The sequence below is a fragment of the Thermobia domestica genome, chromosome 16 (assembly GCF_964235325.1).
Source record: "Thermobia domestica chromosome 16, izTheDome1.hap1.1, whole genome shotgun sequence".
Taxonomy (NCBI): domain Eukaryota; kingdom Metazoa; phylum Arthropoda; class Insecta; order Zygentoma; family Lepismatidae; genus Thermobia; species Thermobia domestica.
Window position 1 is genome coordinate 145,062,482 of NC_137469.1, and position 576,716 is coordinate 145,639,197.

A 576,716-nucleotide genomic window follows, 5' to 3' on the forward strand; every position below is an offset into this window, starting at 1 on the left:
CCCTCCCATATTTCATTAAATACACATTGTCGGCACATCAAAGGTAGCTTATTGTTAACATACTACATAATACTCAACAGGGGGGTAATTATTGCCTAGGCAATATATACCCCCCTCCCATATTTCATTAAATACACATTGTCGGTACATCAAAGGTAGCTTATTGTTAACATACTACATAATACTCAACAGGGGGGTAATTAATGCCAAGGCAATTTATACCCCTTCTCCCATATTTCATTAAATACTAGTTGTCGGCACATCAAATTTAGCTTATTGTTAACATACTACATAATACTCAACAGGGGGGTAATTATTGCCTAGGCAATTTATACCCCCCTTCCATATTTCATAAAATACACATTGTCAGCACATCAAAGGTAGCTTATTGTTAACATACTACATAAGACTCAACAGGGGAGTAATTATTGCCTAGGCAATTTATACCCCAATCCCATATTTCATGAAGTACTAGTTGCCGGTACATCAAAGGTAGCTTATTGTTAACATACTACATAATACTCAACAGGGGGGTAATTATTGATTAGGTAATTTATACCTCCCTACCATATTTCATTAAATACACATTGTCGGCACATCAAAGGTAGCTTATTGTCAACATACTACATAATACTCAACAGGGGGGTAATTATTGCCTACGGAATTTATACCCCCTCCCATATTTCATTAAATACACATTGTCGGTACATCAAATGTAGCTTATTGTTAACATACTACATAATACTCAACAGGAGGGTAATTATTGCCTAGGCAATTTATACCCCCCTCCCATATATCATTAAATACTAGTTGTCGTTACATCAAAAGTAGCTTATTGTTAACATATTACTAAATACTCAAAAGGGGGGTAACTATTGCCTAGGCAATTTATACCCCCTCCCATATTTCATTAAATACATATTGTCGGTACATCGAAGGTAGCTTATTGTTAACACACTACATAATACTCAACAGGGGGTAATTATTGCCTAGGCAATTTACACCCCCCTCCCATATTTCATTAAATACACATTGTCGGCACATCGAAGGTAGCTTATTGTTAACATAAAACATAATACTCAACAGGGGGTAATTATTGCCTAGGCAATTTATACCCCCCTCCCATATTTCATTAAATACACATTGTCGGCACATCAAAGGTAGCTTATTGTTAACACACTACATAATACTCAACAGGGGGGTAATTATTGCCTAGGCAATTTTGTACCTCCCTACCATATTTCATTAAATACACATTGTCGGCACATCAAAGGTAGCTTATTGTTAACATACTACATAATACTCAACAGGGGGGTAATTATTGCCTAGGCAATTTATACCCCCCTCCCATATTTTATTAAATACTAGTTGTCGGTACATCAAAGGTAGCTTATTGTTAACATACTACATAATACTCGACAGGGGGTAATTATTGCCTAGGCAATTTATACCTCCCTACCATATTTCATTAAATACAAATTGTCGGCAAATCAAAGTTGGCTTATTGTTAACACCCTATATAATACTCCACAGGGGGGTAATTATTTCCTAAGCAATTTATACCCCCTCCCATATTTCATTAAATACACATTGTCGGCACATCAAAGGTAGCTTATTGTTAACATACTACATAATACTCAACAGGGGGGTAATTATTGCCTAGGCAATTTTGTACCTCCCTACCATATTTCATTAAATACTAGTTGTCGGTACATCAAAGGTAGCTTATTGTTAACATACTACATAATACTCAACAGGGGGTAATTATTGCCTAGGCAATTTATACCCCCCTCCCATATTTCATTAAATACACATTGTCGGTAAATCAAAGGTAGCTTATTGTTAACATACTACATAATACTCAACAGAGGTGTAGTTATTGCCTAGGCAATTTATACCCCCCTCCCATATTTCATTAAATACTAGTTATCGGTACATCAAAGGTAGCTTATTGTTAACATACTACCTAATACTCAACAGGGGGTAATTATTGCCTAGGCAATTTATACTCCCCTCCCATATTTCATTAAATACACATTGTCGGTACATCAAAGGTAGCTTAATAATAACACACTGCATAATACTCAACAGGGGGGTAATTATTGCCTAGGCAAGTTATACCTTCCTACCATATTTCATTAAATACACATTGTTGGTACATCAAAGGTAGCTTAATAATAACACACTGCATAATACTCAACAGGGGGGTAATTATGGCCTAGGCAATTTATACCCCCTCCCATATTTCATTAAATACTAGTTGTCGGTACATCAAAGGTAGCTTATTGTTAACATACTACATAATACTCAACAGGGTGGTAATTATTGCCTAGGCAATTTATACCCCTCTACCATATTTCATTAAATACACATTGTCGGCACATCAAAGGTAGCTTATTGTTAACATACTACATAATACTCAACAGGGGGGTAATTATTGCCTAGGCAATTTATACCCCCCTCCCATATTTCATTAAATACACATTGTCAGTACATCAAAGGTAGCTTATTGTTAACATACTACATAATACTCAACAGGGGGGTAATTAATGCCAAGGCAATTTATACCCCTTCTCCCATATTTCATTAAATACTAGTTGTCGGCACATCAAATTTAGCTTATTTTTAACATACTACATAATACTCAACAGGGGGGTAATTATTGCCTAGGCAATTTATACCCCCTCCCATATTTCATTAAATACACATTGTCGGTTCATCAAGGGTAGCTTATTTTTAACATACTACATAATACTCAACAGGGGGTAATTATTGCCTAGGCAATTTATACCCCCCTTCCATATTTCATAAAATACACATTGTCGGCACATCAAAGGTAGCTTATTGTTAACATACTACATAAGACTCAACAGGGGGGTAATTATTGCCTAGGCAATTTATACCCCAATCCCATATTTCATGAAGTACTAGTTGCCGGTACATCAAAGGTAGCTTATTGTTAACATACTACATAATACTCAACAGGGGGGTAATTATTGATTAGGCAATTTATACCTCCCTACCATATTTCATTAAATACACATTGTCGGCACATCAAAGGTAGCTTATTGTCAACATACTACATAATACTCAACAGGGGGGTAATTATTGCCTACGGAATTTATACCCCCTCCTATATTTCATTAAATACTAGTTGTCGGTACATCAAATGTAGCTTATTGTTAACATACTACATAATACTCAACAGGAGGGTAATTATTGCCTAGGCAATTTATACCCCCCTCCCATATATCATTAAATACTAGTTGTCGTTACATCAAAGGTAGCTTATTGTTAACATATTACTAAATACTCAAAAGGGGGGTAACTATTGCCTAGGCAATTTATACCCCCTCCCATATTTCATTAAATACATATTGTCGGTACATCGAAGGTAGCTTATTGTTAACACACTACATAATACTCAACAGGGGGGTAATTATTGCCTAGGCAATTTACACCCCCCTCCCATATTTCATTAAATACACATTGTCGGCACATCGAAGGTAGCTTATTGTTAACATAAAACATAATACTCAACAGGGGGGTAATTATTGCCTAGGCAATTTATACCCCCCTCCCATATTTCATTAAATACACATTGTCGGCACATCAAAGGTAGCTTATTGTTAACACACTACATAATACTCAACAGGGGGGTAATTATTGCCTAGGCAATTTTGTACCTCCCTACCATATTTCATTAAATACTAGTTGTCGGTACATCAAAGGTAGCTTATTGTTAACATACTACATAATACTCGACAGGGGGTAATTATTGCCTAGGCAATTTATACCTCCCTACCATATTTCATTAAATACAAATTGTCGGCAAATCAAAGTTGGCTTATTGTTAACACACTATATAATACTCCACAGGGGGGTAATTATTTCCTAAGCAATTTATACCCCCTCCCATATTTCATTAAATACACATTGTCGGCACATCAAAGGTAGCTTATTGTTAACATACTACATAATACTCAACAGGGGGGTAATTATTGCCTAGGCAATTTTGTACCTCCCTACCATATTTCATTAAATACTAGTTGTCGGTACATCAAAGGTAGCTTATTGTTAACATACTACATAATACTCAACAGGGGGTAATTATTGCATAGGCAATTTATACTCCCCTCCCATATTTCATTAAATACACATTGTCGGTACATCAAAGGTAGCTTAATAATAACGCACTGCATAATACTCAACAGGGGGGTAATTATTGCCTAGGCAATTTATACCTCCCTACCATATTTCATTAAATACTAGTTGTCGGTACATCAAAAGTGGATTATTGTTAATATACTACATAATACTCCACAGGGGGGTAATTATTGCCTAGGCAATTTATACCTCCCTACCATATTTCAATAATACACATTGTCGGTACATCAAAGGTAGCTTAATAATAACACACTGCATAATACTCAACAGGGGGGTAATTCTTGCCTAGGCAATTTATACCTCCCTCCGATATTTCATTAAATACACATTGTCGATACATCAAAGGTGGCTTATTTTTAACACACTATATAATACCCTACAGGGGGTAATTATTGCCTAGGATATTTATACCTTCTCCCCATATTTCATTAAATACCAGCTGTCGGTACATCAAAGGTAGTTAGATAATTATACAATGCATAATACTCAACAGGGAGGTAATTATTGCCTAGGCAATTTATACCTCCCTACCATATTTCATTAAATATTGGTTGTCGGTACATCAAAGGGAGGTTAATAATAACACACTGCATAATACGCAACAGGGTGGTAATTATTGCCTAGGCAATTTATACCTCGCTCCCATGTTTCATTAAATACTAGTTGTCGGTACATCAAAGGTGGCTGATTGCTAAGAGGCGGGAATAACGAACGCGTTGCTCTTCGTTAGCGGCAAGTTTATTCATTAGCTCCTGGGAGGAACTCGGTTCTTACTACTTCATTTCGATGCAAATACGTATTCCAATGGAAAAACGAAGCTCGAATATACGTGAAATTATTTTTAACTTACTTCGGCGCAACGCCGGACATTTCTGCTAATATATATAGATAGATAGATATAGATAGATATAGATATAGATATATGTATATATAATTTAATTGCGTGTCTTAGAACCAACAACATATTTCTGCAATCACTAATTTATGAAAAGCTTTCCGACTTCCGAATTACAGTAAAGTCGGAATACTGGTGTGCATATGAGAACGATTTGGTATCTATCCGTATGGCCATCTCAAACGGAAGTACAGTATAGGTTCTTCATCGAGTGCCGTGTCGTGGAACATCAGCGCCTGAGGGAGAGTATATGACGGAGCCTCCGTACATATGAGTGAGGTCGAAATTATTACCCCCATACCACATCTTCGGATTTAAAGCCATCTTGCCCAAAGTGACTCTGTCTCTTAAGAGATACTACACAGTGACAACCCAGCTCACTACGTGCCTAATTTGGGGATGCAAATTGAGTGATGCTGAGCGCCTTCCACTCACCATCTAGAATGAGTGGACAAGTTCTCATATACGTATGCGAGAGGTTTACTAATACGACACATACCAATTGGGGATTGAATTCTAGTAAGGAAACATTGACTTCAATAATTCAATAACAATTATATTTCTCTTTGATAAAAGGTGATGAATGTAAGTGATGTGATATGATTACGGATATTCGGAAACTTTGCCAGTCGAGTATCGCCTATCGAGCATTTAGCCTTTGAGTCCTGAATAGGAGTAACACATACCTTATCTCTTCCAGTTGACGCTCTCTGATGACCTAGGTGTTGAATCCAGTATCGCCAAGTTGATACTTCTTATGGACGGGTGCTGTTGTTAAGCATTGAGTCTGGCTTACTCCCAAATGCTATAGACGAATCGACAATCTCCGTAGATAGAATATTAGAACTTCTCAATAACCTGAAGCTTCCATTCAAATTACTTAAAGTGTTCTCACACGATCGAATACTAGGGTGACTGTCGGTTGGCTGTCTCGCTCTCTCTGTAGCTCTAACTGATCACTTTGACTGATCTGTCCCACTGATCCTCCGACTGATCCTGAAGACCTCCCGTCTCTTGGTTTTGTTCAACTTGGTCCTTCTAGAATTCTCTTCTGTCGTCTGCTGGTCGGCACGTGTGACCTCCTCTCACTTGGAAAAACAAATTCTTTCCTTGTGTCAAGACTCAAAAACTGCAACTCTCGACACACTCCGATTTCCCGATTCTAAGCAATTTCTTCATATCCGTGAATGTGTGAAATGTTCACAAAAGCTTACAATTTCTTTTCATAATTTATAGAATTTAGTCAATGTAGGAATTGACGCATTACATGCATTGTCTTCCTGCATTCGCAGACTCTCAATAGAACATTTTATTTACATAATTTTGCTGACCATTAAATAATACGTTTGCCTCAGCTTGCATTTATCTCAACTCTTGACTGTTATTTACCTTCACCTCATTATTTTATAAAAACGCGATATTCGCAAAATGAATAAACATTGATCGATAAAATAAAATTATTATACATGATATTTTAATTTAAAAACGGATACTGCCACAAGAGTGGTATCAATTGATAATGTAACATTTCAGTTTGTCTTTGAAGTAACTAGAAACCGACAGGGGGTAATAATTTCCTAGGAAATTTTTACTCCCCTACCAAATCTTCGGATTTTAAGCGATCTGGCAAACTGACTGTGTCTGTTAAGATATACTATGGAGTGATATCAATTGATAATATAACATTTGAGTTTGTCTCTGAAGTAACTAATATCCGACAGGGACGAACTAATGTTGTAGGAAATTTTTACCCACTTCCAAATCTTCGGATTTAAAGCCATCTTGCCCAAAGTGACTGTGTCTGTTAAGAGATTCTACAGAGTGATATCAATTTATAATGTAAAATTTGAGCTTGTCTTTGAAGTAACCAATAGCCGACAGGGAGGTAATAATTTTCTAGGAAATTTTTACCCCCTACCAAATATTCGGATTTAAAGCCATCTTGACCAAAGTGAGTGCATACACTGGGAGATCACTTTGAACGATATGAATTTTTAATGTAACTTTTGACTTTTCCTTTGAAATTATCAGAAACCGACAAGGGGGTAAAGATTTCCAGGGGGAAAAACTTTCCAGGGGGTAAACGTTTCCAGGGTTAAAAAAATCCTGTGACACCGGCCCGAGCTTTAGATGCCTAAAGGCAATAAATACCAATTTATAAGCATGTTTCCAAACCAACGAAATACTACAAGAAAACCAATAATAGTATTAAAAGTAGCTGAAGTTAGAAACTTCGGAACCACATATACCAGCATTATTCCAAAGACAGTAGATACTTACTGTGACGTATTTTCAAAACTTCTTTCTAGACCACATTCATTCATATTGTTTAACATTTCATTCATTTGTTACATTTATATTCCAGTCAAGTACACTTCACACCCATTCTTCAAAATATTGCGTTTATCCTCGATATCATTCATTCTCATACACTAAACATGGCAACTAATAAATTAATGGAGTTATCAATTCATTGTTCATACGTTTTACTTCACTTAGCTACTATTGGCAATGTTGTAACTTTGCAAAAAAAATGTGAGATACACGACACGTATAATGTGTTATTATTAAGCAACCTTTGATGTACCGACAACTAGTATTTATTGAAATATGGGAGGGAGTATAAATTGCCTAGGCAATAACTACCCCCCTGTTGAGTATTATGAACTATGTTGTTATTAAGCTACCTTTGATGTACCGATAACAAGTATATAAGGAAATATCGGAGGGAGGTATAAATTGCTTAGGCAATAATTACCCCCCTGTTGAGTATTATGTAGTGTGTTAACAATAAGACACCTTTGATGTACCGACAACTAGTATTTAATGAAATATGGTAGGGAGGTATAAATTGCCTAGGCAATAGTTACCCCCTGTTGAGTATTATGCAGTGTGTTATTATTAAGCTACCTTTGATGTACCGACAATGTGTATTTAATGAAATATGGTAATGAGGTACAAAATTGCCTAGGCAATAATTACCCCCTGCTGAGTATTATGTAGTATGTTAACAATAAGCTACCTTTGATGTGCCGACAATGTGTATTTAATGAAATATGGGAGGGGGGTATAAATTGCCTAGGCAATAATTACCCCCCTGTTGAGTATTATGTAGTATGTTAACAATAAGCTACCTTTGATGTACCGACAACTAGTATTTAATGAAATATGGTAGGGAGGTATAAATTGCCTAGGCAATAACTACACCCTTCTTGAGTATTATGTAGTATACTAGTATTTAATGAAATATGGGAGGGGGGTATAAATTCCGTAGGCAATAATTACCCCAATGTTGAGTATTATCTAGTATGTTAACAATAAGCTACCTTTGATGTACCGACAACTAGTATTTAATGAAATATGGTAGGAAGGTACAAAATTGCCTAGGCAATAATTACCCCCTGTTGAGTATTATGTAGTATGTTAACAATAAGCTACCTTTGATGTGCCGACAATGTGTATTTAATGAAATATGGGAGGGGGGTATAAATTGCCTAGGCAATAATTACCCCCCTGTTGAGTATTATGTAGTATGTTAACAATAAGCTACCTTTGATGTACGGACAACTAGTATTTAATGAAATATGGTAGGGAAGTATAAATTGCCTAGGCAATAATTACCCCCTGTTGAGTATTATGTAGTATGTTAGCAATAAGCTACCTTTGATGTACCGACAACTAGTATTTAATGAAATATGGTAGGGAGGTATAAATTGGCTAGGCAATAATTACCCCCCTGTTGAGTATTATGTAGTATGTTAACAATAAACTACCTTTGATGTACCGACAACTAGTATTTAATGAAATATGGTAAGGAGGTATAAATTGCCTAGGCAATAATTACCCCCCTGTTGAGTATTATGTAGTATGTTAACAATAAGCTACCTTTGATGTGCCGACAATGTGTATTTAATGAAATATGGTAGGGAGGTATAAATTGCCTAGGCAACAATTACCCCCCTTGTTGAGTATTATGTAGTATGTTAACAATAAGCTACCTTTGATGTACCGACAACTAGTATTTAATGAAATATGGGAGGGGGTATAAATTGTCTAGGCAATAATTACCCCTCCTGTTGAGTATTATGTAGTATGTTAACAATAAGCTACCTTTGATGTGCCGACAATGTGTGTTTAATGAAATATTGAAGGGGGTATAAATTGCCTAAGCAATAATTACCCCCCTGTTGAGTATTATGTAGTATGTTAACAATAAGCGACCTTTGATGTACAGGCAATGTGTATTTAATGAAATATGGGAGGGGGTATAAATTGCCTAGGCAATAATACCCCGCTGTTGAGTATTATGTAGTATGTTAACAACAAGCTACCTTTGATGTGCCGACAATGTGTATTTAATGAAATATGGGAGGGGGGGATAAATTGCCTAGGCAATAATTACCCCCTGTTGAGTATTATGTAGTATGTTAACAATAAGCTACCTTTGATGTACCGATAACAAGTATATAAGGAAATATCGGAGGGAGGTATAAATTGCCTAGGCAATAATTACCCCCCTGTTGAGTATTATGTAGTGTGTTAACAATAAGACACCTTTGATGTACCGACAATGTGTATTTAATGAAATATGGTACGGAGTTATAAATTGCCTAAGAAAAAATTACCCCCTGTTGAGTATTATGCATTTCATTATTATTAAGCTACCTTTGATGTACCGACAATGTGTATTTAATGAAATATGGTAGGGAGGTATAAATTGCCTAGGCAATAATTACCCCTCTGTTGAGTATTATGCAGTGTGTTATTATTAAGCTACCTTTGATGTGCCGACAATGTGTATTTAATGAAATATGGGAGGGGGTTATAAATTGCCTAGGCAATAATAACCCCCCTGTTGAGTATTATGCAGTGTGTTAACAATAAGCCACCTTTGATGTACCGACAATGTGTATTTAATGAAATATGGTACGGAGTTATAAATTGCCTAGGAAAAAATTACCCCCTGTTGAGTCATTATTATTAAGCTACCTTTGATGTACCGACAATGTGTATTTAATGAAATATGGTAGGGAGGTATAAATTGCCTAGGCAATAATTACCCCTCTGTTGAGTATTATGCAGTTTGTTATTATTAAGCTACCTTTGATGTACCGACAATGTGTATTTAATGGAATATGGTAATGAGGTACAAAATTGCCTAGGCAATAATTACCCCCTGCTGAGTATTATGTAGTATGTTGACAATAAGCTACCTTTGATGTGCCCACAATGTGTATTTAATGAAATATGGGAGGGGGGTATAAATTGCCTATGCAATAATTACCCCCCTGTTGAGTATTATGTCGTATGTTAACAATAAGCTACCTTTGATGTACCGACAACTAGTATTTAATGAAATATGGTAGGGAGGTATAAATTGCCTAGGCAATAACTACACCCTTCTTGAGTATTATGTAGTATACTAGTATTTAATGAAATATGGGAGGGGGTATAAATTGCCTAGGCAATAATTACCTCAATGTTGAGTATTATCTAGTATGTTAACAATAAGCTACCTTTGATGTACCGACAACTAGTATTTAATGAAATATGGTAGGAAGGTACAAAATTGCCTAGGCAATAATTACCCCCTGTTGAGTATTATGTAGTATGTTAACAATAAGCTACCTTTGATGTGCCGACAATGTGTATTTAATGAAATATGGGAGGGGGGTATAAATTGCCTAGGCAATAATTACCCCCCTGTTGAGTATTATGTAGTATGTTAACAATAAGCTACCTTTGATGTACCGACAACTAGTATTTAATGAAATATGGTAGGGAAGTATAAATTGCCTAGGCAATAATTACCCCCTTTTGAGTATTATGTAGTATGTTAGTAATAAGCTACCTTTGATGTACCGACAACTAGTATTTAATGAAATATGGTAGGGAGGTATAAATTGGCTAGGCAATAATTACCTTCCCTGTTGAGTAATATGTAGTATGTTAACAATAAACTACCTTTGATGTACCGACAACTAGTATTTAATGAAATATGGTAGGGAGGTATAAATTGCCTAGGCAATAATTACCCCCCTGTTGAGTATTATGTAGTATGTTAACAATAAGCTACCTTTGATGTGCCGACAATGTGTATTTAATGAAATATGATAGGGAGGTATAAATTGCCTAGGCAATAATTACCCCCCTTGTTGAGTATTATGTAGTATGTTAACAATAAGCTACCTTTGATGTACCGACAACTAGTATTTAATGAAATATGGGAGGGGGTATAAATTGTCTAGGCAATAATTACCCCCCTGTTGAGTATTATGTAGTATGTTAACAATAAGCTACCTTTGATGTGCCGACAATGTGTGTTTAATGAAATATTGAAGGGCGTATAAATTGCCTAAGCAATAATTACCCCCCTGTTGAGTATTATGTAGTATGTTAACAATAAGCGACCTTTGATGTACAGGCAATGTGTATTTAATGAAATATGGGAGGGGGTATAAATTGCCTAGGCAATAATACCCCGCTGTTGAGTATTATGTAGTATTTTAACAACAAGCTACCTTTGATGTGCCGACAATGTGTATTTAATGAAATATGGGAGGGGGGGATAAATTGCCTAGGCAATAATTACCCCCTGTTGAGTATTATGTAGTATGTTAACAATAAGCTACCTTTGATGTACCGATAACAAGTATATAAGGAAATATCGGAGGGAGGTATAAATTGCCTAGGCAATAATTACCCCCCTGTTGAGTATTATGTAGTGTGTTAACAATAAGACACCTTTGATGTACCGACAATGTGTATTTAATGAAATATGGTACGGAGTTATAAATTGCCTAGGAAAAAATTACCCCCTGTTGAGTATTATGCATTTCATTATTATTAAGCTACCTTTGATGTACCGACAATGTGTATTTAATGAAATATGGTAGGGAGGTATAAATTGCCTAGGCAATAATTACCCCTCTGTTGAGTATTATGCAGTGTGTTATTATTAAGCTAACTTTGATGTACCGACAACTAGTATTTAATGAAATATGGGAGGGGGTTATAAATTGCCTAGGCAATAATAACCCCCCTGTTGAGTATTATGCAGTGTGTTAACAATAAGCCACCTTTGATGTACCGACAACTAGCATTTAATGAAATATAGTAGGGAGGTATAAATTGCCTAGGCAATAATTACCCCCCTGTTGAGTATTATGCAGTGTGTTATTATTAAGCTACCTTTGATGTACCGACAATGTGTATTTAATGAAATATGGGAGGGGGGTATAAGTTGCATAGGCAATAATTACCCCCCTGTTGAGTACTATGTAGTATGTTAACAATAAGCTACCTTTGATGTACCGACAACTAGTATTTAATGAAATATGGTAGGGAGGTATAAATTGCCTAGGCAATAACTACACCCTTCTTGAGTATTATGTAGTATACTAGTATTTAATGAAATATGGGAGGGGGGTATAAATTGCCTAGGCAATAATTACCCCAATGTTGAGTATTATCTAGTATGTTAACAATAAGCTACCTTTGATGTACCGACAACTAGTATTTAATGAAATATGGTAGGAAGGTACAAAATTGCCTAGGCAATAATTACCCCCTGTTGAGTATTATGTAGTATGTTAACAATAAGCTACCTTTGATGTGCCGACAATGTGTATTTAATGAAATATGGGAGGGGGGTATAAATTGCCTAGGCAATAATTACCCCCCTGTTGAGTATTATGTAGTATGTTAACAATAAGCTACCTTTGATGTACCGACAACTAGTATTTAATGAAATATGGTAGGGAAGTATAAATTGCCTAGGCAATAATTACCCCCTGTTGAGTATTATGTAGTATGTTAGCAATAAGCTACCTTTGATGTACCGACAACTAGTATTTAATGAAATATGGTAGGGAGGTATAAATTGGCTAGGCAATAATTACCCCCCTGTTGAGTATTATGTAGTATGTTAACAATAAACTACCTTTGATGTACCGACAACTAGTATTTAATGAAATATGGTAAGGAGGTATAAATTGCCTAGGCAATAATTACCCCCCTGTTGAGTATTATGTAGTATGTTAACAATAAGCTACCCTTGATGTGCCGACAATGTGTATTTAATGAAATATGGTAGGGAGGTATAAATTGCCTAGGCAATAATTACCCCCCTTGTTGAGTATTATGTAGTATGTTAACAATAAGCTACCTTTGATGTACCGACAACTAGTATTTAATGAAATATGGGAGGGGGTATAAATTGTCTAGGCAATAATTACCCCTCCTGTTGAGTATTATGTAGTATGTTAACAATAAGCTACCTTTGATGTGCCGACAATGTGTGTTTAATGAAATATTGAAGGGGGTATAAATTGCCTAAGCAATAATTACCCCCCTGTTGAGTATTATGTAGTATGTTAACAATAAGCGACCTTTGATGTACAGGCAATGTGTATTTAATGAAATATGGGAGGGGGTATAAATTGCCTAGGCAATAATACCCCGCTGTTGAGTATTATGTAGTATTTTAACAACAAGCTACCTTTGATGTGCCGACAATGTGTATTTAATGAAATATGGGAGGGGGGGATAAATTGCCTAGGCAATAATTACCCCCTGTTGAGTATTATGTAGTATGTTAACAATAAGCTACCTTTGATGTACCGATAACAAGTATATAAGGAAATATCGGAGGGAGGTATAAATTGCCTAGGCAATAATTACCCCCCTGTTGAGTATTATGTAGTGTGTTAACAATAAGACACCTTTGATGTACCGACAATGTGTATTTAATGAAATATGGTACGGAGTTATAAATTGCCTAGGAAAAAATTACCCCCTGTTGAGTATTATGCATTTCATTATTATTAAGCCACCTTTGATGTACCGACAATGTGTATTTAATGAAATATGGTAGGGAGGTATAAATTGCCTAGGCAATAATTACCCCTCTGTTGAGTATTATGCAGTGTGTTATTATTAAGCTAACTTTGATGTACCGACAACTAGTATTTAATGAAATATGGGAGGGGGTTATAAATTGCCTAGGCAATAATAACCCCCCTGTTGAGTATTATGCAGTGTGTTAACAATAAGCCACCTTTGATGTACCGACAATGTGTATTTAATGAAATATGGTACGGAGTTATAAATTGCCTAGGCAATAACTACACCCTTCTTGAGTATTATGTAGTATACTAGTATTTAATGAAATATGGGAGGGGGTATAAATTGCCTAGGCAATAATTACCTCAATGTTGAGTATTATCTAGTATGTTAACAATAAGCTACCTTTGATGTACCGACAACTAGTATTTAATGAAATATGGTAGGAAGGTACAAAATTGCCTAGGCAATAATTACCCCCTGTTGAGTATTATGTAGTATGTTAACAATAAGCTACCTTTGATGTGCCGACAATGTGTATTTAATGAAATATGGGAGGGGGGTATAAATTGCCTAGGCAATAATTACCCCCCTGTTGAGTATTATGTAGTATGTTAACAATAAGCTACCTTTGATGTACCGACAACTAGTATTTAATGAAATATGGTAGGGAAGTATAAATTGCCTAGGCAATAATTACCCCCTGTTGAGTATTATGTAGTATGTTAGTAATAAGCTACCTTTGATGTACCGACAACTAGTATTTAATGAAATATGGTAGGGAGGTATAAATTGGCTAGGCAATAATTACCTTCCCTGTTGAGTAATATGTAGTATGTTAACAATAAACTACCTTTGATGTACCGACAACTAGTATTTAATGAAATATGGTAGGGAGGTATAAATTGCCTAGGCAATAATTACCCCCCTGTTGAGTATTATGTAGTATGTTAACAATAAGCTACCTTTGATGTGCCGACAATGTGTATTTAATGAAATATGATAGGGAGGTATAAATTGCCTAGGCAATAATTACCCCCCTTGTTGAGTATTATGTAGTATGTTAACAATAAGCTACCTTTGATGTACCGACAACTAGTATTTAATGAAATATGGGAGGGGGTATAAATTGTCTAGGCAATAATTACCCCCCTGTTGAGTATTATGTAGTATGTTAACAATAAGCTACCTTTGATGTGCCGACAATGTGTGTTTAATGAAATATTGAAGGGGGTATAAATTGCCTAAGCAATAATTACCCCCCTGTTGAGTATTATGTAGTATGTTAACAATAAGCGACCTTTGATGTACAGGCAATGTGTATTTAATGAAATATGGGAGGGGGTATAAATTGCCTAGGCAATAATACCCCGCTGTTGAGTATTATGTAGTATTTTAACAACAAGCTACCTTTGATGTGCCGACAATGTGTATTTAATGAAATATGGGAGGGGGGGATAAATTGCCTAGGCAATAGTTACCCCCTGTTGAGTATTATGTAGTATGTTAACAATAAGCTACCTTTGATGTACCGATAACAAGTATATAAGGAAATATCGGAGGGAGGTATAAATTGCCTAGGCAATAATTACCCCCCTGTTGAGTATTATGTAGTGTGTTAACAATAAGACACCTTTGATGTACCGACAATGTGTATTTAATGAAATATGGTACGGAGTTATAAATTGCCTAGGAAAAAATTACCCCCTGTTGAGTATTATGCATTTCATTATTATTAAGCTACCTTTGATGTACCGACAATGTGTATTTAATGAAATATGGTAGGGAGGTATAAATTGCCTAGGCAATAATTACCCCTCTGTTGAGTATTATGCAGTGTGTTATTATTAAGCTAACTTTGATGTACCGACAACTAGTATTTAATGAAATATGGGAGGGGGTTATAAATTGCCTAGGCAATAATAACCCCCCTGTTGAGTATTATGCAGTGTGTTAACAATAAGCCACCTTTGATGTACCGACAACTAGCATTTAATGAAATATAGTAGGGAGGTATAAATTGCCTAGGCAATAATTACCCCCCTGTTGAGTATTATGCAGTGTGTTATTATTAAGCTACCTTTGATGTACCGACAATGTATATTTAATGAAATATGGGAGGGGGGTATAAGTTGCATAGGCAATAATTACCCCCCTGTTGAGTATTATGTAGTATGTTAACAATAAGCTACCTTTGATGTGCCGACAATGTGTATTTAATGAAATATGGGAGGGGGGTATAAATTGCCTAGGAAATAATTACCGCCCTGTTGAGTGTTATGTAGTATGTTAACAATAAGCTACCTTTGATGTACCGACAGCTAGTATTTAATGAAATGTGGTAGGGAGGTATAAATTGTCTAGGCAATTATTACGCCCCTGTTGAGTATTATGTAGTATGTTAACAATAAGTACGTTTGATGTACCGACAACTAATATTTAATGATAAATGGGAGTGGGGTATAAATTGCCTAGGCAATAATTACCCCCTTGTTGAGTATTATGTAGTATGTTAACAATAAGCTACCTTTGATGTAACGACAACTAGTATTTAATGAAACATGGGAGGGGGGTATAAGTTGCATAGGCAATAATTACCCCCCTGTTGAGTATTATGTAGTATGTTAACAATAAGCTACCTTTGATGTACCGACAACTAGTATTTAATGAAATATGGAAGGGAGGTAAAAAGTGCTTAGGCAATAATTACCCCCTGTTGAGTATTATGTAGTATGTTTACAATAAGCTACCTTTGATGTACCGACAACTAGTATTTAATGAAATATGGGAGGGGGGTATAAATTCCTAGGCAATAATTACCCCCTGTTGAGTATCTTGTATTATGTTAACAATAAGCTACCTTTGATGTGCCGACAATGTGTATTTAATGGAATATGGGAGGGGGTATAAATTGCCTAGGCAATAATTACCCCCCTGTTGAATATTATGTAGTATGTTAACAATAAGCTACCTTTGATGTACCGACAACTAGTATTTAATGAAATATGGGAGGGGGTATAAATTGCCTAGGCAATAATTACCCCCCTGTTGAGTATTATGTAGTATGTTAACAATAAGCTACCTTTGATGTGCCGACAATGTGTATTTAATGAAATATGGGAGGGGGGTATAAATTGCCTAGGCAATAATTACCCCCCTGTTGAGTATTATGTAGTATGTTAACAATAAGCTACCTTTGATGTACCGACAACTAGTATTTAATGAAACATGGGAGGGAGTATAAATTGCCTAGGCAATAATTACCCCCCTGTTGAGTATTATGTAATATGTTAACAATAAGCTACCTTTGATGTACCGACAACTAGTATTTAATGAAATATGGTAGGGAGGTATAAATTGCCTAGGCAATAATTACCCCCTGTTGAGTATTATGTAGTATGTTAACAATAAGCTATCTTTGATGTACCGACAACTAGTATTTAATGAAATATGGAAGGGAGGTATAAATTGCCTAGGCAATAATTACCCCCCTGTTTAATGTTATGTAGTATGTTAACAATAAGCTACCTTTGATGTACCGATAATGTGTATTTAATAAAATATGGGAGGGGGGTATAAATTGCCTAGGCAATAATTACCCCCCTGTAGAGTATTATGTAGTATGTTAACAATAAGCTACTTTTGATGTGCCGACAATGTGTATTTAATGAAATATGGGAGGGGGGTATAAATTGCCTAGGCAATAATTACCCCTCTGTTGAGTATTATGTAGTATGTTAATAATAAGCTACCTTTGATGTGCCGACAATGTGTATTTAATGAAATATGGTAGGGAGGTATAAATTGCCTAGGCAATAATTACCCTCCTGTTGAGTATTATGTAGTATGTTAACAATAAGCTACCTTTGATGTACCGACAACTAGTACTTAATGAAATATGGGTGGGGGGTATAAATTGCCTAGGCAATAATTACCCCCTTGTTGAGTATTATATAGTATGTTAACAATAAGCTACCTTTGATGTGCCGACAATGTGTATTTAATGAAATATGGGAGGGTGGTATAAATTGCCTAGGCAATAATTACCCCCCTGTTGAGTATTATGTAGTATGTTAACAATAAGCTACGTTTGATGTACCGACAATGTGTATTTAATAAAATATGGAAGGGGGGTATAAATTGCCTAGGCAATAATTACCCGCCTGTTGAGTATTATGTACTATGTTAACAATAAGCTACCTTTGATGTGCCGACAATGTGTATTTAATGAAATATGGGAGGGGGTATAAATTGCCTAGGCAATAATTACCCCCCTGTTAAGTATTATGTAGTATTTTAACAATAAGCTATTTTTGATGTACCGACAATGTGTATTTAATGAAATATGGGAGGGGGTATAAATTGCCTAGGCAATAATTACCCCCCTGTTGAGTATTATGTAGTATGTTAACAATAAGCCACCTTTGATGTACCGACAACTAGTATTTAATGAAATATAGTAGGGAGGTATAAATTGCCTAGGCAATAATTCCCCCTCTGTTGAGTATTATGTAGTATTTTAACAATAAGCTACCTTTGATGTACCGACAACTAGTATTTAATGAAATATGGTAGGGAGGTATAAATTGCCTAGGCAATAATTACCCCCTGTTGAGTATTATGTAGTATTTTAACAATAAACTACCTTTGATGTGCCGACAATGTGTATTTAATGAAATATGGGAGGGGGGTATAAATTGCCTTAGCATTAATTACCCCCCTGTTGAGTATTATGTAGTATGTTAACAATAAGCTACCTTTGATGTACCGACAATGTGTATTTAATGAAATATGGGAGGGGGGTATAAATTGCTTATCCAATAATTACCCCCCTGTTGAGTATTTTGTAGTATGTTAACAATAAGCTACCTTTGATGTGCCGACAATGTGTATTTAATGAAATATGGGAGGGGGTATAAATTGCCTAGGCAATAATTACCCCCCTGTTGAGTATTATGTAGTATGTTAATAAGCTACCTTTGATGTGCCGACAATGTGTATTTAGTGAAATATGGGAGGGGGTATAAATTGCCTAGGCAATAATTACCCCCCTGTGGAGTATTATGTAGTGTGTTAACAATAAGCCACCTTTGATGTGCCGACAATATGTTTTTAATGAAATATGGGAGGGGGGTATAAATTGCCTAGGCAATAATTACCCCCCTGTAGAGTATTATGTAGTGTGTTTACAATAAGCCACCTTTGATGTACCGACAATGTGTATTTGTTTTGGTATGGATTGGAGATATGAATTCCTTGGATGAGTATTATATTGTTTATCAAAAGAGACCGTCTTTTATTGGGAGGTACATTTTGCCTAGGCATATTATACCGGGGGTATTTATTTGCGGAGGTACGTTTTGCCGGTTAGACCGGCTGCTCGGCAATCGCCGAGCGCCCGAGAGCTTTTGGGAGGGCCCGGACCAATAGGAAAATAAATATTTAAAACAAAAAATAACTTAGTTATCAGATGTTTAGAATAGAAAAAGAGAATTAACTACTGATAATTTTAAAACACAACAACATAGTTTATAGTAATGCTTGAAAACCAGTTAAAAAAGAATCAGTACCAGATTTACACATAACAAGCTATAGCTTAAGGCGCCTCTCTTGTAGGGGCCCTCAAAATATTAAAAAAGTAAGTTGGATATAATGACATTTTTTCCTATATAACTTTAATTTTCAGTTCACAGTTCATACGGTATCTTCTCTAATAACATTACCTAAGATACAGTACCGAAAACTATTTACCTGTTATGCTATTTCCCATCGGACTTTATAGTTGCTGCACTTTCCTTTGTGACAGTTTTCATAGATTTATTGTTCCTTTCTTTTCGCATTTTTCACAGGTTTTCCTAAAATTCTCTAACATTAACATTGTATTAGTTCCCGACAAAAACGGGTGAAATAGTTTACTAAACATTTTTTTTAATTCCAAGACATTTTCCTATGTGAGTTCTCTGCATGTATAACTTCCTTAAAACAGTCATTTAATCACTAGAAAAAAGATTGAAGCGGTAGCTTAGTCTATTATTGGGTGTTTATGGTGGGGTGAGGTCAGCGTAAGCTTGTCGCCCTCCTTTCAATGTTAAGCCTCATCCTTTTTTGCTTCTTATTTTGGCAACAGTGCACAATGAATCATCTCAAGCCAAGTGCATGTGGATGCAAACCAGCGAACAGGGATTGTTTGTAGGTGAAGCGAAGTCAGAGGTCACGCGATAGTATTTCGGAAGCACAATTCAGAAGTGATGTATAGCAAAATATATTCGTGTACGTTCAGGCTTGTTTTGTAAGCGAAACTGTTAATGAAAAATGAAATGAAATCTTTGAGTTTTCCGTCTTACGGTTATGCCGGTTAGGCTAAAGGAGACGGTGATTATGAGAAATGAATGAAATGGTGGAATGAAGAAAGTGGGAGGAAACGGGAGAACCCAGAAAAAACCACGCACACGGTGTTTGTCCACTACAAAGTTTACCTGGCGGGGGCTGGGGTCGAACCCGGGACCCCAAGCACCAGAGGTGAACGCTCTACCACTGAGCCACCGTGGCCCCTAAAACTGTTAGTGATATGTATTTGGTAATTTCTACGTCCTGCAAGTTGAAAAGTCCTTTGTAATGACTATGAGTTGATTTTGAGAATGTACACTCATGTGCAAAATTATTGTCGCATGTCTATAAATATGTTGTCGTAGGAATATAATTTAATAACGAACTCGTCCGGTATTTCTTATAATGTTAGTATGTGTGTAATCGGCAAAGACATGTGTGTGGAAAATTTCATGTCAAAAGAGCAGTAAATTAGAACAATAAAACGAAAATAAAACTTGCTTGTTCATTTAGCAACATATTTTTTTTTTTTTTTACTCATTCTAATTCTTGTATTTATAATTTTTTTCCTATGAAATGTACCACAAATATACATTTCCCAATTATACACATAGTATCAGTATTAAAACTACCCTACAAAATAATTATGGAATTATATTCTTACAAGAAGACATTTATAGATATGCGACAATCATTGTGGACATGAGCGTCATGTAACAAGCTGTAGAAAATGAGTTCAACAAGTGGTGCTGCAAAACGGAAGAGGAGAAAAGAAAGAGAAGAACATTTGAAAAAAGCAAATACTTTAATTCATTCATATTTTCGTCGTTCTGCTGAGAGTGAACAACAGAATAGTTCTGACTGTTGTTCAAGTACAGGTGAGCAAAAGTAACAATAATTGTAATAGCAGACAGTGTTCGAATTAAACTTCCGTATCAGGGAAAATTGCTTACATTACTGTGTGTGAGATAGAGACAAGTGTGTGTTTGTGTGTGTGCGTTTTTGTATGTATGTGTGAAAGGGGGAAATACTTATTTAAGCAGATATATTACGTAGTTTCTGTGATATACAATGAGGATATTTTTACAAGGGGGATTTTCCCGTCATGTGCCAGTCAATTCGAACACTGCATAAGGGTGAGGTGACATTAAGAGCGAGCGAGAGACAAAAATAATTAGATTTAATGTTAATCAAATGAGTTATGCCACATTGCAAGAGAGTGAGGGACAGACATCGGCGTAAATCGGTCTTCAACATTGAGGGGATTTTTTTTTTTTTTTTTTTTTTGCGATGTTCAAAATATTTATGCAGTTGAGAAACAATGCTGTGGAGGATCAAGAGAGCAGAGTTGCCTTCAACATTGGGAGATGAGCAGACTTGAGGCTTATTCTGAGGGGGTGGGTGGGAGGCAAACAGATTTGTGGTTTATTCTGAGGGGAGAGGAGAGAGATTAATCTGATTTCTGAGGTGAACCTGTTGTATATTATATATCAGGCGATGTACCAGTGGCGTAGCAAGGATTTAACTTAATTTGGGTGGTCAGGTAGAAGTTAATTTCGGGGGCGTCCGGGAGTCCTGCACCGGAAATTTTTTGGCTGAAAACTCGATTTTAGGCTTACTTTTTTTACTTTTCCAAATTTCGGGGATCAGACCCCCTGGACCCACACTCTGGCTACGCTACTGCGATGTACAGGAAGTAGTGGTACTATTAGTATTACAAATCATTGTCGTGAACACATTCTGAAATCTGAATATCTGAATAAATTCACATTATTAGAACAAGTGTCCTAAAATTTTAATGTGGATCTTTGTGGATGCCTAAGTGGAAATATTTATAATTGGTATGTTTCTACTTAGGCATCCACAAAGATCCACATTAAAATTTTAGGACACTTGTTCTAATAATTTCCCAGAAAACACATTTCAAATCGGATTATTAGGGGGGACAGTCCCACCCAGTTCAAAGATTGCTGTGGGGACATGTCCCTCTCAACCCCCGGGATTTGCGCCAGTGGTTGCAAAATAGGTTTCATTTCTCGAGAGACAAATTTGGTTACTGAAGAGAACGAATGTTGCTTATGAGTTTATTTTAAGTAGATTTCTTTAGAAAGCTATCTATTGCAGAGATCCTCATGTCAGAAATTCCTCTATGCAGTATATGCAATATATAGGCTACCACCTTTCATCTGGAGAAATCCCGGACACATTGAGAATTGAAGTCATGTTGATGAATGTTGAGAGAGACTTGTTTATAAATTTGGACAAAAATAAAGTTATTGATGAAATTGCGGTGACAAGCGAAGTTTTGAAAAGAAAATTAATGTATTTATATGTTCCTGATACTTTGTAGTTCCTGTGTGTGTCTGAGTCACTTTCAATCTTACAATTATGTGCTTTATGATATTGTAATTATTTATTAGTAATAATCAATAATTTGCCTGTTTTTATTAATATAAATCTAGAATAAGCTTCACTTTGTTAGTGCATAGCAATATTTTCATCTTTTTACAGTTGTGTGGTCATATAAATGTTGTATTACACGTTAAATATTTGCCATTAATTCTCATAGAATAGAAAAATGTTTATCACTATACGGGTTTTGCATAATTTTGCCATATCAACACATTTCTCTTTATTTCACTCATAGCCTCATTATATCATATAGTCCAATGCTGAACTGACGCCGAAACCTATATCATGATTTATATCTACGTTATATTGCTTAAGTATGTTTTACCTTGTTCTTTATCGTAATACACATAGATTTAAAATACTTCAGAAACTTTTTTTTGTTTCGTAAACAAACCTTTAATCATTGTTGTAAGTACCGAAGATACGCTGTGAAAAGTTTCTTGATCAGGGGGCCCACAACCAACTTTAGCCGAGGGCCCGTGATTGCTCCAGACCGGTACTAAGCCATACGTTTGCCTACTCCTGTCCTGCTCTTGTGCACTTCATCACTTTGGTTTTCTTCTTATTTATCTTCATTTAACATGTTGTTTCCAGTTGGTCGTTCAAGTTTTAAAGCAGGGGCGTCATTAGGGAGGGCAGGAGAGGGCAATTGCCCCTCCCAATAGTTTGAAGAATACATATACTTTAATAAATTGTCTATTAACATACTAGTACAAAACGTGAAAGTCTTAGGTCGGTGGTGCTCTTGCCCCCTCCCAAGCGAAATCTGAAATGACGCCACTGTTTTAAAGTGCTTCCTGCAAGTCCTTTTCGTTCTCCGCTATCAATGCTATGTCATTGGCAAACCTTATTCAGCTGAAAACCTGACCATATACTTTTAAGCCTTTCTCGTTTTTATCAAAGAATTCTTTCATAGCCTCTTTTATATATAGACGTTGAACAGGAGAGGTGGTAGTCCACATCCTTGCCTCACTCCTTTACTTATTCTTGCTTCCTTCTGATCTCTTCGTATAACAGCTGTCTGGTTCCTATAAAGCTGGCATATTATTCTTCTGGCTCTGTAATCCACTTTCAGATTCTTCAATGCTCTGAACATGATACTCCAATCTACGTTGTCAAAAGCTTCCTCTATATCTACAAATGCTATCACAATTGGTTTGTTTATTCTGATGTGCTGTTTCATGATCAACCTTAGACTCAGTATTGCTTCCCTTGTTGCCCTTTTTCTCTTGAATCCAAACTGGTCCTCCGATAGCCGTTCTTCGATATTCCCTTCTATTCCTTGTGCAGCTGACGATAATTTTGATATAGAAGTAGGTCTATTGTGCTTTACTTTTTTGTTGTCTTTCTAATATCTTGTGATAATAGATAAGCGGAATTTGTTCATTTATTTATTAGAAGTAAAATATTATAAAGCAAGAGATAAAATCAATGGAGAATGTAAATACAACAATTTCTTCAAAAAATTGAAGGAAAAAAATATACCAGATTATACACTAAACTTGATGAGTACAAGCCTCGGCTGACCCTTCTACCTAGCGGCCATTTTTTTGCTTTTGTCATACGCTACAAAACGTTCTTTCGACAGGCAGTTTAGAACGAGGAAAGCGGGTGACTCCAGCGGGCGGTGGTTTATTGCAACAGAAAGTGTTTCAGACCGTTCATTTATCGATGAAATTTTTCCCAACCGATGGTTGGGGAGAGATCGCCAATACCATGGCCCCCACGATCCCCAGACAAACCCACCTTGACTTCTTCTTGTGGGGTTACGTTAAAAACAGGGTTTACGCAACACCTGTCCATGATATGCCAATACTCAATAAGAGGATAAGGGACACACTAGACACAGTGAATCCTGAAATGTTGAATAACACATGGATGGAAATTGAAAATAGCTTGGACGTCTTGAGAACAATTAACGGAGCACATGTGGAAATTCTCTAAATCAGGTTAAAAAATATGAGTTTTCCTATTATTTGAAGTAAATTGCATGCTTCTACTATTCTTACCAGTAGTTTTCTTGTTATTAATGTGTGTTATCAGGGAGAGGCTTTATGTCTACCCTGTATAACATTAAATTATTCTTTAGATTTCTGGTTAGTCTGAAATGTTTTTTACTGTTTGTTCTTTTCAAAGAATTTTGTCGGGTAAATTCGTAACTTGAGAATTGTTTCACTCAACATGTTTATTACACTCAAAATCGCAAATGTTTACTGGCACTTCACAGAATATTAATCTATGAGCAAAGTACGCTTAATCTATGTAAATAAACAAGTATAAAAATAAATTACCATCATATTCCTTTTCTCCCATAATTGCAAAACCGAGTGTCATTGCCATATTTGGTAGCAAAGCAAACAGAAATTTATGGATTATAGTCATTTTGGACACGGATAATAAAGGAACAAAATACTGTATAAGCCAGAGCGTCACTCCAACTATCGCAGCCAAAGTTGCTGAAAAAAGTAAAAGTATTAAAATTCAAAAATATGCAGACAGAAAATGTAAGATGTTCTGAGGTTCCAAAATACACTAAGAATTTAATATTTTACATTTCTGAATATTATCAGACTATGTAATACCCGTTTAGTGGTTTTAAGTTCCTGGAATCCGAGTCTCTTTCTCTAGATAACAAGTGTGAGAGAGTTAACAGCTTTTGAATATGAAGATCTCATGATGTCACAACATGGCTGAAACAATCTTCTTGTTTCTTTTCTAATAGTATGTTTATAAGGCAAGCGAGATACATTCTCGGAGTTTGAACTCGCATTTACCAGCTCATAAATATTATGTTTTCCATATTTCTTAGGAACCTGTCGTCACAGACCACAATTGAGGAGTGTATTTCCAAAATATGCAAAATCCGTTTGGTACAATTCTTCAGAAAGGGCAAAAAATTGTCTTTTTACATTGAAACACTATGGAAAGTGATATTTCAAACAGAAATAACCATAAAAAATAATGTGTTTTGAAGAAAAATAATTACAAAATCTAACGTAAGCGTTTCCATAGTATACTCTTCCATATTCAATTCAAAATCGGATTTTTTTTGGATTTAGCATGTTTTGGAATTACACTCCTTAATTTTGCTGGAGAAAGTATATAGTACGAAGACAGTTTAGTATGGCAACTAAATGACTAACAATATCACATCAGTTGAGTTCGTATCATCATTGCCAAGATGTCTTCTGAATCAACACAGAAAGTTGAGTTGAATGTAACTGATTGTTTTCAATCTCTTATTCTATCGGCAGAGTAGACTGATTCTTGCAAAGCTGCGCAATTACTTATAAAGATTGACAGGCATCACTTCGTGCTTATGTCCACCAGCGCAAAGAACCTCTCCAGAAAGGATGTACCGTACGTCTGTGAAGTTGTCCCGCCCACTTAACGAACTTTTCTTTTTCTTATCCACATCGTTAGTTTATCGTTAGTTTACTTTAGTTTTGCTAAAATTATCGTTAGTTTCGAAAAAATAAAATTTTTATTCAAAAAGTAAATGGGCAGCCCAACTTCACGGTTCCCCACCCACAAACGAATTTCAAAAGTTTCTCATATCACATCGTTAGCTTATCGTTACTTTACGTTAGTTTTGCTAAAACTATCCGTAGCTTCGCAAAAATAACGATTTTATTTTAGTAAAACTAACGTAAACTAGCGATTTGAGATGAAAATCTATGATAATTCTTTATGGGCGAGCTAACTTTACATTTGGCGGGAACCTTTATTTCTCGAATAAAATCGTTATTTTTGCAAAACAAACGTTAATTTTAGTAAAACTAACGCAAACTAACTAACGATATGAGTTGGAATTTTATGAGAATTCAACATGGCCGAGCTAATTAACAGTTGGCGAGAAACTTTATTTCTAGAATAAAATCGTTATTTTTGCGAAACTAACGATAGTTCTAGCAAAACTAACGTAAACTAACGTTAAACTAACGATGTGATATGAAAAATTTTGAAATTCCTTTGTGGGTGGGGAACCGTGAAGTTGGGCTGCCCATTTATTTTTTGAATAAAAATTTTATTTTTTCGAAACTAACGATAATTTTAGCAAACCTAACGTAAACTAGCGATAAACTAACGATGTAAGTAAGAAAAAGGAAAATTCGTTAGGTGGGCGGGACAACTTCACAGACGTAAACGGTGTCTAGTCATAGCTGCCTACTGTTATAACTGTAAGCTAAAAACCAGAACGATGATAAAGAAGTTCAAAGTTAACTTAAGGTTACTACCAACAAATATTCTCAAGCCAATCTACATAGTAAAGTTACCACGCCTCTACAAGAAGAATATCAATCTAACATGCGAATACTAGCGCAAAGTCCAAATTCACATCTCAAAATCTACATGTCACTTCTTCCAAGTATAGAGTGCGTCAAAATGTATACACTGTTTAATTGAGAATTAACTTTCAATCGGATTGCCAGAAGCGATTCATTTTTTGTACTGTTACAGTTTAATGTTCTGTTATTATATCGCAATGCGTGGCGAAGAACTCATATTCGTTTATGTGTTCGAAATATTGGCCGTCAGCATCAATCCACCGGTAGGGAAGACGATTGCCGAATGCCCTTGGCCCTAAAGGCTCAACGGAGGGCACTCCCGGACTGAGAGACGAAATAATAATAATAATAACTAACTCACTCTATGTCCTATGGAACTCGGAGGTTCAATGACCCGTTCACAAAAGCTCTCCATTGAATTCTATCGTTAGCTAACTGGAACCAGTTCCCACTCTGTATTCCTATTTCTGCGAGATCCATCATAATATTGTCCTCCCATCTGTACCTAGGTCTTCCAAATGGTCGTTTCCCAATTGGGCTTCCAGTTAAAACTTTGAAAGTGTTCCTACTTCCTTCCATTCTCGATACATGACCTTCCCACCTAAGCCTCCTAGATTTGATGACCCTAACAATGATAAACAATATAAATTATGTGGTTCCTCGTTATGTAGTTTCCACCATTCATCATCCCCGTTTCTCTTGGGTCCGAATATTCGTCTTAGGATCTTGTTCTCAAACACTTCCAGTCTGTGTTTTCCCCTCAGAGTAAGCGACCATGTTTCGCAACTATACAGCATAACAGGAACGATTATCGTTTAAAATATTTTGGGCTTCAAATTCCTCGACAGAATTCGCGACGACAAAAGATTTTGAACTGAATAATAACACGAATTCCCTGCTTTTAGTCTGACGTCTATCGGTACTTGTGTACCATTTACGAACCGACAGTAATAAGTGAAGGGAAGATCAGGCAATGGCGCAGAGAGATTGAAGAAGGGCATTCAAGGGTTCATGATAACCGTAGCACAAGCCGAAGTATTCAATTGCACGATCCGGTGTACCGCGTTAACGAGAAGGTGCGATCCAATCGCCGATTCCTAGTAACTGAACTTTCAAAGAGTTTACAAAAATGTCTGTCAAAACACTGTATCAAATTGTGACCGACAAACTGGTTTATCTCAAACTGTGTGCGAGTTCGGAAGCTAAAATGCTGACAGACTCTCACAAATCTATGTTAAATCTAGGAAAAAGTTTTAAATAATTATTAGGCGCGTTTTTGATGTATATATCCTTGAATCTAGTGAGAGAACAGGCGCTTTTTCCCTTAGTTAAAATGCGAGAGAGATACATTAACTATTTTGGCAGTTCCTCTCTCGTATTAAATAACAGTAAAGAATGACAGCTACTATAATTTTTTGTCTGCTGGAGAAGAATGGGAATTACCTTTTTTCACACATAATGACGTGAAATATAACCTGGATATCGTACGCCATTGAGAAGTCTAAGTAACAGTCAATGCAATGGCGGCACTCTAGTTCTACTAAAGTGAATAAATTCAAACAAACACTATCAGTTCATAAAATTACAGCAACTATGTTTTAGGACCGAAAGGTTGTGATTCTTGTAAAATCCTTGGAACCTTTCTACTACTACCTGGAATCCTTCTGATCTATAACAACGTCCTCCACACACACTTACTCTTGCTCGCACTGTTGAGACAACTAAAACATTTCAATGGGAACTATTCAACCAAAACCCTTATAGACTAGACATTAACCCCACTGATTTCTGTCTTTTTCTTCACCTGAAAAAGTGGCTTGCATCGAAGCGTTTCAATGACGTTGAAGTGCTTATGACATAAGTTCGGGACTGCCTGCATTCTCATATGGCAGATTTTTACACAGAAGATCTAGAGATCCTAGTGCCTCGCTACCAGAAATGTGTGGAGGTTCATAATAACTATGTCGAAAAATACCTAAGGTATGTCTTGTATATCAATCACAATAAATTTCTTCTGTTATCAGTTTCTTGTTTTGTTTAAAAATTATCGCCCCGCTTTTTCCTTGACACGTGGCTCGTATATGTTGTTCCGATAGTGTGATATTACTTTCTCATGAATTAGAAAAGTACATCCTACTGAATTAATTAAAATTAACCTTCCTCGATGGTTTAATGGCTGGTGCACTTTGTACCAAGGTCAAATACTGGTCAGAGATCACTTTCAGAGTTTCTTGTATGTTAAATCTAGGAAAAAGTTTTAAATAATTATTAAGCGCGTTTTTGATGTATATATCCTTGAATCTAGTGAGAGAACAGACGCTTTTTCCCTTAGTTAAAATGCGAGAGAGATACATTAACTATTTTGGCAGTTCCTCTCTCGTACTAAATAACAGATTTAAATTACAGTTTGTACATCATGATTTATTTTATATATGTCTAATTTATTAACATTAACTGTCCAAATTTTTTGGATCATAGTTTCAATTGAAAGGGGTAAATATCGTAAATTTTGCAAGTTTGCTCTTGTACCTAATAATAGGTTGAAATTACAATTACTAGTATTAACATTAATTAGGTATGTTTCTAATTTAATTTGCACATTCATGCTCACTGAAAATTATGTTTGAAAATCTCTAGAATGAAAAGAAATGAAATCACAACAATTTGGAACTTTTTAGTTTTGGAAGTTGTCTTTTAAAAGAAAAGAAAATGGTTTAATGTTTAAAAATTTTGTTTGAAAATTCTGATTTAAAAAATTATTTTAAATTCTTAGACTTTACTTGACTCAAATCATCTTAAGCGTTAATAATCATCTTACAAGGAACCCTAGGTATCTATCAGAGCCCGATCTTAATGAAACTTTGTATATAGAGAGAGTGCCTCGGGAAACTCACATAGCCAAAATTGTAGCTGCAGAGTCCAAGAGGTTGGGACACTATGGCTCGAGAAAGATCAAAAGTGGAACATCAGTACATTAAAGACAACGTGAGAAAATGCACGTTTTTCTTTAAAACTTGTAATTGTAACGACACTAAATGAGCATACATGGATACGAGGTGGTAGATAAGATCTGTTAAAAGTGATAAAAAGAACATCCGCCATCTTGAAAGAGGCCATGTTGAAGCTGATTCGATTGGTGTAAATGGGAAGAGGGTCTTGCGAAGCATCAATTTGAAAGTAAATAGACGCAAAAACCTGTTGGTGAAATCTGTTGTGGGATTACATTATACTTGTGCCCCTGGTAGAGTGATTTAGGTACAAGATTAGCAAAGCGTATCTCATGCCACTGAAGCAGATGGAGGGTATGGAGCGCTATGAGTAGGATCAATGTAACTAGAAAAACAGAGCGAAATAAGATTTTAGCACTACGTGATTTGTGTCAGAGACAACATATAGTTGGTATGGATGGAGTGATATGACGTGTTCAATCTTCATAATAATGCCATAGTTGGCATACACTTGTAACTATTTATTATATTTCCATTAATTCGAACAAAAATCAGAAACAGAATTGTTCTGCAAGAAAAGACGACAAGAGAATGTTCATTACAAAATATATTTGCTGATGACAAATTATACTACAAATGTGTACATTATAGTAGAACAGTATATTGGAACGGAAAGGCGATATGTCTAATTTATGAAGAATTTACAATTGTTCTCATATTGGTTACCCAAAGATATTCCCCTTCTAGGGTGCACTCATCACTGAAGAAGGTTCAGTGGTTGAATATCGCATCACAAAATGTTTATGATGCAGTTGAAGTGCCTGCAAGTTGTTCGTCCTGTTCTTTTTTGTGATAATGGTATGCAACGAAAAAATGTTCAAAACATAAGTCAGCTGAACAATAACTGCACCTGATAAAAGCATATGTGTCACATCCCACTACTGCATTGCACAATTCCATCTTCTGTCCAAAACAGAATGTAGTAATGCCCATGAACTTGTCTGTCGACTCCACGAGACCAGCTTTATACCAAGCATAACGATGCGATCCCTGAAATCGAGGTGACGTGAACTGGTTATGAATTAGGGATTGGAGACGCAAGATATTATTTCGCTGTTGAAGATTGAATTGTTGATTGTAGTAAAGGGCTGCCGATGAGATCTGTCTTGCCATGTGTTTTGCCATTCTGAAAAAATGCACATCCAGTGGTTGGCATCTGCTAGTAGTTTTCTCTGGTATTATGTGCGTCTGAATTCTATTTTCATTCAATGATAGGTCACGAAGTACTTCTGCAACCAACGTATTGTCCTTATGTGGACCATATGAATCTACTATAAGCAGGTTCTTGTCACCAGACATTTGCATGACTGCCTCTGCTAGAAAGTCCTTATACAGCGCTTTGGTCATCTTTCCGGAAGAATGCCACTTTATGATGAGATTGTCTGGTTTGAACATTGTCTGTTGTACTCTTGCACTGATATCTGTCTCTGGTAGAATAATAAAGAATTTCTCTGCTACCTTTCCTGATTTCGAAATCATTGGAACAATTGTGTATGAATGCGTCATTGCAGCTACAGATTGGACACGTCCATACACTTGCGAAGCACCACGCTCATTTAGTGTTCTTCCTGTCGTCATCTCCTTCTGAAAACCAGACTCGTCTGCATTCCAAATATTATCATCTTCGTAAGAAAGAAGCAGTTCCTTGGTTAACATTCGCCATTCTTCAGCACGATTGTTGATTTGTTGTTCGTCATCAAACGTAGTGGTGGTGTCAAACCTAGTAATTTTACGACTGACAATATTGTAATGAGACTTAAAATTAGTTAGCCACCATTCGCTCGCTTTGAACGTCCGAGTTCCCAGTTCTCTTGCTTTTGTTTTAGCCCACTTTTGAAGATCGCTGTCATGGACTATGCGGTGCTGTTGTCTCGCTTCTCTGAACCTTTGTACAGTAAACTCTGCAATCTGTTTTAATGCTTCTTTTGTTGTAACCAATTGCCCTTTCTTCAACATTGCTTCCCAGTAATAGAGCTGACGTTCGGATGTTAGGAATCGAAACTGTGTTCTCATCGAAGAGAAAGTACGATGCTTGCCAGTTGTTGTGTTACGCCAGTATCTGACAGCTGCAATTTTTTTGTCTGTCGAAATGTAGCAATGCGCCTTTTTTTGGCGAAGGTACGTAATCACTGTCTGAAGATGACATTGATGATCTTTCCGCATCTTCGTTCATAACGTCACCATCAAATGCTTCTTCTGGTTCCGGCTCATACTCATCGAACTCAAGAGAGTTTTCTTCGCTCACTTCCATGTTAGTGTGCCAGTTGTTAAGTAGATCCCAAATGTACTGCACACATTTGTTGTCCTCTTCACTAAACACTTTTTCTTTACCGAGTCCCTTTTCTTTTACCATAGACATCAATTTTTCCACCACATTGTGTAGATTCATGATGTAGGTACACATTTGACGTTTAGAACGCTACAGTTGTGTTCGTCGTACACAGTCCAATAAGTTGTGAGCGAGAAATAGACATGACCCAGTGGCTCTGTGTTTGAGCGCCACCTATCTATTTTCACTCGCATCAACGGGCGTGTGCCTCCCCCTTGCAGTTCATCTTCTTGTCCACAGTACGAAATGCAACTTCTTATCGGTTTTAGGAGTTTTTCGTTTTTTTACATTGTTTTTCCTCTATCTCGCTACAACATACTCACTCAGGACAGACACTTGAAGATTAACCACGTTATGTTGACAATCATTTATTTCAGAAGCAAAGTTCATAGATACATTCATATGTCCACGAATAAATGCGAAAATTAGAATGAGTAAAACAAAATGTTGCTTAATAGACCAGAAAGTTTGATTTTCGTTTTATTGTTCTTATTTACTGCACTTTGACATGAAATTTGCAACATACATGTCCTTGCCGATTATACACACACTAACATTATTACAAATACCAGGTGAATTCGTTATCAAATTATATTCCTACAACAACATATTTACAGACATGTGACAATAATTCTGGACATTAGTATACCTAAACACTCTACCAGAAGCACAGGAATAATGTAATCCACAACATACTTCATCAACAGGTTTCTGCGTCTATTTACTTTCAAAGTGATGCTTCGCAAGACCCTCTTCCCATTTACACCAATCGAATCAGCTTCAACATGGCCTCTTTCAAGATGGCGGATGTTCTTTTTATCACTTTTAACAGATCTTATCTACCACCTCGTATCCATGTATGCTCATTTCGTGTCGTTACAATAACAAGTTTTAAAGAAAAACGTGCATTTTCTCACGTTGTCTTTAATGTACTGATGTTCCACTTTTGATCTTTCTCGAGCCCTAGTGTCCCAACCTCTTGGACTCTGCAGCTACAATTTTGGCTATGTGAGTTTCCCGAGTCACTCTCTCTATATACAAAGTTTCATTAAGATCGGGCTCTGATAGATACCTAGGGTTCCGTAAATAATTCTATTCATCTTACAAGTAAAAGTCACTTTTGGGTGAATCGAGTTGCTGCCCAAGACATATGTGATAGTGTTACAACATATATTTTTAGCTACTAACCAGGCAGGTAAACCTTTCTAAAAATATCAATACTACTATATACATATCTTATTTTTGTCCTGAGTTCTCTGCGACGAAGAAATTCGTCAGAGAAATGAATTCAGAGTGGTTTAGACTTCAGAACATCTTAAACTTACACTACAATCTGTACATGTTTAAAGCAAATACTTTAATAGCTAATACAAAAAATATTGTATTTGGCCTACGTTAAGCTAGCACTGCATTTAAAATGACATTGTCTTATTAATTCGTACTTACGATGAGTGAAGAAGGTAGTAACAGAGAAACAAAACACTGTACCAGCTATAAGATATGTATAAAGGAATAACCAAATTACAAACGGATTACTGCAACTGAAAAGAGGTTTGGTATTTGGATTGACAGAAATGAATAGAAGTGTTACAATTATTATGGTGGATAGGAAATTGATCATGAACACACTGGCTAACCATCCTAGCCATAACATCCATTTTTTCAGACCCATTACTTTCACGTATGCCTGTGAACACAAGAAGAATATTTATATCCTTATCATTTCACCACTGGAAGTCGTGCGTATCTGAAAGTATACGTAGCTTAGTTCATAACTTTAAAAGAATTGAAACTCTAAAAGTTCGTGTTGTATTGTGAACAATATAGAGATATGTACATTAAATAGTATAATTTAATTAAACATACAAAAGTAACAAAGTATTGTTAAAATTAGACTTGGCACATTTTGCGTGAAATCTTTATTATTGAAAGAGAAACTCAAAGGGGTGTCAGCATTAGTGTTCCTATTAACTGTCGCAAATAATGTCCAAAACAATTAGTAATTTAGATTGGACATTTTGGATCACCTCTTACTATCCTGATCTCGCATTCAATAATTTCCAAATCCTTCAAGGAAGTACTTTGGACAACTATTAAAAAAAAAATAGAAACTGAAAACGACACCGTCAGACAAAACTCCTGGGAGCATAGATATGATATGAACCTTATTATTGCCATTAAAATGTCCTTGGAAGCAGTCACGATTTAGTATGTAAGCTGAGGTTTTGAATCAGAAATTCTATTTTATACAGTACTTTGTCCGCATGTAAATATAACATGAACCAGCAGACCGTCATTGCATTGTTAGATTGCACAAGCAATTGCTGGAAACTGGCTTCATGTTGAGAAAGGAAGGCAGTGGGGAAAAAGCCGTGAATGAAGAAGTGGAAACGGTTTGGGAAGCCTTTTAGCGAAGTCCACGCAAATCGATAAGGCGTGTGAGTATATAATTACGAATCTTGCGTCTGACTGTGCATAAAAGGTTACGGTTAAGAGCCTACAAAGTACATCTTATTTAAAAACTTCTGTTTAATGACAAGCCTTGCCGATATGAATTCGTTGTTATAGTGCTAACGTACCCTGATGAGAACAATGATTTCCTTAGAAAGGCTAGCTTTTTCTGACCAAACCATTTTCCATACGTCAGGTAAGGTGAATACTGATAACTGTAGGATATGGGATGAGGAAAATTCCCATCAGTTTGCAGAATATGAGCGCAACAGCTCAAAATTAAATGTGTATTGTGCGTTGACTGAAAATTCTGTCATAGGCCTATTGTTCTTTGAAGACATTACAATTACAGAACCAATGTTGGAAAATTATGCTGTACCTCGCATACCACAAGGATATATGTTCCAACAATACGAGGCACCTCTCTATTATGCTTTTGGGTAAGAAAATTTCTAGATACCCACTTCCAGAACAATTGGATTGCAAGGGAAAATCACAGTCAGTGGCTCCTGAGATTGCCTGACTTGATCCTTGGACTTTTCTGTTTAGGGTTACGTGAAGACTTTAGTGTACCAGACTCAAATTCAAGATTTGGATGATCTAAGACAAAGAATTATCGGTTTGTGGATCCATGACACCTCAACGTTACGCAACAACGGGAGAGAGGTTGAGTACTATCTTGAAGTTTGCCGAGCAACAGAAGAGGCACACGTGGGGGTGCATTCATGTATTAAATATGAAATTATATTCTTTCATCTCTTCGAAAACCAAACCGGATAATTCATTACTAATTGGTTCTCGAGTTATTCATATTTTCTATTGGTACATTTTCATCCTGACAAACTTGCCCTTACTCCGTACTTCAGTGTTATTAAATATTGATTCAAGAATATGACAATGACTTTAGCAACCGATTGTCTATAATGATCTCATAAATGAACTGTTCCGTAACAGTATGATACTAATATGATACACAACGTTACTCTCTTTTTAACTTGCGAACAACAGCACCTCATCAGTTCATACGTAAGTGGTAAATGAGCAATATTCCTATCAGCTGCAATTAACTATCTCCAACGTTTCAGCAGACTATTCAACCCGCAATGGAATGTGAACCAAAGAAGCCGTCCAATGCATGAGTCATCTCGTTCAGATTTCAGAACCATTGTCTCCGCATGTGGTTGTCATTTTTGGGACAAATAGTATGCGACGATGAGATATCATGGAAATGTGGGATATATATATTATTAGCATTTCCCAACGATGTTGATAATGGTATAAGTTGTCTTACCAAGAAACGACTTAGCATTGTCCTCAAGCAGAATTACAAGCAATTATGGCTCATCGGTTTTCAATTTTTCGTGCGGTCGTTCCAGCCGCTGCGAGTATACAGTTATATATGGGTTGTCTGGCCCCTTAACATCAGTTTGTGGTGCACGAAGACCCGAGTGATCCACCAAATACAGAGTATGACCTCCTGCTCATGCATTGGTAGTTGTGGTTGCTTGGAAGTGAGTTAATGTGATATCATTCAATGATAAACGAGAAGTCTAGTAGTGTAAAGAACCCATTGGAATGTTAATAATGAAGAAATACAGAGGAACATTTGCTCATGTACGAAATACTGGTATCGTTCCAATTTTTTTTATCTATTCTAAGCTAGTGGAGATGATGTCAAATGGTGCTACATTCTAATGCTTCCTCAAATGTCTCACGAGTTTCGCCATTGTCGATGTTAATAGTCGTCCTGAGTGCCTCGTCGTCTTTAGTTTCTGGGTGTCCCGCACGTGATGCGTCTCGTAAGAACTCTTAACTTGTTAAATTCGTAAATCACCCCTGTACTGTCTGCCTATTCATCACATCCTTACCGAGCGAGTGTTTGGAATATATTTATTCCCATTTCAGTGTTCCTTTTCGGTTTAAGTTTTTAATTCGTACAGACCCCTCATATTTGAGATTCTCTTGTTTGGTCTGCTCAGCGACATTCTCGTTCTACAGTTAGCACAACATACAGAGCTTCGGAAGGTAATTCTTTATATACAACGTAATAAAGAAAGTTATAATTAACACTCCTTTTAAAATATTTTATTTAGAAGCTAGACTGAACTAAAGCTAAACTCCACGACTCAACAGCCCTGCCGATCTTAATGTTCGTGCTTTGTGTGTGATGTTTTGGTAAACGCATCGGACTCTTCTCATACTAAAGTAAAGTTTTTTTTTTCATCTCTTCTTTCCAGGTAGTTTTTAATTATCCTCACGACGCTAGACTAATGTCTCACTGCCAATTCACTTGGTTTTCCCTAATGATTACTCATCCAGTACGATTTAATTTGGCTGATCAAATAGGAACGATTGATTAGCGCGAGGTTCTACTTAGAAAGACATATCAAAATGACAGCATTTATACGTCAGAAAAGGGTAATATATTCCCTCAACAACAAGGGGAATATATTCACTCAACATATTCCAAATTGTTTGATAGAATCATAGTTAATTTGTGGAAGCGTATGTAATTTCTTCCTGTAAATATTGATGTTTAGAAATCGTTTACGTAATTCTATAAACAATTAGTTGAACGCCCACCATGGAAAATATTTAAAAGATGTGTATAGAATCCCATTCTCCAACCCATTAGGATGTATATTTCGACCGAAATGAAATGGTGAGAATCCAGTAGGATCCAAAGGACACACATATTTACTCGTTTCCCTAATTGTCGAACCGCTTTCGTGAGATATCCTCTTCTTATGCTGTTCTAACTCTGTCGCAGTGTTGCCAACAAATTGACACAAAAAGTCGCTAAATGGGGGATGAAATGTGTGTGTGTGTGTGTGTTAAATTTGTCGTCAATTCAAATTGAAAGATCATATGTAACTGTGAATAATTTCATTTTTAGAACGATATATATATATTTTAAATTTATGATCAATTTCAGTTCAGCAAAATCAAAAATGAGTTTAGAAAAACGAACAAAGAATTGAATCTTACAACCACTTCACTTTTACTTACGTTTCTACAAATTATCAATTTACTATTGCTAACGTATTATTTTTGCCTTTAAACGGAAGCTCTGCAACCTAAAGGACATTATAAATTGGAGTTGATCTTCGTTAGAGGGCAAGAGATAACAGCAATCATAACGGAAATATGGAGGTACATGCTACATACTTTCCCAGCTCATGAATGCTTGCGCTAATTCAAATAAACAAAAGGAAAACAAACATTTATCTAAACTGATTCTACTAATAGTACTTCATTATAGAAGGAGAAGTTGTTGGTAGCACAAAAGTCGCTAAATTTGTACGTAAGTCGCCAAATTCTCATTCAAAAAGCGCCAAAAAAGTCGCTAATCGGAAAAGATATTTTTTTCGCTATCCTGGAAAGTCGAAACCCCTAGATTTAGCGACTTTTCCCCCAAATTGGCATCACTGCGCTGTCGTTGTACATAGAATGTCTGACTATCCTTCTTCGTTCGTCTCCTTGCTGAAACTGTGTGGTTAATGTTGGAAGACTACGCTAAAACAATGAAGAAAAAGATGAAGTATAACAATGAAAACTGTATTTAAGTGTTATTATTAATATACATTGTTGCGGGCTTGCGGCTTGATTGATTCTGCATTAGGAGTAAATTCTAAACTCCTGCTAGCCCTTTTAATATATAGATTTTAATTGTAGTTCTTATTAGAATAGATTTGGCATTGATTCTGCAGATAATTTTTCTTTAATGAACTATTGTAACGCCAAAACAATATTTGTAAATTCTCAGCAATGTAAAGTCGATTATCATTATAAAACTGAAATATGTCTCGCTTAGAATTTAGGATACTTACTTTTCCTATTTAGTAGCCTAGATAAAATTTAGTAAACACTAGAAACGATCACCTACTAGAAATTTGAATTTAGTGCAATGAACGTTAGCTACTGGAGAATATTTGCTGGTGTCTAACGGTGAGATGTGTAACTCCTACTAGTTTCATTTCAATAGTAAAAGATGGAAAATAGTCTGAGGTTAAGTCGCATTTACTTGTAAAAATGTTAGCATAACATGTTACCTAATATAGTAAATATACGAGGAAAATGTTTTGAAACTTAATAAAGTAATCAATACATATATTCTGGAAAATTATCTTACACTGTTTTTAAAATTTCGTAATTTTGGCTCTACTCGCATGTAATTATTATGTACGTAAATTGACAAATCCAGTATTATGTTTATGATATACGAATGCAGTAAAAGTGAACAAAAATTAGTCGTAATGAAATAATTTTACGTAATGAAAACTCTTTTAAAAGGTTTTAGTTCCACTGGGAAGTTATACACGTGTTAAAAGTATGCAATTTCTTGTAACTTTTCAATGTCCTTGTAGGAAAGGGAAAAGAACAATCAAAAAGTTAATTTATACTGTTCAAACCTTCCAAATATTGTATGCCATTGTTTTATGTTACAGAAGAAGGGTCCAAGATAGGGTGCTGTACACATATCATATTACATGAGAAACCGAAACAAGTACAAATCTTCAGAAGTGGCGAGATTGTTTCTTCTCTTAGGCTGCTACACACAACCATGTGACCAAGTACACAACAGAATGCTGACCATGTGGCAGATGTCGAACTCAAATACAAGGTGTTACAAAACAACATCGAGAATGTTTGGAAGGTGATTCCTGGCACCAAGATAAAGCAAAAAGTATATACCAACCTGGGTGCACAAATGCTTCCTTTCGGAGTTATATTCTGCCGAAAACATGAAAAAAAAATTAATTTTAAAGGTTCATAGCTCCACAACTATGTGATCTACTGTAGTCGGGTCAAGACTTCACCCAGGAACTAATATGTGTTCTATCCAAATATCCATGTTTCAAAATTCTGAGGTACTTCCGCAATCATTTTTTACAGAAGGAATTGTTGAGTACTTCAAATTATAAGCCCGTAGTCAAACTCCCTCTATAAAAATTGTTGTCTGAGTATCTTAGCATTCTGAAACATGTACTTTTGGATAGCACACATATTAGTTCCTAAGTAAAGTCTTCACCCGACTACGTTAGGTCCCATAATTTTGGAGCTATGAACCTTGAAAGTTATTTTTTTTTTCATGCTTTCGGCAGCCTATAACTCCGAAAAGAAACATTTGTGCACCCAGGTTGGTCTACACTTTTTGCCTCATCTTGCTGTCAGGAATTACCTCATATCTCAGAAGGCACTAACCTTTATGTATAAACTTTGTCAAAATACAACACTAATCTACTTCTTCAAAAATGTTTAAACCATCGGCGCAAATCTGCTTTTAACATTGGGGGAGGGAGGACGATTAAGACGGATATGTATCTTTCTTACCATTTCTAAGAATGGCATTGACTTTCCATTTTCTTATGCTCTTTGTTCAGAAATAATACTGTATTTTTCAAAATTCATTCCATTTAACAACTACGTCCTTTTGTTCTTTCTTTCGTCCTTTCTACTTTTCTACTTCTTTTTCTTGATGTTTCTTTCGTTTCGCCTATCATACTCTTTCGACCGTTGTTAATTGTGATTCAAGTCGGCAGTCATCAGTAACACCAAAACTAAGAGGAATTGATAAGCGAAACTGGTGTTCCACACCAACTTGCTCGGATATCAATATGACGGGACTTTAGTTATCATAACCAAAGAAAAATTATATCGTTTAGTTATTTTTAAAAGAAGGAAATGTTTGAATTAAAGAATATCACAACGGGGTAGTAATCAGCCCGGGAAATTAGGTAGGCAAAGAGGATGCTTCCTTTTTCTTGTATGATAGAATAAAATATTAGATTCACTCCTAATATTTTGTATCATACCATATAGGATTTATCGGTCTCCAATTCTTGCAATTATAACTTTAATTTATTCATGAATTAAAACACATTTAATTCTCAAACTCATGTGGGCAACTGTCCAATTCCTTCCCTGTGTCGGTCATAGCTCCTAGAAACAAAATCCTAAATACGACATTGATTGTCTGGAACATTGGGAGGTGGGCAGATTTGAGGCTTATTCTAGGGAACTGAGGTGAAACTCATATTACGGTAGATAAACCTGATTTCTGGGGTGAACCTGTTGTAGAGTATATTATATATTAGGCGATGTAGATGAAGTAATAGTACATATCAGTATTACATATCACTGCAGTGAACACATTCTGAAATCTGAATACATGCATATTTATAATTGGTATGTTTCTAATTAGGCATCCACAAAGATCCACGTCAAAATTATTTTTTAATAATATAATAATATAAATAATGACTTCCCCAAAACTATGAAGAAAGAATATCAACTATGACGCAACAATACTCTTATTTGAGCAAAATGATGATAATCTCAATAGCATTACATGAATCGTTACAGAAATCTGACGCATGTCATATATTGTAGTTAACAGATGTAACCTTAAAATTATGGAGAAAAAATTCCAGCAATTAAATTCTTTTCTTTGCTTACGAAGCATCCCCTCTCAAAAGAAAAATTGGGACACGCGGAAATACGTAGGAACAAACTACGCTTCGACTAGGAATGCACTAAACTAGCAGAGAAGAGAAAACTGGTAAAATTACGTTGGCTACAAAATCCGAATCAAATAACTACACAAAATTTCGTAGACATCATGCGGGAAACTTCCAAAACTTTTAGAACAAAGAAACGCTATTTTTGAAAGCTAAAATTAAGGAACTTGAAGATAATACTAAAAATAGAAACATTCGGGACATGTATAAAGGGATTAACGAATTTAAGAAAGGCTATCAACCTCGTGCTTATATCAAAGATAGCTGACGGAACAGTTCTCACTGATATAGACAGCATCTTAAATAAATGGAAAGATTTCTTTGACGATTTGCTTAACACGCAGCCAAAAACTAATGTGCAGGGAGAAAGGGAGATACACACCGCAGAACTGTATATTCCAGAACCCAACCAAATAGAAGTACAAGTCGCTATAAAAAATTAAAGAAACACAAATCTCCGGGTGTAGACGAAATTCCGGCTGAGTAAATTTTAGCTGAAGGCGAAAAATTATGGAACAAGATAAACCCATCCTCCTTATCTAGAACAAGGAAGAATTGCCACAAGAGTAGAAAGAATCAATCATTGTTCCAATCCACAAGAAAAGCGAAAAAACTGACTGTAATAATTATCGAGGCATTTCTTTTCTGTCAATATCCTATAAAATAATTTCAATCATTCTATTAGCAAGATTGACCCGATACGCACATCAAATTATTGGGGATTATCAGTGCGGATTTAGATGAAATCGATCAACTATCGACCAAATATTTACCATTCGCCAAATACTCGAAAAGAAGTCGGAATACAATACCCTGATACATCAACTATTTATTGATTTTAGAAAGGCTTACGACTCGGTTAGGAGAGAAACTACAATGTTCTTACAGATTTTGAAATACCGAAAAAGCTAATGAGATTAATTGAGGCATGATTAAATTAATTCCAAAGTAAAGTCCGAGCAGGAAAATTTTTGTCAAAGAGCTTTCAAATCGAGAATGGCCTGAAACAAGGAGATGCGTTGTCGCCATTATTATTCAGCTTTGTCCTGGAATACGCTATAAGGAAAATCAAAGACAACAACCATGGCTTAGAGTTGAACGGTGTTCACTAGGTTATTTCGTACGCTGATGATGTAAATTTAACATGGGATGATAGGAGAACAGAGTTCTTATTAAACGCTTGCAGAGAAATGGGTTTAGAACTAAATGCAAAGAAAACTAAATGCATGGAAGCGCATCGGGACCGCAAAGTAGATACTTTCAAATATCTAGGATCAATATTAACAAACGAAAATCATATTCAAGAAGAAATTAAATGCCGACTAAAAACAGGAAATTCGGTTTATTATCCAGTTCAAAATCCCTTGTCGTCGCTAATTCTGTCGAGGAATTTAACGCTTAAAATATATAAAACGATAATCACCCCTGTTGTTCTGTATTGTTTCGAAACATGGTCGCTTACTCTGAGGGAAGAACATAGACTGTAAGTATTTGAGAACAAGATCCTGAGACAAATATTGGGACCCAAGAGAAATGGGAATGGGGAATGGCGAAAACTTCATAACGAGGAACTACATAATTTAAACGGATTACCAGACATTGTTATGGTCATCAAGTCTAGGAGGTTTAGGTGGGCAGGTCATGCAGCTAGGATGGAAGAAAGTAGAAACGCTCTCAAAATCTTGAGTGGAAGACCAATCGGAAAACGACCATTAGGAAGACCAAGGCGCAGATGAGAGGACAATATTTAGATCGATCTCGCAGAAATAGGAATCCAAAGTAGAGACTGAATCAAGTTGGCTAAGGATAGGAGTTAGTGGAGAGCTTTAGTGAACGCGGCATTGAACCACCGGGTTCCATAGGCCATAGAGTTAGTTAGCTTACGAAGCATGAGTAGATGCCTAGGTTGATACTACTAATAGATGAAATGTGCATTTACTTAAAAGATGGGTTCTACTGATATTAGGTAGCCTACATACTCTTCGTGTGCTAGGGCCTAGGCGAGAGAAGGAGAAAAGATTTCACATCAGGTTACGTCACGCAGAGTAGCACACCTTCATTTTCATTAAAAATGGAAAAGCCAAGAGAAACCAATTTCATCTAGCTTTCCTTTGTGGCAGGCGGCCACAAATCATCACACTTATCTGCAAAAACCACTTTTCATATCGGATTGTTGGGTGAGCCTCCGGTTCCAATGTTGGGGAAACATGTCCTCCATTTCCCCGGAACTTGTGCCCGTATCTACAGATGAGAAGGGCATATCCTCCTCTGCAATTTGTGCCCAAGTAGCGGAAGTAGAATTAATACATATTGATGAGACTACTAAACGTACTACAGCACGAAGTTCAGTTTGAAATACTACAGAATACGATTCTTTTTAAAAGATGAAAAAGCCAACAGTAATCAATTTCATCTTACATTCCTTTGAGGCAGTCGGACACAAATCATTACACTTATCCCAAAAAGCACTTTTCACGTCAGATTATTGGGGGGACAGTCCCCCCAGGTCCAAGGTTGGGGGCATGTCCCCTTCGTCCCTCTCGGGATTTGCGCCAGTGGTTTAAATGGAAATGTAGTACTAATGAACCGGCAGCCATTAATTTTGAACTGCCTTCAGAGAAAACTTTTCATCTTGAAATGTCAACAAATTGACTAATTAATGCATTATTTTACTAATCTATTAAGTGATAGAAGAAAACGCACATGTGACATATTACAATCAATCTTTTTATATTAGTAGTACAGTATTGTGAACAAAAATCAAAAATAAAAAAATATTTAACTCTTCTTAAATAATTAATATGTTCATAGGACATATTATACTGCAATTGATACTATTTATCTTTTCTGACAGCTCGACGCTCGCACGTGGTGCTCAATGCTGTGTCGTGTATTGAAACACGAAATTATTCACTGCAAGTAAATCTCAGTTTTGTAAAATTAAGTGACACAAAAGAGAACTAAAAAGAATGCTCTCAATAACCAGCAACTTCACTACTCAAGTTGACGTTCGACTAACACAGTGTGTATTTGTCTATATTCAAATTGGCAACGTGCGTTGGAGAGCGAGAGAAATGAGCAACTATAATGAACGTGCTGTTGGCAGAACGTGCTATTGCCATAGAAACAGCTCTTCTTGTCTGATTATTATGGCCACGTACAGGAAGAAAATAAGAGAGGAAAGCAACTGTCAGAAAGGACAAGTTGTATCAAATGGACTGTAACAACTAAATGCTTAAGCTGTTTCTATTTAATTAGCATTAGCCATATATCTTACCGTAATTCCATTGACCTTTTCTTCAACAACCTTCTGTATAATGGAAGGCGATAACATTACAAAACTCAACATTGTAATCATTGGAACATAAAAACCATATAAGAAATACAAGTTATCGGTTATTTTGAACGGATAATATGGTAATTTTTGAATGGTTAACTGAAATACCAAAACGTTCATTAAGATATAGTGTTACAAGAACCACATTTCTTTGTTAATGCTTGGAATCGAATTATGATTCTTATTGCAAATATCAAATGGTATTAGAGGAAAGTGGTCGAATTCTGCGCACTTAAGGAAAAATCGTAATTTCTCCGCTGTTTTTGTAAGCATAACAACATAACTTTGCACAGCCATTCTTTGCGGTGTAGTAGACAAGGTCAACACGTAGTTTCAATAAAAGCTTACACCAGTACTCGATAATAGACAAGAAACCTGAACTATACATCTGCGCACAATTACCCAACTAGGTGGGTAATTCTGCGCGTAGTATAGCATAATTCTGCGCGAAGCAAATGTACGTATATGTTTAAAGCAAGGATACATTTTCATAACAAATACCATGCTACTTAGATATATAGATGGAGTGGATTCAGAAAAAGAATAAGGTGGGCTACAAGTATTACTATATACTTTATGCTCTACTTGCTTTATAACTGAAAAATACATATTTTGAGCGTATTGAAAACATAAGCCTGAGTAGACCAGTAGCTATAAATGGTAGACAATAGAACAGCAGGGTATATTTCAGCTGATACTTAACCACTTTCTTGTCTGTGGGGCCACCCTGGGGAGGAAAATTTATTACGTGGGCAATAGAAGAAGGGTGAGGTGGTTCCTGGAAAGTGGAATGATCCCTTTTGCTGTTGAAACATGATCCTACACGATTCTTTAATCGAAACTTTAAAAATTATATTCAAATCGAAATTAAAAATATGTTCCAGATTATTACAATTTCAGTATATCCCTTGAAACGCGATCCCTAGCTCCCACAAACTTTTCGCCCTTAATTATGATCTTACTTAAATATTTAATTCGATCCATCAAAATGGTCATTCAGTTTAATTTAATTCGTTTTCATTAAAATTATTTCTCTCCGTTTTACGAGTCGCTTGTACAAGCTTTGCTTCTGCATTCTTTCGTGTTATTTATTTTAAATTGGATCATTTGCTTTTTGCAACTTGTATCTTGACGGACCGATTTCAATGAAATCTCATAAAGAGAAACTTCCTTCGAAAAATACTAAAAAATGTGTGAACGTTTTAAAAAATAGTTGTAAAATGTTCCGAAAATGTTTAAAAGAGTATAATTTTTAATGCTGGTTTGTTTTACTACGTAAAGTCCTAAGACAAGCGACGCTAACTTAGAAAATATTAACAGAACAGAACAGAACAAAAAAAAAACAAAATAGAAATAAAGTTATGTAGGAACGGGAAGAAAAGGAATGAATATTTATTTATTTACTTTTCATTTCTCGGTGCGAAATGAATTTTGTTATTCTTCTACCTTGCTTCTGAAATGAGAGACTCCAGTACAGGAAAGATGATACATCCATGCGTGCTCTTCACTTGCTAGCTCCCGACTGATGGCAGGATTCTAAGTCCTCCACTTCCTCTGCCACACAAACATCCTTGCGATCTGATTGGCAAGCCAAGTCCGGTTTAACTCCACCTCTCACTGTTTGAATTAGGGGAGATAGTTTGCTGTCAATCATTTCCTTTAGTTCTGAGTGAATGGAAGATTTGATTTTCTTTTCCTCCCTTTCGCCCCATTAATGCTCATCGTTTCTTGTTTGTACCCGTAAATTCCTGCCTTTCCCCGCGATGATTCACGCCCTACATCGATCCCTTTCTTTTGATACCAATGAATGAGCACACATTTCTTGTCGCGAATGGAGGAATCCTTTTTTTCTCACTCTGACGAGTTCTGTCTGCGAAAGTGTATTCTGCAACTTGAAGGGGTTGCGCTTCTTCCTCTCTTCTCACGCTGGGTGACGGACGGCCTCTATAGGTTACTTAACCCCGCCTACAGCCAACTGAATGGGTTTGTCTTTCTCATGTCAATAACATGATGGATAAACGCACCTGCCTCTGGACGTCTAATTGGCACCCATTAGCACTGTTTCAGACAACATTATCCCTTCTTGAATGGTTCTTTTGTGTAGTTAGAAACAAAAGAGGATGGTCTGTTCTTTGTGAGAAGAATACAACACTTATTGAGATATATGTCGAAATGAAGCCCATAAATTTTAACAGTATAAAGTTGACAATGGTTTTCATTCCTTCGTTCAAAACCTATAACTCATTAAAATCAAATTTCTATGAAAATTACTGGTTGACCCCGCTTAACGAATTTTGTAGTTCCTTGTAGGTATTAGTTCGGCTGTCTGGTGACGCGCCATATGCTATTAAAATACGACAATCTGGCTCCTCTTAACAGAGTTGGGTGAGACGATTTCAGACACGCTGGCGATCTACAAACCTTAGGTTCAGTGTGGAACCGTCTGATAAGCGCTAATACTTTGAAGCAATCGATATTTAATGACCTCCATAGGAAAGAAAAAAAATTTCTTTGATCCGACAAGATGTTTCCTTTTTATAGGCTGAACCCAAGCGGTATTACAAAGGAAAAAAATGAGCTTGCTATATCACACTCCTCTTACGTTAATTAATAAATATATTATATAAACCCACTGCACCAATTGCAAACTAAGTTTGGTCTTGCCACACGTTTAAGTTGCGGTTATTTCTCATAGTCTACAAATCTTGTGATTTTTGCTTTTTTGTTTGTTCATCAAGAGCAGATATCACATTCAAGTAACTTTTATATTATTAATATTGTTATTGTTTTCATATATATTTGTATTGAGAGTGGAGGGAACCCCCAGGATTTTTTACATAGGGTAAACCATACAGTGATTGGCACCCAGACCGTAATTGGCACTTTTCCAGTTAATATTTAAATAATAAAAGAACAAATCAGTTTTTTGAATGTATTCACTAACGAATGGTAGTACTAGACTTTGCTTCCATATTCTGTAAAGTTTCTTTCCTACTATTTTGGTATTAGAGTGAAGTGATTTATGGAATCGGTGGATATATTTTCCTAAAAGTAAACGTGGTCTTATTTCTTATGAATTTGTTAAGGATGTTTAAAGAATATTTACCATCCTTCCGACTTACTAAATGTTACTTACGGTTTGGTTTATTGGCATTGCAGATCAGGACGTATCAAAATGTGTTTTCCTTTCAAGCAACCTTGTAACCAATCTCTCCATTGTTAAAAAAAGTGGGGGTGCCAATCACTGTATGAAGAAGTATGTGCCTATATAGTAATTGGCATACCCCTGCCAATAACTATCAAATTAATATTTTGTATATGATTATGATATAAGGCTTTTAAAAGCTTCCAATCAGGGAAAATACAAATGTACTAAATTCTCAGGTTTCTACGTTAACACCTTCTAGTTAATGGCACCCCTGCCAATTACTGTATATTGTGGTGCCAATCACTGTAATTCAAAAATAATCAAATTTTAAAAAAGTTGATTACTTTCGATCGCGTGAATCAGAAGTCATGGCGTATTAGTATAGTGTCATACTAATACCAGAGTGTAACGCTATACCAGAATCTCATTATGAAATAATTAAGTCTAAAGTTTTTAAAATGAATCACATACAGTATAAGTAAACTGGTGCTTAGTCTTCAAAATTATTTGTAGGCAAACGCTGCTAAGAATTGGTAGTGATTTTTACTTGCATGTCTTTCCAAATAGAGTATGCCATAAAACAGAAATTCTAAGAAGTGGCGCTTTGCCTATTGTTGCAAAACACAGTCCATTTTTGTTGTTTTTCAATTGAATCATTGAGTTTAAAGACCTGTCATCCCCATCAAAACAAGTCTTTCTAGGGCATGGCATGTTTTCAAATTAAATAAAAATTTCAATGCTCAACATTTTCTACATCTTCAAGATGAAATTGTGCATCAGTTTCAGAAGATGCATGACGGTACTTTATGAAACAGTTCATAATGATACATTTCTTAAACAACTGATAAAAATATTCTTACAAAAATATTTTAAGTTAAGAACATTGTTTGTGAATAGAATAACTTTAAATTGTATTCATTATTGAAAGAAACTGTGACAATTACTAGAACACAATTAATTAGTCATGTATTTAGATCAGAAATAAATATTTAAATTGAATTAATCTTGAAACTCAGGAAACTCAAGAAACATATTTTATTTTGTTTCATTTCTTCTGCAAAGCGAATCCTTTACTTTTCGCAGGTAAAGGATTTTCTTTGTAGTTCAAAAGAAAAAAGAAAGATATTAAGACGGCAGCCGCTCTCAAAGACCACCCACCATAGTACCTCTCGACTCAACGTTAATGGACTGCCATTGTTATTGGAGACATAATTTCTGAGGACATAAGTTCAGAAATCTTGAAAACCTCACGCTGCAGACAATCACGAACCAAAATTGCACCTTCGCAAGTGCATATGAAGTTCACCAAAATCACATACTAGCAACAAAACGACGCTGGAAAACTAAGCCACGCCAGTAACCGATTTTTCTGGAAAATGGTGTCATGGACCCAAGGCAGCGAATCAGAAGCATAAATTCAAAATTGACAAAGAGAAGAAAGAAGCGTCTATTTTTTTAGAAAACTTCGGAAAACGCCTCAGCGGAAGAGAAGAACACTACAAGATCGTCTATCGTACCGAGCACATCTACATTACGGTACGTCATACTCGGGCAAACATATATTTTTTAAGTGCTTAATAATATAAGCACGGCAGGCTAATACTACAGTAGCTGCCGGCTCGGTGCCCACACTTTATCCATAACTAGTTACGTCTGAAACCGATTTTTCTCTTGTATATATTTCACACGTTATGACCGTTACTTTATTATTAGGATTTAATTGTGACGCTTCATTTTATTTGGTAAACTAAAGTACTTTGGTGACTGTGAGATGTGTGCATCGGAAAAGTTCAGTACTGTGCTATAAGTGAAAGAGGAATCGGAAAAGTTTGTGGTGCTGTCGTGCTTAATAAAAAACTGTGCTAATTTAAGTGAAGGTGTACGTGCCTATGGATAAACACTTACAAGTAGACATATCGACGCATCCCAACACCATGAGAATAGAAAGGGACATAGACACGAGCTCGAAGCCCGTCAACCGAGACAGATGCCCTACCATGATGAGAGATAGACGCCACAGGCCGATGAGGACTTCCAACCAGAGGAGGACTTCTTTTCCGGGATGTGAACCCAGGGAGCTGAGTGGGATACCCTACCGCAAGACTTGGAAATGGACACTAGGAACCACTATGGACACTAAGAAGTTAAAATTTTGTCAACATAGAAATATATCATGGAAAGAGTAAGAAAGGACAATAGGCTTCATTTATTTATTTATTTATTATTTCAGAACGATAGAATATGTATTTATACAAATAACGTGTAAGAACTAAGGCTCTGTAATATGAAACAGTATATCTAAAACTTTGACTAACAGATTGCCAGTATTCTTCTTACGTACGCGATTGTAGCGCCACAAGAGATTTTTAGGACTTCTGCACTTTAGGACTACTTCAGTTTAGGACTTCTGCCTTTTAGGACTTCTGCCGTTTAGGACTTCTGCCGCGATATGATTTTTAGGACTTGTGCCTTTTAGGACTTCTGCCTTTTAGGATTTCTGCCATTTAGGACTTGTGCCGCGAAATAATTTTTAGGACTTGTGCATTTTAGGTCTAATGCCGTTTAGGACTTCTCCTTTTAGGACTTCTGCCGTTTAGGACTTCTGCCGCGTCCCCCACACAGTATTCGTATAACCATTCTATCACCTCTTACTTAATATATCTCCTACATAAGTCTTGAAAGCAACCAGAATTATTATCTCTTGCATTCATCAGTCCGATTATTGAAATCATCTCCTTTTCTTTTCTTCTTGAAAAAGGTGTTAATTACAAGTGACTTACCTAATAGCCGTTCATGTTTAGGATGTAAACAAACAATCGCATAACAATTAGGTTGCTAATTAGTATTCAGTATAATAGAAATTTTCTTCTGTAAAAACTAGGTTAATAGTAGTGACAGAGTTTAGAATATTGTCAATTCAATAAGCAGTATTACATTGTTGCTATTTGTCTGTAAACATTGGATAAATTAAACATTGCGTTCTTCAGCTAAGAATGCGCTTAGAGTAATCAGAACACTTGTAACAACACTCGACAATATGATTCACTCTCAGCAACTTCGATTTATTAATTTCATCGCTTTCACATGTAATTTGAATTGGCTTTCTTGTTTATTTTTATAGAAAATGATCTTATTTCTCGTTAATTTTATTAAAAGTCTATTTAATGTTAGCACAAGAAAAGCATTTCTGTGATTATCATTTCTGAAACATACCTGTTTCTTTAACCTGTACTTCCATACTTAAAAGAAGTCATTGCAGCCAGCTTGAGGAAAAATTCCGTAAGCGGAAAACCTTTCTTTCAGCATTGCAGCTTGTGAGATTCAACCTTGTATATTATATGCATATTCTTGAAAATTTAGCTACGCACCTCTTTTCCTAGCGCTCTGGAGACAGCATTATGAGGAAAACAGGATCGATTAAGTTTAAGTCGTCATTCTTTTCAGATACCAGTACTAATTTTTAACTCAGAATTATCCAGAAACCGTACTTTAAACTTGGAGAGCTGAAGTGCGAGCCCCGTGGAGTCAACTTCGCTTCTCCAAAACCGACATCCTTTTTCTTTCGGTTATTTTTGGGATAGGCAGATCAGTCATCACTCATCGACACCTTTACACTTTAAGTGGTTTGTCAGAAATCCATTTTTCTTATGCAGTAGTAGAGTAATCCGCGATTGCATTTGCTATTCTTTTTATTTGATATGAAATAAGCAAATCAAATTTCAGGAATCGAGTTCCAAAATCAGTAAGTTTCAAATTTATCTTTGGAAATTTCACGCCCGAACACTAATATTTTGTTTATTTGTAATGTCATTTTGTAACACTATTTGACGATCCGTACCAGAGACGTTTCTAAATTCTATTTACATATGCAAAACTTAGCACAACCGGACTCGAACCCAAGCACCCCCTGCAAGTTACAAAACTTGGCGGCACAAACAGGAAACCATATCATTTTTAAAATTTTTAATTGTTAAAAATTTGGTGTCCCTAACAGGAACCCACATCTTTTTTTAAAATTTTTAATTGTTACAAAATTTGGCGGCCTGAACAGGAACCTACATCTTTTTTTAAAATTTTTAATTCTTACAAAATTTGGCAGCCCGTACAGGAATCCATATTTTTTAAAATTTTTAATTTTTACTAATCCAGCAATTGATAGAACTGTTTCACTGAATGGTCTTGTCATTATTCTGTAACTGTATTACACATACAAAGTGTAAAAAGAGGAATGGTATGACGATTTTTCTGTGAGCTTAGAAACTGTTAACAAATGAATTCTGCTGTTGTAATTGTTTACGAAAGTTGAAAATAGTTTCTGTAGTGCAGTGCAGTGCAATAACTTTAAACATATCTTTTGAAAATGTTGCGAACGAAGTGGTAAATGTTACAAAAAGAACTGATTAACGCCATTACAAAATGAAAACTACGTAGAAACCAATATAAAATATTGAAATATAATACTTTGCTACAATTATTATTATAATGGCAAATAAGTATTTATAAGTCTTCAGGAGATTTTGGTGACTCTCAAAAGTTTCATAATGTAAGAATGAATGAAAACTTTTACTAAATAAATGATAGTAAGATGTTCACTAATAATAAATTTAAGATTCTACAAACAATGATGACAAGAAACCATCGGTTCCCAAACGTTCACCTATGTTAGTTATCAATTGGCAATCCTTGACCTGATGGTTCTTCTCATAAGAGACCATCTGCTATTCAGGGATTAGTATGTTTTGGAATTTTTTCGCATTAGCAATGATACAATCATTTTGATGTTCAATGGTAACATTATCATCACCACACAAATTTTTGGCCTGCTTCAAAAATCGCTCCGAATTCTTTTTAATTCATACACGTAGTTACGAGGATGATCAACCCTAGCTTTACTGAACAGGATAGCCTTGGGAAGACAATAGATATTTCTTTCCATCGGAATGGTACACTTTTCCAAAAGAGAAAGATAATCCTCATATTTGGCAGATCCACAGGATGGACCCCTCCCTTACGCGGATTAGCAAATGAATCTTAAAATCCACCTTCTTCCCAAAACGAAAAATGTCCATTAGTATTTAAGATATTTTCGATGGTGTGGAACAATATATTGGGGTTCAATTCGTTTTTACCCTTCCATGAAACATTTATAGATGGTTGTTAATGAGCTGTCAATTGTTAATCCTACAACAGTATTCTTATCATTCTCTTTGAACGAATATCGTATTACAAAAATCAAATAGTGCCTGCATATAGGATTCAGGATTTTTTATTTCATTTTCACCTGTACACTTAATACTTATTTCTTTTCCCTGTACGAATAATTACAAAATGTTGTCTTTACTATTTCAAATTGTGGTACCATACATTTTATTCGATGTGTCCTGATATTGTTAAGTACATAGGCTTTACCTACCAATTTCAATGGAATGAACTTTTTCTTTTTACAAGTTTACCAAGTTCACGATAAAGATCAGTGATATCAAATACTAATTTACATTCTTTCTTGTTTAATATAATTTATTGAGAATAATGTATATATGAAACACAATAGTAGTACAACAGCAGTACATAGCATTAATATCACAATTTTTTTGAAGTTCCACATAATATTTTTAATTTGTGAGTGACTTTTTGACCTTGTTCCCAGATGTAGGAGACGGCACTTTGAATTGCGCAGTCGAGATACTCAACAATATTCTTGATTGTATTAATTAAAAAAAAAACATTAATTTTAAAATTGTAACAATAACTGGTAATCGATTTCGATATCATTGATAAGTGAATCTTCATTTTTATGACAAAATCACTATAGAATGTCACAAAAATGTTAATTTCATTACTAATCGTTGTCTACTATGTTTTTCGAACTCGTAAATCGAACATTTCTTTTTTTAATATTTTATATCGAAATATTATAGGATTTATTTTAGATAAAAAATCTACATTCTGCTAAAATAATATCCTGTCCACCTTAACGACAAATGTTGATATTTTTCGTGCGCAATTGTTTCGCGCATCCCCCATCGTTGCACTATAAATCCTGCGCATGCGTGTACTTGTACTAGTACAAATAAGGTGAGTGATACGGTGTTAAGATGTACAATCAAAAATAGCTGTTTCAGCGGTTGGAAAGATATGCATAAATAGACATGCATAATGTTAAACAAGTAATAAAGCTTCTTTTCATAATAAGAGAAGGAAAGGTGAAATTGAAACCAATCTTTCCTTACCGCAAAGTAAACACTTAAAATCTAAATATATTTCACCAGGTGAAAAACGTTTTGAACTTGAAAACCAAAAAAATATTCTTCTACATCCAAATGATCCTGACATTCCTGAAAAAGAACCTGAAGCATATTAGATTATTTTTCCCGCAGAAGATATTATACGTGATGCTGTGTATAGACGAGATTTTAGATAGCCAAATGAAATATCCTTTGGAGAGGAAGTAGTAGTAGATCAAAATACAATTTCTAATGGCATTCTAATATTGGACGATGTGAACTGTGGTTGTACTCCTAGTGCAGTAAGTGCAGTTTGTTTAAAACAGTTACTAGAAAAATATAAACTTTCTGAACAATTACTTTGTGAAAGTTGTGCAATTCGTAGTGAGAAAGAAACTGGTCATAAATTTGTAAGTGAGAGTGATGAAGAATTAAAATACTATTGTGTGGAATTTCCTAATTAAGAAATCAACACGTGAATAAATGTTAGAACAGTATCTAAAAAATCATGTGAAATATATAGATGCAAATATTATTCCACATCTTATAAACAAATTTAACTATATATATCAGGATTTAATGATTATATACATTTAATGATTATCATATTTCTGATTTAAGAGAAGCATATCCTGAACATGATAAAAATGTGTATCAATAATCCACACCATGGGTAGCAGTGTCTTTCCCTAAATGCGTACAACCGTTGCGAATATGAGTGTTCTTCTTTTTCTGTGAATGAACAATGTGTGTTACTATGTATTGCACTAAGGAAACCACAGCGTTAGCTTTTGTGTTACGACTTTTTGAAAATCGCAGTATTTTAGATGAACATGAATGCATTACTTTAGACTATGATATATGCTATAATGCATAGCATGCTATGGTTAATGTCCAAACTTTTGTTGACTTATATGAAGACTTTGCAAGAGTGCATATGATATTGAAATTGATGATTGGATATTTACATATGTATTATATAACAAATGTTTATAGAAAGACTATATTCAATTAATTGGAGTTATTCATACGAAAAGATTTAAAATATAATATGCAATTTTAAACTTGTAAAATAGTAATAATGGTAAATGGAAACTCTTCTGTTAATCAATTACAAAATAATAAAAACAAAGTGTATAAATTAAAAAAAACTGAAAAAACTTTCCGCATTCAACTGGTCAACATATAATTGTACATATACTAATATAAATATTCATCGTATTAAACAATATTTCAAGAAATGTTAACATTTTAAATCACAAATATTTTTGAAGGTAAAGTATCTTATTGAAATATGTAAATAAAATTTTATCACATTATATTAATTGTTTTTGTTATTTCATTACATGTACGTTTTAAAATTTTCTTCTGTGTAAATTCGTTTTACATCATCATACTTAAAATATTCTATGAAAAAAAATTCTTGCAATTAAAAAGTTTAATAGGTGCATATTGAAAACTTTCTGCATGTCAGGATTCGCGTACGTAAAATCGGTTTGTGCATTTTTCTAACGTAAAAATTATGCATTTTATGATTCTCGTTTGTAAAACCAGTTTCAGCATTTTGTTTTAAAAATTGAATTTTTGTTTTAATCTGAAAATTACATTTTCATTTTGGCAAGTTGCATTTTTTTAATTTTGAAAATTACATTTTCATTTGGCAAGTTGCATTTTGTAATTTTGAAAATTACATTTTCATTTTACAGCTTATATATTTAGTGTAAATTTCTGCATTTTGTTTTTAATTTTGAAATTTAATTTCATTTCATTCTCATTTTCATTTTTGTTTATATTTCTGGATTTTGTTTTTGAAAACACTTTTCTGGGTTTTATATTACATGTATGTGCAAAACTTTCTGCATATTATGATGCGTGTATGTAAAAACAGTTTCTGCATTTTATATAAAAGAACAGCATTTATATTGCGTGCATGTCAAAACATTCTGAATGTTATGATTTGAATATGTAAAACAGTATGTGCATTTTATATGAAAAACTTTCAGCATTTATATTGCGTGTATGTGAAAAACTTTCTGAATGTTAGGATTAGCGTTTGTAAAAACACTTTTCTGCATTTTATATTTCATGCATGTGAAAACTTTTTGCATTGTGAGGTAAGTATATAAAATCACACTATAATATTACACAGTTTTTAAAATTAATTATTAGGTCAGTTTCTGCCTTTCTATAATCTCCTTTGCCATTGCAAAGTCGGTGTTAAATGTTTGATTGTGAATATTTTATTCTCTCGTAGAAATTTACTCGACGAACAATCTTAGATTGTGAACCTAAAAATAATTTGCATCTTACTTTATTATTTCGTATTATTTACAGTAATTCTCTTACAGCAACATAGTTGTGCATTGTCAAATAATTACTACGTAAATTTTTAAGAGCAAATTTCATATGCGAACTTTAAACTTTCGTTTCGTATTTTATTATTTCCTATCTTTTAATATCTCGTAATTTTTTGGATCGCTTCTTATGGAAGCTCTAAGCAATGTGCGATTGTGAATATATTAAAAATTCTTGCAGAAACTGCTTGATTTTCTTAACAGTATACTCATAGAGTATGATCAATCAAATAAATATTGCACAAACTCGTTCTTATTTATTTATATGGTTCGTTCGTTACATGAACTCTTCTTATTCAGTGGTACGTTTGTTACACAAACTCTGAGGAACTATGTTCCGAAAATACTAAAAATGTGTAGTGTTAAATAATTCAATTCTAACTTGTAATATTCATTTTAGTTTATGAAACTTGTATTTTAACGCATCGTTTTCAATTTTCTTCCTTGGTTCGCTTCCATAGCAAGGTCTGAGCAAATTTATTTGTGATGCTATGCAGAATGTTTCGAAAATATTAAAATTGCGAACTTGTAAATAATTCAATATAAAATTTTCAGGAAAGTAAAAGTAACCATCAAAATTTTAAATACTTCAAAGTAATAGTAAGAAATTCAAGAAAATAAAAAAAATCAAATATCAATTTTAAATCAGTTTCCGATAAGAAACGATAGAATACATAAATAAGTTTCACCTTCTAAAATAACAATGATATATTTTATTTAGGAAAGTTTTTTATTAAAGAAAAATGACGAAATTATATTTGTATATATATTTATTTGAATATAAAGATATATGCAAGCCTACAAACATAATAATACACATAACTGTCACATAAGTATAGAAAATAATATATTCATATATATAGAAACACAATAACACACACAACTGTAGCAAATAATATATACAAATAATATTATATACATATATACAAATAGAAATCACTTTGTAGCGTTTCTGTCCTTTTCTAATAAAATGTCCACTAATATTTCAAAATATTTTGGATTTCTTGAAAGTTGTTATATTTTCATCAAACAGGTGTTCATTTCTTTTGCTATTAAAATGTGATTTCACATAATATGCATACACCTCGTCTCTCACATTTTTGCCCGCCATAATTTTCCACGCTTCTGCTTCAACTGTTAATATATTCACAAAGAGACACCTATGGCCAAACTGATAAAAAAATTTAGGCTACACCCCTCACAAAGGAAAACTGTCTTCGGTTCCCACTTTAAAATAATCTCTTTAACACAAATTTCACTCACAAAGTCACTACTGCACTGCCACTGTTTTGTTTGTACATGCAAATCCAATGCAGTCTTTTGGGGTGAAGTTGAAGAATCCAACGGTGAAAAATTGGTCATGGTGTGTCTGGTTTACATTCATCTATCTCATCGAATAATTTACAAATTTCTTCCTCCTTTTATTCATTAAATAAATCAGGAGATATTGGTCTTTCTTCTTCTTCGACAAGGGTCCACTTTATCGTTGGAGCATGGAACTTTTTTTCCGATGTTAATGCTGCTGGTACTGGTGAAGATGTTCCTGATCCAGCAGGCGAAATTGGAATTAGTATTCGGTCCTCTCTCAAATCAATAATTTCTTCCTCTATAATAACATCTGGAGAAGCCGGGGCAAAGTAGCAAGTTTCCTCCTCAATAAACAAGTCCTGAGATTCTCTATTGGATTTAAACTATTTCTTTGGAGATTCAACATACTCAAACGAAGAATTCCAGTCTACTACGTTGCAAAGCTCGATTTCTCGCTGTACTACATTGCCAACTCGCTATACTAGTGCTCTGATGATACTATGCCAGTCTTCTCATCATACCCCATATATAAGGAAAACTTTACCTATTACCTCATATCACGTGGTACTTTAAAACACTTCCGCTACATCATTTGAAATATTTTCCCATGTACTTTCACAATTCTCTATACATTTTTCATAGGTATAGGGACAGAGAAAACGTACTTATATTTCATTTATGTTCTTATATATCATACATTTCATCAAAACATTCTTTTGAAACAGCATCATCAATGTTATTTATATTGTGCAACCATCATTCATATCTTACAACGTTATTCCTTTAATAATGTTATTCATATCCTGTATTAATCAATCACTTGTCATCTACCCACAAAGAAAAGGTGAACACACTTCATACTACTAATCATCTTTTATATTCGCATTCAGTACCGCTTCATGTTTCAGCAGCATCAACAGTTCTTTTGTATTCGCGTTCAGTGTCGCCTTATGCTCCACCATTGGTGGCGCCAAAATTCTTTTGTATTCTTCGGCGACAATGTCTTATTTTCACCTATCATGCGATTAAACTTGTTTGTATTACTCTGTTGGCATTCTGTGATGTTTATCTACCGCGACCTTAATTTTCATTGTTTTCTCCGCCGACAATGTCTTGTATTCACCTACCGCGGAGCCATACTTCTTTTCTATTGCCAATTAGCATAGGGGAGTGATTCAACAGTTCACTTACCCCGACCTTGTATTCTCCGCCGACAATGTCTTGTGTTTAGCTACCGCGGCGCCAAACTTGTTTTTATTACTCTGTCGGCGCTCTGTTATGTTTACCCGACACAGCGTTGCTTTTCTTTTGTATTTGTCTTCATGCTTAAACACGTACCTGTAAAGTCATTGCCCGACAACGCCATTTTTCCCTCTCGCTCAACTGGTTTTCAAAAAGCGCGCGAAAAGTTCAGTTCATGTCTCGATGTCACCAGCGAAAGACGTACGAGAACCACGCTTTGTATATGTACCAGCATAGCCTTTCGTGCCGGAGTATACCTATTCCGTACACGACATCTTTCAGACGGAGAATCCAGAATGTGTCCCGCATGAATAAAGTTTGTTCCCTCCCCATTTTTAATACGATCACAATCAAAGATTATTCGACGACATTTAAATACTTCGTAATATAATTCCTCTGAGTTTTCTTTAATGAAAACGAAAGAATAAAACATAATTAATATAATCACAGCAAAGCTGTTCCACAAAGTTGCTTTAGCATACGAACCAATTAAATTAATTAATATGATCACAATCAAATTTAACAAACTTTCTAGTATGCTCACACAGTGTTCGAGTAATCATTACAAGGGATTAAAAATACGATAATATATATATATATATATATATATATATATATATATATATATATATATATATCGAGTTTTATTAATGAACACGAAAGAATAAAAAAAGATACGATCCAACAGATATGTTGAGTTTCCTATAAAAACAACCTCTATCAAAAATCACGTGATACAGCTCATTTAACTTTTTCTAGAAACTACTTCATACCTCCTAACACTCAGCCTTTTTCCAGGAACCAGTCTGACCACCTAACGGTCAGGGTAATAAATCTTTCCCCTGCGAATCATCTGTCGGACGACACCTCACCCCCAGAGACAAGGAAGTGGTTAAGTAACAGCTGAAATAGACCCCTTGCTGTTCTATTGTCTACCACTTATAGCTACTGGTCTACTAGCAAGATATCAGAAGGGAAAGCAATGACGCAAAGAATGTTTTAGATTCACGATAATGGAACTTATAATGCAAAGTTTTGCATCTCGGAATTTTGCACCAACTTGTTCTCATCATGTCCGGCAGTAATGACTGTATTAGGGGCCTCCGCACTGACATTGTGAAAATCTGATTCTGAAAGTTTTTCAGGCTTAATGGCACTACTCCATCTATGGCTTTGTCCATCATTGCAACCTTGATGTATGCTTCATTGAAAATACTAGCGCGATCGTATTGTACACTTTAATCGTTCTCATGGTCTTTGCTAGTCGTTGATGACTTATTTCTCATTGTTTCCTTTGATTTCAAAAACTGAGAGCATTATTTGTAAAACGCTGTTTTCCGTGGCGCGTAGAAAGCAGTCTACCGGCTGAAGCCTATGAGATGGATAGGAGATATTGATAAAAGCATGTCGTTATTTTCTCTACAATATATGCGAATTCGGAATCAAATATGGCTAGCATGGTCGTTAAATATGAGAAGTAATAGATCGATCGGAGATGGGCGCACAAAGTTTCTGAAATGATAAATTCATTGCATAAACAAATCTTCATTAATCCATCCATTCTTACTGCAGGCATAGACTGCGTCTATTGGATCTCCTTTTTGTAATAGTTGTGAAATTCAACACCGTGGGAATATAAACATGGGCGGGACGAAGGTTCCAGATGCACTACAAGCACACACAGAAGTAACTGTCTATCTACGCTCGCACAAAATAGCAGTTGCTACCTGTTTCTAACCTTTATGTGCTAAAATTCGGATATGATTTTTTACGTTGCAAATACCAATTTTATCTACGTTGAAAATTTTATTTGAGGGAAACTGCTGCATTTCTATTACTGTTTGCAAGCTATTGAAGAATATTGTCACGGCTTCTTCATTGAACCCCTTTATAATATTCAAATTTACTCCCTTAGGTTTTCTTAGGCTTATTCGTAGATTTCTTTTAAGACACAGCCTCAAGCAGTCCTTACCAGTAAATTTGGTAGTTCCATCAAAATTATGGGCAATTTGATTTGCTTCAGGATATTCGCAAGCCAAACACCGAAGGTGTATAGGTGTGACACCCAAAAATAAATTTGCAACTTTATTTACATAGTCCGCCAATTCGCGTTCTCGTTCTCGGGAGAACACTGGTTTTCTTCCGAGAGTAATACGTTCCTTATTTCCAGTTTTCATCCTTAGACGAATAGTAGATTCTGCTATTCTGTACAGTTTTCCAACTTCTTGAATCGCACACCCACTTTTAGCAACACTGATAGATTCTCTTAGTTGTTCCTCTGTAAAACTACCTCTTGTAGTTGTTCATTCTCTTCTTTTCGGTATATGTAATAAGAGAGGAACGATATTTTGCGAATCTACTACGTACGTTTGTCATTAACATAAAACTTCTTGAAATGCAATTCTGCGCACTGCGCAGAATTATCCCATCGATTTTGCGCAGAATAAACCCACTCCGCCATTTAACAAAAAACACAAAAATAGGATATATTAAATATTGATTAGCATTATGAAGCCGTGATTATAATATTCATTTTATAATATATATATGGAACATAAAAGTAACTACCTAGGAATATATAAAGTATAGAAGTATCTCTTAATTTGTTTGATGAAAATTTAAAATCAACAGGGAAAAAATAATTTAACGCCCACTTAGAGCCTAAACATTTAACATAATGACTTCCCTGCTTTAATGTTAGTTACTAGTAACGGCCGCACCGTTGAAGCAGCAAGCAATGTGTCGTAAAAGATCTCCAAGTTCAAGAAACACGTGCGCGCAGAATTCGACTACCTTCCCCTATATCAAAACTCTCAACATGAAAAAAAATGAATCACTTAAAAACAAAGAGATAATAAAAGACTAAATGCGCAACATAAACTCAAGAGAATTTTGTATGAAAATATTATTAGGTCTAAGTGAAATTAAGAACTTAATATATATATATATATATATATATATATATATATATATATATATATATATATATATAACGAAGACTAAATTTTGATACATTTGTCGGTAAGTGGTATGTGAAAGCAAGTGTGGAAATTGTGTAAGCAGAGAATTATTTGAGCCAAACTCCTCTTTACTGGACTTAAGCGTTCGTTTGTCCGGATTGCTCCTCAGAGATGCCTTAACCGTTTCTAACCAAATTTTACATGGTGATTGGAGAGCAAGCGTTGAGAATATCGTAAGGAGTCTGTTGTTCCAATCGGACATACTATTGAGGAATAATTACCGAAAAACAGGATCTCTGAGATGGCTGAACAGTTCTTCACCAAATTTGACATGGTGATTGAGAGCGCACCTTCAGTGTCCTAAGGGATCGCATGTCCCGATTAGAAATTTCATTGGGGAATAATAACGGGAAAACGGATGCCCATAGAATTAACCTTGGAAAAGCGTTTGACTAAGGAATTCTCATTGTAAACAATGGAAAAATACAATTTTTAGCATTAGAAATAGAGCGAAATCCTTTTCGTTTTGTTTTGTGAAAGTTTTTTCAAAACGAAGCACCTATTCACTTTACTTAGGTATGTGTTTGTCCAGATATTACTCTGAGATGCCTGAACCATTCTTAACCAAATTTGACACGGTGATTCGAGAGTGCACCTTCAGTGTCGTAAAGGGTCGCATGTCGAAATTGGACATACCATTGAGAAATAATCGCCGAAAAATGGGATGCCAGTAGATTTAACCTTGAAAAAGCATTTGGTGCACGAATTCTGATTGTAAACAATGGAAAATAGAATTTTCAGCATTAGAAATAGGGCAAAGAGCTTATTGTTTTGCTCTGCGAACACAATTTTTCAAAGCCATTGTGCTTCTCACTGATATATCAAATTCAACTATGTCGATATCGTTTTTGATCATGAAAATAACTGATGCACTAAAAAGTGTATGAATAATCAATAAAAGTTATGAATAATATATGAATAATCAATCGCTCAAAATTTGCAATTATTGTACACTTAGTCGGCTATGTTTTTCAGCGCACAAACAACTGGTACAGGTTATTCAAAATGTTTCGTTGAAATCCGTGAAACACGTCTCAAGGACGGAATACCATGGTATCGCCTAATCTTAGCATCCAGTTTGGATCAAATATCGTATTCCAAAAAACTGAGATCTAGGCTCCAGTTGGAGCTCGTTCACCGTCGTGAAGTTTAGAATATGTTGCTGAAACTATGGGTCGACTTTGACTTACGAACCGAACTGAATCCTGTTGGAAGAACCAATGAATATTGGCAAAGAGACTTTAACTGTATGCGTCGGGCCGCAGACTGGTAGTTCACAGCATGCCTCACTCCAGTTTCCCAGAAGTGAGATCTCATGACTCCATTATATAAATTCAACCATCACACCATCACTGTGGTGGCGAACATTCTGGGAATAATCGCAGAAGCTTTCTTGGCAGATGTCGCACATACCCGTTATTTTGGGCGTTCAAGGACTCATTAAAGGCAGATATCCTTTCGTCAGGAACCAAGAGTTGCGGTGTGAATCATCTGTGAGCCTCCGAAGGAGTTGTTCTCTTATGACACGATTCCAACGTAGGTACTTAATTAAGATATAATGTTTGCGGTGCTTGTAACCCGAAATCCTAAGTGCTGACGCTCAATCATAGACATGCCCTGTCAATGCAGTTTCATTTCTTTTACAGTGACACTACTTCCTCATCGAAATCGCTGCAGTCGGGAGCCAACATATATTTTGGTCTAAAATGAAGTCCTTACAACATGTAAAGGACTCAAAAATGGACAATATATGTATGTAGATTCTTGCTAATATCTCTCTACGACCCTGTAGATGCACAAATAGCTGCAGGGGGTTGAATACCTCACCTGCTCTTTTACTTGTATTTTGCTTTTTTGTTGTTTATGGAGGGCTTTATGGAGGGCAGATCAGAAAGTAACGTACAATATTTTTTCTCCCAGGTATTGCACCTCGAATGGTGAAACTGTACGACGAGAGTTTGAACTTTACGCTACAGAGTGTGTTTTGTTCTCCTGTGCAGCTCAAGTGAGAGAAGCCTGAACCACGAAACAAACATGGCGCGCATGTTACTGTCGTTCACATATGAAGAGCAGCGAGATGTGGTTAAATTTTCGTGGGCCAAAGGGTATACACCGTGTGAAATTCACAAGGAAATGCATGGCGTGTATGGGGACGATTGTATGGACCGTAGCAATGTCTCCAGGTGGTGTGCATTCTTTGAAGAGGGCCGGGAGATCCTTAACAATGCGCCACGCTCCGAGCGGCCGGTAACAGCTTCAACGCCGCAGAAATCCGCGCCATCAAAACAGCAATTTTAAATGACTGACGTGTGCACCTAAAGTTCAACATTTTCTATGGTGTGGTATACGACATTGTTCATGACACGTTAACTACAGTTAGTGCTTGCTGGTGCTTAAGAACCTGACACACAACCACAACGGCCAGCGAATGATGACCAGCTCTGATCACCTAACACGCTACGAAACAGAAAGGCACGACTTTCTGAAACGAATCTTCAATGATATGGGCGTACCATTACACGCCCGAAATCAAGCAGGCCTCTATGTAGTGGAGACATGCTGGTTCCCAGTACGAAGAAAATTAAGGTGGCTCAATCTGCGAGGAATATGATTGTGACAGTGTTCTAGGACATGTTTGATATGTTTTTGTTGGACTTTCTTGAACAAGGCACTACTGTAAACGCTGATGCCTACATTGAAAATTTGGTTAAGTTGCGTCGTGCCCTTCGTGACAAACGCCGCATCATTAATGCTAACGGTGTCAAATTTCTTCATGACAATTCCCGTCCACACGTTGCTGCTCTTGTCCGTGAGAAACTCAACAAATTTGGGTGATGGTGCTCGAGCATCCTTCGTACAGTCCGTCGGACTTTAATCTCTTTGGTCACATGAAGAAATTCCTGGCTGGCCGACACTTTTCGACAGATGCGGAAATGAAATCAGCAGTTCGTAAATGGCTATACTCTAACCAAATAGACTTCTACGAACAGGACATCTTGAAACTGGTACTACGCTGGAAAAAATGTTTTGAGAAACTGGGTGACTATGTAGAAAAGTAGGTCAAAGATGTAAGTTCATTTGTACTTTGTTTAATTTTGGTACATATTAAACTTTTTTGAAAAAAAAAGTTGTGTGTTACTTTCCGATCTGCCCTCGTATAGTGACGAACTCAGCTTAACTGAAAACTTGAACTATTAAGAAATGGAACTAAATTGCAATGTTGCTGATACTTTTGTGGGAATTTAGTTCAGAAAAGTTTTCGGTTTCTTCAAATGTTGATATGTGGTTCTAATTATATGTTTATTTTCCAGTATTTGACAAGAGCGTAAAATGGAAACAAAAGTTTGGTCTGGATTAACTTTCAACTGAATTTAGCTGAGTTTTTACCCGATAAAATTATGTTGATACAAACTGAATTTAACACACATAATAATTTAAATTTCAAAACCAGTTTTAAGATGGTAGATAATTTATTTATATAAAGTTTTATTTATTATCATGTTGAGAATAAGTAACAATATATTTGTATTTGCTTCCAGAAATGAAGAAAAGCGGCCAGTGAAAAAAGAATGACCTGGATTTTTAAAATGAAATTTGCCCTTTCTAATGTAATAACTAACTAATTCTATGGCCTATGGAACCCGGAGCTTCAATGCTGCCTTCAAAAAGCTCTCCATCCACTGCGATTCTTAACCAACTGGATTCACTTTCCACTTTGTATTCCTATCTTTGCGAGATCTATCTCAATATTGTCCTCCCATCTGCAACTAGGTTTTGTCTTCCTTATGGTCTTTTCTTTTGGTTGGATTTCCAGTTAAAACTTTGAAAGGGTTCCTACTTACTTCCATTCTAGCTACATGTCCTGCTCATCTGATGACCTCATCTGAGCCTCCTAGACCTGATGACCTTTGGTAAACGTTACATATTATGCAGTTCCTCGTTGTGGAGCTTCCGCCATTCCCCATTCCCGTTTCTCTTGGATAGGAATATTTATCTCAGGATTTTATTGTCCAATACTTTCAGTCTGCGTTCTTCTTCAAAGTAAGCGACCATGTTTCGCAACTATACAGCCCAACAGGCATGATTATCGTTTTATATATTTTAAGCTTCACATTACTCGACAGAATGCGGGACGATAAAAGATTTTGAACTGAATAATAACACGAATTTCCTGCTTTCAGTCGACATTTAATTTCCTCTCGGATGTGGTTTTGGTTCTGTTAATATTGATCCTAGATATTTGAAAGTATCCATTTTCTCGAAAGTATAATTTGCAGTATTACGATCCTGGCGAACTTCCATGCATTTAGTTTTTTCTGCATGTCCTTACCAGTGTTAAATAAGACCTTTGCATTTCTTTTCATTGTTCTCTTATCATCCCCTATTATATTTACATCATCAGCATACATCATAACTCTCTGAATATCATTTAGCTCTAGGCTCTAGTTGCTATCTTTGATTTTCCTTACAACGTACTCAAGAACAAGTTGAATAATAATGGCAACAGTGCATCTTCCTTTTTTAGGCCATTCTCGATGTGAAAGCTCGTGGACAGGAATTTTCCTACTCATGCTCTCCTTTGGGATTCATTTAAACACTCCTTAGTTAATCTAACTAGCTTTTTAAGTATTCCAAATTCTGTATATGAAATAAGAACCAACTATCTTCAATTTCTAATTCTACTGATTCTAATTAGTCGCTCTTCCTTTACCTTTTTCTTTCTTTCTTTTATGAAGTTCTCAGCACCAGATGTGTTTACATTTAAAGTTCAGGACCGTTTAAAAAAACCGCAAAAAACGCCATTTTTAAATGCGTTTTTTAACGGACTCTTGTATTTTAATATCAGCATCACACAATAGCTTAAATAAGAACAACGAAACTGCATATTTCCCGTTGAAAAAGGCTCCTCAATATAACAAATTTTCACAAAACTCGACATTCCCATTCTTCAAGATCCTGGAATTATCTTAATTTTTCAAGACTATTTCCCAATATGTGGACTTAGTTTTTTGCCTCCTGAGGGTTTTAGCCTTATTGAAAAAGAACTAAGAAAACACGAAACAATTACCCTGCCCTCAGAATAAAGTGACATTTTGGAAAAGATTGGGAAACGTTTGAGGTTAAAGTTTGCAGTAAAGACTGATATAGTTACGATATGAAATCAATCTCCAAACGCTCAATGAAAGCCAAATTGCCTTTTAAGACATCAGAGCAGGAGTACTGCATTATGTAAGAAGGCTTGAGACCAGGGCACAATATATTTTTCAAAATACTTACTTTGCTTCACCGATAGACGTTGAGGTGCTTAAACCTGGAAAGACAAATGCTTCAATGATGTTTGAAGCACCTCAACTTCTATCAGTGAATCTATCAGTGAGCATGAAGAAGTTCATGTCTTATTTTGACATATAGAGGAAAGTAAAGAGCTTTGTTCAAAAGTTGTATACACGACTCCAAAAGTGCATTACCACTTGCTCTCCTCCTTTTCCTGCAATAGCAGGCAACCCAGAAAGCTCGGCGGTCAGGTTGGTTGCGAATTCGAAAGGCGTTGGACCAAACCTGAATTTTGTAACAAATATATTAGTGTGACAAACTCCAAATAAGAGAATAAAACAAATTGTTAAGAATGACAATTTTATTATCGTGACGGAGTTGGATGACATCAAAAGATACAAAATGATCTTGCTTAAGCAGTTCAAACAAAATGAATGACAACAAACAGATACCAGAGGAAAGCATTTCTCTTTCCCCCAAAAAATAATCTCATAAAAACGAAAAAGTTACATAATGTAAAGTTTTAATATAAAACCCACACAAAAATTTAAAAAGTTCACACCCGAAAGGCAAGAACAACTGAACCGCAGTGAATGAAATTGTGCACAGATATTTAAAACATAAAATGAAGGACACAGGTTTCGTATTTTCTTAAAAAAAACGGTTGGAGGGGCACGGACCCCTCCAAACACATGATCACGAAATATCAATAGTGCTAGTAACAGTACGTCAGATGTGTGTAAAGGACAGGAAGAATTGCAACGAAATTTTACGTGTGGGCAACACGCAAAAAATAAACCAATACGGGCACTTTCATTTTCCAGGAGAACACGGTTTTACGGGGCAAAAGTCCCACCTAAAGTTTTAAAGTTGAAGCCCGATAGGCAAAAAGAAGTGAACCGAAGTGAATGAAATTGTTCACAGATATTGCAGACGCAAAATAAGGATACGGGTTCCGTATTTTCCTGGATAAAACGCTTGGGTGGGGCACTGACCCCTCCAAACCTTTGATCACGAAATATCAAAAGTGCTAGTAACACTATGTGAGATGTGTGTAAAGGACATGAAGGATTGCAAGGAAACATTGTGTATGGATAATAGCGCAGAAAAAAGGAATACGGTTTGTTTTCTATTCTGCGGAAAATGGGTTTCAGGGGCAAAAGAATGCGCTCCAAAATTTCAAAATTTGACGCCCGAAAAATAAGAAGAAGTAAACCAAAGTGAATGAAATTATGTACAGGTATTGTAGTCACAAAATGAGAGACTACGGGTTTCGTATTTTCCTGGAAAAGACGGTTAGGTCGGGCACGGACCCCTCCAAACCTTAGATCACGAAATATCAAAAGTGCTAGTAACAGTATGTCAGATGTGTGTAAAAGACATGACGAATTCCAATGAAACGATGCGCATGGACAATGTGCAAAAAATGAAGGTATCCTTTTTATTTATTTTCTGCGTAAAAACGGTTTAACGGGGCAAAAGCCCCACTTAAAGTTTTGAAATTTGAGGCCCGAAAGGCGAAAAGAAGTGAGCCGAAGTGAATGAAATTTTGCACACACATTGTAGACATAAAATTAGGGATTACGGGTTTCGTGTTTTCCTTTAAATGGGGTTGGGTGGTGCAGGGTACCCACCAAACATTTGATCACGAAATATCAAAAGTACTGGTAACTATGTCAGATGTGTATAAAGGACATGAATTGCAACGAAGCTATGCGCATGGACGATTTGCAGAAAAGGAAGGTATACGTTTTATTTTCTGCGGAAAAACAGTTTAAGGGGGCAAAAGCCCCCACCGAAAGTTTTGAAAATTGAGGCCCGAAAGGCAAAAAGAAGTGAGCCGAAGTGAATTAAATTGTACAGAGATATTGTATGTATAAAATTAGGGAATACGGGTTTCGTATTTTCCTTGAAAAAAGGATTAGGTGGGGCAGGGTACCCTCCGAACACTTGATCACGAAATATGAATAGTGCTAGTAACAGTACGTCAGATGTGTGTAAAGGACAGGGAGAATTCCAACGAAACTTTACGTGTGGGCAACACGCAAAATGAAACCAATACGGCCATTTTTATTTTCTAGGAGAAAACGGTTTTACGGGGCAAAAGCCCCCACCGAAAGTTTAGAAATTTGTGGTCCGAAAGGCGAAAAGAAGTTAGACAAATGAATGAAATTGTACACAGATATTGTAGACATAAAATTAGGGAATACGGGTTTCCTATTTTCCTTGAAAAGGGGGTTGGGTGGGGCAGGGTACCCACCAAACATTTGATCACGAAATATCAAAAGTGCTAATAACAGTATGTCAGATGTGTGTAAAGGACATGACGAACTGCAACGAAACTATGCGCATGGACGATGTGCAAAAAAAGGAAGGTAAACGTTTTATTTTTCTTCGGAAAAACAGTTTAAGGGAGCATAAGAACCCACCCGAAAATTTTGAAAGTTGACGCCCGAAAGGTAAGAAGAAGTGAACCGAAATGAATAAAATTTGGCACAGATATTGTAAACATAATATGAGGTTATACGGGTATCGTATTGTCTGGAAAAGACGGCTAGGTGGAGCACGGACCCCTCCAAACCTTGGATCACGGAATATCAAAAGTGCCAGTGACAGTATGTCAGATGTGCTTAAAGGACAGGAAGAATTGGAACGAAACTTTGTGCATGGACAATACGCTTTTATTTTCTCCGGAAAAACGGTTTTCGGGGGCAAAAGCCCCCATCCAAAATTTCTGATATTGACGCACGAAAATCAAAATAGGTGTACCGAAGTGAATGAAATTGTGCACAGATATTGTACACATGAAATAAGGGAATACGGGTATCATATTTTCATGGAAAAAATGGTTGAATGGGGAACGGACACCTACAAATCTTTAATCACCGAATGTCAAAAGAGATAATAACAGTATGTCAGATGTGTATAAAGGATACGAAGAATTGAAACTAAGCCTTGTGTATGGACAATACGCAAAAAGATAAACGAATAATGTTTTTCATTTTCTGTGAAGAAACGGTTTTAGGGGGCAAAAGCCCCCACCTAAATTTTGAAAGTTGACGATCGAAAGGCATAAGGAAGTGAGCCGAAGTGAATGAAATTGTAGGCAGACATTGTAGACATAAAATGAGGGAATACGGGTTTCGTATTTTCCTTGAAAAAAGGGTTAGGTGGGGCACCGACCCCTCCGAACATTTTATCACGAAATATCAAAAGTGGTAATAACAGTATTTCAGAAGTGTGTAAGGCATGAAGAATTGCAAAGAAACTGTGTATGGACAATACGAAAAAATAAAGGAATAAGGTTTGTTTTATTTTCTGCAGAAAATGGATTTCAGAGGCAAAAAATAGACCCCAAAATTTTGAAAGTTGACGCCCGAAAGGTAAGAAGTGAACCAAAATGAATGAAATTTTGTGCAGACATTGTAGACACAGAATGAGGGAATACGAGTTTTATATTTGCTTGGAAAAGACGGTTAGGTGGGGCACGCACCCCTCAAAACCTTTGATCACACAATATCAAAAGTGCCAGTAACAGTATGTCAGATGTGTGTAAAAGAGATGAAGAATTCCAACGCAACTTTGTGTATGAACAATAGGCAAAAAATAAACGAATACGTTTTTTATTTTCGAGGGGAAAACGGGTTTTGGGGGGCAAGAGCCCCCGTCAAACTTTTTGGAATTTGACCCAAAAGGCAAGAAGAAGTAAACCGAAGTGAATGAAATGTGCACAAATATTGTAGAGGTAAGATGAGGGAATACGTGTTTCGTATTTTCCTGAAAGAAAAAAAAACTGTTGAGTGGAACGATTCGTTGAGTTTCGGGAGGAGTGAACCGAAGCGAATGAAATTGTATATAGATATTGGATATGTAAAATAAGGCCTTTCGTGTTTTACAAGTGTCGTGTATTCATCCGATTTTTTCAAATTTGGCATATCAACTACAAGCACAAACAGTATAACGTATTTTATAGTATTTCAGGAGGAATGTTTAACCCTTACAATGTTTTTGCGCATAAAAAACGTGTCAATTTATTTCCAGTTAGCTGTTGATATGCCAAATTTAAAGCAAAACGAATTGGGACACTTGAGAAAGACGAAAGGCCTTATTTTACATTGTGTCTATATAATGTCTACACACAATTTTATTTGCTTCAGTCCACTCCTTCCTGTGCTATTACGCTAATATTTACTTTTTTGTCGGAGGGGCCTAGGCCAAAGCACTGTTTTTCCTCAAATATTAAAACACGTTTCATTTATTGTTTTGCAAATTGTCCCTATACGAAGTTTCGTTGCAATTTTCCAGTCTTTACGAGGTTCTGACGTATGCTTATTTGCACTGTCGAAATTTCGCAATCAACGGGTTACAAGGTCCGTTCCTCACTCAACCTTTTTTTCTTTCAGGAAAATACGGAACCAAATTATCTCATTTTATATCTACATTATCTCTCCCACAATATCATTCAATTCGGTGCATTCCTTCTTGCCTTTTGGACCTCAAATTACAAAATTTTGGGTGGGTATTTTACCCCCTAAAACCGTTTCTCCACAGAAAATAAAAAACCGTATTTCGTTTATTTTTTGCGTATTGTCCCTACACAATGTGCCATTTCAATTCTTCATGTCCTTCAAGCACTTCTGGCATACTATTATTAGCACTTTTGATATTTCACGATCATAATTTTGGAGCGGTCTGGGTCCCACCTAAACGTTTTTTTTTTCAGGATAATAAGAAACCCGTATTCCCACCGATGGTGACAAAAAAAATTCGCCTGTAGAGGGATAATTTGCTGAGGTTTTTTTTAATTTGGCCAATCAGGGCACCTTTAATTGTGTATATTCGAAGATAACAGCTTTGAATCAGATAAAATGCACTCGTCATGTAATTTTATTACAAAATGACGCGTGTCTGTTTGTTTTATTTCATAGTTCTCCCATATTAACTTTCTATTGATCGGCGACAATTTCCATTTAAGAGGACTCAATACCGCCGGAATTTTTAAAATGATCCCCATTGATTCATACGGGAAGCTATTCCACTTTTTGAGCCGAAACGAGACTGAATTTCAAGGTTATGATTGTATTGATTCAAATCATTAATTGTTCCTTTCTCGTAACTGCATCTTATATTGCCATCTAGTGGCAAGCAACAGAACTCAGTGATGAGTGGATATTGGTCTCGCGGAGGAATATCAAGCTCGTATGTTTCTGCTACTCTCAAGCGCTAAATTCAAAGTTTAATACTTTTGTGGAAAAAAAATCATGCCACGAATAAGTAAAAAGGTCATTAGGTTTTATCAACGAAGAGAAAGAAGCGGATTGAACTTAAAACCTTGGAAAGAAGAACAAACTTTTGTAAACGAAGTTCAACAAAAATTTACAATATAATTTTTGACATTATAAACAAACCTCACATTATAAAGAAACCTACATTCACCTAATAGTGAATGTAGGTTGGAAGAATCATTCAGAAATTTCAGCTCGAATTTGTTTCAGGCGGGCTCGCGTGTGGTCTTGTCAATTCTCCTGTACGTGTTCTGAGTGCGGCACAGTCACTATTAGGATCAGCTGAGGAAAAAAAAAAAGAGAAAAACAGCTCGCACAATCAGCGAGTTGTTATTATTCTCACTATATTTACGTTTTAGTTTCTTACTGTATTATTGTTTATAACTAAGCCATGACCTGTGCAAATCACATTCATCTCCAATAATCAGTGCCAGATCTGGGGAAAAGGGACAAACGCTCCGAGCGGCAATTTAGGGGACGACAAGCTGCAAAAGTAAAAAGTAAAAGCTTCTACAAAGGAAACACAATCACCTATTGAATTCAATTTGGCCTAAACGTCTTTCAATTTCAATACCAGTATGCTCATATATTTGTAATGTTAATGCATACAACGTACCTTCCTCTGCAATTCAAAATACGTAGCCAGGTCTCCATTGAAAATTTAAAAAAAATGGACTACATGATGCGAGGCCATGGTGGCCGTCACGTCGGCTAGTCGTGTTGTGTAGCTAATAAAAGATGACTCTTCTCCACTGCCCTGATCCGGCCCTTCAAACTTTTTTTTCTTCTATCGAAGCCAGGACTGCCTATTTGGGTAAAGTCTCAATGTTGACGATTGCTAGTTATAAAAGCGATGCATCCGCCGTTCTGTTGGAATGGGTAGCGGGGTGAGGAAAGTCCCGCAAAATTCTACGTTGCCCAATGGGAAAATATCTAGATTCTACACTACCAATCTACATATATAAAATTGAAAATAACTGTTTGTGAGTAAATCTCCTGAACCGCCCAACCGATATCGATCAAGTTCTTAACATGGATTAGCTTCAAGGCTGGGCTGGTTTTAGGCTATTAACTTTGATGGTAGAACTGAGGGGCGGAGGAGGGGTGTAAAAAATAAATAAAACTTAATAACTCCTGAACCACTCGACCGATCTTGATCAAATTTTCAACATAGATGAGGTTCAAGCCTGGGATCACTTTTATGATTTAAATTTGAAGCAGCACCGTGAGGGAGGAGAAGGAGTGGGAGACATTTAAAAATCAATTTATATAAGACTGAAAGCGACTATTTTGTAACTTAATACCTATTGAACTATCTGACCGATCTCAATCAAATTTTCAAGATTTATGAGGTTTTGATCTGGAAACATATTTCTAATTTCACTTTAACGGTAGATCCTAGGGGAGGGGGAGGGGGACGAATAAGTAAAAACTAATAAAACCTAATATCTTTTGAACCAATCAATCAATCTCGATCAAATTTTCAACATATATGAGGGTCGGGCCTTGGGTGTTTTTATCGTTTCATTTTGACGAGCCAACGTAGGAGAGGTGGAGGGAAAAATATATATGTAAAAAATAAAAATAAAAATGACTACCTTTGTGACTTCATCACTCTTGAACCACGTTACCGATCTCAATCAAATTTCCAACATGCATGAGTTTAGAGACAGGGATTGCTTTAGGTTATTCACTTTGACGACGCAAAGTAGGGAGGGGGAGGGGGATAAAAATTTGAAAATGATCAAATATGACCGATATTAGAGTTGAATCCATTGTTTTCGGGGTCGATGAGAGAAACAGTGACACTTCTGCTGTTGTTTCAATCCAAGTTCAGCCCTAATAGTTGGGGAGGGGGAGGGTGCAATGGAGAAGAGAGGATAAACATTTAAAAATGACCCAAAATGACTAATATTAGTGTCGAATCAATAGTTTTAAGAGTAGCAGAGATTAACAGTGACAATTCTGATGCCGTGTACCGCAGCACGGAGGAAAGGTAGGGGAGCTATATAATAATAATAATAATAATAATAATAATAATAATAATAATAATAATAATAATAATAATAATAATAATAATCGAAAATGACCAATATTAATGTCTAATCTACAATTTTCGGGATCATTCTGATGAACTGTGACATTTTCGATCCGGTTTAAATGCAAGATCAGCTCCGCCACTTGCGGGAAGAGGAGAAAGAGATATATTAAATGGTCGATAATGGCCGCTATCAGTGTCGAATTTATAGTTTTCTGAGTCGCTTAGATGAACAGTGGTACTTTCGATACCGTTTAATTTCAAATTCAATCACACAACTTGGGGGAGGTGGAGAAAGAGATATTGAAAAATGATGGAAAATGACCGAGTGCTGAATCCACATTTTTGGAGGTCGCTGAGATGAACAGTGTCACTTTTGATGCTATGGCCCGCAACATGGGGGAGGAGGAAATATACATATAAATGACCGAAAATGACCATTATTGGTGTCGAATCCATGACTTTTGGGGTCGCCGAGATGATCAATGATCTTTCCGATGCTGTTTAAATCGATGCCATTAAAAACGAAAACAGCATATTTCACGGGTACTAAACACATGAAATACGGAGTTGTGCATTTAAATTTTCATTTCAACTCAGCAAAGCGGGTAATATATGCTAGTAATATTAATAAAGCTCAGGCACTGTCCTTTCTCTATTTCAAAACCAGCTACAAATCTCTTTCCTAGAATATCTATTACTGGAACTATCGTTATATTTTAATTTGTCGTCCTTATACAACACCAAGGTTATAAAGGAAGGTCTTTTGATGTGGGTTCGCAGCTTGAATCTGATCGACCGTTCCCAACCATACTATCTCGCCTCCAGAAAAACTGGATTACAGGGCAGAGTCTAAAGCAAGAAATGTATATCTCTTTTGCTAAAAAAAAAAAACTTTAGTTCGCATACTAGTCACAGCACGTGTTTAGAGGTTTTTCCACGAATCTGTATGAGACGAGACCTGCAAATGACACAGGACTGAAAGTTGAGCTTACACCAGAAGTCAAATCTGGTATCATTCTAAGAAAAAAAAATCCTAATGGCTGACTACTTTAATGCTCATATTTCATTCTCATGTAAAAATTTAGGGTGAGCCCGGCCCCCTAGACTCCCCGTGGATTCGGGCCTGTGTGACCCCCCCACCCTCGAACACAATTTTCTGGAAGAAAGCCTCTATTCTTCCTTTTGTCTATCTAGTTTATTGAAAACATGAAAAGCAAACTAGGTCACAGAGCATAGAGTTGGAAATGATTGACATGTTGCATTGCAGACATATTTCGTACCATTGATGATTTTGGGAGGTTTCCCAGGGACAAAATTCCCCTCGGAGTTATATCTCCTATGGTGCTCAATATGCGTTAAGTTCCATACAACATATCCAGATTTATATTTATCATGAAAATATATTTATCATTCAGGTCATTTATTATTATTATTATTATTATTATTATTATTATTATTATTATTATTATTATTATTACCGCATAATATTTTTCGTTAGTCCTCACAGCAATTAATATTTAGCAGCAGGGGTAAAAGTCCGTGGGAGCGCGGGGGAACCCGGCCCCCCACCTCCAAAAAATGTGTACGGCGTCCCCCGAGTTCCTAAGCAATTACAGTGGGCAAACATAAGCATGGGGGACGGCGTGACGTCGTGCCACTACCTACCGTCGAGATGATTCCATCCCATCTCGCCTAATCCCACCTCGTCTAACGATTTATCAGCCACTTATATCTCCAAGAGAAGAATGTCCACCATTTTAAGCGAAATGGGAATTCCCATCTTGCCTAATCCCATCTTGGCTAATATCGTGGTAGGATGCAAGGAGGAAATTTCTGTACTAAAGAGGGAATCTTCTACTAGCATTATAACCAGATATTTCAATCAATATTGGCAATCTCTGTAAACTACAATAGAAATATACAATAATTACTATACAAAAAGAAAGCATAGGGGAAGGCGATTTAGTTAATTTAGTTCACTTTTGATTTGTTTTGGGAATACTGGAAATTGATTGGCAAACAGGAGCTAATCAGAAACAGGATAGAAATATACAGAGTGTTTCAAAGCAACACCGAGAACCTTTGGGAGCTGATTCCTGATACCAAGATAAGAACCTGGATGCACAAATACTTCCTTTTGGCGCTATGACCAGCCAAAAACCTGTCGGGAAAATGCCCAAAATGTAACTCGAGAACAGAATGTCGGATTGAAGTCGGGGTAAAGGAAATGTATATTATTTTTAGCCATAGCTTCCATTAATGCGCAACTCGATATGGTACAGGGGCAGCACAAAGATCACCCCAAACAAATTGAAGAATTATTGGGATATTTTATGAAATGTTGACTGAGGCAAGTTAACTACAATTAAATACGATATTTCAAATAACAGGAATCGTAGAACATGGTCGAAGTTACAAGAACATCGTTAAAATTATAAAAAGGGAAGATGCACATATTTGATTGATCTACTTTGTCTCAGTATAGAATTGACTATCGAGAAAGAACTGGAGTTATTTGAAGTCCATAAAGTTTACATGTTATGCCTTCTAGGCTAAGGAAGACAGAGAGATCACGCATGGCTATGGGGTAGCGTGTGCGACTTTCGCATAGGAGACCCGGCTCCAATTATCAGCGGGAGCACAAGCAGTTCGGATCTCACGTTAATCCGTAGCTCCATGTCTCATGTAATTTTGCAACCGAAGGGATGTTAAACTGAAATCCGATCCAATAATAGAGAAATATAATAGATGGAAGCTATTTTTTTAGGAAATAATTCGTGAAAGGAGAATGTAGGAGAAAACAGGATAATTCCGAGAAATCTCACGGGTACGATGGTATCCACTACAAACTTTTATAGTCTGGGATCCATCCCGCCATCCGGCATCCAAAACGCTTTTAGTGGGCAAAAGAACCCAACCCAAACTTTTGAAAGTTGACGCCCGAAAGATAAGAAGAAGCGAACCGAAGTGAATGGAATTTTGCACAGATATTGTAGACATAAAATGTTGGTATACGGGTTTCGTATTTACCTGGAAAAGACGGCTAGGTGGGGCACGAACCCCTCCAAACATTTGATCACGAAATATGAAAAGTTGCTGTAACACTATGTCAAATGTGTGTATAGGACATGAAGAGTTGCAACGAAACTTTACGTATATACAATACACAAAAAACAAAGGAATACGTTTTTTTTATTTTCTGCGGAAAAATGGTTTTAGGGGCAAAACCTCCCACCCCAAACTTTTGAAAGTTTACACCCGAAAAATAAGAATTGAACCGAAGTGAATGAAATTTTGCACACATATTGTAGACATAAAATGTGGGCATACGGGTTTCGTATTTACCTGGAAAAGACGGTTAGGTGGGGCACGGACCCCTCCGAACATTTGATCACGAAATATCAAAAGTGCTAGTAACAGTATGTCAGATGTGTGTAAACGACATGACAAATTGCAACGAAACTATGCGCATGGACGATGTGCAAAAAAGGAAGGTATACGTTTTATTTATTTTCTGCGGAAAAACAGTTCAAGGGGCAAAAGCCCCCACCGAAAGTTTTGAAATTTGACGCCCGAAAGGCAAAAAGAATTGAGCCGAAGTGAATGAAATTGTACACAGACATTGTAGATACAAAATTAGGGAATACGGGTTTCGTATTTCCCTGGAAAAAACGGTTGGGTGGGGCACGGACCCCTCTAAATATTTGATCACAAAAACATTGAAATGTTAAAGGTGCCTCCTGAAATACTATAAAATGATATATATACTGTTTGAGCTCACTGTTGATCTTCCAAATTTGAAAAAACAGATGGATACACTTGTGAAACACGAAAGGTCTAATTTTACATATCCAATATCTACACAAAATTTCATCGCTTCTGTCCACTCCTTCCGCCACCGGACGCCTCGATCCACGCTAAAGTTTTTTTTTCTTTTAAGGAAATTACGAAACACGTATTCATCCATCTTACCTCTACAATATTTGTGCACAATTTCATTCACTACGGTCCACTTGTTTTTGCCTTTTGGGCGTCAATTTTCAAAATTTTCGGTGGGGGCCTTTGCCTCTTTACCGTTTTTTCGCAGAAAATAAAACGTATTTTTTTTATATTGCCACTACGCAAAATTTCGTCGCAATTCTTCATGTTCTTTAGGACTTCTGGCATACTGTTATTAGAACTTTTGATATTTCGTGATCAAAGATTTGGAGGGGTCCGTGCCCCACCTAACCGTTTTGTCCACTAAAATTCGAAACCCGTATTCCCTCATTTTATGTCTACAATATCTGTGCACAATTTCGTTCACTTCGGTCCACTTGTTTTTGCCTTTCGGGCGTCAACTTTCAAAATTTTGGGTCTGGGTTTTTGACCCCTGAAACAGCTTTAACGGAAAAAATAAAAATACACGTACCGGTATTCGTTTATTTTACGTGTAGTATCTACCTACCAAATTTTATCAAAATCGGAGTGTTACACTGGGGAAGTGTTACTTGTCAGTCATTGTAGAATTATTTTCCCTGTTTCTCCACCAAGAAGTAATTGTCTGACAAGTAAAGGGTCCAAATAGATGAATCGAGTTGCGGAATGAGACGTAGTGTGACTGATAGAGGATGTGGAAATATGTAAATGTGCAAAGTTATAAGGGCTAAACGTCATAAGAAACGGAGGGGTCAAAACTGATGGGAGAAGGGCTATGCTACGTTATTGAAATACATCAAATAAACTGTTGAATCGTGAAAATAGTGAAAGATAGACAATGCAAACGGTGGTAGTTTCACATATTGACAAATTGTGATCTCCAATGGGCAGAGTAAATCACGAACTTCTAGCTGCGCCTTGAAATCCGCCATTTTGAAATCTGTGATAATTTTGAAAATGGAAAAGTAGTGATGTGATATATCAGTTAGGGTCAGCATGTTCTCAAAAGTCAATTATGAACTTTATTGATCGTTATCTGTACTTATTTGTTAGATTTAGGATAATCTTCATAGTTATTTACGAAAATTTAGGAGACTGATACTCGTACGTTGAAAGTTTGGACTATCACGAAAACACATGTAAGTTGAACATGTTCAGAGCCAAGAAGACTAACCTCGATATTTGATATCCAAGTTGTATATTATTATATTTCACTGTCGAATAACAAATTTCAGTGTTAGTTTTCTTGGTTTGTAGATATGTGAATTATTTCTAGTCCATAATACGACTAATAATGCTAAAAGACTCACAAATCAAATTTAGTTCGTACCTTTAGCATTTCTTACAATCAACGTACAATTGTAGTTATAAGCCTTTCGATAATTATGAGCCTCATAGACTCCTTCTTTCTTACAAATATTAGTATCAAGTATTAGTATCTTAACGGTAACCCACTGATAAACTGTAAGCAACCCCTGTAAAATGAAATGAAGTATTTCATTTTAACGAACACGATTATGATCTTTAGACTAAGGGAGACAACGATTAAGGCAAGTAAATGTTGATGGAAGATATGATGGAATGAGAATGTGGAAGGAAATTGGAGTATCCCGAGAAAACCGACACACGATATGATGGTGTCCACCACAAAGTTTCTTGGCTTAGGATCGAACCACAGGCCCTACGTAGCAGAGACAAGCTGTTTACCACTGAGTCACCGTGTCCTCCCCAATCCCTAAGAGACGCGGGCATCCAGTTAAGAATTAGTGACAGAAAAACGTGCTTACCATTTTCGCACGAAGGAAACTCCACGAATCCCACATTCTGATCGTTTGTACTTCTTGTAGGTTGGTTTACCATACGCAATATTTAGTATATCGATACATCTGTCAGAATCATACTGTTTCCTCCAAAGTAGGGGCAGGGTGACTTAGTGATAGAGCGCTTACTTCTGGTGCGGGATGGACCTCGTTCGATTCCAGACTATAAAAGTTTGTAGTGGATACCATCGTACCCGTGAGATTTCTCAGGATTATCCTGTTTTCTCCTACATTCTCCTTTCACGAATTATTTCCCAAAAATTAGCTTCCATCTATTATTTCTCTTTATTATTGGATCGGATTTCAGTTTAGCATCTATTCGGTAGCAAAATTACATGAGATATGGAGCTACGGATTAACGTGAGATCCGAAAATGGTGGACATTCTTATCTTGGAGATGTAAGTGGCTGATAAATCGTTAGGCAAAGTGGGATTAGGCTAGATGGGATGGAATCATCTGAAAAGGTAGGGGGACGGTAGGTAGCGGCATGAGTCACGATGTCTCCCATTCCTATCTTCCCCATTGTAATTGCTTAGGAACTGGGGGGACGCCATACACAGTTTTTTGTAGGTGAGGATGGGGTCCCCCGCGTTCCCACGCACTTTTACCCCTGCTGCTAAGTATTAATTGCTGTGAGGAATAACGAAAAATATTCACGATAATAATAATAATAATAATAATAATAATAATAATAATAATAATAATAATAATAATAATAATAATAAAGAATCTGAATGATAAAGGTATTTTTTTAAAATTTCTTTACAATTTCTGTGGGTTTCCGTCAATCTGGTCATATTGCTTTTATAAGGAATAAAGAGGCTTCAAATAACAAATATGATTTGTATAAAAGTAAAAAGCCTTATCAGTTGTTTCACAACTGACCTTCTGTCCGTTTTTTTTAAAACATAATGTTACAAGACATAGAAGCCACGAGTGCGAGCAGCTTGCTTTTTTCCCTGAGGGCAGATTCAGTACTAAAATTAAGATTTTCATTCTGTCAATTTATGTGTAGCTATCAGTCAATCACACAGGTTCTTTGCAACGCTGAATTTTACAAGAAAGGTTTTGTTCAGCGGATAGGAAGCGAAGTCCATCATACGTTGTAATCACTTCCCCTCTCTTGCACGCTGTGAAAAATTTAACTTGTATACTGTAGTAAGGTACAGAAAAGAGAATGCTATTTTTAAAAGAGAGAATGACATTATCGAATAAGATTGACCATTATCACAATATATTCAAGACGAAAAATATTCATTTAACAGTCGTCATACTTAGTTGTCTGCACTGAAATTCCCATAATGTGCTTTCTTCTTTTCTAATATGAGCACCGAGCTTCTTCGTGGCTAAGTAATTAGCGCACGCGCCTTTGGCGTGAGAAACCCGGGTTCGATTCCGACGAGAGCTCATGTAGTTCGGAATTCACGATTAATCAGTAGGTCCCGTCTCATATAGCCTCGCTGCTGAAAGGGACGATAAAATCAACTCAATGCATATTGAGCACCATAGGAGATATAACTCCGAGGGGAATTTTGTCCCTGGGAAACCTCCCAAAATCATCAATGGTACGAAATATGTCTGCAATGCAACATTTCAATCATTTCCAACTCTATGCTCTGTGACCTAGTTTGCTTTTCATGTTTTCAGTAAACTAGACAGACAAAAGGAAGAATAGAGGCTTTCTTCCAGAAAATTGTGTTCGGGGGTGTGAGGTCACACAGGCCCGAACCCACGGGCAGTCTAGGGGGCCGGGCTCACCCTAAATTTTTACATGAGAATGAAATATGAGCATTAAAGTAGTCAGCCTTAGGATTTTTTTGTCTTAGAATGATACCAGATTCGACTTCTGGTGTAAGCTCAACTTTCAGTCCTGTGTCATTTGCAGGTCTCGTCTCATACAGATTCGTTGAAAAACCTCTAAACATGTGCTGTGACTAGTATGCGAACTAAAGTTTTTTTTAGCAAAAGAGATATACATTTCTTGCTTTAGACTCTGCCCTGTAATCCAGTTTTTCTGGAGGCGAGATAGTATGGTTGGGAACGGTCGATCAGATTCAAGCTGCGAACCCACATCAAAAGACCTTCCTTTATAACCTTGGTGTTGTATAAGGACGACAAACTAAAATATAACGATAGTTCCAGTAATAGATATTCTAGGAAAGAGATTTGTAGCTGGTTTTGAAATAGAGAAAGGACAGTGCCTGAGCTTTATTAATATTACTAGCATATATTACCCGCTTTGCTGAGTTGAAATGAAAATTTAAATGCACAACTCCGTATTTCATGTGTTTAGTACCCGTGAAATATGCTGTTTTCGTTTTTAATGGCATCGATTTAAACAGCATCGGAAAGATCATTGATCATCTCGGCGACCCCAAAAATCATGGATTCGACACCAATAATGGCCATTTTCGGTCATTTATATGTATATTTTCTCCTCCCCCATGTTGCGGGCCATGGCATCAAAAGTGTCACTGTTTATCTCAGCGACCTCCAAAAATGTGGATTCAGCACTCGGTCATTTTCCATCATTTTTCAATATCTGTTTCTCCCTCTCCCCCAAATTGTGGGGTTGAATTTGAATTTAAACGAGATAGAAAGTACCACTGCTCATCTAAGCGACTCAGAAAACTATAAATTCGACACTGATAGCGGCCATTATCGATCATTTTATATATATAACTTCTCGCCTTCCCGCAAGTGGCGGAGCTGATCTTGCATTTAAACCGGATCGAAAATGTCACAGTTCATCAGAATGATCCCGAAAACTATGAATTAGACACTAATATTGGTCATTTTCGATTATTATTATATATAGCTCCCCTACCCCCGTGCTGAGGCGCACGGCATCAGAATATTCACTGTTAATCTCTGCTACTCCTAAAACTATTGATTCGACACTAATATTAGTCATTTTCGATCATTTTTAAATGTTTATCCTCTCTCCTCCATTGCATCCTCCCCCTCCCCAATTATTAGGGCTGAACGTAGATTGAAACAGCATCAGAAGTGTCACTGTTTGTCTCATTGACCCCGAAAACTATGGAGATTCAACAATAATATCGGGCATTTTTGATCATTTTTAAATTTCTCTCCGTCCTCCTCCCCTACGTTGCTTCGTCAAAGTGAATAGCCTAAAGTAATCCCTGCCCCTAAACTCATGTATGCTGAAAATTTGATTTAGATCAGTCAGGTGGTTCAAGATTGAAGTCACAAAGGCAGTCATTTATATTTTATTTTTTTTAAATATATTTCCCCCTCCTACGTTGGCTCGTCAAAGTGAAACGGTAAAAAAAACACTTAAGGCCCGACCTTCATGTATATAAAAAATTAGATCGAGATTGCTTGAGTGGTTCAAAAGTTATTAGGTTTTACTAGTTTTTTATTTATACGTCCACCTCCCCTCCTCCTATGATGTACCGTTAAAGTGAAATTAGAAGAACGTTTCCAGATCCAAACCTCATATATCTTGAAAATTTGATTGCGATCGGTCAGATAGTTCAATAGTTATTAAGTTACAAAAATAGTCACTTTCAGTCTTATATAAATTGGTATTTATATATCTCCCCTCCTTCTCCGCCCCCACGTTGCTCCTTCAAACTTAAATTACAAAAATGATCCCAGGTCTGAGGCTCATCTATGTGGAAAATTTGATCAAGATCGGTCGAGTGGTTCAGGAGTTATTAAGTTTTATTTATTTTTACATTCCTCCCTCTCAGTTCTACCATCGAAGTGAATAGCCTAACCAGCCCAGCCGTGAAACTCCTCCATGTTACAAATTTGATCAAGATCTGTTATGCGGTTCGGGAGATTTAGAGTCAAAAACATAGTGTTTTTCAATTTTATATATATTGAAATTAGTGTAAAATCCATAGTTTTCGATATTAGTGTAGAATCCATAGTTTACGCGGTCGCTGAAATATATATATATATATTAGTAGTGTCGAATCTAAATATTTTCCTAAGGGGGCAAGGTAATATTTTACGGCACTTTCCACCAGCCCTTCCCCCCTTTCCAACAGAACGGCGGATGCATCGCTTTTACCACTAGCAATCCTCTACATTGAAACTTTTCCCAAATAGGCAGTACTGGCTTCGATAGAAGGAAAAAAAAGAGTTTGAAGGGCCGGATCAGGGTAGGGGAAGAGAAGATTCACAGTGTTAGGCAAATTTCAATTGAATTAACAATTAACAATTAATCTGTAAATTTAATTGTTAATTGCAATTAACAACTGATGTAAGTAATGGTTAATTGTTAATTGCAGTTGGCCATTAATAAAGGAGAATCAATTGCAATTAATCAATCGATTGAAATTAATTGCAGTGGAAAGTAATTGCAATTGAATTCAGTCATTCAATTGCAATTGAAATTAATTGGCAATTAATTCAATTGCAATTGATTTCCACAGCAATTACTTTCAATTGATTGATCAATTGCAATTGATTTTCACTGATTAATTTTCAACACTGTAGTTCAGAGAGGGTGTGGGGCAATGAAAACTTTAGCCACGACCAGTTGACCTACCACCCATCGTGACCCACGACCCACCGTGACCCACTCTGACCCACCACCCACCATGAACCACTCTCACCCACTGTGACCTACAGACCCGTAGAAACCCATTATCATCAACTCTGACCCATAATTCATGCCCTCTTCTCTACTGACTAAAGAGTTTAAAATTGTAATAAAACAACGCTATGAAATTATCACTCATTGGAGTTTGAATTTCTACGATCAATCACTCAAGCACCGCTCTATTACAATAACGGTGGATCTGACCTTTCTAATATAAATAAAATAGAGTTTGTCTGAGTGTCTGTCTGTCTATCTGTGTGCGGCCTGTGAACCAGACGAGTGGACGAAAGTTTTATAAATTTGGTCACGGGTAGCTTGGTCTAGGCCCCATATCAAAACGAAGAGTGTTTTTTTTTTCAACCGAGACCGGCCTGGGGACCAGACAAGTTGGCCGAGAGTAACCAAATTTTGGCCACGAATACCTTGGTTCAGGACCCAGACCAAGGCGAAGCGTTTTTGACTAAATTCGAACCAGGAGGTCTCAGGGGGCGTTTACCGGGACAAGTAAAAGTAGTAGAAAATGACCGAAATGAGTGTCGATTTGATAGTTTTCGCGATCGCTGAGATCAATTGTGAAACTCCGATGACATTAACTTCCAAATTCACCCTATTCGGCTGCGGGCCGGGGGTCAACTGAGGGCAAGGGATACAGAAACGTAAAAGTAATCTAAAATGACCGATATTAGTGTAAAATCCATAGTTTTCGCGGTCGCTGAGATAAATGGGATTCGACACAAATATTGTCGACACAGGCGTTGACTTCCAAATACAGCCGCCATCGGATGCGAGCCAGAGGCGTTGTTTTTTCAAAATTGGAACCAGAGGATCATAGGGGCTTTTACCGGGATATGTAAAAGTAGTAGAAAATGGCAGATGTTAGTGTCACATTCATAGTTTTCGCGGTCGCTGAGATAAATGGCGATACTGTCATTAGCGATTATTTTCTAATTCAGCCACCATTGTATGCGGGCCGGGAGTCACCGGGGGTGAATTGCGAGACATGCAAAATTATGGAAAATGACCGATATTAGTGTCAAATCCATAGTTTTCACTGTCGCTGAGATGAATGGTGATACTTCCACAGGCGTTGACTTTCAAATACAGCCGTCATCGGCTGCGGGCCAGAGGCGTTGTTTTTTCAAAATTGGAACAAGAGGATCATAGGGGCTTTTACCGGGATATGTAAAAGTAGTAGAAAATGGCAGATGTTAGTGTTACATTCATAGTTTTCGCAATATCGGCTGGAGGCCAGAGGGGATTTTTTCACAATTGGAACCAAGGGGTCTCAGGGGGCGTTTACCGGGACATGTAAAAGTAGTAGAAAATGATCAATATTTGTGTGGAATCCATATTTATCGGGATTTCTCAGATGTATAGTGACTTCCCCGATAGTGTTTACGTTCAAATTCACCCCCATCGGCCTTCCCAATGAAAACACATGTACGTTGTTGGGTATATATGCACACAAAATATATCCAATTTTAGAAATGTTTCTTAATTGTTCTTCCGTTGTTCAGTTTGTTTACATTGATACTTTATCTGATCAGTGCGAAGAACGGGCATAACAGCTAGTACGAAATGGTAAAGTGTTTCTCATGGACCAAATTACAATGAATTCAATTACATAGATAATTATTATAATTATCATTGATAATTATTACCTTCTTGAATTATAGATACTTTTCAGTGGAAAAAGGATTAAAATTTGAAATCCAAAATCAAGGTAAAGGAGACCAACGTAAATGAAAAAAGTATAAAATTTTTCATATAATTAAGAGTACCGAAACTTAAAATTTCCATGTAATTAAGTTTACTGTACAAATTGTATATCTCTTTTTCCCACAATTTAATTTCCTTGTGCTCTGAACGCTAAACACAAGCTTCAGCAATTATTATAATAGAAAGCCGTGGATATATAATGCGAAGCACTGTATTTTGTTTCTCAATTTGTTTCTCAGCTAACATCGATCGTTTTCGATTATTTTTTACAAATCAACCCACCACCAATTTCCCATATGTAGAAAGTCCTTCCTTCCATAAAAGAGATTTAAAAAAATGCAAGGACCCGTTCTGTTTATTTTTAGCTCCATAAACTGATGTCGAGTTTCGTGTCGAGCCGAGTTTGACAAATAGCTCCCTCGTTCAGCTCGTTTTAACTCCTTTTGAAATCATGATCTGATTATACTGGAAAGAGCAACCATGAAAAATGTAAAAAGTAATGTGGAATACTTTTAGTGGTGCTCATGACAGGGTTGCATTTTGTCTCGTACTTTTAGTGCATCTCGAGGGGTACTTTTAATGCATCTCGTCTCGTCTCGATAGCGAAACGACTATAGATTTTTATAAGGAGACAGCGTCAAATGCCGTGAGGTATGGCGTCATTAACTTGTTCCGCAACCAACGAATTTCGGGATGGTTTTTTGCATAGTTTTGTGCCATTTTGTACGCCTATTCTCACTTTTTGTACGCCACCGCAAGTGGATCAAAGTGAGCCTACAAATATGGCGAAACAAGTTTTTTTAATTTTCTGCGGAAATACGGTTTTAGGGGGCAAACGCAACCACCCTAAATTTTGGAAGTTGAGGCCCGAAAAGCCAGAGGAAGTAATCCGAAGTGAATGAAATTGTGCACAGATATTGTAGACTTAAAATGAGGGAATATGAGTTTCTTATTTTCCTGAAGAAGAAAAAACGCATAGGTGGGACCCAGACCCCTCCAAAACTTAGATCGTGAAATATCAAAAGTGTTAATAACAGTATGTCAGAGTACTTGAAGGACGAAGAATTTGAACGATATATTTTGTAGGGACAATACGCAAAAAATTAACGAATATGTTTTTTATTTTGTGCGGAAAAGCGGTTTTATGGGGCAAAAGCCCCCTCCAAAAATTTTTGAAATTTGGGGACCAAAAGGCAAGAAGTGAACAGAAGTGAATGAAATTGTGCACAGATATTGTAGACGTAAAATGAGACAATTAGGTTTCGTATTTTCCTATTAAAAACCGTTGAGTGAGTCACGAACCTTTTGAACCGTTGATTACGAAATATCAAAAGTGCAAATAAGCATACGGCAGAAGTTCGTAAAGAATATGGAGAATAGCAACTAAGCTTCGTATAGGGACAATTTGCAAACCAATAAGTTAAACGTGTTTTTATATTTGCGGAGAAACAATGTTGAAGCCTATTCCCCATCCGAAAAAAGTAAATATTACCGTAATAGCGCAGGAAGGAGTGGACTGAAGCAAGTGAAATTGTGTGTAGATATTATATAGTCCCTATGTAAAATAGGGCATTTCGTGTTTCTCAAGTGTCTCTATCCGTTTTGCTTCAAATTTGGCTGATCAACAGCAAACTGAACATAAATCAATACGTGTTCTTGTTTATGCGCAAAAACTTTGTAAGCGTTAAAGCTGCTTCCTGAAATACTATAAAATACGCTATAGTGTTTTTGCTTGTACTTGATCTGCCAAATTGAAAAAATCGGATGGAGACAAGACACTTGTGAAACATGAAAGCCATATATTACATATCCAATATCTACATAAAATTTTGTTCGCTTCGGTCCACTCCTCTCGCTACTCAACGCCATGGTCCATTCAACAGTTTTTTATTCTTTCAAGAAAATACGAAACACGTATTCTCTCGTTTTACCTTTTAATATTTGTGCTCAGTTCATTCACTTCGGTCCACTTCTTCTTGCCTTTTGGGTCAAATTCCAAAATTTTGGACGGGGGCTCTTGCACCAAAAACATTTTCCCCCGAAAATTAAAAACCGTATTCGTTTATTTTTATACTATTATTTATAGACAAAGTTTCGTTGCAATTTTTCATGTCCTCTAGACACATCTGACATACTCTTACTAGCATTTTTGATATTTCGTGATCAAAGGTTTGGAGAGGTCCGTGCCCCACCCAACCCTTTTTTTCATGGAAATACGATCCCTGTATTCCGTCATTTTATGTTTACAATATCTGTGCAAAATTTCATTCACTTCGGTTCACTTCTTCTTACCTTTCGGGCGCGAAGTTTGAAAATTTTGTGTGGGTTCTATTGCTCCCTAAAACCGTTTTTCCGCAGAAAATAGAAAAAAGTATTCCTTTATTTTTTTGCGTATTGTCCGTACACCAAGATATGTCGCAATTCTTCGTGTTCTTTACACACATCTGACACATTGTTACTAGCACTTTTGATGTTTCATGATGAAAAGTTTGGAAGGGTCCGTGCCCCACCCAGCCGTTTTTTTTTCAGGAAAATACGAAACCCGTATTCCCTCATTTTACATCTACAATATCTGTGCACAATTCCATTCACTTCGGTTCACTTCTTCTTGCCTTTCGACCAACAACATTCAAAATTTTGGGTGGGGGCTTTTGCCCCCCTAAAACCCTTTTTCTGCAGAATATAAAAAACCCGTATTCGTTTATTTTTTTCGTATTGTCCATACACAAAGTTATATTGCAATTCTTGATGTCATTTACATACATCTGACATACTGTTACTAGCACTTTTAATGTTTCATGATCAAAAGTTTGGAGGGGTCCGTGCCTCACCCAGCCGTTTTTTTCCAGGATTTTACGAAACTGGTATTCCCTCATTTTACGTCTAAAACATCTGTGCAAAATTTCATACCCATCGGTTCATTTCTTTTTGCCTCTCGGGCGTTAAGTTTCAAAATTTTGGGTGGGATGTTTTGCCCCCTAAAACCGTTTTTCCGCAGAAAATTTTTAAAAAAAACGTATTTGTTAATTTTTGTGTATTGTCCATACGTAAAGTTATGTTGCAATTCTTCATGTCCTTTACATACACCTGACATACTGTTACTAGCAATTTTGATATTTCGTGATCAAATGTTTGGAGGGGTCCGTGCCCCTCGAACCGCTTTTTTTTTTTAGGAAAATACGATACCGTATTTCCTCATTTTACGTCTGCAATATCTGTGCAGAATTTCATTTACTTCGGTTCAGTTGTTCTGGCCTATCGGGTGTCAACTTTATAAATTTTGGGTGGGGCTTTTATATTGAACGTTTACATTATGTAACTTTTTCTTTTTTATGAGGTTCTTGTTTGGGGGGAGTAGAGAAATGCTTTCCTCTGGTATCTCTTTCTTGCCATTCATCTTGTTTGAACTGCTTAAGTAAGATAATTTTGTAACTTTTGATGTCATTTAATTCCGTCACGATAATAAAATTGTCATTCTTAACAATTTGTTTTATTCTTGTATTTGCAGTTTGTTACACTGATATATTTGTTACAAAATTGAGGTTTGGTCCAACGCCTTTCGAATTCACAACCAACCCAACCGCCGAGCTTTTTGGGTTGCCTGCTATTGCAGGGAAAGGAGAATAGTAGGTGGTAATGCACTTTTGGAGTCGTGTATACAAAGAAATGCTAGTGATACTGAAGTCAAAATTCTGTATTATAAAGAACCTTTACATTAAAGAGGACTGTTTTCCTTTATTGTTTTCACACAGTATTAAAAATTCTAACATTCTATTATGTATTATTGCTTAAGCTGTCATGTCAATATATGGTTATGAGTTTCATAATAGGTTTAAGATGTGAGAAACAGATTTTGTTTCTGTGGAAACTTCTGTTGATGTGTTAACAGAAAAATATAAATTTACTAATACATTGTTCACTTCTTATTCTGACATTATCTAAAAACAATGCAATTTACATAAAAGCCTATTGATTTTAAATGCCTTAGAAAGTACATTTATAGCACTTAGCTTAATACAATAAACAAGAAAAGTGCTTGAAAAAGTGGATATGTTGAGTTTTGTAAAACTTTGTAATTTCTGTTTTTCAACAATAAAGGCCGCTAGTGATGAACTTCAATTATTTCTTCATCAATCCCTATATATATGAATGACCAGTATTAAATTTTTGAATTTTTTTTGGATCAACGATATTGAGTACAACTTAAAAGGCTTTCCTGCAAAATTTTGTAAATGCGGTTGTTGAGTTTTGTCATAACGGTCCTCAATTTTATCTAGAACTCCAGCATCGTAAATAATAAATCTCTTTGTTCACGAGGCTTTGCCCTTGCTTTCTGTTCGTAATATAATAAAATGTGGAGTACACATTTCAAAATTTACATCTTAAGATAGCGCATAGATTCATTACAAATCATAATCGATGGCTGTCACTTGCCTATTTCATAATAAATAGTTAATGACTTGAGGTGAATATCTTATCTTTTTCAATTCAAAGACTAAAATTAGGTAGGTATGGAGACTAAGTAAAGTGACCAAGGTATTTACTATTTTGAATATAAAAGGGTTAAAATATTTAATCAAGTGTAACTTAAGTTACTAGTTTACGAGATATGTAAGCAACAAAAGCTGATTCTATATTTATAACTCAAACTATCATTTATTTGTAGTCGAATTACTGTTGTAGTCTTCAAAATACTTATTTGAATTGTAACATATAGTTCACAGCTTTTCTGCTTCAGCAACTAATTGAACTAATATTTCGGCTTCAGCAACTGATTGAACGTTATTACATGTAATCTTTCTTGTACAATAATGCTAATTACTTACATTATATGATAATTTTGATTCATTTCTAATCATTTCTAGGTAAGTTTCATCCAATAACATCTGTATTGCCAGGAAACCACTTGTATAATATGGATCTAATAAACACAAAGTAGAACACAGAAACTTAATAGATAACATTTTACGATAAATGAAAGGATTGTTCTAAAGTTCTATTTATGTTAACCAAAAATAATAAGTGAAAAATAGATGGAAATTTTTTGTTCATTCTTCAGGCGCCAAAATAAATGACTCTTGTAGTTCAATTTTCAAGTTACAAAAAGTATTGTCTTTACCCTCTCTTTATATACAGATGGTGATCAGAAAAATGGAAACTCCTGAACGAAATTGCAACTTACCAGATTAATATGGTGTCGGGCCATCTTTCGCCTTCAGAACAGCCTTGATGCGACGGGATGGAGGCATAAAGGTCGTGAGTGGTAGCAAGTGGAATTTTACACCGTTCCTCATGCAGAACATCGTCCAGTTCTGTGAGAGAGGATGGAGGTGGAAATCGTCGCGGGAGTCGTGTTTCCAAGACGGACCACAGATGTTCAATTATGTTGAGATTTGGGGATTGGGCGGGCCAGGGGAGGTGTTGAACTTCATCCCGATGTTCTTCAAATCACGCTGCAATAACGCCAGCTGTGTGGATGGGTGCATTATCATCCTGGAAGATGGCGTCATTGACCGGGAACAACATCCGGACCATAGGATGCAAGTGGTCTCCTAAAATGGTGACATAATCGTTGGCAGTGATTCGTCCGCTCAGTGTGATCACAGGACCCAATGAAAACCATGATATGGCGGCCCACAGCATCACCGAGTTTCATAGTTGGGCGGAGACACTGCAGATCATAAGCTTCTTTGGGCGCTCTCCACACATAAACACGGCCCGTGGTTGGGAATAGGATGAAGGATGACTCATCCGACCATATCACACGTTTCCAGTCCTCAACGGTCCAAGTTGCATGGTCGCGGCACCATTTGCGGCGTGCGAAAGCGTTATGGTCCCTGATGAGCGGTTTGGCCCGTGCAACACGACTCCGTAAGTTCATGTCATGTAATTCGAGGGGGACTGTGATTGTCGAAACAGGGTGGGGAGGTGCTGATTGAGTTCCTCCGTCCCTTGCTCCGCAGTGGCACGACGGTTCTGCGTGACAATGCGCTTTAATACCCGGCGTGACCTGTCGCTCATGATTTTCTTCCGCCCACTGTTCCGCTTATCCGATGTGGTTTTCCCGTGTGTTGTGTAGGCCGCCATCACCTTCGACACTGTCCCACGCGACACACCTAACAAAGTAGCCACTGCCGTCACACTCACTCCACATAACCGCGCACCAACAATTTGATCTCTTTGAAAATCTGAGAGGTCTCCCATTTTACACTACCTCCGTCTGCTGCAGCCACTGGACACTGCTGTTCCACTGCGCCTGACGTAGTAATGAGACCGACCTAACACACCACCACCAGCGGTCCTGCGCTGCGGGCGCCACGACACCACTGCCAACCCATACATCTGACGTGTTGCCAACTACAGGTATTTCCATTTTTCTTATCACCATCTGTATATATTTCATATGTTTTTGTTAACAGTAATATTCACTAATTTAATACATCTCTTTATATATATTTCACATGTTGCTTTTTCTTAACACTAATATTGACTAACTTCATACATCATTAACACATAAATACGAAACCGACCATAAAGATAAAATCCGCAGTAAACAATATTGTACAACGTTAGACGAAGAGAATCAAATGTTCATAGGCTCTACCTTACATAATAATAGCAGAACAAACAAGAATATTGAAGCTAAGGAAATAGTATCTATTGAAACATTGTTTTTATTAAGTGAACGAATTTCTAGGTACATAAATGAGTATAATTACGGATATACTCATTTATTACATTGCAATTATGTATTTTTCAATGTTTCTTTTTAAATCCTTGACTTAGTTTATTATTATAAAAAATACAATAGGCATCTATGTCTAAGTGTGCTAGAACTATAAATTTTTAAGTATTCTTACCATATGACGAGTCTTATTCATACAGAGGAATTTGTGCAACGTGTATGATTACAAGGACCAAATAAAATTGAATTGAATTCTTTCAAGTCACGTATTCTAATGTGCAACTAATAATAATCTGATATTCTAAATTATGTTATTTACACACAACGGAACCACGTTGGAACGTTAGAATAATCTGACGGGTAAGTGAGAAAGTAACAAAAGCTTTCGACATTCCTCTATTTTATTTAAAGTGGTTTGTTTACCTTGTTTTTTAGATCAAAGATCCAATATATTTCAGTCAATAAGTTTCTTGTAGGCCGTATATCTGGAGAATTATATACAGTATAGCCAGACCCAAACTATCACTTAACTCACCATGATGCGCTTATTTTGTGAAAAAAAAACGACATTCAATTTAGGGGCCTTTAAAAAATTTTGTGGCCCCTGGTTCCAAAATGCATTAAGAGATCCAATATATTACAATCAAAAATTTTCTTGTAGGAGTTATATCTGGAGAATTCATACAGTGAAGCCAAAGCCATACTATCATTTAACTCAGTATGATGTGCTGATTCAGTAAAGAAAAGAAAGAAAAAAAAAACGAAAACTCGATTTAGGGACCGTTCAAAAATTTTAATCAAAAATTTTCTTGTAGGCCTTATATCTGAAGAACTACATATAGTGCAGTCAAACCAAAATTTTTCACTCAGTATAATGTGCTTATTCCGTAAAAAAAAAAAAAAACGAAAACTTAAATTAGGGGTCGTTCAAAACTTTTTGGTCCCTGATTCAAAAACTAGTAATGGTCAAGATGGCAATCTTTTGACTCATTTTTTTTATCATTTCTAAAATTATTGGCCAAGATCGCAATTTTTAGTCTATTTTTTGGATCATTCCTAAAATTCTTGTTTTAATATAAAATAATTTGGATTGTGTTCTATTATGTTACTAGAGCAAGTATCTGTTTTTTGGTACCTTGATTGGATGGACTGAATTAGAGATTATAGTTCCTTGCAGTACTGAGTCTATATGAGACGTGGATTTATAATGTAACGTGAATGCAAGCCAAATAGAAGGTAGAAGGATAAAAGAAAGCATTGAAAGCAGAATATTACAAGTGGTTTAACCTAGGTGGCTTGGCAGACAGAGTGGATGTATATATATATGCAGAGTGGATGGATATATATGCATTCGCATCTTTTTCTGAGGATATGGCAGGAGTAAAAGGAATTGTTGCTGTGTATGAATGAAGAGTTCATGTTTCTTCAATGTAGAATGCAAGATAATGAGAACATTTTAGGGGGGATAGATGATAAGAATTAAGATCAAGAATTAGATTTCTGGGCTTTCGGCATCTATGACCATGTTAGCACGTCACGTATGAGGGCAATCACACTATCAAAGGAAAGGGAAGGAAGGAGGCAGCCTGGGAAAGGGAAGCAAGTATATGAGGAAAAGCCAGGAAAACATCTCTCAGGACGGTTGGCCTAGAAACCTCACTCAGGATGGCTGGACGCACTCTTTAGACGAACTATCACACCAGGAATCGAACCCGGGACCGCTCGAACCAAAGACGAGAGCGACAGCGACTATGTTACAAGGGGTCACTTAGTATGGATGAGATTAGAGGAATTTCAACTTCTACAGGGACGGAATAGGAATATTTTGTGGTTTTATGGGTGTTCGGAGATTGAACTTGTATCTCCGATTTCATTAATCCACTATCAATAAGTAGGTTATTTTGATTGTCACGTTTTCAATACATGATTTTGGAACAGGTATGTCTGATAGTGAACCAAGGTTCCTCCAAAAAAATCTATGAGGAATTTGGGAATGGCATTTTTTCAGAAGTTGCGCCTGAGTAAAATTTTTAGTACCAACTGATTGTTTACAGATAAGATTCAGAAGATATCCACGGTTGATGGGTCCTGACGATAGATTTTAATATACACAAAGATAAAAGTATGAAAGATTAGACCGAGAATAATTACATCCAGTCTGCAACCTGCCACACATTTCGATTGGTTATTAATTGAATAAAAGAAGGAAATACTTCCAAACTTTTTATTAGACTTCAAAACTATCCAGTACCTAAGTCTCAGAAGTCTTATAAAACAAGTATGTCACTATGTCTGTTCGTATGTCGACAGACATCAAAGCTAAATTGGCAAGAGATATCAAGAAACAGTTCCTAGGTTCCATCTTCTCCGTTAACTTTTTACTCAAACTGGAAGTGGTTCAAATTTATGATTCTCTTTTTCAGCCTTTATTGACAAAGAACGAAAACGGTAATCAATAGCGAATAACAGTTATTTGCAAACGATTCAGCGTCTTAACGCAACATGCAATGACCATCCGCAATAATGTAACGAAACTGGAGGTAGTTGAAGATTGCTGTTATTTCCAGTTTCAATATTGATTTTACAGAGCAAAAACACGTAAGAGATATCGAGATATGCTATTTTGTAATCGATTTATTGTCCCAATAATATCCGTTATCTCCGTTAACCTTCTATTGAAACCGGAAGTGATTCAAATGAATCACCTGGTTTGAACACTTACCGCCATAGAACAAAAATGGCAATAGATAACGATAAGTGGTTTTCTGCAATCGATTCAGATTTTCAAGACAGCATATCATCACAACCCGCAACAATCTACGGAAACAAGAAATAGTTGATTTACTACTACTACCGGTTTCAATACTGATTTCATTATAGAAAAAACGGTAAGAGATATCGAGATATTATAACGCTATCGTTATAACATTTGAAGGACCCTCATATACGGAAGAGGATTTCTTACAATTAGTAAGCACCAAGAGAAAATTCTTTGAATTGGAATGCTGCGAAGTTTCTCGCTCACAACTTTCTATCTGTCTGTGTGTGTGACCACCTGCCCACAGATCTCTTCGTATGACCTAATTTGGAAGAAGAATTCAACCCAGCTTGGTTTTCTACCCCTTTGCAAGCTAAAGTGCCAGACTAAAAGGCAGAACTATATTTTATAATGTGTATACTTTGTACTAAATATGGATTATTCATATTGCCTTGTGTTTAAATGTGGTTAATGTGTATTCAATAATGTACTAATTATCCAATTAACTCTTGTCAGTGAAGCAACTGCATAAAAACTAAACATTTTGCGTGAACTATCTCTCGACCCATCAGTGTATTCATACGCCTTCTTTTCTTCTAACAGAAGCTTGGTTTTGACAAAGAAAACGAACAGTGGGGAAATGGAAGCGAACTATCGAACAATAATTGCAGTAAGTGTCTTCAATAGTAGTAGAAAATGGATCGATCTGGATCATACTTGGCCATACTTGGCCAACTCAGGAACCCCTGGGAAATCGAGCATCGTGAACCGTCAACCCACCGTCTTTTACGACCTCCATTTTAGGGGCGTATTTGTTCCCTTTTATGAGCACTTTTTAGGGGGTGTATTCGTTTACTTTTATGAGCACTTTTTAGGGGGTGAACTCGTTCCCTTTTATGAGCATATTTTCTACCCCTATTTGAACATAGCAGAACATAAGACTATGTAACATAGCAGAAGTAGTAAAAGAGCATGGCTTATTTTAACATAGCAGAAATAGCAGAGACTACGTAACATATCAGGGGTGTATTCATAACAACCCTTATTTTAACATAGCATAGATTTAGACTCGTTCTCTTTTATGACCTCCATTTTAGGGGTGAACTCGTTTCCTTTTATGAGCATATTTTCCATCCCCTATTTTAACATAGCACAAATAATAAAAGAGTATGGCTCTTTACCATAACAGAAATCACACAGAGACTACGAACACATAACCGGGGTGTATTCAATCCCTATTTTAACATAATGAACATAGCAGAACTAGTAAAAGAGTATGGCATATTTCCATCCCTTATTTTAACATAGCAGAGACTACGATCACACACAGTACTCGTTTATTCAACCCCTATTTGAACATAGTTCATGAACTCGTTTCAACCCTTATTTTACCATAACAGAGACTACGAAACCTAGCGAAGATTAAACATAGTCCATTTTAGGGGTGTATTCGTTCTCTTTCATGAGCACATTTTTCATCCCCCTATTTTAACATAACGAACATAGCATCGTTTCCTACCCCTATTCGAACTTAGCAGAGAATACATAAGACGATTCACACACAGCAGAACATAAGACTACGTAACATCAACCCCTATGTTAACATAACGAACATAGAAGAACTAATAAAAGAGTATGACTTATTTTCCAACCCCTATTTTAACATAGCATAAGACTACGAACACATAGCAGAGGTGTATTCGTTTCAACCCCAGACAATGAATACCTATGTAACATAGCAAAGGGGGTGTGAACACACAACTGTATTCGTTCCCCCCTTATTTTAACATAACAGAAATAGCAGGGGTGTACTCGTTCCAATGTAACATAGTAGTTGGCCTATTTTTCCACCCCTATTTGAGCATAGTCCATTTTAAGAGTGAACTCGTTCTCTTTTATGAGCAACGAACATAGCACCTAACACATAGCAGACATAAGACTACGGGGGTGTATTTGTTCCACCTCTATTTGAACATAGCAGAGATTAGTTTCTTTTATGGGGTAGCAACCCCCAACCCTCCTCCTTTCTCATCCAGGGCTTGGGACCGGCAATGGCGGAGTTTAAAAAAATAACATAATCATACTCTCGTAAATGAATAAAGCATAATATCATTAGCATCAATAGTAGTGAGTGAGAATTTGTTTAAGAAATCGTGCAGTGAATAACCAGATGCACGACATGCTAGATATAAAAAACAGTAATGTCCACAAAATTGAGATAAATCACCTTGAATATGTCTATTATTACATGTATAATACAGACAGTTTCGTTTTAAAAACCTTATATGATGTATATAGGGAGGTATACCATAGCTATCGAAATACTCTCCCACACACATATTAGATATATAAACAGCAACCCAATGTTCACCAGGCTTATCACTAGAATCAGTATTTATAATTATGGCGGCTGGAAATGTATGAATAAACAAAGGCAACTCATCTGCTGCAGATACACCAATAAAATGATCTTTACGTAAATTTTGTTGTAATGCTTCATAATGTTCAATTGTATTTAACATTTTTAAATTAATTAATATATATTTTTCTCTGGAAATCAATTTCTAATTCTGAAGAGAATTCACCATAAATAATTGCTGTTACAGGAGATGGCAGTGCTTCTTTAAAATGAACCTCTAAACGTACACTTCCTTGCCGTTGTGGACTAGTATGAAATGCAGCACTTGCGCTTGAATCGGGAGTTAAATCAAACACCAGTAGAGTATAACCATTAGGATATTCAGCAAGTGAAATATCATTACCTTGATTAGAATAATAAATACTTGAACCTGTAAATAACGTAGAATATGCTTGTATATATAGCTTATTATCAAAATCAGGTTGTAATGCTTTTGATGGGACAGGCAATCCATCAACATACAGTGTAAAAAACGACATACTAAAATGTTGAAAATTGAACAGATTTGTTTGATAAGTACCATTGAAAGCAGCATTAGTAACAAAACCAATAATAATACGTTTAGGCACTATGCCTGAAAACAGATCTGGAAGTGTATTATCCACAATTCCTTGTGGCAGATTTTCTGCCTTCACCTGCACTTTTGTAAGAGGATATTCTATTCTAAATTTAGGATTTTGTAACACTTTATTTTGTGCTATTTTAACTGCGGGTGATACATCAACCTTTTTCACAACCAATGTTGCATCTGTAATTACAACTTTTCCATCAGCATCTGCGTCACCCATTAGACAAAATGTAGGTTTAGCTGGAATTAGTTTAATACGCAGTTGTAGACCATTCAGTAAAAATTTCTCCTGATTGAAAATATCAGCATGAATATAACCCAATAATTCAAATGACTGACTTAAACTAGTGAGAAGAAAACGTTGTTTAAATCCTAAATTACCATCGGTCACACTGTCCATATGCCCTGCAGTATATTTAAGCCACATTGATGTTTGAAGATGCGTTGATTTAGCATTAGCATTATAATTTAGTAATTTTTCAATATACGATCGATATGGATATGTATATGAAAAGTAGGAAATAAGTTGATTATTCAAATATAATTGCACTTCACTGAACATTGCATTGAGAAAATCATTTACAGGCCCAATTTTCTTATCGGCAGAAGTTAAATTAGAACCATCTGATTTAGTAATTTTACCTTTAATATATAACATTGTGTGCGTTAAGTCCATATAGTCATCCCCATGACCGGGGACAACAAATTCTATTGGTGCATTAACAGATATTGAAGCCACAGGCTTATATGGAACTATTTTTTTGTTATCTATAAAACTAGTTTGAGTTGGTAAAACAGCAAATAAATCTAATTCTGATTTCATACACTCACACTGCATTTTTCTCTTTTTCTTACTATTAATATTCACACATGGTAAAATTTACAATACTGTATTAAGTCTACGAAAATGTAATTTTACACATACACTGCCATATTGGAAAGGAAGTGGATTACCTGTACTATCTCTTAAATCAATAATAATTTGATCAAATTGTTTACGTTGCACGGGCACATAATGAGGATTGTCAAAAATATGTACATTATTAATACCATGCTCTGTAATATTTGTATTTATAATACGTAACAATGGAGCTATGGCGTCACCTACCATTTGTGGTTCTACAATATCACTGTAAATATACATAAGTTTAGGTACCGCTTTTTGTAAATCAGGTGGATAACGAGCATGATGAACAACCTGCAATATCTTCCTGTTGAATATGATCAAAACCTAGTATTCTTGCTAGTTCAGGAGATAGCCGTACTTCTATATGCTTCTCTTGATCTTTTATTACTCTATTAACCTCAATTTGTTTTACAGATGCTTTGACTTTTAATTGTAAATTTAATATATCACTTTTATGATTAATTTGAGATAGAATATCATCAACATGATAATAGTGGCCTGGTAAGATTTGAGTTATGTTCCAGTTTTGTGTATTCATGGTACGGTAATAAATATTATTTGTATATTTGGAAACATTCTAAAATGAACTTGTATAATGTACTTCAACAACAGCTGTTTCCCACACTTCTTTCTCCAGTACAATAGGATGATATAATTTAGTAGTATAACAAGCAAGAGTACTTTGAGGAAAATATTCCATAGACCTATTGTTAGGAAGTGTAGGATGATATAATTTAGTAGTATAACAAGCAAGAGTACTTTGAGGAAAATATTCCATAGACCTATTGTTAGGAAGTGTAAGATAAAAACTATCACTTTGCTCCATAATCAATCAAAAATATCTTTGGATCTTTTATCCGCTTCACACCACTAAAATGAACTTTCTTTCTTTTTCTTCCAGATCCTTCCAACACCTGATTTAATTTATTTTGAGCTTTTTTTTTTTAAATTTGTTTTAGCTTCTTGCCATCGATCTTGCAAAGACTCTTCAATATGTCTATTATTATCTAGTACATCTCCTGCTACATTAATTCCTGTACGTATCAACTCTTTACCAACAGTTTTTGCACCTTGTTTTAATAAAGGAAATACAGTACGGAATAAACCTCCTAGAAAACTACCAATGCCATATCCTTCTTGATATGCTGTACCTTTATACACGTTATAACCACCTCCTGCTTGATTAGTGTAGAATTTAAAGTATGGATCATTCATCTTTCTTTCTATATACTCAAAAATATCAATAGATTACAATAGAATATTAGTATTATTGCTTATAAGTACACCATTTGCGTTTATGGGGTGGAGGACCATCCTCTTCGTCCTCTGTTAGTTTTCTAATATAATCTATTCGTTGAGGATTACCAATGTACTCTAAGGGTATATTAGCTTTAGCTAATAATGTAGCAAAAGGTTTCCAACCGGCAACTGAAATATTTTTCTTACGACATCTAACAAAATCGGATATCAAATCCACTATATTTGCACCTGGAATTAATTTATTATTAATATTCACATTTCCATTATCATCCCATTGAATATTTGGATTTTGTTTCAATTTACGTAATAAAGGTCTTGCTTTACGTTTACAAATTTCAGGGAGAGTAGATATTATTTCATCCTCCTCCTCCTCTTCTTCTTCCTCCTCCTCTTTATCAATAGTAGTAGTAGTAGTAGTTGCTGTTGTTGTAACTGCTGCCGGTTTTTGAATTATATTTAAATATTTTTGTAAGACTTCTCTATATCTTATCCATTTTCTTTCTGCATTTAAACTTTTATTATTTAAAATGTCTTTCATTTCATCATCAAGATTAGATATCGTTTGATGATGTAATTTTTCTGGTGAGATTAAAATAAGTTTTTTTCGGTTTTGCATAATTACTTAAACTAGATAAGTGCAAGCAATGCAGTAAGAAAACCACCTTTTTGTATAATTATTCGTTTTTTCTTTTGTTTTAATGACGGGCCTTTTTTCACCAAATATCTCAGTTTCTTTTTATATTTTTTTTTTATTTATCTCTGTTTTATTTAATGGAACATTTCCCTGTAATATGTTATAGGAACATTCGCAAATAGAGCGAATTAAGTCAGGTCTCCTTTTTGTAAAATTGCCTTACGTGCTTTCGGTTTTGATTTTGCTAAAAGTTTTGACAAATGTGCATTTTCCTTACTAATCATTTTTTACTGCTATTAAAGCACAAATAGTTGTTAGAATATAAACCATATTGCAATTATTTTTTTACAGGCACATAAACATAATTAAAAGAATCTGTTGGAAAGATATTTGTTCGAACTCGCTGCTTATCAGGAGTATTTTGTTTTAAATCAAAAAGTAAATAACCATGTGCAATTCGAGTTGCATCTTGATATGCTTCTTGAATAAATTTTGTATTACCTGGATACAATTGTCGTGCTAGATAATTAATTTGAGCTTGGTCTCTAGGATTTTTAAAACAAACAATATAATGACAATTTAACGAAATATCCCGCATTCCTTTTTGTTGATGAAAAATATTCTGTGTTATAAATATTATACTTATATTACTATGATGGCTACCCCTAGTAAAAATATCTACAATCCGATGGTCACACTCACGCATTAAATCATCAATAATTACAAAATGTGGACCCTCGTGTGCTTGAAACTCATTATTTTGAGGTAAACCTTCTTTAAACGTGCAGTCTGAAACAGTATCATACAACGGCTGCCATTCACCATAACACCATACAATATTTTTAAATAACTTACTATAATGGTCAAGAAATGTTTTAACAAAATATGATTTTCCACAGCCTGTAGGACCTGCTACCATACATGTAAAAGGAATTTTCCACTCCATATTACACATATATCACTTTTATTTTAAATAATGTTTTTAAATATTTTGCTTTCTTTTCTCCTTTACATAAAAACACAGCGTTTGTTGAAGAACGAATTTGATTTAATATACTTTTTACTTGTGATACTGATAGACCTCGTGATGATAATGATGATGACAATTTAACTAAGCAACGAAAATTGAGAGTGTTGCTAGAATTTAAAATAGTAAATTCACCTTTTGAAATTATAAAATATATAAGAAATACTTGTGACGACATGCTTCACCTATAAATTCTTGACTTTTCTTTTTTTTTACAATATAGTATGCTTTAAATCAATTCAATAATTTTCACTTTTTGGCAGACCTAACCATTTCACATAGGCCTTATTATTTTTCTTTCGCAAAACTTTTTCAATTAAATATGTTTTTGGAAATTTAGTTAATTGTAATTCGTGTCCGTAAAATCTTCCTTCAATAGGTTTATTATTTGAGTCTACTAAGTGATATGTTGGAGGATTAGTGAAAAAAACTTTAGCAATTCGAAAAATTTCTGTACTCCAATTGCGTGTAAAACCTCTATCAAAACCAGGACGCTTAAGTTTACTAATTCTTACCGGTACATATTCACCTACCCCAAATTTACTTTTTCTTTTTATCACAGAAAACTTTTTGCAATAGATGTTTGTCAATAGATGTTTTTCATTTTCTTTTTAATAGCGTCGATAGGTTTCATTTTAATAGTGGAATAAATAGTATTATTATATTTATTTAGTAATTCCGGCAGAATGCCAATCCATTTATAATTTCCCTGAAGGGAATTGTCTCCACATTAAATTACGTAATGTTCTATTAAATCCTTCAATAATACTTGCTTTCACATCACTGTACGTGGAATAATCTTTAATGTTATTTTGGTTCATCGCCTTCTGAAACTCTGAAATATAAAATTCTCGACCCCTGTCAGTTTGTAAAAATTTGAAGCTTTTGTTTGCTTTTCTCAGTACTGTTATAAATGCTTGTGTAATTTCTTTCCCAGTTTTATTTTTCACAGGAATAGCCCAAGCATATTTAGAGAATGTATCTATCACAGTTAATAAATATTTGAAATTTCGATTAATGTTTGCTAGACCTTTCAATTTTCCACTATTCATTTCAACTAAATCAGCTTGCCATAAATCATGAATTCCTTTCGTTATAACGGGTATTCGAGGATAGTTTCGTCTTGCATCTTTACGTAATTCTGCAACTATTTGTTCTCGAACTGATTGTGACATATTTTTGTTTATCAATACTATTACACTAATATATATACAAAAACTAAAATATCATATTTACAATATACAAATCTCACATGTTAAATCTTTATTATGATACCCAAGGAACAGTATGTATATTACAATTTAAAATTTTTCTTTTGTCATCATACGGATCTAACGCTACTTTTGTTACCTGATTTGTTGTTAAATTGTGATATTTACTTTTAATTTCAAATTGTGTTTTATGAATCGTTTCGTTTTGAAATAGACATGATTTATAATCGTCAAATGTAATTTGTTCTTTAACTACATTTTTCTTGATCCCTTTACATTTTTCAATTCTTTATTTTCATCAGTTTTTATTGCATAATTTTTTGCTCGTAAACCAACATATTCAATGATAGGAACTCCACTTAATTCATCTTTCATTTTACCAAAACGTGTTTATTTTTTGTGTTATATAAAGCACGATTTTCCGCATAATTAGAAGTATCAAAATACTCATTCATGTCTTTTATATCTTTAAAAATATCGTCGGTTTTAATGTAGTAAATGAAAGAGTCAGTATCCATGTAAGTAATACTAATCTTATCTCCATATCGAGGTTTCATTATATTCTAATGGAATTCGTACATTGCTAATTTTGATAATTCTAAAACTGTAGTAGTCCAGGAAATCTAGAGCAATTTTATCCTCAACTTGGGCAAAATAGCAACACAAGCTTTTTAATCAGTTTTCGATTCAGGAATTACTATTGAATAACATATTCAAAATCCGACAAAATTGGACCACGCAAACACCCCCCAAAACGGTTTCAAAATGGCGGACTATGGTTTTTCGAGAAAATCGTAGACCTTTACGTTGGCGGCTCTAGTAGCCCTCCTAATTGACACAGATACATGAATGATACCTCGTTGGAACGCCCATAGACCACCAATTTCAACGAAATGACCTTTTTACCCATCACGCCCAACCCGTAGAAGAAGAAGAAGAAGAAAAGAAGAAAGTCGATTTTTTGTTTTTCAGATTGATATTTTTTGAACGTTGGCAACACTGTACGTCCTCATACGCCAGCAGAAAAATTCCCACGCGTAGACCAGACATTGGTGACAGTAATATAAAAAAATAAAGTACGTAGATTCAACAGTAAGGGAGATAAAAATTCGGAACCGCGGACCAAGGAGGGTCACTCTGTATATTTTTACTGTGGTCTAACTTCTGTTTCTTAGATCTAGCATCGTCCCTAATTGTCACAGAGACATGAAGAATACCGCGTTTTAAAGCTTATGGAACACCCTTGACAACAACGTATCGTTTGTGCCCTGTGTCCAACCTGTAGAAAAATAAGAACAAGAAACCTTGAAAAAATTGGGAAAATCTACACTTTTACATTTCTTGGGCTCTGGCAACCTTGATAATCGTTGGGTACAGGGGGCACAAACGATACGTCGTTGGAAAGGGGGTTCCATAAGCTTTTCTACATATCATAGTCTTGCATGAACCTAGGCACTGAAGAACCATGCTTGATTCCCTTACACGTTTTTGTATCATCTGTAGAAGCTTAGATCCTGACGATAACCCATCACACTTCAAGAAAAGGGAGCTGAAGGAGGAACAATGCCAGTAAGGCTCGCGGTAGTAACATTCTCGCCGCTGCAGGTATGGTGGTTCATGTCTCTTGTCGCAAACGTTACATTGATAAAAAAATATATATATTGCGATTGCCCTAAAAAGGAAAACGTAATCGCCCATTCAAAAACCAGTTACTCGCTCGTCGGATGGGTCCTTCAACAGCAACAGTGACTGCCTGTTTTGCGGTACGCCTGTCTTATTTGATGACCGTCACGTGTTGAAATCAGAAAATGTGCTAGTGGAAACACAAGCATTACCACACAACATTTTAAAGTGTTGCAATGAACGAAACGATACCTGGTCACAAACTGTCCGAGGTCGAATTGAATACTTCTCATTTGATCTTCATGCAGCAGATTGTGTCTATCACAGATCATGTAGTATCAACTTTCGAACAGGTAAAGCAATTCCTCAACAATACTGAACCAATAATCAGTCAGTGTCAAAAAAATTCCGGGCTGGCCGACCTACAAATGATGAGAGAATCCGAGCATTTCAGCGCATCTGTAGTTATTTGGAAGAGCACGATGATGAGCAACTAACTGTGGGAGAACTTGTTACAAAAATGGGCACATTTTTTAAGGGACTGATCACATTGCATATGACAGACGCATGAAGTGTCAATGAATGGAGTACGTCGGCGAAAAATTATAATTTCTAGTGACAGTGGAAAAAACATCTTCATTACAGAAACTGCCGAGAAACTGCCAATCACATTCTACCGCCATATCGTGATTTACCACGAGAATATGATGAAGAAAAGGAAAAAATAGAAAAATAGAAACCGTAGCTCGACTGATCAAAAGCGACATAAAATCCAAACTACAAACTGGAAGTGATACACATCCTTCACCCAGTAACTTGACCATTCAGGAATCCTTTCAGTACATTCCACCTAGCCTTAAACTATTCTGTGCCACACTTTTTGCCGAAAAGAACACTGAAACCAAAATAGCATGGATTGGCAAGTGTTTGATGCAAGCAGCCAGACCAAGAGCTATATTAGCTCCTCTGCAGTTAGGTGTTGCTGTGCAGCTGCACCACCACTATCGATTGAAACACCTGATTGACACGCTGCATCACCTGGGATTTTGCTCTTCATACGCGGAAGTGCAGTGGTTTGAACGCTGTGCTGCAAGTATATTTGGTAATCATGTGGTCGAAATGTCAGCAGACCAGACTCTCCTCTATGCAGCGACCATGAGCTCCAAACGCTGAGTGGTTAAGCACATTCCATGGTATGGGAATGTTGGCGGCCATTACTCCATCCACTACCACCTGTCTAACCATTCTTCGCAAGCCCGTCTCTGATGCTGATGTGAAGTCCCTTGCCAGTGTTTCCATTCATGCATACACTGAAGCCAGGGCTATTCTTGAAAAGCTCAACTGTGAACTGGTAACAGCACCATCACCGAACTAAAGCTCCCTGGTTATTTTGTTGAAACTTTTCTGGCATTTTCCGTCACGCACACCAAACTGGTCAGGAATGATGCGGGCCATTCACGCAGATCCATCTCTTCATCATCCAGGGAAATTCACTGTTCTCTGCTTACCGATTATTGACCTACATCCATCTGATATGTCATGCATCTATTCCACTTTAGTGTACCTGAATAATCTTGCGAGAAAATATAGTCACACCAATCATCACCTTAGACCAACCACTGTTTCGGAAAGCTTCACGTATCCTGCATGACAGAGCACATAACACCAGTATTAAGGACGTGGTTGTCCTGTTGGGCTCATTTCATACTCTGGTGAATCTTCTAGGAGCAATTGGTTCCCTGATGGATGGTTCAGGCTTACGTGAAATCTTGCATGAGGTTTATGGAGAAAATTCGGTTGTACATATATTAAGTGGCAAGTCCGTAGCAAGAGCCTTCCGTGCGCACATGATGGTTGACCTGGCATTAAGCATTGCTTGTGGAGAATGTTTTTCTGGAGACTGATAACGGAACACACAGAACTATCAACGATGCGTACTCTCTCTACCAGAGTCTGATGTCGGGTGAGATTACTGTAACTGGAGCTAGTGCTCCACCTCTTCTTCAAGAAGCCCGAGAAAAAATAGGAGAACGAAAGTCAGAACTTATTAAAACATCAAAAACAAGTCAGTTGTGGCTTGCATACAAGCGCATGTTGGCTACAGCAAGGAAACTTCTGGCAGCAGACCGAACAGGAAGCTGGGAGGATCACCTTGATGCTATAGCAGAGTACATTCCCATGTTCGCTGCAGCAGGACACTTCAATTATCTGAAGTCGACGTCTTGTACCTGCAAACAATGCTAACGCTGCCATCGGTTAATCCAACAGTTCACGAAAGCTTTCAAGATGGGTTCGGAGTTATTAGAAGAAGCAACCGTTATTGGGCTGGGTTGTCTTCTGATCTAGTCATAGAGAAGGTTCTGATGAGATCGCTAAAATCCACTGGAGGTCTAACCCATGGGAGTGGAATGTCGGAGATGCAACGATCTTTGTGGGTGCTCTCAATGCCAGCATGCTCCGAGTACAATCTGGCAATGCAAACTCTTACTCACACAGCATATGTCACTAGCGAACAACATAAAGAAGCCGAAACGTCAAGAATGTCACGTGATATCAGTGACACACGTCGCATTCTTGCACGACTGCAGCCCATCTCACCATTTGACGGAGACAAATTGTTGAGAAATATTGCCACTGACGTCACAGCGAATTCCTCGGTCAACGTCCATAATTTATTTTCAGTTGGGGAAGAGCTTGCGAAGAAACTATCTGGCAAAGACCTGTTCACTGTGAAGTGGAAACGTGCAGATAGTCAAAACTCTAGCATCCCCGAGTAGTGTTAAAATCAGCAGCGATATCTCCGTCGATTCGAATCTTTTGTTTCAAAGACTGTTAGTTGTCGCTAATGCAGGCAGCACATCTTTAGAGGAGACCTTAGCGCATGAATTATGTGCCTACCCACCAGCTTTATTTGAGTCACCCAGCATGATGCGTAAGTGAGACAAAGCCCCACTGGCCCATGCGATACTAGAGTTCAGCAAGCAGCAGACAGTTTGAGGAAACGGAGCCAGACAATATTCTGCATGTCTTAAACGGAGGGTCTCTGTTACATAGACTACCATGGTGTAAAGGCAGTTCGTACGACAATATCGCTGCATCATTTGCTGGGTATACGGTTCGTAAATATGGCACATCAACCATCGTGTTTGATGGGTATGGAATTTGCTCACCATTGTTCATTGCAACTGTGCTACCGGGTGTGAGAGAACGTATTGTACTTGCAGAAAGCATGGCCTTCCATGTGCTATTGCTTGTGGTGTGTGCAAAGAAACTGAATGTTTTAACTGTTTAAATGAATATGGTGAGGACAGTGTTAGCGTAGGCGATGACGATGTAGATTTGTTGTATGCCTCCCAAAGTTTTTCATCTTCCCATTCTTTTGCTTTAGAATATTTTTGCTTTACATATAGGTGTTATGATTCTATAAAACGAATTGTCTTGTACACTGTATTATGGTACGACCTTCTATTTGCTATTGCTTGTGGTGTGTGCCAGGAAACCGAATGTTTCAACTGTTTAAATGAATATGGTGAGAACAGTGTTAGCGTAGTCAATGACGATGTAGATGTGTAATTTGCCTCCCAAAGTCTTTCGTTATTCCCATTCTTTTGCCCAAGAAGATTTTTGTTTTAAGTATAGTACGTATATTAAAGCGACCTTTGATTTAAAGAAAGATACAAGATTTTTTCATGCGTAGAACGACTATCAGGGTTGCCAGAGCCCAAGAAAGGTAAAAGTGTAGATTTTCCCAATTTTTTCAAGGTTTCTTCTTCTTCTTTTTCTACAGGTTGGGCACAGAGGGCACAAACGATACGTCGTTGTCAAGGGGGTTCCATAAGCTTTAAAACGCGGTATTCTTCATGTCTCTGTGACAATTAGGGAGGATGCTAGATCTAAGAAACAGAAGTTAGACCACAGTAAAAATATACAGAGTGACCCTCCTTGGTCCGCGGTTCCGAATTTTTATCTCTCTTACTGTTGAACCTACGTACTTTATTTTTTTATATTATTGTTACCAATGTCTGGTCTACGAGTGGGAATTTTTCTGCCGGCGTATGAGGACGTACAGTGTTGCCAGCGTCCAAAAAATGTCAATTTTAAAAAAAACAAAAAATCGACTTTCTTCTTTTCTTCTTCTTCTTCTTCTTCTACGGGTTGGGCATGATGGGTAAAAAAGTCACTTCGTTGAAATTTGTGGTCTATGAGCGTTCCAACGAGGTATCATTCATGTATCTGTGTCAATTAGGAGGGCTATTAGAGCCGCCAACGTAAAGGTCTACGATTTTTTCGAAAAACCATAATCCGCCATTTTGAAACCGTTTTTTGGGGGTGTTTCCGTTGTCCGATTTTGTCGGATTTTGGATATTTTCATCAGGTGAAGTACCTAAACAAAATACATGTGTAAAAATAAAGGTTGCAATTTTGCCCAGGTGAAACCGTATTTTGACTCGGCTATAGCTCCTACATAGATCGGTTTATTTAAAGTTACAGATTTTTTTAACATATGGAATAATTCAAGATTATCTCCTAATTTACCCAATTTTGAAACTGATCTTGCGCTACTAATTTTTTACACTTTTTTCATTATTAATTAATTTTATATCAATGCGTTTTCGTACATTCTTCATTGTCTTTCCCTATACAGAATTATTTAATAACTTATAGAAATCTTTTTCAAATTCAACGAAAATTCTTAGCATTTGCACGACGCTGAGTATTTTCTTGTATATAAGATGCAAGCCATTTAGATTGACGAAACCATAATATTTTATGTACTTTTACCAATATTAAATCTTGTTTCAGATAAAATTGTAATACTCTATAATGCAAGATATAATTCGATTTCGGTGTAAGTGTTAATAGTAATTTTGAGTATTTACCATTCGGTGGAACTTTATTGGTGGGAGCACACGGAAAATCAGAATGGCATTCGTGTAAATAATTTGGATACTCTAAGTCCACTTCTGAAAAAAAACATTCACTATCAGTGGGCCAATTGATAATTTTATTCTTGTCTTGCCAATTGTCAATTTTTTCCTCCCACCGAAAACCACTATACGGTAAATAATCAATCATTGATAGTCCGTACAGATTGTTCATGTCAATATACAGTAAATGAGATTTTTCTTTTTCTGCTTCAAAATCATGTACGTAGGGATTATTAGCTTTTGCATACCTTAATACAGCTTGTGTGATGCCTCCACGAATCGATTTTTCTACAAACATACATATTGATATGTGATAAAAGTTCAACTTTTGTTTTATATAACATGGCTTGCCATGCCAAACCAGGTGCCGTAAAACAATTAGTTTGGTCAATACTAAAAGCATTTAAACACGTCTTTCGAAAATTTTCCAATACATCTGCTGTGAGAAGTACGTCATATTTTAAATATAGATCATCGTAGTCCCCTAAATTTTGACACTTAAACACACGCCAAATCAGTTTTACAACTTGATAGTTGGTCTCGGAAATTTGTGCTCCATTCAATTTGCTATTAAACAGCTCTCTTTCAGGTAATTCAGTTTCTTTAAATGTATCTAAATTTTTTATGTATTCATAAAAATAAATTCCCTTACGGAGAATTAAAGGGAACTTATCGTCGGAAAAATATTGCTTTGTATATAGAATTGCTCAGGTTTTAATTTTGACACCAAATTTTCGAGACTGTACGGAAGAAATTTATATAAGTCTACATAACGTAACTCAATAGGTCTACCATTAAAATTAAAATGTATGTACTTCTCAGTGCTTTCAGCAATTACAGATATATTGCCAAGTGTGCAACCTAGTTCTTTCACAAATAAAATTACTCTGACATTTGATTTGCAAATTACAATTATTGCACACCGTGGCAATATATGTTCCAGTTAAATGGTTATGATGTTTAACTTTTCTATTGTTAATCATATATTTACTATCGCAAACAGAGCATTCAGTGGATAGATTATACTCCCGTAACTGAGAACTATTTAATGGCATTATTTGTTTTTGTTGATCCAATATATTTATTATTTTTCTTAATTCATTCTCCATAGCAGACATAAACTTAATCGATACATTTTCTCCACGATAAATAACTAAATCTCATTTTATATATTTGTTACTCCAACACACAATATAACCAAAACTGCATGGTATATGTTCCTGAATTTGTATTGTATTAGATCCAATTTGTTTATTTATAGGTTTTAATAAACTTTCAAAATCTGCAATTATTATGACATCATTTTCTAATAACAATTTTAGTTTTCGAAATTTTAAAACATCTCCTTGTTTCGGCATGTTAATTTTGGTTGGAGTGTGTTCTTTACATAATTTCTCATGTTCATCTAATTTTGATGTTATAAAAAGATACTAAGCATCGTCTACAAATAAGTGTTTGATGAGTACCTAATTGATGTCTAACTAAACCTTTTAAATTTGTAATTAAACAATAATGAGAGTTTAAATATAATAAATCAATATGTTTACCTACAGCTGTGTTTTCGCTTATACGTAACATAAAAATTGTTTCATTATCATAATTAACGCCATATATATTAATAGAAATTTGTTCATTAGTAAACACGGAATTATACATATGTTCAAATTTGCATATGTGTGCTACTTCAACGGGGAATTTTATATTCGTTTTTTCAAATAACGGTAATAAAGTATTAATGTATTGTATGTAATAATTTACACGATGTGGATTACCTTTTATAGGATGCAATGCAGCTAGAATGCAATACATAAAACATATATTATCGTTATTTTGAATATTTAAAACACATCTTGTGGATAAAATCCATTGAGGCAACTTATATAAATTTTTTATTTATGACTTTTCAATAAGGCATTGAGATGTTTTATAAGACAATAATGAATATTGAAATTTTCTTCACAATATAATAAATCAATATGTTTACCTACATCTATGTTTTCGCTTATACGTAACGGAAAAATTGATTCATTATCATAATTAATGCCATATATATTAATAGAAATTTGTTCCTTAGTAAATACGGAATTATACATATGTTCAAATTTGCTTATGTGTGCCACTTCAACGGGGAATTTATATTCTTTTTTTTAATAACGGTAATAAAGTATCAATATATTGTATGTAATTATTTACACGATGTGGATGTTCTTTTACTGGATGTAATGCAGCTAGAATACAATACATAAAACATCTATTATCGTTAGTTTGAATATTTAAAACATTTTTTAGATAAAATCCATTAAGGCAATTTTATATACGATGATGCGGTCAGGGGATCACATTTACTGATTTTAATTTGTAAGAGATGGTTAGGTTGAGAGCATAGAGACCACCCTGATTTCTTAATTGCTCTGTTTTCTTGTTCAACTAAAATTTTATTAAATAGTTCCTCAATTATAGCATTCACATCTGTACTCGGTAAAATAATTTCGTTACCACTATTTACAAAGAATCTACATGTTTCTAATCTACTGGTTTTACAAAAGTTGTAGCCAAAGAAAATTTACTTTAAAAGATGTATTATGTTGTTCCTGTTTTAATATATCTAAACAGTCTTTTCTTTTATTATTAAAAAGCATCCACTATCCTCATTTAAAACACTATCACATTTTAAAATGAATTTTTTAAAATTATTATTAAATAGAGTATCAGTTGGTAAATTGATAGTATTTGGTTTAACCTTTTTCGTTGCCATTTTTTTAAAATAACGCAACGTTACTATAATAGTTCAGAAGTGAGTTTTTATAATATAATAATATTGTTATAAAATGTCTTACCTATAAACAACTAAAAAACAAAACCACACTGATATAGACACACACGAAAAAAATCAGAGCTTCAATGATAATAACTTTACACTTTAAACAGCAACAAGGAACTAATTAAAAAAAAGAACTTCTCTGTCAGTCTTTTATACCTTTGTAAGTGCATTGCGCAATATTACGCAATAGGGATGATGTCACCGAGTCACGGGCAGGTTTAAATGACAAGACAAATCGCGAGCGATCAACATATACCTTTTTGATTGAATTGCGTAATATTGCCCAATAGAGATGATATCATCGAGTCACGGTCGGGGTTTCCCCTTTTTTAATCCTATCGTTGAATGGCAAGTTATACCGCGAGCGATCAACACATACTATTAAATCAGTATTGTCTGTTAAAGAAAAGAACTAGCACAATGTTTTTAAAATCCGGATGAATGACGTAATGAGAATTATCCACATATGGCGGAAGTTATTATGTAACTGATAATAAAACACCGAAGTTTGCATTCCTTTGCAATCTTTAAATATTGTCTCTTTGTAAAAGAAAATATTCCCTGGTATGTTCAAATAGAAGTTAGAACAGGTTCACTCTTTAAAAGAATCTTTGCTATAAGGGGTTGGAACGAGTACACCCCTGCAATGCTAGTAGTCTTTGCTATTTCTGTTATGTTTAAATATGGTGGAAAAAATGAATACACCCCGTGTGCTATGTCCGCTATGTTTAGGGGTTGAAAAACTCCTGCTATGTTCGTTATGTTAAAATATGCTCATAAAAGAGAACGAGTTCACCCTTAAAATGGACTATGCTCAAATAGGAGTGGAAAAATAGGCCAACTGCTATGTTACATTGGAACGAGTACACCCCTGCTATTTCTGTTATGTTAAAATAAGGGGGAACGAATACAATTGTGTGTTCACACCCCCTTTGCTATGTTACATAGGTATTCATTGTCTGGGGTTGAAACGAATATACCTCTGCTATGTGTTCGTAGTCTTATGCTATGTCAAAATAGGGGTTGGAAAATAAGTCATACTATTTTATTAGTTCTTCTATGTTCGTTATGTTAACATAGGGGTTGATGTTACGTAGTCTTATGTTCTGCTGTGTGTAACGAGTCTTATGTATTCTCTGGTAAGTTGGAATAGGGGTAGGAAACGATGCTATGTTCATTATGCTAAAATAGGGGGATGGAAAATGTGCTCATGAAAGAGAACGAATACACCCCTAAAATGGACTATGTTTAATCTTCGCTATGTTTCGTAGTCTCTGTTATGGTAAAATAAGGATTGAAACGAGTTCATGAACTATGTTCAAATAGAGGTTGAAAAAACGAGTACTGTGTGTGGTCGTAGTCTCTTCTATGTTAAAATAGGGGATGGAAAATATGCCATGCTCTTTTACTAGTTCTGCTATGTTCATTATGTTAAAATAGAGGTTGAATACACCCCTGTTCTGTTACGTAGTCTTAGGTTGTGCAATGTGTTCGTAGTCTCTGTGTGATTTCTGTTATGGTAAAGAGCCATACTCTTTTATTAGCTGTGCTATGTTCAAATAGGGGTTGAAAACTATGCTCATAAAAGGGAACGAGTTCACCCCTGTTATGTTTCATATTCTTTGCTATGTTCGTTATATTAAAATAGGGGATGGAAAATATGCTCATAAAAGGAAACGAGTTCACCCCTAAAATCGAGGTCATAAAAGAGAACGAGCCTAAATCTATGTTATGTTCAATTAGGGGTGGAAACGAATACATCCCTGCTATGTTTTATCTGCTATGGTAAAAAGGGGTTGGAAAAGGGAACGAATCTTATGTAATTTCTGCTATGTTTAAATAGGGGTGGAAAAAGTGCTCTTAAAGGATTATCTGTTCTGCTATGTGTTCGTGTATTCTCTGCTAAGGTGTTGAAACAAATACACCCCTAAAATAGAGGTCGACGGTTCAAGGTGTTCGATTTATCTGTTCAAATAGGGGTTGAAACGAATCTTATGTGTTATCTGCTATGCCATGTGTTAGTAGTCTCCATGTATTCTCTGCTATGGTAAAATGTTAAAATAAGGGTTGAAAAAGTGATCATAAAAGAGAACGAGTCTACCCCTAAAATGGACTATGAATAAAGGTTTGGAAAAGTGAGCCATACTCTTTTATTAGCTGTGCTATGTTCATATAGGGGTGGAACGAGTCTTATGTTAAAATAGGGGTTGGAAAATAAACAATACTCTTGTATTAGCTCTATTATGTTACATAGTTTTATTATGCTATGCTGTGTATTCGTAATTTCTGCTATGTTAAAATAAGGGTTTTAATGAATACACCCCTGATATGTTACGTAGTCCCTGCTATTTCTGCTATGTTAAAATAAGGGTTGAAAAATAAGCCATGCTCTTTTACTAGTTCTGCTATGTTACATAGTCTTATTTTCTGCTATGTGTTACGTAGTCTTATGCTATGTTCAAATAGGGGTTGAAAAATATGCTCATAAAAGGGAACGAGTTCACCCTTTAATCTTCACTATGTTTCGTAGTCTCTATGTGATTAAAGAGCCATACTCTTTTATTAGCTGTGCTATGTATTCTCAGCTCTGCTATGTGTAACGAGTCTTTGCTCTGCTATGTGTTCATAGTTCGAATAGGGGTTGAAAAATATGCTCATAAAAGGGAACGAGTTCACCCCGAAAAAGTGCTCATAAAAGGGAACGAATACACCCCCTAAAAAGTGCTCATAAAAGGGAACAAATACACCCCTAAAATGGAGGTCGTAAAAGACCGTGGGTTGACGGTTCATGATGCTCGATTTCCCAGGGGCTCCTGAGTTGGCCAAGTATGGCCAAGTATGTTCCAGATCGATTCATTTTCTACTACTTTCAATGAATCCCACTAATAATCGCTCCAGTGCATCAGAAATACTACAACTTATATTATTAATTTATTAAAATGTATAATCAATTTAATATAGTTAACTTAGTTCTAAAAATGCATTTAATAGCTGTGAAAAATGAGTGATGTGATTTCTAAACCCGCATATGCCACATCCATGGAAGAATATTGATTTACAAGAGACCCATCTGAAGGAGAGTCCACCAGTGAGGAGTGTAGGATCCAAAGTTCTCACCAGGAAAAGACAACTGGACCGAGTCTAAATTTTTCGACCATCGACACACAATTTCGCTATTATTTGCGTGACGCGAATCCAAGCTACCGTCGTGTCGTATATTCGCGCGTGTTCGACAATTTTGGAAATGGGCCAATGAGTACCAATACCCACACAGTTTTGTAGTGAAAAATAATTAGTGTTTTATAAGTTAGAAGGTGCTTGAAATAAAAGTATCTACATCAATTACAAATTTCCGTTAGTTCTTTTAAAATCAAGGTTTCTAATAAAAATCAGTTACGTTAAATTCAATAACGTAATCAGTGCTGTCGTTGTGTTTAATATGTGATTTATCGTTTGTTTGTTACCGATATATGTTCGTGAAACTTTTGCGATAAAAGTATATTCCAGGTAAGACTTAAATATATTTGTGAGTTCTATATTAATTTTTTGCTACATACACAAGATAGTAGCATGACTTTATGCTTGCTCACTAGACAATTAGTGAGTCATCAAGTTATTTATGTTTTGATTTAGTATATACTACCCTGTGGCTATGGCAGATATAGTTATTATCCAAACCCAGGCTAATGGAGAGGAGTGGACAACGAAATTTAATCTTCAGCTGTAACCATATTTTGCTGCCTCGTCAGTGACGGTGGGTACACGTAGAAAAACTTCAATCTATGCAAAATAACTTGACACCGAACTCGTATTACCGTCGTAATATGTGTGTGTGTGTTTTTAATTGATTAAGCTTTCCACGAATAGATCCTATCTTCTTCGTTAATCCTCTATTTAAATTGGAAGTCGTTCAAATTAACGATTACCGGTTTCAACTGTTATCACCATAGAACAAAGGCAGCAAGACACAGAGAATAATGGCTTTCAGATATGGATTAAGCATCCGAGAAATAGGTTCCATCTTTCACCTTATTAGTGTGTGGTAACTAGTAATTACAGATATACTACGTCAAGTTTCAGTACTGAATTCTCATACTTTGGAAGTGTCCCGCAGTTTCACGCTCTCAAATGAAGCTCGCTTGTTTCATATGAAACGAAGTGGCATAAATTTTATCTCCGCTACAATCCTTCAGTATGCAGGCCTTGACAAAGCTGACAGCTGGGGACATCTAAATAAAATTGACAAATTTTTAGGTGATAGGTTGTTGCCAAAATTTATTTATTTATTTATTATTTTTTACCTAATATTGTACCACATTCAGGGAGTTGTAAACGGGAATTCATTTATTTTTTAGCCGCGCAGGTGTGTTTGCGGCGACCAGTTTGCACCTTTCAGAGTATTTCGTTAAACGCTGTAACTTTTTAGGTTTTAAAAACAATGAGTTCAAACCGAAACCATATGAAAGATAATGGAATGGACAAAATTTTGTGTTCTGTGGACGTTCAGAAGTACTTTACAACGTCGGGGAAAAAGCTCTGAACATTGATGTTGGATCGAAATAAATGAGACTCACCAATTTCTTGTCTATATACAAACTAGATAATAGACAACATCCCAAACAAGTTTCAGATCTGAGAACCGTATACTTGACTTTTGGAAACTTTTCAACATTGTGGCTTTTCGAAAATCGTGTATTTTTACCAGCAAATATCTCAGGAAAGACGCAAGCGAAAAATCCCAAATTTGCAGAAAACAGACTATAGTTGTGCAGTAACATGTGGGTAGAATTCCATTACTTATACTTGAGTAGTTTCTGAGTTATAAGTTGCTGCAATGATGTGAAAGTCGCAATTTTAGAAGCTGAAGAGATGTTTAAGTTTTGTGTTGATAGTGTCACAGGCATACAATTTATCTGTGTTTCATCAGAAGAAGTGCAGTCAAAGAGCAAAAAAATCGAGATTTGCTACTTGTAAAAGAATTATCAATACCAAATCATATCATAGATTTGTACCTCTGACACAAACATAAATAAGATGTTATGAATTGTTACAACCAGATGAATTTACTGATTTGAGTGCTCCAGTGCATGTTGCCATTTGCACATTGCATGTTGTCATTTCCACCTAATGATACCGTAGTCTGTATTTACGACGAGAAATGGCGGATTGGGAGAATTGAATACATCACCCAGGATGATCTTTTTGTTTACTTTTTCCATCTCCATGGCCCAAGCACCTCTTTCAAACTACCTACGAATGACAATGTGTGGGTGCCAATCACTAAGATTTTCCGGAAACTCACATCCACAGAGTTCACAATTCCTACGGGTTGTACTTTCAATATCAGTACCAAACCCTGTAAACAAATTAGTCAACTGATTACCTCATTGATGTCTCAACAAGAGCGTTATAGGCAGAGAAGAAATAACAAGCACGTTTCTTTTTTTGTGAAAGGTATGTTCTATAAATGGTGCACATTTTAAAAATTTAACATTACTTTCGTGTTACTTTGAGTTTTACTACAAAGTTTATATCCAAGAGTCGTGGCGCTTCATGATATTAAGTCCCACTAAAGAAAAAAATTGTAACTCAGAAACCGCTCAAGTCTCAGTGATGCAATTTCACCAACTTCTTACTGCACAACTATAGTCTATTTTGTGTAAATTTCAGATTTTTCACTGGCGTCCTTCCTGAGATATTTGATCGTGAAAATACACGATTTTCGAAAATTCAAGATGTTTAAAAATTCCAAAATATCAAGTATATGATTCTCAGATCTGAACTTCTTTGGGACGTTGTCTATTATCTAGTCTCTGCATAGACAAAAATTGAAGGCGAGTCCAACATATTTTCGTTTCAAAGTGTACATTCCGAAACGGGCATTTTTAGGTTTCCAACATCAATATTCAGAGCTTTTTCCCTGACATTCTAAAGTACGTCTGAATGTTCACAGAACACAGAATTTTGTCCATTCCATTATCTTTCATATGGTTTTGGTTTGAACTCATTTTCTTTAAACCTAAAAAGTTACAGCGTTAACGGAATCCTGTGAAAAGTTAAAAATACGCTCAGGCGCCTATTCAAAATGGCCGTTGGACAAAACCTGCGCGGCTAAAAAATAAATGAATACCCGTTTTCAACTCCCAGAATATGGTGCAAACTTAGGTAAAAAAAATAATCAAAAACTAAAATTTGTTAGCAAGCATCATTGGTCGATTTCATTTGGATAGACCCAGCTGTCAGTGGTGTTGATTTGAAGTTAAGCAATGCACGGTACAGAAGAACACTTTGAGTTTATTACAGAGTCCTTGGTTTCCTTAAAATTTGACCTCATCTAAGAAAAATGCTGTACGTATTCATGACTTGTAACATTAGTTTTCGCTTTCTCGAAATACGAAAAGAGGATAGTTATCCTGGTATCCGTAATTTTATTGTGTAATTTAGAATTTAATCACAAACTTTTATCCATGCATTCAAAATGTAAGTATAGAACATATATTGAAATATAGAAGTATGATTTCAATGTGGTAATATGAAAAACAAGCGATTATCTTCACTTGTTTTATAAAAACCTAGCTTAACATGCAGTATGTTGAAAATAAGTATTTTCATTGAATATTTTTAAAAATTAAGTTATTGAGCTACTACTATGTGTTGTACTCATTCGACATAATTATTATCAAACGCTATAATTATTAAGAACGATTTACAACGGATTTTAAGTAAATTTTCTGAAACTTTAATCTACTGAAACTCGTATATATAAACTCAAATTCTGCGAACCTTGTATTCTGTTTATTTTCAATGCAATTTCAATGTTTACGGACTTATAAAACTTACAGGAAAAAGAACCACAACTATTTTTCAGAGCAAACAATTTTTAGCACTGAACACCTTGCATCATATTTGCCTCGTACACTTTCATTAGCTCTGAATTCGATTCTGCCTACGATCCCTCGATAACACTTCCTTCCTCAGCCACAATAATTGAAGATATAAGACTGAAATAATTCTACACTCGACCTTTTTTTCTATTTCTTCCCTTCTAGAAGTCTAATAATAAAGAGAACACAGCTCTGAGATGGAAAGAACTTCCATCAGACGTAAAATTTAAACGTTTGAAGAGAACCCCTCCGACTCCTCTCCATCCGTTAAAAAATAGTTGCTTCAAGTTTAAAGTAGTAAGAATAACTAACAATTTTCTGACCAGTGTATATCGTCTTATTTATTAAAACTAAATATAGTGTTGCAGCGTCGGCAACTTGCGTTACCATCATCAGAAACTAACTGAAGGAAATATGTCCAGAACATTGAAATACATACTCAAAAGAGAAAAGTCCTAAAACTCATTGTGTCTTTGGGAAGCTATCTGTGTCTTTCTGTAGACCCGAAAAAGAAAGACATACACTTTCATGCAGGTCGTTTTCTCGACCTGCAATATGGTGAATGTGCAAGAGGGCGCGTGGGTTTTACAGATGCAACTCAGCTGGAGCCCGTTATGAATGACTGTTCACAATTGAAGGTGACAACTTGAATTACTGGCCCATCCCATGTTAGTACACGCAAAAAAGAAAGGTTACTAGTAAACATGAAAAAGGTGGACAGTAACCAAGTTAGTTTGTCAATATAGATACAACAAAGCCAAACCAAACCAAACCCAAAAGGTTAACGAAAGAAAGGTACTTGCAACCTTGCAGGTTAATATTGCTAGGTTACAGTGTAATAACTCACAGGGATACGCTGACCGATCACGTAGTTACCACGACCGATGATAGCCTGTAACCGGTTAACCTAGTTGTCATGTTATAAAACATATTAAACTAATTAGAAATTGGTATTATTTCTTCAATCACACCTTTGATGGTGGAAGAACACCCAAAATTGGAATACAAAAACAACTAACAACTACCTACGTTTATTGCTCATTCGTACTTATGGAATAATAAACAAAGTCTTTCATTCCCATCCGTAAATCTGCGGGCCGTAGAAGGTTACGCCTTCTCTCTGGCCAGAGGAGTAACAAGACTAGAGATATAAGAAAAGATAGATGAAAGTCAGGATGCAATTAATGTTGGATGAGTATAGTATTCAGCCTTTATGGCTAGCTGAGTTGAAAAGTATGATTGGGATAGCTATGATCGGAGAAATTTGTAGACGAATGAGCATCGAAGGAATGGAAGTTTAGGAAGGATAGATGGACGGATGGCTGTGCTATATGAGGCGAGCGGGTTATAGTCAGGTGTTTGAGCCTCTCATTCGTAGATTATCTGGAGATGATCCAAAGGTGGATATGCACGGCGAGGAAGGGTAGGAGATTGTTCCAGAAGTTCGGCAATGATTGGATGATTTTTTGTGATGTGGTGCATGATGTATCGGGTTCTGAGGCGGTAGAGGTAGTTGAGAAGAAACGGCAGTGAGGTTTGGTGATAAACGAGTGCAGTTGGTGTTCGTGCTGCAAGTGAGTAGGATATGCGAATGGCTTGGCGTTCGAAGACTTGCAGGCGGTCGTAAAATTGTTTATTGGCTGAGAGCCAGGTGAGATGGCCCTAGGTGATTGCGGGGCGAACGAACACCTTATAGGTGTAGAGTAAGAGCTCGGAATTTAAGCCCCAGGTGGTGCCCTTTAAAGGACTCAACAAATATAAGCGCATGCGTATGTTTTGCTCCAGAGTCTGTAACTGAGATTTCCAAGACAGATGACTGTCGAAAAGCGCGCCGACATATTTAAAACTATTGGAGAGAGGGATGGAGGATCCCAGAACAGTAATACGGAGACGGTCAGGATTTCGTGAAAGATAGTATTTATTTTTATTAGGACCGAAGAGCGTCATTTGTGTTTTAAGCGGGTTGATTTTAAGCTTCCATTTTAAGCACCAAGCAAGCAGAGTATGTATTGCTGATTGGAGGTGTATTGAGATGCGGTCCACTGATGATCCCAAGGCGAGATAGGTGGTATCGTCTGCATATTGTAAGGCATGTTCGGTGGAGGTTGTAGAGGCATGTCCGCGACGTACAAGATATATAGGAGAGGGGATAGAACTGACCCCTGGGGTACCCCAGCTCTTAATGGGAATTCTGGTGACTGTGCGCCATTGATGTAGATAAAAGCACGCCTGTGGGATAAAAGATTTTGCAATGAGACTGACGTAAGGGAGAGGTAGGATCCGTTTCAGTTTGTAAAGCAATCCTTCATGCCAGACAGTGTCAAAGGCACGTTCGATATCAAATGAAATCAGTACCGAGGGAAGATTCTTCTTATAATGATTTATGATCAGTGAGGAGAGTTTTAGTAACTGGTCAGACGTGGCAAAAAATGGTCGAAAGCCTGCTTGTGTTAGTGGAAGGGTGTTGTGTTGTTGAATATATACATGTAGCCGTTTAACTATGATTCGTTCAAAAGTTTTACTAAAAACTTTGCTGAGAAAGATGGAGCGGTAAGTAGTGACTTGGGTGGGATCTTTCCCTCGTTTTAGAAATACTATTATTTTGTCTAGTTTCCAGGCAGGAGGAAAAAAGCCCGTGGTGAGGATGGCGGTGTAGAGCAGAGCTAGCAATCTATGGAAGAGAGGCGGTGCCTGTGACAGCTGACGGTAGCTCATTGAGTCCACTCCCGGTGACGTGTAACGTCTTTTGGAAAGAACAGAATGGATATCTTCGGCGGTGATTGGTGTAAGGAGATCAGTGCGGACAGGAGGCTGATGGGCAAAATGCGGTTCGGAGAGCTGCTGATGCGGAGTACCTGCTTGAGTGATAAGTGGATGAGAAGGATGAGTAAATATCGGATCCATGTGCTGTGTAAAAATTGTTTCAAAGTGTTCGGCGAAAGCTTGTGCTGTAGCTGCGTCCGTCGTTGGTGCTGTGTTATTAACAAGAAGTGGATATTGCGGTCTACTGGTTTGAAAAGTGAGTCTTTTAAATAGGGTCCAGAATTTTGGTTGGATTTTGTTTGGTGCGGAGTTGATTACAGGACGTGTGCCATGTGGGTCGTTTCTTGTCCCTTATATATGATTTGACCATCGGTTGAAATTGCTTGTGCAAATGGAAAAAGTGTGGATCTCTGCAAGATAGTGCTAGTAGCTTACGAGCGTATGGAAGCATATGGAGGAGAGGAGGTCGGGAGGGATTTGTCGGTTTCTTAGAGACTGCGTAGTCTGTGCTATGAATGATAAGTTTCAGTTAGCGTTTCGGTTAGTTGGGTCACAGAATCTGATGTAGAGAGATCCGTAGGGGTACCTTCAAGCGTCTCCGTGATAGATGTTTTATATTTCTGCCAGTCAGCCCGATGCAAATTATATTTAGCAGGCAGTGGGATACGGACAGCATCACGACTATGTTGGGTGATGGTAAATAAGACAGGAAGATGGTCGCAGCCTATGGTTCCCTAAACATAAACAGTTGATGATGGTACAAGGTTGTGAGAGAGAAGTACAACATCGGGTGTAGTGCCACTTACGGACGACTTGCTTGCGGTATGGGAATGAAGGATGCTCGAGTCGTGAGTAGAAAATCTTCGAAACGCTGTTTTTGTTCTGCGGTGCGAGAAGAGTACTTGAGGTCAGCCAAAAGTACGTAGGTACTTAGGTACGTAGGTATCCAGATATGTGATAAAAAGTACGTAGGTATCCAGATATGTGATAAAAAGTTAGGGAGTGGTTGTGTGGAGCGAACGTAAATAGTGGCCACGGTGAGGATTCTATTAGAAAAATATACGGTGGTAATGACGCTCTCCGGGGATAAGTCAGCATGAAGAAGTGTAATGTCTGTATGGTAATGAGGATCTGACAGCCAGAGGAGCACCACCCCGAGCATCATTTTGCGAGAGATCGGAACGCAGCAGGTGATAATGAGGAAAATAGTACGGTTCAGTGCGTTTTAGAAAGGTTTCATTGAGAAGAATACAGTCCGCTTGATGAGCTGTTGCAAATTTTTAAAGGAGAAATCGATTCGTTGTCAGCGAGCGGATATTACAGAAGAGTAGGTGTATTGGTCGTCTGCCTGGCGGTGGTAGGTCGGAATGGAAATGGAAATACGTTGACAAACCGGAATAAGTAGCGGCCATATGGAGATGAAAGATATCCATCGCCGCTTTTGTAGCATGGGTGAGAATGGCTTCTTGTTGGTAAGGGGAAGTGTTCTGTAGCACCTGAGTGACGAATTGAAGCACATTCTCTACTGACGGTAGCGGCAAAAGAGAGGTTTGGGTACCAGTGGATACTTGAGTGGCCGGATGGGGGCGGAGAGGTAGAGCTGTTTCCGGTTTATCATGTATTGGTTGTGGCTTCTTCTTGCACCGATAGGAATAGGTAGTGTGGGGCCCATCACACGTATTGCAGGTAGCTGGCTGTTGGAGTTTGGGGCAGCTTTTGACCTAATGGGACCCCTTGCAGTGTCGGCAGACTGTAGGCACCGTGCACTTGTTCGTGGGATGTCTGTAGCAAGATAGGCAATTTGCACAACGCAACGGAACTGGTGGTGGAGTACGGGAGGGCTCCACTCGATAGTGGCAGCGATAGGTATAAACTTCGTTTCGGAGAATATTGTCGCTGAAGTTCTGGTCCTCCATGAGGACGCGTAACAAATAGGTGGGCCCGTCAGCATTTTGAATGCGAATACCACTTTTGGGGTGAAGGCCTTCCTCCTTTAGTTCATTCAAAATACCTTGTTTTGTCAGGGTGGGCTCAACACCACGTATCACAGCTGATAGAAGAGCAGTGCGTCTGGGTGGTGGTGGTATTTTGGAATTGTGGACGTCAAGAGTTGAATTTTGGAATCTGGGCCAAACATTGCCGGTCGAAATTTGTTGATTAGGTGTTGGCATAATTGTACGTTTGAAGATTTGAGGATGATGCCGTTCTGAGTTTTTATCAGTTGTTTTAAATCCAGCCTATTACAGTAGCGCATGAGTTGCTAATAGAATAATTTAATTGTGGAATACGCCGGGTTGTGATTGCTGAAAAGGATATTAAAGATGGTTGTATTATCGGCACGTACGTCCATGAGATTTTCTACGGAAGAGGCTGGTGTAACTTGGTCAGAAGCGCTGATGGATGCACCAGGAGTTGGTTTTGGAGGACGCTTAAGTGGTTTAGTGTACGATAGTTTCCGTGGAGAGCCAGAGCGGTCGCGATCTCGAGGGGGCGAGCCCTCACAGGATTGAGGTAAGCTAGGTAGTTTGGTACGTTTCTGAGAGCGTGGAGCGTCTGTGCGAGGTTCTCGTGGGGTCCCATCACCGTAGAAGGAAGGCCTTGATGTTTGCCTTTGGTGGAAGAAAAGTCCGTGGTTTTTGGCATTGAATCTCCTAAGAATAACGTCGCAAAGGCAAAGCCTTTCTTCGGTCAAGAGCTGCCGGACAAGATTATATAGACTACTACAGATGTAACTAAGATGTTTAGATAATTAGGCGTACCACAAACACCGAAGTATTGTGCGTCACCGTCAAGGTTAGTAAATAAGCCTGGCGTATCGCCAACACAGAAGTGCGGCGGCCCGCGCAGGATATGTGTGGACAAACAACCGGGGTTAGTAACAAACAAGGAAGCTACGCGCCGGTAATTTCGGTGCCCTAACTAGGTGAGAGAGAAACTGTGCGGCTCTGACCTTAGCACTTGAAGAGCACCCTCCGCACTGGTAAACAACTAATTATACCCACAATAAATAAGCTAGTTAGTATAGATCCGACTCATAGACCATCGTCTAAAGTCGAAAAGCATTATGTTATGGAATTCTTTTAGCTAGACGAGGCTAGCTACCGTCCCGAGGTTACGCCCTCCATGGGGAAAGAGAAGTTTGAGAATTGGGAGAAAAGGACTGGGAGATGGTCTAAGGGAATTTTCATTATTTCCTTATCACTTTATTTCATAAAATTTATTATTATTCAGCAGGTGGACATTGCTATCTTTGCGATACCAATCATGAGGTAGGGGAATGTCGGTATTGCATGATTGATTGTAACATTGGACAATACTTTCTATATGGGAGAAGAAAAGAATGAGATGACTATGAGATTAGGTGCACTAGACAACACAACATGAGGATGATTATTAGAGGATAGATGCGAGTTAATCTTCTCGCTTGGGGGTTGCTCCAAACATTGATGAGAGACAAGGCGAAGCCCTGTTAGTAGCAGAGGACTACTGTGCGGAATATGACGGTGTTATATGAGGTGGAGGATGGTCAATGAGAAAAGTACGAGTCAGTGGAAGATCAGGGTGGTCGGGTGGTAGAGAGTAATGGTACAGTGTGAAAAGAAGGGAAAGAGGAGAATGTGTGATGGGTTGTGGAAGATCAAAGTTGGTATGAGCGTTAATAGTATCCCGGAGGAGCGGGTGATGAAGATTGAGACGTGTCTGAAAGTACTTAAGGCAAAGCTGTCCGAGATGGAATAAGATGTGAGGAAACGGCAGTCGGTCGTACAAAATCTGAGTTGGACTGGGAAGTTTGATGCGGTATGCTATACGAAGGGCGTATCGTTCGAGAAGTTTAAGTTTGTGATAATAGGAAGGGAGAGCTGCAATCCAGGCAGGATGTCCGTAAGTCAGCACTGGGCGAAGAAATACTTTGTAAGTGTTTAAAAGAAGTTCTGAATGAAGACCCCAAGTGGTACCAGTTATGCGTTTAAGTAAGTTTAGGCGACGGTAAGCTTTTGCTGTAACATCCTACAGTTGTGCTTTCCAAGAAAGGTGTCTGTCCAATGTAAGTCCCAGGTATTTAACTGTTTTAGAAAGGTGAAGTCGAGTGTCGTTAACTGTGAGATTTAATAGAGATGGATTGCAGTGGACTTTGGAGCGTTTATTGGGTGGTAGGAATATTGTAGTTTGTGTTTTACTGGCATTGATCTTAAGCCTCCATTTATCACACCAGAAAATATATGTATCTATCGCCTCCTGTAGGGCTGTGTTAAGTTGGTGAACAGTGCGACCTGCGGCAAGAAAGGCTGTGCTGTCGGCGTATTTATACAAATGAACGTTGGTTGAAGTGGAGGCATATTTGCAACATATAGCAGGTAGAGTAGGGGAGAGAGCGAAGAGCCCTGTAGTACACCGGAATGTAGGAAGATAGGATGAGATGATTGCTGATTGATGAAAGCGTATGCGAGGCGTCCAGACAAGAAATTATAAATGAATCGTATGTATGCGAGGGAATTCGAAAATTGAATAACTTAGAAGTCCTTGATGCCAAACTTTATCAAATTCCTTTTCCAGATCAAAAAGAACCAGGCAGGATGGTTTTGCTGTATTGTATTGATTAGTAATGTAGCTTGGAATACGCATGAGCTAATTGTAAATACTGAACTCTTGGCGGAATCTTGCTTGGTGTACTGGCAAAAGATTGTACCGTGAAAGATGGAGATGAAGGCGTTGTACTATGATTTTTTCCGGGATTTTAGTGAAAACCGGAGTGAGCCGAATCGGACGGTAAGAGGATACTTGGTCGGGAGGTTTCTCTCATTTAAGAAACATAAGAACTATAGACGTTTTCCACGGAGTGGGTATATAGCCAGTACGAAGGATAAAAGTATAGATCAGGGCAAGAATATTTATCAGAACAAATGAGCTTTCTTTCACATGGCGATACGAGATGTTATCGATGCCTGGTGCGGTGTTGCGTTTGCAGGTAACTACATGCTTGATCCTGGCAGGAGTGATGGGAGCAGTGAGAGCTTTGTGAGAACAGACTGTGTGATTCACGTTGGGTTGAAGATGTGGGGACCAAAAGTTAAAGTGCTCTGTAGGATGATGACCAAAATAACGTGTAGCTGATAAATGCTTAAAGATATCCTGTAAAAAAGTAGCGAAGGCATTAGCTTTATCTTGGTCTGAGTGGAGTGCTTGATCATGATGGATGAGTGGATAAGATGTTCTGGTGGATTTTCCGGTGAGTGCGTTGAAACATTTCCAATATTTTGTAGGTTGGGATGTATCAGAAAGAGAATTGCAAGCCTTGATCCATTGTCTTAATTTATAAGCTTTAATATAGTTCGAGACTGTGCGGTGGAAGGCTCGATGATGTTGGAGAGCTTCACGATTTCCAGATCGCACATATTCTTTATAAAACTGACGGGAGAGCTGTATGAGAGAAAGATAGTGTGGGGGTAGTTTAGGTTTATGGGGTGAATATGTAGATTGAGGAATGAACTGTTCGGAGGCAACTTGTATATGATTAGTGATATGATCCAAAATAGAGTATAACTCATTTTTCGTAGTGGAAGGAACGCATGGCTCAAGAGAGTGACTTAAGTAAGTTCGACATTTCAACCAATCTGCTTTATCATAACGGGGAATGAATCTTGGAGGGGGTGGCGTGTTGGTGATAAAGGTAGTGGATACTCGGAGGCTGAGTTTAATTAGGACATTCACTTCCTATTGGATCTAAGATATCGATGTGAATACGGTGTGATAAAGAGAATGAAGTTACGGCAATGTCTGTAGTAGTATTAGATTCTGGGTGGGTGGGTTGAGGTAAAGGATGAATTATATCGGTCGTAATTGTGGCAATGAAATTCATGAAAGTTATCTTATCTCTATAAGAGCGGCTGTGAAGGTTAATGTCTGATAAAATGATGTAATGACGGAAGTTGTTAGAGATGTAGTGAGAGAATGATGGTGGAATTGTGTGACCGTAAGAACATTAATGGTCGCTACTGTTACACATAGTGACTTATAATAGAGAGTAGTAATGAGATGTTCTGGTAGATTTTGAATCGGAGCGGAATGAATACGATGAGGTGGAAAATCTATGGCAACGCCGCCATTGGCACAGCGGGCTAGTATGGTACTATCATGGCGAAGACTGTGATATCCGGACTTCGAATTACGATAGACTTTACTACGACAATTGGGCGGTAAAATAACTGAAGTTTGTGTCTTCTCTTCGTTAACAGTAGGTCTCCACTTATTGCACCAGCGAAGAAAGTCCGTAATTGTAGTCTGCAAATTGACGTTAATCTGCTGAATTGTTTTAGCGAGTGTAAGAAAAGCAGTATCATCCGCATATTGGAAGAGATATGTATGAGGTGCCGGAGATGGTAAATTGGAGGAATATAGGTTATACAGAAGAGGTGATAAACTTGACCCTTGTGGCAATCCCGTTTAGGGGAAAATCGGATGTGATAGAGAGCCGTTGATATTAACATAGGTAATACGGTTTAATATAAAAGAGTAGATAACTCGAAGATAATTTAGAGGAACACCCAGCTTAAGCAATTTATAGAATAACCCATAATGCCAGATACGATCAAATGCTTTCTCAAGGTCCATGAGTATGAGGCAGGACGGTAGCTTTCTTATAATGATTTGTGATAATTGTGGTAAGACGAACTAATTGATCATCGAGATTGTAATATGGACGAAATCCTGTTAGTCTGGTCTGTTAAGGATAGGATCGTGACAAGCCGGGCACAAGTATGAAACTTGGCAGACTGAAAGTACTTTGGTATTCAATTCGTTTTAGGGTCGGGTGCCAAAATTTTCTGGTCGCCATTTTGAAATATGCCGCCATATTGGATTTTATGTAACGTTCTCTTAAAAGATCATTATCTCGGTAACTAATGGTCCGATTTTGATGATTCTTTTTCTAAATTATAAGTTAAGTCAGAATGTAATCGATTATAACAGTAATGAAGTCAAGGAAATAGGATAAAAACGAGAAAATTAGATATATTTAAGATTTTATGAAACATATTTACATATGAATGAGTTTTTCTCCAAAATGGACCATTTTATGAAAGCATGTACCCCATAACGCTTAAAAGAGCATAAAGAGAGCTTTAATTTGATGTATAATACGTTAAAATGCGATGAAAAATAGTCGAAATATAAGTCTTGAAAACAAACCCAACTCAAATAGGAAGACTGCGTAAGCGGTCAACTTTGTGAAATTTAGCGGTGTCTGGCAGAAATCTTTTTTATCATTAAATTATCTAGTTATTATTCTTGTCATAATTACTTAATGATAACTACGTTTAATCATTCCTTAGTATTGATATGGGAGTTTTCATTGCAGCAATTCTATGTAATCATGAACAGCTAGTTTCTTTTCATAATATTGGTTATTATAATGTAACGTCAACACATTAAAAGTGTATTGTGCCTTTTAAGTTGAAAAATATCATTCCTTGCAGTATTTGAAATAATGTGTTTATTAAGTGCTTCCTAGGCGATTCGTGTTCAGAGTTCCTGAGGTTCTATAAAGATTTCGATAACTTAGTAGATATATGTGAAACTTGCCACTGGAAAAGAAGAACTACTAAACACACTAATTGACAATGCAGCGAAATGATATAAACAGTGCAGACTGAAGTTTGTTGCCTCAAAACTAAAAAGAGAAATCGATAATGAACCAAAGCGTAAGAGGAGAAATGAAACTAGCGGAATCGTAATTCCGCGGTTTATACTTTTTGTAATTCTGAAAAAGGGGTCAGAAGAAACTGCCACTTACATTTGACAAAAATCTTTAGGAAATGGCTTAATAATTACAGGATATATTTCTGCTTTCTAAAATTTCCGAAGGAGACTTGGTAGCAATGGAGGCTACATACCACATACAGTGCTTATGCACGTATAAAAATAGGTACAGAAGTTGGGAAAGGGAAAACAGATCTTAAAATGAAACAGAAAGACAAGATGATGATGTTTTAGAATTCCGTGTATATGCTGAACTCATAGATTACTTGGGATCTAAAATAGAAGATGGTTATTTCATTTTGAATTTGTCAGAGCTGCGCAGTCTCTATGAAAACAAGTTGAGAGCGGAAGGTTTATCAAAAGCAGTGAATAAACAAGACTAAAGAACAAAATCCTCGTTCATTTTATTTCTGATTGTACTAAACAGAGTGATGGCAAAATATGTTATTGGTATTTAAAGAAAGGACACTAGAAATTACTCAAGGATTTCATGTCTAAATGATCAAATGAAGAGGAGATTTTTGTCTTCTCAATGTATTCAAAGTCTTCAAGAAGAAATATGATAAACTGTGAGTGCCAAACATTTTCAGGATACTTTACAGAAAATTGTAAAGATTAAAGTGTTACAAAAAGTCTAAAGAGTTTCGTTCATTTGCTGCTGGTTGGATCTAACATAGGAGAAATTTCTATAACACACTTTCAAGGTGCCCTAACAATAAGTCAATTAACATATTTTAATTTTAAGAACAGAAGATTAGCACCATGAAAAAAAACACAATGTATCTCATGAACCGCCGCTCCCACTGTACGTAGGTTTACAGGTACACATTCATACTCGCTAGAAAAAGATTATCAGTAATTTACATAACTTAGACATTTTTGTAACATATAATCGTGTGATCCAAATTGAAGATCAGATAGCAGCAGTGACATGGAGACGTTACAAATTAGAGGGTCTTGTGTGCCCCTTTCCATTAATGACTAATGTGTACACCATCGGTGCATTGGACAATTTAGACCACAACACATCATCAACTACTTCGACAGGATCTTTCCATGGAACAAGTATTAGCGTATTCCAATTGCCTTCCGATTCCAACCCTGTTTACCCGATTCCATTACCAAACTTTAATGGAAATTGAAGTTTCTTCATCATACATTACTTATTACCAGATCTTATGCTATCGTGCCATCAGTATCATCATGTGATTTAGACAAACTCCAGGTTCCTATTACTATTCAAGAACAAATACGGTCAGGGCTCGAAGAAGTACTGTAGACAGAGAGACAGTGAATTGAAAGAAATACTCCGCTAGGTGAAAATAAATGCTTGTGGGCAGAGTATCATTTGACTCAATCAGAAAGTGTATGTTCTACTAAAGGTACCAACGTCATGTTGCCAATTTTTACTGAAAAGTGGCGTCTCTTTCAATGGTGAAGCATGGTATGTCTATCATAAAGAAAATTACTGATCGATGTTATCCTAATCAAATACAGGTTATTTTCCTTGACCAACCTCTCTTTGTAATACCAAAACAAATAAAGTGGAGATGGTCCTATTCATACTATGGAGAAGATCTATAGTTATATTTGGTGAACTACACATAGAAATGGCCCTTTGAAGAGTGTTAGGTTACATACTAAATGGTACTGGAGGACATCGTCCTTAGCCAAGGCCGGAGTAGCAGGTTCAGAGTCAGCTTATTCATTTCTGGACTGCTCACATCTAACCAGAATCAGAAGAGCACATCAAAACCAGCTGTACAGGCTTTCTTCAAATGGCAAGATTTCATACAGAATAAGAGTCCAGAAACTGTAAACAAGAATTCCAACAGTGGCGGGGAGGAATGATATAGAAAAGATCTATGTTTTCATATTGGGATTTTGTACTGGAATTGGAACTTCTAATTTTGATATTTGTTAGAGCTCACCGACAAAGTAACTTCCTATTATATGTAATTGTGTTGGAGTGCCTTCTGCCTCTATCTGTGCATCTCGGTGACATGAAGGAAGGGCAGAATTTAAGAAGAACTGAGTGTTTTCAAAGACTAACCAAAACTTTGTTTCATGCCGTTCGACCAAGTTCATGAAAAAAATAACAGAAGTGTTAGAGACTCCAGTGCAGCCATTAACTTAACAAAAAATCCACGTGCTTTTCAACGGTGGATGCTCATTGCTCCTTAAGTTATGCAGAACCACAAAAGAATTTGAAGATGCTGCACACATTGAGGAAATAACGAAAATTATGTTAGAAATGGTGTAAGTTTTACCAATCTTTGTCAAAACATTGCTTGACACAACTTCTACTGCAGGTAATCCTATTTTAGGTACCTAACAAGTAATGAATCTATCATCACATGCTATCCTTACAGGATGGTTTAAAATCTCTTGCAGAAATAAAAGTGATTGGTAAAAACCAATATGAAGATTTCGTTGACTCGGTGTTTGTAAAACGAAGCAAGTCAATTTAGTCTCCTATAAAAAGTAATAGTTCTTCGTTTTCTTAAGAAACGTTTAAAGAAGGGTAGAAGATCATCTGAACAGAAGATAGATGAATTAAGAAATGATTACAGTTTGTTCAGTGGGCTGTATATGTCATGCAAACCGCCTAAGGGTGATTTGCAAGACTTTTTTCTCATGAAAATCGTAGTTGGCTATCGTAGTTGATCACGAGCAACTTTTACTGTCGTCAAACAAATATGAACTACTGAATATTTTCCAGTCTAGGAAACTTCGGCTGGGTTAAAGAAGGTGGATCATGTAAGCCCTTATGGATGACCAAACCAGAAGTTTCTAAAAGTTTAAGGAAATTGCTAAAATATGGCCGCAAACCTCTTCCTTTTTGCTCAAAACAGTGCGTATGTTCAACAAACGGTGTTCAGATCTTTGCTGCTGCGGGAGCTTCTGAGATGAACAGTAATGTGACTAAGTAGTATTTTTCTTTCTTTCTTTCTTTTTTTTTTGGAATAGGCGATTGGATGTTATCAATTTTTGTCACTTTGTTAGCATTTTGATTTGGAATATTCAGTTTTTCAGTAGCTATTTATTATGTTTGTAATAGTTAAGTTTAAAAATTGACATATATGCAAAGAGGTATTTATGATGTGACTTTTTATTGTATTACATAATAAAATTTATATGAATAGTATAATGTTCATTTAATAACAATAGCAATAATGTAAATAAAATTGATTTGAATAACAATTCACAAAAGTGGAGAAAAAATATTAATTTGCCAGGTTCCGAGCATGCTTGTTATCACACAACACCAAATTTCGTCTAGTTGACTCTCTGCACACTCCTTGTATTCTACTGTACTGATTTCTTAATTTAACTATCTTTCGGTTATTTTTCATGGCTTTTAAACGTATTATACATCAAATTGAAGCTCCTTATATGCTCTTTCAAATGTTATAAGACACATGCTTTAATAAAACGAATTTTTCTTTGGAGAAAAATTCATTTACATGTAAATATGTTTCATAAAATCTTAAATATTTCTAATTTTCTCGTTTTTATCATATTTCCTTGTCTTCATTACTGTAATAATCGATTACATTCGGGCTTAACTTATAATTTAGAAAAAGAATAATGGAAATCGGACCATTAGTTACTGAAATAATGATCTTTAAAGAGAACATTACATAAAATCCAATATGGCGGCATATTTCAAAATGGCGACCAGAAAATTTTGGCACCCGACCCTAAAATAAATTGAATACCGAAGTACTTTCAGTCTGCCAAGTTTCATACTTGTGTCCGGTCTGTCACGATCCGAGCCTTTTTTGTTGTTAAGGGACCAGACTATGTCTGATGAGAAGGTAACAGGTGATGATCATTGAGATATGGATGGAGACGATGCACCAGTATTTTCTCAAATAATTTTCCCAAAGTAGATGTCAGTTGTATGGGCCGATATGACTTCGCGGAGTGAGGTGGTATGTTTGGTTTTCAGAACATGCAAACTTTAGACATCTTCCAGTCGTGTAGATAATATCCAGTTCTTAAAATAAACGTATAAATCGTTGCCAGGAAGAGAAAACATGTAGTGAGCACTCTTTCAGGATTCTATAAGATATATGATGAAAACCAGGCCCTGTATTACGTTTCCGCTTTAAAGCATCTCTTATTTCATCAGAGGTAATTTCGTGATTTAAAGGATGTGTGTAATCCAAGTCATGAATGATTGATGGTTGGAGCAGTTGGTTGATTCCTGGTTCAGATATGCAGGGATTTAAACGATGTGTGGATAGAGGCGGCGTAAAGACTGTAAGTGAGATGCGAAAGCATCCGCTTTCGCCTGATCGGTGTGCAAAGGCTGATCGTCTTGGACAAGAGGGTAAGAAGTACTGACTTTCTGCCCAGTTAACAGATGAAACTGTTTCTAGTATATTGTGGGGTGTGTTTCGGGGTTCAACTTGTTGCAAATATATATTTGTGAACTGTGCGTTGCCTTCGATGTGCTTGGGCTAAATATTCTGGGTTTCGTGTCTTCTCATATTCACGAAAATACTGCCTGGATTTTCGTACAAGGGTAAGATATTGCGGTGGTAATATTGACCGATATGTTTTCCGATAGTACGTAGGGATATTCTTTGCACTGTCGTTAAGAGCAGTTGTAATGCTATGAACGACATTGTTCAGATGAGCTTCAGAGGTATTGATGAGCTAGAGGTAACTGATCTATTGCGATATTGATATCAGTCCCATATTGTTCCCAGTTAGCCTTATCAGAAAAGAAAATAGTTCTTGTTAATTGTGGAGACGATGGTGGTAGTGCATGGTTAATTATAGCTTTTACTGGTAGATGATCGCTGCCGATACAGTCAAGAACCGTGATAGAAGTTTTAGCAACTATTGAAGCTGTACTAATGATAACGTCAGGAGTAGTCTGACTACTCGCCCTGGTATGTTTGGGTAGTTGATATATATGGCCATGCAGGCCTAGGGAAATATAATCAGAAAAAAGAGTTTTCTCCCTGGTGGATTGGCTGTGAATATTGATATCGGCTAGTATTAATAATTGACGATACTGCGGGAATAGGTACTGGAAGAAATCGAGCAGAATATCATGCCCTGGACGGACATAGATTGTAGCTACGGTTAGAGCCCTATTTGGTAGATATATAGTTGTCACCAAATGTTCAGGCAAGGGTACAATTGATGGAATAGAATGAGCTGTGTAAGTTAGTTTATGGTAGATTCCAATAGCAGAGCCGCCTTGTGCTCGACCATTAGTATCTGCGTAATCATGTTTTAGTAACTGATACCCAGGAAGGCGTATAGATGTGGGCTTAAGAGCTGTCTCATTCAAAGCAAATATATCAACATGTTCTAAGAGTAGCTGCTCAAATAGTATTTGGTGTTGAGATAATATTCATAAAAAGAATAGTAAGAGCCATACTGAGACAGAAACCTTTGAGTTTAAACATTAGTATCACGTGGTACAATATAGAAATGAACATACGGACCAGAATAGGTAGCATAGAGATTAAAGTGAAATATAACTGAGGCCGCCGCAATAACATGGTCAAGAATTAGTTGTTGAAATGGAAGGATATTTTGCAAGATAAGAGTAATATAGCGCAGGAAATTCTCAACGGTGAGAGGAGAAGCAATAGATTGGGAAAAAGTGACAGAACTTCTGTTGTACGGAGCGAAACAGTCATTTCCGGGTGATCCGGTTTGGCTGCTGCCTTAGATTTGAATTTATACTCTAAGTAGGATGTGCATTACTTGAACATGTTGAACAATGTGGTGGCTTCCCTGTATTTGAGCAGTCCTTTGCTTCATGTTGTCCTGCACAGTACCCACATTTGGGGACATTTGGACACTTGGGAGTAACATGGTTATTGTATATTTGACATTTCTCACATCTAACTGGAAGAGGTGAACAGATATGAGATGGCTCAACACGATGTTGTGTTTTAAAGATATAAGCACCATCTTGCAACAAAGTATCGATTGATATTTGAGACATGGTCGAAACACGAACCATATAAGTTCGACCATTGTTATTTTTGATTCGAAGACATTTTGCTACCTCTATTCCCTCAGCTTTAACCTCTTCTAAGACTCCTTCGTCAGTTATTTCTGGCAGAACGCCTTTAATGACAACAGACATCATCGGTGAACGAGAGGGTGGTGGTTTTTGTTTGATCTTAGTACTGAGATTGGTAAGCTTAGCATTCTTTCCAAATATTTCGTAGCTGGATTTGTTACGAAGCGTGATACCGAAGCTTTCATCATCAGATTTAATAATAATGCCATTCCTGGTAAACACAATCTCTTTGACACTAGCGCGAGGAAGGTATTTCATTATTTGATTAAATATATGACGGCTATTGCTGTACTTGCTGTCGTAATTTGTAAGCTAAAAGGAATGTATCTTTGGTCGTGTGAGAGATGCAACAAAGTTTGGTTGCATTCCAGAAGTACATGTCGATGTCTGCGACATATCTGTAGTGCATTGCTTTGGTTCTGCTTGTACAGACGGTTTCTGTATGTAAGCAGGTGTATGGGATCGAGAGCGTTTGTCTACAGTTTCGGCACTACTTTCCCATAATGGTCGAACGCGCCGGTTCCTGCGAGGATCTCTTTCTGTTTCTTCCGAGGGGTTACTGGTGGAAGGCACGACTATCCCCGGTAACCGATGCATGACTCAAAGGGATCAAGGCAATGAAAACAAGAAATACTCAGCAGTAGGTGGTATATAAGCGAAGAGCAACCCGTTCGAATACGTGCTACAAAAGACAGAAGAGTTGGTCAGAGTATGACTGTAAACAATGACCTTCAAAAAATTTAGAAAAAGCCCTCCAGAAGATGAGGATCTTCTGTCAGACTCCTAAGTAGCTATCTTTACCGTTCTCACAAGTACGTCTGCAATACTTGATCACTGCTTAGTACAGTAAATAACTACAAGAGGAGTGTGATATATCGCTCGCGAGTGAGCCGACTCTTTTGACCAACTCTTTTGGATGAATGAGTGAGTTGTTGTTCACTGGAAATAAGCCACGATTCTTCGAGAGTCGTTGTTCTTTGAGAGTCGCTATTCTTTCGGGAGTCGTTGTACTTTGGGAGTCATGGTTCTTCGGGAATCATGATTCGTCGAGAGTCGTGGTTCGTCATTGTTCTTCGGGAGTCGTGGTTCTTCAGGAGTCATGATTCTTTTTGAACCAGACGATTCTTTAGGAGTGACAATGTTTGGAGAACGTGAGTCTTGTACGTCGCTCACTTTCGAACCGCCCTCTTGCTTTTCAATCTTGGTAGGTTTCAGTTGCTGTTTTGGAGGGGAGGTTTCGCTGGTTCTCACTGAGGAGAGCGCCTCTTGAGTTCGGCAAATGTGCGTTGCCTTAGTATATGTGTACCTCTGGCATGAATAAATAAAAAAGAGCACCATCACCGTAAATATTTAGCACTTTGATGTGGCAGTTGGATACACAATGATATTTTACATATAAAGCGAAAATTTTAACTACCAATTAAAATCGAATTTGAAGAATGGGCGAGTAGGTCAAGTATCTTAAAGCCCGTAAAAGCCGGTTCTTTTCATTTGCCTAGATCTGCTATTGTAATCATAGTGCACGTAGACAATTGACTATTCATTTGAGAAATTAAACTATGAGAATGTTTTCACCAGGAGTAGCGGTAAGAACTGATAGTAATTCTGCGTTTCTTCATACATCAATTTGTGTAACGGTTAGTCTTGAACAAAGGTATGTGTTACATAATTTTTAAAGCGAAATGATATGTTAAAATTAGTATATGTAATTCAAATAAATTCTTAATAATTTCAGTAAATTTTAAATATATTTTATAATTGGAGAGAATGGATTCTATGTCTTAGTTCATTATTTTCATTGCAAAAGGTACTTTCAGTTTAAATGATGAAGGTCTACTTAAGAGTATTTTAAGATACTTTTACAATATATATGGAAATTCTTGAGGCTGTGATGTACAAAATTCAACACGTAATTCCTGAAAGTTGTTTCTACAACATAACTAAATTTTATGGAAGCACACAGGGTTGGAATGGTTGGGACCTATGCCCTCGTTAAGGCTTTTGTACTTAAAACATTCGAAAGCCGCAATACTACATTATACAGAGGGTTGATTAATTCGTGTGTCAATTTCATTTGTTCACTGTGCAAACGCGGTATGAGATAAAGCCTTGCAATTTGGTGTAACTTTAGACGAAGGACAAAAGTTTTGTTTCGCCATAGAAGCATGTCACTTGTACTAAAGATTGAAGAGATATAGGGTCAAATGTCAAATTTCGATTTTTTCCTTATTTGACTGCAATGGTAAATTCTGAAAGAGCTTGAAAAAATGTAAATCGAAGTGATAACAAACAAAAAGCTGTATAGTATGATTCTGTGTCGCAAGTCGACCAAATATGCGTCAATCAAGTGTCAAGGTCAGAGATCACTGTCAGATCACGGTCACAGGTCATCTTGAGAACCCATTTGAATACACTTAAAACAACGTAATATCCGTACCTCATCATGTCAAATGGGTTCTCAAGGTGACCTGTGACCTTGATCTGACAGTGACCTCTGACCATGACACTTGAACGACGCATGTTTGGTCGTCTTGCGACATAGAATCATACCACACAGCTTTTTCTTTGTTATCACTTCGATTTACGTTTCTTCAAGCTCTGTCAGAATTTACCATTGCAATCCCGTAAGGAAAAAAAAATCGAAATTTGACCTTTCACCCTATATCTCTTCAATCTTTAGTACAAGTGACATGCTTCTATGGCGAAACAAAACTTATGTCCTTCGTGTAAAGTTACACCAAATTGTACGGCTTTACCTCATACCACTTTTGCACAGTGAAGAAATGAAATTGACACACGAATTAATCAACTCTCTGTATATACAATAAATCTATTAGGCCTATATGAAAATGACAAGAATCTTGTGATCTCATCACGAAAAAACAATTTAACCCATTAAAAATTACTTTTTTGGATATAGTTAACACCTCCGTCGAACTCAGTTTTCATCATGTTACTTTGATTTGATTTGATTTTGAGTTGAGCGTCCTTTTCAGCATCGAGGCACGGTGTCTCGGTTGTAAAGTCTTACCTCTTGTGCCTGGGTCGCTGGTTCGATCGCCGCCAAGTAAGTTTGTGGTGGGCAATATCATGTCCATGTTTTTTTTCGGAGTACTCCGTTTCCTTCCACTTTCTCATTCCACCAATTCTCCCATCAATCACTTGCTTTAACCATTGTCTACCTTAGTCTAAGGGTATAATCCTCGGACGTTAATCCATTTCATTTCATTTCAGCAGCGAGGCTATATGAGACGTGGACCTACTGATTAACGTGGAAACCGAACCACGTGAGTTCCCATCGGGAATCGAACACCGGGACTCCAACGCCAAAGACGCGTACGTTAACCGCTTAGCCACGGGGGAACTCGTTACTTTGATTAAAATGATCATGCTAAGCGGAAAGTGGTGCCCAACACTTTTAGGAAAAATTTAGTTTCAGGATGTTGTCAAGTTAGGAGTATGAAACGTGGAATATAAACTCTTCACTGAAAATAAGCAGAGCGCTTCCAGCGTTTTGAGAATTCCCATTTTAAGTGGGGAAGAGAGCATTTTCTATGTTTTCTTTCTTCACCTTGAAAGCGATGTTGCCGGTTGTTTGTGATCGAATCGTAGGGGAAACGATTGAAAAGTTTTAAGAAATGAATTTTTGAACATAGAAGTTAGCATCTACCTTAAACTAGGTTTTTATCATATTACTTCGATTGGAAGGAACATCTTAAGGAGATATAAGGGGTTCAAAATTTATGTTAAAAAAACAGTGTCTTATGAGCCCATCCAACTAGGAAGATGAAACTCGGTATATCTACTCATTAACAATGTATGAACATATGTCGGAGCGTATCCGTTTCAAGGAGTGAAGGAGGGGGGGGGGCGTTTTCTATAATTCCTTTCATGTTGAAAGCAATATTGTCTGTTGTGACCGCATCTCAGTTCAACAGTTTGGAGTGAAATTTGGGACATAGTTTATACTTATCTTGACCTAATATTCTAATCATTTCTTTGATAAAAGAACATACCCTAAGGGTGTGGAGGGGTTCAAATTTTATGTGAAAAATACAGTATGTCACGAACCTGTCAAGTAGAAAGAGGAAACTCAGTATACAAGTCCTCGTTAAATATAAGGGAACAGATTTTTCATGGTTTCGATATCTTTTAAGGGAGCATTTTCTATATTTTTTCTTTGGAATGAAATAGACATTGTCTGTTGTTTCTGATAGCATTACGGAATTTTTTCTGTAACATATTACCTGACTCAGGCTGGAATTTTATCATGTCACTCTGATTAAAGAGCTTGTACTAAAGGGATTGGAATTCAAAATTTTTAAGCTTGGATCACATGCATAAAAAACACGACTAAGTCAACAGAGCGGAGTGGATTTCGCAGACGAGGAGAGAAACCTATTATTATATTCTGTATTGGTATAGACATAGAAACAACCTTTGGGGCACCAATGCGATGCGATTTTATAAAAAATTGAAAAAAAAAGGGTGTCGCAATAGAAATTGCATTATACATTATCGACCAGAAAATGCTTTATGCTTTATTCTATGTAATATTAGGCATGTAAAATACTAATTCGTTAGTCATTATTTTCATAAATGTGTATATACAGGCTGTCTCAAAAGTCCCCTGACATAGGGTAACTCTTATCATCAGAGTTACAACAAAAGTAAGAGGGGGAAACCGTCTCCAAATATGATGTTTTCAATCTAAAGTGAAGTTTTTTTAATCGGACGGGCCGTTTGGGCTGTACACTCTTTATGCGCCCAATGTTAGATGAAAATGCAACATTGCCATTAATAGAGGGGGATGGAGTGAGAGAGGGCGGGGCTGGAGGTGGATAGATTTTCTAAGAGTATGGTGAATGGGGGCATGTTTGAAATGGGGGCTGGACATCGACACGTTAGTATAAAAGACAGTAACTTCATTCCCTATCTTGTGGGTCCAGGTAAATGGCATTGAAGTTGAATTTGTTAATAGCTGTATGCTTGCAATCTAAAATTTGTTTTATATAATATATTTGATCTGATAATACTATTTTAGTTTTTAACTTCCCCTTCCCCCTTCTAAAATTATAAGTCGGTCACTGAGTCGTTCAAATGAACCGATTCATTTTAATGAGTGAACCATTGAGCGACGACGATCTAAGAAGTGAATCATTTTGCACATCACTAAAGAGGAGTTAGGTTCGAAGTGTGTTTTGGAATAACAACAACAACAACAAGGTCTTTCATTCCCATCCGTAGATGGGAGGGCCGTAGAAGGTTATGCCTTCTCTTTGACCAGAGGAGTAAAAGACTCTAGCTATGGTTAAAGATAGAGGGAAATAAGGATGGAGTTTATTCTAGATGTAAATTGTATTAAGCCTTTATAGTCAGTGTATTGTTGATGATGATAGGAATTGCGAAAGTCGAGGAAAAGTGGAGACGTATAAGCTGCCCAGCGAAAGAAGTTTAAGTAGGATATATGTGCGGATGTTGGTGATAGATGCGGCGAGTTGGATTATAGTCCGCTGTTTGGGCCTCTCTTTCATAGATTGCCAGGAGATGATCCAGAGGTGGACAGGTGCTACGAGGAATGGCAGGAGACTGTTCTAGAAGCTCGGTAATGATTGGATGAGTATTGGTAATGTGCTGCATGATCTATCGAGTTCAGAGACAATAAATATAATTAAGGAGAAACGGCATTGATGTTTGCTTATAGACGAGTGAGGTTGATGTTCGAGCTGGTAGTGTGTAAGCAATGCGGATGGCTCGGCGTTCCAACATCTGGAGGCGGTCATAGGAGTATTTATTGGGAGATAGCCAGGCGAGATGGCCGTATGTGATTGCAGGGCAAACTAACACTTTATAGGTATACAGTAAAAGGTTGGAATTTAGACCCCACATAGTGCCTTTCAGTCGGCTCAGCAAATATAGGCGCTTGCGGATGTTTTGCTTCAAAGTTTGTAACTGGAATTGCCAGGTCAGATGAGTATCGAAATGTAAGCAGGGGTACGAAGATTATTGCTCAGAGATATAGGGGAGTCCATGACGGTGATGTGGAGACGGTCCGGATTGCGTGAATGACAGTATTTATGTTTGTTAGGCCCTAAGAGCGTCATTTGTGTTTTAGTTGGGTTGATCTTAAGTTTCCATTTGAGGCACCAAGCAAGCAGAGTATCGACGGCAGTTTGTAGTTGTATTGTGATTAGTGCTCTCAAACGGGTCGGGTCAGGTCAACTCTGGTAGAGTTGTCGGGTCGGGTCAGTCGGGTCAGCTCCGGTGGGGTTGTCGGGTCAGACTACTCGGGTCGGGTTGTCGGGACGGTTCAGCTCATGTCGGGTTGTCGGATAGGGTTAATCGGGTCAGCTCGGGTCGGGTTGTCCGGTCGGGTTGTTGGGTGGGGTCAGTTGGGTTACTCGAGTCGGGTTGTCGGGTCGGGTCAGTCGGGTCAGTTCACTTTGGTGAACTGAGTTTAGATTGAGCTTAAACTCGGCTGGAATCGAAAGCAGCTGTTTTTCACTAGCTGCCTAATTGAAAATAGCAATTTTCAATTGATTTTGTAGAAAACATAAATCTATTTTGAACACTTGCAGCTAGTGCTTTTATGGTAAAAGCTTATTTTTGTAATTGTGTGTACTTTAATTTTTAAATGTGCAAGATTGATTTTAGCAATCGACTGTAATATTAATATCTACGCCAATATGGAGTCTGGATTTAGAACAAAACTAGAAGTTGTTTAAGTAAGGCCAAAAGAAAGATTGGATATGGACGAACAAGCCCAAGCAGGGTTGCAGTAGCTCAGCGGTAGAGAATTCATGTCTTGCGCATGGTGTCCATGGTTCGATCCCAGCTTGTGCTAAGTAGGCTTTGTAGTGGAGAAACGCTGTGTAGTGGGTTTTCTCGGGGTTATCCTCTTTCCTCCCACTTTCTTCATTCCACCATTTCATTCATTTCTCATGGGCACCATATCCCTTAGCCTCGGTGCAGAATCGAGGGACCTTAAACTGAATATTTCATTTTATTTCACCAAGCCCAAGGACACCGATACAAGAACAAGATAAAGATTGGATATGCAAGACGAAGTGCATAGTAATATTGCTCTTGGCCTTGTTTTGGTGATCACGAAGTAGCGATGAGCATATTCTCTTGCTTTCCGTATAGTATAAAAGACCATAATCAAAATCGCACTTTTTCTTCATTTGTACCGATGAGGCGAGCAATCTTGGTTCTTGTATAGCATGAAAGACCACTAAGACTACGAAATGCAGGACCAAGACTTGACTGCAAGACAAAGAATAAGACGCAGTATTGATGATCAAGACCCAGGGAGCGAATTATTTGAATTTCATTTGTTGGGCTGAAAGTGATGAAATAAAGTTAGTACTTTATAATTAAATACCATACTGTATTTTTAAATTTTAAATTACAAAATTCAAATTATGTATCTTCTTACGTGCAAAATATATACTGTGAAATACGTTTTAATTACCGAAAAAGAAAAATCAAAGTGGCACGGGTCCTGGAATCATAAGAATCTATTTTGGAATGAAAGTTGAAGGGTTGGAAAACATGACAGGTGTTCTCCTGTTTCCTCAACCCCTATCCTTGTAGTTAAACGATTTTCTTTTGTCTCCGCCAAGAGACTCTTGCTACTGCCTTCCGAGAAGACCTCCTGCCATCCGAGCAGGTGAGAACACTGACCTTGAAGAAAAATTTAATCACATAGAACAAAAGCAAGAAAAAAATTTCTCCCACGTCGGACATTAGTATCAGTTATAATAAGAAATAACCAAACCTCAAAAGTGCCAAGTATTCATTAAGATGTATATACAAATCCTCCGCTTGATCTAGCTACTGGTTAACGTGTAAGACTTCGGTTTACGTGGTCCGTTTTTAATTCCCAATGGGAGTGCATTATGGCGTTCACCCAGTGTCGTGACCATAGTACTCTCAAACGGGTCGGCTCAACTCGGGTCGGTTCAGTCGGATCGGGTTGTCAGGTCAGGCTACTCGGGCCGGGTCAGTCGGGTCAGCTCGGGTCGGGTTATGCGGGTCGGCTTGTCGGGTCGGGTCAACCAGGTCAGCTCTAGTCGGGTTGTCGGGTCAGGTCAATGAGGTCGGATCATGGTTTGGGTCAGTCGGGTCGGGTCGGGTCATCGGGTCGGGTCAATCACTTCGGGTCACGGGTCGGGTCGGATCGGTCTTCAACCCGACCCGACCCGTTCAGAGCACTAATTGTGATGCAATCCACGGATGATCCCAAGGCAAGATAGGCGGTGTCGTCTGCATATTGGAAGGCATGTACCGGCGGAGATGGCATGTACCGGCGGAGGCATGTCTGAAACATATGAGATATAAGAGGGGGGATAAAACTGACCCCTGGGGTACCCCAGCTCTTAATGGGAATGCAGTAGAATTTGCGCCATTGATGTTAATGAAGGCTCGCCTGTGGGATAGGAAGTTTGAAATGAGGCGGACGTACGTAAGAGGTAAGATCCGTTTAAGTTTATAAAGCAATCCTTTATGCCATACCGTGTGAAAATCTCGTTCAATTTCAAATGAGATCAGGACCGCTGGGAGATGTTTATTGTAATGGTTGATGGCCAGGGACGAGAGTTTTAGTAGCTGATCTGACGTGGAGAAAAGTGTTCTAAAGCCGGCCTGTGTTAGTGGAAGGATATTATGTTGTTCGATATAGACATGGAGCCGTTTCACTATGATTCGTTGAAATGTTTTACTGAGAGCTGAATTGAGACTGATAGGGCGGTTTGAGAAATAAGATTATTTTGGCTAATTTCCATGTAGGAAGAAAGAAGCCCGTGATGAGAATGGCGGTATACAAAGGAGCTAAATCTATGAAAGAGAGGCTGTGAGTGTGACAGCTGGCGGTAGCTTATTGAGTCGACTCCCAGTCATGTGTTGCGCCTGTTGGAGACAACTGAGTGGATATCTTCAGCGGTGATTGTCGGAAGAAGATCCGTGCGAGTAGGAGACTGGGGAGCGAAAGTCGGTTCGAAGTGTGGTTGATGTGGAGTACCTGCCGTAGTGATAAGTTGGTGAGAAGGATGTATGAATACCGGATCTATGTGTGGCGTAAAACTGTGGCAAAATGGTCTGCGAAGGCTTGTGAGATAGCTGCATCAGTCGCTGGAGCTGTATTATTAATAAGAGGATATTCCGGTCTATTGGATTGAAAGGTGAGTCTTTTAAGTAGCGCCCAGAATTTCGACGGGTTTTGTTCGCTGCGGAGTTGATTGGAGGAGATGCGTTACATGAGACGCTTCTAGGTTATTATATATGAGTGGACCATGCATTGCATTTGCTGGTGTGAATGGAAGAAATTGAGATCTTTTGTGTGCCTGTATTCTGTAAGGTAGGCCTGAGAACGGACCAAAGTGTACGGGCATATGGAGGTAGAGAGGGCCTGGACGGGTTTGTTGTTAATTTAGGGATGGCATGGTCTGTGTCACGAATGATAGCGTCTGTTAGTATTTCGGTTAGTTGGGTGATAGCGTCTGAGGTAGTGAGGTCAGTAGAGGTACCGGTAAGCGTCTCCGTGATGAAAGATTTATATTTTTGCCAGTCGGCCCGATGGAAATTGTATTTAGTAGACGGTGTGATATGAACGACATCACGGCCAGGGTGGCTAATGGTAAGTAGAACTGGAAGATGGTCGCTGCCTATGGTCCCCAAGACGTCAACAGTTGAGGATGTTACCAGATTGTGAGAAACAAGGACGACATCGGGTGTAGTGTTACTAATCGGACGTGTGGCATGCGGTATGGGCATGAAGAATCCTTTAGTCGTCAGTAGAAAATCTTCGAATCGTTGCCTTTGTTCTGCGGTGCGAGAGGACAAATTAAGGTCGGCCAGAAGTACGTATGTGGTAAAATGGGTATCCAGATGTTATAAAACGATATGGGAGTGGTTGAGTGGAGGGGATGTAAATAGTGGCAACAGCGAAGATTTTATTGGAAAAGTAGACAGTGGTAATGTCGCTCTGCGGGTATAAGGCAGTAGGAAGAGGTGTGATATGCTAGTATGGTAAAGAGGAGCGAACGGCCAGAGTAGCACCACCCCGAGCAAAAGGTTGCGGGAGATCTGAACGCAGCAGATGATAGTGTGGAAAGTAGTATGGTTCTGTGCGTTTCAGAAAAGTTTCATTTAGAAGAATACAGTCCGCTTGATGAGTTGTTGCCAGTGTTTCCAGGAGAACACGATTCGTTGGCAGCGAGAGGATGTTACAGAAGAGTAAGCGGATCGGTCGTCTGTCTGTCAGTCGTATACTCATGATGGTGGGTCGGAATGAAAGTGGAAGTATGTCGTTAACCCAGAATAAGTAGCAGCCATGTGGAGGTGAAATATGTCCATGGCCGCTTTAGTGGCATGAGTAATGATGGCTTCCCGTTGGTATGGGAAAGTGTTCTGTAGTACTAGAGTAATAAACTGCAGCACACACTCAATAGTTGGGAGAGGTAATAGAAAAGTTTAAGTGCCTGTAGAGACTTGCGTGGCCGTATGGAGTCGGAGAGGGACTACTGTTTGAGGTTTATCTGGTAGCGGTTGAGGTTTTCTTAGTGTACTTGTAAGAATATGTTGGGTGGGGACCATCAGGCATTACAGGAGGCCGGCTGTTGAAGGTTTGGGCAGCTTTTGATCTTGTGGGACCCCTTACCCCCTTAGAGTGCGGACAGACTGTAGGCAGAGTACACTTGTTTGTAGGGTGGGTATTGTAGGAGAGCCAATTTTCACACCGCAACGGAACTGGTGGGGGAGTACGGGATGGCTCTACTCGGTGGTGGCAGCGATAGAGATAAACTCCGTTGCGGAGAATATTGTCGATTAGAGTTTGGTCGTCCGTGAGGTTGCGTACCATGTACGTGGGTCCGTTAGCGTTTTTGATTGGGATTGCACGTTCGGGATGTAGACCTTCCTCCTTTAGTTCGTCCAATATGTCTTGTTCGGTGAGCGTGGGATCAACACCACCTATCACGGCTGACAGAAGGGCAGTGCGCCTGGGTGGTGGCGGTGTCTGTGACTTCGTAGAAGTTAGGAGTTGAATTCTCGCATCTGGGCCAAACATTGCCGGGTCGACTTTATTGATGAGACGATGGTACAATTTATCGTTAGTGGATTTTAAGATGACGCCGTTCTAAGTTTTGACGAGTTGTTTGAGATCAGGTCTATTACAGTATCGCATAAGTTGTTGGTAAAATGATTTAATTATGGAATAGGCTGGGCTGAGATTAGTAAATAGGATATTGAAGATGGTGAGATTGGTGGCATCTATGTATATAAGATTCTCTACAGAGGTGGCAGGCGTGACTGGAGTAGAGTAGCTATTGGATGCACCAGGTGATTTCGGAGGACTCTTGAGTGCTTCGGTGTAAGACAATCTTGGAGGAAAACGAGAACGGTCACGATCACGAGGGGGCGAGACCTCGGAAGATTGAGATGTGCTAGGAACTTTGGTACGTTGTTGCGAGCGTGGAGCATCTCGTCTAGGTTCGCATGGGGTTCCATAACAGTTGAAGGAAGGCTTTGATGCTTTCCTTTAGAGGAAGAAAAGTCCGGGGTCGTGGGCATTGCGTCGTCTTAACAGTGACGTCAGAAAGGCGAAGCGTTTCGTCAGTCAAGAGCCACCGGAAAAGATTAGACTAAGAGATGAAACTATTAGAGAGATAATTAAGATGTTCAGATAATTAATGAATTTGGCGTACCGCTTACACCGAAGTGTTGCCTCACCAACTAGGGGAGTTAGTAGAGAGCCTGGCGTATCGCAAACACAGAAGTGTTGCGCCCCGCTCAGGTTATGTGCGGACAGTACAACCAGAGTTAGGAACTAACAAGGAAACTACGCGCCAGATGTTGCAGTGCCCTAGCAATGTGCAAAGAAACTGTGCAGCTCGGACCACAGGCCGATGTAGAATCTTGAGAATCCTCTGCACGTAAAAATTAGAAGCGAAATGAATAATAGCAAGCCTAATTAATAACACACGACACACACTTTCGCCCTTAGTCGCAAGGTCAGTATGTTTGGGAATTTTTTAAAGCTGCAATTTCATTCCCAGTCGAAACTGGGCGGGCCAGAGAAGGTAACGCCTTCTCTGGGGCCAGTGGAAACGGAGTTGTTGGAATCTTTTGTTTATAGATGGTGTTCAGGAGGCTGTTAAAAGTGTAGTTGGATATTCATTATTATATCTAGAGATGCGGTAGAAGAAGTGCATGAGCGTGGATGAAAACCCAAATATGGAGAACAGAGGTTACGGATTATAGATATGTGGGTGGCAATGATATATTCGACGACGCGGTAAGAGCATGAGTATGGTGGTGCGGCGAGAGACCTCTTGAGTAGGAGTATGTGGCGGTAATGAGTATGCAATGCGCAGAGAATGACGTTCCAGGACTAGTACTTTGTCGTAGAAGTGCTGTGAAGCTGAAAACCATTCAATATGACCATGTGTAAGGGCAGGATGGACAGAAACCTTGTACGTATGGAGAATAAGCTTGGTGTTGAGATCCCAGTTGGTGCCGCAGAGACTTCGCCACTAATTTATACGACGTCTAATCTTAGCTTTTGAAAGGGACAGATGGACGGTCCGGGTGAGATGTTTGTCAAAAATTACGCCTAGATATTTGACACTGTTTCACAAGGTCAACGGTGAGTCTAGAAGAGTAAGATGTAGACGCTCGGGATTTCTTGTAAGACAAAATTTGTTGCGGTTGCGGGCGAATAATGACATTTGGGTCTTGGAGGGGTTTCATTTCAGTTTCCACTTCAGACACCAACTGACGAGCTTATCGATTGCTGGTTGGAGAGTGATGTTGATACGATCAACAGAGGAACACAAGGCGATATAGACGGTGTCGTCAACAAATGGGAATGCGTGGATGGGCGGCTGAGGTTGGGGCATATCTGCAACATATAAGATGTATAGTAAGGGGGAGGCACTGAGCCTTGTGGTACACCAGCGCGAAGAACAAAGTGGTGGGATTGAGCCTGGTTAATTTGGATATAAGGTAAAAATTGATGGAGAAAGTTCGCTACGAGACGAAATTACGGTAAAGGAAGAATACGTAGTAGTTTGAAAATAAGGCCTTGATGCCACACAGTATCGAATGCTCGTTCGACGTAAAATGAGATGAGGACAGAAGGCAGTAGTTTATTGAAGTGGTTAACCAGGAGGCTCGAGAGTTTGAGCAGTTGATCCGTAGTGCTGAATGATGGTCTGAAGCCAGCTTGCGTTGGGGGTAGATGATGATGAGTTTGTAGATAAGAATGAAGGCGTGTGACCACAATACGATCCATAGGTTTGCTGAAGACGATAGTTAGGCTAATTGGGCGGTAAGATGCGATGTTGGTTAGATTTTTGTGCCGTTTCAGAAAAAACTACAATTTTGGAGAGCTTCCAGAAAGTAGGAAAGTGGCCAGTTGTGAGAATAGTAGTGTACAACTGAGCGAGGACAATATGGAATGCTGTCGGGGCTTGCCGAACTTGGTTATATGTGATAGTGTCGGCCCCAGGTGCTGTATTCCGGCGTCTACGAAGCATAGCAACTATTTCAGGACTAGGACTAGTGATTGGAGCTTTCAAGAGATCAGTCGGATAAGGTTGATGGTCCAACAGGTGTAAATAATGTTCGCTCAGGATTACCCAAACTGGTAATATAACGTTGGGATGGAAGTGTAAACAATGGAGCACTGTGAAGTGTGAAGACAGCCTCAAAGTAATTAGCGAACGCGGCTGCTTTGTCAGAATCCGTCGTGGGGACGTTGTCATAAACAAGAATAGGATATTGGGAGCCCCGGTTTTTGTAAGTAAGACGTTTAAATAAGTGCCAGAATTTAGTGGCATTGGTTTCGTTGCGCAACTCGTTGCATGAGGTTCGCCAGTTGAGTCTTTTCCGGGCTATGAGGTACTGTTTGACCATGCGTTGGAAATGTCGATGCAGTATGAGAAAGTGTGGATCTTGAGTCCGCCTGTATTCAGTCAAAAGGGCATGTGACCGGTGACGAGAGTGACCGCATGAGGTGGTAAACTCGGGCGATGTGAGTGGATTGAACGTTTCGGTACTGCATGTTCGGTAGCGCCGGCAGTGATTGCAATAAGAGACATGGCCAATGTCGTCTAAAGATGAGACTTCGGTGCGAGTAAAAGCCAGTTGCTCAGAAATATAAGTTCGACATTTCTCCCAGTCGACTTTGGCGAAATTGTAGGTCGCAGAGGATGCTGGTGGTTCCTTGGGTTTGGTGCCAGAAGAAGTTATTGTAAACAGAACTGGGAGATGATCGCTGCCAATCGAGCTAATTACATCCACAGAAGAGTTGGGGAGCAGATTGTTACTGACTATAACTACATCAAGTGTTTTGGACACGGTCACGGTCACGGTAATTTTGAAGTTTTGAGTAGAGTATCGGGCCGAAGCCCCTGACTCCATGAGTTGATGGTATAAAATATATGCAACAAGTTCAGGCGGTTTGTTGGGTAGTACTATTGTTTTGTTAGGCGTGGTAGACTACATCCGCAACTGTCGCAGAGTAGCTGCTCATAAAATCAGTGCGAACGCTGGGAGGATATTAAATGCGTGGCGTGCGATAGACATTTCGTACAGCGAATTCGGTGACGATGTTAGCTATTGCTGGATTAATGTGTCTGGGTAAAGTAAGCCAGAACTTACTGTGAAGATGTCGCTCTAGTTCTCTAACAGTAGGGAGCTCTAAATCTTCCAAAAATGGTATGTTTCGTGTATATCTGTCGTGACCAGTGATTATACGACCGGCTCTAGTTTGCACACTTTCAAGTGTTCGAAGGTGACTGTATAAAGCGTGTTGCCAAGCAGGGCATGCATATGACAGGGTGGACAGGACTATCATCTTAAGTATGTGCACGCGGACCTCATGAGAAATTGAACTGGAGCAAAGATGGGATATAACGCAGAAATTTTTCGTAAAGCTCTTTGCTTGGTGTCGCTCATATGTGCGGCGAATGTTAGCCCACGGTCTAAAGTCACTTTCAAGTATTTGGTGTACCTGAAGTGAGGAATGTGTGCGTTTTCATAGATAAGATGTCGAGGGACGCGGATGCGTCTTCGACTGTGGATGACAGCACAACTTTTGTCTGTATTTACTTTAATCCTCCAACGTCTTTTCCATTCCTGAAAACTTGTTAGTTGACGTTGCATATACATGTAGCATTATGCAAGGGAGCTACTGGTCGCGAAAAACTCAGTATCATCGCAGTACGTTGCGAGAAAGCAATGTGGTAGGGTCGGAAGATCTGCTGTATATAAAGTATATAAAAGCGGTGAAAGTACAGCGCCCTGTGAAACACCTGCTTTGATAGTCCTAGACGAGGTTTTGACACCGTCAACAGACACATGAAATTTTCTGCCAAAGATGTAAGAACGAAGTAAATGCAGAAGACGATCCGGAAGACCTTGGGTGTATAGTTTATATAATAGCCCTGCTAACCAGACTTTTTCAAATGCATTTGAGACATCCAGATATACGCCAATGTGTGTTGTTTTTCTATTGAAAGCTGCAGTTAAAAGATCTACTACGTGTGCGAGTTGCGTAGTAGTGCTATGTTGTGCACGAAACACAAACTGATGGGGTGGTATGAGATAATTATTGATTACATGCTGTCTCAACCTCCAGAGTAAGACACGTTCAAATAATCTACTTAAGTGTGACAGAAGAGTAATCGGCCTATAGTTTTCCGGGAGCAACGGATTTTTTCCAGATTTGGGGGTGGCGACGATACGTGCTTCCTTCCAGGTCTTTGGGAAGGAGCATAGTTGAAGGACGGCATTAAATAAATAGGTTAAAAAGACCAGTAATTTCCTTGTGGGGTGTTTTAGTATCTCTGTTCTAATCCCATCAGGCCCAGATGCTGTCCTTGCCGGCAGACGTTTGAAATGTCTTTCTATTTCCCGAGGTGTTACTAAGATGATATCATCTGTAGGGCTTTGTTTACTTATGGTATATAATGTGGTTCGGATGTGCTGTTGGAAATAAGGATCAAGAATTGCGCTATTGGGCTGGAACTGTTCTTCCAAAGAGTCGGCGAAAATATCCGCTTGCGACTGAGGGTCTTGTGTCAGTCCCTGAAGTCCTTGAATGACTAGCTTTTGAAGCATTTGTAGTACCTTGAAATGACTTGGAGGACGTCCAGATTTTGGGGTCATTTACTGTGACATTACGAAAAGTGTCTTAACAGTATTGTTGGTTTTGTCTCATAGTTAGCATCTTGAGCTTTGCACGCAGTTTGTTCCATAGCGTGTTATATGCTCCATGTAATGTGTGCTGCCATCGACGCCTAGCCCAGCGTTTTAGATGGATATACTTTGTAGATGAAAACTATCGCATTGATCGGTTTGGGTTGGAGAGATTATGGTAGTGCAGCTCGCTGCCTCTGCAGTACGAAGTGCTAAATTGACGTGTGAAACTGCTTGTTCGATGTCCTCAGTGGTGGCGGGGCTATCTCGTAGATCGATCATATTGTTTAGTTCCTGTTTAAATACATCCCAATCAATTATTGTTGTTTTGAGGAGAGGGGTGGTATGTGCGAGGCTGTGGTGTGAAACGTGGAAAATGACCAGATCATGATCAGAGTCTAAATCCGAGATGACATAGGGATGTACAGTAAAGGATACATCTTTGCAAATAGCGACATCAAGAACATCGGGTTGACCACCTAATTTTGGATGGTGAGTTGGGGAGATGGAGCACTGATAATGAAATTAGACGTTAGGATATATTGGTGTAAGGCGTCCCCTGCGTTGTCAGATTTAATTGAGTGCCATTCGCCATGCTTAGCTTTAAGATCTCCAGCCAAGATGACTTTTGGTTCTAAGCTAGCTATGATGTCAAAGTCTGTGGGCTCTAGTTGTGTGGCTGGAGACCTGTACCCAGTGACCAATATTAATGGAACGCCTGGAGTTATTAGCTCAACAGCAAGGGAATCCAAAGTAAGTAGGGGTGGTATTGGAATCAACCTGACTGGGAATGCCTTTTTGATTATTAGTAGCAATCCTCCTTTCTGTCTACCCACTCTATCCTGTCTGTACACAATGTAGTTGGGTAAGCGCCAACTAGTGATTCGAGCAGTAAAATGCGTTTCTTGAATAATCATAATACCAACTTTATGTTGGGTGAGAAATCTAATAAGCAGGTGCTTCTGCCCTTCGAGACGATCTGCCCATTTCACGTAGCAAGAATAAGGGAATGATGGAGAACCTTGGAGTTAGAAGCAGCCATCATCAACCATTTCCGCTATAGTTTCTATGACAACTGCAGCCTTGGAAGCTGAATCGGCTGCTTGTCGGAAACGTGCAATCCCACGTTTGACATGCGTTATTATTTTACGGAATGGTAATTCCTTGAGGAATGAAAGAATGGACTTTAAGTCCAGATCTTCTGTAAAGTTCCCTTGTTTGAGGGTTAAAGCTGACTGGATGTGGAAAAAATTGGGAGTTTCAGAATCATCATCTGTAGTCACTAGTTGTTTATTAACAGAAGTGGGAATGGAGGTTTCCTCTGTCGTTGTTTCTTGTAAATTTTTCATGCGTGCTTCTGGATTTTTCTTCGGCTGCTGGGCTGGTAATTTTAGTGCTTCAGATTAAGATTTAAATACCGGACAACCACGGTAATTTGCCGCGTGATCTCCCTGACAATTTGCACAAGTGCCGGGTGTGGATGTGTATGGTTTAGTGCAAGACTGTGCGAAATGCAGTTGCCCACATTTGAGACAGCGTCGGTGTGCTTGGCAGGTGTCTTGCGAATGCCCCAAGCGTTGGCACCTGTAACATTGCAGCACTGATGGAGGCTTATAGGGTTCGATTTGGACCTTGTAATGTAGCAAGTTATAAAGTGCGTATATCTCTTTAACAGCTGCAGTTCTCGCCAAAGCAACCAAGAACAGTGGCATCATTATTTTCTTGTCATCCACCTTGCTTTTGCTAGACATTTGGTTGACACTTGTTGGTTTGAAGCCCAATCGTACAAGTTCCTCCCTCAGGTCATCTAATTCTGTGTCGATAGGCAGTTTGCGGACAACTACCTTAATAGGTCTTTCATTTTTTTGGCACTCCTGTGGCATATTCAATCTTCGTTTGCTCTGAATAAGCTTTGATAGAGTTATAGTCATGTTTGTTAGCCGCTTGAAGTCGAATGCGCTCCTTGTTGGGCTGTGCTAAGGATGGCTCCTTCAATGCTCGTGTCAAGGTCTTTGTAAAGGTATATGTGTTTTTAATTCCGTATATAAAAATCGGAGGAGGCTTGAAATTGGATGGCTTGTTAATAGAAACATTGTTGTTGTTGGCAGTAGCGTTATCTGTTTGCTCTGATGTCAACACATCGAACATGTTCCTGGTCGGAAGAGGTGAATAGTCTTGGACGCTAGTAGTTAGCTTTCCTGCCTTGTTGAGGTTTTCCAAAGAAGACCTACGTCGCTTTAGTGTCCCCACTACTGTAAAATCCATATCCTCCGATTTGTTCGACGTTGATGGTTGGGAGGTACTTGGTTGTTTCGTTAGTTTTGATTTCAGCTCCGCTGGAACGGCTGGTTGCTTCTTTTTGCCTAAAGGCAGAAGGAAGTCTTCTTGTTTGTAAGTTGCTCTGATTTTGCCCCTGATACCGGGAATCTTGGTTGATTGTGACTTTTCTCAGATCTGACTGGTGTCTTCTGAGAAGCCATCTTGATAGCTAGAGTGGGAGATGGCGCCAGCGTACCACAAAGTAGTGACGTTTACGATAAATGATATGTTCTTAGAGCAGTGCTCTAAGTTTATAGTTTTAGAAAGCTGTTCCTCCGGAGAGAAAGCACAAAATATAATCGTTCACCGGTAGAGATGCTAAAGTCGTCAACTAGTGTTAGGGACCTCTACCTCCGAAGAGGAGAGTATCAAAATAAATCGTTAGGCCTAGAGAATATCAAGGTTGTCAACAGTTAAGACCAAATCAGAGTGTCAACCTCCGTGGAGGTATGAAAAAACAATTCGACGGTTGTTTTCTAAACCTCAAGGAGGCAAGTAATCCAACCGTATATACGAAGATCGCGAATCAATTCAAGAGATGGGGATGGAATACCTAAATGACTCGTTTATTTTTCTCCGCCTGCTACGGATACCCTTTTTTAACCTGGTTAGTGCTCCAGGTGGCCAGTTCGTGTTTTGGATTTTTTAAACTGCAATTTCATTCCCAGTCGAAACTGGGCGGGCCACAGAAGGTAACGCCTTCTCCGGGGCCAGGGGAAAAACAGAATTGTTAGACGCGCCTGTTTATAGATGGGATACAGGAAGCTATTGATTGTGTTGATGTACGATCATTATTATATCGTTAGATGCGTTAGAAGAAGTGCAGAGTGGGAGTGATTATGGACGATAAATATGGAGTTGGCTTTGATAGATGTGACGACGTGTGTTATAGGTTGGTGTGGCCTGGTCAAGTTCATGCAGGGCAAGTAGATGATCAACTGGTGGATAGGCATGTCGTGGTCGTGCAGGAGTCTGATCGAGCAGAGCACCAAGAATTGGATGTGCCTCAGCTATACGGCTTTGTATATAGCGAGTGCGGAGACGATATAGATGTAAAAGCGTGGGTATGGTGGTGTGCCAATAGACCTCCCTAGTAGGAGTATTCGCCGGTAAGAAATAAGCGGTGCTCAGAGCATGACGTTCCAGGACTTGTAATTTGCTGTAGAAGTACTGAGGACCAGACAACTAAGCAATATGACCATGGGTAAGAGCTGGGCGGGCAAAGACCTTATACGTATGGAGAAAGAGCCTGGTGTTGAGACCCCAGTTGGTGCCGCAGAGGCTTCGCAACAAATTTATTCGGTGTCAAATTTTAGTTTGTAACTGAGAAAGTTGGGCTCTCCTGGTGAGATGTTTATCAAAAATGACGCCTAGATATTTCACACTCTTGGACAAGGTCAACGGTGAATCGAGAAGCGTAGGATGGAAACGCTCAGGATTTCGTGTCGGGCAAAATTTGTTGCGGTTACGGGCGAATAATGACATTTGGGTTTTGGCGGGGTTGAGTTTGAGTTTCCAGTTCAGACACCAGGTGACGAACTGATCGGTTGCTGGTTGGAGGGTAGTGTTGACACGATCAACAGAAGAGCACAAGGCGAGATAGGCTGTGTCGTCAGCAAATTGGAGTGCATGGATGGGCGGCCGAGGTTGTGGCATATCTGCAACATATAAGATATAGAGTAAAGGGGAGAGCACGGAACCCTGTGGCACCCCAGCACGAAGAACAAAATGGTGAGACTGAGCCTGGTTTATTTGTACAAAAGCGTTGATACAGGAAATTGGCTATTTGACGGACGTACAGTATAGAAAGAAGATGGAGGAGTTTAAAAACAAGGCCTTGATGCCACACCTTATCGAATGCTCGCTCAATATCAAATGAGAGGAGGACAGAAGGTAGTCGTTTATTGAGGTGGTTAGTCTGGAGGCTCGAGAGCTTAAGAAGTAGATCTGTGGTGCTGAATGAAGTTCGGAAGCCGGCTTGCGTTGGGGGCAGATGATGATGAGTTTCCAAATATGGATGAAGGCGTGTGACCACAATACGCTACATGGTCTTACTGAAGACGTTGGTGAGACTAATTGGGCGATAGGAGCCAATATTTGTAGGATCTTTTTGCGGTTTCAGAAAACAACAATTTTAGCGAACTTCCAGAGAAGAGGAAAATAGTCAGTTGCGAGAATAGTGGTATACAACTGTGCGAGAACAAGGTGGAATGCCTCTCCGGCTTGTCGAATTTGGTTGTATGTGATAGTGTCGGCACCAGGAGCTGTATTGCGGCGTCGACGAAGTACAGTGACGATTTCAGCACTAGTAATTGGAGCTGTCAAGTTTTAGTTTGATCAAGTTGATGGTCTAGTGCAGGTGTAAATAACGGTTGCGAAGGATTGTCCAATGTGGAAATTAGGCGGTGAGATGGAAGGTGAAATATTGGAGCATTATGTGGCGTGAAGACATCCGCAAAGTAATTAGCAAAGGCGGGCACTTTTTCGGAATCCGTGGTGGGAACGTTGCCATCGACCAGAATAGGGCATTGGGAACCCCGGCGTTGGTAAGTAAGCCGTTTAAAAGAGTGCCAGAATTTAGTGACATTGGTTTCATTGCGTGACTTGTTGCAAGAATTACGCCAGTCGAGGAGTTTCCGGGCTATGACGTAGTGTTGGACCATGCGTTGGAACTGTCGATGGAGTAAGAGAATGTGTGGATCGTGAGTTCACCTGTATTCGGTTAGAAAGGTATGAGACCGGTGAAGGGGAGTGACTGCATTATGTGGTAGGCTCGGGCGATGCGAGTGTAATGCACGTTTAGGAACTGCGTGTTCAGTAGCGACTGCAATGAGGGTACTAAGAGATGTAGAGACATGGTCAATGTCAGCTAGAGATGTGACTTCGGTGGGAGTAGAAGCCAGGTTCTCCGTGATGTACGTTCGATATTTCTCCCAGTCGGCTTTGGCGAAATTCTAGGTTGTAGGGGAGGCTGGTAGTTCCCTGGATTAGGCGTCAGTTGGAGTGATAGTAAGTAGTACCGGGAGATGATCACTGCCGACGGAGCTAAGTACCTCCACAGAAGATTTTGGCAGTAGGTTGTTACTGATTATAACCACGTCAGGGGTGGTGTGACTCGCAGGCCGAGTGTGGTGTGGCAGAGGAATACAAGAACTATGGGTAGTTTGAAGGAAGTCCTGCAAACGCTGTTTTTGCGACGCAGTGCGTGAGTGATAATTGAGATCCGGAAGAACTACGTATGTTTTAAAGTTGACATCCAAGTAAGTGAGAAAGCGATATGGCAAAGGTTGAGTAGATCGTACATAGATGATTGCTAGGGCACAGTAAGTGCAGGAAAATAGACGGTACTGATAACGTGTTCAAAGTGTTGCTCAGAATATGGTGGTATGACAAGACGACGAGGTAACGAGTGACGGATGGCAAGAGCAGCTCCACCACGAGCAATATTGTTAGGGAGATCACATCGTAAGATGTGATATTGTGGAAAGTAGTACCTGTCAGTAGTTTTCAAGAAAGTTTCGTTTAGTGCAAGACAGTCTATATTCAGTGAGGATGCCATGGTTTCAAGTAAAATTCGGTTAGTCTTGAGCGAGCGGATATTAGAAAATAGGAGCTTGACTACCTTCTCATTTTTGTGCCCCGCCCTCTGGAACAGGAGGAGTAGATTCAGAATGGAAATGAAAGTGAGAGTAGAGGCCAGAATAAGTGGCTGCCATATGGATATTTAAGATGTCGTAGGCAGCTTTTGTTGCATGGGACAAAATGGCTTCGCGTTGAAACGGGAAGGCATTTTGCAAGACTAACGTGATAAACTGTAAGATATGTTCAACAGTGGGAGGAGGAAGTAAGGAAGTTTGGGTGCCAGTTGAAGTATTTACAGGAGTGGAAGAAGCGTGGAGTCGGAGCGGCACGACTGTTTCAGGTTTATCTGGCAGCGGTTTCGGTTTAGTTTTGCATTTGTAAGAGTAGATGGGATGGTCGCCATCACAGGTTTGCATACCGGAGGTTGTTGGAGAAGGGTGCAGGTTTTAATCTTGTGCGGGCCATTGCAGTGTGCACATTTAGGTGGAAGAGTGCATTGAGTGGTCATATGGGAGTTATAAGTTAAGCAATTCTCGCAACGCCGTGAGAGAGGAGGTGAAGTGCGAGATGCCTCGACGCGATGGTGACAACGATAGATAAAGACACCATTTTGAAGATCGCCTATTTTTGGATTTTTTTGTTGCTAGCCGAAGGCTAGCTTCCTGTTAGAGGGCTACATCCTCTCTTAGGTGACAGAAGTGAAAGAAGGGTTATCTATATAGGAATAAGGCATAGGTGGGCTAAGGGTTCTTTATTAAATCATTTATTTTATTATTATTGCAGAAGAAGGACATTACGATGTTTTCGATCATAATCATATGTGAATGGTAGGGATATTTGAAAAACATAAGAATGAAAAGGGAAAGAAAAAGAAAGAAAGCTCCGTAACAAAAGAAGGGTGGGAAACCCTGTATCGTGCAAATGAGAGGCATGGAGCAAGTCGTGAGTGGGAACCCTTCACCCCTGGTGGGGGAATATTCATGAAGATATCAGCTTATGTCTTATATATATACAAGGTTCAAACAAAATGAAAAAAAAACTTTTATATCGGACTTCCGAAGAAAAATAAAATAGAATAAATGCATGACCGTGTTTATTATATATGGAATTCCCAGTCACGACCCCCTTTTCAGTTTTATTAAAATAGAAGAAGAAGTAAAGAAGAGAAGAGAAAGTTGGGATAGGAAGAGAGGAGAAAGAGGGAAAGTAAGAAGATGAGAAAGAGGGAAACTGTTACTGGATATTTTTTGAGAAATATGGTAAAGGAAAGTGAATAATTATCGAATCGGGATCATTTCCAATAGCTATTGGGTGAGTATTTGGTATTAAGGTGAACAAAGATAGACACATGTTAACCTATACCTCCCAGACCTAGATCCATTTAACCCCAACTACCGAATTATCCCAATCTAGCTCTGAGATAGATGAGAAAGTTTAACTTAACAGTTTATTCAATATTTCAGAAAGTTCTCGACTAGTATCCAATACTTGAAGGATAAATGATGAAGTTGATGGCATGTTAGAATCGACCACAGAAAAAAAACAGAGTAACACATATTTGTCGAAGATTTTGACTCTCGAAGTTCTCCCATGATGATCGTTCATTCAGGTTACTTCGGTCTTTTTTGCTTCCTTTATAGAGCCAACTTAAATTAAATTAGTATTGACTTTCAACGACTTTAATTGCTAACTACCGTTAATTATCACTAGTTAACAAATTTAAACTTTTTGTTTGTTACATGAGAAAAATCACCTGATCTTAAAGGAACTTTTTGCGCTGAATTCGAATATGCACTCGGTTTCTCTCCATCACGTACAGTTTTCCCGTAACAGAGGGATTTTCGGGAAATTCCATCAAAAATTTCCCTTTTTCAGATATTTTATTCCCCTAGCTCCTGTCCCCTTACATATAGTAACATAGAAATTAAACCTAAGTATACCTTGATTTATATTTAATAAACCCTAAAAGTTTCGTAAAAATCGCTTTGTTCTTTCTAGAGAAATAAATATATTTGTATGTATACTGTGTGCACTGTTTATTACACCTGATAGTAATGCTTTCAGATCTCCTGAGTTGGGGTAAAAACGATTTGCTTTATTACTACAAACACAGACTTATAAATGAATATTTACAATAGTCAACAACACACTTGTATTGCTCTCTGTAAATTAGAAACGTGTATAAAAATGAATGTACTTCCAACGTATATTTTTTTTAAACGTACAGTATATGTATATCTTAATACATATATATACAATTCTCCAAGTTTTTTCGTTTTGTCCTGACCTAGTCCGTGATTTGCACCTGACAAAACAAGAGGCGGAACTTCTGGGATCAAGGCTCCAGCAGTGGAACTTATTGGATGCAGAAACGAACATATCAGTGTACAGGAAAAGGCATGTTCAATTTTCAAGCTATTTCTCAAAGCAAGATAATGTGTGCGTATGTACGGATATAAATGGGTTGATGGCGGAGCTAGGAATTCCTTACGTTCCAGAAGAATGGAGGTTATTTATCGACGCGTCAAAGGTCAGCCTTAAAGCTGTCCTTTTACATAATGGAAATAAAAAACCTTCTATACCACTTGCGCACTCAGTGAAGATTAAGGAATCCTATGACACCATGTCAACTTTGCTAAATCTTATAAATTACAAGGACCATTGTTGGCAAATATGTTGTGGTCTTAAGGTAGTTGGTATTTTATTAGGACTGCAGTGCGGTTACACGAAGTACCAATGTTTTTTATGTTTATGGGATAGCCGAGATGATGACAAACATTATGAAGTGAAGGAATGGGAACCTAGAGTGAATTACGTACCTGGAGAATGCAACGTCAAATACGCTCCTTTGGTAGATCCTAATAAGATATTACTACCGCCACTTCATATCAAGTTAGGACTTATGAAAAACTTTGTCAAAGCCATGGACACATCTGGTGAAGGTTTCAAGTATTTGCGAGATAAGTTCCCTAACCTGAGTGATGCTAAGATTTCAGCGGGAGTGTTTATTGGTCCCCAAATTAGGAAATTAATGTTTGATGATAGCTTTGACAGCAAGTTAAACAGTGCTGAGCTAGCTGCCTGGACAGCATTTAAGTGTGTTGTGCGCAACTTTCTGGGCAATAACAAAGCTGAGAATTACACAGAAATCGTACAGGACATGATACAGAAATACAAAGAGTTGGGTTGTAAGATGTCTTTAAAAATCCACTTTTTGCACTCCCACCTCAGCTTCTTTCCTGCTAACCTAGGTGCTCTCAGCGACGAACAAGGGGAAAGATTCCACCAAGATATAATGGCAATGGAGAAAAGGTACCAGGGACGATGGGATCCTTCAATAATGGGGGACTATTGTTGGGGTCTTGTTAGATAATGCAACATTTCTTACAAAAGAAGGAAGTAGTGTACGTTTTTGTAACCCAATGGAAGTTTCATATATTGTGATAGTTTTGATTGTCTTTTCATGACCTTTTGGTACATTTGTATTATTGTTTATTGTAAATTGTCACACTTGTAAATTATATTGTATTATATTTTATATATGTGTTTGTGGTAATAAAGCAAAACGTTTTACCTCAACTTAAGAGATCTGAAAGCATTACTATAAGGTGCAATAAACAATACACACAGTATACATACAAACATATTTATTTCTCTAGAAAGAATAAAGCGATTATTACGAAACTTTGAGGGTTTGTTAAATATGAATCAAAGTATACTTAGGTATAATTTCTATGTTAGTATATGCAAGGGGACAAGATCTTGGGGTGTAAAATAAACGAAAAGGGAAATTTTTGAGGGATTTTCCCGAAAATCCCTCTGTTACGGGAAAATCGTACGTGATGGAGAAAAATCGAGTGCATATTCGAATTCAGCGCAAAAAGTTCCTTTAAGAACAGGTATTTCCTTTTATGTAACAAAACCTTTGTTAACTAGTGTCACTCATATATGTCAAAAGAATTTTTGCACTTAATACTAAACCTACATTTCACTCACACTCACATTCATACAGGACAATGTATACTTCAGGTTGCATTTAGGTGAATTAAACTAACCTAACTACATTTCTATAGACATTTATTACATTTCAAGAAAACTTAATTCGACAGCACAGGAAAAATTTCGATACATGAAAAGAAAATAATACTAGTAATAACAATATGGTTTATGGACATGCATAGAAATTTGTTACTTTTCAATATCTAATAACACATTTCTCTTTGCAGAAATTTCAAAAGTTGAATTACGTAAAAAAAATCGACAAAACGAAAGATGAAGAGGAAAAGAAATCAAAGGTCAACATTGAACATATTTAACATTCAGTACAAAGAATACAGATCAATGTGAAAGAAGAAAGAAAAAATATAATTGGTTAAACATTTTTAAAAAAAACACTTTGGTAGCATTTTTATTGAGTCTCTGTCTCAAGAGCAGAAATTTACCAACTCTCTTTATACACTGTGATTGGAGTCCATGAGAGTATTTAATCGTTTGTCTTAACTACAGATGAAAAAAAATAGCTTCTTCATATTATATATATTTTTCAGTTCGTCTCTTGACGCACTTGGTATAAAAATTCAAAATATATTAAGAGTAAAGAAAAATATCGAATCGAGTCCCAGACATTGGGAACGTACTTCCATAATACTATATGATATCTCAATGGAGCTAGTTCTCTGGACCTATCTAGGTCCTGTATTCACATTACTAAATTACTAACCAAAATCAGTTCATGGAATTTTTTCTTGGTCTAGATCGTGTAGTCAAAAGATTCTAGTCACTAAACTGACGAACGACAAATAGTTAGGTTTCCGATAGTATGGGAAGGATTTGAGGCGCACTGTTTCATAGTTTACTGATTTCACTATTTTTTTACAAAATAACTTTAGATACGGATTTGTATTTTTTTACGACCTGCTACTTGTTCTATTAACATGCAATATTTATCATAGTATTAAACTTTAATAGTCACGAACATTAATAACAAATCAGTAAGGTGTCATTTATTCCAAATTACGCGGTAATACTTTACAATCACAAATAGTTGGTCAAATATCGGTTGTCAAAATCTATGGCAACCTAAAACAACCAGGGTAAATATCGAGCCTTTTACATACATATTCTCTTATATATATATATATATATATATATATATATATATATATATATATATTCATATTACTCAATATAATAAATATTATTCTAATATCAATCTTAGTATTTCATCGACACTTAATTCTCTACATAACCTTTTCATATTTAATAAGTAGGCTATTCACATTTTCTTGGCTCAAAATAAACAAAAAACCCTGACAAACAAAATTCTGTTTCTTTTAATATGGTTGCAACATTGAAATGTATATATAAACCCGATAATCAATAAAATTTCAATTTTATTAAGATCCGCGTATAGAGAAATGGTTGATATTATTTAATAAATCGACACAAAAGTGGAAATACAGCAAATAGAGCAGGCACGTAAGTTTCCAAGCTATGTAAGCACACATATATAAATGTATATACAGAGAAAGAAAGAGAAAAATCAAGATTATTTAAAATTAGTGGGCCCAAACTACTAATACATACACACCATATAACCAATCAATAGAAAGAAACCAGAAATCAGTAATCAATAGGTATAGTTTGTACGATCGACGAACAACAATCAAGTTTCTGGGTATCTGAAATCGTAGTGTACCTTCTCGTCAGTCTCTCTCATGGTGGGTTGAATATCGCGAAAAACGGTAGTAAAAATACCTCCACGAATTGTATCTCTCGATGTCTCAGTTAGTACATACGATCGAAATAAGTGATATGAACATTGTATGTTTTCGTGAATTTCAGAACCGGGGGGAAGGTTAAAATTAAAAAAAAACTTTAGAGATGGAGTAGAAGAAAGAATAGGTAAAAAGAGAGGAGACAGAACACTACAACTACGAAAGATAAGTGGTCGAATTTACGTATACAACATAATATAACCAAATATTTTCTTTTATGCCAAAAGGTGTTCGTCTTACCAAATAAATAGCCGAAAAACAAATGTCTTCAACGACGAGACGAATCTGTGCCCCTCGATGGGATTTTCGGAAAGACAAAGGCTTTAGAGAAATCCCACCACTCACCGTATCCGGTCAACGCCATTGAAGACCCCGGAATCCATCGGAAGGTTAGAGAAGGCTCCAATTTAGAATTTAAAAAGAAAAAAATCATCCGACCTCTCAGAAACTAAGAAAGTCCAGAATAGTAATGGAACTAGAGTAAAACAATAGCTAAGATATCCCTAACTAGTAATTTGCCAAAAAAAAATAAACTGAATTTTGGATCGGTGATTTACTGACCAAACATCACCGATGGCCACCCTGCGCAGAAATGCCAAGGTCTGGGACGTCGTTAATTCCCATCATCTAATTAAACTAAGAAAAGAAACGAAAATACTTAAGAGGGTCAGGGGTCGACGTCCGGGTACGCAATGGGCCTAGATATTAATTTAGTAGCAGTTGATTTAATTGGATAGCCCGATCTGAGCTGTTAGTTATATGAACACTACAGTAAATAAGGTAAGCAACGTAGGGAAAAATCTCGGAGAGTCAATGAATGATAAAGGTACAAATGACCAAACCTGTACTTTTCGATGATCATAGGATATAGGGGCTATTTTTTTAATTATCATTTCTGTAAACTTTTAAAAGTAATTCCCACATGATGCTACCCTATCTGATGAGAGGCTTAAGAACCGGGGATGTTAGTATGAGATACTTAAATGCGAAGTAACATACAATTCCCAACTACACATTACTATCCAATAGCAAACTCGGTTGGATGAATGTACTGGTGTAGAAGTCAAAAGGCGAGAGATTTTTAGTAAACATATTCATATTCTCCATATATAATATACACTGGGCCTATCCATTTAAATATAGGTGTCATATCATCTCGTTCATTTCATATTATAATCGTATTATTATTATATCGTTACATTTATTTATTATTTACTCATTTCCACACGAAATAATATTTTACAGACACCCTATTTCATACATTTTACACGCAGGCCATACACATTTTACATTATGTACTAATAAATCTATAATTATCACAATCCGTCACTCTTAAACTACTACACAATAACATTCATCGAACCACGGACTCTTTGTTCCGAAGCACCCAATTATATTTACCTCGCAGTTTTGAAAAAAAATCATACGTGCATTCGCTGAAAGTTAAATTGTCAACGATTATTTTATTTCTGATTTGCTGATAAAAGTAAAGCAACAATGGAATTTTTCTACAGCCACGAGAAAAGAGAATTTAATATTACATTTTGAAACAAACAGTAACGTCATGTGGGCTTATTTATATTAAGAAAATAGGCATTCTTGATTTCAGTGGATATTTCGGTTTCTAATTGACATAGCAAGCTGTAATTTTCAGAACAGTAAGATCTCATGCTATTTTACGTGGAGGTATACTCATATGAACCGAAAACCATGTCCACGGGATGTAATTTAAGAAGAAGGGGCCAAAATCAAACAAACTAAATCACTAACTCGTGCAATGACGCAATGTCAACAAACAATTGATTACCGAAAACGAACACGATGGCGCTGTAGTAAGGAATAATCCGCTGTGTACTAAATATAGTCTTACACTTCATTAATCAAAACTCTAATATTTACTCTGCTTTAGTTATTTTTAGTTGGAAAAATGGTACGAAATACACTGTCCTTACGGTAAAATCATGCACTCACACAGAACTACGAACTACACACCACTATAGATACTACACATAAATACTAACTAAACAAGCACCATTTATTATAGGCATGTTAAAGACAAGTACCTTTAAACACATTATTCCTTGTCGGTATATAAAGTCGGCTCTATTGAACTTTATGGGGGGCAAAATGAGAAGGGTAACCCTAGGTCCGATTGACCTGACCAATTACTTAAAACATGTTTACTAGAACTTGAAGCCCTGGGGGCACCTTAACAAAAGTTATTGAGGTACCTTTCCCCTGAGAGGGGAAAAGGCCCTAATACAAAAAATCTAACCCATTCCCCCTAAAAATGGTTCAATTTGGAGAGAAAAATAGGAGCCCTTTTAGTTAGATTAAGCTGCCATTCTGTTGATTAGTATTACAGTATTAGTGCATGCAATTACTGAAAAAAAATCAAATTCACAGTATACACTATAGTATATGTACTCAACCAGGTCGTATTTCACCTAATCCCTAACTGCCACTAAAACTGAATTCACTGTTACTGTCACCAAACCAATTTATAACTACAGAACTGGCCTTCTCGATGATTTCGTACTGAAACTAAACTGTCTAAAAGTTTGATCGGATGACGAGCAATATGGCGTCCTGCAAACCGGAATCTGACATTTCTCCTTGGTTTTACAGTTCTTTCAAAAATATTATAAGTTTTCTGGCTCCTAAATGATCATATGGCGTTTACTACGGCATTTAATCTGATTTTTACCTGATTTTCCTTAGAATTTAGGTCCTTACCAGCAAATATAGAGCAGGTAATGTCCCCGGCTATCCTTGCAGAAACGTCTATGTTGAGAATGATAAAAATGCGCCGAAAACGACAGGGGTAGGAGGATTCCTCCAATCAGGGCGAAATCTTTCAGCCGCGGAAATTTCAAAGCAAATAGAAATTGGTGAAATCCAGATATAACCGGATCTGAAAGTGACTATGGACTAGTGAGAGGGGGTGAGGGAAAGTTTAGGTACCTGGCCAAATTCTACATTGGTCTGAAATTAAGAAAATTTATATCCAATGGCGGAACTATGTTTCGGTATGACGTCAGAATGGTAAACCTTGTAACTATTCAACTTGTATATGCGAAAATGGGATTTACGATTAATCAAAATATAAATAAATATGTTATTCAGTGAAAATATGATTCCTAATGAGACCTTTCGATTCATTACATTTAATTTGAAGTAAAGAGAATAAATAAATCGTGTAATTTAACCGAAATCGGATTTTAAAAAATTACTAGGTACAGGGTGAGTAAAAACAGTTGCCATTACTCTCAACTGTAATGGTACGTTATAAGAACATAACAACAGTAACATGATAATATAAATATAAGTGTGTACATAAAATAAAATAAGGAAATGATAAAGCAAAACATAAGCACAAGGTTTAAAAGGAGATTGATGATATAAATAGATAAAGAATGAAGTTACAATACATTTATATAGTTATTGAGTAAGTGATCTTGGAGTGTTAGACTACCAACGAGATTCAATTTACAATGAGAGTGAGACATGGGGCGATGTGCGATACACGAGACAACACAGGGTACATTAGTAAAACAAATGCGTGTTATCTGCTGCCTAGGGGCTGCTCTAGGCTGATGAAGACATGGGAAGCCCTGTTAGAAAACAAAAGGTGTTACTGTGCAGTGAAGGATGGAAAGATGTGAGGTAGATGAGCATGAAGTTGGTAGTCTTCGAGCAGAAACAAATCTAGATCGTCAGGTGGCAGAGTATAGCAGTATAAGGTGAAAAGCAGACATAGTGGGGAATAAGCGTAGCGAGGGGGGACAGGATGGAGTTCATGATAGCGCATAGTATCCATGAGTAAAGGATGTTGAGTACTATATCGCACTGTGATGAATTTTTGCCTAAGAGATTCGATATGGTGTGTAATGCTTAGAAAGGTGATAAGGTCATACAGTGCTCGGGCTGGACTGGGGAGTTGTATGCGGTGAGCGATTCGGATTGCATGTCGTTCTAGTATGCGAATTTTTTCGTAAAAGGTGGGCGGAGCGGAAAGCCAGGCAGGGGAACCGTAGGTAAGGACGGGGCGCATAAATGCCTTGTACGTATTGAGAACTAGAGCTGGTTTGAGGCTCCAGGTAGTGCCAGGAAGACTTTTGAGAAGGTTTAAGCGTTGGTATTCTTTGACAGCGACTTTCTGGAGATATGGTTTCCATGTGAGATGCTGGTCATAGATGATGCCAAGATATGTAATGGTGCGTGTGGGAACTATGGGAGTATCGTGGATGTGGAGAGAGAGCAACGATGGGTTTCGGTGGACTTTGGAGCGTTTGCGTGGCGGAATAAAAATGATGGCTTGTGTTTTGGTTGGATTGATAGAGAGACTCCGCTTAGTACACCGGCGAGTAAAACGATTAATTGCTTCTTGTAGGTCATGATTAATATGGCGAATAATCCTTCCTAAGGCCAGCAAAGCAGTGTCATCAGCGTATTGAAAAAGATATATGTCAGGAGGAAGCGGAGAAAAATCTGCTACAAAAAGGATGTACAAAAGCGGTGAAAGAGCGGAACCCTGAGGTACTCCCGACAAAAGAAAAATGGGATGAGACAACTGACCGTTATTGGAGACGTAAGAGAGGCGACCAACCAGAAAGTGATAGATGAAACGGATATAGACAACGGGAAATTTCAGTTGAATGAGCTTGTGAAGAAGTGCCTGGTGCCAAACTTTGTCAAAAGCCTTTTCGAGGTCGAATAACAGAAGGCAAGAGGGTTTGACGGAATTATAATGTGAGGTGATGAGACTGGTGAGGCGAAGAAGCTGATCATTAATTGAATATGAAGGACGGAATCCTGCTTGGTGAATGGGAAGAAGATGTTTAGTTTCAAGATATGGATGTAATCTCTTAACGATGATGCGCCCCAGGACTTTACTAAAAGTGGACGTCAACTGACTAGGGCGGTAAGATGATGTAGCAGTAGGAGGCTTCTTAGGCTTCAGAAACATGAGTGTTTTGGAAGTATTCCAGTCTGTCGGAAAAAAGCCGGTTTGAAGGATGAATGTGTAGATGAGTGCAAGCAGATTGAGAAACAATAATGGACCTCTTTAATGTGGCGATATGTAATATTATCAAAGCCTGGGGCGGAATTTCTTTTGCGATTTACAACAGTCATGATTTCATCGGTAGTAACAGATGTGGTAAGAGGATGATGTGGAAGTGAATGAGTGACGTCGGGCTGTAAGTGAGGAGATGGAAGATTCAGGCGATCTGTCGGGTGTGGAGTGGAGGGTGCTGCAGGTGTAAATATATCTTGCAAGTAGTCTGCAAAGGCGTTAGTTTTCTCCAGATCTGTTTGAAGTGGTACATTATTATGAAGAAGAGGGTAAGAAGGCTTAGAGTATTTGCCACAGAGAGCATGGAATCGTTTCCAGTATTTGGTTGGGTGGCTGGTTTCGTTGAGGTCATTGCAGGTCTTAACCCAATTCCGCAGTTTGTACGCTTTGATGTAATTGCGAACAGTGCGCTGTAGTTGAGTATGATGATGGAGGATTTCAGGGTTCCTAGTACGGACGTAATCAGGGTATAGCTGACGGGAGCGACGGATCATGGATAAGTATTGAGGTGGAAGATGTGGTTTATAAGGAGTAGAGTAGGTAGTTGGATTATACAGTTCGGAGGCACGGCTAAGAGTCGAGTTTATGGTAGAGATGTTGTCGTATTATTGCTCTTTTGTAGCAGGTGGTGTGTGATGATGTAAAGGCTGAGAAATGTAGTCACGGTATTTTTCCCAATCAGCTTTATCGTATCAAAGTGTTGGCCGTGGAGGTGGTAGATTATCAGAGTTAGTGGCCTGGGTATGACGATACGTCAGCTTAATAGGTGCGTGATCGCTGCCAAGTAGTGCTAGAACGTCAACAGTGCAATGGGGAGCAAGAGTATTGGAAGTGATGACTATATCGGGAGTTGTTTGAGAAATAGGGCGAGATGGGGATGATAAAGTGTGAACGATGCCTGTCGTATTTGAAGCAACAAATTGCGTGAACATGGTACGTTCGTTGTCTGTACGACTATGAAGATTGATATCTGCCATGATGATGTAATGCTTGTATGTATTGGATATATCTTGTAGAAAATGAAGTGGAATCGGATGACCTGGTCTGACGTAAATGGTAATGAGTGTGATGGCTATATTCGGGAAATATAAGATAGTTATTACATACTCAGGGAGATTGAGAATCGCGCTAGAATGACGTCTATATGGAAGGTTGTGATAAAAGCCAATTGCTGCCTCACCGTTTGCCCGCTGAGCTGGAAAAGTGTTGTCACAACGGAGGATGTTATAGCGTGCTATATGGCAAGTATCCGATCGTTTGAAAAATGTCTCATTGAGTAGAAATGCATTTACTTTTTCCTCGAGTAGAAGCGTTTCAAAGAGAAATTTGTTTTTGAAAAAAGATAGGATATTAAGAAATAGAAACGCTAAAGCCATGATAATATGCTGTAAGAGTTGGCTGTTAAGAATAAGACGGAAGGTGTGACGTATGAAAATGAGCATCGGTATTAGAGTATGTTGCGTTGAAAGAGACGTGAAAAATGATACGGGCTGCGTGAATGATTTGTTGAAGGATGTGGGGACGGATAAAGGGGTGGATGTTTTGCAACGCAAGTGTAGTAAAAGCGAGAAGTTTATCGATAGTAACAGGAGTGGAATCAATGGGGAAACCGTGTTGGTAGAAGAATCATGAGTGCGAAGTGGAGCAACTAATTCAGGTCGAGTACTTTCTGGTTGAGGTTTTCCTTTGCACTTGTAACTGTATGTGGGATGTTGTTCGTTGCAGGTAGCACAACGAGGTGGAAGTTCTAAATTCGGACAAGTACGGGTAGGGTGGGTGCCTGTGCAGTAGCCACAGATGGCAGTGTTGCGACAGTTGGTAGTGGTGTGCTGATTGTACGCTTGGCACCTTTCGCAACGAATTGGGAGTGGCGATGATGATCTGGAGGGTTCTACACGATGACGTTTTTTATAGATCATGGCGCCACGTGCGAGCATGATGTCAATTTTTCTTGCTATGTTGTTAAGACTCGCATCATGTAAGTGGATCCCTCATCGTTCCGGATGCGGAGTACCTTGGTGATGGTGAAGGCTTCTAGTTTTAGCTCTTCAGAAACTTCCTCATCCGTGTATGTGGGATCAACGCCCCTGATAACAACGGAGAGAAGAGGAGGCCTTTTTCGGAGATGGTGGTTGTTTTCGGCGAGAGGAACTGAGGGTGTCAATTTTGGCTGTTTTCTCAAAGATCCCGAAAGATGCCTTGTTTCGTACAGTAGTAGCGAAATGTGGGTCCATAGATTTCAAAATTTTCCATTGCGGGATTTGACAACTTGGGTGAGATTAATACTTGAGAGATATTTTCGAATTTGAAGAACTACCTATTTGACGTTATCGAATTTTGGATCAAAATTTTGAAGAAGAAAACAGTGAAGCTCTGGTTTTGATACGGATGGAATGACTTGGTTTTGAAGTTGATATGAGGATGAAGAGTGAGCGATTTCGGCGTCCGTGTCTACGGAAGTTGATGTTCGACTTAAATGTTGTTTCTTAGCTGGCGGGGAGTTCACTAAACGCTCAGCATAGCTCTCTGAATGAATTGGCGATCGCGATCGACTGGAGGCGTTCGAGACGGTGGAGGCAGTTGAGCGTTCAGAAGCTCTGCGATGGCGTGTACTATCCTTTCCCTTTTCCACCTTTGTGGCTTCAGCCGGTGGGGCAAGGAATACTGGAGGTAGTCCGCCATGCCGACCATCCATCGAAGCCCCAGTGATCTGATGTGGATCCGCCATGAAGAGCAGGAATCGGGCCGAAGCCCCTAGATTAAAGAACGAACGAGATGCAGTGTGTGATGATTATAAAGTAGATATAGGCAAGGTGACCCGTTTCGATAGCCACCAAGGTTGGAACCGTTCTCTGGACAAACCCGTAACACTACACACCCTTGGCTTGATTAGTCTGGACAGTAGCGTTCAAAGGAATGACACAGAGGAAAGCCCGGGATGAGGAACAGGAAAGATCTCTCAAAAATCGCTATAGCCAAGCTATTGCGTTTATTGCGAACAAAATCGCTAGCCACCGAAAGTATATATATATATATATATATATATATATATATATATATATATATATATATATATATATATATATATTGATTTTTTATTAGTAGTAAAAGGGTTAGGGATTTAGGAAATTCTTTATTCATCATTTAACTTCAAAGAATATTTCTAACCCTAGCCATTAGAGGGTTACGCCCTCTCTTTGGCAGAGATTTTAGTACACAGTTATTTAAAGATTTTGATGATGGTCTATGTGAAATCATCAAAAACAAAGATTAATTAATAAAAAAAATCGAAACAAGATTAGTGCAAATATTAAATATGAGTACAGAAAAGAACACATATAAAAGTGATGCAACCAGGAAACTTTTTTTTTACTGTTTAAGAAAGACTATATAGGCATTGAGGTGCTTTGTGAAATAAATATAATGACGGTGAAAGATGAGATGCAGTGCGTGCACGCCACAATCACTAACACATTGTTAAGAAGACAAATGCAGATTAGTTCTTCTGTCTCGGGGCGGCTCGAGACTGATGGCGACATAGGGAAAGCCCAGTGTTAGTGTGGAAATTATACATGGTGCATAGATGGAAACAAATGAGGGAGATGATCACCAATATGATAAATATGAAAGATATCGCGCTCGTCGGCGGTAGGATGCTCAGTATTAAGATATATTGTAATAAGTATATTTAATGATGTGTGCAAATACTTATACGGGGCGTCAGTTTTAGCATCTGCTTGTAGGGTATCGAGAAGAAATGGGTGTGAAACTGGTAGACGAGAGCATACATTTCAAGCGGATATCGGCGAGAAGTTGAGTCAATTGAGGAAAGTCAATGTGCTCATAAGTCAGAAAATTAGGATATGGCAGCCTGATACGATGTGCAAGTCGAATGGCATGACGCTCGAGTATTGACAAACGGTCATAGAACTTCGAGCGAGCGTTGCACCAAGCGATGTGTCCAAAAGTTAAGATAGGTCGAAGGAACATTTTATATGTATTTAGAAGCAACGCGGCGTTTAGTCCCCAAGTTGTGCCAGTTAGACGGCGGAGAAAATTGAGTCGGATATTAGCCTTTTGAGATATTTTCTCAAGCTGAGCCTTCCAGTTGAGTTTGGAATCGAATACCACCCCGAGATATGTGGCCGTAGTACTTGGTTGAAGAGAATGATCGTTAAGTGTGACTTTAAGGTTTTGCGGATTGTGATTAACCTTGGAGCGGCGTTTTGGAGGTAAAAAGACCAGTGCTTGCGTTTTCTCACTATTGACAGTAAGTTTCCAAGTTTTGCACCATTGCATAAATCCATTGAGAGTGGATTGTAATGTCGTGCTTATCTGGTGCATAGTCTCGCCCAGAGCTAGAAAAACCGTGTCATCGGCATATTGAAATAAGAACACGTTTTCCGTAGGTTTGGGTACATCAGACGCATATAGTATGTATAAGAGCGGGCTGAGGGACAGAACCCTGTGGAACGCCACAATACGGAAAAATAGGGTGTGAGATAGCGGATCCTATATAAACATATCCAATTCGATTTACTAGAAACGAATATATGATACGCAAGTAGCAGATCGGGAGGTTTAGCTTCTGTAACTTTTGAATAAGGCCAAAATGCCATACTTTATCGAAAGCCTTTTCAAGATCCATTAGAACGAGGCAGGATGGTAAGGCCTTATTATATTGGTTTGTTATTATTGTAGAGAGCCGAAGTAGGTGATCGTTAATGGAAAAAGCTGGTCGAAAACCTGCTTGGTGTATGGGCAATAAGTTATTCTCTTGGATATGTAAATGAAGCCGTTGGACAAGAAATTTCTCAAAGAACTTACTGAAAACTGTTGTCAGTTGTATTGGGCGGTAAGAAGTCACAGAATGTGCTGGTTTATTAGGCTTAAGGAACATGCAGATTTTGGATACTTTCCAATCCGCAGGGTAAAAGCCGGTGCGGAGAATAAAGTTGTAGACTGTAACGAGTAGTGTAAGTAAAGAGAGTGGAGCTTCTTTTACTAGCCGGTAGGAAATATGATCGATGCCGGGTGCAGTATTTCCTTTCTTATGAAGTGCGCGTTGAAGTTCATGTGTACTGATTGGTGCTGTAAGAGGATGGTCAATATCTATTACATGTGAGAGTGATGGTTGTAAAGCTGGAATAGTGGACAAGTCTTTGCGTTTATGTGAATTACATGATATTACAGGCGTGAAAACTGTTTGTAATTGTGTTGCAAAAGAGTTTGCCTTATCTTGATCTGTAAAGAGAGGAACATCATTGTCCAACAGAGGGTACGATATTTTAGTGCTTTTGCCTGTGAGTCTATGGAAGGTTTTCCAATATCGGCTTGGTGAGGCTTCGTCGTTTAGTTTATTACAGGCGCTGATCCAAGTGCGACGTTTGTATGCTGTGAGATAATTTGTAACAGTTCGGTGCCACTGTCAGTGTTGACGGAGACATTCTTCGTTGCCGGTTCTTCTATATTCTCGAAATCGCTGCCGTGATTTCTGTATTAAAGGAAGATAGGTTGGAGGCAATTTTGGCTTAGACGGATAAATTTTCTCCACAGGTATAGATTGTTGAGCACCAGAATGTAAGGCGTCTGTGATGTGGTTGACAATATTGTACATTTCGGATTCTGAATTTGGTGGTTGGAAATTGGAGACATGGATATTTACGGTCTGTCGAAATTGAGACCAGTCAGCTTTATCGTAACGGTGTATAATATGTGGCTCTAACTTTTGTAGAGATGTCCGAATCTTTTTAATAGTTAGTTTAATAGGACAGTGATCGCTTCCGATCGTGTCAAGAACTTTTACGTCGCAGTCATTTATAAGCGAGACAGACTTGATTACTACATCCCGGGGTTGTTTGACTAGCTGGTCGAGTGGGACCAGGAAGATTATGAATGTGAAGTTGTAGTGTAACTGAAACAAAGTCCGTAAAACGTTGTTTCTCCCTGGCACTTCTGTTATGGATATTTATGTCAGCCATGATGATTATGTTTTTAAAGTTTTGGACGATATATTCGAAAAAGGTGAAAGGTATTGGATGGCCAGGACGTATATATATGGTAGCTACATTAACTGTAAGAGAAGGGTAGTATATAGAGAGTAAGAGATGTTCGGGAAGGTTCGTAAATGCAGTAGGATTGTATTGTCGATAAGGACGTTTGGGAGAAAACCCAATCAGCACCCCGCCTTGAGCACGCGCGTGTATAACGTGGTAATCGCAGCGTTGAAGTTGGTAACCTGAAAGTCGTGCAGAAGAGGCTGGTTTTAAAGCTGTTTCGTTGAGAGCTACGATATCGATGTTTTCTTCTAACAGAAGAGATTCTAGAAGTTCTTTATGTTGCTGGACTGATCTGATATTAACGAAAAGTAAAGTAAGAGCCATAATGTATACTGCCGCTGCCATATTGGGATTATACTTCTGTCTTTAGAGGTGCGATGTTGAAGTGAACGAAAGGTCCTGAATAGGTAGCAGAAAAGTTAATGTTGAAGAGAGATTTGGCTGTTGAAATGGCGACACGGAGAATGTGTTCACGCTGGAAAGGGAAAACATTTTGAAGTACAATGGTGATGTAACGAAGAAGATCTTCGACAGTGAGAGGTTGAGCAAGAGATTGTGAGGGTGGTGTGGCTTTGTCAAAGCTTTGTACTGGCACTGTCAGTTCCGGGCGTTCCGGTTGTGCCTGAGGTTTTCCCTTACAGCGGTAGCTGTATGTTGGGTGATTTTCATTACAGGTAGAGCAGTGTGGCTGTTGTTGCTGATTTTTGCAAGCTTTTGTATCGTGAAATTCACCACAATAACCACATTTAGATGGATTAGGACAATGGCGAGTAAAGTGTGCGTTATAGGTTTGGCATTTCTCACACCGAAGTGGCAAAGGCCCTAGCGTCTTGGAAGGCTCGACTCTATGGAGTTTCTTGTAGATAGGAGCTCCATGAGCTAACAAATAATGAAGTGCTGTCTGATCTTGGGACAAAACTCGTACCATGTAAGTAGGATCATTGTTATTCTTAATGCGAATGCATTTGTTAACTTCAATGCCTTCTTGTTTGAGTTCTTCAAGAACTTCTTCGTCGCTGATTTCAGGTATCACTCCACGGATAACAACAGAAAACATTGGTGGTTTTCGTGGATGAGGTGGTTGTTTTGCCTTCCGATCGGCTTGTTTTTTTTAATTTAGCCGTTTTGCCAAAGATCTCGTATGATGCTTTGTTCCGAAGTGTGATACCGAAGTTCGGGTCTTTTGAGCGGATGATAAAGCCATTTCTAGTTTTGACGATATTCTCTATACTGGCCCGCGGTAAATATTTATTTATATGTACGAATACCATTTTAGGATGAGTATAATTTGTGTCAAAATCTGTGAGCAAGAAAGAATAAATTGGTTCTTTAGCTGCAAAGAAATTTGAACCAGAGCCAGAAGCAGTGTCCATTGCCGAGTCCATGTTAGTTGCTACAGGAGACCGAGATCTGTCACGAGGTCGTTTGCTTGAATGAGCGGAGTCAGCAGAATCAGTTCGATATCTGGGTCTAGTTGCTCGCGAACTGGTTTGACTGCCCCATGAAAGGTGCTTGGTACGACCGGAACGAGACAAAGTTTCACGTCTAGTGGAGAGGAACCAGGAGCCGGTGGCCCCACGTACGGGGGTCGGTTCTTGTGCATTGGTCCAGAGACAAGCACAACCTATCCGTGTGATGAAGCTGTGATGAAGCTATGATAAAGTGATGATAAAGATGATAACGATGATGATAAGATTCCAAAAATATAAGCGACCCTCCGAAAGTGTCAACTTTCGTCAGTCCTCTAAATAGCGTATGTCTGTGATGCTCACAAGTGCGTATGCTACACCTGGTCCTAGCTAACAGATTAACAGCTATAAGAGAGGCTGGGTTCTGCTCAAAGGTAAGGATGTGATTTGTTTTGGATTTTTTTTGAGAGGACGATTTAGTTGAACAAGGAATAGGTTTTCTTATGGGATTTTTTATGGTGTAGTATTTATTTATTTGTATGGCATAATTCATTCCATTGGTATTTATCATCAATTATTTGCATATGGAACTGCCACTAGTGGGTTACGCCCTCTCTTTCGGCATGCGATGTGCTGTAAACAAGTGCAAACATAAATAATATTAGTTGTACAATGTGATATAAAGAAAACTATACGTGCGAAATGAAACAAATACTACCAAAAGTGCTTAATAGAACAATATGCATGAACACATATAATAAACATTAAGATACTGAGCATTGCGAAAGATAAAACATGAGAAAGTTATAAACAAGGAATAAGCGAGAAAAATAATAAAAAATATAAACTGAAAGGATATATAATATTATATGTAGAATATAATTAGAATTTTTTATATAAATATATTAGCATTATTGATGAGATGAAAGTGCATTACACGCCACAACAAAATGAAATGGTTAATATAAACGAATGCATGTTAGGCTTCTGTCTTGGGGCGGCTCAAGACTGATGTAGACATGGGGAGCCCAGATTGTTGTTGAGGAAGAACTGTGCAGCTATGGAGAAAGATGAGGGATGACTTGATGAATGATTTGACCTTGGAAAAATCTGCGATGAAAGTGATCCATAGGAAGGTAGTTTACGTGAAGTGTGATCAATATACTCAACGGTGTATGACAATATTTGAAAGTGGAATCCTGCTCTGAGTCTATGAATATTGTGTCCAGAAAAATATCTTTATGGGATTCTAGGCATTTGGCTATGTATCTTTTACGTAAGAGTGAGATATGTTCTACAAGTGGTGGAAAGTCTATTCCATTGTATAGTTCTCGGTTAGGATATAGTAATTTGATGCGGTATGCTAAGCGCACTGCATGGCGCTCCATAATTTCGAGCGTATTGTAGAATCTAGACTGTGCTGGGGACCAAGCAACATGTCCGAATGTAAGTATGCTACGCATGAACGCTTTATAAGTGTTAATAAGCAGACTTGAATTTAGCCCCCAATGCTGTCCTACGAGCCTGCGAAGCAATTGTAGCCTGTTTTTTTGCTTTAAGCACAAGTTCCTGGAAATGAGCAGTCCATTGTAGTTTGTTATCGTATCTTATTCCTAAATACGTCACTGAGTTAGTCGGTTTTAATCGGTGTGTTCCAACAGTGATATCAAGCAGGTTAGGGTTGCCGTGAACTTTACTGCGGCATTTAGGTGGTATGATGACAAGTGTTTGAGTTATCTCCTCATTTACAGTAAGTTTCCATTTCGTACACCACGCAAGAAATTGATTAACTGTGAGTTGTAAGCTTCTATTAATGTGTTGTATAGTTCTTCCAAGAGTTAGGAAAGCAGTATCATCAGCATATTGGAATAAATAAGTTGGAGGAGCAGGTACTGGTACGTCTGATGCGTACAAAATGTATAGAAGAAGAGACAAGCTGGACCCTTGAGGTACTCCTGTGTATGGAAAGATGGGGTGGGAAATGGTATTGTTGATACATACATATGCGATTCGATTCAGTATGAATGAGAAAATTACTCTAACATATGTCACTGGTAGTCCAAATTTAAGCAATTTGTAAAATAGACCATAATGCCAAATTCGATCGAATGCTTTCTCTAGATCCATTAAAATTAAACAAGATGGGAGCTATCTATTATATTGGTTAACGAGAGTGGTCGTCAAACGAAGCAACTGGTCATTAATACTGTATGATGGTCGAAAACCGGTCTGGGAAATTGGAAGGAGTTGACGATCATGAAGATATTGATGTAAGCGTTTTCAGGATTTTTCCAATACTTTCCCCAGAGTCGCAGTCAGTTGTATTGGCCTATACGAACTGACAGAATCTGGTGACTTGTTCGGTTTTAGAAACATACAAACTTTAGAGACTTTCCATTCAACTGGGTAATATCCCGTACGGAAAATAAAAGCATAAATAACTGCGAGCAGAATAAAATACTTTACTGAGCATTCTTTGATAAGTCGGTAGGATATTTTATCAAAACCAGGCGCTGTGTTGCGTTTTCCTTTGATACTCGTCTGTATTTCGTCATGGGTGATAGAAAATGTTAACGGTTGATTCTCATCTAAGGTGTGAGTAGTTAATGGCTGTAATAGGTGAGCGATGGTTGTTTGTGAGAATGTGGGACTATCGTAATGTTGACCGACGGGCAGAGTGAACACAGTTTGTAAGTGAGAGGCAAATGCGTCGACTTTATCCTGATCTGAATGCAAAGGATCGTTGTTTCGGAACAGTGGATATCTTCTTGTTGTTTGCTGTCCGGTCAACTGATGAAACTTTTTCCAATATCGTGTGGGATGAGTTTCTTCATTCAACTGACTGCATGTTTTGTGCCACGTCAAGCGTTTATGGGCGACAATATAATTATGCACAGTTCTTTGCCATCTACGTGCCTGTGTTAGATATTCAGGATTATGAGTGCGCTCGTATTGTTTATAATAACGCCGAGATTTTCTTACTAAGGCAAATATTGCGGAGGCAAAACAGGCTGATATGTTTTACCGTGATAAGTGGGAATGTTGTCATGTGCGCTAGTAGCAATGACCTGCGTGAGTGTGCTTATGGTTGTGTTTAAACTCTCCTCTGTATCCGGTGGTAGTACAGTTTCTAATGCAGCGTCAATATCCGAGCGATATTTATGGCAGTTAGTTTTGTCATACAAATATATGGTACGTTCGGCTGCTGTCGGAGAAACATTTTTACGTACATCGTTGACCGTGATTTTCACCGGTAAATGGTCGCTACCTATGCAGTCCAAGACTTCGATATGACACCTGTCTATGAGTGAAGTGGTAGAAAGAACAACATCCGGTGTAGTTTGGCTACTTGGTCTGGTATGCTTCGGAAGGGGATATATGTGACCATGTAAGGAAAGTGCTATATGGTCTGCAAACTGAGTCTTTTCCTCTCGGAACGGCTATGGATATTGATGTCTGCCGGTATCAGAAGATGCCTGTATTTTTGAAACAAATGTGTGAAATACTCGAGTGGTATCACGTGTCCGGGATGTACATATATTGTTGCTATTGTAATTGCTATGTTAGGTAGATAGATAGTTGCTGTAAGATGTTCAGGAAGTCGGTAGGGAAGCCGAGTCTCATGCTGTCAGTAAGATAATTTATTATTTATGCCAATTGCCACTCCACCTTGCGCTCGTACATTATCTTGTGAAAAGTCATATCGCATGAGTTGATACCGTGGAAATCGTGATGGCATTGTTGGTTTTAAAGCAGTTTCATTCAAAGCGAAAACATCAATATTTTCTTCTAAAAGCAGGTGTTCAAAAAGAGCTTTATGTTGTGGCAATGACCGTATGTTGTGGCAATGACCGGTATGGCCAAACCCATGATAATGTAGTAAGCTATTGGCTTAGACAGCAGTTTCTCTCGGAGGTATGTGAAAGTGTACATAATTCCCTGGCATACAGATTGATATGGAAAGTGCTCGTAGCGGCAGCAATAACATGTTCAAGAATGAACTGTCTTTGAAAAGGAAAAATATTTTGTAGAACAAGCGTGAAATATCGAACAAAATTTTCAACTGTAAGACCGGAAGTGATTGATTGGTCGGCTTGAACTGGTGGATCAGTTGTACGCAATGGCACTGTGAGTTCAGGACGATCTGCTGGTGGAGCTGGCTTAGCTTTACATTTGTAACTGTATGTAGGGTGTGACCCAGGACATACAGAGCAGTGAGCAGGCTTTTGGTGATTTGGACAGTCTTTAGTCTCGTGCTGTTCAGCACAGTATCCACACTTAGGGATGTTAGGACATTTTGCTGTCACGTGCGAGTTGTAAGTCTGACATCGTTCGCATCGAATAGGCAGGGGTGAATTAGTACGTGACGGTTCGACTCTGTGCATTTTCTCAAAGATGTACGCTCCCTCTTGAAGGAGGGTATCAATAGACGATTTATTGGAGGTTAGCACACGAACCATGTATGTAGGTCCCGTTTGATTTCTGATGCGAATGCATTTGTCGACAGGAATGCCTTCAGCTGTAAGCTCTTCCAGTACTTCTGTATCAGTGATTTCCGGTTGAACACCACGGATAACAGATAACATTGGAGCCTGTGGTGGCGGAGGTGTTTGCTTACTTTTACTGGTAAGCTGTTTCAGCTTGGCATTTTTTCCAAAGATTTCATAGCTAGCCTTGTTTCGTAATGTAGTTCCAAAGTTCCCATCCTCTGATCTGATAATGACACCATTCTTGGTGAAGACTATTTGCTTGACGCTAGCTCTTGGAAGGTACTTAACTATTTGGTTGAAAATAAGACGAGAATTATTGTATTTGAGATCAAAATCCGTGAATAGAAATGAATAAACTGGTAAACGTGGAGGAATTAGGTTTTTAGTTCCTGAATTGTTTTCAGAGGTTGCATTAGATGAACATTGCATAGGTTCCTCAATGCTGGTAGATGGAGCAACATAGTGCGGTGATTTAGAGCGAGAGCGCTTTTCAACAGATCCGATACTGCTTTCAGAAAGCTGTCTACTACGGCGCTGTTGACGGGGATCCCTCCCCTTATGTCCCGTAGGTGGCGGGTCTGGGCCCTTAACTACCGGAGGCAAGCGATGCATGGTCTCTCGGACCTGCAATATCTCAAAGAAATGCAACAATAGGCACTCGGGTAGCTTGAATCATGATTAGAAACTCAAACTATGATCGAGTTATACTAATAACATAGATGATAAATAAGTTTAACCCTCCAGTACTGAGAAGCACTGTCCAACACAATGTCATAGAAGGCACGTTAACACTTCCCAGCTAGGCTAGGCTTGGGTCAAAAATCAGCTTGTGACGTATGTTACGTCAAGCTCCTAAGTATGATTTTTTTTGGAATATTTTTTTTGTCCGTCGTCCCGCTAAAGGGTTTTGCCCTTTCTTCGGGTAAGTGCTTTATATAAAATGTAGTTTGCAATTTAATGTGGTCGGTATAAGAGGTGCACAAGTATATAATATTTATTTATTTATTAAATACATATAAACAGAGAGGAGATGGAAGGGTGACAATAACATCTAATGAAGTACAAGCATACTATAAGCATGAGACAGCAATATTGTTGAAAATAATAAGTTTATTACCATGTAGTGCGGAGTTAAGACGAGTGCAAAACTGGAATTGAATATGGTACAGGAGGCAATATGGAGAGAAGTAGATGAAGATGAAATGAAGTGCTTTGAACGCCACATCACAAGGTATTTGTTAGTACAGACGAATGCGAGTTATGTTCTGTTCCTGGGGCGATTCAGGAACTGATGGAGACAGAGGAAGCCCATGTTAATAGGTGGTTACGGTGCGTGTGATGGATATGTGAATGATGAAAGCTCACGTGGTTCGTAGATGTGAAAGATTTCGGGATCCACCACACCATCATCGAGTTGCAAATGATAAAGAGTCATGAAGTGCTGTAGGGGAGTATCAACGTAAGCTGAGGGTGCGTCGTGATCCCGATCGTACCGTAGGATATCAAGTAACATGGGATGCTGCTGGTCAATTCGCTTGCAAACGTACCGTGTACGAAGCTGTTCGAGATGGTGCAATAAAGGTGGAAAGTCAATCAGCTCGTAAAGTAACCGTGTCGGATGCGGTAAGCGGATGCGATGTGCTAGGCGTAGAGCATGGCGCTCTAGGATAGCCAACTTCTGATAGAATTTGGGCAGTGCAGATGTCCAGGCAGTGTGACCGTATGTTAATGTACTGCGCATAAATGCTTTATATGTATGAAGTACTGTTAACGGTTTTAAACCCCAGGTTGTACCAACTAGGCGCTTGAGGAGGTTGAGCCGATTTTGCGCTTGGCGTATGATCTTGGTGAGGTGTGGGGCCCAAGTAAGTTTGGAGTCAAATATGACACCAAGATAAGTAAGAGTATTTGACGGCACGACAGGTGTATGGTCTACTTGGAGGTTTAATCGACTTGGATTCCTGTAGATACGTGAACGGCGTCTACGTGGCAGGAAAACAATAGCCTGAGTTTTGGTAGAATTAATACTTAATCGCCATACATTACACCAGTCAACGAATGCATCAATTGCCGTTTGCATAGTTTTACTAATGGATTGTACTGTGCGGGCTGTCGTAAAAAAGGCGGTGTCGTCAGCAAACTGAAATATGTTGATGTTGTTTGTAACCACAAGGTCGGCAACATACAGTAGGTATAATAAAGGAGACAGTGACGAGCCTTGAGGAACGCCAGATTGGATGAAGATCGGATGAGAAGGTGTTCCGTTAATAGAGATAAATGCTAGTCGCCCTAGTAAGAAAGAATGGATGAATCTGATATAAGAGGATGGTAGAAAATAGTTATGGAGTTTGTATAGTAAACCAGGGTGCCAAACTTTGTCGAAAGCTTTTTCTAGATCAAAGGCTACCAGACAAGAAGGAAAACCTGTGTTGTATTGATAATAAATAGCCGTAGATAGTCGTAATAACTGATCCATTGTACTAAAATGGGGTCGAAAACCGGCTTGATGAATAGGAAGTAGATTATGAGTTGCAAGATGAGCGTGCAAGCGGCGGACTAGAATGCGTTCTAATATTTTGCAAAGGCAACTGGTGAGATGAATAGGGCGATAGGACTGTACGTCAGTTGAAGGTTTGTTAGGTTTGGGAAATAGAAGAACTTTCGAGTATTTCCAGTCTATTGGAAAAAATCCAGTTCGCAGGATGAAAGTATATATGGCGCTGAGAAAAAGTAGAAAAGCAGGTGATGCTTGCCTGACGAGAACATAGGTAACAGAATCAAAGCCTGGTGCAGTGTTTCGTTTGCGGAGCAATGTTTGGCGAATATCATCTGGTTGGATCGGAGTGGTAAGTTGATTATTGGGCTCTAAAGAGTGGCTGATAGATGGGCGCAGAGAAGTAGATGTTGGATCTGTACGTCGGTTTATTGAATTTTGTAGGCGCTGCGGTGTATGCCAACCAGGAAGAGGTGTAAAAATATCTTGAAAAAATGATGCAAACGTAGTCGCTTTATCCATATCAGTGATCACTGCCTGATTATTGTGAACAATGGGGTATGGTGTGCGGGATACTGTACCGGTGAGTTGATGGAATTTGCGCCAATATTTACTGGGGTGTGATTCACTTGCAAGTGTGTTGCAAGTTTGAATCCAATGGCATTTCTTATAGGCAACAATATAATTGTGCGTAATTCTAAGGTATTGGCGATGAAGTCTAAGCGCTTCAAGATTACCCGTAGCGAGGTACTCACGATGTGCTCGACGAGAAGCGGATATGAAAGGTAAATAGTGCGGAGGCAATTTTGGTTTATGTAATTGTACTTCTGCTGTTGGAATGGAACGGTGTGCTGCTTCTTGAATAGATTCAGTAAGATTAGCAATTGTGTGATCAAGATCGTATTGTGTAGTAGGTATGAGCAAGTTATTAACAGCAGTGTCCAGATCGGAGCGATATTGTTCCCAATTGGCTCGTTTGTAGCAGAATACTTTCTGAGGAGGTATGTTAGAGTGAGAGCGAGGAAAACAGTGAAGTGTAAGTTTGATAGGCACATGATCACTACCAATTGAATCAAGCACATCGATATGAATACTCTGCGAAAGAGATGTTGATGTGATGACAACATCAGGAGTAGTATTGCTGACGGGGCGTGTAGGTTTCGGTAGAACATGGAACTCAGCAACTGTTTCAGTGTGAAGAAAGTCTAAAAAGTTAGTTTTGTCCCTCTGTGACCGACTATGAATGTTTAGATCCGCCATGATAATGTAGTGCCGAAAGGTAGAATCGATGTATCGAAAAAAGTCGTAGTTGATTGGTTTGCCTGGTCGAAAATATATGGTAGCGAAGGTAACAGTGCGGCCTCGAAAATAAATAGTCGCGACATTATGCTCAGGAAGGTGGAGTGTGAGCGAAAGTGGAACCGTGACTGCTCTATAAGGAAGGCGTTGGCTAACACCTATAGCTGTACCTCCGTAGACTCTTGGACCAGATGGAGCATCATGTCGGAGCAAGTAATATTTCGGAAAGTAACAGTTCAAATGTGGTGCGAGGTACGTTTCGTTAAGTGCAAAGGCTGCAATTTGTTCTTCTTGAAGAAGTTGTGTAAAGAGCACATGGTGTGTTAAGACTGATCGAATGTTAAGAAAAAGTAAGTTATAAGCCATAATGATACGTATTATTCTAGCGTATGCAGAAGTACCCATATTAAACGTAGACTTCGAGTGGTTGAATTTGAAAGTGAACTGTAGGTCCGGAATATGTAGCATGAAGTTGTAGGTTAAACAGTAATTTGGCTGCATACATGATCTGATTCAGGATATGATTGCGATCAAAAGGATGGATATTTTGTAGAGAAATAGTGAGGAAGCGTAATAGGTCTTCAACAGTTATTGGATGGCGCAGCGAAGTTGCTGGCGGTGTTGGAGTGTCAACAGAGCGTATGGGTACAACGAGTTCTGGCTTAGCTGGATCGGGTTTAGGTTTAGCTTTACACTTGTAGCTATAGGTAGGGTGTCCCTCAGAACATCGAACGCAATGTGGTGGCTCCTTAAGATTAGGGCAGTTTTTGTGGGATGGTCAAGTGAACAGTAGCCACATTTGATGGTGTTCGGACACTCAGATGTCGGATGGGAATTGTATTGTTGGCATTTCTCGCATCTAACAGGCAGAGGTGCTGGTGTGCGAGATGGTTCCACCTTGTAACGACGCCGGTATATATAGGCACCGTGGAGAAGCAGTTGGTCGATCAGTGGTTGTTGATCAGTAAGAATGCGGACTAAGTATGTTGGACCCTGGTTATTCTTGATACGTATACAACGCTTGACAGGTAGTCCTTCTTGGTGTAATTCGGAGTAAATTTCCTCATCAGTGAATTCAGGTTCCACTCCCCGTATGACGACAGATAACATTGGAGGACGCCGTGGTGGAGGTGGTATTTTTCGTCCGCTGGAACTTAATGTTGATATTTTTGCTTTTTACCCAAAAATTTCGAAAGTAGCTTTGTTGCGAACGTGTGTAGCGAAGTTCGGATTTGTCGATTTCAGAATGATACCCCGGCGCGTCTTGATGATTTCTCGTATTTCTGGACGAGGAACATACTTTACTAGTTGTTGAAAGACAGCGCGCACTGTGTCGTATTTTGGATCGAAATCAGTTAGTAGGAAGTTATAAATTGTTTCTTGGTGTAAAGTTGATTGATTTCCAGTGGAAGTGGATGCCCAATCCATATTGTTGCTGACATTAGTAGCAGTAGGATCTGTTATTGGTGTAAGCCGTTGTTTCTTGGGATCTAAGGTTTGTTCGCCGTCAGAGAGGGATCTGGATCGAATTCGTTGTCCGGTAATGACACAGTTTGAATAAGTGGTAGGAAGAGTGGTGGTAGTTGGTACTAGCCGTGTAGTGCCGGAAACAATACGCGGTTGCGTTTTTTGGCGACCATGTGGGCCAATGTTCAATGGAGTTGTTTGAACAAGAGTCGATGGACTGGAAGCATTGCCAGAGTCCGCCATAGGGATGAGAGTTCTAGGGCCAAAGCCGAAGAGGAAGCACTAATAAAATCGGTATCCGGTGGAGATGCCAAAGTCGTCAATTAGTTTCGGTGATATAGGCCTCCGAAGAGGAGAATATAAAAAACAAATCGTTAGCCCAAGAGAATTGCAAGATCGTCAACAGTAAAGTCAATTAGATAATTTAGCCTCCGTAGAGGCTTAAACCAATTCGACGGTTGTTTCCTTAATCCTCAGTGAGGCAAGTAATCCAACCGTATTTCAGAAATTCGCAATGGGGATGGATAATTCAGTGACTCGCTTATTTTTCTCCGCCAGCTACGGATACCCAATTTTTTTTACCTGGTTAGAGATTCCAGGTGGCCAGTTCGTTTTTTTTTGGAATTTTTTTTTGTTCGTCGTCCCGTTTAAAGGGTTGTGCCCTTTCTTCGGGTAAGTGCTGTACTGGAGATCAATTGTCTCTATGGAAATGTAGGTGGTCTAAGGGTTGCCAGGTTTATTATTTCTTTATTCATCACATTAATATTAAACATACATGGACTGAAATGATTCCAGGAGAGAAAAAAACATATATATAACACAAACATTAATAGGTTAATGGCAAGAAGACACTATTGTCATTTATTACACAAACACTTAATTAACAGGAAAAGAAAGTTGAGTGCTGCAGTAATATAATGAACAACTGTAATGAATGGATGAAATGCAGTGCTTTGGACGTCACATCACAAGGTTATGTTAGTTCAGACGAATGAGGTTATCTTCTGTTCCTGGGGCGATTCAGGAACTGATGAAGACGAAGGAGGCCCTTGTTAATAGGTATTACTGTGCATATGATGGATAGATGTGAGATGAAAGTTCGTGCGGTCGGTAGATTGTAAAGATTTCGGGGTCCAAGATGTCATCATCTAACTGTAAATGATATAATGTCATGAAGTGTTGGAGAGGGGTGTCAATGAAAGTTGGTGGTGCATCGTTGTCACGGTCGTAGCGGAGTATATCAAGTATCATAGGATGGGGCTGTGCCATACGTTTGCTGATGTAACGTATACGTAGTTGTTCAAGATGCGTTAATAATGGCGGAAAATCGATCATCTCATAAAGTAAACGTGTTGGGTGCGGTAGGCTTATGCGGTATGCTAGGCGTATAGCATGGCGTTCTAGTATAGCAAGTTTTTGATAGAATTTTAATGGCGCAGATGCCCAGGCTGTATGTCCGTAGGTTAATGTACTCCGCATGAAGGTTTTATAGGTATTGAGAACGGTACGTGCCCTTAATCCCCAGGTTGTGCCCACTAATCTTTTGAGAAGATTAAGTCGATTTTGCGCTTGACCTATGAGTTTGGTGAGGTGTGGAGTCCAGGTAAGATGAGTGTCAAAAATGACACCGAGATACGTAATAGTACTTGAAACTGGAATAGGCGTAAGATCAACCTGAAGGCGAAGTAGATTCGGGTTTCGATGCACTCGTGAACAGCGTCGACGTGGTAAGAAAACTATGGTTTGTGTTTTGGAAGAGTTAATATTTAACCTCCAAACATGACACCATCGCACAAATCAATCAATGGCTACTTGCATGGTTTTATTAAGTGATTGTACGGTGCGGCCAGATGTGAAAAAAGCAGTGTCGTCAGCAAACTGAAATATTGTGGTGTTATTAGGAATAACAAGATCAGCGACGTACAGTAAGTATAATAAAGGAGACAATGATGAGCCTTGTGGTACACCTGATTGCAGCAAGATAGGATGAGATAGCGTTCCATTGATTGAGATGTAAGCTAGTCGTCCTATTAAGAAGGAGTGTATGAAGCGGATGTATGAAGTTGGCAGTCGATAGTTACGAAGTTTATATAGTAAGCCAGGGTGCCAAACTTTGTCAAAAGCCTTTTCCAAATCAAATGTTACAAGGCAAGAAGGAAAACCTGTATTGTATTGATTGTAAATAGCTGTGGTGAGACGGAATAATTGATCTTGAGTACTAAAATTTGGTCGAAATCCAGCTTGGTGTATTGGAAGAAGATTATGTGAGTGAAGATGGTCGTGCATGCGACGGACAAGGATTCTTTCCAAGATTTTGCATAGACAACTAGTGAGGTGAATAGGACGATAGGATGTGACTTCTGATGGAGGTTTCTTTGGTTTAGGAAAGAGAAGCACTTTTGAGTATTTCCAGTCGAATGGAATATATCCAGTGCGCAGAATAAATGTATAAATGGTGCTAAGAAAGAGTAGAAAAGAATGAGGCGCTTGTCTGATGAGTACATATGTAACAAAGTCAAATCCTGGTGCAGTATTCCGTTTACCTTTAAGTGTATTACTAATAGTTTCGGGTTGAATCGGCATGGTTAGAGGATTATTTGGTTCTAAATCATGATCAGCAGACGGACGAAAGAAAGAAGAAGTTGCATCGGTATGGCGGTTTATAGTTGATTGCAAGCGATCTGGTGTATGCCAACCGGGTAGAGGTGTAAAGATATCTTGAAAATAGGAAGCAAAAATATTAGCCTTTTCTGCATCCGTGAGGACTGCTTGATGATTATGAACAATGGGGTAAGGCGTACGAGAAACTCTACCTGTTAATTGATGGAATTTGCGCCAATATTTGGTAGGATGTGTTTCATTAGCTAGTGTGTTGCAAGTTTGAATCCAGTGGCGTCTCTTGAACGCAACGATATAATTATGCGTGATCCGTAGGTACTGGCGATGAAGCCGAAGCGCTTCAAGGTTACCCGTAGCGAGATATTCACGGAAAGCTCTCCGGGATGCTGAAATAAATGGTAAATATTGCGGAGGTAACTTAGGTTTGTGTAGCTGAACTTCGATTGTTGGAATGGAACGTTGTGCTGCGTCTTGAAGGGCTGTAGTAAGTCCAGTGATTGTTCGATCGAGTTCGTATTGCGTACTAGGCATTGTGAGCGTACTTACGGCAGTGTCTAAATCGGTGCGATATTGTTCCCAATTTGCCTTTTGATAGCAGTAGACCTTCTGAGGAGGAGGCTTCGGCTGAGTGTTGGGAGAACAATGAAGTTCGACTTTGATGGGGACATGGTCGCTACCTATGGAGTCAAGTACAGATATGTGAATAGACTGAGATAGTGAAGATGAAGTTATGACTACGTCAGGAGTAGTGCGACTGATAGGACGTGTAGGTTTCGGTAAAGTATGAAATTCAGCTCGTGTTTCATTCCGAACAAAATCGAGAAAGTTGTCTTTGTCACGTTGGGAACGGCTATGAAAATTGAGGTCGGCCATGATAATGTAATGCCGAAAGTTGGTATCAATATAGCGGAAGAAATCATAGCTGATAACTCTGCCTGGACGATAGTAAATAGTAACAAAGGTAACTGTTTAGCCTCTAAAATAAATTGTCGTGATGTTATGTTCAGGAAGTTGAAGAGCAGGTGGAACAGTAACTGCACGATAAGGAAGACTTTGCCGAATGCCAATAGCTGTGCCTCCGTAGAGACGTGGTCCAGTTGGAGCGTCGTGTCGAAGTAAATTATACTTCGGTATATAGCATGTTAAATATGGTGCAAGGTAAGTTTCATTAAGAGCAAATGCGGCAATTTGTTCCTCCTTGAGGAGCTGTGTAAAGAGCAGTTGGTGCGTCAACAGTGATCGTATGTTAAGGAAAAGTAAATTGTAACTCATAATGAAAGTGAATATAAGTCCGAAGGTAGAGCTGTCCATATCAAACATAAACTTCAAGTGGTTGGATTTGGAAATGCACTGTTGGTCCGGAATACGTTGCATGTAGTTGTAGATTAAATAATAGTTTGGCTGCGTGCATGATTTGAGTTAGAATATGCTTGCGAAGAAATGGGTGGATGTTCTGTAGTGAAATAGTGAGAAAACGGAGTAGATCTTCGACGGTAACTGGATGGCGCAATGAATTTGCTGGTGGAGTTGGTGCATCGACCGAACGTATTGGAACAACTAGTTCAGGCTTTGCTGGATCAGGCTGAGGCTTAGCTTTACATTTATAGCTGTACGTTGGGTGACGTTCAGAACAGCGATCACAACGTGGTGGTTCTTGAAGGTTTGGACAGCTTTTTGTAGGATGTTCGCGGGAACAATAGCCACATTTGGTGCTGTTTGTGCATTCAGCTGTTGGGTGTGAATTATATTGTTGACATTTCTCGCAGCGAACAGGTAGTGGTGCTGGCGTGCGAGATGGCTCAACCTTATATTTGCGTCTATAGATATATGCGCCCTTGGATAGAAGTTGATCAATCAGCTCTTGTTGATCAGTCAGCACTCGAACGAGATAAGTTGGTCCCTGGTTGTTCTTTATCCTGATACAACGCTTTATAGGTAGCCCTTCCTGATGGAGTTCAGCAAGAATTTCGTCATCAGTAAGATCAGGCTCCACACCACGAATAACTACAGACAGCATAGGAGGTCGCCGTGGTGGAGGAGGAGTTTTGCGTGTACTCGGCTGTAAAGTAGAAATCTTTGCTTTGGTCCCCAAAATTTCATAAGTTGCCTTGTTGCGAACATGCGTGGCGAAATTTGGGTTAGTGGATTTCAAAATGATGCCACGGCGCGTCTTAACAATTTCACGGATCTCAGGCCGAGGGACGTACTTGACTAATTGCTGGAAGACAGCACGAACAGTGTCATACTTCTGATCGTAGTCGGTTAGCAAGAAGTTGTACACGGGATCTGACTGGTATTGCTGATGATTATCGGCAGAAGTGGATGCCCAATCCATACAATGGCTGTCAGTTGTAGTCTGATGAACATTGGGAGTAATTCGTTGCTTCTTTGAATCTAGCGCTTGTTCGCCATCAGAGAAAGATCGAGAACGAATTCTATGTCCTTTAGTGATGCAGTCAGCGTAGGTGTCGAAGGAATAGAGTTACGGTCTGAACGAGGTGTTCCCGTAACAATCCTTGGCTGCGTCTTTTGGCGACCATTAGGCCCGATGTTAAGTGGTGGAGGTTGTAATCCTAAATCCTGACCGATATTCGTAGGTCCGTTAGCTTTGCCAGTGTCTGTCATCGTGATAGAGTAGCCGAGGGCCGAAGCCCAGATGAAGATGAAAAAAAAATGAAAAGAATGTTAGATGAAGTTCAAAAAACAAGACACCCTCCGAAAGTGAAAACTTTCGTCAGACCCCTAAGTGCTGTAATTGTGCAATGCTCGCAAGTACGTATGCTATACTTGGTCCTCGCTGGCACAGTAACTGACACAAGAGAGGATAGGTTTCTTGGTAAGGTATGATGTTTTTTTTTTTTTTTGAATTTTTTTTTTTTGTCCGTCGTCCCGCTAAAGGGTTTTGCCCTTTTTTCGGGTAAGTGCTTTATTTAAAATGTAGTTTCCAGTTTAATGTGGTCGGTCTAAGAGGTGCACAAGGATATAATATTTATTTATTAATTTATTAAATACATATACACAGAGAGGGGATGGAAGGGTGACAATAACATCTAATGAAGTACAAGCATGATATAAGCATGAGATAGCAATATTGTAGAAAATAATACGTTTATTACCATGTAGTGCGGAGTTAAGACGAGTGCAAAACAGGAATGAATATGGTACAGGAGGCAATATGGAGAGAAGTAGATGAAGATGAAATGAAGTGCTCTGAACGCCACATCACAAGGTATTTGTTAGTACAGACGAATGCAAGTTATCTTCTGTTCCTGGGGCGATTCAGGAACTGATGGAGACAGAGGAAGCCCATGTTAATAGGTAGTTACGGTGCGTATGATGGATATATGAATGATGAAAGCTCACGTGGTTCGTAGATGTGAAAGATTTCGGGATCCACTACAGCATCATCGAGTTGCAAATGATAAAGAGTCATGAAGTGCTGTAGGGGAGTATCAACGTAAGCTGAGGGTGCGTCGTGATCCCGATCGTACCGTAGGATATCTAGTAACATGGGATGCTGCTGGTCAATTCGCTTGCAAACGTACCGAGTACGAAGCTGTTCGAGATGGTGCAATAAAGGTGGAAAGTCAATCAGCTCGTAAAGTAACCGTGTCGGATGCGGTAATCTGATGCGATGTGCTAGGCGTAGAGCATGTCGCTCTAGGATAGCCAACTTCTGATAGAATTTTGGCGGTGCAGATGTCCAGGCAGTATGACCGTATGTTAATGTACTGCGCATAAATGCTTTATATGTATGAAGTACTGTTAACGGTTTTAAACCCCAGGTTGTACCAACTAGGCGCTTGAGGAGGTTGAGCCAATTTTGCGCTTGGCGTATGATCTTGGTGAGATGTGGGGTCCAAGTAAGTTTGGAGTCAAATATGACACCAAGATAAGTAAGAGTATTTGACGGTACAACAGGTGTATGGTCTACTTGGAGGTTTAATCGACTTGGATTCCTGTAGATACGTGAACGGCGTCTACGTGGCAGGAAAACAATAGCCTGAGTTTTGGTAGAATTAATACTTAATCGCCATATATTACACCAGTCAACGAATGCATCAATTGCCGTTTGCATAGTTTTACTGATGGATTGTACTGTGCGGCCTGTCGTAAAAAAGGCGGTGTCGTCAGCAAACTGAAATATGTTGATGTTGTTTGGAACTACAAGGTCGGCAACATACAGTAGGTATAATAAAGGAGACAGTGACGATCCTTGAGGAACGCCAGATTGGATGAAGATCGGATGAGAAAGTGTTCCGTTAATAGAGATATATGCTAGTCGCCCTAGTAAGAAAGAATGGATGAATCTGATATAAGAGGATGGTAAAAAATAGTTATGGAGTTTGTATAGTAAACCAGGGTGCCAAACTTTGTCGAAAGCTTTTTCTAGATCAAAGGCTACCAGACAAGAAGGAAAACCTGTGTTGTATTGATCATAAACAGCCGTAGATAGTCGTAATAACTGATCCATTGTACTAAAATGAGGTCGAAAACCGGCTTGATGAATAGGAAGTAGATTATGAGTTGCAAGATGAGTGTGCAAGCGGCGGACTAGAATGCGTTCTAATATTTTGCAAAGGCAACTGGTGAGATGAATAGGGCGATAGGACTGTACGTCAGTTGAAGGTTTGTTAGGTTTGGGAAATAGAAGAACTTTCGAGTATTTCCAGTCGATTGGAAAAAATCCAGTTCGCAGGATGAAAGTATATATGGCGCTGAGAAAAAGTAGAAAAGCAGGTGATGCTTGTCTGATGAGAACATAGGTAACAGAATCAAAGCCTGGTGCAGTGTTTCGTTTACGGAGCAATGTTTGGCGAATATCATCTGGTTGGATCGGAGTGGTAAGTTGATTATTGGGCTCTAAAGAGTGGCTGATAGATGGGCGCAGAGAAGCAGATGTTGGATCTGTACGTCGGTTTATTGAATTTTGTAGGCGCTGCGGTGTATGCCAACCAGGAAGAGGTGTAAAGACATCTTGAAAAAATGTAGCAAACGTATTCGCTTTATCCATATCAGTGATTACTGCCTGATTATTGTGAACAATGGGGTATGGTGAGCGGGATACTGTACCGGTGAGTTGATGGAATTTGCGCCAATATTTACTGGGGTGTGATTCACTTGCAAGTGTGTTGCAAGTTTGAATCCAATGGCGTTTCTTATAGGCAACAATATAATTGTGCGTAATTCTAAGGTATTGGCGATGAAGTCTAAGCGCATCAAGATTACCCGTAGCGAGATACTCACGATGTGCTCGACGAGAAGCGGATATGAAAGGTAAATAGTGCGGAGGCAATTTTGGTTTATGTAATTGTACTTCTGCTGTTGGAATGGAACGGCGTGCTGCATCTTGAATAGATTCAGTAAGAGCGGCTATTGTGTGATCAAGATCACATTGTGTAGTTGGCATGAGTAGTGTATTAATAGCATTGTCCAAATCAGAGCGATATTGCTCCCAATTAGCTCGTTTGTAACAGAATACTTTCTGTGTAGGTAGCTTAGGTTGAGAGCGAGGAGAGCAGTGAAGTGCAAGTTTGATAGGTACATGGTCACTACCGATAGAATCGAGCACATCGATATGTATACTCTGCGAGAGAGATGTTGATGTGATGACAACATCAGGAGTAGTATTGCTGACAGGGCGTGTAGGTTTCGGTAAAACATGGTATTCGGCAACTGTTTCAGTCTGAAGAAAGTAGAGAAAATTAGTTTTATCTCGCTGTGACCGGCTATGAATGTTTAGATCTGCCATGATAATGTAATGCCTAAAGGTAGAATCGATATATCGAAAGAAGTCATAGTTGATTGCTTTGCCTGGACGAAAGTATATGGTGACGAAGGTGACAGTTCGGCCTCGAAAATAAATAGTCATGACATTATGCTCAGGAAGATGGTGTGTGAGCTGAAATGGAACAGTAACTGCTCGATAAGGAAGACGTTGGCTAACACCTATAGCTGTACCTCCGTAGACTCTGGGGCCAGATGGAGCATCATGTCGGAGTAGATGATATTTCGGAAAATAGCAGGAAAGATGTGGTGCGAGGTAAGTTTCGTTAAGTGCAAAGGCTGCTATGTTTTCTTCTTGCAGAAGTTGTGTGAAGAGCACGTGATGGGTTAAGACTGATCGAATGTTCAGAAAAAGTAAATTATAAGCCATACTGATACGTAGTATACAAGTGTATGTAGAAGCACCCATATTAAACATAGACTTCGATTGGCTGAATTTGAAAGTGAACTGTAGGTCCGGAATAGGTAGCATGAAGTTGTAAGTTAAACAGTAATTTGGCTGCATACATGATCTGATTCAGGATGTGGTTGCGATCAAAAGGATGGATATTTTGTAAAGATATAGTAAGGAAGCGCAATAGATCTTCAACAGTTATTGGGTGGCGTAACGAATTTGCTGGTGGTGTTGGAGTGTCAACAGAACGTATCGGTACAACAAGTTCTGGCTTAGCTGGATCGGGTTTAGGCTTAGCTTTGCACTTGTAGCTATAAGTGGGATGTCTTTCAGAACATCGGTCACAGTGTGGTGGTTCCTTAAGATTAGGGCAGCTTTTTGTCGGATGTTCCAGTGAACAATATCCACATTTGATGGTATTCGGACACTCAGATGTCGGATGAGAATTATATTGTTGGCATTTCTCGCATCTAACCGGCAGAGGTGCTGGTGTGCGAGATGGTTCCACTTTGTAACGACGCCGGTATATATATGCTCCGTGTAGAAGAAGTTGGTCGATCAACTGTTGTTGATCAGTAAGAACGCGAACTAGGTATGTTGGACCCTGGTTGTTCTTGATACGTATGCACCGCTTGACAGGTAGTCCTTCTTGATGTAATTCAGAGTAGATTTCCTCATCGGTGAAGTCGGGTTCTACGCCACGAATGACCACGGATAACATTGGAGGACGTCGTGGTGGTGGTGGTGTCTTTCGTCCGCTCGAGCTTAAAGTAGATATTTTTGCTTTCAACCCAAAAATTTCGAAAGTCGCTTTGTTGCGGACGTGAGTGGCGAAGTTTGGATTGGTCGATTTCAGGATTATACCCCGACGAGTCTTGATGATTTCTCTTATTTCTGGACGAGGAACGTATTTTACAAGTTGCTGAAAGACAGCGCGCACTGTGTCATATTTCGGATCATAATCAGTTAACAAGAAGTTATAAATGGTTTCTTGATTAAACATGATTTGATTTTCAGTGGAAGTGGATGTCCAATCCATATTAGTGCTAGGATGATTAGCAGCAGTAGGATCTGCGATGGGTGTGAGACGTTGTTTCTTTGGATCCAATGTTTGCTCTCCATCAGAAAGAGATCTCGAACGAATTCTTTGTCCGTTAGCTACACAGGTTGCATAAGATGTTGGAACACTGGTGGTAGCTTGTACTACACGCGTAGTGCCAGTAACAATACGCGGTTGCGTTTTTTGCCGACCATTTGGCCCGATATTTAATGGAGATGTCTGAACCAGATTAGACTGTCCGGGAGCATTGCCTGAGTCCGCCATAAAGATGAAGAGTACTAGGGCCGAAGCCCAAACAGAGATGAAAGAAGATGAAAAGATGATTAGATGAAGTTCAAAAATCAAGGAACCCTTCGAAAGCGAGAACTTTCGTCAATCCCCTAAGTGTAGTATTTGTGTTACGCTCACAGGTACGTATTACAATACCTGGTCCTCGCTGACACAATAACAGACGCAAGAGAGGCTAGGTTTCTTGGTAAGGTATGTTTTTTGAATACCCTTGTACTCTATTCATATCAGTAATATCAAGCAACTAGCAGTGAAAATGTGTTTCAGTGTTACTTTTTCCTACAAGCAAAGCTGTAGAATATTTCCGATATTTGTACCGTAAAGCAACGTGGAACGTATTATGTTTCCTGTAAACGTCACGAAATTATTCCTAGAAGTATATGAATTATTTGACAACAGTTACATAATTAGTATTGCTACCATCTAGTGTGATTATTTGTACTAGAAAAACATATAAGTTTATATTCATTTAAATATCAGAAAATGCATAAACGTCCATAAATAAACTTTCCTTTACATTTCTCTATTGATTCATGTAGAATTCATATTTTCATGTAGAATTCATATTTTCCTATTCCTTCGGCTGTATTCACAAAGAAATTTAAAACTTTTCGTTATTAAAATTGCAAACGGTGACGTTGCTATTTGTGCTTCTAGTAAATCAGTTTTATCGGTAAACAAGTTCTGGAGGGTTGAATTTACCTTGTGTGAAACTCGCTTGATATCAACAGAGTGTTTTATATTACATTAACCTTCCTGAATTGTTAACCTTCGTCTAATCTACTTTATAGGTTAGTAACAACCAAACACTCTATTGTTTCTACTCATTTTTCAATAACCTTTTTCGAGTGATTTTTCCGGTAACTTCTCAAAAGTAACCTTTTTTGTCCCACAAGTGTTGTTGCAAATTATTAACTGGTTCTAGCAGCCAAATTGTCCATTAATCTCCACTAGGTTATCGCTTATTTTTCTCAGTGTAATGACTTTCGTGGGCACTCTAATTGACGAATTCTCTGCAGCACTGGACGAGTTTAATTGAAGTCCTCTTTCAGATGCTTTCGTGGATGACTGTTTCGCCACCGGTTTCCGATTTCGGGAAAGAGAGCACAATAGCTTTTGGAGTACTCACCCCAATGTGTGAACTCATCCTTTCGACACTGTTTCACTATTCTATGTAGGAGAAACGACAATGTTAAAGAACTAAACCCTTCAAAATAACGGTTTATATTAGGAATATTTGACGACATTCATCCACCTACAACTTTAACAATATATTACTGTTCACTACAGCAGATGTGTCGTACTACGTCATTTACAGATGACAGTAGTTTTCCAAATTCGGTCCAAACTAAATTGAATCTCTGTTCTCATCAGGCAAAATAGGAAACATTATTATCATTATTATTATTATTATTATTATTATTATTATTATTATTATTATTATTATTATTATTATTATTTACAATAATCCCACAAAACTGCTACAAATATATATATACATATATATATATACATATACAGATGGTGATCAGAAAAATTCGAAATTTGGAAGTGAGTTGTCGAAGCAGTCGGACGTGTTTTTCTTTAGCTCCGTGGTGCATTCAAGCGTGGAATGGGTATCTCAATAACCCTCTGGAGATGCAGAATAGGTTTGTTCGCCAGTACAGCAATAAAAAGGACAAAAATAAAAGTGCTACATGCAGCCACAAATTCAAACGAGCTGTATGCCTACGGTTTGGTAATCGCGACATTGCTAATCATTTCTGGAGTAGAACAAAATCCGGGACCAACTAATTCTCAAAAGAATGATGTAACAGAAATCAAAGAAATGATTAACTCTCTACGGGGCTCTAATGAACTCTTAGTGTCTGAAGTGCGACAATTACGCGAAACCATGACGACGTTAGTGAATCGTGTATGTGTACTGGAAAATGAACTCGTACTAGTGAAAAGTGAACTAAATAATCTTCAACAGCACAATTCATTACTACAGAGTAAACTGGATGATCTGGAGAATCGTAGTCGAAGGCAGAATTTAGTGTTCTATGGCGTTGAAGAGGAAGAAAGTGAAAATTGGAGCAACACTGAAAACAAAGTGCGTAATTTATTACGGGATCGTTTCCAGCTGGACTTATCAGACGAGGACATTCAGAGATGTCACCGTGCAGGCAGAAAACTTCCAGGCAGATGTCGTCCAATAGTGTGCAAGTTCTTAAGTGATAAAAAAAAAGGAATCAGTTCTACAAAATAAGAAAAAGTTGCGTGGATCAAATATCTATGTAGAACAAGATTATTCGTATGCAGTGCGAGATGAGAGGAAAAGTCTTCGATATTTTATGTCACAAGCTCGCAATCAAGGAAAACTTTCCTATATGAGTTATCGCTATTTATACATTGACGGGAGAAAATACACACTTTCAGAAATGTTAGAAAAAGAAGGAAGGCAACGTGTTGAAAGTGAAATACCAGATGTGACCGCACCCCCTACTGCTCTGCAAGAAACACCCAATCGTACTGGTAATTCCCCCGAGGCACCTGTCATTCAACATGGAAAACAACAGAGTTCCAGAACCCAACCCTCCTCCTCCTCTGCGTCAGTGAAGCGCAAACCGACCAGAAACCAGTGAGAATTGTGTTTTCAGGAACTGCAACATGTAAGTAGAACAAAACAATTGATCACCTGTAGCAACCAAGGTAGCATTCCTCCACCAAAAGAAATTCCAGGAAATACTGAGTGTAATTCGAGACTCGGATTCTGTAAACATAACATGCATGAACCCTCCTCTCAGAAAGTTAAGTCTCTGAAGCAAATATGTATGTTTTCGGTGTTCTATGAAAATACTTTTGGTTTGCGTTCCAAAGCTCAAGAATTTTATACAAATGTACTCTCAAATAATTATGATGTTATTATAATCACTGAAAGTTTCTTAACCGAAAATCATTTCGATACAGAGTTCTTTGACAATAGATACAAAGTCTTCCGCCAGGATAGAAATCTCGAACTGTTTAATCAATGTAAGGGAGGGGGTGTAATAATAGCAACACACTATAATCATAATATATATCTTGTTAATTCGTATGACTTGTATTTTGAATGTGTTCTTGTCAAACTTGTAATTCACGGTTTTAAATTATTCATATGTGCAGTATACATTCCTCCTGAATCAAGTTTAGTAATATATGAACAATTCTATCAATTTATTGAGACTAATTGCCCAATAGGTAGCAACATTCTCTGCATAGGGGATTTCAATATTCCTGAAATAACAGGTTGTGCTTTTGATTTCTTATCATCAACAACAAATTGTAAAAAATTATATAACTTTATGTCCTTATATGATTTAGCGTCATTTAATAATATTCGTAACAGTAACGGCCGAACTTTAGATTTGGTATTATCAAATATTGATAAGGTTCTCGTTGAAAGAGACTGTCCTCTTGTTACTAGGGAAGACAGACACCATCCCGCAATAAATGTCTCTATCCCATTAAACGTTACAAAGAAAGAAAATAGAGAAACTAAAGTATCTGGTTTCAACTTTAAGAAGGCTGATTTTAAAAAATTATACGTGGAACTGCACAAAATAAACTGGGGCTGTCTTTCGCAAATGAATGATATCAATAATGTGCTATCCAACTTTTACAACATGATTAATAATGTATTTAGTATGTGTATTCCCCGTAAGAAACATGTTAATGGAAATTATCCGAGCTGGTTCACTTATAGTATAATTAGAAAAATAAAATCCAAATCATATCATCATAAAAAATGGAAAAGTGGAATAACTGCAAGCCTATATCATCGTGAAAAATTTCATGAGTTACGTAAACAGATAAAGACCGACATATCAATTGCGTATAAAACATTCATTCTAGAATCTGAACTTTCTATTCATAATGATCCGGGCCAACTTTGGAGTTTTGTCAAAAGCAAAACCAAGCATATGTCATCAGCCTCCTTTATTTACAATGGGAAAGAACTAAATAAGGACAATGAGATTGCTCAGGCCTTCGCGCATTACTTTCAATCTGTTTATAACAATGTCTCAGCAAAATATGACGTAGACAGTTTTATATCTAACAAGACGGAATGCATTAGCCTGTTGGACAACTTTCAACTTGGTGAAATTCAACTGCGAGAAATTGAAGTGGCTATAAAGGCACTCAAACCAAAAGCGTCATGTGGACCGGATGGTATTCCTCCGTATGTTGTCAAAGGCTGTATTGATATATTCAAGCATCCGCTCCATACTATATTCAATATGTCCATAAGAACAGGCACTTTTCCAGACTTATGGAAAGAAAGTTTAGTGTGTCCAGTGCCAAAGTCTGGAAATAAAAGCGAAATACAAAACTTCAGACCTATAGCTATATTATCTCCTTTTGCCAAAATTCTTGAGAGTATTTTATATACACGAATTCTGAATCACGTTAAGCCAATTATATCTATTCATCAACATGGTTTCTTACACAATAGGTCTACTGCATCAAACCTAGCAGTTGTAACAAATTTTATAGCAACGGAGTTAGACAAAGGCGGCCAGGTAGACGTTATTTATACCGATTTCAGTAAGGCATTCGATGTCATGGATCATGATGTTCTAATGGCGAAATTAACAAGCCTAAACTTTTCAAAGTCGGCAATAGAATATATTGTATCGTATTTATGTAACCGGAAACAATCTATTCTATACAAGGGGCATGTCACCGAAAAGTTTGTTACTCTGTCTGGGGTTCCTCAAGGATCTCATCTGGGTCCTCTGCTATTTCTCCTACTTATTAATGAAATTCCACTTTTTATTGAAAACTCTGAGATTCTCCTATTCGCTGATGATCTCAAATTATATTCTAGAATTAATTCAACTGAAGACTGCATACAACTACAACAAGACCTACAGCGAGTCCAAACATGGTGCGATGACAACAAATTAGTAATAAATGTATCCAAGTGTAAATCTCTGTCTTTTACGAGAAAAAGAAATCCTATCACTTTTGACTATACACTGAAAAAAACTAAATTGTCTAAACCAAGTACTGTCAAAGATTTAGGCGTTATTTTTGATCCTGAACTAAATTTCAATCAACACATAGATATGATAACAAACAGCGCATATAGAAACTTAGGTTTAATTTACAGAATAGGGCAAGATTTCTCCAGTGAGACAACGTTTACAACACTTTATTTTACATATGTTAGATCAAAATTAGAATATTGTTCTACAATATGGACCCCCAATAATAAAAAATACTCTCAAGAAATAGAAAACATCCAAACAAAATTCTTGAAAATGCTTACATACAAAAAAACTAATTATTATCCCAAATATTTTTCCTACAATGATCTAGTAAACAACTTTAATTTTGAGACTCTAGAAAAAAGAAGATGGATGTTGGACTTGTTATTCTTATACAAGTTATTATACAATAAGATTGACTGTATGGAGTTGGTCTCGAAAATATCATTACGGATTCCCACTTGCAAAACCAGAGTAGAAAATACAGGGACATTTTATTGTGCAAAAGCCAGGAGCAATATATTATATAAATCCCCTATGTGGAGGCAGTGTAAATTATACAATGATATTGTAAATAAGCTTGATAAAGTGGATGTATTTAGTCTCTCAGAAAACAGGTTCAGATCATATGTGAAACAAGAAATTTTCTGTAGTAATAGTTAAGAAATTTATATATGTAACGTTTGCTGTATGTACACAACACTGTGATTGGGTATTAAGCCTGTTGTGTTGTATATATTAAATAAATAAATAAATAAATAAATAAATAAATGGAAACACCTGAACGAAATTGCAACTTACCAGATTAATATGGTGTCGGGCCAACTTTCGCCTTCAGAACAGCATTGATGCAACGTGGGATGGAGGCATAGAGGTCGTGAATGGTAGCAAGTGGAATTGTACACCATTCCTCGTGCAGACATCGGCCAGTTCTGTGAGAAAGGATGGAGGTGGAAATCATCGCCGGAATCGTGTTTGCAAGACGGACCACAGATGCTCAATTATGTTGAGATCTGGGGATTGGGCGGGCCAGGGGAGGTGCTGAACTTCATCTCGATGTTCCTCAAACCACGCTGCAACAACGCCAGCTGTGTGAATGGGCGCATTATCATCCTGGAAGATGGCGTCATTCTCCCGGAACAACATCCGGACCATAGGATGCAAGTGGTCTCCTAAAATTGCGACATAATCGTTGGCAGTGATTCGTCCGCTAAGTATGACCACAGGACCCAATGAAAACCATGATATGGCGGCCCACAGCATCACCGAGCCGCCGCCATGTTTCACACTTGGGCGGAGACACTGCAGATCATATGCTTCTTTGGGCGTTCTCCACACACAAACATGGCCCGTGGTTGGGAATAGCGCGAAGGATGACTCATCCGACCATATCACACGTTTCCAGTCCTCAACGATCCAAGTTGCATGGTCGCGGCACCATTTGCGGCGTGCGAAAGCGTTATGGTCCCTGATGAGCGGTTTAGCCCGTGCAACACGACCCCGTAAGTTCATGTCATGTACTTCGCGGCGGACTGTGATTGTCGAAACAGGATGGGGGAGGTGATGATTGAGTTCCTCCGTCACTTGCTCCGCAGTGACACGACAGTTCTGAGTGACAAAGCGCTTTAATACCCGGCGTGACCTGTCACTCATGATTTTCTTCCACCCACTGTCCCGCTTCCCCGATGTGATTTTCCCGTGTGTTGTGTAGGTTGTCATCACCTTCGATAATGTCCCATGCCGCGACACACCTAACACAGTAGCCACTGCCGTCATACTCAATCCACATAACCGCGCACCAACAATTTGCCCTCTTTGAAAATCTGAGAGGTCTCCCATTTTACACTACCTCCGACTGCTGCAGCCACTGGACACTGCAGTTCTACTGTGCCTGACGTAGTATGGAGGCCGACCTAACACACCACCACCAGCGGTCCGGCGCTACGGGCGCCACGACACCACTGCCAACCCATACATCTGACGTGTTGCCAACTACAGGTGTTTCCATTTTTCTGATCACCATCTGTATATATATATATATATATATATATTAAACCTAAAGCTAATTCAAAGTCAAGTTTGTGTCATTTTCTGCCTAACGAAACAATTATAAATGAACAAGAAATAATACTTACAGTACATAACGCTCTAAAACTTAGAAAAGTACTATTCTTTGAAATGGATAACTTTTGAGGATGTTCTTTATAGCTGAGAAATGCATCATTTTTCATGACTTCTTAACGAGATTATAACATATTTCTCATCTTAAATAGCATTTCGAATCCATTTCATATATTCTCTAGTGCACAGAGGTCGTCTTAGATTGAATTTGCCTTTTATTCTACAGTTTATAATAGAAAAAATTTACTTTGAATTATTCCTAATTTCTTGTGAAAGGATCGGAAGTTCGATCATTTAAATCTAAACTGTTGAAGTACAACTGCAGAACTGGCCACCTGGAGCACTAACCAGGTTAAAAAATAGGGTATCCGTAGCTGGTGGAGAAAATTAAGCGAGTCACTTAGGCATTCCATCCCCATTTGTTGAACTGAATCGCGATATTCGTATATACAGAGAATTAGTTGCCTCTTTGAGGTTAAGGAAACAACCGTCGAATTGTTTTTTAAACCTCTTCGGAGGTTGACACCCTGATTTGGTCTTAACTGTTGACAACCTTGCTATTCTCTAGGTTTAACGATTTATTTTGATACTCTCCTCTTCGGAGGTAGAGATAGCTAATACTAGTTGACGACTTTGGCATCTCTACCGGCGAACGATTACTTTTCGTGCTTCCCCTCCGGAGGAACAGATAGCTTTCTAAAGCTCTAAGAACATATCATTTACCGTAAACGTCACTACCATCTTTTGTAGTACGCTGGCGCCATATCCCACTCTAGCTATCAAGATGGCTTCTCAGAAGACACCAGTCAAATCTGAAAAAAGTCAGTCAACCAAGATTCCCGATATCAGGGGCAAAATAATCAGAGCAACTTACAAACAAGAAGACTTCCTTCTGCCTTTAGGCAAAAAGAAGCAACCAGCCGTTCTAGCGAAGCTGAAATTAAAACCAACAAATTAATCAAGTGCCTCACAACCATTAACGTCGAACAAATCGGAAGATATGGATGCAGTAGATTGAACACTAAAGCGACATAGGTCTTCCTTGGAAAACCGCAACAAGGCAGAAAAGTTAACTACTAGTGTCCAAGACTGTCCACCTCTTCCGTCCAGACATGTTCGATGTGTTGACATCAGAACAAACAGATACCGCTAGTGCCAACAAAAACGCTGTTCCTATGAACAAGCCCTCCAATCTCAAGCATCCTCCGATTTTTAAATACGGAATTAAAAACACATATACCTTTATAACGACCCTGACACGAGCATTGAAGGAGCCTTCCTTAGCACAAGCCAATAAGGAGCGCATTCGACTTCAAGCGGCTAACAAAGATGATTATAGCTCTATCAAAGCTTATTGCAAGCAAACGAGGACTGAATATGCCACAGGAGTGGCAAAAAATGAAAGACTCATTAAGGTAGTTGTCCGCAAACTGCCTATTGACACAGATTTCGATTACCTGAAATAAGAACTTATACGATTGGGCCACAAACCAACAAGTGTCAATCAAATGTTCTACAAAAGCTAGACGGATGACAAAAGAATAATGATGCCACTGGTCTTGGTTGCTTTGGAGAGAACTGCTGGTATTAAAGACACATACGCAATTAATAACTTGCTACATTACAAGGTCCAAATCGAACCCTACAAGCCTCCCTCAGTGCTGCAATGTTATAGATGCCAACGCTTGGGGCATTCGCAAGACACCTGCAAAGCTCACCCGCGCTATCTCAAATGTGGGCAACTACATTTCACACAGACTTGCAGTAAATCAGACACATCCACACCCGGCACTAGTGAAAACTGTCAGGCAGATCACCCGGCAAATTACCGTGGTTGTCCGGTATTAAAGTCATATGCTGAAGCTCTTAAATTACTGACACAGCAATCGAAGGAATACCCAGATATAACGAAGAAAAATTTACAAGCAGCAGTAGCAGTAGCAGAGACAATCTCCATTCCTACTTCTGTAAATAACCAACCTGTGGCTCGAGATAATAATGACGCTGAAGCTCCCACTTCTTCACACACCCACTCAGCTTCTGAACTCAAACAAGGGGACTCTAAAGAAAATCTGCACTTAAAGTCCATTCTTTCCTTCCTCAAGTAATTTTAATTACCTTTCCGTAAAATAATAACACATGTCAAACGAGGTACACTGTATTACACGTCTCCGACAAGCAGCAGACTCAGCTTCCAAGGCTACAGCAGTAATTAGAAACAATAGCGGAAATGGTGGACGATGGCTGTTTCTAAATCCAGCGTTCTACACCACACACTTTTTCTTGCCACGTGGAATGCAGACGGTCTTGAGGGGCAGAAACAAATGCTTCTTAGATTTATCACACGTCATAAAATGCATGTCATGTTTATCCAAGAAACACAATTTACTGCTCGAATCACTACTTGGCGCCTATCCAATTACATTGTGTACCGACAGGATAGAGACGGTAGACAGAAAGGAGGCTTGCTACTTATAGTCAAAAAAGCATTCCCAGTCCGGTTGATTACGATACCACTCCTACTTACTTTAGAGGCACTTGCTGTTGAGCTAATAACTCCAGGCGTTCCATTAATATTGATCACCGGGTACAGTCCTCCGGCCACACAAATAGAAAGCACAGACTTTGTTGTCATCGGTAACTTAGAGCCAAAGTAATCTTAGCTGGAGATCTTAATGCTAAGCATGAAGAACGGCACTCAATTAATCCAAAAACGCTGGAGACGCCTTATATCAATATATCCTAACGTCAAACTTCATCATCAGTGCTCCACGAGACCCAACTCACCATCCAAAATTCGGAGGTCAAACCGATGTGCTACACGTCGTTCTTTGCAAAGACGTATCCTTTAGTGTACATCATTATGTCATCTCCGATTTAGACTCTGACCATGATACAGTCATTTTCCATGTCTCACACCACAGCCTCGCACATTCTGCCCCTCTCATCAAGCAAATACAAACTGATTGGGATATATTTAAACAAGAATTAAATACTATGATTGATGTACGAGATAGGCCCACCACCATCGAGGACATCACTTCGTACAGCAGAGGCAGCGAGTTCCACCACTATAATCTCTCCAACACAAATCGGTCAAAGCGACAGTTTTCATCTACAACTCTATACTCATCTGAAACGATGGGCTAGGCGTTGATGACAGCACACTTTACATCCAGCATATAAGGCACTATGGAACAAGCTCCGAGCAAAGTTGAAGATGCTGACTGGGCGACAAAATCAACAGTACTCGGAAGACACATTTCGAAATATCACACTAAATGATCGCAAAATCTGGACGTCCTCCAAATCATTCCAACGTACTACAAACGCTTCCAAAGCTAGTCATACAAGGACCTCAAGGGTTGACTCAGGACCCTCAGTCGTAAGCGGATATTTTCGCTGACTCTTTGGAAGAACAGTTCCAGCCTAACAGAGCATTTCTCAATCTTTATTTCAAACAGCACATCCGAATCACATTATATACCATAAATAAACAAAACCCTACAGATGACACCACCTTAGTAACACCTCGGGAAATAGAAAAACATATCAAATGTCTGCCGGCAAGGACAGCATCTGGGCCTGATGGGTTTAGAACTGAGATACTGAAACACCCCACAAGGAAATTACTGGTCTTCTTAACATATTTTTTTAATGCCATCTTCCAACTATGCTATTTCCCAAAGACCTGGAAGGAAGCGCCTATCATCACCATCCCCAAACCTGGAAAAAATCCGCTGCTCCCAGAAAACTATAGTCCAATAAGTCTCCTGTCACACTTAAGTAAATTATTTGAACGTGTATTACTTTGGAGGCTGAAACAGCATGTAGTCAATAATGATCTCATACCATCCCAGCAGTTTGGGTTTCGTGCACAACATAGCACTACTACGCAACTCGTACGAGTAGTAGATCACTTAACAGTGGCTTTGAATAAAAAACAACATACCCTTGGAGTATATCTGGATTTCTCTAAGCATTTGATGAAGTTTGGTTAGCAGGACTATTATATAAACTATACACCCAAGGTCTTCCGGATAGTATTCTGCATTTAGTTCGTTCTTATCTCATTGGCAGAAAATTTCACGTCTCTGTTGGAGGTGTCAAATCCTCGTCTAGGACTATCAAAGCAGGTGTTCCACAAGGCGCTGTACTTTCACCACGTTTATATACACTATATACTGCAGATTTACCTACCCTATCAGATTGCTTTCTCGCAAAGTATGCCGACGATACTGCCTTTTTGACAATGAGTAGCTCCCTTGCAGAATGTTACATCTATATGCAACGCCAACTAATAAGTTTTCAGGAATGGGCCAGACGGTGGAGGATTAAAGTCAATGCAGACTAAAGTCATGCTGTTATACACAGTCGAAGACGCATCCGGGCACGTCAATATCTTAACTATGAGAACACACACATTCCTCACTTCAGGTACGCCAAATACTTGGGTGACTTTAGACCGTGGACTAACGTTCGCCGCACAAATCAGTGCCATAAAGCAACGAGCTTTCCGAAAAATCTCAGCGTCATACTCCATCTTTCGCTGCAGTTTACTCTCTCATGAGGTGCGAGTTCACATACTGAAGATAGTCCTGTCCACACTTACTTCTGCATGTGATGCCTGGCAACATGCTTCAAACAGTCACATTCGAACAATCGCAAGTGTGGAAACTAGAACTGGTAGTATAATCACTGGTCACGACAGATATACAAGAAACAGTGAAGCTCTGTAAGATTTAGATCTCCAGACTGTTAGAGAACTACTACGACACCTCCACAATAAGTTCTGGCGTACTTTACCCAGGTACATTAACATAGCAATAGCTAACATCGGCACCGAATGCGCTCTACGGAACGTCCATCGCACACCACGCATTTAACATATTTCCAAAACTGGTAAAGAAGTCATAATCAGCTACTCTGCTACAGTTGCCGATGTAGCCTATCATACCTAACAAAACTACCCAACAAACCACTTTCACGTCTTGTATATATCTTTTATCCCACCCTACTCATGGAGTCAGGGGTTCGGCACGATACTCTACACTAAACCCCAACCGTGACCGTGACCGTGACCGTGATAACTGCAAAGGAACAAACAAAAGCTGAAATACATTACCTTGACTTCCTGTCTCTGAGAAGATCTCTAGAAAAGTAATTTCAGGTTTCTTGTCAGAACATTGAGTAGCGGGTAAGCGAATCTTATAGACAAATTTCTCTGGTGTAAGTTCATTAGAACTATTTTCAAATACAATTCCAATAAACGTTGACTCTAGTGTAGTCACAGATAATTTCCACTGATAATAATTCTTCACTAATTCGGTCTCATTTTCGCATGCTTCAAGAACTGAAATATAACAAAATAATAATAAAAGACAACATTAAATCTGATAAATCTCCTTTTAAGTTATCACATAAAAAGCTGAATATCGTTCAGTGCCATAGAATGTTAGACAAGTCACTCATCGGAAAAGGGAAAATTCAGAAAATTAAAAAAATGTAAAATACAAGAATGAAAATATGTTCAGTATACGGAGTTGAAAAGAGATATGTAGTTACAACTCTGTAAAAGAGGAGGGTGATTCCAATGTAAATTTTACTTTGTAAAAGGACAAAACAACAGTTTTAATATTTATTTAAAGAAAGCTTGAGTTGAGTTGATTTTGAGTTTAACGTCCAGTTTAGCAGCGAGGTTATATGAAATATGGACCTACTGACCAATGTGGAATCCGGACCATACGAGCTTCCGCCGGGAATCAAACACGGGGCTCCCACGCCAAAGGCACGTACTTCTAACCGCTTAGCCACAAAGGAGGCTCTAAAGAAAGCTTGACTTGGCAGGAAAAACGGTTAAGAAATAAGAAAACTTCTAGCAACGTAGAGGTCACATTAAACGTGTTAACGTCAAATGTCAAAATCGGCGTTTTATTATGTTATAATGGTTACATACTAGGGATGGCCAAAAATTTTCGGATCCGGATATCCCGGATCCAGTGAGATCCGGATCCGGATCTGGCCGGATCCGGACCCAGATCCGGATCTCGGATCCAAATCTCAGATCCGGATCTCGGATCCAAATCTCAGATCCGGATCTCGGACCGAACAAATTCTTCTGCTTAGCTCCTTTTCGAAACTTAATGTTAGCTTCACATTGAAAATATTTATTTTATTCTTAGAAAATAAACTTTCTTCTTTTCTCATATACAAATGAAATATCTTTTTAGATAAGGCCCTTCTAATCGCAGGTATAGTAGACAAAACAAACTCTTTATTAATAGTAGTTTTTGACTCACGAGTCCAACCACCAACAAATGTAATAATGAATATCTTTCACTTCGAAGGTATATACAACAAAAAATATAGACTGGTTGGTGTGGAACAACAGTAGATTTTTAAACATGCACACGAGAATTTCAGGAGAGCGATATGGTTGTGTTCGTTGTATGACTAAATTACCTAACTTATGGCTTGCCCTTCTGAGGTCGGGAGTTTGTTGAAGGAGTAAATATAAAAGAGATTTCTGTTATTTTTTCTTCACCCTCCTGGCTTCTTTAATCATACATTGCAGGACGTAACCAAAACATATCCATGCAGCATATCATTGAAGCGTTTTGTGTTTTGTATATTAAAGTGTTAAAAAATATTTAACATATTCACATTTGTTCATGTGATCTCAGGTTCAATTTTCGGTGGGAACATACATGAGAAAATTGAAAGCTGAAACAATATGAAAATAGTACATAAAAGTCAGGAAATTGATATTAAAACTTTAGCTTTCTATTGGGACTGTAAAGCTGTAGTTAAATTAACCCACACGTTTCGTGAAGATATATTACGTCGTTATTGTTTATTTACTATAAGCTACCAAATACATCCTCAGAGGCCATTTTACACTGTAGTAATCAACAGATGAAAACATTGGAAAAGGAATGAAAGGAAGGTCTCCAGAGCCTTAGATCAAGGTACTAACCTAACGTTTGCCCAGTATAACTGGGGAACAACCCTGGAAAATCCTCAGTCAGGATGGCTGGTCTCCGAATTCGAACCCGGTATTATCCAATTGCGAAGCAAGAATCCTAACAAGTAGTCTGAGCTCGCTCCGTATTATTATTATTATTTAATTAACGTAATGTTTTAAAATTAGTGCAAATTAAACCGTACTTTCTTTATTGCTGATGTTATATAGTTAATAAGCCTACATGAGACATCAGTCCCCCATTAAGAAAGAATACTAGAACTGGAATTCAGGAAGCGGGGGTGAAGAGATTAATAAGGATGAGGAAACTATGTACGATGCAAAAACTGAGTAATTATGACTTCGTCACAGATATATTCACTTACATACGTATATTAATATTTCTCTGATACAGTGCACTCTTACTTTCTATAGTGGCAGGAAAATGGCCCGCTTTTGTAAACGAACACACTAAGCACGTGCGTATAGGCGCAATGTCCGTGCAAAGAAACATAGGTAAAACTAGAAAAAAGACTTGGAAGTACTTCTATTTGAATATCACTCATTCTAGCTTTGGAACTTCTTGTATAAAATGTGTCTGATGAAGGCAAAGTAATTTGCCGAAACTGTAACGCTATTATTTATTAGTTAATATATGCTTTGGTCAGAATTTGTCTGTTATTTTATACAAGAAGTTCCAAAGCTAGAATGAGTGGTATTCAAATAGAAAAAAGAATAGGGTAAGCGAGGGGGAAATGATAAACCACCCTTCAACTTGAAAAAAAAAAGAAAACTAAAAATAACCAAACTTAGAGCTACGAAAGACGCGAGGCGAATTTTATTGAAAAAAAAATGTTTTTCCTTAGTGATTAGTTGCGCTAACTATGAACATGAATTAAAAAGAAAACAAGTAGCTAGCTCTGAGTTTCCCAAACTAGTTGAAAAGAAAATATTGGATAAAATTTAATAATAAAGAAGCCATTTATGATAATTAAAACAAACTAAATTCTTGGCACGACAGTCCTTTGGTTCCTACCAGCGGGCTTACGTTGAAAGTGGGGATGTGTAGTCAACGCATCGACACCCGAAGTCCGTAATGCCGTCTTTCTAGACTGCAGTCCGCTACCTCTTACTTAAGATAACTCCGCAATTGTCCTCACGATTCTGGGTCAACATAGAAATTGTTGAGTGCCTTTCCGGGAATTGAACCCACGACCACGGGCACCTAAGGCACGCTCTCTGTCTTCTATAGACGAAAAGCTATAGTTACCCACATTATCTAATACAGAAATAAGTTCTGATTCTCTAATAGCTGCTGATGGTGATAGTCAAGGTTCACCGAAGCATGATCCCAAATCCAAACTGAGATATTGATGTCAGTGGAATGCCTGAAAAGTCATTGTGGGTAAGTGAATTGCCCAGTAGTCAGGATGAAGGGCGATGGTGATGTAAAATGCGGGGCTGTCAGAGGTACTACTTATGATAATTGGATTTATAATATTCTATGTTGCCATAAACCCTCTTCAGGAACAAAACTGTTAATCTTAGCTTTGAAAATGTTACATAAGGAGTTTTATTGCTATCATTAGGTTGCATTAGGAATTATCGGATTTATTTTAACGCTTAACTTTTACACCTCTTCTGATTTACGAATATTCAAATCGCGATTATCCCCTTAAGGTCAATTAGTGATATTTTAAATCATTTCGAACCAACTTTATATATGGTTAGTCTTGTTATATGGGAATAATTGAGACCAGAAGCAGTCTACAGGCTAAGTCCAAAAGAATCTTGGTCGACCTTCTGATAAACCACGTCTTTCAGCAAGGTGAATTGTGGTAATCCGATACCCACATGAGTAATCTTCAGTTCAGTGTGAAAGCTTCCATAAAAACCAGCACTCTAATCAGTGAAATGTGCTTTGCTAATTTTTATTCAATGTGAAAGTACCTAACTTTATTGCCAGAAAAGAAAAGGCATTTATTTCAAACAAGTCGCCATTACAGTTTTCGTATTTGAACACAACACTCATGAAAAGTCATGTTAAAGCGACACTTGTCCCTGTAAAAGAATATTTATCTGTTTTTAGTTTCTCGTGTTCCCCAAAGTACCAGTACATGCGGAATTAGTTCTCGCCTTCCGCTAGCATTACCTAGGTAAAACGGCTACGATCTTGGTACTAGCACTTGTTTCGGTCTCCAGATCTCAAATATTTATCTTTCAGCCTGACTCTATGTATGAATCCGAAATTTCAAATCTAGATAAGGGGCACCAAAATTCATAGTTTATTCTCGGTGCTCATATTATGATTTACTAAATAATTATTAAATTTAATTGTAAGGTATACATTTGATATTTAGAGCAAACTGAGCAAGATAAATATACGTAAAAACTAGTCAATACTTGTCTTAACTGTTTGTTTTCTTAACTGTCAAAGAAATAGGTGTATTAAGGAATTTTAAATATTCGAGTTTTGTATTCCGGTTTCAAATATAAATATGTGTGTATTTCATCTCGGTCCTGCAACCGGGTGGACCTAGATTCGACAATCGAATTCTCATCCGGATGAAATCAGATTATTTTTTAGTAAGGCAAGCATTTGATCTTTAGTGTAGAATGAACGAGACAAATAGACTTGTCAATATCCGTCTTAATTTTCTATTTTCTTCTTCACTGTCAGGACTTCGTGAAATTACTTTCGGTGAATTTTTGATATTCAAGTTTATCACAATTTGGGTGGGATGTGGTTTTGGATAAGAATCAAGATCTGAGATACGGATTTCGGATGCAGATCCGAATTTCGAACCCAGATCCGAGATCGGAATCCAGATCTGAAATCCGAGATCCGGATCCAGATCCGAGATCCGAATCCAGATTCGAGATCCGGATCCAGATCCAAAATCCGAGATCCGGATCCAGATCCGAAATTCGAGATCCGGATCCAGATCCGAGATTCGAGATTCGGATCCGAGATCCGGATCCAAAGGATCCGGACCCAACCAGATCCGGATCTTCGGATCCGGCCATCCCTATTACATACCCAATAATTTTTTATATCACATATTATAATTTCAATTTTTAATAGTCGTTTGAAGTTAGTTGAATAAATTACATGAAGAAAAGAAGGAGCAGCACCTAAGAGAGACTCCCACAGTATCCACATTTTTCTCACATTGATAACATAAACACAAAAATTCTTTAGTTTATTTTTTAATTTTATTTATTTATTTATTTATTCCTTGACAGGAACAACCAACTAACCGAAAGATCCTCTTTTAGCCCTAGAATTCTGTCACTGAAATTGCAAAATGAATTTATAAAGTAATTTGATCCATGTAAGTGACTTCACCTACTGAACAAGGTCACGGAATAAGTGGTTGAAACTGTTCAGAAAAATTTATAGTCACAATTAATGAGATAAGTGTTACTTATCGTTTAGAAACCACTAAATACAACAAGAATTAAAAGCAATTTCTTTCATTGTCATTGCAAGCACTTTGATGTTTAATACCAGGCAGTCCCAAAAGTTCTGCACCATAAAAGGAGTAAAATGAAACATCAGAGTAATATCAGAAACAAATTTATTCAGCAAAATACAGCCATCATGTTCGATGACTACACTCATCTTTGGGCAACAGTTCAATCTGATGGCGTTACCAGGTGGCAGCTTTAGAATTGAAAAACTCGTAATAGGCAGCATACACTTCATCATATAAATTGAATTGCCGACCACGCAAGAAATGTGAGAGAGACCGAAACAAACTATAATCTGAGGGTGCAACATTTGGACTATGGATAGGATGAGACATGTGCGCCGACTATGTGGGTGCTGCGGGGTGCGGTTCATCCACAAGATTTTTAGTTTGGTAAACACAAAATAAAATAAATATTTCTTACTTGCCATTATCAAAAAATAATAAGCAATTAAAACAATGAGATAGAAGTTAAAATTTCTAAACTCTAAACCATAATTGTTTGTTTCAAATAGGTTTGTGCGAAGACACCCAAGCAACACACTCAAGTTAGTCACTTCGTAGTTTATATTCACAACAAAATCGTTGCACAGTTCTTTCTACAATACCATTAAAATTATTTGCTTTTATAAACATTTTTTCATTATAATTTGTATCAATGTGGTGTTTTCTCTTACTAATGTGTTGATAATATTATTGCCTCTTGTAAACATTATGCATCGTGTAAGTTGTTTGAAGTATATACTTAATGTTACGGTTACATCTGTTGAAAATATACATAACATTAACTTTACATTGATCCAGGTTTAAACCCATTTCTCTTGCATTTAAGTCAGCCGTGTTATCGACTGAACTAGGGCAGCTTCAAGTTGTCCTTATAGTACTGGTATATTTTATTTTATCACCCCACAGCGCTTTATGACAGTATTCATAAAAAATGTTAACTAAAAGGAACTAAATCAAAAAATATCGAGGCTCTCCTGAAAACATATAACACGCCCCGCCATTAACACGCACCCACATAAATTTTGGAAATTCGGCGCCGTTGGGATGAGATCCCGTCAAGTTCAGTCAGGATGTTGGTCACACTTCGAGACCGATGGCTCGGAGCATTGTGAATTTGCAGCAATAACTTCTTTCCCTTAGTTAATGCCGGATATTCCTCGTTCAGAATGGCATACACTCAAACTAGTTTTTCAGAATACAATTCACCTGTTACAGCATGACCCTCTGGAAAAAATTCAAAATGAATTATCCCGTCAATATTCCGCCAAACACTCGGCATAAGCTTTTTCCCAAATCTGTAATGTGTCACATTGGCTAGGGCTTCCTGTCCTTTCTTCACCAATTGTTTATATATCTCAGGGTTTTTCAGAAACACACACTTCTCATCTCCTCTCACAATTCTCCTCCAGAAACGATCACGCATGTTTTGTAACTAAGTCTGGCAAATTGTCCCTCTGTGCTGGGCCTATTTCTCTGTCAGCTCATGAGGACGATATCGGAGCTGTTTATTGACGTAATCCATGTCGTGGAATCGACGGTTTACTGTCGACTTGGATGCCCAACCATTCTTGTTAATACACTTGTACTCGATTGTGGCTCAGCACTCTCAGTATCTTGCAGAGGGCCGTTAATGTCCATTGGAGGTATACTCTTGCGGGGCTTGTCCGTGAGGCTTAAAACACCTGAAAGAAAGTTTTGGAACCAACGGAAAGTTGCTGATCGATCCAGTACTGCTTTGTTCTCTATACGACAAATTTCCTCCGCTGCAACTTTTGCAGCTAGTCCTTTTTTCATAAAAGTAGCACAGCTCGAATTGCAATTTACTCCTCACTCATGTTGCCCTTTTCGACTTTACGGAACACTCGCTAGACACGTAGTACTTGCCTTCACTTGATCCCACGAACCTGTCCTCTATGACTGCCAACAGTTTTCACTGGTAACTCCACCTATCCTCCCAAAGTTTTATCTCATGTAGGTCAGTGTGCTGATGGTGCAGGACTTTTGAGACAGCCTAGTAGTTAGTTAGTTGAATTGAAATTTAGTGGCCCTTTCAGCTCCGAAGCTTTATGTGCCGTGGGACTGCAGCTTAAAGTGGGACCCGAACTACATGAGCTCCCGCCGGGAATCGTACTTCAATCTCTCGTGTCGAAGACGCGTATGCTAAACATATACCCACGTGGAGGACCTTTCTGATATCATATTCACTTAGTATATACAAGAATTTTATAGAGTTGGAAACAATTGACGTCTAAAAAATGTAAAGCTTACCACGGATGCATTCGGAATGTCATTCACCTATTGGTAAGATATATTTCTGATTCTTGTCACTTATATAAATGTAATTATTATAAATTCTATTGCACTGATAAATAAATAAAACACTAAACTGTTTACAAAATTACATTTCCGGTATATTTACATTAATTTTTACCATCATAATTACTGTGCATTTCTACAAGGATTTTTGTAGCAGTATATTTCCTTTATTTATACCTTTTTGAATTGAACGAGAACAAGTATATATTAAAAATAATCTTCGAACTTACAGAAATGCTCCCAAGAATTGAATGCTACAATTAATACTCGTATAGACAATGTTTTAAAAAAATGCATTCGGTCATTAAGGATACGAAACTTATTGTTTTCTTTTCTGACCTGAATAAATGCTTGGATAAAATTAGATAATATAAAAATTACAGTCCACTGCAGTAAAGTTTCTTTCTCTCATTTCTTAAATTGAATTTTATTCTTCTGGTGTTATTACGTAAAAATTTCTTTATGAAGTAGATACAAAATTATAATATATATTTTCGGGAATATCCGTAGGTAGAAAACTCAACTAGATTATTAATAACAACTAGGTGCAGGCACGTAGCCAGAATTTCGTAAAGGGGAGGAGGGTTCGTGACATAAAATACTGTGGTCATCACACCAGGAGCTCCATCATTCTAAGCTATTATACTGGCAACATATATTGGTTCGTTTAGGCAGGATTTCGTAATCGGGAGGGAGTGCGCGTAATATGAAATACTGTGGTTATGACACCAGGAGCTCGATCAATCTAAACTATTTTACTAGCAACATATATTGGTTTGTTAGGACACTAAAATGAGGATATGCTAGGAAGTACTTTAATAGCAAACTATGAGGAAACCTCGAGTAAAAGAATCAAAACAATATTGAAAAAAATTAAAATATTTACGTTCCTTCCTTTGTTCATTCAAATACGAGTATAACAATTTTCCTTTTATTATGACCTCAACTATTCAATAATGTCTTGTAAAATATTTTACAATATCTGCGTTCCTTTTCCTGTTGAATCAAACGTTAACAGAACTTCCTTTTTCTTTTTTATTATTTCGTCAACTTTTTGTTTTTATTATTTCGTCATTACTGTTTGTTCCAAATGATAGGTTAAAGGAACAGTAAAAAACTGTTTCTGAAATAACATGTTTGATACTGCAGAGAAATGATGACGAAAAATTACGATAAAAGAATGTTCACACTCTTACAGAACGGCACTATGTTTTCGAAAGCTTGAAATTTCCCTGATTAGTAGCAGACATTTTGAGAATTCCGTAATCTTTCTAGAAATTTTCAATTCCTTCACTTTTCCAGGATATCCCGCTCATTCGCCACCATGTATTGCAAGTAATACAAATCTTCTCATAAGAAAGAATAACCAAAAGCTTACTGTAGCTTTTTATTTTTAATGCTCATTCTTGCTTTTCTCGTTTCTTTTTGTTTCATCCTTCCTTAATTTTTTTTTCATTTCTGGTTTCGAAGGAAGCATTGAGGCAATTCATAATATCTTACTCCTAGCAAAATATCTTACTCCTCTAACATTAGTCAATGGTTCAGGTCATATTTCTCACGCGGATATCAAAGAGTGATATAAAGAGATCCAAAATGTGCAGTCTTCAAAAAGAAGTATCACAAAGTTAAATACTAGGACCTATGCAAATTTGTCTAATACAGATATATGAAAGTTACACGGTAAAATACACGTATATGCAGAAAACTCATAATTCTTTGTACGCATGTCTAAAAGGCATCACCACAAGTACCGTTCTCATAAATAAGGACCTAGAAGCTTTTACTGATGGGTGTTTTATCCTATTCATTAAAATAAATGGACGAAAAAGCACGTTCATTGTCGTAGGAACTAGACAAAAACTAAGAAAATTACAAAATCTACAAACTAACATATTAACTCGAAACACTCATTTAAATACCACTGTAAAAGAAACTTGGTTTCTTACTAAACGATTATCTAATTTGGAAGCAACACATATCTATCAATTGTTATATAGGTATAACACTAATAAATTGTTTAAGTTATTCGACTATTGTATTAATATAATGCACTTTTTTTAAATAAGAAAACCAAGCTGTATCTCGTACACAGGCTCATTTCCGTACTACTTGAATATTGTGACGGTACATAGACCAATCATGACAAAACCCTTAGTAGTTTCAATCCGAAAAGTTCAAAACGCAAAAATCTGAATAATTAATTATACATAAGACTATATATTGCCCTTACGAAGTAAAACCAAAATTATAATAATGTCGAGAAGATTGTTGTTGCAGCTGCACTGCCAAATACATGAAGTAATAAACAATAATGGCCCTCTACTAAGCTTAAGTTCCGAAATGAAATCTACCCATATCAAACAAAAAATAATTCATGCACTCGATAACTCATGGCACACACTAACAAAAGCAGCAAAAGCATTTTCAATTACAGCTGCGAGAACTTTGAGTTCATCACCTCCCGATATAATAGAGTACAAAGGATTCTTGACTTTTAAACGTAGGATAAAAGGAATTTGGCTTGAGTATCTGTTCCTTGGACTGCAGCAAGTAAACTTCATATATATGCACTATATAGTATTAAGAACGAGTATTAATTTACTCATAAAATCGTTTAATTTTATCTTGATTCTGATATATCTACAGGGTGTTACATAAATGTGTCACAAGATTTTGCGAACAGATTCCTAACATCAAAATAAGAAAACAAGTTCATATGAACCTATGGTAAGTAAGTGCATAGTTTCGGAGTTATAGGGTGCCGAAAACGTGAAAGAAATGAACTTTGAAAGTTCATAGCTACACTAGTACGAGACCTATCGTAGCTGGATCAAGACATCACTGAGGAACTGATATGTAAACTATCGAAATATCCATCTTTTAGAACCTACGGTACTTGCACAATCATTTTTAGAGAGATTGTTTGGGAGTACTTGCTCACTCTCCACCTACCTCTCTCTGAAAATTGGTGTGCAAGTACTGTAGCATTCTTAAACATCGATATTTGGATAGTTCACATACCAGTTCCTCAGTGATGTCTTGACCCGACTATGAAGGCCCCACACTAGTAGTTATGAACTTTTAAAGTTCACTTATTTGACGTTTTCGGTACCCTGCAACTACGAAACTATGCACTTCCGATCACAGGTTCATACGAACTTTTTTTTTTTTATTTTGATGTTAGGAATCTGTTCCCAAGAGATTGAGACACATTTATTTAACGTCCTGTATTCGACTTCCTTACTCTCGTCCCTTAAAGTCGTTTGACGTTTTCGGTACCCTGCAACTACGAAACTATGCACTTCCGATCACAGGTTCACACGAACTTTTTTTTTTTATTTTGATGTTAGGAATCTGTTCCCAAGAGATTGAGACACATTTATTTAACGTCCTGTATTCGACTTCCTTACTCTCGTCCCTTAAAGTCGTTTCATATCAGACCAAAGTAACCCAAGAGAAAAATTAGATCAATTCCATAATATTAATTGGTATCTCAAGTGACCTCAAGTTTTGAATCCATTTACAATACAGGCAGAGGTAAGTCTGGAAGGATGGAGAAAATGGCATCATATCTGAGATAAGGATAATGGAGGTAGAACATCTATTACTGTATAACATCATCATGGAGTCATCTTCAAATCAGCCGTCCTGGATTTAGGTCTACTATTTTTATAGGAAGTGCTATGTGACAAAATTTGGGTATCTGTTCACACCAAACTCACATCTGACACTCCAATAACTTAATAATTATTATTGTCTTAATATCTGTTCATTAGCTTGTAACTGCCCTTCAAAACTTACATGATGCCTTTGCCTAGTAGTATATTGTAAATGCATTCGAAACTTGAGGTTGCTTAGGACACTATTTAATATTATTCAATTCAGCTACTTTTTCTCATTGGTTACTTTGGTATGATTGAAACCATTTTAGGGGATAAGTAAGTGGTTTGTTTCAAAAATAGACGTGAGCATCATAGAGGATTGCAGAAATCGTATGACAATGTAAGAGAATTGCAGAAATTGTATGATAACGACGCACTACCTTATTGGACGATTTCACGTTGGCAAAAGGGTTTCGTTCAGGACGGGAGCAATACCGGTTGTGGAGGAGTAGGTGGAATTATGGCTAAGTCTCCTTGAAATTAATAGGCTATCAGAGAGATATCCGCAGAAGTCGTGCTTAATCACTTCAAGGAGAAATTGCAACGCTTGCTATCACAGGCAGATAAAGCGACCCAACTCTTGGTAACGTAGCACTGAGGAGTCTTGGGAGATCCACCATGCTAGCCAGATGTAAACCCATGCAATTTTGAAGTGTTTTCACAGTTGAAGGTACTTTTCGGGACATCACGTTTTCATACATTTCACTTTTGCTTTGGCAGTTTATCTTTGATATTAAGAAAAACAATCTCTTCAGCGATATACGATGGCTCCACACGCATTTGAAAAACAGAACAGAAGAACGCACGAGATTATACCAAAGCGGATGCCATTATATGTTTAATTACGTCTCCACTATCTATGTTGCCGCTACTATAAAGTATATATATATATATATATATATATATATATATATATATATATATATATATATATATATATATATATATATATATATATATATACATATATATATATATACTTTATAGTAGCGGCAACATAGATAGTGGAGACGTAATTAAACATATATATATATATATATATATGAAGTATACTGTAAATATAGCTCACTTAATAAATGTAGGAAAGTAATAGCAAACTTACCAATAACTGTACTACGTCTGAACTTTTGAGACTATTCACGCATATAAAATACTCTCAACTGAATATTTTTCCTTAATATATGACTTGTATTCATACCTTTCATATCAAATCCAAGCTTTCGAATTACTGTTTCCATTAAAGAATCCGTGAAGTTATTGGATGGAACATACTTAAATAATACTTCCTTCTTCGAAGAAAATTCACTCACTAATTCTCTCATTGGTTTAACAGGAGAAATTGTTGGCCTATCACTGCTCACAACTAATAGAGGATATATATAAAGAGACGATAATAAAAATAATGTTCCTGGAAAAAGTATTTCCACTAACGTCATAATCCAGTGCTGTCTTCTTATCAACATATTTTTCCAAATGAGTAAATTAAAATATCGCAAAAATTTTCCTCGCATAGTGATACAATTCACGAAGATAGACGTCGTACTATTGATAGCACCCGTCGCACTCATTGATAGCTCTCTCTGAAATTAAATGAAAAGACAGAGCATTGTAATTTTAAGTGATTCAAATATAGGAATTTTAATGCGCAACCTTAAAAAATAAAAAGGCACAGCAATAATACATACTTATGAATATTTGCTTGTGCATGTATTATATTTGTATATTCATAACTATAGCCAGCATTTATATTTCAAGAATGACAACAGTATACCTAGGTAATACTAACAGAATTAAAGGATCACACATCATAAAGAACCACATACACAGATACACCACACACTCACACACACACACACACACACACACACACATATATATATATATATATATATATATATATATATATATATATATATATATATATCGGGTAACTTCCGCAAATAACTCCAGTCGGGTAATAACGCCATTTAAAGCTTTCCACAATGCTAGCATAAACACATGGTTCCTAAGGTAACCGCTTATGAGTGTATGATAAACAGTGATGCCTGTTGTCTTTCTAGGCACAAGGTTAGAAGTCAGCCCGGCGTCTGTAAACAGAAACTGATGAACAAATGTTGACGTGACAGCCGCGGAGCAGAGGAAACAGCTCGCAAATTTTTAGTGTGTCAAACGAGGTAGGCAAATTGTTTGGGTAAAAGTGAGATTTTACTATTACTAAAGATATGCGTTGATAATATCGTACCGTTGATAATATCGTATCGTTGATTATGCGTACTTGCATAATATTATGATACAGATAAAATATGCAGGACCGCTATTCTTGGTATAGAAATAATGGCCGAAACAAAGTCTATTGTTTCTGAAAATAACGCCACTATCGCGTCGGGAAATAACGCCACCCCATCTAATCGCTAATCAAAACTAATACTAGTGTTAAAAGTTTGTTTTTCTTTGTCGTAGTGGTAAAGCCGGAAAGGTCTAGTTTTATGCTTTCATGGCAAGACACTCGAATATCGTGTGAGGAAAGGCGGAGAATTTGAGCTATGGTAAACTCATGCGTTTCAACAGAACCATGTGAACGAATTGTATACGCTATTGGGAAATACACTTGATGCTATGAACCTTTTGTGGCAATCCTGAACTTATTTACAATGCAGATTGATTGCAGGACTATAACTAACATACAACAGTAGCCAAAAAATGTTTGGCACAGAACGGAAGCAGCGAGTACTGAATGCCACACACGACGAAAAAGGTGAAACTGTGAATGTTATTGCGTGCACTATTGTGTAAGGTTCAAATTAGATTCCTCCGATGGTGTTATACAAGGGAAGGTATAAAAAATAGTTAGTGATGATCTTCCTGCAGGTAAGACCTATGCAATGACAGCTATGTTACAAAGGGAGAATTCCGTACATATCTGAAACATTTCAACAGACATCGGATCCCTGGCCGAGCACTGCTTATTGTAGATTGCCATCGCAGTCATCTTGATATTACAATTTTAAATGCTGCTGAGATCATGTATATTAAACTGCTGTGCTTGCCTGCACATTGCACCCATGAATGTCAACCGCTCGACAAGAGGTTCTTCAAACCGTTAAAATTGTACTGCTCTGAAGCAGTTGACAGTTACCGACGAACGCATCCCAGAATAACATTTGGGAAGCTACAGTTTCCAAAGCTGTTTTCACTCACATGGTTCCGTTCAGCAACAACTCAGACCACAATTTCAGCCTTCAGCGCTACAGAGTATCCTTTTAACAAATATGCTATACCCGATGTCGCTTTTTCCCCAAATGATGTCCCAGAGCAACAGCAACCTCCACCAACACTTCCAAGCACATGACCAGCCTCCATCTCTCCTTCAACACCACCGAGTGCCCACTCCATTCACAAGCTCCTGCCTACAGCCAAATTAACTAGAAGCAAATCTCATCTCAGGTGATTTCTCTTATTGCCAGAGGAGTATTGCTAACACTAGGCATAGAGCTGGCCCTTTCACTTTTTCCGGCACGAAGGAACAAGCTTCCTCTGGAAACAAGAAGGATGGAAATATGCTCCGTGGAGACTGCGGAGGATATTACTATGATCTCAGGGTCTCAAAACGTGGATTCAATGTATTGAATGCAAGATTTGGTTTCACTAATTATTTGGTTCTGACAGCATTGTTAAAAGTGGTTTCTGAACATTTTGTGACGCTGATTGTGCATTGTTGTCTGGCTCCGACGAGTAGTGCTCCATATGATTGCAGCTGTTATGTTAAGAGGTTCGCAATCATCACATGAGTTACCGGTTAACGACATGTACAACGACTTCGAGTTTTGTGTACGAGCAAAGCAAGAAGCACATTGCCAAGAACATTGTTTAGTTGTGTCCAAAATGTATTTGGTTACGATTCCGACACCTTTCCGTTGTTGTAAAGCAAGTTGCGTTATTTGCCGACACGTCTGGTAATAACGCCATCTCATACTCACTCCGATTCTCAGTGCATTGTGGTCGACATTTTATGTGTAGGATCTTTGTTTTCTCATTGCATTATAGCGGAGGGTTCACCCATCTTCCATGTAACTTGCACGGTTCTAGATATAAAAACACTTTAACACCAGAACAATATGTTGAATTGGTGGCGTTATTTGCCGAAGTTACCCTATATATATATATATATATATATATATATATATATATATATATATATATATATATATGTAGATAGATAGATAGATAGGACATGTGGTCACTGACCATAAAGGAATCCTTAGAATTTGGGAGGAATACATAAAAGATCTACATGATCAGAAGAACCACCCCAAAGATATTGCGATCGAAGCAGAGGAAGAGGTAGATGGTGATGAAAAAGGACCCAGTAGATTGAAAAGTGAAGTAGTACAAACAAAGACATGAGAAGGAGAAAGGTCATTGGAGACGACGACATACCAGCAGATTTGCTCAAGGAATTAGGAGACAACGCAATGAAAGTTCTGACTTCATTTATTAACAAGATCTACCTGAGTGGCCAAAGGATTTTCTTGATGTTACAATGATTGCATTGCCCAATCATTGTAACATTAGCTTGATTTCCCACACTGGAAAGATCATTGCACACATTCTGAACAGGCGGCTGGAAAATAAGATAGATGAGAGTTTAGAGGAAGATCAATTTTTATTCCGGAAAGGAGAAAGCACCAGAGATGCTATTTGTTTGGTGAAAATTATATCAGAAAAAATTCTTGAAGTAAAGGAAGAGTTTTGTTTGTGCTTCATCCACTGGAGAAAAGCTTTCGAACTAGTCAATTGGACTAAACTTCTGAAAATACTTAAAGAAATCGGAGTCAACTGGAGAGATTGACCTCTCATTCAGAGCCTGTACATAGGACAACGAGTGAAGTTGCGCTGTAATGAAGGAGAAACCAATAGTGTGGAGATTGGAAGAGGAGTCAGACAAGGATGTAGTTTGTCGCCTCAAGTATTCAACATTTACAATGAATGTTTAATGAAGAAAGCATTAATGACAATTGGAGATTTCAAGATTGGAAGGCAGATCATTAACAAGATCAGGTATGGAGATCATACGGTTATAATAGTTAAAACCGAAGGAAGACTACAGGAAATGATTGACTAAATAGTTGACACTGGAAAATTGTATGGAATGAAAATTAACATCGACAAGTCGAAAGTCATGAGAATATCCCGTGGAAACACGTCCTTACGGATCAGAGTAGAACAAAGAGAACTTGAAGAGATGGATAATTTCAAGTATCTGGAAAGTATTTAGACGAGAGACGCTTACTGCACCAAAGAGATCAAGTGAAGTATTGCCATAACTAAAGCATTCAACAAGAAAAGATCACTCTTAACTAGCAGGCTCAATATTTGACTTAAGAAGAAGTTGGTCAAGTTCTATATATGGAACATTGGATTGTATGGTTCAGAGACTTGGACATTACGGAAGTTAGAGAAAAAATGATTAGAGAGCTTCGAAATATGATGTTGGAGGAAGATGGAGAAAATAAAATGGACGGAGGGAGCAACAAACGAAGATGTTTTAAATCGGATAGGATAGAAGAGGGCACTTCTAGCCACCATCCTTCGTAGAAAGGCCAATTGGATTGGACACATCACGAAGAAATTGTTTTCTTCACACCACCATAGAAGGAAAGCTGGAAGGGAAGCAAGGAATAGGAAGAAGAGAACACATCTGATCGATGATTTGAAAGAAAGGAGAAAATATTGGGAGGCAAAAGAGGAAGCTGAAGATCGAGAAAAGTTTAAGAAATATTTCTAGGCCCAAATCTAAAAATTGAAAAAAAGTAAAGATAAAAAAATCCTTGGGGTACCCCCTTGGGGGTACGGGGGTAATTTCAAAGTTTTGAACGGGAACCCATATTTGTTATTGCACATTTGGATTCTCCAGAAGAAGGTACAGTGATTTTACCCAGAATTGAAAAGGTTGCATCCCGAATGGCGCTTGAATAGACACACAAAAAAGGGGAATTACTAAAACGTTAAAAAAATGCGAATTGTTACTCCCGTACTCTGTGGTCATACGGTCGCCGTACTGTACGGAGGCGTTAGAGGTCGATTTCCGCGCAGAGTAACATTTTTATGTTTATTTTTTGCACCCAAATAAAGAATTCATATATTTTAACTTCGATAAAACTGATGTATTTATCCATAAGTTATTAACTTGCAAGAAAATAAAAATTGCTACACAAATGGTTTGTTTTTACTGTAAATAACCGTATGAACTCCAATGCTAATAACCTTATACTAAGAACCACTTCATAAACCTAGTTTGCAAAACAATAATCCAAATATGTATTTATGTAACTTGAATAAAGTACTAATTGGAGATGAAACGTATGGGCTCATTATTTCGGGAAATGACAAATAAAGAAAGGTTGCCTTAAGCGGGGATCGAACTTAGGACTTCAGACTCTGCAATTGAGTACGTTAACCGTATGGCCACAGAACTGATACACTCACACTTTCATAATGTATTGGTACGATTCAAGAGCCATTCGTAAAGGCACTGCTTTCAGTTCTGAGTCAAATCACTGTCCCTTTTTCTAGAAAATCCAAATGTGCAATAAAAAATGGGGGACCCCATTTAAAATTTTGAGGTTACCCCCCCCCACGTACACCGATAAGGGATTGCGTTTTTGGAAAACTATTTAACATGTGTTTTTGTTTGTTTTATTGATCTCTATATTTCGCGAGATATTGGACCTTTCCGGGACCTTTTCCGCACCCTATAAATACAAGGGCCATTGCAAAAGTCATGGCAGCAATTTTTCTCGAAAATGGCAAAGAATTAAAAAAAATCTTAGATATGAAAATGGAACGTTACTTGATATGTAAACATTACACGTAGGGAAATGGATGAACACACACACTACCATAAAGATGTAGCACGAGAAAAAACGACGAAAAAATTTCGTCGTTCCAAAAGTGTTTCTGTCAATTGCAACTATATACAATAGTACATTGCAAACTACGTGTATTCCATGGCATTAGGAGCCTCCCTAAGAATCCACAAGATGGCAGGGACTCTATGATGTCACAGTTACGTGTTCCTGCCCTGTACTAAGTCATTGGTGGCAAGTTATTTTTAGAGCATTTCAAGCAATAAAAAATAAATTGGAAACAAAACTTTTATACATTGAGAAATGTTTATGGACAAGCAAGAAATATGTAGCAATATCAATTTGTTGTAAAGTAAAAATAAAATTACCTCTTGTTATACATGTGATAAATGTGTAACTTGTTGGATCTTCATATCAGCTGTGACGTACCACACGTCAAACAGCTGTTTTTTGTAAATACCTTGCTCCTCCGACTTGTTCGGGTTTCCTGCCTTCATAGCGAGAAAGAATCGACGTAACGTAGACGGGCCTGAGCTAGGACAACGCCTACGCTGCTAGCTTTCTGTATTGCTGTGTTTGGCCACCTAAGCACCTATCCAAACGGGGTGCTTTCTACCTATTACCTTTACCTAGTCGGCTGTACACAAGAGCGTGAGGGTTGCTATGCCCCGAGGGCACTCGCAACCGGCTAAGGGGAGTGGTCCCAAACCTCCACGAGGAGACTCTGCAGCTTCTACACCTTCAAATTCGCCTAAACGTCCTCGCACGCAAAGCGCACGTCATCCTTGAGACAATGACAGTAACCGCTCTCGCTCACCTCTTCCATCTACATGGGCTGAAGCACTATTGATGGATACTGGTGCTATGGACATTGTCCATCCTAATACCGATCCATCCACCTCACATCCTGCCGCCAACACCGCGTCTGATACTGCTGCTACTTCTGGTACAGATACTAGACACTCCACCGGTCGTTCTCAGTTGTATAACTTCCTACTTACTGGATTTGACACTCGATTCAAAACAGAAAAGCATATCTATCTTCAAATAGTCAAATATCTTCCAAGGGCGAATATCCAGGAAATTGTCCGGACCAAAAACGGGATAATCATAAAATCTTTTGATCCCCATTTTGGCACTACTTTGCGCAATAAAGCCTCCTACGAGATATTCGGCCCAAATGCAAAGCTCCAATCGCTGTCTAGTAGTACCAAAAAGACGCAACCTCCACCACGCCGAGAACCAATGCTCTCAGTTGTAATTCGAGGTGTTCCGCCAGAATACACCGAGGAAGAAATAGAAGCAGAGTTACGTCTTGAGGAATACTCTTTTAAGAAGTGCCTCCGTATTAAAAACAATACAGGCCCGACGTACATGATTCGTCTTCTAACAGATTCTAAGGACACAATAGACGATCTGTTACAGCATGGTGCTTACATCTATCGTCGCCGCTACAGGGTAGAACCATCTCGCTCACCCCCTCCTCTGCCCATCAGGTGTGAGCGCTGTCAAACCTACAACCAGCACCCAACATCTCAGTGTCCAAATACTCCAAAGTGTGGTTATTGTTCCGGACCACATTCCACATCATCTTGTAGCAATCACAACCAAGCTCCACACTGCCTTACCTGTTCTGGTGATCATCCTACCTATAGTTACAAGTGCCGCGCCAGACCAGCACCACAACCTGAAAAACCAGAACTTACAGTTCCCATTCGTACAATAGATTCCTCAACTCTTCCGAACAATTCTTTGCGTACACTTCTCACGGTGGAAGATCTTCTGCGCTTCACAACAGTTGTACTACAAAATATCCATCCCTTCTTGCGCACTCACATTTTATCACAAGTTACAGCTGCTGCAAAACTTCTTTTCAATCTTCAGCTCCATGCCACATATTCCGGAAACACAGTACACTTCCATATCTCATCACTTGAAACCTCTGTCTAATATGGCTTCGATCTATTACATTATGGCATATACCTTTTTCTTCTTAAACATCCGCTCACTCAACACTCACAAGCTTATGCTTGAAGAGCTCCTCCGTGAGGAAAAAGTTCATGCTTTTGCTCTAAATGAGACTTTTCTTACCCCACTTCATCAAGTCAAACTCTCCGGATATCAGTTCACTCGGTTTGACTGTCCACGGCATATAGCTCGAGCACATGGCGGCACTGCCATTGGCACTTATAAACATCTGCCTATCCGCACACATGTTCTTCCTCCTCACATGCAACTTCCTGAACATAATGTTGTTACAATCTATTTACGCAATAGAATTATCACATTCTGCACTATTTATGTCCGACCAGGTCAAAGAATACCACACAACTTTTTTCAGTATATAGACAACAACTTCCGTCACTATCTGATCATGGCTGATATCAATCTCCATAGTCGATCGCTGGGCGAAAAACAACGCTTTATAGATTTTATTAATCAATCCACTGCGGCAGAAATCTTAGATCTTCCTTCTGCAACACGCCCAATTAGTCAGACATCACCAGATATCGTCATAGCATCTTCTAGTCTTACTGTATCCAACATACGAATTCTGCCTCCTTTTGGTAGTGACCATGCACCGATTCTTCTCGATGTTCCTTGTGCGGCACCACCAACAATTTCACGAGAGCCCATTCACTATTATGATTATGAGAGAGCTAATTGGCAATCGTACCAATCCGATATCGAGCAGGCCCTAAGAGGAGTTTCTCCTCCCAACACGGACGTTGACCTTCTCCACGTCGTCGATACTCTTTCAAATATCATTACACACGCAGCAGAGGCCAATATCCCCCTAAAAAGCATATACCCTCATAAACCTCCAGTGCCACCTCAATATCATTCCATTATTACTGCATCTCGACAGGCGTTTCGAGACTACTTACACACTCAAAATCCTGAAGCTCTGCGTCAGCATCGTCGGTGGAACAGAATGGTACGAAACTATCTAGCAGCCTATAAACGTCGACGCTGGGCCCATACGTGCAATAGACTTGCAGAAACATCTAAACCTTCCGTTTATTGGCAAAAATTCCATCAACTTACTGGCACTAAGGCTCGCACTACTTACAACATTGTCGAACAAGGTCATGCCCTTCAAACAGATGTCGAGAAGGCATACGCCTTCGCTAACTATTTTCAGGATATATTTACGCCTCCTCCTCATCATTTTGCCACTCAGCTTTACCAACATATCGAATGCCTAACAGATCCTACCCGACCGCAACTACGCCCTCATTGCAATCATACCATTGATCCTGCACAACCTCTCACTCAGCCAATCATTTCTTCCGACATTGACACTGTACTCCACTCTAAACGAAATACTGCACCTGGTTTCGACAAAGTCACATATCGCCTCATCAAAGCTACACCTCCTTCCTTCAATATTTTCCTTGCTTCCGTTTATAATTTCATTCTTCGTACCGGCTTTTACCCTCCTCAATGGAAAGTCTCTAAAATACTCTTGTTTTCTAAGCCCAATAAACCCCCTCAGGCTCTCTCGTCCTATCGTCCTATTCAACTTACTTCGTGCTTTAGTAAGATCTTCGAAAAAATTCTTGTGAACCGCCTTCATACCCATCTCACCACCTATAACCTCTTGCCAGTTCACCAAGCCGGCTTCAGACCTGCCATCAGCCTCTCAGATCAATTCTTCGGCTTACCACTACTATTAGCAATCATTACAATTCATCTCGGCCCTCATGTCTCTTACTCTTTGACTTAGAAAAAGGCTTCGATAAGGTATGGCATATGGGGCTTCTGTATAAACTTCACCGTTTCCGCCTTCCAATGTGCTACATACGGCTCATCCTCTCATTTCTTACCTCTAGGCTTGCCTACATTACTATCAATAGCGCTCTATCATATCCAATCTTTCTACACTCTGGTGTACCTCAGGGCTCCGTTCTATCACCTCTGTTATTCCTTCTGTACATAGCAGATATGCCTCCTTTGCCACCAAACGTAAAAGTTTTTCAGTTTGCTGATGACACGGCGTTTCTATGCTTGGGCACTACTGTACAGCATATCAATCGCACTTTACAGCCTGCTATAAATTCATTTCTTGACTGGTGCACTCATTGGAAACTGACTGTCAATTCTGACAAAACGCAAGCAATAGTCTTTCAGTCTCCACAAAGACGCTCACGTATCAGACGAAACCCAAATCGTCTCGACCTGACCATTGATGGTACTACCATACCTTCCTCGAAGCAGGTTACTTATCTAGGAGTAGTCTATGACCGCAAACTTCAATGGAAACCACACGAGCGGAAACTTCAATTACAAAGTACACGCAGACTCAACCTTATTCGAAAATTAGTTGGCACATCTTGGGGATTGCACTCTCATACCATTCTTACCACATACAAAGTATTCTTACGCCCTCTTCTAACTCATGGACACACTGCGTGGATATCAGCACCAGCCTCCTTCTATGAACGCCTCCAGATTATTGAAAGGCACGCTATTCGCCTTGCATTTCGTATTCGCCTGCCTTTCCCTACGGCTCCACTCTACCACCGTATCACCTTTCCTCCTATTCTACACCATATAGAGTCTCTACGCACAAACTACATCACCAAGCGCATGAGCTCCGATAATCCTGTATTTTTTGATACTATCCATCTTGACATGGCTCATGACGTTCCTCCAAAATATATATATACCCCTCTTCAACATCTTCTGACCTTGTACTCTCAGACTCTCCCTGCCAATGACCCTCACAAACTACAATATGACATATATCATCCACATCATTATTCTCACTACGTTTATCCATCTTTGCACTTTTGATATCCTTCTTTACTAACCAGGGCCTCCACTTGTCACTCATTGGTCTCGAGTTGCCCCGAGACAGAAGATAACTCTCATTTGTTACTTTAACAACTTCTAAGTGTTGTCTCGTCTACTGCACTTCATTTCATATAAACCCGATACATGCCCATTGCCTACACTTAACTACTATAATTTATTTTTTTTTTGTTATCGTTTCTTTTATTTCATCTGTATCATCTTCGTCACTTTCGCTTCTTTTTATATGTCTGTATGTATGTATATGTCAATATTTCTTTCAGCAAGCGATGATCCTGGAATGCAGATCTATCTACACCTTGGAGTTGATGCAGACCAATTGATGCTTAATAAAGATTACTTAAAAAATCCTGAATTGCAGAGAAATCTATGTAGAAATTGCTAGACACAATTGATGCTTAATAAAGATTAATAAATAATACCCCTTTGATCCCAAACTACCCATAGACCATCCATAGCTATCCTTTCTCCCGTAAACTTTGCCCTCCTCTCTTTCCCAAGAAAGGGTGTACCCCTTTGACGGGTGAACAGTAAAAAAAAAAATGTAACTTGTTATACAAGTGTAACTTTTGTAATTAGTTTTGATTCGTTGAGATGTTCTGTTCATAAATTTGAACTGAAAAACGCAGGTATATAACTAAAATGACACTACTTTTATTTTTATTGGTACTATTAATCAGATGCATCCATGTTGGACAAGGAATTTGTATATTGTCTATACAATATCTTTCTTTACTTGTACCAGTTTTTCATATCAATATAATTTTAATTCGAGATGAAGTCTTCGCAAATCTATGTCAATATCTTCTGATGGGAAATTAATACTTATATTATCATATATTGTTTGTTAATGCAAATGTGTATCTACGTTCTATGAAAATAAGCTTCAAACAGTCGGCGTAAATGTACAATATGCATTACACAGTTTCCAAAATAATACCTTTTCAGAAATGTACTTGTTTTGCATCATACTTTAGTAGAATGCTTCGCACATTGTACCGTATGCAGCTTTTGTGAATATGGTCATTTAGTTTGTGACAGGCACACAATATTACTTATGCTCTTGCTTCATTGGTTTCAATATCAACAAAACTGTGTTTATTAAAGTGCTTTCATCATAGTGAATGGAACGTTGGTGGTATCATTCTGATGTTTGCTTGAGTGATTTTCCGATACTGGTTACAAATCTGGTAATCACCCAACAGAAGGCCGTAAGGATGGTCGGGAAGAAAACGCACACGGAATGTATGATTTTTCAGAAGTACCCTATGACAATAGGGTATTGATGGTTCATCTGCTTCTGCATAAACGCTAAAAATAGGATGAGTACAAAAAGCACTAGTTGCTACCCAAACTCTCAGATGATATCATTTCTTAAATTGCTTCAGGGGGGAAGAAACGAGTAGATGAGGGCGCAATACAACCGCACTCTAACTTAGGTCAAATCAGATTATGATATAATTGCAACAGAACAATTCATTCAACTGTGGTGGAAAAGTACACGAAGCAAGTTCACAGCTTGTCCGAAAATGTGGTGATTGCCTTAAGCGACAATTAGAAGTGAAGCCCAAAAATCGGACAGTCTGGAATGGAATCATTGGCAGCGTTCATAATAGTCTGCTAAATCAATCTCAGCACATACAAAATGATCACCAAGTGGATTTAATTCACTGAGCTCCCGGAATGCTGGCTAATCAGTACATTTCAAGTTCAAGTGTGGAAGATTATATGAATTATTATGGTCGGCAAAATGAAACTTTTTTCGGTTCCGCGAACGAAAATAGGTGATTCATACATGTTTCGAGCTCCTGAGTTCGAATCCGTAACCTGTTTTTCTCCAAGACATACTAGTTTTCAGGGAGGAGGGCGTGTTTCAATATCCGCCCAAAGATACTATTCTCCACTCATAATAATTTGCACGTTGTAATTTAAATATCAATATAAATCATGCAGATAAAATTGCATAAAAATTCAAAGTTTAACACTTATGGGTCACTTGGTTTCCCTACTCCTCTTGTAATTACTACAGGGTGTCTTGCGTGTCACATTCCAACAGAAGTCGGTCAACATATTCACACTCCATTTACTACTGTAGCGCCTCTCCATGGTAGCTGTTTGCTAGTAAAACCTTTCTCCAGGGACATATTACTTCCCATGTTACGAAATGAAGTAATTAACTTGCGCACAATGTCTCTGTAATAGGGTGACTTATGATTCCCTAGAAAGTTACTGCACACTTCTCGAAAGGCCGCCCAAGCCTCACTTTCCACTTCATCAAGCTTAGAAGAAAATGTAGTATCCTTTAAAACGTCTCTGATTTGAGGTCCCGCAAAAACAACTTCTTTCACTTTGGCCTCGCTGAGTCTTGGGAATAGTTTTCTGAGATGATTAAATGCTTCACCATCCCGGTTCAGGGCCTTGACGAAGACCTTCATGGGCTCTAATTTGATAGGAAGAGGTAGTAAGAATATTTTCCCCGGATCCAAAAGACGTTCATTAGCCACATCCATCTCCCCTGGGACCAGTTGCTTCCTTGGCGGCCATTTTGTGATGGTGTACTGACCTTTGGCTCGACTATCGCAATGACACAAGAAGCAGCAGTGCTTTGTGTGACCTCCTTGTAAACCGGTGAGGATGGCAATAACCTTAAGGTCAGCGCATACGGACCACTGGAACTGTTTGTACTTTATTTTCTGCAATAGGTTTCGCATGTTCTCGTATGTTTCTTTCATATGTACAGCATGAGCAATAGGGATGGATGGCTTTTCATTGCCATTGTGTAGTAACACTGCCTTGAGACTTATCCTAGAGGAATCTACGAATAGCCTCCAATCTTCAGTGTTGTAGTTCAACTTCAGTTGTTCCATAAGCGATGGAATGTCACTGTAATACATCGAATCACCATCCTTTGTAAAATTAGGAACCAGGCTCACCTCTCTTTTCCTATATATTGATATATTCACATCATAGTTTAGTAGATTCCATTGTTGAAGTCGTGATGCAAGCAACAGGGCCTTAGACTTGGGAAGGTTTAAGTCTCTGATCAGATCATTCAGCTCTTCCTGACTTATCACATGTGGTTCATTAATGTCAGGCACTGGAGCGTAATTGGAATCTGACTGTGTACTCGAAGATTGTGCAACATCCTCACAAGCAGCAGGTTCTTCATCGGATGAAACACTGCACAGGGTGTATGAGTCTGGTGGTACGGGTACAGGTAGACAAACATCATGTTTCACAGGTCTCCTCGAGGAATCCAAGTTAGGATACTGTATTTTATGATTCATGTTTTTTGAGAAACCTTTTATATTAGTCAGGCAGAAGTAACAGTCTGAAACATGATCACGGGGCTCGCGCCAAAGCATAGGTACGGCGAACGGCATCGATTTATGTGTACCTTTCAACCATCCTGTGAGAGTACGCGCACACGAGTTACAACTTTGTTTCAGAGCCCAAACGCGATCCTGGTCGCCGATTTTACACCGAAAGTACAGATGGTAGGCTGTCTTCAGGAACGGTGACAATGGCCTACTATGTCCCTTGAAAATCACTTCCCCACATATGTAGCAGAATGAATCTGTCGAATTGTTGTAAGTTCTCAGCATGTTCGTTTAACACAAACGTCAATACTTCACGCAGAAATATTTTTCACCTACGGTATACACAGACACAGCGTAACACCACCTTCTGATACGAAGATCAACTCGAAACTAAAATATTTGTTTCACACGACAACGTGGTGTATGTCTTGGTGCCTTTTTTCAACAATCTGTCTGTCGTCTAGACAAAAGGGAGCCGACGAATGATCGCAAGTTGATTACGAAACCTATTCTCCATCTATAACGCCTAGGTCTTAGTGTATGCAGTGTGGAACGACAATAAATCTTTGCAACCCAAGGGGAGGGGGTACGTTTCCCGGAGATCGTGAGCTAGAGAAAAGAATGTTCTGGTATATAGCTTGTAAAAGTTCTTGGATAAAGATAAAAATTCAGAATTATGCACTCCAAACACGAAAAACACGTATTAAATACGAAAAATACGATTTTTTTTGTCAATTATGGAAGCAGCACCCCACCAAGAAAACCTTGCGTGCTGGAACTTTCTCGATGAAATATTCGTAATCAGCGTCTCGAAGTCTATCCGGTACACCTTTCAACCTCGTGGGAGGATTTTCATGCCGACTAGTCTATCAGATGTTCAATGATCACTGGAAAATTGTCACTGTCATAGACATTTGAATTAGGGATGGCCAAACGGATCCGGGTCCGGATCCGGATCCAGAATTTCGGATCTTGGATCCGGATTCGAAGTTTCGGATATTGGGACCCAGAACTAAAATGTCCATATGTATAAAATTTACTAGGTGAATTTTATCTAAGTCAGTGGGAAGATAATTCAATTTAAATGACAAAAGATTAGTGGAAAGTAGTCGAATTCTGCGCGGCGGATAATTCTGCGCACACGTGTTTCTTGAACTTGGAGATCCTTTAGGACAGATTGGTTGCTGCTGCCTTGAAAAAACCATTACTAGTGACTAACATTAAAAGAGAGAAGCCATTATGTTAAATGTTTAGGCTATAAGTGGCCATTGAATTATTTATTTCTTGTTGATGTTAAATTTTCTTGAAACAAATTAAGAGGTACGTTCTATACTTTACATATTTCTAGGTAATTACTTTTATCTTCCTTTATATTGTACAATGGACATTATAATCATGGCGATTCGTAGTACCAATCAATATTTAATATGTCGTATTTTCCTGTTTTTTGTTAAATGGCAAAGTGGGGTTATTCTGCGCAGTGCGGAGAATGCCACCTCGAGAGTTTTTATGTTAATGGCAAGCGTACGTAATAGATGCGCAAAATATCGTCACTCAGTACAGATGCCGAAAAGAAAAGAAAGAACAACAATGAGAGGTAGTTATGCAGAGGAGCAACTAAGAGAAGTTGTCAGTGTTGTTGAAAGTGGGTGTGCTTTCGAGAATTTGGAAGATTCTACGGAACAGTAGGATATGCTATTCGACTACGCATGAAAACTGGAAATACGGTGCTAGTCTAGGAAGGAAATCACTGTTCTCGTGAAAACAAGAACGCGAATTGTGGACTATGTGATTATTGTTGCAAATTTATTTTTTGGTATCACACCTACAGACCATTGACGTTTGGCATACGAATTACTGAAGCAAATCGAATTGCTCATAATTTTGATGGAAATACCGAAGTTGCTAGTATGGACTAGTTTAAACTGGTTCCTTAAAGAAATCCACGAATAAGCCTAATGAAACCTGAGGGAGTAAGATTGAATAGGATAAAGGGATTCAATGAAGAAGCCGTGACACTATTCTTCAATAACTTGGAAACAGTAAAAAAAAAAAAAAAAGCACCATTTTCCCCTAAGTAGAATTTTTAATGTGGACGAAACGGGTATTTCGAACGGAAACGGGTATAAAAACATGTGAGGATTTTAACACCTAAAGGTCAGAAACAGGTAGAAACTGCTATTTCGTACGAGCGTGGAAAGACAGCCACTGTTGTGTGTGCCTGTAGTGCGTGTGGAATCTTCGTCCCGCCCAGTTTATATTGCCACGGCGTCGCGGGTCACAACAATTAAAAAAGAGGTCCAATAAGTGCAATCTATTTCTGCAGCAACAATGGATGGATTAATGGAGATTGTTGATGCAATAAATTTGTAACTTCAGAAATATTTTGCGCCCATCTACGATAGACGTCCATTTAGTTGTAGTGCGACATCTTCAAATTCGAATTTTAAGTAGCTCAGAATTTTGTCCAATTTTTGTACATTTTTGTCCACCCAAGAAAAAATTTTGTACTATTAAAATAAACGAGGGAGGGCCATTTCAAAATTTCGGACACTTCCATCACCTGTAGTGTGACATCTTCAAATTCGAATTTTAACTAGCTCAGAATTTTGTCCAATTTTTGTACATTTTTGTCCACCCAAGAAAAAAATTTGTACTATTAAAATAAACGAGGGAGGGCCATTTCAAAATTTGGGGCACTTCGATCACCTGTAGTGCGACATCTTCAAATTCGAATTTTAACTAGCTCAGAATTTTATCCAATTTTTTTACATTTTTGTCTACCCAAGAAAAAATGTTGTACTTTATCATAAACGAGGGTGGGCCATTTCAAAATTTGGCCCAACCATTTAGTTGTGGTGCGACATCCTCAAATTTGAATTTTAACTAGCTCAGAATTTTATCCAATTTTTGTACATTTTTGTCCATCTAAGAAAAAATTTTGTACCATTAAAATACACGAGGGAAGGCCATTTCAAAATTTGGCCCAACCATTTAGTTGTAGTGCGACATTCTCAAATTCGAATTTTAACTAGCTCAGAATTTTGTCCAATTTTTGTACATTTTTGTCTACCCAAGAAAAAATTTTGTACCATTAAAATAAACGAGGGAGGGCCATTTCAAAATTTTGCCCAACCATTTAATTGTAGTGCGACATCCTCAAATTCGAGTTTTAACTAGCTCAGAATTTTGTCCAATTTTTGTACATTTTTGTCCACCCAACAAAAAATTTTGTACTATTAAAATAAACGAGGGAGGGCCATTTCAAAATTTGGGGCACTTCCATCACCTGTAGTGCGACATCTTCAAATTCGAATTTTAACTAGCTCAGAATTTTGTCCAATTTTTGTACATTTTTGTCCACCCAACAAAAAATTTTGTACTATTAAAATAAACGAGGGAGGGCCATTTCAAAATTTGGGGCACTTCGATCACCTGTAGTGCGACATCTTCAAATTCGAATTTTAACTAGCTCAGAATTTTATCCAATTTTTGTACATTTTTGTCCACCTAAGAAAAAATTTTGTACCATTACAATAAACGAGGGAAGGCCATTTCAAAATTTGGGGCACTTCGATCGTCTGTACTGCGACATAGTAGTATGGGCCCAACTTGATCGCGTTTTGGACTTTGACCCCGACATTTGTGACGTCATACGTCAAAGGTCAATGACCTTGGCCCGGGGTCAATGAACTAAAGGTACCTAGGACCACCCCCTCTAAATTTCGGTAGGGGTACCTTGGCCCACCCCCTAAATTTTGGCAGGGGTACATAAGACCACCCCCTTAAATTTTGGAAATTGCCAAATCTAAAAATTTGGTGTGGTAGCTTAGGACCATAGTATGTACCACTATTAGTATTGATGGTCTATGTCGTTCCCTTTCATGGGTAAAAAATTGCCAAAATTTTAAATTTCGGAGGTTTTTGACATAGTTTATCGCCTTTGATGAGGTGTTATTATCCTACATGGTTATTAGGGCGTATACAGGTGTCCATTCCCTATCATAAGACATGGGTATATTGATGCGCCGCTTTAAAAATTTTGGTGGGTACCTTGGCCCACCCCTTAAATTTTAGAAATTGCCAAATTTAAACATTTGGAATTATAGTATAGGGCCCTAATATGTATTATGATAAATTTGGATGGTCCAAAGCGTTCCCTTTTAGGGGTACCAAATTGCCCAAATATAAACGTAAGCAATACGTAGTACCACGTGTTTTGTTTTGACCTAAGTTATCCCTTTGATGAGGTCCTATTACCTTATATGTTTATATGAGCGTATACAGGAGTCTATTATCTTCCATAAGACATGAGTATATTAATGCACCCTGGAGAGGTGCCTTGACCCACCCTTTAAAGTTTGGAAATTGCCAAATTTATACATTTGGTATAATAGTATAGGACCCTAATATAGATCACTATAAATTTGGATGGTCCAGCTCGTTCACTTTTAGGCTTACAAAATTGCCAAAATATAAACGTAAGCAATACGTTGTACCACATGTTTTGTTTATGACCTAAGTTATCCCCTTTGATGAGTCGATTGATTACATGTGTCCTATGATTACAGGTGTCCATTTCCTATCATATTGATGCACCCTTTTTAAAATTTGGCAGAGGGTCGACTGAAATTGTCCAATTTAAGCATAGTACAGGACCTCAATATGTATCATGATAAATTTCGGTGGTCCTTTCATGCGTACAAAATAGTACAACCGCGTGTTCGGTTATTGACTCAATTTATCCTCTTTGCTAAGGTTATAAGGTATGGACGGGTATCCCCTTTCAATTTTGTAGGACCCTTAGGATGTCAAATGCTATTACGGTCACGTGATCGATGATTTGGTTTTGTTGCGTACGGGTCCCTGGTCAATGTTCTCTAGGAATTAGATGGAAACTTTGTCCAGGGTTCTCGTCTTATATCGCACAGTTCTTTAGGGGAATCTGATAACGTTGTATGTATCATATTGATGGAATGAACAATAAAAACACATAGATAAGCATAAATTGTATTTTATTCATTTTTCTGGTTTCACCTTTTTTTTCTTATTGACAATGTTTGTATATTGAGCTGGGTTTCTTCATTAGTCCTCCTCCTCTTCTTGATTGTGATGATTTGTTCAATGTTTCGCAGCATAGCACCCGTTTGCAAAGCTTCGTATTGTGAATTCTCTAAAAAGAACGAGGAAAAAAGATGGTTAGTATAGAAATACGTGATGATAAAACAAATGCACTCCCAATGATAAATAAGATAAAATTACTTGGAATGTATATTGTAGTAGTCTACGATCATTAACCGTGGGTACTGTTATTGTATTGAATTTCACGCAGAGATTTTCCTTGGGCTTTACAGCACAAATAAAAATAAGCATAATAGCCACATACAGATGAACGAAGACTTTGCATTTGGCTATTATTATATTTATATTACATACAATTAAGTTTAAGAATGCAACATGTTATGGTACATAAGGAGGAAGGCCATAGCTGTCAAAATATTCTCCAACACCGCGATTATCAATATAAATTGCAATCCAATGGCTTCCTAATTTTGTGGATGGATCTGTATTTACAATGATTGCCAGAGGTAGAGAAATCCGTGAGGGCAACTCATCGCTTGCAAATAGCCCGGTAAAATGATTTCTGAATAATGGACTACCGTTTAAAGTACTAGCTAATTATAATGTATTCAACATCGTGAATGGAAATGATACATAACGTATACGTACGTTGTAATTTAAAAGTCCAGGATAATGTTGCGCTGGTGGTCGATCTCTAGAAGTGAGGAAAACTCCCCATACTCAATACAGTTTGCAGGTGCTGCTAATTTCTCTTGGAAATGAACTTCCAATCGGATGGCTCCATGTCGTTGTAAATTCCAATAGTGACAATCTCCAGCAGAAGAATCGGGAGTTAGGTCAAATACAAACAGTGTATATCCATTCTTGTAGTCGGCTCTTGAAATTGTATTTACAGTATTTCTAAAATGTATGTCAGAGCCTGAGAACAATGTGTGGTACGATGAAATGTAGAGATTTTCTTCAAAGCTGGGTTGCAATGGTTTTGAAGGTACAGCTTTTCCATCCACGTACAATGTAAAGAAATTAGCGTTTAGATGTTGAAATTCAAATGGATTGCTGGTAATAGTTCCACTGGATACTTCATTCGATGTAAATCCTACGATAATACGATTTGGCAATGTTCCATATTGGATCCATGTAGTTTATCGTTGATGTACACTGTTCCTTTATGATCCCACGTAATTGCGTCATCTTGTTTTAAACGACGGAATAGTTGTTCGCCTTTCTTACGATACATTTGTGGTATTGCGGCTAAAGTTTCTTGCTTCGTGCTATCGTCAACATTCGGTACGTCACCATCAGGTTTCATTGATGTAATTGTAAGTGGTACTGGTTCTTCTTGTTTACGTATCACATAAAGATATTTCTGTAATATTCTATTGTACTGATTCCATTTTTCTTCATCACTTGAATACGATGTATTCAATATAGATTCCATTTCACGACCGAGATTAGATTCTCGATTTTCACTCACACGGGCTGATGTTGCATGCATTCGTTGAAACATTTCTGGTGGCACTAAAACCATCTTCTTGCTATGTTCCATGATGATTATTGTTTAAAAAAATACTGGATAAAACACTTCCTACAATAAGTGCAAGTACTGCAGGTAAGAATCCTCCTTGTTGTACGGCTAAATGTTTCTTCTATTTTATCCAATGATATTGTATTGTCTACGAGATAGCGGAGCGTGTTCTTGTAACGCTTTAATCTTGACTTCTACGTACTTGTCAGTGGAACATTGCCTTTTAAGATATTATAGCAACATTCACAAATACTATGAATTAATGAAGAGTCTGCATTCGCTTATAATAGGTTTACGCAATCTTGGTTTAGCTTTGAGCAGAGCACGTAGCAGATCAGCGTGTTTCACTGTAGGTGACATCGTGACAGACTAAGTCATACTTTTCACATGCACTATAATTTAAACATGTTTCGTTGGTACGTAAACGTAATGATGCAAATCATCGGGAAAAATATTTGTACGAAATCGCATTTCATTGGGTGTATCTTGTTTAAGATCTATCAGTAAATAGCCATGTGGATTTCTTGTTGCGTCTGCATAGCTTTCTTGTAGAAACAGTGGATGCTCAGGCATGATTTGATCTCATATGCTTGATTTGTGACTTGTCACGTGGATTTTTAAACAACACCAAATACGAACAATTTAAACTCATATTTCTATTTGCTTTATTTTGATGAAATACATTTTGTGTTATAAAAATCACACTAATATTTCGATGATGCGATCCTTTCATGAACATATCAACAGTATCACTATTCACTTCTCGCATATGGTCATCCATAATAACCAAATATGGTACATCTTGAGGCTGAAAATCTTTCATTCGTGGAAGTCCTTCGTGAAATTCTACTGGAACCGGCATTGTTGCATACACGTCTTGCCATTCTGCATAATACCAGTATATCTTACGAAATTTCGCATTGATCATGGTTGGGACATGTGACAGTAATCGCTTCACAAAATACGATTTCCACACCCACTAGGTCCTGCGAGAATACAGGCAAACGGATATTTCCACCGTGCATCCATGATGAACACTAACACCTTGTTTCAAATATGATATTTAAAATGACTTCAAATTTTTTTTATTTAGTTTGTAAATTCTTGCACTCACTGGTAAACGTTGGCGAGAAACGGAAAAAACGTTTATCTGCTTATCGAATAGTTGAAAAACCTGTTTATTTGTTAATCTAATAGTTGAAAACCGTTCATTTGTTAATCGCATAGTTAAAAACCGCATAAAGTTTAACGGTTAACCGTGAAAGTTGATCACTGTTTGATTAAATTCTATATGAAATTTTTTTCGTTTGAAATTTGTTTTGAAATTTTTGTTTCAGAAATTTTGTTTGTAATTTTTTCCTTCAAAATTTTGGTTAAATTTTTTTGTTCCAAATTTTTAGTTTCAAATTTTTTTCGTTTCAAAATATTGCTTCAAATTTTTTAAAAAAATTTTAGTTTGAAAATTATATCGTTCCAATTTTTTTTTTGAAATTTGTCGTTTCAAAATTTTTGTTTGAAAATTTTTAGTTTGAAATTTTTTTGTTTGAAAATTTTTTGATTCAATATTTTTGTTTCAAAATTTTTTGTTAGAAAATTTTTCAAAATTTTTCGCTTCAAATTTTTGTTTTGAAAATTTTTTAGTTTTAAGATTTTCGTTTAAAATTTTCCTTTCAATTTTGGTTTTGAAAACTCTGGTTTGATCTTTTTCAAGTTTGAAAGTTGAAAAAAGTTTTAAATGCCATGAATCTTTCCTTTTAAAGTTTCCACTTAATTCCTAGAGAACATTGACCAGGGACTCGTCGCGCATCAAAACCAAATCATCGATCACGTGACCGTAATAGCATTTGACATCCTAAGGGTCCTACCAAATTGAAAGGGGATACCCGTCAATACCTTATAACCTTAGCAAAGAGGATAAATTGAGTCAATAACCGAACACGCGGTTGTACTATTTTGTACGCATGAAAGGACCACCGAAATTTATCATGATACATATTGAGGTCCTGTACTATGCTTAAATTGGACAATTTCAGTGGACCCTCTGCCAAATTTTAAAAAGGGTGCATCAATATGATAGAAAATGGACACCTGTAATCATAGGACCTCATCAAAGGGTTAACTTAGGTCAAAAACAAAAACGTGGTACAACGTATTGCTTACGTTTCTATTTTGGCAATTTTGTGCGCCAAAAAGGGAACGAGCTGGACCATCCAAATTTATAGCGATCTATATTAGGGTCCTATACTATTATACCAAATGTATAAATTTGGCAATTTTCAAAATTTAAATGGTGGGCCAAGGTACCCCTCCAGGGTGCATTAATATACTCATGTCTTATGGAAGATAATAAACTCCTGTATACACTCATATAAACATATAAGGTAATAGGACCTCATCAAAGGGATAACTTAGGTCAAAACAAAACACGTGATACTACGTATTGCTTACGTTTATATTTGGGCAATCTGGTGCCCCTAAAAGGGAACGCTTTGGACCATCCAAATTTATCATAATACATATTAGGGCCCTATACTATAATACCAAATGTTTAAATTTGGCAATTTCTAAAAATTAAGGGGTGGGCGAAGGTACCCCTCAAAATTTTTAAAGGGGCGCACCAATATACCCATGTCTTATGATAGGGAATGGACACATGTATACGACCATATAACCATATAAGGTAATAGAACCTCATCAACGAGGATAAGATGGGGCCAAAAACCAAACACGTGGTTGTACTAAAATTTGGCAATTTTGTACCCATGAAAGGGAACGAGGTGGACCACCCAAATTTATAGTGATACATACTAGGGTTCTGTACTATTATACCAAATGTTTAAATTGGGCAATTTCCGAAACTAAAGGGGTGGGCCAATGTACCCCTCCCAAATTTTTCAAACGGTGCATTATATACCCAAGTCTTATGAAAGGTAATGAACCCCTGTACACGCCCATATAACAATATATTATAATAACACCTCATCAAAGGCGATAAATTAGGTCAAAAACCTCCGAAATTTAAATTTTTGGCAATTTTTACCCATGAAAGGGAACGACATAGATCCCCAAAAACAATAAAAGTACATACTATGGTCCTAGGCTACCACACTTCCACCTAATTCCTAGAGAACATATACCAGGGACTCGTCGCGCATCAAAACCAAATCATCGATCACGTGACCGTAATAGCATTTGACACCCTAAGGGTCCTACCAAATTGAAAGGGGATACCCATCGATACCTTATAACTTTATCAAAGAGGATAAATTGAGTCAATAGCCGAACACGTTGTTGTACTATTTTGTACGCATAAACGGACAACCGAAATTTATCACGATACATATTGAGGTCCTGTACTATGCTTGAATTGGACAATTTCCTAAACTGAAGGGGTGGACCCCCTTCCAAATTTAAAGAAGGGTGCATCAATATACCCATGTCTTGTGATAGGAAATGGACCCTTGTAATCATATAAGGTAATAGGACCTCATCAAAGGGGATAACTTAGGTCAAAAACCAAACACGTGGTACTACGTATTGCTTACGTTTATATTTTGGCAATTTTGTACGCCTAAAAGGGAAGGAGGTGGACTACCCAAATTTATAGTGATCTGTATTAGGGTCCAGTATTATGATATCAAATGTTTAAATTTGGCAATTTCTAAAATTTTAGGGGTGGGCCAAGGTACCCCTCCCGCGGTGCACAAATGTACCTATGTCTTATGATAGAGAATGGACCCCTATACATAACCATATAACCATATAAGGTAATAGGACCTCATCCAAGAGGATAAATTGGGCCAAAAAGCAAACATCTGGTTGTCCTAAAAGTTGGCAATTTTGTACCCATGAAAGGGAACGAGGTGGGCCACCCAAATTTATAGTGATACATACTAGGGTTCTAAACTATTATACCAAATGTTTAAATTGGGCAATTTCCAAAATTAAAGGGGTGGGCCAAGGTACCCCTCGCAAATTTTTCAAGGGGTGCACCAATGTACCTATATCTTGTGATAAGGAATGAACCCCTATACATGACCATATAACTATATAAGATAATAGGACCTCATCCAAGGAGATAAATTAGATCGGAAACCAAACACGTGGTACAACGTATTGCTTACGTTTATACTTTGGCAATTTTGTACCCCTAAAAGGGAACAAGGTGGACCACATAAATTTATCATAATACATATTAGGGTCAAGTACTATAATACCAAATGTTTAAATTGGGCAATTTCCAAAATTTAAGGGGTGGGCCAAGGTACCCCTCCCAAATTTTTCAAGGGGTGCATTAATATGCCCATATCTTGTGAAAGGGAATGGACCTCTCTATACGCCCATATAACACTATAACGATAATAACACCTCATCAAAGGCGATAAATTAGGTTAAAAACCCCGAAATTTGAATTTTTGGCAATTTTTTACCCATAAAAGGGAACGACATAGACCCCCAATACTAATAGTGGTACATACTATCGTCCTAGGCTACCACACCAAATTTTTAGATTTGGCAATTTCCAAAATTTAAGGGGGGTGGTCCTATGTACCTCTGCCAAAATTTGGGGATTGGGCCAAGGTACCCCTGCCAAAATTTAGAGGGGGTGGTCCTAAGTACCCCTAGGTCATTGACCCCAGGCCAAGGTCGTTGACCTTTGACCTATGACGTCAGAAATTCGGGGTCAAAATCCAAAACGCGATCAAGTTGGCCCCATACTACTGACATCTTCAAATTCGAATTTTAACTAGCTCAGAATTTTGTCCAATTTTTGTACATTTTTGTCCACCAAGGAAACATTTTGTACCATTCAAATAAACGAGGTAGGGTCATTTCAAAATTTGGCCAATTCGATCTCCTGTAGTGCGACAATACTTAAACCCTTATTTTAATTAACTCATAATTTTGTCCGATGCGTGTACGTTGTTGTAGAACCAAAAATAATTTTGTAATATTTTAAAGAACGAATTAGGGACATTTTTAAATTTTAGCCACATGGATTATTTGTAGTGCAACATCTTTAAATTCCAGCTTTTAACAAGCTTAGAATTTTGTGTAAATTTTGTACTTTCTTCAGTCATCAGTAAAATATTTTCTACAATTTAGATAAACATCAAGGAGTCATTCAAAGTTTGGCGTATTCGAACACCTGTAGTGCGACATCTTCATAGTGATGTCAACCTTTTCGGCTGGGCTGAAGCCTTCTCGGTTGCGATAAGCCATCAGCTCAACTCAGGTGACCCATTGGCTCGACTCAGGCTAGCCACGGCTTGGTTCGGTTCGGCTCACGTGAGCCATGGGCTCGGTTTGGTTCGGCGCAATTGAGTCATCAGCTCAAACCGGCTCGGCTTCGACGAGCCACCGGCTCAGTTCGGCTCGGCTCAGGTGAGCCATCAGCTCTCTTTTTCTCGGCTCGGCTCAGCTCATGTGACCCATCGGCTCGGACCGGCTCGGTTTTGAGATCTGTTGGCTCGGCTCAATTCTCTGTTCGGCTCGGTACTGACTTAGCCGTGAGCCAAGCCACTCGAGCCGTTGATAACACTATCATATTCGAATTTTATGTAGCTCAGAACTTAGTGAATTTATACTATCAACAAAACTTTTGTAAAATTCAAATAAACGACGAAGAGTCATTTCAAATTTAACCAATTAGATCACCTGTAGTGTGACCACATCTTCAAATTCCGAATTCAAAATGCCGAATTACCATTAACTTGGAATGCCACCAATTTGTATTAAAGAATTAAGAACAACAGCGTCCTCTACGAGTTTTGCACCCTCAGAAAATAACGATATTTTATTTTATACCCTCGCCGTTAATGAGAAATTCCTAATTGAAAATGCGGAAGTACCATTAGCTTGGGACGCCACTATTTTGTACTGAGGAATTAAGAACACCAGCGTCTTCTACGAGTTTTGCACCCTCAGAAAATGTCGCTATTTCATTTTATACCCTCACTGCTAATGATAAATTTCTAATTCAAAATGCCAAATTACCATTATCTTGGAACGCCACTATTTTGTAATGAAGAATTAAGGACACCAGCGTCTTCTACGAGTTTTGCACCCTCCGAAAATGTCGATATTTTATTATGTACCCTCGCCGTTAATGAGAAATTCCTAATTCAAAATTCCGAATTTCCATTAGCTTGGAACGCTACATATTCGTATTGAAGAACCAAGAATACTGGCGTTTTCTACAATTTTACACGCACAGAAAATGTCGATATTTCGTTTTGTAACCTCACGGTTAATGTGAAATTCCAAATTCAAAATGCCGAAATAACATTAACCTGAAAAGTCAGCAACACATTTCGAAGAAATAACAACATTAGAGTCTTCTACCGCTTTAGCATTTTCAGGAAATGTGGATAATGAGAAATGTAAAGTTCAAAATGCCGAATAATCATTAATTTGGAATGCCACCAATTCGTATTGCAGAACTAAGAACACTAGCGTCTTCTACGAGTCTTATATTCTCTGAAACTGTCGATATTTCATTTTGTACCTTTACAGTAAATGAGAAACTTTCAATTTGAAGTGCCTAATTATCATTAACTTGAAACAGCACGAACTCATTTTGAAGAAATAAGATAAGCGTTTCTTATGAGTCCTGCTCCGTCAGAAAATGCCGATAATTTGTTTTGTGTCTTCACAGTTAAAGAGGAATTCAAATTCAACATGCCACAAATCAGATTTTGTCTACAGTAAAACAACATATTTTAGCAAAAGGATCGTTTAGTAATGAATAATTAATTAAACTGTACTTATACGCAGATATGTTACAAGATAGTTCAATTAATTACGTTAAAATATGACTAAGTATACTGATAAAGTACATTATCTTATTATTAGCATAGGTAAAAGTGGATCTGAAAAGGAAAAGGACGCATGAGGTGTAGGTGTTCGCTGTGCCTATCTTTGCCAATTGATTTTTTTTTTTTTTTTTTAGGAAGTAGAGAATGCCATAGATATTTTCATTAACTTCTAACGCCATAGATAGTTTTTGGAAGCGGGGTAACTTTGTCCACTTGCGTTCCCTCTCACTTTTACACCCGATTGTTTGTTGGAAGTTATTTCGATGCGCAAAACTCGTAGAATAAGCTGCTGTTCTTAATTCTTCAAAATGAGTTGGTGGAGTTCCAAGTTAATGGTAATTCGGCATTTTGAATTTTGAATTTCTCATTAACTGTGAGAGTACAAAATGAATTATCGACATTTTATAAGGGTGCAAAACTTGTAGAAGACGCTGGTGTTTTTAATTCTTCAGTACAAATTAGTGGCGTTCCAAAATAATGGTAATTCAGCATTTTGAATACGGAATTTCTCATTAGCTGTCGGGATACAAGACAAAATATCGACATTTTCTGAGGGTGAAAAACTCGCAGAGGACGCTGTTGTTCTTAATTCTTTAATACGAATTAGTGGGATTCCAAGTTAATGGTAATTCGGCATTTTGAATTCGGAATTTCTCATTAACTGTCAGGTACAAAACTACATATCGACATTTTCTGCGGATGCAAAACTCGTAAAAGACACTGGTGTTCTTTATTCTTCAATACAAATTGGTGGCGTTCCAAGTTAATGGTAATTCGGCATTTTGAATTTTAATTTTCTCATTAACTGGGAGGGTTCAAAGTGAAATATAGACATCTTCAGAGGGTGCAAAACTCATGGAAGGCGCTAGTGTTTTTAATTCTTCAGTACGAAATAGTGGCGTTCCAAGTTAATGGTAATTCGGCATTTTGAATTCGTAATTTCTCATTAACTGTGAGGGTACAAAATGAAATATCGACATTTTCTGCAGGTGCAAAACTCGTAGAAGACGCTGGTGTTCTTAATTCTTTGAAACGAGTTGGTGGCGTTCCAAGTTAATGGTAATTCGGAATTTCTCATTAATTGTAAGGGTACAAAATGAAATATTGTTATTTTCTGCGGGTGCAAGACTCGTAGAAGATGCTGATGTTCTTAATTCTTTAATACGAATTGCTGGCGTTCCAAGTTAATGGTAATTCGACATTTTGAATTATAGATTTCTCATTAATTTTCAGGGTACAAAATGAAATATCGACATTGTGTGAGAGTGCAAAACTCGTAGATGACGCTGATATTGTTAATTCTTCGAAACGAGTTGGTGGCGTTCCAAGTTAATGGTAATTCGACACTTTGAATTTTAAATTTCTTGGTAACTGTGAGAGTACAAAATAAAATATTGGTATTTTCTGAGGGTGCAAAACGTGCTCTCTCGCCCTATGGTAGGTTAAAACTTAAATTTCGCTTTTGTGGCATATTTTGAATTTTGAATTTTAATTTTTCAATTGTTATTTTCGAGGTTTGGGTGATGGTACAAAATTTTTGAAAGAGGGTGCAAAACGGTGCAAAACTAGGAGATGATTATGGTACTGTTAAATCTTGAAAATGAGTTAGTGCCTGAAATACCATTAACCGCTTAACTTATAATTTTTTTCGCAAAAGTCGTTCCAAATTTTATAATTCTATTTTATTTGTTATTTCTATTTTACGTTGAAGGTAGAGGTATGTGGAAGCAAACATTACTAAAACTGTCCAAAATTTAGGCCCGAATTAGGCACTTGAAAATCACCTATTTTAAAACCACGAATATATTCGTTCGTAATAAAAGCAAATGAATCTTGTTGTTAGTCCTAATTTTTTGAACATTTTTTGTGTACAAGAAGCTGCAACGAATCTTTTAAAATATTTTATGCAGTTCGTTGAATTTACTTGAACTTCAAGCTGATCAAAATTGAGATTTAAAATTTCCTGCAAAAAAAATTAAAATCCCGAATATGTACGTTCCTTGCATTTGGATACCTGGATTCTCTGTGAACGGAAACCGTGGAGGTGGCGGCGGCAATCGACATGTTAAGTCCACTTCTATCCACTGTTGCACACTAGATAAGCTTGTATCACTATCTTCGCTTTCATTGCTAGACGAACTGCTGGCATACGATGTGGTTGAAGTATCGGAACCGCTAACTTCTAAATCGAAGTCACTTTCACTGTCCATCTTGACAAAACTTCAGTGGGGAAAAATGAGCTCAATATAAGTCAATATTCCAATCAATCTACCACGAATTATTGTATTCTGTTTTGCAAAAAATACCATTATTTCAAAGAGAAATAACGAACAAATGAATTCTCGGTACAATGTAAATATGCTATTTCAATTTAGTCATTTCGCCAATAAGCATTGGCCTTCAATGCAAGATATTAGCGAAAAATAGTTAAATGAATCTTACCGACATCTAGCGAACACCCATACACTCAGCTGCGTATGGCGAACGTAAGGATTCGTCGTTTAAATTAATATTCAGATCTTTTTTCTTTGCACGAATATATTCGTGTTCATAATTTTAGGGCAAAACAAAAATAACGTAATAATTCGTGGTTTTAAGTTAAGCGGTTAACTTGGAACACCATTTTGAATTTCGAATTTCTCAGTAATGGTGAAGGTACAAAATGTTTCAATCAAGGTGCAAAACGGTGCAAAATCGGTGAAAAACGATGAGATATAAAAGAATGAATTTTGGGATGGCGGAGTTCCAAGTTAATGGACCTCTTAATCCTGATGTACACAAAACCATGGTTAATTAAAAGTTCTAATTACACCCTAGTTACATTTCACTTGTTTTAGTTTGACCACGAACTACCTCAAACGCAATCCATACCATATAGCTATGTGCAATTATTCAAGGACTTACAGTTAGTAATACACATTGTGTTGATTTTTGGTTTGGTTTGGTTTGTTTGTTTTAGTTTTACGTCCCATGATTATGCTAGGGCGTCTAAAGGAGAGGTGAAGCTAATGATTATAATGGAATCCGAACCACTTCGGTCGTTCAACTGTACCCCCACCGGAAGTCGAATTCGGGACCACGCGAACCGAAGTCAAGCGTGCTAGCCACTAGACCAAATGGAGGTCCTCACATTGTGTTGATAAAAATCATTGAGTCAGTGTTGTCAAATTCGAAGATCAAAAACTAGCGTGTCTGTGCTCCAAAAGTAGTGGATTTGAACTATTTGTAGGCCAAATATATACAGTAGAAATGAATTATGTGGCAACTAATGACTGGTACTAATTAAATTTTTAACATGGACTAGAAAATATGCTAACATTTTGCAAGAAATTATGATCGATGAACAAAAAGAATTCTAGACAGAATACCACGAGATAAAAACAGCCTAGGAAACGTCCTTGCACAAGAAGGTTTGACGAAATCAAGGACAACTGGGGAGTAACCTGAAAAAGAATTGGTCAAGGTACATAGTTGTAGTGAAGACTTGGAAGGATCTTCATCCAGCAGTGGGTTCATAATGGTTGATTATAATTATGGTCATGATTTTATTATATCTGGACCTCAGTGATAAACTAAACCAAGTCATAATTTCCTAATTTTCGAGGAGAAGCGAATAACCGGTTCCTTAATTAAGACCTAAAGTACTCTTTTTCAAACTATAGGCCTACTAACGAGGAAACGGTCTCAAGTGTAAACAACCGATTTGGCTGGGGTCCGGATATGTGTTACGGGAGACCAAAGTAGGAGACTCGTATTCTGGCATTTGGGTCCATACGCAGAAATTTCCGAAATACGGGACCCCAAAATGACCTTTCATGCTATAACTTGGAAACGAATGACGTTATTTGTATAAAACCGATTTGGCTGGGGTCCGGATATGTGTTACGGGAAACCAAAGTAGGAGACACGTATTTTGGCGTTTGGGTCCATACGTAGAGATTTCCGAAATACGGGGCCCTAAATTCCCCTACGCCAAAATAAATGTTTTCAACTTTGGTCTCCCGTAACACATATCCGGAACCCAGCCAAATCGGTTGTGTAAAAGTAACATCATTCGCTTCCCAGTTATAGCATGTGGGGGCACTTTGGGGCCCCGTATTTCGGAAATTTCTGCGTATGGGCTAAACGCCAAAATACATGTTTCCTACTTTGGTCTATCGTAACACATATCCGGAACCCAGCCAAATCGGTTGCGTATAAGTAACGTCATTGGCTTCCTAGTTATAGCATATAGGAGCACTTTAGGGCCCCGTGTTTCGGAAATTTCTGCGTATGGGCCCAAAAGCCAAAATACTAGTTCCCTACTTTGGTCTACAATAACATATATCCAGACCCCAGCCAAATAGGTTGTGTACAAGTAACGTCATTCGCTTCCTAGTTATAGCATGTGGGGGCACTTTGGGGCCCCGTATTTCGGAAATTTCTGCGTATGGGCCCAAACGCCAAAATACATGTTTCCTACTTTGGTCTACCGTAACACATATCCGGACCCAGCCAAATCGGTTGTGTACAAGTAACGTCATTCGCTTCCTAGTTAGCATATAGGGGCACTTTAGGGCCCCGTATTTCGGAAATTTCTGTGTATGGGCCCAAACGCCAAGATACGTGTCTCCTACTTTGGTCTCTCGTAGCACATATCCGGACCCCAGCCAAATCGGTTGTATACAAGTAGGCATAGGCGCGAGGCCAAACGAGACGAGAACTGAAACAAGTCTCGTCTCGTCTCGCAAAAGCAAAATCTGTTCTCATCTCGCAAAAGCAAAAGCTGTTCTCGTCTCGTCTCGCAGACCTAAGTTCTCGTCTCGCGTCTCGGAAAATTTTGGAAATCTCGTCTCGCGGTCTCGCAAATCAATACTGAAATAATATAGTCTTCATTCGACCCTTTTAAAATAATGTATACTCAAAATTTACATAGTTTTGTTTCATAGTTGCATTGTTACACAATGCTTATCCACTCATTCCGATTCACAATGCTTGATTTTACACCCCACATTCTCGGTATTAAAAAATGCCAGTTTTCTTTAGTCTCTGTCTATGTGAAGTATGAATGAAATCGGCATGTTACATTTGAGTAATCTTACTTGCAAAATAAAAGCTTTCAAATAACTTGGTAAGAACGGTAACTCAAATAGCCGTATTTATAGTAAACATGCAGCGTTAGTAATATATATTTCACAACTTAAATGCACTTTCATCTCAATACAAACCGTCTTTCGCAAACTAAGGAATGGAATGAAATTCACGCAACGAACCAAGCTCATCTGAAATAATATTTCAAACTGTTTGCAATCTGAAACACTAGTTTTTTTCCTCAAAATCAAAACAAAACCATAAAAAAGTAGTGGAGTACCGACAGCATGTTTCTCCCCCTCCTTTTCTGACGAATAAAAGCTAAGCAGATATCAGTTCTGGTTTTGGTGAGAGGGTCCGTTTTGCAGCCATAAAACCATTTATCCTAAATGTATGTTTAGGGAAAGAAACAACTGCTTTATTTTGACTAAAAAATTTTCCTTCTTAAACAAGCCAATAGGCCCTTTTTCTGCCTTCATAAAACAAGTTACCGTAAGAAAACAATTAGGTGGGCAGGGTGAACAAATCTGTTCTAAACCCAGAGGCTTTACATCACATTGGAACTGAACACGTGTCTTTTCCCCTCATATATATATATATATATATATATATATATATATATATATATATATATATATATATATAATGCATTGAAAATAGGAAGAAGAAAGTCAGTGTCAGAGACAGACAGAAACAGAGAGAGAGAGAGAGAGAGAGAAGATATGGTATCTTCTGGCCGACGCCTCGAATTTCTGCACTGAAGGAAAAATCAAAGCGAGTCGTATATTTTTGAACTAGGATATTTTTACCGATGGTGCAATAACAGAAGACCGGAAACCGCAGCCGCGAATATGCAATGTTACCTAAGTTCATTGTTTCCGTCTACAAAATTTTCCGAAAAGACAGCTTCCAAATATGTCCTCAATAAACAAATAAAAAAAAGTATTGTACTGGTGTTTGCTATCCTGCTTTTATGATTTGTCAAGATGTCTCATCATCAGGAGGAGGGTGGATACACAAGACAAAACGAGTCGGTTTTTTTTCCTATTTCCCTCCCCCTCCTCAAGAACTTTATGACCAAAGATCTTGGCTCACGACCCCAAAGAGAAAATAAAGAAAACAGTGTAGGTAATGGAAGAATCTATTTTATTGCATTTTGGGAAAGTAGTGACAAAGAAAAAGAAACACAATCTTTATTTCTTGAATCTTTTGTCATGAGGAAATCTCCAACAATAACTAGATTTTGATTAACCTTGTTAACTTAAACCTATCATGAAATCAGTAATTGTGACAACCTGACCAAACCATTTCAAGAAACAAGAACTGCTAACTAAGTAACTATCAGTGTTGCCGAAAAGTCACAACACTTACCCCGTTAACTAGATACTTTGAAACTACCAAAATAACAGTAAAACATTTAAAAATTAATACAAATTTCATAATACAAAGGAAAATTGTATTTTTTTATTTCCACTAGTCGACATAATTTATAGTAAATGTTCAAATAAATGCTAGCCCAAAAGTTTAGAAATAAACTATTAGTTACTGACTTGCCTTCGTCTGCGATTGTCTCTACGATTTCAGGTAATGATGTTGTGTGGAAGGGATGTTTCGATGAGAACCATGCACTTCTAAGGTATCAATTTTGTAGAACATTAAAATTTTGGGGGAGTTCATAATTATGACAGCATTGTTCCTTACTGCAAAGTACAGCACGAACGCACAATATTCATTTACCTTTTCTGGACCCATTCTGTTCGAGGGTTGGGAACGAGCAAGTTCAAACAAGTTTTCTTTAAATTTGGCTTCACTCGAAATAAAAATATTTTATATCCACTCGAGAACTCGGTTCAAAAAATCTCCAATTCGACTCGATATTTGCTCAAGTTTCGAGTAGTGTCGGGTCCAAACGAGTTTAATTCTATAGTATTAATAGTTTTTATATTAACTAGTGATGCTTACGAGATGCAACAAGAGGAAAAATTAGTCTATCTTGAGATGTTGTTAATGTATTATCTCGAAACAAATGTGAACTGTTTCTTGAATATCACCAGTCCTGGTCACGAGGCGAGACAGATTTGATTTTGTCTCGCCCAGTCTCTATCTCTCGCCTCAAAAACAAGATTAAAACAAAATACGGAAATTTAGCTGTTTGTTTAGGCAAATAGTAAACATTTTTACTTTCGGTATGACCAGGCCTGAATTCAATTCATTTTTGGTGTTTATTTAGTGTGGTAATGGTACAGGAGGAGTTATATAAAGAATAAACATGCGAAATCAGTGGACAATTTACTGAAGAAATTTTCAGCGAAACAATTGTTGTTGTTCTCCTTCTTTTGCGAAACCTTCATCCTCAACCATATAAGTGTCTACACGTTCAGCCGAATCTTTATCGAATTCATCGTCTGAACCGTCTGAATTCTTGTCAGCTTGTCACAATTTCTCTCGAAACTGTTTTCGTATTGAAAACATGGATGATAAGTTCCGAAGGCTTTTAGCAACAACAGATCCTTTCATTTCTTCTTTGGGCAAATCATTTCATAAGAAAATGAAGAATTTGTCATCTGAAGCTGTAAACCTTTTAATTATTTCCAACACGGAAGCTGACAAAAATTTAGACGATTCAAACGAAGGTGATGAAGGGAATAACTTCCATGGAGATTCGGCTGAACATGTAGACAATTCCTATAGAGTTATTCCATGTGGAAACGACAAATTATGCCAAAATCTTCGTGCGGTCGCATTCGAGATTTGAGTGTTTGTCTGAACACTAATCAATATGTGCTAGGAAGGAAAATGGAATGATTTGTAATGCACACCATTCATGTTGAAGATACGGCCATAGTTGAATCTTAAGTTATGTTCATTTTCTTGGAGCTCTATCGAAAATGAAAAAATAAATAAATAAATTCAAAATTGCACTATAGATATGTGGACAGTCCTTTTTTTTTACCACGTAGTAGTGACGCAAATGCACATTTTGGGTTACGAAATATTTGGATCTTTTTAGTCCAAGTCGATGAACCAAAATTAAACCAAAATTATATTTTCGGAAGAAATATTGAAAAATTTGTTGTGTCAAAGGGAACGTAATTTTGCGAGAATAATAAGTATCATCTGTACTTTCTATAGAAAAAAAATCATCTTTTGTGTTTTTAATTTTTATTAGTGCTAGTGGTATAAAGTATATAGTGCATAGAGAACGGATGCTGAGCTATGCCCCCTCTAACTTCTGATCGGAAATGACTAAAACGCTCAAATTTGTGTTTCTGAGCATCACTAAAGTATCTGTTTTCACTTTGTCACTTTATATTGTTGTTGATGCTCCAAAATTCAAAAAAGTAGAAGAAGAAGAAAGAAAGAAAGAGAGAAAGAAAGAAAGAAAAGAAAGCAATACATATCAATCTCCAAAACAGATGTGACCATTACAGCCTTTTGAAGCTCCAACGCTACATCAAGATTGGGTGTGTTGTTTGCATTCCAGGGTCTGAAACCGCTACAAACAAAATCAAATTTTGCAAGCGATTACAAACAATCATGAACTGAGTCTACTAAAAGGAGTGAAAACAGAAAAACACGACTCTCGTTTGTGATTGCATTCCTTTTTACACCCGGAATGTTTACAAGAATGTTTTTGTGGAATTTTACAGCTGCTAAGGAAACTGAATCAGCAAGGAACGTGCAGCCACGTAAACACATGCCGGGACAGAAGTAATCCGAAATACAAATTGAAATTTTCACCACTTGTGGAGGAAGCATATTTCTTGCTGGAATCAAAATATTGTTAGTATTCCACTGTGCCTTTTTGTTCCAGATGGTTTAGAACTTTGTATATATATTTCTGGTTATTATCATTCATATAATCGACCCTCTTGCTCGATTTTTCGCTTTCAGGTGGAATGACTCTATATGGTTAAGGACTAAGCTTTCGAAAAATAAGGGGGAGAAGAACAATTGTTTAACTGAAAAATTAAAATGACTTCGTTAAGTTATATTTTAATTGATAAATGACTGGTAGATTCACTCTGTCCTAGCTATTGAAGTAGACAAAGTATCTTTCTCTCTCGAATCTCAAATTTTTTCAGATTCAGTCCGCTATATGGATCCGCCATTTTGAATTTTTAAATTTTAATGTCAAATTAGTAAGTTTGTAATCAACAAAGTGAAAGGCACCAATGTACCAAGTCCAGTTCGTCAATTTTACTTTTTCCAAATTTGGTCCTCCATTTTTTTTATTTGATGTCAAATTGATAATTAACAAGATCAGAAGCCTCATTATAGCATTTTTTTATCCATTTTTACTGATTTTGAATTATGACCACGTTTCAAGCATTTGATCCATAGTTTATCGATCTCTGTGCGTAGCCCTTTTGGACCGTCGCTCTCCTGGCTGTCGCTTTCTTTGTGCGTCGCCTTTTGACCCGTCGATTTCTTGGCTAACGCTCTCCTGGTCGTCGCTCTTTTGCCATCACTCTCTTTGCTGGCGCTCTACTGTCGGTACACCCATGTTTATTACAAAACTCGATGCTGACATTATTAACTATCTTCTCTTCAATATGTATGATGGTACTTGCAAAAGAACACCATATCAATATCAGAAAAGTAAACTATGCGAGACCGCAAGAAGTCTCGCTAGACTTCTCGCGCGAGACTTGCTGAAGTCTCCTCTCGCGTTCTCGTCTCGCAAAAGATATCAGGTCTCGTCTCGCATTCTCGTTTCGCAAAATATTATAAGTCTCGTCTCGCGTTCTCGTCTTGTTTGCGAGACGAGACGAGACGAGACTTCTCGCGTTCTCGCGTCTCGCGCCCATGCCTATGTACAAGTAACGTCATTAGCTTCATAGTTATAGCATGTGAGGCACTTTGGGGTCCCGTATTTCGGAAATTTCTGCGTATGGGCCCAAACGCCAAAATACGTTTCCTACTTTGGTCTCTCGTAACACATATCCGGTTCCCAGCCAAATCGGTTGTGTACAAGTAACGTCATTCGCTTCCTAGTTATAGCATGTAGGGGCACTTTGGGGCCAAGTATTTCGGAAATTTCTGCGTATGGACCCAAACGCCAAAATACGTGTCTCCTACTTTGGTCTCCCGTAACACATATCCGGGCCCCAGCCAAATCGGTTGTTTACACTTGAGACCGTTTCCTCGTAAGTAGTTACAAAGTAATAGGATGCTTTTAGACTTAACATCATTACACCACTAGAAAGAACATAGTATATTTAACAAGTATTGTTAACTGAATTTCGACCAAAATGTGACTTAGCATACATAGTCTATCTCTAAAGTTCATACATACATACATACACACACACACACACACACACACACACATATATATATATATATATATATATATATATATATATATATATATATATATATATATATATATATATCACATTTACTATGTAAAAACGGATCCAAAATTTAACGAAATTCCTACAGCGAAAAAAATATTTTTGATTCTTCATATTGCAGCAAAACTACGAAAATTAATAGAAAGGAAAACTAGAAAGTTAAGAATCACTTACTTTGCCGGGACAGAGAAAATAGATACATATAGCTCGAATTACCTATATACTTACATAATATGTATGTCCATGTTTCCCAAGTAATTTTCAATCAATATAATATTTCAACGTAATGAACGCATGATTAGTTTTCTCCAATAAAGATTACATACACCGCTGAGAGCTCAAGAATAAGCTTAATCTATGTTAAGGCACTGGACATATGCTTATGTAATACATTACGACCTTATGAACTTGTATAAGAAACAGAATGTACTTAAAGTGAGACGCAAACTATACGAAACATCGGACTTTGAATCGAACTTGTTTCGTGATCCAACCCGAGACCACAGATAGCAAAGATGAGTGCCGTAGCTCCAACCACAAGGTTAAAGAAGTTCCTGTTTTAAAGTGTCAATTAAACACTGATATGTGAAACTGTAATAAAGCATTTGGTCAATTTGAAACAAAATATAATGTAGTAATAATTTACTCTATTTGTTAAGATAATGAACGTTATATTCTGTTTTTAAAATGACAGTCAAAGCAGAATGTATTGGATAATAAATGAGAAATTGTAAATTTCAATTTCGGCGCGATCAAATACATTCGTTCTCCTATGTGTTGCGTTATCCGTTAGGAGGTATCGAACAATTTTGATTCAAAGGAAGGAAATAAACTACTGTATAGTACTGGAGTTAATTTAATAGAGTTTAATTGTATAGGCAGCACTGACGCTATTTGAGACAAAGTATATTGCTGAAAGTGAAATATGGGTTACTATTATTGCTTTATCCCAGGTATGTTATACTCACTGATGATTGAAGCTGGAACACACACATGGAAAACATTAGCGCTAGCAAATTAGCTACGTAGAGGTACATGACACCATAATTCTAAGTGAAAAATGAAGGCAAAAAATAAGAAGTGAAACGACAGACTGTACGATAATAATACTTTCACAATTTTAATTTCACACTATTTATTTCCAGACTTTCGAGACGAGACCGAGATCGAGACAAGCATCTGTTGACCAAGACGAGACCGAGACGGCGATATTTGACTTGACACGAGATCGAGACCGCTACTTATCAACCGAGACGAGACTGAGACTGTATAAAGTCTCGTCTCGTCTGGTTTCGGTACCATTCATAATTTTACCTGTCCGTGGTTTAATTGAAATGTACAAAATGTTTACTACGTGACACAAAAACGTATAAAACCGGAAAAATTTTCAGTTAGTTAAATTATACTACAGGTGTCTCACTACAGGTGTTCGAAGCTGCCAAATTTTGAAATAACTCCACGCTGTTTATTTGAATGCTATAAAATGTTTTGCTGGTGATACAAGAATGTAAAAAAATTTATAGAATTCTAAACTTGTTAGAATTCAAATTTGAAGAGGCCGTGCTACAGATGATCGAAGTGGCTAAGAATTAAAATAGCCTACCTTCGCTTATTTAAATGGCACTAAAATGTGGAAAAATCGAAAAAAAAATAGTAGTTAATGAAACTACGAATTTGAATATTGTTGCACTACAGGTAATCGAAGTGTCCCATTTTTGAAATGGCCCTCCGTCGTTTATTTTTATGGTACAATTTTTTTCTTGCATGGACAAGAATGTACAAAAATTGGACAAATTTCTGAGCTAGTTAAAATTCGAATTTGAAGATGTTGCACTTCAGGGGATCGAAGTGCCCCAAATTTTGAAAAGACCCTCCCTCGTTTATTTTAATGGTACAAAATTTTTCTTGGGTGGACAAAAATGTTTAAAAATTGGACAAAATTTTTCAGCTAGTTAAAATTTGAATTTGAAGATGTCGCAGTACAGGTGATCGAAGTGTCCCAAATTTTGAAATGGCCCTCCCTCGTTTATTTGAATGGTACAAAGTTTTTCTTGGGTAGACAAAAAAGTACAAAAATTGGACAAAATTCTGAGCTAGTTAAAATTCGAATTTGAAGATGTCGCACTACAGGTGATCGAAGTGCCCCAAATTTTGAAATGGCCCTCCCTCGTTTATTTTAATGGTACAAAATTTTTTCTTGGGTGGCCAAAAATGTACAAAAATTGGACAAAATTCTGAGCTAGTTAAAATTCGAATTTGAGAATGTCGCACTACAACTAAATGGTTGGGCCAAATTTTGAAATGGCCCTCCCTCGTTTATTTTAATGGTACAAAATTTTTTGTTGGGTACACAAAAATGTACAAAAATTGGACAAAATTCTTAGCTAGTTAAAATTCGAATTTGAGGATGTCGCACTACAACTAAATGGTTGGGCCAAATTTTGAAATGGCCCTCCCTCGTTTATTTTAATGGTACAAAACTTTTTCTTGGGTGGACAAAAATGTACAAAAATTGGACAAAATTCTGAGCTAGTTAAAATTCGAATTTGAAGATGACGCACTACAACTAAATGGACCTCCATGCTAGCTATATTTCACTCCTAATTCACATCTATTGTTGAGAAAGTAATACCATAATATTATCAATAAATTCCCATACATCTCATAGGATTCAGCCGTTCGACATTCCTTTCTACGCACAACTGAAAACAATGCTCTCTGCTTTTTAAATCCCTTATAGCCATACGATTATTGTTTCAATGCACTCAAAAATATGTATTATTTCAGTTATAACAGTAGTAGACAAAGTACATAGTAAAATTTATAGCCTCCCTTGTCGTTTCTTTTTTGAACTCACTCCTTCCAGTGTTTCTTTCTGGAACAACGTTCCGGGGAAACAATTGGTATTTTGGGGGTCACTGCGTGCACTATTCTGTGTATTATTACATTATAGTTGTATTATATTGGTCTCCTCCGGGGGCACTCTCAGAGCCCCGGGAGGGCAACGTCCCCAAAACACATACCTGGAGGAACCACTGACTCATTCTAGATATATATCTAAGTATGTTATTTGTTATGAAAATGTTTTCTTGCTTTACACATATATATTCGCTTCGCGCAGAATTGTCCCATGTTACGTGCAGTATTACCCACCTAGTTGGGTAATTCTGCGCAAATGTATAGTTCAGGTTTTTTGTCTTTTGTCGAGTACTGGTGTGAGATTTTATTCAAACTTCGTCTTTATCTTGTTTAATACATATCAAACAATGGCTGTGGAAATTTATGTCGTTATGCTTACAAAAGCAACGGAGAATTAACGATTTCCCCTTAAGTGCGCAGAATTCGACCACTTTCCCCTACATCAAAATCTCATTTTCACATTTTTTGAGGTTAGACTACTGTTGCGCAAACCCCATCATTTAGTCTTTAGTATATCTTTAAACGTACTACAAGTATGCGACTTTCATCTCAAGTCAGTAGTTGTATAGATCTGCCTTTTGTTATATATTAATCGAGTTAGGATTAAAATTCGATTGTTTGTGACACCTATGATAATATTTTCAGAATGAGTTATAACGTTGAAAAACTGCATAGTAATGCTGCATATTTTCTTTGTGCCACATTGAAAATTAGTGTAGTATATCTTATACAGTCGGCTCTTGTGATTAATCCAATGATCTGAACTCCTGCAGCATTACGCTAAAATCATGGATGTCTTTGAATTTTCATCATTTCTATTTTTTTTTTATTACGAGCAAAATCAATATCATAAGCGGTATGATACATATAGACGCAGATCAGTCAGTTGATTGCTTAAAGTTTATAGCAAAGCTATTACATTTCTAAGACACTGGCGGCGTTAGAACAAAATCCATGGCTTTCCCATAAAATCTTGAATCTCTCTATATAAAAAGGGCAAAGTCCTGAGTGACTGAGTGAGTGAGTGACAGATTACCGTACAGGCCAAATCACTTAAGCTACAAACTTGAAATTTGGACAGTTTAAAGGCCTTGTGAAGTAGGATACCACTCAGGAAGGACTTTGGGAAATTCGACGAGGAAAGGGGGAAATGGGGTGAAAATTTTGATGATTCTTGACGTTAGATACTTCAAATTTGGTATTTGGGTTTCTCTTTGAAAATAATTTGATACTTGTTTAAGTGTTTTTTGATATTTAAATTAGAAGGGGTAGGGGTCAATTTTATTATTTCTTCTTGTAATTAATGATATTTCAATCTATGTTAAAAACTCTCACTTTCTGTTGTTTGCCGATGATCTCAAATTATATTCTAAAATAACCACAATAGATGACTGCACACAACACGAGCAGGATTTACAGGGTGTTGGGCAATGGTGTGACAAAAACAAACTTTCATTGAATACCTCTAAATACAAGTCTTTATCGTTCTCAAGGAAAGAAACTCCCATCAATTATCCGTATATAATTATTGGCATAAGTAGGGGAGATATGTAGGTTCTGCCCCACTTTCCCCCTCCTCCCCTAACTGCCCCAAAAATTTATGAAGCCACCATTGGCCATTGTACTTTTACACATAAGGATACCCCAAACTGATATTGAATATGCTTTTATGACATTTAAAATCATAAAAACTTACATCTAAAATATTACAATGGAATCCTACACAAAATATATTTATTGCATCTTAATCTCCAGTTTACAAGCTTTCATTTGACACTTGAATCATGAAAATCCGTTAATAATTAGCTTTAAAAACTCAATGAGAAGGAATACATACAAAGATTACATACAACTCCGGAACAGATGATCTGTCACTGATTCATTTTGAACGATTCCAATACTACCACAGGACCGTCCAATCCGATTCTCTTTCCTTCTCCTCATGCCAACATACATATATACACATTAGCCTCTCTTCCTTCAAGAGAACTTTTAGCTAGCAATGGTGAGATGGCGCTGTATATCAATGACGTAGTCTCCTTTGGGGAGAAAACGTAATACATGACGTCATTGAATCCGTGACGTAGTCTCCTTCGGGGAGAAAACGTAATACAATCCTTCAGAGAGAGCATGAGTATAGAAGCGGTAAATTCAAAATATATAACAATAAGATTATCTATATCTTGGTTCCTATTGAATATTTTTTTTTGCAATTTCATTGCATTTTTGGATAGCCCATATATGTATTGCGGGTTGCATACTTTACAGGGGTAGGTGTTTGCGGGATGCATAACTTCTGAAATTTCAGGGGCAAAAACGAAAAATGCTTATACCATCCTTATTTATTAACCGATTTTCAAAATTCAAACGACAATCGATAGAGAATTAAAAGTACTATTTTTTTCATGTATAATCGGTTGCCTACCTTCAAGGATGCGATTCTAATTTTTAATAATTTCACTAATTATTGTTACTTTTGAAAAATAAAAAATACTTGCATAATAATCACAAAATTCTAAGACTTTTTAAAATAATAACATTTTCCCGAAAACTCAAAAATAAACCCGTAAAAATTCCCGAAATTTTGAATTGGCTATAACATCGTCAAATATTAACCGATTTTCAAAATTCAAACGTCAATCAATAGAGAAATAAATTTAATTTTTTGAATGTATTGTAGGTTGCATAACTTTAAGGATATTATTTAAAAACTCAAATAAATCTCTTATTTATGTATGGATATTTAAAATTCGAATGACATTCAAAAGTACTGCTTCTCCTTATGCATTGTGTATGTTTAAAGATCTCAGTTTTATGGCTTTATAACCATAAAACACTTAGAACATACTTAAAATTACAAGTTCGGATACTGATAATGGAATCTTCTGTTAACCTCGTTCTCTATAGGAAACAATGACTTCTTAAACTCTGTCCACTGATCGTAATTCAAGCTGAATAGACAGCCGTTAATATCAAAAACCACTTGAACTTCGGTTTGCACATTTTTCACAATTACATTAAAATTATTAGTAAGAACGAACTTTTTTTGAGGATCCATTTCTAATCACTCCATTTTTTACTTGTGACAACACATTTTTGTTCATTTTCGTTCATTTTTTGGATTTACATACAGAACTCAACAGTTGGATAGTTTTCTTTTAGACCAGTGTATTTGATTTTTATCCCATCTTTAACGATCTCATCAATCATTTTATCTGTTAAGTGTTTTGTAAATCTAGGTGCAAGAAAAACATTGAACTTCTCACACTCAACTAATATGCTCTTTCCAAACTTAGTTTTAATATTTTCCATTTTCACAATCTTATATTCTGTATTTAATTCTAATTCTCTTAATCCAATACCCTCTTTTTGTTTAAGACTTCCAAGCTTGTTTAAAAAATCAACGTGTTTTGCCATCGTATTTATTATATAGAAAATCAACGGTCACTCTTCAATTTTTATCTTCACCCAAAAATATTTAATCATTTTTGTCAATTTCGTTTGATGGAAAAACTTCCATAAAACAATCGTTAATGAAAACAGTTTGAGGATGCAAGGGTATCTTTTCGATACCCTTTAAAGTCGCCTATGGCTAACTGATAAAGGGTCAGTAATACTGGACCTTAGATTCTTGAAACGCTCACCCTTAAAATCTCTATATGTCCGTTGATATTTTGTTAACTATCTAAAACTCTTCTACTACTTTCTCATTCTTAGGATCATACGTGAAGTTCTTTCGTCCAATTAAAATCGCATAATATCAGCAGCCACAGCTTCTGCAAAGTCTACAACAATCTTTATGTTTGTTCTCTCATTTACCGATACATTCTTTCTCTTACTACAATTAATCACATACATTGGCCTGTTATCTATAAACTCTTTAGGATCATAGTACATTTCGGTGTTGCCACATGTTATTCTCTTAAATGCAGTATAATCTTCGTACATCTTAAAAAAATCCTTGTTAGCAATATCTAAGTTTCTTGATTCTTTTGGAAATACCTCATTCCTCCCATTCTTAAGATAGATATTCTTTACCTTACAATGATCAAACTTACTTGCATCTGCTGTTTGTTTGCCACTTCTATCAGTTTGGAACATTACAACTACGAAATCAGGCATATCAAATTGTCTAGAATTAAAGTGAGTAGTAACATCAAACTCCAAGAAAGAACCTGTAACAGTCTTTTGAACACATTGATAAGTATGGAATGAAAACATGACTTTAGGTTCTTTAAGAATATTCAACTTTAACCTGTTTTCATAATTAGATTCGTATTCAACAATAGGCATTCTTATCTCCATACTCTTTATTGTTATTTTTCCATCATGAGGAGCTGCTCCTGATCCAGTCCATTTGTACAAGACATCGTTATTGTGGTTAGCTTTTGTAAATGTTATTCTCAACCCACCTTTCCACATAACCTCTTTATAATCACTTAAGAAGCCTGGAATTAATCTTAATGGATACAAAACACTAAAGTCCTTTCTTAGACCAAGTTTATCATCTGTTTCAAATCCTGCTTGTTTTAAATATTCAACTTCTGGCTTGGAAATCTTTAACGTTCCTACAGCTGTAGATGTTATTCCAGGTAACTCAATCTTATCTATAACAACTCCATGCTTTCTAACCTCAATTTGAGAAAAGAAGAATGGGAAGAAGTTATCTACAAGTTTTATAGTATCGTTTGCACCAAATGTTCCTCCAACTGATGCGCCAACAACTTCAAAAGTCATATGACAATCTGCTTTGTGTGGATGTACGAACCCATCCCCCACATTGAAATCAAACTCAATATCTTTGTTAGCTTCATTCAAATTATTAAATGTTCTTGTGTTAGCTTTAAAACTCTGTAATTCGTAACTCTCAACACTATCCATTTATTATAAAGAAAATCTTGAAACAGCGCTTTTATGGGATATACCCATAAAAGAATCATACATAATAACAATTAGCTGAATTTGTACCTTTAGATGCGAGAAAATACTTGACATTTTGGACCTCCGAATACAGAGGGGCTAAAAATTTTCTAAAACTTATAATCCCCATCCCAACTTAACCTTAGCATTCATAGCAGTACCAACCCCAAAAGTAGCTAATCGTTCACCAATTGATGCGTCACTACTAAATGCTCTTTTCCATGCTTTAGTTTCTAGTTCCTTATTTGCAATTTGTCTCGACTCTGTACCTTTATTGTCTCTGTAGTATATATCATGTTCTTTACAAGCCTCATCTAATGGGTTAATACCTTCATCACCTCTCTCTAACCTTTCTTGAAGCTTCGTAAAAGGCCCGCAAAATCTGAAGCCTGGTATATGTAACTCTGACATTCCCTTCATGTTTAAAATCTTATTCATTAATCCTTTCCCAAGCTTCTCATCATTCCAGAATCGTGGTGGTAACGTATTTAAGATCTTAATCAAATAACCTATACCTTTTGGATCATTAGGAATAAACTGTGAAAGCTTATTATTAATCATACTCACTATACCTACTTTCTCATTATAAAAGTTATCATTTCCAGCCTTTTCTTCTCCATCTATAACTATTAACCTATCTATAAGCTTTCTCACAGCATCCATCCATATATATTCTTTAGGCATCTCTGTATATTGTTTAATTCCTTCACCAGTCCTTTTAGGTGTCGTGTTCTTTTTAGGAGTTGGGGTAAAGTTGGTTTAATATAATTATCCCAAATAGGCTTGATAATATTAATGTACTTTGAACCTCTACTAGATGCTACCTTTTTATCTCGATTATATTTTTGGAAGGCAGCATCTGAGTCTATTATTATTTCCTTGTACTGTTCAAAATCATCATCATCATAATCTTCAATGGTTTTATTAGTATTCGTCGTTAACAATTCCCATAGACCTTCTGTTCCTTTATAAGTTTTACCATTAATTATCAAATCATCGCCATTCACTTTAACTTCCAAATTTCCTATCTTGTTTATTATTTTTCCATCTTCTTCTACAGTTCTTATTCCAAACACAGTATCATTTCTTTTACTATAATATTTCGTTGCAATCTTAGCAAATGACTGTGCTGTTGTTAAAGGTTCTACTCCTTCCACTTTGTCCTTAATTTGTCTTCTCATTTGTTTTATTTCTCCCGTTATAGGTGTATCACTACTACTTGGAGAACTATCATAAGTTATCTTTTTAGGTGTTTCTAGTAGACTGGGATCTATTGAAGCCGTCTTATGTGCAACTGGAACAAGTTCAGTTATTAGATTTTTATTTTGTTCTGCTACTTCTTTGATCTTACTTCCCAAGTTTTGAATAGCATCAATTACAGGTTGCTCTTGTGTCTTAAATTTATCGTATATACCTGCTCTTTCTTTCTTCCAAGATTTGAAGCCCTTTATCAAGAACTCCTTCAACTTAATATTCTTATCAATTTCTTTCTCATCCATTTATTGTATAGCAAACGAACAAACGTCAATGAATGTCAATAAACGTCAAAGAACGTCAAACGTTAAAACGTAAAACGTCAATAAACATCAAACGTTTAAGAAGTGTTTTATCTTGTTCCTACACTTACCATTGTTTACCTTCCTTGTCATATCAATTACTATGAAACCATAATCTTCTTGCCAACATTTTGAACACATCTCTTTAAATTTATCATAAGACATATCTCCCCCAACAAACTCATTATACACATGTTTAAGATTAGTATCATCTTGTCTGAATATGCATAGGAAGTTAACGTTATCCCTTATAAGCTGTTTAGGTACTTTTGAATATGTTTGTGCAAGATAGAAACAGTCTAAATGTCTATGCCTACCTCTTGTAAAGTAATTTCTAACAGTATCTTGATTCTCCAAAATGTAATCGTCAAACACAACAACAGAGTATTTTTCACATTCATCAATAGGTACAATAGAATGATTGCCGCTTAAGAACGTTGCTATTTGCTTCTTAAACTTTAGTTCTGCCTTTTCAAATCGATCTTTTAACTGCTCATACTTTGGCTGATTCATGCTTTTAGAATATATGTAGAAGTAATTATTGTTTAACCAACCTGGCTGTAATAAGAAGTTAAATAACAAAAAGGTTTTACCACACGCCGACGGACCCACGATAAGACAACGAATATCATCAGGTATAAGTTCTCCATTTCTTTTCTTAGCTGTTGTTTCTTTTATCATCTCTTTTACATCCCAATTAATAGTTTTCTTACTCATTTATTATAGAGAAAATCGTCTCTTTTATGATTAGAGAGTACAGACCCGGTTCGTCTGATTGATGGTAGTACTTCGATTGTTATCCATCTCTTAAACTCTTTAGCTTTGGGCTTCTTTGATGATAACACTAAAGAGTACAGACCAGACTCGTTGATGAAGATTGTATGAGGATGTACACTTGACAATGTCCTGGAAAACGGGACCTTGATTTGTTTGTATGTAACTTTGTCTTCTTCATCTACGTGTCTTTCAATGGCGTTTGCGGTCTTTTCATAACCAAGTATGTCGGCAACGTCTTTAGCTTTGGGTAGTTTTGACCGTAGAACCAGAGAGTAAAGCCCAGACTCATTGATGAAGATTGTATCTGGATGTGTTTTTGGTAAGGGTGGTGAATTGCCGCACTTAACTTCTGAAATTTTTTTCTTATCTTCTTTGTCTACATGATCTTGTTACCTGCTAATTTGACTTCATATGATGCTTGTTTGAAACCCTCGGAATTCCGATGATTAATTTTCTGCTCTGCTGGATTTGTACTTAACATTTTGAACCTCCGAATACAGCGAGGACAACTTTTATGATCTTATATCTTTAAGTTGTTCTCTGATCTTAAGCAACGTATCTTTTATATATTCGTTGTCCATTTCACCATTTAGTGTTATTATCATCTCTAACTGTTCTTTAAATGAGTTAATACAAGTGACAATGGTTTTATACTCGTCTTTTCTTTTGCTTATGTTTAACTTCGAAGACAAACCTGTTATTATAGCACTTCCAGTTGCAAGAGACGTTGTTAATATTGAGTAAATTGTTACAGGTATAAAAATATTAATAAACCCAGTTGTTGCAGAAAGTATAACCGATAACGTAATCAAAGGGTAGTATGCATATTTAACAATTTGTAGTTTTCCCTTTTTCTTCTTTAAACTGTATTCTAACTTTTGAATGACATCTTCTATTAACTTGATTACTTTCTCTCTTGGAATATTTCTAGGTAAATCAAACTCATTCATTTATTATATAATAAATGGCTAAGGTATTTAAGCTAACGAGTGATACTTCTGTTTTAAAGAAGAAACTCCATTACGAATTAGACAACAAGAGCAACTATTTAAGTATAGGACTAGTTGGGTTTTACAGTACATATCTGACACCAAACATAACAACACAAAAAAACAGTTTCTCATATGGTGATAGACAAGTTTTTATACCAGAAGGGCAATACAGCTTAAACAATCTTAATGAATATTTAAAATCTCAATCCATCAATATAACATTATCAGAAGATCATTTAAGAAATAGAGTTAAAATTGAAACTGATAGTAATGATGTTACAATTGGGAGTATAGGCACTGTCCTCGGGTTTAATGTTTTTGAAGTTTTAGAAAAGAACAAAACACATATTGGAAGTAAGTTGCCAAAGTTTCATCCGTTTGATACTATAAATGTTCACTGTAATATAGCAGATGGCATGTTTGTTAAAAATACAGAATACACACATAGAGAAACAGGAATTATAGCATCATTCAAAACAGATGCTGGGTTCAAACATAGTATTATTTACGAACCTACTTATCCATTATTTTTCCCTGTATCCAAAGACAAGGTTGATAATTTTGAGATAAGGATAACAGATGAGAATGATTCCTTAATTGATTTTGGTGGAGCAACAACAACTGTACTTTTGCAAACCAAGATTTTCTCTTAGATAAATAGGAAGATGTGTTCTATTAAAGGTTGTATGTTTAGTGTTCCTTATAACGAACTAAAAGATTTATATATTGATCATGTATTAACAAAGAAACAACTTAACGATAAAGCCAAGAAAATTAAAGAAGGTAAAGGAATGGATTTAACTTTAACTACTGCACAAATGAAAAAGATTAAGAAAGAGCATATTGGTGGTTTTATCTTTACAATTCCGGCCATTTTAGCAGCTTTAGGAGCAGTTGGCTCATTAGCAGGTGGTGCAGCAGCGATTACTAAAACTGTACTTGATGCTAAGAAGAATAAACAAGAACTTGAAGAACAAAAAAGACACAATAGGGCTATGGAAGAAAAGCAGGGAGCAGGTAAACCAAAGAAGTCAAAAAACTAAAACCATTGACCAACTTCGATATAGAGAGGTTGGCTAAAGAATTAAAGATAAAACGATTTAGAGGTGTATTTATGAGTGATGAACTTCCACAAAAACCCTATGTACATGAGTGTGGCGTAGTTAACCTTGATAAATCAGAAAACATTGGTACTCATTGGATATGCTATTGGAAAGATAACAACATAAAGTACGTGTTCGATTCTTATGGTGGTGTTCTTCCTAAACAACTGGTACAATATCTTGGTACCGAAAACTTACTTTACAATGACGAACGAATACAAGACTTTAACTCAGTTATATGTGGTCATCTTTGTGTTAAGGTTTTAAATCTTCTAAATCAAGGGCATTCTTTTAGTGACGTTATGTATATGATTAAAAATGATTAAGTGCTTTTATGGTTTGTATCCATAAAAGTTTTTCTTTAAGATAAATATGGAAGCTATACACAATAGATTTTTAGGTTATTTTGAGAAGCATGAGGATGAACTAGATGCACTAGATAGATATAATTTTTATCAGTATTTTCAGGATGTTAGCGAGATAGACTTACAAGATAAAAACAACGAATATAATGTTATTGATCTATGGAAAAGGTTAATACCGAAATTTTTGTACACGGAAGAAGAGTTGGAAAAGTTACGTGCAATAATTACCTTAAAGGACTTGTTGTCAAATTATAGCTCTAGACCATTACAATGCAGTTATTGTGGTAGTAAGTCATTAACAAAAGGTATGAGTAGATACATTTGTGACGATTGTTCTGTAGAGAATGGTTGGGTTTACAGTACTTGTGAAGAAACGAAAGCTGCTTGTCCGAGAAAACCCTGGTACGATACTACAAAAAGATTTAAGTTACAGTTATCTCGTTTGCAAGCTTTACAGGATAGAATTATTCCCGAAGAGGTGTTCAAGGTGTTAAATGATAAACTTAGAGATATACCAAGAGATTTAATATCAACAAAAGATGTTCTAGAAGTACTAAAGAAAAACAAATACACAAAATATTATGATGATGTCTATTTAATACACTATCACATTACCGATCAAAAACCATTAAAATTACAACATATGGAAGAAACACTTATAAACGACTTCGAAAACTTACTCGAGGTCTTTAGGGAGCTGTATCCGGAAAGAGTATTGTTTATTAACCTAAAATGTGTATTGCACTATCTGTTGAAAAAGCACGATGTTCATGTTGATATTGATTTTAAACGCTCACCTAGACAAATAGAGATGTTAAAGAAGTATTTTTTAAAATTAGGATGGGCATTTTCTGTATAATAAATGAGTATGGATATATTTGCTAATGTTAAAGATAGAAAAGATAATGTTGATATTAGTGAGGAAAAATTAAAATTGTTGGAGAATTTAAATGATCTTGTTAGCGTAAGTCAACTTAGATCAATAGAAGCCCAATTAGAGAACGATAGAAAACGATTTGAAGATGCATTAGAAACGTTACAAGACACATACATAAAGAAAGAAGATATTGAAAAGGCTAGGATGGATACTACTAGATTGATTATGCAAAAAGAAACCATGCCTCTACTATATCGATTAAGAGCTAAAAACGTTAAGGAGCCAATCTTTAGAATATTTAATCTCTCTAACGGTTACAAATTTCTCTATAATGGGAAAATAATGCACATGGACTTAAGTTTGGATAAATACTTTCTAGATATATATTTGGGTGATACTTTGATTAAAGAGATACCTTTTGACTTTAAGAAGAACGATATAATTACGATTAAACCAAATAAAAATTCTGCTATGGAAGAGGGACAATTATTGTTTGTTGTAATGTACATAGAAAGATAGCTTTCCTAAAGACGTTTGCTATATAATAAATATGGATATCTTTGGTAATGTTAAAATGACATCAGAGTTAGATAATACAGCTGTGAGAAAAGATATTGCTATGTTAAAAGAACAGCTTAACTTCATCAAACGGAGTCATGTTATAGAGCTTCATAGTCGATTGATATCAGAAAATGTTGAAACTCCGTTCTTTTTAATGCATAATCTATCTATCACATACAAATTTCTTTATAAACGTAGGATAATGCATATAGAGTCATCTTACAATACGTATTATATAGATATATATTTAAATGATTCTCTAGTTGAAACTTATCCATTGCACTTTAATACAAATGATAAATTGACAGTTAGACCATCTAAAGATTCTGATCTGAAACATGGTAAATTATTATTGCTTAATATGCATGCAGAAAGAGAAGACGAAGATAGTGATGATGATGGTGAGAATGTTGATAGCATAATATTAAACAGCGGTAGTTATTGATTTTCTATATAATAAACAGGATGTATTGTGTTACGTGTAAGAAATCGACAGATACGAAGAAAGATACCATTAGAATTGAACAAACAAAGAATGGAAGATATCTAAAGAAAGGTATTTGTTCTGTATGCGGTGTTACTAAAACTCAATTCGTTAAAAAGCCTGATTGACTAGAAGAAGGTAAAGGTGTTAGAGAAGACATTATAGAAGAAATTCACAAACCATCTAGAAAAAACTTTGACAGATTAAGTGTAGTTATAAAGGGTATCGATGATCTTTGGCAAGCTGATCTTTTAGAAATGGATAGTGGAGTATTAAAAGGTGTTTCCAAAATCAATAAAGGTTATAAGTATTTGCTAACGATTATATAAATAGATGTGTTCTCGAAATATGCGTTTGCTGTTCCTGTTAAAGATAAGAGTGGGAAGAATGTTACAGAAGCATTCGAATCCATATTAAGAACGAGAAAGCCTAGTAACTTACAAACAGATCAAGGTAAAGAGTTTTACAATAAAGAGTTTAAGAAGTTGATGGATGAAAATAAGATTAATCACTACTCAACCTATAGTGGTAAGAAAGCTTCTGTTGTTGAGAGATTTAATCGGACACTTAAGCAGAACATGTGGAAAAGATTCACATACAAGGGAATTATAAATGGATAGAGATATTACCAACACTAGTTAAAGAGTATAATCATAAAATTCATAGAACAATTGGTTTAAAGCCTGTAGAAGTTAATAAGAAGAATGAGCAAACAATATTGGAGAAAGTGTATCAAAAAGAATATAAGCGTGTTAAGCCCAAATACAAGTTAGGTGATCATGTTCGTATAAGTAAGTCGAAAGGGTTATTTGAGAAGGGATATACACCTAATTGACCAACAGAAGTATTTGTTATTAGCGAAGTTATTCCATCTAATCCGCCTACATATAGAATTAAAGATTTAGAAGAAGAGGATGTGCAAGGTAGATTTTACGAGCCGGAACTATTAAAGACGAGGCATAAAGATGAATACTTGGTGGAGAAAGTGTTGAGAAAGAAAGGTGACAAAGTATATGTCAAATGGCTAGGGTTTGATGATTCGCATAATAGTTGGATAGATAAGAGTAATGTTGTAGTGTAAATATAAATGTTTGTCTTTTATGGTTATTATGCCATAAAAGGTTGGTTTAAATGAGATAAGGGGGTAACGAAACGATACCCCCATAACATATATTTCCAGGGCCGGAATTATTATTGGAATACTACAATGAAAAATGGCTCCCGGAAAACCGGGGACCATCATCAACGAGTCTGGGCTACTACAACAAAATTCGAAGGATTCTGGGTACTTCAGAAACTCATCTTTGACAAGGTTAGATAAATCAAAAGATCTCCTGCGATATTATAACAAGAAATTAGGTGGGCCAGATCTGCACCACCAAAACCCAATTTACATAGTTGAGTCAAAAGGAACAAATAAAAACAAACAATCAAAAGAGCTAATAAGGTATTACGATGAAAAAACCGACTCCTAGAAAGTTACATACAAACAAATCAAGGTCCCGTTTTCCAGGACATTGTCAAGTGTACATCCTCATACAATCTTCATCAATGAGTCTGGTCTACTACAACAAACTTCATGGTTACAAAACAAACACTCAAAAGATTTATTGGATTATTATAAGAGAAACCTAGCTTCCCAGGCTGGGGAGCTGCTAAACCCATTTTACAAATCCGACCACTTCAGAAACTCGTCTTACACAGTAAAAACTAGCTGGTAACAAAATAAGCAGTCTAAAGGGTTAATTTCTTATATAAAGCCATCACAACGAATTCGTGGGGATGACTTTAAGATTAGTAAGAAGTAAGAAACTACTTGAATATTATGATAACAATTAGCTAGCTTACATCCAAGCTAGCAAAACTAATTCGGGGGAGCAATGGAGCACTTTTGCTCTGTTGCTCTACATAAAAATTAAGTGGAGCAGATATGCTATGGTAAAAATAAAGAGAAACCTAGCTTCCCAGTTTTCGAGCTGTGGAAATTATCAAAAAATAACCGACTCCCAGCGGGGATCCGCGTTTAACGAAGAAACACAAACAAACTCCTGAACGGAAGATTTTCCGGTTGCAAAATACACCACTTGACACAAGACCACTTCAAAGAAGCGACGTATGCATGTTTGAAAGGGGTCCAGTGCTGGTGGACCTCACGAAAATGAAGTTAAAAATAAAGATTTTCTATATAATAAATATGAGTACTATGGATAATTCTCTTAGTCTTAATGACATTTGCTATGAACAGATCAAAGATAACTATTGGTATGGTATCTTTGGTGATTCAAGTTGATTATAGATAAGAGTACAGGATACTTCAACGCTACTAAGTTATGTCAAGACGGCGGTAAGAGATTTGCTCATTGGTTAGAAAACAGGCACTCCAAGGAGCTTATTGAGTATTACAGTACAAAGTTTGCCAGTCGGAATTCCGGCGAGCTAAAGCCTTCTTATTACATTCAACCCGTAGGAAGATCCAAACTCACCAATCTTATATCCGGAACTTATGTACACAAGAGAATTTTCCTTAGCATTGCTTTATGGTTGTCGTTTGACTTTTACGATAGATGTAGTGTGATTATTGAAGATTTTTTTCTTCAAGACTTTAAACAACTACATCAAAACACAGCCGCCCTAGAAGCAAGAGTTAAAGAAGTAAAACAGTCAGTGAATGACCTCAAAATACACAACGAAGAACAAGCAAAGGAGATAACAAAGCTTAAGACTATAGCAGCTGAACACACAGAAGACCCAGGAAAAGTACACAAGTTAATCATCGTTAAAAAGAACCTCACAGATAATCAGCTTCAAGGTATAGTAGACAAGTACGACACAGACAAACATGGTCAGGTTCGGCGTTACGAGTCATACAAATATTGGGTTGGAAGGGTTCAGCAGCGTAATGTCAAGGCAAGACTGCAGTGTCTCGAAGAAAAGTACCCAAACATGTCAGTGTTATTAGAAATCAAAGATCCAAACTCGGTCAACCTCCTAAACAAAGTCAAAGAAAAATACAGCTATGTTGTTTCGTATGGTTGTCACGTGGATATTGAAGGAGAAGACGACGATGAGTTTGTTGTTGAATTGTTTTTGAGTACTGCTATAAGGTATAAGTGCTAAGCGTTTGTTGTTGAAGGTTTTATGGTTTGTCCATCAAACCCACTAAACAAGGACTAAAAACGACTGTTTACAGTTGGCCTTACATAGAAAGAGTAGTTATACCGAGTAGTGTTCCAAGGTGTGTAAATCTCAAGGGCTGTTATTGATTTGGCCAACGCATTACACCGTTAAAAATGAGTACGGCGAACGCCAAGATTCCAAATACGAATGGATTAATGCTTAGTCTTAATGACATTTGTTACGAACAGATCAAGGACAACTATTGGTATGGTCTGTTTGGTGATTTCAAGTTGATTATAGATAAGAGTACAGGATATTTCAATGCTACTAAGTTGTGTCAAGATGGTGGAAAAAGGCTTGATCACTGGTTAGAAAATAAGGGATCAAAAGAGCTCATAGCATACATTTCCAGAACCGGTATTCCGGGTCTAGAAATTATCAAAAAAGTAGCAGGAGGTAAAGGAGAAATATGGAATGAAAAAAGAGGAACGTATATTTGTAAAGAATTGATTCTAGATATATCACGATGGTTATCTCTAGAGTTTTATCTTAAATGCAATCAAATCATTATCAATTACTTCGTTAAAGACTTTCAACAGCTATACCTTACTAACAACGATCAGCTTCAAACAAGAGTAGAAGAGATAGAACAACAAATGGAGCAATTACGATTGCACAATCAAGAACTAGAAAGCAAAGTTGATTATCTTAAAACAGTTACAGCACCATATACAGAAGATCTAGGAAAAGTACACAAGTTAATCATCATTAAAAAGAACCTCACGGCTGCTCAACTTCAAGACATAGTAGACAAGTACGACACAGACAAACATGGTCAGGTTCGGCGTTACGAGTCATACAAATATTGGGTTGGAAGGGTTCAGCAGCGTAATGTCAAGGCAAGACTGCAGTGTCTCGAAGAAAAGTACCCAAACATGTCAGTGTTATTAGAAATCAAAGATCCAAACTCGGTCAACCTCCTAAACAAAGTCAAAGAAAAATACAGCTGTGTTGTTTCGTATGGTTGTCACGTGGATATTGAAGGAGAAGACGACGAGTTTGTTGTTGAATTGTTTTTGAGTATAAGAGACAATTAACAATAAGTTGTGTGTTTAGATATTTGTAAAGGTAACAACTTTTATGGTTTTCTATATGACAAATATGGAGAAAGAATTTGATTTATTACATGATAGACTTGAACTAATTCATCATGATCTTAAACTCTTAGCAACACTACTAGAGAAGCAAATACTGTTGAAGGAAAAAGAGTTATTAGTAATGCAACAAAAAACATCTGATTTGAGTAGTGATGATGAATATAAACATGGTAGTGATGATTATGATGATGATGAGTAAGTTTACAAAAATGATTCAGTTTTAAATGTGTATATATGACTTTGATGGGTTAATCCCATGAAAGCCGTGTTCTAATACAACGCGTAATATGTAGACAATGGCAGGAGTGTACAATGTTAAGCGTTGTATTAGGACAAATGAAAATGAACTGAAATAACCCGGTGAAGAGTACTAACGAAGATTTTCTATATAATAAATAAGATGAGTAATTATAGTAAATTTACTGTAGTAGAGTTAAGGCGACAATGTAAAGAGCGGGGAATCAGAAGATATTCCCGATTAAGAAAAGCAGAACTGATAGACCTTCTTAAACAACATGACGATGAACAAAGCAGGAGACAGATTAAAAATGTATTCCCATTTAAACAAGAAGTATTTGAAGAACCGAAGCCAGCACGTATACCCATCAAAGTTGAATTAGAAGAAACAGCACTCAAGAAGCGTTTACAAACCATTAAAGTCGAAAACACAGGAGGATATAAAGACCCAATAAAATTTTTAAATACAAGTGGAAGAGTTGCTATTAACAAAATCAAAGAGGAATTAAAATTTCACCCTGTTAAAGTTAACCTTGTTTTCATTTGTGACTATATTAAAGATAAAGAAATACAAGAGCACAATTTCAAAACATCAAACGAGAGAATATTAGAATCAACTGACTTAAGTGAATATATACATCATGCCAAACAAAAACTTCGTAGAGAAATGGAAGAATTTCAAGGCCGAGGATCAGGATGGACGTTACATCAAATTAAACACCTAGAAATCAGATTAAATAAGTATGTACCATTAAGAGCTTCTTCCTATATTGAACTTCCAAAGCAGATTAAAGATAAGAAAGCAGTAATAAATATTCAAAATAAAGATAATAAATGTTTCTTATATTCTATTGCAAGTTATTTAAAACCTATTGATAGAACCGTTTCAAAAAATCCTCAAAGGCCCTCTCATTATAAACAACTTGTTAATGAATTACAAAAGAAATATTGTGATGGTGTTGAGTTTCCTGTACAGTTAAAAGATATAGTTAAATTTGAAAAAAGAAGTAATATCTCCATCAATGTTTACGGCTATGACAAGAACTATAATGTATATCCACTTCAAATCACAAAAAATAAGCAGGACTGAAGACTTTTACAAAGATATAGCAGAAATAATTGACCAGTTTGACACGAGTGAATACAAGGAAAATAACATATATGGACTACCACTAATAAACAAAAAAGTAATAGGTAAGATGAAAGATGAGAATAAAGGTAAGATAATGACAGAGTTTATTGGATTGAGATCAAAGATGTATGCTTATAGAGTAGAAAATAAAGAAAAGAAAAAAGCTAAAGGAGTAACTAAATGCGTAGTTGCCAAGGAGTTGCAATTTGATGATTATAAAGAAAGCTTATTTAAAAATGTTAAAACGTATAAGGACATAAACCTCATTAGAAGTTATAAGCACGATATATATAGCATAACCGTTCATAAGCTGGCACTAGATTCCTCGGACGATAAAAGATATATAGCGCGAGATGGTATAAATACGTTAGCTTGGGGGCATTATAAGATAGAAGAGGAGTAGATATAATTAACTTATATGTAGTGTAGTTTTAGTTATAAGTTTTAGATGTAAGTTTTTATGATTTTAAATGTCATAAAAGCATATTCAATCTCACTTTGGGGTATCCTTCTGTGTTAAAGTACAATGGCCAATGGTGGCTTCATAAATTTTTGGGGCAGTTAGCGGGTGGAGGGGGAAAGTGGGGCAGAACCTACATATCTCCCCTACTGGCATATCTCTGTGTAAACCAAATTCAGTTAAAGATTTAGGAGTAATTTTTGATTCAAAATTGACATTCTCTCATCACAATGATGCACTCTCTAACGCTGCATTCAGAAACCTGGATTTTATCTATAGAAAGGGAAAAAAGTTTAGAAACGAGTCAATATTCATTAAACGTTATAATTTTTACGTAAAGTCCCGATTAGAATATGTGTGCGTTATTTGGACACCGAATGTAAATAAATACTTACAAGCAATAGAAAACATACAATTTAAATTTCTAAAAATGCTTACGTACAAGAAAACAGCTTTCTATCCCACACAGATTCCCTACGTGGAGTTAGTAAGGAGTTTGAATTTCCTAACGTTGACGAATCGACGAAAGATGTTTGATTTACTATTTTTATATAAAGTATTAAATAATAAAATTGGCTGTCCAGAGCTACTCACGAAAATATATCTAAGCGTTCCAGCAGACAGAACAGGACAATTACAACAACAGGGAATACTGGTATATTTTTCTGTGAAAGGGCACGAACAAATATTCTCAGTAAATCTCCGCTGTGGAGAATGTGTGAATCCTACAATGAATTAAGTCATAGAACTGATGTATTAGATATATTCAGTATGTCAGAATATGTATTTAGAAAGAGGATTATTTCCGAGTACCTGACACTCGAAGTGAATTGATTAATTGTACGGGTAAATGTATATATGTCTATGTATGTATTATACGACACTATAATTAGGCATTAAGCCTGTTGTGTTGTTTTTCTAAATAGATAAATAAATAAATAAATAAGATGTAGAAAGTAAAAGAAGGGGTGGTAATTGCAATTATTGCAATTAGTATAACAATATGCCTATATCTCGGAAACTTAAAGGGTTACAAACATGGAATTTGGTATTTGGACTTGTCACTTAAAATAATTAGATACGTATTTCGATGTTTTTTTTTTATATATGTGGCCCAGAAGGGAAGAAAATGGGCGAGAAGAAAATTAAGTGGGGATTACAATTATTTATTAATATGTTCAATCCTTTGAGGTTAGAGACTTGAAATTTGATATTTGCATTTCTCATTGAAAATAATTTGACATGTGTTTCAGTGTTTTTTGACGTATTAGTAAAAAGGAAAAGAAAAGAGATGGAAAGGAAAGAGGGTGGGGGATTGTAATTATTATAATAACATGTCGATATCTGAGAACCGGTGAAGGTTAGGAGCACAGAATTTGGTATTTAGACTTTACATTTGAAATAATTAGGTATGCACTTAAGCGTCTTTTGATGTATGTCTTAGAAGGGAAGAAGAGGGGCGGGGAGAAAAGACTTTTATATCTCGGAATCCTGGAATGTTAGAGAAATGAAACTTATTTGAACAAAAATTCGTTATGAAATGAAATCCTTGAGTTTTACGTCCCACGATTATGCTGGTTAGGCTAAAGGAGACGGTGATTATGATAAATAAATGAAATGGTGGAATGAAAAAGTGGGAGGAAACGGGAAAACCCCGAGAAAACCCACGAGCACGGTGTTTGTCCACTACAAAGTCCACACGGCGCGAGCTGGGATCGAACCAAGGACCCCAAGCACCGGAGGTGAACGCTCTACCACTTTTTTTAAAAAAAAACTTCCTGACTTATTTTCTACTTTCGCCACTTTTCAGGACTACTAGACTCGACAGGGACACGAACACAGAAACATCGAGGACAGTTAAAATTCCACCTTTGCTCTTCAGAGGGACTCGAACCCCCAATGAGCTTCACCTTACGATCATCAGCCGAACGCCTCAGACCGCTCGGCTACACCCACCGGCACCACTGAGCCACCGCGCCCCCTTAAAAATTCGTTATGTTTGCAGGCGTATGATGTGCGAGGCCGTAGACCGAGCAAATGTGTGGGCTGGGGGAAAGCCCCCATGTACTCGCACTGAAATTCGGTATATCTCGATACCGGAATGTTATTACATACAACTTGATATTTGAACTGAGATTCGGTATGGGTGTAGGTTTACGAGGTACGAGTTCATAGGCCGATCAAAAGAGATATCAGAGGGTCTAAGGGCAAATCCACAGACATTTCTTTTTAAATTGATTATGATTAGAGGCTTTTGTGGTGCGAGGCCCTAGTAACGGGGGTCTAGTGGCGAAGCCACCAACTAGCCGAGGTCTATTAAGTATATAAATGTATCTGCGTAATGACTGGAAATTGCATGTATGCCTGTGGACAAAATTGCATAAGAAGCCACGAGAAATGACAATCCTTTAAAATAAAAATTTTAAAACGCCCCCAAATTGTACTCTTGAATGAGTTGTATATTATGTTTGCGCAGGGGCGAATCCAGAACGGACTCCTGGAGGGGGTGGATGGATTCTTAGGGGGCGGCTGGGGATGCTAGCAGTGAAAAATTACTTAGATGATCTGAAATTGCCATAAATTACTACTAAAGTACACTGTTAATTGTGGCGCTGGGTAGGGGCGAACGACTTTTCGCCCTTCCCCTGGATCCGCCTATGTGTTTACATGAATGATATAGCTCCTTATACAACCTATGCAGAGTTAATAGTAATGGATTACTAATTACAAAGATACGTGTTACCGCTCGAGGCTCCATATGGTATTTTGTATACACATATAGTACATTAATACATTGATTTTGATACATTAATTGCCATTTAGAACTTTATCTCTACTACAATTCTTAATTCTAACTGGAGTGGTACGGTCACAGAGAAACGTATTTTTAAAGAAAGAAAAAAAGCTCATCAAGAGCAAGAAACGGAAGTTGCTCCTTAATTTGATTTGATCTATATTTTATGGGCTGTGTTCTATTAGCAATGGCCTAGCCCATCACGACTAGGAAATGGCCTCATTCAGTGACCACAATAACTCAGAAAGAATTAGAAAAGTAAGCAGCCTGAGCCTAATGAAGAAGCTTGGGCTTGAGACTAAGATTTCATCCCAGCATTTGACTAGTGTTACAGAAAACAAAGGACAAATTTCCATCAGGACGACCGCTTTAAAAAATATTTACTACCTTTTCGGTCAAGTATTTCCACTAGAATCGAATCTGACAATGAGATTGCTCTCACCAAAGTCCACAGTTTTACTCAATCAAATTTGGAGTAATTGTGACATATTAAGGCACGAAAACCAAATATCAACAGAATGAAGAGAACGCAAGGCTGTGACACGATCAGATACCAAAAGTGTCTTAAAATCTTATTTTAAGCATAGGAATGAAAATCACTTTGTCAATAATTTCTAAAATTTTGCTGATTCGGAACACCCGAATTTTCTGACACGGAGTTTCGAATCCGGATCCAAGATCCGGTTTTTCGGGTCCGGATCCAAGGTCCGAAATTTCGGATCCGGATCCAAGATTCGGTTTCTCGGATCCGGATCCAAGATTCGGTTTCTCGAATCCGGATCCAAGATTGGAAATTTCGGATCGGGATCCAAGATCCGGTTTCTCGGATCCGGATCCAGAGCCCGGATATCCGGATCCAAAAATACCCGGATCTGGCCATCCCTAATCTGAATGTACTCTCCACGTGAAGAAAGCTGCAAGGGAAACACTGCACTGAAAAAGTGTAAGAATATACTACTAAGTATCGTGTCCAGCAGAAAAGTGAATAGGGCAGTGGCGGCTAATGTTAGTGTTGCAGCGTTGCGCAACGACCAAAGTATTTCAAGAAAAAAATATTATTAGCAATAGTAGTAAAGAACAGAAAAAATACTTTCTAATACTCCCATATATACTTTAAATAACATATTTTTCTTACTTCTCTAACTGTTCGTTTCGTTAATCCGTTTTAAAAGGCGAAAAATAATCTGTCACAGAGTCTCTAATTTATATTGTGTTGCAGCGAGCATGCAACGACCAGATTCCTTCAGCGCGGGAATTGGAGCAAATGTTAAGTCTCCTTTCCCCTATCTCAGAAGTTAAAGGGACTGGTCGTTGCAGTGCTTCTGCAACACAACACGGTTTTCAGTGAACGAGAAGGTTTTTCGCGCTAAATAAGATTTCTAAATTTTATTTCACTAGCAGTTAACAAATGGAATTTGTTTTTATGCATTCATATTTTTATATTACGGTACGAATACTGAAGCAAATCAATATAATGACAATTAAAAAAGGTGATAGAATTACAAAATAAAAAAGAAAATATATAGTAGAGCAGAAATCAAATGAAAGTAGATCCGCATTTACAAGTTAATTCTTAGCTTATATAGATAATGAAAATTTCTTCTACAGTAATTTGTGAACCAAATATTAATAAGTCAATATGCAGAATCCCCCCCCCTTCTCTGTGGATAGTATTTTAGTATATACATATTTCTTTTATAAAATAAGTATATTTTATACTCTTGATAGAACTGTATGGTGGGGAACCACATTGAATTTGGGACTAATTAGCAATGCTCAGAGGCGTAGCCACGAGGGGGGTCCACCGGGTCCGGACCTTCCCAAAATTTCGAAACTCGACTAGCATTTGTAGACTTTCTTAACGAACTATACTTGTTTAACAGAGAAATGATTGATGTAAGCTAAATATTTTATTTTACGACTCATCATGTACTCTTTCTTTTCTTATAGAAATAATCGTTCTATGATTTTTTCTAAAAATATAGGTGACAGTAATTAAGAATTACTTATCTTTTCGGGTACAGTAAAAGACAGGTTCGTTATTACGTAGACGTATTGGACCTTCCTCAAATATTTTGGACCCCCAGCTAACATGTTGTTCCTATATCTGGCGGGTTTCAAGGTTGCTTTCCAGAACGTTGATAAACATTGTTTCGCCTCATTGGAAGTATATTGTGTTCATCGTGCATTGCGTAACAACCAAGACGGATGATTTGGAATGTAGTTCTTTTTTTCTTTTACGCACAAGTGTGTGTGTGTGTGTGTGTGTTGATATATGAATAGGGTTGCCAACTCTGTAAAATAAAAAGAACCGACACTTCCTCAAAATTCTCTGTGATATAGGTCTCAGCGTGAAGTATCTCTGTTCGGAACTATCCATGGGAAGGAAATGTACGTGACCGAAAGTGCATTAACACATATATTCTGTATGTCCTTAGAACATTCACTAATAACCTTAATAGATACATTGTGCTATAAATGAGAAACTGAAATTTATCAATCGGCATTGATCAATTTATTGTATTTACCAGTAACTACCATTACTTTAAAATTATCGAAACAGATGAACAAAAGTATAATAATCTTTACGTGACAATTTTGGATTTGGAAAATGAAATTCACTCTTTAAACATATAGTCTCTACTTCAACTATAGGAAATTGCTTTAAGAAGTCCTTTTCCACTCTTAATAAATGTATAAAATTCCTTGTAAGTAAATTTCAAATTTTCCCTGATACAGTCCCTGCCATCTCGCTCAAGGTGAACAAAATATATTAATCGTTGATACATGGTGAAAGGTAACAGTTTTGAGTTTACAGAATGACAGCTACTTTTCAATATCTATACTTCGAACTAGATACAAATTTAAATAACAACAGTTATAAAGGGGCTGGTGAGAAGTTTGCACCCGTCACCGTCTTTAATCAAAATAACATCAATTTTTCCGGCCAGGCCAATGAAAAGCCGGCCAGTTTAAAGCCTTATGTATGAATATGTGACATTCGCAATTCATATACTAGTATCTCTTTTGTATCAGCTGTTTTGGTTATTAGTCATTAGATTTAATTTTATTGTGTGTGCTTTAATTCTGTACATAACCTACAAATTCTGAATGAATTGGATATCATGACTTCTGTAAATAACTTGCAAAAAATTTGCCCAGCTTTCAACTGAGGAAAAAATTACAATTAAGGCTTAGACAAAACAAGCAAAGTGCAATTCAGGAGAGTGTTCGAAAAAAAAAATCGGTTTAAATTTACAGGACACCTTATGGCAGTAATGTTGTATGCACTAGGTACATTTCCACAATTTATTTGAAATTTTCCTAGATAAATTGTGAATAAAGTGTGTTCAATGTACATTTTTTTTAATAACATTAATCTCTGCTACGAACTCTCTTCAGTCTACACTGAAGAGGAATTCGGATCACTGTCAGGGACTGAGTTTGCTAGAATGAATTGTTCACAAAAATCTACAAAAAACATTTAGTGAATCTACAAAGCTTCTGCAATTAATATTAACTGTACCTATGGCGTCAGTAAAAGAAGAAAAGTTCTTTTTCACATCAAACAGAATTGACACTTTCAAGAAATTGAATGTCCCAAGAAAGGTTATCACCATTGATTATACTTTCCATCGAAAAAGACCTGACAATAAGAATACTAGAGTTCAACCAGCATGTATTAGGCAGATTTGTTCCAATCAAAGAGAGAAGAATGAACTTACTAATTAAATAAGGTGATTAATCGGATTAAATGTTCTGCATTTTTTTTATTTTTTAAAAACAGATTTTTATTTAATTTAACATGTCACATAGCATTTGCATCTAAATTTATGTTGATTAGTCAATGAGTCCACTTTATATCTTCTGTCTCCGATCGTTCGTACTGCAACACCCGAAACCACAAATCACCTGCCGCCACTGGAATAGGACAACCATCATTACGAACAATCATCTCCCTTTCACCTTAATGTAATTAACTAATATTTGATACTCGTTATCATGCCTTTATCATCACTGTGAATAGACATTTCAATGCGATGATACACATTCAGATCTCTGACAATCAACACTGGTGGCTAAAGTTGGTTGCAGTACTGAATAAAATCGGTTGGAAAAAGGTAGGTAAGTACGATGAAGTTTATTTTGAGAGGGCTTAATTCTATGTGAGATCGATTAGATTAAAATCTATAAAATCATTCCTAAGATTAGACTAAATTTACAGAAAAGTAGGGATTTTGAGGATCACACTCCAAGGACAAAACCCCTAAAGACGTCCTTAGGAGGAATATACAATTAATAGATGGTGATCAGGCTGGGGATAAAAACTCGCACAGCAACTGCATGCAACCAAAAGTTAGTGTTAACATAATGAAAATGGAAGTTACAAAGTACATCAGTGGTTACGCCACCAGCAGCTTACCACGTTATACATCGTGTACTGAGATAAAACCAAAAACTGTGTAGGCTAGAAATGAGTTTTCTACAAACATATAGTTGCTGCTGAGTGATCAGATATGCGTTGTTTCATTTCCTCAAGATGACTACTAAAGCCTTTATGTTCTACTGTAGATCCGCCATAGTTGGAAATATTACCGTTTCAGACGAACTTTTCCTCATGAGCCAATTACAGTTCAATCACTATTTATCAATTCGTCCTTCACTATATCTGGTGTCAGTGACAAAGTGGCTTGCGAGCTGCTGGATATTTTGGCATTTCCGAAAGACTGGGTCATTATGACGATGTCGAATATGCTAGTTTTACTTGATACCAGTTGTATATATGGCAAGTAACAACGCGGTGAAGTTAACCTGAAACCACTATAGCAAACCAGAGGTGGTTTAGAAGGTTCAGTAGATGAAGTGATAACTGGGCTTTTCGATTCATCGCTCTTAGATCAAACAAGTTCAGCTTGCGTGGAAATGTCAGGTGTCTGGGTAGTCACAAATTTCCGATTAATAACACCAACAAATGCAAACAGAACAGGAAGCGACGTTGGAATGTTCTGTCTTAGACGACATTTTGGATCGGCAGCAGAACTTTTTGACAATCATAACCTTTCGAAAACGCTTTTCGCTTTGAAAGGCTGGACCCCCGAGCCTTGGACAAAGGATGCAAACTTTAATTTTCATCTTTATTTTTACAAGAGTCCATCTGCTCATGGAAGCCACTCTGTTTACATCAGTGCAGTTACATTGAGTTCATCGATACTTGGAAGTTTACCTATCCTCAATTTCACTACAGGAAATTATTTGTTAGCCAAGATTCCCTATCTGCTTGTGTGTCAGAAATTGAAAGAATTTATTAATTGTAAAATTATAGCAATAAACATTGGCTAACAACTATCGTCACCTTCACTTTTGCTTTTCTTTATTGCAAGTTTTAATTATTTTATTCAGCTACGTGCAATTCAATTTTGTTGGCCTTTAATTCGATTTACGTTTTAGTTTTCCTTGTGTTCAATGGTTTCTCCTTGCTTGTGTATTACACAAATCATGCTACGAGGTGCTTCTGTGGTAGCCACTTATTCAGTTTTACAGAATGTTCTGAAATCAAGCTGAGAAGATCTACAAACTTCAAATTCTTTCTAGAAATTCATGTGTACTTGATGACCATCAAGACAAGGAGGACAAGCTGATTTAGTATATTGGATTACTCCATGGTGACTTTTTCAGCCACACGTGGAATTATCGTCCGATACCTCTATCTTACGTCACACACGAGTCGGAAACAAAACTGTTGAACATAGATCGATTGGGGTCTTGGTGCTTGATTCTTGGGTGGAGGTAGATGCAGAGGGTAGATTGAGCAAACGCTATTTCGCCGTAAGTAGAACTTAGTTAGAACTTCTACGAGTGAAATCGTAACAGTTGCAATTCCTTTACCTAGCCGTAATAGTTGCTACCAATTCTCATTGAAAATGTGTTACTTACTTTCATACTAATCCCATTTCTAAATTCACATTTATTTCCTTAATCTAAATCTTGTGATGGTTATAGTCGCCAAAGACTAGTTTTGTAATCGCCGCCCTGGACCTTATGGATTACGACTTGTATGTATACACCTATTCTTGTCGTGTTACTCTAGACCAAACAGAACAATCACATTTACAGTTGACACAAGAAGGTTTGGTCGCTCTACAGTAGCGTGCATCGAAATTCTACTTAAAAAAGAATAACCTTACTCTTGGTGATTCTTTCTTTTAATATGGCCACTATATAACGTATAAGAATCGCAAATCAATTAGTTAATTTCTTTAGATACCACCAATAGCTTAAAAGTTAAAAAAATGTTACAAAATAATGTTTTAAAAAATACACTTTTTATAACAAGAATATATTATTTAGTTTTACTGTTAGTAGTAATGAATCAGTTTACTGTTAGTAGTATTTTTTTTTAATTAGAAATAACTTGTTTTACATGAATTGAAATTGATCGGTTAAGTAACGAAAAATGCCACAAGTGGCCGAAAGCTTGGAGAAAAATGCTGAAAGAGTTATTTTTCCCTGTGTTGTAAAAATAAATTTAAATGTTTCTATTTCTTGTGAATGGTTAATTAAGCAAGAAACAAATCTTTCTTCTCTAAAGCTCTTCGATGACTTCCAAATATTGATGATTGTAATAACCCGAAACTCATTGCGGAAGAAGGGGCAGCTTAACCTCGAGTTTCTTCCATCCGTACATAGTAATGTTGTATACGTAGTGTTGCAGGTTCATATCGTTAATACTCTGCGTTAAATTTGGTTCGTGTTAAATTCTAGCAAATTCTTCCTTGATTGTAGTGTTGTTAGGATAAATCCATATCACGCTTCTTATCCACATACCACTGATAACACCTCTATTACCAACTTCACCATTCTTTCTACAGCACGAGTATGACAAAGTAAGCAAATAATACATTAATCAGATTATGGATCCGTCTTCACATTTTCTTCTAGCTTCTCCAAGCTCAAGTATGTTGTCAACGGTAGCTCCGTCAGCGTCCATGTTGACTAATTAATCATATTAACATAGCTTGTCACCTCTAAGGTAAAAGAACGGTCCAATAGCGCATATTAGTCTTCCTTAACAAATCTTATCAGAGAATCGTATGAATGGTACAAACGAATGAGTCCCATTTTGACACTTGATTGAATCCACAAATGGTAAGACTATCTGGACAAATACCTTTAAAGAACCAACTTAATCAGTACTTCAAACCTGCGAAGAGTTGTCCCTCCACAATTTCCAGTCCGTTTTAGGGTGGAACCATAACTTCGGGAATTCATTGAGCGCTGATCAGAAATGTTTGCTGAATATCTGTTAAACAGTATCTTCAGGGTGCATTGGGCTAGCTGACAAACCATGGTAGAATTCATCAAGGGGCAGAAAAATGGATAGATCAAACCCAGAGAGATGTGAAGATTATAGAGCTTATATCGCATGCAGCAAAAGTTATGCTTCGAATACCGAACAGAAAGTTGTATGGAAGAATAAATGAATAAAGACGAAGAGGAATAGTTTGAATTTAGGACAGGTAAGGGCGCAATATAAAAAATTGAATTAGTAGGGTAATCATTGAAAGGTTTATAGAAGAAAGGGAAGAAGTATATGCTGCATTTATTGATCTAGAAAAAGCTTTTGACTGCTTGAATTTCCCAGACCAACTCAGGAAGGTAATAAAGATATGGATGTATTTAATACTACAGCAAACTACAGATGCAATTTACAAAAGAAATGAAATGACATCTTTGAGTTTTACGTCCCACGGTTATGCCGGTTAGGCTAAAGGAGACGATAATGATGAGTAATGAATGAAATGGTGGAATGAAGAAAGTGGGAGGAAACGGGAGAACCCCAAGGAAAACCACGCACACGGTGTTTGTATACCACAAGGTTCACTTGGCACGGGCTGGAATGAACCTGGGACCCCAAGCTTCGCAGGTGAACGCCTTACCACTGAGCCACCGCGGCCCCCACAATATACAAAAGAGTGAGAGAAGAACTTATATTTAAAACTATCCTGAAGACTGTGTTGACCTATATTTGGAAATATTTAATTTGGAATTAGTTGCAAATAACGCAAAAAAATTAACTGTTCGGTTGAATTAAATATTTTCAGTAACGATTTCTTATAAACATATATTCAATTCCGATTAGTATCATAGAGAGAAGTTTCAATGAAACGCTTCTGAGTGGTGTAAAGTACAAACTCAATAAATTATCTTTCGTGTCAGAAAAAATCTAAATCTTTCGCGTATGTACTGTGTTTAGTAATTGATGTTACTTCCCTAGTAGCAAGAAAGCTTTCGGACAGTTGGCGCGTGCTTGGCTTTTGGCTTTCTACACTTGCACTTCAAACGCATGCTTTCATCCAATCTGCCCTTTGTTGTACTTGCAAGCGATGCTTTAGATCCTTCGCAGAACGTCATAGCATCACTGGCCGTTCATTGGATATTGACTTCACTCACCTTGTAAAACGCTTGCGTTAAGCTTGAATGGAACACTGAATGCAAGGTTGCCCCCATGTAACTTCGTTACTGGAATCCTGCTTGCGGCATTCTTGCACATTTTCAAATAAAGCTGGATGCAAGCTCGGCCAACTTGCAATTCAAGCTTACAGCAAGCGGTTTGAAAGTTGTGTCTGCTACTAGGGTAGTAGCTTTATACATGTAGTAATGTCAGTATGCTGTAACAGGGAGATCCTCTTTCAATAACACTAGTTAACAAATTTAAACTTTTTGTTTGTTACATGAGAAAAATCACCTGATCTTAAAGGAACTTTTTGCGCTGAATTCGAATATGCACTCGGTTTCTCTCCATCACGTACAGTTTTCCCGTAACAGAGGGATTTTCGGAAAAATCCCTCAAAAATTTCCCTTTTTCAGATATTTTATTCCCCTAGCTCCTGTCCCCTTACATACAGTAACATAGAAATTATACCTAAGTATACCTTGATTTATATTTAATAAACCCTAAAAGTTTCGTAAAAATTGCTTTGTTCTTTCTAGAGAAATAAATATATTTGTATGTATACTGTGTGCACTGTTTATTGCACCTGATAGTAATGCTTTCAGATCTCCTGAGTTGGGGTAAAAACGATTTGCTTTATCACTACAAACACAGACATAAAAATGAATATTTACAATAGTCAACAACACACTTGTATTGCTCTCTGTAAATTAGAAACGTGTATAAAAATAGAATGTACTTCCAACGTATATTTTTTTTTAAACGTACAGTATATGTATATCTTAATACATATATATACAATTCTCCAAGTTTTTTCGTTTTGTCCTGACCTAGTCCGTGATTTGCACCTGACAAAACAAGAGGCGGAACTTCTGGGATCAAGGCTCCAGCAGTGGAACTTATTGGATGCAGAAACGAACATATCAGTGTACAGGAAAAGGCATGTTCAATTTTCAAGCTATTTCTCAAAGCAAGATAATGTGTGCGTATGTACGGATATAAATGGGTTGATGGCGGAGCTAGGAATTCCTTACGTTCCAAAAGAATGGAGGTTATTTATCGACGCGTCAAAGGTCAGCCTTAAAGCTGTCCTTTTACATAATGGAAATAAAAAACCTTCTATACCACTTGCGCACTCAGTGAAGATTAAGGAATCCTATGACACCATGTCAACTTTGCTAAATCTTATAAATTACAAGGACCATTGTTGGCAAATATGTTGTGATCTCAAGGTAGTTGGTATTTTATTAGGACTGCAGTGCGCTTACACGAAGTACCAATGTTTTTTATGTTTATGGGATAGCCGAGCTTATGACAAACATTATGAAGTGAAGGAATGGGAACCTAGAGTGAATTATGTACCTGGAGAATGCAACGTCAAATACGCTCCTTTGGTAGATCCTAATAAGATATTGGTGGCGCGGTGGCTCAGTGGTAGAGCGTTCACCTCCGGTGCTTGGGGTCCCTGGTTCGATCCCAGCTCGCGCCGTGTGGACTTTGTGGTGGACAAACACCGTGCTCGTGGGTTTTCTCGGGGTTCTCCCGTTTCCTCCCACTTTCTTGATTCCACCATTTCACTCATCTCTCATCATCACCGTCTCCTTTAGCCTAACCGGCATAACCGTGGGACGTAAAACTTACAGATTTCATTTCATTTCCTAATAAGATATTACTACCGCCACTTCATATCAAGTTAGGACTTATGAAAAACTTTGTCAAAGCCATGGACACATCTGGTGAAGGTTTCAAGTATTTGCGAGATAAGTTCCCTAACCTGAGTGATGCTAAGATTTCAGCGGGAGTGTTTATTGGGCCCCAAATTAGGAAATTAATGCTTGATGATAGCTTTGACAGCAAGTTAAACAGTGCTGAGTTAGCTGCCTGGACAGCATTTAAGTGTGTTGTGCGCAACTTTCTGGGCAATAACAAAGCTGAGAGTTACACAGAAATCCTACAGGACATGATACAGAAATACAAAGAGTTGGGTTGTAGGATGTCTTTAAAAATCCACTTTTTGCACTCCCACCTCAGCTTCTTTCCTGCTAACCTAGGTGCTCTCAGCGACGAAAGATTCCACCAAGATATAATGGCAATGGAGAAAAGGTACCAGGGACGATGGGATCCTTCAATGATGGGGGACTATTGTTGGGGTCTTGTTAGAGAATGCAACATTTCTTACAAAAGAAGGAAGTAGTGTACGTTTCTGTAACCCAATGGAAGTTTCATATATTGTGATAGTTTTGATCGTCTTTTCATGACCTTTTGGTACATTTGTATTATTGTTTATTGTAAATTGTCACACTTGTAAATTATATTGTGTTATATTTTATATATGTGTTTGTGGTAATAAAACAAAACGTTTTACCTCAACTTAAGAGATCTGAAAGCATTACTATAAGGTGCAATAAACAGTACACACAGTATACATACAAACATATTTATTTCTCTAGAAAGAATAAAGCTATTATTACGAAACTTGGAGGGTTTGTTAAATATGAATCAAAGTATACTTAGGTATAATTTCTATGTTAGTATATGCAAAGGGAACAAGATCTTGGGGTGTAAAATAAACGAAAAGGGAAATTTTTGCGGGATTTTCCCGAAAATCCCTCTGTTACGGGAAAATCGTACGTGATGGAGAAAAACCGAGTGCATATTCAAATTCAGCGCAAAAAGTTCCTTTAAGAACAGGTATTTCCTTTTATGTAACAAAACTTTTGTTAACTAGTGTAATAATTGTAATAAGCTTTTCAGGGATACGCTGATTATTCTATTAAAGATAATATTTTGTTATATTTCTTTTCAACTTTGAATGTTATATAGTCAAATGTACGAGCATGTTGACAGAGTTAAATACACGTAATTTAACTAGGTCGTTTTAATTTTATTATTATCATCATCACTTATTTATCATAATATTGGAAAACAGTGGAAAATATCTAGACTACAATAAAGTAAGAAATGGAAAGAACACAAAGATCATACATAAAACATTTTAGAAGCTAACATTTTTTCTTAAATTCTTGGATTTGCAAGAAGACTATTTAATATCCAATGGTTATTTTCTGAAATTTACTTGTGATAATGACACAAACTTCTTCGATAAAGAAGAAAATATTTTGTGATTAAAAATGGTGGATAACGCTGATTTCTTTTAATTGATGACTCCATTGCAGTCTATTTTCCTCTCCATTATTATAGAAGACATAAGGTTAATTTTTTGCACCAAATGAAATACACTATATGTGTGTTTTTCTGGCAATAAATCAGTCTGTGCAATTAAATTAAATTAAATATTGCAATAGGCAAAATATTAATATCATTAATATTCCATGCATGAGCGTTCTTGGCATGATTGAAATGCCCCATATCGTAAATTTCGACAATAACACCTCTTATCTTTCTCTCTCAAAAAATCATGTAAAATTTTTGTGAGTTAACATAACTAATCGTAAGATTTTCCCAAACTGTACTAATTTCTAAAGTTGTTGAGTTATATGAGAACTGAAAAGAAATGCATTATATTGATAGAACTCTTTACAGCTATATTTCCAACAATTGCCTGTTAAGCAAGTCGACGAATGTATCATTTAAGAAAACCATTTTTGTATATTTTTTTAGCATAAATACGTCATTTTTAAAAAGTAAGAAATTGGAAACAACTTTCATTCTATAGGTACTATAAAGGTAACCAAGAAAATTCTGTCGATTTTCGTGGAGGTTTGTGTTCACCTGGCCACCGTGCGTTGAATGCGAATGGAGATAAGGCGAAGGTCATTGTTGGTGAGACTATATCCAACATACTACCTGGTTATGGCAGTGTAGTTAAACCGAGAACTTTGGGAGCGTAATACCTACTTACTTATACCTACTTCCGGGCTCGGGAGCGTAATGACAGAGTGAACATGGGACCGCCACACGCCGTCATAAGGGCGTGTATGCTGTACAAGTTCAAACTGGGGTCAAACGCCGCTGCAGCGGGACAGAAGATATGCCAGGCCCTGGGTGAGGGTGTTGTCACTACGCGGACAGTGCAGCGGTGGTTGAACAAGTTTAAGGTCGGTGACGAAACACTCGAAGACGCACAACGTGCCGGAAGACCAGCACATGTACAAAAGGAAGATCTTCAGGCAGCAATTGAGATGAACAGTGGCCAGATATGTGAGGAACTGGGACTACAATTCAGCGTAAGTGGAGAAACAGTTCGGCAGCACTTCCATCAACTTCGGAAGCACTACAAGTTGCGTCCTACATAATTTGACTCCGGGCCAGAACACTACGCGAGCAGACACCTGTGTTTCTTTGCTGTCTCCTCTGAGGAAGGAGCCATTTCTGGACAGTGTTGACATGGGAATGAGAAGTGGGTCCTTTACGAAGCTCCATGGCGCTGTCAACATTGGTTAGCATCCCATGAACCGATTCCAAAACAACCGAAACCGGCATTTACCAAAAGAAGGTCCTCCTGTGTGTTTGGTGGACTGCTCGCGGCATCGTGCATCGGGAACTACTACCAGCTAGTCAGAGCATCAATGTAACTGTACTGTCAGCAGTTGAGCCGTGTTCAAGAAAAAACTCAAAACTCTGGAGTCAGCACTTCTTTATAGCAAAGAGGACCTCCTGTTACAGGACAACGCTAAGCTCCACGTGGCTAGGATGACCCGAGATACCATTCTACGTCTTGGATGGGAAACACTATTGCATCCGCCATACTCCCGGATATTGCACCGTCCAATTATCACCTGTTCCATTCCTTGGACAATCACCTTAGAAAATACTAGTTCAAACCTCCAGTAGAGTTGCGAAATGGTCTTTATACCTCCTTCGCTTCACGACCCACCAAGTTCCACCGCGATGAAATCCATGGCCTTCCAGAACATTGACAGAAGGTCGCCGATGCTCATGGGGACTACTTTTGATCTTCCAGGTACGTCTTAGGTGATATATCGGTATTTGAAGGTTGTGGGTGAAAAAACGACAGAACTTTCTCGGTTACCTTTATAACTATGCGAAGTAATGTAATATCGTGTCATTCAAATTTTGAAAGAATACAAGAAAACACTACAATAACTCATACTACAGAGGAAAACAGAGTAAGGGTGGAAAACCGAAACAATTATAGTTATCAGTAAAATAACAGAACTGATACTGTATGCGGACATAACTTATTAAACAATGAATTTTCTGCATACCATTCTCCTCCCATGTGCCCTGTGGGTTTCTTCTGGTTGGGCCCTCCTGCAAAGAAAAAACATATACATACCTGAAAACCTTCCTAGGTTTTATGAGTTTTTTATTAGTGTATTATTTGTTTACTACAACGAAACTGCATCACATTGAAAGTGAATTTGAGGAAAATTTTGACATTTATTGAGCGAATTAGAAATTTTAATATCCCACCATTTGGTCCCAGAAATGTGTTCTCATTCGAGTCGTATTTCCATGTACTTAAATGCCACTGGTACATTGAATCCCTGATTCTATTAGGCCTCTCGTTAAGTATGCTTTCTGGTGGATAATTATGGATTTCCGTGGGTTATCCCATTTCCTCCTACTTTCTTGATTCCATCATTTCGTTTATTACCAACAGTACCTTATTCCTTAGCCTTAGAAAATAATAGTGTACTTAAATATAACTGTACGTTATGCAATCCTTTTTATCACGACGACTACAGGAGCATACCTTCTCTTTCTCAATCCTTCCCGCTGTCGCCTCCTTTGTTCCTTTCTTTAAAAAATGACCTTTTGTTTCGGGAAACATTTATGGTGTCATACCTACTTTCAGGCCCGGATTTATGTATTTGGTGAACTGAGACTAAGAGTGTTGCGTGGCACCTACATCAGTGAAGCGAAAAGGGCAGATAATAAACTACTAGACTTCCAAACTATACGAATTCAACATTCCAACTTGGAGTAGTAGATTTGAAATTGAGGTATAAGAACAAAAATAGAACTCATTCCCCGTAGGCTGAATCTATATCAAAAAGCCCTTACTCCCTATCTTTTACTGTTTTCGCTCTATGAAGCTTAATATTGAAACCAAAAGTGCTAATTGATGTTTGCCACTTTCGAGTACAATAGTGAAATAAACTCAAACGTGAAACATCCTTGAACCTATATCAAAGAACTGCTTGTCGATATTTCAATTTTATCCATTATGCAACTAGTCTTTTAACCGTAAATTGTATTATTGTCACCACCAACGGTTTCAACACAAAATTCCAGACAAAAATAATTCTCAGGGCGCTAAAGCTGTCAAAAAATCATTTTTTGATAATTTCTTACCATTTTTTCTTCATGGAAATAGGTATTGATAGAGTATTGTGAGTGGTGATGGTGTATTATCTTGAAACGTTGAGTCGATTGAAAAAAATAAAGGAAAGTTGTTGTTACCTGTTACCATTTTTGTTCCATGGAAATTAACGTTACAGGAGGAAATGGTTGATTTCTAAAACTTTGGGATTCAATAGAGAGTTAAGAGAGGAGATAGTACCTACTCTTGAGAAGATGAATCAAATGAAAAAAAAACTGCATCTCGATGTCTCTGACCATGATTGCTCTATAGAAATAAATATTGAAAACAGGATAATAGTATATTTTAACCACTTCCCATTCCGGTAGAGTGTTGCGGATTGTGATATGTTCACTTGAAACGCTGATTCGATAGACAAAAACAGCTAACAGCTTATAGCTATCTGATACCGTTATTTTCTATGGTGATAAACATTGAAAGCGGAAAAGACAAATTTCTACAACTTCCTATTTGAATAGAGTTCTAGCAGAGGAGGTAAGGCCTATTCTTAAGACGCTAAATCGATAGCAAAACATGTTTATCGATATCTCTTACCGTTTTTGCTCTGATATTTGTCGCCAGACAGATGACGGACATATTCGTTCTATAAGTCCTGCGACACTTATGTATAACATAGTTTGGAATGCTAATGACAATAATAATAACAATAACAGGGTTCCTACTGCTATGCAGAAATCTATTTCCCTGACTTGGCAAGAAATCCCCTGACTTTCAGGACAGGTGTCGGATGACGTTGACATACAAATAAGGAATAAATAACGGTGAATATTTATATATGAAAACATTTATTTATATATGCACCATTTTCCCTGAGTTTTCTCTGACTTCCCTTACCAGTAGGGACCCTAAAATTGTTTTATAAGCTACATCATGTTATATTTGTGTTAGGAATGTATGGTCACGGTCAAAAGTTTTTCAACATTCAAACAAGTGCACTAGATAATTTAATTTAAAAGTTTGTATTAAAGACACACACATATATATATATGTAAACTAGACTAGAAAAGAACTATTAAATAGACTAGAAAGACTTTTATAAACACAACTACTGTAAATGATTACAAAATTTTTAATATAACTGTATAATAAAACCACACGAATTAAAGCACTGGCGTATACTAGTTTGAAGGCACGGGCTACCACTGACCTTGTGTATTATTATTATTATTATTATTAGTAGTAGTAGTAGTAGTAGTAGTATTAGTATTAATAATAATAATAATAATAATAATAATAATAATAATAATAATAATAATAATAATAATAATAATAATAATAATCAGCGTAACAATGAACAAAAAGTAGTTGGTGTGTTTTGTTGGAGCTTTTCCTTTGAGACTATTAGTGTTTTTCACCGTAAATGAAATCCCATCATACATTTGCGCAGTTAACTTCTCGTGAATTGCATTCGCAAAATGTTATTTTTTCCCAATGTCACTTCCCCCAAGAATCGCCTCTGTTACTGACGTTGGTTGTCATTCCGTATCAGTCTTCACAAAAATTCTGAGTATAGCAACGTAACGCAAAAATGCAGACAGTCATTATAATTGTTATGTCCATTATCACTACCTAAATCGCAAATTTCGCGTTGTGTCAACGCAAACGGTTACGGAATGTGCCCGGTTATCCCATACAATATTTTTCGTTCATCAATTTGCATTACAAAATATGTATAGTGGTGTTGAATCCATTAGTGTATTGGTCTTAAATCCATTAGTGTATTGACTTTAGCCTTACAAGAAACGTTCTTTAACTAAATAATCAATTTACTTTGTAAAGAAAATACAACTTGATAATTTTATCGTGGCATTTCATTTTCACGCTAGATATTACTCACAATGCTCACAAGGGTAACAGAAGTTAACACATTCTCCTATCTAGAATACTGTCCGCGTGCCTCATTTCGTAATGGTTGGCGCAAAATCAACGGATTCAACTCAACGCAAATAATGCAGTAAGTACAATAAGTACAATAACAAGAATCACAAAGTAAAACACAAATTTTGACGCAATGTACTACGAAATGATTCTCCGAAATTCTCAGATATTACCAAAATGCTGCTATGTCATTGTTCTTCAATTTACTCGCTCCGCCTGCAGAAACCGATCCACTGACAGGAATCCTGCTTGGTTGCCATTTCGTGCCTCGTTAGTATACTGTTACGGGGCGTGCGCATGCAAGCAGTTAGACGTTTCTCTCTGCTGGCAGACGATTGTGCGGTTTCCCAGTTTTCAAATCATTAGTGTTTACGAAAGCGAGAGAGATTGCGTTCTAAGCGTTAACAGCTGTCTTAGTACGTATTTATGTTTGCGAAAATATAGAGAATGTAGTACCGTGAAAAGAAGACAATAAACTGTAAACGCATTATTTTTAATTAATTTATACGTGTTATATTAACTTTCTTTATTAATGTTGCATAGCTACCGCCGGTAGCCTCCGTTGCCCATAAAATACGCCAGTGATTAAAAGTAAGCGATGATCAAGTAAACAAAGTAAGTATACCTCAAAAGTGCTTTTTATTTCCTTTCATCTTAGAATGAAAAGAATTGGTTGGATCAAGCGGAAAACGAATGGTGGGGGAGAAGAAATGGTGGAGGAGAAAATAACACTTTTAGATATTGTTAAGAAGAGGAAGAAAAACTAGTTGGGACATTGCCTAAGAAGAAATTGGATCATGAGGGACGTCCTAGAGGGTATGATGGCAGGAAAGAGAGGGAAGGAGCGAAGGAGACCACAATTAACGGATGATAAAAAAAAAAACAGAAAGATCATACATAAAGACGAAGAGGTTATCAGAGGACCGTGGAGCATGGAAGCTTCTTAGCTGCTGCAAGTGACCTGCCAGTAAGAGCAGAATACCTATGATGATGATCATCATCTTAAGTAAGTCATTGATCACATTCAAAGCAAGATAATTGGTTATTCCACTCCCAATAGACATCAACGCGAGATTGGAAATCCGCTCTTATCGCATTGTAGCTGATTATGTATAAAGGGGTGATATGTTTATGTACTTTATTTACAAGTCACGCATATCACATCCACAGCTAATGAACTGTATGATTAAACCCATATTACTGATTCACCCAGATATCATGAAGGAACGAGAAATAAGACTTGACGAATATTTTAGATGTTACTTGCTTCAATTCTTATTTAAAGATACATGTGTTAATATGATAAATATAACATGCTTTGTTCATATGTTAATATACTGATATAATACTTAAATATTAGTACAATGAATTACTTATCTTAACATCTTTCTGCAGTAATCGTTGCTTGCTGCTAGCTAAACCACATGTTGCTTGCTAACCATCATACTTTGTCTTCGATCACACACAAACTGAGTAACACTCTAAAACACCGTTAAGAACATGTAAATCTTGTATATTAATGAACATGAGTTTCTCTAAAGCCTATGAATAAATATGTCTTTCTGAAACTATGAATGAATATGTTTGCCTAGTTGCACTTCGCAGCACGTTGTCGAATACACAGACACAACTTGAATAGCACACTGAAAGCACTGTTGCCAGCCAATGCAAACACAACTCACTAAAACTCACCAGAAAAATCACTAAAAGAATCACAAAGAATTCACTAAAACCACTAAACTATATACAAAAAATGAAACTAATATGAATAAAAATAATACACATATGCAAGCTTATCCAGTAGCACAAAGTTCAATCTTAATGATGATTAGTTTCAGCTTCACTACTAGTGAGTGGTATCGATAAGTGGATCTGATTGATACACAATCATTACGTTCGAAAACATATCTTTGACACCATATTCAACCATAATCTACCATTAACATATAGGGATGGCCACACTTTCCGGAAAAACGGAAGACGGAAAATTTTGCGGAAAAACGGAAAACGGATGATTTTCCGGAAAAGCGGAAAACGGATGATTTCCCGGAAAAGCGGATGGCGAGAAAACAGAAAACTGAAAATTTAAGGGAAAACAAGGGCATAAAATTATCTTTACGAAAAACAACCCACACATGTCACATATATCGTCGTCGGCAATTCAAAACCTGCTATGTGCATTTTGCAGGAGAAGCGAAAAACAGTATCCTGGTTAGATTTTTCGCTTTATAAAAGTGATGTTATAAGTAATATTTGATGCTGCACGTAACTTGATATATTCTCAAGTTACTTGAGAAGGTATCAAGTTACGTGCAGCATCAAATATTACTTATAACATCACTTTTATAAAGCGAAAAATCTAACCAGGATACTGTTTTTCGCTTCTCCTGCAAAATGCACATAGCAGGTTTTGAATTGCCGACGACGATATGTCAATCTATAGACCTACAAATAAAAATAAATGGTACGATGCGTTCGCGCATCACGCTTAAATGCCTGCACCAATCGTACCTTCTTTGGTACATAATTAGACCTTTATCTCAAAGCGGTTTATTACTTTGAACACACAAGTACCTACTTTGTCAGTGTTGGCAACCCAAATAACTTTTGAATGGTTTCTGTACCATTGGAGGTATATACAACAACTTGGCATAAACATAACTCAACACTATTAGAAACATACTGTAGGTGCACCCGTCTCCCAAACACCCAGGTTCGTCAGCATTGCCAAGCACTTTAAAATACATTTCTCTTTTATAATTATATAACCATTTGTTTAATTTCAACTAAACTTAGTACATACATGACTTACAATTAATATTTTTAGATTTTCATTCATAAATTCAAAAATTACTAGTTTTATATAATACAATAAAAGTTTTCTTCATTGAGTATTCTGTTCATAATGCACTATAGTTTTACTAAAACTAACATATTCGGAACTAGTTTAATTCCTGTTTTACTACTGTTCAGTCGCAAGATCTGACAACACTAAACTTTTATTAAGTTTACAGTGTAGCATTATCACTGAACGTCTTGCTGTCGCAATTAATAGATTACTTAAGACTAATGGTTGTATGAACCTGTGTACACGTGAACATCACATATTTAGGATACGTGATTAGTGTATTATCCATATTAATATAATGAATGATTGGAACGACAATGAAAAACTTCCAAAATTCGTGTCTTCCAATTTAGTAAATAAAATTAAGAACTGAGGAACAACAGTGAAAAATCATACTAAAACGTCATAAAGCGTATTTAAGAGCTCACAAAACTGACTGAAGCAAACATGTCTCCTTGGAAATCAGAAAGATCGATCATTTTATAGTATTACCGTTTGTCCAGTTCATTGCACACTGCAGTTCTACTTTTCCTTTCGTAATATAGAGTTTGGCACCAACAGTCCGAAACACCAACGCCAACAGTCCGAAACCCTGATCGCCGGCAAACCAAGACATTCACGTATTTCCAACTCTAGGTGCTTTAATTAAATCAATATATAATTATCTATATACAGTATATTAGGCCAACCTATGGGTCTAATTATTAAAAGTGTATAGCTGCTAAATAATTCATTTTTATGTTTGGGCTATAAAGAGTTCAAATCCGCTACTTTTGGAGCATAACCTGGGGAGCAAGAAATATTAGGGGTAAGCATCGCTAGGAGTGGGGATGGGAGGGGTAACATTTTAAAATTGTCGGAAAGATCGATATTAGTGTTGAATTCATAATTTTGGAACGCTGAGATGAGTAGTGACTGTTTTCATGAAGTTCAAATTTACATCTGGGGTGGAAATAGGAGGTGTGAGCTTCTAAAAGTAATCGAAAATGATCAGTATTAATGTCGAATAGTCTCCAAGGACGCTAAGATGAATTGTGGCACTCTCGGTACTGTTTAAGAGGAAGAAGAAAAGTGTGAAGGTCCCTTTTGAGTTTAATCAATTTGAGCTCATACACTAAAAAAGGAAGCTAGGTTATTCGTCATCCAAACTGTAGGTGAGAGTATAGAGGTATTTTTTAGTGTGTTTTAAAACCATAATATTTCAACATTTTTTGGTAGCACAATGATATAGGTGCGCGCGAGAGAAATTTCCAGTGTTTTCTTCAACATATTCTTAAACTTTTATAAGGATTTTGTTATGATTTACTTACAATTTTAACTTGTTCTGTCTATATTTATAGGAAATTCCAAAATATGTGAGCCTTCTCTCACAGCAGTACTAAAAGGACAACCCGTCCCTTGTTAGGGTGATGGTTGGTGGTTGTTGCCAGATGTCCGATGTCATTAGGTAGAATAAGAAACAAGAAAGAGAAAAGGAAGGAAATCAAGTCAAAAATAAAGACATAATGTTATTACTTTTTGTGATAGATTTAACATAGCATTATTATTGTAATTATTATTATTCAGGAGTGTCCACAGGCGGGTTTTAGGTGTCGGTTGTATTCATAAGATTATTATTATTATTATTATTATTATTATTATTATTATTATTATTATTATTATTATTATTATTATTATTATTATTATTATTATTATTATTATTGAAAGACAAAATATTTCATTGAAAGTAGCACAGTCGGTTTAATTATACCTTAATGATGCCTTTAAGAACTTTAACTATAAAGGAGGACTTGGTATTTTAAAATCATTCTGTCATATCCAAGAATGTATTCTCTTTTAATTGAAAGAGCAAAATTGTGGAGAGAGGCATAAGGAAATCTAGATTGATTTTGTATAGATAGAAATTAGCACTGGCTGTCACGTTAAATATCCTCCTTTTATTTGGGATGTAAATTAGTATGGGTACTTTCATCCTTATTTTTCCTTTTTCTTGGGGGGGGGGGAATCCTTTACCCATGTAGTGGTAAATTTGGGGAATGACTGCGCCCAAGCACTTGGAGAATGGGTACCACTGTTATTATTATTAGTATTAGTGACTGAAAGTTACTACAAACTCCCTGGAGACACAGCCTATGAATATGTATTGTCAGCTAGCCAACTTTTAGTGGGTGATGTCAGTACATGACTTCCATCGCCTTTATTTCTGCATCTCAAGAACAGGCTCACGATCTTTTAATTTAAAAATAAAAAGCCCTCCACTTCTCAAAATGTGAAGTGAATAAGGAAAATTGTACCTGGAAATCAGTCAAAACTACGAATAATATACGTGTGTGCAATAGCCATTTTACTGTTTCTACTATTGTCGTTACTACTTTTACAACTACTAACAATAATTATAATTATTATTTCAACATTAATATATGTGTGCGATCAAAATGTCTGAAGAATCTGTTACTTGTACACAGATTTCAATCCTTTCATCAAAAATAGATTGAAAGTTTTCGTAGCTTCCTTCAATGCTTTCTACATGTTTGATATTATTTATCCACTTTTCGGGCGCCACATAATTGCACGACTCCTTAAGAAGTTGTATTACTTCCCCCACTGGTCGTTTCCTTAAATTTTGAGACGAAACCCTACCCTTCATTTCTGACCACTAAATTTCGATGGAGTTGAGGACGCAATGGTAAGATGGTAAACGTAGCACAATATGACCATATTTTGGAGCTAATTCGTCCACCGAATATTTCTTTTTCATGTCAGTAACAGAAGTGTTCTCTTCTTTAACTTCAAGGAGAACGGGAATTATAGGAACAAGATTAAGAGTGGGGATATTATGCAAGGTCATATAGTTAAGAATTTGACTTTTCTTCCAGGAAGAGATCTTTTTGGGGTTGAGATACGGGGCATTGTCCATAACAATTACATGGTGTCTCAAAGCGTTTCAATAGTTTCTCCTCAAACCAATTCTCAAAGATATCTGCGTTCATGCTACCATGGTAATCTGCTGCAGCATCAGCCATTGTTTAGTGAGTTACTGGAAGCGCATCGTCAATAAAACCTGAACGTTCCCCGCAATGTAGAATAACAATTCTATCACCTTTATTCTCACGACTTGTTATAGTACAATTGAATCAGTGAGTAGAAAAAGGAGAATATTACCCAACACGTTACTTTTGAAAAACGAAAAGTAAAACTGCTTACCGGATATACCATTGTTTACGTAAAAATATCTGTATGGGAGACTTGTAACGTATGTTAAGACCTTTCCTCTCCCAAAATTGCAAAAGCGTTATCGGATTGGATATTTAGTTATAGAGAAATAGTTATCGTGGAACGTTATTCTTTACTTTTGGAATGTTCTCCTTTTTCTACTCACCGATTCAATTGTCTGAATCGTCTGTCCAGTTCTTCATTCGACAGAAGTTACTATCAAACCACGTTTCGTCGAGGTACACATCTACATAACCCTGAGCATGAAGATTATTGATACTATGCAGATATCTATATCGCCATGCAATTACATGTGGTGATTCACTACGAATACATTTTTTTCACCGAGGTTTTATATTTAAAATTCATACTTCGTAGCAGGCGATAAACTAGTGCGTTGGTATGGAAACTTTATTCGGTGTCAGTTGTCTTAAGCCTCATTGCTTCAATTAGTGCTTCCGTTGTGAGAGATTTGCCCAACTTATAAAATTCAAAAACTGTGCGGCGCAGTAAATCACGAGTGAAATCATCAATTTTGTCGAATTGAAGCTTTTGTTTTACAACTTTCTTTTTTGTTGATGTCAAATAGTTTTTCACATCAATTTTCCCACAAATTCTTTTTATAGTACTAATTCTAACACCAGTTGCCTGCGTTAATAACTTATTTAAGTTTTTGGAAGTTAAGACACCACCATTATCGATGCCACTTCATAATAATAATGATGATGATGATAATAATAATAATAATAATAATTTTCACCAACATAATCATTTCCTTACGCAACTTAGTTCCCCTCCCAACTACAACATTATCTTCTTTCGTCCGAGTTCTTGGCGAAGAAGGTCCGCCCTCCGAGTTTCGTCCAAATATTGCTCGTTACGAGTGTTATTGTTTAACCAAGGTCGGAAAAACATTGACATTGTAGCGAATTATAACCGAACACATTAACACAGAGGGTGATTCAAGACTGAAAGAAATCTTGAGAAAAGGGGACATTTGGCAATCTCTTTTTCTGTTTCTCGCCTCTTGTTTTCTTCTATTTATGGTCAGTTGACAAGGGTCAGAGCCATGTGGGTGCTCTGTGAATTCCTGGAACCAGGGTTCTCTTGATCTGAAACGATATATATTTATTATATTGCAAGTACATATAACTTTGTAAATCCATGAACTTCAAAAGTAGGTCTATACTTCGTGCTGCGGTGGGTCATTTGTAAAGCGCTCACCTTCAGTGCATGGGATTCCCGGTTCGATTCCTGCTCGTATCATGTGGCCATTGTGGGGTACAAACAACGTGTGTATAGGTTTTCTCGGGGTTCTCCCGTTACCTCCCATTTTCCTCATCCCATCAATCATTCCGTCATCATTCGTCAGGCTGAGTAAATGAGTCAAAGTTGCCGAAAGAACTTTAAGTTCGAATTGAAAACTATATGTAATATAAGTGAATTATATAAAGTGAACATAAGAAAGAGACATAAATGGAAACAGCAATTTGAGCCAAAGTTGCCTGAAAGCAGTTGCAAGCTTCTCCTTACTTTTACCATACCACTGTTACCACATTGTTTTTCCAGAGGAAGGTAATGTAGCTAGAACACTTTATTTCTTTCGTCAGCTCACTGATAACAAATTAAGGAATAAACTAAATATTTGCACTAGGTCCAGGAAAATAACCTTTGTTATATATATATATATATATATATATATATATATATATATGTATATATGTGTGTGTGTGTGTGTGTGTGTGTGTGTGTGTGTGTGCACGACATCTTCTAGACAAAAATGGTGAAGTCTGTTCGAAAATAGGCTTAGTGATTATCTTATTATAAAGAAATAAAAGAACTATTGAACGTTATAATTCCGACAGTATTCTAACAATGAAATAAACAGCAACGGAAATTCGTTAAAAACGAATATTTAAACTTTTTCAAATATTAATATCACCAATATCACTGATAAAAATTATTTTATTTTGTTGTGCACCTTGTTACACATAGATATACGATATGAACTAATGGAATCTTCAAGCAGCGTTCCCAGTGTTCAATCTCCATCAGTTAATTCAGCGGAATCAGGTGAAACCGATAACCCCGGCAATGACTTGGACTCCAGCACTGGCAGGCCTGCCAGAGGCCACTTTTCAGCCACTCCTAGATCTCCGAAGGTGATACCTTGTTCCCATTGTGGAAAGTTTTATGTGAATGCAAGAGGATTAGCCATTCATATAGGTAAAAACCATTCGATCATAAACGCAAAAGATCTTCATATTAATAATAATAGCTTTTCTGACTGTAGAGCTACAAATGAAAGCGTCACTAACTGCAATGGTAGCACACAGGATTTAACGTTATCTAACTTGGGTAAACTGTTGACGTCATTAAGATCCTCTACACACATCCTAAGACGTGTCCCTCGTGGTACTCGAACTGAGGTTGCCGATGCACTTTCCAAGTTATTACAGCAAGTGGCTATTTCAAATGGAGAAAGAGAATGGATCACCTGTTTATATTTCCATTTGTAGTACTAACTGCTCCCAAACAATTCGAGAATGTAAAGAACCTTACCTCATGGGTGAAACAAAGAGTTCGTGTTTGGGATAATATAGGTATTGACGCCTTAATCTTACAATCACCAAAGATCATGAAATCTATACCTAAACAGAATGTGTCAAATCTGAAAATTATTGAAAACAAACTAGCCGATGGTGATATCCGAGGGGCAGCCCGTTTACTAATGTCAGATGATACAATAGCACCCCTTGACACTTCAGTGTTTGAGACGTTTTTGGAGAAACATCCAGCCCACCATGGAACATTTACTTCACCGAATCTTCCAGAAGATCAAAACAGGTTTCAAGGAGTTTCAATAAACGAAGTTAAAAATGCTATACATTCTTTTCCATCTGGCATCTCGGGAGGTCTAGATGGTCTTCGGCCTTCGATTCTCAAAGGTCTTTTATCTTGCCAAATACTCGAATCGAAGGAAAAGCTATTAAAATCACTTTGTGATCTGTTCAATCTAATTATTTCGTGAAAAATACCCTTAGAAGTTCGATCTTTGTTTTTCCGAGCCAGACTTATCGCTCTTAAAAAGAAATATGGTAGAATCAGACCTATCGCCATAGGGAATATTTGGCGCAGAATATCAGTCAAAATTATATGCTTCAGAATACGAGAGCCTGTTAAGAACTTTTCGTCACCCCATCAACTTGGAGTTAGTATTCCCAACGGAGTCGAAGCAGCCGTTCATGCATCCAGGGTATATTTCTCCTCCACACACAGCACTCCAAAGGCTATAGTAAAGCTGGATTTTCGCATCGCTTTTAATGAACTTCGCCGGGACTCCATGCTTACTGAGGTATTGAAATACTTTCCCGCAATATACCCATATGTTCACCAGTGTTACGCTCAACCCAGTAACCTGTTCTTAGGCCAAGACACTATTTCATCCCAGAGAGGAGTACAACAAGGTGATCCCTTGAGCCCAGCACTTTTTGCCATAACAATACATTCTTTAGTACATTCCATTAATACTGAACTAAACATCTGGTATTTGGATGATGGGACTATTGCTGACAAACCTGAGGCAGTCCTTTCAACGTTAACACATATAAATGAGAAAGCATCAGCTCTTGGCTTACATTTGAATTTCTCAAAATGCGAAGTTGGTTTTCTTGGATCAGATGAAGTCACATCCGACCAATTATTCACAAGATTTGGAGGAGTTGCCCCAGGAATACGTCTCCTAAGCAAACAGGATGCTAGTCTTCAGGGTTCTGCTCTCACAAAGGAAGCATTTACAACTGTGCTGTCAAACAAAATATCCAAACTAGAATATTTTCTGTCTCGTCTTGACTCGATTTCAGCACACGGAGCTTTTTTTTCTTTTACGTGTTTCATTGTCAATCCCTCGCCTAAACTACCTTCTAAGGTGCTTTCCATCTTGGAATGAGACTCCACTGCTGAAGAAATATGATCATATCTTCAAAATGGGTCTGGAGTCAATTTTGAACTGCTCCTTGAGTGACGAATCTTGGATGCGAGCATCCTTACCTGTTGGATTAGGAGGCCTTGGTATTGGACGAACCGTTGATATGGCGATTCATACCTTTTTAGCGTCCTACCACGGATCCCTTCGTTTAACCGAGGCTCTCCTTCTTGAATGCTACAGTAGTAGTGGTCCGCGTTGGCGCGAATGACTCATCCTCACTCTCTTTTATGACCGGGATTTTTGAAATTCGTTTCCTTTTACGGCTAAGATGAGTGCTTTGGTATCTCGATTTTGATTGGCTGATAGAGGTCACGTGATGTTAGGCCCCGCCCACGCGGGAAATTCAAATTTTCCAGGTCACGTGGTATGACGTCATGAGTCACCCCGCGGGAAATCCGTCATCCGGGATTTTGAAATTTGTTCCCTTTTACGGGTAAGATGAGTGCATTGATACCTGATTCTGATTGGTTGACAGAGGTCACGTGATCTTAGACCCTGGGATATTTGAAATTCGTTCCCTTTTACGATTAAGATGAATGCTTTGGTACCACGATGCTGATTGGTTGATAGAGGTCATGTGATCTTAGGCTCTGGGATTTTTTTAAAGTTCGTTCCCTTTTACGGGTAAGATGAGTGCTTTGGTACCTTGATTCTGATTGGCTGATAGAGGTCACGTGATCTTAGGTCCAGAGATATTTGAAATTCGTTCACTTTTACGGGTAAGATTAATGCTTTCGTACCATGATGATGTTTGGCTGATAGAGGTCACATGATCTTAAACCCTGGGATTTTGGAAATTCGGGTATCCTCTTTGATGTATACTTTGGTACTACGATACTGATTGGAGGATAGAAGTCACATGATTTTAGACCTACCACACGGTGAACAGGTTACATGGAAATCCCTCACTCATTTGTTTCATTTTATGGGTAAGATCAATGATTTGGTACCTCGATTTTGATTGGAGGATAGAAGTCACATGATCTTAGCCACAGCTCATGCGAGAAATTCAGAGTGCTATGACGGCGATCCATCCTAGACCAGGATTTTAGAATTTGTTCCCTTTTTTATGGTTATCCTTTTTGCTACCATAGAGGGTTCAACCCCCTCCTTAAATAACCCTTTTTGGTATCATGATATTGTACTAAAGTTTACATTAAATATTATCGTTCTCTTTGACAGATAAGATGATTACCAACTTTCGTACCTTGATGGAGAGACAGCTTGCCTTATATGTTTACGTATGGAAATCCTGTCCTTGAATTAGTAGCCTATGTCTCTGAAAGGAACAATGGTGAAAGAGGGGTCCATCCTTGTCACTAGTAGATTTCTTATAACACATTGTTGTAAGTTTAAGCGATTTTTTTTAAACGCTCAGTAAGCGCTTCATTAATGGAAAAAGTGTTGCCAGATTTTTCTTACCTAAACTGCTCCGATTCTTTTCGAAACGGTTCCGCTGAGTGCAAGAAATTTTAAACTAAAATTTTTTCGAACTAAAAAAATTTGTAACTAAAAAATTTTAAACAAAAATTTTCAAACAAAAAATTTTCGAACTAAAAATTTTGAACAAAAATTTCAAAAAAATTTCGAACTAAAAAATTTAAACAAATTTTTCGAACAAAAAAATTTTAAACTAAAAACTTTCGAACTAAATTTTCAAATTAAAAAAGTTTTCGAACCAAAAAAAATAAAAATTTTGAACCCCAAAAAATTTCGAACTAAAAAAATTAAAGAAAAATATTTCGAACGAAAAAAAAATTAAACTAAAAACTTTCGAACTAAATTTTCAAATCAATAATTTTCGAACTAAATTTTCAAATCAAAAAATTTTCAAACTAAAAAAGTTTTAAAAAATTTCGAACCAATTTTTTAAAAACAAGTTTCGAACTAAAGATGTAAACCACATTTGAAAATTTTCAAATCAATTGTTTTGAACTAAATTAAAAACCAAATTTTGGACACTAAAAAATTCTTTAATTAATTTTTCGAACAAAATCATGTAAACCAAATCTTGGATATATTTTCCACCTTAAATTTTCAAGATTACCATTATTTGAAAACATGTGTTCAAGGTTTCAAGAAATAATAAAACATATTTTTTTTCAGCTTGTATTTTAACGAAAGGTATGTGCTCTTCCCATACAAGTTTATGAACATAATAAATGCAGGTCTAGTTAATGAATATTTTGGTCGTCATCATCATCTTCGAATCTTGTAGACGTATTCTGTAAAGAAAAAGAAGAAACAACGGATTACTTTATGAATTTCTTTTTTTTTCTGAAACAATAAAAATTAGTAAATATTGATAAGAGAGAAATAAAACTTACTCGTAAATGATGGATCTGTTTAGGCTCATCTTCCTCCTCGGGGACCAGCATTTCTTCCACTGATGGTTTGTTGGTGGTTTATGAACTCTTCTGGTAATTGCATTTTTTCTTGGTGTTGCTCCTTTATGGTCAAGGTTCCCGTTGGGTAAGAGATGACTACATTTCTTTCACTGATGGTGGTGTTGGTAGTTTATGATCTCTTTTGGGTACTGCGTTTTTTTCTTCTAGGTGTTGGTTTTGTGAGGAGAAAAAAAGGAAAAGGAAAAAAGAAATGGCGGTCTCATTGGGTGTTTACAGTTTTTTTTCATCTTCTTCGTTTTCCAGTTCCAACTTCTGTTTTTTAACGTACCCGTACGGAACCGTATCATAAGAATTGAGTTCTTTAAATCGACGTTTTGTGTACTGGATGCTGTACATTTTTTCTTGTTTGCGTGTAACGATGGTATGGTCTTTGGTCCTGCATATTTTATTGGGGATGGTAATGGTGACTTGTCCACGGCATTGATTTGTAATCATTTCTTTTAGCGTATTGAAATTTAATTGCTGTCCTGCATTGTAGTTTAATGTAAATCCTCTAATTTTACATATGTAGCTGGTGACGTTGGTATCTGGATTGTATATTTCTAAGCTGTAATTTTTCGGTCCTCCACTGACAAATGTCTTGATGTACGCTCGTTGTCCATAAGACTCCATCTCATCCGATAAGCATCCCAAGTACGTTGAAGGTTCAATGGTTGGCTCTCCGGGCTTTTCTGTAAATATCACAGAATCCGTGTCGAAATATAAAACACGTTCCTGCAACATTTCCAGGTACTTGTACAGTTCCAGACGTGCCTGACATGTTGTAAATGCACCTAACACGACATTGGTGTTTCGGTCTTGAACAGGCACATGTTCATTGTACTCCCAGAACGCATACAACATCGTATCATTGATGGGTACAATTTGATGGAGTTTAATGTCGGGGAAGTGAGTTTTTCATAAAATTCTTCCGGCCGATCAATAATTGTGGTCTGGCTAAAGTTTGAACGCTGACAAAGCTTTCCCCATAGAGAGTTAACACAAAGCTTAGATAAACTTCTTCGTGCAGGATTATTTTCAATTTTGGTCGGATCCAATGCAATACCTTCACGCTCCAGGACGGTTTGTATAAATTTTGTTTTGTCCTCTACGGTCACACAGGAACTGGGCCAGCCAGAAGCTTCCATTTTCGATTTCAAAAACGTATTGATGTATTCCGTGAACAAGCCACCTGTTTTCGTGATGGGATCATATTGTTCAATGTCATAATCCCAAATTTCAAAGATTTCCACCGGTTGATATCCTAATTCTATTTCCTTCTGTATTTCATATGATACCCATGTTCCAGTGAGGCATCGCTCCTGATCGTTGTGTGTACACGTTGCTGTAGGGTCTGGGTTCATTTCTTCGCCACAAGCAGCACACAGTGGAAACAGTAGTTTCTTGTTGCATCGGTAAGGCAGGAGACCATGATAAAGATGGCGACTTGGTAATATCGTCATTTTGATCAGACCATTAACTTTATTTATTGGTGGTATATTTTCATCACCCTGTAGATAAATTCTAGGATGGCCTACAGGGTATTTAGCACACTTATTTATGTAAGGATAAAGCGAAACAATATCGAAATATTTTATTACTTCTCCTGCTTTTTCGTCGACTTGGTGGTACAATTTCACACAATTGGTCCTTCCTCCAAAAAAACTATCTCTTGGATTTAATGGTCTGCGGTTCATGTACGGGTGATTCTTGAGATACGTCGCCATTGTTGGATTTTGTTTCAAGAACTGTTTAAATTCGCACTCCCACATTTCATGTACGATGTACCCCAATTCACGCAGTCTTGCATTTTTTCGTTGCGTTCGTTCATAACGGAATTCCATGGTGTCTTCTGGATTGCCGTAGATGGGCTGATTACGGCCTGTAGTAATACACACTTTACAGCCGTTATAAAAACAGCCGGCATGTTCATAGATGTGCTCCTCTAACGTCTCAGGATCTTGGTAGTAGCCATCAACATGGAATCCCGCAATAAACACTTCTTTTTGTCGGGCCGCATGTAAGATTTGTTTTCCTTCGGTTTTTTCAATGTAGGCCAGCCATTGCATTGCAGCGATTGATTGGGTACTTCTCCATCGATAGCCATGTGCCGGTAGAATTCCAATGGTGTTGGGTTTGAGGAAATTCCGGCGGAATACTAAATTGGAAGCACTTGCAATCGTTATCGTCTCCAAGAAAGGATTCACTTTGGTTTCTGCTTCAAATGACGTCATAAACGAAACGCATGCTTGTCGCAGTACATTGACATCTTGAATACAATAGTTGATAATTTCTTTCTGGAAATCAAACGTGTCATTACGATGATCGTTGTACCACTGCATGAACTTGTTCCTGTCTTCGACGCACATTTCATCTGCACCATAATACTTCGTTTCTGGAAGTGGTCCAATATACGATTGATTTTCTTTGATGTTGAAGAAATGCGGGAAGTATCCTTTGGTTGCAGGTAAATTGAACGCTTTGGACAATTTACTTAATGCCATAGGCAGGAAGTTCAAAGAGTCAATGAACGTCAGATTATTCAACGTTAAACTCAATATCTTGGTCCCATTTAATATGACGTCAGGTCTCCATTGACATTGTTCTACCATGGTCTTTAGAATAAAATGTCCATCGTAGCCCTTCGAGTTGTGAGCGAGACAGAAAATCCTATTTATATTGGGACGACGTTCCCGCAAGTACTGGAGAAAATCATAAACTGGATCCTCTCCTTGGAAAATATGCTGGCGCTTACCACACGTACTGCAAGACTGCTGGATATTATCGTTTTCAACACATGCATAACATACTTGTTGTGCAACCAATAAATTCGGAACGTGTACATACATATTATCGCCAATATTCGTGTCCTGCATAGATTCTATATCATAGGAAATCAAGAAGGCTTTCTTTGCGTGCATTAGTGATGGAACACCAGGTTTCAAACATTGGCGATCAGGAAGCATAAAACATTGATGTGATCCCGGAACAACCTTCTTACATGCATTACAAAAAATCTCATTGCAGTCATGAATGCGTTGTCCGGTATGCACAAAGGAATATACTCTGTAACATTTAGTACATTGCTACACTATTTTACATACAGGTTCCCCATGATGATATATTGCATTCCGATGATTCTTAAAACATTCTTCGCCGTAAAATTGACGATTGCACTCGTTGCACAATATCGGCGTTTGGTTCTTGTCACATAGAGGTCTCTGTAAGCATTTGGAGCACGTTACAGGACAATTTTTCACATGTCTGTTACGTTCACTATACTTTTTATGGCATGCTTCACAGTAGAACTTGGTTGCAAAACAAGCCGTTAAAGATTGGATGATGTCGAAATGTCCAGCCAAACAAATCAAATTTATGGGAGTGCGATTTTCATCATTGGGCCCCTCGTACATGATGTCATGACCTGTGAAACTAGTATACACAGTAATTTTATATTCTTTGAGGTATGACTGGAATTGCCGAATTTCATTTACACTGGCACCATGATCCAAATCGACTCCTGCATTTGCACATAACGCATCCACTTCATCGTCCACAATACATTTCGATTGACGTTGATATTGCCAATAACGTTGCACATCTGCATTCTTGTATGCCTTCAGGCCAATAGCAATAACAAGGGCGTACGCCAAGCACCTTGAATCTTGATTTTTTACTCGTACAATCCCTCGCTTGCTTCGTAACAATTCTTCATTTTGAAGTATTCCTTGCCGCAAACCACCGCCATAGCCACGTGGTATATCCACACGATGAAAATGAACGGTGAATGGTTCGTGCAGGAGAAATGAATTGTTACTTTGTAAAACTCTTTCAAACGAGGCCCACATCGTTTCCAGTGTCATGTTTCGTGCTTGGCGAAAACTCACCCAAAATGGCTTATTGGTATTGTGTGGTGATATTATCGATAAACCAACCATCGCCTCATCGTTGACATTGGCTAATAAATGGTCCAGCATTGCTTGGAAACTGTTATGCACGTATTGGATAATATCGGTTCCTACGGGCGGTGCATTAAATTGTACTTCCACCATTCTGCCCTCAATGTTAAATCGTCTATAATGACGAGTGATTTCATTACAAACAGTAAAACCCGATTTGGCCATGGTTAAAAAAGGAGAAAACAAACAAACAGGTACAATCACGATAAATGTGTAAGGGAAAAAGGAATTGAGCAGCTTGAATTTACTACAAAAGAAAAGAAGAAAGAAAAATCTTAATCATCTGATAAACAGGAAATCATAACATTCATGTTAAATTCTTAACTAAGCAATTCATGTAAAGGTTCTGAGTTTGATTCCCTGGCGGTGACGTTCAGAATCACATTATTAAAGCACGCCTACTAGAAATCAAAGTTTTTAAAAAAAATAATTATGTTACTGAAATGAGTGTTTTATTGCTGTCATACTGGAAATCATACTCGAGACCATTACATCAGCATTTAACTGACCTACCATTCTATAGTGATAAAAAGAATGCATGAAATGAATGAATGTTTCATCAGTACTGAGATGTGACAAAGTACGCGTAAGCATTTTTTCCACTCACAACGACCTTTAAAAGATGCGTTTGCAAGTTGAAGAGAATCATCAAACATTAACGTTACACATACGTAATTGCCAAAACAAAATCTGTATAGCGTATTTTTTTTATTATTGTGACTAAGCGGTTAGCGTACATGGTTCGGACGTGGAAGGCCCTGGTTCAATCCTCGGTGGGTTTGCTTTGCACGTCGGGGGGCGATGTCAAGCCTTTTCTGAAATTTAATATTCTCACGCGTTATCATACATTCTTTTCAAAACTAAGCTAAATGGTTGACGTACACACCTCTGGCCCTGGTTCAATCCCGGGTCGTTGCTCGAATATCACGTTAAGCTGAAGGGACGCTAAACTAAAACAATGGTTTTAAAGGCTATCAAACAATATTATTCTCAAGTATAGTTTAGAAATTTTGTAATGCGTTCTTTTTAAAACCAAACATACACATTTCTGGCCATGGTTCAATTCCCGACGGGCGCTCGCTGAAGGGACGCTAAACAATATCATTTCTCGTGCTTAGTTTTAATGTGTTGGGGTTCCTGATTCGTACTCCCACTTTCCCATTCCACTAATTCCACATAGCATAAATATTTCGTACCAAAAGTAAAACAGTGTATTAGTGATCCGCCCACAAATATGAAATAAAAATGATTTTCGAATCTTGTGTGAAAAATAAAATCTCACTGAACTTACCTCAAATTCAATGAACAAAAAGTCGGCGCAATGAAGACACTTTTAAAAAACAGACCTTCTCACTCGACAGTTGAGAGCGGTGTAGGATTTGAAAAATGAAATTTAGATTTTTATTTAGGTCGCTGTGAAAACGATGTCATCATCAACCAATCAGAAACGAGGAAATTCATAAAATGACATCACAACGATCCAATCAAAACGCTGCTTTTGTCATGAATCACGAACCAAAACGATGTGTAACAATCGATCGTGACGTCATTCACGTTTCTCAATAGTTACAACATCTAGTATCGCAATTCCGATCATGACATCATCCGAATGCCTTCTACATGCACCACCTTTCGTAAATTGTGACAACATTTCATTTTCCTCATATTCCGTAAGAAAATATCAATGTTTGCTTTTTTCCATGAATCATGCTGACACGTTCGTAGTAAAACTAAAGTAATACGATACAACATTCGCTGACGCTTGCATTTCAATCATATGTGGTTCTATGTCAACACACAAAGAAGTCTATCAGCATTTTATTTTAATCCAGGAACGGAAGCGTTAGATTTATTTTCTTAAAGTATAAGTGTATCCTTTTCAAGGACCATGGTTCGAAACCTACCAAGCATGATTAAATCCGATCTCATTTAAGCGGTTAGCATACACATCTTTGGTTTGAAAGACCTGAGTTCGATTCCTGGAGAAACATTTCTTAGGATTTTTCTTAAACTTGGTTTAAATTTCTAGTTCGAAAATTTTAAAAGTTTAGTTCGATAAAAAGTTTGATTTGAAAAATTTTTTATTTGAAAATTTAGTTCGAAAGTTTTTAGTTTAATTTTTTTTTCGAAAAATTTTTGTTTAAATTTTTTAGTTCGAAATTTTTTTGAAATTTTTTAGTTTCAAAATTTTGTTCGGAATTTTTTGTTCGAAACTTTTTGTTTCAATTTTGTTTGGTTCGAAAATTTTTAGTTTCAAATTCTTTTTTGGTTCGAAAAATTTTTAGTTTTGAAATTTTTTTAGTTAGTTCGAAAAAATTTTAGTTTAAAATTTCTTGCACTCAGCGGAACCGTTTCGAAAAGAATCGGAGCAGTTTAGGTAAGAAAAATCTGGCAACACTTTTTCCATTAATGAAGCGCTTACTGAGCGTTTAAAAAAAATCGCTTAAACTTACAACAATGTGTTATAAGAAATCTACTAGTGACAAGGATGGACCCCTCTTTCACCATTGTTCCTTTCAGAGACATAGGCTACTAATTCAAGGACAGGATCTCCATACGTAAACATATAAGGCAAGCTGTCTCTCCATCAAGGTAAGAAAGTTGGTAATCATCTTATCTGTCAAAGAGAACGATAATATTTAATGTAAACTTTAGTAAAATATCATGATACCAAAAAGGGTTATTTAAGGAGGGGGTTGAACCCTCTATGGTAGCAGAAAGGATAACCATAAAAAAGGGAACAAATTCTAAAATCCTGGTCTAGGATGGATCGCCGTCATAGCACTCTGAATTTCTCGCATGAGCTGTGGCTAAGATCATGTGACTTCTATCCTCCAATCAAAATCGAGGTACCAAATCATTGATCTTACCCATAAAATGAAACAAATGAGTGAGGGATTTCCATGTAACCTGTTCACCGTGTGGTAGGTCTAAAATCATGTGACTTCTATCCTCCAATCAGTATCGTAGTACCAAAGTATACATCAAAGAGGATACCCGAATTTCCAAAATCCCAGGGTTTAAGATCATGTGACCTCTATCAGCCAAACATCATCATGGTACGAAAGCATTAATCTTACCCGTAAAAGTGAACGAATTTCAAATATCTCTGGACCTAAGATCACGTGACCTCTATCAGCCAATCAGAATCAAGGTACCAAAGCACTCATCTTACCCGTAAAAGAGAACGAACTTTAAAAAATCCCAGAGCCTAAGATCACATGACCTCTATCAACCAATCAGCATCGTGGTACCAAAGCATTCATCTTAATCGTAAAAGGGAACGAATTTCAAATATCCCAGGGTCTAAGATCACGTGACCTCTGTCAACCAATCAGAATCAGGTATCAATGCACTCATCTTACCCGTAAAAGGGAACAAATTTCAAAATCCCGGGTGACGGATTTCCCCGCGGGGTGACTCATGACGTCATACCACGTGACCTGGAAAATTTGAATTTCCCGCGTAGGCGGGGCCTAACATCACGTGACCTCTATCAGCCAATCAAAATCGAGATACCAAAGCACTCATCTTAGCCGTAAAAGGAAACGAATTTCAAAAATCCCGGTCATAAAAGAGAGTGAGGATGAGTCATTCGCGCCAACGCGGACCACTACTACTGCTACCACCTGGACCCAGATGGGATAGTTGAAGAAAGCTCTACCAAATGAATAAATATAGCAGATACTGACCTTCCAGAAATCAGCAAAAGAGGTTCTCAGGCATCTTGGTACACACCAATAGCAGTACATTTTCATAAACTTCTTTTACAATCCGTTGCTGTTCCAGAGGATAAAGCTAGACTTCTTGCTGCGTCAACTCCCCATGCTGGTGCATTGTTAAATGTGTTACCTTCTCCCCAATCAGGTCTTCACATGTCTAATGAAACCTTTCGAATCGCAGTAGCCCTAAGACTAGATTCAGCTGTTTGTGAGCCACATCGCTGTCCAGCTTGCGGGGATCAAGTTACCCAACGCGGCCTGCATGGCCTCTCATGCATGAAGAGCATAGGCAGAAACAACAGACATTCAGCTGTTAATGACATCATTTTGCGAGCTTTCACGACGGCAGGAATTCCTTCGATTCGTGAACCGTCAGGCTGTTGTCGTTCCGATTGTAAACGACCTGATGGCATGACATTAATACCTTGGATGAGAGGCAAATCTCTAGTATGGGATTTTACATGTTCGGACACATTCGCCCATTGAAGCCTCCCATTGACCGTTGTGAATGCTGGAGAAGTTGCTAGACGTAGAGAGGCAGAAAAGGAAAGGAAATACAATAATCTCCTTCATAAATTTATATTTGCTCCAATAGCTATCGAGACCAGTGGAGCATGGGGTTCTAGAAGCCTTGATTTTATTAGAGAGGTAGGCAGACGCATATCTATCGCGTCTGGAGATGTTCTTTCAGCATCCTTCTTATTCCAACGTATATCTATTGCGGTCGAACGTGGCAACGTTTCGTCAGTTCTTGGTACGTTGCCGCCTGGAAGAGAACTGGAGGAGGAGTTTCTTCTCTAGTACAACAGATACAAGCGAACAATAGAATAATAAAAATAATAGAATGTATATATTTTGATTAACCAAATTGATTTCCTTTTTCTTGTGAGCATGTCTATTAATATAAATATAGGTGTATTTACTACTACATTACTATTATGCAATTTCGTATATGAATTGACCCATGTAAATGTATACTTATTGAATGTTTATGAAATTCTGTCTTAATTAAGGAAACTAACCTATGTTATATATATATATAGTGTTCGAAGTGGGAAAAAGCAGAGACGGTATGGCATACCCTCACTTCGAGCACTATATATATAGGGTTATGGCACTATATATCGAACACTTAAGGACATTCCTACGAATATTTAATCATTATTTTCTATCAGTGAGGAACAGGGCCCTGTTTGAGCGATAAAACTGTAAAGGTGTTATTTATTGGTTGAAAACAGACCATTATGACAATTATAATTAGCAATTTTGAAATTTCAAGAACATTTAAGTAGCAAAGTTGTATTACTTCTTGTATCGAACGGGTTGTGCTATATATCGATCAACGATGTTTTAATTACATAACAGGATGTTTTATATATTGAACAGCGGGGTTTAAATATCGAACAAAATAGTCTATTTTTAAACAAGTTCACTTTAAGGATAATATAGATATAGTTTCATTGCAAACACATTGGAATAATTCTAAAGTATAAACTAAGATAGCAGACGCAAAGAGAAATGCATATTAAAATGTTCTAAGCTACAAAAGGTTTGTTTCATATCGTTACTCTTGAGGACAGAGAGGAGCATCTTACGTTAATCTATTTGTTGCCTTTCTTCTTCTTCTTCGTTTTTCGCTATATTCCTCGGCAGATATTGCATACATTTTCTTCAGCCTAAATAGATGGGGCTTCTCCATGCCTTTAGAAGTTTGAGAAAATTTTTGAAAAGTCATCATTACTACTTGAGGAAGGCAAGCATAATAATTCCGAAGCAATCTCATCTTGATGCAATAATTTTGACTTGTGAATTTTTACTTCGGTTTTCGAAATTGCGGCACTAGAAGATTCTTCTTGGGTGAAGGTGCGTACACATTTAAGCGTTCATTATTCCAAGTGAATTCACGTTTATCACTTTCTTGCCCTTCGTTTTCTTCTTCTGAGCTTGAATCATTTGTTGTTTAATTTTTATCAGCCAATTTAGTTTCATGTGTCACACTGTACCTGGTTTTAACACTTTTCCAATAAGCAATCAAATCTGAATCACCATTACTCTGTTCCTGTTCTCACGTCTTAGTTTGTCATGGAACATATTAAGTACACGAGGAAGCATGAATTCTTCCAGATCATCAAGCACGAACTTCAGTTTCTGATTAAGAGTAGGGAACAGTTGTTGAGAAGATGAAGGGGTACTCTAGTCACTCTTTTGCTGTGGTTTTTCCACTGGGGTCTTCAAAATATCGGCAACACACTTGCTATAGTTCAAAGCAGCAGAACTCAATGGATCAAGACCATACCTACGAAATGTGATTTTCACAATTTCTGGTTTGACGGCATCATCCCAAACTTTCTTCAATTGGGGTGCAAAATTTACAGTCATTACCGATACTTCGAGAGTTTTGATTTTCTCGTCCTGAAGAGCATTTTTCAATGCTCGTTTCAAATTTAAAAATACGCCTACGTCTGCTGGTTACAGAAGATAAGTAGCATTGGGCAAAAGACAATACAGTATTCGATGATCGTGACAATATCCACTGACTTGAAGTGATAGATGATTCCTGTACCCCTCAGCCACGGACTAAACCGTTGGAGGTAAGTCAAAAATGTCGTATTCTTCATTCAGCCAGTTTCTGTTTTCTATTAGATCCATAGCTCTGGTACATTATTCTTCATAATTTGCTTTAGTCGTATGTTGCTGTAGATGATCATGGTTTGGGCGCAACGCCCGTCAGCACAGAAATTTCCAAGTACTGTTATGCCCTCTTTTTCTTTAGATGTTGCTGTAATTTGGAGCTGTTCTACTCTCACACTGAGGTACTTTCCTGAAACCATGTGCAACAGAAAGTTTGTTTCGTCTGCGTTGAGAATCCTTCTTGGGTCTTCCATAATTGCACTTAATCTCTCAGATTCAAGATAGCTCGAAAGTTCAGCAAAACAGCAGCGTATTCTCTCTTCCGAAACCGCAGCCATGCCCTTGCAAATAGTTTCAGCCTTCTTCTGTGACAGGCAAGGATGTGCCATTGGACCTGAACCAAATTTTCTCCGGTCTTCCATGCTTCAACGATGTGCATCTTCCTAAATACTGTACAATTTCCTGAACAGTATCCAGTAAATTACTTATCTTAAACGGAAATCCTCTCTTTGCCATGTTCATTACCCATTCAGAAGTTCCCTCTTCTTCTTGTGGGCTCAGGAAGGGCTACCAGCCAAGGGCAATCTCAATCTTCCGACGCCCAGATAATGTATGATTTAAAGTTGTTATAGGAACCTGGAAGGTTCTCGATACCCGCCTTTGGGACATCATACAGAACCACACCTGATGAACAGCTTGTCAAAGCAGATAACGAATACTGGAATGGCTTCATTTTATGACAGGTTTGATTCTCATTTTGGGGACACCTTCCTTGTTGGGGTTCTTAATTTTGCCCATTGTCAAATTCTGAGCAGTAGTTAAGGATACTCAACAAAAATGTAAAGAATTATTTATGATTTACTTCAACTGTGTTTACTAGTCTATATATTGAGAAGAAGATCCCGGGTCAGAAGTGTGAAATAATGCGAACAGCATGACGTAAGACCTCGATTAGATAGTCTCTCTATGACGAAACATTACTATAAATGGTAAATCTAAATATCTTTTATAAGGTTTGAACCCAAGATCTATCAGATACAAGATGGATGGCTTACAATTCAGTGTAAAACTCGGTATTCAGTGCAAAAGAAATCAACAACTTTGTTAAATTAATATTTAGATCACCAATTGCCCTTCCAATTACAATAATGTTCGATACAAAAGAACACTTTTCCTTAAAGGAACCTCTTTTACGAACGGCATTTCGATATTACGAAATGGGTCTCGAATAACGAACACTATTTTCTTTTCCCTTCAAATAAGATGATAGCTGAAAAGTAACATTATAACAAGCAAATATACATATATTGATATTAACACATCATATTATTAAAAGGATACCTTATAATGACACCATCACATATGGGAAAAAGGATTATTACTGCGGTGCTGCACCTTACAAAAAATATAGTGATTTCTCCAATCTCATACAAAACCACAGCCTAGGAAACTTTCTCGCGTTTGCTAATATCGAAACGTATCGACCTATTGATTTTAATAAAGCGAAGTTATGAAGGATGTGTTTACAAATTTCAGATAGTACGCAACGTTTTTGGTATTCTAATTTCTTAACGAAATGACCAAGGTGTTCGATATTTACTGCGATTACCCTATATATATATATATATATATATAGATAGATAGATAGATAGATAGATAGATAGATAGATAGATAGATAGATAGATAGATAACAAAATAGGATGATTTGAAGAGGATAGGGTATTTAGGAAAGAGGGAAGGACGAAACGACAAGGGTAAAACATGAAGACATATAATCCGAGAACAGGGCTTGTGGTAACCTGGGTCAACGCTTAGGTTACCCGCGACCAACCTCGTGAGAAAATGGACTGCAACCAACGACGGGTTAAGAAAAATAAAAAATGCTACGCGAAACCAAGTAAATGAAGTAATGCTCTTCAACATCTACTGCTATAAAAACGCAACTCAAACTTAACAATGGATAGGAGAGCACAGGTCGAGCAACTCAGCGTAGAAATATTCCTTCCTGTCACATCTACCTGAACACTTGCTTAATCACGTATTTTTTCGGTTTGCTTGGGGGCATCGGATCATTCGTATGAAGCGGGAAATCCCTGATTATGCGTGTCCCTGAGGGCAGACCCTTGGCAGGCAGCGTTGCCAGGTCTATTGATTTAACAGTAGATTTCCTGATTTTTGCATGATCTACTGATTTACTCATAATTCATTAAGGAAATGATTTTTCTCCTGTTTTTACAATTTTTTATGGGAATATAAAAATCGATCGTGCTGCACCTATAATGTGAAAATATTGACGAAATATTCAATAATTCATGTGTGATATATGTGTAGTGTCACATGTTTTCATTTCGGTACGTGTTACTCTTCCTTCATACATGCCAATGGAGGATTCTTTTTATTCGCTTTTGCATTAGAGATCTATCGAGTAGCCTTAATTCATGTGATTGAAAATGTTATTGCGGACAGCACGTGAACTGTTCACAAGATAAGTTGAAAAAGAAAGAAATGATTTCACCTCTTCCACCTACCTACCGTCCGACTTGCGTTCTAGAATATCCCAAACCAAAGTCAAATGCTTGCTAATCCGAAACATGAGCGTTCGGATTGGAAACCTCCCGATTTTTTGGCCAAATTCAACTTAGAGAAAAAAATAGGGTTTTCTCAGATTTTAGTTCACAGATTAAAATCATATTCTATCTCTGATCAGTGACTCAATAATATTCAGCAGGGCTCCTTGCATTTGTTTCGGCCCGGGAACTACGGACAGAAGTGATATGAATCGTTTTGTGATTGGTTTTGGAATTGGATTATTTTCTCATTGGATTTGAAGGATATTCTGACTTTCTAAGCTTAAATTTAGATATTATCGTGATTCAAAAGGGCCCCGTGTTAAGAGGGGTAGAGTCAAAAAGTCCCTACGTCAAATGGACCGTACCAAAAGGGGTACGCTACAAAAAGGCCCGAGTCAAAAAGCCTCGGGTCAGAAGGTCCCGCGACAAAAAGACCCGAGTCAAAACGGCCCTGCATCAGACGGGCCCGAGTAAAAACGGCTCTGCGTGAAAAGAGCCCTGGTCAAAAGGGCCCGGATAAAAGGACTCAACGACAAAAGTGCCTGAGTCTAAACGGCCCGGGGTCAAAAGATCTCGACGACCAAAGGGCTCGAGTCTAAAAAGCCCGGATGAAAGGGTTTCCGCGAAAAAAGTGACCCCGTTTAAACGGCCCCCATCAAAAGGGCCCGGGTCAAAAGGACTCTAGTTAAAAGGGCCCCGCGTCGAAAGATCCCGAGTCAAAAGGACTCCGACTCAAAAGGGCCTTATGTCAAATGGACCCATGTCAAAACGGGCCCCGCTACAAGAAGCCCTTAGCCAAAAGGTCAAGGTCAAAAGTCTCCGCAACAAAAGTGTCCGAGTCAAACCGGCCCTGCGTCAAAGGGTCCCGGATGAAAAGGGTCCTGCGAGAAAAAAGACAAGAGCCAAAAGGGCCCTGCGTCAAACGGGCCCGAGTAGAAACGGCCCCGAGTTACAAGAGCGCAGGTCAAAAGGGCTCAGGTAAATGGGCCTCGCGACAAAAGGCCCTGAGTAGAAACGGCCCCGCATCAAAATTGCCTGGGTCAAAAGAGCTCGAGTTAAAAGGGCCCTGCGTCAAAAGAGCCAGGATCAAAAGGGATACGCCTCAAAAGGGCCTGAGTCAAAACGGCCCAGCGTGGAAAAGGTCCGGGCGAAAGGGCCCCGCGACAAAAAGACACGAGTCAAAAGAGCCCAGCGTCAAAATTGCCCGGTAAATACGGTCCACGTGTAAAAAGCCTGTGATGAAAGCAACAGTGGAAATCAGGCATGCACAAGGGGAAAGTATCCCCTTAGTAAGTTGAAGTGTTTGTGCAAAAGAAGGAAAAATATCTGTAGTTATTAGAAACAAATAGGAAATTTGAATGGTGAAATTAGTTTTGTTTGGCTGTTGATTGTTCTGCAACAATCGCTATTGCTTACGTCGTTCTCCATTAAAGTTTGTTTCCACTTCCGACTGAATTTGTATTCTTGATACATAGCCTAATCAAACTCTCTCTATTATTGACTTTCCCCTTAGTTCTAAAATTTCATTTCTACCCCTGGATCAAAGTATAGAATGAAAAATATTGTGTGGAAAAGATTAGTATAATGTTGCTGTGAGAAGACATATGTGGATCTGTATACAGGTCATTGGGACAGAACAATAATAACGACTGCGTAGACGCACTGCTTTGGAGTGGATGTTTCCTTCTAAGTACTCATATCTTTATAGGGAATATATACATGACACAGCGTACCATTTAAATCTGCGCAGTACGTGAATTCCGCCATATTGCAAATCACACAATATTGTTTTAAATCTAAAAGGTTATGATTTTAAACTTCAACCTAGGCTTGAATATTCTCCCAAATGAGAATGTGAACTCATTTTTTACACATCATCTGTTTGGGACAGGGAATGCTATGTTTGACATATGTATCTAATAGAAAAAATGTATTGTGACAGGGCAGTAACAAAGAGACGCATGAACGGAGTAAACAAAAATGTTACAATTTAGCATTGGTGTAGAAACAGAGTTATATGATTTAGTGTACATCATGGCAGCCATCTTGAATTCCGTATATTGTATACCACACAGTGGGTGATATCAATAAAACGGAGAACTTACTCATTATTCCCTAATTTGTAGTAGTTACTCGCATTGATATCAATAAAAAGAGAACTGAGCACTACTCGTCTCGGCTGACCTCGGAGAAATCGCACCTTCTGGAGAAACCACACCTCTATTCTCGAGCCGAGTAACTATTTCGCGTTTGATATCAATAAAAATCAAAGACTCCTCTGTGATGCTAGTAACTTCTCCAAATTTGTGGAACAAGCTAAATAGGTGACTCCGTGCGAAATATGGCAGAGAATATGATTGTTTTACTACGTAGAAAAACTTATAAACTGCATAGAAATGTTAGAAATGGAGATTACAAAAAGCATTATAAGTTTATGAAAGAAAATGTAGAGTGGTTAGCACATTTTTTAAGGAGAATCAACCGAAATTCGGAGTGGTGCACTACGTAATGATGAAAAGATGCGGGTTTTCTTCAAGGGCGCCGATCCTGTGGGGGCCAGGGGGCCCGGGCCCCCCAAAGCTCATGTGGGCCCCCTATTGTGTTTATGAATATACAATATTTGGCATAATTAGAGTGCAATTTGTCTTAAAATCCTGATATATATACCTTCTGCATCTGAATGCCTCCCCCCCCCAAATTTACAGAGAAATCGGTGCCCTTGGTTTTCTTGCGTTACGTGAGTGATCCGGGAGCCCAGGTCGGAATGTCAGGGGATTCTGGTGTGGCTCAAAGTACTGTGTCTATGACTACCTGAAAATGGATTGTTTCCGGAAGTGTGCGTAATATGCAAACAGCAAAGGCAGAGTGGCAAGAACAATATACATTTCCCGGTGCTATCGGATCACTTGACTATACACAAGTGGCATCAAAGAAACTTAGTATTTTGGAGAGTAATACGTTAATAGGAAGAGCTATTTCGTGGCTAAGCGGTTAGCGTACATGCCTTTGGCATAGGAGACCCGCGTTCGATTCCCGGCAGGAGCACATGTGGTTCCGATTCCACGTTAATCAGTGGGTTCCGTCTCATATAGGCACGCTACTGAAAAGGACGTTAAACTAATAATCAACTCAACTCAGCGATGATAGAAAGGGTGTATACATGAGAATGTATTTGTTTATATCAAGGCGAAAGGGGACAGGTATGGTGTGGAAAACGCAATCAGATGGACGTGCTTTATGACGTGAGTGGCTGGACTTTTTTAAAAAGAAAAGAAAGGAGTCAAGTGTCTGATTTCGTTCTTAAAGCCAAACAATCTACAAAGACCTTGGACAACACGTGATATGCGCTTGTCGTGTTAATCTTGATATTGCTGGATTCGAATCAACATCCATCACCTCAAATAGGTTCATTCCCATGGTTTCAGTATTACTTTCTTCTATCCCGTTTTTTTAAATTTTTTCTTTTTTATTTTAGTTTTATTCTCGCTCGAATATTAAAGATTCTCTTTTGAATTTGTATCTCAGTCGTAGATGTATTTGGTATTTCGTTGCATTTCACTGTAATTACCTTCAAAGTTTCGGCTTTTCTTCGTTTACTTTCTGGTAGCTGTGACTTTGAAAGTACCATTGGAAACTCTTTCATAATACAAATGCACTTTGACTGAAACTGTTGTTGCTACCTGCCCGTTCCATGGCGTTTAGGATACTACGCCATAGGTTAAAAACAACGAAATTACCGCGCGACGGATGGGATAAATGGGTAATCACTTCTTTTATTGATACGACTCACTACTACGCGCAGAAGAAACGCGAGTGAACGTTCATAAATCTGGAGCAGTCTAGACCTCAGTAGTGGCTGGTTTTATTGATACGAAATTGAGGGAGGAGATTACTCCAGCTATAGTTACTCCGATTCACGAGCAGGATTTCTCAGGAGTAGTTACTTATTTTTATTGATATCACCCAGTATTTCGAAATAGATAGAGGTAGATGCGTGTCACATAAATTGATGCTAGAATCTTCCTACAAATTACCTTCATTGTCCGTTTCAAAAGCATCGGAGTCTACATTACTTATTATTTCCATAATCCTTCGGGCGCGAAAATACCCCACTATCATAAACACGAGTTGTCCCGGTGTTATTCATACCCAAAGGTTAACTAAAAACACGAAGTGAATCCTAACTAATTACAAGAAGGGTGTTCAAACAGCCATACACACTTCCACTGCCTAATAGAAAAAGAAAACAAAAATAGCTACATGTTTTTTTTCCTTCTCAGTACTCATATCTTTATAGGGAATATATTCTTGACAAACATATAATTTAAATCTACGCAGTACGTGACCCGTACCCACGAAGGTGACAAATATTCGTGAAAAGTAAACAGAAGGGAGTAGTTTTATGTTGCTGTTGTTCCCTTCCGTCGCAGGAACTGACCTTGGTAGGTGCGAGGCAACCAAGACCAAAGTTGTCTCCCTGACTGAACGTCTTGTAACAAGAGAGCAACTATAGTTGTCCATGGGTCTCACGTCTCATAGTTCTAAGTATTTGCAGCTATACAGCGAGCTGTGTGCGTTCTGTGACCAGGGTTGGCAAGGTAATTTACTTGTTACGTATTTTACGTAAATTACGCGTAATTTACTAGTAATATACGTCATGTAGAAAACCAGTTTTTTACGCAGACGTAGAAAACTATATTTCTTTCATTAAAAATAAGATCATTTTGAATAGTCGGTTATATTATAAGCTTAGTTTTCTTATTTAAGCATTAAAGCATTATTATCTTCTAAACATTATATTTAAAAGTAATGATTTCATGCCAAATCATAGTAATAAAAGATAATTTTGGATAGCCCCTCGCCGGCCCACTACTACTTTCCACCTATTAGCGCACACCCAAGCACAACCACCCAACATATAAGCACACTCATTAAAAATATGTGTTGGTTCGGATATGTTTGAAAGTATCAAGTAACCTTTTGATTATAATAATTTATTGTTATACTTTTGCAGCTTTCAATATAAAACTCGAAACATTTCAGTATACTTTGAAACTTCTATTAGAAAAGAAAAAGAGATTGACTGTTAGGCTCACTTCACCTTCATATTACACACTAACACACACACATAACTGATACGAAAAATACTTATCAGAATATTGAAATAATGAAATTTTAGAATAAACTGATGTGTTTTTCTTCCACGTCTCAACGATAATATATATACCACTTCACTTAGCACTGGGACATATTGAATTTTCGATGTAAAAATTATTAGATTCTCATTTTAAACAAACAACTGAAGAAATATAAAAGCACCCATCAGAACATTATACTAAATTTTTCGGAATGAACTCATTTATTTTGCTCTTTTCTTCCAAGTCCAACAACAACACTAAATATATTACTTCCCTTAGCACTTGTCTATCATTTGAACATTTAATGTAGACATTTTTCATGCTCATAATAAATAGACGAAACTGAAGAAAATATTCAACAGAATATTGAACTACTTGTTTCTTCGTTTTTTCTTTTTTTTAAAGAAATAATTTGTCTTTCTTCCTAGTTCGAATACTGAATATATTTTACTTGGTTCCAATAAAACTGCGTATATCATTTCATTTGAAACTTAGCCATTATTTTAATTCTAAACAAAAATGTTACATGCCATTTCCATTATAGTTTAGTACAATTCGAACACAATATTCTTAATCACACTAATATTCATAACTTGAGTGGTCTTGAGATTTGAGGGTGTAGTATGTTTGAAGTAGTTTCTTCCAACGTTCGAAGCTGAGCCGGTTTCTTGTGACGTTATGGACAAGGGACCAATTTGAGAAAGTCTTTCAATTTGCGCTGAAGATGCTAGGATGTTCAGTAACTTCATAGCAAATTCCGACAACTCTTTATGTTGCCGAGTAGCGAAATACCAGAATGTGCGTGGTGTTGTAATTCCCTTCTTCATAAGTTCTTCAAAATTTCCACATTTTCCCCGATGTTGCTGGTAGCTAGTTATTCCTGAAGGGTCGAGGTTTTCCAACAGAAACTCCTCTACTTGTTCGTGATGCTTTTCTCAGACATTGCAGAAAGTCGTCACAAATGGAGACCACGAAGGCTTACCATTGTTATATTGCACAATAGTTTCTTCCATGGCTCCTCTGGCATAAAACTTTTCTCGATTACAGAGGGTTTAAAACATGAAACATGATGAAATGGGTTTTGAACAGTCACGCATGCAAACTGTATTATACAATGCTACTTTACAAAGCCAATACAAAATTCCCAGTTTATGCTTACGGATTAAGTTTTGCAAAATCCAGCTAGATTCCATACAATCTTAGGAAGAATTTTTTTAAAGCTCAGCGCGCAGAACGTTTCCTTTTAATTTGTAGACCTGTTTCTAATTTTTTACGTATTTTACGTAAATTACGCGTTTTTTACGCGTATTTTACACGTCACGTAGAAAACCTTTTTTTACGCGTAATTACCCAACCCTGTCTGTGACACTCTATGTCCCCCAGCTGTGGCTGTTTGCGAAAATATTGTTTGATTTTCATTGGGGTAAGGCAAGACCGTAGCGAGTGACGTCACACAAAGTAGTGATAGGCAGGCGCACAATGTGCTGGGTGAAGACACCTAGCTCAACGCGAGAGTTTTTTTTTAAAGAAACAAGCCGTTTTACAGACATTTTTGTAAATCATGATATATATATATACAGGATGTTTCAAAACAACACCGACAACATTTGGAAGGTGATTCCTGACACCAAGATAAGACAAAAAGTATAGACCAACCTAGGTGCACAAATGCTTCCTTTCGGAGTTATAGGCTGTCGAAAACATGAAAAAATGAACTTTAATGGTCCATAGCCCCAAACCTATGGGACCTAGTCGGGTCAAGACTTCACTTAGGAACTAGCGTGTACTCTATCCAAAAATACATGTTTCAGAATCCTAAGTTAAGTCTTGACCCGACTACGGTAGGTCCCATAGTTTTGGACCTTTAAATTTCATTTTTTCGCGTTTTCGGCAGTCTATAACTCAAAGGAAGCATTTGTGCACAGAGGTTGGTCTATACTTTTTCTCTTATCTTAGAGTCAGGAATCAGCTCCCGAACGTTCTCGGTGTTGTTTTGAAACACCATGTATATAGTAATTTTGAATGATACGCACTAAGTGCTAAGAAGATATATATATATATATATATATATATATATATATATATATATATATATATATATATATATATATAACTTTAATCCTATCACATTAAAATTGTTATTGTCCGCAGAATAATGGTAATAGGAAACATACGTATTATATAAAAAAAATCTTAGAAATTATATTTCTGACAAAAATTTCAAGAGGATAATAGGTTAGTAGGATTTATAACTACGGGTTCTTCTAAAATCTTTGCATCATGCAAGATCGCATAGAGAGTTTGTGGTTTAAATAAAACATATCTGATAGAAAGAGATTATACTTCAAAGAGAAATATTTAAATTCAGTTTAACGTTTAAATACTTGATGAATCAAGCAAATGGAAACAAGTGGCATGAAAGGTAACTGAAATTTTTTTTTTTTATTTGGAGAAGCAAAAAAGTAATGTGCAGGGTACAGAAATTTCTAGCGTCGTCTCGGAAACGAGACGAGAAGTGTATGTTCTAATAAGAGTTAAGACAAGAGGTGTATGTCTAAGTTAGAGACGAGACGATAAACGACAATTCTTGTGTCATTTTCGAGAAAAGATATTTATCAAGTCTCATGGGCAACAATTCACTGAAGTCTAAGATACCAGTGTTTTAGTATTACATCATTCATAGTAAAAGTTCATAATTTATAACAGTGGTTGTACGAACACAATGAAGAGTAAAATGAAATCTTTCAGTTTTACGTCCCACGCGTATGCCGGTTAGGCTAGAGGAGACGATGATGATGAGAAATGAATGAAATGCTAGAATGAAGAAAGGTAGGAAACGGTTGAATCCCGAGAAAACCCAAGAGCCTGGACAATGAAGAGTAATTATCAACATTTTAAGATACGCAAGTTATTACATAGTATACTTCAATAATAAATATCATTTAAATATTGATATACTACACTCTTAGTGGAACTCTCGTAACTCGGAAGCATTCTCATAATTTCTAGATAAAATTAAGAAGAAAGCCAAGGCATAAATTTATAAAACGAGAAGAGAAATAATTCTTCGTGAATCAAAACGAGACGAGAATCCAACACTTAATTTAAGAGACGACAGGAGAAAACTTTATTTCTCGTCTCGTCTCGTGCGGAACAGTACACAAACGTTCAAATCAAGTCTTCCGTGTCACTAACGAGAAAGAAGATTGATGGCTCAGTAGTACAGCCTTTAAATTTGATGTGAGGACCATAATTCAATCCCAAATATAGTATGTTCCTCACGAGAAAGACGAGAAATAAGATTTTCTCGTCTCGTCAATTTTTACAGAATTCTCGTCTCGTCTCGATTTTCGAAGACGATTATTTCTCTTTCGTCTCGATAATCTAAAAAGTTTTTCCCGTCTCCTCTTGTCTCGTAAAGTAGTTTCTGGTCTCGATTCAGAAGAAATACTCTGCTAATTTTTATGTCGCTTGATGGCAATTGAAGAGAGTACTACAAATCTGTTTTGAGATCAGCCCTATGTAATTGGGAGAGAGACGAAACCAAATCAAACAAAACGTGAATTTTAGCTTTCTTCTTGAGAACCGAGATTATATGAGACGTAGATGGTAGATCTACAGTTTAAAGTGGAACTCGAACTCGAGCTCTCATACAGAAAAGGCTCGTGCGCTAGTCGTTAGAGCAACAGTTAGGGCTACGATAATAACATATATATATATATATATACAAGTATCTCTGATTAACGCGGACTTTAGTAAGATTGTGGCTTAAGTCAATAAAAATTACATGATGTAACCAACACTTTTAACAATTAGCGCGAACAGCGCCAAATCATCATAATGGATTTGAGTGTAGAACTGAAAAGAAAGAAAAAAACATTCTCATTGGAATACTTTGACTAAATCCACATATTTGGATGTTCGTAATTATTACGTAATGTGGAATTATATATAGGCCCTAGAAAGTTGTCACATTATAATCACACTTTTTTTTTGTCTTTACACTGTGGAGTATGCAACGGAAGTTTTGGGATTTAACTTCTCGTAAGATATTAGGTAAAAATAAATATGTATTATGTTAGGATATATATTCAAAACTCACACTTTGTATTTCATTATTGAACTTACTGTAATATGAACTTCTTACTTTATTATATGCAGTATGTTACCTGTCTTTCTTTTCCGTCTAACTCTTATAAGTTTTCCTAGTAGAAGTTGCATACACAAGATTCGTTCGCGATGCCCTTCCACTTTTCTTGCCCTAACACGTTTGTGATACCCCGAATGAAATGAAATGAAATCTTTGAGTTTTACGTCCCATGGTTATGCCGGTTAGGCTAAAGGAGACTGTGGTGATGAATAATGAATGAAACGGTGGAATGAAGAAAATGGGAGGAAACGGGAGAACCCCCGAGAAAACCCACGCACACGGTGTTTGTCCACCACAAAGTTCACTTGGCGGGGTCTGGGATCGAACCCGGGACCCCAAGCACCAGAGGTGAACACTCTACCACTGAGCCACCGCGGCCCCCTCGTGATATATATACTACTGCGTTATATTCAGCTGCTGCGTTATATATATATATATATATATATATATATATATATATATATATATATATATATATATATATATATATATATATATATATATATATACACAAACAGTATACAAAGTTATTTTTATTAAGAAATCTAAGTTTTTACTTATCTTTTTCCTAAGTTATCACTACATACTTAACTCGTAACTACTATCGTGGGGTCAAATTTGACTTAGCACATTTCTAGCTATGGACAAAATATATATATTTTGTTTCACTGAGGTTTCAGTCGTCTATTCTCAGTTGACCTTCCTAGGGGGCCGCGGTGGCTCAGTCGTAGAGCGTTCACCTCTGATGCATGGGGTCCTGGGTTCGATCCGAGCCCACGCAAAGTGAACCTTGTGCTGGATAAGCACCGTGTGCGTGGGTTTTCTCGGTGTCCTCCCATTTCTTTCCACTTTCTTCATTCCACCATTTCATTTATTTCTCATAATCACTGTCTCCTTTATCCTAGCCGGCATAATCGTGGGACGTAAAACTTAATGGAGGCAATTTTCAGTTGATCTTGAGATCTCGTAGCGACTAGGTGTTCGTGTCCATGCGCTTTGTTGTTTCGATGTTTTCGGACCTCTGGGGTCGAAATTTTCTCCAGGATAGTACTTGCGCTATCTGTTTTCTGCATTACATTTTTTCTGTGGTTTTCTTGGGGAGTGTTACGGAGGTGTGTGCAGAACTCCGAACTAGCAGATCGTGCAGAAGGTGGTTTCTTGCAATTTTCTACAGAATATTGGACGTTGCATGCTTAAATATTCTTGTTTTTTACCATCTTTCCGAAGAACCAAGAAGGCTTCAGAAGCGAGACTTCATGAGGAGTATTCGGATGACTCTCATTCAAGATCACCTAAAATTAAGGGGCGAATGCGGGACACTTTCTCGTAGGCTTCGGCAGTCATTGTTAACTGGTGGGCACATCAATGAAGACCGACCGCAGACAGATTCTCCAGCTAAAAGGAGGAGATGTGCTATTTGTCCTCGAATTGATGACAAAAAAAGAAAGTCCTTGGATTTATTCTGTGTGCAACCGAAATGTGCACAAGGGTCATTCAAGAAAAAGCACTATATGTACTGACTGTCAGTAGAACAACTAAAATGTCTTTAGTTGTTCTGTATCTGACGGATATGTGATTAAGACACATTTAGGGGTCGTCCACATATTACGTAACGCGGCAAAGGGGGAGAGGGTTCGGCCTTGCGTTACGAAGCCTGACAAGGGGGGAGGAGGGAATTTAGGTCTTTGTTACGTTACACTTTTTTCTGCTGTAATTTTTATTTTTATTCTCAGATTTATATGCAATCTTTTAAACAAATAATTTTATTCAGTCTTTTCTTTTTTTATAAATTAGCTAGAATACTCGTCTTCATACGGGGAGAATACGTTTCTTTTTGGATATAAATAGAACCAAAACTGTCACCGTCAACTTACGGACTCCACAAACTATGGATTCGACACAAATATCGGTCATTTTTGATCATTTTTATATACATCTCCCCTTCCCCAAGTTGCATGGCTAAATTTTAATTTAAACGGCATCGAAAGTGTTACTGTTCATCTCAGCGACCCCAAACACCATGGAATCATACAGAAGAGATTCGAAGACGCACTAGACACCAGCATAAATGGTGGCGAAACCTGCATGTATTACAATACAATAAAACTCCGTTTTGTGGCTATCGCAGCATTGGATTTAGGGAACATGCTTTTTCGGAGTTAGTTGTTAGTGATCGTAACCATCGCCTGAAAATGCCCTCATGTTCCCCCTCGTATTGCTATTTTTAAGAATGTTATCTGAAACCTTTGATTTGAATCATTACTCACTCTATTCTTCTAAGGGGTTTTGCATGGGAAACAGAAGCAATTCTTTTTCGTGAAATTATATTTTCCGCGATGGAACGATCCAGGATTTGTAGATCAAAATAAGATATTAAAAACCTAATTCGTACTATTTTTTTTATTTTTGAATTTGAATATTTCTGAAGAAATTGAGTTTATTCGCATTCTCGCGCTGATTTAGGACAAGAAGAATATGAAAAGAGGTAAACTTAAGTCCGAAGTCCAAAAAAGATGCTCGAAAGCTTGTTCACAAACGAGATGTAACTCCTCCTCCACATTCACAGCCACTTCGAATCTGTGGTCGACGAGGAAGAGAACTTTGCATCGTCGACACTGGCGAACTTCAAATGCACGAAGCATCCTGGATCCCTAAAAAAGAGGTCAATGTTAGTTTTTTAGATCCTGTTCCACCTTCATCTTCCTTGCCAGTATTTCCTCATGGTCATCATCTGACCGAAAAGGATAGGTGTGATCTTTTTGGGAAAACGACATTATGCAGTTTTGAAGAATTAGGACTGTTAATTAAGCAATCTTATGGGGTTAAAATATGATTACCATCCTACCATTATCTAATACGTACCGGTATTTGATTTATTGGCAAAAACACTACAAATATATTCAGTATAAAAGCATTTTGTAATAAAAGTTCTCCCATTAAAAATAGTGTTTTATTATAATAACTCCCAAAATAAGCTAGATTGGTGAAAAACAAAAATACAAAGGTGTTATGTAACGAACGGGGGAGGGGTTCAGCCTTGCGTTACGAAGTGTGACAAGGGGAAGGAAGGGGGTAAAAACTGGTCAAAAATAGCGTTATGTAATATGTGGACGGTCCCTTAAGACTAAACATTGTGTGTATTGATAGGTAGCCAAGCAGGCCCGTAGCCAGCTCAAACATATGAGGGGGGGGGGGGAGAAGTTAGGGGGGTGATCCAACCATATTATAGTTCATCACTATATTATAGTAGTTCATTTGCAAGCCTACCGTGAATATTTTAGGGGGACAGTAAAACTTTAGAGGAGCCCGGCCCCCTAGTCTCCATGTGGGTACGGGCCTATAGCCAAGCAGCTGATGAAACATAAAAGCATTAATTGTCAGTTTTTTTAAATGACAAGATACATTTTCTCAGCACTAATAATTGAATGCTTTCCTTATATGAAAATAAGTTTATTTTCATACTTTGTTATTTTCGTATAACAAAAATTTTATTTCATTTAAGTATGTTGTTTCGCTTTGTAATAATCTATTACTAAAAGACAAATAGTCAAAAAATATTTTGAAAATATTTTTTGTCCCCAGAACTAGTTAAATCCATTAAAGTGTAGGACTACTAAAAGATCCACAATCAACTGCTAATGGTAATACGTTTTAACATAGTTTAATTTCAAAACAAATAATGAGGTTAAATCTGACCCCACGATAGTACTTATGCCGTATAAAAATAACGATATTAGTGAAGAGTTAATATGAATTATGTTAATAGGAAATTAAATTAAAAATAGTTCACTCTACATAATCTAATTTAAGAAAAAGAATGATAATAATAAAATAAAATAATGCAATTATAAATAGATGGTAATAAAAAAGTTTTATTTTTTACGGTAATCCTGGATTCTCTCGTGTTGAACAACATGGCTTTCCTCAATGCTGCCTCCAGAAGGGCGATAAATACGTATTAGAAAGCACTCCAGCTCACATTTTTGGTTAGCGAACCACATATAGAAAAATGTCTCAAATTTATTTTTCAGACCTGCGTCCCTCCCCCTCAAAAATTCCTGGATCTGTCCCCGATATCAGTTTTTGACAATTAACTGATAATAGTCATAGCGTACCTTTTGAAATGTTTTCAAACGCTCTTTGCATAAGGAACAGTTCTCCGTATTCTTTCTTTTTTCTTTTCTTTTTATTTTTTTCGTCCTTGCGCTCTTTTACTGTGCTGGAAAGGGACTCCAACTATGAGCAGTGTTTCGCCAGGGCGCTTTAAATTAATAAGTTAAAGCGCCTTGGTTTGGCACATGCTATGTAGAACAGCGACCAGCTCTGAAGTTGAATGTTTTCAAGACCAAGGCCACCGTCGCATTTTGATAAGTATACTGTCGCGTGACACCCTTAGGGAGTGAGTATGCCACATCAATTGTGTTTCCGTATGATACTGAGATATTTCGTTGGCAAGGAAAATAGTTTTGGAAGGAACCAAAGACGACTGTATATAAAAACATTAAAAAGGTATACTCGGCCTGCAAGACTTACATGCCGGGCTTTACTTTGATGAATAAGGACAACCACAGTACATGTTGTGGCACGAAAGTTGTAGTCTACGTATCTGCTATGCGACGTTGCCAAGTGACCCCTAATATTTGGTGCGATCAGGAAAAGGAAAAAAAGGACATGAAATCTTCCCACCACGCCCCACGGTTATGCCGGTTAGGCTAAAGGAGACGGTGATAATGAGAAATGAGTGAAAATGGTGGAATGAAGAAAGTGGGAGGAAACGGAAGAACCCCGAGAAAACCCACGAGCACGGTGTTTGTCCACCACAAAGTCTACACGGCGCGAGCTGGAATCGAACCAGGGATCCCAAGCACCGGAACGCTCAACCACTGAGCCACCGCGCCCCCAATCAGGAAAAGGTATCACAGACCAGTGTTGGGCAAAATCAATTGAAATCAATTGCAATTGATCAATCAATTTAAAGTAATTGCTCTGAAAATTAATTGCAATTGATTTCAATTGCTAATGATTTCAATTTGTAATTGACAATTAATTTCAATTGCAATTGAATTCAATCATAAAATTTGCAATTAAATTTTCGTCAATTGTTAATTGGTAATTGGTCACCAGGCAATTGAAACTTTTTAATTGTTAATTGTCAATTGCAATTGAAACATTTAATTGTTAATTGCAATTGACAATTGAAACTTGTTTTGTTAATTGCAATTGAACTCAGCAATTAAAACTGAAGATAAGAAGATGTGTGTATATTGTGTTGTCGACTTGTTCCTGTTTTACATATTTCAAATAGGGTACTTATAAGAAATGCTGGATAACTACCATCCCTTCGCCCCCCTGGAAAGAAAGCAGTGAAACTAAGAATTTTTAAAAATATATTATGTTTATGGTTCTATCCCCCTCGAAAGAACTCTATATGCCCGTCATGCATACAATAGGAATGGGCACGAGCGAGCTTGAGCGAGTTTTCTTTAAAACTCGACTTGACTCGAAGCAGACATCTTTGAGCTCGACTCGAGAACTCGGCTCGAAACATTTCCCCCAACTCGACTCGAATTCGGATCGAGTTTCCAGTCGAGTCGAGCCAATTCGAGCTAAATCCATTGTGTAGTTCCAAGTACTACTATCTTCAAGTATCCTACATAGACAATATAACTATCAATGATACTACTAGTACTACTATAACTCATTTTTATTATAACACCGCGTACCTGTATAAACATGGAATATAGGCGGCTTTTATCTCAATACTAAAAATTAGTTGACTGTCGATCTCGGTCGTCAAGAAATCTTCAGGAGGCAAGGACATCGGTCACGAGGTTCTAGGTTTGAGTTCAGGAGGACCAAGTATTCGGACTCGAGCCGAAAATTGTTAAAAGTTATAGGACTCCAGTCAAAAATGTTCAAAATTGCTCGACCCGGTTTTAGAGTTGTCAACGACTCAAGCGGCTCGCTCACAGCTCATTCACTTATCAAACCGAACCGAGAAGTGAGCCGAGCCAATGGCTCACACAAGACGAACCGAACCGAGCTGATTGCTTACCCCAACCGAGCCGGTTCGAACCATCAGCTCATTTAAGCTGACTCGAACCCAGCCTATGGACTCGTTTCAACCGAGCCGACTCGATGACTCGTTTCTACCGAGCCGGTTCATGCCATTGGCTCAATTGAGCCCAGTCGATAGGTCATCCCAACCAAGCCAGCTCAAGCTGTACGCTCAGTTGAACCGAGCCGAGCCGGTTGACATCACTATCCCGGTAGGGCTTCTACTTTGGCTACAAAATTGGACCGTGCAGTTCTCAGCCTTGATGGTAAGAACTACAAAAAAATTAAATGAAATCTTTAGTTTTACGTCCCACGGTTATGCCGGTTAGGCTAAAGGAGACGGTGATGATGGGAAATGAATGAAATAATGTAATGAAGAAAGTGGTAGGAAAGGGGAGAACCCCGAGAAAAACCGCGAGCACCGTGTTTGTCCACCACAAAGTCCACATGGCGCGAGCTGGGATCGAACCAAGGACCTCAAGCACCGGAAGTGAACGCTCAGCCACCGCGCCCCCTGGTAAGAACTGCAGTATATACTTAGGTCTATATTGGTGCTCACCGCGTCATTAACTTGTTACGCGACCAACGAATTTCGAGGTACTTTGTTATGCATCTTTCGTGCGAGTTTTGTGTCGCTTTATGCGCTTATTCCCACATTTTGTGCATCACCGGAAGTGGGTCAAAATGGGCCTACAAATATGGCGGAACAAGTTATTGCTGTTCTGCCACCAATGAGTTTCAAGTTCGTTTCCTCCACATCGTTTTGTGCCGTTTTTTGCGTCTACTTCCACGTTTTGTGCGTCATGGGAAGTGGGTTATAATGAGTCCCCGTATTTTCACGTTTTGTGTGTCACCGGAAGTGGGTCAAAATGGGCTTCCAAGATGGGACGAAAATGATCAAGAGTTTCGCCACTATTGAAATTCGAGGTCGTTAATTTTACATCGCGTAACCTTTTGTGCGTCTATTTCGACGTTTTGTACGTCACTGGAAGACTGTCAAAATTTGCCTCAAAGGTGGGATAAAAATGACCCACTGCTCCGCCACTACCGAATTTCGAGGTTCTACCTTTTGCATCGACTAGTGAATTTCGTGCCGTTTCGTGTCCTTATTTCCAAGTTTTGTGCGTCACCGAAAGTGGATCAAAATGGGCTTCCAAGATGGGACGAAAATGATCAAGAGTTTCGCCACTATCGAATTTCGAGGTCGTTAATTTCACATCGCGTACCCTTTTGTGCGCCTATTTCGACGTTTTCTGCGTCACTGGAAAACGGTCAAAATGGGCCTCAAAGGTGGGATAAAAATGACCCACTGCTCCGCCACTACCGAATTTCGACGTCCTACCTTTTGCATCGACTAGTCAATTTCGTGCCGTTTCGTGTCCTTATTTCCAAGTTTTGTGCGTCACCGAAAGTGGGTCAAAATGGGCTTCCAAGATGGGACGAAAATGATCAAGAGTTTCGCCACTACCGAATTTCGAGGTCGTTAATTTCACATCGCGTACCCTTTTGTGCGCCTATTTCGACGTTTTGTGCGTCACTGGAAGACGGTCAAAATGGGCCTCAAAGGTGGGATAAAAATGACCCACTGCTCCGCCACTACCGAATTTCGTGGTCCTTCCTTTCACATCGACCAGTGAATGTTTCGTGCCGTTTTGTGCCCTTATTTCCACGTTTTGCGCGTCACCAGAAGTGTGTCAAAATGGGCCTCCAAAGTGTGACAAAAATGACCCACTGTTCCGACACTATCGAATTTCTAGATCGTTACTTTCGCATCGTTTAGTGCCTTTTTTGAAAGCTTTCTGCGCCTATTTCTCGTCTTGTGCATCACCCGAGGTGAGTTAAACGGTGCTTTAAAGTGGGAGTTAAATGACTCATTGTTCCGCCACTATCGAATTTCGGGGTTGGTTCTTTCGCATCTTTTAGTACCTGTTTTGTACGTTTTGTGCGTTGCCGGAAGTAGGTAAAAATGGACCTACGAATATAATGAAATAAGTTAATGTTGTTCCGCTACAAACGAATTTGGAGGACGTTTCCTTCACATCGTCTAATGTGTATTTTGTACCGTTCTGTTCGCCTACTTCTACGTTTTGAGCATCACCAGAAATGCGTCAAAATGGTCCATCAAGGTGTGAGGAAATAGAGCCATTGTTCCGCCACTATCGAATTTGGAGGTTGTTTCTTTCGCATCGTATAGTGCCTGCTTTGTACCGTTTTGTGCTCCTGTTTCCACTTTAGTGCGACAACGAAAATGGGTCAAAATGGTCTACAAGTATAGCGGAATAACTTAATGCTGTTCCGTCACCATCGAATGTCGAGGTCGTTTCCTTCACATTTTTATGCATGATTTGTGTCGCTTTGTGCATCAGTGCAAGTGGGTCAAAATGGACCTTGAAAGTGGAATGAATATGTCTTTTTCTGCCATATTTGTAGGTCGCCTTTGACCCACTTTCGTTGGCGCACAAAACATGAAAATATGCGCAGAAACGGTAAATACATGCACTAAACAATGCGGAAAAAGCGACCTCGAAATTCGATCTTGGTGGGAGAGTGGGTCATTTTTCTTCCCACATTGAATGCTCATTTTGACACACTACCATTGATTTACAAAACGTGGACATAGGCTTAAAAAACGGTAGAAAACACGCACAAGACGATGTGAAGGAAATGGCCTCGAAATCGTTCCTGACGGAACAGCATTAACTTGTTCCGCCATATTTGTAGGATAACATTGAGCCATTTCCGGTGACGCAGAAAACGAGGAAATAGGCGCTCAAAGCGACACAAAAATGGAAATTTAGCTTAATTACATGGAAATTTTAAGTTTGTAAGCTTAATTATATGGAAAATGTTATACATTTTTCCTTTACGTTGGTCTACTTTACATTGATTTGGGACTTCCAAATTTTCTTTTTTCCACTGAAAAGTATCTATAATTCAACAAGGAAATAATTATGTATTATAATAATTATCTATATAATTGAACTCATTGTAATTTGGTTCATAAAAAACACTTTACCATTTTGTACTAGCTGTTATGCCCGTTCTTCGCACGGATCAGATAAAATATCAATGTAAACAAACTGAACAACGGGAGAAGAATTAAGAAACATTTCTAAAATTGGACATATTTTGTGTATCCAACAACGTACATGTGTTTTCATTGGGAAGACCGAAGGGGCTGAATTTGAACGTAAACACTATCGGCGGTGTCACTATACATCTGAGCAACCCCGATAAATATGGATTCGACACAAATATTGGTCATTCACTGCTACTTTTACATGTCCCGGTGAACGCCCCCTCAGATTCCCTTGGTTTGAGTTGTGAAAAAAACCTCTGGCCCTCAACCAATACCGCGAAAACTATGAATGTGACACTTACATCTGCCATTTTCTACTACTTTTTACATATCCCGGTAAAAGACCCTATGATCATCTGGTTCCAATTTTGAAAAAACAACGCCTCTGGTCCGCAGCCGATGGGGGCTGTATTTGGAAGTCAACGCCTGTGGAAGTATCACCATTCATCTCAGCGACAGCGAAAACTATGGATTTGACACTAATATCGGTAATTTTCCATTATTTTTACATGTCTCGCAATCCCCACCTCCAGAGACTCCCGGCCCGCATACAATGGTGGCTAAATTTGAAAAAAAAATCGCTAATGAAAGTATCACCATTGATCTCAGCGACCAAGAAAACTACGGATTTGACATCGGTCATTGTGGATTATTTTTACTTGTCTCGTGATCCCCTTTATAATGCCCCCGTTTCTTAGCTGATGGGGGCTAAATGTGAAAGTAAACGCAGTTTTAAGTTTCACCATTGAGCCCAGCGACCCCGAAAACTATCGATTTGACATTAATATCGGTCATTTTCGATTATTTTTACATGTCTCAGAATTCCCCCCTCTGAGACCCAAGGCCCGCATACAACGGTGGATGAATTTGACACATCGCTAATGGTAGTGTCACCATTGATATCAGCAACCGCGAAAACTATGGATTTGACACTAACATTGGTCATTTTGGATTACTTTTACGTTTCGGTATCCCCCCCCGTTGCCTCACGGCCCGCAGCTGAATAGGGAGAATTTGGAAGTTAATGCGATCGGAGTTTCACCATTGATCTCAGCGACCGCGAAAACTATGAAATCGACACTGATATCGGTCATTTTCTAGTACTTTTACATGTCCCGGTAGACGAACTCTGAGACCCCCTGGTTCGAATTTTGTCAGAAACGCTTTGCCTTGGTGTGGGACCTGGACCAAGGTATCTTTGGTCAAAATTTGGTAACTCTCGGCCGTCAACTTGTCTGGTCCCCAGGCCGGTCCCGGTAAACGTCCCCCTGAGATCCCCTAGTTCGAAATTAGAATAAAAGCTCTTCGTCTTGATCTGGGGCCCCATGACCAAGGTACCCGTGACCAAATTTTGAAAAGTTTCGGTCCACTCGTCTGGTCCCTTTTGACGCGGATACTTTTTCACTCGGACCTATTTTACGTGGGGCACTTTCGACTCGAACCCTATTGACGCGGGGCCATTTTGACTCCGGCCCTTTTGACCAGGGCTTCTTTGACGTGGGCTTTCTTGTCACCGAGTACGGGTTCTTTTGACCAGGAACCATTTTAATTAGGACCCTTTTGACTCAGGTCCTTTGGTCGCCGAGCCCTTTTGACACGAGCCCTTTAGACGCGGGGCCGTTTTAGACTCGGGCAGTTTTGTCGTTTGGCACTCTTGACTCGGGCATTTCGATCCTCTCCCTTTTGTCCGTACTCTTCTGACGTAGAATATTCAGCAGCTGAAATGCGTGGGGGCATGGGGAAGGTATGAGTAAATAGATGATCAACGATACAGAGCGCAACTGGTCATATCTCTCTCCTTCTCGTGATTTGCACTCCTGATCTCAGGCTTTTGAGCCGTGGAATTGTATTTACTGGGCCTTTTGTCGCTGGGCCTTTTTGACAGGGACCTTTCTACGCAGGGTTTCTTTGATTCGGCCTCTTTTAACGCGGGGCCTTTTTGACTCTAGGCTTTTTGTCGCGGGGCCCTTTGAGTAGGGCCATTTTGACACGGAACCGTCTTAAGCCGTGCCCTTTACAGGTGTTATTTTTTACCCGGGCATTTTTGAGATAGGGCCTTTTTGTCGCGTCGAACTTTTGATTCGGGCACTTTTGACATTGGGTCTTTTTTGACTCGAACCCTTTTGTCGCCGGTCCCTTTTTACTCAGGCATTTCTGTCCTCGCCCTTTTGTCCGTGCCCTTTAGACAGAGCTCTATATATATATATTCACCAGCCAAAATGTGGGGAGCAGGGATGAGTAAATAGATGATGAACGATCAGGCGCGGAATTGTATTTACCGGGCCCTTTTGACGCGTGGCTTTTTGACTCGGCTCCTCTTAACGATGGGCCTTTTAACTTGGGTCTTTTTTACGCAGGGCCGTTTTGACCCGGGCCGTTTTGGTGCGGAGTTTTCTTTGACCTGTGCTTTTTTTGACATTGGACCCTTTCGACTCGAGCACTTTTGTCGTGGGGCCTTTTTGACCGGGTCCGTCTTGACTCGGGCCTTTCCTTTCTCGCCCTTTTGTCGGGCCATTCTGATATGGAACCACATAACACAGAAGCTGAAATGTGTGTTACAGGTGGCGGGTATGAGTAAATCGATTATTCAGGGCGCAGCAAAATTAGTTACGACACTGGTCATATCTCTTTCTTTCTCCTGATTTCCACTCTTGATTTCAGGATTTTTAGCCGTGGAATTGTATTTACCGGGCCCTTTTGACGCGGGACCGTTTTGACCAATGCCCTTTTAAGGCGGGGTCCTTTTTGACCTGGGCTTTTTGACATAGGGCTCTTTTGACTCGTCCTCTTTACTGGTGAGGACCATTTGACCTGTGCTTTTTTGAGGCGGGGTCCTCTTTGACTCAGGTTTTTGACATATGTCCCTTTTGACTCGGGCTCTCTTCCCGCGACGATCTTTTGACCCGGTCCCTTTTGACGAGGGAAACCTTTTGACGAGTTTCGACTCGGCACTTTTGATGCGGGATCTTTCTGACGGGCCATTTGGACTTCGGCCTTTCTATCCTCGCCCTTTTGTCGGGCCCTTTTGACATGGAATCATATATATATATATAATATTATATTATATATTATTATATTATTCTTATATATATATATTATATATAAATATAACACAGCAGCTGAAATGCGTGGGACAGGGGCGGGTATGAGTAAATCGATGATCCAGGGCGCAGTAAAATTACTTACGCCACTTTTCATATCTCCTTCCTTCTCTCTACATTATATCTGGAGATGAATGTTCTGACTAATATTCTACAGTGGCTATTTTAAAAAGTAAGAGGATATACGCTATCAATGATAAATCTTATGATTTTTAATATATATAGGGCAATTAATCGAAAAACTCTATATCGGTCTTTTACCTCCCCTCCTTCCCGTTGGAAAAAATCCTATAGGCGTTAGTGATTATCATGTTGCTTAATTACTTTATTATATTGTGCTATACATAGGATAAATACTGTTGTGTTTTATTTAATAATAAGAATCTTATTTACATTTATTGCGGCCCTTCCTTGACGACAGCGAAACATATTCACGTTCAAGTTAATCAGTTTCCAGTTTCAAATGAGAACAGTGAGGCGAATCAAGTAATTCACTAACTCATTTAGGACTTAGAAAAGTGTCCTGGGAAAATGCCAGAGTAAATTCCTGAAGAGTGAAAAGCGCTAGTAGCAGTTGTTAGCAGTTATTAACTTCACATATAGGACAATAAATTGAAAAACTGAAAATACGAATCTTTTCAGAGATGACAGTTCGCTGATGCTTCAAATCTATGCCTTTACTCCCTATACTACGTTATTTCCCTAGTCAAAATAAAAACTCTTCAAAATTAATCACAATTTCTTATGCAACCATCCCTTCCTCGGAGTACTGCGCTGTCACATACCCGTCACGGCAATGTAAAGGCACTTTTGGCGACGAGGATACATTTCACATACGCACTATTTTCCACTAAGTGAGGTGATCACATAAATTAATTAAAATTAGTATTAAGGTATTTAAGATAATTTTCTTGGTCGGAATTTTACGCACAGAGTAATACACATATCCACTTTTTCACTGTGGGTATATGTCTGTTATCTCAGATCCACAAAACTCGGGACATGGTGCACAAAACTCTACAGAAGGAGAACTAAAATATGACATAGCAAGAGATTTGGTCAGCGTTATACGCACTTGGGATATTGGTATACGCACTATTTTGAAGTGGTTATATTTCGGGGATCAGGCGTGCACAAAACTCGGGACATGGTGCACAAAACTCTACAGAAGGAGTATTAACATTTGACATAGTAGAAGATTCGATTGACGCTGTACGCACTTGAGGAATTGGTATACGCACTATTTTCAAGTGGTTATATTTCCAGTGTTTGAGTTGCACAAAACTCGGGGCATTGTGCACAAAACTCTAGAGAAAGAGTACTAACATTTGACTTATTAAGAGATTTGGTCGGCGCTGTACGCACTTGGGTTATTAGTATACCCACTATTTTCAAGTGGTTATATTTTCGGTATCTGAGCTGCACAAAACTCGGACATGGTGAACAAATCTCTACACAAGAAGTACTAACATTTGACTTACTAAGAGATTTCGTCGGCGCTGTACGCACTTGTTCAATTTGCATACGCACTATATTCAAAAAATTATATTTCCGGTATCTGAGGTGCACAAAACATGGGAAATTCTGCACAAAACTCTACAGAAGGAGTACTAATATTTGACTTACTAAGAGATTTGGTTCGCGCTGTACGCACTTCCGATATTGGTATACGCACTATTTCCCAGTGGTTATCTTTCCGGTATTTGAGGTGCACAAAACTCGAGACATGGTGCACAAAACTCTAGTGAATGAGTACTAACATTTCACTTAGTAAGAGATTTGGTCGGCGCTCTACGCACTTCCGATATTGGTATACGCAATATTGGCAAAGTAGTGATTTCTTGGGTATCTCTGTTGCACAAAACTCGAGACATGGTGCAAAAAACTCTACAGAAGGAGTGCTAACATTTGGCATAGTAAAAGATTTGGTTGGCGCTGTACGCACTTGGGCTATTGATATACGCACTATTTTCAAGTGGTAACATTTCGGGTATCTGAGGTGCACAAACCTCTACAAAAGGAGTGCTTACATTTGGCATAGTAAAAGATTTTGTTGCGCGGTACGCACTTCGGCTATTGGTATACGCACTATTTTCTGATGGTTATATTTCGGGTATCTGAGGTGCACAACACTCGGGACATGGTTCGGAAAACTCTACAGAAGGAGTGCTAACATTTGACATAGTAATAGATTTTGTTGGCGTTGTACGCACTAGGGCTATTGGTATACGCACTATTTTCAAGTGGTAACATTTCGGGTATCTGAGGTGCACAAAACTCGGGACATGGTGCAAAAAACTCTACAAAAGGAATGCTAACATTTGACATAGTAAAAGATTTTCTTGGCGCTGTACGCACTCGGACTATTGGTATACGCACTATTTTCAAGTGGTAACATTTCGGGTATCTGAGGTGCATAAAACTCGGGACATAGTGCACAAAACTCTACAAAAGGAGTGCTAACATTTGACGTAATAAGAGATTTTGTTTGCGCCGTATGCACTTGGACTATTGGTATACGCCCTGTTTTCAAGTGGTAATATTTCGGGTATCTGAGGTGCACAAAACTCGCGACATGGTGCACAAAACTCTACGCAAGAAATACTGACATTAGACACACTAAGAGATTTTGTTGCAGCTGTATGCAATTGGGCTATTTGCTATACGCACTATTTTCAAGTAGTTATATTTCTCTTATCTGAGGTGCACAAAACTCGGGACATGCTGCATAAAATTGCACAAAATAAATAATAACGATTGATGCAATTTTTGCCGGAATCGGTGTTATCCGAACTCCACACCTGGCATACGCACTATTTTTAAGGAGCTATATCTCTGTTATTTGAGGTGCACAAAACTCGGGAAGAGGTGCACAAAATTGCACAAGATAGATACTAATGATTGATTTAACTTTTGCCGGAATCGGTGTTAGACGAACTCCAGGTCTGGCATACGCACTATTTTTAAGGAGCTATATGCCAGTTATTTGAGGTGGACAAAATTCGGGGAGTGGTGAACAAAATTGCACAAAATGAATGATAACGATTGATGTAACTTTTGCCGGAATCGGTATTATTGGAACTCCACACCTGGCATACGCACTATTTTCAAGAGGCTACATCTATGTTATGTGAGGTGCACAAAGCTCGGGAAGTGGTGCACAAAATAGATACTAATGAGTGATGTAACTTTTGCCGAAATCGCTGTTATCGGAACTCCAGGCCTGGTATACGCACTAATTTTAAAGAGCTATATCTCGGTTATGTGAGGTGCATAAAATTCGGGAAGTTGTGCACAAAATTGCACAAAATAAATCTTAACGATTGATGTAACGTTTGCCGGAATCGGTGTCAGACGAACTCCAGGTCTGGCATACGCACTATTTTTAAGGAACTATATTTCTGTTATTTGAGGTGCACAAAACTCGGGAGGTGATGCACAAAATTGCACAAAAGAAATGCTAACGATTGATGTAACTTTTGCCGAAATCTTTTTCAGGCGAACTCCAGTTCCTAGCATACTCAATATTGTCAAGGGGCTATATCTTTTTTATTTAAGGTGCACAGAACTCGGGAACTGGTGCACAAAACTCGGTCTATTAATTTATATATGTTTTTCGAATTTTCCGGTTGGACGAACTCAGGCCTGGCATATCGTTAAAAAATTTAAATATAAAAAATTTTAGGTTTCTTAAAGTGTACAAAACTCAAGATGTGGTGCACAAAACTGCATAAAATATGCACAAAATTTTGGTATAAGTTTTGTTTGAATCGGTTTCTGACGAACTCCAAGTTAGCGGACCTAAAATTCAGTACAGAGGAGTGTAACATCATCTGCGTATGCTTGGATATTAAGCTTGTGAAAATCATGTAATAGTGGATCTGGACCCCTCGCAATTTTTTGTAGTAGGGGTCAAGTCCGAGACTGAATAAATATACCGAAAGTGCACAACCTTGTTGGATACCACGTTTAAGGTCTATAGCAGGTGACAAACGACCATTTAAAGGATTTTGGAGGATGCATTTTTGTATAACGTAGTAATGAGGCTGATGAAGGATAGAGGAAATGCATATGGCTTAAGTACCGCGTAGATATATTGATGGGTCATACTATCACATGCTTTCCGAAAGTCAAGTGAGACTACACAGGCTGGGAGACGGTAATAGGTAATAGGAAATAATACCTCGCAGTTTGTATAGTGCTGCTTGCATATTATACGTAGGATTGAGTGCAGCATGATAGGGGCTGATGAACTGACTACAGATGGGTTTTAAACGGGTAGCAATCATTTTGGTTAATATTTTAAGATCAGTATTCAGAAGCGTAATAGGACGAAAGTCCACAATAGAAAATCATCCGGATTTTTTAGGAAGGAGTATCAAGATTCCATCATTCTGTGGAATATTAGAGGCATGCAATAATTCATTCATTATTTCAAGTGCTATCTGACCCACAATACCCCAATATTTCTTATAGAATTGGTACGGGTGTCCATCAGGCCCATGGCTGGTGATATTATGAGATTTCTTCAAAACACTCATCAATTCCTCCATCGAAAAGGGGTCATGAGGGAATCCAAGGCGTCGGGAGGGGCATGCGGTAAAGGAAAATTTATAAAGTCTTGTATGCCGATCAACGTATCCTGAGGTGTGTCATACATTTGCTGATAATAACGAACAAACTCATTTTGAATATCATCAAAATTGTAGGGGATTTGTTCCCCACATACATTAAGACAATCTATATATTTGCAGGTATTGCGGTACATATTTCGCATATAATGATAGAAAGTGGTATTTTCATTTTCCAGTTGTTCACCAAGATGTGTGCGTCTGTACAACTTAGAAAAAAGTTGATGTCCCACTTGACGTAATCTTGCTTTAATGTGGCTCATGAGAGTAAAATTTTCCGGTGTTCTCGGTTGTGACCATATGTCATGCAGAATTTTGTAATAATATTCCTGCGTATGGAGAAGATCAATCTTTGTTTCGCGAGCTTTCCATTGAAAAAATGAACAAATTTTATGTTTTCCTTAAGCTACCCACCACTGATTAAGGCTGTGGTAGTAGCGCTGTTGTTTACGCCAATACTACCACTTACGAGGGAACAAGTTTTTTAATATCAGCGCCTTTTAAAAGTCGAGATGGCAATTTCCAATATGAGCGACCAACAGATCGACTCACAGCTTGTGAGAACTTGCAGGTAATGTAGACGGATACATACTCAGAAAAAAGAGGGGATGCGCAAGGTCGCTTCTGTAATATTTTGCCGACATACGGCTGATATATAGATCCTATCAAAACGTTATTGTACTCGGGCGGAGCGGTACGTCATTTGGCGTTTTGCAGGATCCAAACTATTTTGTCGTGTAGGTAAATTTAACAGGCAACCGATTGGCATGTTTTTCCGCTGTTTCTACTGATGATACTGTCTCTACTATGTCACTAGATGTTATGGAGGAAGTATCTAAATCGTAACTAAAAGTTTCGGTTACAGTTTCACACACATCACTCGAATGGGGGGGATCACCAAGATTGGGTTTTCGTTTCTTACCTAAAGGCAGCGAATCAGCTTCCTCGTCCAATATATGCGTGGCACTTAATTGCTGTTCGTGGGTTTCAGTATTTACTTTATTTACTCGTTGGGAAGACGACTCACAGATTTCACTTGTTTCAGAAGCGCGCACTGCCGTAAATAGTTCTTGAGTAGGCCCAGAGATGGCAGAAGGCGTCACTTCACTCGATATCGCTGGAGATGCTAGGGGCGAATGAGATGCATAAACAGGTTTGAATAAAGCCGGAAATGCAACATCATCATTAGGAGGAGGCACACTATTATCACATCTAGGCAGTTCATTTGGCGGTGTTCTCATTGGTGGTAGAGTCTCAGCAACTTGCACATTCGCATATCACCTGGTAGATGGAAGTGTTCCTTTAAATATTTCCGTTACCCGGAGTTCCTCAGTATGTTGCGATGCGGGCTGTTTTACATTTCTCTTCTTTGGGCAAAAGGACTGGACGTGTTCGGGGGAGGCACATTTCCAACACGTTGTTTGTTGTCCCTGGTATATCACCGTGTCTTTCTGGTTGTCAAAAAACACTTTGGAGGGAATGTTTTTTTTTCAGTATCATGGAAATAATACACACTCCATTATAAATAGGGTATGAGAGATATGCAGGCCATTTTTCATGAGTAACGTTATGTAAAGTTCCATATTCATTTAATACATTCACTACCACCTCATCCGGCAATTTCATAGACAAATCCAAAACTCGTACGCGAGTCAAAGCAGAGGCTGCGTTTGTAATTCGTACTTCACTTAACAGTCCATCACTGTGGCGGAAATTCACTGTTCCTGGGTTATTCGACATAAATACGTTAAACTTATGCACATCACATATCTTCACATATATACAGTATTCCTCATTATGCACTTGTATGGCCGTTGCCTGTTAATAAGGGTGCGAAGGTCTCACTTAGCCATTTATGTATCTCAAGTGCTAATGGCCGCCTGGATCTTGTACTCTTATCGAATTCGAATTTCACAGTATTCGTACGAATATTCGTGGACATACTGATATCAATGCAGTATATGCAGTATCAACACAGAAACAAATCTATATATCACTTCTATTTCTTTCTCTCTCTCTCTCTCTCTCTCTCTCTCTATATATATATATATATATATATATATATATATATATATATATATATATATATACAGATAGTTAAAGGCACTAATAGTATATCAATAACCAGTACTACGTAGTTCAAACACTCACACCACAAAAACCGCACCAAAGACAAAGCACGTCCTCGCGGTATGAGGGATCGTAGCGAACTGTGGACCACTCACCAACCGCGCCATTTAAACTTCCACCCAAACTAATACCTAGATAAAATCGTTTCGTGGAAAAATATAAAAAGATACTCAAATATAACAAAAACAAAGAAAATAAACAAAATATAGTTAAAAATATAAATAAGAAAATATAAACAATTTGTGTGAGTGTCTTAATGACTTACTCGAGATTTCCTTTTTTAACTCAAAAACAAGTTATATAGACGTTCCTCAAAGAGGAAAATATCACGAAACGTTCTTCAAGTTGAGGCTACGCCAGTGGTGGAACCACAACTTGTGGGGGCAGGAGGCAACTGCCCCTCAGAGAAGTTCCCCGCCGTTCGAGGGGCCAATTTTGAGACAAAATTTTCATACTCCGTATACGATAGGAACATGAAATTAGAAATGAAGCATCAAATACGGTCTCTACATTACATAAACAAAACAGCACACAAAAGGTAAATAAAACAAAAATGAGTCTTGGACCCATTTCAGTAAAAAATGTATACTATTAGGGGCTCTAGAAATAATATTTATCCGTATGGTTTTCAGATTTATCAATATTATCTCCTTTGTAATTTTGTCATGTATGGAATGGGCTCAGGGAGTAACTAACTGAAACGTAGACCTTGCCGTGCGGGAGGGCCCACAGGCTCCGGGAGGAACATAAAGATTAAAAGAAAGTTGGAAAGAGGGGACCCAATAATCAGAAGAACAACTTTTTTTAGGGAGCCCAAACAAGCTTGCCGTCCTCAGAAAATATCTAAGTTACGGCGCTGGTCATCGGTTGCACCGATTGTCCCTATTTACACTATATTTTGTCTTTTACATAACTTCTAATTTCCAAAGAAGAAATTATTTTCACGTTCTTTAAATTGCATCAACACGTGTAGAAACAGACAGTTGAATGTTTATGTTCCATAACTACTAGTTTATTTTCTTATATTCATATGAGGAAGTTGTGGCAAATTGAGGCCACATGATCATGAGGCTGGTGATGATGAGGCGCAATCCACTAGGGGTTCGAAGTCCTCTGAAGAGCAAAATCGGAATTTAAACTGTCCTCAGTATTTCTGCATTCGTGTTCCTGTAGTGTTTGGAATACCTCGAAAGGACACGAGGTGCAATGGCGAACAATGCTGCAGTCAGGGCACTTTGTTTGAAAGAAATTGTGGAAGAAGGAAACTTCCATTGCTGGTACCTGGGTTCAAATAACGCCGTAATAATTATTAATTTTTCTGAATGGGAAGATAATGTTTATATAATTGGTGTTGCAATTATGTCATTTCTTTATTATTATTATCAGTATTTCTTTCGTCAAAATTTTTCATTTCTCTTATATTATTATCGTAACTTATTTACATTATGCATTATTTGTGTTACCACTTTTACACTCTTATGTAATGTCACTCCAGAATTTTATTGCTTCTCTCCACAGAACCATAACCTTTTCTAATTCAATTCTCATATTCCCGACATTTTTTTACGTTCATATGTATTTGACCACGGGTACGATCATGTTTCTTTACATTCTGCAAGCAGTACGCATAGGCCGAATTGACTATAAACATGTTCTTTCCTATGCTTCCAAAACCGAATCGTTAAACATTACACACGCCATAATATCTAGAACAAATTATAATTAAGCAATTATTAGGAAAAGAAAATTAAAATACAATTTCTAAATGGAGAAACTATACAACACCACAGCTGAAAACACAAAAGCTAGAAACCTGACAAAGACAATGGCTAATTTTTTTCAGGTTACAAATTTTTCAAAACTACGCTGCCTCTTCGCCAGTTTTAAAGAACATCCATTGGAGCACCTTTCCTTTGTTCTTTGGTTTCTTTTGCTAGAAAGAATCATCAGTCTTTCCCTACTAATTCACGAGGTATTGATATATTGCATGGTATGCTCTTCGTCGACTATAGAAGGGATCAGTGTTTTGTGGGTTTATTTTTAGAGATTCAGGCTTGGCGCGTGTTCTCCTTATGCCAAGTTAAAGTGTTCTATCTGAGGTAAAAGATTTCTTCGAGCTTATGGGAAGAAGGGAAGGAACTCAAAATACTGACAGCATTGCCTTTTTGTATGGCTATGCTTATACGTTGCAGTAAAAATTGATAGCTTCTCGGGTCTCTTGTTTTTGCTGTCAGACTTGCTCCTAGTTCCTACAAAAAATCAATTGCTTCTTTGCTGAAGACACTTGTTGTTTCAGTAGCAAAGGCTATAAAATGATGGTCTTCTTTAAGTTTAGAGTATTTTGAGTGTTTGCGTGAACAAGCAGCTACCGCTGCACTCCTTGCTTTTATACTTGTGGATTGTAGATAAGATGGAGCAAACGTATCCACAGATGTGGCATCCCAGACTAATCTTAGACCCTTTTTCCACGGAATTAATGTTATTCCGTCTGGCCGTTTACCATCGTTCCTGAACATTCCTGGAGGTTCTAATATACTCGGAAAGTCGATGCTTGCAAGAGTTCTTTTGATTATGTTGTTTAATTCGCTATGATGTGCATCTTCCACCACTTTTGTTGCAGCTCAAAGCATGAAGACCTTTCTTGTCCATCTTGTTGTTACAGGTTCAAATAAATTCATGGCAAATATTCAGGCCTAAGCGCAATCCTATGCAGATTTTGAAAAAGTTGTCATTCAAGAATGTCCCTATGTTTATAGATGGCGTTGACTGTAATCATGCTCCTGATTCCTTCTCTCTTAAAGCTTTTATGCGTGCACTTTCAATGTTGTTTCCAGCGACTATTTCGTGTTCGATTACCTCATTTAGAATAATTTGATCCCTTTGTTTCTGTGACTCTTTTAAAACCGGGGTTTTTCTATCGTAAATACCGACTCTGATGGGAAGGCTTGCTTGAGTCCATTGCATTTCGTTGATATTGTAATGTATCGTTGCTTGTAACGCTTTCTTCAGTATGTGATCCATTTGTAGAAGTCTGGAGGGATTGATCCATGTTGGAATTGTCCGGAGAAAGTAGGTTTGTTTTAGGAATGCCAAAGCAATTTTTGAGCAAAAAGAAAGCAATGTGGGCTGGTAAACTTTCTAATCAGAATATTCTTTTGAGATCATTCAGGTGTTTCTCGAAATGGCATTCGATTCCTTTTCCGTGTAGTGGTCAACCCAGCAATGAGATCTCACTTTTCACTATTCGTATTCTTGGTATATGTTTGAAAATTCAGATACAATTTTAGGGTCGCTTTTTTCCGAATTGAAGAAACTTCACACTTTTGTGGGTTTAATTGTAGACCTATTTTCTCTGAATTTGTAATCAACGTCTTTATATCTTCCAACACGGTTTGTGGTGTTTATCCAAGAGTTACGTCATCAAGGTAGAAGACATTTAGCTCTGAAGAAAGAGAAAGGGCAATTGGATGTATTGCTAGACTAAATAGCATCGGGCCTGATGGATCGCCTTGATGAACTCCTACACGTGAGGATATTTTCCTTTCTTTGTAAAATAACGTTGATGGATTTGAATAGCTTTCCCAAAAATATGAATAATATTGAGGTATGATTTGTTTAACTTCCTTTAAAGTGATGTCTCGTTCAACTGAGTTAAAGGCATTTTTGTAATCGATTTTTAGAATGACCTTGTTTGAATTTTTTTAGCATGTATAAATGTTCGAGTGGAGTGAATGATAGCTTCACTGCCTTTTGGTGTTGCAAATCCCAGTTGATGAGGCTGTAGATACTGAGAACATTGATTGTAGACTGAGGACACTACTCAGGAACTTTGATGCCAAACGTCTGAAAACACTGCCGATGGCAATAGGTCTGATTTCCCCGTCCTTCATCATTAGGGCGCAGAGGTTAGCTCCAAACAGGTATGGACACACCTCTTGATTTACTCTTCCATTAAGGATGAGATTCAATAATTTCATGATCTGACTCGAAAGAAAAGATCCTGCTTCACCGGCAGATCTCGAGATTAAGTCTTTAAGATGCTGAGGAGAAATTCCATCTATCCCAGACGCTGAGCCGGACGCAAAATTATTTATGGCTTTCTGAACCATTTCTTCATTTACGTATACAGATGAATCTTGATCAGATGGGGGGGGGGGGAGTCAGACATTTCATGGGCTCTAGATGGAGCCTGGTGCTTGTTCACCAGGCAGTGAAATGTTTCTTCATTGGAAAGTGCCAACGTATCATCAGAAGTTAATAATCTTAAGGCGCCTCTTGTATTAAAGTCTGATATTTTAGATATTATCCTTTTAGCCAAATCAAACTTAGGTTTCGGCCTTTTGGTTGTAACAGGAGGTGTTTCGGGCGCATGCGTGTCATTAAGGTTATATTTGATAATGTTGTTTGTGATTGAAGTTGCAGCAAGCTTTTTTGGAATTTTAAGGTGGTAGAAAGCGAAAATAAAGAGTTCCTTCCAAGTGCTGAGATCGTTTTGGACTACACAATCAACGATGGTTGAGGCTAGTTTGTTTGCTACAGCGCTTCTAGCTCCTCTACGTATTCTCTTTATTATCCATGTATTAGGTTTTAATAGTGTTAATTCTTCAGAGAAATCGTTCGAATTATTATTTAGCTCCTCTGTAGAATGCTTCCTCGATTTGTGTATATTTAAACCCTTTCTTGGTAGGAAATGTTTTGTTGCAGTGAGAGCAATCAAAATATTCGTAATCATTGGGATCCAGGCCTTTCTGAGATTGTAGAAGGATCTTCGTTGAAATTTTTCTCCATTTTATCATTATTATTATTATTATTATTATTATTATTATTATTATTATTATTATTATTATTATTATTATTATAACCACAGAAGGAAAGAAAAGGTAACATAGTCGAAGATATTCATAGCACCAGAAAAGATATAGAGTATGTCGGATGTTTCTTAGGTTTACACATGAACTCAATAATATTACATAATATTACACATGGATTTACAGATATAATTATCATTTTATAACAACAATAAATGGAATATAAAGATTTGTTAGCTGATAACAGTAATACATTTTGTTTCGCCCTGTTTCAAGGTAGAAAGATGATGTGACTTCTTAAATAGTATCGTTCCCGTGACTAGCATTGTAAGTTCGATCACAATTTGCAATTTGTGCACAGTTACGAACAATTCCTTTGAACTCATTTTTGGCCCATACTACAGAAGTAAGGACGTGTTAAGCCCTTATGTATTCATCAATTCTTGTCCAAACACGTTACTTGCCAGACGGTTGCGAATGAAGCGGATACGGATGTTGTAATTTTGTGTTGGCATTTCACCTGTGAAGGACGTCGTCTCAACTCTTAGACCCAGAGATATAGAATATATTTCATATTAGTATACATTAGAAGTATCAGTTTTGTAGATTGTAAAAATTTCCTGAATTACCACACCCGGAATTGAACTCGCGTCCCGAACATTACGAAACTAACGCTTATGTCACTACTGTAAGACATCACTGTTCTGGGAGAAGGAAAAAATGGAGCTGTACTGAATTCAGTAATTACACACTTTTACGATTCCAGTGTAATAATGCTGAAACTTTCTGATTTCAGTAATGACAAAATAGTGAAGTACTATGCAGGGAGAATAGTCCAGAGAAGTCCACTTTAAATTGACAACTCCTATGTACGGAGGGGCTGCTACATGCTCTCATCTCGGGACCTGATTTTTCACGGCACGGCATTGGGCAGATACTTATATTGATTGGAATCTGGTGTTTCAGGGCAGTGGATTATTTCTTTTAAGTTAATTAATTTAACGAACCTTCCTCAGTAACTTGTTTCCTATTCTGACGCGTTTTACTCACTTTTACAGTTTTTCCCCTAACTCTTTAAGAAGAGGGACAAAACACAGAAACATTGAGGAGAGTAAAAATCACAAACACTATTCGCGCGTTCTTCCCTTGCCTGAAGTAAAACAATAAAATATGGAGAATATGCAATTTTTGTTCTTCCATCTTCTGTGTGTTGTGAAATCTGTAAAACCAAACCAAACAAAGAGCAATAGTAGTACACAAAACGCTCAACATCTTAGCTATTCATGATATAACTATAGCATAATCCTAGTAACTCCAGTATATCCACAAATCCTTATTTGTCATATTTTACCGAAATACGGCATGACTTTTCCCACAACCTGATCCTTTAAATGTTGTTAATACGCAAAGATCATTGATCTCATCACTTATTCACTTACTCTCTTATGATCATCACAACTTTTAGGGTACTTCCCGTAGGTATAGAAAGTTGAAATGTAGTACCCAGGCTTGGTGTAGCATGCAAGTAAACAAGTAAAAAGCAAAAGGATGATATATCCCCGCACCAAGTCCCCTTCAATGGAGTGTGTTTATTCAATAAATGACGTGAAATCCAATCAGAAAATTCATAAAATATAAAATATGTAGCCGAGTCTCGACTTTGCAATACTACTACTACTACTACTACTACTACTACTACTACTAATAATAATAATAATAATAATAATAATAATAATAATAATAATAATAATATAATGATAATAATCAAGGAATAAATGAATTACAATATCAATTGCGTAAACAATACCTTCCAATCAAAAAATAATAATAAATGCCACACCTGGATTCAAACCCGGGTGACTGTAATGGCAGTTCTCTGCTCTCACACTTTGCCATCAATTTCTCAGACAAAGGTAAGAAAATAAACTAGTAGTTAGCCTATGTTAGATAATCATAGCACACACTATTTCTACACGTATTGATATAATTCAGAGAATGTGAAAATAATTTTTATCGTCTTTTCTTCTTTGGAAACTAGAAGGTAAAGAAGAATTGTAGGGATGGGCACGAGCGAGTTCAAGCGAGTTTTCACTCAAACTCGACTTGACTCAAAACAGACATCTTTGAGCTCGACTCGAGAACTCAACTCGAAATATTTCCTCCACCTTGACTCGAATTTCGATTCGATTCGAGTCAAAACGAAGAAAATCGAGCCAAATGCTGTGTGTAGTTTGAAGTACTTTCTTCAAGTATCTTACATAAACAGTATAATTATTATCAATGATGCTACTACTACTTCTACTTATTATTAAATTATTATTATTATTATTATTATTATTATTATTATTATTATTATTATTATTATTATTATTATTAATTATTATTACCTTTACTATGTATCCGTACAGTAAAACTGCAAGCCAGTTTTAATGAAAAAAGTATTATGAACATTTAAAAAAATTGTTGGGCAGGGTTTGAACTCACGCCAAAGAGTATTTTCATTACTAGAACGTTGTTCTAGAACTCTCGGCCACGAGGGCCGACGGCAGTTTGTCTTAATTTCAACTATACATAGGTCATGACTCTTGATGTCTTATCTGTATCGGTCAATAAGATGAGCAGATATCAGAAATTCTTGGAATATTCCGCACATCAAGGTCTCCGGGGTCATTAGTTACGCCTCTGGGACCGTTCCCTACACGTCAAATTAATTAAGGGGACCATATTGACAAATCTGACAATAATATACGAATATATATTCTTTCTAATCCCCTAATAGTAGATATTCTTTTTTACTGAAATGGACATACGAATCGTTATTGTTTTATTTACCTTTAGTGAGCTGTTCAGTTTAAGTAATGTAGTAAACCTGTTTCATGCTTCACTTATAATTTCATTTTCGTATCGTGTACGGAGCAAGACAATTTTGTCTTAAAATGGGAACCCTTTCACCAGCGGGGAGCTTCCCTGGGGGGCAGTGGCAAGGGGGGGCAGTGGTCTCCACAAGTTACAGCCCGTCATCGTGACAATCATTTTTTTAATTGGAAGGTATTGTTTACGTAATTGATTTCGTAATGCTGTTATTTCTTTATTATTATTATTATTATTATTATAATTCTTATTATTATTATTATTATTATTATTATTATTATTATTATTATTATTACAAAGTCCAGACTTGGCATTATATCTTATATTTCATGAACTTTCTGATTGGATTTCAAGTCTTTTTGTTGAATAATCAACACACTCCACTTTAGGGGGTTTGGAGGAGGGAAATATTATTCTGTAGCTTTTCGTTCATTTATTTGCACGCTACACGAGACCTGGATACTACATTTTACCTCTCTATATCTACGGGAAGTACCCTAAAGGTTGTGATCATCATAAGAGAATAAGTAAATAAGTGATGAGATCAATGAACTTTGCGTATTAACAACATTTCAAATATCAGGTTGTCAGAAAAGTCATGACGTATTTCGGTAAAATATGACAAAGTATGGTTTGTGGATATATTAGAGTTATTCGGATCATGTAATAGTTTGTCACGAATATCTTAGATGTTGAGCGTTTTGTGTAGTAGTATTGCTCTGTTTGGTTTGGTTTTACAGATTTGATCAGGGATGGCGCGAGTCAATGAAAACTTGACCCACCACCCACCGCGACCCACTCTGACCCATGATCCACCACCCAATTTGTCCCACTCTGACCGACTTACCACCATGACCCACTCCGACCAACCAGCCACCATGAACCACTGATCCACCAAAATTCATCGTCATCAACTCTTACACATGATCCACGTCCTCTTTTCTACCGACTAAAGAGTTTATACTAGTAATAAAACCAGGTTGCCAAATTCTAATTAATCAGAGTTTGAATTTCTACGGTGAATCCCTCAAGCACCGCTCTGTTACAATAATGGTGGATCTGAGGTTTACGATATAAAATGGTAGTGTTTGTCATGGGCAAACTGACGATGAATTTCAATTAAATTAACACGGTCTAATTATTTTCTTGTTGAATTATCGATACTTCTCAGTGGAAAGGGGATGAAATTTGAAACTCCCGGATCAAGGTACGTAGACCAACATACAGAAGCTTACATTTCATATTTTATGTCTATTTTTCTCACAACTTTATCGGTTGATTGCCCTGTGCTCTAAGCGCTCCATATAATAATGAAGATTTTAGCAATTATTATAAAGCACATGGTAAGCATATAAGGATATATGATGCGAATCACTGCATTTTTTGTTGAGTTAAGTTGATTTTTGTTTAACGTCCCTTTCAGCAGCAAGGCTATATGAAAATGGAGGTACCCCATGTCGTAATCGTCGCCAACACCTAGTGGCCTACTTGCGGGTAAACGTCGATCACCAATATAGAGACGAGTGGAAGGATTACCGCTTGTGTCCCACTGCCGGCAGGGATTCGTCGAGTCGAAACAGATATCTCGCGTCGGGGTTTTGAAGTTACCACCGCATCGCAGCGAGGACTTCGTTTTGGCCCGCGCTCCATCGATTCGTCGCGGAGAATCGTGAAGAAACCAAAACGAACTATCGCCAGTCATCTGCATGCGGGTATTGTTATATATTATTTTTTCAGGATGAATTGTTCCTAAAGTGAGCTCCGGGGATCCAGAATAACCTCTGCCTCAACATCATGAAGTGAAATATTTTGAGTGCGATTGTATGAATTTAGATGGCAACTGTCGTCGATCATTAGAAAGTGGGTATGGGAAAACTATGAAATAAAGTAAATAGGCACGAGCCATTTTGTTATAAAGTTATATGGTGAACGCATTTTATCGTGTCCCAAACAGTTATCGTCTTATATATACGGTTAAAAGATCACTGAGATTGACCAAATTAAAACGATCTCAACGATTTATCCCTTTACAAGCAACTCTCCTTCATCGCCTCCGTGGCGAAGTCGGAAGAACACTTTTTTTAGTGTTTTTTAGACTCATCTTAATGTAATCAAATCACACATATAGGCGATTTAACATCTTTTGTGCAAGTAATTTTGTGGTTCATTGGGGTTCTGTCGCGTCAGAAGATGCTGTCTACAATGCTGTGAGCAGAGAGGGTCGGTAGGTCAGAGTGCGTGTTAGTGAGTGGTAGTCACGATGGGTGGTGCGTCTCAGTGGTCGAGGTGGATGATAGGTCGCAGTGGGTCACATGCTGTAGACCCACTGACTTAATCCACCTCTGGATATGACACCACATACGAAATGGAATTCCATGTTCACCATATTTTATTGTTTTGCTTAAGGCAAGGAAAGAACACGCGAATAGTGTTTGTGATTTTTACTCTTCTCAATGTTTCTGTGGTTTTGTCCCTCTTCTTAAAGAGTTAGTGGAAAAACTGTAAAAGTGAGTACAACGCGTAAAAATAGGAAACAGGTACTGAGGAAGGTTCGTTAAATTAATTAACTTAAAAAAATATCCAGTGCCCTGAAACACCAGATTCCAATCAATATAAGTATCTGTCCAATACCGTGCCGTGAAAAATCAGGGCCCGAGGTGAGAGCATGTGCCAGCGCCTCCGTACATAGGAGTTGTCAATTTAAAATTTACTTCTCTGAACTATTCTTTCTGCATAGTATTTCACTATTTTATCATTACTGAAATCTGAAAGTTTCAGCATTATTACACTGGAATCGTAAAAGTGTGTAATTACTGAATTCACTACAGCTCCATTTATCCTTCTCCCAGAACAGTGATGTCTTACAGTAGTGGTCTAAGCGTTAGTTTCGTAATGTTGGGGACGCGGGTTCGATTCCGGGTGTGGCAATTCAGGAAATTCTTACAAAAAACTGATACTTGTGACGTATACTACATGAAAAATAATTTCTCTGGGTCTAAGATTTGAGACAACTTCCTATACACGTAAAACGCCAAGAACACAAAATTACGTCATCTGTATCAACCTACGTAACTGTCTGGCTAGTAACGTGTTTGGACAAGAATTGATGAATACATAATGGCTAAACACGTCCTTAGTTGTGTAGTATGGGCCAAAAAATGAGCTCCAAGGAATTGTTCGTAGTTGTGCACAAATTGCTAGTAGTAACCGAACTTACAATAGGGATCGCTAATCAAGAGAATAATCCTATTTAAGATGTCACTTCACCTTTCTACCTAGAAGAAGGGTGATACAAAATGCATTACTGTTATCAGCTAACAAACCCTTATATTCCATTGCTTGTCATAAAATGTGAATTCTATCTGTAAATCCGTAAACGTAATAATATTATTGCTTTCATGTCTAAACCTAAGAAATATCTGATGTACTCTATATCTTTTCTATTCCTATGAATACCTTTGACTATGTTACTTTTCTTTCCATTGTGGTAATAATAATAATAATAATAATAATAATAATAATAATAATAATAATAATAATAATAATAATAATAATAATAATAATAATAATAATAGTAATAATCAAGGAATAACATAATTACAATACCAATTACATAAACATTATCTTTCCATTCAAAAAAATACTAATTGCCACGACAGGAATTGAACCTAAGTAGCTGCAAAGAGAGTTCCCTGCTTCCACATTTTTTTCAAGAAATCGCCTCAACCGGAGTATTCTTCACCACTCATGTGCTTTCGAGATATTTTAAACACTACGGGAACACGAACACAGAAATACAGAGGGTATTAAAGTTCCGACCCTGCTCTTCAGAGGAATCGAACCCATAGTGGATTGCGCCTCATGATCAGCAGCCTCACGATCATGTGGCCTCCACAAGCTCCTTCTATGAATATAAGAAAATAAACTAGTAGTTATGGAACATAAACATAGAACTGTCTATTGCTACACGTGTTGATACAACTTAATGAATGTGAAAATAATGTGAACGGCATTAAGAATGTGAATGGCACGTTAAACTCTAAATCAGCTCTATGGCATCATTAATAACTTTATTTGGGCCTCTAGAAAAAGTTGATTTCTGATTATTGGGCCCCTTCTCTCAAACTTACTCTAAATCTTTATGGGCTCAACGGAGCCTGTGGGCCCTCCCGCACGACAATGTCTGCGGTTCCGTTAGTTACTCCCTGGGCACATTCCATACAAGGCAAAATTATTAACGGGACAATATTGATCAATCTCAAAGCCATACGAATAAATATTACTCAAATGGGCCCACGACTCATTTTTTGTTCTATTTACCTTTTGTGTGCTGTTTTGTTTATGTAATGTAGCGACCCTATTTGAGGCTTCATTTCTAATTCGTTTGTATCGTATATGGAGTAAGTAAATTTTATCTGAGAATGAGCTCCTCGTACGGCGGAGAGCTTCTCTGGGGGCAGTTCCCCCTACAAGTTACGGCTCTGCCGATGACGTTCGTGATACTTTCTTCATTGAACAACGTGTATATAACTTGTTTTTGACTTACTCAAGGAAATCTCGAGTAAATCATTAAGACACTTATACAAATTGTTTATATTTTCTTATTTATATTTTTATTTATATTTTGTTTATATTTCTTTGTTTTTGATATATTTGAGTATCTTGTTTATATTTTTCCATGAGACGATTTTAACTAGATATTAGTTTGGGTGGAAGGCTAAGTGTTGCGGTAGGTGAGTCGTTAGCACATTGAAATTCTGTTCGGTAGATTCGGGTTTGAATCCCGGCGAGAGTGAAACTTTTTCAGGTGTTTCTGTTTCAATTTCAACATACTCAGTGTGATAAACAAGATCTTCTCTTCCCTAGAAAGAAAAGGGTGTTGGAATGAGGAGAATTGGAGAAGGTCTCTGAACGGAGGCAATCATTTACAAAGTTATTCCCGGTAGTTGTTCTTGATTTGATATTTTCAGCTACTTTCAAGCATTTTCTGATTCATATGTGATCTGTTTTTATTTCTATGAATATACAGTATATAATGAAAAGATACATTCCATACACAGCAATATTGAGATTATCATATCATGTTTATTTTACAACACGCTGTGAACCTGGGAGATTGATCTCAGAATGGAGAAATGTTTCGTGCGTCATCTACTCACAATTTTACTTGCATAAAAAATTTACTCAGTGCTACCAACTGTTGTCAGTGCCGAGAAAAGTTACGTGTAAGTTGGGTTGCTTCTGTGTAGGCGTTCTCACAACTGCAAAAGACCTGGACCCCAAGTAATGGAGTTAGAGCGCTTAGAGTAGTATTACATTTGTGGCTGGCTGTACATTGAATTGTACATTAAAAAAGAAGACATACATACAAATGTTTTGTAATTTCAAGAACAAAGGTAAGCTTGTAGTTGTGTGTGTGTGTGTGTGTTGTAGTTTTGTATTTCAAATTTCTTTCCCAGCCGTCGTGCGACAAAACGTCTGGAGAGTTCTGTGAAAGCAGATGATGAATTCGAAACGGACAGAATCACCACTCTCTGTACATTAAAAATATTATGAATGAAGATATGTGTGTTTTAGTCAGTGATAATGTCAAATGATAGCTTTAAAATAAAAGTATATATCTCTCTGTATGTATGTAGTCTGTGGGGTCAGATAAGTGAGCTGAAAGTTATCAAAATTTGGTCATGGCCTGAGACCTAGACGAATCGACTTTTGGGGGTAAACTCGAGTTTACGTTACTTTCAAAGTTATCCCCATGAGGTAAGAAACGCCCCTAATAGGTGTGGTTATCAAAACATGTAAAAATAATAATTCAAAATGCTCGACATTAGTATGACATCCATAGTTTTAAGAGTCGCTGTGATCAGTGATGAAACTCAGATCACACCAGTTCATCATTTATGGTGTTGAAGTGGGGGTCACCCAGGAGGCTGAAGTATCAAGACATGTAAAAATATTTCAAAATGTTCGATATTTGTTTCAAATCCACAGTTTGAGGGATCTCTGTGATCAGTGATGAAACTCCAATCTTATCAGCTTATCATCTAGGGGGTGGAAGTGGAGGGTCCCCCGGATGGCGTGAAGTATCAAGACGTAAGAATAATTCAAAATGATCGATATTGGTGGCAGATCTAAAGTTTTTGTTAGCGACCTCCGAGAAAACTCATAGATACAATGTTGTCCACCACAAATTTACTCACATGGAGATTGAATCAGTTTAACGCCCAACAAATATGTCCCTTACGTTAAGATAAGTGATTGATGATGGAATAAAGTGTGAAACGAGAGAGTACAACAAGAAAACTCACAGATACGATACTGTCCACCACGAAGTTATCCGCTCGGAGATCGAACCAGGGACCCTGAACACCGTAGATAAATAACTATTTCTGAGACCAAGTGCCCCGTAAGAGAGAGAGAGATGAAATCTTTTAGTTTAAAATCCCATAATAGTCTTGCCTTCCCCTTACGCTTAGGAGGGGTTATAGGTGCAGTCATTGTTTTAACATTGAACATTCGTTCCTATACCTATGTAATATAAATAAAAGTGTTTATCTGTCTGTCTATCTGTCTGTAGTATGTGCTCGGGGACCACCAAACATGATTATATTAACATAAGAGTCCCATGGTTGAATGACGAAGAAAGTGGGAGGAAACGGGAGAGCCCGGAGGAAAATCACGAGTACAGTGTTTGTCCAGTATAAAGTCCACACGGCGCGAGCTGGGGTCGAACCAAGGGCCCCAAGCACTAAGCCACCTTGCCCCAAGTGAATGATAATGGAATAAAATGTGGAACGAGACAGAGAGTACATCGAGAAATGTCACGGGTACGATGTTGTCAACTACAAATCTACTCGCTTGGAGATCGAATCAGGGATCGTAATCACCACAGATAAGTACACAGTGCCGCGTAAGGGAGAGATAAAATCTTTCTGTTTAACGTCCCAGAAATATGCTCCTTACGCTAAGGGAAAACTTGATTAACCCAAGTGATGGAATACAATGTGGAAATAGAGTACACCCGAGAAAACACACGGATACGATGTTGTCCGCCACAAATTCACTCGTTTGGAGATCGATGGGACCCTAAACAGCAGAGATAAGCACGCTGAGATCAATAATGAAATTCCACATGCATCCATTGCATTCTACTACCGTAGGGAATAAGGATAGCAGGATATGTAAAACAGTCGATGTTAGTGTCAAAGACATAATTTTCCTGGTCATTGAGATTAATGGTGAAACTCTGGCAGATTAACTATTAAAACCCACATACAGAACGTTTGTTCATCACACAACACACTTGAAGCAAACTGTAAACATATATTTCTATCACTCACGTTGAGTTCGAAAAAAAGTTCACTATCGCAAAAGTAAAAAATCATTTTTAGCACACGTGTGATACTGAAAAGGTATGGTTTTTGTTTCCTTGATATCATAAAGTTCTGTCTTACCTATTCCTTATAACGAATTGAAATTTATGTGTATATACACTGTTTTATAACTATTTGGAATGTGTTTATACCTAACGAGATGAATTTCTTTTTTATTTTACTTTAAGGAGATGAGTTTCTTTTCTATTTTAGTTTGAATGCAAATAAACAAAGACAAGCGTATATTCCTTTCCTTATCCTTAGCGATATTATTATTCCTTTTTAAATACTTATATATGCACACACAGAAAAATATCCTTTATATATATATATACATATATATATATATATATATATATATATATATATATATATATATCCCGTTTTACATACGTACTTATATATCCAGTTTAAATACTTATATATATAGCAATATATCCTTTTTGAATTACTTATATGTATATAGGGGGAAATAGAAAACAAGAAGAGTACTCAAGTACTATTAAAGATCACATACTTTTTTAACGACATAGAAGAAAAAGAAGAGTATGAACGAAATTAAGAGACACAAGTTCTTCTAATGGAAATAGATGATGTTATTGGAGTAGAAGAAGAAGATTATCATCATGAGAGGGAGGCAGGAGCCCATAAGGAAGATGATGATGAAGGAAAGAAGAAAGAAACACATAAGGAAGAATTAAGATTACCAACAGATGAAATTGCTCAATTAGAAGAAGAAGAAAGAGATGTTCTTAATGCAATTGAAATAGCATAAGAAAAAGAAAAGATTATGAACATTCATTAAGAAGAGAAAGAAAGAGATGCAGTTAATGAAATTAAAATAGCAGAAGAAGAATTGACGGTCAAACTTGTAGAAGATGAAGAAGAAGAAGAGAAATGTAAAAAATATTAAAATATTACAAAATGGAATTAATAGAATGATAACAGAAGAGGAAAAGGAAGCATCCGTCTGTATTCAAAACATTAAAAAGTTGTTACAAGAAGACGTCGAAGAAAGAGCAAATGAAAAAGAGGTGCTAAATCTTACGTTCTCGCCGATAATAGAAGAGGCTTATAATGAGGGAGAGAAGAATACAGAAGAAGGAGAGTTTTACGAAAATAAATTACAAAATTATTTAACAATTTATTTCCCAGTCCTGGAAAAGAGGAGGATGAAGAAGAAATATATCCATCACTTATGGAAACATTAGCAGAGGCTAATACTGAACATGAAGAAATATAAGTTGATTTATACGAAATCAAGAAAAAGAATGGATGAATCGCTATGTGAATTTCAAGCAGAACGAAACACAAATGAACAAGTAGGATTTGGAAATAATAATCGTAATCATGATAACAATAGATTTCATATTATAGAAGAACGTAAAAGAAAGATTAGAAGATACAATATGGAGGTTACAATGCTAAGGATCCGTTTACACCCCACACATGTAGATGAAAATCCTTTTATGGCAATTGAAACAAGTTTACGTTCTCTAATAGATTATTTGTTACGTAATGTGGACCAACATAATTACGTAGGAATAACAATCACAAATGAAAGAGGAGGACATCGCTTTTGTCGATTATCTTTCGGAGAAGCTAGAAATCTCTCAGCAGAAGTTCTATGGATGAGTTATGAGCAAGTACTGCGAAGTATAAATAAAAATTGTATAGTGAACTTTTATCATGTACGAATGCCAAGAGGCCTAGGTCCTTTGAGAGAACATGTTATGAATACCAATGATTCTGTAAAGGCCAAACTGGTATTATCACAATTAAGAACACAGGTACAAGACGTTTAGTACATGCAATCTTCGTTGCCATAGGATTAAAGAAACACAAGGGGAGAAATCATATCGAATATAAAAGATATGTAAATCAAAGTAATTATATAATAGAAAAAGCAGAAGATTTATGTGAAGCTGCCGACGCAGATACCAGTCATGGTGATGGAATTCTGAAATTCGTAAATTTCAAGAACATTTAAAGGATTATGAAATTACAGTGTATAGGAGCTTTTCAGGAAGTGACGTCATGTTTGAAGCACAACCACGCGATAGCGAGAGAACATCTTTAAATTTACTTCTCATAGATATTCATTATGTCATTGAAAGCATGTCTTAGTTGCAACTTTTATTGCGAAAATTGTCATAAGAAATATGAAAAAGCATAAAAATTTTAAACATTTTACAGCTGTATGTTACCATTGTCATCAGAAGCCACTTTGTGATTTTAAAGAAGGCTATATTACATGCAATGATTGTAATCGAGAATTTTATGGTAATTCATGCTATGAATATCACAAGTCAGTCCCTTATCAGAATGGAAATACTTCATTTTCAATTGTGAAATGTGGTGCCCAGTGTTTGAAAATTTATCTAGTGAAAGACGAAGGATCTCACGTATGTGGAGAAACGTATTGCAATATTTGCTATACTATAGTACCACATAATCGCGAATGTTACATGAAAGTGAATGAAAGGAGATCAGAAAAAGGCAATCAAAACATTATCATGAAGAAGAAAACAATGACTGTATGGTATGATATTGAATGTAGACAAAATACAGAAATAGAAGAGGATGACACAAACATATATGAATATATACCTAATGTCTTGGTTAATTAGCATGCATGTTACCGTGGTTATGAAGATAATAATATGAAAAATGATTGTATCGGTTCTGGAAAACGTGAAAATATATTTCATGGACAAAATGTAATAGAAGGCTTTCTAACACATATACAAAAACGATGTCCAAACATTAACACAATAAAATGCATTGCACATAATTCGAAAGGCTATGATTCACATTTCGCCATAAAGACCATGGTTAAGAAGATGAATTGGACCCCAGAAATGATCATGAATGGGGCGAGAATTCTATGTCGTAAAGTAGGTAACGTAACCTTCATTGATTCACTAACTTTTCTTTCTATGCCCGTAAGTAAATTAAGTGGTGCGTTTGGTCTTCACTCCCGAAATGGATATTTCCCACACTTCTTTAATCGAAGAGAGAGCGAAACGTATGAATGTACACTTCCAGACATTAGGTATTATGGAGCCCATACCATGAAAGTATACGAAAGACCCAAGTTTCTGCAATGGTATAATGAACATCAAATTCACACCTTTAAAATGAAAGAACACATCAAGTATTGTGTACAGAATGTAGAAGTTTTACGTCAAGTATGTATTCCCTATGTAAATACATTTGAGTCAGAAACGAATGTAAATCCCTTACTTGAATTATTACAATCGCTAGTGCATGTAACTTGGTGTATCGAAGTTTCTTAAAGGAAGATACTATTGGTATCATACCAAACAACGTTTGTCGGTGGAGAGATATACAATCAGTTGAAGGTGTACAATGGATAGCTTGGGAAGATATAACAAGAAATATTCAAACTACCAATGCTGCTCATACTAAGGAAAAACGAATTTCATCATTGAAAGTAGATGATCAATGGACAGACCCCTTTACAGGAAGACTGCACGTGTGGGAGTATGAAGGATGTTTTACCCATGGTTGTATTTTTTTCTACCCTACTGACAGAGACCCCCTCCATGTAGCAGACCGTCATCGTCGGGGAGGGGATAGAGCTGAGAGGACGGCTTCATCAATCATTCATATATCACCCCTCAACCGCATCGTTCGCATGCCCTCAACCGCGAATACCGCCACCGGACTCGCGGTTGGTTAGCGGGAATCGGGAAGAGGAAGGTCTAGGGGGCGTCTTCCTCCACTTGGGGGAGGACGTGCACCCACTCAGCCTACTGTTGTGTGCGTCCAGTGTTTGTGTCGTCCGGAGTGTTCATCTTTGAAAATAAAAAAAAAATTGTAAAATTAGAAATTATAAAAAAGCTAAAAATAAAAAATCCAAAAGATTCGCAACTTTTTGTTTCGCTTTGTTCTTTCTGGGCTGGTGGGGGCCTATCTTCTTACTGCCCAAGTTTCTTTCCTTTTGTTTTGACTTCTTTCTTTTCCGGGGCCACGCGTTCCTGTCGACGGGTATGATTTCTTGCACTCCCATTCTCCTTGACCGCATTGGCTCCACACTGATCCTAAGGATGTGGGTTTGCTGGAGGATTGCCATTGGGTAGCGTTAGTTCTCCTGCTGTGACGTCACACCCTTTTTCCTTTGTAAACATTTAATTAAAATCATTCTTTTATGGGTACCAATACTTTAAAATCTGATCCGGGCTCTCCCTCACGGAAGAAGCCCAAACCAAGTGATAGTGAAATTGTGGAACAGACAAGTATCGCCGCGCCCGTCGTACCGTACCTTGTAATTAAAGATGTTGATGGTGACACTTCTGATGAAAACCGTCCGAGTGCTATTAAGGGCTTATTCCCTGATGTTGTTAATAAGGTTATTGCTTACCACGCAGGACACGTTAAAGACATTAAGAAATTGCGGAATGGCACTCTTGGTAAAGACGATCGATGAGAAGCAAACAGCGAAGCTACTGAAATTAACTAGTATTGGACCAGTGAACATGTCAGTAGAACCCCATCGTCTACTGAACGTTTCCGGAGGGGTGATATCGTGTTGAGATATCCTCAATGCCACCGAGGAGGAAATTAAATCTGAGTAAGCTGACCCAAATGTTATAAATGTTGCTCGCATCAAAAGTAAGTCAGGTGAACTCGTAGGTACCCAGTCACTGATTCTTACTTTTAGTTTGCCTACACTTCCGGAGTACGTCAAGGCTGGTTCCTATCGTTTAAAAATTCGGCCATATATACCTAGTCCCTTGCGCTGTTTCAAATGTCAACATTTTGGGCACACCAGCACGTCGTGTAATGCGAGTGCTGCTCTTTGTGCAAATTGTGGCCAGGGAAGTCATGGTGCGGAACCCTGTAAAGCGACCAAGCCCTTCTGTGTGAACTACAAAGGTAAGCATTCTGCTTGGTCTCGGGGCTGTCCAACCTTTGAAAGCGAGACGTATCCGAGAGCTAATGGTCGTTGAGAAGATTTCAGCTACTGACGCTAAGCGTCGTTTAAGGGACAGTATTCCTCCCTCGCTCTCACAAGTAAACCTTACGTTTGGGTGAATCGAGTTGCTGACTGAGACATATATGAGAAAGTAGTACTAAATGTGGTCAGTATTTCAGTGAAGTTATAGGTGCGAAGCTCCAGGGGTTTAGGAGATACAGCTACCAGAACATCACATAAAAGTACAGAATAGTCTTCATACAGTTGGAGGTAAAATCCCTGTAAGACCTCTTGTAACGACAAAAGGCGAATAACAAATATATGGGTACATATTAGGACTAGGGGGAAGTCATATAGTAAGGGTATACCTGACGGCGGCCATCTTGAAATCCGCCATTTTGAATTAAGGTTAAGTTTTTAAAATAGGTATAGGGTCATGTGATACATGATTTAAGACGTAAATTTAATCAGAAGAACAATGGTGACGTTAATTTTGATTTACGCGCAATTGGTAAAAAGTTACAGGGAAATTAAATATTGTTGCAGCATATGTATTAGTCCTTTACCCTACCTAGTAAATTTTGTGTTAATGATAATAATTAAATAAAAAGCAGGTGGATAAATATTAGGTCTAGGTAAGAGTTGCCTTGGCGGCGGCCATGTTCAAATCCGCCATTTTGAATCAGACAAAAGATTTTACCAAAACGCATAACAGTGACACCTTATTAATAGCAAATTTTACCATAAATCCAATGGTATAACCATGTTTGCTTTATCATTAACCAGCGCAAAATTAAATGGGAATAGAGTAATGCAATAGATGACTTCCGGCTAGACCTAGAAGTTAATCAGAAATACAATATTGGCGTTACAATGTTAGTTGTTTGATGAGCAAAAATGGTTATACCGTTGGATTTATGGTAAAATTTGCTATTAATAAGGTGTCAATATTATGCGTTTTGTTTAAAACTTTTGTCTGATTCAAAATGGCGGATTTGAACATGGCCGCCATAAAGGCAACTCTTACCATAGGCCTAATATTTATCTACCTGCTTTTTATTTAATTATTATCATTAACACAAACTTTACAAGGTGGGGTAAAGGACTAATACATATGCTGCAACAATATTTAATTTCTCTGTAACTTTTTACCAATTGCGCGTAAATCAAAATTAACGTCACCATTGTTCTCCTGATTAAATTTACGTCTTAAAGCATGTATCACATGACCCTATTCCTATTTTAAAAACTTAATCTTAATTCAAAATGGCAGATTTTAAGATGGCTGCCGTCAGGTATACCCTTACTATATGACTTCCCCCTAGTCCTAATATGTACCTATATATTTGTTATTCGCCTTTTGACGTTACAAGAGGTCTTACAGGGCTTTTACCTCCAACTGTATGAAGACTATTCTGTACTTCCATGTGATGTTCTGGTAGCTGTATCTCCTAAACCCCTGGAGCTTCGCACCTATAACTTCACTGAAATACTGACCACATTTAGTACTACTTTCTCATATATGTCTCAGTCAGCAACTCGATTCACCCAAACGTAAGGTTTACTTGTCAGTCCCCTTTGCTCGAGTAGCAGCTAATTCGCAGAAATCCGTAGCGATACAGACGTCCGACGTTTCAACCCAGTCGGACCTTGTCCCTGACAATCGTTCTCCTCCAAAAACCCAGTTGCCTCGACAAGCGAACCTATGAAAACACCACGTGTTTCTGTTAGTGGTGGTCTTAGGCCTACTCCTGCCCTTCGCCTATCACCCATATCTCTGGTCTTAAACTTAGGCAGCATCTCCGCCGGCTCAACGATACGGTTCTCTCCGAAGAGATTGAAATCTACTCCAGTTCTCTGAAAGTTGACATGGTGGAAAACGAACTCATGGATACCGAGTTGACTGTCATTGGCCCCCGTGGGAAGATTCCCTTAAGACGTTGATCTCTTCCACTATGGCTCTTCAGTAATGGAAAATTAACGGCCTTTTAGTCACCTTGAGGAATTGAGAGAACTTCTCTTTGACCACTCACCTCTCGTTGTCTGCAGGAAACACATTTTACGTCGACCCAGTCTTCGCTCCTTTCTGGGTACACTACGTATCGATGTGATAACACAGGCGTAGCCATATTTGCCTCTGATACTCTTTATTCTCGTGAGACTCACACCGTTTCTCGTCTACAAGCAGTTGCGGTGCGAGTATCTTTCCCTCTCCTGCTTACCTTTTTGTTCCTTATACATTCCTCATTTAGAAGCCTTTACCGCCGCCGATCTGCTTCAGCTCTTCCATCAACTTGTGCCGCCAATCTTGCTTGTAGGAAATCTTATTGCTTATCACCGTCTGTGGGGCTCTGTACGCACTGAAGACAGTGGCCGTCAGGTAACGAACTTTCTTGAGGAGAGAGGGCTTGCTCATCCTTAATGATGGTAGTCCTACTCATTTCACCACAGTGCACGGCTCATATTCCTGTATCAACCTCCCCATGTGCAGCGCTGGTCTGCTGACCTTTACATGGAGAGTGCATCCCGATCTTTGTGGCAGTGATCACTTTCCGTTGTTTGTTGAAGGTATCCCTGTTACTTCTCCCTTTTTCTTTCCGCCGCTTCAATCTGAAGAGTGCTGACGGGCTTAAAATCCCTGAGCGCAGTGAGTTTTATTGTCGTGATGATCTCCCTGTAGCTGTTGTGGCTGAGGCGTTTCAGCAGACTGTCCTTGATCCTGCTTATGGTTCCATTCCAGAATCCGGTGGCGACGTTTCCCGCCAGCGTGTTCCATGGTGGTCTGAGGAACTCCGTGAGGCTACCCAGGCTCGTCGGGTTGCTCCCTCCATTTTAATCGGCATCCAACTGAAGAAAATCTTCAGCAGGTCCGCATTCTGCATGCTAGGGCTCAACGTCTAGTAAAGATCTCGAAGCGTCAAAGCTGGAAAAATTACGTCTCGTCACTCAGTAGTTAACGCCTATGGCTACTGTGTGGCGTCGGATTCGCACCTTAAACGGCTCTGCTCCTTCACTTCCTTTGCCATCTTAAAAGGTGAATGGTTTTCCAGACACCAATCACTCAGAAATAGCTAACATATTGGGCCACCACTTTGCCACTATCTCTGAGTCGGCTCACTACCCACCAGCATTCGCTCGTTCACGCCCTCGACTTGAGCGAAACCCGTTGAACTTCCGTACCGCTAACAGTGAGGATTATAACGCTCCTTTCAAGCCCGTTGAGTTGGATTCTGCTCTCCGCTACTCGTCCAATACTGCTCCAGGGCTTGACCGTGTTTAGTACGATATGTTGCGTAATATCTCCTGCGATTCTAAGCTTGCATTATTGCAGCTGTATAATCGCCACTGGGTAAAGGAGTTTTTCCACCTGCTTGGTGTCAGGGCCTGATTCTTCCCACCTTGAAGCCAGGAAAAGTCGCAACTATCCCCGCCAGCTACAGACCAATTGCTCTCACGAGCTGTCTGTAAGCTAATAGAGCGATTGGTCAACAAGCGTGTGCTGGGTACGAATTTCGTCGTTTTCGTTCAACCATTGACATTCTCGTTTACCTCGAGAGTCAAATACAGGACGCCTTTCTCAGCGGAGAACATCTTGGTATATTTTTCGATTTAGAAAAGACGTACGACACAACCTGGCGTTACGGTATCTCAAAACAGTTATATGACTAGGGTCTTCGTGAGCATATGGTACAATATATTACGAATTTTCTTCATGAGTGCCATTTTAGAATGCGTTTGGGATCTAGTCTCTCAGAGCGCTTTGTGCAAGAAAATAGTGTTCCACAAGGCAGTGTCTTTAGCGGTTTGCTGTCGCCGTCAACAGCGTTCTTTCGCAGATCCAGGCTCCTGTCCCTGGTCTGCTTTATGTTGATCACCTTGTCATTTTCTGTCGCTCCCGCCACCTTCGCGGCATTAGTCAACAGCTTCAACTGACTATCAATGGTCTTGTTTGCTGGTCGAACGAGACGAGATTTCGCTTTTCCACCGAGAAATCCCAATGTGTTCACTTCTGCCGGCAGCGTACTTGCCTTGTTGACCTCGACTTATATATTGATGGAACCGTTTGTCTTTCGTTCATACTGTCCGTTTCTTGGATCTGGTTTTTGACCGACGCTTGTCGTGGGCACCACATATTCGGATTCTTAAGTACTCTTGTCTTCGAGCTCTGAATCTCCTTCGCGTCCTCTCCCACAGCATATGGGGTGCTGATCGCACTGTTCTGCTTCGTTTGCACCGTAGTCTAATTCGGTCTAAGTTAGACTGTGGTTGTGTTGCCTATGGATCTGCTCGTGACTCTCTTGCGCCAACTTGATACAGTACCTGGGTACTCGGATTGCTACTGGCACTTACCGTACTAGTCCTGTTGCCAGCCTCTATGTTGACGCTAATTAACCTTCCTTAGCGTATCGTCGCAGGAGACTTCTTCTTAATTATTCTATGAACGTGCACTGTATTCCAAACCACCCTTGTCGACCATATCTCCGTGGTGGTCGGATTTACGAGCGCTATGCTGCACGTTCTCGGTCGACACTTCCATGGTACATAGGTGCGTGTGAATTTCCACGCTGACGATTTCGTGTGGCCTCATCTTTCGATGGTTCACTTTTGTGCTGTTCCACCCTGACTGCTTTGTCTACCTCGCCACGATTTACATTTGTGCATTGGAAACCGACTACTACTTCCCCCGTGTACCAGCAGGAGTTTGCCGTACTGTTAGATCAGTACCCTGATTTTAATGTTCTTTACGGACGGTTCTAAGGATGGGGATTCTGTAGGCTGTGCCTTTGTCGACGACCATGGCAGCTCAGCATTAGAGTTGCATCGCCTGTGTTCTATGTACACTTCTGAATTAATTGCACTTAAGCTTGCCTTGGACCATGCTCTCACTCTTTCTTTACGTCTTGTGCTTGTTTGCACTGATTCTCAGAGCGTGGTTCTGAGTCTTGTGAATGCGTACAGTACGCATCCTCTCGTGCAGGGCATTCTTGTGAGATGCCATGAGTTGCAGCAACAGGGTTGTGTCGTCGTTTTCTGCTGGGTGCCGGGTCATGTCGGCATCCGGGCAGACCAACGTGCTGACACAGCTGCCGAGAACGTCGCCTTGGCAAAGGTTGCACTGGAGCACAGCCTTCCATGTTCCGATCTTCAGAACTGTTTCTATACTTTGATGAGCTCTCACTGGCAAGCGGATTGGAACCAGGGCCTTGAGAATAATCACACGCAGTGAAGCTGCTCCTAGGAAAGAGGCGTACGTCCTCTTGTTCCATCGTCGCGATGAAGTTCTCCTGGCGCACCTGCGTATCTGACACTCTCATCTGACGCAAGATTATTTGCTACGTGCCTTAGACTGTTCGCATTGTGAGGAGTGTTTAGTTCCCCTGAGTATTCAGCATATTCTAGTTGAATGTCCTGAATACTCAGATCTCAGAGAAAGTTGCGGACTACCTTGTCTACTTACTCGTGCTTTGGGGGATGATCGTGATGTTGTTAGCTGGGTACTTAAGTTCGTATCTGATATTGGGGTTGCTCACGTTCTCTGAGCTGCTTTAGTCTGTTGTGATTGCTTTATCGCTGCTAAATTTTTATATTTTAGTCTCATCTTACACGTTTTTTCCCGTATAATGTTAATGTTGTAAATTTTATTTTATTTATTCTTTTATCTTCCACTTTAGCATCTTATTTTTTATTTTCATTAAGCATCACTTTCGTTCATTTGAACTGTCTTCGTTTTAGCATGTAATTCTTTTAATCTTGTTGAGCAACGTTGTTCATCGTGACGGGGACATAGAGCCTCGTTGATGACGTCCTGATTAATTCCCCCTACTCATTCATTCATTCCTACTGACAGAGATAAACCAATATATAACAATGCTACAAACTACATGGAATTTCGGTATGAGGCAACAAACAAGAATCAAAAATTAATAGATTTTGGCTGTGAAGAAAACTCCATTGAAACGTCGTTGCGTTTTTTATGGAGGACGTGTGAATGCCATACGTTTGTATCATTAAGCACAAGACTCTGAAGAAGCAACAATATGTTACAAAGATGTTAATAGCTTGTACCCTTACGCCTCTAAAACAAAGAAATTTCCAGTTCGGAACCAACTATCTATTTGCCTGGAGATTCAAATTTTCCCAGCATTGAAGTACTGCCTTACAAATAAAATAGATTAATGTTTCTACTTTGTCGTACATCTTGTGATGATATAAACCAGACACCTTGTAATCACAGTCATGAAGACTGAGTTCTACACAGTACATGAGTAGCACATGAATTAAGAAAAGCATTGAAAAAGATTACACACTATTGGATATTGATGAAATTTGGGCTTATGATGTTGTTAAATATTATGAAGAAAAAAGTGGCGGATTATTTGCACAATACATTGACATCTTCCTGACAGCAAAAACGGAAGCTAGTGGCGGCCATCATGGTGTGAAACAGATGAGCTAAAAAAGAAGTACATACTACAATTTTATGAAAAAGAAGGAACACGTCTAGATGTAAAGAAAATTAAACATAATCCAGTACTTACGAGTTTAGCTAAATTAATGTTAAATTCATTTTGCTCAAAATTTGGTCAACGTGTGAATATGGGTCATGTAAGCATCATTAATGACCCTAAGGACCTATATGATAATATAACATTCCATGATATAGACGTACATCAAATATTTCCCGTAAATGATGACATGTTGCATGTATATTCGCAGTACACAGACGAAGTTCCTGTTTCACTAGCAACATTAAACGTTGTCATAGCCACATACACAAGAGCACAAGCTAGATTGGAATTGCACAAGTATTTAGAACAACTACAATGGAGAGTATTGTATTTTGATACTGATTCACTAATTTATACTAAAAAAAATCTGGTGAAAGTACAATTCCAAATTGTGACTTTTTAGGTGATTTCACACCTGAATTACTCGAAGATGGTAAAGAGGTATATATCTCAGAATATGTATCAGCTGGACCCAAGCATTATGAGTTACGTATTTTTGATCCCAGTACGAAAGAGTATCAAGTATGCAAAATAAGAGGCTCTTCATTAAATTATGAATTTTCTAAACATCTAAATTTTGATGTAATGAAGAGAATGATAGTAAATAATGAAGGGGAGGCAGAGGAAGACGAAGAATCTCGCCCTACCGAAGTCAAAATTACAAATGAGAAAAAATGCGGCAGGAAAGAACATACTATCGTCAGCATGCACCAAACAAAATTCTAAAAAGTGAATTATGTAAAACGACGTAATATTCCTAATTCATATGATACTCTTCCATATGGATACACTGCTTCCAACAAGGGAAAATATGTAATACTGTTCTTTATAAATACACGGATGAAAAGAGAATTATAGTACTCTAACATGGATACCACATGGAAACATCCCTTTTCACGTATTGTTGCCGGACAAGTGGATGTGGAAAACCTCATTTGTAATACGATTCCTGTCTAATTTATCACGTATGGTTAATACATCGTTTCGTCATATTTATTGGTACTATGCGGAGTGGCAAAAATGCATTCAGAGTAATTTCGACGGAAGTACAATTTATTTAATAATTACCTCGAACAAAAAACTTTTAACCTGATACTGACAATCATCTTACTATTATTGATTATTATCATATGTGTGAAGTGAACCGTAAAATAGTTGATTTCTTTAAAAGAATTCTCATCTTAGAAATCTTAGTGTAATATTTATTACACAAAACATATTTTTAATCAGGGAAAAGGAAGCAGAGATACGAGCTTGAATAGTTCTTATCTCCTATTATTTAAATATCCAAGAGACGATTCACAAATTAAAGATATGAATTATCAACTAATTCTGAGAATCCAAAATTTCTTCAAGAAAGTTTGAGCGTCGCAACAAAGTTATCATTTGGATATTTGTTTATTGATTTAAGACAGGATATGCCAGATGAACTTCGTTTTCAAACAAATATATATTACCATTACTTTTATGTTCCAACGAAACAGAGGAAGCAGAAATGTTTATAATGCTAGTTTTAAACTGTATCTGTTCATTCTGTCAATATATCTCCATGATTACAACACGGAGATCTTCGTACGCTGAGCAAAGCAAATCGTAAATTACGTAAAGCCATAGTAGCAAATACAGACTCTTCAGTGATTTGTAGTATTTCTGAATATTGTTATAATGTATTGAAAGTGAATCTACGTCTTACAGAGACACAGAAATCATGATTAAAGCGATACAAGAGAACGCTTTGATATCTTGTGCACAAAGAAAACTCCATCGAAAAGAAGAAGTACAACAGGGTGGATTCCTACCGGCATTATTAGCTCCTATTTAAGTGGCGCATTTATCAAGTTTACTATTCCTTTAGTGCAATGGAACACCCAAAGAAAATGATTTTAGTTCCACTTGAAATTCTTAATCGTATACAGACACCACCATCATCACCACTAACCATGGAGAAACTTGAATCTTGTTTTGATCAAGAAATGCAAAAGATTTTACATTTATCCTCTGTTAGTGATGAAGAAAAATGTGCTCAATATAATAATGTTCTTCAAAAATATTGACATTTAATACGAAACCAAAAGCCTGTGACACTTTCGATTACGTCAACTAAATCAGAGAAGCCAGAAGTAGAAGAAATATTGTTATCTATACCGAAAATGTTTCGTAAAAGAGCTGAATTAATACTGAATGGAATGAAACATGATGATAATATCACGTGGGATAATAAAGAAACTGTTTACATCAAAGGTGATAAACTAAAAGGATCTCACATTGTAGATTCAATTTGTGATGTGTCGCGACCACGGAAACACACAAATCCACCTGGATGGGAAAAAATTTGTAATTATTAATCTTATAATATTGGAAATCCTCAAGAATTATTGGAAATCCAAAACGTTTGTCTATATTTTACGACGAACTAAATCATCGCCGAGGGAAAAAATACCTCTGAAATCGTTTGTAAAAGACGAAGGAAAAGCAAGAGAAAAGGAAAAGTAGTATCTCCTATAAGGAAAAGGAAACGTGCGTGTAAACGTCCGGTATGGTCAAGATGGAAACCATAAACTATCTGTTAAGCAAAATTTATAATAATCCTTAATATCCGGCTTAGTTTTCGACTGCTAAAGAAACTGTGGACAGCTTGAAAGAAGAGAATTCCTATACACTGTATAAGAAAATGGTTACTGAAGCAAACAACATATACGTTACACAAATCAGTACGTTGTCGTTTTAAAAGAGATTTCTATGTGTGAGCAACATTGATGATATGTGTGAAAGTGATATTAATGATCTTCAATCTCTTCATAAATTTAATTACGGATATCGTTATATTTTTACAGTGATAGATGTGTTCAGTCGATATACCTATGATCTGCCATTAAAATCTAAAAGTATAAATGATGTTTTAAAAGCATTATAAATTGTTTTGAAAGACAGAACACCAATTACATTCCGAACAGATAAAGGAAGTGAGTTTTCTAATAAAATAATACAGAACGACTTGGAGGAAAACAAAATAAAACATATTACAACTAAAAATCCTGATATAAAAGCTAGTATTGTAGAGGGTTTTAACAGAACTGTAAAAGAAAACATACGGAAGTATTTCAAAAAATATCAAACGTATAGTTACGTAAATGCATTACCTCTTCTTGTGAAATCATACAATGAAGGTTATCATTCAAGTATTAAGATGTCATCTGCAAATGTTTCTCAAAATGACCTGTTACAAGTATAGCAATATCAGTTGATAATAAAATGATGAAGAAGAATAATCCCGATTTCTCGGGACATCTTAAGATCGGTGATACAGTTCGAATTAGTAGTACATTTGATAAAGGATACATACAAAACTGGACTTGGGAAATATTGAATAAATATGACCAATTGCAAATATGGTCAATTGTCTGAAGTTCTTTCTTCAATAGAAACAAATGAAAAAAGAAGAAAAAGGAAGGCCCTGAAAGTAAAACGTAGACAATTTCATCATTCCTCAGAAGAATTTGTCTACAATGCACTGAGCAGAATGGGTCGGTGAGTTAGAGTGGATCGGTGGGTTTTGAAGCTTTATTTATATTGCGTGTGTTACGTAACAACGCTACCAGATGTCAGTACTGTTGCGACGACATTCTTCAAGATCCGTTTCGTAAATTTCCGAAATAACTCTTTTAATCCTCAATGAATCCGATATATATATATATATATATATATATATATATATATATATATATATATATATATATATAATATGTTGACAACAGTAAGTAAGAGTATAAATTAATTTATTCTTGATTTTAATCTACACACAAAGAACAATGAAAACATAGCCTGTTGCCGTAGATGGCTAAAGGTCGTAAATAAAATTCAAACTTGAAGTGTAACTGGGGTAACTCACGAGGGAAACAATCACGAGATAAATCTGTAGAAATTACATTCACTTTAAGTTCTAAGAGATAGGAATTAATGCAAAGAAAACGAAAATAACAATACGCATCCTGCAGAGATCGAAAAAGTATGTAAAGCTAAACAAAATGAGAAAAGAAGGAAAGAGGGAAAGGAAAGAGCAAAAGACACCGGAATAAATCAAATTTTAACATTTAAGGATAAACAGTGTCCGTCTTTTCCCTTTTTTGTCTTGGTTTTAATTCCTTCATAGGATAAATATCTTTCTGTATCAAACGCGATCATTTATAGTGTTTAATTCCTTGAAAAAATGTAACAGTCTGGTCGGAGACTGGAACTGAGGACACACAGAATGACACTTACACATGCTGTCCACTTAGCTACAGAAACCATATCAAGTAGGCTTTTAAATCAAACATTACACCCGCTATAATCAAACGTGTTGTTAAATTAGCCACTGTCTGCGATCCACCCCAGTTCCATTTGAAGTTTAAATTTTATTTACGGCATTTAGCCATCTATGGGTAGCAGTCCCCTTGCTTTCATAAAAAGCATTTGTTCTGTAGATTAAAATCAAGAATGATTTAATCTGTACTCTTGGGAGCTTACTAGTGCACCAACATACCTATATATATATTATAGGCTGATCCAAGGGGGGCTATAGGGGATGTAGTCCCCTCTTGACGCTCAGGTATATACGGGATAAAATGGGCTTCAATCCAACTTTACACTGGATAAAGCCGCAAACTATGGTTTATCCAATCCCTTTGATCGTGCCCTAGATAATAATCTCTCTCACACACACACACACACACATATATATATATATATATATATATATATATATATATATATATATATATATATATATAGTGCTTGTCAAAAGTTCCGGAACGAATAAATATCTCGGATAGAATGCGTTTTTTTGAAAATATGACAGATACAAAAGTTGCAGGATATCAACAGAACTATCGGAAGCTCGTGCCTGCCAAAATATGTGCGGCCATGTGTGGGCCTCACGGGGCCGAACTTTGATTTTTCAAATGCGACTGGAGACCAAAATAAGTATATTTATAGAAAGTATAAGTAGTATATGATTTCGAAGAATCTATTTATTGACTAAGGATGACATTTTCTGAATAAGATATACTATGATATTAGTATTAATTAATTAATTAAAGTAGAAGTTTAAAATTATTCAATGCAGCATTTACACAAACTAGATAATTTATTTGGGAATATTCACTAGTTTAATATACATTTGCGAGATTTTGCTTTAGGAAATGAAGTATATCCAACATTGAATAGTAAATATGTTACAAAAAATACATTAATACCGATATTGATTAAGTAATTCAAGATAAATATGCCTTTCCGGTAAGGTTTTTTATTGGGGACTTACTTTAAAGTGAAATCCAAACGAATATTTAAGGTTTATTCAGACTAGAAATCCATAACTTATACGATAATGTTTACTTCATTAGTACTATAATTCTTTATGCCTTTATGTATTATAATTCTCTTTAAGTTATGATTTTGCCATTTTAAAATCTGGAACGAGAAATAAATGTAACATTCAATTTGTTAAGAAAACCTTTCAAACAATGATGATTTAATGGGGTGACCTGAGGAAGAATTTGAGACCCTCTCGAGCTAACAAAATTCCCCCTTCTGGGTGTTATATTCGATCATGCTGAAAGTGGACTATCCGTGCTTAAGCTGTTTTCCCTCCTTCATGTATTGACAAACTCCGGGGAGAATCGTCGGAAATCACCACTATTTATAAATATTTTTTCGCTACAAATCAGAGGATAACAATGGAATATTGAGTATAATCACTCTTTGTTTTAAGCCATGGATATTATATTTGCAATTTATATAATGTCCATTCTAATCGAATTTGAAGGAAAAGTAATTGCTAAGATCTGTTTAAACAAAGGTTATCAGTCTCTGGATGAAAATAGGAACATATTTCGAAAAAAATATAACTTCCTACTAGGTGTGGACACACCAAAACCTGATTGGTAGATTATTGACCCAAACCGCTCGATCATTTCGTATGCCTTCGTAGATCGTCTTTTGACTTTGGTGTTAAATAGCTTTCTGTTCTACATTAGCTTTTCTTTCTTTCGGTACGACTATGAGTTTACGATGAATACTTCGACGTTACAGCTCTTGCAATGCATAAAAGTATTTTTCAAATAAATAATATTCGATTTTAAGTCTTAATAACTTATATAAAACAGGTAATATCTTTGAAATGGTTGGGGTTGGAGTTATCGTAAATGTTTTCGTAGTTAGGAGTAGGACATGCAAACGAAACTGGCTTAATGTGGGTACCAACGTGGGTACCAAGAAGTACTGTATTCAAAACAACACTTCATCTTCTACCTAGAATAGGGGCGAAAGGAAATTCATTATTGCTACCAAGTAAAAATATTTATTCTCCATTTTTGGTCATAAAATGATAGTTGTTTGCAGATCCAAAAACATATTAATATTATTACGTTCATGTGTAAATTAAAGAAGCATCTGGCATATACAGGTATCTCTTATATTCCTATCAATAGCTACGGTATGACCTTTTCTTTCCATCTTTCGTAATTATTAAAATAAAACAATACTGTTTTTGTGGAAAACTGAATTTGTGACTTGTAACGTAGCCTGAGGGGAAGATAAAATATTTCCACAAAAACTAACGCTATAGGACAAGTACTGGTAAAGTACATACACAATTGGTTTTAAATAAATAAATAAATATATATATATATATATATATATATATATATATATATATATATATATATATATATATATGTGTGTGTGTGTGTGTGTGTGTGTGTGTGTAATAAATAAGCTGAAACAGAAGCATCAATACTATCAACTTAGTAAATCGCTCAATAGGCTATTTGAATTATGCAATGAAATAATACATAAATTTCGTCGGATTATAATATGTAAATTTCATTAAGGAAACAGAACATAAAATTTGACTTAAATAATTTTATAAACAATTTTATCACTCCAAAATAGATCCTACAACAAATATAAAAAATTAATAACTGTGTATTCATTGATTATCAGCACAAATATATTCAATATTCCATTAAAGTTATTTTATTTTATAATCTTCAATAATCTTCAATCAACTTAATAGGATAACTTTGAGATAAAAGAGTATTGAATTAGGAAAGTTATCATTTACCAATATTTTTCGCATATCACTACAACATCTTTCATAGCGAATATTACACTTTATAAAATAAATATATGGTTTTGTTCCAAAACAAGCTAATAAGGAACCTTCAAAACAACTTTAAACACAATTCATTTATACTCAATACTCACAAGAATTTGACTAACACATACACTATAGCCGTATTCACAAAATTCATGAAAAGCAGAATAGCATTTGCCACTAATAAACTTCAACATATTTTCGGATCAATCACAGAATATAGAATAAATCTTGAGATATTGGAAGAAATTGCTATATAACTCTACTATCCATATAGCAATAACTTGAACGTTGTTATCACAAAATTTCATACAAAACTTAACTTCCCGTAATAACATACAGATTCTTGCCTTTCACGTTTCTCTTCCACTTTCGGAATGAAATTGTTACAGAAAACATTTCGTCGATATTTGATAAATAATACCTTACTCATGAATTTGTATACATTTCCATGTTTTCAGTTCTGACTATGTATAACTTGTAGAAAACTAAAATGAAGACCCAGGGTCAGATACTGAACCTTGAGAATTTGATTGTCCACTTCTCTATCGTACTCGTAATTATGAACATACGGACGGCTACGAACAAATCACAGCCTAGCGCACGAGTTCCAATTCTATCCACTATCACATGAGTAGTGCTATTTATACTATAAATTGACTGCCGATTTCCTCACCTTTTTAAATTTAATGAAATCGTTACACACATCCAGCAGTATATTTACAAACAAATGCAACGTATATTTTTTTCCTAATTATGAATGTAAAAGTACAATAGTCATCTGTCAAAACAAAAACTAATAATTTAATTATCTATACCCAAGTAATAATAATATTCTAACTACAAAATAAAAATCCCCAAAACTAAAAATTCCCAAAATAAACTACCTAAATACAAACGAGAAGTCCCAAGTCTAAACGTCAAAACGTAATCTATAGTCTTAAAAGTCCAAGTACTAAATAAACAAACAAACATAAACAAACATATAAATAACTAGAATCCTGAAATAACTATAGAAATCAAATTTTCCATAGATATATATAAATAAATGTAAGAAAATTCACAAAAGTAAATCCCCACGTTAAGCGGGTTTTCATATCCACGCTCCTAACTATGAAAACATTTACGATCATTCCAACCCCAATCATTTCACAGATTCAACCTGTTGTATATAAGTTATTAGGACGTAAAATTGAATGTAGTTTATACGAAAAAAACTTTTATGCATTGCAACACCTGTAACGCCCAAATATTCACCACAAACTTATAGTCGTATCGAAATAAACAAAAAAAATGTGGAGCAGGAAACTACTTTACACAAAAGTCTAAAAGAAGCTCAGTGAAAACGTACGAACTGGTCGAGCGGTTTGGGTGAATAGTCTCTCAATCATAAGTGTATGTGTTCAAACCCTGTAGGTATTATTCAATTTGTTTTTTTTTCTTTCTTAAAAGTGTGTTCATATTTTCATCAGAGGACTGAGAACATTTCTTTGAATAAATCTTTGGCAACTACTTTTCTCTCAAATTCGATTAGAAAGGAACATTATATGAATTGCAAATCTAAAATCCAAAGCTGAAAACAAAATATTAAGTATGTTCAATATTTCATTATTATCCTTTGATTTGTAATGAAAAACTAATTATAAGCATTGATAATTTCAGAAGATTCTCCCCGGGTAATGGTCAAGATATGAATGAGAGAAAACTGATAAAACATTATTAGTCCATTTTCAGCATGATCGAAAATATGGCTACGAAGGGGGAAATTTATGTCGACAAGGTCTCAAATTCTCGAACAGGTAATGCCCTGAAATCATCACTGTTTGAAAGGTTTCCTTAACAAATACCTAGGTAGAATCAGGGGCGGATAAAGGGGGGATCGGGGCGATCGCCCCCCAGAACAGGAAACTTTCTTACTTTATATATATAAATAAAATGTATCCCAGAGTTTGGAGCCCTTAGAAGTTGCATTATGACAACCCACCCCCCCAGAAGTCTGTTCTGGATCTGCCCGTGGGTAGAATATTACATTTATTTCTCGTTCTACGTTTTGAACTGACAAAATCATAATTTTAAAGAGAATTATAATACGGTAAGCATAAATATTTATAAAACTAATGAAGTAAATAGTATTGTGTAAGTTATCGATTTCTAATCGGATTAAAACTAGAATATTCGTTTGCATGCAATTTAAAGTAAATCCTCTCTCTATATAATTCCTATTGGAAAGCATGTTTAACTCCAATTACTTAATCAATATTTGTAATAATATATTTTTATTCTAATATTTTTACTATTCAATGTCGTATACACTTCATTTACCAAAGCAAAACCTCGCAAATGTATACTGGGCTAGTGAATATTATCAAATAAATTATCATTTAGTTTACGTAAATACTGCATCGCCTGATTTCAAACTTCGTACTTTTACTAATACTAATAATAATAATAATAATAATAATAATAATAATAATAATAATAATAATAATAATAATAATAATAATAAAATTATAGCCATGTTTTATAAGAATGTCAGGCTTACTCAATAAATGAATTCAACGTGGTCTCTATTCGAAGTTCTATTTGTTCGAATCCAATAGAAATACAAAGAGAAACTTCGAGAACAGGTAAAAGAAAGAAAAATGTTACTCTGGTGGGACTGGAACTAACGTTTAAGAGTTCCTTTCAATTTACAGACAAATGCCTTAGACACTTTGTTTATTTTCTTTAAGTTAACTTATTCACTGAACGTATCTGAGTAAGTTGTCCCTATTTTCTACTCGGTTATACAGGTTTTATAATCATTTCCTTTAAGCTTGAACGACAGGAACACCAATTCATAAACATATAGAACAATTAAAATTCCGAAGTTCCCCCACTGGGAATCGAACCCGGGACCCCGTACACGAAAGGCACACGTGCTACCCACTAGACCAGCGGTAATAACGAATGGTACGTATTTTGAAGTGTCTGAAATTTATATCTATTTCACCCTGATGTAATATGTATGCATGTTTTTATGTTAAGCGTATTCGTTACTTTGCGGAATGATATGTTATTCATATGGATTCTCTTACGTATTCGTCTATAAATATTATATAAATTATCAGAATTATTCATGATCTTTCATAGAAATTCGCTGGTGCATGCACAGTAGACAGACAGTGTAATTGGAAGGTGAGTTCAACAGAGATTTTCGCCGACATTATTTAATAGCTATATAGAAGAGATAGCGAAAAGGAGTCTACCTAATAAAGATGGAATTTCGGTAGGAGATAAAATGTTGAGGTGTATACGGTTTGGGGTTGATATGATTGTTGTTGCAAAATCTAAAAAGAAAATTTATAAGATGTAGAAAACTTGAGAAAAGCTTCTGAAGAATATGGGATGAAAATAAATGTTAGAAAGACAAAATCCATGGTGATTGAAACGAAGCGATCGGTGTCAAATATGGAAGTGGGAGCGGAAGAAAACAACAAATGACTAGTTTTCGATATCTGAGTAGTATTATTAGTGATGATATGACATGCGAACGTGAAATAAAACCAAGGATAGAAATGGCGAAAGACGCCTTTAGGATGAAGAAAATACTATTTTTTGGAACCTTGAATAGAATTGAAAAAATACTCATAAAATGTTTCGTGTACTGTATTTTACTGTATTTATAAGGCAGAATCATGGACATTATGCAAAAATGATGAGAAACAATTGAAGGCCTTCGAAATATGTGCGTGGAGAAGAGTGAAGAGAAATAGCTGGGTCGAGAGGAAAACGAATGAGAGGGTGTTAGAAATGGAAGGAGAAAAATATTATTAAGAAGAGGAAGAGAAACTGGTTGGGATATTGGTTAAGAAGGAACTGTATCATGAGGGATGTGCTAGAGGGTATGGTGGCAGGAAAGAGAGGGAGGGGATTAATTAGACTATATATAAGCAGAATTAGGCTATTGGCGATATCAAAACAGAAAAGTCGTATGTGAAGATAAAAGGTTAACAGAAGATCGCAGAGCATGGCAGTTTCTCAGTCGCGGTAAGTGACCCGCTGGTAATGGCGGAATACTTCTTATGTAATGATGCTGATGATGCACAGTAGAAACAGAAAAATCCACTTTACTGTCATTACTAATGCGAATCACAATGTAAATTTCTACAGGCTGTCAAAATGCCTTGCTATAAAGGCTGTAGAGAACTATCTGTTACTATGCGAGGGGAAATCATAGGTCGTTTAACTATGAAACAAACTTCCATTCAGATAGCTAGGGGTTTGGGCTGTGACAAGAAAACAGTGAAGAAATAGATTTAGTGCTATGAAGAAAGTGGTGAATATTTCACATCTCAGCCAAGAAGTGGGAGACCAATAATAATAATAATAATAATAATAATAATAATAATAATAATAATAATAATAATAATAATAATAATAATAATAATCTCAGGTATTTATATTTATTTCCAGCAAGTCTTTAACATACCCTCCTAGTTCAGTATTACTTTTTAAACGGTCATTATAAAATTGTCAATCTAAATTATAGAGTCATTATAAGTGGTGCTTTATTTATATATTTCACAATTCATTTCTGCCAGTAGCTTTCGCCCCCTTCATGCTTAACCAGGAGTAAGCTGCGCGTCCTCAGGTTGAGAACCACTGCTTACATTAAGGAATTCTGACAGCCTGTTAGAATTTTCCATTCGGACTGCATTCTTCTGTTTCTACTGCGCATGCACCAGTGAATTTCGATGAAAGATCATGAATAATTCTGATAATTTATATATTATTTATAGACGAATACGTAATAGAATCCATATGAACAACATTTATCATTCCTCAAAATAACAACTACGATAAACATTAAAAAGTCAATAGACAAATTACATCAGGGTGAAATGCGTATAAACGTCAAAACACTACAAAATACATTTCATTCGCTCTTACAGCTGGTCTAGTGGGTAGCACGTGTGCCTTTCGTGTACGGGGTCCCGGGTTCGATTCCCAGTGGGGGAACTTCGGAATTTTAATTGTTCTAAATGTTTATGAATTGGTGTTCCTGTCGTTCAAGCTTAAAGGAAATGATTGTAAAACCTGTATAACCGAGTAGAAAATAGGGACCACTTACTCAGATACGTTCAGTGAATCAGTTAACTTAAAGAAAATAAACAAAGTGTCTAAGGCATTTGTCTGTAAATTGAAAGGAACTCTTAAACGTTAGTTCCAATCCCACCAAAGTAACATTTTTCTTTTACCTGTTCTCGAAGTTTCTCTTTGTATTTCTATCGGATTCGAACAAATAGAACTTCGAATAGAGACCACGTTGAATTCATTTATTGAGTAAGCCTGACATTCTTATAAAACATGGCTATAATTTTTATTATTATTATTATTATTATTAGTTAAAGTACGAAGTTTGGAATCAGGCGATGCAGTATTTACGTAAACTAAATGATAATTTATTTGATAATATTCACTAGCCCAGTATACATTTGCGAGGTTTTGCTTTGGTAAATGAAGTGTATACGACATTGAATAGTAAAAATATTAGAATAAAAATATATTATTACAAATATTGATTAAGTAATTGGAGTTAAACATGTTTTGCAGTAAGAATTATATATAGAGAGGATTTACTTTAAATTGCATGCAAACGAATATTCTAGTTTTAATCCGATTAGAAATCGATAACTTACACATTACTATTTACTTCATTAGTTCTATAAATATTTATGCTTATCGTATTATAATTCTCTTTAAAATTATGATTTTGTCATTTCAAAACGTAGAACGAGAAATAAATGTAATATTCTACCCACGGGCAGATCCAGAACAGACTTCTGGGGGGGGGGGGTTGTCATAATGCAACTTCTAAGGGCTCCAAACTGTGGGATACATTTTTATATATATATAAAGTAAGAAAGTTTCCTGTTCTGGGGGGGCGATCGCCCCGATCCCTCCTGGATCCGCCCCTGATTCTACCTTGGTATTTGTTAAGGAAACCTTTCAAACAGTGATGATTTCAGGGCATTACCTGTTCGAGAATTTGAGACCTTGTCGACATAAATTTCCCCCTTCGTGGCCATATTTTCGATCATGCTGAAAATGGACTAATAATGTTTTATCTGTTTTCTCTCATTCATATCTTGACCATTACCCGGGGAGAATCTTCTGAAATTATCAATGCTTATAATTAGTTTTTCATTACAAATCAAAGGATAATAATGAAATATTGAACATACTTAATATTTTGTTTTCAGCTTTGGATTTTAGATTTGCAATTCATATAATGTTCCTTTCTCATCAAATTTGAGAGAAAAGTAGTTGCCAAAGATTTATTCAAAGAAATGTTCTCAGTCCTCTGATGAAAATATGAACACACTTTTAAGAAAGAAAAAAAAACAAATTGAATAATACCTACAGGGTTTGAACACATACACTTATGATTGATAGACTATTCACCCAAACCGCTCGACCGGTTTTTTTTTTATTTATTGTTCATGTGCTTGTCTTTATACAAAAAGTGTACAAGAACCAGACTGACTCCTAGGAATACAATATAATACAATACAATACAATATGTCTTACATACAAGAAAAGGAAATTGTAAAGTATAACAATAATCGCGAAAAATAAAAAAAAATAAATAAAAACGAAAAGATAAACCTACATAATGAGTTGTAGCGGTTTTTTTTTTTTTTTACGAGAAGGAAGGAGATTACTGCAACACCACTTCTAAAAACCTACTAAAATACTGCCTGTCCAACTCGGGGGAAAAGAGCTTTCGGCGAGTGCGTTTTAAAAAATCCAAGTAGGTGCGAGCATCCAGCAAAGGTACATGGCGATGGATATACACAATTGTACACGCCAGTAGAAAAAGCACAGCGTGGTGTTTGGTCTGTGGAAAATAACGAAAATCCGGAAACAAAACATAGGATACTGTGAACTGGTGTGGAGGTCGACGACAAATTCGTCCTAAGAAGGACGTGAGACAGTTCCAGATAGCTGGAGCACCCACACACTGATCGAACCGGTGGGATAGTGTATCTTCTTTGGCGCATCGAGAACACAGTGGGTCAGGAACACGTTTCGGCTCAAATAAACGAGCGCGCGTAGGCACCAACTGATGCACCACTTGAAACCATTCAACCTGTAGGTATGAAGGTAATACCGGGGCAGAGATATTAGCCCATACCTGTGACCACGTAGTCTGAGGATATCGGTGAGGAATTCGGAGAATAATCTGATCGTTAGGCAACGAGAGAAGGAAGTTATACAAAGTGCGAGAATTGTAACCCGTAGGGCAGAGAACCACACCACTGTATGTCCAATAACGTATTAGTGAAGTAATGTACGCCGGACAACAATCAGCAAAGTTAATAAACGGGGGGCTCACAGGTAATTCATAACTAGGCCAAAAACATCGTATCCATTGCTGTGTGAAGGATTCGTTAATAGCAACTGCAGCATAGAAATCGAGCATAAACAGAGTTTGACATTTCAATCTGAGATGTACTAGACCCAGCCCTCCCTGTGAACGGGGAAGATAGAGTCCTGCACGTGGGATACGAAAATAGAAACCACGCCATATATTCCATAGGAATAAGGAGTCAAACCGCTTAGCGAACAATTCCGGTAAGGGGAAAATTCGAGCCCGATACCACAGCTTAGGTGCAATGTAAATATTGATAAAGTGAATACGATGAATTAAATGAAGGCGACGGAAACGCTGAGAAAACAAAAGCTGGCGAATTTGTAACAACAACGGGGACCAAATCTCCTCGAAACGGGGAGTAGGTTGTGACGTAAACGGGATACCTAAGATCTTCAAGGAAGTGACGTGGGGTACACACGGCACCCCAGGCTCGTTAGCAGGTAAATGAAAACCATTGAACTGTAATAGGTTAGTTTTCTGTACATTATACTGTAATCCGGAACAAAGTGCAAAACGTTGCAACACTGCAAAAACCCGCGCCATACGAACAGGATCCACGCCGGTGATGGTGACGTCATCCGCATACCCGAATATATTTTGACTCAAGAAACGGGAGGGTCCAGGGGGGTGCAGGGTGGCCAACTGTCGAAGTAAAGGATCTAATGCGAGTGCAAAAAGTATCGTTGACAAAGAACATCCTTGCCTTAATCCACGTTTCAGCGGAATAAGAGGGGACAGGTGTCCGTTAATCTGTATACGGAAATTGGCCGTGGTATATAAATTGTTAATGACTGTGCGGAAGGCTAAAGGAAACCTCCAGGCTTCCAGCACCTGCAACAAAAAACTGTGATCTAAACTGTCGTACGCTTTTTCTAAATCTTTTTCAGCTAATGCGCCCGCAGGCACCTGCCGAAAATGAAAATAAGCAAAAATATCGCGCAAAGAGCGAAGAGTATAGGAAAGGTTATGCGTAGCATGGAGTGCTGCCTGATAAGGACTAATGTAGTAACGGATGATTGGTCGAAGTCGGGCTGTAAGCACTTTAATGAACAACTTAAGATCGACGGGCAATAAAGAAATAGGTCGATAGTCCTGAACATAATGCGCTGCGCGGGATTTCGGAATGAGGACTAAGATAGCGGTATTACGACCCACTGCTTCGCCTCGTAACCAAGCATTGAATAAAGCGGTAAGAGAGGGACTGAGGTGAGACCAATACTGTTTATGAAACTGGATATTTAATCCGTCTTCTCCGGGGGCACTACGGCCCTTTGCCCGCCTGAGGACTGCGAAAATTTCTTCCGCACTAATGGGATTGATCAATGTCTGACACTCGTCATCCGTGAGATGGTGAGATAACGTGGACAAAAACTCCGGGGCATATGAGTAGTCTATGGGACGCGCACGTGCAAAGTCTGTATAGTAGCGCGTGAATTCGTGTAAAATCTGCGAACAATTAGTAGTAGTAGTGCCATCTCCCAGAATGAGAGAATGAATGGCGGTGGAACGCCGTTGTCGCAAAATCCAATCAACATGATAAATAGTTATAGTCTCCTCCGGAAAGCGATGATAAAAGTCTTCCGACAAATACGCACTAATCGACGTGTGGGAGTAAATAGTTTTCAATCGGTGTTTGATACCGTTAATACAAGCCAGGTTCTCCAGCGAAGGCGGAGCATTCCAAAAGTCACAGAGAGCTTGATATAAAAATTCATGTAAATGATGGTCGTCTTCCCTCGCGACCCGCCCTTGCCATTGAAAACAACTGCGTAATTTAGGTTTACAATATAAATTCCACCAGGAAATAACAGAGGGGTAGTACCGCTGCATGCTGCACCAATAAGGTAAGCGACGCGAGAATTCCTCTACAACCTGCGGGCGAGACATGATGTCATTATTAATCTTCCAATAGGAAGGGCCCCGGGCCGGTGGTAGCAAGAAAGGCATTTTAAAGGCTACTTCAATCGCTGCATGATCGGACAGCGCCACAGGAATTGTATTTTGTTGTATCACCGCAGTGCATAAACTCTCTGAAATGTAAGCTCGGTCGATTCTACTCTTCGTCGTAGTAGTGCAGTGGGTGAATACATGCTTAGAGTTTGACACAACTAAAGCGTCTTTTAACTTTAGGACACGAATAAGCTCTGACAAAGTAGGACAAGGCGTGGTAGGCGTCAGAGAATCTCGGGGATCAACAATTGCATTGAAATCTCCGGCAATTATACAATGAGGAATTCCCGGAGGAAGTAAAGAAGGAATGGTAGTTGCATAAAACTCATTCCTCTCTTTTGCACGTGTAAAGCCAGAATGACCATATAATGCTATAAAACAAATATTCTGAATATAACAACGTATAGCCCTTCCTTCAGGGGCTAACACAACACGATCATAACTCAGACCCTTTCGCACCAAAATCGCAACCCCAGTCTCTTGGTCGCGGTTAATAATAACTTGATAATTGGTAAGAAAATCCAAAGATGTAAGCAGAGAACTTATTTCTTGTAGAAAACAAACGTCTGGTCGGCGGCTTTCGATGAACTGTTTTAAAAGGGCCTTATTATGATCGGAACTGATTCTATGAATATTGAGTGATATTAACTTAAATGAATTTACTGTTAACATTAGAAAATCACTCAAAAAGAAAACTATAACAAAAAGAAAAAAGTACTTACAAAGGTGAAAGGGATTCTTTCCCATGAACACTAGTAAAGTGACGCATTTTGAGACGAATAGAAAACAAACCGAGTGAACTTTCCTGTACGAACACAAACACTAACACTGCCAAATACATCTTAACATACAATGTGGACGAAGCCCTGGAAAGCAGGTGTGAAGGTCAATAGCGAAGAGTAAACACACCACGCCTCAGGGCAATTCTGAATCAGATATTGCCCGATGTTGTGATCGTAATTTGCGTGGCTCAGCTTGGTCTATCCCTCGTGTAACATCAAGGGCACACTGTTCTTTCTTTCGTGTAGACGTTCGAGTAACTTTCCTTCTTTTTTGTTGTGAAGAAAAATCAGCTTGCACAGAAGTAACAGTATGTTCAGCTGAAGACGGGACATTATTGTCTTGCACTTCAGACGAAGAACCAGACGGAACTGTTAACACTTCCTGCTCCGACGGACGAGTCGAGTCAAGTTCCATGACATCCACAGGCGTATTCTGTAAAGGCGGGGGTCGCAGTTTCACTTCAGAATCTTCCATGACTAGGGCATTATTTGTTAGAGATGAATTCACTTGGGGTGTTCGTACTAACATTGGAAACTCGTTGGTATCAGTCAATGAAGGCAAGCCTGAGGAACTCTGATCAGGGGCCCGGGGGGCAGTGACAGAGAGCGAAGGCGAGCCAGAAGAGGGAAAAGAGCGATGCACTTTGCCAATCTCCGTCATGTGTAGAGACGTCTGTTCAGGGGCGGCCGTAGTTGGTTTTGCGCTCTTCAAAGGGCACGTGGCAATCGTGTGAAAATTACTCTGACATCTGAAACAAGTAATAGGCTGCCCTTCATAAGACACACTCACCTTACAACCGTGTACTATGATACGGGACGGTATATGCTTATGTATTTCCATATGAACAATACGTACGCCACTGTCTATGCCTGGGGGAAAAGGGGCACTCATAGTTGTGGTTCCACTTTGCGCACTTTACCATAACTTTTGAAATGATCTTCTAAGAATGATAACGGTAATTCAAGAGGAAAGTCATATATACGCACCAACCGAATGGGGTCATCAGCGGGGACGATAATTACTGTGCTTGTTTCCCCAGACACATGGGTGAATTCTACAGACGAAGGAGCTGTTGCTGCGAAATGTTCATAGGCTTGTAAATCTTTAAACTTAATATATATGCTATATGATTCCGCATGTAACTGGAGCGCACAAATGTTGTCGAAGATACGAGGAAACTTATTTTCCAACCACTGATATACTTGACTAGCATTAGGTTTGACATTTCTATATCTTCGGTCAAATATTAATTGAAATTGTAAGTCCTTCTTATATTCCATACTACCACAAGCTATTTAAACTGCAAAACACTGTACACACAGGGTGAGATTCACCGAGCTCACTAAAGCACAAAACTTGTGGAAGAAGCACAAGTCTTTTCAACTAACGTATGAGTAGCGATATCAGGCACTCCAATGGGACCAACACTACTCACGATGTGAACAGCTCGAGACAACGAGCTCAACTGACCAGTTCGTACGTTTTCACTGATCTTCTTTAGACTTTTGTGTAAAGTAGTTTCCTGCTCCACATTTTTTTGTTTATTTCGATACGACTATAAGTTTGTGGTGAATATTTGGGCGTTACAGGTGTTGCAATGCATAAAAGTTTTTTTTTTCGTATAAACTACATTCAATTTTACGTCCTAATAACTTATATACAACAGGTTGAATCTGTGAAATGATTGGGGTTGGAATGATCGTAAATGGTTTCATAGTTAGGAGCGTGGATATGAAAACCCGCTTAACGTGGGGATTTACTTTTGTGTATTTTCTTACATTTATTTATACATATCTATGGAAAATTTGATTTCTATAGTTATTTCAGGATTCTAGTTATTTATATGTTTGTTTATGAATGTATTTAGTACTTGGACTTTTAAGACTATAGATTACGTTTTGACGTTTAGACTTGGGACTTCTCGTTTGTATTTAGGTAGTTTATTTTGGGAATTTTTAGTTTTGGGGATTTTTATTTTGTAGTTAGAATATTATTATTACATGGGTATAGATAAATAAATTATTAGTTTTTGTTTTGACAGATGATTATTGTACTTTTACATTCATAATTAGGAAAAAAAATATACGTTGCATTTGTTTGTAAATATACTGCTGGATGTGTGTAACGATTTCATTAAAGTTAAAAAGGTGAGGAAATCGGCAGTCAATTTATAGTATAAATAGCACTACTCATGTGATAGTGGATAGAATTGGAACTCGTGCGCTAGGCTGTGATTTGTTCGTAGCCGTCCGTATGTTCATAATTACGAGTACGATAGAGAAGTGGACAATCAAATTCTCAAGGTTCAGTATCTGACCCTGGGTCTTCATTTTAGTTTTCTACAAGTTATACATAGTCAGAACTGAAAACATTGAAATGTATACAAATTCATGAGTAAGGTATTATTTATCAAATATCGACGAAATGTTTTCTGTAACAATTTCATTCCGAAAGTGGAAGAGAAACGTGAAAGGCAAGAATCTGTATGTTATTACGGGAAGTTAAGTTTTGTATGAAATTTTGTGATAACAACGTTCAAGTTATTGCTATATGGATAGTAGAGTTATATAGCAATTTCTTCCAATATCTCAAGATTTATTCTATATTCTGTGATTGATCCGAAAATATGTTGAAGTTTATTAGTGGCAAATGCTATTCTGCTTTTCATGAATTTTGTGAATACGGCTATAGTGTATGTGTTAGTCAAATTCTTGTGAGTATTGAGTATAAATGAATTGTGTTTAAAGTTGTTTTGAAGGTTCCTTATTAGCTTGTTTTGGAACAAAACCATATATTTATTTTATAAAGTGTAATATTCGCTATGAAAGATGTTGTAGTGATATGCGAAAAATATTGGTAAATGTTAACTTTCCTAATTCAGTACTCTTTTATCTCAAAGTTATCCTATTAAGTTGATTCAAGATTATTGAAGATTATAAAATAAAATAACTTTAATGGAATATTGAATATATTTGTGCTGATAATCAATGAATACACAGTTACTAATTTTTTATATTTGTTGTAGGATCTATTTTGGAGTGATAAAATTGTTTATAAAATTATTTAAGTCAAATTTTATGTTCTGTTTCCTTAATGAAATTTACATATTATAATCCGACGAACTTTAGTATTATTTCATTGCATAATTCAAATAGCCTATTGAGCGATTTATTCAGTTGATAGTATTGATGCTTCTGTTTCAGCTTATTTATTACACACACACACACACACACACACACACATATATATATATATATATATATATATATATATATATATATATATATATATATATATATATATATATATATATATATATCAGTTTTCCACAAAAGTTGTTTTATTTTAATAATTACGAAAGATGGAAAGATTGGTCATTCATTCTACGTGCACAATTGTGTGGGTCAGGGCTGAATGGGCTATGACTTTTCGTATACGTGCCGTGAGAATGCTTTCTTCAGGGAAGGTTTTTAATCTAGCTATTTTATAAACTGACAATAGAAATTTAAATAATACATAATCATCTTGTCCATCACAAATAGGGATTTGTTTATATAAATTACTACAGCTGTCTGAAGCAATGCCTACACTTACTTTATCTAAATTAGTATTAAAAGACATAAATGAATTTCCTACACGTGAATCACCAGACATAATTCTTCCAGGTTTAAAGCCTAAAGAAAAATAACTTTCGTTTTCATTTACCTTCGACTTCAAAACAGCTGATTCGTACGAAGGCCTGAATGATTTGTTATCAGCCAAGCCATCTAAACAATTCGTGTGAACGATCTTTGGCTCTGTGTTCACACACACACTCTCAACCAAAACCCGTCCCTTAACGCTATCGCTACTAAGCAAACAATTGCTATGATCACTCTCTGTTTCTACGAGAGGACTAAAAATATCGCCAAAAGACAATTGTTAGTCGTCAATCTGAGTATTTGAATTCATATTTTTCTGAATAAAAATTCCATGCCAGCCATTAGAAAAAACATTTAACACTAACTGATTTGAATGCTACTTCGGATTGCTCAGGTTCCATTATGAATAATAACTAACAAAAGTCAACTCAACAAGTCGGATCACGACGAAAGTGTCTGTAGCTTTCGTTAATGTACTATCATGGCATTCGTAATTATTTATTCTCATCAATTCTCGCTACCATTTTTGACTATTCTGGTTCAATATGAATGTGATATTAAGATAGAAGTTAACAACTATTAATATAAATTACAACAATGTAAATATACACAATATATATATATATATATATATATATATATATATATATATATATATATATATATACTCAAATTGTTTTAAGCAGATACATAGGGATTTTATAGAACAAGAAGACTGTAGGCAAATACCAAGATTATATAAATACACAGGAAGCTACATAACACGAATAATTACGACTACGATTTTGTTAACGTAGTCTGAGTGGGGGGAATAAAATATTCCAACAAAAACTAACGCTATGGGACATGTACTGGAAAAGTACATACACAATTGGTATTAAAGAACTAAAGAAGTATATATATATACCAGCTGAATATACGCATTCTTCGCATGGGGCGAGTACTTGGAAGTCAACGCTTGTGGAAGTATTACTATTTATTTCGGCGACCGCGAAAACTTTGGATGTGACACTAATATCGATCATTTTGGATTACTTTAAAATGTCTCGGTATCCTCCCTCCCCGCTGACTCCCGGCCGCATACAATTGTAGCTGAATTTGCCAGTCATCGCTAATAAAAGACTCACCATTGATCTCACCTACTGCGAAAATTATGGAATTGACGCTAATATCGGTCATTCTGGATTATTTTTACATGCCTGAGTATTCCCCCGCTGATTACTCGACCCGCATACATACGTAGCTGAATTTTCAAATCATCGCTAATGGAAGTGTCACCATTGATCTCAGCGGCCGCGAAAACTATGGATTTGACTCTAATATCGGTCATTTTGGATTATTTTTTTACATGTCTCGGCATTCCGTGTCCCCCTCCCACCCCGCTGACTCCAGGCCCGCATACAATGGTAGTTGAATTTGCAAATCATCGCTAATGAAAATGTCAGCATTGATCTCACCGACTGCGAAAATTATGGAACTGACGCTAAAATCGGTCATTTTGGATTATTTTTACATTTCTCAGTATTCACCGCTGACTCCCGGCTCGAATAAGGTGAATTTGGAAGTTAATGTGATCAGAGTTTCACCATTGATTTCAGCGACCGCGAGAACTATGAATTCGACACTAATATCGGAAATTTTCTACTACTTTTGCATGTCCCGATAAACGCCCCCCTGGTTCGAATTTTGAGAAAAACGTTTAACTCTGATCTGGACCGTGGACCAAGGTATTTGTGACTAAAACTTGGTAACTCTCGGTCTATTTGTCTGGTTCTTAAGCCGGTTCCGGTAAAAGCCCCCTGAGACCCCCCTGGTTCGAAATTTAAAAAAACGACCTCGTCTTGATCTGGGGCCTGGGCTAGGTACCCCTGACCAAAATTTGGTAACTCTCGGTCCACTCGTCTGGTTCTCAGGCCGCACACGGACAGACAGACAGACAAATACACAAACAAACTCTTATTTTATTTATACTAGATAAAGAATTAATATACTGAATATCAGCTCTCCAACTTGAACGGCCTGTGAGGTACTAAATTTTTCGCAAAAATTCGGACCCTCTTAGAATATGTAATATAATGAAATCGATACCAAATATATGATAACTTCCTAGTTGAGATTGAGGCCTAAGTATATACTAAAAATCATTTCATTTGACTTTGCAATTTGGATATGATGATCATGCACACATAGTTACATTCAATTTTTATATAATAATACATATATTACACATGATTGAAACATTTTTCCCAGTAGTTAGCTCCTCTAAGAAATCACAGGCTGCGTCTCAAGTAAGTCCTATTGCTATTATTACAGTTGCAAATATCAATATCTAAAATTGCCTGAAGTACTTTTGTCAATAGAAACAAATGAAAATAAAAAGGATGCCTTGAAAATAGACAAATTCACCAGTGTTCAGAAGCTGTCTACAATGCACTGAGCAGAATGAGTCTGTGGGACGTAATACGTTGTTAAGTCAGAGTGGGGGGTTGCAGTGGGTCACGTTCTGTTGACCCGTGGCCCCCCGACCCGCTCCATCTCTGAACTGTACATACGGATAAAACAATCATATATATGTATTTTAAAATTCTTGATTTTACTGAACCTTCACTAATTTAAGATAATTTACAAAAAATGCAGGAAAGCAATTATTAATAACATAGATAAAAATATGAAAATGTATTTTGAAGGAAAAGTAATTGGTGTACTCAAGACTCGAACTCGAGTTGCCTACTCAATAAGCAGACACCTTACCGACTTACCCACGGCACAACTTGCAACCTGTCGTTTCGAAGCTTTATTTCTAATGTGTGTGTTACGTAACACCGCTACCAGATGTCAGTAGTGGTGCGATCACCGTCTTGAAGACCTATTTCGCAGTTACGAAATCACTCTTTTAACCCCCATTAATCCGATTTTTATATACCTATCTCTCTCTCTCTCTCTCGCTATATATATATATATATATATATATATATATATATATATATATATATATATATATATATATATATTGACAACAGTAAGTAAGAATATAGATTAAGTTATTCTTGATTTTAATCTACAGAACAAATGCTTTTAATGAAAACATGGGGCCTGTTGCCGTACATGGCTAAAGGCCGTAAATAAAATTCAAACTTCAAGTGTAACTGGGGAAACTCCCGACAATGGCTGATTTAAGACGTTTGATAGCGGAGGTAATAGCTGGTTTATAAGCACACTTGCTATAGCGTGTGTAGGTAAGTGGTTACAGCGTCTGACTTTTATGCTAAGGGTCCGGGATTCGAGTCTCGGCCTGGACTGAGTTACATTTTTTTCAAGGAGTTAAACACTATAAATAATGTTCGCGTTTAATGCTGAATGAGGTTTATCCTATGAAGGGAGAAAAACCAGGACGGATACAGGGGGCAGGAGGAAAGACGGACACTGTTTATCCTTATTAAAATTTAATTTATTCCCATGTCTTTTGCTCTTTCCTTTCCCTCTTTCCTTCTTTTCTCATTTTGTTTAGCTTACCATACTTTTTCGGTCTCTGCATGATGCTTATTATTCTTTTCGTTTCCTTTGCATTAATTCCTATCTCTTTGATCTTAAAGTAAATGGAATTTCTGCAGATTTATCTCGTGGTTGTTGCTCTAAGTGATGCTCTCAGATAGTAATACTTTTTCCTCCAAGTGGAGGAATATCCTGGCATGTTAGGTTTTCGGGCACGTATTTGCTGTCATGTTGGTTGTCCAACTATCAGACATAGAGTGAAACTATCCTGCTACTGGAAAAAGCTATCATTTCTTACGTATCCAACCTCCACTTTTTACTATCGCTGACTGTACATACATACATACACATTAAAACTTCCTTCCAAAAAGAATAGCCATGAAACGCTATAACTCCTTGAAAATAACCCAATTTCACGTGAGAACTCAAAGTCAAATTCCATCTAGCAACTAATGAGCACATACGTTATTCCCATCACATACGTTATACGCAAGGTATCCAATAGAAGGAAGACATACTTTGTGAAATACAGAATGATTCAAAGAAACAGAAAATTTTGAAAGTTGTGTTGGCAAGAGTGGGAGTTTGGTAACACTGAATCTCCTGTACCATCCTGTCAACGCCATCCTGTCAACGACACCCTGTCATTTAGTTATCATGATTGCTTGGAGTGATGCGTAACGTGCTTTCACGATCAAAGCGTTTTACAAGAACAATGACAGTGTGAATAGGGTACGTAGAGAATTCCGCCGTCATTTTAATTTAGGACGCCAGATCGTGTTTCATCAGCTTATGCAATTAAAACGTGGATATGTTACTTCGAACAAACTGGTTCGGCAATGAAAAAGAAACCTCCAGGTCGTGCGCGAACCGTTCGTACATGAGACAAGATGCTGTGCTCGAGATGCTGTCGTAAGAAGTCCACGTTGGTTAAATCGCCGTTACTCATCATTAGGGCAACCCAAAAGCATAAAAAGCATAACAGCAATATGGTTGTTACCTTCAACATGGTTGTGGTTGTCTAAGGGTCCAGAAGGAACTAATTTTAAAAGCATAATAAAGCATAATTTTGGAAAATAAAGCATAAAGCATAATTTAAAATATATAGCACAATTCTTGCAAAATTCTGTTTAACTGAAAGTTTAACATACTGTATTAATATTTTTAACCAATATTTACGGCGCGAAACCTTTGAGAACACACCAATGCAATGATGGAAAGCCTATTTTTAATTCTTTAAACTTTTCGGTGTAATAATCAGAAAAGAAAAAAGGAAAACAAGAAGAAAACTTTCCGCCAACAATGTGTAAACAATAGTTTTATTCTAAATGAAACTGCGCAGTTATGTATGATGATTCGAAATGTAGAGAAAGTGCACAAGAACTCCACGTGTGTACCTCTTGAACTTGAGCACTTTTGGTGGCATCTTTTACCTTCCCTTTTTGCATATATTCACCTCTAAAGGGCACACAAATGATAAAAAGACTGACTCGAGTATTTCTTTATAGGTGCATTAAGTAGAAAGTTCATTAAATATGAAAGAAACGGGTTGCATAAAATAATAAATAGATTAATATTTTGGAATATTTAATGTATAGTAAATATGATACATTATACACGATTTATGTTAAACAATGATTGAAATTAACAATAAAGCATAATTTGGAAAAAAATATAAAGCATAATTAAGCAAAAAATAAAGCATAATGTGGTTGCTCTACTCATCTTTACAGTTGCGTATTTCAAATGTTCGAAGACCAAAATTCGAGAAGTTATTGCCAAAATTCCAGTTGAGATGTTACGTCAAATCATGAACAATTTAACGAAGAGATTGGAGGAATGTTTGCGTAGAGAAGAAGCTGACCTACAAGATGTAGTCTTAAAAAATGTACTTTATATATTGTAAAATAACGTTATTTTTACTATTAAATGAGATAAATATTTTTAACAAATTGTTTTCATGAAATTATTTAATTTTCAAAATGTCCTTTATTTTGAATCACCCTGTATAAGCCCGAACAAGAACAATCTGATCGCATTCAGGCAATCTCGTATGTAGATGCTAGAAAAGTTTCTCTTTGTATCTTAGTTGAACAACAGTTAGGATTTGCGAAACAAATACCGTATTTACTCGCGTAATTTTCGCACTTTTTTAGAGTTTAAAGAATTAAAAATAGGCTTTCCATTATTGCATTGGTATGTTCTCAAAGGTTGTTTTGAAACAAGGGTGCGTAAATTATGCGGGGAAAAAATTAGCCACATCAGTGAACATCATCTAATTTTTTCCCCAGTCAAAATAACATGAAAATACCGGTACACATTTTCTTTGTAGCAAGAATTGACAACAAACAACTAATTCTAAATTTGTAGAAGAATAACATTAAAAATTGATTAAGAAGTCGTGTAGTTTCTTACAAATCAGTGTCAAATCCTTGCGTGCGCAAATTACACGAGGAAAATAAAATATACAGAAAATGCCCTTCAAAATTGGGATGCGAAAATTATGCGAGGGCGAAAATTACGCGCGTATTTACGGTACTATATTAAAAAGTAATATCCTTTCACCATACCACACGTAGAAGTAAAATCCTTCCTCAGAGTGGAAGCAAACGTTACAACGTTAAAAGCGGGAAGTGTAGTAGTAGCAGTTATCTCAGAGAAGAGAGAAAAATACATATGCATCGGAGAATTAAAAGAAAAAAAATGCATTTCAGTTATCAAGAGTCGAGTCAAAACCATTACAAAATAAGTACTCGAAGGTTTCAAGCAAGCATAAGTAGCGTTAATAACAAATTTTCATCGGCATCAACAACACAGAATAGAAAAGAGAAAAGTATTTTGTAGATTGACTAAAAACAGAACTAACAGAAAGGCTTATCGGATGTTTCATCTAGTAGTATATTCTTCGAATCAGGAAGTTGGACATCACGAAAAATGTTAATTTTAAAATAAATAAATAAATAATACAGTAACTATTTTTCTGGGGGCAAGCATTAATAAGCGTATTTGGGCCTCTAGAAAAAGTTTTTTTTTCTAATTCTTTAGTCCCCTCTTTCCACCTTTCTCTTACTCTTTATGGGGTTCCCGGAGTATGTGGGTTCTCTCGCACGGAAAGATCTCCGGCCCGTTTCATACATGACAAATTAATTAAGGGGACAATATTGACAAATATCAAAGCCATACGAATAAATATTATTTCTAGGGCCCCTAATAGTAGACAGTTTTTACTGAAATGGGCCAACGACTCATTTTTATTGACCTTTTGCGTGCTGTTTTTTTTTTTTTTTTTTTTTTTTTAATGTAATGTAATGAACCTGTTTGATGATTCATTTATAACTTCATGTTCGTATCATGTATATAGAGTAAGAAAATTTTAAAGTATCTATTGAAGCTTTCCTGGCGACGTATTGTGAACAGGTCTTCTCGGGCTAGCAGCCAGGTAAATACTGTTACAGTATTTACCTGGCTGCTAGCCCGAGAAGACCTGTTCATCATAAGAAAATTTTGTCTTAAAATGGACCCCCTCGAATGGTGGGAAGCTTCCCTGGGGAGCAGTTGCCCCCTACCCCCACAAGTTACGGCCTGGTTACGGGCTTGCGAAATGTGTACATGGAAAACAATTTACAAACTTACCTAGATCGAATGCCAAATGAATCATGAGATGTTAGATCTAATAAAGAAGTAAGCATTAATATTGAATGTAGATTTAAAAACAAATAGATACTGGTGAGAACTTTGTTCGAGAAGATGGATCCTGAAGTACCTGATAGAAGATATGACCAAATGACACGAGGAAGGTGCAGTGGCATAACTAGTTTTACAACGCCCTGGATCGATCACTATTAATTTACTCATACCCGCCTCCTGTCTCACGTTTTTCAGCTGCTGCATTTTACTTATACTAACAGTATACAAAGTGATTTTTATTAAGAAACCTCAAGTTTTTACTAACCATTTTCCTAAGTTATCACTACATACTTAATATGAATTGTGTTCATAGAGACTTAAATTAAATATGGTTTACTGTACTTAATCCAATTTGATAAAAAAATGACGATAATAATAAAATATTACAATAATAATGTAATACATACTTTGCAAGGTTATTTATGTATATGGTTCGTTATAGATGATTTTGCCCTGGAAAATATATTTCTCACACTGAGTTGAGGAGGAGAGCGTGCGAAAAAATCTTTTATATGGTTTGTAAAAAAAATGTAAACTGTATTTAATTATGAATGATTACTTTAGTACACAAGTGTATTTATTATTTTAATCAGAAAATGAAATCTTTGAGTTTTACGTCCCACGATTATGCCGGATAGGCTAAAGGAGACGGTGATGATGAGTACTGAATGAAATGATGGAATGAAGAAAGTGGGAGGAAACAGGAGAACCCCGAGGAAACCCACGCACGCGATGTTTGTCCACCACAAAGTTCACTTGGCGGGGGCTGGGATCGAACCCGGGACCTCAAGCACCAGAGGTGAACGCTCTACCAGTGAGCCACCGCGGCCCAACTTATTTTAATTAGAGTGGTTGAGACGGAAAGAGAGAAAGTTTTTTTCTGCTACCTTTATACTTTAAAGATAGAAATGATATCATTGCGTATAATACTTAATATAAGTAGGGATACAGGACAGTTTTATGAGTGTCATCTAGGTTTCAAACAGGTCCAATTTTCGTTTTATTTCCGGTTGAGGATTGAACCCGGGAGGGGGCGCGGCGCGCTGATTGCAATGACTCATTATGCAAAACTTTCACTAGGCAGCCAGCTAGACAAACATTGCAGTGACGATTGTCGGGTATCGCCCAGTGGGGATCCGAAAGGGGTGCTGAGCTAGCGCGCCTCTCCATGAGTAAAATATATAAATCAGTTCCTAATGAAGCGCTTGTTCAAAGGCTGTGGGAAAAAAGGTTTTAAAATTTCTCTTAAAAGGAAGATTCTGAGTGCGTTCTCCACTCATTGCAAATAATGTATGCGTTTCCAGTTCATGGTAATCCTGGATTCTCACGTGTTGAATATGGCTTTCCTTAATGCCGCCTCCAGAAGGACGGAGATAAATACGTATTATGAAACATTGCAGTCCACATTTTTAGTTAGTGAACCAAAAATCGAAAAATGTCTCAATTAATTTTTCACACCTGCGTCCCCCTTCAAAAATTCCTTTACCCACCCCCGGTATCGGCTGTTGCCATTTAACTGCTAATAGTCGTAGCGTACCTGTTGAAATGTTTTCAAACGTTCTTTGCATAAGGAACTGTATTCTTTTTTTTAAAAAAAAAAAAAAAACTGTTCCACTCGCTCCTTTGTAGTTACGCCAACTGGGAAAGTGAGAAACCACAAATTGATGAACGCTATGAATATGGAAAACTCCTAAGTCAAGATGTAACGTTTAGCTGGACACTTCTATTGACCCTTCGTAATTTGCAGGAAGTGACTTGCTACAGATGGCAGAATGCAGGAACGCACGCAGGAAGTTATTTCGGGAATAGTGATGAGTGCAAGAGTCTTGGTCTTGCAGGTTTCGCAAGAGTCTTGCATGCAAGATCAACACCAAGACCAAGACCAAGACCTGGAATCCCGATGCAAGACCAAGACCAAGACCAAGGAATGGAAGACCAAGACCAAGACCAAGACCAAGGCAATCTACCAGTTCATCGAAGTGTTTGGGTTGCCTTTTTTCTACGAACACAGGGTTGATATTCCACTTTGCAGCAATAGTTGTGGCCTCTTGTTTTATATGATGGTATTCTTCTCTCATTTTCTTCAATTCTTCGCGGCTCTTTCTAAGAGTCTGTAAAGCTTTCTCGAGGTTAATTTGTTTAGTTTGCAGAAGTTGAGATGCGATGTTCAGCTGTGAAAATATTTTTGACAGCACTATAAACAGAAATACAAAATCGAAGGAATCTATGACTTTCGCCAATACCTCTGCTTCTGATACCTCGTTAGCCTTCTTACTTGTCAGTGAAAGTTTTCGGAGAGTTTTCATTACATCAGCATACCTCAACCTGATAGCTACAATGGACTGATACCGTGAGGCCCATCTGATTAGATTGAGCTTTTTCAAAGTGTCATGATTCTCCTGTCAGTGATTACAGAATGTCCCACCTATTTATACTTTGGCCAAAATATATATATACAAATTCTGGAGCGTTGTGAAGTAACTGGCAACTTCTTTTACACCTTTGACGGTATCATTAATGAAAGGTTTAGGTTATATAGAGTTCATTCCCAAGGGCGCCGATCCTAGGGGGGGCCGAGGGGGCCCGGACCCCCCAAAGCTGATGTGACCCCTTTATTTTATTTAAGAATATACAATATTTTGCATAATTTATGTGCGATTTGTCTTAAAATCCTCATATATGCCTTCTGCATCTCAATGGGCCCACCCAAATTTACAGAGAAATCGGCGCCGTTGCTCGTTCCTCAATTTCTTGAAGTATCTTCTGAACACCCGAGTAAGCACCACTGATCACAGCAGCACCATCATATTCCTGCCCTCTGAATTTTTTCACAGGGAATCCCAATTTCTCCAAATGATTTTACACTTGAGCTGCAAGTCTGGATACAGTTGGATTTCTTACATGTAAAAATCCTAAAAGCATTTCTTCAGTCTTGACCTGTCTAGAAACTTCGTATTGTAAGCTACCGTTTACTTCTGTAAAATTTACATAGCGAATAATGAAAATTGATTTGATCTTTCTTTGATAACTCTTGAGCCGTATTAACGATTAATGAGAAAAATGGCACTCTTTTAATTTCCTTCAACAAATTAGCTTCTAAATTTGAAGACAGGCAATGGATGATTTGATTTTTAATATCATGGCTCAGATACTTAATCTGGCCTTTAGGTAGACTGTTTAGTGAAAGTAAGAAACATCTCGTGTTCGTTGTCAGTTTTAGTAGCTCATTACATGGTTTAAGGAATTAAAGTATTGTGAAAATATCATTCTTTTTCAAGAGTTTCAAAAATTAGTATTTACAGGCAAGGTGCAAGAAGATCTTTGAAAGCCTGTGGGCCCCTCAGGGTCCGGGCCTCTTTGCACCGCTGGATCTTGCGGTTTATAGATCCGGCACTGCCTGTGCTATTTGACTTTTTTATGGAATGTAAAAAGGAAGCAGAAAAATCATTATATCTTTCACTTGAATTTCTTGGCTCTGGTAAAAATGCCGCTGGAGTGAATGTGTTCAAGGTAGTTTATGAAATCCATGTGAGTCGATTTGCCACTGTAGAATATAGCTACAGTATGACGTTTTCTGAATCGGTTGTTCGCTTTTACTGTAGTTATTACTCGTTTTCAAGCCACACAGGTGTTATTCTTATCAAAGACAATGACCAAAGAAATGTGTCATTCGTGCTGGATTACGATACATCCCTGCGTTCTTACACAAATGTGGATTACTTATCGGGAAATCAGATACTATTTTACGTGTAGGTATTATCTGGAGTAAACTTAAACCTTTGACCTTCGACCAAGTAAAGTTTGTCGGCTCGTCCTGGAATAAATATAGCAAAACAGGAATTTGTTTTTCACCCTTCAGTTGCTTTGCTACAGGCAGTTTGCTGACGAAACGGCACAAACGTCCAATAAGGAACTGAATGCAAAAATTGAAAAGTATTTCTTATTCAACACTGAACAGACATACCCACTCTTCTTTAGTTTCGTAACAACTGCATTATTTAATATATATATATATATATATATATATATATATATATATATATATATATATATATATATATATATATATATATAAATCTTGGATTGCAAGATTATGTTCTTAAAAAATGAGTGGTAATGATTTAACAAATGAAAAAATGATATCTTTAAGTTTTACGTCCCACATTTATGCCGGCTACACTAAAGGAGACGGTGATGATGAGAAATAAATGACATGGTGGAATGAAGAAGGTGGAAGGAAACGAGAGAACTCCGAGAAAATCCACACACGCATTGTTTGTCCACCACAAAGTTAACTTGACGCGAGCTGGGATCTACCACTGAGCCACCGCAGCCCTAAGTTAACAGACGAGCCAATAAGTGTTAATAAGTTGTACCACCAGACGATAGTGGTAATGATAGTACTACACATGAAACTTTCGTGAAGTGTAAGAAGAAATTTGCAAAATCAAAAACGCAAGTGGTGAGCGCAAAAGGTAAATGTAATGTGTACTTTGAAGTTGTTACAGGGAGTAGGGAGCATCCCTATGAGTTATGAAACTATGCAAAATAATAATGATAATAATAATAATAATAATAATAATAATAATAATAATAATAATAATAATAATAATAATAATAATAATAATAATAAATCGAAGACGAAAGAGGCAACAAAAATGAAAAACAGAAACACTTCAGGTCTGAAAAAACATCTTTATCAGTGCATAAGAACGAAGCACACAAATTATTTCTATTAAAGCAGCAGCATACTCGCAAGACAGGTGAGTACTTGCCCAATGAATTATTTAATAGCGATTTAAATTTGGATGTTATTATCTTGTCTTAGGAACAGGAAAAAATTGTGTGACAGGAGCATCATTTAGGGAAGGCAGGGGGCAATTTCCCCGTGAGTTTCAAAAATATATATATACTTTAATCAATTGTCGACAATATACTAGTTAAGAACGAGAAACTTTTAGCTCGGTGGAGGTCTTAACTATCAAACAGTAGTATCACTAGGATATTTTTGTTTGGGGGTTGAAGACCCTTTCAAGGGGAGACTACCCAGCAACTCTAACATTTCAGTAATCTCCGAGTAATCTCCAATCAAGGACATGTACGGTGGTCCTCAGCTAGTCTCTTCGTCTTGACGTAGCAATTTTCTGTTTTAATATCTTCTTTCAACTTGTCTCCTTCGCATCTTCCCTCTTTTTCCTTCCACCACACCCTCTAGCACAGCCAATGTCCCAATCAGTTCCTCTTTATCCTCTTAATTACATTTAAAATTGTTATTTTCTCCCCTAGTGCTACTCTTTCTAACACCTCATTCGTTTTCCGCTCAACCCAGCTTTTCTGTCCATGCCCAAGTTGCGAAAGAACCGATTTTTTTCACCATTTTTTTGTAATGTCCATGTTTCTACTCCATAGAGTATATATTGGAATCAGTAAAATAAAATCTCAATATTTAGTTGGAAGTTTGTTCAATACAAAGATTAACTGATCGTGGTTGAAAAGAAATAAATCTGACGCCTTTAGAGTGTAAAAATAATTTTGCAATTCATGGAATTTCAGTAATCTGTGCCATCTTGATTTTCTTTCATGCTTCTCATGGGTAGCGTCCCCAGTTTGGAAACCAGCAACCACTCTATTAAAAAGTATGAAAAGATTACAAAATGTTGTGATTTATGTTCAAAGTAGTGAAGGGTGGACACCTATTGAAAAAATAATAAAGGTCATCGCCTATGTTGTACACTATCGTTATGCCTACGCGAAAGTAAACTATATTGCATTTAGAAACATACATTGCATTTCCGTTACTATTGGTGCATTGCAGAATTTATTATCCCTTATATCCAGAGTAAAATTTATCTATGAAAAACTAATATTTCTTAAAAGCAAGAATTGCAAGATTCTTGCAACCAAGACCAAGACCAAGACCGAGTGTTCCAGTTCAAGACCAAGACCAATACCACCTCGGTCTTGGTCTTTGTCTTGCATTTGCTCATCACTATTCAAAGCTTATGGGGGGACCAATTTCACTATGATGATCAGTAATAAGCTTATTAAAATTTGTAAGGTGACATGTAAAATTAAACTAAATTTACAGGAAAGTCGGAAATACGGAAATATGATGAATCCGGACCCACCCGCTGCGTTCATCCCTATACAATACGTATAATCATTATTGTTACCCAAGTATCATTTTTCATATTTTTTATTTATGCTATTAATTTAATTTTTACATGATTACTTGTCACCAGTCCTTAAAAACTTCCGTTAAATTTTAATATTATTGTAGTATCAAATTTTCAACATCCCTGATTGGTAATACAAGTTAGGATTGAGATTTCTGGGATTACAGTATCTATGGTCATTTACCCTGTCACATATGAGAGATGACGTCCCTCGGCGATCACACTATCTGAAGAAAGGAAAGGAAGAAAGGATTAGGCGACAAAGGAAACGACTTGGGACCTATAAGTTAGCCTGGTGTGAATTAGGAAAACCTTATTCAGGATGGCAGGCTTGAGAAAGTTTTTCACACTTTTTCGACCGAGTGCTCTCACCAGGAATCGAACCAGGGATCGCTCACACTAGTGCTCTCAAACGGGTCAGCTCGGCTCGGGTCGGGTTACGTCAACTCGGGTCGGATTGTCGGGCGGGTCAGTCGGGTCAGCTCAGGTCGGGTTGTCGAGTCAGGCTACTCGGGTCGGGTTATTCGGGTCGGGTTGTCGGGTCGGGTCAGTCGGGTCGGGTTGTCGGGTCGGGTCAGTTCACTTTGGTGAACTGAGTTTAGGTTGAGCTTAAACTCGGCTCGAGTCGAAAGCTGCTGTTTTTCACTAGCTGCCTAATTGAAAATAGCAATTTTCAATTGATTTTATAGAAAACAAAAATCTATTTTGAACACTTGCAGCTAGTGTTTTTATGGTAAATGCTTATTTTTGTACTCATTTGTACTTTAATTTTTAAATGTGGAAGATTGATTTCACCAATCGACTGTAATATTAATATCTACGCCAATATGGAGTCTGGATTTAGAGCAAAACTAGAAGTTGTTAAGCAAGGCCAAAAGAAAGATTGGATATGGACGAACAAGCCCAAGCAGGGTTGCAGTAGCTCAGTGGTAGAGAATTCATGTCTTGTGCATGGTGTCCATGGTTCGATCCCAGCTTGTGCTAAGTAGGCTTTGTAGTGGAGAAACGTTGTGTAGTGGGTTTTCTCGGGGTTCTCCTGTTTCCTCCCACTTTCTTCATTTAACCATTTCATTCATTTCTCATGGGCACCATATCCCTTAGCCTCGGTGCAGAATCGAGGGACCTTAAACTGAATATTTCATTTTATTGCACCAAGCCCAAGGACACCGATACAAGAACAAGATAAAGATTGGATATGCAAGACGAAGTGCATAGTAATATTGCTCTTGGCCTTGTTTTGGTGATCACCAAGTAGCGATGAGCATATTTTCTTGCTTTCCGTATAGTAAAAAAGACCATAATCAAAATCGCACTTGGTCTTTATTTGTACCGATGAGGCAAGCATTCTTAGCTCTTGTATAGCATGAAAGACCACTAAGACTACGAAATGCAGGACCAAGACTTGTCTGCAAGACAAAGAATAAGACGCAGTATTGATGACCAAGACCCAGGGTGCGAATTGTTTGAATTTGATTTGTAGGGCTGAAAGTGATGAAATAAAATTAGTACTTTATAATTAATTATCATACTGTATTTTTAAATTTTAAATTACAAAATTCATATTATGTATCTTCTTACGTGCAACTATATATACTGTAAAATACGTTATAATTACCGAGAAAGAAAAATCAAGTGGCACGGGTCCCGGAATCATAAGAACCTATTTTGGAATGAAAGTTGAAGGGTTGGAAAAAATCACAGTTGTTCTCCTGTTTCCTCAACCCTTATCATTGTAGTTGAACGATTTCCTTTTCTCTCCGCCAAGAGACTCTTGCTACTGCCTTCCGAAAAGACCCCCTGCCGTCCGAGCAGGTGAGAACACTGACCTTGAAGAAAAATTTCGTCACATAGAACTAAGGCAAGAAAAAAAAATCTCCCACGTCGGACATTGGTATCAGTTATAAAAAGTGCCAAATATTGGTATCATATAACCAGTTATTGGTATCACATAACCAAACCTCAAAAGTGCCAAATATTCATTAAGATACATATACAAATCCCCCGCTTGATCTAGCTAGTGGTTAACATGTAAGTGCGTTTGCACACGGCAAAGATAATATCGGTGGAAGCACTGATAATGTCGGCGGTCAAATCGACTTCAATGTACTCAAATCGTAGCTTGCACACGCCACCGATATTATCGGCCGATCCTCCGACACGCAGATGCTGTCGGCCAAGCCCCGGATAATGTCGGCGGTATCCCCGACACCGATTTTGTCGGGGGCAAATGTTTCATTATGATTGGATGCACATGCGGCCGATAAGGTCGGCTGGCAAGGGGGTTAGATGAAGAGAGTGAGTGACAAGGCGCTGTGTATTTTTGTTTCGTTTCTTGTCTGTGGAATTTTGTTGTTTCCATTTTTTTCTATTACAATTGTATAATAATATTATTATTATCTTGTCCTACAAACAACTTCGGAACAGCTTATTATTTTTTTACAGTTTCTGTTTTGGTGTTTCCCTTTATTAAATACTAGCAGCGTTCACCCCGCTTCGCTGCGGTCACCCCGGAACGCAATAAACTTTGTTACTTAGATATTTTTTACTTTTTCGCTTTCAAGTGATATGATAAAAACCATAGAAGATTGCAGTAAATGTTAACATTATATCGCCTGTCATTTATGTTAACCCGCCCCGCTTCGCTGCGGTCACCCCGGAACGCAATAAACGTTGTTACTTAGATAATTTTTACTTTTTCGCTTTCAAGTGATATGATAAAAACCATAGTAGATTGCAGTAAATGTTAACATTATATCGCCTGTCATTTATGTTAACCCGCCGAGTGACACGGTCATGCGGGTTGCATATAAATACGTTTATTTTTACCTATGATGAACTAACAAAGGATTTGTACGTTATGGACACTTGAATGGTCAATTATCTCAAGACACTGGTAATTAAAAATTAAAGTGATATGATAAAAACCATCTAGGGTCCAAATCCTAATAACCCCCCAAAAATGAAAGAAATTGGTTCAGCCGTATTAGCGTGATGAGGGAACAAAGGATTTGTGCGTTCTCTTTTATATATAAGAAGAAGTATAAAATGTGGGAAATCTGAAGAATACTGGTTTCCCTCTAAATAGCTATTACCAAATAAAATATAGGAAATTTAGATAACCAATTTCTTGATTATTTTCCACTTCCTTTTCTTTATTTTAGTTCTTTCTCTCTCTCTCTCTCACACACACACACACACTCTTTGATGGTATATTTTTTAATCTATTAATGCATTTAAATTTAATACATTCTGGAAATTAATTTAAGCGTAATTTTCAAATTTTGATACACTGTTAACATTTTGATACACTATAACTGTTAGCATACACTGGAAAAAATCCTGATTATTATTACTTCCTTTTATTTTCATCAGAATTGTGTGCAAATCACTTTTCCCGGTCCCACTCAATAAGCAATGATTGAATAGAATATTTGTTGACAAGTCAAAGTAGAATTATTATTATTTTGAAACGAAACCAGCACAATCAAACACTCTTTCCAAAGCTCCAAGGACAAGTTACTCATTTGGCATTTTCTTGATTGTGATCTCAACAATAGGGATGTGACTTCGTGCTTTAATTGTTGCAGATTTTTTCTCTCATTTCCAAAACTATCCCAAATCCCCCATTTAAAAAAAATAATTTCTGGAATGGCAATTGAAAACAAAGACCAAAGCTATGTATCCAAGTTTTCCCTCTCCCCTTTATATCGGGCTCGACCCCCTGATAGAGTTCTACAATTTAGTACATTGGCTGGATGAAAAGGTTGTGTATTATTGCATTCTTACCTTTCTAGTTTTGCTTAGATTTTTAGAGATGGCAAGAATTTTTCCATTCGATATTTTAACCCTCATTGAACTTGTGGAATATAGACCTTGCATATGGGATAAGATAACAGACTCTTTGAAGGACAGAATTGAAAAGCAAAAAGCATGGCGAGAAGTTTATGCAAGCCTTGTCCAGGATTTTGAGTTCATGGACAAAAAGAAACGAGAAACGACAGGTATGTATGCAACAGCGCAAATCTGTCTTCAACACTGGGGGGGGCGGGGTAAGATCGTTCCCACGTTATATATATATACAGTGGCGGATCCAAGGGGGCTATAGGGGCTATAAACCCTCTCCCTTGACGCTCAGATATACACTGGATAAAATGGGCTTCAATCCTGTTTTACACTGGATAAAACGGCTAAATATGGTTTAGCCCCTCCCTTGATCATATCCTGGATCAGCCCCTGTATATATAGCGATGTTCAAAATATTTCTGTAGTCGAGAAACAATGCTGTGGAGGATCAGGGGAGCATAGTTGTCTTCAACATTGGGAGGCGGGCAGATTTGAGGCTTATTCTGAGTGGACATTAATTTCATCTCACTTTCCTTTCTGGCGATCAGACACAAATAATCAAATTTCTCTCCACAAAAACACATTTCAAATCGGATTATAGGGGGCGGGGAGAATGTCCCCTGTTCCAAGATTGGAGGGGACATGTCCCCTTCATCTCCCTGGGATTTGCGCCACTGTATGTATGGAGCAATGTAAAACACAATTACTAATTGAATCTTATCAATTAATCTACTATGACATTAGCATTAATTGCATGGAAAACAAAATAATATACATACAACATGTAACAGTGTTTCAACAAAAATTAAAGCTAATATAGTTTGCAATGTACCGCAGCATCAATTCTCATCGAAACGAAAATATCGAATATTTATATTTAAAACTGCACTGATAAATCTAAAAATGTTTAGGCATAGGACTATTATTTCTATGTTTTGTACCGTCCTCCACACCTCTTCAAAACAGTTTTTGTACTCCTTGTTTTAAAAAATAATTTTCTCAATTATTATTATTTTTTATTTGTTTTCATATATGGAAAAGATTTTTTTTGTGTGTTTGTCGCTTACTTCGCTCATCACCGGCAACGATATTGTCGGGGCTTCCACCGATATTGTCGGCGTCGTGTGCAAAGTACGCCGACACCGACACCGATGTGATCGGGGCTTCCTCCGATTTTGTCGGTATCGTGTGCAAACACGCTTAGACTTCGGTACACGTAGTCTGGGTTTAATTCCCAATGGGAGTGCATTTTGGCGTTCACTCAGTGTCGTAACCTAGTGCTCTCAAACGGGTCGGGTCGGATCAACTCGGGTCGGGTTGTCTGGTCGGGTCAGCTCGGGTCGGGTTGTCGGGTCAGGCTACTCGGGTCGGGTTGTCGGGTCACGCTATTCGGGTCGGGTTGTCGGGTCACCTCGGGTCGGGTCAACCGGGTCAGCTCGGGTCGGGTTGTAGGGTTAGGTCAATCAGGTCGGGTCAGTCAATTCGGGTCACGGGTCGGGTCGGGTCGGTGTTCAACACGACCCGACCCGACCAGTTGAGAGTACTAGCTCACACCAAGCTAATACAAGTGTGTATACTTGTGAATAGTCTTTGTATTCTATAGCATAAACTTGACTACTTACATGTAGCTAATAAAATAATATTTACGTTTATTTCCGCGCAGGTTGTCAGAATATATTCAAGTTTTGATGCACTTACTCTGGATAAACTATAAAATTTACATAATCTCTCTGTTAGTTATTGTTTCAATGTATTTAATGATTTATAAATTTCCTGATCGCGTATTGTAAACCGAAGTTAATCATTCTAGAAGAATGTTGTACCGTGCTTTGATAATATCTTGTAGCCTGTCTTCTTTAGCCTCGAAACAGTTGTGGGACTTTAAACTAAAATAAATCTTATAGCATGAATAGAAAAATGATTTCAAGATATTTAGATGGAAAATAGAGAAAACTAGTTGACAGAAAGCAAATATAATGAAACAGAAAATATCTGAAATGTAAGACAGGGAAACTAATATTAGTGTTAATTAAAGAAAGAAACAAATTGTAAGGAAACCGTATTTGTGGAAGTATATACTACAGTCCATATGGAAGAACGGGAAGACAGTCAAAATATCTGATCTTCTGTACACTTATTTTTCCAGTGCACTTAATTCGTGATTGTTGAGTACATTTTGCTAAAAACACTTATTTATTTAAAGCCTCTCCCCCCAAAAAAGACAAAACCGTTCCATGTCTACCGGAGATTTTTGCTCCTAGAACGAAGAAAAAACTTCAGACATGTCAAGTCTGATCTGTTGATTTTGGATTTGTAGAATGCGACTTACTTTCAGTGGTGTAAGGGTTATAGCAGAGTGAAGATTTCAAACTGAGAACAGACATCTGTGGAGCAAAAAGGCAAAAAGTATTTACTACTGGATCGGAAGGTTAAAAAAAAAATCTAACATGTATTGCGTATTTGTTAATCCAATGCTGATTCTTAAACTCCGCTCTGTACGATTAATAATAAAATAATGTATTTCATCAGCACGTCTAATCACATTTTCAGCAGAACATATTTGACTCCCTGGTGATTAGATGTTCCAGAAAGTGTCTCGGTTTCCTTTTAAGTACAATTTAATTTATTTAATATTACGAAAGTATCCTATTTGTTATATGTTGTTTTTTATAGACTCAGTGACACGTTACGAAGACTTCAAGCATTACCAGCACTGTGCTTCTCCCGAATTTCCTAATCTATCGTCAGCAAAAAGACAGGGACTCTCGACCTCCATTTCGATCTAAACCTTCGAAATATTTCTAACTAAATCTCTAACTGGACCTGAATCTAACTTTGCTTCCAGTTCCATTCCGAACTTTTCATTCGGAATGAACTTTTTTTTCTGATTCATAACTATACTTAATATAAAGAATTCATGGTATTTATTCCGATGAAACCCTTTGAAACTAATTTCAACCGTTCTATTTTGGATATAAAACCCAAACTGAAATCAAAAAGGAAATCACACATTCGCGCCTAGCGAAATTCTTCAAACTGTCTCTTCTTTCGCTTCACTTCCACTTGAAATAATTTCCCCCTTAACTCAGTTTCAATTAGGTACAATAAGTAGGAATTTGGCAGCAGATTGTCATTCCCGCCGAAAACGGAAGGACTGACTGAAAATAGTATACACTAGTTAGCCAAAATCAGCTCTTCAAACTTTTCACTTTCGATTTCATGTTCCTTTCTATTTAACGTTGAATGCACGAATTGAACTATCGGCATTTCCTGATGGTACAAAATTCGTAAAAGGCACTAGTGTTAATTTTTCAAATTGAGAGTATGGTGTGTTCCAAGTTAAGGGTAACTTGCCATTTTGATTTGGTAATTTCTTGTTAAGTATGAGATTTTGTGAGGGTGCAGAACGCACTATACTATATGGCAAGTTCAATGTTAAATTTGTCTTCTGAGGCACATTTTCGATCTTAAACTTGCAATTTTGAAGTCTTGTTTTCTCGCTTTGAGTGATGGTACAGAACTTTTGTAAGAAGGTGTAAAATGGGATAAAACTCGCAGATAACGATGGTACTGCCAAATCTTCAAAATGAAGTTAGTGGCTGAAACACCATGAACTTGGATCACCAGATTGAATTTTGAATTTCTCAACAATGGTGAAGGTACAGTGCTTTCATAATCACGGTGCAAGAGATTGTGCTAAACGATGAGATATATGACAATGAATTATGAAATGGCAGCATTCCAAGTTAATGAAAGATTACACATCTTTGCATTTTCAGGACAGTTTTTGCCACTATTCTCAATGATAAGCTGTTTAATGCGCTGAATGTTTCCAGGATTAAATGCTGAGTGGTAGAATCTGCCACGATCGGGGTTGTCAGTGACAGGCGTACCGTCATTTTTGAGGCTCTTGCATCATTTAAATGTGTTATTGCGGCTGAGTGTCTCATTACCGTATTGTGATTAAAGTCTTTTGTAAATTTCAGCTTATTCTATGCTCTACTTTACTAATAATTTCATCACCATGCGCTGTTTTGTGTACAGATTTACAATATTGGCCGTCAAATTGAATAAGTGTTTTTTGACTGAATTGCGAAGTGAATGCCGCCTATGAGTAAATGGACATAGTTTCCAGTTCCTGCTACACATACTACTTCTTCTCTATTATTTGACTTTAAACCTGTAGAAATAAAAATCCTAGATTGTCCTAGAAATAAAAGTCCTAGACCAGCATAATCGGGAGAAGGTTATAAACGAAAATGTATTTGCATGTTAATCACTTGTTTGTCTTTTTACAGTTTTGGGACAAAAACACTATAACTGCTCATATTCATATTCAAATTGTGGAGGCGTAGGGGTAGGGTTCAATTTCAAGGCAACATGTAACGAAGTGGTATCTTGCCTTTGAAGGACGGACCAATATTCTTAATGACAACCTTGGATACAATGGCAGACTCCGTACCTCAACAACTGATGTGGTCTGTGATCGTGTGAATGAATGTATTCGCCTGGACAGAATAAGAACTTTACGCTCTATATCAGCTGAGTTGGGACTATTATATGACATTGTGCAGAAGACTGGTTAACGTCCTTAAGTATAGCAAAGTAGGATCGAAATGGGTGCTATGGGCATTATTCGAACCATAAGACTATCAGAATGCTGACATCGCTGGATATTCTGAAGCGCTACGCAGCAGAGGGTTACAATTTTCTCTCCCGGGTAGTGATGAAACAACATTACATTTGATCATTTTATTAAGAAGCAGGTATCCATGCCATAGAAGATACATCTCCTTAACGGTCTTCAGGGATGAAAACATTCAAAGTGGTTGCTTCGTCCAAAAAAGTTTTGTGCTATATTCTACGAAGTAGCTGTGCTACTGATCAATTATTTGGAACTGGGAGAAACAATGAATACTGAAAGGTATTGTTGATAGGATTCTTCTTAAGTTGTGAGATGCCATCAGACGAAAACGTCCTGGTCTCCTCCGCTGTCGTGTATTTCTTGTAGATGATAATAGAAAACCCCATTCAACACACAAAACACTTGAGTGTATTCAGCATTTAGACTGGAAATGACTAGAGCGCCCACACTATAACCCTGACCTGGGCCCCAATGACTTTCGCGTTTTCCCTGCTCTAAAGAAGAATATGGCTGATCACCGTTATCTGTCATGTGATAATGTCAAAACTGCTGCCTCACAGTGGCTATGAGAACTTGACATGAATTTATGCGCAATCGGTATGGAATATCTCATCTACCATTGCGACATGTGTTTGAAGAAAAAAGATGACTACATCAAGTACTAATGTTGAGTGCCCTATATCACCCCCGTATTGAAATGCTAATGAAATTATCTAACGGAACTATTTATCATTGCAACCTATAAACAGTTGTGACCAGCCAGATTGTGTTCGTTCAACTGAATATTGTGTTTTCAATTATTCTCGGCCTTCTGGATAGGCAGTTCCCTAACTACCTCATAGTGCTGAGTCAACATCGGAAATCGTTACTGCTTTCTCCGGGAATAAGGTACCCTGCATGTCGAATTTGGGAACTGTAACAATTCGGCTAAGGAGGGTCTCACTAATATTTTAAAAATTACATATCTAGCCTATTTCCTTTTTTAATGCTTTCTATTCACACAAACAATGTGTTGATATTGACTCCACATGATGCAGAGCAAGAGCTCGAACAGAATCAGCATGTAACTTCTTCGCTAAAATTTTACGTAGGATTAAGTATAAAGCTTCAGGGAAGTAACCTTTTCGAACATGAACGTATAATACATTTTTGGTGATAAATTATAAAGAAAATGCCATAACATTATCACAAATGGAACATACTGCGTGTAAGAACAATCCATTTTCAATGTAAATGTAGGAGGAAAGGCTTAGCACTGTTCAGCTTCCCTGTCTATGCCACTGGGCCTAGGTGAATTGTGATTCTTCCATCCTGATCTGCGAAACTGAAGTCTCCCGTCTTCCTATAGTACGGTACCAAATTTAATTGCGAGTCCTTCACAATATTTCTTTCATAATGAATGCATACGAAAACTAAGAAAGAGTGATGATATAGAATACTTTTGGTGTTTTGGCTATTGTGTTACGAAAGAGAGTGAAACAGGAATTGCGTACAATGTTAATTTATCATGATTTTCCTAGAAATTAGAGTCGAGTTAAGTTAGATCAGGTTACAGGGAAATAAACATTAATTGCAGAAAAAATACAAAATATTTACGATTTTCCAACAAATTAGAGGCAGGTATTGATTAGGTTAGGTCATATATTAAATAGATTAGATTAAGTTAAGGACAACTAAAATTGCAAGCAAATGGGAGCCGTTTTTATGCTTTCGTACTTAACACTAACGTGCCTCAGAAAGTACAGGTGCAGAATACACCGTCATAAAAATATTATTTTTACGGTTAAAATGAATGAGTCCATTTGAAACAAAATTGTCTAAAATATAAACTTCCACTCTAAGAACAGTTCTGCAGAATGTGGAAACACTTATTTTATAATTACAGGTGTAACGTTACTAGTGTCAAACCACTAAAAGGGCAATTATTTTTGCTAAATAAGCGAACGCATTTCAAAGACTATTGTGTAACATACGAATTTCCTCCCGTGAAATATTTTTGCATGACGTACAGAATCTGTGTTTTGTGTTTACAAGTATAGAGTTACCATTGTCAAAATCATTACAAGTACTTCAACTTATGTTATTGTATGCAATATTACGAGCTTTTACACTATCCTCGTTTATGTGTATATCCTTCGTCGCTGACAAGTCTGCACCCTTCCGATGCAATCCCGCATGGACAGCTTGCTGCGCTCCTGTACTGCCTCAGTTAGGGATTATTCTCTCTTTTAGTAGCTACCAAGCACAAGTTGGTGTGTGTTTTTTGTATACTCGTTTCCTATTGTATCAAAACCTAAGAATCGAACATTTGCATGCACTTGAGCTTGAGACCACGTGAAAAAGTCTCTGCAAATCACTGCTTTGTTGCTTTGCTGCTAGAAGTTACTGTTTTGAAAACCAGTGCCATGCAGCTCTTGATGCAAGGAAATATGGTATGGATGAAATGTGTTAGCCTTCAAAATCCTTGATATCGTAGTTCCGCTGACACCAACTTGCCTGATACTTCTGTGAGGATTAAAATGGAAAGCTGCAAGTACATCAGCAGACCTATTATCTCGAACAGGCCGAGCTATGTGTTCATTCCTGTGACTGCTAGAAGGCTAAAACATTTCCACTTCTGCGTAGACGTTCGGCAAGGTTGCGAAAAATATGTCTTGAACGACGTTCCCGATCGGGATACTTAGCAGCATACACACGAGATGCAGCAGAACTATTTCGTTGGCACTCACCCAACACCATGAGCATATCAAATGCTTCTTCGTTTGTGAAAGACATTTCAACTTACATGCTACGATTTGGCAATGCAAAGTAATTGACAGAAATGCGCACAACCACAAGGAATGTACGTTAACAAATCCTGACTTTTCACACAATCCCTTCAACGACGCAACGTCTTGCAACAGACAACGGTGAATGACACCAAGATTGGAGTGGCGTATTCATGTTATCAGTGGAAGTTATTCGACTCCCCTTTCCGTTGGAAATTTTCGAGTTTTCACCTTACTTTGGACCCCTTTTTGGGACACGCAGTTTCTTCTTTTTTTAGACCATGAGTCACCATGTGGCATATCATTGGAAAGCGTGTGTCTTGCACTTCCCGCAAATGTGACGGTGCTTACATTATCTTAATTAGTAAACTCCGTATACTCTATTTCGCGCACCCTCATTTTTTTTCTTTTTTGAAGAAACGGTGCATGGAAAACTGTAGGTAAAAATGAAATGAAATCTTCAAATTTTATGTCCCACGGGTATGCCGGTTAGGCTAAAGGAGACGGTGATGATGAGAGATGAGTGAAATGGTGGAAGGAAGAAAGTGGGGGAAACCAGAGAACCCCGAGAAAACCCACGAGCACGGTGTTTGTCCACCACAAAGTCCACACGGCGCGAGATGGGATCGAACCAGGGACCCCAAGCACCAAAGGTGAACGCTCTATCACTGAGCCACTGTGGCCCCAAAAAACTGTAGATAGTACGGACAAATGTTTCGTAGGGCAATCTAATTTACCCCCCACCTTTTCGAATGTGCATTCGAAACATATCGTTCCCATTTCAAAATCGCAAGAACGGAGCATGTGCCTCCCATTACACCACGAAGGGGAGCTTTCGGGATTTTGTAAATAATTTCTACGGATTCTTTGGACCCACATTTGTGATGCACTTTTTTATTTCAACTTGATAGCATGTACCGTTATCAAGAAAACGGTAGTGCCTGCGACGCTTTGAAACACCTTGTATAAGACGTGGACTACAGTAACGTGGGATTCGTACCACATAAGCTCCCGCAGAGAATCGAAACCGGATCTCCCACGTCAAAGGCTTGTTCGCTAACAGTCGTACAATTATGAGTAAAATGTATTACCTAGGAGTTGAAGCACATGGGAATATACGGTACGACAAAAATCAACTCATCACGGCAACAAAACATCATTTCAATAAATTAAAATTCCTATCTATAGGCATCATTCTACAACTTTCTAGATGATTGCGAAAATCTACAGAATTTATTCATTCCTTTTAATATTTAGAACTTACATGCTGAAGTAAATTAATATGGGAGAGCATATAAGAATTAGACACACTTCTTTTTAATGCTGTCTTTTCACTTCACTTCAGCGTTGCCATATAATGAATATATGGTCAGAAATGAAACACAAAATCCGTTTGCAAAATACAAAAACGATGTTCCATTCTTTAGTTAACACATATAAGTTTCTAATAAAAACATCTAGTGAGAGCGCTTTAGTTTTCAATATCCATTGTTATCAGACATGTTTAGAAAATTACAGCAATTATTTTCAAATTATTATGACCATTTGCAGCATAGCAACATAGGGTGCTGATGAAATTTAGGCACACCACATGTTGCAAAATGTACAGGTAACATTCAACACTCCGTATTGAAACACATATTTATAAGGAACACATTTGCACAGGTGGCAGAATTAATAGTGAGTTATACAACTACATTTTATGTTTAGAAATGTAGTTACTAGTAGAAAATTCTTTCAAGTGCTATACAATGGTTAAAATAAGTGATTGTATATGAAAGATGACTATTATAGGATGGCAGAATCTTGTACACAATGTACAAAAGGTACTTTAATATCACAGTATTGCGAGGGGTGATAATGCTTAGAAAAGAAATTAAAGCAAAAGGCTACACACACCACAAAAAATCTTTTAAGTCTAAGTAGCGCTGTCGGAAGATCCTTCTTCTACCTTCAGCTTAGTTCCAATACGAAGAGGGTTTAAAACAGGGCGCAAAATTTCCGGTTACCAGGTCGCCATTGGCGACTAGAAATTAAGCGCTGGCGACCAGAGTTTAATAGGAATGGTTTCTGCCTAAACTTATAGGGCTACACAGTTTCTCTTTTGCACGAAAATAATGGGAACACACGGAATGTGAAGTCTTCAAAATGGACATGCAAAGTGAATTCTTCACAACGTTGTAATTCGCCCCTCCTTTCCTCACCCTCAGTCCAATTGCTTCCTATTGTCACATCTTGTGCAGTTTCATCTGTGAGTACTATTTCATATGTGAGAGAGACTTCAGCAGTTTCAACAAAGTTAAGACTGCCTACAGGAATTCATTGAAGACTTAAACACTGGATGATTTCCTGACAATTTCAATCATTGGCTCTTCACTTAAAGACTTGATCCGAAAACTGCAATCGATAAATGGTACTTCAGTGCAGAGAGAGAGAGGGAGAAAGGGAGCGTTACACAAACCTAAAGTCTTAAGGTACGATATTTTTTAACATGTACATGAATCGTCCAGGAGGTAATTGTCTGGTTTTGAGATTTTATGACTTGATATAATCTCTTTCTTTCTTAAACCAAAGGGCGTGTGTGGGGGAGGGGGGAAGAACCTTTTATAATTTGTACGTGAGAGATATTGGTGACCATTATTCTTGGATTCGCGAGTGCGTTTGACTTTTAAATTTTGCGCCCTGGTTTAAAACATGGAGCAGGAAATGTGGATAGGAAAAAAATGTTAAAAGGATTTTAATATGTGAAACACAAGTCTTCTGTCAAATGCAGCTCTTAACTTCCTTGACATTACTATCAAAAGACAATAAAAAGTTTTTACTTCGGCATATCGAAACCTTCTGCTAGTACAGTCACTCACAAAAGTATCTCCCCCCTAAGCGCTCTAATCCCAGTACTTGGGGTCTCGGCCATTTGCAGTTGAGAGAACGTCTAGACAGAAGTAACCCAACTTACACGTAACTTTTCTCGGCACAGACAGCAGTTGGTAGCACTGAGTCAAGTCTTTATGCAAGTAAAATTGTGAGTAGATGACGCACGAAACATTTCTCTATTCTGAGATCAATCTCTCTAGTTCAGAGAGTGTTGTCCAATGAACATGATATGTTAATTTCTATATTGCTGTATATGTAATGTATTATTTCATTATATACTGTATATTCAAAGAAATAAAAACACTGACCACACATTAATCAGAAAATGCTTCAAAGTAGACGAAAATATCAAATCTAGATGTATGACTTTATTTCTATGATAAAAGCACCTTCTTCCGATCGTTTACTTCAAATACATTGTAATGGTATTTTATCTAAGTATTTGGTTGTGAAAAGAGGTCTCCCCGAGGGATCCCCTTTAAGTTCCATTTTATACAGTTTAGCTATTGCACCCTTCGTATACAAACTTAATAATCTTTTGCCTGGTGTCCGTATTGAAACAAGGGTAATTTGTATTCAAGCATACATTGATGATGTCTAAATCATACTTAATTCCCCTGCAGATTTCCAGGTGGTTCAGACTGAGCTTAATAATTTTGCTAGTATTTCGGGTGTTGTTGTTAATTACCACAAAAGTAAACTTTTTTGTTTTCACTCTGATGCTGAGCAGTTTTATCACACACCTTTTACTCTTGTTGATGGTTTTCAAGTTTTAGGAGTTTACTGGCGGCGCACAATAAAATAAACCATAGATTATAATTATTCGCAAACCACGGCTAAACTGATTTCTATTTATATGCTAATAAGTTGCGAGACCTTACATTATATGATCGTGCTTATTTTCTTAATGTATTTGCATTTTCTCAACTCTGGTTTCTTGCTCAAATTTTCCCATTACCGATCAAATATGAAAGTAAAATCACCAGCCACGCATTATGCTTTCTGTGGCATAAACAAATCTTCAGAGTTGCTCGTCTAACTATCTATGAGCCTCTTGCTCATGGAGGTTTACGTATTTTAAATATTCGCCAACAATGCCGCAGCTTATTATTACACCGTACATGTGCTTTACTTTGTGTGTATGCTTCTTCAATCACAGCTGTTTACTAAAAAATGTCTTTCTTATGTATCTTTAGATTTGCCAGTCAGTGTTCTACCTTGGTCTCATACGTACCCACACTTTACTAATGTTATTCTTGATATTCGTTATGCTCTAATCAATCATGAGAGTATTGAAGCGTATACTGTAAAACAATTATATTGTTATTATTATAGTAATATTAGGTATTTTCATAAAATACAGCAGCAACTTCCGACTGTTCAATGGTCGCAAATTGGGACCAATATTACGGCGATATTGCATTCTTTTAGTCTTAAATCGCTTTGGTTTCTTCTTGTACACAATTCGATTGTTACAAATGTACGTAGATATAACATTGGACTAAGGAATACTATGTACTGTGCTCGTTGCTTTCAGGGTGTCATGAAAGCAAAGTGATCTGGTCTAAATATTATTGTATTGTAAGCCGCACTCTCCGTCTGCAGCCAAAATATGTCACTGTTACGAACATGTTGCTCCTTCCTGCATATAAACAATTTCCGCAAGCAAAGCACAATATTATTATCTGGTTAACGATTACTACGGCAGCTTTAATACTTGAGGACGATATCAAAGGAAATCCTGATCTGTATCTATAGCTTTTAATTTCTCGTCTGTCACTTTTTACATCTCAACAACAAAAATATTTTGCTAATTATCTAAACGCAATTTATTAACGTTTAAATTTTGTTTCCTGTTTCCTCTTAGCTTAAGTCTGTGCTTAATTATGTAATTGAAAATTTCTTGAGTAAAGGATGCAAAAAGTGTTCTAGGACAACCTTCTAGTAAGGAAAGTAGTTTTTGGTGTAGGTTCAAACCTTGTTAAAGAAGTTTTTAAATTTTCATAACACCTTTTTAATTAAAATAAGCTTGCAGTTTTACTATACGGATGCATAGTAAAAGTAATAATAATAATAATAATAATAATAATAATAATAATAATAATATAATAATAATAATAATAATAATAATAATAATAATAATAGTACTAGTAGTAGTAGCTGGGATCGGCGTAAATGCTGCTTTCTCTTCTTCTTCTTTGAAAATTACAAGAAATTACAAGGAGGAAGAATAGTAGTAATGTAAATCGGGAGGAGTTAAAAACGATGATGTAGCCTCAACTTGAAAAACGTTTCGTGATATTTTCCTCATTGACGAAGGTCTATATAACTTGCTTTTCAATTAAAGAAGAAAATCTCGAGTAAATCAATGTGACACTCAGAAGGAACGTTCTTTCATACGAGCATTAGTAATTTGTATACTCTTACATGCAACGATTTTAACTAGCTAAAAGTTTAGGTGTAAGGTTAAGTGACGCGGTAGGTAAGTGTTTAGCGTATTGAAATTCTGTTCGGCCGGCCCGGGTTCGAATCCCGGCTAGGTTGAAACTTTCTCAAAATGTTTGAATTTCAATTTCAATACATACTGAGTGTGACAAGAAAAATCTTCTCTCCTCCAGAAAGAAAAAGATGTTGGAATGAGGAGAATTAGAGAAGGTCTCTCAATGAAGGCAATTATCTACTGACTTATTTTCAGCAGTTGTTCTAGATTTCATATTTTTAGTTATTTTCAACCATTTTCTGATTCATGCATGGTCAATATTATTATTTCTCTAAACATACAGTATATAAAGAAATAATACATTACATACACAGCAATATTAAAGGAGCAGTTCGACTTAAAAACAAGTTTGGTGCAATAGAAAGAGTAAAAAGAAATAAGAGACAAGTATTTTTTTAAATGTTCATAGGCCGTCTCGTTCAGCTTTTATATGCCTTTGTTTTTGATGAATCGCAAATGCTTACGTCACTGGTGGGCTGCAAGGAATTCAATGTGAGTCAGCAACCACTCTCTTGTGCGTAGCTGATAATCCTTTAATAGTGCAGTCGATTTAATAGATTGTTTTGGGTTCGTTAGCAGTCTTGCTTTGTGTTGAATTCTTGAGGGACGTTTTTGTTTGTTGTTTTTTCTTCATCAGTACTATAAAAAAAAGAGAGAGAGCAGTGATTACGTAGTGTTGTGCGAAGTAGAAAACAAGTGTTATTACAGTGCTTTATGTGTGTGTGTGCGTGAAGTGAGGTAGAAATGCCTAACACGTGCTGTGTTTTCGGTTGTAATTCTCGTGCGATTAAAACTGAGGGACATAAAATATCTTTTTTTAGATTTCCCAATCGTGAGAAATCACCCGATCGATATAAACTATGGCTCAAGAAGATCAATAGGAAAAATTTTGAGCCAAATAAATATACTCGTGTTTGTTCGAAACATTTTGAAGAGTCCGACTTCGAGCAGTCATGTTTACTAAAAGAAAAAGTAATGCCAGGAGAAACATTTACACGCAAGCTGAGAAAGAATGCTGTTCCAAGTATATTATTGAAAGGTTTAGAATCCGAGCCATTAAACAAGCGCCGATGTATGTCCAGTTACCAACGAAAAAAAATCGTACAAGATGCGATTGCCGGTTGTAGTAAAGACGAGTCATTAGAGGGTAATAGCGACGGTGTCACTCATTATTCCGAAGGTACTGTTTTAGAAATAAATGTAAATACAAGTGCTATTCAATGTGAATTAGGGAGTGAAATATACCGCCTTGTAGAAGGAATCAGTGACGATGACAGTGTTCATCAGGACATTGATTCATCGTTTAATTTTTCTGTATCAAGTGACAATGATGATGAAATGGGTGACGAGGGTTCCGCGGAGAGCGATGCGAATAAAACAAATTTAACCGATAAAGTATTTTTCGTATTCTGGCAAACTTTGCAGATGTTATTTCATTTTTGCCACATATGCCGCGCTCCTGTACATACCTTGAAGCACAAAATTATAGGGTCATCATTAAAAATTTCAACAAAATGTGAAAATGAACATACTTATGTTTGGGAATCGGAACCAAAATTAAAGAAAAGGTACTTGGGTGGTGTAGCGATCTCGTCCGCCATCTATTTAAATGGTATTGGTTTCGAAACTTTCAGTTCTTTTTGTAAAACGTTGAACTTATGCTTTGTAGGAAAAACTACGTTTTATAATATTATAAAAACTTTTGTGCAGCCCACCATCAGGTATTATTACTTTTTACATGCAAATGACATTTCTAAGTCTTTGCAAGGTTCCGATGTCTGGTTGTCAGGGGATGGACAATACGACTCCCCAGGATTCTCGGCAAAATATTTAACATATAGTGTAATGGATTTGCGAAGCAATAAAATTGTAGATTTTACAGTCGTTCAAAAGGGTTTAGTGGAAGGTGTTTTAGAAAAAGCAGCTTGTAAACAAGTTTTACTAAAGCTTCTGAAGAATTTAAATATTACTCTATTTCTCTCTGATCGCCATAAAGGAATTAGGAAACTTATCGCGTCGGAATTCAGAAATGTAACTCACGAATTTGACGTATGGCATGTAGCCAAAAGCTTTGCAAAAAGGCTTAAAATTGAAGGTAAGCGGTGTACTAAACTACAATTATGGAAACCAAGTTTGGTTAATCATTTATGGTGGTCATCTGCAACATGCAACAGCGACTGCAATGAACTTGTTGAGAAATTTACCTCAGTGTTGTATCATATTACAAATGTACATGAATGGAGTGACAAAAATATATTTAAAAAATGTGAACATGGGCCCATATTAGAAGAAAAAGAATGGTTACATCCTGGATCCCATGACTTTCAAGTTTTAAGAAAAATAGTGACTGACCCACAGCTCATACAAGATTTAAAATATACTAATCATTTCTGTCATACAAGTGCTTTAGAATCGTATCACAATGAACGACTCAAATACACTCCAAAACGAAAACATTTTTCTTATGACGGTATGGTGACCAGAACTATGCTAGCGGTACTGGATCATAACAATAACGTAAATCGCAAAGAAACAGGCTTCAAACTTCAATTTTCAAAGGCTACTAAGCAATGGATAAAGAAAACAACGTACGACGGAAAATCTACATCATGGCGTGAATCACTACAAAGCAGCGTAATGGATGTGGCAAGTGGAGAAAGCTTACCTTTTTTCGAAGACACATTCGCAATTGAAATTCCCAGGAACATCGCTCCGATACCTCGGCCATCTACATGCGGTGAGGAGGAAGAATTGTAAATTTATGGGTAAGTATAAGAGTTTGCCTTTTTTACGTTTCTTTCTCTTTTTTTAAATATCGAATGCAATGATTTAGAATAGGATATATATATATATATATATATATATATATATATATATATATATATATATATATGTAATATTACATGTTCGTATATTCGATACGAAAACTAATCAAAATAATCGTATTCTTCTCCGTCAACAGATGGTCTAAAACCTACATAAATGTTATTCACTTCAGGGAATGTTTCACGGATTTTCTTTACCACACAAGCTGGTATCACTTTTCGTACATTTTTCCCTAGTGTATTCCATGAATTGACCCAGTACACGAACTGTCTGTAAGCTACAAATCGCCACATAGCATTTGTGTTCGTTGTCAGCTTATCTTTCACAATTCTGTCTTTGGAGTTTATTATCATGAATTGTCTGGCGGTATTTAAAGTATCAATATTTAAAATAACACTAGCAAAGTTTTCGTGTAATGTTATACACTCAACACTTCCTCTGACATTATTTATTGTCTCGCTCTCAACACAACACGTATTTTCTTCTTCGGTAGCCATATGAGAGCAACATCTGCAACTGCACCAGTCCAAATTTTTGTAACGACCACGAAAAGAATCATTTTCATTTTTTCTTTTTCTTTCTCTGCTGCCACTAGCTCGAGGTTCGAACTGATAAGGTCTGAAGGTATCAGTCATCGCAAGCAGTTCTGAAAAAGGAAACCACACTTTAGAACGTGCCAATGCACTGAACCACTCACGAACGAAACGCTTGGCACTGTCTATATGGAAGCCTACTCTCGCAGTTGACCACCGATGACGTCATCACAAAATCTTTTTTCCTCTGTTACTCGCTAACGACTGAACGTATCGGAATGAAACAAACACCATTCCTTTTAGAATTTTCAACTCTACAAATGGAAATAATTTGTAAAAAATGCATTTCTAAGTCGAACTGCTCCTTTAAGATAAATAAATGGTTGTCTTTGGAAAACACGATCCGAACCAAAGAAATTCATCTTAGAATGGAGAACTGTTTCGTTAGTCACCTACTTTACAGTTTTATCTGGATATACACCTGGATCAGAGCTACCAGCTTCTGTCAGTACGAGAAAAGTTACATGTAATTTGGGTTGCATCTGTCTAGGCGTTCTCACAACTGCGAATTACCTGGACACCATGTAATGGAATTAGAGCACTTAGGGGGAGATACTTTTGTGGTCGAGTATACAAAGTATATTCAGACTCATGGTTTCAGAAAATGAATGTTTGGAAAAACTTCTTTAGAAAACCACTTCTACTTTTAGATCTCCCTGATGATTTCAATCAGGAAAACCAATATTTAATAGAAATCAGACAAGAAAATGGTTTTCAAGAAGCTTTATTACTGAGGTGGTATTATACCAAATATAATTCTTCTTAATTAAAATCTATTTAAATTACAGCTTCTCAACGAGAGCTCAAAAATTATTTTTTGCCCTCCTTTAAAATTGACAAAACTGAGATACTTCGTTATCTCAGCCAATTGGCGATATACGTATATAGGCGATATATTATTTATATAAGATAATTCTCAGCCAACTGACAATATATTATCTTATATAAGATAATTTTATATAAGATAATAAGATACTTAGGTACCGTAATAGGAAAAGTCTGTAACCCGTATTTGTCAAATAAATTCTGTGATGGAAAGATAATAAAATACTCTGTATTCATTTTCCGATTCTTGACAATAATTGGTAAAAGGAAATGTGACCTGGCTGGTATGGTAACCTTTCGAGTAGTAAATACGTCAGCCGAATTATGCTGCTTTATTGTATGAATTGCTCTTGCAAATAATTTTTCTTGAGCGTCAACTTCAAGTGGGTAGGGCGGTGGCCGTGTTTTCTTGTATACTGATAATGTATTATTTTGCAAATCAATTTTGGCCTGTAAACGGTCTAGAATGTCCTCTCCAAATAAAGGCAAAAAGTGTCCGTGCTATAAAATTCGTGTCAATGATTACAGGATATTTTTCTTTGTTAATTGTTACACTAATTAACAATTTAAGTTCTTGATTTAACAACTTAATGTTCTCTCTTCTATCGGATATTGGAGCCACAGTATAAAGCGATGTCATTAACTGTTTATTAGTGCTAGCACTACTTTTTGTTGCTACTTTACTTCCTGACATTCGGCCCTCAGAACATGTTCTTTAGAGGATTTGTCCTGAAGCCCTCTTTGTTTTTCCCTGCTTATTATTCTTATAAAATATGCTGGAAGAATAGCTTTTTTATAACACGTGCCGCAAAATGTGATTGTTTCTGGTCTAGGATTACTATTATTATTTTTAGAATTGTTTTTCTTTCCATTTCTGTTCTGGTAGTTATGGACACCCCGTCTAAATTGTGAAGTCTTAATAGCATTTTCGGCTACGGGAAGAGATAGTTCGGCCATTTGATTAGCAAGTTTACTGAAGTCTAAAGAATTATTTGCACTAAAAGTAACATATGTGCTAGGCGCGAGGATTCGGAATGGGGATTCGGATTACCAACTTGGGGGGGGGGCGGAATCTGGAGGTAATTGATTTTCTGATGCACTCTGTAGCTGTGGTGCTGAAGGTACAGAAAATACTGGGGCGGGTTGTTGGTATTGATTCCATTATGTTGTATTGGTTGTTGGTGATGTGTAGGGAAGGAAGCGCCAACGACTGTCGATGAATTTAAACTGCTGGCTGGTGAATTGTGATCGTAAAACGAATAAATTGCCTGTTGTAACTCTACGAAGTCACGTTTTTTCATTAGGTCATGCACCTTTTCCAGGTTATGTAAGTGCATCTGTAAATCGTGAACTGTTTTCAATGTTTCTAACGCAATCTTTTCCAAAAAGTTTTTCTTTAATCCTAATGACAAATAATGTATTTTCTGTTTCTCGGTAGCCTGAGGCAGAACTTATCGTATAACTCTCAATTTCCTTAGAAAATATGCATCGATTGGCTCATTTTCGCCCTGTTGGACCTGAAAAATTTCAAACTCAGCCCTGTAGGTAGTGCTCTCAACGGGTCGGGTCGGGTCGGGTAGAAGACCGACCCGACCCGACGCGTGACCCGACCCGACCCAACTGACCCGAACCGTGATCCGATCTGATTGACCTGACCCGATAGCGCGACCCGGTTGATCCGACACGACAACCTGACCCGAATAACTCGACCCGACAACCCGACCCGAACTGACCCGATTGACCCGACCCGAGCTGACCCGATTGACCCGGCCCGACAACCCGACCCGACCCGTTTGAGAGCACTATGGTGACGACACTGGGTGAACGCCAAAATGCACTTACATTGGGAATTAAACCCGGACCACGTGTATCGAAGTCTTACACGTTAACCACTAGCTAGATCAAGCGGGGGATTTGTATATGCATTTTAATGAATATTTGGCACTTTTGAGCTTTAGTTATTTCTTTTTATAACTGATACCAATGTCCGACGTGGGAGAAATTTTTTCTTGCGACGAAATTTTTCTTCAAGGTTAGTGTTCTCACCTGCTCGGACGGCAGGGGGTCTTCTCGGAAGGCAGTAGCAAGAGTCTCTTGGCGGAGACAAAAGGAAATCGTTTAACTACAATGATAAGGGTTGAGGAAACGGGAGAACAACTGTGATTTTTTCCAACCCTTCAACTTTATTCCAAAATAGGTTCTTATGATTCCTGGACCCGTGCCACTTTGATTTTTCTTTCTTGGTAATTAAAACGTATTTTACAGTATATATAGTTGCACGTAAGAAGATACATAATATGAATTTTGTAATTTAAAATTTAAAAATACAGTATGATAATTAATTATAAAGTACTAATTTTATTTCATCACTTTCAGCCCAACACATGAAATTCAAACAATTCACTCCCTGGGTCTTGGTCATCAATACTGCGTCTCATACTTTGTCTTGCAATCAAGTCTTGATTCTGCATTTCGTAGTCTTGGTCATCTTTGATGCTATACAAGAGCCAAGAATGCTCGCCTCATCGGTACAAATGAAGACCAAGTGTGATTTTGATTATGGTCTTTTTTACTATACGGAAAGCAAGAAAATATGCTCATCGCTACTTGGTGATCACCTAAACAAGGCCAAGAGCAATAATACTATGCACTTCGTCTTGCATATCCAATCTTTATCTTGTTCTTGTATCGGTGTCCTTGGGCTTGGTGCAATAAAATGAAATATTCAGTTTAAGATCCCAAGATTCTGCACCGAGGCTAAGGGATATGGTGAGCATGAGAAATGAATGAAATGGCGGAATGAAGAAAGTGGGAGGAAACAGGAAAACCCCGAGAAAACCCACTACACGGCGTTTTTCCACCACAAAGCCCACTTAGTACAAGCTAGGATCGAACCATGGATACCATCAGTGGCGGAGCCAAGGGAGAGCCATTGTGGGCCAGGCCCCCTTGCTCAAATTCTTGGTCCCCCTAGCGCCCCTCTCCCACACGGATGATGCTATTATAGGTCGACAAACGGTGAGTTGCCAGTGGCTACAAGTGAAACTACTTCCAAAACATCTCTCGACAACAAAGTTACGAACTGCAGAATACCGTTGCGTTCCGAATAAAATAGATCCACTCGTTTTAGTTTGTAGTACGGGAAGATCTAATTCACGGGAAACTGTGGGATGCTTTCATTGACCTCGCCACCTGGACATTCATTTTAACCTCTGTCCATTATCTAGTTATCTCCTTTGTTTTTGAGAAACAACCAGAAAAATAGAAAATCAGCCGGCATTCTCATTCGCTTCAATGTTGAAAGTCATACTAAAATATGATATGCATACTTACAAATAACATGCACTGCAGTAAAACATTACACTTGTGTTGGACGAAAAAAGTCTTCGTACACTAAGTAATTGATCTCCATTGATTATGGCGACATAGAACAAATGCATAGCATCCATTAAATATTTTGGTATTATTATTATTATTATTATTATTATTATTATTATTATTATTATTATTATTATTATTATGAGTTTATCTACCAAACCACTATTTATTGATTAATAAAGTGATTAATCAATTATAATTAGTTACGTATGGTAAATGATTTCAGATTATATTATTTACTGACCGACATTATCCCACGCTGTCGTATCTGTGCATAAGAGATAAGTTCTAATCTTTTCTTTGTAGAAGTTAAGTAAAAGAACCTGTTTTATTTCGAAATGCTTAATTGCAATTTTATTCACACAAAGACAATTCTAACATACAAGATGACATTAACGATTCTATTTGCATATACGAGTTACTTGTCACAGAAACTAATTACGGTAGGAAACTAAAACTATGCTCAAACTGTCTTTCTTAGCTAACTTTTACAAGTGGTAGCAATTGAAACTCACATAAGTATATGGTAACCTCCCACCCGAAGTCCAAGGTTAATCTCTTTGCACATGGCTAAAAGAAAAAATAACGTCTCTGTTGCCTCCATTTTCACTCTCCCCCTCTGCCAGCCTGAATCTCAATTATATTACCAAATGTTATCAATCTTTAATTTCAAATTAAGTGCTTTATGATTTTTTTGCATTTATAAAGTCTCATTAGTTTCTATCACCGTTGTCCCTTAGGACAAGTTATTATAACAAAGGAAAAACATATTAATGGTTCCTCTTGATTACTTTTCAAGGCTTTTTCTTATAATTCACTTAAGCACTATCACTTTTTTCCCACAAATTATCATATCCATTTATTCCTTTTTCTCATAAAATCTGTTTTCAACACATTATATTATCATATGGTATTAAACAAATCTGGAACTTCTGATGTTTATTTACCTCCATCATTCCATCCGGAAAATTAGTGTGATCTGTACACGAGGGAATGTTTTCGGGCTGCTAAAATTAAGATTACTAATGCCATGCTATAACTTTTAGTTTCGCCTTATCTCAAGTAGATGCAGACATGTCAGAAGGTTTGATCCTTGTAGATACACTAGTTCAAACGCTGTCGAAGATGAGGTCTCGTAAATATGACTCTCAACGAACAATATTCGAACAAATTTATCAAGAATGTTTGGAGATGTGCAAAGAAAATGGTCTCGAATTCCAGAGCCGGAAACAAATAGAATATAGGGGTTCTTCGTGGAAACGAACTAGACATCCGCCATCGAAATATCACGAATTTATTTTGGATGAACCTTTTCCTTCATTGGATGCAGAAAACGAATTTTCTAAAGATAATATATCTATCAAGAAACATTTTTCTTCCTACTATTGATAGACAATCTCTGATATGGAAAACCGCTTTGTATCATGTAGCAAAATTATCAGATCAATCACCACTCTACATCCAAAAAGTAAAAACTTTTTAAAATTACAACATTGTCGAGCCTATAACCCAGCATTATGGAGTAATCTGCAAACATTAAAGTGAGAACTCAAAATCCTCCCAAACACAGCCAAAAGAAACCCAAAAGCATAAAAAGCATGTAAAGCATAACAGCAATTTACACAAATGGTTGGTACCTTGAACATGATTGTGATTGTCTAAGGGTCCAGAAGAAACTAGTTTTAAAAGCATAATTTTAGAAAATAAAGCATAAAGCACAATTTAAAATATATAGCACAATTCTTGGAAAATTATCTTTAACTGAAAGTTTAAGATACTGTGTTAATATTTTTTAAAACCAATATTTACAATGCAAAATCATTGAGAACATAACAATGCAACAATGAAAAGCTTAGTTTCATTTCTGTAAACTTTTCGGTGTAATCCTTTGATGTGGAGAAAAGAAAAAAGTAAAACAAGAAATTTTTCCGCCAACAATGAGTAGTATGAAAGAACTCCATACTATATTGTTATGTTGACTTTTTGAACTTAAGCACTTTCTGTACTTTTTGGTGGTATCTTTTATTTTCCCTTTCTGTATATATGTACCCGTAAGGCGCACACAAATGATAGAAAAAATTTATTCGAGCAAAGCACAACTCTTTACAATGAATTAAGTAGAAATTTCATTAAATATGAGAGAAACTAGTTGCAAAACAATATCAATAAATAGATCAAGATATTTAGAATATTTAATGTATAATAAATATTATACATATACACGATTAATGTAAAATAACCATTGAAATTAACAATAAAGCATAATTTGAAAAAAAAGCGTAATTAAACAAGAAATAAAGCATAATGAGGGTTGCTCTAACAATTAAGTTGTATGAAGACGAGAAGAAACCAAAGCTGATTCCTTAACGAATTTCGTTGATCTTTGTGTCTACAGAAACGCATTCCTAGAAACCTACAAGCTAGGTATCATCTCTGTGATTATATCAGTTTCTAGTGCTACATGTGAAAGGTCATTTTCTTCTTTGAAAAGATTAGACTTGTATACGCAATTCAATGACTCATGATAGGTTGAAAAACTTAGTGTTAGTTTATATTGAGAAGAAAATTGCTAAATCGTTAGATCTTTAACAAGTTGTGGATATGTTTGCTGTTGAACACACGAATAGAAAGATCCTCTTGAAGTCGAGGCATGAATCTATAAGTTATTTTCTTTACCTGTAAAAGTGTGTTTGCTTCCACTTAAGTCAACCAGCTACACATATTTTAAACGCCATGATTAAATAACTATTTACTTATATTAGAAATCAATTGCATTAATGAATCGTAGTTGTTTGAGGTACTCAATTCTTATATTTTCACTGTTTTACAAAGAGTAAAATCATGAACCACAAAGATGAAAACATTCACCTTGAATACACACACACACACACACACACACATATATATATATATATATATATATATATATTGAGATGGTCCCCTCAAAATCCTCTTGGGCCCTTCAATGGCCCCCTCTGAAAAACTCTAGCTACGCTACTGGACACCATGCACCAGAGATGAATATTCTAGCACTGAGCCACCACGGCCGTGCTTCAGCTTGGTCGCTCATATGCAATATCCCTTTGGTGTTGCTTAAACAACTTCTAGTTTTGTTCTAAATCCAGACTCCATATTGGCGTAGATATTAATATTACAGTCGATTGGTAAAATCAATCTTCCACATTTAAAAATTAAACTACAAATAAGTACAAAAATAAGCATTTACCATAAAAACACTAGCTGCAAGAGTTCAAAATAGATTTATGGTTTCTATAAAATCAATTGAAAATTGCTATTTTTAATTAGGCAGCTTGTGAGAAACAGCAGCTTTCGGCTCCAGCTGAGTTTAAAATCAACCTCAACTCAGTTGACCAAAGTGAACTGACCCGACTGACCCGACACGACAACCCGACCCGAGCTAACCCGATTGACCCGACCAGACAACCCGACCCGAATAACCCCACCCGACAACCCGACCCGAGCTGACTCGACTGACCCGACCCGACAACGCGACCCGAGTTGACCTGACCCGACCCGTTTGAGAGCACTACCTATAGGCAGGTAATTTCGGTTTACTCAACTAATTTAGCTTTTGATTGTTCGTAATTAAGTGAAACCAATTGGTTCTGGGCTTTTAGCAGTTACACTAAATCGAGCGTCAAATCTTGTAAATACATGGGTAATAGTTCCTTATTTTTCTCAGCATTCCAAGAATGCAATAACGCAAGATGATCACAGAGCATAAAAAATCTATCGGGGTCCTCTGTAACGTGTCCCGAATATTTACTGAGGTGTGGTATATTAAAAGAAGGACTTGAATTCTGATCCATATCGTGCCGTCCTCCGGAAAAGTATTCTTCCCTGATCTAGTATGAGGCATGCACTAAAATAAAGTCAAGTCCGAGTCACTAATTTAACAAATATGAAAATCACATACCTATTAGAAAACAGTTCACTTCCAGTTGGTAAAAATACTGTCCGGTAGGGAAGTATTCGGACAAAAACTGAGCCGGTCAAAGCCTCGACCATGTAAAAGTTTGTCCTATGTAGGTATAGGTAGAGCGTTAATAAAAAGAGTGTCCGGAATCGACTTCCACTACCGGTTTTTATTATAAAACTTTCTCACTATAAAAGTATTTTCACAAAATACTGTATAAATAATCTCTCTAGTATACAACGTTACATATAGGCAGTCTTTGACCGTAAGGTCGCAGACAAAATCTCTACAGAGTCCCGTAACAGGCTAAGCAGAGGGGAGATATGGATCCAATGCTCCGTAGCAAGCAGAGAAGGGTTAAGTGGCCAACAGAGACCCGCAGCAGGCTAAGCGATTGTGGTTAGGATTCCCAGAGAGAGTCCCGTAGCAGGAGTCCCGTAAACCAAGAGATAGAATAGCGTACTCCTAATGTTCCGTATCAAACAGTAGGAAGATCACCAGAAAACTGATACAGCATTGCCATTGTGCAGCCAATTTATAGGGTTCCTTGGGTGATTGTAGATCCATCTGGTGTGAAATATTCTTGCCAAACCACGTGGTGGTGTTTGTAAACACTGGCGTGTGAAATTGTTTATTCACGACATCACGTTGGACATTACAATATTGAGATGTCGCAATGACTGAAACTCCGTCTGTGTCAGCTTAAATTTGAGCGGAAGAACCAAACCCTAGGACTGTAGATTGCCATCGCCATCCAGTGAGCTTGATGCACTGGCCCAGGAGCTCTGACTTTGATCTGGGTTGATGGACCAGATGGTGAAATTCCCAAGAAGATTAACATCAACAAGAGTTGTTCGTGAGAATCATCTCGCGTTTGACCATCCTGCAGTTGGTGTTCACAGAAAGAAATTACTTCATCCTGGTCATCACGAATTTCAGCTGCTGCAAAATGACATCTGAATACTTTCCTGGTCAATGGATGGCCACTGTTGCTTGAAACGTTTGAACATTGAGAATGTCTGGTGAGTAGATGGGTTTTAAGCATAGTCTAAAGGCAGAGAACAATATAAGTTCCAGGATGCGATATCCACATCCGAAGTGTAGAAGACTATGGCCTAGTAGCTGTTCCAGAATAATACAAGTTTCTGATGAACGCCAGTGTTGGAACTGGTAGTATCAAAACACATGACACCGATCAAGTTTTCCAGTCCCCATTCTTTCATACTACTGTACTCAGCGTGAGCGGTAGCCTTTCTACTTCAAAAGGATAACTTAGGAATTTCTAGTAGTTTCTTTCTCTCCCATGGTCGAAAACAAAACGGGCAGTCTCTCTATTTTATTGTTTCCATTAATATCATTCAGTAGCTTCCCATCCCAGTGAAATGTCAAAAATGTAATTGGTTTGAATGACTCTTTCATGTAACTAGCAGACGATTGCCTGTATAGTTGACGCTGACAGTGGATGGTTGATCAATTAGCGGCTAGCTCCCGAGGATCCTGTCCACAGGCTTTGGAAGCCTCGAAAAGAATCATCATGGCACATCTGCCACTGAGTCTGTTTTATCGAGCATTGTCACTAGCTGAGATGATATAACACTTTTGCGCCTCGCTTTCGAAGTCCAACATCAACTTGTTTACTGGGGCCTGGAGCTTACATTGGATCTTCATCTTCTTCTTCACAGCTGCTGCTCCTTAACATTGGTTTCTTGGGTAACGTATCGCCTTGAAATTTGGAGTGTTGCTTTCTCCTCTTTAATGTTTTTTTCTTCACATTCTCCTTCTTAGCTCCTTGTCGACTCCTCCATAACAGCCATTAGATCCCTTCTGTCGCTGAAGTTGTAGGAACGTCTTATCTTCTTTATTATTCATCAGATCTATTGCATTTGAATGTGCGATGTTAAAAAGTTCTTCAATCAATGATGAAAATGTGACTTCATTGGCTTCTTGATTCTGGGTCCGACGATTCTTATTTGTTTCCTTTCCACTGCAAGAAAAGATTCTCAAGTTTCTTTATCAAATCTTGACGATGTTTGATAGAGGTCTTAGAACGGGACCAGAAGTCTTCAACTTGCTCCAGTGTCTTGGTTGCAGCCGTCCGGATAGTTTCTTTGAGAACATTATGACAATACAGAAAGTGGGCAAGAACCTGGTTCATTGCTACAATTGTAAGATGAAAATGAACCTCTACTACATGCTTCAGTAGTCTTTAAAGGAAACTTACTCTTGCAGCCATATATTATACTACGTATGGCTGTAGGAGTAAGTTTCCTGGTATGTCACTATTAAATCCTAATTGATATTTACAACAAGTGTTCTCAGTAAAAAATCTAAACTACAAAAATGAGTTATTCATTAATCAAAACACGCCAGCCACATATGATGCTTTTCTTAAAATTACTGAATATTGTAACTTGCGAGATTGAGAGTGTAGACTATACACAGAGTCATAATGATGAAGCTCCTTTACGAATGTGATATGACCAAACAATGTGTTATTAGTTGTAAAAGTTTTTGGCTATAGGTATTAATTTTGTGTGGTGTTCTTCTTGGGCGCACACGTAGACAGACAGAAACGTCCTACAGATAAGAATACTTATCATTATATTTATAAATTTACATATTCATAAGCTTATTAATTTATTATAATATATTGTTTGCTATTTTTGTTAATATTTAATATTATTATTTATCATTAATCGATGGAATGGATAATTACAATAATACGGTAGCATGCCATGTACAACTTGCATTGTGTTCTGCGGCAGACTGCTATAAACTTCAAATTGCTTGAAACACCTCTAAATACTAATCAATTTGACTCAAATTTCACGAAATATTGTTTTTCGAAGAAAGGAACAATTTGAAAGGGTCAGATGTTGAAATATCAACTCATATGTAAACAAATACTTGAGATCATACAATTACAATAAAATTCGAATTACTGTGAAATGGTTTGTTGTTTCTTACCATAGTCTCGAAAAATAAACTGAAGTCTTCTTGGAGCCTCTCTAGCAAAAGGAGTTATTACGTTTGAAACAAAAGTTTCCTTGTCTTCTGTGATCTTGTTTCGATGAACACTCATCATACAGAGACCATCGACTCTGTCGTCGCACATCGTAGAGCGCAACCAAGTTTTCACCCTACGTAGTGTACTAAATGTCCGTTCTTTTGTACAGGTTCTAGTTGGCAACAACAAAAGAATGTTTGCGGCTCTTGAAATAGCAGGGAACAAAAGCTTAGTGTATTCCAAAATATCTATAAAACCCATTTCATCTTGAGTACTTTCTTGGTCTTAGTCGTACTTATTCCGCCAATAATCCTTACCAACACTTTGCTTCACTCACAAACTTTTCTAACCCATAAAATTCCTGTATTTTCGTGATGATTTTTTTTTCGAATTTAAGGCTAGATAAACGTTTCATCCTTTGTGGGTATAGTTGCGGAAGTTCTATAACTCACGTCATTCCTATCTGAAAATCGTGTGTGTAAAGACGAGATGAGGAAATCCAAATAAGAAATATAAATTGCTAACCGGTAATAATCTTCTGGAGATGATAGTTGGTAATTTGGTCTGTGTGATTGCCGAACTGCCTGCCGTGAATTAATTACATCAATATTGATGCTGGCAACCACCATGTTCACTCGTTTCATTACATTTTTAAACTGCTGCTCTGCCTCCCGCCTGTGCTTCAGAAAAACTTCAATGAGCTCTCACATGATTCCTCACCGCATTGATATCAATGATGACACTTTGAAGAATATTTGCAACCGGCTCCAGAATTCTACTGTATATTGCCACAATCTCCAATGCAACGATGAAAGCACGTGTTGCAGCACTCAATAGATGTTTTGCAATTCCCAGTTGCACTCAATTGTTCAAGAACCTCAATAATTAAGACATAGTTATCACCAAAAAGACGAATACTTTTGTAGTTTGCTGACCACCTAGTATCACAAAACAGGTACTTTTTTAAATCAAATTGCATCGTAAGGTCGTTTCTGAATAGTTGATCTCTTAGTATCTCGCCTCCAACCCGTATAATTTCATTTTGCGTACGCATGGAAGTATATTTGGCGTTTGCATTTCCTCATCGCAAATGGTCGCTAAGAACATCACCACACTCAACTCTAAAATGTAGGGCACACGGTGGCTCAGTGGTAGAGCGTTCACCTCCGGTGCTTATGGACGCTGGTTCGATGCCTCCTCGCGCCGTGTGAACGCTGTGGTGAACAAACACCGTGCTCATGGTTTTTTCGGGGTTTTCCCGTTTCCTGTCACTTTCTTCATTCCACCATTTCCCTCATTTCTCATTCACACCGTCTCCTTTAGCCTAACCGTGAGCCGTTAAAGATTTAATTTCATTCTTTCAACTCTAAAATCTAGTAAATCATGAAAAACACCAGAGAAATAAGAATTCCCTAGCAAAGGGAGGTCGTGTGTTGCACGAAACACAATTCAAGACAAAACTGGGAACAATTTCTTTCTGTTGGCTGAAATTTGTTCATGAAGGGCAGAATCAGTTTGTTCAATAACACTATTCTGTCCACTTTCCACTGTACTCTTGAAATTCTTCGAGCGTTCTATTGCTTTTTTATGTCACCCAGACGAAACATGATTCTTGCATGCTTCATGCTTTTCTTCATATTTAATAAATGGTGTTACAATAAAAGCACCTTCCGTATCTCTCTGAATATTCAGTTTAAACATAACACAGTGTCGACACAAAGCTCCTTTGACTTTTGCTGAATACACCGGACAGGAACTATACTGCTCGAGCCACTTAAACAAAAGAGGACGCTCTTGTCCTTCTGATAAATCACCGCGAAAATCTTACGATGAACTTGGTGCCACGGTTCGTCTATCATTTTCAACTTCTCGTTGTCACTTAACACACTAATAGATTATATTTGCAAGTATTGTCCTATAACGTAACAACACATAGGGAAACCACTTTAGTCTGCGGGAACTGAAGCAGATTCTTCGTTCACCTCAGTGTGCTTATTTACATCTTCACTATGTCTCTTAATAATACTTGTTTCTTTCTCATTACTGCTTTCATTATTACATTCTAGTGAATCACTGTGTTCTTTGACGTTTTATGTATTTTCTAATATCCATTTTGAAATTAGCAGCTACACGGAATTCAGAACGCTCGCACACTTCCCGCACAACACAATAACTATAAGATTGTGACGAGAAAACTCAAAACAGAGGGTAGACGGGATAAATAGCAGAGGAAAGATCAAGTCAATTTGCAGAATTTGGGGATGAAAGATGGTTTATGATCGGCCTTTCCGTTTGGGAGGGATGAGGTGTATGGGTGTCAACCCTCAATCTGTTTTGAAAACATGTTCATAACCCAATGCCTGGGCCGAACGAACCGTTATTCCCTCAGTGAAATCGACAGCACGGACACATGTGATACAGGTTTGTCACATATTTTCTCGAGGTGAGCAAAATGGACCTCTGTTTCAAGCTAAAATGAAAGAAGGAAAAGTAAAGTTATAACACATCTAGCAGGCCACTTCCACGCCACAATTAATTGTTATCGAAGTAAAGCATTTTTCACTTCCCTCAACAAGGAAGTTAACCCTGCAATACGCGCGTGGGCTACTATTGTAGCCCAGCGTTTTTGTTTTCTTTGCCGCAAAGTAGTTTCAGGTGCTAACGCAGAGGGTATCTGTGTACCTTTCTATCAACTATCATTCTGTGTGTTTAACGTGAGGTCCAACATAAAATCGAAACGACCTCATTATTATTCTGCTTGAAAGGTTGATGGGCTACACCTGTAGCCCGCGCGACTATTGGTGTCATAAGTGTTCCAAAACACCGAAAGTGTTTTCATCATAGTTTGAGTGTTGATCAGATGGTCAATGAGTCTGCAAAATGCCAGTTCTGGTTAGCAATGTTTTCCAGATTGCGATAGTGATGGTGAAGAATATTTTGAGACGGAAGAACTGCATTTTTCGGACACAGAATCTGTCAGAAATTCAGAAGATGTTACTGTGAATTCCAGGTGGCAGGAATCACTGATACCTGTTGATAATAGTGTAGTAAAGACAGTTGTAAAGTAAATTATTATGTAGCAAAACACAATTTCAGATTAAAAATAAAAACTCATGCTCGTAATATTTGTATTTGTGCTCATAATAGTTTGCTTCGTTTTCCTGGACCTAAAGAAGAGGCCAGGTCTGCGTTGTCCTAACTTGAATGTCTAGAATTGTTTTTAGATGCAAACATTTTCAGACTTATAGTTGATTGTAGCAATATTTACATTGACAGTGTCAGGAAGAAATTTGTACATGACCGTGATGCAAAGCTTACAGACGAGACTGAAATACGTGCCCTTCTTGGTATTTTGATGCTTTTGATGAGTGGCCAATGCTTGAAGAAACGTGTGGATTGACCACTCAATCACTTGTGTGCAGAACACGCTTCGAGGAACTTGAACAGGAAAACAGAAAAAGGAAAATATATGAAAGTAAATAGCACATGTATAATTATGCAAAATCGTAATCAAACTTTTGATATCAAGAAATTATAAAAAATATTTCGCTGAAAAGATATGTTTTGTCGTTAATACATTTATTTGTAAGCTTTGTTTTTAAAATTTCTGTAAAATAATGAGTATTTTTTAAACAATTCGACATATATGTTTACGATGAAGAATAGTTCGATATGTGCCAGATTGGTGCATTTATTGCTAAATACAAAGACCTTTTACAGTCCTATTCGTGTATTACTTTTGAAAAATGAATGGCGTTGTTCTCCTTTGTATATACATAGCTTTCAAAATAAACATATTTCTCAAATTGGATATAAGATCCTAGAAACAGTTTATGAATACATTTTTCTACAATAAAGATAAAAATATTAACAAACTACCCAATATAATAAAATAAAAACAAATGGGCTACAGTGGTAGCCCGCGCGACTATCCATGTCACAAAGATCCGCGCGCCTATTGCAGGGTTTTAAGAGCATATTCTTATCGATGTTGCTCTCTTTTTATAACAAAAACAGCATTTTGCCTTCTTCGAAGTTCCATTCCATCATTCTCAGATTAGGAAAAAATATGTACGCTTATACTTTAAAAAAGAAAAAAACCGCCTGAACAAGGGAATTATTTTGCCTCAAGCCCAAATATAGAAAGTAATAATGTACACTCATGCCCAAAATGACGGTCGTATATATATAACTATCTTCTTGTAAGAATATAATTTGATAATAATTTTGCAGGGTACTTTTAATACTGATACTATATGCATAATCGGGAAACGTATAGTTGTGGTAAATTTCATAGGAAAAGAATTATAAATACGAAAATTAGAATGAGTAAAGAAAAATGTTGCTAAATGGACAAGAAAATTTATTTTTGTTTTATTGAACTGATTTACTGCTCTTTTGACATGAAATTTGCCATATACATGTTACCGATTATACACATACTAACATTATAAGAAATGCAGGGCGAATTCGTTATCAAATTATATTCCTACAACAACATATTTATAAACGTGGGACAATAATTTTGGACATGAGTGTACGTGAGGAAAGGGGTCTCACATGGCTGAAACCTCTCCCGTAATATAGTAAAGCAATATCAAATTTAAAATAGATGTGTGAAAACTTTCTTCAAGCTCGGCTATCAGTGGTGTATTTAAGGGAAGATATTGGGGAGCAAGCCCCCCGAAGTGAATTTGTTATCTTCTTGAATTGCACATACAATAAAAATGCTTCTTACTGTTTCCCAAGTCCGCTCCCCTGAAACAAGACCCTAAGTGCACCAATGCCGGTTATTATAAAATCTCTCTACGAGCCAAAGAACATTCTATAATTTTTCTCCTATAAACTTGGCGAAACAAATAGTACAAAAAATTTATAGAGTTTGAGATTTAAATTTAGGAAATGAAAAGAGGGAAGGAAAACGAAATGTCTCTTTTCGGTCGAAATTGATATCAATGAGTAGGCCTTGAGGTGCAGAATTTATTGAACTACTGTAAAAAATAATCCACATTCTATCATTACATTATTTATTTATTTATTTATTTATTTATTTACTTATTTACTTTTGTTCCTGCTATAGATTAAGTAGCCTGCAGTTTCAAAATGTAACAGTCAATTTGCTCAGATCGGAAAAATACTTACATTTCGCCTTTCTTTCCTGTAGCCTCAAATATAATTGCTCAGGCAGGAAAACTTCATACGCAAAATTCCAGGGGGGCAAGGCTCCCCTTGCCGCCCCTGCTGACGTCCATGGTGCACACCTGTGTAACTTCATTTTTAGAGTTGTAGACACCAAATAGGATCAACACTCCAACAAATTTCTCAATGTTCCCGATTATACAAGGTTACCAGGTTTGCTCTGGAGAAATCCCGAACGTATCCAGAATTCAAGTCAAGTTAAAAGATAGACATGAAAAATTAGTCAAAATGCATCCCTTTTGCACACTCACATGCAAGGGTAGACTCTCGATATTGAAACGTATTTATATTTGTTATTTGCGTAACAAAGTAAAAGAGAATAAGTGAGAAATTGTACTTTAAAAAAGAGCATTTTTGCATTGCAAAAGGAGAAAAGTCAAAAATGCTTCTTTTCAAGAGAGTAACTATTTCTTTCTCGAAAAGAATTTTTCTTATTCCCTTTTAGCATGCAACCTAAGATGTGCTTTCTATCATTTTTTTACGTATTCTCTTTTACTTGGTGACTCCAGTTCTCGAAATTAGACATGTACATAAGATGAAATTAAGTTACATTAGACACACACCTTGTATGAAACATTACTAAAGTGCTTATCAAGTAACTTCAAATATGATCTCAAAGCTTACATTAGTGCTTATAAGGTTAACTGCCATCTAAGTTTACTTGTACTTAAATGAATTATTTCTGTTACCTTTCGCAGCTTCAAGAAGCAAGGGTTTTGTCATTAGTCATAAACCTTCGAATAAAGCACAAGACAGTTTATTAATTTAAAAGAGAGCTAGAAGTATTTAAAATTTCTGAAGAAGGAAATTAATGGACAAGAATTATGAAAATATCCGGCAGTGCTTGTGTGAACAACTACGGCTTACGTAGTTATGCAGGTATGAAATGTACGGACATTTGGCGTACGGAGTAGATGTTGCTCCGGACTCCGGACAAATTGTTTAATTCCCGGACGGTGGTAACCCTATTTCCTGTCAGCGCCATATACGATTTCCCCCTCTTTATTTGTCCAATTGCATATGCTGTCAATCAGAGAAGCACGAAAGAAAAGCCTAAATGCAGAAAGTTGATAATCCTTTCTTACTGTATAGCGACTAGACGCTGATTTTTCATAAAGCACATTATCATTTTTAATACGACAATGACTTGATTTCTTTGGATGCGATTACCATACTTCCTCACTGTTTTTGACAGATATTCCAAATTTCTGGTAGAAGAACCTACAATTTAGCCCAATTTGTACATGCTGTAACAGTGGACATTATCAAGCGATTCAAGTTCACTTATATAATCCTCGGCTGCTTCCACAGAATCTGATTCACGATCATCATCTGAAGAAATGTACTCACTACCGCACGCATCATTATCAGAACTCATTTTATGTAAATAGTTTTCAATTTCTTCATCGCTTAGGCTCTGTTCTGATGTAATATTCACCTAGAACGCTAATATGGACTCTAAAAGACATAAATTGTTAAATGATATTACGTCTTTTCAAAAAATTTGTAGCTTCAGCAGCACTACCTTAAACAACTCAAGAGGAATTACAAGTGAAATGGGCTCTAGCATTTAAAAAGATGCTATTCAATATACGCATATCTAGTAACAATCAGGGTAATTTCATGTCTGTACAATGACAGCATAAGCCATTTAATTTTATAGTAGCAGCACGATGGGTCCATTGGACCCGAATGGTGGGAAGGTTGAGGAAATTTGGCAACCCACGAATGCGAATGACTTCTTTATTTTTTTAAAAAAAAATTCAGATTGATGAAAAAGTAAAAGTAAAAAACAGAGACAATCCTTGCTTACACAAGAAGAGAATAGAAATAGTAAAGAACATAATCATGGATCCAATGAAGCAGCTTGATAGTTCTAACGTTAAATCAAATATTTTCATACAATATTTTAGTTTACTTGAAGAACATTTTATCAGAGGTTGAATATGAAGCTTAAAACAGAAAAATATATTAAAAACAAAACAAAAAATCCGTTGTGTTATGTAAAATACTGTGTGCTTTTATAAAACAACATTTGCTGATGTATTATAAAAAAATTTCTACAAAGTTCTCAGAATACATTCTTTCGGCACACTAAAAATATGTTCCTATGTTCTAAAATTTCTTTAATGTTAAGAGGGAAGATGTTTTAAATATAATTCTAATTTCATTTCATTTCATTTCATTTCATTTATTTGTCTGCTTCATTAGCTTACAAAACACGAGGAAGTTCTCAATGTAAGCATTACAGTTGTCAGAAAAAAAATACATTATTGTCAAGCACCAGAGCTATCCATCGTGCATCTTTATAAAATACAAAATCACATAATAGGATATATTAAATATGAAAATATGACAATTTACATCGTAATTAGATAACTGTTTGTATCACACCAGGTATGTACTCACGACTAAGTATCTCTTACTAACTCTTCACTTAATGAGTCATTTAAATATTCTTTATTGATGTAATATCACTTTCAGCCAGTAGATTATATAACGTCTTACCAAGAATGGAAACATTGGTCATATTTTTCAAGTACAGAGGAAGTTTATTATACAATCCGACACAATTCATGTACAATGGGCAACAGAAGTTCTTGATGTACAAAGTCTGCAAGACAGTCAACCCATCTAACGGCTGCTCCAAGATTAATTACCCTGGTAGAGTAGCTAGAACAGTAGCATGAAGTTGCCCCCAACTGTTAAAAGAACAAATCGTAAAGTGTGTTTTTGTGCAGGAGTGAGGAAAAACGCTGGCTGACTTAATTATAAAAGAGAGTCTTTGGATACTTGTACTACAGTAAACAGCACAATACCAGAAAAAATATACGGACACCACAGGCGCCGATGAGTAGATAACAGTCAGGGGACTTAAATAATCTTATAATTAACTCAAGTGAGGGATTATAAACAATTTAACTTATTTCAAATGACTATACATATATGGGTAATTCTCAAATTAGCGGCAAAATTGAGGAATAAAAGTGCTAAAACTATATATATGTTTTAATACCATTCATTTTCTTTCAGTAAGTTTAGATACAGTTTAGAAGTATTTTTTTAATATTAAGCAGAGCTTAATCTGCATAACTTTAGTTTTAAAAAATATTATTTGTTTTCACGTGAAATATTAAACCATGCTAATGACATTTTTCCATGCTAAATGAAAAGTACACACAATAGCCGATAGAAAGTGGTGTGCTATATGATTTTGCAAATATTAATAATTAGAAATCTACTCTTTGGTTAACTACGGTAGTAGGTGTCAATTTGTGTTGTAATTTTTATTTTTCTTTGCTGAAATTTGTTAAAAATTACAGCAAAAATTCACACCCATAACCGAAACCAATTAGAAACTGTATTTCTTACTACGACTATTTGCAAAAACTGAAATAAATACAGTTTGATATTAAGGCGTTAAAAAAATATACGGGGAGATACTTGATCTAACAACAAGGAATCAAACTTTGTCCAAAATCTCATAGTTTTGAAGTTAGAGGCTGACTGAAGCGTGGGAAAAGGTATCTCAGAGACCTATGTTTTAAAGACTATCAAACATAAGGAGTGCTGGTTCATAAATCACTTAAGAAGCCATACCTATTGTACTTTAAGATGGATTTTCCAAGTGTGGGATGTGTGCGAAAGGGATTTCCCAAAGGGATTATGAACCAACAGTATTTCATTATTGGTTGTTGTGGCAGGAACCTCTTCTACACGCATTGAACAGTTTTGAAACACGCATTTTTAAATATAACCTGTAGAACTTCCTAAGTGGTTTATTAAGACGCACTCACTATGTTGGATAGTTGTTTAATAAATGGGTCTCTAAAATTCATTTTTTCATGCTTTCGGCAGCCCAAATCTCCGAAACTATGGGCTTTTGGCCAAAGTTCCAGAGACATTCTTCTTTTAGCAGCATGTATTTTCCCTTATTTTGTTTTGTACACATTAATCTAATACGCTATGTATTTTTAAACATATATCACTGTATTATCTACTAAAGTTTTATCAGAAACTAGAAGATTAGTGTTAAAGGTTCTTCGATTAACAAAAGTTGCTATAAACATTCAAAATTTACATTGGCATTCATCAGTATTAGTTTTTCGGAACACGTTCTTTTATACTTTTTGGTATGTATTTCTCATTTTGGCTTTTAGCTATAGCTTTTACTGTCCATATTTCCAGGAGTCAAGTTGTCAAGTAGCGAAATTTCATAGGAACAGTCAATGTATCGGTCATAATTTATTATTTTGTTTTTCTCACTGTCACTTCGGTAATTATTTCTTGCTGTCTGCAAGACAATGATATTCAATAAATGTACAAGGGTATGATACACAAATATATTTTTATAATTCTTTGGAAAACATATTCCCAGCACTTACGCATATATGATCTTCTAAAATCAAGATACCACCTCACATGCAAGTTTAAATTTATGATACTAGCTATTACATAGATCTAGTATCATTTTCCCGATGATTTTGAACTAGGGGGATCTCTTTTATTTATTTCTGAAATTTGATCTAGAAAAGGTATTACTTCCAATTCACTCTACATTGGTTTTAGTAAAATGTGTTTAACATCTAGGGTTTGTATGAAATACATTAGAATATCAAATCAAAGTTCTAAGCCATTTTGAAAGAAACTTTCTGCCACGTACTAAAATGCTCCTTTGTACAGTACATAGCGTGCAATTCACGGGCTACATGGACACTACACCTGAACCTTTAATTCTCTTTTAATACAACTTCAAACACAAAACAAACAGACATCCTTTGTCATGTGCTAATAGAAAAGAACTTTCGTAAGAAACTCAGATATAAACCCAAAACACCTAAATGGTTTTCTTTGGGTATAATCCCCACTGACCATCTTGACTCCTCTCTCTTGATCCCGCAAGTTTTGAAAATCAAAATTCATCGAATTAAAATTTAGTCAATTGTTTCTATGTAGTTTAAACTCCTACTATGAATTAGAATCCGCATTCAAATTTCTGGACCCTCACCTAAAATAATTTCTGGGTACGTGCCTGTCAATCACTTGTGAATCACGTAACAAGGCAAGTTTATTTTAATGAAACAAATAATACTCTCAGGAAAGCAATAATAAACCTCAAATTAAATAAATTACAAGAGAATATAAATTAACGCCGAAATTTCCATTCTAATGACAGCCATGCTAATCACGAAATTGTATTTAATCGAGCTTGTACAACAACCCCTTCCACAAATTATTAAATACATTACTTGAATACCTTAAGTTCCTAATGTATTGCCGCACCGAACAAGATGGCGGAAGTGAGAAGGAGAGTGTGAAGTTAGTGCCCGTGTTTGATTCAAATATTCAGCTTCATAGCCTGTGCAATATCTTCTATATTATATTAAATGGTAGCTAAATAGCTCACGAATCACAAAAACCTCTTCCAACGTTTCGCTTCGTAAATAAGTTGACATTTTTCTGCAATCTTCTCCCCGCAAGAACATAGTGTACGATTTCTAGTGTAGTGTTGCAACCCTCTGCAGGAAAATGGCCTCCATCACAAATAAGTTACTGAATGCAAGGTGCAGTCAGATCGAGGACGCAATTAGCAAACACGAAGTTAAAATCACTACTGCACTAAAACAACTAACAGGAGATAATTCGGGACAGAATCCTGAGGTTGCATAAAGTTCAAAAAGAGTTACTACAGCTCTCTGAGGACTTAAAATTACTCAAGAAAGAAGTATCCGATTTGAAAGTGGAAATAAAGGACCAAGGCGAGTGCATCGATGAACTGGAGCAATATAGCAGGAGGTCGTGTCTGGTCCTCCACGGAGTAGCTGAAACACCAAATCAAGATCCCACTGCACTTGCTCTTGAGACTTTCAGCAAAATGCTTGGTGTAAATCTCACCGTAGACCAAATCGATCGTTGCCACAGACCGGGTTCCTTTGATCGTAGTCGAAGTGCTGCAGAAGTTGTGCGTAAAGGATCCCGTCCCATCATTGTAAAATTTGTGTCTTATCGATCTCGGGACCAAGTTTGGAAGGTAAAAAAACTGTTGAAAGGCAGTGGACTCCTCCTTACCGAATCCCTTACCTCCAAACGCCTGGACCTTCTACGACGTCCCAAGGATGCATTTGGAGTACGAAGTGTGTGGACAAACGACGGAAAAATGGTAATCCTCATCGGCCGTGAAAAAAATCTGTGAAAAACGAGCGTGAGTAGCTTTCTCTACTTCCAAAATGAAGCACATTTTATCGCATGATGTGTGTGTGTGTATGTGTGTGTGTGTGTGTGTGTGTGTCATTATGAAGGATATGTTTCGAAAATACTGCCAAGTTGAATTAATAGTTATTCATGTGTCTAGTGTAACGTTTTTCTTACTTCTTCCCTACATATTACAATGTGGTTATAGTTCTTCCAGTGTATGTTTATGTCTGTAACAATGCAATGGTCCTCAGCGTCTCCTCGCAGTTACAAAAGCAAAAGCAGGGTTAGTACAATTATTTTCTCTCACATTATTTTTTTCGCTATTTTCAAGTTAAGTTATGTGAAACACAATATATTCAATGTTATTAATTTTCATCATATAAGACCAGGTTCAATACTAATACGTGGTAGAAAATGTCCTCCTTATTCAAAGACCTCATTAGAAAACAGAAAATCTCATAAACAGTGCACATTACTGTCGTCGCTAATCACAGAATGCAGAGTAACAAAGTAGATAAATTTGAAACACTGAGCCAGGGGTCTTCATTCTTTGGTGAGTTGTGCGGCATCGACCTTGGTGTTAATGACCGCAATTCTCCCTCTCTCTCCTGCCTTCCTCTCCTCATCCCCGGTCTCCAGTCAACCAGCGAAATTTTCAAAAACGAGATGGCAAAGCAACCATATGCTCTTCATCTTCTGCACTTAAATGCACAAAGTGCCATAAAGCACCACGATGAAATTGCGACCATTCTTAGCCCTCTCTCTGTGCATGCTTTGCTGGTTTCTGAATCTTGGCTGAAACCTACCTTACCCGACTCATTAATAAACATACCCAACTACAGGGCTATAAGATGCGACAGAATGGGGAAGGGTTCCGGGTGCGTCTTGGTATATATTAGAGAAGACGTTAAAGTGAAAATATTAGATCAATACCCCAGTTATAATTACACTTCTACAGAATACCTCATGTTCGATCTGAATATACAAAATAAACATATTCTATTGATCTCAATTTATCGCCCACCTAATACAAACTGAAAATTTTAAAGAAGCGATCTTCCAAGTTATCCCCCAGTACAGTAGCATCATAATTATGGGAGTCTATGATCTTTTGACGTCTAAATCCGAGGTGCTGCGATATAAAAGCTATATTAATTCTCTAAATCTTTCTTTTTGTACGTTGCAACCTACTCACAGAACTGAGACGAACGAATCATCTGTCTCTGATACTTGTAAAGTAACAAATGTAGGTCAAGTATCCGTGCCAGGAATAAGCCGACATGACCTTCTTTATCTAACTTATAACATGAAATGTCCAAAATACGTTCCGCGAGTAATATATAAAAGGAAGCTAAAACAAATAAATGACAACGCTTTATACGAAGACACAAATTTCGTGCCGTGGTACTTAGTTTACTGTGCTCCCACTTTGGATCAAAAGGTACCACTTTTTAATAGTTTTGTGCAGCAACTGTATAATAAGCATGCCCCTTTGAGAAGGAAAAGAGTGGGTAGAACCCCAATCTTTGGATTAACGATGATATACTTGCGCTCATACTCTGCCCACAGACGTTACACAGAGGCTTTGAAACAAAAATCAAACATCTCATTAATGCAGGAGGAATATAGAAAATTACGAGACCATTGTAATCAAGAAGCTCGTAAGGCGAAAATCGAATTTGCTAGAAGTCTCCTGAGCCATACGATTGAACCACGACTGCTATGGCAAAAACTGAAGTTGCTTGGTATTGGTGTCAAAGCCAAAATCGATAAACTTCCAGAATTCCATATAGACACCATAAATGAACAGCCATGCTATACACCAAATATCACACCATATAAAATCAATACTTTGAAGAATATTAAAAAAGGAGCCCTATAAAAAAATATATTTAACCTTCACCTCGTCCCTGCTCCGGAAGTCATGAAGGCAATAAACAAAATCAAATCACCTGCTTCAGGAGCTGACGACTTGCCAATCATTCTTATTAAATGTTCCATTACATTCCATAACATCTTTTAATAGTTCCATCACAACCGGAGAATTTTCATTAATTTGGAAACTCTCTCACGTTCGCCCATTGCCTAAAACTACAAATCCAACCAAATCAGAAGATCTCCGCCCTATTAGTATACTCCCTGCACTCTCCAAAGCGTTAGAGCATATAATCCATGATCAATTAAGTAAGTTCCTCGAAAAAAATAACATCTTAAATCCGTTTCAGTTAGGTTTCAGATCTCAGCACAGCACTTGCACTGCTCTAGTAAATATCACTGATGATATTCGTGCCGCAATGGACGAACACCAAATTACACTATTATCTCTACTAGATTTTTCTAAAGCTTTCCAAACTATAGACCATGACATACTGATTGCCAAACTGTCTTCCTTCTACAACTTTTCCCAGTCAACTTTATCTTGGTTTAGCTCCTATTAATCAAATAGAAAACAAAAAGTTGTCACTAATAAGACATGTTCCAATACGAAACTTGTCCCATGTGGAGTGCCGCAGGGTAGCGTCCTAGGACCTCTTCTGTTTTCCTTATAGATCAACGATTTACCTGAACACATCACCCATTGTAAATATCACTTATATGCAGATGATATACAATGCTATTTAACAACTAATCCCCTAAATTTAACCACCGCGATTGATTACTTAAACAGTGACATTGAAAATATCTGCATTGGGCACGTAACAATGGACTGCAAGTAAACCCAACCAAATCAAAATTTATCAGGCTTGGTTCTCGTAAACTACTACTCACAATCAATATTACAAGCCTACCGAATGTTCTTGTAAACAAAGTAGCCATTCCTGTAAGCAATAGCGTCAATAGGCCTAAGACTCCAGATCGATAAATTTTTAAATTGGTCAGACCATATTAATAGAGTATGCAAGAAAGCTTACGGCTCCCTTCATTCTCTTCAGCGTTTAAAGAACCTTCTTCCGGATTCCATTAAAGCGCCCCTGGTTCAATCATTGCTAATCTCTCATTTAGAGTATTGTGATGCTGCATATGTTGATTTAACCGAAGATCTTGCAAAACGTTTACAGCGCGTTTCAGAATGCCTGTGTTCGCTTCATATTTAATAAAAAGCGCTTCGACCACATCTCCCATTGTTATCAGCAACTAGGATGGTCCAATCTAAGCACCCCCCGCCGCATTCATTCTCTAACACTTTTATATAAATTAATTAATTGTAAAAAAACTATTTCTCTCTCCTCTAAATTTAAATTTCTTTGCGATACTCACCCACTACATACCCGTTCTAAAGGAAACACAACACTCGCCGTTCAAACGCACAAATCTAATTTCTTTTCCAAATCTTTCACACTATTTGCCACCAAAGCTTGGAATGACCCCTGAAAGCATCAGAAACTCTGGTTCAGTGTTGACTTTTAGACGTCGGCTTAAATAATATCTTTTTAATGAAGGTCTTCAGTAAAAAAAAAAAAAAAAAAAAAAAAAAAAAAAAAAAACACGAAACTATTCCTTGCGTTACCATGCTGTTGTTCTTTTTTGTTTTTTTCTCTCTCTATTTCTTCTTATTTTCTTTTCTATTCCCTTCTGATACTTGTGTATGAACGTATACATTATACACAATCACTTAAGTATGTGCATCATTTTATCTATACATAGTCAATCATAGGAATGCATTTTATATGTTATATATAAACAAGATTTATTTCTTTGTTTCTCCCTATATACGTGTCGCTTGTTTATTGTAGTGTTTATTTCATAAGTAAAAAGTTTCATTTTCACTTTTCCTGTTTTATTTTCTGTATTGTTTTGTATGTCGGCAACTCTTTAACGTACCTTAGTGTATATCCTTTTTATTCTCGTCGTAAAAAAAAAAACTCTATTATGAGATCCTACTGTACAAGAAAAATGTAAATCGTTGAGTGGAAGAAAAGGTTATGCCTTAACTCCGCCATTTTAAATAAGAAATAAATAAATACATAAATAAATAAATAAATATTAATTTACAGAAACAATATCCCACTGATTTAATAAACACATTGATTTCCACTGTCTCCACACTATTGACATTCTCTTTGCCACCCTGCCAGAAAATCATACAAATACTTATGTAATGTCTATCTTGGGCAAGTTTCCCTCCAACTGCACTGACCAACAAATGACACACGAAAACAGTTCTAGTCGCACGGCTGCCAGGTCATATTTCTCTTTCCAGCGAAAGGCATATCAATTTAAAATTTGCCTTACAGAAATGGGAACAAAATTTTTAGTCTGTAAAATAAGAATACATTAACACTCGAAGCTATGTTTGAAGCTCAGTAAAGTTGAACATCGCCTAAAAGTTGTTGCTTAATATCAAAGGAGTACGGATACAAACAGCTATTTTATAAGAACAAAAAACCGTGAAAATGTACTTGGTTACAGCCATGCTAATGACATTCTCCATTTACTTTTAAATTTCGTACCAAGCTAATTTCTACAAATAGTACATTTTGAGGAAGAAATCTACATGGTATTGTTGAAGGAGCTGAATTACACATATATTTCAATTTTTGAACTATTAGTGTCCTTTGTTTAAAAAATATTAACTGGGGACATCATTTCCCCCTATTTTGAGAATTACCAAAATGCATATCAAATGATATACGGATAGATTATGCTGTACATGTAGTACGATATTTTTTAAAGTAAACAGAAAGCCTTGCGCTGAGTTTTGAAAATATTAACAATAGTATTATCAGCTAATCAATTAAAATATGGATCGATCATTCGGGGAAGAGCTCAGCCTCCAATGAAATTTTTGTGGTTGTAACAGGGCCTCAGCTCCTTGGTTCCGCCTCCAATGATTGATACCTAATACTACTTCGAAAGAAGAACTTATCGGATTTCATTATTCGTTAATTGACTTTTGAAAATGCTAAATATTGGTACGCAGTAATTTATTTGTAAATATTAAAAATGCAACATTCGATAACTCTCAAACGAGTTGGTGAACTTATCCGTAATAAGCGTATTTGCCCTTATGTTGCATAAAAAACTGAAGGTTCCTGATTTGTATAATATTTGTAAAACTTTACACATTGAGACACAAGGAGAACCGGGGAGAATATAGTGTCAATTAACAACAATTTAAAATTGCACTAAATTAACGAATAATATCAAATATAGAACCATTAACAGAATTAACTCTGTAATTCGTTTTTTCCATTCATTTTTCTTCCTTTATTTTTTGGATTATAACATCACTGAATTCTCCACTGGAGATTATCTTCGCTTAGCAGCATCTAACTGGAGCTCACAAGGGACATCACCCAATTGTCCGGCTCCGATTTCAATGATTTTTTTTTTTTTTTGCTGATAGAGGACATGTATTCATTACTTGTGCTGACAGAAAATTTTGCCATGGTGCATGTTTTTTATTTTTTAATAATTTTTAAAAGTTGTGATGTGGTTAATAGAGATTACTGCAGAAGTCCCTTACTACCCTTTGTAAACGGAGTGTTAATGAAAAAACAACCAAGTAGATACATATAAGGCCTAGGAGGAAGTCGTGTGGTACGTATGACCTTGACGGCAGCCATCTTGAAATCCGCCATTTTGAATTAAGGTCAAGTTTTTTAAATGGGAATAGGCTAATATGATACATAATTTCGGGCTAGAATTTAATCAGAAAAACAATGGTGAAGTTAGTTTTAAGATTTGCGCATTTGGTAAAAAGTTACAGGCATATTAATTGTTTATACTTACTATGTGCGTAAATCCCTTACCTCTGCTTCTAACCCGCGTGTTAATGATAATAAGTGGATAAAGGTTTCGGTAATACATATTATGCCTAGAGGGAAGTGATACGATAAGGGTATCATTGACGGCAACCATCTTGAAATCCGCCATTTTGAATTAAAGTAAAGTTTTGAGAACTGAAAACCATAGCATGTGGCACCAAATTTTAATAGTAATAAATTTAGAAAACACGAGCCATGGCAACAATTGCAAAGTGCCAGTTGGTATCTTAAAACATGCGGTGAAAATTAGGAGTGTTGCTAATTTGAAAGATCGAATAATGGACGTTTCGTGCACATTATAAGAGTCATAAATTCATACTGGTTAACTATAGAACAAAAATAAGCATACCATTGGCTTTCGGGGAAAATTTACTATTAAAATTTGGTGCCACATGCTATGGTTTTCAGTTTTCAAAACTTTACTTTAATTCAAAATGGCGGATTTCAAGATGGCTGCCGTCAATGATACCCTTATCATATCACTTCCCTCTAAGCATAATATGTATTACCGAAATCTTTATTCACTTATTATCATTAATACGCGGGTTAGAAGCGGAGGGAAGGGACTTACGCACATAGTAAGTATAAACAATTAATATGCCTGTAACTTTTTACCAAATGGGCGCATCTTAAAACTAACTTCACCATTGTCTTTCCGATTAAATTCTAGCTCGAAATTATGTATCATATTAGCCTATTCCCATTTAAAAAACTTGACCTTAATTCAAAATGGCGGATTTCAAGATGGCTGCCGTCAAGGTCATACGTACCACACGACTTCCTCCTAGGCCTTATATGTATCTACTTGGTTGTTTTTTCATTAACACTCCGTTTACAAAGGGTAGTAAGGGACTTCTGCAGTAATCTCTATTAACCACATCACAACTTTTAAAAATTATTAAAAAATAAAAAACATGCACCATGGCAAAATTTTCTGTCAGCACAAGTAATGAATACATGTCCTCTATCAGCAAAAAAAAAAAAATCATTGAAATCGGAGCCGGACAATTGGGTGATGTCCCTTGTGAGCTCCAGTTAGATGCTGCTAAGCGAAGATAATCTCCAGTGGAGAATTCAGTGATGTTATAATCCAAAAAATAAAGGAAGAAAAATGAATGGTAAAAACGATTTACAGAGTTAATTCTGTTAATGGTTCTATATTTGATATTATTCGTTAATTTAGTGCAATTTTAAATTGTTGTTAATTGACACTATATTCTCCCCGGTTCTCCTTGTGTCTCAATGTGTAAAGTTTTACAAATATTATACAAATCAGGAACCTTCAGTTTTTTATGCAACATAAGAGCAAATACGCTTATTACGGATAAGTTCACCAACTCGTTTGAGAGTTATCGAATGTTGCATTTTTAATATTTACAAATAAATTACTGCGTACCAATATTTAGCATTTTCAAAAGTCAATTAACGAATAATGAAATCCGATAAGTTCTTCTTTCGAAGTAGTATTAGGTATCAATCATTGGAGGCGGAACCAAGGAGCTGAGGCCCTGTTACAACCACAACAATTTCATTGGAGGCTGAGCTCTTCCCCGAATGATCGATCCATATTTTAATTGATTAGCTGATAATACTATTGTTAATATTTTCAAAACTCAGCGCAAGGCTTTCTGTTTACTTTAAAAAATATCGTACTACATATACAGCATAATCTATCCGTATATCATTTGATATGCATTTGGGTAATTCTCAAAATAGGGGGAAAATGATGTCCCCAGTTAATATTTTTTAAACAAAGGACACTAATAGTTCAAAAATTGAAATATATGTGTAATTCAGCTCCTTCAACAATACCATGTAGATTTCTTCCTCAAAATGTACTATTTGTAGAAATTAGCTTGGTACGAAATTTAAAAGTAAATGGAGAATGTCATTAGCATGGCTGTAACCAAGTACATTTTCACGGTTTTTTGTTCTTATAAAATAGCTGTTTGTATCCGTACTCCTTTGATATTAAGCAACAACTTTTAGGCGATGTTCAACTTTACTGAGCTTCAAACATAGCTTCGAGTGTTAATGTATTCTTATTTTACAGACTAAATATTTTGTTCCCATTTCTGTAAGGCAAATTTTAAATTGATATGCCTTTCGCTGGAAAGAGAAATATGACCTGGCAGCCGTGCGACTAGAACTGTTTTCGTGTGTCATTTGTTGGTCAGTGCAGTTGGAGGGAAACTTGCCCAAGATAGACATTACATAAGTATTTGTATGATTTTCTGGCAGGGTGGCAAAGAGAATGTCAATAGTGTGGAGACAGTGGAAATCAATGTGTTTATTAAATCAGTGGGATATTGTTTCTGTAAATTAATATTTATTTATTTATTTATGTATTTATTTATTTCTTATTTAAAATGGCGGAATTAAGGCATAACCTTTTCTTCCACTCAACGATTTACATTTTTCTTGTACAGTCGGATCTCATAATAGAGTTTTTTTTACGACGAGAAAAAAAAGGATATACACTAAGGTACGTTAAAGAGTTGCCGACATACAAAACAATACAAAAAATAAAACAGGAAAAGTGAAAATGAAACTTTTTACTTATGAAATAAACACTACAATAAACAAGCGACACGTATATAGGGAGAAACAAAGAAATAAATCTTGTTTATATATAACATATAAAATGCATTCCTATGATTGACTATGTATAGATAAAATGATGCACATACTTAAGTGATTGTGTATAATGTATACGTTCATACACATGTATCAGAAGGGAATAGAAAAGAAAATAAGAAGAAATAGAGAGAGAAAAAAACAAAAAAGAACAACAGCATGGTAACGCAAGGAATAGTTTCGTGTTTTTTTTTTTATTTTTTTTTTTACTGAAGACCTTCATTAAAAAGATATTATTTAAGCCGACGTCTAAAAGTCAACACTGAACCAGAGTTTCTGATGCTTTCAGGAGTCATTCCAAGCTTTGGTGGCAAATAGTGTGAAAGATTTGGAAAAGAAATTAGATTTGTGCGTTTGAACGGCGAGTGTTGTGTTTCCTTTAGAACGGGTATGTAGTGGGTGAGTATCGCAAAGAAATTTAAATTTAGAGGAGAGAGAAATAGTTTTTTTTACAATTAATTAATTTATATAAAAGTGTTAGAGAATGAATGCGGCGGGGGGTGCTTAGATTGGACCATCCTAGTTGCTGATAACAATGGGAGATGTGGTCGAAGCGCTTTTTATTAAATATGAAGCGAACACAGGCATTCTGAAACGCGCTGTAAACGTTTTGCAAGATCTTCGGTTAAATCAACATATGCAGCATCACAATACTCTAAATGAGAGATTAGCAATGATTGAACCAGGGGCGCTTTAATGGAATCCGGAAGAAGGTTCTTTAAACGCTGAAGAGAATGAAGGGAGCCGTAAGCTTTCTTGCATACTCTATTAATATGGTCTGACCAATTTAAGAATTTATCGATCTGGAGTCTTAGGCCTATTGACGCTATTGCTTACAGGAATGGCTACTTTGTTTACAAGAACATTCGGTAGGCTTGTAATATTGATTGTGAGTAGTAGTTTACGAGAACCAAGCCTGATAAATTTTGATTTGGTTGGGTTTACTTGCAGTCCATTGTTACGTGCCCAATGCAGATATTTTCAATGTCACTGTTTAAGTAATCAATCGCGGTGGTTAAATTTAGGGGATTAGTGGTTAAATAGCATTGTATATCATCTGCATATAAGTGATATTTACAATGGGTGATGTGTTCAGGTAAATCGTTGATCTATAAGGAAAACAGAAGAGGTCCTAGGACGCTACCCTGCGGCACTCCACATGGGACAAGTTTCGTATTGGAACATGTCTTATTAGTGACAACTTTTTGTTTTCTATTTGATTAATAGGAGCTAAACCAAGATAAAGTTGACTGGGAAAAGTTGTAGAAGGAAGACAGTTTGGCAATCAGTATGTCATGGTCTATAGTTTGGAAAACTTTAGAAAAATCTAGTAGAGAATTTGGTGTTCGTCCATTGCGGCACGAATATCATCAGTGATATTTACTAGAGCAGTGCAAGTGCTGTGCTGAGATCTGAAACCTAACTGAAACGGATTTAAGATGTTATTTTTTTCGAGGAACTTACTTAATTGATCATGGATTATATGCTCTAACGCTTTGGAGAGTGCAGGGAGTATACTAATAGGGCGGAGATCTTCTGATTTGGTTGGATTTGTAGTTTTAGGCAATGGGCGAACGTGAGAGAGTTTCCAAATTAATGAAAATTCTCCGGTTGTGATGGAACTATTAAAAGATGTTATGGAATGTAATGGAACATTTAATAAGAATGATTGACAAGTCGTCAGCTCCTGAAGCAGGTGGTTTGATTTTGTTTATTGCCTTCATGACTTCCGGAGCAGGGACGAGGTGAAGGTTAAATATATTTTTTTATAGGGCTCCTTTTTTAATATTCTTCAAAGTATTGATTTTATATGGTGTGATATTTGGTGTATAGCATAGCTGTTCATTTATGGTGTCTATATGGAATTCTGGAAGTTTATCGATTTTGGCTTTGACACCAATACCAAGCAACTTCAGTTTTTGCCATAGCAGTCGTGGTTCAATCGTATGGCTCAGGAGACTTCTAGCAAATTCGATTTTCGCCTTACGAGCTTCTTGATTACAATGGTCTCGTAATTTTCTATATTCCTCCTGCATTAATGAGATGTTTGATTTTTGTTTCAAAGCCTCTGTGTAACGTCTGTGGGCAGAGTATGAGCGCAAGTATATCATCGTTAATCCAAAGATTGGGGTTCTACCCACTCATTTCCTTCTCAAAGGGGAATGCTTATTATACAGTTGCTGCATAAAACTATTAAAAAGTGGTACCTTTTGATCCAAAGTGGGAGCACAGTAAACTAAGTACCACGGCACGAAATTTGTGTCTTCGTATAAAGCGTTGTCATTTATTTGTTTTAGCTTCCTTTTATATATTACTCGCGGAACGTATTTTGGACATTTCATGTTATAAGTTAGATAAAGAAGGTCATGTCGGCTTATTCCTGGCACGGATACTTGACCTACATTTGTTACTTTACAAGTATCAGAGACAGATGATTCGTTCGTCTCAGTTCTGTGAGTAGGTTGCAACGTACAAAAAGAAAGATTTAGAGAATTAATATAGCTTTTATATCGCAGCACCTCGGATTTAGACGTCAAAAGATCATAGTCTCCCATAATTATGATGCTACTGTACTGGGGGATAACTTGGAAAATCGCTTCTTCAAAATTTTCAGTTTGTATTAGGTGGGCGATAAATTGAGATCAATAGAATATGTTTATTTTGTATATTCAGATCGAGCATGAGGTATTCTGTAGAAGTGTAATTATAACTGGGGTATTGATCTAATATTTTCACTTTAACGTCTTCTCTAATATATACCAAGACGCACCCGGAACCCTTCCCCATTCTGTCGCATCTTATAGCCCTGTAGTTGGGTATGTTTATTAATGAGTCGGGTAAGGTAGGTTTCAGCCAAGATTCAGAAACCAGCAAAGCATGCACAGAGAGAGGGCTAAGAATGGTCGCAATTTCATCGTGGTGCTTTATGGCACTTTGTGCATTTAAGTGCAGAAGGTGAAGAGCATATGGTTGCTTTGCCATCTCGTTTTTGATGATTTCGCTGGTTGACTGGAGACCGGGGATGAGGAGAGGAAGGCAGGAGAGAGAGGGAGAATTGCGGTCATTAACACCAAGGTCGATGCCGTACAACTCACCAAAGAATGAAGACCCCTGGCTCAGTGTTTCAAATTTATCTACTTTGTTACTCTGCATTCTGTGATTAGCGACGACAGTAATGTGCACTGTTTATGAGATTTTCTGTTTTCTAATGAGGTCTTTGAATAAGGAGGACATTTTCTACCACGTATTAGTATTGAACCTGGTCTTATATGATGAAAATTAATAACATTGAATATATTGTGTTTCACATAACTTAACTTGAAAATAGCGAAAAAAATAATGTGAGAGAAAATAATTGTACTAACCCTGCTTTTGCTTTTGTAACTGCGAGGAGACGCTGAGGACCATTGCATTGTTACAGACATAAACATACACTGGAAGAACTATAACCACATTGTAATATGTAGGAAAGAAGTATGAAAAAACGTTACACTAGACACATGAATAACTATTAATTCAACTTGGCAGTATTTTCGAAACATATCCTTCATAATGACACACACACACACACACACACATACACACACACACATCATGCGATAAAATGTGCTTCATTTTGGAAGTAGAGAAAGCTACTCACGCTCGTTTTTCACAGATTTTTTTCACGGCCGATGAGGATTACCATTTTTCCGTCGTTTGTCCACACACTTCGTACTCCAAATGCATCCTTGGGACGTCGTAGAAGGTCCAGGCGTTTGGAGGTAAGGGATTCGGTAAGGAGGAGTCCACTGCCTTTCAACAGTTTTTTTACCTTCCAAACTTGGTCCCGAGATCGATAAGACACTAATTTTACAATGATGGGACGGGATCCCTTACGCACAACTTCTGCAGCACTTCGACTACGATCAAAGGAACCCGGCCTGTGGCAACGATCGATTTGGTCTACGGTGAGATTTACACCAAGCATTTTGCTGAAAGTCTCAAGAGCAAGTGCAGTGGGATCTTGATTTGGTGTTTCAGCTACTCCGTGGAGGACCAGACACGACCTCCTGCTATATTGCTCCAGTTCATCGATGCACTCGCCTTGGTCCTTTATTTCCACTTTCAAATCGGATACTTCTTTCTTGAGTAATTTTAAGTCCTCAGAGAGCTGTAGTAACTCTTTTTGAACTTTATGCAACCTCAGGATTCTGTCCCGAATTATCTCCTGTTAGTTGTTTTAGTGCAGTAGTGATTTTAACTTCGTGTTTGCTAATTGCGTCCTCGATCTGACTGCACCTTGCATTCAGTAACTTATTTGTGATGGAGGCCATTTTCCTGCAGAGGGTTGCAACACTACACTAGAAATCGTACACTATGTTCTTGCGGGGAGAAGATTGCAGAAAAATGTCAACTTATTTACGAAGCGAAACGTTGGAAGAGGTTTTTGTGATTCGTGAGCTATTTAGCTACCATTTAATATAATATAGAAGATATTGCACAGGCTATGAAGCTGAATATTTGAATCAAACACGGGCACTAACTTCACACTCTCCTTCTCACTTCCGCCATCTTGTTCGGTGCGGCAATACATTAGGAACTTAAGGTATTCAAGTAATGTATTTAATAATTTGTGGAAGGGGTTGTTGTACAAGCTCGATTAAATACAATTTCGTGATTAGCATGGCTGTCATTAGAATGGAAATTTCGGCGTTAATTTATATTCTCTTGTAATTTATTTAATTTGAGGTTTATTATTGCTTTCCTGAGAGTATTATTTGTTTCATTAAAATAAACTTGCCTTGTTACGTGATTCACAAGTGATTGACAGGCACGTACCCAGAAATTATTTTAGGTGAGGGTCCAGAAATTTGAATGCGGATTCTAATTCATAGTAGGAGTTTAAACTACATAGAAACAATTGACTAAATTTTAATTCGATGAATTTTGATTTTCAAAACTTGCGGGATCAAGAGAGAGGAGTCAAGATGGTCAGTGGGGATTATACCCAAAGAAAACCATTTAGGTGTTTTGGGTTTATATCTGAGTTTCTTACGAAAGTTCTTTTCTATTAGCACATGACAAAGGATGTCTGTTTGTTTTGTGTTTGAAGTTGTATTAAAAGAGAATTAAAGGTTCAGGTGTAGTGTCCATGTAGCCCGTGAATTGCACGCTATGTACTGTACAAAGGAGCATTTTAGTACGTGGCAGAAAGTTTCTTTCAAAATGGCTTAGAACTTTGATTTGATATTCTAATGTATTTCATACAAACCCTAGATGTTAAACACATTTTACTAAAACCAATGTAGAGTGAATTGGAAGTAATACCTTTTCTAGATCAAATTTCAGAAATAAATAAAAGAGATCCCCCTAGTTCAAAATCATCGGGAAAATGATACTAGATCTATGTAATAGCTAGTATCATAAATTTAAACTTGCATGTGAGGTGGTATCTTGATTTTAGAAGATCATATATGCGTAAGTGCTGGGAATATGTTTTCCAAAGAATTATAAAAATATATTTGTGTATCATACCCTTGTACATTTATTGAATATCATTGTCTTGCAGACAGCAAGAAATAATTACCGAAGTGACAGTGAGAAAAACAAAATAATAAATTATGACCGATACATTGACTGTTCCTATGAAATTTCGCTACTTGACAACTTGACTCCTGGAAATATGGACAGTAAAAGCTATAGCTAAAAGCCAAAATGAGAAATACATACCAAAAAGTATAAAAGAACGTGTTCCGAAAAACTAATACTGATGAATGCCAATGTAAATTTTGAATGTTTATAGCAACTTTTGTTAATCGAAGAACCTTTAACACTAATCTTCTAGTTTCTGATAAAACTTTAGTAGATAATACAGTGATATATGTTTAAAAATACATAGCGTATTAGATTAATGTGTACAAAACAAAATAAGGGAAAATACATGCTGCTAAAAGAAGAATGTCTCTGGAACTTTGGCCAAAAGCCCATAGTTTCGGAGATTTGGGCTGCCGAAAGCATGAAAAAATGAATTTTAGAGACCCATTTATTAAACAACTATCCAACATAGTGAGTGCGTCTTAATAAACCACTTAGGAAGTTCTACAGGTTATATTTAAAAATGCGTGTTTCAAAACTGTTCAATGCGTGTAGAAGAGGTTCCTGCCACAACAACCAATAATGAAATACTGTTGGTTCATAATCCCTTTGGGAAATCCCTTTCGCACACATCCCACACTTGGAAAATCCATCTTAAAGTACAATAGGTATGGCTTCTTAAGTGATTTATGAACCAGCACTCCTTATGTTTGATAGTCTTTAAAACATAGGTCTCTGAGATACCTTTTCCCACGCTTCAGTCAGCCTCTAACTTCAAAACTATGAGATTTTGGACAAAGTTTGATTCCTTGTTGTTAGATCAAGTATCTCCCCGTATATTTTTTTAACGCCTTAATATCAAACTGTATTTATTTCAGTTTTTGCAAATAGTCGTAGTAAGAAATACAGTTTCTAATTGGTTTCGGTTATGGGTGTGAATTTTTGCTGTAATTTTTAACAAATTTCAGCAAAGAAAAATAAAAATTACAACACAAATTGACACCTACTACCGTAGTTAACCAAAGAGTAGATTTCTAATTATTAATATTTGCAAAATCATATAGCACACCACTTTCTATCGGCTATTGTGTGTACTTTTCATTTAGCATGGAAAAATGTCATTAGCATGGTTTAATATTTCACGTGAAAACAAATAATATTTTTTAAAACTAAAGTTATGCAGATTAAGCTCTGCTTAATATTAAAAAAATACTTCTAAACTGTATCTAAACTTACTGAAAGAAAATGAATGGTATTAAAACATATATATAGTTTTAGCACTTTTATTCCTCAATTTTGCCGCTAATTTGAGAATTACCCATATATGTATAGTCATTTGAAATAAGTTAAATTGTTTATAATCCCTCACTTGAGTTAATTATAAGATTATTTAAGTCCCCTGACTGTTATCTACTCATCGGCGCCTGTGGTGTCCGTATATTTTTTCTGGTATTGTGCTGTTTACTGTAGTACAAGTATCCAAAGACTCTCTTTTGTGATTTCGTCAGCCAGAGTTTTTCCTCACTCCTGCACAAAAACACACTTTACGATTTCTTCTTTTAACAGTTGGGGGCAACTTCATGCTACTGTTCTAGCTGTTTTGAACTTTTTTTTTTATTCCAGCCTTTTAATATAAGCATTTCAGATTATTGTCTGTTCTAGGCCGATACAATGTATATGCTAGCTTTGAAAATACAGTTTCGCTTATCCGAAATAATCAGGCAGGCAGAACGCTGGATAATATGGATGTGTTAAGAAAAGACCTATTAAAAGTAAAACTTATGATATAATTTTACATATTACGCATCTAATAATAATGTTTTATAACAAATAACTACACTGCACTGAATCAGGGACGTATCCAGCTTGAGGGCCTGAGAGCTGTCTCTCTCCGAAACTCAAGCACTTTTTAATAAACTTGCCTTAACCCTTTTGAGGTTCTTTTATATCAGTTTACTAGTAGTCAGTGTCCAAACTTTGGGAAATGTGCTGTTGTCTTGTTATAATTCTAAGAACATACCATAATGCCATTATACCAGGCGCAGTGGCGTATTTAGGGGGGTGGCTTCCGGGCTTAAGCCTCCCACGAAATCTTACTTAGTATAGTAAAGTAAATGAAATATCTTGCAGAATTTTCACATTTCCAGGTAATGCCCCCCCCCCCCGAAAGTTAGCAAAGCCCCTCCCGAAACAAAATCGTAAATACGCCACTGACCAGGTGGAATTAAAGAACAGTTTTAAATAGGATTAACATTTCGTTTCCGTTCTGTTTTGAACATTAATATATTAGAACGATACACTCCATGTCTTCTTGCTATTTTTGTTATGTGATATACGTAGCAGACAGTTTTCTTTAGTTACATTTCTCTCGAAAATATGTTTAATTTTGTTTGTGCTATAATGCAGTTTCCAAAATAAACCGGTTTATAAATGAAAAGTAGGAAAAAGTTTAAGAGAGGTACAGAACTGTTGCATTATTATTATTATTATTATTATTATTATTATTATTATTATTATTATTATTATTATTATTATTATTATTATTATTATTATCATTATCATTATTATTATTATTATTATTATTATTATTATTACTATTATTATTATTATTATTATTTTTATTATTATTATTTATATTTAAAAACATTAGAATTACGTGCTTACGAGGATTCGTGTTGGGCCCCCTCCGAATAGAAAACCTGGATACGTGTCTGCACTGAATGATAGACGTATGAATCAAGGTGTAGACGAGCGCGCTAGGCGATAGACTCCACAGCATGAAAAATAGATTAAGACCACAACTTGCAGATCTTCTTGCCGATTGGTGCTATTTGCAATGATATATCGGATCATATGGTATGTGGAACAAAGGATGGTCGGATAAGCGAGACCATGGTGTATTGGTGTTTCACGCACCTAAACCTGTAAAATGTTTGTATAAACAATTATCTTTCACTGCCTAGCTAAATTTGTGGGTATGAACACACACCTTGCCTCATAAAGTATAGTCTTATAAAGAAAAACATATTTTTTTAAAGCTAAATCCTAAAGAAAAGCCAACTTCAATTTTTTTTTTAATAATGGCAAGCTAGTCCACTTTATCACGATAAATCACGTTTGGTCCTAAGATGTCTTTTTCTGTCCGTATATATCCTTCAAACTTCGTTGGAGACAAAATTGTTTTTTCCCAAGAAAACAGGATGAGAGAAACTATACAACAGCATGAACAGAAAACAATAGCTATTAACAATAGTTCTCTAATCCTGGATAAATACATCATTACAGCAAAACATCAGTAAGTTGTTCTTATTATATTGCTTCGGTTCTTATTAACATGCAAATTATAATGTTTTGTAAAAAAAAGAAAAGAAAAGAAAGAAAAGAAAGAGAAATGGGATGGGATGGGATGGGATTCGATGTGGTGTCAAAATTATAAAATAACTACGACTCCGCCATTCTACCCACCGAACCACGGAGGCTACATGGTGTTAGCTCCTTTTTTTAAAGAAATAATCTTCATAACCATGGTCTGTATCGCTTCGAACTTTAAGATAAGAGTTTTTCTGTTTAATTCTATATTTTCGTACGACATCTTAGTTACAGAAGCTAATTTATATTTGGCAGGCAATCTACACACTAGGTTTTAACGAATAAATGCAACATTTTAGTCCACTATAACGTTCCTTGATCCATCTTCTCGATTCCCCTACTGAATTCCCTTGGCAATTGTGATCTGCTACTGAAAAAATCCCTAGAAATCATCGTTGCCAGTATACACAAAACCGAGCATAATTTTGTTTTTTGCTTATATTTTTATTATTTTATTATATTTTTTGGAAATATCTCCTTAGATGAATTGCTTTCTATTATCTCCACATACTAATAACTTAATTTTACCCATAAACGTAAGGAAAATGGAATAAATGCGAAAAATCTTGAGTTACAGTATACACGCAATTTTTTTTGCGCATGGGAGTACTTCTATATATGTGAACATGTCCTAGGGTTAAATCTATTCTAAGATGTTCTTACCCCCTTGGCGCTTTTCCTTAACCTCAAATTAAGTAAAGGCTTAACAAATAATACTAATACCACATTGAGGTGTACATCTACATTAAGGTACATATATCGGGGTATATCTCTCCTAGGATATTCTTACACCCTGGTAGGACTTCTTAAAATCAAAGAAAATAAAGACAGGACATATAATACTAATATCATAGTGATGTGGACATCGCTATTAGTGAACATATACCAGAATTAAATCTATCCTAGGATATTCTTCCCCTGGTCGGTTTTCCCTAAACTCAAGAAATCAAGACTAAACATATAATATTAATACCGTAGTTAGGTGTACACAGTGATGAAAATTTTCCGGAAAATTTTGAAACGGAAAATTTTCTGGAAAATTTTCCCGGAAAATTTTCCGATTCATAAAAACATACTCCACTTATTCCTACATCGTTGTTTAGTCGAGATTTGAGGTGGAAAATTTTCTTCTACATTTTTCCGGACAATTTTCAGTTCTTAACAAATATCAGTGATCAAGTAATAATTCGTCAGTATTCATAAAATTGATTGAATTCATATATAGAAACGTTAAAAAGTGATAGATCGTTGAAAGAATCTGAAAATTTTCATGGCTCAGACAATTTTCAGTACGATGTAGGAACTAGTGGAACAGTTTTTCATGAATCAAAAAATTGTTTGTCCTGTACAATGAAAATTTTCCGGAAAATTTTCCGATTCCTAAAAACATACTCCGCTTATTCCTACATCGTTGTCTAGTGAAGATGTGAGGTGGAAATTTTTCTTCTATATTTTTCCGGAAAATTTTCCGTTCTTAACAAATATCAGTGATCAAGTAACAATTCGTCAGTATTCGTAAAATTGATTGAATTCATATATAGAAACGTTAAAGAGTGAGAGATCGTTTAAAGGATCTGAAAATTTTCATGGCTCAGACAATTTTCAGTACGATGTAGGAACTAGTGGAACAATTTTTCATGAATCGAAAAATTGTCTGTCCTGTACAATGAAAATTTTCCGGAAAATTTTCCGATTCATAAAAACATACTCCACTTATTCCTAGTTGAGATGTGAGGTGGAAAATTTTCTTCTATATTTTTCCGGAAAATTTTCCGTTCTTAACAAATATGAGTGATTAAGTAACAATTCGTCAGTATTCATAAAATTGATTGAATTCATATATAGAAATGGTAAAAAGTGAAAGATCGTTGAAAGAATCTGAAAATTTTCATGGCTTAGACAATTTTCAGTACGATGTAGGAACAAGTGAAACAATTTTTCATGAATCGAAGAATTGTTTGTCCTGTATAGCGATGAAAATTTTCCGGAAAATTTTCCGATTCATAAAAACATACTCCACTTATTCCTACATCATTGTTTAGCCATGATGTGAGGTGGAGAATTTTCTTCTATATTTTTCCGGAAATTTTTCCGTTTTTAACAAATATCAATGATCAAGTAACAATTCGTCAGTATTCATAAAATTGATTGAATTCATATACAGAAATGTTAGAAAGTAAAAGATCGTTTAAAGAATCTGAAAATTTTCATGGTTTAGATAATTTTCAGTACTATGTAGGAACAAGTGGAACAATTTTCCATGAATCAAAAAATTGTCTGTCCTGTACAGTGATTAAAATTTTCCAGAAAATTTTGAAACGGAAAATTTTCCGATTCGTAAAAGAATACTCCACTTATTCCTACATCGTTGATGTGAGAAAAATTTCTTCTATAGAGAGGGAGAAAAACTGTGGTAAAAGTTTATTTCGCAACTTGAAATAGAAAATTTTCCGGTTCCCGAAAGCTAATTGGAAAATTATAATTTGTTGCTGACTAACTTTCCTCTACTGAAATTCAATTTTGTAGCTCTATGTGCAGTTAAATATAGTGGAAAATTTTCCACCTAACATCACTATACATAATATCCAAATTTGTCAGGCCTATGAAAAGTGTTTTCCACTTGTTTCTACATCGTGATGAAAATTTTCCGATCTATGAAAATTCCTCTCACTTTTTTCTACAGAGCAATAAAACTTTCCGATTCAGAAAACAGTTGTTTTACTTCTTGCTTCGAAATGATGAAGGCAGGAAACATTTCGATTCATGAACAATTGTTTAACTTGTTCCTACATAGTACTGAAAATTGTCTGAGCCATGAAAATTTTCAGATTCTTTAAACGATCTTTCAGTTTTTAACATTTCTATACATGAATTCAATTAATTTCATGATTGCTGAGGAATTGTTACTTGATTACTGATATTTTTTTAGAACGGAAAATTTTCCGGAAAAACATAGGGGAAAAATTTCCGGAAAATTTTCCGCCTCACATCACTAGGTGTACATCTAAATTATTGAATATCTACCGGGGGTAAATCAATGCTAGGATATTGTAAGTTTCTGTCTGTCTTCCTTAAACTCAAAAAATAAATACAAAGTGTATATTATTAATACCATAGTGAGGTGCACATCTATATTAGTTATGATATACCGTTGGTAATCTGTCCTAGGATACCCTTAGCCCCTCTCAGTTTTCCAAAAAATGAGTGGAATTACAAGCAAAGCATATATTAGAACCATAGTGAGGTGTGAATCTATATTTGTGAACATATACAGGGGGTAAAGCTATCTCAGAATATTTTACCCACTCTTCGATTTTCCTTAAACTAAAAGAAAATAGAGAATACTTATTATATTAATATCATAGTGAGGTCTACATCTACATTTGTGTACATATACCTGGGGGCTAAATTTCTCGTAGATTATTCTTACCGCGCTGTCGCTTTTCCTTAACCTCAAAGGAAATTTTAAAAAATCATATAATATTATTACCATATTGAGGTGTCCAACAACATTAGGGACCATATACCGGTGGTAAATCTATCATAGGATATTCCTACCCCTGTCGGTTCTCCTTAAAAACAAAGAAAATCAAGATAAAACAATAATATTAATACCAAAGTGAGGTGTACATCTACATTTCTGAACATGTACAGGGAAGAAAATCTACCGAAGGATATTTTACACCTCAGCCGGTTCTTCTTAAACTAGAAGAAAATAAAAACAAAATGTATAATATTAATACCATAGTAAGGTGAACACAGGGGCGGATCCAGGGGGTGCGATCGGGGCGATCGCCCCAACCCCAGAAGAGAAATACTTTCTTATTTTATATATATAAATAAAACCCATTCCAAAGTTTGTTGCCCTTTAAAGTAGCAGTATGACAACCGACCGCCCCCCCAGAAGTCGGTCCTGGATCCGCCCCTGGGTGAACATCTATATTATTGAAAATATACCCGTTGTAAATCTACCCTTGGATATTGTTACTCTTTGTCGGTTTTCCTTAAACTGAAAAAATAAAGATAATATATATATTAATACCATAGTGAGGTGCAGATCTATATGCGTTAACATATACGGGGATAATCTGTACTAGGATACTCTTACCCCCTTCTCGGTTTTCCTAAAACTCAAAGAAAGTAAAGACAAATTTATATAGTATTAATACCGTAGTGAGATCTACATCTACATTAGTGGACATATACCGGGGATAAATCTATCCTAGGGTATTCTTAGCCCCTGTCGCTTTTCCTTAAACAAAAAATATAAGGACTAACATATAATATTAATGCCATAGTGGCGTGTACATCTGTATTAGTGAAAATAAAAAAGGGGTAAATTTATCGTACGATACTCAAGCCTTCTCTCGGTTTTCCTTAAACGCAAGAAAAGTAAAGAAAAAAATATATATATAATATTAGTGAGGTACCATAATGAAGTCTACATCTACATAAGTTAACATGTACAGGTCGATAAATCTATCTTAATATATTCTTACCCCACTGTCGGTTTTCCTTAAACTGAAAGACAATAAAGCCAAAATATATAATAGTAGTACAGTAGTGAAGTGTCCATCTACATTAGTGAACATGTACTCCCATGCGCAAAAAAAATTGCGCGTATACTGTAACTCACGATTTTTCGCAATTATTTGATTTTCCTTATGTTTATGGGTAAAATTCAGTTATTAGTATGTGGAGATAATAGAAAGCAATCCATCTAAGGAGATATTTCCAAAAAATATAATAAAATAATAAAAATATAAGCAAAAAACAAAATTATGTTCGGTTTTGTGTATACTGGCAATAATGTTTTCGAGGGAATTTTTGGAGTAGCACAGCACGATTGTAGAGGGAATTACAGAATTGGTAACAGAACAGTTGAATCAAGGAACAGGAAAGTGGAGTAAAATATTGCATTTATTGGCTTAAATCTAGGGTGTAAATAGTCTGCCAAATATGAATTAGCTTCTGTAACCAAGATGTTGTTCGGAAATATATAAACAAAGAGAAAAACTGTTGTCTTAAGTTTGGAAGTGACATGCTCTATAGCCATGAGCATTCATTTCTTAAGAAAAAGATAGGCAATAAAAGAAAGTCTGTGTGGTCAAGTGGGTAGAGGGACGGATTAGTAATTTTTATACTGTTTTGACCCCAGATCGAATCCCATCCGATCCTGTTCAATTTTTTTCTTTACAAAACATTGTAGAAAGTGTATAATTTTTATGTTAATAAGAACCGAAACAATACAATAAAGAAATAACTTTTTGTTTCCTCTGATGACGTATTTATTTAGAATTAGCTTACTATTTATTACTAATAGCAACTGTTTTTAGTTTATGGTATGGTATGCTTAATCATTCCCTCTCCGTTTTTTTTAACACAGCAGAAGTAACTTCAAACTTCAACTCACTGCGAGTGTGTCTGTAAAAAACAAAACAAGCGCGACCTGCAGCTTTACACACAGCGTGACGAACACAATCACAGCCATAGCTCGTTGTCTGTTCTAGTGTTTCTGTGTGCGTGTGTTCTTTTTTAGAGTATTGACTCTCTCTCTCTGTCTCTCTCCTTTTGTTTCATATCAACAAGTGCAACAAATGCAAGTCTGTGTAAAAAAAATCAAGAATGCTTTCTTTAAACTAAACTAAATTTTACAGCTCTCTGTGAATAACACGAATGCTTCCGACGAATTATACAGTAGCGTGAAAAACTGATAATAAAATGATCTAACATGCATAAGCTTCTTTTTCTGACAGCACATTAAACATAACAAATTAAATTTTTGGGTTACAAATTATCACATTACGTGTCGGTGTAGGCCTATTCGTTTTCACATTCGAGCGACGAAAGAAGAAAGTGTGGTTATAGTTACAAAAACAGAATACCAGATTTCAATGAATTCAAGTTACATGGCTCCTACATATCGAAAAAATGATTTTTCGATATCTGTCCATCTATTCGTCTCTCGGTTCGTCACGCTTTTACACGCACTCAAATAGAGGCCATACTGTTCAACGTATCTGGACCGAATTCTAGACATAACGTTTTAATAACATACTATCTTTCGAATTTTATGTCCTTCGACATCTAAAAGTAAGGGTAATTTACTGAAGGATTAAAATTTAAAACAATTCAATTTTCTCAAGTAAAAAAAGCTGTGACGATTTTATTTACTTTTTATAAATATATATTGACAACCCGGCTCAATTCGTGCCTAATTTGGGGATGCAAAAATTGAATTGAGCTGAGCGCCTTCCACTCACCATCTAGAATGAGTGGGCAAGTTATAGAATTTATATGCGAGAGGTTTATCATTTACACATACCAATTGGGGATTTAATTCGAATAATAACATAATGATTTCTATGACTAGATAACATCTGTATTTCGTATCCAGTAAAATGTGATGAATATGAGTGTTGTGAATTTTAGTACGGATAATCGGAAACTTTGCCAGACGAGTATCGCTTATCGAGCATTGAGCAATTGAATCCTGAATAGGAGAAACACATACCTTTCAGATCTCTTCCAAATGACGTTCGCTGATGGCCTTGGTGTTGAAGAGTTGAATCCAGTGTCGCCAAGTTGACACTTCTATTGACAGGCGTTGCGGCTTAGCATTGAGTCTGTTCTCACTCCCAAATGCTTTAGATGAATCGTCGAACTTCTTTAATAAAATACTGGAGCTTCTCGAAAAGCTGAAGCTTCCATCCAGATCGCGATGACTTCTCTTTCAATAAAACTCACAGTTCTCTCTCACTGTCTGTCACAGTCTGTCCCGAAGACTCTATGTCGAACTCACGGTTCTCTGTCCAAAAGACCTCCTGTCTCTTGGTTTTGTTCAACTCCTTCGTTCTGGAATTTTCTGGCGTCGTCTGCTGTTCGGCACGTGTGACCTCCTTTCGTTTGGAAAAACAACGTCTTTCCTCGTGTCAAGACTCAAAAACTGCAACACTCGACAAACTCCGATTTCCCGATTCTAGGCAATTTCCTCATATCCGTGAATGTGTGAAATGTTCACAAACAGATTACAATTACTTTTCATAAGTTACAGAATGTCGTTTATGTACGAGTTAACGCATTACATAGATTGTCTTCCTGCATTCGCAGACTCTCCATTATGCATTTCTGTTTATTGAGTTTCGCTGACAATTAAATAACACATTTGCATCAGCTTGCGTTAATTTCGATTCTTAATTGTTGTTTACCTTCACCTCATTATTTTATCAAATCCGATATCCATAAAATAAATAAAATTGATCAATAAAAATAAAATTATTATACATGAAATTCTGATTAAATACGAATACTGCCACATGTCCCCCCTTAAAACCTTGGTAGCTTCGCTATCCAATTTAGAACTCGTAAGAGGTCGTGATATTACAGAACTCCCTGTAGATATACAACATATGAAAGTAAATAACATTGAAATAAACATAAACTTGAAAATAAATAAGTGGAACATGTGTATCTATATAAATCAATATCAATAAATCAATAACTGTTTTCCTACACCTGAACATTAACATAAAATATATATAATCTTTTAATCATCTCTATTAATTTGTGAAAAAAAATAACGTGAACCATATACATCAATATCTCTATATTCAAAAGTGTACACTCACGACATCTTGTGAGATGTACTAGAATTATGAGATGAGCATGAGATGAGCACAAGTACTCTGTGCGAAAGAATATATGTATGTAAAAGCAAAAGTACTCTTAATTTCGAATCTGCTCGCAATTCAGCTTAGAGATCAAATTACTGCAACTTTCCATTACTTGGCTGTCCATACTTGCCAACTCAAACATTTGCTGACAGTATCAGTAACAGATTTCATTTGTCCGTTCCAGTTGTCTTACACTTCAAATCTAAAAAGATAAAACTTTTTACGAATAATTAAAACATATTCACTTATTGTGGAATTGTAGCACTAAAATAAATCGCAAAATATCATCACTTTTATTTTTCAAAAAAAAAACTGAACACTGAATTTTTCACTGTGGAAGAATAAAATTCTTCTTTAGGGCATTTGCTACACTGAGAAAATTTCTGGGCGGCAACTGCAAATTCAGCAAAATTGACCCAAGGTTAACACTACATCCACGCTGGCACTCCCATTTTGCGCGTCGCTTTGGTTCCATGTTCACTTGATGTCGAAACGCACTACGAAATTTTTAATAATTTCGCTACAATTTTGTGTTTTACATTATAACGATGTCACATGGGAAGAAAAATTCCCTGTTGATGTCTGTCGGGCACTCGGTTTTTCCGTGTTTTCCGGAATTTCCAACAAAAACGTTAGATTTCGTGGTTTTACTGTGTCCCATTTGTGTATTGGTGTGTGCATCTTCTTCTTTAGTGGTGTGGTTCATTTGTGTATTCTTCAACTCAGTTTCAGTGCTAGTACTACGATATGCTTTACTACAATCTGGCAAATTACTAAAAATTGTGTTATCAGTGCTTTGTGTTATGTTATTAAGTTGTGGTTTATTCTTATTTAATATTGTGGCATAGAGGGGAGAAACTTGTGAAAGTACGTAAGTTTCAGACTCATCTTTACCACTTACATCTAATTCTATATTTGATCTTACACTATTCTTACTATCTCTTACACTATTTACGTATTTTCTCTCTAGCTTACTTAATATTACTAAAATATAACATGTAATAATCACTACTATACTTAATATACTTGCTGAAACTAACGTAGATGTTAATAATAAAATTGTCTCGATGTCTATTTTCCTTGTTTTGGATATTATCTGAAATAGACGAGAAATAGATAAAGTCGGGATAGGCCTACTTAAAATTTGTAGAAAATCATATTTACTATAATTATTTGAATAATTATTATTCCTAGCTTGTGTCTGCTTACACTTTTTGCGACTATAATTCGCGTGTTGTTGAAGCAGGCTTATATTGTTCTCTACTGTGTCTAACACACTTGCTACTTTCGAAGTAATACTAGTGAAAGACCGTTAAAACTATAATTGTGTGTAAAACTTAGTTACTTATGAGTTGTAGACTCTATATTACACTTAAAAACTCGTATTTTTCGTCGTTTTCTTCATTAAAAATAATACAAAACTATATTCACTATATTTCCATATGTTTAGACTTATATGTCTTCTAACGTACGTTTTTCTATCATTTAAACCTTATTTTAACAATCTACATACTTAAATATCGTTAATTATATTTAATATCTTTATTTTCTGTAATTTAAAATAATATTTCTTTGGTTTACGCGTGGACTGGGAAGTTCGTTTCGGCTGGAAAGATACCTGTTGGGCGAGATAGATTTCGTAATCATTCGTGCTCGCTCGGAACTGTTCGTTTTTCGTCTGCAGTCTTCACTGAGGCCTGGAGTGGAGAGTAATTCTAGTCTCTCACAGGGTCTCTGTTCATTTTTTCACCTCTTGGCGTTCGGAGCGCACTGAATGTCTTTGACGCAAAAGATTACTGACTTCCATATGGTCATTGCCTGTAGCGCTTTCAAAGTAAATACAACGATGAAATAAATAATTCCAATCATTATTTTTAATCAATATCGATTGATTATTACCAATTATATCATAAATATATTATATTATTTTCTTTTCTTTTCTAAAAATAATTTTCTACACGGAAAATAACCATTAAATATATTAATCCTATTTTAATTAATCGTTCTTCTATACTCTTCGCGAACTATTTTTTGCTGTATCTATGCTTATTCATAGATGTTAACCCTTTAATTCACAATGTAAATATTAAACCAACTTAATTATTCTATATTTTCTATAAATAATCGTAGTATTTATGTATATATTTAACTATTAATACAATAATAGTAATCTACTTCTATTTTATCTATTTTTATCTATTATTAACTATTTTACTATTATTATTAATTTTCTATTATTTTCTACTCTTATTTTCTTATCCTCCTTGGACATTCTTGACTTTATCTATCCTCCTTTGATGTTACTATCCTAGATTTATCTAGGTTATCTATTCTCATCTATTTCTATCCTTATTTTTCATTTTTTTCATTTACACCTGAAACGTAAATGGGACATCGTGCGGTACGGTATTACAATACGATCTATTCGGTTGGGTACTATGAGCTATTATGATCTATAGACTTTCTTTTTACTTCAATTCATTCTTACATTTGGTGATGGTGTTTACTGTTGGTGATGGCTGTTTGGTGAGTACCTAATGCATGATTCGTATGCACTATTGATACTTCCTACTTGTTTGTTTACATTTGTTTTCATTTTTTTTCCAACGATTTACCAATCCATGACTTCATTGTTTACAAAAATTTTCGTGAGATTTCGTGCACTAGAACATGAATAAATTTTATACTGTGTATCACTAAATGATATTATTATTATTATTATTATTATTATGGTTCATTGCTTTCCAATTTATACTTCGTTATTGATTTATACAATCTACAATACAATATTATTAAAGCAATAATAGAAACTACTAAAACGAATATAATGGCTGCAACTACATACATTATATAGTTTGTTTTGATTATTAACAGTGGTACAGTAGTATCCACTTTTAATTTTAACAAATTTTCGGCTAGACTATTGAGTTCTTCGTGATGTAAACTGAAATTTAATTGTTTTTGCGTCCAATTTCCTATTAAATTTAGATGTTTATTGTTGACATTTATTACTTTTTTCGTTGGAATAGCCAACTCTCCAAATATTAAATTATCAAATAGGCTGTAGTCAATAAAATAAGAACAATTATTTCCAAAATTTACTTTCGTTGATGTGACTTCGTGATGGTTTTCTAATTTGGTTATGTATCCTTCTATTAATGACGAATACAATACTCCAGCATGAGTATATCTATATACTACATTCCCTAGGTATTTTTCTGTTCGTTGTTGACAACCACTTAGTGATCAGTTAAAAACGATGTTGTTAAGACATTTTGCTTCGTCATCTAATGTTATCTGTTCACAGAAATACAAAAAGCTCTTAAATTCGCATTTAGATCGATCCAACGTATGATACATACCATTTGCTAAGTATACCACTTCCGGTAATTTGTAATAGGTACGAAAATTTCTCGTTAGGTATCCCATCGAAATCACATTAAACATTCTTGATACTGTGTTTTCGTAAACAATAGGCGTTTTTAGTAATAAATCAATATTATTTTCGTTATAATGATATTTCATCAAGTAGATTGATGAAACTCGGTAGAAAATTCCTATGTCAAATCGATAAATAGAATGTTTTAGAATATCATGCGTACTTATGAATTTGTTTACATCTAAATTTAATAAAATATGATAGGATAATTGGTTATTTAATATATCGTTGAATATTTTATTCACTCTCTCTCTAGCCATGTGCGAAAATAAATTCGTTAAAATTTTCCTTTGGGCTTGCTGCAAGTAACAGTACATTTCTTGCAGTTTGCTCCTTACATTTTGAAGTACATGATGAACCTTTACTACAACACCATGCATTATAGATATTTCTTGATTATGTGATACTTTCAACTTATGAATTTCCTGCGCTAACAAATTCTCATGTTCAGATAGTTCAGATACCGCGAGCGTAACGAGCGGGAAAAAAAATAGCATCGGTCTGAAGCCTATAATATAATAAGTTGATTACTATATTTTAGTATTAAACAGAGGGATTTTAAAGAGCCCCCTGAGCTTGGGGCCCCAAAGCCTGGGCTCCATTGGCTCCGCCCTTAATCCGCTAATGCCTATAGATTATAAATTAAAGGGGACAGGCCGGGTCCGTTCTAAAAATTCCGGCCCGTGCAGACCTCTAGCCCCTGTGTATATGCTATCTTTGAAAATACAGTAGAGTTTCGCTTATCCGACATGAAACAGGCAGGCAGAACGCCGGATAATATGGATGTATTAAGGAAAGACCTATTAAAAGTCAAACTATGATATAATTTTACATATTACGCATCTAATTATCATGTTTTGCAAGAAACAAATACAATGCATTGACTCAGTGACGTATCCAGCGTGAGGTCCTGGAAGCTGTCCCTTACCAAACCTCAAGCACTTTTTAATAAACCTACTTTTTCCCTTTTGAGGTTCTTTTATGTCAGATTACTTTGAGTCAGTGTCCAAACTATGGACAATGCGTTGTTGTTATAATTCTAACAAGTAACACTTCCCAAGTGTAACACTCCGATTTTAATAAAATTTGGCAGGTGGATACTACATATAAAATAAACAAATAAGTGCTTGTTTATTTTTTGCTGAAAAACGGTTTTAGGCGGCAAAATCCCTCACCCAAAATTTTGAAAGTTGACGCCCGAAAGGCAAAAACAAGTGGACCAAAGTGAACGAAATTGTGAACAGATATTGCGGACATAAAATTAGGAAATACGTGTTTTGTATTTTCCTGGAAAAACCGGCTAGGTGGGGCACAGACCCCTCCAAACCTTTGATCATGAAATATCAAAAGTGCTAATAACAGTATGCCAGAAGTGCCTAAATTTACACAAAGAATTGGAACAAAACTTTGTGTTAGTACAATAAGCAAAAAATAAACAAATACGGCTTTTTTATTTCCTGCGAAAAACCGGTTTTAGGGGGCAAAAGGTCCCACCCAGAATTTTGAAATTGGACGCAAGAAAGGCAAGAAGAGATGGACCGAACTGAATGAAATTGTTCACAAATGTTGTAGAGGTAAGATGAGGGAATACGTGCGCCGTATTTTCCTGAAAAGAAAAAAACAAAAACTGTTGAGTGGACCGAGGCGTTGAGTGTCGGAAGGAGAGGACCGAAGCGAATGAAATTGTCTGTAGATATTGGATATGAAAGAAAAAGCCTCTCGTGTTTCACAAGCGTCTCCATCAGATTTCTTCGAATTTGGCAGATCAACAACATGCACAAGCAGTTAGCGTATTTTGTAGTATATCACGAGGCAACTTTAACCCTTATAATGTTTTTCCGCATAAACAAAAACACGTGCCGATTAATTTTCTGTTTGTTGTTGATGTGCCAAAATTGATAGGGACATCTTAAAAACACGAAAGTCCTTATTTTACATACAGTCTATACAATATCTACACACAATTTCATTTGCTTCGGTCCATTCCTTCCTGCACTTTTACGGTAATATTTACTTTTTTTTTTGGAGGGGCTCTAGGCCCCAACACTGTTTTGTCGTACAAATTAAAACGCATTTCATTTATTGTTTTGCAAATTGTCCCTATACGAAGTTTCGTTTCAATTCTTCATACTCTTTAGGAACTTCTGACGTATACTTATTTGCAATTTTAATATTTCGTAATCAACAGCTTAGAAGGTCCGTTCCCCATTCAACCGCTTTTTTTTTCAGGAAAATACGAAACACAATTACCTCAATTTACGTCTAGAATACCTATGCACGATTTCAAAATTTTGGGTGGGAAATTCTGCCCCCTAAAACCATTTTTTCGCAGAAAATAAACCCGTATTCGTTTGTTTTTTGCGTATTGTCCCTACACAATGTGTCGTTCAAATTCTTCATGTCCTTTAAGCACTTCTGACATACTATTATTAGCACTTTTGATATTTCACGAGCAAAGTTTTGGAGGGGTCTGTGTCCCACACAAAATTTTTCTTTTTTTTCAGGAAAATAAAAAACCCGTATTCCCTCATTTTTCGTCTGCAATATCTTTGCACAATTTCATTCATTTCGGTTCACTTCTTCTTGCTTTTCGGGCGTCAACTTTCAAAATTTTGGATGGGGGCTTTTGTCCCGTAAAACCATTTTTCCGCAGAAAATAAAAAAACAGGTATTCGTTTAGTTTTTGCGTATTGTCCATACACAAAGTGTCGTGGAATCCTTCGTCCTTTACACACATCAGACATATTGTTACTAGCACTTTTGATATTTCATGATCAAAGGTTTGGAGGGGTCTGTGCCCCACCTAACCGTTTTTCCAGGAAAATACAAAACACGTATTCCTTCATTTTACGTCTGCCATATCTGTGCACAATTTCGTTCACTTTGGTCCTTTTTTTTTTTTTTGTCTTTCGGGCGTTAACTTTCAAAATTTTGGGTGGCGGCTTTTGCCCCCTAAAACCGTTGTTCCGCAGAAAAAAAACATGTATTCGTTTATTTTATGTGTAGTATCTGCCTCTCAAATTTTATCAAAATCGGAGTGTTACACTTGGGAAGTGTTACTTGTAAGAATATACCGTAATGCCATTGATACCAGGTGGAATTAAAGAACACTTTTAAATGGGATTACAATTTCGTTTCCGTTCTGTTTATAACATTACTGTATTAGAACGATACACTCATTGCCATTTGCTATTTTTGTTATGTGATATACGTAGCAGACAGTTTTCCTTACATGTCTCTAGAAAATATTTTTTTGATTTCGTTTGTGTTAGAATGCAGTTTGACCGGTTCATAAATGAAAAGTAAGAAATGTTTAAGAGAAATACAGAACTGTTGCATATTATTATTATTATTATTATTATTATTATTATTATTATTATTATTATTATTATTATTATTATTATTATTATTATTATTATTATTATTATTATTGATATTTTTGAAACACTAGAATTACGTGCTTACGAGCTTTCGTGTCCGGCCCACTCCGAAAAGTAAAGCTGGATATGTGCCTGCACTGAATGATAGACATATGAGTCAAGGTATAGACGGGCGTGCTAGGCGATCGAGTTCGGAGAATCAAAAACAGACTAAGACCATAACTTGCAGTTTTTCTTGCCAATTGATGCTGCTTTTTACCTGCTATGATATGTCGGATAATAATGTGAAATAAACGAAGGTCAAGACCATGGCGTATTGGTGTTTCATGCACCTAGACCTGCAAAATATTTGTGCCGAAAACATCTTTCACCCACTAGCTAAATTTGTGGGTATGATCGCACATCTTGCCTTATAAAGTATAGTCTTATAAATAATATATATAGCATGCTAAAAACATAAGACCAAATTCAATGATTTTCTATAGTTTTCTCTTTTAATAACGGAAAACTTGTTTATTTCATCACGATAGATCACGTTTGATACTAAGATGTATGTTTCTGTCTATATATATTTTTCATACGTTATTGGAGACAAATTTGTTCTTTTTTTCAAGAAAAGAGGATGATAAAAGAAGCTATATAACAGCATAAACTGAAAGCAATGGCTATTACTAATAGTACACTAATTCTAAATAAATACGTCATCAGAGGAAACAAAAAGTTGTTTCTTTATTGCATTGTTTCAGTTTTTATTAACATACAAATTATACACTTCTATAATATTTCGTAAAAAAAATTGAACAGGATCGGATAAGATTCGATCTGGGGTCAAAACAGTATAAGAATTACTAGTCCGTCACTCTACCCACTTCACCACACAGCCTTTCTTTTGTTGCTTATCTTTTTCTTAAGAAATAAATGCTCATGGCTATAGAACATGTCACTTCCAAACTAAAGACAACAGTTTTTCTCTTTGTTTATATATTTCCGAACAACATCTTGGTTACAGAAGCTAATTCATATTTGGCAGACAATTTACACCCTAGATTTAAGCCAATAAATGCAATATTTTACTCCACTTTCCTGTTCCTTGATTCAACTGTTCTGTTACCAATTCTGTAATTCCCTCTACAATCGTGCTGTGCTGCTCCAAAAATTCCCTCGAAAACATTATTGCCAGTATACACAAAACAGAACATAATTTTGTTTTTTGCTTATATTTTTATTATTTTATTATATTTTTTGGAAATATCTCCTTAGATGGATTGCATTCTGTTATCTCCACATACTAATAACTGAATTTTACCCATAAACATAAGGAAAATGAAATAATTGAGAAAAATCGTGAGTTACAGTATACGCGCAATTTTTTATGCGCATGGGAGTACCTCGAGGTAAATTTACCCTAGGATCTTCTTACCCAATTCAGTTTCCTTAAACTCAAAGAAAAAAAGACAATATATAATATATTAATACCATACAGAAGTGTACATCAACATTTGTGAATATATACCAGTTGGTAAATCTATCCTAGGATAATCATAACCCCTGTAGATTTTCCTTAAAGTCAAAAAAGTAAAGAAAAACAAAATGTTTGTACCATAGTGAGGTGCACATCTATATTAGTGAACATCTACCAGGGGCTAAATTTTTCGTAGAATACTGTTACCCTCCTGTCGGTTCTCCTTAAACTCAAAGAATGTAAAGAAAAATATATATATATAATATCAATACCATAGTGAGGTGTACATCTACATTAGTGAAGATATACAGGGGTAAACCAATCATAGGATATTGTTACCCCCTCTTGGATTTTCCTTAAAATCAAAGAAATTAAAGACAAGACTTATATTATTAATACCATACTGAGAAGTACATGTACATTTGTGAACATATACCGGGGAGCTAAATCTGTCGTAGATTATTCTTTCTGCTCTGTCGGTGTTTATAGAGTATTATTACCATAGTGAGGTGTACATGTATTTTAGCGTATATATACCGGGGGGAAATCTATCCCAGTATATTAATAACCCCCTGTGGGATATCCTTAAACTCAAAGAAGCAAAGACAAACTTATATTATTAATACCATAGTGAGGTATACATCTAAGTGAGTTAACATATAACGGTTGTATATTTGTTTTAGAGTATTCTTCCTTTCTATTTGTCGGTTTCCCTTAAAACTCAAAGAATATAAAGGCAAAATATATAGTACTAATACAATAGGGGTGTACATCTACATTAGTGAACGTATACCTTTTTGTAAATCTATCCTAGGATATTTTTACCCCGGTCCTTTTCCCTCAAAATCAAAGAAAATAAGGACAAAACATGTATTATTATTTCCATAGTGAGATGTTCAGCTGCATTAGTGAACATATACCAGGAGTATATGTATCCTAGGATGTTCTTCCCCTTACCTCCTTTCCTTAAATTCAAAGAAATAAAGATGAGTCATAATATTAATACCACAGCGAGTTGTAGATCTACATTATTGAACATTACCGGGAGGTAAATCTGTTCCAGTATATTCTCACCTAACTGTCGGTTTCTTTTATTATAAAATGAAAATACAGACAAAACATATAATTTTAATACTATATTGAGGTTTACATCTACACTAGTGAACATATACCGGGGGTAAATCTATCCCAGGATATTCTACTTCCTGTCGGATTTCCTTAGACTCAAAGAAAATAAAGGCAAAATATATAATACTAATACAATAGTGAGGTTTTCATCTATATTAGTTAACTTGTATCGGATTTAAATCTATCCTAGGATATTCTTACCCCGATGTCGGTTTTCCTTAATCTGAAAGAAAGTAATGACAAAACATAATATTAATACCATAATTAGGTGTACATCTTCATTAGTGATCATATACAAGGGGGTAAAACTATCCTAGGATATTCTTACCAAAGTGTTGGTTATAGTTAAACTCAAAGAAAATAAATAAAACCATATAATATTAATATCATAGTGAGATGCAAATCTATATTAATGAACATATACAAGGGGTTAAATAAATGGTAGGATATTTTTAACCACCCTGTCGGTTTTCCTGAACCTGGTTTATCCTTGCATTACTATACGGTCGTATTGCGCGCGACGACTTTATATTGTTTTCCTCTGGTTAGTTTGACAAAGACTCACGTGTAGCGCTGTCAATTCTCAGCTAACGATGTGTTTGACACGATCTTGAAGCTTGAAGCTTGATGTTTGAAGCTTGAGATTTCTTGGTTTAGTGTGGATTTACGTGCATCCGAAAATCTTTATGCTTCTAGAGTTGCAACAATGTGACTTAGTAAAAGGTAAGAATTTATTTGATCTGTACATTGTTCTTAACATATTCCCAATTATTGTGTGTTTTGATTCAGAAAGTAGTCAGATGTTGAGATAAATAGTGTATTGTTTTAAGAAACAAACACGTACGGTGTGCAGAGCCATGTATCATTCATGTTACGACATGGTCACGCTAGGCTGTCGTAGTAGTATTAAGGCTTAGTAAATCTTAATTTTTCCGTCCTAATAGAAACTGTTCCTTTGCATTTCCAGGTACTTAGCAGTGCATGAAGTATTGAAAGAACTTCAGAAACCAGACGAAATTGGCGATGGAGAAATAGAGTGTATATTTAATGAGCCTCCACAATCAAATATTGTATCTGACGAGGATTCGGCAGACGATGTTGCCGGTTTGATAGACAACCTAAGTGGGAGAATGAATGCTTTCGCAGAAGTAGTATTCACCAGCGACATGCTTGAAAACTGTTGGGCGTGATCACTTGTATTGAAATCATGGCAATCCATCCTCTCATGATTCGCCCTTTCAAAACTGAAACATGGCGCAAACTATGAGCGCTAGTTCATTGTACTTGATTTTCATTGACCGTGATTTTATTTTTTATATCGGACTTCCGAAGAATAAATTAGAGATCACGCCTTCAATTTTCAAATAAAGGAAGAAGAAAGAAGAAGAAGAAGAAGAAAGGGAAAATGTAAGTCGAGAAGATGAAGAGAAGAAAAGGAATAGGGAAGGAAAGTGAAGAGAGAGAGAAATACGGAATGATTACGGAAAAGCGATAAAAGGTTATATTAATCGTTGAAAAATAACCATTTAATGAACTACTGACAGAGAATTCAATTTGAGCTGATTTAGAGTACTCACGTGTTCCCACATACAACCCAGACCTGGGACAAGATAACTACACAAGAGAGAGTTATCCGAACCCAGCCCCGGTGTTGAGAAAATTTAATTAAATTAGTTGTTAATTATTTTGTAATGCTAATAATCCAACTATTATTTAGCATTCGTTGATCACAGTTGTGATAGATTGCACATTTGTTATACAGAAAAAAATACGATATCAATATTTATTTAATTTAATAACTGTCTTTTCTTTTATAGATGAAAATTCTGGACATTTGATGAGATCGTCGTTTATTTTAGTATATCGAATCAATTTGGTTGATCGAGTTATCTTATTGGCTTAACTGTTTCTCAGAGCCGAGTGAACTTGAATTGAAGGTTAGATTGTATGATATACAAAACAAATTAACATACATAAATCACCTTATAGGACTATGATTATTTTAAATACTACAAATTAGTCTTAAATTCTAAACTTAAAACTAACTACTATTCCCACTCACACTCTCACTCATACAGGACAATGATATCATAGTCAAAGGAAACAAAACAACTACAGTGGGTTATACATTTATTAATATCTGTTATAAAACATTATGCAACATGCACTATATACACATATATTAGTATATCAACATTACGATTAATATATAAAATAAAACATACGTCGTCATACTAACAAGTTCAATGTTTACCTATGTATATCTGACAAAAGAAAGAAAAAATTTAGGTTTGTTTATTTAACGTACAATTAGAACACATCACATATTTAACGTACTTCACATACATAGTTTGAATCGTGATTGAGAAAGAAATACGAAATTATCAATGAAAACAAAGGAAACTTTGGATTTTACATAAAGGTGAGTCCTTTCTCACTCGATCACTCTATATAAACTTAAATTGAAGTTTTATTGGAATATCATGAGTCCATTTCTCATTTGATGAAATGCTTACTAATACCACCATTTAAGTGTTTACTAATTCCACTACAACCACACGGAACTGCTACCCTTTTGGGTATCGTTCGATAATTTTATCCCTGTATTATACATTAATTATGTAGGCTATGGGTGCTCACTTTAACACCCTCGGTAAATATACATATATGTATATATACTTCGAGACTTTGCACTCTACGAGGAATGCGTATGAATAGTATAGCCATATTCGTCATATTCAGTCATATTCAGTCATATACCATCATAGTTATGGTTATCGCATAGTCGATATGCTATGTGTAAACACACATATTTTCACTCGAAGTCCAAGGAAGAATTCACTTTATTTTATTTATTCGATGAAGCGAACATAAGAACTTCACTGATCTTGCTCGGAGGATAGCGGGACAGGTAAAATATTTCAAATATGGATATATAAAGTTATTTGATTTGCAACGAATTTTCTTATGAATGAGGTCACAGAAATAGGGGATAGTCTGTCTTCAGTTAAATTGACATGCCATTTATAATAACAACCACTAGTTTACTTACTGAGATTAAATTATTCAAGCAGAATCATGCACAGAAAATGCCGGTATTCTTACTACAATTCGAATTCCATTAGTGGAAACGGTATTCATTAATTCCATTAAAACACAACAAAATTTAAAACCAACTTTTTCCAAGAACCTCTTCCACCCGATACCAAATCGTTATCCCCACCACCATCCGAACTTTTTGGCCAGAAGATAATAAAGTGAGTACAAAGAACACTCATTTTACCCACAAGAAATTCAGTATATATAATTTTGAATGAGAGCCGACACGGATTATACGCCCGGACATTGCAGAAAAGACTACAAGTGCTCAGTTATTCTCCTGGTAATAAGTAATTCTTCTCAACTCATCATCATGCAGTGTGCAACCTTCATCATGAGTACTTGCGCCATAATTAACAATGAGTGAATAAATTAGTGAAATGTGATATTAAATATTTATGCAAAAGATAGTACTTAAGTGCGAGTTTTCACAGAATTTTAACAATAAAGTGTTGTACATTAAGCCCACGATCAATGACGAACGAAGGTTCGATGCTATACAGGATGGAGAACGGGCTAACGCGAAGTTCCGAGGGGGTTTTATTCACACACGAAGTGGAGGTCTGTAGAAAGTCCGGCCAACGTGCGTGTTGTTCCTTGGTAAGGAAACGCAATGCATTTTGAATGACTCCAGTTCGATTCTCAGCATGCCAAGGGTTTGATGATAGAGGGTAGCGCGTAACGAAGTTCTACACCCATCCTAGATAAAAATTGCCTCGTCTTAGTGGACGTGTGAGATGTTTGTTTCTCCATGAAAAGGAGAGACGGACAGGGGTATGGTGTTACTATATGGTCCATAAAGAAACTAATAAACGCTTCTGATGTTGGAGATTTTACAGGAGCTGTGATCACGTAACCACTCGCATGGTCTGTTGCCAAATAAAAGTATTGATATTTGTCTAGTGCGGAAGCGATTAACTTCCCCGCCAAGTCTATGGAAAAGCACTTGAAGACGGTTTCAAGGGGTAATTGTTGCACCGTTTCTACACACGGCTTATACTACCGTTTAAATAAGGAGCATTCATGACACCGGGCTAATTTCCGGTATAACCATTGTTTCATATGCGGGAAGTAATACTTCGTTTTTATTAGCAGATGTAATTTTATGTACCCAGGGTGAGTTAATGAATGCGTGTGTAGCTCTGCAAAGATCGAATCCCGTAATCAGTTAGGAACACGGAGTACTAATATGTCATTCGGTATGGCCCTAATCTTTCGATACAAGATACCATTTGAGATAGTGAATTGCTTTTTCCATTGCTTGAATTGGCGATGAGAAGTATCTTCTGATTCCAATGTCCGTATGATCTGACCTAGGAGGGAGTCCTGACACTGTAGTTCACTCATATCCACTCTTTTGTCTAAGGTCAACATCTGGTACTCATGAGGTGTCTCTTCCGCTTCCGCTATTGTTTCCTGCGTAACCTGAAGTCGGTTCCTACTCAATATGCCCGCCAATCCATTCTTGCATCCGCTCAAGTCTTTGATGGTGAAAGAAAATTTGCTGCAAAAATCTCGCCACCTCAGCAATTTGGGACTGTGATTCGAGGTTTTCATAGCTGTGACCGCTAGTGAGTCCGTGTAAATCGTGAATTCTTGGACAATTAAATATTTGTAGAATTTCTTAAGACCGAAATATACCGCGTACGGTTCCAATTCGTATATTGGTGGGGGCGTCCTCCGTGGCGGATGACGAGATGATGCAAACTGCACAGGATGCTAGTCGGCATCAATGGAGCGCTTTTGTAGTACACAGGCTCCGACGCCTAGTAAGCTCGAGTCCACCACCAAGGCATGGGACGTATCGTGGGTGGAATATATCTGAAGAAGGGGTGGATTAGTGAAAGCATTGCGCATTTGTTGGAATGCGCTCTCGTATTCATTTGTCCAAACTAATTTCTTTGGAGATCAATTCAAGGCTTGATATAGCGGTGCTAAGTTAAGGGAAATATTAGCAATGAAAGTGCGAAAGAAATTCATCGGGGCCAGCCAAGACCGTAATTGCTTCACGGTTTGGGGCTTCGGGATATTCAAAATGGCCACATATTTAGCTGGGTCCGGTTGAATATGACCTGCTCGGACTATGAAACCAAGACACTTTAGCGTTGTAACACCAAACATTGATTTTTTAAGGTTAAACAAAACCGAATAACGTTATGCAATACCTAAGACTTTTTCTAAACTAACCAGAAGTTCTTCAAACGTTCTCGCGCCAAGATATAGATCATCCACATACATAGTAAGGTAGTTGGGATCAACGTTTTCGAAAATATCACGCAAAACGCGCTGGAGCATAATCGTGCTGTTGACATGCCCCATGGACATAGCTGTAAGTTGGTACATCAAATGTTTCAGATTTAGAGACAGAACTGAAAATGAAGTGAATGGACGGTCGTTCGGATCCAAGAGGGCCTGAAAAAAGTACTGGGTTAAATCAGAAGAGCAGTAATATGTAGCGTCTGCAAGGTTCTCGATAACGTCCGCCATGTTGCCCAGGGAATAGCGAATTGGATGGCAGGCAACATGTATCCTACGGAAGTCCAAAGAAATTCGAAGGTCCTCAAAATTAGGTTTGGCAACTACTAGAATATTTTTTCTAGTCGCAGATTGCATAATTCCATGCTACCCATCTCTAGTAATTTAAGTATTTGTTGTTTCGCCTTAACCTGTGGGGCACTGTAAACATCGGGGATAGAAAAAGTTCTCTATATAGTAAGTCTAGAGTTGCTTCATAAGCGTATATGTGTGAAAAATCAGTATCAGACCATTTAAAAACACCGGCATATTTTATGATCACATCCCTTAATTTCTGTTGTTGTTCACTACTTAGTTAATTTTAAATTGTTCAGGATCAATAAGGTTACCAATTCTAGCAAGCCGGTTTTGTTTTCTCCAGTGCATGCTCATCAGTTGGTGTGAACAACTTACGTACCGTGTTTACGTGTAGCGACTCCGGAATGTCTGGTAGAACAGACACAATAGCCAAAGGCGTTCCCTTGTGAGAGCGTTTGGCTTGGAAGCGAGCAATAAAGCAACGTTTCAAGTTGCTGTTGATACGAGTATTATGTGAACAGCAGTAAAATTAACAGCTAATGGTGGGTCAAGTTGAATGAAAACAACAGAGCAGTAGGTGTGATTGGAAGTTGAAGTAATAAGTAGTTTGTCGATAATTACTAACATATTTAGGAAAAAATAAAGGAACGCAATTGTCTTAAAATGTCAGGTATTAATATGATTCATTTGGCAGAAAGGAGTGTTTGGAAGCAGAAGCAGACTCTTGGTGGTCCTTGGTTGAAAGCATGTCTAAGAATAAAATAAAAAGAGTGCAAAATTCGAATTTGTCACATATTTACAATTGAAAAGCGAACTTATTCAGTAGGGCAAAAGGACTGTTTAAACACTGAAGAAGATTCTTGCTTACTGTAATTTGCCGACCTATATAAGAAAAAAGTATATAACGCAATTGTCGCAAATTGTCAGACATTTACAATTGCAATGGTGTCTATGCAGTAGGACGAACGGTGTGTTTGGAAGCTGAAGCAGACTCTTGGTGAACATTAGTTAGTGACGGATTTAAGAGTAAAATGATGAAACAAAACTGTTGTAAATTGTTGGATTTTTACAATTGAACAGTGAGCCCATTAAATATATTAAGAATGAAATGAAACAATAGAATTTTCCGAAGTAGACAGATATTTACAATTTCAAAGACACTCTGTTCAGTACGGCGAAAGAAGTGCTTGGTAGCTGAAGTAGACTCTGGCTCATAACTAGTTGCCAACATACATAAGAATAAAATGAATTAACAGAATTCTAGTAAATTGCCAAAATTTTTGCAATTGGAATCGCGTATATGCAGTAGAGCTAAAGGAGTGCTTGGAATATGAAGCATACTCTCGCTGATCGTTAGTTCAAAAATTATTTAAGAATAAAATGAAAGAACGGAAATGTCGAAATAACATCTTTTCAATTGAAAAGCAAATCCATTCAGTAGAACGAAAGATGTGTGTCGAATATTAAGCAGAAACTTGCTCATCCTTAGTTCCTGACTTATTTAAGAATAAAACTGGCGAATGGAACACTCGTAAAACGAAAGTTATTTACAATTGAGAAGTTAGTCTTTGAGTAGAGCGAAAGCTCTGCTTCTGTTATATAAAGGAAACTCTTGATGATCGTTACTTACTGAATTAATTTAAGAAATATGAAATAAAGAAATCGTCGAAGTTTTTCAGATGTTTACAATGGGAATGTGAGTCTATTCAGTAGTGTGGAAGGGGTGTTTCGAACCTGAAGTAGACAATTGCTGATCAGTAGTTGTCCACATATTTAACAATGAAATGATAGATCGGAAATGTCGTAATTTATGAGATATCTAAATATGAAAAGTGAGGTCATTCAATATGGCAAAGGGACTTTTTCAAAGATGAAGTAGAGTCTTGCTGGTCATTAGTTACTGACAACAGTTAGAATAAAATGAGAGAACGGAATTGTCGTTAATTGTCTAATATCAAGAATTGAAAACAAGTCTATTCAGTTTCCTGAAAGAAGTGTTTGGAAGCTGAAGTAGACATACTGGTCGGTAGTTGCGACATATTTAAGAATCAAAGGATAGAACGGGATTGCAATAAATTATCAAAAGCATTTTTGATTTGACACGTGATTCTATTCACTAAAGAGAAGCCTGGAAGGAGACGCATAATATCGGCGATCACTAGTTGAAGGAATACTTAAGAATAAAATGAAAGAAAGAATTCCGAAAATTCTCAGATTTTTACAATTTAATAATGAGGAAACTAAGCACGGCGAAAGGACTGTTTGGAAGCAGAGCAGTCTTGGTATTTGTTGCTTACTGACGTGTGTAAGAATGAAGGGAAAGAATGGAAATGTCGTAAATTGTCAGATATTTACAACTGATAACATACTACTTAGCAGGTAAAACGACTTACCAAAGGTAGTCGTCAACCCTGGTTCGGCTAATAATATAAGTGTATCTTTAGTGGCAGTAATTGTTTACACCTTAAAATATCTTCAGTAATTGTATCCACTAGTATTATCACCTTTTCTACTAAAATTACAAGTCGATGATGAGTATTAAATAATTTATTCGTTGATTCTCTTTTAACGTACATTCACACAAAACTGTCTTGCAATCATACATGTTAGTTAGGTATCCATAAACAACTACATAGGAACCAAAATATACAATAATGTATATTTCTTACATATATTAAAACATTCTTCTTTTGTTATTTTTAATTAACATTCTATCAGGTATAGTGCTTGTGTAGAAGCACTTTCTGCCCAAGATACAGGTAATTATCAACCGATACAAAGTATCTCGTTGTATAAAATGTCGCCCGATAATGGGACTAAATATAAAAGTTACAAGGGATTGACTTTTATATTTAAGAACCACTGGTCCATTTATATTAATGATATTACATTAATTATGTCCTTTACATTTTGATCGCCCCTCGTATATAACTTCTTTAAATTTCCTTCATATAGATACATTTATAATAAGTCTTTTATTCCATTAATATTTATCTTTTATTATAAAAACGCCGTCGCTTACTAATATAATCAACGAAGGGTGCGAAGTCAAAAACGTAAGAGGCAATTACATTTTAAAACATAAATCACAATGATCAACAGTTTCAGTCATCATTAGAAACGGTGATGTTAAAAAAAATGTTTGATCTTTCCAGGGCGCATTATATAATAACTACGTTAGATGATATTTTTAATGTATACATCGTATCAATAAGGCGTCAGAATACAGAAGAATCTTATTCGAGTAACATATAAGGTAGCGCATGAAGACAGTCGTCGGATAATTAGCTTAATAGAATGAACCTTATACTTAACATAATCTTTGACAACAAAGTTTCAACACAAATCAATATAATATAAATAACCTTTGCTTTTAATCAATTATGAATCGAATTATAATTCTTCACATTAACAAGAAAGAATTAAAATCATTTGAAAATTATCATTTGTTGAAACAAACGTGATAAAGTATCTAAAAGTCATAAGGGTTGTTTTCATTATTGACATTAACACATAAATTTGAAGATAAATGTTCATAAGAATCTATAGCTGATATGGGTTTAACCCTTACTTCATCAACTGCAGTCAGTTTAAATTCGCACTTGCATATGATTCTAATAAAGTACATTGTACTGCACAATCGTGATTATGTTCCGCACTATTTTGTACATGAATTGCGTCATGACTTTGATTTTGATACGAAGTGCCATCTCTTGAACTACGGTTATGTCTATACATAGGATTTATAGCATTTCTAGAATTTCGCCATGTATTTCGACTGTTTTTGAGTCTACTTCGATTAAGTGATCTGACATAATTATTGTCACGATTGGTTAGGTTAGGTGGATTCCCATCATATCTTTGTCTATTTTGACCGTTCTGATTGTTTAAATTCACTCGATTTAGGTTGTGTTCCGTATCGTTCACATTACGGATATTTAGATTCCGAACAGGTACAAGGTGATCTGATTTGTTTTTAATTTTGCCTAATCCCGCTTGATGATTCTGAGCATGGTATTGAGTTTCATAACATTGGACAAGCATTAATAGGTGATTAAAACTCATGCATTGCGTAGAAAACAGGATCTGTTGTAGTTTAAACGGTAGTAAATTTCGAATTGATGCAATCACTCTAGATTCCGATTGCCGTGGATTTACGACTTTTAATTCGTTATACGTATTTACAACAAAATCAACAACAGATTTGTGTAAGCGAGGATTAAAAGGTTGGTTTCTAATCGTGGCATCTCTGTTTGCAAGTAAAAAGTCGTTTTCGTAATTTGCAATCAGCGCTGCTTTGAATTCCTCATATGTATTGACGTGATCTCGTACTGCTTTAAACCATAAAGAACATGGTGGGAGTAATAAATGAGGGATTAGTTTCATATATTGGGATTTATCTATACACATTATACTGCACTCATCCTGAAATTTTTCTAGGAAAGAAGTAGCATTTTCATTACATTTACCACTAAACTTACTCATAGCACGTATTTCGCTCATCTTTACACTTAACTTTACCTTCCTTTCACCATTTCGTGTTCGTGTTGAGTGACAATTCCTACCTACTGCGTGATGTGTGATTCCACCATCTCTTTTCCGCCCATCTGTATTCCTTGGATGAATTCTTTCCAAAATAATGTCCTCATCGGATGGATTACTTGAAGAAGAGATAACATAAGGTCCACGTTGATCTGCTGCGGGTGAATGCGAGGTCATCTCTTGTGAACAAGGGAACTCCAAACGATCATTAACCATGTTGTTGTGGTATGCGTTGTCCTTAATCTGTAACGTCCTAATTTCCTCTTGTAAGGTAGATATCAATTGAGTATTTGCACGTATTTGGTTAGAATTATCTGTGACCTGGATCTTTTGCTGACGAACAGAAGATTCTATTACTTCCAAATCCTTTTTTACACAATTGACTTCTTGGATTACATGGTTGTAATTATCCTGGCAATCTTCAGATAATCTTTTTAGCTTTTCATCAAACTGTAACGTGATGTCTCTCACCGCCTGGATAACAGATTGTTTCGTCTCTTCTGATTTTTGATCTATTTGTTCCAAACCTCTACTCAATTCGTTGGACATCTGAGCCAAATTTTGCTTCATGGCTTCTAAATCGTCTTTTCGACTTTGTTCCTGTCGCTGTAATGCCATTAAAATTTTGTCTTCCAATGTCAACATTTCGGGTGTAATGGGAGCTATATTTTGCTCGTTGTTAACACTGTCAACAGTTTCATTTTCTACTATCTCACCGATCATAATTTTTCTTGTGATTACTCTGCCACTTCTGAGAATAGTTGAGTTCGTATTCATGAACCTTCTTACTGAGGTAAATTCACCCTTACTTTAGACTTCGGGATATGAATTTACAAGACTCCCGGGTGAGGTAAACCAAAAATTTTACAACGACTTACCAAAGGTAGTCCTCAACCCTGGTTCGGCTAATAATATAAGTGTATCTTTAGTGGCAGTAATTGTTTACACCTTAAAATATCTTCAGTAATTGTATCCACTAGTATTATCACCTTTTCTACTAAAATTACAAGTCGATGATGAGTATTAAATAATTTATTCGTTGATTCTCTTTTAACGTATATTCACACAAAACTGTCTTGCAATCATACATGTTAGTTAGGTATCCATAAACAACTACATAGCAACCAAAATATACAATAATGTATATTTCTTACATATATTAAAACATTCTTCTTTTGTTATTTTTAATTAACATTCTATCAGGTATAGTGCTTGTGTAGAAGCACTTTCTGCCCAAGATACAGGTAATTATCAACCGATACAAAGTATCTCGTTGTACAGGGCGAAAGGAGTGTTTCGAAGATGAAGCCAGCTCTCCCTGATCGCTAGATAATTACATATTTAGGAAAAATGAAGGAACGCAATTGTCGTAATTTTCAGATATTTACAATTGGTAAGTGTCTATTCAGTAAGGCGAAAGATGTGTTTCGAGGATGAAGGAGGCTCTTCTTGATGGTTAGCTACTGATATATTTCTGAATTAAATAAAATTACAGAATTGTTGTATTTGGTCAGATATTTATAATTGAAGAGTGATTCTAATTGATAGGACCAGAGAGTGTTTGGAGGCTGAAGAAATTAGACTTGCTAATCGCTAGAAACTGACATATTTAATAATAAAATGAAAGAACGGAATCTTGGGTAAGTTGTCAGATATTTACAGTTGAAAAGTTACTCCATTTAGCAGGACGAAAAGAGTTTTGAAGACGAGGCAGATTCTTGCTGATCGATAGTTACTGACATATTTGTGAATAGAACGAAAGAACAGAATTGTCGTAAAATTTATATATTAAGTACTGGAAATGAGTCTATTTAGTATTCCGAAAGGAGTGTTTGGAAGCTGAAGCAGACTCTTTGTTCAAGACAAATTTAAGAAAAAAGTAAGAACGGAATTGTCGTAAATTCTGTGTCATTCACATTTCAAAGTGATAGTATTCACTTGGACGAAAGAAGAGTTTGGAAGATGTAGCAGACACTAGCTGATCATTAGTTGCCGACATATTTAACAATAAAATAAAAGAACGTAATTGTCGTAAATTGTCACTTATTTTTAATTAAAAAACGAATCTATTCAGTAGGAACCTGAAGCAGACTCTTGCTGATCGTAAGTTCTAGACATATTTAAGAATATAATGAATAAACGAAATTGTCGTAATTTGTCAGATATTTAAAATTCAAGAGTGACTGCAATATAGAGGCGAGAGAAGTTTTTGAAAGCTGAAATAATTAGACTCTCATTTATCGCTAGTTACTTAAATGTCTAACAATAAAATGAAGTTGCGAAACAGTTGTAAATCGTCAGATATTTGCTACTGAAAAGTAAGCTCATTGGGTAGGGACAAAAGTGTGTTTTGGAACATAAAAAAATCCTCTTCATTATCGTTCATTACTGAACTATTTTAGAAAAAATGAAAGAAAGGAGTTGTAAATTGTCACATATTTACAGTTGAAAAGCGAGTTATTCAGTAGAGAGAAAGGAGAGTTTGGAAGCTGAAGTAAACTCTTTCTTATCAGTTTTCCCCGACATATTTAAGAATGACATGAAATAAGCGAGTTCTCGTATTTTGTCAGATATTTAGAATTGGTAAGTGAGTCCATCCAGTAGATCGAAAGGAGTGTTTGGAAGATGAAGCAAGTTGTTGTTAGTCGATAGTTACTAACATAGGAATAAAATGATTGAACGAAACAGTCGTAAATTGTCACATGTTTACAATTGAAAAGTGAGTCCACTGAGTAGGGTGAAAGGTGTGATAGATTCGTAAAGCAGAGTTTTACTGATTGTTAGTTGCTTAACTATTTTTATAGTAAATTCAAAGAATGGAATTGTCGTAAATTATCAGATGTGAAGAATTGAAAATTGAGTCCATTCACTAAGGCGAAAGCTGTGCTTGGAACCTGATGTAGACTCTTGACGACCGCTAGTAAAAGACGCAATTAGCATTCAAATTAAAAAATACAATTCTCAGATATTTACAATTGAAAAGTGAGTCCACTCAGCAGAGTGAAAGAAGTGCTTGGAAGCTAAGGCAGTCTTGCTGGTCGTCAGTCACATTTTTCAGAATAAAATGAAAGAACGAAATTGTCGAAACTTGTCGGATATTAACAATTGAAAAGTGAGTCCATTGAGTCGGGTGAAAGGCGTGTATTTGGTCTATAAAGCAGACTCTTGATTATTGATGAACTATTTTAGGATATTATGAATAATGGAGTTGTTGCAATTGGTCAGATGTTTACAACTGAGGTGTGAGTCTATTCACTAGGACTAAAGGAGTGTTTGGAAGATGAAATAGATTATTGCTGATCGGTAGTTGTCGTCATATTTTAGAACGAAATGAAAGAACGGAGTTGTTGTAATTAGTCAGATTTTTACAATTGTTAAGTGAGTACACTCAGTAAAACGAATTCACTGTTTCAGACATGAAGGTCACTCTTGTTGATCGTTTGTTCCTGAAATATTTAAGAATAAAATAAAATTGCGGAATTGCCGTAATTTGTCAGATATTTCAAATTCTAAAGTAAGTACATTCACTATTGCCAAAAGAGATCTTAGAACACGAAGCAGACTCTTGCCGATCATTAGTTACTGTCATAATTAAGCTGAGTCTTGCTGGTTGCTAGTTACTGACATTAAAGGATAAAGTGAATGACATTAAAGGAACGGAATTTTCGTAATTTGTCAGATTTTTACAATTGGAAGTGTGTTTATTCAGTGGGTCTAAAGTGGTTTTAGAAAATAAACCAGTCTTGCCGATCGTTAGTTACTGACATATTTGGAACCTGAAGTAGACTCTCGTTGATCGTTAGTTACTAATATATTTGAGAGTAGAATGTGAGAATGAAATTGTCATAGATTGTCAGATATAAACTATCTAAAAATGAGTCCATTCAGTAAGGCGATAGGAGAGTTTGGAAAATGAAGCAGGCTCTTCTACATCAATAGTTACTGAATAATATTATGAAATAAAGGAACTGTCGTAATTTATCAGATATTTACTTTGAAAAGTGATTGTAATACATATGGCGAAAGGAGTGTTTGGAAGTTGTAGTATTAAGACTCTTGTTGATCGTAAATTACTGACATATTTAGGAATAAAATTAAAACACGGAATTGACAAAAATTGTCCAATATTTAGAACTGAAAATGAGTCAATTCAGTAAGGTGAAAACAGATTTTAGACAACGAATCAGACCCTAGTTGATCCGTAGTTACTGATAAATGTAAGAATAAAATGACATGACGGAATTGTTGTTAATTGGTAGATATTTGCAATTGAAGTGAGACTCCAATATAAAAGGCAGAAAGGACTGTTTCGAAGCTGAAGCAAGTAGGGTATGGGCATCTTTTCGACATTTATAAATATTCATGAGTGTCGATATTTCTGACATTTTAGCAGTTCCTAATGCACGTTTTAAAAAATGGATACACCCTTTTTTCCCGCATATTAATGACACATAATGTATGCAGGTGCGGCCGGAGGTAACATGACACATAATAAATGTTACGGTTAAAAGAAATGTTAATTGGACAAGCAGAATACAGAAAAGACCTTTCGGAAATAAAATATGCAGATCACACACGTAGAACAAGGTAATTCATTAATATGCAGCACATGTAACGCGACAGCTGCTGGAGAATATTCTAGAAATTTGGATCGTTGCAATGAGTGAAAGAAAGCACTGGAAACTTCCAGGTCTTTTTTCTAAGCTTATTATTGTTGGAATAGGGGAAAGAACACACTCGAAACTTCTGAAAGATTGAAGGGCATATAAATACTGATGCATTTGCATGATGTGTACACTTAGAAAGAAGAGGGCACCAAGAACAAGTGTTAACTTTGCGAAGAAGATATTTTATTACTAGGAGAGACTGAAGATTGGTAAGTACTTGTGAGCGTGTAGCCCCCCTCACTCCCATTCCATTTTAATTTTCCCAGTTTTTCTTGGCTGAATTGGAATAAGACTTCATGTACTGTACGTCGACGCAAACTGTGTTTTAGTTTAATCTTTACCTATGAGTTGGCAGTCCTGTGAGTGGTGACTTGTACTTACTGTTCACCGAACAAAAGGGATGTGATGTGGTCATGATGTTATAAAATATAGTACCACAGAATCTGAAGTAATCTAGATATACTTTTATTATTTTTATTATTATTAATATTTTAATTGTTTTATCTTAATGAAGAACACATTTAATCCTTTCTGATATATATATTCGTTGTGAAACACTCGTAGATATATTTTTTAAATATTTTCTCTGGCGTGACTGGCGCAATCTTACTGACGCCAGAAGGATAACGCGCGAAACGTGGGGTGTGTGAAAATGAACGCCATAGAAAAGAGAAGATGTACACAACTTGCCACCAATATCCAACGTTAATTTGGTGATCTTTTGTATAATTGTGTTAACATAAGCAAGAGTGAACTGCAGAAGTTACGTTATTTTATTATTTACGTAAGTTATAGTGAAGTTCCACGTAAATGTTATAAAACACTTTAACTTAGCTGAAACTAAGTAAGAGCACGTTGTTTCAGTTTCTCGCAAACGTTGCTATTCAAAAACAAATACTAAATCTAATATTGAATTTTACTCGTGTTTATGATAAAGAAACGTAGGCAAGACGAGAGATCAATTTACTTTATAGATTGTTAATCAGTGGGACCATAAGTAAGTACACTGTCAACTATGCAGCCGGACAATGGAAATTGGAGCTAACCTAGAAAACAGGATATCCGTTCAAAGAAAAATGGGAAGAAGATTCCAAAGAATTGCCCTCCAATATCTCTACTGACCCCTCCCCCTAAATCCATCAATTTACAGCGCAGTCAAGTGTGATCCGAATAAATAGCGTGTGTTAAATGATAGTGCATCGTGAAATATAAATTTTAACCGGCATTTACAGTGCTTCATCTTCTTTAAAGAAAGAAAGTAGCTAATCATATATAATTATTTCTTCGTGTAAATTCCAAATTAGTACGAATATGGGCTCACAGAGTGTCAGTACATGTTGAATAAATTTCCTAATAAAATGTTGTAATGTTGTAAACGTAAGTATTATACATAACCTGTGTTAATTGAATAAAATTTACATAATGTATATTTTTTGTGTGCATTTACCTTTACAGTATTTCTGCACAATCACTACCGAAATGGTGGATGTTATGTCTGATGACTTGTATTTATTCTGCTAATTCCAGCAGGCGTGGGAAGGACGGTGGGCACCCGCAATCGCAACCTCGATCGAATATTATTTTGGTTCGAGATCCAACTTGGAGGTTTGCGCACTCTTCATTTTAGTGTTGTCATTTGTGTAGCGAATGTCCTTCTCCCACCAACTACTAAAATCCACCATAGGTCAGGCGTACCGAATAAGAGTTGTATCCAGTGGAGTTGTAAGAATTACTTATCCCAAAATGAGAACAGGTAAGAACCAAACGAAAATTGAATACTTGGTGTTATGAAATGTTTTCCGAATAAGAACAGTCAACGAATCGAACCAAACACGATCCAATCGTGTTATGAGAATGGCGCTCCGAAACAGGAACAGAACTCTTTCACCGTACATGCAAAAGGTAGTGATTCATGTGTAGAAACGTAAAGGTATAAAGTAAGTTTCTGACTCGTATTTAGAATTTTTACATAATTGTGAAAAATGGATGCAAGTAACGTTAAGTCATTGTTAGATGCAATTAAAGCTGAAATGCAAACTTTACACGAGTCATTAGAAAATAAAATAGAAAAAAGTAATGCATCTTTAGAAAACAAAATCGAAAGAGTCAGTGAGCAAACTAATAGTGTACGGGAGTCCTTAGAGAACAAAATAGAAAAAAGTAATGAATTTTTAGAAAATAAAATTGTGGAAGTTAGTTAAATAACAAAAAAGCAGATTGACGATAAGCTTGAAGCGCAATTAGAAATATTCAGAAAAGAATGCGTAGGTAGATATGAACAAATATCTAAAGAAATAGCCGAGAAATGTGAAAAGGTTAATGATAAATGTGAGAAAATATGGGGAAAAACAGTTCAGAATTATCAAGAACTTGAGGACATTAAGGTCGATTTGGGTAAATGTGAAGAAAAGGCGGACCGTGCATTTGAGAAAATTGAAGCAATCGAGGAGTCAGTAAATAAAATTGAAGGTAATTTAGAAAACAAAGAAAAATGCTAGTGGGATTAAGTGATACGACCCATAAGTTAGAAAGAAACGTCGCAGTATTGCATAGTAGGGTTGATACTCTGTCACAGAACACTATCCCTCCCGGTATTGATGTAATCAACATGAACCAAAATATTGCTTTAATAGCTGATAGGTTGTCAAGTTTAGAAATAAAGGTAGATGAAACCCAAACGAAGTTAACCTCATTGACTGAACATGCTAGCGGAGAGGGGAGTGAACGTAGTTGGCGTAGATCAAGTATATCCGGTGACGATATTAGTAGCCATAAGTTAAAATACAGTAGTAAGGAAGAAAGTAGTAGTGCCAACCAAACAGATTGTAGTTCGTCGACAGCAAGTGAGACAACCAAATTAAAGAAGCGAATTAAAGTAAGAAAATCAGACAGGGGTGACGTAAAAAGGGCTAAACGACGAATATTGCGTCATGGTGACATCGAAATGTTCCCGAAGTTTTCAGGTTTAGAAGATGATGAGTCACCAACTTCGTTTATAGAGCAGTTTAAGATTGCAGCGCACGTGTAGATGTACCTGAATCCCAATATTTAGATGTACTAGGGATTATTTTTACCGGTAACGCTCGTGAGTGGTACAAGTCAAAATTAGGTACATTTCGTTCATTTAAAGATTTCACTAAGGAATTTAAAGCCCAATTTGCTTCGGAACAAGTCATTGCAAGTAAACTTTCAGTGTTGCAATCGCAAGCGTTCAACCCAAAAACTGATGGTACTGTTACCGACTTTGTTCATAAAACATTCAATAAGATACGTGGTTTGTCACCTAATATACCGGATACTTTCATTGTGAACACGATTAAACAGTTGATCCCTATCTCTTACCGACGACAATTAGCATTGTTCCCAAATTTAGATTTCAGTTCATTTTTGACCGCTATACAAAATCTTGAAGCACTGTATTATGACAGCAGAAATATTAACGATAGGAACAACTTTCATGGTAGAACTGTACGTGTCAATCAGGTAGATGAAGTGCAAGGGAATTATGAGAATTTTAATAAAAGGGGTAATTGTGGTAATGAAAACCGCAAAAATTCAGGTAAAGGTAAGTTTGACGGACCCAAAAGGAAGGGAATTCCGAATAAGAGAAAGTTCCATTGGAACAAAGATAAGAATAATTATAGAAGAAATAATGATCGCAATGAAGGTCAAGGTAGCAATCGTAGTAATTACGAAGATGATCACGAGTATGAAAATTCAAACCCAAACGAAAGGGTGAACTTTGTAAATAGTAACCATAATGAAAGTATGAATCGAGTACAGCCAATGCCCACGTATACTCAATCTGCACCACAATTTCCGTATTATAGTCCAAGGGTTATGTTTCCTCAAAACAAAGATCAAAATTTAAACTAACAGTGCTCTCCGACGCGAGTGCGGTTGGCAGAGTTGGTAATGTAAATAGCAATTTTGGTACTGAAAGTCAAAATGCACTCAAAAATGATTCGCAATGCGAACTTGTTGTAATTGGAAAGAACGTAGTAAATGTTGTAAGCTGGGACACCGATTCATCTGAAAGTAGTGATGAAGAACAGAAATGTAATAGTCAAGCTAGGTCAGCTGAAATAGAAGTACAGATTTTAAATCAACCAGTAGTAGCCTTGTGTGACTCTGGAGCTTCAGTTAGTATTTTGTCTTTAGAGACATGGAAACGTATAGCGTCAATCATATCACACCCTCACTTGCGACCAGCTCCACATATTTTGTTGGTGGATTTTTCAGGTAAGAAAAACAAACAGGTGCAAGGTGAAACAATATTATGTATTGAAATAGGGAAAGTTAGTTTTGACGTACGTGTGCTAGTTGTCTCTGACTTGAATACTGAATGCCTATTGGGTAGAAATTTTCTTACACAATCCAAGGCAAAAATAGATTTTGGTGATAATTCGATTACGGTTGAAAAAGAAGGAGAAATCGTTAACGTACCTATGCTAAGTGGTCAAGCTGACAATACGAAAGTTACAAAAATTCTGACTAAAGGTTATGTACAGAAAAAAGTAAATTTTGTATCTCAAGTTGGTATTGAAACTAAAATGAATGTTACTAGCGACAGTGATGATGAATCAGAAATTTTATTCGAGATTGGAAAGGTGAATGTACAGTGTCCCATAGTAAATAATTTGGTAAGTGAAAAGCAAAAACTAGAAAAGGAATGGGTTAATCATGTTGTTCTTTCTGATCAAGCTTATAATAAAATTCGTAATTCTTGTAGTAATGAAAAGGAAATGAAAGTGTTAAATTTAGAAGTTGCTAATGAAGATAAATTTTTGTTTGATTACTATTCACAACAAATGTCAGAGATTGATTGTGAGATCGAAAAATCGCATTGTAAATCGTTAGATAGAGTTGCAGTCTGTAAAACATTTGATAGTAAAATAGAAAGTGAATTTGTTTCGATTTCAGAAATAAGGGAAAAGGTTAGGGAAGCTCAATTGTATGATTTTGAGAAAGAGAAATTGTTCAAATTGTTGCTGAAACATAGGGAAATTTTTAAAAATATTCCCGGACGTTGTACTAAATTTGAATACGAAATTGAGGTAGACACTGACCAACCTTTGGTTAAAAGGCAATACAGATTACCATATAAATTCAAAGAACATATTGATTCGCAAATCGATGAGTGGTTACAATGTGGTGTAATAGAATCTTGTGTCAATCCATTCACACCCAATCTTCTTCGTGCCAAAGAAAAATACTAGTAAAATGCGAGTAGTGGTGGATTTAACCGTTTTGAACAAGCATGTAAAAATAAAACAATTGAAGGTAAATAAAATTGATGATCTGTTGTTAAAGTTTCAGGGTGCAAAGTACGTATCAAATATTGATTTGGTAGGAAGCTATACACAAGTTCCAATTTCTGAAAATTGTAGAGATTATACAGCATTCTCGTGGAATGGTAAAATGTATAGATTTACATCTATCCCTTTCGGATACGCAAACGGAGGCGTAGGATTAATGGCTTGTCTTTTGGTTGTGTTAGGTCATGCATTGTTTGATAAATTAGTTACGTACATCGATGACATTTCTGTACCAACTTTTTCTTTTGATGAACAGTTAGAAATTTTGAACTTGTTGTTTACAAAATTAGAAGAAGCCAATATGACTGTAAATTTAAAGAAATCCTCATTTTGCAATACGAGTTTTCAATTTCTTGGTTTCGTAGTCACACCTGAAGGCGTGAAAAAGGATCCGTCGTATGTAGAAACAATTCGAACATTGCCTCGTCCGAAAAATGTAAAGGAACTTAAGCGAGTGTTAGGTTTGTTCGAGTGGTGTTCTAAATTGGTATATCATTTCGCTCATTTAGCCAATCCATTGATGAACTTCTGAAAAAGAATAAAAAGTGGATTTGGACTGACGAAGTTGAGCAAAGTTTCGCTCAGTTAAAAGCATCGTTAGCTGAAGAAGTGTTATTAAATCATCCGCTGTTAGATCACGATTTTTGTCTAGTGACAGACAGTTCCTTGGTAGCAGTGGGAAGTATATTATTCCAAGAAGTTAACGGTGAAAAACACATACTTGGTTTTTACAGTAAAACTCTGAATAGTGCACAGCGAAATTTCACTATCACGGAATTAGAGGCGTATGCAATCGTTACAGCCGTACGTAAATGGGGACATTTATTATATGGCCATCACGTGAAAGTTTACACAGACCATAACTCACTAGTGTTTTTGAATAAAATTCGGCATTGGAACTCTCGTTTGGCTCGGTGGAGTCTCGAACTGCAAGGATTTAATCTGGAAATAAAGCACATTTCAGGGAGTTAAAATGTTGCCAGTGGTGCATTGTCCAGGATAGTTTTAGCCCCTCCTAGTGAAATTTTGGACATAAACAATTTAGAAGTCCTTCCATTATTCTTCAGAAACCTCACACCAGGAGAGTTGACCGAAAAACAAAAGGAACATCCTGAGTACAGTAAAATTATAAAATTTTTAGAGAAACCAAACGATCCCTACAGTAAGATGCAAAACAGAAATGTAGAGAAATTCTACAAACTAGAAAACGGTATATTGTTGTATAAGAACTTTCACTTTCCCAATAGTTGGAGAATTTGCATCCCACCAACTTTAGTAAATCTGGTAATTGAAGAAATGCATAACAACCGTGGACATTTCGGTTGTGAAACAACTGTAAGCTTCATCAGCGAGATCTGTTACTGGAAATCGATGCGGCGAGACGTGATGAACTATATTAACGATTGTCTCGAGTGCAAACGAACTAAAGTTGATACTCGACCCCCAGCTAGACCTCTAGAAACCATACAGGTGAAAGGCCCTAGGAGATTGATTTCAATTGATGTCATCGGACCTCTTGTGCCATCTCCTTCAAAGTGTAAATTTATACTCTCAGTTTTGGATGTTTTTACTCGCTACCTTGTTCTTTATCCGATCCGGAATGCTACTACGAACTGTGTAGTTAAATGTTTGGAATCATTGTACTTTGCGCACTTAGGAATACCTTCAGCTATATTAGCGGACAATGGTAGTTGTTTTATTTCTAAAAACTTCAAGCAGATAATGGAAGAATATGGTGTTAAAATATTTTATTCAACGCCCTACAATCCGGCGTCGAACGCGGTGGAGAGAATCCATCGGGATACGAACAGGTTGTTCAGACTGTTTTGTAAAGATGAGCATGGTTCTTGGGAGAAATTTATACCACAAGTTGTTGTGTTGTTGAACTATTCTATATCTAGCAGTCTTGGCGCGAGTCCAGCCAGTTTACATTTGAACATTCAGGCTGAAAAACCTATCTTCGAACATTTTGGCATTTTTACGAATGATACAAACGAAAACGATAATGAGAGTTGGGACAATAAATTAGTAATGGCAGATTTTAAAAGAAAAGAAGTGATCCGAAAGCGAAATGAAAGGTATAACTCACAACAGGAGAGTAAGCATAAAATACAGGTGAACGATCTGGTTTTCTTGAAACAGACAAACTTAAGTTCCGCAACAGACAAGAAAATCTCAAAATTTTTCAATGTGTTCAAAGGACCCTATCTTTGTGTTAATAAACCATCAAATTCAGAAAAGGTGTTCGAATTGTTAGACCCTTTGACTGGTAAATCAATTGGGTCGCATTCAGTGGATAGACTTAAGGTGTGGAAACCTACGAAACAAACTCGTAAAATTTGGTTAGACTTAGCTGTAAAACATAGTTCTGAGAAATACCATGACATCATTTCAAGCGAATTTAAAAATTCAGATTTAGAAAGTAGTGTTGAGACTGTTCTTTGTAATACATTAACTACAACACCAGTATGTTTGTCTCAAAGTGTTCAATCAAGATGTAATAACCAACGAATACATAAAATTTTAGAGAAATTGCTAGATGTTGACAAGTATTTGAATTTTCTGTACTGTAAAAATCTGTGTTCATCTGATGTGTTGGAACTTGCCTTGGTAAACTTACAAAATCCTTATGTGTTATTGAATGAGAGAGTACAAGGAATGTAAAAAGAAGGTTGTTTCATATGATATATGCAGGCATCTGTGACCCGCTATGCGACTTCCAGATGGCCGTTGATATTTCTTTTCCAAAGTAATGGAAAAACTAGGAAAGACGTATGCCAAGTTGTTGAGATGAGGTTCCCTCCCACTTTTCGGTAACATTATATTTCTGCAACGCTCGAAGTAAGCTATTTTGCTAAATCCCATTCTTTATTATTTTGAATTTTTAACCTTGTATTCTATAACTCGGCCTCATCTCGGGAGGTAAAACAAATAATTCCTTGTGGGTAGGTATCTTCATAATTTAGCCAGGCAGACCTTGTCGAGTGCTCAGAGAGAATCATAACTGAATTATTACGATGTAAAAATTTAGCTGTGAATCTTAAAGGCGCCGATAAATTTTATTAAATCTCGACAAAAACGTATGTTATTTAATATTGTAAGAAAATAAAGTTTCTAATATGCAACATGTTTTAAAAATTTGTTTACTAATGAAAGAATTCATTTTATATATTCGTGTTACCGTATTATTGCATTGTGTTTGAAGTTAACTCATAAGTTAATAGTGCTGTTTAAATGTTGTATTTTAAATGTTTGAATAATGAAAATAATACATTATTAAGAGTTATTTTGAAAATTAGTTATAAGGAAGCATATACTTATACAAATAGTTATTTTTGCATTTCATTCCGGTTGAAATATTGAAAATTTCATGTGTTTAGTATAATAAGGATATTTAGTGTTAGATGTAATAACACGAGTCAGATACTTACAAAGAAAAAAAAGAAAGAAATATTGAAATTTTATGATTTATGTAATGGTGTAAGAAATATATTAGTTAATAGAATATGAAACCTATATATGATATAAAATGAAATATAATAGATAATCAATGTTATTCAACATATATTGAAATATTGTATTATGAACATAAATGTAATCTTATATTTACACATACAAAAAAAAGAAGAGAGCCCATTTAAAATATATAGCACATAAAAATAAAATAGCCCATCTACGTTTGTGGAAAGTGTTAGTGAGCTATGATAAATCAAATAGTAATAGTGGAAGTAAGAAGAGGAATAATAACCGGAGAAATAAACTTTTGGGAAGAGGATAATTTGAAGGTTCCAGGATTCTGATAATCTTCGAAGAAGATCATCGTCCCTGTCGTACGCCATTTGTGAGCGTGTAGCCCCCCTCACTCCCATTCCATTTTAATTTTCCCAGTTTTTCTGGGCTGAATTGGAATAAGGCTTCATGTACTGTACGTCGACGCAAACTGTTTTAGTTTAATCTTTACCTATGAGTTGGCAGTCCTGTGAGTGGTGACTTGTACTTACTCTTCACCGAACAAAAGGGATGTGATGTGGTAATGATGTACCACAGAATATGAAGTAAGCTAGAAATACTTTTATTATTTTTAGTATTTTAATTATTTTATCTTAATGAAGAACACATTTAATCCTTTCTGATATATATATTCGTTGTGAAACACTCGTAGATATTTTTTTTAAATATTTTCTCTGGCGTGACTGGCGCAATCTTACTGACGCCAGAAGGATAACGCGCGAAACGTGGGGTGTGTGAAAATGGACGCCATAGAAAAGAGAAGATGTACACAACTTGCCACCAATATCCAACGTTAATTTGGTGATCTTTTGTATAATTGTGTTAACATAAGCAAGAGTGAACTGCAGAAGTTACGTTATTTTATTATTTACGTTAGTTATAGTGAAGTTCCACGAAAATATTATAAAACACTTTAACTTAGCTGAAACTAAGTAAGAGCACGTTGTTTCAGTTTCTCGCAAACGTTGCTATTCAAAAACAAATACTAAATCTAATATTGAATTTTACTCGTGTTTATGATGAAGAAACGTAGGCAAGACGAGAGATCAATTTACTTTATAGATTGTTAATCAATGGGACCATAAGTAAGTACACTGTCAACTATGCAGCCGGACAATGGAAATTGGAGCTAACCTAGATAACAGGATATCCGTTCAAAGAAAAATGGGAAGAAGATTCCAAAGAATTGCCCTCCAATATCTCTACTGACCCCCCCTAAATCCATCAATTTACAGCGCAGTAAAGTGTGATCCGAATAAATAGCGTGTGTTAAATGATAGTGCTTCGTGAAATATAAATTTTAACCGGCATTTACAGTGCTTCATCTTCTTTAAAGAAAGAAAGTAGTTAATCATATATAATTATTTCTTCGTGTAAATTCCAAATTAGTACGAATATGGGCTCACAGGGTGTCAGTACATGTTGAATAAATTTCCTAATAAAATGTTGTAATGTTGTAAACGTAAGTATTATACATAACCTGTGTTAACTGAATAAAATTTACATATTGTATATTTTTTGTGTGCATTTACCTTTACAGTATTTCTGCACAATCACTACCGAAATGGTGGATGTTATGTCTGATGACTTGTATTTATTCTGCTAATTCCAGCAGGCGTGGGAAGGACGGTGGGCACCCGCAATAGCAACCTCGATCGAATATGATTTTGGTTCGAGATCCAACTTGGAGGTTTGCGCACTCTTCATTTTAGTGTTGTCATTTGTGTAGCGAATGTCCTTCTCCCACCAACTACTAAAATCCACCATAGGTCAGGCGTACCGAATAAGAATTGTATCCAGTGGAGTTGTAAGAATTACTTATCCCAAAATGAGAACAGGTAAGAACCAAACGAAAATTGAATACTTGGTGTTATGAAATGTTTTCCGAATAAGGACAGTCAACGAACCGAACCACACACGATCCAATCGTGCCATAAGAATGGCTAGCCTGAACAGGAATCGAACCAAACACGATCCAATCGTGTTATATACTAACGTTGTAATTGTCTTGCAGTATACTTGTTCATTTTTATATGGTAAAGGAACATATTGTAATTGTTGGAAGTATAAGGGGGACAGAACTGTTTGGTTTTATCGGAAATTGATTGCGGATTTTCCGGCATTGAAAAAATGATATGGCTCGGTGTACTTTTATGGAATTATAACTTGAGTAAGATATAGTATAATGTAATATGAAGGGAATCAACATTAATGATTGCACCGGGAATCGAATGAGTATTCTCCCAAATGGAGAACCGTACGTTAAATTGTATGCTTGAAGTGTGAACTTATTACTTATACATAGCTATGAATTGTGTATGACATAGCAGGTATATATAAATTATATTGTACAGAAAGTTAGCAGAATGCGCCCCGGGAATCGAACCAGGGCTATTCCACGTGAAAAGCCGTACAATAAAACTTTTGCTTACACGGTATTTTTACTTGTATGTAGCTATGAATTGTGTAAGACGTATAACTGGTATTTAGAAAGTATAAGGGAAGTTTTATTGAGCAGGGAGCCATGATACTGCCGGAACTCGAACCAGGGCTGCCCCACGTGGAGAATCGTACGCTTGCTTGCACTGTAGACCTTTCTCAGTTATAAATGGTATATTTTACAATCTTATATTGGATAGGTAGTTAACAGAATCTGCACCGCGAATCGAACCATGGCTCTCTTACATGCAAAGCCAATATGGTTGAGAACGTTAGTGATATGTTGAATATCATATTTTTGTAATTTGAAAAGTTGTAATACGGTAACTCAGTACACTTTTTTTCTTTTCTGTTGTAGGTGCTGAAGCAAATAAGTGATAGAATCGAGAAAAGCAGAGAGCACGAAAGACGTGGATTGTAATTGGATTATCACTTAAACAGAGATAAACTAATATTCTGTAAGTATTACTATTATTATTATTATTATTATTATTATTATTATTATTATTATTTTCAAAATTTTGTTTGTTTTCAGGTTTTTTAGTCATTGTATACATATATTGATTGCACTTTTTTTGTCTTGTATTTTACAGAAAAAATGGAGTTTTACTTTGAGGAATTTAAGGTGATTGATGAAACCATTTTCGAGGGAAGACTGAGAGGTTTGGATAGTGCTGAACGTGTTTTACAGACTTGGCAACAAGTAGTGGACCTGCAAGCAGCAGGGTATATTGGATTGTCTGAAATTGTAAGTGATCTACTATCGCTTTTGTACCTATTTTATAAAAATAATCAATATATCATACTGAATAATGTTCGCTCAGCAGCGAACATTATAGAGCTTTTTGACCACGGATTTTTCCGTGAAGATCGACTGTATCATGCGGCATTTATGTCATATTTAAATTATATGGCCTCTGAGAAGAGGCAGTTAGAGCGAGTGAGTGATAAAAGTGTATCCGCGTTCTTTTCATTTACGGGAAATCGAGAAAATGTTCAATCAGAACATAATGATGATGATGATGACTCATTACATATTGATTGGGCACTATTAAATGAAATTAATTTGGATGAACCATTAGAAATTCAAAATTCCGAAACTGACTTTACAGAGATGTTGTGGCAAAAAATACAAGAAATTGAGGAAGAAAATGCGCGTGTTGATCGTCTGAATAATGCACATTATTCAGAAGATATGCGACCCACAACTTCTCAGCACCCTCCATTGCGAGGGTATGGAGGGAATGAAATAGAGTGTAATATGTTTGAAATTGTGGGGAGAAATGTGAGAGAGTACCCGCGTTTCAATGTGAAAGGGGTGGAAATTATTGTAAAACCAACGGTGCAACATGTAATTACAAATCCCATGGATTATATTACATCCATGATGGATTATGCGCTTTCTACCGTTCTGAGGGATACACGACCCCACGATTTTGTTGGTTTAAGAATAAATTCCGACCGAGATCTCCTGAATAAAGAAGTGTTTGTTCCATGGCGAAAACGTCAAAATTTGAATACCGATGTGGTTCTTAGAACGGTGGAGAACGTACTAAATAGCAATGAATCATTTCTTTTAGGAAATCAATTAGAATTCCGGTTTGACATCGTTGATGGATTACACGGACAGGGTATACCTAAACGCGCAGCGGTAAGAAAATATGCAGAAATGAGCATTTTTTTTTCAAGGATCATGTGGTGGCCACAAAGGCTAGTGATTTTCCTTGTCTGCCAAAATCCATAGTATATTGGATTACGAAACATGAACAAAGTAAGGATGCACTATCTGTTATGACCCTGCCTACACGCAAAACATGGGAAAATAAAGCACAAAAATTGTGTAACGATGCAAAAATGTACGTTGAACGGAAACAGGGATTTGATTTGGAAGATGTAGTTGCTTTTCAAAATTATTTAATGAAAAAGAATTATCAAATTCTAGCATATGAATTACCTGAAGATTCCAGCACACCTGTGGTACGCTACCCAGGAATAAATGCGGAGAAAAAGATATTTATTCTGTATCAGAGAGGGGATACTGTGGGCCATTTCCAGCCCATTAAGAATATTAATTCATTTATGGGTAAGAGGAATTTTTGCTTTTCATGCTCGGAAGGATTTAGATCAGATCGTAGTGCTCACCAATGTCAGATGAGATGTTCGTACTGTGAACATTTTCATGGTAAAGAAACTAACGAGAAATTGGTACATTGTACACAATGTAATAGAAACTTTGCTGAATTCACTTGCTTTAATAACCATTTAACACTAAATAAAGTAAAGAAATCCACATGTGATTACGTGAAATTGTGTAACGCATGTGGCGTAATTTACGATGTGAGAAAAAGAAAATCTTCTCATGTATGCGGCGACTACTATTGTAGTCTTTGTAATGTGCACGTAACTGTTGGCCATCGATGTTTCGTTCAAAAGTGTAAACTAAAACGCACTGAACGGTTTTTGTGCATTATATTTGATGTGGAAACCATGCTATTAGCACCAAATGAGAAAGGTGAAAAGGAGCATGCCGTAAATTTATGTTGTTGTTTGAATGTATGTTTCCACTGCATAAATACAGGAGTAGATAGTTTGTGATTCAAGTGCGGAGATAAAATATCCGGGAACCGTATGTTTTCTTTCACAACCATGGAGGCGTTTATTGAAAATGTGCTTATGGAAAGGCCAGAGTATCAGATCATTGTGGCACTTGCTCACAATAATTCGCGATATGATGGCCTATTTTGTGTTCGCACACTTATTGAGAAACAAAAAATAACTCCACATGTTCTTATGCACGGTCAAAAGATATTTCAAATTAGTATTAGTAATCGTTTTTATTTCCGGGACACTTTTCTTTATCTTGGTGTAAAATTATCCAAATTACCGAAAACCTTAGGATTGAATGTTGAATTGAAAAAAGGAGATTTTCCATACCTCTTTAATACAGAGGAACGTCAAAATTATGTTGGAGAATGGCCGGCATTGTATTATTATGACCCGGACTCACGTAGTACGGCAGACCGGGCAGAACTTATGCTGTGGCATGAAGAGCGAGTACGGAATGGTGATATTTTTGATTTTCAGAAAGTACTGATGGAGTACTGCCGGAACGATGTGCGTATATTGGCGGAGGCAGTAATTAAATTTACCTCCATGATTGAAGAGAAAACAAATGGTATGCAATGTTTTATTTCCAGCACGACGATCGCTAGTCTAGCAATGTTGACGTACCGGTGTCATCACCTGATTGAAAACACAATTCCAGTTATTCCTCCAAACGGGTTCCAACTTACTCAACAACAGAGTATTAAAGCATTAAAATGGTTGAAGTATATGGAACACGTAACAAAGAGATCTATTGTTACTTCGAATAATGCGTTGGAGGAGCGGTTTGGCAGATCTAAAGTCGATGGTTTTGACGCTAAAACCAACACTATATATCAGTTCATGGGATGTTTTTGGCACGGTTGTAAAAGCTGTTATAAAGATAATAGAAATAGCATTTTATGCAAAGAAAATGGTGCGTACAACACTTTTGAAAAGAGATACGAACAAACAGTGCACTGCCGCAACTATTTGAAAAAACTAGGTTATAATTTAATAGAAATTTGGGAATGTGAATGGGATGCAATGGTAAAACGTGATAAACGTATACAGAAGATCCCGGAACAACGGTGCAAACATATTCGTGATCCTCTCATTCCGAAATCTGCCTATCAAGGAGGTAGAACAGAAAATTTTAAGTTATATGTAGACTGTGCAGAGGACGAATACGTAGTTTACGTAGATGTCACTTCGCTTTATCTCGCAGCAATGTGTAAACGAGGCATGCCTGTGAATGTAACTAAAGTACACAATGGCCCCAATTTCCCCAATGTGCGAAACATTCATGGACTTGTAAAATGCAGTGTTCTTCCACCCTCCGATTTATATTTTCCAATCCTCCCTTATGTTACGGGAGGAAGATTAATCTTTGGATTGTGTAAATCGTGTATGGATGAACAAAATGATGATGAATGTACGCACATAGATCTTGAACGTATCATTACCGGTACGTTCTGTACCCCCGAACTGCACAAAGCATTAGACAATGGGCATGAGCTAATTGAAATTCATGAAATATGCGAGTTTGATTTATTAGTCCCGGAAAAAGATGTTTGTGAAGGATTATTTGGGTCATATGTGAAATCCTGTTTACAAATGAAACAAGAAGCTTCAGGCTTTCCTGCAGAATGCAGTACAAAAGAAGAGCAGGAAAAGTACATTCAAGAATATTTCAGGCATGAGGGAATACAGTTAAATTATGAGAATATAGAATATAATCCAGGCCTGCGCAGTACAGCGAAACTGTTTTTGAATTCGCTGTACGGGAAATGGGGACAAAGAACAGGCCTTTCACAGTGGACAATGGTTGATACAGCAGAGGATTTTTTAAAAATTTTAACAGATCCTAAATATGAAATTCAAGCTGTAACACCAGTTGGTGAAACTCATTTAATTGTTCAATATAAAGAATGTGAGAGTGAAAATATCCCATTAGCATTTTCAAATGTTGTGCTGGCAGAATTTATAACCTCATGGGCACGACTGTGGCTGTATGATCTACTAACAAGTGTTGGAGAACAGAATGTAATCTATTGCGATACGGACAGTATCATGTTTATACAAAGAAAAGATGAGCAACTCCCATTAAAATTAAGTTCGTATTTGGGTGGGTTAACAAATGAAGTTCCCGAAGGTTGGGAAATACGTAAAGTAATAGCATTAGGTGCAAAGAATTACGCCTACGCTTTACGCAATGCTTGTGGGGAAATGAAATATGTCTATAAAATACGTGGAATAAGATTAAATCACAGAATAAGTGATAAAATTAATTTTGATAGTTTTTATGATTTAGTGACGGGGAATCGTGAGGCAACTGTAATCGAAATGCCATCCAAAATTGTTCGGAAACCAGATTTGCTCATCTTTTCTCGAAGAGAACTAAAGACACATCGACTGGTGACCAGTAAACGCAGACGAATAGACGCTGACATTGTGACTGACGTACCAAAAAGTGTTACTGTTCCGTATGGCTATAGATCTCATAAATGATTGGCCAGAGACTCGTTTTTGGGAAATAAAAAGCAGAGTTTCTATCACATTGTGTCATTTGCAACGAAGATGTTACATTTTAAACATCCGTGCACTATTCTCATAGCCGGCCCTTCCCGTGCTGGTAAAACTCACTTTGTGAATCGATTAATCAAAGAAAGAAATGATATGTTTAATGTTTCCTTTAAAGAAATTGTATGGTGTTATGGCACAGTTATACCAAACTTGGACGTTGATGCAAAAATACGTTTTCTGGAAGGAATCCCCGATATAAATACTTTTGATATAAGTGAAAATTCATTACTCATATTAGATGATTTAATGTCAGAAACAAATGACGATGTGGCCAAATTATTTACCAAGTACGCTCACCACAAGAAATTAACCGTAATATTTATTGTTCAAAATTTATTTCCAAATAACCGGCATGCTCGAGATATTAGTTTAAATGCACATTATATAGTGGTATTTAAGAATCCACGTGAAAGTTACAAATTGAATATTTAGCAAGAGAAATTATGCCTCGTGAAAGCAAACTACTCGTGAATGTCTTTGAGGAAATTACACAAAAACCACACACGTATTTATTGTTTGATCTTACACAACAAACACATGATAACCTTCGACTGAGAACAAATATATTTCCCGGAGAAATAATGCATGTGTACAGTAGTGTTAAAAACGCGGCCACACCGTTTTATGTTTAGTTGGCATCAAGATGTTGAAGGTAAAACATCATTATAATACGCTCTGCACGCTTGCGAAATGCAAGCCATCCGATCGGAAAGTTATTCTTCAAAACGCACCGGGTGATTTGATTCGTACCATATCACAAGTAGCAAAAAATACTATAAAAGGAAATATCCCCATATCATTAATTCAGAAGCAAAGGCTCCGTAGACATAAGAAGATCTTACGTGCTCTCTCCTCAAAACTTTCTCTTAAAAAGAAAAAGAAATTATTACTACAGAAAGGTGCTGCATTACTTCCATTAATTCTCGGGCCACTCATTGGTGCCTTAGCGTCAACAATTTTTGGAAGATAACATGTCGGAATTACGTAGAATGCTAGAGAACAAAAATGGAAATTGTATCAGCAAGTATTACATCAATATTTACATTATAAATCGGGTCCCGCACCGGAAAATCCTATTGCCTTACCCATTGTTGACCCAGAAAATGCAAGTAGTCGTACAGATAGTGGTATTTTAACTCTCGTACCCGATATATTACAATCAGTGCCAAAAACACTTCGAAGGAAAACGGATTTATTACTTAAACAACTCATTAATTCACAAAAAATCTCGTGAGATCAAACAGGTACAGTGGCTATTGATGGAAATATCATTCCTGGTTCCAATATTATGGATTTAGTAAATGATGTCGTTCGTACACGGAAATATTCAACACAACCAGTAGGATTACAGTCGTTTAAAACGTTATTGGATGATATTAATGTTCCTCGGGAGTTTATTAGTTCACGTACACCAGGACCGTCTTCACCTGCTTTTACAACCCCGAAAGTGACTGGCAGTAAAATTCGAAAACGGCATTCTTCTTCGACTGCAGTATCCCCCGCAATTGCAGCTAACGTATTTCAGTATTGGAAAGAATATAAATTGTAAATAAGAAATTACAAAATTATCAAAAATCTATTACAAGTATTCAGATCCTGCATCTTTATCCAGTGTTAGTACATTAGAACGTAAAACAAAATTATCCCGAGAGAAAATTAAAGAATGGTTAGCATCACAAGATGCATATACAATGCACGCTCCAATACGAAAAACATTTCCACGGAAACAATATTATGTTAGTGATCCTAATGAAACATTACAATGCGATTTGGCGGACATGCAAAATATTGCAAAGTATAATGACGGATATCGCTATATTTTATGTGCAATTGACATTTTTTCGCGGTACTTGTATTACATTCTTCTGAAAACAAAGAAAGGGCCTGAAATGGCTAATGCAATAACTTCAATTTTAAATCAAGTGCCATTATTGGTTCACGTTCAAACTGATTTAGGGTCAGAATTTTATAATCGCCATGTAAAGAAAGTGTTTAAAGATTTTGGGATTAATCATTATAGTGTACATTCGGAAATGAAATGTGCGTTAGTAGAAAGAGTAATTCGTACCATTAAAAGTAAAATATATCGTTATTTTACTGCAGAAAATACGTATCGGTACATTGATGTGTTGGATCAAATTGTACACAATTATAATCATAGTTATCATTCAACTATTAAAATGGCACCCGCAGAAGTAAATAATTCAAATATCAATCAAGTGTGGAATACGCTGTACGGAAAGACTGTACATAAGAAGAAATTAACTTGTAAATTTCAAGCAGGAGATTATGTTCGTATTACTAAATATAAACATAAGCTTGAAAAAGGATATTTGCCCAATTGGTCTCGAGAAATATTTCTTCTTGATAAATGTATAAAATCAAATCCTGTAACTTATAAATTAAAAGACTGGAATGGTGATGAAATTAAAGGAATATTTTATGCTGAAGAATTACAAAAAATATTTCTAAGCTCAAACAAGACCTATTTAATTGAAAAAGTTCTTCAACGTAAGAAGGGGTGGGTTTTCGTAAAATGGCTAGGTTACCCAGAAAGTATGAATTCGTTGATTCGAGTATCTAGTATTCAGTCTGCATAATGAATTCGTCATTGAAACACGGTTTTTACGTGACGTTACCTTCCAATGCAAGTAGTACACTTTTTGATAATACAACATCCTCATTTCGAGTAAAACTTGCTAGGGCCATAGGTTTAACGGACGGAGAGTGGGTTGTGGGCTTAACACAAATTAATATACCGTGGAGTTTTTATAATGTTGGTCCGGGTGAACAAATTACAATCGATACATTTATTGATGGTGAATATATTCGATATCCTGTTAAAGTAACGGAGGGATATTATGCATCCATTAAAGCCATCTTAAATCTAATTCCCGAGAAAGTACGTATAATAAAATATAATTATTTTAAGAATCAAGTGTATATTCAACATTCCTTCCGGTCACGTGATCGGTGTATTTTAGACATAACAAAAGGTTTACAACATATACTCGGTTTTATGAATGAAAATTCAAATTTTTATAATTCAGTGGTGTATATAAAAGATCAACATAGGGAACAATTTCTGGCTCCTCAGGAAAAATATCCCTGTAACCTTGATTATAATATTCCAACAGAAGTTAACGTATGTGTGGATATTGTAAAACAACAAGAAGAAATTGGACCTTTACTTCGTAAAATTAGTATATTTTACGAGCGGTATGGACGAATCAAAAATATTTTATTTCATAACCCGCAGTACGTGAAAGTTGAAAAGAAATATTTTGATACGATATAAGTAAACTTAAAAGATGAACTCGGTATAAACTTACCATTTCGTTTTGGAACTTCGAACTTGACACTTCACTTTAAAAGAAAATGATTTCTCAAAGCATCGAAGACAGCTTCTACATTACACTGGTTTCAAATGCAAGTACAGACGTTTATCCTAAAAATAGTCCAACCCATTTCATTAATAATTTGAAAAATAATGTACGTTTAACAGATACGGATTGGTGTGTCGGATTAAGTGAAATACATATTCCTTTAACGTGTCATAATGTCACCGAAAATGAAAATATCGTTTGGTACAAATTAGAAGGTCATGAAATTATGAAAAGTAAAATTACTCCTGGATATTATGCAAACATTGAACACATACTGGAAGAATTAAATAAAGTTTCAGAATTTATACGATTTAACGCTTCCAATATTATTCATGTTATTTCTGAACCAAACGTTGAATTTATAACACTTTCACCTACTTTGGCTATACAACTAGGTTTTCATGAAAAAAATGACCTCATTATTCAAAAACAGGGATTTAAACAACCATACTTAGATATTGGATATCCTTTTCAAATTTTTGTGTATACTGATCTTATTGAATATCAATTGGTGGGAGATACGCAAGCTCCCTTACTACGTATTGCGACTGTTGGCAATATGACTTATGGAAAAGTTCAAACGTTACGATATCAAGATATTCACTATATACCACTCTCTAAATTTTGCTTTAACAGTGTTGAAATACTACTAAAGGACCACGCAGGACGAAATTTACCATTTCGTTCCGGGACATTGACAGTGACACTTCATTTTAAACGTTCTCCTGGAAAATGAAAAAGCAACATACGTATTATCAGCGGGGACGTGGCCTTCCCTTCTTTTCAGGTCCAGTTTATCAACGGGGTCATGGGATTGGTAGTTTCTTTAAAGGTTTATTTCGTTTTGCATTGCCTTTATTAAAGCAAGGTGCCAAAGCTGTAGGCCGGCAAGCGTTACAAACAGGAATAAAAGTTGCAGGTGATGTACTAGAAGACCGTCCATTTAAAGAATCTGTTCGTGCTCGCGTAGAAGAAGCTGGAGAAACATTAAAAACTAAAGCTGCAAATAAACTTAGTCAGTTGTTAACCGGTAGTGGTAAGAGACGTCCACGAAAATGTAAGGCTCCTCCTATTGTACAATTCGGTCCTCCGGTCAAACGTAATCGAAAATATTCCGGTGATATACTTAGTTAATCATGGCTTTACTCAGTGGAAGTAGTCCTGAATGTTGTACAAGTTAACTTGATTTGTTTACTATTCCAATGACTCAAACTGCTATTGAGTCATCTTCCACTGTTGAATATCGTCCGGTTTCTACTTTATCGACCAATTGAATTTGTTGTACCTGGTGAAACTGGTGATTTTATTCACACTGCATACTTGTATCTCTATGTAAAATGTAAAATTACAAAAAACGATAATACAAATTTAGTTGCTGCGGATATTGTTGCACCTGTAAATAATTTTCTTCATTCGTTATTTAGTCAAGTTGATGTTTTATTAAACGATAAATTAATTAGTTCATCATCTGGTTCATATCCGTACCGTGCTTATATCGAAACATTATTAAATTATGGTAGTGATGCCGCTCGAACCCATTTAACTGGGGGATTATGGTATAAAGACACTGCAAACCAATTTAATGTATTAGGTAATGCAAATACTGGATTTACAAATCGTGCCCAGTATGTTAGAAATAGTGCATCATTCGATATGTATGGCCGTATCCATGCTGATATTGCCGGTGTGGGATGTATGCTTCCTAATAAAGTAAGCTTACGTGTAAAATTACATCGTACAAAAGATACGTTTTGTTTAATGTCTGCTGAAAATACAGCATATAAAGTTAAACTTGAAGACGTAACACTTCACGTGCGGCGTCTAGATAATGCTGCCGACTTAGCTATGCAAATCAATGCTGGCATGGAACACATTCCGGCCAGCATACCTCTTACTCGTGTTGAAACTCGTACCTATACCATTCCCGCAGAAGTAAGTTCATATAATCTCGATAATTTATTTTTGGGTAAAGTACCAAAAGGTGTTGTTATAGGTTTTGTATCAAACGCTGCATTTAATGGTCAACCACATGTAAATCCTTTTGAATTTCAACATTTTAACGTTAACAAACTGCAATTACAAGTTGGTTCAAAATCATTTCCAGCGACACCCCTCACTCCTAATTTTGAAAATGGATTATATGTTCAAACAGATTCCACTCTGTTTTCCGGTACCGGTATATATTATCAAGATCATTCACATACAATTTCCCGTGAAGAATTTCGACATGGATACACTTTGTACCCGTTCATTCTATCTCCAACAGGAACATTAGATGATTCTACGTGGGATGTCATACGTGATTCCCCTGTCAATTTAAAATTATCATTTTCTCAACCTCTACAAAATTCCATTACATGTGTTGTGTACGCTCAATTTGACTCTCTCATTCAAGTCGATAAAGACAGGAATGTATATACTGATCATACAATGTAAAATTTCGTCATTTGAGTGCCATGAGGGTTATTGTTCACTTCTCCGCGTTCAACGATAATGATGATCATATTATTATTAAGGAACTTGCAATTGTAAATCCTGATATGCCCTTTGTACAAAGCAGGATTTTTAAACCACCATATCCATTACATAAATTACGTGTGCCGCTCATTCTTTCGAATAAACATCTAGTACAACATGATTATGGTATTGACTGGTACAATGGCGATGTAGATTACTCACTGTTACCTACTACATTGAAACAATATTGTGCTAGTACCTGTACCTTGTATACATATGGTAAAACACGTCAGGACTACCTGCAGCAACTATTGGAACGGACTGTTGTGAATTTAGAGGATTTACAGTGCCCAAAAGCGTCTTCCTTGGGATTTCATGTTTACTCGTGCTTATTTAAAACATAGATTTGGACAATTTAAGTGTTGTGTGCGTGAAGCTTTATTATATGCCGAATACTTAAAAGTCTATGGTTATGTTTTATACGTAAATCCAAATAGTGCAACGTATGTTCCTTAAAAAATAAAACAAGGGGAGGAAAGTAAGGATGAAATAGACTAATAAACATGTATAGTGATCAATTATTACAAGTGTTACTAAAGGACTGTATTACCGGTGCAAATGTGACTGGAATTTATCCCATTGATCGTTTACCTATACTTGTTCAACACCCTGTAGGACTGATTATTAATTTGGACAAGTCTGATTTACCTGGTAGCCATTGGGTAGCGATCTATATCAATAACAATAAACATGGATACTATTTTGATTCTCTGGCACAGGATATTTCTAAACTAATTCAACAGTTCCTACAAAGGAGTTGTAAACTCTATGTTGTAAATACTGTACAAGTTCAAGATAATCATTCTATCATGTGTGGATATTTTGTATTATAATTTCTGTATTATATGATACGTGGTGTTTCATTTGACAAATGTATTGCAATGTTTAATCATAAAAAATTAAAAAATAATGTTAAGCTTGTCAAAAAACATGTAGAAAACATAATGAAAAAGAAAAAAAGTAGATGTTTGTAGATTTTTTTAGAAATAAATAAATACCAATTTTTTAAACTTTTATATTTTTATTTCTCCATAAAATATATCTTCCTTACAATAGTTTTAAGATTACAATGAAAACATTAAACTTGCTATGCCCTTAGTAAGGGTTGTGGATCGCTCATTTTTCCACCAATAATTCAATTGTTGTGCATTTCGATATGCACATGCCGATTTTGATTCTACTTGCTTATGAAATGAACAAATTTCATTACAAACGGTACCTTGTAATTCTGTTAATGGTGGACAACCTTTTCTTTCCAGATCCACAACGTTTGCTAACTCGAAGATTTTCTTTATCCAAATGGCTTTTTCCCCACCTTTACAAAGGAAAGTTGCATCTGATGCACAAAAATCATACATAATATTCCGAATATGTGATACGAGATAGCCAGTCTTACTAGACCATGACAAGCCATGCAAGTGGTTTGTAAGCCAATCGATTTGTTTTTGGCAACCTATTGGTAAATCGTTAAATTCACATGGTACTTTTACTAAACAATGAAAATTTAAAGTATCATCACACGCAGTAAGACAAAGTTCACGTATCACAAATTCATTCGGGGAAATCTTAAATCCCTGTATGTCTACAATATACATTTTATGGCAAACTGAAATTTCACACGAACGTTCCATGACAATTGGAATAAGTTGTCCAATAAATTCAGTATTTTTTAAACATTTACCAGTTTTTAACATAAAGTTTGTGATTGAAATTTCACGATGCCGTTCATGAAAAATTTCAAAGAGTTCTACTAAAGTCTTATCATTCAACAAGTGCTTTTCAAGAAAAGTTCCAGGATTATGCTGCATACCACTTGTTCCATTTGAGCGTAAGTATACAGTTATCGTTTCTAACACACAACTTTCACTAATGTTTTGTCCACAATTCCCACTATCATAATACATGATTACTAATAAAAGGAAATCAAACAATACACAATTTACTATATGTCCAAATATTTCCCATAATCCTTTTCTAGTAAAATTTTTAATAGAATGGGTCTATATTCAAAGTCCCACACAAGATCTCGGAAACGTTCAATGAAATTCCATATCATCGCAAAAGGCTGTCCATGCTTTTTTCTGTAAATTGATAATAATTCTTCACGAACTTCAAATTTCGTTACAGCATCTATAGCTTTCTGTTCAAGAGATTCCGTATCCAACACCAAACAATCATGTGTCCATTGACTGCCGTCTCCGAACCCGCATGCAATACAAATACAAATATCGGAACGTACTACCATGAGCAAAATAAATGACGCGTCTCTTTATTTTGAAGTTTTTTGAAAATATCTCCGTTTTCTTTATATGTTCGAAATTTCGGAAGGTTTCCCCAGCAGGACAGGTTAATAACAAACCCGTTTTTAATATTTGTGTTAGATATTAGCTTAAAATAAAGAAATTAGAAGCAAAAAAACATTAAATCGACAGAAATCTCGAGAATTACCAACTCTGTTAAAGTGGGAAATTTTCAAGAACACGAGGGAATTCTGCATTTCAACACGAAGCAGCGACATCTATGTCATTGAGAGAAATGTGGATTAAATCTACAAACTAAACTTTTAACGAATATTTCTAGTATGTCTTATTATATGCATTATCTGCAAACTCCAAATATATGAATATATGCTAAGTATTAACATAAAGATAGAGCAAATAGTGGAAATTATCTACGGAAAAGGACGAATTGGTAGGACGATCGTAATGAAATATCGTCTTTACCGGAACAGGCTCAGTTCACGTGAAAAAAAACAAATAGCTCAGTTAGATAAAGCAACGAGTCTGTATGCTGAAGGTAGCGGGTTCGATCCCGTGGAAGTGCCATTATCATTTTTATCACTACACTACGGTTATTATTTTTATTTTTTTATTTGGGAAAGAATCAAATTGTAACGTATGTGTAAAACTCATGACGATAACAAAAAAAGAAAAAATGCTGTTGTCGCACTTGTATTAGCGTCCCTAATTTTGTGTGCAAACAGTTTCATAATTATTTCCCCTGTGCTCACTGCTCACCATATGCTCGCTGGCGCATAGCGAATGTTTCCCAGTAAATGTTAATTCTAATTTGGAGAATTTTATAAAGTTTCACAATATTTCTCACTAGATAGTCTTCTATCTACGTGTTTGGATATTTTGATAAGAGATTTCCCTATTAAATGTTTAATTTTCCCTAGATGTTTAATTACGGAAAACTTTTACAATGTATTTGTATTGAATTGAAATTGTTTTGAATTTACTACATAAGGTAAATAGACCGAAGGAGGAGAACTCAAGTAATTGATATTCTACGTAAAAGCAACCTATTGTAGAATGATGATGCTTCTTACCTTCAGCACATAATCTTTACGTTAGAGAGTCAGACAGAGAAAAATCCTGGTTTTATCTCCTCTATGACCACCCATCTTAAACCTCTACATATCATTGTTCGTCTCACAAAATTTCGGTCCTCCAAAAACATTCAAATAATAATAATAATAATAATAATAATAATAATAATAATAATAATAATAATCCTGAATATGACATCCTTACATAATGTAGGATATCTTAGTTTCCTAGTTTAAATCTTAAATATCTTAGTTTAAAATGCTTTCTTTAGTACTTATTTGAGCAACCATGTAGGAGGGGGTACGACTTTTTATTTTGCCCCTCTCATTTCAGTAGCCTTCCAACAGAAAGTAATTTTTGATAAGCAGGACAGACAAAATGAATAAGAAATATATTTACAGCATCCGCTCCCCTTTCATGATTGGAATATCACGTAATATTTTTTATTCTACGAAAGATGGCCCTGTGCGGTTAGGGGTAGGTAACTAAAAAAATACCTAATATATAGCGCCCCTTGATTGTAATATTACCGCTTCTTTATTTGTACGAGGGAGCCCCTACACAATCAAGGGTGACAAAAAGAATAGGAAGAGTGTCTATTGATTCCAGTGGTGGATCCAGCACGAACTCCTGGGGGAGGGGAGGGGAGGGGAAGTGAAACATTCTTTTGATGATGTGAAGCTGTCACAAATTACCACTTAACTAAACTAAACAATAGTGGGGGGAACCGGAACCCAGTCAGTTTAAATTGATGTAAAAGTTTAATTTTTGGCTTCATATTAAAGTTTTGGTTTCAAATGAGAATTTCAGTCCAAGTGGTCAATGATCAAATCTCGTGGGGCTCTTCAGTGTAGGCTAATACGGCCCCCTTATGAGAAAAGGCAAAATTATTAACATGTTTATAACTTTCGAATTTTTCGTCTATTTTAAAGAAATATTTTGCTTCGTATTAAAGTGTTGGTTCCAAATGACAAATTCAGTCCGAGTGGACAATGATCAAATCTCCGGGGGGGTCTTCAGTATAGGGGGCTACGGCTCCCTTATGGGAAAAGGCAAAAATATGAAAATGCTTATAACTTCCGAATTTTCCGTCTATTTTAAAGAAATTATTGGCTTCATATTAAAATCTTGGCTTCAAATGACAATTTCAGTCCGTGTGGACAATGATCAAATCTCGGAGGGCTCTTTGGTGTAGTGGTTTCGGCTTCTTTATGGGACAAGATTCACGTAGTTGATATTGCAAAATTGTTTTGTATATATAAGTGGAAACTTGCACCATTTGGTTAATTTTACCTCTTATGTTTTGCAGATTCATATTCCAAGCAATAGTTACTTCGCAGAGCTAAAAGAAGGCACTTACTAGTTTCATTAAAATGAAATGTCTTTTATGAGAGGAGCAGACGAACGAACAGGCACCCAAACGTTGGTTGAGTCGTACGGTTGAAACTCGTTAAGCTCGCTTCAATTATTATTATTCTTAATAATAATAATAATAATAATAATAATAATAATAATAATAATAATAATAAAGCATTGCAGGGACCTTTGGTGCAGGGGGTCCGTGGCTCGATTCCACTTCGTGCCAAGTGAAATTTGAGGTGGACAAATACCGTGTGCATGGGTATGTGTTTTCTTGAAATTTTCCATTTTCCTCCCACTTTCTTCATTTCACCATTTCATTCATCATCATTCTCCCTTAGCGTAGGTGCATAATCGTCCAACGTTAAACTAGATATTGCAATTTCAATAATAATAATAATAATAATTAACTCAACTGAAAGGACTGTAATTTATGTGGACAGCAATTATCATAAATATGCAACCATTATAAAAACAATGCTTTGAGTAGAAAGATAATCCTTCCCAAGTGTTAACGAATGCGCACGAGATAAGACATGTCTCGAGAAAGAGACAAGACGCGCTTTGTGACATCCAAGATAAGTAGACCGAGGCTGATCGGTAGTTGTTGACATATTTTAGAAACAAAGTAAAGCATGGAATTTTCCTAAACAGTCTGATATTTACAATTGAAAAATTAGTCCATTTACTAAGGCGAAAGTTTCGCTTGAGAGCTGATGCAGACTGTTGGCATTAGCTAGTTGAAATCACACTTAAGAATAAAATGAAAGAGGGAAAATTTCGAAAATTGCCAGATATTTACAATTGAAAAGTAACTAATTTAAACGGGGTGAAAGGAGTGTTTGGAAGCTGAAGTAGACTCTTGCTGATCGGTAGCTGTCGACATATTATAGAATGAAATAAGAGCATGGAATTGTCGTATATTGTCAGATATTTTCAGTTGGAAAGCGAGTATATTCATTAAGTGAAAACGAGTGTTTGGAAGCTGAAAAAGACTGTTGCTGATCGTTAGTTGCTGACATATATAAGATTGAAATGGAAGAACGGAATTGTCTACATTGTTATATATTTAGTATTGAAAACTGAGTCTACTTAGTGGGCCAAAAGGAGTGTTTGGAAAACGAAGTTGACTTTTGAAGATGATTACTTAGAGACGTATTTAGGAATAAAATTAAAGAATGGAATTGTCGTAACTGTCAGATATTTAACATTGAAATATAGGTCGATTCAGTAGGGTAAATCAAGTGTTTGGAAAGTGGAACAAACTCTTGGTGAATGTTCATTGCATATTTAAAAATAAAATGATATTACGGAATTGTAAATTGTGAAATACTTACAATTTAAAAAGTTGTTCTATTCAGTAGGGCAAGGGAACAGTTGGGAAGATGAAATAGACTCTCATTATCGTTAGTTACAGACATATTTAGGTATAAGGTGAAAGAACGGATTTGTCGTAAATTGGCTGTCATTTGACAAATGTATTGCAATGTTTAATCATAAAAAATTAAAAAATAATGTTAAGCTTGTCAAAAAACATGTAGAAAACATAATGAAAAAGAAAAAAAGTAGATGTTTGTAGATTTTTTTTAGAAATAAATAAATAAATACCAATTTTTTAAACTTTTATATTTTTATTTCTCCATAAAATATATCTTCCTTACAATAGTTTTAAGATTACAATGAAAACATTAAACTTGCTATGCCCTTAGTAAGGGTTGTGGATCGCTCATTTTTCCACCAATAATTCAATTGTTGTGCATTTCGATATGCACATGCCGATTTTGATTCTACTTGCTTATGAAATGAACAAATTTCATTACAAACGGTACCTTGTAATTCTGTTAATGGTGGACAACCTTTTCTTTCCAGATCCACAACGTTTGCTAACTCGAAGATTTTCTTTATCCAAATGGCTTTTTCCCCACCTTTACAAAGGAAAGTTGCATCTGATGCACAAAAATCATACATAATATTCCGAATATGTGATACGAGATAGCCAGTCTTACTAGACCATGACAAGCCATGCAAGTGGTTTGTAAGCCAATCGATTTGTTTTTGGCAACCTATTGGTAAATCGTTAAATTCACATGGTACTTTTACTAAACAATGAAAATTTAAAGTATCATCACACGCAGTAAGACAAAGTTCACGTATCACAAATTCATTCGGGGAAATCTTAAATCCCTGTATGTCTACAATATACATTTTATGGCAAACTGAAATTTCACACGAACGTTCCATGACAATTGGAATAAGTTGTCCAATAAATTCAGTATTTTTTAAACATTTACCAGTTTTTAACATAAAGTTTGTGATTGAAATTTCACGATGCCGTTCATGAAAAATTTCAAAGAGTTCTACTAAAGTCTTATCATTCAACAAGTGCTTTTCAAGAAAAGTTCCAGGATTATGCTGCATACCACTTGTTCCATTTGAGCGTAAGTATACAGTTATCGTTTCTAACACACAACTTTCACTAATGTTTTGTCCACAATTCCCACTATCATAATACATGATTACTAATAAAAGGAAATCAAACAATACACAATTTACTATATGTCCAAATATTTCCCATAATCCTTTTCTAGTAAAATTTTTAATAGAATGGGTCTATATTCAAAGTCCCACACAAGATCTCGGAAACGTTCAATGAAATTCCATATCATCGCAAAAGGCTGTCCATGCTTTTTTCTGTAAATTGATAATAATTCTTCACGAACTTCAAATTTCGTTACAGCATCTATAGCTTTCTGTTCAAGAGATTCCGTATCCAACACCAAACAATCATGTGTCCATTGACTGCCGTCTCCGAACCCGCATGCAATACAAATACAAATATCGGAACGTACTACCATGAGCAAAATAAATGACGCGTCTCTTTATTTTGAAGTTTTTTGAAAATATCTCCGTTTTCTTTATATGTTCGAAATTTCGGAAGGTTTCCCCAGCAGGACAGGTTAATAACAAACCCGTTTTTAATATTTGTGTTAGATATTAGCTTAAAATAAAGAAATTAGAAGCAAAAAAACATTAAATCGACAGAAATCTCGAGAATTACCAACTCTGTTAAAGTGGGAAATTTTCAAGAACACGAGGGAATTCTGCATTTCAACACGAAGCAGCGACATCTATGTCATTGAGAGAAATGTGGATTAAATCTACAAACTAAACTTTTAACGAATATTTCTAGTATGTCTTATTATATGCATTATCTGCAAACTCCAAATATATGAATATATGCTAAGTATTAACATAAAGATAGAGCAAATAGTGGAAATTATCTACGGAAAAGGACGAATTGGTAGGACGATCGTAATGAAATATCGTCTTTACCGGAACAGGCTCAGTTCACGTGAAAAAAAACAAATAGCTCAGTTAGTTAAAGCAACGAGTCTGTATGCTGAAGGTAGCGGGTTCGATCCCGTGGAAGTGCCATTATCATTTTTATCACTACACTACGGTTATTATTTTTATTTTTTTATTTGGGAAAGAATCAAATTGTAACGTATGTGTAAAACTCATGACGATAACAAAAAAAGAAAAAATGCTGTTGTCGCACTTGTATTAGCGTCCCTAATTTTGTGTGCAAACAGTTTCATAATTATTTCCCCTGTGCTCACTGCTCACCATATGCTCGCTGGCGCATAGCGAATGTTTCCCAGTAAATGTTAATTCTAATTTGGAGAATTTTATAAAGTTTCACAATATTTCTCACTAGATAGTCTTCTATCTACGTGTTTGGATATTTTGATAAGAGATTTCCCTATTAAATGTTTAATTTTCCCTAGATGTTTAATTACGGAAAACTTTTACAATGTATTTGTATTGAATTGAAATTGTTTTGAATTTACTACATAAGGTAAATAGACCGAAGGAGGAGAACTCAAGTAATTGATATTCTACGTAAAAGCAACCTATTGTAGAATGATGATGCTTCTTACCTTCAGCACATAATCTTTACGTTAGAGAGTCAGACAGAGAAAAATCCTGGTTTTATCTCCTCTATGACCACCCATCTTAAACCTCTACATATCATTGTTCGTCTCACAAAATTTCGGTCCTCCAAAAACATTCAAATAATAATAATAATAATAATAATAATAATAATAATAATAATAATAATAATAATAATAATAATAATAATAATCCTGAATATGACATCCTTACATAATGTAGGATATCTTAGTTTCCTAGTTTAAATCTTAAATATCTTAGTTTAAAATGCTTTCTTTAGTACTTATTTGAGCAACCATGTAGGAGGGGGTACGACTTTTTATTTTGCCCCTCTCATTTCAGTAGCCTTCCAACAGAAAGTAATTTTTGATAAGCAGGACAGACAAAATGAATAAGAAATATATTTACAGCATCCGCTCCCCTTTCATGATTGGAATATCACGTAATATTTTTTATTCTACGAAAGATGGCCCTGTGCGGTTAGGGGTAGGTAACTAAAAAAATACCTAATATATAGCGCCCCTTGATTGTAATATTACCGCTTCTTTATTTGTACGAGGGAGCCCCTACACAATCAAGGGTGACAAAAAGAATAGGAAGAGTGTCTATTGATTCCAGTGGTGGATCCAGCACGAACTCCTGGGGGAGGGGAGGGGAGGGGAAGTGAAACATTCTTTTGATGATGTGAAGCTGTCACAAATTACCACTTAACTAAACTAAACAATAGTGGGGGGAACCGGAACCCAGTCAGTTTAAATTGATGTAAAAGTTTAATTTTTGGCTTCATATTAAAGTTTTGGTTTCAAATGAGAATTTCAGTCCAAGTGGTCAATGATCAAATCTCGTGGGGCTCTTCAGTGTAGGCTAATACGGCCCCCTTATGAGAAAAGGCAAAATTATTAACATGTTTATAACTTTCGAATTTTTCGTCTATTTTAAAGAAATATTTTGCTTCGTATTAAAGTGTTGGTTCCAAATGACAAATTCAGTCCGAGTGGACAATGATCAAATCTCCGGGGGGGTCTTCAGTATAGGGGGCTACGGCTCCCTTATGGGAAAAGGCAAAAATATGAAAATGCTTATAACTTCCGAATTTTCCGTCTATTTTAAAGAAATTATTGGCTTCATATTAAAATCTTGGCTTCAAATGACAATTTCAGTCCGTGTGGACAATGATCAAATCTCGGAGGGCTCTTCGGTGTAGTGGTTTCGGCTTCTTTATGGGACAAGATTCACGTAGTTGATATTGCAAAATTGTTTTGTATATATAAGTGGAAACTTGCACCATTTGGTTAATTTTACCTCTTATGTTTTGCAGATTCATATTCCAAGCAATAGTTACTTCGCAGAGCTAAAAGAAGGCACTTACTAGTTTCATTAAAATGAAATGTCTTTTATGAGAGGAGCAGACGAACGAACAGGCACCCAAACGTTGGTTGAGTCGTACGGTTGAAACTCGTTAAGCTCGCTTCAATTATTATTATTCTTAATAATAATAATAATAATAATAATAATAATAATAATAATAATAATAATAAAGCATTGCAGGGACCTTTGGTGCAGGGGGTCCGTGGCTCGATTCCACTTCGTGCCAAGTGAAATTTGAGGTGGACAAATACCGTGTGCATGGGTATGTGTTTTCTTGAAATTTTCCATTTTCCTCCCACTTTCTTCATTTCACCATTTCATTCATCATCATTCTCCCTTAGCGTAGGTGCATAATCGTCCAACGTTAAACTAGATATTGCAATTTCAATAATAATAATAATAATAATTAACTCAACTGAAAGGACTGTAATTTATGTGGACAGCAATTATCATAAATATGCAACCATTATAAAAACAATGCTTTGAGTAGAAAGATAATCCTTCCCAAGTGTTAACGAATGCGCACGAGATAAGACATGTCTCGAGAAAGAGACAAGACGCGCTTTGTGACATCCAAGATAAGTAGACCGAGGCTGATCGGTAGTTGTTGACATATTTTAGAAACAAAGTAAAGCATGGAATTTTCCTAAACAGTCTGATATTTACAATTGAAAAATTAGTCCATTTACTAAGGCGAAAGTTTCGCTTGAGAGCTGATGCAGACTGTTGGCATTAGCTAGTTGAAATCACACTTAAGAATAAAATGAAAGAGGGAAAATTTCGAAAATTGCCAGATATTTACAATTGAAAAGTAACTAATTTAAACGGGGTGAAAGGAGTGTTTGGAAGCTGAAGTAGACTCTTGCTGATCGGTAGCTGTCGACATATTATAGAATGAAATAAGAGCATGGAATTGTCGTATATTGTCAGATATTTTCAGTTGGAAAGCGAGTATATTCATTAAGTGAAAACGAGTGTTTGGAAGCTGAAAAAGACTGTTGCTGATCGTTAGTTGCTGACATATATAAGATTGAAATGGAAGAACGGAATTGTCTACATTGTTATATATTTAGTATTGAAAACTGAGTCTACTTAGTGGGCCAAAAGGAGTGTTTGGAAAACGAAGTTGACTTTTGAAGATGATTACTTAGAGACGTATTTAGGAATAAAATTAAAGAATGGAATTGTCGTAACTGTCAGATATTTAACATTGAAATATAGGTCGATTCAGAAGGGTAAATCAAGTGTTTGGAAAGTGGAACAAACTCTTGGTGAATGTTCATTGCATATTTAAAAATAAAATGATATTACGGAATTGTAAATTGTGAAATACTTACAATTTAAAAAGTTGTTCTATTCAGTAGGGCAAGGGAACAGTTGGGAAGATGAAATAGACTCTCATTATCGTTAGTTACAGACATATTTAGGTATAAGGTGAAAGAACGGATTTGTCGTAAATTGGCTGTCATTTGACAAATGTATTGCAATGTTTAATCATAAAAAATTAAAAAATAATGTTAAGCTTGTCAAAAAACATGTAGAAAACATAATGAAAAAGAAAAAAGTAGATGTTTGTAGATTTTTTTTAGAAATAAATAAATAAATACCAATTTTTTAAACTTTTATATTTTTATTTCTCCATAAAATATATCTTCCTTACAATAGTTTTAAGATTACAATGAAAACATTAAACTTGCTATGCCCTTAGTAAGGGTTGTGGATCGCTCATTTTTCCACCAATAATTCAATTGTTGTGCATTTCGATATGCACATGCCGATTTTGATTCTACTTGCTTATGAAATGAACAAATTTCATTACAAACGGTACCTTGTAATTCTGTTAATGGTGGACAACCTTTTCTTTCCAGATCCACAACGTTTGCTAACTCGAAGATTTTCTTTATCCAAATGGCTTTTTCCCCACCTTTACAAAGGAAAGTTGCATCTGATGCACAAAAATCATACATAATATTCCGAATATGTGATACGAGATAGCCAGTCTTACTAGACCATGACAAGCCATGCAAGTGGTTTGTAAGCCAATCGATTTGTTTTTGGCAACCTATTGGTAAATCGTTAAATTCACATGGTACTTTTACTAAACAATGAAAATTTAAAGTATCATCACACGCAGTAAGACAAAGTTCACGTATCACAAATTCATTCGGGGAAATCTTAAATCCCTGTATGTCTACAATATACATTTTATGGCAAACTGAAATTTCACACGAACGTTCCATGACAATTGGAATAAGTTGTCCAATAAATTCAGTATTTTTTAAACATTTACCAGTTTTTAACATAAAGTTTGTGATTGAAATTTCACGATGCCGTTCATGAAAAATTTCAAAGAGTTCTACTAAAGTCTTATCATTCAACAAGTGCTTTTCAAGAAAAGTTCCAGGATTATGCTGCATACCACTTGTTCCATTTGAGCGTAAGTATACAGTTATCGTTTCTAACACACAACTTTCACTAATGTTTTGTCCACAATTCCCACTATCATAATACATGATTACTAATAAAAGGAAATCAAACAATACACAATTTACTATATGTCCAAATATTTCCCATAATCCTTTTCTAGTAAAATTTTTAATAGAATGGGTCTATATTCAAAGTCCCACACAAGATCTCGGAAACGTTCAATGAAATTCCATATCATCGCAAAAGGCTGTCCATGCTTTTTTCTGTAAATTGATAATAATTCTTCACGAACTTCAAATTTCGTTACAGCATCTATAGCTTTCTGTTCAAGAGATTCCGTATCCAACACCAAACAATCATGTGTCCATTGACTGCCGTCTCCGAACCCGCATGCAATACAAATACAAATATCGGAACGTACTACCATGAGCAAAATAAATGACGCGTCTCTTTATTTTGAAGTTTTTTGAAAATATCTCCGTTTTCTTTATATGTTCGAAATTTCGGAAGGTTTCCCCAGCAGGACAGGTTAATAACAAACCCGTTTTTAATATTTGTGTTAGATATTAGCTTAAAATAAAGAAATTAGAAGCAAAAAAACATTAAATCGACAGAAATCTCGAGAATTACCAACTCTGTTAAAGTGGGAAATTTTCAAGAACACGAGGGAATTCTGCATTTCAACACGAAGCAGCAACATCTATGTCATTGAGAGAAATGTGGATTAAATCTACAAACTAAACTTTTAACGAATATTTCTAGTATGTCTTATTATATGCATTATCTGCAAACTCCAAATATATGAATATATGCTAAGTATTAACATAAAGATAGAGCAAATAGTGGAAATTATCTACGGAAAAGGACGAATTGGTAGGACGATCGTAATGAAATAACGTCTTTACCGGAACAGGCTCAGTTCACGTAAAAAAACAAATAGCTCAGTTAGTTAAAGCAACGAGTCTGTATGCTGAAGGTAGCGGGTTCGATCCCGTGGAAGTGCCATTATCATTTTTATCACTACACTACGGTTATTATTTTTATTTTTTTATTTGGGAAAGAATCAAATTGTAACGTATGTGTAAAACTCATGACGATACCAAAAAAAGAAAAAATGCTGTTGTCGCACTTGTATTAGCGTCCCTAATTTTGTTTGCAAACAGTTTCATAATTATTTCCCCTGTGCTCACTGCTCACCATATGCTCGCTGGCGCATAACGAATGTTTCCCAGTAAATGTTAATTCTAATTTGGAGAATTTTATAAAGTTTCACAATATTTCTCACTAGATAGTCTTCTATCTACGTGTTTGGATATTTTGATAAGAGATTTCCCTATTAAATGTTTAATTTTCCCTAGATGTTTAATTACGGAAAACTTTTACAATGTATTTGTATTGAATTGAAATTGTTTTGAATTTACTACATAAGGTAAGTAGACCGAAGGAGGAGAACTCAAGTAATTGATATTCTACGTAAAAGCAACCTATTGTAGAATGATGATGCTTCTTACCTTCAGCACATAATCTTTACGTTAGAGAGTCAGACAGAGAAAAATCCTGGTTTTATCTCCTCTATGACCACCCATCTTAAACCTCTACATATCATTGTTCGTCTCACAAAATTTCGGTGCTCCAAAAACATTCAAATAATAATAATAATAATAATAATAATAATAATAATAATAATAATAATAATAATAATAATAATAATAATAATAATATTAATAATAATAATAATAATAATCCTGAATATGACATCCTTACATAATGTAGGATATCTTAGTTTCCTAGTTTAAATCTTAAATATCTTAGTTTAAAATGCTTTCTTTAGTACTTATTTGAGCAACCATGTAGGAGGGGGTACGACTTTTTATTTTGCCCCTCTCATTTCAGTAGCCTTCCAACAGAAAGTAATTTTTGATAAGCAGGACAGACAAAGTGAATAAGAAATATATTTACAGCATCCGCTCCCCTTTCATGATTGGAATATCACGTAATATTTTTTATTCTACGAAAGATGGCCCTGTGCGGTTAGGGGTAGGTAACTAAAAAAATACCTAATATATAGCGCCCCTTGATTGTAATATTACCGCTTCTTTATTTGTACGAGGGAGCCCCTACACAATCAAGGGTGACAAAAAGAATAGGAAGAGTGTCAATTGATTCCAGTGGTGGATCCAGCACGAACTCCTGGGGGAGGGGAGGGGAGGGGAAGTGAAACATTCTTTTGATGATGTGAAGCTGTCACAAATTACCACTTAACTAAACTAAACAATAGTGGGGGGAACCGGAACCCAGTCAGTTTAAATTGATGTAAAAGTTTAATTTTTGGCTTCATATTAAAGTTTTGGTTTCAAATGAGAATTTCAGTCCAAGTGGTCAATGATCAAATCTCGTGGGGCTCTTCAGTGTAGGCTAATACGGCCCCCTTATGAGAAAAGGCAAAATTATTAACATGTTTATAACTTTCGAATTTTTCGTCTATTTTAAAGAAATATTTTGCTTCGTATTAAAGTGTTGGTTCCAAATGACAAATTCAGTCCGAGTGGACAATGATCAAATCTCCGGGGGGGTCTTCAGTATAGGGGGCTACGGCTCCCTTATGGGAAAAGGCAAAAATATGAAAATGCTTATAACTTCCGAATTTTCCGTCTATTTTAAAGAAATTATTGGCTTCATATTAAAATCTTGGCTTCAAATGACAATTTCAGTCCGTGTGGACAATGATCAAATCTCGGAGGGCTCTTCGGTGTAGTGGTTTCGGCTTCTTTATGGGACAAGATTCACGTAGTTGATATTGCAAAATTGTTTTGTATATATAAGTGGAAACTTGCACCATTTGGTTAATTTTACCTCTTATGTTTTGCAGATTCATATTCCAAGCAATAGTTACTTCGCAGAGCTAAAAGAAGGCACTTACTAGTTTCATTAAAATGAAATGTCTTTTATGAGAGGAGCAGACGAACGAACAGGCACCCAAACGTTGGTTGAGTCGTACGGTTGAAACTCGTTAAGGTCGCTTCAATTATTATTATTATTATTATTAATAATAATAATAATAATAATAATAATAATAATAATAATAATAATAATAATAATAATAAAGCATTGCAGGGACCTTTGGTGCAGGGGGTCCGTGGCTCGATTCCACTTCGTGCCAAGTGAAATTTGAGGTGGACAAATACCGTGTGCATGGGTATGTGTTTTCTTGAAATTTTCCATTTTCCTCCCACTTTCTTCATTTCACCATTTCATTCATCATCATTCTCCCTTAGCGTAGGTGCATAATCGTCCAACGTTAAACTAGATATTGCAATTTCAATAATAATAATAATAATAATAATAATTAATTCAACTGAAAGGACTGTAATTTATGTGGACAGCAATTATCATAAATATGCAACCATTATAAAAACAATGCTTTGAGTAGAAAAATAATCCTTCCCAAGTGTTAACGAATGCGCACGAGATAAGACATGTCTCGAGAAAGAGACAAGACGCGCTTTGTGACATCCAAGATAATACGAGGCAAATGTTTTGGACACGAGATTGCTTGTAAAATGTCTCGTCTTGTCTGGAATGTCTCGAAAACAAAAGTCTAACTTTTAAAAATATTTTTCAAGATCTATTCTCTCAGAAGTAGTTCTCTGCCTTAAAATTAATAACGACATTTGTGATTTAAAAAAAGATAAACAATGCCTAAAGTTAATAGTTAACTTTTCGAAAAGAAGCTTCATTAAGGGTGAACCTGAAAGATGTCCACAAATTTCGGGAGGTGATTCGTGACATCAAAGGGAGACAAATTGTCCTCTTGCAGTTTTCGAATTCAGCTTCGTTGTCGAGATACAGGGTTGCCAACTGGTCGTGTTTGAGAAACTCACTGGGAATAAATTCAAGTCCAAGAATAAACTACTACTCATATATTTTTCAGGTCAATTGACTTATACCATGTTGTAAGGTCAAATATTTATTTATGAAGTGTGTACAAAATTCGCCAGGGTCTTTTCTGAGAAAATCGTCGAGAAAAAGTCACCTCCAAGAATAAACTACCCCTCGTAAATTTTTCTAAGAGAAATATCTGATACTGCAATATAGGGTTGTTAATTAAATATTGATTAGTGAAAAATAAACAAAATTGTTAAAACCATTTTTGAGAAAATAGCGTTTTTCGATTTTCGGCTGTTTGTAAACCACACTTATTTTAGGTGGTAGGAAAAAATGGAAAAGCTCCTGTAAGAATACTAAGTAAACCCTAAGTTTAAAATTTGGTGTAGATAAGTTGAACGGTATGGCCTCTAGGCGAGTGCATATAAAAGTGTGCCGAACGGACGGACCGGAAGGACGGGTGTCGAAAAGTCACATTTTCGGTATGTAGACGCCATGAAACATGTAAATCCGTTGAAATCTGAATTTGATATTATTTTCACAATCACTATATTTTCTTCTCTCTTTTGTCGCTCGAAAAAGAAAAGCCTGAGTTTACCACAAAAAGCTAGGGAGTTTCTAAAAAATATTCAATTATAGGGCCACCGCACTAAACTTTTTCAATTCAATTTCTTAACTGTGTTAGGCCGCAGTTGTTGCTGAAGTGTGTATTTGAATAATACGAATAAAATTATCGTATTATTCAAATACATCGAATGTCAGATTATCGAATAAAAAACTTCGATTGAAGAAAATCCATACTACAAAACTAACTCACACTTTGAGCACATTTTCATTAGACATATAAGACCAATTAATGCAATCATTGTTTATGAAATATGAAAAAAATCAAATGAGTCACTTTGGGAAAGTCGTTCAAAAAGAACACGTCAGGAGTAACCTACCTCTTGTGAATTGTTTCGAACAATGAGTTAAGATATACTTTTGGTTATTAATGAAATATTTATTTGCGAAATTTGAACAAAATCGCCTGTCGTTCGAGAAAATTGTCGGGGAAAAAACCTTGACCCAAAAAATAAACTATCCGTTGTAATTGTTTTTCATAGAAATGACATACTAAAATATAGGGTTATTAATGAAATATTTATTTATGAATTATCAATAAAATTGTCCGAGTAATTTTTGAGAAAATCGTGAGGGAAAAATAACTCCCCGAATAAACTATCTCTTGAGGATTCTTTCAGGGTAAGCGAGTTATTCCATATTACTAGGTTTTTAATGAAATATTTATTTCTGAGTACGAACAAAATTGCTTGACTCATTTTTGAGAAAACCGTGGAGGAAAAACACCCACAAGAGTAAACTACCCCTCGCATATTTTTTCAGGACAAACGAGTTTTGCCATATTGTTCGGTTATTAACGAAATATTTATTTTTGAAATATGAATAAACTCTTTTGAGTCGTTTTTGAGAAAATCGCCCAGAGAACACTCCACCAAGAATAAACTACCCCTCGCATTTTTTTAGGACAAACGAGTTATAACATATTGATAAGTTATTAATGAAATCTTTATTTATGAAATATGAACGAAAACATTTGAGTCCATTTTGAGAAAATCACTGAGAAAAAACTCACCCCCTTAGTATAAACTACCCCTTGTAGATTTTTCTCAGATAAATGCCTTATACCACAAAATAGGATTGTTAATTAAATATTGATTTATAAAAAAAGAAAACAAGATCGTTAGAGCCAGTTATGAGAAAATATCTTTTTTTTATTTTCATCGTACAGGAAACTACCCTTGTTTTGGGAGTAGGAGGGAAATAAAAAAAAAACTATAGGAAATACTATGAAAATCTTAAACTAAAATTTGGTGCAGATAAGTTGAACGGTATGGCTTCTAGGTGAGTGCACAGACAAGTGTAGCGAACGGACGTACGAACTGATGGACATGTATCGAAAAATAACTTTTTCGGTGTTAGGGGCTATAATACGTGTAAATTCGTTGAAATTTCAAATTTGATTTTTTTTTTCGAACACCATACTTTCTTCTCTCATTTGTCACTTCAAAGTAAAAGGAACTCAGAACTACAGATAAAAGACACCTACTTCTACACATAGACATTTATTGATTTAAAACTGTTTTAGTTTGTGTCATTTCACTTCCAATTGAAAGGTTTTACAATGATTAACGGCATACCAATAACGAGACGGAAGTTTTCAGGAAGTAAATGCATTCAGAAGTCTAGACTGCATTACAGCCTGTTTTTATTTCTGCAATTGTTAACAGCTGTAGTTTCGTCCAAACGCTACATGAAATAATTTTTGGTTGATGTCATTGTATTACTATTTTAGTATTGTTCTCTTCAGACTTGGTTGAAGTTTTGTCTTAACGGTTATACATTTTTTCTTTCTTATTTCATCGTTACACATAAGAACAAAATGTTATGGTGAGTGGATAGATTCGAACCTACGAACATTGAGTTTATATTCTTCCAACACTTTACCAATGGACCAAGCTTTGTCTTCACGTTAACGCCCGGTTACAGGGTTTACTACGATTTAAATAAAATGGCTGGCTGTTAGAATTCCCTGCTCACATATTTCGATAAATAATTTTCATTGCTTCGTAGATACGTAGAGCAATGTTTAGATACACATTTTAGGAGAGTGAATTTTGGTGTATATAATAATTTCATGCCAGGTAAAAGCTTGATAAGTTTTGATAAAATGTTTCATATGTAGTTCTCAATAATAAGCTTGCTGTTCGGAGTGAAGTTCCAAGGTTCAGCATTGCCTAGCACTTTTTGCTATTAATATCCCTTCTAACAATATTGGCAGTGGACAAAAGTTAGCCCGTGTTGAAGCTTTTTGCTCCTAATTTAGTTATTTTACTTATTTAAGGAATATATTGAAAATTGTCAGCAGGCACGTATGCAGTAATTTATTTCGGGAGAAGTCCGACTTTAATATTAGGATAAATTATAATAAAATTTAAAAGATAATCCTTAAATTTAGGCTAAATTTACAGAGAAGTTGGGATTTCAGAGGGGAGTCCGGACCACCTGGACCCACCCCTAAATGCGTCCTTGTTTGTCAGTACCGTTTCCTCATTTTGAAACCCTCAAAAACTTCGGATATATAAAGGAAAACGAGTTATTTTCGATAAAATATCACTTCAGAAGACGCGACAGTTTTATTGCACATGGTGGTATCCCAAGTTCACAAGGGCAAGAATTCATTAATTTTGATTCTCTGTCATTGTGCTCTATCGAAAGGTTAGGTTTGTAACATATTACTCCTACGAACAAGCATGACTGGCAGATAGGAATACTGAACACAACTCCAGAGAAATGCAAGCTGAACTTACGTTTATAGCTACGCTTTGGTGATTTGCCCTCAAGGTCAATCAAGTGGTAATTCAGTTCCGTCTCTGTTCTTAAGCCATGTTCGTATTACTTCGAACAGTTTTGATAATGAAAAGCATGCCTCTTAATATAACAGACTTCTTTCGCGTAAGAAATCGAAACTCAGTTGGTCAGAGGAACTAGTCTGTAAGAATTAGGTTGTTAGTTAGTTAGGAGCCCAGTACGAGTAAGGGTTTTTATTACTATTGTTTTTATCTTTTTTATGTGAGGAAAAATCAAATTGTGACATCGCGATATCAAATGTATTTGATTAGGTAGCTTTGTCTTAGCTAAACTTTAAACATCAGTAACCGTCGAAATTATTTCACCAACTGATCACTTACTGAACATTTCAAACACGTCAAACCAGTGGCATAACATGAAGGTTAACCTCTCCTCCGCAGTCCTTAGTTATGCGTCCGTACTTTCAAGGGCGGACTAAGGGCCGGGCGACTGCCCGGGGCGCCAAAGAAAGAGGGGCACCAAAACGAGCCTCAAAAAGTAAATTTTATAATGTGCTTTCTACTGGCGTATTTGGTTTATATTCTTGTAAAGTAGTGGCAATTATATGATCTTTTTCCATTTCACTAAGGAAGAAGAGAGTTTCATAGTACTAAGGGGGCTGTATCGAAAAATTGAGAGATGGCATGTAGAATAAAGAGTGTTAAATAATAATAATAATAATAATAATAATAATAATAATAATAATAATAATAAATATGAATGTCTTTGGAGAGCCGAAATTATGTGAGACGAACAATGATATGTAGAGGTTTAAGATGGGTGATCATAGAGGAGGAAAAACCAGGATTTTTCTCTCTCTGACTCTCTAACGTTAAGATTATGTGCTGAAGGTAAGAAGCATCATCATTCTACAATAGGTTGCTTTTACGTAGAATATCTATTACTTGAGCTCCCCTCCTTCGGGCAACTTTGCTTATGTAGTAAATTCAAAACAATTTCAGAGCTCCCTCGTGGCTAAGCGGTTAGCGTACGCGCCTTTGGCGTGGGAGACCCGGGTTCGATTCCCGGCGGGAGCTCATGTGGTTCGGATTCCACGTTAATCAGTAGGTCCACGTCTCATATAGCCTCGCTGCTGAAAGGGACGCTAAACTAGAATCAACTCAACTCAACTCAAAACAATTTCAATTTAAGACAAATATTTATAGAGAAAATTAAACATTTAATAGGGAATTCTGTTATCAAAATATCCAAACACGTAGATAGAAGACTATGTAGTGAGAAACATTGTGAAACTAGAAAATTCTTCAAATTAGAATTAACATTTACTGGAAAACATTCGTTATGCATCAGTGAGCACAGGAGAAATAATTACGAATCTGTTTGCAAACAAAAATTAGAGACACTAATGCAAATGCGACGATATTTTCTCTCTTTTCTTTTTGGTATCGTCATGAGTTTTACACATATGTTACAATTTGATTCTTTCCCAAATAAAAAATAAATAAAATAACCTTAGTGATAAAAATGACAACAGTACTTCCACGGGAATTCGAACCGTCTACCTTCGGTATACAAACTTGTTGCTTTACCTAACTGAGCTATTTGCTCTCTTACGTAAGCTGAACCTGTTCTACAGTAAAGACGATTTTTCATTACGATTGGGCTAACAATTCGTCTTTTTCCATAGGTAATTTCCACTATTTGCACTATCTATACGTTAATACTTAGCATAGATTCATATATTTGGAGTTCGCTGATAATGCATATAATAAGACATACTAGAAATATTTCGTTAAAATTTTCGTTTGTAGATCTAATCCACGCTTCTCTCAATGACATAGATGTCGCTGCTTCGTGTTGAACTGCAGAATTCCCTCGCGTTCTTGAAAATTTCCCACTTTAGCAGAGTTGGTAATTCTCGAGATTTCTGTCGATTTAATGTTTTTTGCTTCTAATTTCTTTATTTTAAGCTAATATCTAACACAAATATTAAAAACGGGTTTGTTATTAACCTGTCCTGCTGGGGAAACCTTCCGAAATTTCGAACATATAAAGAAAACGGAGATATTTTCAAAAAACTTCAAAATAAAGAGACGCGTCATTAATTTTGCTCATGGTAGTACAATCCAATGATGTACGTTCCACAGTACACTCACATGGTAAATTCAAAAATTCTTCCAACTCCCAATTCTCCACCGGGGAATTAGTCACTGTTGGTGAAGGTGTAGAAGGATATTCTTCTATTTCATGATCCACATCAAGTAATGGGAAAACTTCTGTTTCCAGTGGCGGAGTTTGCGGGCTCACCACCGGTTGGGATAAAAATTCTGTTCCCGGTAATACATCCAAGTTGGCCGGGGTAACTTCGGTTTCCAGTGGCGGAGGTTGCGGGCTCACCACCGGTTGGGATGAAACTTCTGTTACCGGTAATACATCCAAGTTAAACGGAGTAACTTCTGTTTCCAGTGGCGGAAAGTGCGGGCTCACCACTGGTTGGGATAAAACCTCTGTCCCCGGCAAAGATGATGATTCTGCGAGATCACTTTCACCTCTTGTACTAAAATTCAAAGGTTTCATTGAATACATGCTTTAAAACCAATCTATAACTCCTTTTCACTAAAAAAAACACCGGCTATTTAATATGCTTCGTCCATCACGTGATATCCCATTCCAACGATCAAAATTTCTTGAATATTCTCCAGCAGCTGCCGCGTTACATGTGCTGCATATTAATGAATTACCTTTTTCTACGTGTGTGATCTGCATATTTTATTTCCGAAAGGTCTTTTCTGTATTCTGCTTGTCCAATTAACATTTCTTTTAACCGTAACATTTATTATGTGTCATGTTACCTCCGGCCGCACCTGCATACATTATGTGTCATTAATATGCGGGAAAAAAGGGTGTATCCATTTTTTAAAACGTGCATTAGGAACTGCTAAAATGTCAGAAATATCGACACTCATGAATATTTATAAATGTCGAAAAGATGCCCCTACCCTACTGAAGCAGACCCTTGGTGATTTTTGGTTGCGGAAAAATTTCATAATAAAATGAAAGAACGGAATTGTTTAATTTTCAGATATCTAGAATTGAAATGTGAGTCCAATCAGTACGGCGAAAACAGTGTTTGTAGATGAAGCTGACTGTTGCTGATCCTTAGATACTGACATATTGAGAAAGAAAATGATGGAACGGTATTCTCGTATATTATCAGATATTTAGAATTGAAAAGCGAATGTATTCAGGAGGGCGCAAAGAGTTTTTAGAAGACAAAGCAGACTCATGCTGATCATTAGTTACTGACATATTTGAAACCTGAAGCAAGCTCTTGCTCATCGATTGCTACTGACTTATTTAAGAACAAAATGAAACAACGCAATTTTCGTAAATTGCCAGATAATTACAAATGAAAATTGGGTCATTCAGTAAGGTCAAAGAAGTCTTTGGAAGACCAAGTAAAGTCTTGCTAATCGTTAGTTACTACTATGTTTAAAAATGAAAGAACAGAGTTGTAGTAAATTGTCAGATATTTACAATTGAAATTGAGTCTACTCAGCAGGGTGTGGAATCTGAAGCTGAATTATACAAATCGTTAGTTACTGACTTATTTAAGAATAAAATGAGAGAATGAAATTGTCATACATTGTCAGACGTTAACAATTCAAAACTGAGTCTTTCAGTAAGGCGAAACGAGTGTTTGGAAGACGTAGCAGATTCTTGATCATTGTTAACTACTTGCATATTTACGACTAAAATGAAGGAACGGAATGGTTGTAAATTGTCCGATATTTACAATTTAAAAGTGTCTCCACTTAGCACGGCGAAGGGAATATGGAAGTTGGAGTAGACTCTTACTGATCGTATGTTACTGACAATTTTATGAATAAAATGATACAATGAAATTGTCTTAAATTGTAAGATATATATATGCAATTCAAAAGCGATAGCAATCAGTAGGGCGAAAGGAGTGTCTCGAAAATGAAGCAGCCTCTTGGTGATCATTTCTTCCTGACATATTTAAAATAAAATAGAAGAAAGAAATTTCGAAAATTGGCAGATATCTGCAATTGAGAAGTGATTACACTCAGCAGGGCTAACGGAGTGTTCGGAAGATAATGCACACTCTTGTTGGTGGTTAGTTACTGACATACTTAAGAATAAAATAACAGAATTGTCGTATATTCTCAGGTATTTATAATTGAAGAGTGATTCCAATATATATTGGGCCAAACACGTGTTTGTATGTTGAAGAAATTAGACTCATACTAATCGTTAGTTACTCACATATTTATGAATGAAATGAATAGCTGAGTTGTCGTACAATATCAATTATCGTCAATTGAAAAGTGAGTCCACTCGGGAGGCCGAAAGGAGTGTTCGAAGGAAGATGCTACCTGTTTTTTTTTTTTCATTTGTTAGTGACATATTTAAGAATAAATCATAGAACGGAATTGTTTAAATTGTCTCATATTTTCAATTGAAACGTAGTGTATTCAATAGGGCGAAAAGAGATTTTAGAAGAAGAAGCAGACAATTGCCGATCGCTAGTTACCGACATATTTGGAACCTGAAGTAGACTCTTGCTGATCGTTAGTTACTAACATATTTACGAATAGAATGAGAGAATAAAATTGTCATAAATGGTCAGGTATTAACACTTGTGGGTCCTCTCAGTACGCGAAAGCGTGTTTGGAAGGTAAAGCATACTCTTGCTGATCGCTATTTACTGACATATTAAAAAAAAAAAAGAAAAGAAATTGTTGTATATTGCCTGATATTTACGATTGAAAAGTGAATCCATTCAGTAAGGCGAAAGGAGTGTCTGGAAAATGAAGCAGGCTCTTTTTCATTGTTAGTTACTGACATCTATAAGAATAAAATGAAATAACGGAATTGTCGTAATTTATCAGATATTACCATTTGAAGAGTGATTACAATATATATAGCGAAAGGAGTGTTTGGAAGTTAATAAACTAAGACTCTTGCTGAATACTGACATATTTGTGAATAGAATGAAACAACGGAATTGTCGTAAATTGTCTGATATTAACAATTCAAAAGTGAGTCAATCCAGTATTCCGAAAAGAGTGCTTGGAAGCTGAAGTAGATTCTTGTTGATCCTTGGTTGTAGACATGTCTAAGAATAACACGAAAGAAAGGAATTGTCGTAAATACTCTGGCATTCACAATTTTAAAGTGATTCCATTACCTTGGGCGAAGGCAAAGTTTGAAGATGTAGCAGACTTCTGGTCATCATTAACTGCCCACATGTTTCAGAAATAAAAAAAAACAAGCACATGTCGTAAATTGTCTCATGTTTATAATTGGAAAGCGAGTGTATTCAGTAGCTCTAAAAGATAGAGTAGAACCTGAAGTAAAATACAGTTGATCGCTAGTTCCTGAGATATTTAAGAATAAAATGAAAGAACGAAACAGTCGTAAATCGTCAGATATTTACAATCTAAAAGTGAGTCCATTGAGTGGGTGGAAAGCTGTGTTTCGTACATAAAGCAGACCCTTGGTGATCGTTCGTTACTCAACTATCTTAGAATAAAGTGAAATAATGGAAGAACCTTAAATTGTCACATACTTACACATGAAAATCGAGTGTATTCAGTAGGGCGAAAGGAGAGTGGAAGCTGAAGTAGACTCTTGCTAATCAGTAATGTCCGACACATTTAAGAATAAAATGGATAAACGGTACAGTCGTAAAGTGTCACATGTTTTCAATTGACAAGTGAGTCCATTGAGTAGGGTGAAATGTGTGATTGCTATATAAAGCAGCCTCTTACTCATGGTTGTTTACTAAACAATTTTAGAATAAAATGAAATAATGGAATTGTCGCAAATTATCAGATATGTAGAATTGAAAAATGAGTCCATTCACTAAGACGAAATGTGTGCTTGGAAGCTGATGCAGACTGTTGGCGACCTCAAGTTGAAGGCCTAACTAAGAATTAAAAAAAAATTACTAAGATATTTACAATTGAAAAGTGAGTCCACTCAGGAAAGCAAAAGGAGAATTTGGAAGCTGTAGTAGACCGAGGCTGATCGGTAGTTGTTGACATATTTTAGAAACAAAGTAAAGCATGGAATTTTCCTAAACAGTCTGATATTTACAATTGAAAAATTAGTCCATTTACTAAGGCGAAAGTTTCGCTTGAGAGCTGATGCAGACTGTTGGCATTAGCTAGTTGAAATCACACTTAAGAATAAAATGAAAGAGGGAAAATTTCGAAAATTGCCAGATATTTACAATTGAAAAGTAACTAATTTAAACGGGGTGAAAGGAGTGTTTGGAAGCTGAAGTAGACTCTTGCTGATCGGTAGCTGTCGACATATTTTAGAATGAAATAAGAGCATGGAATTGTCGTATATTGTCAGATATTTTCAGTTGGAAAGCGAGTATATTCATTAAGTGAAAACGAGTGTTTGGAAGCTGAAAAAGACTGTTGCTGATCGTTAGTTGCTGACATATATAAGATTGAAATGGAAGAACGGAATTGTCTACATTGTTATATATTTAGTATTGAAAACTGAGTCTACTTAGTGGGCCAAAAGGAGTGTTTGGAAAACGAAGTTGACTTTTGAAGATGATTACTTAGAGACGTATTTAGGAATAAAATTAAAGAATGGAATTGTCGTAACTGTCAGATATTTAACATTGAAATATAGGTCGATTCAGTAGGGTAAATCAAGTGTTTGGAAAGTGGAACAAACTCTTGGTGAATGTTCATTGCATATTTAAAAATAAAATGATATTACGGAATTGTAAATTGTGAAATACTTACAATTTAAAAAGTTGTTCTATTCAGTAGGGCAAGGGAACAGTTGGGAAGATGAAATAGACTCTCATTATCGTTAGTTACAGACATATTTAGGTATAAGGTGAAAGAACGGATTTGTCGTAAATTGACTGTCATTTACAATGGAAAAGCAAGTATTTTCAATTGGGCGAAACGAGTGTTTCGAACCTGAGCTAGACTCTCGCTGATCGTTAGTTCAAGACTTATTTAAGATTAAAATTATAGAACTTCATTGTCTTAGTCAGATATTTTCAAATGAAAAGTGAATGAATTCAGCAGAACGAACGGAGTGTTTGGAAGATTCAGCAGACTCTTGCTGATCGTTAGTTAGTGACGTAATTAAAAATTAAATGAGTGAATGGAACAAACGTAAATAATCAGATATTTACAATTAATGATTAGCCCATCTCAGTGGACGAAAGGTGTGTTTTTTTTTTATATATATATATGTAAAGCAGACTTTTGATGATTGTTAGTTACTGAACTACTTTCGAATAATTTGAAATAATGGAATTGTCCTAAAGTTACAGATGTTTACAATTGAAAAGCGAGTCTTTTCAATTGGTTAAAGTAGTTTTAGGGAGTTGAAGTAAATTCTTGCTGATCGGTAGTAGCCGAAAAATTGTAAAATGGAACGAAAGAACGGGATTGACGAATATTTTCAAATGCTTAGATTTGCAAAGTTAGTCCATTCACTGAGGCGAAAGGAGTGATTCCAAGCTGGAACTGACTTTTGGCTTGGAAGTTGAATGCATACTTAAAAATAAAATGAAAGAAGGAAATTCTCGAAAATTGTCAGGTATTTACAATTGAAAAATGGGTACACTCAGCAGGGCATGAGCAGTGTGGAAGCTGAAGTACACTCTTGCCGATCGATACTTAATGACATTTAAGAATAAAGTGAGACAATTAAATTGTCGTAAATTGTCACATATTTACAATTGAAAACTGAGTTTATTTAGCAGGGCGAAAAGAGTATTTCGTACGTGAAGCCGACTTTCGCTGGTTGTTAAATAATTACATACTTACGAAAAAAAAAGAAAAAGGGAATTGTCATAATTCGTCAGATATTTAGAATTGGCAAGTGAGTCCATGCAGTGAGCCGAAAGGAGTGTTTGGAAGATGAAGCATGCTCTTGTCGATCGTTAGTTATTGATATACGTAGGAATAAAATGAAAGAACGCAACAATCGTAAATTGTGACATGTTTACAATTGAAAAGTGTTCCCATCAGCTGGGTCAAAGGAGTATTTGTAAGGTGAAGGTATACTATTGATGATCGTTAGTTCAAGACTAATTTAAGAATAAATTAAAGAAAGGAATAGTCGTAGTGAGATATTTTCAGTTGAAAAGTGTACCCAGTCAGTAAAACGAAAAATATTTGGAATATTAGGCAGACTCTGGCTGATCGATAGTTACTGACATATTTAAGAATAAATCGATAGAACGGAAAAGTGTAAAAATATCACTTATTTACAACTGAAAATAGTTACTCCGATCAGAAGGTCGAAAGGTGTCTTTTTCGTATATAAAGCAGAATCTTAATGATCGTTATTTACTAAATTATTTTAGTATAATATGAAATAATGGCATTGACGTAATTGGTCAGATGCTTACAATTTAAATATTAGTCTATTCAGTAGAGCAAAACGGGCATTTGGAAGCTGAACTAGGCATGTTCTTAACGTAAGTTACTGATATTTGTTAGAACGGAATTGTCTTCAGTTGTCAGATATTTACACTTGAAAAGTAGTCCATTCAGCTGGACGAGAAAGTGTTTGGAAGATAAAGCAGACTCTTGGTTATCATTACTATCTGATTCTTTTAAGAATAAAATGAAAGAACTGAGTTGCCATTAACTGTCAGGCATTGACAATCTAAAATGAGGCCGCTCAAGAAGGGGAAAAGAGTATTTCGAAGCTGAAGTAGAGTCTTGCTGGTCATTAGTTATTGACATCTTAAGAATAAAATGAAATAAGGGAACTGTTCAAATTTGTCAGATATTTACTATTGAAAAGCGGGTGTCTTCAGTAGGGCGAAAGGAGTGTTTGGAAGATATAGAAGACTCTTGTTGATAGGTAGTTAATGGCATATTTAAGCAGACTCTTGCTGGTCTTAGTTACTGACGTATTTAAGAATAAAATGAACGAACGGAGTTGTCGTACTTTGCCAGATATTTGCAATTGCTAAGTAAGTACACTCAATAAGGCGAATTGAGTGTTTGGGACATGAAGCTCGCCCTTGTTGATCGTTAGTTTCTGATATATTTAAGAATAAAATGAAATAACGGAATTCTCGTAATTAGTCCGATATTTACAATTGTTAAAGGAGCAGTTCGACTTAGAATTGCCTTTTTTTAAAATTATTTCCATTTGTGGACTTTAAAATTCTAAAAGGAATGGTGTTTGTTTGTTTTTCCGATACAGTCAGTCGTTAGCAAGTAACAGAGGAAAACTATTTTACGATGACGTCATCAGTGGTCAGCTGCCAGAATATGCTTCCATACAGACAGTGCCAAGCCTTTCGTTCGTGAGTGGTCCAGTGCCATTGCACGTTGTAAAGTGTGGTTTCCTTTTTCAGAACTGCTTGCGATGACTGATACTTTCAAACCTCATCAGTTCGAACTGAATTGAGCTAGTGGCAGCGGATGAAATAAAACAAATGAAAATAATTCTTTTCTTGTTACAAAAATTTGGACTGGTGCAGTTGCAGATGTTGCCCTTATATAACCACTGAAGAAGAAAATACGTGTTGTGTTGAGAGCGAGACAATAAATAATGTCAGATGAAGTGTCTGACTGTATAACATTAGACGAAAACTTTGCTAGCGTTATTTTAAATATTGGTACTTTAAATACCGCCAGACAGTTGATGATAATAAACTCCAAAGACAGAATTGTGAAAGATAAGCTGACAACGAACACAAATGCTATTTGGCGATTTGTAGCTTACAGATAGTCCGTGTACTGGGACAATCCATGGAATGGACTAGGGAAAAGTGTACGAAAAGTTATACCAGTTTGTGTAGTAAAGGAAATCCGTGAAACATTCCCTGAAGTGAATTACATTTATATAGGTTACTACACACATTTAAGTGAATAGCATCTACAATACTGGCACAATTATTACGGATTTTTGATTTAAAAAAATAAAACTTTTGTACGTCTTGCAAACAATTTTATTAACTAATATCTTATTTACTTTACCACACCAGTACCAAACAAATATTTATTACTTATTTTAAGTGGCTTTTACAGTCTTATATGGGAGTGTCTGGCAATACAGAGAGAAAACGTCTGACAACCCTGACAATCACTGTATTCTCTGGACAGAGCTCAGTAATAGTCTTGCATTTGCGTGGAGAAATATTTGTTTATTGCATTGTCTGCCTGTTATTTGCATGTGATCACTTTAGTTGTGTGTATTTGTGCATTTAAGTTTAATACCAACTTTTTTTCAGATTTTCTAATGTGTTTATGCAATTGAATAGACATGGGCAGAGTTCGTGATTTGAGCCCTCGCCAGGTTGGACAGATTAGTGTTTTATTGAAAGAAATTCCTTAAAACAGAAAGAAATAGCGAAGAAACTTAAAGTTTCAACTCAAACCGTCAGTAATATCAAGAAGAAATTGGAATATGGGCACAGTTTGGCATAAAATAGGGTTGGAAAATGTGGTAGACCTAAGAAAACAACACCGAGAATGGACAGAAAAATAATTGAAATGGCACTTAAAAACAGAAGAGCATCTTGCAGAATGATTTCCAGCCAACCTGCAGCAGAGGGCATTACCATTGCTCGCCGAACCGTAAATAAGAGACTATTGGAAGGTGGACTAAAAGCAGAATAAAGCCTCGCCTTACTGACAAGATGAAACAGGTTCGTAAGGCCTGGGCAGAGGCTCACGTTGACTGGACATCTGAGCAATGGGAGAATGTAAGAGTTTAAAATATTCATGTAAAAACGTTAATATCACAAATGATTAAAATTATGCAAAATATTAAACTTTACTTCCAATTTTAAGCCTTGCAGATTTTCACGTCATTAAGTCTACTCGTTATTCAATTGCTGCTATCACTCTCTTCAGCTGTTCCACGCCTTATTTTGTGTTCTCTGACGAGTCTACCATTGCAGTGCTTGACGACCGTGTGCAGAATGTAAGAAAGCAATCAGGTGAGCATTTTACACCGGAATGTTTAAAGAAGACTGTAAAATTCCCTCAGAAAGTCATGGTCTCGGGAGCCATTTCTGTACATGGAACAAGTCGTTTGGAGATTGTTGATGGCACCGTGGACTAGTATAAGTACAAAGAAGTACTACAAAGACGTTTGGTACCTCAAACAAGGGACTGGTTTGTAGATAGACCTTGGATTTTTCAACAGGACTCTTCCCCGTGTCACACGGCAAAGTCAGAGAAGACCTGGTTTGAAGAAAATGGTGTAGAAGTGCTCTCGTGACCTGGAAATTCCACGGATATGAATCCGATTGAGAGTTTATGGTCTGTATTGAAAAATGAAATACATGAAGTTCCCAAAACGACCAAAACAGAACTCATACAACGTCTTATCAAAGTATGGGTTCATTCAAGTCGAATCAGGGAATTGTGCAGAAAGTTAATCACTGGAATGCCCAGACGTGTTAAAGCACTTGTTAATGCAAAGGGTGGACAAACTAAATATTAAAATGGTTGTTTACTATTGACGTACTCACTATTTGTGAATAAAATTGATTTGCAGTATTATTTGTTTGCTTAAATGTCGTTTTTGTAGAAAAATTATGTTCTTTTCAAAAATCCATTATAATTGTGCCAGTACTGTATGTCTACTTACCAGGGCGAAGGAGCATTTGGAAGATGAAGCAGACTCTCGCTGATTGTTAGTTATTACATACGTATCTAAAAATTAGAAAGAATAACGGAATAGTCGTAACTTGTCAGATATTTACAATAGAAAAGTAAGGCCATTCAGTCAGCCGAAAGGAGAGTTAGAAGCTGAAGTAGAATTTTGTTGACTGTTAGTCACACACATATTTAAGATAAGAATGAAAGAACGGAATTTTCATCCATTGCCAGATATTTACAATTCAAAAGTAAGTCTACTTAGCAGCGCGAAAGGAGCGTTTGGAAGATAAAGAAGACTCTCGCTGATGGTTAATTATATATTTGAGAATAAAAACGAATAACGGAAATGTCGTAATTTGTAAGGTATTTACTATTCAAAAGCTTGTCTCTTAAGTAACATGAAAGGAGTGATTGCAAGTTGAGGTACACTCTTGCTGACCTGTTATTGGCGACTTATTTCAATATGTAATGATAGAATGGAATTGTCGTAATTTATCAGATACTTATAATTGGTGTGTCCATTCAGTAAAGTGAAAGGAGTGTTTGGCAGATGAAGCATACCCTTGTTGGTACTTAGTGACTGATATATTTAAGAATAAAAAGGAATAACGGAATTGCCCTAATTTGTCAGATATTTACTATTGAAAAGCGAGTCTCTTCAGTAGGGCGATAGGAGTGTTTGCAAGTTGAAGTACACTCTTGCTGATTGGTACTTGCCGACATATTTCAGAATATAATGAAAGAATAGATTGTCGTAAATTGTCTAATATCAACAATTAAAAGCAAGTCTATTCAGTTGGGCTAGAGGAGTGTTTGGATGCTGAAGTAGACTCTTGGTGATCGGTAGTTAACGGCAAATTTAAGAATGAATTCGAAGATCGAAATTGTCGTAAATTATCGTATATTTACAATTAAAAACTGAGTAAATTCATTTGACGAAAGGAGTGCTTGGGAGCTGATGCAGACTGTTGCCCATCCGTAGTTGAACACATATTTAAGAATCAAATGAAAGAACGAAATTCTCGAAAATTGTCAGATATTTACAATTTAAAGTTGAGTCCACTCAGCAGGCCAAAAGGCGTGTTTGGAAGATGAAGCAGACACTTTTTGGTCTCTAGTTATTGACATACTTAAGAATAAAATAAAATAACAGAATTTCGTATTTTGACAGATATTTATAACTGAAAAGTGCTTCCAATATTGTTATAAAACTTGGGCTTAGTTCTTGGTAACGCTACGATACATTATATTTTTAAAAGTTATTTGTGTTTATTTTATTTGCGTAATCGCTTCTCTATTAAATTCTATCTCCCGACAAAGTTCAGAAACAAATTCTGTCATAAGAATTATTTACATTGTTCACGGACTAGGAAAGCAGATACTGCAAGCTAGTAATATTACGTAAAGAGAATAAACATAATGAGACCATTATACAAATATTAGATAACTACTATTAAATCAACATTTTAATTACAGAATTGTATTAGCAAATGTTTGTAATGTTTCAAGAAACTTTGTATTCATCTTTTTCAGAAATCTTTTAGATTGACAAAATTTAAATTATCCAGAAAATTGTGCCTTGATATTGTAAGGATTTTTGATCAGCAAAATGTTCTTTCTCAACTGAGTTTTCTCAAGAGTTTCCCCGTGCAGGCTGAAACCATTGTTGTTTCGAAATTCCTCTGAAATCTGCAAGCCCATGTTTTTGGCTACATAAAAATGTTTCCTTTGAAATAGGGAGTAGGAATAGAGTCCGGGAGTCAGTAGAGCGTTGACAAGTGCCGCAACTAATTACTAAACGTAAAGAGCCGTGAACCGTAAACAGACGAGCTTATCATGTATTCGATGTAGAACTACATACGAAGAAAAGAGACAGAATAATTTACTTACGTCTCAAAAGTGTTTAGAAATTTCGAGAAGGATTCTTGCTACCAAGCGTTACGATTGCCAAGTTTGATAATTCCAAGAACATTTCATAACATCCGAAATTAGAACTGAAGAGAAGGACTCTTGACAACATGGATCCAACAGTACTTAAGGTATGGCATTCTCTTTGGCCAAATTTTCTTTCTTTTTTCCTGCACAATCTTTCAGACATTTAAACACATCCAATCTAAGAACACATAACTCTATGTCCCATAAATGGTTCTGAAATGAAGCTTCTTCCTAAATAAACGTGAACGTCAATAACCATTGTTCGAAATAGTTTTAGTTTTCATTGTACACAATTATGCCTAACTCTTAGGGCCAAGTTGATAAGAGATATTTCAGATACTTCTCTAAGTTTGTTCTGGTCTTCTCCTTTTAGCTACAATCCCCACATTCAATACGAACTAGAGTAGGCTCGTCAAAACAATATATATAGGGGCCGCGGTGGCTCAGTGGTAGAGCGTTCACCTCTGGTGTTTGGGGTCCCGGGTTCGATCCCCGCCCCCGCCAAGTGAACTTTGTGGTGGACAAACACTGTGTGCGTGGGTTTTCTCGGGGTTCTCCCGTTTCCTCACACTTTCTTCATTCCACAATTTCATTCATCACTCATCATCACCGTCTCCTTTAGCCTAACCGGCATAACTGTGGGACGTAAAACTAAAAGATTTCATTTCATTTTTCCAAAACAATATATAGAGCCAAAGAAGTGTTGGAAGCTGAAGAAACTAGACTTTTACTAATCGTTAGTTATTGACATATTGAGTAATAAAATGAAAGAACGGAATTGTCGTAAATTGTCACATAACTACAGTTGAAAAGTGACTCCATTCAGCAAGGCGAAAAGAGCTTAGGAAGACGAAGCAGACTCCTGCTGATCGTTTACTTCCTGACATATTTGTGAATATAATGAAAGAACGGAATTGTCTAAAATTGTCTGATATTAATAATTGAAACGTGAGTTGATACCTTAGGCCTAAAGGAGTGTTCGGAAGCTGAAGCAGGCGCATGGTGATCCTTTCTTGAAAATATATTTACGAATAAAACGAAAGAACGGAATCGTCGTTAATTTCTGTCATTCACTATTTAAAAGTGATTCTATTCACTTGGGCGAATGGAGAGTTTGGAAGATGCAGGAGACACTTCCTAATCATTAGTTGCCGACATATTTAAGAATTAAAAAGAAGATTGCCATTGTCGTAAATTGCTACATATTTATAATTGAAATGCAAGTCTATTCAGTAGGTCGAAAGCAGTGTTTAGAACCTAAAGTAGACACTAGCTAAACAGTAGTTGCCGACTTATTTAAGAATGAAATGAAATACGGAATTGCCGTAATTTGTCAGATATTTACAATTCGTAAGTGAGTCTATTCACAAAGGCGATAGTAGTGTTCGGAAGATGAGGCAGTGCTCTTGTTAATCGTTTGTTAGTGACATATATAGGAATAAGTTGAATGTGCAGAACTGTCGTAATTTGTCACATGTTTAAAATTGAAAATTAGTCCATTCAGTAGGGTGAAAGGTGTGATTGGTACATAGAACAGACACTTGCTGATTTCAGGTTATTCAACTATTTTAGAATAATATCAAATTGTTATTGTAGTAAATTGTAGTAAATTGTTAGATATTAACAATTGAAAGGCGAGTCTATTCTGTAGGGCAAAAGGGGCATTGAGAAAGTTAACTAAACCCTTGCTGATGGGTAGTTGCCAACATGTTTAAGAATGAAATGAAAGAGCGGGAATGTAGTAATTTATACAAAAAAATAGAATTCAAAAATTAAGCCCATTCACGTAAGGAAAAAGAAATGCCTGGAAGCTGATACAGATTGTTTCCGATCGCTAGTTGAAGGATTACTTAAGCATGAAACAAAAGAAAGAAATTCTCGAAAATTCTCAGATATTTACAATTAAAAGTGAGTAAATTAAGGAGAGCTAAAGGAGATCTTGAAAGCTGAGCAGAGTCTTAGTAATTATTACTTACTAACGTATGCAAGAATAAAATGAGAAAATGGAATTATTGTAAATTGTCAGATAAATACAACCGTAAAGTGTGTCTATTGAGTACGGAAATGAGTGTTTGGAAGATGGAAGAGATTTTTGAGATCAAGACTTACTGGCGTATTTAAGAATATAACGAAAGAATGTTAATGTCATAATTGCTAGATATTTACAATTGAAAACTGATGACATTCAGTACAGCGAGAGAGTGTTTTGAAGCTGGAGTAGAGTCTTGTTGATCGTTAGTTACTGACACATTTATAAATAAATTGAAAGAAAGGAATTGTTGTTCATTGTCAGATATTTACAATTGAAAAGTGAGTCTATTTTGTACGGCGAAAGAAGTGTTTGGTAACTGAAGTAATCTCCTGCTAATCGGTGGTTGCCGACATATTTGACAATGACATGAAATAATGGATTTGTCGTACGTTGTCGGATATATACAATTCGTAAGTGATTCTATTCACTAAGGTGAAAGCAGTGTTTGGAAGTTTAAGGAGGCTCTTGATCGTTAGATAATTACGTATTTAACAAAAAAAGAAAGAACGTAATTATCGTAAATTGTCAGATATTTACAATTGAGAAGGACGCCCATTCAGTCAAAGCAAAAGGAGTGTTTGTAGGATGATTCTGAATCTTATTGATTGTTAGTTACTGACATATTTAAGAATAAAATGAAATAACAGAGTTGTAGTAATTATTCAGTAATTTACAGAAAAGCGTTAAGCGTTGACATATTAAGAGTCTCTTCATTACGGCAAAAGAAAAATTTGTAAGCTAAAGTAAGCTATTGCTAATCGTTAGTTGCCGACATATTTGAGAATGAAATGAAATAATGGATTTGACGTAATTTGTCTGATATTTACAATTTTTAAGTGAGTCCATTTAGTACGGCGAATAGAGTGTTTGGAAGATGATCCAGGCTAATGTTGATCGTTACTTACTTACTTATTCAGGAATAAAATGCATGAACGGAAAAGTAGTAAAATGTTATTTGCTTACAAGTGAAAAGTGGTCTCATTCTGCAGGGCGAAAGAAGAGCTTGGAACGTCAAGCAGACTCGTAATGATCGTTAGTTCAAAACTTATTTAAGAATAAACGATAGAACGAGTAGTCGTAGTCTGATATTTTCAATCGAAAAGTGTATCCATCCACTAAGGCGAACTGATTGAATGGAAGCTGATGCAGACTGTTGCCGATAGCTAGTTGAAATCATACTTAAGAATAAAATGAAAAAAGGAAATTCTCAAAATTGTCCGATATTTGCAACTGAAAATCATGTAAACCAAGCAGGGCGGAAGGAGTGTTTGGGAGCTACAGCAGAGTCTTGCTGGTAGGTAGTTTCTGACATATCTAAGAATAAAATGAAAGAACGGAACCGTCGTACTTTGGAAAGAACGGAACCGTCAGATAATTACCATTCTTAAGTGAGTCCATTCAGTTAGGCTAAAGCAATGTTTGGAGTATGAAACTGGTCCTTGTTGATCGCTAGTTACTGACATATTTAAGTATAAAATGAAATAACGGAATTGTCCTAATTACTCAGATATTTACAACTGAAGTATGTGTCTATTAAGTAGGGCCGAAGGAGTGTTAGGAAGCTGAAGTAGACTCTTGCTTACCGGTAGTTCTCGACATATATAAGAATGAAAGGAAAGAATGGGATTGCCGTAAACTCTCAGATATTTAACATTGAAAATTAAGTCCATTCAGTAAGACGTAACAATTGTTTGAACATGAAGCAAACTACTGCTGATCGTAATTTGCCGACATGTTCAAGATTAAAATGAAATTACGGGTCGTAAATTATTAGAAAAATATAATTGAAAAGTTGTTCTATTCAGCAGGGAAAGAGAGGAGCTAGGAAGATGAAATGGCCTATCATTATCGTTAGTTACTGACATATTTAAGTATAAAGTGTAAGAACAGTATTGTCGTAAATCGACTGTCATTTACCTTTCAAAGGCAAGTCTATTCAGTAGAACTAGAACCTTGTTGGTCGTTAGTTCAAAACTTATTTAAGACTAAAATGATAGAACTGAATTGTCATAGATATTTTCAATTGAAAAATCAATCAATTTAGTTAAACGAAAGGAATGCTTGCAAGATTAACCAGCCTCTTGCTTTCGTTAGTTACTTACATATTTAAAAGTAAAATAACTGAACGGAACACACGTAAATAGTTACATGTTTACAATAGAAAAGTGTGTCTATTGAGTAGGGCGAAAGGTGTGTTTGGTACATAAAGCAGACTCTTTAGAAGCTGAAGCAGAGCCTTACTGGCCATTAGTTACTGACATATTTATTAATAAAATGAGAGAAGGATATTGTCGTAATATATCAGATATTTACATTGATAAGTGAGCCCATTTAGTAAGGCTTAAGGAGTGTTTGCATAATGAAGCAATCTATTTGATCGTTAGTTGCTGACATATTTAAGAATAAAATGACATACCGGAATTGTCGTACATAGAGTGATTCCAGTATATATGGCGATGCACTCTTTGGAAGCTGAAATACTTAGACTGTTGCTGATCGTTAGTTAATGACATATTGGGAATAAAATTAAAGAACGCAATTGTCAAATAATTACAATTGAATAGTCTGTTCATTCAGTAGGAAAAAAGCAGTTTTTAGAATAAGAAGCAGACTCTTGGTGATCGTTAGTTATTGGTATTTTTAAGAATAAATTGATAGAACGAAGTTGTCATCAATTATCAGATATTTACACTTGAAAAGTGAGTCCAATCAGCATTTCGAAGAAGTGTTTGGAACTTGAATGAGAGTCTTGGTGATTATTACGATTATTACTTCTGATTAAAATGAAAGTTTATTAAAAATTATTTAAGATTAAAATGAAAGAACGCAATAGTCTTAAATTGTCAGATATTTACAGTTAAAAGAAAAGCCATTTAGGAAAAAGATAGGAGTCGTTTTTGAAGGTAGTAGACTTCCTAATCGTTAGTTACTGAGATACTTTAAAAAAATGAAGGAACGCAGTTGTAAATTGTAAGATATTTACGATTGAAAAGCGAGTCCACTCAGGAAGGCGAAAGGAGTTTTTCTAAGATATAGCATACTTTGTTGAAAGTTAGTTACTGGCGTATTTAAAAATAAAATGAAGGATCGCAATTGTCGTAAATCTTCAGATATTTACAATAAAAGAAAGATTCTATTCGGTAAACTCAAAGGAGAGTTTGGAATCTGAAATGGATTCCCATGATGGTTATTTACTGACATATTTAAGAATGAAATGAATGAACAGTATTGTCACAAACTGTCAGATTCTTACAATTGAAAGTAAGTCCATTCAGTAGCGCGAAAGTTCTCCTTGGAACATTAAGCAGACTCTTGCTGATCGTTAGTTACTGACATATTTAAGAACAAATGCAAAGAACGGAATTGTCATATGTTGTCTTATATTTACAATTGAAAATTGAGTCCATTCAATAGCCGAAGGGAGTGTTTGGAAATTAGAGCAAAATCTTGGTGATCGTTAGTTAGAAACATATTTAAAAAATTAAGAACGAAACTCTCGTATTTTGTCAGATATTTCCAATTGTATAGATAGTCTATCCAGTAAAGCGAAAGGAAAGTTTTTAAGGTGAAATAGAATCTCATGATATTTATATTTAGATACTGACATATTTAAGAATAAAATGAAAGAACGGAATTTTCCTCAATTGTCTGAAGTTTACAATTGAAAAGTATGTTTATTCAGTAGGGCGAAAGGACAGTTAGCAAGATGAAGCAGACTAGCTGCTCATTAGTTACCAGGATATTTAAGAATCAAATAAAAGAATATAATTCTAGTAAAATATCAGATATTTTTAAAAGGAATTGAGTCTAGTAGGGCGAAAGTTGTGCTTGGGAGATGTGGCAAAATCTTGCTCATCGTTACTTACTGACATTAAAGAATAAAGTGACAGAACAGAATTGTCGTAAATTGTCTGATATTTACAAGTGAAAAATTAGTCCATTCGGTAGAGCGAAAGGAGTGTTGGCAAGGTGAAGTAAACTCTTGCAGATTGTTATTTGCCGACATATTTTAAAATAAAATTAATAACGGAATTGTCGCTAATTGTTAGCTATTTACAATTAAAAAGTTGTTCAATTAATTAAGGCAAATTAGCTGGTAATATGAAATAGAGTATCATTACCGTTAGATACTGATATATTTAAGGACAAATGAAAGAACGGAATTGTCGAGGGCGAAAGGAGAGTTTGCAAGATTAAGCAGACTAGCTGATCATTAGTTACCAAGATATTTAAGAATGCAATAAAGGAAAAGAATTCTAGAAAATGGTCTGATATTTTAAAATAAAATTGACTCCATTCAGTAAGGCGAACGTTGTGCTTGGAAGATATAGCAGACTCTTTGCTGATCGTTAGTTACTGAAATATTTTAGAGTAAAATGAAAGAACGGAATTATCGTAACTTGTCAGATATTTACAATTGAAAAGTGAGTCCATTGAGTTTGGCGAAAGAGTGTTTGGAAGATAAAGCAGATTCTGGTCAATCGCTAGTTGAAGACATTTTTTAGATATGAGAAAATTTAATTGTCGTAAACTATCAAATATCACAAAAAGTGACTGCATTTAGTAGGGGAAAGGTAGTTTTTGGAAGATGTATCAGACTTTTGCTGAACGCCAGTTACATATTTAAATTGAAAGAACAGAGTTGTTGTAAATTGTAAGATATTTGCAATTGAAAAGTGATCTTATTCAGCAGGGCGAAAGGAAAGTTGGTAAAGGTTAGTTATTGAAATATTTAATTTTAATGAAAGAACGGAGCTATCGTAGTCAGATATTTTCAATTGAAAAGTTAATCCATTCAGTAAATCAAAAGCAGTATTGGGAAGATTAAGTTGACTCTTGCTGCTTCTGAGTTACTAACATATTTAAGAATAAAATGTGAGAACGCAACAGACGTAAATTGTCAGATATTTACAATTGCAAATTAATCGATTGAGTAGGGCGAAAGGTGTCTGAAGTAGAGTCTTGCTGATCGGTAATTGTCGACATATTTAAGAATGAAATGAAAGAACGGAATAGTCGTAAATTGTCAGTAATTTACAATTGTTAAATCAGTCCATTCAGTACGGCGAAAGGAGTGTTTGGAAAGTAAGGAGGCTCTTGTTGATCGTTAGTTAGAGATATTTAAGAACAAAATAAAATTACTGAATTATCATAATTTCTCCGAAATTTAGAATTGAAATATGAGACAATTCAGTAAGCCAAAGGAGGGTTTGGAGGCTTAAGTACACTCTTGCTCATTGGTACTGTTCGACAAGTTTAAGAATGAAATAAAACAACAGATCTTTCGTAGGCTTTTCAGATATTTACAATTGAAATGTGAGTTCACTTAGCAGGGAAAGAGGAGTGTGGGAGCTGAAACAGAGTCTTGCACATCGTTAGTTACTTACATATTTACTAATAAACTGAAACAATAGATTTGTCGTATATTGTCACATATTTCCAGTTGGAAAGTGGGTCTATTTAGTAAGCAGAAAGGAGTGATTGGAAGATGTAACAGACTCTAGTTGTTAGTTAGTTGCCGACATACTTAAAAATAAAATGAAATATTGGAATTGAGTAAATTGTCAGATATTAACAATTGAAAGTGAGTTCATTCACAAAGGAGAAAGAAGTGCCTGGAAAGTTATTGACTTAGTTTTGACCTTCAGTAGACTCTTGCTAATCGTTAGTTGCTGACATATTTAAGGACAAAAAGAAAGAACGAAATAGTAGTATATCGTCAGATATTTACAATTGTAAACTGGCGTTATTCAGAGGGGCGAAACAATTCTTTGGAAGATTTGGTAGACTCTTACAAATCGTTAGTTACAGACATATTTAAAAATGAAAGAACGGAGTTCTTGCAAATTGTCTCATTTTTACTAATGAAAAGTGAGTCCGCTCAGCAGGGCGAAAGAAGTGTGGAAGCTGAGGCATACTCTTACAGATCGTTAGTTACTGACATGCTTAAGAATAAAATGAAAGAAATAAATCTTAATATATCGTCAGATATTAACAATTGAAAGTGAGACTTTTCAGTAGGCGAAGAGAGTGTTTGTAAGATGAAGCAGACTGATGGAAATTATTACTTCCTGACTTATTTAACAGTAAAGTGATAGAACGGAATTGTCTTAAAACGTCAGATATCCACAATTCAAAATTGAGTTCATTCAGTAGGGCGAAATGTGTGTTTCGAAGATGAAGCAGCCTCTTATTGATCGTTAATTACTGACATATTTAGGAATAAAGTGAATGAACAGAACAGTCGTGAATTGTCATACATTTAAAATTGGAAAGTGATCCCATTCAGCAGGGCGAAAGAAGAGTTAGGAAGGTGAAGCAGACTCATGATGGTCGTTAGTTCAAGACTGATTTAAGAATAAACGAAAGAAGAGAATAGTCGTATTCAGATTTTTTTTCAATTGAAAAGTGTTTCCATTTTGAAAAGCGAAAGGAGTGTTTGGAAGATAAAGCATACTCTTCCTCATTGCTAGTTACTTACATATTCAAGAATAAAACGAGAGAACAGAAACAAGTAAATTGTCAAATATTTAAAATTGAACACTTAGTCCAAGTACTAGGGCTGAAAATGAGTTTTTGGTACCAAATTTCACAAAATTAAATCCCCACGTTAAGCGGGTTTGCATATCCAGGCTCCTAACTATGAAAACATTTACGCTCACTCCAACCTCAATCATTTCGCGAATTCAACCTGTTTTACGTATGTTGTTAGGACATAATATCGATTGTGATTTCTTCTAAAAACACTTTTATACATTGCAAGAGCTGTAACGTCTAAATATTTACTGAAAACTCATAGTCGTATCGGAATAAACAAAAGCGAGTATGGAACAGTAAACTGCTTTCACAAAAGGCAAAAGAACATGTGGAAAGGCATACAAAACGGTCGAGTGGTTTGGATCGATACCCTATCAATCACATGTTTGTGTGTTCAAACCCGGTAGCAAGTTGTTTCTTTTTTAAGTGTCTTTTTATTTTCATCCGGAGGCTGAAAATATTTCTTTGAGTAACTCATTGAAAACTTCTTTTGTTTCAAATTCGATTAGAACGGAACATTATATGGATTGCGAATCTTAAATCCATAGCTTAAAAAAAAACAAAAAAATAAAGAACATGAAGTATACTCACTACTCCATTATCCTCTGATTTGCAACGAAAAACTATTTATAAACAGTGGTGACTTCAGAAAGTTATCCTCGGGGGAATTTCAATATGCGGGTGGAGGGCAAACATTGGTAGTCCACATTGAGCACGATCGAACATATGGTCCTGAAGACGGAAATTTCTTAGCTCGAAAGGGGTCTCAAATTCTCCGTCAAATCACGTCCTGAAAGTATCATTGCTTAAAAGCTTTTCGTAGCAAATATAATATTACACTTGTTTCTCGTTTTACATTTAGAATTGGTAAAATCATAACTTACAGAGGATTATAATAAAAGCATAAAAATTACAATACCAATCATGTATAAATTATCCTTAAGTTACCAACTTTGGGTCAGATTAAAACTCAAATATTCGTTTTCGAATTGCACTTAGAAGTAAGTCCTCTCTATATAATCCTGATTGGAAAGGTATGTATAACTCTAATTAATTAATCAATATTTATACAAATATTTTTTTATTTTACTATTTTTACAATTCAATATTATATACAATTCATTTCCAAAATCGAAATCTCGAAAATGTATATTGTACGAGTGCAGATTCGTAAATAAATGATTATTTATCATATATATTGGTCTCTATTCGAAATTCTATTTAATTGAATGCAACAAGAACACAGACAGAAACATTGAGAACAGGTGAAAAAAAGGAGAGAGAAAGGTACTATACTCGGCGGAGACTCGAAGTTAGTTCGAATGGTACTTTATAAGCCGAACGCCTTAGACAACTCGGCTATGGTAACAACAAGTGATTGTAGCAAAGGCTTCGAGTAGTAGTTCTTATTACAGAATAACGTTTTCTATTGCCTAAAATTTAAACCTAATTTACTTTGATATAATATATCTATTAATTTGTTTCATGAACACGTTTTCGTTACTTTGATGAATGATGTATGTTGTTGATATAGATTCTATTACGCGTTCTTTCGTAAATATTATAGAAAGTATCAGTGTTATTTTGATCTTTCATGGAAATTGACTGGCGCATGCGTAGTACACAGACAGTTCAATTGGAAGGCGAGGAAGGAAACGCTAACACACTGTTAGAATGTTTCATCGCTGTGAAGTATAAAGAACAGCTAAAATGAATTTTGCGCTCGTCATTGCGTAAAGAATCTCCAGGTTAATGTTTGTCCAAGTTCTCACTGAACAACTGGACTCATGAAAAATAATTAATATTGTCATTACTGCACAATATGAAGAATAAAGAAAGTAAATTACACCACATTGTTCTCGAATTCCAACCTAGCTAAGGAAGGGACAATAAACAAAATGTGATTTATTCATTCGAATTGAGATAATTCAATGAAACTAGAAATTACACAATCAAAAGGAAAAACACCGTTGAAAAGACAATAATACTTTTATCCGAGGTGTGAAATAAAGTTATTAATTAACTGAAATGAAAGTAATATTGGACATGATATAGAGTAAGAAAAAAAGTAAATGTATTCTTAGAAACGTTCAAAGTAAATTTACAAATACTTTTTGAAGATATACTACTCTTCCGTAACGTTTTAACGAACTAATAAGTAAACAAGCAAAGGAAAAGAATGAAGAACGAAAGTATTGCTCTTGAAAAAATATAATAAATAAATGAAACTTAAATAAATGTTTACACAAAAAATAACATACTAGTACTTCGTGTAATCACCTCCAGAGTCAATAACTTCTTGAAGTCTGGAGGGGATACTAGATACAAGTCTCGAGCAATACGACGGTGTGTCACGAAAATGTTGCCACAGTTCCATAACATGATTTTGAAGAAACGTTTGGTCTCTGTCTTCACGTCTATCTTCCCATTCTTGCACCATGTAGGCCCAGAGATGTTCAATTGGGTTCAAATCTGGGGATAGAGGGTGCCACTCAATACAAATTAACTCTGGATGTTCACTTAGCCACTCTCGTGTTTGCCGGGAAGTGTGAACAGCACTGTTATCATGCATAAATATATATTCTCCCTGTTCAGGGAAGTTTCTTTCTAAGGACGGTAACAACGTATTTTCGAGGATATTAATGTAAACACTGCTGTTCATTCTCTCAGGCACCGCAACCAAATCTCCAGGACCAGCAGCCGTCATGTATCCCCAAAAGTGTGCTGATATTCGTCCTGAACAAGAAGTTCTGGTAATATTTTGTTCAGCATACCTGGTTCCGCGCGGTCTATACAATATAACTCTGCCTTGTTGGTTAGATTTGAAAACCTTCTCGTCGGTCCAGATGACTAAGTCCCAATATGACTGAGGTTGGGTTATGTTATTCTGTGCCCATTCCATTCGTCTGGCCTTGTGAGTTTCAGTCAGGAGAGTCTTCCTAGCGGGTCTTGAACAGTGTAGACCAGCCCCCAATAATCTTCTTCTTATTGTTTCGTGAGAACAATTATATTCTCTGGCTTTGTCCAAGAGGATTGACGTGTGGCGTAGAGGTCTGTTGATTACTTCTGTAACTAAAGCTTGATCTTGAGCTGCAGTTGTCACTTTTGGCCTTCCACTTCTTGACCGAGACCTGAACCATTCACCACCTTCTTCATGTCGCTGAACCCATTTCTTGACCGTTTTCTTGTCACATCCCAGATCTCTAGCAATCTGAGGCACAGTTTGTCCCATTTTTGCTCGGCCTATGATTTCTCCTCTCAGAGCAACAGACAGTTCTTCACAACCTTTAGAGCGAGGCATTTACAGAACCTGTTAGAAATTTGCGTTCTGGCATGTATGACAAATGTCGGTAAAGTGCATCTTTCTGTTTCTACTGCGCATGCACCAGTCAGTTTTCATGAAAGATCATAAATAATCCAGACAATTGTTGTAATATTTATGAACGAATACGTAATAGAACCTACATTAACAACATCATTCGTCAAAGTAAAGAATACCGTAAACATAAAACAATTTCAACAGACTATTACATCAGGCCAAAATAGGCTTAAACTTCAGGGAACACAAAATAAATTTCATACTGTAACAAAAGATTGAACACGAAACACGCTTACTATATTTTCAACTTGTGACATTAGCCGAGTGGACTAAGGCATTCGGCTAGAGATTCTGAGGCACCATTCAAGAGTAGTTCGAATCCCACCACAGTACTATTAGGTTTTACCTCTTCTTGACGTTTCTGTTTATCCTGCCGGATTCTATTAATTATAATTTCGTAATACGCTAAAATAAACGTAATATTTGAAATTGTTAACCTCCCATTTTTACATTTTTCAAGCTCAGTTGAGAAGAAAGAGGGAGAATGAAAGTACAAACATTTACAATAATTACATAGCATTTACTGTCATTGTAATTGTGGATATTTTATTTATGAAAATGTATAATGAACTAAAAATATATTTAGTAGGTCACATGTCTCCATTTTCCGATTCTAACTTGAAAGTTACAGTTTAGGCGCTGACATATCAAAAACCCCGGGGGGTTGTAACCCCTCCCATGGAAACTTTTATATTCTATTGAAATAAAAAGTGTTCCAGTTTATAATCTTGGAAAAGCAACAATCACTCTGTGTGGAGGACGATTTATTTATACTACGATTTATTACTTCCAAATGTGTAGAAGATGTGACTGTATATTGTGCATAATCACTCAAGAAATATAACACAACGAAGGGACTTCGTAAACTCTTCACGCCACCCCAGGAGGATGAAGTGCGTCCCGTCGTCCCTCGGTTGGGAACTACTGCTTGTGAGGGAAACATTCTAACAGTGTGTTAGCGTTTCCTTCCTCGCCTTCCAATTGAACTGTCTGTGTACTGCACATGTGCCAGTCAATTTCCATGAAAGATCATAAATAACACTGATACTTTCTATAATATTTACGAAAGAACGTGTAATAGAATCTATATCAACAACATACATCATTCATCAAAGTAACGAAAACGTGTTCATGAAACAAATTAATAGATATATTATATCAAAGTAAATTAGGTTTAAATTTTAGGCAATAGAAAACGTTATTCTGTAATAAGAACTACTACTCGAAGCCTTTGCTATAATCACTAGCTGTTACCATAGCCGAGTGGTCTATGGCGTTCGGCTTATAAGTACTATTCGAACTAAGTTCGAGTCTCCGCCGAGTACATCACCTTTTTCTCTCTTTTTTTCACCTGTTTTCAATGTTTCTGTCTGTGTTCTTGTTGCATTCGATTAAATAGAATTTCGAATAGAGACCAATATATATGATAAATAATCATTTATTTCCGAATCTGCACTCGTACAATATACATTTTCGAGATTTTGATTTTGGAAATGAATTGTATATAATATTGAATAGTAAAAATAGTAAAATAAAAAAATATTTGTATAAATATTGATTAATTAATTAGAGTTATACATACCTTTCCAATCAGGATTATATAGAGAGGACTTACTTCTAAGTGCAATTCGAAAACAAATATTTGAGTTTTAATCTGACCCAAAGTTGGTAACTTACAGGATAATTTATACATGATTGGTATTGTAATTTTTATGCTTTTATTATAATCCTCTGTAAGTTATGATTTTACCAATTCTAAATGTAAAACGAGAAACAAGTGTAATATTATATTTGCTACGAAAAGCTTTTAAGCAATGATACTTTCAGGACGTGATTTGACGGAGAATTTGAGACCCCTTTCGAGCTAAGAAATTTCCGCCTTCAGGACCATATATTCGATCGTGCTCAATGTGGACTACCAATGTTTGCCCTCCACCCGCATATTGAAATTCCCCCCGAGTATAATTTTCTGAAGTCACCACTGTTTATAAATAGTTTTTCGTTACAAGTCAGAGGATAATGGAGTAGTGAGTATACTTCATGTTTTTTTTTTGTTTTTTTTAAGCTATGGATTTAAGATTCGCAATTCATATAATGTTCCATTCTAATCGAATTTGAAACAAAAGAAGTTTTCAATGAGTTACTCAAAGAAATATTTTCAGCCTCCGGATGAAAATAAAAAGACACTTAAAAAAGAAACAACTTGCTACCGGGTTTCAACACACAAACATGTGATTGATAGGGTATCGACCCAAACCACTCGACCGTTTTTTATGCCTTTGCACATGTTCTTTTGCCTTTTGTGAAAGCAGTTTACTGTTCCATACTCGCTTTTGTTTATTCCGATACGACTATGAGTTTTCAGTAAATATTTAGACGTTACAGCTCTTGCAATGTATAAAAGTGTTTTTAGAAGAAATCACAATCGATATTATGTCCTAATAACATACGTAAAACAGGTTGAATTCGTGAAATGATTGAGGTTGGAGTGAGCGTAAATGTTTTCATAGTTAGGAGCCTGGATATGCAAACCCGCTTAACGTGGGGATTTAAATTTGTGAAATTTGGTACATAAAGCTGACCCTTATGATCGTTATCTACTGAACTGTTTTAGGATAATATGAAAGAATGGAATGGATAATAATAATGGATAATATGAATTATTACGTATTTAAGTACAACTGAAAGAACGGTAATGTAATTTGTTTGTCATTTACAATCCCAAAGAGCATATTCAGTATTACCAAAGGATCGTTTCGAAGATGAAGCAGATTCCTGGTGATCATTACTTACTGACGTATTTAAGAATAAAATGTAACAACCGATTTGTATTAAATCGTCAGATGTTTACATTTGAAATATGAGTCTAATCGTAATGACCAAAGGGGTATTTGAAACTTGAAATAGACTCTCCCTGACGGTAGTTCTAGCCATATTTTAGAATGAATTGAAAGAACGGTATTGTTAAACTGTCAGATATTTACAATTGAATAGTAAATAAAGTAAGCGGGTCGAGAGGAGTGTTTGGAAGCTGTGGCACAGTCTTGCTGGTAGCTAGTTACTGAAATATTTAAGAATAAACTAAAAGAACGGAATTGTCATAATTTGTCGGCTATTTACAATTGTTAACTGAGTCTATTCCGTTAGGCGAGAGGAGTGTTTCGAAGATGAAGCTGGCTCCTGCTGGTTGTTAGTTACTAACGTACAGGGAGTCCATAAAATCCTGCAGGAAGA

At 36.8% G+C, this 576,716-nt stretch overlaps 2 protein-coding genes across 2 annotated transcripts in view; both read right to left on the reverse strand.

Moving 5' to 3' along the window:
• LOC145672647 (phospholipid-transporting ATPase ABCA3-like) overlaps window positions 1–44,673 on the reverse strand; it is a 228,203-nt gene extending 183,530 nt beyond the window's left edge. Inside the window, exons 1-3 of the mRNA XM_081741810.1 lie at window positions 44,521–44,673; window positions 33,718–33,958; window positions 24,937–25,101 (exon numbers count right to left, since the gene is read on the reverse strand). Coding sequence (XP_081597936.1) covers window positions 24,937–25,101; window positions 33,718–33,958; window positions 44,521–44,601 — 487 coding nt within the window. The 5' untranslated portion in view covers window positions 44,602–44,673. The remainder of the gene's footprint in view (window positions 1–24,936; window positions 25,102–33,717; window positions 33,959–44,520) is intronic.
• A 46,654-nt stretch (window positions 44,674–91,327) lies between these two features.
• Window positions 91,328–426,640, reverse strand: LOC145672648 (uncharacterized). The gene is made up of 5 exons (XM_081741811.1): window positions 426,558–426,640; window positions 296,647–296,692; window positions 221,894–222,275; window positions 209,403–209,630; window positions 91,328–91,434 (listed from the first exon to the last, which is right to left on the reverse strand). Coding segments are annotated over exons 1-5 (765 nt in total). The 5' UTR covers window positions 426,560–426,640.
• Between the last annotated feature and the right edge of the window lie 150,076 nt (window positions 426,641–576,716).

Excerpts from the sequence above, each read along its gene's own strand:
- LOC145672648 (XM_081741811.1), bottom strand. Across the intron at positions 209,631-221,893 it reads GCTTGGATTTGATATGAAAG|TTCTTGAAGCATGCGAAAAT; the intron begins GTATGAATACAA and ends GTTATATTTCAG. Across the intron at positions 91,435-209,402 it reads CTCAGAGACAGGAAGTCAAG|ATCCATATTATACAAGTGGT; the intron begins GTAATGTATTTC and ends TGTGTTTATTAG.